General features: G+C 39.5%; 1 protein-coding gene across 2 annotated transcripts; it reads right to left on the bottom strand.

Annotated features, from left to right (window-relative positions):
- Positions 1 to 61647: 61647 nt before the first annotated feature.
- On the bottom strand, positions 61648 to 475078 carry BNC2 (basonuclin zinc finger protein 2). Of its 2 annotated transcripts, XM_061199078.1 has the most exons (7): positions 474999 to 475078; positions 345117 to 345317; positions 306123 to 306206; positions 208828 to 208930; positions 183243 to 183478; positions 78030 to 79999; positions 61648 to 62439 (listed from the first exon to the last, which is right to left on the bottom strand). In XM_061199078.1, exons 1-7 carry the CDS (start codon positions 474999 to 475001, stop codon positions 61779 to 61781), a joined length of 3258 nt encoding a protein of 1085 aa, XP_061055061.1. In that variant the 5' UTR covers positions 475002 to 475078; the 3' UTR covers positions 61648 to 61778. The 2 variants fall into 2 exon arrangements, with proteins under 2 accessions (XP_061055061.1, XP_061055063.1); XM_061199080.1 differs by lacking the exon at positions 306123 to 306206.
- Between the last annotated feature and the right edge of the window lie 101638 nt (positions 475079 to 576716).

The following is a 576716-nucleotide window of genomic DNA, read 5'->3' on the forward strand; positions in this document are numbered from 1 at the left end:
TGATGAGCTGAAGAGGAAAGGTAGTCTCCTCACTTTGATGGAGCCAGGGGTGGGTTGGCGGGGGAGCCTTTTTTCCTTCTTCTTTTTTGTTTTTTTTAAGGTGGAGCCCCCCCATGACAGGATTAGTGCCCTTATAAGGAGAGGAAGAGACCAGAGCTCACTCTCCCTCTGCCACATGAAGGTGCAGCAAGAAGGCTGCTGTCTGCAAACTAGGAAAAGAGCCATCACCGAACACTGAACCTGCTGGCAACTTGATCTTGGACTTCTCAGAACTGTGAGAGATGTCTGTTGTTCAAGCCACCCAGTCTGTGGTATTTTGTTACAGAAGCCTATAGGAAGGGTAGGAAATTTCCTTCAGATAAGAATTAGGATCTGATGTGTAAGGATCTTGAAAAGTGGGGAGTCTTTGTACTCCGTTTCCTGTTACCTGTTTTAACACCCCATCAAAGGTCTCCTTCCCAAACCAGCACACCAGAGTCAGTAGGCCCCAACTTTGCTGGCCCTTGAGGGCCGAGCTCCTTTGAAAGAGTAATTGATTTGCAGACATAGGAGGTTGAAAACTTGGGCCCTTCTGAGAACAGATCAGAATGGAACTCCCTCTGGAGACAGTGCTGGGCCCGGCTTGGACACATGGCACTAGGAGTGGAGGACAGCCCGTGGGTTAGAGGGAAGAGAGAGAGAGGAAATATCTTAGGGTTCCTGCCTGAAGCTGTCCCCCTGCCCTCCCGCCTCCACCCGCAACCAGAGCACTTCGTTTCCAACAAAATATGAATCAAAAAAGAGTGTAGGGCATACACAGTAATGAAAATCCATGATTCAACTGTGCGTTCATAATTATTTCATAAATAAATGGCTTCTGGAGAGCTGCATCTGTCTCTGGCCGCGGAGCGTCCATCTTTCATTAATGTATCCCGGCCTGCACAGAGCTGGCCCACGAGCCCCACTCACGGTCTCCTCGTTCTCTCCATCACTGTCCACCAGTAGGTTTTTGTGGTTCAGAAAGAGCTGCAACCCCACACTCCTCCACAAGACTGATGGCTCGTCAATAACATTAGCCGGCATTACGGGCCGCATCGGGGTAGAGCGGAATCAATACGGCCAAGGAAAAAGTCTAATCAGTTGACATGGCCATCCTCAGCAGGCCTCGCATTACAAGAAATGAGTTTTCTTAAGGAATCAGCGTCAGGGTTGCTTAGGTGCCCCATGCCCAGATGTCCTGACTAAGATTTATAGCTTTGTGTTTAGTCAGTGGAGCAAAATCAGTGGAGAAAAGTGAAATGGTAACTGGGGTTAACTGCAAAATAAATGGGGGACCTTGTTCCCTCTGCTGATAGGGAGGGAGGCACGTGGCTGGGGGAGCTTTCCTGGGACAGTGCTCCCCACAAGCCAGCCGATCCCGCAGCTCCTACGGCTATTCCATCCCCGGGGTGGCTCCTGCTGAATGATGGGTGGTCACTTCTCCTTCGAGGGGCTACTTAGCACTCAGGCACTGCCACCGTCACCCCAGAGTGGCGAGACTGACGCCTTTCCTCCTCTGCTTTCACCCAGAGTCACCCACAACTGGAACAGAGAGGAAGATGCCGCAGATCTATCACATCTGTGACCTCAGATGCTAATCTTTGCCCATTTGTCTGCTCATCAGAGGGAAGCCCCATTCTGTCACACGAGGTGAAAGCATCAGCACATGGCTTTGCTGGGCTCAGTCATTTTTGAGACAACCCACCGGAGGCAGGTTTCTCCACAGATTTGCCATCTTCCTCTTAAAGGGACAGCCCCACTGTTCAAAGCCAGGGGAAGAATTAGAGTAGTCCCGGGAGAGCACTCACCTAGTTAATCTCACCTCTCATGAGCTCACATAAGCCTTTTGACCTCAAGTCCACAAGCGTAGATCAAGGGCTAGGGAATAGTGCAGGCCATTCAAAGGACTGAGAAATGGTCACTTCCCCAAATTGCTGGTGGGATAAAGGGAAGACACAGGCAAGTGTGAAAAGGCTATTATATTGGACACACTGAAATATAGCCTCCTTCATTCATTCTTATATAAAACAAATATATTGAGGACCTGTTTTGTGCCTGGTACAGTTTGAGGTGCTGCGGCAGAGCAGTGACTAAAAGAGACAAAGTCCCTGCCCTCGGGGATCTCACACTCTTGTGGGGTCAGCAAACAATGAACAGTTACACAGGTGAATGTAAAGTTTCAGGAAAATGCTATGAAGAAAAATAAGACAGGTGATGGAGAGCGTGGTGGAGATGGAAGGGGAGCTGCTGCTTTGAATGAGGATGGTCAGTGAAGGCCTCTCTGGGGAGGCGCATTTGAGCAAAACTGTAAAATGAGGCAGAGAAAACAAAGTCCAAAGGTCTTGAGGGGGCGTGTCCTTGGGGTGTTTAAGAAAGAGCCAGGAGGCCAATGTGAGGAAGGAGAGACTGGCAGGAGATGGCATTGGCGAGGGAGCCAGGGGCCAGAGCCTGTAGGGTCTTGTAGGCAAGAAGGACTGTGGATTTCTCTCTGCGTATGATGGGAAGCTACTAGAGAGTTTTAAGGGGCGGCAGTTGACATCACATATTTTCATTTTATCAGGATCCTTCTGGCTGCTTTCTGAGAATACTTTGGGAGACAAGTCAGGTAAGAGATGATGGACTCAGCAGTCAAGAGAGTGATGAAATGTAGGAGGATCCTGGAACCAAAAGACTTGCTTGTGGAATGGATGAGGGATATGAAAGAGAGAAGTCAAGGATGAGGCCAGTGTTTTTTGCCTGAGCGAATGGGTAAATGCTGGTTTCTTTTCCTCAAATGGGAGCAGATTTGAGGAGGTGAAATCAAGAGATGATTTAGGGGCATGTTGAGTTTGAGATGTCTATTAGTATGCAAGTGAAAATTAGAAGAGGTGGCTGTGTATTCAGGCCTGGAGTTCAGCGAGAGTTCTAGACAGAAGAGAAAAACTTGGAAGTCATGTTCATATTGATGATAATACTTAATATCATATACCTGGATAAGTCACTTCGGGAGAGAGCACAGAGGGAGCAGAGATGCAGAGGGACCAAGGACTCTGCTTTGAAGTACTCCAGCGTTTGGAGGACAGAAAGATATGAAGGATCCAGCAGCCAAGACTGAGGAGGCTGGTCAGGGAGGTGGTGAGCATCTGGACATAGTGCTGTGAGATCAGTCCAGAGGGAAGTTAATTTTATCTGGAGGTGGTAGGAATTGAATATAAACCTAGAAGGATGAGATAACTGTGATTAGATGGGGGTAGGAGGAGGAAAGTTTGTCAGGAAATGAGGGTGGAGAGTGAGAGCAGAAAGAACAGCAGGAAGAGACAGTATGAGGGAAATGGCAGGATGTCCAGACAGGCTGGCACAGGCAATGCATGGGGGCAGGGAGGGGTGGGTGAGAAAAGAGCCCAGAATAGTAGAGTCTGGAGCCAGATTCTGAGTGAACGTGGATGACTGGACGTGATAGGGAAGTGATGGCAAGTTGCGTCCGAACCATGTTGACAGCCGTCAGAGAACATGGAAACCATATATTCCCCAGTCTACTCAACAGGTAAGATCCCTGAGCTAAAGTGCCTTCTATACTATGTTGAATATCACCCATGACTCCATTATCCCGTTTAAGAACCACGACAGGAAATGCTCTTGTGATTCCAACAAGCCTAAGCTCTTGAAAGCATAAGGAAAAATTAAATTGCCAACTGTATGGAATGAGTCAAGTCTCTCTATGTGTACACATCCCTTGAACAAAACTGAGCTAAAGCTTCTTGAAAAATCTGGTACATTTGCCTGATGATTCATCCCATGAAACAAATACTAACATATTGTTACTTTCCCTCAAATATCTACATTGATTTTGTTGGACATTCATCTTATGTTGTATTTTGAAGACCCAATGATTGTCAGTTCTGTGATAGCTTTGGCCAAAAGCAATAATGTTCTGACCTGTGAAAAGACCTTGTTCGGTCTTTTGGGAAAATAAAGGCTTATGGAACAATGTCCCCAAGGAACTTAAACTCCATCAAGGGAGAGAGCACATGAAATAAGGAGTAATAAATGCCCTAGAAAGAAGAGCCTCAGAGTGGGGAGACATCACCGGATGAAGGTGGCTGGAAAAGCAAAGGAACCCCAGGGACCAGCATTTGGAAAGGGGGAGCGGCAGAGGGAAGTAGTGATAACATCATTTGCTGAGTGCCCATTCAGGTCGGGGACTGTGTTAGGTGCTTTACAGGAAAAATAAATAAACCCCAGAACAACTCTGTGGAGTAAGTATTATTTACCTTCATTTTGGAGAAAAGCCAAACAGGAAGGTTAAGTTCTTGCCCATAGAAGTGTAGGTGTAACAGGGGGAGGCAGGCTTCCACTGCAGGTCTGTCTGCCCCCAAACCTCTATCATTTACCCTCCAGAGTCTCCCAAAAGAACTGGCTTGAGTGAGTAGACACGTGAATTCAAGGAAGGAGCAAACAACTTGGAAGGGTCTTTGGGGCTGGAGGGCCTTGGACATCAGTGCCTGGTTAAGCTATGCGATGGCACCATGAGAACCTGTGTACAGTATAGTGCCATTGTTTTGTTTTTTTTTTAAGTTTATACATAGAAGAAAATCTGGAAGGAAACCAACCAAACTGTTAGCACCAGGCACTGTTGGAATGTGGAGGTGATTATAGGTGACCTTCCCTTCCTAGTTTTTCTGCTTATTAATTATTTGAATTTTCCACTAAGCAAATACTACTTTTATAATCAGAAAAAAAAAAGAATCCTATACTGCAAAAATAAATCAAGTTCATAAATGAGAAGGCTTTGGGGGAGGAAGTTTTCAAGTTAGTTTGTCATTAAGAAAAATAAATTCTAGTTGGATTAGAGTTAGGTATAAAAACAGTCTATAAAAAACCAGAAAGAGACCAAATAGTGAATAATCTCTGGAGAAAAAAGAATATTTTAAACGTAAAAGCAATGCAAGAACTAACAAAGGAATTTGATTTTTATGTATTTAATTAAATAAAAAATTTGAGGACTTCCCTGTGGTGCAGTGGTTAAGAATCCGCCTGCCAATGCAGGGGACACGGGTTTGAGCCTTGGTCCAGGAAGATCCCACATGCTGTGGAGCAATTAAGCCCGTGTGCCACAACTACTGAGCCCATGCACCGCAACTACTGAAGCCTGTGCACCTAGAGTCCATGCTCCGCAACAACAGAAGCCACCACAATGAGAAGCCCGTACACTGCAATGAAGAGTAGCCCCCGCTCGCTGCAACTAGAGAAAGCCTGCAAGCAGCAACAAAGACCCAATGCAGCCAAAAATAAAATTTTTAAAAATTAAATTAAAGAGAAAAAAAATGAAACTATCTTCTATACATCAAAAATCATCATGAGTAAAACTGGGGAAAATATTTCACAACAAAGACAGGTAGTGGTTATTGCCATTGATATATGAAGAACTCGCTGAAAATGATAGGAGAAACACTATGAACTCAATTTTTTAAATGGACAAATATAAGAGGTAATACAAATAGATAATAAATATATTTTTAATATATATTTACCTCGTTGGTAATTTACAAAAGGAAGACACAACACAAGGAGATAACTTTTCTGTAGTTTTCCCTACTATTATATCAGCAACGAGTTAAATGTAATAATAGCCCTAGAGAACGTAAGGCTGGCATTCTCCACATATGGCTGGGGAGAGGGTTGAATGTTCCTAATTTGGGGGAGAGCAATATGGAAATATATAACTCTTTTCAAGTGTTTACACCTCTTGGTCTTAATCCAGAAGTCTTTCCTAGGGAAATAGAGAAAAGACAGCAAAATTTCATGTACAAGTGTCCTCACTGTAGTATGTTATATAATAGCAAGGAACAAATATAACCGGAATGTTCAGTAGAGGAACAGCCAACTACTATATATTATGGAACAAACATACTATGGAGCACTGTGCAACCAGGATAAAAACAAGTAAAACAATTTTTCCAGAAGTTTCTTTTTGAAGATATGGTCCCCATCTGCAGTATTACAATTTTGCTGTGGAGGTAAGTTGTAGAAAGAGAAATAACAGTTCAAGCTACTGTGTGGTTCAGGCCACAGGTGCTATCAGGATTTCAGAGAGTACCCCTGACACACACACACACACACACACACATACACACACACACACACAAACACACACACGCCCGCACCACATTGTACAACTACAGGAGTATCATTTTTCCTGCTGCTCCATCCTGTGATTTTTTGCCTTCATTCTTCAAGGGAAGATGGCTGGACATAAGGTGGTATTTGTTTCCCTTTCTGACTTACTTAGTACAATAATCTCTAGGTCCATCCATGCTGCTGCAAATGGCATTATTTCATTCTTTTTAATGGCTGAGTAATATTCCATTGTATATATATATACACTACATCTTCTTTATCCATTCATCTGTTGATGGACATTTAGGTTCTTTCCAGGTCTTGTCTATTGTGAATAGTGCTAGAGGTGCAATATTTTTAATGCAACCATTTCTGCCTTCTAGTGGGGGGAGAGAATTCATCATGAATGAGGCTTTTGTTGAGAGGCCACGGTGAGGCACTATTCGAGTCTGTTCCATGTTCTGTAAGGATTAAGCTGACATAGAGAAGAGCCAATCTGTTCTTCATAATAAACAAAAGGTGTCTTTCTTAAGTGGACAGATTGTTCTTTAGGGAGGTGGTGGGGTGAGGCCACCAGCATAGATCTAACCCAAAGTGGGAAGAGAGAATATATGTTTTCTTACTGCTACTGTAACAAATTACCATGAACTTGGTGGCTTAAATCAACATAAATTTATTATCTGGAGATGCTGCAGGTCAGAAGTCTAACAGGGTTTCACTGGACTAAAATCAAGAAGTTGGCAGGGCTGTATGATTCACCAGAAGCTCTGGGTTAAAATCTGCTTCCAGGCTCATGGCAGAATTCAATTTCATGAGGTTGTAGGACTGAGGTCCCCATTTCCTTTGACTTTCATCGGAGGTGGTTCTCAGCTTTTAGAGAAGGCTTGCTCCTGCCCCACTTCCTCCATCTTCAAAGCCAGCTATGATTCCTGTCCCCTGGTGATTTAATCAAACACTAACCTAGGTACTGCTGTGAATGGGGCTTTACAGATGTAGTTAAGTTTACTAATCAGCTGACCTTAAAAAAGAGAGAGAGAGCAGCCTGGATTATCCAGGTGGGCCCAGTCTAATCACTTGAGCTCATAAAAGCAGAGAAATTTCTCAAGCCGGAGGTAGAGAGATGTGGTGGAAAAAGAAAGCAGAGGGTGGATAAGGAAGAGGGGAGATCGGGGAGATTTGTTTGACCCATGAGAAGAGCTTAGCCATTGCTGGATTCCATAGTCTGTGCACCCCCATCTATCAAGCTTCTGATTCCACGTCCAACTTCTGCAAACAACAGTCTCCATGTACTTTTACAGTCTCTCTGTAACTTTGGTCAGCTGTGAGGAGATTCCCTAGGGCCAGGCATCCCTCCAGAAGGATTTCTGCAGCATTAACCTAATGATACAATCTTTGCCACCCCAGGGTGTGACCATCTCCTCACCTCTGTGTTGGAATTGACAGAAGGGATTGTGTCTGAGAGACTGTCTAAGCTGTCAGGGGTATCTTAAATGGCTACTCTCCTTAAACCACACCAGCCTAAGGAAGTCCAACCTCTGCCCAGTGTTGATAGGCAAACTATTTAACAATCAAAATGGCCCAGCACTGATGATCTTGATGGGGGCCAGCCCCAAACAACCCAGCAGCCATACTGGTGCATCCAAGCTGCTAATGAGCCCTGCCTCTGTCTATCTTCTGGGCCTGGTTCACAAGGAAAGGCTTCCTTCATTCCTCTTTTTGGAGGTTGAATATGGTCCTTCACATAACCACTATTTTCCAGATACTTTGCAGTTCATTACAAGAGAAAAGCCATCCTTCTGGAGATCATGCTGTCTCGAAATTTCCTGTGGTTACCCTCTGAGGAGGCCTTTGGAGAAGGCCTCGTAGCACTGCAAGCTAGTCTTCTTTGCCTCAGACAACTGGAAGGCACGACAAGGAAGACAGTGCACAGGGCAGAGAGATCAGCCAGGGCAGGAGGCAGGAGCCCTGGATTTTCATTGCATGGGCACCCTTACGACCCCAGGTGTGATGGATCAGCTTAACACGTTAGCTTGGCCGGCTCGGCCCTCAGTTATTCAATCAAACACTAATCTGGGTGTTGCTGTGAAGTTATTTTGTAGATGTGATTAAAGTCTGCAATCAGTTTACTTTAAGCAAGATTATCCAGATGGGCCTGACTCAACCAGTTGAAAGGTTTTAAGAACAGAACTGAGGCTTCTCTGAAGAAGAAACTTCACCTGTAGACTGCAGCTTCCGTTCATGCCTGAGCGTTCCAGCTGCCCCTCCTGACATCCTGCTCTGTGGATTTCAGGCTTGTCTAACCAGCCTGCACAATCACATAAGCCAAGTCCTTGAAATAAATCTTCATCTATATATAGATTTTTATATACGTAAAAGCTAGTCACCTAAGGGAGTGTGTGCCCTCTGCACTCCCACAAGCCCGTCAGGCAAGCCTGCAGCCCCTCTCCTGGGGGAATGAGGCACGTACCCTCCAGATTTGGAGCAGGTGAGTAAGGACGGGGCTTGCTTACTCCACAGTGATGATCATAACAACAGCAAACATTCACAGGTGCTTCCTATGTGCCAGATCCTCATGGCCAAGAGGTAAGTACTATTATTATCCCCGGTTTGGAGACCTGACCCTGAAGCAGAGACCAGCGTGCGCTCAGTCAGTGCTAGCGCTGGCAGCGGGCCCCAAGCAGCCTGACGGCAATGGCCGCAGCATCGCCCGGCTCCCGGGAGCGGCTACACAGGGCCGGTGACCTTGTTCCTTCTGTTCAACTTCAGTTACAGGTAAGAATCTGTCTTGAGTGAAAACTCCAGGCTCCATGGTTTTCTCCTGTAAGAGTTCCTAAATTTTAGGACTCAGACTTGGTTTGGGATAGCTAGAACTCTTGTACCTTTAATTCGCCTTCATGATGTTACCAACCTCCTTGGTTCTATAAATTGAAGTTGGAGGGTTGTTAGAGGAAAACATGAGACATTCTAATGCACGATACTATTGCTGGTTAATTGTATTACATACAGTTTATGGGCTTCAAAGCAACAGGATAGGCAGGAGCAAACAGCTGAACTATCCAGATATTTCTTCAACAATCCCTTTTTGGTGTTGACTCACTTACTTGGTGCACATGGATCTGTGGGACACAGCACACAGCGGAGCCAGAATGCTCAGCCCAGAATAAACCTTTGTGTCCCAGGTCAGGCGCTGTGCAGCAATGGCCATCTCCAGGTCATAGTCTTCCAAGGAAAGAGTCAGTGTCACCAAGAAGGAGCTGGGTAAGCATCAGAAAGCAAGGGGCCTGGTCGGTCCCCTCCCCGCTTCCTGAAGGCCCACAGTTGAACCTCGGGCCAGTCCCTCCCAGGATGGCCTGGTGTTAATTATGATGTAATCCCCCAGCCATGCAGCCTCAGCAACAATTTCGGGAGTCAGGGTCCATGTGCAAGGCCATTAACACTAAACATGTTTTAATCCATAATTGTGCGAGATTTATTTAATTTAGGGGCTTTATTTATAGTTCGATTGGAATTGTAATGTATTTTTGGCCCTCCGCACTGGGATCTGTCAATTTTTACGGCGTCTTTTAATTGTGTTCTTCCAGGCCAGGTGCAAGCAGTTTTCCAAAGCAGGCTGATCAGAGCAGGCCTCCTGTTATGCCATGGGGGAGGGGAGCGGCCTCACACAGACATGACCCTGTGCCACCATGAGGGCAGGGACACTGACGCTGGGTCCCCAGTTCTCGGAGGGCCCCAGCCCTCAGATGGCAGTCACGACCCCCGCCCAGCCCAGCCTCTCGCCTCCTGCTCTGTCAGAGCTTGTATGCTGAGAACAAGCTTCCAAAATCTCCACTCACACCCTTCCATCCCTTTGTTCATTCCTTTGCTCATTTATCAAACATGTACTGAGCGTCTACTGTGTACCAAGCCCTGTGCTCGGGTTAAGAATGCAAAAACAAATAGGATGGTGGCCCAGACTCTGAGGAGCTGAGGGTATCCCAGGAGGAGACAAAGAAGAACTCATAGGCTACCTAGTACCTGACACTGAGCTCCATACTAGAGACTCACGAAAGAGCAGAACCTCAGCTTGCAGATTCAGAGGAATGAGTCAAAACAAATTTATCTGAGAGTCATTTGACTATAATTTGTCTGGTAGCAACGTGGAGGAAGGCGAGTTTGTCAATACAGCAATTTGATCCAAGCACCTCCTGCTCTCGTGCTATCTGCGCTGAGGACTTCTGCTGGTGAGGAATGCTGGATTTAGTTAAACATGAATATTTCTTAGCCTTGTTTCTCTTGGAGCATTGGTAATTGTCAAACACCATGGGGGTTCTTTTGCAACCCTTTATGCATCTTTAAGCATTTAGTCTGTTTTTCCAAGTTATTTCCTTCCAAATCATATACTGCCACAAGCTTATGAGCATTGGAGGAAAACACCAGAAATCGAAGTAAAAGAAAATGGAGAAATGAAAGCAGGTTGTGCCAGCTGGGAGCACACACTGGGAAAGACTAATTCCAATGTAGCTAGAGGAGAACGTAGCCCCACCTCTGTGCTAAGACCAAGGCTCTCAGTGAAGTCGGGGCCTCATCTGTGTGGTTCACTCAGGTATCCCCGGAACCCAGAACAACACTTGACATGCACAGTCATCAATAAATATTGAATGAATAAACGAGTGAACATGAAAACAAAAAAACCAAACAGCTAGGGACAATGCCTTATTGGTTACAAAAATAAACATGCTTGATCAGGAGACAGTGGGAAAAATGTATTTCCTCTGCCTACTGCATGCAGTAGGGGTTATAAAGACAGTCTCTTCAGTAACTGGTGTTAAGAATGCTGGACAGCCACATGTAATTAAGTAAGTAAATTCTCACAACAGTGTGAGGTGAGATATTATTCCCACCTTACAGAAGAGGATACGGAGGCCTCAGGCAGCAGAAATAACTTGTCTGGGGTTACCAATTACAAGAGCTAGGAAAAAGAAAGTTTAAGGGTGGCCCTGGTGAAGAAGACCTACTTTCCTGCGGGTTTGCAAGAGATAAGGCACAGCACATCCTAATTCAGGAATAAAAAAACCCAACCCAATCAAAAAATGAACAGAAGACCTAAATAGACATTTCTCCAAAGAAAACATACAGATAGTTAATAGGCACATGAAAAGATGTTCAGCATCGTTAACTGTTCGAGAAATGCAGATCAAAACTACAATGAGGCATCACCTCACACCGGTCAGAATGGCCATCATTAAAGAGTCTACAAATGGTAAATGCTAGATAGGATGTGGAGAAAAGGGAACCCTCTTGCAGTGTTGGTGGGAATGTAAATTGGTGCAGCCACTATGGAGAACAGTATGGAGGTTCCTTAAAAAACTTAAAATAGAGTTACTATATGATCCAGCAATCCCACTCCTAGGCATATATCCAGAAAAGATGAAAACTATAATTCAAAAAGATACAAGGACCCCAGTGTTCATAGCAGCACTATTTATAATAGCCAAGACATGGAAACAACCTAAGTGTCCATCAACAGGTGAATGGATAAAGAAGATGTGGTACATATATACTATGGAATACTACTCAGCCATAAAAAAGAATGAAATAATGCCATTTGCAGCACATGGATGGACTTAGAGATTATCATATTAGGTGAAGTAAGTCAGACAGACAAATATCATATGATATCACTTATATATGGAATCTAAAATAGGATACCGATGAACTTATTTACGTAGAAAACAAACTTATGGTTACCAAAGGGGAAGGGAGGAGAGGATAAATTAGAGGTATGGGACTAGCAGATACAAACTACTATATGTACAATAGATAAACATCAGTCCTACTGTATAGCACAGGGAACTATATTCAATATCCTGTAATAAACTTTAATGGAAAAGATTATGAAAAAGAATATGTAATGTATAACTGAATCACTTTGCTATACACCAGAAACTAACACAATATTGTATATCAACTATACTTCAATAAAAATAAATTAATTGGGACTTCCCTGGTGGTGCAGTGGATAGGAATCCACCTGCCAACGCAGGGGACACGGGTTCGATCCCTGGTCTGGAAAGGTCCCACATGCTGTGGAGCAACTAAGCCCATGTGCCACAACTGCTGAGCCTGGGCTCTAGAGCCCGCGTGCCACAACTACTGAAACCTGAGCGCCACAGCTACTGAAGCCCGCATGCCTAGAGCCCGTGCTCCACAACAAGAGAAGCCACCAGAAGGAGAGGCCCATGCACCACAACAAGGAGTAGCCCCCACTCGCCACAGCTAGAGAGAGCCCACGTGCAGCAACGAAGACCCAACACAGCCAAAAATAAATAAAATTAAATCTTTAAAAATTAATTAATTAATTTAAAAAATCAAAGTGGTTATGATTGCTTGGAGACTGAGAGGAGTCCAGCTGGGAGACTCAGAAGGTTAAGGGGCGCTGAATTGGGAGATTGGGATTGACATATATACGCTACCATGTGTAAAATAGATAGGTAGTGGGAACCTGCTGTATAGCACAGGGAACTCAGTTCGGTGCTCTATGGTGACCTAGGTGGGTGGGATGGGGGGTGGGATGGGGGGTGGGGTGTGAGGGAGATCTAAGAGGGAGGGGATATATATATACATATAGCTGATTCACTTCATTGTACAGCAGAAACTAACACAACATTGTAAAGCAACTACACCCCAATGAAAAAAAAAGGGGAGCCTTTCAAAGGTGAGGACTTGGTGAGAAGAAGTGATGTCAAGGTAGCCTGTGCTGGAAGAAGTGGCAGTGGAGCAAAGGGCTTAAAGTGAATAAGGCAAGTCACTATTTCCTGCCCTATCCCTGGAGGCAGGTAAAGCCCAGTCTCCAGAGATTCTTTGATCTCTTGGATTCTAGAGGTTCTAGAGGATCTCCTAGTCTCTCTAGAGGGAGACTTTTAGGGAGGCTTTTATGTTCTTAGATTCATAGGTATTAGTGAGAAGTCTCTTAGGGAACAAATAATGCCCCTTAGGTAAGTTGGAGCAAATTGTGAAGGGTCTTGAGTGTCATTCTAAGGAGGTTAGACTTTATTCTTGAAGATATTGAGGTTTGAAGACCTGGGGATGATCCCTTGTGATGTCCGCACCGGTGGACGGGAGTCAGGGAGAGCACTTGAGAGGCTGCATTGATGATCCAAGTGAGAGCCAAGAGCAGTAGAGAGGGAGGAGAGGTATTTGTCAAATGAAGGAATGTGAGTGTTGTTACTGATGTGGTCTGGGGGAGAGAGAAACAATGGCTATGATCCTGGAGAGTGAACTGAATTAGGAACCTAAGAGGCAGAGAAGCGGGACTAGCCCTCTAGGTTTAAGCAGGCCGAGACTTAAATACCAAAATGATATCACCTGTGGGAGAAATTCGGCAGGTATGCCTGGAACACCAAGAGAGGCTGATGACGAGAGAAGTAGATGTGGGAGCCAGCATCATAAAGGAAGGAGTTGAGAATGTGGGGTTGGATTAAGATCTGAGGGAGAAAAGGCAGGAAGAACAAGGCCAATGAGATGCCCCTAAAGGCCACTGAGAAATAATGATTAGAGGAAGGAAAGCAAGAAAGAGAAATCTCAAAGGAGCAAAGAGAGGTAAGTTTCAAGGATGGTGTGGCCAGAAATGGCAGTTGTCTATGCAACAGAGAAGAAACCATTTGATTAAGTGATAGGAAGGACACTGGTGATCTCTGTCAAAGTGACAGAGTGGTCAGTCAAGAAATGAGACTGGGGACTTCCCTGGTGGCGCAGTGGTTAAGAATCCGCCTGCCAATGCAGGGGACATGGATTTGAGCCCTGTTCCAGGAAGATTCCACATGCCGCGGAGCAACTAAGCCCGTGCGCCACAACTACTGAGCCTGCGCTCTAGACCCCGCAAGCCACAACTGCTGAAGCCCGCGAGCCTAGAGCCCGTGCTCCGCAACAAGAGAAGCCACCGCAATGAGAAGCCTGTGCACCTCAATGAGGAGTAATCCCCGCTCGCCACAACTAGAGAAAATCCGCGTGCAGCAACAAAGACCCAATGCAGCCAAAAATAAATAAATAAATAAATTTATTTAAAAAAAAATGAAATGACTCTGAAGGTTGAGGAACAAATGGATGAACTGGTGAAGAAGAAGAGAGGGGCTGGACATCCTAGATGATCAGCCAGCAAAAGAGGAGAGGAAGTCAATGGTGGTATGCTGTGCTCTAAAAGTTTGTCTCCCCAAAATTCATGTGTTGAAAACTAAGCCCCAAGGTCATGGTATTAGGAGACGGGGCCTTTGGGAGGTGATTAGGTCATGAGGGCGGAGCCTTCATGAATGGGATGAGCACCTTTGTAAAACAGGCTCCATGCCCCTTCTGGCGTGTGAGGATACAATTAGAATCTGCAACTTGGAAGAGTTTCACCAGTACCTGACCGCTGGCACCCTCATTTTGGACTTCCAACCTCCAGAACTCTAAGAAATAAATTTCTGTTGTTTATAAGCCATCCAATCTATGCTATTTTGTTCTAGCAGCCTGAGCCGCTAACACGGGGTGGTAGCGTGAAGAGGGAGTGTTCTTTGAGACTGGGCATGTTATTGATACAAGGAAAGAACCCAGGGGAAAGAGAGAAACGGAAGATGTGAGACAGAGGGAATTCATAGAAGACAGAAGAGGAAGGCATCAGGAGACTCATACAGGACAAGGAAATAGGGAATAACTTCATCAAAGTCAGACATCTGGCTATAGAGAACATGAACCAGTAAGCAGCATGGGATATGGCCCATGTCTGTGTGGTCCTCACACCCAGTAGGGGGACCCATTATTTGTTTCATCTTCAGTGACTTTTCCTCGTGGAGAATTTCACAGTGATGAGATCGGTTATGAACCCTCCCACAGGCTATTTGAAAACTCTCTGTTGTGTCAAAAATAAGAGTGAAAACAGGTGACTGCTTCCTCACGACACACCTAAAAGTGGGTGTAATTGTGGCAGACTTACGATCAGATGTTGGACCTATGGCAAGGCCCTAAATTTTAGATTTCCCAGGAGGATAAATGTCACATGCTGTGCGTGCGTATCAAGTCACATTTCCCACCATCTGGGTTTTTCTGAAGTGAGGAAAGACAGTATTGCTGGGTTACCTTTGAGTAGTGGGTTCTTTTATCTACATTTACATTATCGGCATTGTCTTTACTTGTAAGTGTGAATTCTAGTGACCTCCAGAAGTGCTGACCTCGCACTGCTTTTTTTTTACATTTTTATATACTTTAAACTTCTTACTTATCTTAATTATACAAGCACTATGTGAATACATTCTCATGGTTAAAATCTGTCAAACAAAATAGGTTTGGTCTCCAGGTCTTTACTGAGTCCTTGCCCTTCCCAGGGGAAATGTACTTACATATTCAAATATGTAGCTATATTTTGTGGGGTTTCTTCCCATAGAAATTGTAGATACTGCTCTTCACCTTGCATTTTAAACTTAGCTATAGGTCTTAGAGGTCTTTCCATATCAGTACATGCAAATATACCAAAATTATTTTGAAATGATGCATAGCACATTTTATAGTATGGATGAACTGTGGTTCATTTAACCACCCCATAATGATGGAAATGTAGGTTGTTCCTAATTTTGTACTATTATCAATATGCCAAACACTGCACTTTAGTCCCTCCTTCTAGCACCCACTTAGAATGCCGTGCTACTGTTGGAAAAGTTCTCCTCCTTCCATCTCACTCAATAGTTTAAAGACATCGTACATACCTCAACACTTTCTTATTATTCTGTTTTTTTCTTGAGTTGTGGAGAGGAGAAAGGGAAGGAGAGAGGGAAGATGCCAGGTGTGTCATTTAGTGAATAACATGTTCAGGAGCATGTAATGTCCTGAAGGATGGAAACACTTCTCAGACCTGTAACCAAGATGGTAGCTGGGTCATCATGTCCTTTGAGATTTCAGTGAAAATGGTGTGACTCCCATCATATGTCAGTGGTTGGACATTGCCCAAGCCTACCTGCCAAACTCTCTAGGGAGTCTTTGTGAAGCTTCTATTTACCCAGAGACCTCTGAGTCAAGCCCCTGTCTCCACTGCTTTGGTTCATTTTGTGGATCATCTCACCGCTTTGAAGGTGCTGACCATGGTTCCCGCTGCACTAGTCACTAGGGACTCTTGGCAAAGCAGATTTAAAGACAAATCCATTCTAATGATATTTTTTTAAGTGAAGTATAGTTGATTTACAATATTCTGTTAGTTTCAGGTGTACAGCAAAGTGACTCATTTACACATGTATACATATATTCTTTTTCAGATTCTTTTCTATTATAGGCTGTTACAAGATATTGAATGTAGTTCCCTGTGCTATATAGTAAATCCTTGTTGTTTATCTTATGTATAGTAGTGTGTATCGGTTAATCCATACTCCTAATTTATCCCTCTCCCCGCCACATCTTCTTTATCCATTCATCTGTCGATGGACACTTAGGTTGCTTCCATGTCTTGGCTGTTGTAAATAGTGCTGCTATGAACATTACGGTGCATGTATATTTTCAATTTAGAGTTTTCATCTTTCCTGGATAGATGCCCAAGAGTGGGATTGCTGGATCATATGGCAACTCTAGTTTTTTAAGGAACCTCCATACTGTTTTCCATAGTGGCTGCACCAGTTTACTTTTATAGCAACAGTGTATGAGGGTTCCCTTTTCTCCACACCCTATCCAGGATTTATTATTTGTAGACTTTTGTTTTAATTTTATTGAAGTATAGTTGGTTTACAATGTTGTGTTAATTTCTGCTGTACAGAAAAGCGATTCAATTATACATATATATATTCTTTTTCATATTTGTTTCCATTATGGTTTATCACAGGATATTGAATACAGTTCCCTGTGCTATACAGTAGGACCTTGTTGTTTATCCATCCTCTATATAGTAGTTTGCATCTGCTAATCCCAAACTCCCAATCTTTTCCTCCCCCACCCCTTCCTTGGCAACCACACGTCTGTTCTCTATATCTGTGAGTCTGTTTCTGTTTCGCATATATGTTCATTTGTGTCGTGTTTTAGATTCCACATATAGGTGATATCATATGCTATTTGTCTTTCTCGTTCTGACTTCACTTATTATGATAATCTCTGGTTGCATCCATGTTGCTGCAAATGGCATTATTTCATCCTTTTTTATGGCTGAATAATAGTCCATTGTATATATATACACCACATCTTTATCCATTCATCTGTTGATGGACATTTAGGTTATTGTAATTAGTGCTGCTTGGCTACTGTAAATAGTGCTACTATGAACATTGAGGTGCATGTATCTTTTCGAATTATAGTTTTGTCTGGTTATATGCCCAGGAATGGGATTGCTGGATCACATGGTAGCTCTGTTTTTAGTTTTTTGAGGAACCTCCATACTATTTTCCATGGTGGCTGTACCAATTTACATTCCCACCGACAGTGTAGGAGGTTCCCTTCTCTCCACACACCCTCCAGCATTTGTTATTTGTAGACTTTTTAATGATGGCCATTCTGACCAGTGTGAGGTGATACCCCATTGTAGCTTTGATTTGCATTTCTCTAATAATTAGCGATGTTGAGCATCTTTTCATGTGTCTACTGGCCATCCGTATGTCTTCTTTGGAGAAATGTCTATTTAGGTCTCCTGCCCGTTTTTTGGTTGGGTTGTTTTTGTTGTTGTTGTTGACTTGTATGAGCTGTTTTTATATTTTGGAAATTAATCCCATGTTGGTTGACTACTTTGCAAATATTTTCTCCCAGTCTGTATGTTTTCTTTTTGTTTTGTTAATGGTTTCCTTTGCTGTGTGAAAGCTTTTAAGTCTGATTACATACCATTTGTTTATTTTACCTGTATTTCTATTGCCTTGGGAGACTGATCTGAGAAAATATTGCTATGATTTATGTCAGAGAAAGTTTTGCCTATATTCTCTTCTAGGAATATTAGGGTGTCATGTCTTATATTTAAGTCTTTAAACCATTTTGAGTTTATTTCTGGATATGGTGCGAGGGAGTATTCTAACTTCATTGATTTACATGTGGCTGTCCAGCTTTCCCAGTACCAATTGCTGAAGAGACTGTCTTTTCTCCATTGTATGTTCTTGCATCCTTTGTCAAAGATTAATTGACCATAGGTGTGTGGGTTTGTTTCAGGGTGCTCTATTCCATACCATTGATCTGTATGTCTGTTTTTTTGTGCCAATACCATGCTGATTTGATTACTTTGTAATCAAATATTTGTATATTGTAATATTGTCTGAAGTCTGGGAGGGTTATGCCTCCAGTCTTATTCTTTTCCCTCAGGATTTCCTTGGCAATTCTGGGTCTTTTGTGTTTCCATATAAATTTTAGTATTATTTGTTCTAGTTCTGTGAAAAATGTCATGGGTAATTTGATAGGGATCACATTAAATCTGTAGACTGCTTTGGGTCGTATGGACATTTTAACAATATTCTTCCAATCCAAGGGCATGGGACATCTTTCAGTTTTTTTAATCATTGTCAGTTTCCTTTAATCACCATTTTATTGTTCTCAGGGTATAGGTCTTTCACCTCCTTGATTAAGTTTATTCCTAGGTATTTTATTTTTTGACACAATTTTAAACAGGAATTTTTTTAACTTTGTCTTTCTGATATTTCATTGTTAGTGTAAAGAACTGCAACAGATTTCTGTGTGTTAATCTTGTATCTTGCTAACTTGCTGAACTCACTTATCAGTTCTAGTAGTTTTTGTGTGGGGTCTTTAGGATTTTCTGTATAGTATATCATGTTATCTGCATGTAATGACAACTTTACCTCTTCCTTTCCAATTTGGATAACTTTTATGTCTTTTTCTTGTCTGATTGCTATAGCTAGAACTTCCAATGCCATATTGAATAGAAGTGTTGAGAGTGGGCATGCTTGTCTTCTTCTGGAATTTAGCAGGAAGGCTCTCAGCTTTTCACCATTGAGTATTGTACTGGCTGCGGGTTTGTCATAAATGGCTTTTATTATGTTGAGATATGTTTCCTCTATCATCACTTTGGTGAGAGTTCTGATCATGAATGGATGTTGAATTTTATCTGTGCACCTATCATCTTTTGAAATGATCATGTGGTTTTTGTCTTTTCTTTTGTTGATGTGGTGTATCACATTGATTTGTATATGTTGAACCATCCTTGCGACCCTGGGGTGAATCCAACTTGATCATGTTGTATTATCCTTTTTATGTGTTGTTGGATTCATTTTGCTAATATTTTGTTGAGGATTTTTGCCTCTATATTTTTTTTCAGGATTTTTTTTAACATCTTTATTGGAGTATAATTGCTTTACAATGGTGGGTTAGTTTCTGCTTTATAACAAAGTGAATCAGTTATACGTATACATATATCCACATATCTCTTCCCTCTTGCGTCTCCCTCCCTCCCACCCTCCCTATCCCACCCATCTAGGTGGTCACAAAGCACCGAGCTGATCTCCCTGTGCTATGTGGCTGCTTCCCACTAGCTAGCTATTTTACATTTGGTAGTGTATATATGTCCATGCCACTCTCTCACTTTGTCCCAGCTTACCCTTCCCCCTCCCCGTATCCTCAAGTCCATTCTCTAGTAGGTCTGCATCTTTATTCCCGTCTTGCCCCTAGGTTCTTCATGACCATTTTTTTGTTTGTTTTTTAGATTCCATATATATGTGTTAGCATACGGTATTTGTTTTTCTCTTTCTGACTTACTTCACTCTGTATGACAGGCTCTAGGTTCATCCATCTCACTACAAATAACTCAATTTCGTTTCTTTTTATGGCTGAGTAATATTCCATTGTATATATGTGCCACATCTTCTTTATCCATTCATCTGTTGATGGACACTTAGTTGCTTTCATATCCTGGCTATTGTAAATAGAGCTGCAATGAACATTGTGGTACATGACTCTTTTTTGAATTATGGTTTTCTCAGGGTATATGCCCAGTAGTGGGATTGCTGGGTCATATGGTAGTTCTATTTTTAGTTTTTTAAGGAACCTCCATACTGTTCTCCATAGTGGCTGTATCAATTTACATTCCCACCAACAGTGCAAGAGTGTTCCCTTTTCTCCACATCCTCTCCAGCATTTATTGTTTGTAGATTTTTTGATGATGGCCATTCTGACTGGTGTGAGATGATACCTCATTGTAGTTTTGATTTGCATTTCTCTAATGATCAGTGATGTTGAGCATTCTTTCATGTGTCTGTTGGCAACCTGTATATCTTCTTTGGAGAAATGTCTGCTTAGGTCTTCTGCCCATTTTTGGATTGGGTTGTTTGTTTTTTTGATATTGAGCTGCATGAGCTGCTTGTAAACTTTGGAGATTAATCCTTTGTCAGTTGCTTCATTTGCAAATATTTTCTCCCATTCTAAGGGTTGTCTTTTCGTCTTATCTATGGTTTCCTTTGCTGTGCAAAAGCTTTTAAGTTTCATTAGGCCCCATTTGTTTATTTTTGTTTTTATTTCCATTTCTCTTTTTTTTTTTAAACATCTTTATTGAAGTATAATTGCTTTACAATGGTGTGTTACTTTCTGCTTTATAACAAAGTGAATCAGTTATACATATACATATGTTCCCATATCTCTTCCCTCTTGCATCTCCCTCCCTCCCACCCTCCCTATCCCACCCCTCTAGGTGGTCACAAAGCACCGAGCTGATCTCCCTGTGCTATGTGGCTGCTTCCCACTAGCTATCTATTTTACATTTGGTAGTGTATATTTGTCCATGCCACTCTCTCACCCTGTCACATCTCACCCCTCCCCATCCCCATATCCTCAAGTCCATTCTCTAGTAGGTCTGTGTCTTTATTCCCATCTTGCCACTAGGTTCTTCATGACCTTTTTTTTTTCCCTTAGATTCCATATATATGTGTTAGCATACTGTATTTCTTTTTCTCTTTCTGACTTACTTCACTCTGTATGACAGACTCTAACTCCATCCACCTCATTACAAATACCTCCATTTCATTTCTTTTCATGGCTGAGTAATATTCCATTGTATATATGTGCCACATCTTCTTTATCCATTCATCCCATGATGGACACCTTGGTTGCTTCCATGTCCTGGCTATTGTAAACAGAGCTGCAATGAATATTTTGGTACATGACTCTTTCTGAATTATGGTTTTCTCAGGGTATATGCCCAGTAGTGGGATTGCTGGGTCATATGGTAGTTCTATTTTTAGTTTTTTAAGGAACCTCCATACTGTTCTCCATAGTGGCTGTATCAATCTACATTCCCACCAACAGTGCAAGAGGGTTCCCTTTTCTCCACACCCTCTCCAGCATTTATTGTTTGTAGATTTTTTGATGATGGCCATTCTGACTGGTGTGAGATGATACCTCATTGTAGTTTTGATTTGCATTTCTCTAATGATTAATGATGTTGAGCATTCTTTCATGTGTCTGTTGGCAATCTGTATATCTTCTTTGGAGAAATGTCTGTTTAGGTCTTCTGCCCATTTTTGGATTGGGTTGTTTGTTTTTTTGTTATTGAGCTGCATGAGCTGCTTGTAAATCTTGGAGATTAATCCTTTGTCAGTTGCTTCATTTGCAAATATTTTCTCCCATTCTGAGGGTTGTCTTTTGGTCTTGTTTATGGTTTCCTTTGCTGTGCAAAAGCTTTTAAGTTTCATTAGGTCCCATTTGTTTATTTGTGTTTTTATTTCCATTTCTCTAGGACCTGGGTCAAAAAGGATCTTGCTGTGATTTATGTCATAGAGTGTTCTGCCTATGTTTTCCTCTAAGAGTTTTATAGTGTCTGGCCTTACATTTAGGTCTTTAATCAATTTTGAGTTTATTTTTGTGTATGGTGTTAGGGAGTGTTCTAATTTCATTCTTTTACATGTACCTGTCCAGTTTTCCCAGCACCACTTACTGAAGAGGCTGTCTTTTCTCCACTGTATATTCTTGCCTCCTTTATCAAAGATAAGGTGACCATATGTACGTGGGTTTATCTCTGGGCTTTCTATCCTGTTCCATTGATCTATATTTCTGTTTTTGTGCCAGTACCACACTGTCTTGATTACTGTAGCTTTGTAGTATAGTCTGAAGTCTGGGAGCCTGATTCCTCCAGCTCCGTTTTTCTTTCTCAAGATTGCTTTGGCTATTCGGGGTCCTTTGTGTTTCCATACAAATTGTGAAGTTTTTTGTTCTAGTTCTGTGAAAAATGCCAGTGGTAGTTTGATAGGGATTGCATTGAATCTGTAGATTGCTTTGGGTAGTAGAGTCATTTTCACAATGTTGATTCTTCCAATCCAAGAACATGGTATATCTCTCCATCTATTTGTATCATCTTTAATTTCTTTCATCAGTGTCTTATAATTTTCTGCATACAGGTCTTTTGTCTCCTTAGGTAGGTTTATTCCTAGATATTTTATTCTTTTTGTTGCGGTGGTAAATGGGAGTGTTTTCTTAATTTCACTTTCATATTTTTCATCAGTATATAAGAATGCAAGAGATTTCTGTGCATTAAGTTTGTATCCTGCTACTTTACCAAATTCATTGATTAGCTCTAGTAGTTTTCTGGTAGCATCTTTAGGATTCTCTATGTATAGTATCACCTCATCTGCAAACAGTGACAGCTTTACTTCTTCTTTTCCGATTTGGATTCCTTTTATTTCTTTTTCTTCTCTGATTGCTGTGGCTAAAGCTTCCAAAACTATGTTGAATACTAGTGGTGAGACTGGGCAACCATGTCTTGCTCCTGATCTTAGTGGAAATGGTTTTAGTTTTTCACCATTGAGGATGATGTTGGCTGTGGGTTTGTCATATATGGCCTTTATTATGTTGAGGTAAGTTCCCTCTATGCCTACTTTCTGGAGGGTTTTTATCATAAATGGGTGTTGAATTTTGTTGAAAGCTTTGTCTGCATCTATTGAGATGATCATATGGTTTTTCTCCTTCAATTTGTTAATATGGTGTATCACATTGATTGATTTGCGTATATTGAAGAATCCTGGCATTCCTGGGATAAACCCCACTTGATCATGGTGTATGATCCTTTTAATATGCTGTTGGATTCTGTTTGCTAGTATTTTGTTGAGGATTTTTGCATCTATGTTCATCAGTGATATTGGCCTGTAGTTTTCTTTCTTTGTGACATCTTTGTCTGGTTTTGGTATCAGGGTGATGGTGGCCTTGTAGAATTAGTTTGGGAGTGTTCCTCCCTCTGCTATATTTTGGAAGAGTTTGAGAAGGATAGGTGTTAGCTCTTCTCTAAATGTTTGATAGAATTCGCCTGTGAAGCCATCTTGTCCTGGGCTTTTGTTTGGTGGAAGATTTTTAATCACAGTTTCAATTTCAGTGCTTGTGTTTGGTCTGTTCATACTTTTTATTTCTTCATGGTTCAGTCTCGGAAGGTTGTACTTGCCTAAGAATTTGTCCATTTTTTCCAGGTTGTCCATTTTATTGGCATATAGTTACTTGTAGTAATCTCTCATGATCCTTTGTATTTCTGCAGTGTCAGTTGTTACTTCTCCTTTTTCATTTCTAATTCTATTGATTTGAGTCTTCTCCCTTTTTTTCTTGATGAGTCTGGCTAATGGTTTATCAATTTTGTTTATCTTCTCAAAGAACCAACTTTTAGTTTAATTGATCTTTGCTATCATTTCCTTCATTTCTTTTTCATTTACTTCTGATCTGATCTTTATGATTTCTTTCCTTCTGCTAACTTTGGGGTTTTTTTTGTTCTTCTTTCTCTAATTGCTTTAGGTGTAAGGTTAGGTTGTTTATTTGAGATGTTTCTTGCTTCTTAAGGTAGGATTGTATTGCTATAAACTTCCCTCTTAGAACTGCTTTTGCTTCATCCCATAGGTTTTGGGTCGTCGTGTTTTCATTGTCATTTGTTTCTATATATTTTTTGATTTCCTCTTTGGTTTCTTCAGTGATCTGTTGGTTATTAAGTAGTGTATTGTTTACCATCCATGTGTTTGTATTTTTTACAGATTTTTTTCCTGTAATTGATATCTAGTCTCATAGCATTGTGGTTAGAAAAGATACTTGATATGATTTCAATTTTCTTAAACTTCCCAAGGCTTGATTTGTGACCCAAGATATGATCTATCCTGGAGAATGTTCTGTACCACTTGAGAAGAAAGTGTATTCTGTTGTTTTTGGATGGAATGTCCTATAAATATCAATTAAGTCCATCTTGTTTAATGTATCATTTAAACCTTGTGTTTCCTTATTTATTTTCATTTTGGATGATCTGTCCATTGGAGAAAGTGGGGTGTTAAAGTCCCCTACTATGATTGTGTTACTGTCGATTTCCCCTTTTATGGCTGTTAGTATTTGCCTTATGTATTGTGCTCCTATGTTGGGTACATAAATATTTACAATTGTTATATGTTCTTCTTGGATTGATCCCTTGATCATTCTGTAGTGTCCTTCTTTGTCTCTTGTAATAGTCTTTGTTTTAAAGTCTATTTTGTCTGATATGAGAATTGCTACTCCAACTTTCTTTTGATTTCCATTTGCATGGAATATCTTTTTCCATCCCCTCACTTTCAGTCTGTATGTGTCCCTAGGTCTGAAGTGGGTCTCTTCTAGACAGCATATATACAGGTCTTGTTTTTGTATCCATTCAGCTAGTCTGTCTCTTTTGGTTGGAGCATTTAATCCATTTACATTTAAGGTAATTATCGATATGTATGTTCCTATTACCATTTTCTTAATTGTTTTGGGTTTGTTATTGTAGGTCTTTTCCTTCTCTTGTGTTTCCTGACTAGAAAAGTTCCTTTAGCATTTGTTGTAAAGCTGGCTTGGTGGCACTGAATTTTCTTAACTTTTGCTCGTCTGTAAAGGTTTTAATTTCTCCGTCAAATCTGAATGAGATCCTTGCTGGTTAGATCCTGTCTTGGTTTTAGGTTTTTCCCCTTCATCAGTTTAAATATGTCCTGCCACTCTCTTCTGGCTTGCAGAGTTTCTGCTGAAAGATCAGGTGTTAACCTTATGGGGATTCCCTTGTATGTTATTTGTTGTTTCTCCCTTGCTTCTCTTAATACTTTTTCTTTGTGTTTAGTTTTTGATCGTTTGATTAATATGTATCTTGGCATGTTTCTCCTTGGATTTATCCTGTGTGGGACTCTCTGTGCTTCCAAGACTTGATTAACTATTTCCTTTCCCATATTAGGGAAGTTTTCAACTATAATCTCTTCAAATATTTTCTCAGTCCCTTTCTTTTTCTCTTCTTCTTCTGGGACCCCTATGATTCGAATGTTGGTGCATTTAATGTTGTCCCAGAGGTCCCTGAGACTGTCCTCAATTCTTTTCATTCTTTTTTCTTTATCCTGCTCTGCAGCAGTTATTTCCACTGTTTTATCTTCCGCATAAAATGGATCACTTATCCGTTTTTATGCCTCAGTTATTCTGCTCTTGATCCCTTCTAGAGAATTTTTAATTTCATTTATTGTGTTGTTCATCACTGTTTGTTTGCTCTTTAGTTCTTCTAGGTCCTTGTTAAACATTTCTTGTATTTTCTCCATTCTATTTCCAAGATTTTGGATCATCTTTACTATCATTTTTCTGAATTCTTTTTCAGGTAGACTGCCTATTTCCTCTTCATTTGTTAGGTCTGGTGGGTTTTTACCTTGCTCCTTCATCTGCTGTGTCTTTTTCTGTCTTCTCATTTTGCTTAATTTACTGTGTTTGGGATCTCCTTTTCGCAGGCTGCTGGTTCATAGTTCCCATTGTTTTTGGTGTCTGCCCCCAGTGGCTAAGGTTGGTTCAGTGTGTTTTGTAGGCTTCCTGGTGGAGGGGACTAGTGCCTGTGTTCTGGTGGACGAGGCTGGATCTTGTCTTTCTGGTGTGCAGGTCCACGTCTGGTGGTGTGTTTTGGGGTTTCTGTGGCCTTATTATTTTAGGCAGCCTCTCTGCTAATGGGTGGAGTTCTGTTCCTGTCTTGCTAGTTGTTTGGCATAGGGTGTCCAGCACTGTAGCTTGCTGGTCATTGAGTGGAGCTGGGTCTTGGCATTGAGATGGAGATCTTTGGGTGATTTTCGCCATTTGATATTATGTGGAGCTGGGAGGTCTCTTGTGAACCAATGTCCTGAAGTTGGCTCTCCCACCTCAGAGGCACAGCCCTGATGCCTGGCTGGAGCACCAAGAGCAAAAAGAGAAAAAGGGAAAATATGTATATATATCGTTGCTCCCAAAGTCCACCTCCTCAATTTGGGATGATTCATTGTCTATTCAGGTATTCCACAGATGCAGGGTACATCAAGTTGATTGTGGAAATTTAGTCCGCCGCTCCTGAGGCTGCTGGGAGAAATTTCCCTTTCTCTTCTTTGTTCGCACAGCTCCTGGGGTTCAGCTTTGGATTTGGACCCGCCTCTGCGTGTAGGTCGCCTGAGGGCGTCTGTTTTTCGCTCAGACAGGACGGTGTTAAAGGAGCAGCTGATTCGGGGGCTCTGGCTCACTCAGGCTGGGGGGAGGGAGGGGTACGGAGTGCAGGGCTAACCTGCGGCGTCAGAGCCCGGCATGACGTTACACCAGCCTGAGACGCACCGCGCGTTCTCTGGGGAAGTTGTCCCTGGATCACGGGACCCTGGCAGTGACGAGCTGCACAGGCTCCCGGGAGGGGAGGTGTGCATAGTGACCTGTGCTTGCACACAGGCTTCTTGGCGGCTGCAGCAGCAGCCTTAGCGTCTCATGCCCGTCTCTCGGGTCCATGCTGATAGCCGCGGCTCGTGCCCGTCTCTGGAGCTCCTTTAAGCGGCACTCTTAATCCCCTCTCCTTGCGCACCAGGAAACAAAGAGGCAAGAAAAAGTCTCTTGCCTCTTCAGCAGCTCCATACTTTTTCCCGGACTCCCTCCCAGCTAGCTGTGGTGCACTAGCCCCCTTCAGGCTGTGTTCACGCAGCCAGCCCCAGTCCTCTCCCTGGGATCCGACCTCCGAAGCCCAAGCCTCAGCTCCCAGCCCCCACCCGCCCCGGCGGGTGAGCAGACAAGCCTCTCAGGCTGGTGAGTGCTGGTCGGCACCGACCCTCTGTGCAGGAATCTCTCCGCTTTGCCCTCCGCACCCCTGTGGCTGCGCTCTCCTCCGTGACTCCGAAGCTTCCCCCCTCCGCCACCCGCAGTCTCCGCCCATGAAGGGGCTTCCTAGTGTGTGGAAACCTTTCCTTCTTCACAGCTGCCTCCCACTGGTGCAGGTCCCATCCCTATTGTCTCTGTTTTTTCTTTTTTTCTTTTGCCCTACCCAGGTACATGGGGAGTTTCTTGCCTTTTGGGAGGTCTGAGGTCTTCTGCCAGCGTTCAGTAGGTGTTCTGTAGGAGTTGTTCCACATGTAGATGTATTTCTGATGTATTTGTGGGGAGGAAGCTGATCTCCACGTCTTACTCTTCCGCCATCTTGAAGCTCGCCCCTGCCTCTATATTTATCAAAGATATTTGCCTGTAATTTTCTTTTTTTATAGTGGCTTTGTCTGGTTTTGTTATCAGGGTGATGGTGGCTTCATAGAAAGACTTTGGGAGTGTTCTCTCCTCTTGAGTTTTTGGAAGATTTTGAGAAGGATAGGTATGAGTTCTTCTTTGTTTGTTTGGTGTAATTCCAGTGAAGCCATCCAGTCCTGGACTTTTGTTTGCAGGGAGTTTTTGTTTTTGTTCCAGATTCTGTTTCACATGGAGTGATCAGTCTGTTCAAATTATCTGTTTCTTCTTGACTCTGTTTTGGCAGGCTGTATGTTTTTGGAAATTTTTTCATTACTTCTAGGTTGTCCAATTTGTTGGCATATAACTGTTCATAGTATTTTCTTATAATTTTTTGCATTTCTGTTGTGTCTCTTGTTATTTCTCCTCTTTCTTATTTTATTTGAGTCCTTGCTCTTCTTCTTGGTGAGCCTGGCTATTGGTCTGTCGATTTTATCCTTTAAAAAAACAGATCTTGATTTTATTTATTTTTTTCTGTTGTTTTTCTTAATCTCTATTTTATTTCCTGTCTGATCTTGTTTCCTTTCTTCTGCTGACTTTACGTTTTGTTTGTTCTTCTTTTTCTAGTTCTTTTATGTGGTAGGTTAGGTTGTTTATTTGAGATTTTTCTTGTTTTTTGCAGAAGGCCTGTATCACTATGAATTTCCCTCTTAGGACTGCTTTTGCTACATTCCATAGATTTTGTAAGGTTGTGTTTTCATTTTCAATTGTCTTGATGTATTTTCTGATTTCTTCTTCAGTTTTATTGTTGATCCATTGGTTTTTTTAGTAGCATGTTTGGTCTCCATGTGTTTGTTCTTTTCCAATTTTCCTTTCTGTGGTTGATTTCTAGTTTCATACAGTTGTGGTTAGAAAATATGCTTGAAATAATTTCTGTCCTCTTAAATTTGTCAAGGCTTGTTTTGTGACCTAATATGTGGTCTATCCTTGAGCATGTTTCATGTGCACTTGAAAAGAATGTGTATTCTGGTGTTTTTAGATGTAATATCTGGAAGAAATGAATTAAGTAAATAACTATTATGTTATTTAGGATCTCTGTTGCCTTACTGATTTTCTGTCCAAAAGATCTGTCCATTAATGTTAGTGAGGTGTTAAAGTCTCCTACTATTATTATATTCCTGTCAGTTTCTCCCTTTACGTCTGTTAGTATTTGTTTTGTGTATTTAGGTGCTCCTATATTGGATGCATATATGTTAATGAATGAAAAACCCTCTTCATGTATTGATCCCTTTATCATTATACAGTGTCCTTCTATTTTTTTCCCTATGGCCTTTGTTTTAAAGTCTATTTTGTCTGATAGGAGTAATGCTACACCCACTTTCCTGTCATTTCCATTTGCATGAAATATCTCTTTCTAACCCCTACTTTCAATCTGTGTGTGTCTTTCACCCTAAAGTGGGTCTCTGCAGGCAGCATATAGGAGATTCTTGTTTTATTATCCAATCTGCCACTCTGTGTCTTTCAATCAGAGCCTTTAGTCCATTGATGTTTAAAGTGATTATCATTAAGTATGTATTTATTGCCATTTTAAACCTTGTTTTCCAGTTGATTTTGTAGTTCTTCTTTGTTCCTTCCTTCTTTTCATTTTTCCTTTTATGGTTTGCTGGTTTTCTTTTATATTATGCTTGAGTTCCTTTTTTTAGGTTTTTGTGACTCTATTGCCTGTTTTTGATATGTGATTACCCTGGTTTTCAAGTATGTTAAGCCATAACTATATCTACTTGCTTTAGACTGATAATCATGTAGCTTCAAACAACATTCTGAAAGATCTACATTTTCTTATTCCTGCCCCCCCCCCCACATTTTACATCTTCATGGTTATCCTTTTGCTATTCATTGTATTTATAATCACTGTCACAAAATTTTTTGATTGTTTTTTAATCTATGTACTGGCTTATTTAAGTGATTTTCAGTCCTTCTATATATTTGCTTTTCCTATTGTGATTTTCCCTTTCCTATAGATTCTTGCTTCTTTTCTATTTAGAGAATACATTTCAATATTTCTTTTACGTTAGGTTTGGTATTGCTGTACTCTTTTAGTTTTTGCTTGTCTGAGAAATTCTTATCTCTCATTCTATTCTAAATGATAATCTTGCTAGGCGGAGTATCCTACCTAGGCAGGGTTTTCCCTTTCAGGACTTTGAATATATCTTGCCATTGCCTTCTGGCCTGCAAAGTTTCTGTAGAGAAATCAGCTGATAGCCTTATGGGGTTTCCCTTGTAACTGACTCTTTGTTTTACTCTTGCTACATATGGAATCCTCTCTTTGTCTTTAATGGTTGACATTTTAATTATGATATGTCTGGTTGTGGGCCTGTTCGGGTTCATCCTGTTTTGGACCATCCTTGCTTCCTGTACCTGGATATCTGTTTCCTTCTTTAGGTTTGGAAAGTTTTCAGCCATAATTCCTTTTTTTTTTTTTTAATTCAAGTATAGTTGGTTTTCAACGTTGTGTTAGTTTCTGCTGTACAGCAAAGTGATTCAGTTATATGTACATATATATTCTTTTTCAGATTCTTTTCCATTATAGGTTATTAAAAGATAGTGAATATTGTTCCTTGTGCTATACAGTAGGCCCTTGTTATTTATCTATTTTATATATAGTAGTGTGTATCTGTTAATCCCAAACTCCTAATTTATACCTCCCCCCTCTCGCCTTTGATAACCACAAGTTTGTTTTCTATGTCTGTGAGTCTACTGCTGTTTTGTAAATAAGTTCATTTGTGTCCTATTTTCGATTGCACATATAAGGCTCAGATGTCAGTCTTGCCTCCAGCAAGGGTGTGCTCCCAAAGCCCAACATGGCTAGAGCTGGGCCCCACCATAAGCATGCTGACAATTGGGCTACTAGGGCAGACCCACGCTCCATCCTGTGTGCACCCACTATGGCAGCCCAGACCACAGTCTAGGCCCTTGAGGCTGTCTCCCCACAAGCAAACCAAGGCCTCTCACTGGGTCTGTCCACTGAAGCACGAGTTTTACCACCCAGCCACTGCATGCACCAGCAAGTGTGCATCATGGGCTGGGAAATGTGGTGACACGGCAGCGACCATCTGTGCTGGCCCCTCTCTACCCTGCCTGGCAGCAAGCCAGCTCCCACACCCTCCTCTTGAGCAAATTCTAAGCCACTCCAGCTCCCTGTATGTTCCAGCAGACCTCTGAGCCAGCGAAGGAGGTTCCCAGGTTGAGGGAACCTTTCCTCATTCACAGCTCCCTCCAAGGGGCGCAGGTCCCATCTCAATTCCTTCTTTTTTTTCCTTTCGTTTTACCCAGTTACATGGGGATCTTTCTTGTGGTTTTGGTTCCATAGGAGATCTTCTGCCAGCTTTCAGTTGGTATTCTGTGAGAATTGTTCCACATGTAGATGGATTTTTGATGTGTCTGTGGGGGGAGGTGAGCTCCATGTCCTTCTACTCTGCCGTCTTGAATTCCTTCTCCCCATTTTAACAATATTTTAAGTCTTAGTATTGGTTGGTACTGGGCATCCTTACCTACAATTTTCCCTGGAAATTTCTCATTGACCATCTTTCTGCCAACCTGTTGCCCAATACCTCCCACCCACCTTTTCCTCTCCTTTTAACTTCTTAAGCAGAGTAGTTCATCTGTCTGCTTGTTTCTATATATTCCAGAGGGAAAATGCCCTCTGCACTCTCTTTTGACAAAAAAGGCTTGGAAAATTATGTACTACAGAAAGACTTGCTTGTCCTTAAGAGGAACACTCTGATGCTAGTGATTAAGGTAATATTTTTTTTTCACCCCTGAAATAGATAGTTGTATTATTCCTTGAAGCCTAAGTTGATGCACACTCTAAGGTCACATTGTAGGTATTCAAAAGATACTTGTGGATTGACCAGGTAGGAGAAAAATGGCAGGAAAACCAGATTCAGGATTGATTCAGGAGTAAAGAAAATGAAGTGTATGGAATTAACAGGTATTGATTTTAAAAATTAAAAAAAAATTAAAACAAAAATCCCACACCATTTTAGATGACTTCTCAGGACATAAATTGCTTCTCTCAGCCCAAGATAACAAGAAGCTGAATCCCAAAATTATCTCCATGCCTTGGGTTAGCTAACACCTGGCATCACCACCAACTTCTGCCCAGACTCTTCTGAAAAGCCTCTAAGGTAAATTTGCTTTGGAATTTGCTGGTTGACCTGCTTTTTAAAGTAAGGATTCTTTTCAGTCTGTGCACTGAGTCCTAAGGACTGCAACATCATGAGCAGATGTGAATGAACTAGTGGAACCTTAAAACCTTGGGTGAAGCAAGGAAATTGTTTTGAACTTAATTTCCTTAGGAGACGAAAAATAATTCTATAGTAAACAGCCAGAACTATTTTGATTATATAACTAGAGAAATAATGGATTCCTATTTTCATTAAGTATGTTAAAATAAAATATGTAACTAATCTTCTAGAAATAAAATCACCTAAAAACGAATTTGATGCATACACACACACATACTTGCTTTACAACTTCTTATTGTCTAAATCTGCCTGAGTGTTTTTCAAAAACCATGCTCTCCCAGTGGAAGACTTCCCTGATCAATTTTAACATTCAGTGATTTTTTTAAAAGGTAAGATCAATATAAATAATCTCTCTAACATACATACAACAGAGATTGTGAAGAATTTGCTGATTTGGTCCCAAGGGTTCTACTCAAGCAAACTTTGTACTCCTAGTATTATGAGAACCTTAGGCTAGTGCTTGGGAGAGCTGCAAGGTTAAGTGAAACCTTGAAGAAGGAAGGTGATGCTTTAAAAATTACACGTCTGAATAAATTTTATACATTGAAGTGAAATTTACTTGTCATTGTTTTTTGGGTTTCTTTTTTCAAAATTTTTTGGTTTCTTGGGGGTTTGTTTTGGTCAAACGTCTGTTTCTATGTTTGGGAATTCTCCGTCATATGAATCTTGAATCTTGGTAAGAGCATGTATCAGTCAGATTAAACTAAATATGCCATGATAACAAATGACTCCCCCAAATCATAATGGCTTAAGAAAGTTTAATTCCTGCTAATGCTGCATATCCATCATGGGTTGGCTATGGCTCTGCTCTACATCATCTTCACTTCTTGTGCCCAGGTTGATGTGGCAGTTCCAATCTAGAATATTGCTGTTCTTTTAATTGAAGTATAGCTACTGTACAATATTATTTAAGTTACAGGTGTACAATATCGTGATTCACAATTTTTAAAGGTTATACTCGATTTATAGTTATTATAGAATAATGGCTATATTCCCTGTGTTATGCAATATTCGTAATTTTCTTGTTTCTAATTGTGGCCTTTTCTTTTCCACTTAGAGAAGTTCCCTTAGCATTTGTTGTAAAGCTGGTTTGGTGGTGCTGAATTCTTTTAGCTTTTGCTTACCTGTAAAGCTTTTGATTTCTCCATCAAATCTGAATGAGAGCCTTGCTGGGTAGAGTATTCTTGGTTGTAGGTTTTTCCTTTTCATCACTTTAAATATATTGTGCCACTCCCTTCTAGCCTGCAGAATTTCTGCTGAAAAATCAGCTGATATCCTTATGGGGATTCCTTGTATGTTATTTGTTGCTTTTCCATTGTTGCTTTTAATATCTTCTCATTGTCTTTAATTATTGTCAGTTTGATTAATATGTTTCTTGGCATGTTCCTCCTTGGGTTTATCCTCTATGGGACTCTCTGCACTTCCTGGACTTGAGTGAGTCTTTCCCTTCCCATGTTAGGGGACTTTTCGACAATAATCTCTTCAGATATTTTCTCAGGCCCTTTCTCTCTCTCTTCTCTTTCTGGAATCCCTGTAATGTGAAAGTTGGTGTGTTTAATGTTGTCCCAGAGGTCTCTCAGACTGTCCTCATTTCTTTTAATTCTTTTTTCTTTATTCTGTTCCATGGCAGTGATTTCCATCACCCTGTCTTCCAGCTCATTTATTTGTCCTCCTGTCTCATTTATGCTGCTATTGATTTCTTCTAGTGTATTTTTCATTCCAGTTATTGTATTGTTCATCTCTGTTCTTTAAATCTTCTCGCTCTTTGTTAAACATTTCTTGTATCTTCTCAGTCTGTGTCTCCATTCTTTCTCTGATATCTTGGATCATCTTTACTATCATTACTCTGAATTCTTTTTCAAGTAGATTGCCTATCTCCACTTCACTTAGTTGTTCTTCTGGGTTTTTATTTTGTTCCTTCATCTGGACCATATTTCTCTTCCGTCTCACTTTGTCTGACTTTCTATGTTTGTGGTCTCCTTTCCACGGGCTGCAGGGACATAGTTCCTCTTGCTTCTGGTGACTGCCCCCTGGTGGATGAGGTTGGTCCAGGGGCTTGTGCAAGCTTCCTTGTAGGAGGGACTGGTGCCTGCCCACTGGTGGGTAGAGCTGGGTCTTGTCCTTCTCGTGGGCAAGGCCGTGTCAAGGGGTATGTTTAGAGGTGTCTGTGAGCTCGGTGCTACTTTAAGCAGCCTGTCTGTTGATGGGTAGAGCTGTGTTCCCACCCTGCTGGTTGTTTGGCCTGAGGTGTCCCAGCATGGAGCCTGCAGGCTGGTGGGTAGGGCCAGGTCTCAGTGCCAAAATGGTGACCTCTGAGAGAGCTCGTGTGGATCAGTATTCCCTGGGACCTCTGCCACCAGTGTCCTTGCCCCCACAGTGAGCCACAGTTGACCTTTGTCTCCCCAGGAGAACCTCCACGACCTGCCAGTAGGTTTAGCCCAGGCTCCTATGGAGTCACTGCTTTGTGCTGGGTCCCAGTGAATGTGGAACCTTGTGTGCGCCCTCCAAGAGTGGAGTCTGTTTACCCCAGTCCTGTGGAACTCCTGCACTAAACCCCCGCTGGCCTTCAAAGCCAAATGCTCTGGGGGCTGCTCATCCCAATGCCAGATCCTCAGGCTGGGGAGCCTTATGTGGGGCTCAGAACTCTCACTCCTGTGGGAGAACATCTGCTATATTATTATTTTCCAGTTTGTGGGTTGCCCACCTGACAGGTATGGGAAAGGGGCAGGTAAGCACCCCTCTTACCATGTCATTGTGGCTTTTGCTTTGTCTTTGGATGTAAAACGTCTTTTTTGGTAGGTTCTAGTCTTTTTTCGATGGTTATTCAGCAGTTAGTTGTGATTTTGGTGTTTTCATGAGAGGGGGTGAGCTCAAGCCCTTCTACTTTGCCATTTTATCTGGATGAGTGTTCCCTTTTATCCACATCCTCATCATCATTTGTTCTTTGTGTTCTCTTTGGTGATAGCCATCCTGACAGGTGTGAGGTTATATCTCATTGTGGTTTTGATTTGCTCTTCCCTGATCATTAGTGATGTTGAGCATCTTTTCATGTGCCTGTTGGCCATCTGCATTTCCTCTTTGGAAAAATGTTTGTTCAGGTCTTCTGACCATTTTTTAATCAGGTTGTTTGTGGTTTTACTGATGTTGAATTGTTTGAGCTATTTATATATTTTGGGTATTAACCCTTATCAGTCATATAAATTGCAAATATTTTCTCACATTCAGTAGGTTATCTTTTTTGTCGGTGGTTTCATTTACCACAGAAAACCTTTTAAGTTTGATTAGGTCCAATTTGCTTATTTTTGCTTTTATTTCCTTTGCTTTAGGAGACAGATCAAAAGAAATATTGCTACAATTTATGTCAAAGAGTGTTCTGCCTATGTTTTCCTCTGTGAGTTTTATGGTTTCTGGTCTTACATTTAGGTCTTTATTCCATTTTGAGTTTATTTTTGTATGTGGTGTTAGAGAATGTTCTAATTTCATTCTTTTACATGTAGCTGTCTAGTTTTCCCAGCACTACCTACTTACTGAAGAGACTGTCTTTTCTCCACTGTATATTGTTGCCTTTGTCATAGATTAATTGACCATAGGTGTGTGGGTTTATTTCTGGGCTCTGTATTCAGTTCCATTGATCTGTGTCTGTTTTTGTGCCAGTACCATGCCGTTTAATTAATGTTGCTTTGTAGTATAGTCTGAAGTCAGGGAGCATGATTCCTCTAGCTCCCTTCTTTCTCAAGATTGTTTTGGCTATTCAGTGTCTTTCATGTTTCCATACAAATTTAGAAATTATTGGTTCTAGTTCTGTGAAAAATGCCATTGGTAATTTGATAGTGATTGCCTTGAATCTGTATATTGCCTTGGGTAGTATGTTCATTTTAACAAAATTAATTCTTCCAATCCAAGAACATGTTCTTTCTTTTCATCTGTTTGTGTCATCTTAAATTTCTTTCGTTAGTATCTTAGAGTTTTCCAAGTACAGGTCTTTTACCTACTTAGGTAGATTTATTCCTAGGTACCTTATTCTTTTTTGATGTGATGGTAAATGAAACTGTTAATTTCTCTACCTGATAGTTCATTGTTAGTGTATAGAAATACAACAGATTTCTCTATATTTATTTTGTGTTCTGTAACTTTACAGAATTCATTGATTAGCTATAGTAGTTTTCTGGTGGTGTCTTTAGGATTTGCTATGTATACTATCATGTCATCTGTGAGTACGGACACTTTTACTTCTTCTTTTCCAATTTGGATCCCTTTTACTTCTTTTTCTTGTCTGATTGCTCTGGCTAGGACTTACAATACTATGTTAAAATAAAAGTATTAAGAGTGGTCATCTTTGTCTTGTTCTGGATCTTAGAGGAAATGCTTTCAGCTTTTCACTGTTGAGTATGATGTTAGGGGTGGGTTTGTCTTGTATGGCCTTTATTATGCTGAGGTATGCTTCCTATGTGCCAACTTTCTGGAGAGTTTTTATCATAAATGGATGTTGCATTTTGTAAAAAGTTTTTCTTCATCTATTGAGATGATCATATGGTTTTTATTCTTCAGTTTGTTAATGTGGTGTATCACATTGATTGATTTGCAGATAGTGAAAAATCCTTCCATCCTTGGGATAAATCCCACTCGATTATGGTGTATGGCTTTTTAATATATTGTTGGATTTGATTTGCTTATATTTTGTGGAGGATTTTTATATCTCTGTTCATCAGTGATATTGGCCTGTAATTTTCTTTTTTTATGATATCTTTGGTTTTGGTATCAGGGTTATTCTGGCCTCATAGAATGAGATCAGAAGTGTTCCTTCCTCTGCAATTTTTGGAATAGTTTCAGAAGGATAGGTGTTAATGCTTATCTAAATGTTTGGTAGGATTCACCCGTGAAGCTATCTGGTCCTGGACTTTTGTTTGTTGTGAGTTTTGAAATTACTGATTCAATTTCATTACTGGTAACTGATCTGTTCATATTTTCTATTTCTTCTGGTGCAGTCTTCGGAGATTGTACCTTTCTACATATTTGTCCATTTCTTCTAGATTGTCCATCTTATTAGTACATGTTGTTCATAATAGTCTCTTAAGATCTTTTGTATTTCTGTGGTGTCAGTTGTAACTTCTTTTTCACTTTTGATTTTATTGATTTGGGCCCTGTCCCTTTATTTCTTGATGAGTCTGGCTAAAGGTTTATCAATTTTATTTATCTTTTTAAAGAACCAGCTTTTAGTTTCATTGATCTTTTCTATTGTTTCCTTTGTCTATTTTATTTATTTTTGCTCTCATCTTTATGATTTCTTTCCTTCTATTAACTTCTTTTTTTCTTGTTCCTTTAGATGTAAGGTTAGGTTATTTGAGATTTTTCTTATTTCCTCATGTAAGCCTGTATTGCTATAAACTTTCCTCTTAGAACTGCTTTTGCTGAATCCCATAGGTTTTACATCATCCTGCTTTCATTCTCATTTGTCTCTAGGTATTTTTTAAATTTCCTCTTTGATTTCTTCAGTGATCCATTGGTTGTTTAGTATCATGTTGTTTAGCCTCCACGTGTTTGTGTTTTTTGCAGTTCTTTCCATGTGGTTGGTTTCTAGTTTCATAGCATGTAGTTGGAAAAGATGCTTGATATGATTTTAATTTTCTTAAATTTACTGATGCTAGTTTTGTGGCCTAGCATGTGATCTGTCCTGGAAAATGTTCCATGTGCACTTGAAAAGAATGTGTATTCTGCTGCTTTCAGATGGAATGCTCTCTAAATATCAATTAAGTACATTTGGTCTAATGTGTTACTGAAGGCCTGTGTTTCCTTATTGATTTTCTGCCTGGATGATCTGTCCATTGATGTAAGTGGGGTGTTAAAGTCCTCTACTATTATTGTATTACTGTCAGTTTCTCCTTTTATATCTCTTAATTCTTGCCTTATATATTTATGTGCTCTTATGTTGGGTGCATACATATGTACAGTTGTTATATCTTCTTCTTTGATTGATCCCTTGATGATTATGTATTGCCCTTCTTTGTCTCTTGTCCTTCTTTTAAAGTTTATTTTGTCTGATATAAGTATTGGTACTCCAGCTTTCTTTTGATTTCCATTTGCATGGAATACCTTTTTCCATCCCTTCACTTTCAGTCCATATGTGTCTCTAGATCTGAAGTGAGTCTCTTGTTGGCAGCATATATATGGGTCTCGTTTTTGTATCCATTCAGTGAGTCGATATCTTTTAGTTGGAGCATTAATCTGTTTACATTTAAGGTAATTATTGATAGGCATGTTTTTATCAACATTTTGTTAATTGTTTTGGATTTGCTTTTGTCGGTCTTTTCCCCCCTTCTTTTGTTCCCTTCTCATGTAATTTGATGTCTATCTTTAGTGTTATGTTTGGATTCCTTTATTTTGTGTGTGTATCTCTTGTACGTTTTTGGTTTGCGGTTACCATGAGGTGTTTGTGTAGCAGTCTATATATATGTGTGTGAATTTTTAAAGTTGCCAGTCTCTTAATTTTAAATTTGTTTTAAAAACCCTTCATTTGTACTCTCCTCCAATCACAATTACTCTTTATGGTATCATATTTTACATTTAATTGTTTTGTGTATCCCTGAACTGCTTATTGTGCTTACAGATGATTTTACTACTTTTGTCTTTTAACCTCCCTACTAGCTTTGTGTGTTGATGATTTCCTACCTTTACTGTATGTTTGCCTTTACTGGTGAGCTTTTTCATTTTGTAATTTTCTTGTTTCTCACTGTGGCCTTTTCTTTTCCACTTAGAGAAGTTCCTTTAGGATTTGTTGTAAAGCTGATTTGGTGATGCTGAATTCTTTTAGCTTTTGCTTACCTACAAAGCTTTTGATTTCTCCATCAAATCTGAATGAGAGCCTTGCTGTGTAGAGTATTCCTGGTTGTAGGTTTTTTCATTTCATCACTTTAAATATATTGTGCCACTCCTTTCTGGCCTGCAGAATTTCTGCTGAAAAATCAGCTGATAGCTTTATGGGAGTTCCCCTGTATGCTATTTGCTGTTTTTCCCTCGCTACTTTTAATATTTTCTCTTTATCTTTAATTTCTCTCATTTTAATTAGAATGTGTCTTGATGTGTTCCTCCTTAGGTTAATCCTGTATGGGACTCTCTGTGCTTCCTGGACTTTGGTGACTGTTTCCTTTCCCAGTCAGGGAAGTTTTCAGCTATTATGCCTTCAAATATTTTCTCAGGCCTTTTCTCTTTCTCTTCTCCTTTTGGGACTCGTATAATGCAAATATTAGTGCACTTGTTGTCCCAGTGGTCTCTTAAACTGTCTTCATTTCTTTTCATTCTTTTTTCTTTTTTCTGTTCAGGGGCAGTAATTTCCACTATTCTGTCTTCAAGATCACTGATCTTTTCATCTGTATCATTTAATATACTATTGATTCCTTCTAGTATATTTTTCATTTCACTTACTGCATTCTTCATCTCTGTTTTGAAGTTATTTTTATTTTCTAACTCTTTATTATAAACTTCTACCGTCTCACTCTGTGCATCCATTCTTCTCCCAAGTTCTTTGATTATCTTTAGGATCATTACCTTGAGCTCTTTCTCAGGTAGATTGCCTATCTCCACCTCACTTAGCTCTTCTTCTGGGGTTTTATCATTTTCCTTTATCTGAAACATGTTCCTCTGCCATCTCATTTTGCTTAAGTCACTGTTTGTAATTTTATGAGTCTGGTAGGTTAGTTACCTTTCCCACCCTTAGAGAAATGGCCTTCTGTAGGAGACATCCTGTGCATCCCAGCAGTGCACTCCCCTGTTGTCACCCAAGCTATATGCTCAAGGGGTTCACCCTATGAGGGATGTGTGGGTCTTTCAGTTGTGGCAGGATGATTGTGTGGGCAGTCTGGTAGCTTCATTGGCCCCTAGTCTAGTTGGTTGTCAGACCCTGCATTGTGCAGAGGCTTCCAGCTGCTGGTTGGTGGAGCCTGGTCACAAGGCATCTGACTGCAGAACCCCCGAGGGCTCTGGGGCTAATGCTGGCTCACTGGTGGGCAGAGTCAGAAGACTCCAAGGCTGTTGCCTGCCCACTGGTGGGTGAAGCCAGGTCCTAGGGTTAGTGCTAGATTACTGGCAGGCAGAGCCAGATCCTGGAATCTGGCTGCAGGGCCCAGGGACCCTAGAGCTTGTGTCAGCTCTCCAGGAGGGGAGGGGGGAGGATTCCTGACACAATTGGGTATGGGGTCCGTGGTGTCTTGAAGCTTGTTTGGCCTGATAGTGGGTAGGGCTGGGGCCCAGCTGATCCCAGAGTAGGGTCTGGCCTCCTGTGGGCAGGTTGGGTCTGCAGGCTGTGGGTTTGTGGTTTTCTGGTGTCTGGCCCCTGGTGAGTGAGGCTGGTCCAGAGGCTAATGGAGCCTTCCCGGAGGGCAGGACAAGTACTTGCCCAATGGTGGGTGGAGCTGTGTCTAGAGGCACGTCTATAGTCAACTGTGGGCTCAGGAAATCTTTTGGCAACCTGTCTGCTGATGGGTGGGACTTTGTCCCCACCCAGTTAGATGTTTGACTGGAGGCTATCAGCACTGATGCCTACAGGCTATTGGGTGGGGCCAGGTCTTGGTGCTAATGAGCTAGAGGGAGAATTTTATAATGGTTTAAATTTAAAATTTAAAAATTTTTAATATTAAAATTTAAAATTTTATAATTAAAAAAAATTTTTTTTAATTATAAAATTTTTATAATTTTATAATTTTATAATGGCTTACCCTGAGGACAAAGACACTGGTGCAACCATTATTGGGAGCTTCCTCTACCACATGGATACTGTGGTAGAGGAAGCTCCCAATAATGGTTGCACCAGTGTCTTTGTCCTCAGGGTAAGCCACAGCTGACACTTGCCTCTCTGGGAGACCCTCTGAGACCAGCAGGTAGGTCTGGCCCAGGCTCCTATCAGATTACTGCTTTTGTCTAGGGTCCCAGAGCATTTGAGATTTTGTGTATGCCCTGTAAGAGTGAAGTCTCTCTTTCTCCCAGTCGTTTGGGACTCCTGAAATTAAGCCCTGCTGGCCTTCAAACCCAAATGCTATGGAGACTCATCTTCCCAGTGCAGGACCCCTGACTTGGGGAGCCTGACATGGGGTTCAGAACCCTTACTCCTGTGGGAGAACCTCTGCAATATAATTATTCTCCAGTTTGAGGGTCACCCACCTGGGGGCTATGGGACTTGATTATATGGCACATTTGTCCCTCCTATTCATCTCATCATTCCCTCTTTATGTCTTCAGTTGTAGAAGATATTTTCTGATAGGTTCTAGTCTTTTTCATCTGCAAATAGTTGTGGTTTTGGTGTTCTTGTGAGAGGACAGGGTCTTTCTACTCTGCCATCTTGGCTGGTCTTGAAAGTACACACTGGCTCTTAATGCTTCCACTTGGAAGTTATCCATATCATTTCTGCATATAATTTTAATGGCCAAAACAAGCAACATGGTCAAGCCAGATGTCAAAGAGACAGGAAAGCATAATCCTCCCCCTAGGGAGGGGCAGCAAACATTTGGGAACAAAAATATAGCATTGTAGACAGAACCTTCCTTTCCACTTTAAAAGCTTGAAAAGACTAGACTAACAGGGATGGCCTAGGATTGGCTAATCAGATTAACCCACTTGGACTCTCTGAATTGAGAGCTGACTATGCAAAGCAGCAGGGTCAATGGAGAAGTCATTCTGGGTCTAAAGGGCAGCAATGCCAGCTGTAGTATCCAACACCCAGGGCTGGTGACATCTTCCAGGTCCTCACTGGACTAGTTCTGTGATATGATTTTGGTTGTTTGCTTATTTTTAGCCTCTCTTGTTCCTGTCTGCTTCCTGGGTTTAGTGATCCAGTCTTCTTAGCAATTCTGTGAGCCACTCAGTAGTATCTGATACATCTTTTCTGTATAAATATAAGTCAATCATTCTCTGTTGCTTTCAATTAAAAACCTGATTGATACAGTAACGCTTTCGGCCAACCCAAACATTTCCTCAATTCAACTTCTGAACACCAGGTAGTTGTTGCCCAAGGCCCTGTTACCCCTGTACAAATGAAAGCCTAGGAAAGTATCAGGGCAATTTACACTAAAAGATATTGGATAGGAAAGGCTGGGAGGAGCCCGGCTCAGTCTTGGATTCTGTGCACTCATTAGATTGAGAGGTACTGGATGTCAAAAAATAAATGTGGGAAGGGCTTTATTAGGTAGGGACTGGAGTAATCTTGAGTTAGAAAGTATAAAAAATGCAGTAAGGTTTCCTTAGGATGACCAGATATTCTGGGTCGCTCAGGACAGTCCCAGGTTACAATTTTTGTGAATCTGTTCGTGCCTATCAATTATTTTAATTGTCCTCCTTCACTCTAAAACATATCCTAGCTTAGGCAATAAATTGTATGACCACTCCAGCTGTAATGGAAGTGCTCCTGGACCAGAAGTCAGAAGATCTGCATTGTAATCACAATGTAGCACTAATTTGTGGAGTGACCAATAAACTTTCTGAACCTTCGCTTCCTCATCTATAAAGTGGAGGAGTTCATTTAGATCACTGGTTGGCAAATTGTGTTCCAGTTTTCAAGACCTATCTCAAAGTCCCCTGCAGTGGGAAAAAGTGGTGGCCAAATGGGGGAAGCTCTGACACTCCCAGAGAACCTCTACTTCTATTTGTTTCACGCCTTGGGGTTGTACCTAACTTTTTGTTTGGAAAAAGTGTTCTTTCAATAAGAAATAAACACACACACACACACACACACACATACACAAGAAAATCACTGGCCTGGATAATCTCTCAGACTTCAACGTCAGATTCCTAAAACTTGCTCTACTGCTGTAACTTCCATATCCTAGACAATGAGCTGGTGATGAAATGAAGCGAATCATTAGGAGGGGGCTTCTTCACTGCTTGGTTCTTTCTTTCATTTTTAAGAGACAAATGCCAAACTCCTCATTCTGCAGTTAACAAGTTCCATAAAAATGATGCTGAATTTACTTATTTATTTTAATTTTTAAAAATATCCCTAAGCCCACTTTTCCATCTTGGTCTCCTTCTAATCTGTCCCCAGACATACCTTAAGCTTTCCTGTAGCTCTGCCTCAGGTCCCTCATCCACTCTCGGCCAACACTTAGAGTTCAGCCCTAGTCCCATCTCTTCGCTGCCGTCAACCACCACAGCCTTTGGGATGGCTTCTGCCCTCCATTCTGGCCTTCTACACCTTGTTTGGCAATTAGTATATGTTGCTTCATGTGCTCTAGTCTTTCAGGTCTAAACACACTCTTTTAGATTCTGCTCTGGGATGCCAAGGCTGGAACTCTGCCACCTCCATTTCTCCTTTGCCAATTGGCTTCCTGTTACACGTTGCCAATAGTGGTAATTCCAGAGAGATTAGAAGTCAGGAGGGAGAGAAAATGGACTTGCTTCTTCCTGCATGCCTGCTATTCCTGTCAATGTTGCCCCCAGGCAGTAGAGGTTGGTTCTGACCTCCAACTTCCTTCCCTATACCCACAACCAGCTTCATCGTACAACCTCAGAGGTACCAGCAGTAGCCAAGCAATGCCCTTACCTCAGAAATCTGAGTTTCAGTTCTTCAGGCTCCTTAAGCTCCTGAAATAGAAGCCCTTGCCAGGCAGCCCGCCTACCCAGGTCTGAGCCCCAGCTCCATGGGGCACTTGGTCTATACTCCTGAGTTACCAGAGGCCCTGTACTTTCTCAGAAGTCTAGGCCCCAGTTCAACAGGCCTCTCCTCTGAACTTCAAGGTTCTGATGGCCCAATCACTTCCTTCCTTTTGTCCCCTAAGCCTTAGGGGTAGTAGCTACTCCCTGTAGCTATTATCTATTTTCCCTCAGTATTCTCCTTTTCCTTTTTCAGGCTTCCAAAACCCATTTAGCCAATTCCCCATATTGAATTATCTCTGTTGAAATACTTAGTGAAGTTTCTGTTTTCCTGATTGGACCCCAACTGGCCTACCATGAACTGTAATTTACCATGTTACACATATTTTTATTTCTCGACTATACTGGAAATCTTCTTTATTGTACTCTTAGCTACACCCAAAGGAACTCAACAAAAATTTGCTTGTTGATTGATAAGTGTATAAGATTCATGAGTAGGAGAAAGGATGAAAGGTGGAAAGAGCAGGACTTCAGACAAACAGGTCTGAGTTCAAAGTACAGTTTCAATGGTCTCTGTTACTTAACTTCCTTAAGCCTCAAATTCTCAACCATAAAGTAGGATAATGTTTATCCTACAGGTGTGGTGGGGGGCAAACATGAGGAAAGGTAGGTAAAGTGCTTAGAAGGGAGCCTCGTGCATATTTCAGATTCATAGATGGTGCTCCTCCCTCCTCCCACTCTGATCACTTTGAATTTTCAGTAGCTCCTATGTCTGCTGGGTAGGTGGTCATCTCTAGGCATTTCTGTACCCCTTGGGTATTTGTAGCAGAAGCACAATTCCCCTGACTGTAGGGCTAGATTGAGAGTTAGGACTTAAATGAGTAAGCATAATAGCATTCCCCACATCCTCCCTCATGATTGAGTCTTTCCTCTTATTAAACACACACACACACACACACACACGCACACTGCTACCCTTGACCCTTCTTTGCAATCTAACACAAGCTTTCTTCCCTTTGCCACCAAACTTCCTAATAAAGCCCACACACATCCCGATCCATGCACTCCTGCAGTCCAGAGCAGCCGTAGGGGCCTGCTTCTTTATCCATCTCTCTCTCTCTCAGCATTCCTAGCCTGTGTCTGTCTCTCTGTCTCTCTTATTCTCTCTCTCTTTGTCTTTTAATGCTGGCTCTGTTTTCTTCTAACATCCAACTGCTCGATCTACTCTATATATCAGAGTCCAAATCCTGGACAGAGCTGGTTTAAGTAGCTAATTATTATGTTTGCTTTGTACCAGACCTCCTCATAGGTCACCTACCAGCCTATAAATGGACTGCTCGTGGGTCAGTCACCCGTGTCTGGTCAGTCTCTGGCCACTGTCCTGCAGCAGTCCACCTAGCATGTTTTTCTTGTGTTGGTGCTGAGGGTGGAGCAGTGTTTACTAGCAAGGAAAGCTGGACTTGGTAGGCACTGTGATACATATGTCGTGGGCATGCCCTGTTTGCACCAAAGTATTAACAATTTCCCTAATCATCAAATCCAATGAATGCTTCCCAATTGTCACCATACCTAATTCTCTGGGGTGTTTCATATGGCTGACCACTTACCTTTTGACACTTCTAAGTTCCCTACCTTCCCTACCACAAGTCTGGTTCTCTCCTTACCACTCTTGTCGATCTCCCTTGCTGGTTTCTGTACTCCACTCCCTGCTTACTTTGATGAAGCAGCTAGTCCATGGACTTTCCAGTGTAGACATAACATCTAAGATGTCCTTCATACCTACACCCTTGTTGCCAAGTGGTACTGCCACCTGTATGTGCATGAGGAGCAATCTGGAGGGAGTAGTTGGGGATTCAGAGTTTCCAGTCAGCAATTGCAGGGTACTGAAGAACTCTAGTGCCATGGTCAGGAATTAGGAGCTGCTTACTGTGCTAGAGGGAAGGGCTCCAGGTGGTTAATATCACAAACATTCTGCCTCTGTCCTTCTCCATTGCAAATATTTGAAGCGTTCTCCAAGATATGTCTATCAATATGAAGGCTCTTAGATAATTCCAGACCGATCCTTTAAATATTCACTGGTGGCACCTCCTGTCAAAATGTCCTTTGCCTCCCTTTTCAGGCTCTCTTCAATCAAAACACACTGCTGTAAATAAGCTAAAGAATATTTAAAACTGAAGGTGAAGTTAAGGCAATGAGTTTCCCCTATAGGGTTTTATTTTAAGCCTCATCATTTTGATGGGAAGGACTCTGCCCTTTTTAAAGGATGTTCCTGTAAAAGCAAACAAGTAAGAGTAAGGGATGTATCATTTAGAGCTGAGGGTGAGAGGGTGGCGGAGACAGATTTCACTCTCTGAAATCAGAGTACCAGGGGACCTAACTCTAATTCCTTTAAAAAAAAAAAAATTAAAATACAGTAAAATTGACTTTCTCCCTGTATTTTATAAAATTCAGGACATATATAGATTTGTTACCACCACTGCAAACAGGATACAGTGATGTTCCATCACTCCAAAAATTCCTTCCTGCTATCTCTCTGTAGTCATACTCTGCCCCCACCCCAAGCCCTAGCAACCACTTAGCTGTCCTCTACTGCTACAGTTTTGTCTTCTAGAGAACGTCATATAAATAGAATCATATGTGGTATAACCTTATGTCATAGTTGTCTTATGTATTACACCTACATACATTGAAAACACCACCAGACAATGCTATATTTTTTGCTTTCAAACCATCAGAAAATGAACAGAAAAATAATTTATTGTATTTGCCCATACATTTATAATTCCTGTCACTCTCCCTTCTTTCTTGAAGTTCAAACTTTCTTTTTGGTATTATTTCCTTTCTTTATAAAGAATTTCCTTTAGCAGTTCTTTTGGAACATATATGCTGGGGTGGGGGAGGAGATTGAGAAATCCTTCATCTGAGAATGTCTTTAATTCACATTCATTCCTGAAGAATATTTTTCCAGGATTTAGAATTCGGGGTTGAAAGGTCTTTTCTTTCAGCACTTATAAAATGTTGTTCCACTTCCTTCTGGCTTTCTTGGTTTCTGATGAAAAAACACAGTCATTCTAATTGTTCCCCTATAAGTAATGTATCACTTTTCTCAGTTTTTTCCTTTGGGGATTTTTTTTTTTTTTTCTGTAGACTCTAGCAATTTGATTATGCATGTCTGGATGTGCATTTCTTTGGCTTTATCTTGTTTGGGTTTACTGAGCCTCTTGAATCTATAGCTTTATGTCTTTTGCAAAATTTAGAATGTTTTCAGTGATCAGTTTTTCATATACTTTTTTTTCACTGAACTTTCTCCTGTAGTTCTGGGACTCCAATAACACACATTAGATGTTTTCTTATTATTCCACAGGTCCCTGAGGCTCTGTTCAATTTTTTTCTCTTTGTTGTTCAGATTGGGTAATTTCTGTTGACCTGCCTTCAAGTTCACTGACTTTCCTCTGTCATCTCCATTCTGCTATTGAACTGATCCAGTGAATTTTTAATTTTAATAATCTTATTTTTGAGTTCTACAGTTTCCACTTAGAGGTCTATGAGACCTTCTAGCTTTCTATTTGTTTCAAGAGAGTTTGCCCTTATTGTTGGAGCATTTAAATAATACTTGCTTTTAAGTCTTTTTCAAGTAATTCCACCTTTGTCATCTTGGTAATATAATCTATTGTTTGTCTTCTGTGTGAAAGATTTTCCTAATTCTTCATAGGCTGAAAAATTTTGGATTATATTCTGACTGTATCTTACCACTTTTATCACAGTCAGGTTGTTAAAAGTAAGGCACTAGGTCCAGCCTACACTTAAGGGGACAGGATCACAAGGATATGAAAACTCCTATAGAGGATCGTTGGGGACCATTTTAGAAGTCTTCCTACTTCCTACTGGTAGACGCAACCCAACTCCCCATTAGCAGATGAATGGATAAACAAAATGTGGTATATACACACAATGGAATCTTATTGAGCCTTAAAAGGAAGGAAATCCTGGCACATGCTACAACATGGATGAACCTTGAGGACACTATGCTAGTGAAATAAGCCAGTCACAGAGGACAAATATTGTATGAGTCCATTTAGATGAGGTACCTAGAGTAGTCAAATTCATAGAGATAGAAAGCAGAATGGTGGGGATAGGGGCAATGGAGAGTCAATGTTTAATGGGTACAGAGTTGTAGTTGAGGAAGATGAAAAGTTCTGGAGGTGGATGGTGGTGATGGTTGTACAACAATGTGAATGGTACTAACACCACTGAACGATACACTTTAAAATGGTTAATGATACCTTTTTGTTATGTATATTTTACCCCAGTTGAAAAACAAACAAAAATCAAAAAGTTTGCCTACCACACATATTATGAGATTCTGGGCCTTGATTCAATCCTGTGGAGAATGTCAACATGTTTTTAGCAGGCATTCAACCTTAGTGCAGGTTGCAGGTTCCAACCAGTCTTCTGTGGGTCTTAGTTCCAGTGTCAGTTCAGTTTTCAAAACCTTTGAAGCGCTGTTCGGATCTCTCCCACGTGAGCACCGCTCGGTAGGCAGCCTGTGCTTGTAGGATTAGAGCCATGCACGCGCATCTCAGGGGTGAGCCCGGGAATTCATTTGAAGGGGTTACCTTCCCAAGGACCTCCCTCTCCGTGATCTCCCTGGAACTTTCCAGCCTTGCCCTTTTGGTCCTCTGGCTGGAAAGCTGGTGCTCTGTGGTTCACTTCCTGGGACTGTGCTCGCCTCCCAGACCAAGTGGGAGGACAGACAGAGAGAAAAAGCAAAAGGGGTTTCGCTACCCTCTCGGGACAGCAGCTCCTCCAGTCCAGAAGGGCAGCTTCCATCCCAGAGGATTTAGGTGCCTACTGGTTCCCCTACCGCTGCTCCTTTTGTCACAGGGTTGCTTGGGTTTGAGGCAGGCACGAAAAAACAGAGCAAAAAGAAAGAAGAATAGGGAGTTTCCCCCACTCTCCCTGAGCATACACTGTGTTCTTCCTGGCTCCTTGACCAGAGGGCTTCTCCTGGAGAGCTCTGTGTCCAGCCCTGAGAACCACTTGTGTGTTTCAGGTTTCCGTGAGTTCAGGCTGGGGCACGTGGAGGGGGAAATGGCAAAGTCAGGCCATTTCGGCAGTACTTTGAATCCTGGTTGTCTTCTTCAGTGCTTCTGCTACTATTTGCTTTCCAGAGTCCTCAAATAGCTGATGCCTGCATTCTACACAGGCGTGACAGCCTTCACCTTTGCCTAATCTTAAGGCTGGCTCTGACTTTGGCATTTAACAAAGGGCTCCATCCACCCCCACCTCTATTCCCCATTTACCGTACCCATTTATTCTATGAATAAGCACTGATCACCTACTATGTACCACAAACTATGAGGGCTAGAGAAACAGCCCATCTTTAAAGTGTTGAGAACACAATTCCCTGCTAGACACAACTTGCTGGATTTCACCCTGGCTTTTTCTCCCACTCGCTGCTTACACTCACAGTAGATCTGTGAAGTGAGTGGACTTTGTTGCTTCCTTGAAAAGGCATGTCTGTATATGAGCCTGAAGCCAGCCTCACATGTGCACTCTGTGGGTGTGGCTGAGGGCTTTTTTGGAAAGAGACATATTTTCAAACACACAGGTTTGTGGTTTTTGAAAGAACAGAAAGCATAAAGCATAACATCTTGCAGGATTACTTTCTGCTCAAGACCAATTGACGTGACATCTGAAAATAATCAAATAAGTGTCTTGTTTTCAGTCTGCAAATGACTTTGTGAAACTTGGGAAGGACATTCTCCACTTAAGAAAAAAATCTTAAAAAAAATTGAAATTGAGATCGGGGAAGAACAAAGATGGGGAATTATGAGAGTGCTTTGAATTGTTAATAGCACTTACATTTATAAAAATGAATCTCTCTAAAACCTGGAAGTGGCCTAATAATTTTAAATCCCCTCACACAGCACATGCCCCAAACCCTGATAACGTCCAAATTCAATTGCTTATGACCATTTTTTTGGAGCATTCCAAAAACTTGAAGTTGCTGCACAATGCACTGAACTCGGGATTTAAAATTATTGAAATCTTTGATATTTTTCTCCCTATAAGTTCTTACATTTGGAAAGAAGTTAAGGTACAGTCTAATCCCGGAGGATCAAAATATATTGAACTGATTTTTTTTAATGGTTTCAGCCAAGAAAACAGAAATTGAACTGAACATTATGATGAAGAGAATAAAGACGGGCAAAGAAAAGGCTGAAGGTTGTACATACAAAAGTCTCAAAGTCCAAGGAGAGGCTGGACCTGAAGGTGAACAAGTCTGCTGGCCAAGGTAAGACAGATTAAGGCACGCTGGCAAGAATAATCGGAGGCAAATGAAATTGAACGTCATCAAAACCCCGGACACAGGTAAGAAGAGACTGGAGCAAAGAGAAACTTGCCTCCAGCTTCAGTGGTTAAGAGGTGACTTCAAGTTCCTACAGCATTTCATTAATATCCAAGTCAAGTGTTGCTAATATCCAGTGTGGATGACAGACAGTTGGACTTTGTGTATTTCTGGTTTCTAATGATGCATTTGAGATTTATTTTTTACAGCTGTCCTTGTGTTAATCCTTTACGGTTTTTTTCCTCCCTGGGGTTTAATGGTTTCTAGTTACCTATCGGCATTTTCATAACGGTTTCTAGTTACCCGTCAGGCAAAACATGGCTTCTGATGGTTGTGGCCTGTGGGTCACCACTAGTTCTCTAGAAGGACAAGCGCTCGCCTGAACCGCACAGCAAACTCCCTTGTACGATTGGAGCATGCAGTGCAGGATCAGGGCGCACGCTAGAAATGGAACCAAATGCCTTTTGCAAACAGCAGCTCAATGAGGTTTCCTGCCATGAGGCAAAATGCTTGGAAAGTTACTCTGCTCTGGCATCACTGGGTTTGGGGTCAGTGTGCTGAAACCGGGACTCATTACGCTCCTACCATGCCAACTTGGTGCAATTAGCCTAACACGATAATTTCCTGAAGCCATATGTTGATCTTTGAGGGAAAAAGGCTTCGTCTGCCTGATGACTCTGAGCTCTGACTGGCACGTCCCAGCTTCGAGCACATCTCTATAAATCAAGATAACACACACGGCAATCAGAGATGAGGTAGGACAGCCAGCCTGGAGAGAAGCGGGCAACTTGGAGCAGGGCTGCGTACTTGTTGACTGTTGTAGTGTGTTGGTTTTCTTTCTTTCAAGGAAGGTTTCAGGGAAAGGTCAAGGCAGCACCACTGTGTGCAAGACTGTCTCTCCCTCCTTCCCACTCTCCCCCCAAAATAAAACCGATGGAAGGACCTAGAACAGAGTAAGTTATGTTCCAGGGCTGCATGGCTTGTATTCCCATTGGAGACCTATCAATGTGAACTAGCACTGTTGGGAAATCTCTTCAGCTACCCCTGCTAATCAATACCTCTGTTCATTATATGTCTCTGATAAATATGGGTAATGATTGGGTGCCTGAGAGTCAGGTGACTAAAAATAACTGCACCTTACAGAGGATCGATAGATTTCCCCCCAGTATTACTTGAGGCAATTCGATATTCTCAGCTGCCCCTCCCAGGCCCCCAGCCATGAGATCATCTCTGGTCTTCATTGATAGATCGGCTCCATCCTCAGAGCAGCTTTATTAAATTAGTAGCACTTAATCTACTGTCATACTGTCAACTGACACGGGGCAGACTAGCAGACGGCAAGTCTTCCAGTGGCTCAGAAGAGCAACTGGCCGCAACCCAGGCGGCTCTGATTAGCTTTGTGCCAAGAGTTGAACTCATGGGTGCCTCTTCGCTAAAAAGGAGGATTTCCACCATTTAATAACATTTAAAGCAATTTTTTTTTTTTAAAGAAGAAGGAGCTGTTTGAGGGAGGATTCTTGCCAATTACAGATGTGTTATGACTGATGAAAAGATCATAATTATGCTTGGATTCCCTGTAGGGGTGCGTTAACACATCCGTGACATTTAATAACCACATGCCTCAGTGGAGGTTGACTTCCCCCAAATTGTTTCACCTTTCATTTCTTCGCTCTCACCCCAGAAACCGTCTGTGGGTGCTCAGAGGAAATTGGGGGGGGCTCCCCCCGCTCGCCGTCAATGCTTGGTGGTCGGCACCTTTGCTACCTTGAGAGGGACCCTCAGTCAGTGGTACCTGAAGCTGGCTGGACAGTTCCTTTCTGTGGGTCTGATGACAGCCAGCCAGGTACAAGCAGCCTGTCCAGTCCCTTGCTGGCCAGAGGCCTGGGGCCAAGGGGGTTGCTAGAGAGTCTGGGTAGCTTGTTTCTCTGGGTCAGAGGCCAGAGGAAATGGGAGAAGGGGGTGGTACAAGCTGGGGAGGCTTGGATAAGTGTGGCTCCAGGGACGGAGAACAGGAAATGCTACATTGGAAGGGAGACTCCAGCAGAAGTTATAGTCTAGGTTAGCCTAATGTTTAGCTAGAATTGGTTTAAAAGGTGGGGTAATAGGAAACAGTTGCTGAGTCAGAAGCACCCTATATGCCTCTTCCCATTGGCCTCAAGCAGTATGACAGGAGATGTCATCTGCTAGTTTTATTTCTAGATGATAACATCTTTCCATCTGCTAGTTTTATTTCTAGATGATAACAAGCGCAGTCTGCAGAAAACCACTGTCAAGAGAATATAAACTGAAACACAAGTATCTCGCATGAAAAAAATATATATATAGTCATCATCCTGTTGGCTGCTGTCCACAGATTTCACAGGGTCAAGGTGGAAGATATTTGCAGAAAGCCAAGGGGCAAAGATACCTAAGGTCTTCCTTTCCTTAAAAGAGCTTGTGCCAAGGCTTTGGGGAAAAGAAATTCTTGAGAGACACTGGAAAAGCATCCCCAAAGGGATAGCTTTAGTGAGAAAAGACTCAGTCGGTGTTTGCCGGGTTCCATCGGGACTGGCTAGGATCTCCGTAGCTCTGACTCAGCTTTGCCATCTGAGCAAGAGATGAGTTTGATAAGAAGTGAATTCAGGAATACCATAATTCAGTCCAAAATGAAGACTGGGTTATCCAACAAGGGGGCTTAAATAAGGGTGAGTCACGATGTGGGCTGAAGTGTTTCTAGGTGTGTTTTATAAAGGTCTCTTGGAGTTTGTTGAGGTTTCTTCAAATCAAGCAGGTAAGAAGAGATCAGTGACTGATAAATCTTTAATATAAAAATTGTACAAGAATTCTGATACAAATTACAAGAGGTATTTGGACAAAATATGAATAAAATTCCATTTACATCCCCAAACCCTTATGCATTTTATGCAAAAGACATACTGTAGACAGTTATAGTACAGAAAATACAACAAAAGAAATAGCAAATAAAAACTTTTAATTCCCTCAGACTACTAATAAAAACAAACCGAAAAGCAAAACCAAAAACGAAACAAAAACAAAACCCTTGTTCAAGGTACATACAGTATTTACGAAGCTACCGACGTCACAATGATCAGATCAGGGTGATGCAAGCTGTCCCCGTCCCTTGGTGCTGCTGCCTTTTGTAGTGCAAACTTTGGTTCTGTGGCAGGCTGAGCAGAGAGGCTGGTTTGATGCAGAGGAGAAGAGAAACGAAAAAAGCATAAATCCCCAAACTCTGGGAGGAGGGAGAGTACATATCTTGGAGAAAATTCTTTTCCTTAAGATTATTTCAATTCCCTTTGGCCAATTTTGCTGTCAAATAGGCAGGTTGAGTCAAATGTTTTTGTTAGCGAGACACACCGGTGGGTTTGGGGTGAATAAGAAAGTTAGGCGTTCTCTCAACCAGGTGAGGGATCTTGCTCGTTCTAAAAGGCCTAGTCCCTGATAAGCAGTAGAGAACAGAGAGCTTTCTTTCCTGAAGCCCTGACTCGCCTCCACCTTTGAGGAAAGGCCCAGGGAGGCCTCAGACCAAAGTCTTCTCCTGGTTACTCCGCCTTCTCTCACCCCTCAGACCTCCAGATACCCACGTTTAGCAATCCTGCCCTTGTTCATACTGGCACTGGTAGGAAAAAGGTAAGACTTTTCTGCAGGGCAGCTGAACCAAAGTTTGCACAGGAAAGTGAGAGCACCATATATTATAAATCTTAGTCATATAAGCTTAATATATAATGCTAGAACATCTCATTCACTTAATCCACGTTATGTAAACCCTGGACAGGGTAGAACACACACATGTTTCCAAAGCCATCAAAATCCGGGTGAGGGAAGGAGTGTTCTACCTTCTTGCTTCAGAAAAGAATTTTTTTAAGGGGTGGGTGAGATCAGAAGAAGAAAGGGCAGGAGTGGAAAGATAATGGAAAAGTCAGGGGAGATTAAGATGGGCAATGAGAGGAATGGATTACTCTGTACAAAGACATGCAAAATGCTCCAAATTGAGTACTAGATGGAAAAAGAAAATTCAACCTTGGTTTATGCATCTCAAGTGAACCTACTAACTCAGCACATTGTCTGGGAGTCAAGAGCATCATACCTCATGAATCAACGCTTCTCATGGCTATGGCACTGATTCACAGGCAGGGCAGGGGGATGCTTTGTCACCTAGCATGGAAAGGACGGGCAGCCTGGCTCCTGTGGAAACAGTGCCAGGTCAGCTCACCTTGCAGCCAGGGACTACCAAGAGGGCTGGGCTTTTCTCCCCTTCTTGTGGAAAGCGTTTCCAGGGCCAGATGAGTGGAGCTCTCTCACACATCCAGGGTCCCCCCCCGCCCCGAGTCACCTCTCAATCCTTGCATTCCGTAACAGAAGTGGGCAGAGCCGGTTCATAATGGATCGATTTGCCATCTTACTTGTGCATTATTTCAGCATCACATTTGGCAACAGGAAGCCTTATAAAGTCTTGGTATAACGCTTAAGATAGTCTCTCTTCAAGAAATATAGTTTTATACTATCTACTTCTCTCCATTCTTGTTAAAATACCTTTTTCTGCTCTTCCTTCCCTTCAAGGAGTCTTTTAAAAAAAGGAAGCTAAAAACACATTAAAATAATTAGAACTGTCCTTAAGCATCCCTGTTATTCAAAGGGTGGGGGAAAGCTCATATTAGTTAGCAGAATCTGTGCAATTTTGGCAGCTGAATTTTTAATTAAGATTCTCTTAAGATGTTTGCTAAATGATTGTAATATATACATACTGGGGGAACTTAAAAAAACATCAACTGCTTTTTCTCTGACCCCAAGAATCCTTACTCAAAGTGCTTTTCTTCCCAGTCCTCACCCTGGTTAATGCAATTATTTTAGCACGGGTTTGTCAACACAGACCTGGTAAGTCGTCTATCTCTAAATCTGCCACTTTTCTCTTTCCAGAAGTTCGTATCAAAGATGACACCCACCTGTATCTTATTTGGTTGACAAATAGATTTGAAATGTGACTGTTCAAAGCCGGGTTGGCGGGGAGGGGAGGTGGTCATCAGCTTCTAACAGACCTGCTTCTGGAGGGTTAGAAGGAAGCATGGAGTCCCCTAGTTCCCCAAGGAAGATGCACACAGAGATCTTGCACTTCATTTAGCCACCAACTAGCCACCTTTTACCATCCTTTAAGTAGTTTAATATACAAAAATAGCAGCCAATACCTACATGCTATTTAGGCTCAAGATGTTTGGGAAGATAACACTTTCACGTGATCTTCCTTTGTACCTTTTGTCCCCTAGTCACTTGATTTCGTAAAGCTCATGCGCTTGTACTTACCAAAATTTTCCCAAAGTGGAGAATTTACTTTTACGTATCGGGTGGTCTCTGTTTTAGTGATTCAAGTCAAAGTCCCCGTGCCTTATTATTTTTTTCAGATTGTCCGTCCGATTAAACAAAACAAAGGTGAATTTGTCTTGTTACACTATGGATTTGGAGGTTCTCATGGCAAGACATGTGTTCATTTAGGCTAACAGTTGGGTGTCAAAACTAAAAAAAAAAAAAAAATTTTTTTTTTTTTTTTTACCATCACGCACAACCAATTTGTTACAACATGTGCACTTTTTGAAGGGGAGGCAAAACATTTTAATGCTTTCCTTACAGAATATGGGGCGATCTAATACCACTTTTGTCACTGACTTGCAGAAACTGTGCTGTAATTATAGGGCCACACCCAGTACTCCCAAAATGCATGGGCTTGGAATTGCAATACTTAAGTTTCCAAAGACTCAAAGAATGCCATCAAAGTCAGCATCTGTCTACCGACCCTTAAGAAGTAGTCTTGTTACTGTCCTCTTAATAGCTGGCGAGGGCACCTTGAGGCAGCTGTGGGCTTACCAAAGACACAGTTTAGTGGGTGTGTGTACGTGCTCATGTGCTGGGAGGAGAAGGTGGGGGGGGGGGGAGAGAGAGAGAGAGACTGTGAATGTGTGTACATCAGGGAACTCGGTGGGAAAGCCTAGCCCTTGTACTCAATTTCCCCTTCACAAGGGATAAACAGGCAATTACGCATCCTTTTATATTTGATGGCCAAGTGCCGAACTGGAAAGCACACTATTAGTTTGTGTCCCTTCAGGGCCAGGGCAATAAGTAGCCAGGAGAGCTGGGGCTGAAGCAGAGAGGGTGTTGTCTGCTGTTAGTGTGACAGTCTTGTCAGCAGCGGTTCACATCACTGGAAGGTAATAAAGTGACAAGTAAGTTATTAGAAAGATATGAGGTGAAATTGAACTGAAGCTTCTCACTGCTCAGCCTGGCTTTTTCCCTTCCTGTTTTGTAACCGTCCACTATTTGTTACAAACTGAGCCTTGTCTTGATACACTATATAGAAAAGATTTTTTTTTTTTTTTTTGCAGTAAAGGTCAAATGAATTTACAACACTTCAGAGGAGAAGAATAAAGATAGTTTTATGACAACTGTAGTACGTTACTTCAAAAAAATATATAGCATTATAATGAACAATAATGCTGAGCCAATTCAGTGTACTAAAAATGCTTAGCTTTTTTTTTAAACCCCCTGTTATTAGGCATTTGGATTTTTCAACAAATGCCAAAAAGACACTATTTGATGTCCAGTTATTGCCGAATGACCATAAACATCATTTTTGTGCAAAATGTGGGAAGAATGAGGATAATGGGAGGACACAGGAAAGGATGGGTGTCTGGGCAAGAGTGATGTTAGATTAATTCACTAGTCAGTTTTACAGCTGGATTTACATAATACTAACGGAAAATTAATGTTTACAGTGAGCAACTCTCCAACTATAGGACAGCGCAGATATGGCCTTAATGCTAACATAAGCAAGGCTACCTACCACACACATTCAGCTTGGAGGGAAAATATGAAAACAGAAAAGTTACTTTTATGCTTCGTAGAAAGGTGAATGAGCTCACATTTTGATCAAGAGATTTTTAGCCACATCGCATTACAACCACGGCTACGGGGGCAAGCCACGGTAATGATGGAGAAAGGACAGATCCGTGCTGGCTACCATGCCCTTCAACTCCACTTGTCACAACTAGAGCTTGGTTTGACCATTGGACTTCTCTAGGACCTAGTTGACCCAATGGATCTTTTTGTTCCCTAAGGGACTCTAGCATCACTTCCCACTCCAAAAAAAAGAAAGAAAAGAAAAAAAGAACACCCCCTCCGCAACTGCCCTAGTTGGCTCCCGTGATCTGAAAGGGACTTGAGCTATTCCAGGCAGCGGCCTTCCTTTCTTCCTCCCTCCCTCCTCAGACTGGGGTTCAGTGATGCACCTGGTCATGGGGAGCTCTGGGGGGCACTGCATCGATGTGCTCTCACTGGCTGCTAGGCTGAGCTGCACCAGACTTTTCTCGTGACCCTTTCAGTGCCTTCACTATTTTCTTTTCTAGTTACCTTCAAGCCAGGGCAGGTTCGAATCCTCTACTTAGTAGCCCTCACTCTGCTTTAAGAAACTGTGATTCCCTCCAGTCCCTTTGGCACCTGCCTTTTATTGCCCTCCGTACTCATTCAGACCCCTCCCATTAGACAAAGAATGAGAGGGAAAAGCAAAATCCTCTAAATATTCCAAGTTCGGGGGAATATAAGTGATTTTAAAAAACCCTGAAATTTGTCATAATTTTGAAAAGTTCAAGAAAAGGAGTGTGTCCACAGGATCAAAGAAGGTTTCTTCCGGATGATCTGTTTCTGATGACAGCAGATGGAGCGTGTCTTACGAGGGCTGAGCTTTATTCACTCTGTTAGTCAATCTAACCCAATGCTAAAGACCAAGTGCTAGTTAGGACTGCTCAGGTCAACTGTTGGCAGTTAGCAGCATGTCCATCTCAATCTGATAACTGGCTTCTTTCTGTTTTAATTGCCAAGGGCCCCCGTTCTTATTTGCTTGGCACACGTCAGGGGTGTGTACAGAGGAAGCGGAACAAAAGGTCACTTTTTATTTGGTGGGAACCTAGCGCATGGTTTCCCCTGAGTAAAATGAGGAGAATGCCTCTGGAATAGCCAGCCCATTCTTGATATATTCAAAGCTTGCTTTTTTTTTTTTTTTTTTTTTAAGAGCAATGTATATACTAACAGGCTATTAACCAGTGAAGTGCCTTTCTCTTACTGGAAGGGCCTGGAAATTCATGACCAAAGAAATTACACTACAAGGACAGTGGCGCCATTGTGCTAAAAACAATTTCAAAAGATGTCTGTCACCTTGAGAAGGAAAACATTAACACTTTGAAACCTTTAAAAGGCATCAGGCTGAACTGGGCGGCGGGACTAAGATCTGAAATGCATTGACTTATTTCGATACAATTAATAGCAGAACAAAGAATGTCCCGCTTTTTATCACATTTTTAAAACCAAATTATCTATTCTTGCTCTGTGTCGTCCCCCTCCATAACACACAAATACTCCCTAAAGCAGACTAAGCCTTTCTGATATTTACAAACACATAGTTTAAAATGATCAAAACAGTACATTTCAACACCACCTAGCAAACATGCAAGTTAATAATACTGCCCAATTTTGTACCTGTGACAAAATGCTGGTTAAAATCAAATGGGAAAAGGCTGCTTGGATAAAAAAGCTGCATCCCTATTCCTTTTTCAGCTGGCATAGAATGGAGGCAGCTGAACAGAACCTGTTTCACAATAGGAAACTCCTATGAAAAAAGAAATGAGTATGAGTGGGCAAAGATGAAGGGCTCAGTGATTACAATGCTGATCTCTTTATCCTTCCCGTTTGCAAATAAGCCTTGAGATCACCATCTTAACTAGATTTAGAGTTAAGTCCAAACAGTGCACTCAGGCACACACCCAAGAACAAGCGACACTGGGGGACTAAAAGAAATGTACATTTCATGATTCTCCATCTTATGGACCACTTCCGTCCACTCCCCCTGTCCCTTTTAAGCAAATAGGCTTTAAATTGGAAAATGTTATACACCCACTTAGAAGGCCACCATAACATGTGGGCACCTGAGGCACAATAGTAGCAAAGGGGAGAGACTTAAAAAGGGCAAGTTGTCCAGGACTCACTGCCATTTCTCCAACAAAAGGCAGGTGAACACATTCATGCTCTGAGCAAGGGAACTTCTACCTTGAGAATCTTGTTACTCCTGGGCTTGTTCTAACTGGCTATCCACACTAGCCTGGTTTGTGGCAAGTAACAAACATTTGTTCTAAGCCTGGTTCGTTTGCTGTGACCTGCTGACAGCTATGTAATTCACTCATTAGGGCTCTTTGACCTTTTAGCTGACATTAAATTAAACAGAGTAAACACTGATTTTTGTACAAGATGAGTTCTAATATTTCAACCTAGAGTGTAACTGTTAAAAATGGCTGAAAATTTGTTATTTTCATAAAACAAAGTGTCATTTAGTCTACGCACACTCCCAAAGCTAGTGTTTCCATAATCTTTTGGTGGGATACCAAAAAATATTTTTTTCTCCACTCTTTTGGAATCGAATCATTTGGATAATAGGGCAAGAGCAGCAACACACAGAACGCTAAGAGAACCAAAATGTTTGCAAACAAACTTTCATTATTCTAGTTCAGTCTTTCACAAACATACTGTACAGAGTCTTATATGGTATAAAACAAACAAAGGAAAACATCTCTGTCTATTCAATTTAACACAACACCAAAATAAAGCAATTAAGACTTTGGGGAATTCAAAGGTACACGAAAACAAAAACGGTTAGCACTAATTCCTCAGCTTTTTTAACCGTAAACATTTGTCATTTAACAGACATAGTGTCTGATATAATTTCTTTTCTACTGCAAATACTTTTGGTCTCTCCTCACTGTAGAACAAATGAAGAATTAAATGAACCCCATAGCATGCTCTGAAGGAGATGAAAAGATAAAGCCCCTAGACACATCTAGCTTATCTTTAAGAATCTATCATTTGTGAAATCTTCACAAAGAAAAATACTGAATCCTCAACTAATGATGCTTATTTTTGGAAACAATAAATACTGTGAGGTACGATAAATCCTACAGGAATAATAAAAAAGAGAAACATGTTAACAGTTTCCTTTGGCAAATTTAACGGAAGTGAATGCTGATGTGAACCTAGAAAAAAATCACAAAACATATGAAAAATGGAAATAACATTAAAAGTTAAGACAAAGGGGGTATTTCTAACTTTTAGACTGCTGAGAGAAATGTTTGAGGCCCTTAAATGCAGAAAAGAAATACATTCTCTTTTAAATTACTGTGTACTGTTTGACAAAAAATATTCCTTGTTTATCTTTTTTTTCCCCCTCCACTTAAAAAAAAAAAAAAAAAAGACAACAAAACACAGTCTGCAACTCACACCCTAATGGTTTTGGCTGCAGACTGAACTTGAGTAAATATCATCATTTAGTCAGTATGTTGTGGTAGCCGAGGCAGCTGATGTGGTAAACCAGCTCAGGCAACATGTGTAAACATCGGAAACAAAACAAAACAAAACACAACAGAAAAGGTTTGGAGAATCCTCTCCCCTCCTCTTTCTCACTCTCGATTGCTTGGTTTCAGGCTTGCTTTCATTCCTCTCTGCCAAATCGTGTGGGGAAACACAAAACACTAAACAGTGAGAGATCCTATTTTAAACCCCCTTCTTCTGGCTTTTCAGAAAGGAGTGTTGCTTAGTTCAAGTTCAGCACATGTTTGCAAAGCTTCCAAGTACTGCTGCTGCCGCTGTTAAAGGTCTTTGATTTTGTCTATCAAACCAGCCTGAATCAGAATACTGATGCAGAACGTGCAGTAAATTACATAAGCCACACAACAGACCCACCGAGTTCAGACTTTTTCTTTTTAAAGGATTAAGGGTTAGGTCCTTGCGAATGAGTGCTCAACTCTTTTACTGTATTCAGCTTTGTTCCACAGTGAGTAATTTGGGCTTTTGTATCCTGAAATATTATCCAGCCTCTAAAGAATAAATGCCTTAGCTCTTTCACACCACATAATTTTGTTTTCCTTTTATGTAACTTAACATATAAGCAAGAAGGTTGCAGTGTTGATTGTAATAACATTCGGCACTTGAATCACCAAGTGTTTTTTTCTAAAGCGGTTTTCTGGTGGCCGACAAATTGGCCTGTGGTTATGTTGAGTGACTAATTGTATTTTCTTTTCTGGAAACTTGTGCAAAGTTGGCAGTTTTGTGTTAACACTAATACTTTTGTTTGGCATTTGTGCCCTATACTGACCAGACCATTTTTATACAAGTGAATTTTTTTAAAAAGACACTTACTTGAAGTATGGCAATAGTTTAAGGATAAAAAAGAAGCATGGATATTACACATCCCCTTGTAGTGTATGAAAAAAAGTGCATGACTGGATTTATGTACTAGTACAGGACATTTTAAAAAATCAGATCTGTGCTGTAAGGCATGCCAGCACCTCTTTATCACTATATCTAGCAGGTAGTAAAAACAAGACCATGGTTTTTTTTTTTCCTTAAAAAATGTGCATTAATGCTAACATAAATGAATAGAGCTAGCCAGCAAACTATTTTTTTCCTGTATATCTAACAGCTGATGTAACTGTAAAAATTAAACAAAAGAGTTAAACAACCATCAATACAACTGTTTTACATCATTGGCCTCTCAAGGCTAAATATTTACAGGTGAATCTGCCATGCTTTAATTGAAGATTCTCTCAAAACCTTAAAGTTCACAAAAGACAACTATAAGGAGTTCCTTTTTTGTTTCTTTTTTTTTCTCCCTTTTATTTTTTCGCAGGCAACAGTCATGGGTACAACAAATTGTCTCTTTGGAGAGGACCAAGAATTATTATTCTGTCAAAATTTGGGCTAGTGTCACGCTTTTATGTGTGTATGTGTGTATATGTGTTTAAAGGGTACTTTGTTTTCACCCCCAAATGAAAGATCCGACCTATAAAGGAAAAAGAGAAAAAAACTTTAAAAGCACCTAGTGTTTATCTTTTTGTATCTAAAGAAAAGAAAACGTGTGTGTGTGTATATATATATATGTAGACACAGAGGCATACATGTGTATACACACACACATATACACACACACCATCCCAAGTACACAAGCACACACTGACTATGGCAGTTCAAATACGTAGGCCATCTGGTGAGAGCTGGCATTTGTAGTGTCCTTTCTGAGACTAATCTACTGAAGTGAAGGGAATGTTTTTGTGGAGATTAGGGTTCTGACTGTGCCGATTCCGGCTTCGCACAGAGGAGAACATCATATTGCAACCGGGGACTTTGCACTTGTGCATTTCTCGCAAATGCACGGTTTTGTAGTGCACTCGCAGGGTCCCCTTGTTGCTGTACATCTTGTGGCAAATGTTGCACATGATCCCACCATTGCTCCCGGACAAGCTGTTGAACATCAGAGATCCTGAAACGTCAGCCCCGAGGCTGCCAGCGAGGGTGGGGACCTCGGCCTTGTGCGCCGACTCCCCACTGTCACTCGCCCCGTCGATGTCATCCAGGAGAATCCCCTCGTCGCTGCCTGCGTCGGATTCTCTGGAGGAATGGATGCTGCTGCTGGACTGGAGGCTGGAGGTGGTGCTCAGGTCCAGGACCATGTAGTCCTCCGCCATGCCCCTCCCGTACCCGTTCAGGTGGGAGTCTTCTGTCCCCGCGGGAGAGGAGGCGTCTTCCCTGACGTCGAGCCCCAAGGGGTGCTGGGCACCATAGATCTTCATCAAAAATTCATCCCGGAGGTCCTTGCTAAGGGAGGGCTGCGATGAGTCCAGGCCCATGTCATCGAGTTCTTTGGTCAACAGTTTACGATGGAGATTGATGTTGGCACTGTGTCTAGGAAAACAAGAGGGAAGGGGGGGGTAGGTGTACAGGGAGTGGGGAGGGTGAGAAAAAGGAGAGCATTTTAAAATGGATTCAGCTTCCACTAGGCACCACATAAGCACATTCATTGCTAATGACACCCCTGTAAAAGCAAACATTTCCCCACATCCTCAGGATTTGGGAATAAGTGGTGGTGGGGAGTGCAATAAGGGGAGCTTTTCATTAACGTAATTTTTATAAGAGAGTAAAATTCCTCAGTGGTAGGATGAATGCAAACCCATGCACCTTTTCCTGAATGATTGTTCTGTTCGTTTTACGCTGTAGCAGCATCAGCTGCAGAGAATCTCACAGCAGAGATTTGAAAAAATACATTAAATAGGATAAAAGGATGGAAACGTTCTGCTTGTCTAAACTGAACAATTTGAATTTACCTAAAAACAAAACGAAAGCCATTTTTTTCTACAGCAAACACTTTTAGAGGTATAAAAGGGATCCCTTTTTAAAAAAAGTAAATAGTCTAGATAATTTAGGGTTCACTTGACAAAATAATGACTTGTTCCCCCTCACCTTCCTACACTGCAAGTTTTAGGTAGGAAAAACAATTAGCTTAAAAGGTTAGCAATTTGAAATAGGGTTACAGACTGTCTTTAAACATAAATCCCTTTTTGCAGAATGGTTTGGGATCTCAGCTAAATCTAATAGTAAAATACATTTATTTTCAGAAGCTGCTACATTTTAGAGTTGAAAATGTTTTCAAGTAATTTAAGTTTTAAAATTTAATTCTTAAAAAAAAAAAAAGCTGAAAAACAGAAGTTGGCTTTTTAAATAAAACCCACCCACCCTTAAAAAAAAATCACACTCAACAACAGAAAAAAACCCAAAGGGACCAAAAAAGAAAAAACCCCACACACAATAAATACAAAAAAAAAAAAAAATCAAGCACGATAATAACACATGATCCCTCTATTTTAACAACCGGAGTCCATACTTCTTAGACAAGCAAAACTTTTTACTCTACTCACTGAATGCTTTGCTTGCATTAAAAAAAAAAAAAAAAAAAAAAAGATAGGATTTGTCCCAGAGCATCCATAGGGATGTCATGATTTACCAAAGCCTGATAGGTTATTATCTGTCTGAAAACATTGCCTTTGTATTTATATCCCCCATTTATTTTTAAAGTGCCCTTGGGCATATACCTCTCTCCACCTGCCAAGGCTCACGATTGACACGTACCTAAATTGAAGGCTACCCTTCCAAAAAGTAAACCAGTAAATAAATATACAGATACATAAAAGCTTCTCAATAATGGCAGAAGCTCTACATCTTCGAGAAGTAATTGTGATAACAGAAATTGATAATAGAAATGACCTAGAATGGCCAGCATCAAGTTCGACAGACCTCCTGATTATAATTAAAAAGTATGGCAGACCGAAATGAGTCACTCCATTTGGTGACAAGCATGGCTAATATTTCTTAGAGATGGTTGAGAGGTATGTGCCTCAGAGACAAGAAAGGTGGGAAACACTTCTCCACCTTTCCACACAAGACAATATACAGCACTCCGGGTTTGAAGGGGCAGAGGGGCGGCAGCCCTCTCCACACTGCACTTAGGAAGGCTGAGCTTACCTTGTGATAATAAGATCAGCTTTCTAATCTTTTGCTAAATCGATCACAAAAGAAAGCAAGAATGAGAGACAGAGAAAAAGAGAGAGAAGGAGAGAGAGAGAGAAAACAAATTCACATTCTAGACATCTGGTTTAAAAAAAAAAACTTAAACAATAACACAGGGATTTAAAATGTTCTGATCACAAAATCATTTTCTGTCATAAGCGATCATCTCATATGCTGTCTTGATGATTTTTCAGATCAGCCGCATCATCCAAAAAATCATAAATTAAGATAAACCAAATTCACAGCATCACCATCATCCATAAATGAGTTCTGCACAGATGCATGCAGTGTGCAGATATGTGAATGATAAACAGAAGTGGTCCCCACGGTCCCTGCTCTGACACAGTCGCTCCCCGTCTCCTTGGTGTCAGATGGCAGATGACTCCAAGTGCAGGTTGCTAAGCAGAGTGTAGGAGATGCCTACTGTGAAGTCTTTCCCCTGACATGTAGGCATGACACCACCGGATTTATTACAGGAATGTGGAAATAGAGTGACAGTACATACTGTCAAACAATCTACTGATAAAACAATCTGCCAACCACAAGCAGCTCACGAAGTCCTACCCCTCTGTGTATTATTTTTAACACCCTCCCTCCCCTCCCTTTCTTAATTTCACAAGCACACATTTCGCGATGACTTTAATCTAGAACTCCGTTGCTTCTCACACATCTGCAGTTACCACTTCCTAGATTCACCGCTGAGAAAACAGCAGCCAGACCCACAGCAGTCACATCAAGACACACTGAATAAGGAAGAATAAATTAACATCGACAAGAGGACACACGGATCCCCCAGATGGACACATCTTTCCGAAGATCACTTGTGAAATTGCACATCTCCACTGCTATGTTACCAGGAAGAGATGTTTCTCTTCATTTCTCACTTACAGCAATAGAAATCTGTAATCTAATTAGATGATGTACCAGCCCTCAATATCTGTCAACCAAACAATGTGCAGAAATGTGTAGACCAGCTCTGGCACTCTGTTCAACAGTGTCCCTTTTCCGCTGTCAGCAGTACTGTTGGCCTCTGCTAATATAATTACATTGGCTTTTATTCAATTAAGTGCCATCCCTTGCTTAAAAAAAAAGCTACTTTATCAATTGATTCAGGTGTAATGCAATAATAAAGATGAACTCATGGCAGTGCATTAGCTCTGCTGTTCATAACTTCAGTACACGGGTTCATTCGTGGTAGTCGATTTCCATTATGCAACCACAGTTCAAGAGAATTGACTCTTTTATGTTCATTTCTTAATCTGTTTCATTTTTGTTTAATAATCCTCCTAAATGCCATATGCAAAATACTTGAACTGGGGAGGGGAAGAACGTGCTGTGGAAAGCTTACTGGTCCACTCTCATGATGGTGGGCTTGTTCTAACTAACTCCAGTACGACTGGGGTGGAAAGAGGCAAAGCAATAGAAGGAGGGAGAGAAGACAGATTCTTTAGAGAGTCCTGATCCTGTGCCTCAAGAGGTTAGGTTCAGCCTCCACAGAATGGACAAAAGGCAGCACTTGATGTTAACAGAGACCTGGGCTCAGTCAATCCAAACCCTGAACTGTCAGAGAACACTGCCCAAGGAGGAGAGACAAACACCTGGGGTTAACAGCAGCTTCCAAGTTTACCTGGGTCAGAGAACCAAAGAGGTAAAAAGAAAGGGAAGACGGAAGAGACACAGAAAGAAGTCACGCCAACAGACTATGAGACGTACAGGGAAGAGGATCCTAAAATGGGAGGAAGAGCAGAGAGTGCTGGAAACGGGAGGACCCACAGCAGAGGAAGCAGTGGGCAGCTGTCTGTAAGCGGGAGAAGGGGGACGGGGGACTCCAGAAAGGAACCAATTCCGAGTTCTCCAGAGAGAGAGTTTCTCTAGAACATAAACCTAGTGTTCTGAATATTTATCTCCAGAAAAGAGGAAAAACTAATCATGAACAAAAACCGTATTAGAACTTACTATATTTTATAAGAATGTCAACAGGACAAAAGCTGTTTCTATTTGCTTTGATTAGGTAGGTGATACCAAGACTCCGAGGAGGCAGCTTCCTCTTACAGAAAAAACAAAAATGACTGCGATGAAGAGAAAAGGTGAGTTGATAAGTGGAAGGGGGAAGGATCTGATCTCACTGGGGATCTCGTCAAGAGAGTAGGCCAAAATTTAGTCCCAAGATGGTCACTTTCAAGAAGAACGTAAGCTATACCTTATTCAACCTCAAGTCTCTTGCAGCTCAAGTAGAATGCTTTGCACTTCGGACATAATTACATTTATTTGACTTCAATCAATAATATGCAGCCTTACAGAAACTTTCCCCAAAATACACTGTAGAAGAGAAAACAATGATCCCAAGATTGGAAGCATGTAACCGAATATTTAAGAAAAGACACTGATAATACAGCAGAGGATAATTCTGACCCTATCACACCCCACGGTGGTGCAAGGTAATGATATATAATTAGGGCATGACACAGTCCTATAACCTAGCCTATGCTTGGAATCACAAATGTTTCCTCTGACCCTCTGTACTCTTCCCTACTCTCTGTACTGAGTTTACCAAAAGCCTCTTGAAAACTAAGAGGACCCTCAAAAGCAAAAAAGTAATGAAGCCTATATGATATAGGGGAGGTCATAAAACCAAACTTACTCCATGAAATGCTGAGTGGAAGTACTCTAGCTGGACTAAAGTGGACTACCAGTCTTTTTCGGTTTCTTTAATGAAAACGTATGTCAATTATATGTCAGTTTAAAAAAAAAGAAAGAAGAAAACTTTACCATGCAACCACAGAAGGCACCAAATCCAACACAGTCAAGCAAATGCAAGTGCCCTTTAGAGAAAGTCAGTCCTGTCTTGAGCTTTTCTCTTCTCACGTTTCTCTTTCCAAGCTTGTTCAAGTGCCCAGTTCAACTTAATGCAATGTTTAATGATAAAAATAAAAATTAAACACATTAAATACATTGAAAAGAAAAAGCGTTTTGAGATTTTAACTTTGGTTTTGAGAGGAAGGAACTTTAAAAAAAAAAAAAAAGTCTCAAGACCAAATTAGAAAATCAGAATGTGGCTGTCCAAAGTGAATAGTAAATCAAGCTATAGGTTACATGAGAAGCTGAATCTAACCTTAATTCTTAATCAGTTCTGAGCCATTCTAAACTTAGTGAATTGAAACAAAATACTTGATAATTAATTACAATGCCTCAGGTGAAATGGAATTGAGGCTCCATTTTGGAGCTTTTGCCTTTATTTTTTCTGCTCACCTCTGCCACTCCACACACACACACACACACACACACACACACACACGCACGCACACACTTCTCAAATTATATTGTCCAGAATGATCACAGTGATGTATACACAGCAGATACCACTATATATATGGGGTGCGTGTGTATGTGTGTGTGTATGGGGCAGAGAAATGTTATTTATATACAACCTGGGAAAATCTAGATGCTGGGTTTGAGTGTATTGTGGGATACTGAGTCAATATTCCTGATCAGAAATTAAATCTGCTAACCAAATCCACAGAAATGAAAAGTTAAAACCTCTGCCCCTCATTAGTTCTCTTCTTATCTGATTGCTATGACACTCTCTGTTGTCCTTAATGCCTCAAAAATATTTGTATCATCATTAATTGATGTCTTACAGCCCTGTGAAGTAAACGACATTTTTGTTAGTATACATTTCTGTAAAACAAGTAGTTGCTCTAATAGGCTAATATTTAAAGATTTTTCTCCAAAAGAGCCAAAAACCATCCCTAGCTCAGGAAATTCAATGTAAAATTCTAGTGAACAATGCTCCAAAAACCCCCAGAAGTATAGAAGTACATAATAAATGCAAGAAATAAAAGCTAAGCAAATTCTTGCAAATTAAAAGTATGAAATTCAGTCACTTCAATCCCTTTCAATATAAAACAAATCATCCATACTGGTCACGCAGACAGTTCCCTCTACATTCAAATTATTCACTTGAAGATAAGCTCCCACCAAACTCTTCAGGGGTTTAGCTAATTTACTGCACAGATACGGCACGTCTGTTGTAATAACAGGTAGGATGTATTGGGGTCGACCATTTATCAGAATTAGACTTCTTTTCTCAATTCACAGTGAATTATGCTGCCTACATGACTCCCCTCTCTCAGAGCCTGCCATCCCCTTACGGCCCCTAACGTGGCAGGCGAACAAAATTGACAGTCTCATCTTGTCAACAAGGGACGATTCTCCTGAGAAGCCATTTAACTTTGCCGAGGAAGCAATGTATTAATGTGCCTGTCCCGGGAATGTTAATCATCTTCAAGCTTCCGACCTAACTTTGACGTGAACGAAATCACCAAATTTGTTTACTAAATGAATCGTAATATGGTAATAAGAAAGCATGACATATATGGAAAAGCCAAACAGATGGTTTGTTTACTCCACTTTGCAACTTTACAAATGTTGTAACTCTGAAGATGTTAGTGAGAATTATTGGTTTGTTGGCAGAGGTGAACGTGTCTCTCGCATACTAAATCTGGCACTACGGTTACAAAACAATTTGTCATTGCTGTGGAATGCATAACACATGTTAATGTAGTAATGGCATTTAGGAAGGCAGATTGGTGGATGGAAAATGTCTATGCTGGATGCTCAGGTTAAGTGCAGAATTGATATCCAACGCTGTTCCCTAACCATTTTACTTCTGAGTTGTATCTGACACATCGAGGCTTCTCGAGGGTGCTGATTATTCGATAGATAACCTGTTGCGCTGTAATGTGAGACGCGTGTTACACTGTGAATAGGATTATGTTTTCACAGCATTTGGAAATTTTCTCAATCAGGCAGCTCTTAACGGCGCTCAGTTTACTACCATTGTTGGGTAAGAAAAAGCAAGGCGGTTCACCCTGGCATCTTTTAAGGACTTAAATAAATCTGAGCTGGAATTTTAAGATTTATATTTACCCTGGATGAACTAGCCCTCAAGTCTTCATCCGCTGTTTTATTGTCTTATACAAAGAGTTTAGAAGACCTATTTCCAAAATAATAAGAATGCATTTTTCTCTAGATGCTCAAATTTCTTCTCCTATTTAAAAATAAGCTGTCTTTTCTAATGTGTACAGGGTGGGACATCAGTTTCTCTGAGATCTTTTTCAAAGGAAATACTTCCTAAGACTAAATATCCAAGAAGGTTTTATAGCATTAAAATGGTTAATTTATGATCTTTTAAAAAGACAACATTTGGGATGTATGAGTTCCCCAAGAAGGGGGGGGGGACACAATTTTGTAGGCAATATTATAACTTAGCTATGGCCTTATCTAGAATTGTGTTGAAAAATGAAACTACTTAAAATACATGAACAAAAAGAATGTGCAAAATCTAATTTATGTCGTTGGTTAAACAATGTCAAAACTACCAGCTGAGACAGCAAAACTTCAGTTAGGCAACCAGCAACGCACCTATGCTACTAAACATTTCAATGTTTAGCAACATGCAGATGATTGTTTTGAAATTCTTTTTACTTTTGATTCACACAAGCATAGCCACAGAAGCAGAATTTTGTATGAAAGAGGTGCTTATTCCTCCCCAAATCATGAACCACTTTCCCCAACTTCTTAGTTCCATATATATTCATATTGAAACCACCACGAATCTTGTGGGATTTACCTGGTGTATCACCATACAGTGAAATTTCTACCTGTCTGCAGAAGAGAAATGAGAGAGCAAAGTGAGCTAAAGAAACCCCTGCATTCATCTTGCTGCCCAAGGATCACTTTGGAGCAAGAAACATTAGCGGCTATTCCAGCCTGGCGCTTCTATCTCATTTGAAACATCTCCTCGTTCCTGACCAACAAAGAAAATTTCAATAGAGTACTTTTACTGGTTTAACAACAGTGAGCTCCTGGGATCGTCAAAGTGCTAAGCCTTTTCCAAGGAGAGAAGAAATCAGCAGCTCAAATATAATTAACCTTCCATTCTCAATGCAAACTGCCACGCACAGGAGCTCTGCAGTCTATTAGCGAAGTTATAATGGCCAACAGGCAGAAGCAAAATTGGTCAAAAAGTTGGCTGCTGCTGTCATATTTTTGGAATTATGATTAATGGCCCTAATAATGTGGATGATTACTGATATGTGTATCTCCAGCAGTTTATCATATTGCTCTGGCTGCCTACGTCCACAATAAGCAGGATGCTATCATTTACCTCTTTATTGAAGGCAATCCTTCTCTTGAAGGAGCATATTCTAATTGCTTCGTAATGTTTTATGTCTTAAACATTTTGCAGCTCTGGACCTTGCCAACTGTTTCGTGTCTACCATTGATTAATTACTGAATGTTTAATCAAAATTTAGAACCTAATGTAGTCATTTATGAGCACACTGCAGTGCCAAAGTAGTTAGGCTCTGCTCCCAAGTTTGGAGAGTGCTGAGTTCAAAATCAAATCCCAGCCATGCATGAGAATCCAAGAATTTCACCTTGGGTGCTCGGAGGTTGCCAATTCCATCTCTGCTGATGAATGGAAGGTAATCTAACTACAGGGTAAACAGCATCTTTACCTACCCTCTCCCCACTGGATTTCCCTTTCCTCTTTCTCCCGATTCCCTAATCAACAGAGCACCACTGACTGCTTGCTTCTGAGAGCAAGAAGGTTCTCGTGAATACCCATCACAAGAACATAGCTTTGAAGTGGTTAAACAAGTGAAAAATAATTTGCTGGGACAAATACATAAGTTTTTTTTTTTTAATGTGGATTTTTTATGGTACTGTCATACAACCATTCACCGTTGAAGTTAAGTGTTTTTTTAATACCATTACTGAACTGCTGAAATGGATGCTAATATAGCTTGGAGTGCTAATGTCAAGTCCTAGTAATAAAAAAGACAGACTGCTGAATGAAATAATTTCAAGTAAAAAATAGAACAAAAGTGCTCTCTCTCTTGCTCTCCACTTTTATTGAATTGGGACTGACTGAGCCAATTGCTTTAGAAGTCTGTAAAACACAATTACTAGTGAGCGGACTGACCCCCCAGTGCCCCCTGAGTGACACAGCAGACTCAAAAGGCAGCAGAGTTAGAGCGGCTCCCCTCAGCTGGCCATCAGACCCAAGAGGCTTGCTTTTGAAGGTCTGTTGTTCTCATTGCCCAAATCTGTCTCCTTTGACTGAAAAAATCTTATTCCCCATCCATGTGCTAAAGTAACTTCATACATCACTTTCTAAGATGAAGATGTCTATTCTGGCAATTAAGGATGATCTGTCTTTTGATATTCTTATTTATGTGGGTGTTTACGTATAAACACACATATACATTATGTGGATGCATTTAGATGAGAATGTTAGCATAATTTTTGAATAGCTAGTAATAATTCAGATTGACATTTGCAATAGCAAAATTGAGGCGCCACTTACGTATGTTCGGGTAGAAGCACTTGGCTTTTTTCTCCTAAGGTAAAGTCAAAATAATTAGAGCAGGCAAGAAAAAGAATTAAACTAGAAGTAGGTAACATTTCCCCCCCTAGTTAATAAGAGAAGTAATAAACTCCATAAAGTACTAGAGTTAAGATCACTAACACTTCAGGCATAACAGCTTTTTACCAGGAATTTACAACTCCTGTTTTAATTCAAGCAGCTAGCATTAGGACATAAAACCTAGGTATTTTTAAAGTGTAGTTTTATGTTAAATAACTGAAGAAAAACTGTTCTTTCCTGAAAAGCATTCTTTTCTCCTCCTTCTCAGCTTGCTTCTCTCTCACACGTGCACGCACACACGCATCTTGGCACTGAAGAATTAAAGTTAATAAATCCCTTTTTTATGACATTGTAATTTTTTGGCAAGTGTAAACTCCTTTTATATTCTGCCACATTCATTTATTTGAAGCTTGTGGGAGTCTTACGGCAAAAACATTAAATTATTTCTGAGAAGGCTTTTTTAAAAAAGAAATGCCTTCTAGCCCAACCTTCACTATGAAATTTCAACAGAGAAAGAAAAGTCTGTGTTCTTCTTAGCACACGAACAACAACAAAAAATGATCATTCACAGCAAGAGAGAGCTGGCAGAAGCCTCTCACCTTAAGAGAGAGCCCATCTTCCCAGGACTGATACAAGCAAATACTAATATATGTGTGAAGTCTTATAACCTGCTTCCAGGTGAGAAACGGCCTATGTCTTTTAAAAAAGAAAAGACGGTCTAGAAAAACAAATATTTCAAATGAATAATGATGAGAAAGAATCACACCGCGAGAAAGTCTATCAGAGGATCGGGTAGACGGTGCTGGACCCAAGGGAGACGGAAATCAGGAAGATGACCCTTTCAAAGTGGTGCTATCATGAAAATTACTACCTGTGCATTCAGTATGTGCATTCTGCTCTACATGCTATTTTTGCCTGAATTTTTGAGTTTGCACTGGCGAGAGCAGTAGCTTGTTGCCTTTGAGGGAAGATAAGGGATAAAGGGTATTATAGAAGCATTACGTTTGTGCAGAGGAAGTTACGTAGCCACAAGAGATTGAATGTTACTCCCATCAATAGAAATTTGTAAAAATTTCTTTGTATCATGGAGAGAAAGTCCTTTGCCTGCCATTAAGCTTTGTTGTCTATTTTGTAGGCAGTTTGGTGGAAGTGACTGGTGTAGTTCTTGGACTGGAGGAGTGAAAGGTCAGCAGAGGCTTAAATGAGCTTGTCTTACATCCAGCTGGGCCAGCAGGAGGTCATTAGGAAGATCCGAGGCTCACTGTAGGCTTGACAGAGTCTCTCCCCATGATACAAGGAGACTGTTTTGCTCATTGCTCTTCTCCCAGGATATAAAAAGAAGCCCAGAGACAGGAATGACACCGAAGTTTATCTTACTACCAAAGTTTCGGTTGAGGAGGGCACACCTAGCAATTATTCAGAAGGGGGATTTATTTTGTTTGTTTGCCTTTGATGGAAAGTAATGGAGAGAAGTACAAAAGACCTACTGATCTCCTGGCTGTATTGTGAAACCAAACAGAGTAACAGGGAAGAAAAAAACAAACAAACTCTTCCTTTAAAAGTCAGAGGACCTGCACAACTTCACCTTTTAAAAGAATTCTGGTAAAGGAGAGCTGCAGTTTGAATGGCAAAAATATAGGAAATGAAAAGGCTGATGCCTTAACATGTTCTCTTCTTGTACTTGGAGAGGATTAGCACGCTTTATTTGACAGCTAATTATATTAGGGCAAATATACTAATAGTTATCTTAAGTTGGTGCTAAGTGGCTCATTTCTTGGAGGTACTGCCTGGTGAAATCATGTGTACTTACTGAAAATCTCTCTTTAGAAAAGTTCTCTATAAGTTTCCAAACACAGAGAATGATGGAAAAAATGGATGTCGCTGCTGAGAAGGTGCTAACAGGAGGCAGGTAGCATGTTTTCGCATCTTCACCTCTGCTGTTAATGTATGCAGTGGCTCATCAGAGGTAGCTCATGTTAATTTATTCCTGCACACCTGTACAAGGCTGGAAGTCAGGTAATCAGACAAGCAAAAACTATACACCTCTGCTCTTCAGGTACAGCTACCCAGAGGCCTATATAGGAACAAATTTAGTTCTGGAGACATCAGCAGGTTTTAATAAACCAAATACAGATGTCTTATTCCATACAAATCAAGAAGTTTACATGTTTAAATCTGGACAGATTTAACTAGCAATCAAAGGGAAGGTTCACACTTGGCACCAATGGTTGCCTCCTATTATTTATTTATAAATCACCCTGACCAAATATTGTTTTTAAATCTATTCATGGGGCTGAATCGCCTTTCCTACACCTTTAAGATCAACCATATATGCTGACCCTTCTGATAAAATTCAAGATAAACTGTGGCAATTAGTGGCCACTATTCTCAGAGGAAGAGAGGAACAAAGATGCAGACCATCTAGTTTCTGTGGACAAAGTCTTCGTTATAGTTGCCAATGTAAAATCTATTTAGGTCTGTTTTAGTGATTGATTGGCATTAAATAGATTTTTATCATATTAGCAAATGATAAGGAATTTGGGGGAAGAGGACAGAAGGGTTTTTATTTTTCTGAATAAAAACCAAATGTAATTTATAAATGGGGTTGATCCATGGCCACTCAGCCCTCCTGGAGATCCAAAAACATGACAGAGGATGAGAAATGACCAAAGGAAGCCAGGCCCAGCCAATTCTATGACACTATCTTCAAGAAAATTGTCCTTTATGAAGACTGTAGGCTCTAGGCCAGTTAGAATTTCTTCTTCCCAGGGAGTATTTTCATATGTTTACTTCAAAACCCAGGGTCAGCTTTCCTGTTCCCTGACAGAACAGCATCTTGGCAGAAAAATCAAGGGACAAACAAGAAAGAAGTAAGGGTGTTTAGAGACTGTCAGGTGTAACACTACACACTGTTATCAGTATACACGTAAATACTTCAGCCATTGCCTTACAGTTCTATAGTTCTTTACAGGGAAAATAATTTACGTTTTACTTCTAGAACTTGGAGTAAAAATTACCCTAACAATCACCTAGTGACCAGATGAACTGGAGTCTGGGTATATTAGCTTGCTCTTTGTCATTAGTGTGGAATGGTCCTCTTTGCTTTCTAATTTATTAAACTCACACTCATTCACAGCTGTATAGAAAAGGACACCTCTGACACTGCGCTTGGACTCCGCAGCCCTCACAAGCCTTGCTTGTGCCCCACTCTCTCTCTCTCGTCTCCCTTTTTGTGACTTTACACAAAGAATATTCTTGCTTTTCAAAAAGCCTTCAATATGATCTTATAAAACCTAGAAAGACCATAAGCGAAGACTTGGCAATCTCTGCTACCTAGCCGTCAAATCTAAAACACAGCATTTAACATCTTTCTACTTCCGTGCTACTAACAAACAGCCTATCTGAGACCAAACGCGCAACTCCCTCGTGTATAACCATCTTGGAAGATGCGCAAGAAGACCTGTTTCTCTCTCCTGTAAGGTGTTCTAAGCCCAAAGACAAGAAGGCTGCTTTCGTAGACAGAAGGGAGAGGGTCATTCTGTTAGTTTTATCACAGGCATCCCAGAAACCCGGTAGCCTTGCACACTTCAGCCCCCACTCAGAATGCCTTCTAATGCTTTATTTGCACAAGGAAGATGTCGTGGAGTCCAGGATGGATGAGTTGAGACTCTAGGGAGAGGAGAGAAATGGGCGAGGACACGGCAGGATTAAAGGCAAAGGAGGATTTCTGTTTGGGAAGGTATGTTGGCTCAGAGAAAGGTAAGAAAACTTATCCTAGCTTCATAGTGAATTGAAGAGGAGAAAAGCAGGGACACGAAATTCCTGGGGTTCTTGTGACTGACACAGTACAAGTGAAGAGAAAGGGAAGATAATATGTCTGAGGGGTAGATTCGAGATGTGAGGCAAGAGGCTTTGTGAATAAGGAGATTAAATTACAGGTCATTATTAGTTGATGAAATGACAATAAAAGGCTGAAACAGGAGTACAATTATAGTGCAACTGTGTTTCCTGAGATGCAGGAAGAGGGTGGTACCCCAATGGCATCACTGTTTTTGCTTATTCAGTGGTAGTTACATTCACATCATATATTAAGTCATAGACTCAACAAGGATGAACACTCTTCTTAAAAAAAAAAAAAAAGTCAAAGTATCAAGAGTTTTTGCTATGTTTTTACCCTGAGGTCAAAAGATTTGAGGATTCTTGAAAAGCAAAATTTCACGTGAGAATCAAGACTATCTTGTACAGTATTTTTTTTTTCAATTTGCTTTTTATCATGTGTGACAAAACTCCAGAATTAAAAAGATTAGGCATGACGTGCTATTTCACCCATATGAAATGTAATCACCTGTCTTCTGAGGTTTGCAATCTCTTCTGTGACTGAACATACATGGGAGAATATCTGTATTACGCTTCTCACCTAGAATATCCTATATCCTAGTTATCCTAGGCACTGGTCTAAACTTCTGTATGGCTGGTCACTCATGAAACTCTCAATCCTTAAAATAAAATTAGAGATTGAAATATTCTTTTGCTATCAATCAATCAATCAATCAATCAATCAATGTTTTTCCTCAGACAAACCACCCTCTCCACAGTACCTCCTTATACATTAGGACATAAAAACACAAGCACTTCCGTTTTCTAGTGGCTTGACATAAATGAAAGCACCAAGCTTCGGGTGTTGTAGCCTTTGGTCCCAGAGCCATTTATTCCAGTGTTATGACTTGCAGTATTTTCAGCAAACCAACTAAAACTGTGATAGGAATTCATGCAAATAAGCTTAAATTTTGGCTTGTCTTCAAACACTCCATTTCCATAAATATTTTATGCAGGTTTTTCACGAGTCTTTTATTTTTGTTAAAAAAAAAATCCAATGCATTAACCTCATTATCACAAGTGCACTATTTCAAACATAAAAGAATGAATATTGCTCACAAACTTGGCGGGGTTGGGTATAGTATTATATTTTATTATTCAAAGTCTAGCTATCTTATCTGCTGTATTCTGGGGCTGTCGATGATAACCTGGAACTGAAAAGAACTTTGTGACCATAAAACATTTTTACAGAACAAGGTAAATGGGGGAGGGGGAATTTTTAAGAAGAGAGATTTCTCTTCAAAGCATGTTTTGAGTTGTACAAAGAAAGCCACTTAGTTTTTTCTCAGAGATTTTGCTTTTCATACATTGGGCCGCTTATATTTTATTAGTACAAAGGAAAATATATTTTAACTTTCATTTTTAAAAAGATTGAACTTTTAAAAAAAGCAGAGCATCCTAGTGACAGATCACTACTTTTCAGTGTACTTCTATTAATTATATGTTACTTTGTCAGAGACCTCTGCCCAACTGATAAACACTAGAATTTGGGCGGTGGCTCTTTGGAAACTTCCTAATTCATTTTGTTTCTTCTACATATATTGATTTTTACCATGTAAAAAAATTTTCTCCAAAAATATTTTTAAAAGGCACTGGAAAACCAAAAACCACATCCAATATGATGGGATGAACTAACTAACTGTGTGACTCTAGTTGGGCTAGTGTATCATGTAAATGATCTGTTCACAAGCTTATCTCCGCAAGGGTAGGACAACTGTGTTACCCCACCACTGACCACCTTGACACATTCCATTTATATCACATTTTCTTTAAGATTGAAAAAGACCACTGTAGGTTTAGGACCAGCTGCTTCTGTTTAAGCCCAACTGTTTCAGAGCTGCAGCTACATAGCTAAGGTGTGATGTCATCTGAAGGCTGGACATAATATATTCTAACTGATCCTCAAAGTATATGCATGCCTCCCCTTCTGTGCATAATTCCCACGACAGACTATATTTTAGAGATGTGCTCAAAGACATTGTAAAGTTAAAGTAACCCACATCACCATACCATTTCCCCGTATCAACAATTACTTTGGTCCCGTTTTCTTCTGATATTTTTATGACTCTTAAAGAATTCAAGGACATACTAAATACTCATGTAAGAACGATAACATTTCTGGTTATACCTACGGAGATGCAGGCTGTCTCGATGTCCTGGACCTATGGTTCTTTCCATCCGTAAATTTCTGTTTCTATATTGGATAAATATGTGTGTATGAAGATAATATATTGATTTAATTAAAAAGCCACATGGCAAAGCAGAAATATATATAACAGAAGCTGCGGCTTCTAAGTGAAGGTTCACGGGGAAGCAGGGAACTGTGTACATAGTTAACTTATTCACACCTAGATGCATGGAAACACATACACACATACACAGAGCACAGAGAAAAATGGCGTGCATTACTGGGTAAGATGGCATATGATTCTGCATGCTTAATCACAACAAGCACCGATTGCAACAATCCTTCACGAGCACGGCAGCTTGGGGGTCACGTGATCACTGTGGACAATCTCTACAGTGCATCAAAAACATCTAAGCTGGATTTTTTAATGTTTCAAGTCCACCATGACTGGCACCCTCCACCCCCAGCAGGAGCAGCCAATGGAGATTTACTGACCTGTCTCTGCTTCGGCGAGAGGGGAAGGCGGCATTGCAGCCAGCCACCGTGCAGACGTGCATCTCTTTCAAGTGAACGTTCCTGTAGTGAAGCTTCACGCTGTAGGAGCTTTTGAAACTCTTCTTGCACACATAACAGATTTTGGGGTCTGGGCTAGAACACAGATCACCTTCCGGGGAGAACTTTTGAGGGCTGCCGTAATTCAGAGATGATGTAAAACTCTCGTGCAGGGCTGCCATGCTGGCACCCCCGCCGTTGTACAGTCCGTACTGGCTCATGTAAAACATGTCATAAGTGGGATCTGTAAACTCTTCCTTCACCTTGATGACGTCCTGGTGAGAGGGCTCACTGTGGTTCTCGTCCGGCCTCTCATTGTTCATCAGGACTTTCTCGCTCACCTCGCCGTGCATGTGCTCATCCCCTTCCATGGATTCCTCACCGAGTTTGGGCTCCGAAGACTCAGACTCGTTCTCGTAGTCCCGCTCAGGTTCTTGGTCCTCGGAAGTCATGCTGTCGGCCCTTCTTATTTCAGTCCTTGAAATGCACCGGGTCCTGCTATGCTTAGAAAAGTCCTTCACAGACATGCCTGGACTCATTTCCTCCTGCGAGTGGCAGTGATTGTCATGGCTCCCATCGTTGACCACAGCTCCGCCATCATTGGGGTCGTCGTCTTCATCGTCAAACTCATCGGCAGTATCGATAATTTCCTTCTCGATCTTCACAGGCATGCTGGACTTCCTGGGCTTCTTCTTGGGCGCCAGGTCGGCACTGGGCTCATGAGTGGCCATCATCACTACTGGCGCTGCTGGCTCAGAGGGTAATGGGGGGAGCTGCTCTATGGTACCACTGGTTGGAATGATGGGACTGGTCGGGAGGGAGGTTGGAGGACTCACCATTTCCCCCGGAGTGAGTAAACTTCTATAAAACGGAGGAACTGGTTGGACAGTCTTTAGTCCAGAAAATACCAGCTGGCTAGGGAGAGGATTCTGTAAGACGGGGTCTAGTGGGGGAGTGGTAAAACCCATCGGGGGCCGGCCAGGGCTTGTGAGTGTGAGATTTGATTTTGTACTTGCTATGACGGGGGTGGCAGCCCCTGATGTGGCCCGAATTAAATCTTTGTCTCGGTTATTCCTTAACATAGGCATGTGAAGGCGAGGGTTAGGGTTCGCACTATGACGGTTACGGCTTCGGAGGGAGCTAAAGACCATGTTGCAACCTTCGATGGTGCACCGATGTTTGATCTTCAGGTGAACAGCGTTATAATGGATTTTGAGAGTACCTTTGTCATAGAACGTCTTCCCACACGCGTTACAGAACACTCTTCCTTTCCTAGAGGCTGACCCCATCCTTCTCATCCGGTGGATCCGGAATGAGCTTTTCGGGTGTTCGGTTTTGGACAGATCACTGACCGGGGCGGAATTCTGAATGGGGGACACGCAGGCTGGCTCAGTTTTGGGCTCCACATTAGTAATGCTGGTCAGGGCGTTTCTATTGGGCGTCTGGTCGTTCTTGTAGGGTGTGGGAGACACTTCAGATTCACTGCTCTCGTTATATTCATTCTGGGTCGAAAGGCTGGGTTCCCGCAGCCTCAGTCCTGGTTGCTCTAACAGCAACCCATTCGGAGGCAATCCCAGCAGCGGGGCTGAGACCGGGTTTATGTACTGGAACGGCAGCAGGAAGGCGAGGCTGTTGGGGATGTTTTCAAAGTGATGAATGCTGGAAGGGTTGCTGTTCTCTAGATGGGCAAGGAGGCTGGGACTCCTGGTGCGATTATTGCTCTCAATGAAAGTTCTGATGTCTGAGTCTGTCTTTGAAGACGGTACAGCTACGGCCTGCCCCTCTTTCTCCTGAATGGCCATCAGCTCCACAATGGATTTGGTTTCTCCGAACCGCAGAAACTGCTGAAGGGTGATGATTTCCTCTTCTCGAGACATGATGGCCCAGCGGTCCAGCACCTTGCCGGCAGCATCCTGGAGGCCACATCAAAGAAATGACAAAGACAAACACAAAAACTTATTGACTGTGCATGATTATTCAGTGCAACCGAAGGTGCTCTGTCTGCTCATGGAACACCGAGAGCAGAAAACAACATGCAAGCACGGTTAATACAAGTCGATCCACAAAGCATACTTTTCTGCCATGCCAATGTAGTCATTAGAGTCACAGTTAGAGAAACAGATTGAGTTTAATAATGTCAAAGCAAACAAAACGTAGACCACTGGGGCTCTGTGATCTAAAATGCCTACACTACTGCTACTTTAACAACAATGGCCTATAGACTATGCAAGTATTTAGCATATATTAGTACAAGATGTGAACTCTTGCTGTGCAACCCAGTGTATGCAAAAAAAAAGGTACCTTAATCCTTATCAAACAGTGACACCATAGGAAGGAACTGAGTACATTTTCCAAATTTTATTTCTTCAGCACAAGCACTGGATTCAATGATGTAAATTCCTTTAAATAGGAGCTATTATGTGAATTTCTGAATCAAAAGGATGAACAAAGTAGCATTACCCCCCCCATACCCCCATTGTTATGCTGTATTTTCCCCCCTTTTTAATGGCTATATTTTCGTGTCATTTACCAGTAGCCTATTTCATAAGGTAGAGTAAGGAAAAACAGTAATTGCACTTTTCTGAAAATTGATTGTAATCCTATGATTCAAAGTTTGAGTTAGACTTAGTGTATTTGACTTTTTATGATCTTGTTATAAATGACAGCTATACATATCTAGAAAGTAAACATGTGATGGATTTAGATAGAATAAATGTGTAAAAAATGTTGTCTCTTAACATCCTCCTCTGATAGCAGAGGGAGTCCACAGAGAATACACATCAGTAATCACCAGACTATGTGTTGTGAAATATACATTAAAAAGCATTTCACACTTTCATTTTTGCTAGTAACTATGAGATACGCCTGGAGGTCGGACTTAAAAATCCTTCAATGTAATGTCAGGCAATCCATTTCAGTATGGATTGAGAAAAATCTATTCAAACACTTAAATAATGACTCCATCATCTTCTAGGGCACAGCTTCTTCCCACCAGGACAGGATACTCGGCAACCCTCTGTGAACAGCACTTGCTCCAACCCTTGACTGTCACTTTACAGAAGCATAAAATTGTCTTAAATAACAAGAGCCTTATTAATTACAAAGAGGAAAATCATAACATTATAATGGAGAAACCTAGCAGACATCACCTTAACCAAGTTGTCCAAGAAACATTACCCAGTGATAAGGATCATCACGGACCTTGTGTGAGATAGATACATATGTGTATATATTTATACTGAGAAGGGCACACTGCTGCTTCCGTGGCATGCTTGCCAAAAAATGTATACCTCAATCTAATTATGAGAAAACATCAGATAAACCAAAACTAAAAGGCATTCTGCAAAACAGTCACAAGTATTCGTCAACGTGTAAATGTCGGGACAGATTTTTAAAAACTCAAAGACCTAAGATTGGTTACAGATTGGAGGAGACTAAGAAGACAGGACAAATAAATGTGAGATTCTAGGGATCCTAGACCAGAAAAAGAACACTAGTGGGAAAACTGGTAAATTTGCAATAATGTCTCTAGATTAGTTAACAGCATGGTATCAATCCTAAATTCTTGGTTTCAACAACCGTACTATGCTCATGTAAGATGTTACGTTAGGGGAAACAGGATAAAGGGAACTGTACTATTTTTGCAATGGAGAATTCTCTCTCGTAGACCGTTCTACTCAGCTTTGCAATATGAAATTCTCTCTGGACCACAATCGTATGGTCCGAATCATGACACCTAAAATTTGATAATAAGGCAATACTTGTCACTTATTTAAATTACTTAAAAAAGAAGCTCTAATAGTTACATGGTATTCCTTATAAGGCTCATTGCTAGCATTCTATCATTTTATATGTGTGGGTGTGTCTAGTCCTACATAAATTGTCAAATACAGATGTCCCTCCCTCATCTTGTAGGAAAAATTAGCCTTCAGATCAAACACTCTCAGACAGCTACCTGTTCACATTAGTCATACAATGATGTGTATACACGGTGACTCTGGATGATCCTGGAGTCGAGCAGTAGCCATTTTTTTAAAAGTATCGCTCACAGCAACGGGTCTCCCTTCCATTGTTTTTTGGGGCAGGGAAGTAAAGGAGAGTGTCGGTGTTGTAAATAAGCAGAGAAATAAATTGTGATTTTGCAGAGATTATCTCATTTGAGTGTTATAATAGCTTCCAGAGCTCAGCAAATGTGTAACAGATGAGACACCAGAGGTGAGATGGCTTAAGGTTGCGAAGATGCTAACTGGGGTCCAGGACTTGAACCCAGAAATTCTGACTCCAAGTTCGCTGAGGTAAGTGACTGTCGTCCATGAGGCCATTTTGCAGGTGGGCACACTGAGTTTGTGATAACAAGGAATAGGACCTCTCATGAACAAGGCTGGTCTCCAGAGCACTGTAATGTCCTCTTCTACACTATTTTTCTTTTACCATCAAATCCATTTTCTTGATCGTTCTTTTATGGAGGCTTTCACTATGGAAACCCAATCTGAGCAAGGCACAGCCATTTCTTCTTCAGGTTCTTCCCAAGTGGCCTGCACCTAAATCTGCATATCGATAATGTACTTACAGAGCTTGCAGCCTCCAGGATTAAAACAGGCCTTAGAAACCATAGCAACTGATTAAACCCACCTGAGGCATCTCCTTTCAATCACCCTCCTGTCTTCCCTCCCCTAACGGTACACAGCAGTCCCATATGGTTTCTCTTTTCTCCTGGCCTGCCACAATGCCTGCTATTTCTAAATCTACTGCCTTTCAGACTCTTTTTGAGGCCTGAGTGGCTGTCTCCACTAAAAAGGAGACTGTTACGTTAAAGCACTTACTTCTGGTGGAAGAGGTCCAGGCTACTTTGCTGGTAGCCTGAATGATAAAAGAGAAGCTTCATTTATCGTGGTAACAGAAGCATCCATTTATATTTACACAGAAGGACAACACAGTATCTTTGTAAACAAATGTGCTTGAGGACGGGACAAATATCTACATTTCATCCTCCCAACTGGAGTCCTCCTGACAGGGTAACCTCTGGATCCAGGCAATGTGAAGTGCCACCAAAGTTCTTTCCAAAGAAGCCATCATTCATCAAGATGATCTAAGACCATCACGTTCATAAACAGAGAAACTGCAGCAAGAAACAAAGTTGACTTTCTCATGCAACAGAATGGGTCTGAAAGCTCAACGCTAGGAATGAACATCAGTTTTAGCATATCCTCGGATTAAACTGGTTGAAGGGAGTTAGAAATCATCAGAGGGAAGAAAGAGAGGCCAAGGTTCTTTTTTCCTGAAGATCTTTGCGACAGAAGTAAGCACCATGTGGTGCAGTGATTCTCAAACAGTGGCTTAAGACTCCTCTGTTACGACAAGACTTTCCATGAGTGGTCCACATGCTATTCAAAAAGGGCTAGTCTGAGGGCTATTATTTTCCTAAAACCAGTCTGCAGGTAATTAAGAGCAACCATTTGGAAACCTTCGGGACAATGGGACACTGCTGTAACAACTAAAGGCATGATCACTTCTTTTTAAAGTAATGTATTTTTATTTTATTTTATTGAACTTAAGTGTTGGCTCAAGACTGATTGGGGGGAAACTGGTCCTTCCTCACAGATAGCTTGAGAAGTAGAGATCTATAATCTAGGCCCCCTTATCATGTCAAATACACTTTACCAGAGTAATTAAGAGCCATAAAAAGAATTAGGTATTATCACAGAATAAATATTAATGAAACAAAAATTCAGTCTGTTAGGCCACTAGGAACATCCTGACTACTGACCAACTCATACTGGGATGCTGGTCTTGTGCATGAATGATAAATCACATCAGAGTGCGTAACTAGATTCTTGTCCTTCCCATTCGATTTTGTAGTTGGTGAGTCAGTTACTTTAGGCTTTCCCATTTGTAACCAGCGTTCAGTGACCTTGAACCCTTTGCATTGGGAATTATTATTTACGAAATGAGGATAATAAGATTTACCCTGTTAAGTGAAATGCAAGGTATTAGGATAAGTATTGATTTCCTATGACAATAACTGGCTATCCTATTAATTAAAAGATGAGTAACACCAAATAATCCAGACTTATAAACCAGTTTTACTGGGTTCAGAAAAAGTATACAACACTTAAAATATTTTCATCTAAGCATTTTAAATGAAAAGACTTCCTTTTATTATTCACTGGACTGGTGATTATATCACTCAGTAGAAATCTGGTACCCAGTTCTACATGGCTCCAGCGTGATTTTCTAAAATCTTTCTCGCAGTAGGATCCACGATCATGGTTTCAATGGTTTTATTTGAGCTTTATCAAAGCACCTTATATGATGCATAGTTTTAAAACCAAAGTCAAATAAGACTGATTGGTTTTTCTTATTTGAGGGAAAGGGAGAGTAGAGAAGGAAAGATGTAAAGAGATTGAAGAGAGACCAGATAAGAGGCTTTGGGATCATTAGACTGTCAGGTGACCTCAAGCCCAGAGAATCCCCAGCCCAAGAAGGAACCCATCTGTGTTCACAGCAGGCCACTAGCATGGCAGAGCACGGAGGGAAACACTGCCTTTCTTTCCATGCGTGGAAATGAGAGAGGAACACTGAACATAGCAGAGATCTAGGGCTTCTTTGCTCTAGCAGTATTCCAATTATTAAGAAATCAGCAAATAGTTTAACTCTAAAAGACAGGTGCAGAATAGTTTAATTTTCTACTCTATGTAATGAACTTCTTGTCAGTCAAATTTAAGGCACAATTTAAAGAAAAAATCCAAAAACGATTAGCTAAAAACTAAAAACATTTCCCCTTTGATCTAATTTTAAAGCTTTTAATGAAATGTGGACCACCTAAAACAAAATCAGAGGTTTATGAGATGTAGTTTTTGATTTCATGTCTACATTTGCAGTGTACTATCTTAAGGAATTATTCCACCCTAACCATACTGGCAACTTATTTTCATGACCAGTTTCCCATTGGAGTTTTCTATCCTTTCTCCTTCAGGATGAATTCAGATATCAAGGCAAGAGAAATGCGGTTGAGTAGAAGGTAGATAAATGACCAAATTTCAAGCCTATCCAGCTTGGCACTCTTATCAAGTAAAACTGAACTGTAATTGCTGAGTTAAAAACTGATGAAACCATGCTATGCAAAACTTGAAACATAAGTGTTGCCAGGCTTTCTAGATGTTTAAGTCTTAAGGGTAAACAAATCATGGGAGATCTACACAAAGGAATACTAACTACTGGGCAATAATGAGGAATAAACTATTGATAGAAGCATAACCTTAAGAATGAAAGAAGTCAGACCTAAAAGGCTACAGACACTACCAAGCCAGTCAGAGGAATCATTTTGGAAAAGTAAGACTACAAGAACAGAAAGGAGATCAGTAGTTGCCAGGGGCTGAGGGTGGCAGAAAGGGATTGACTGCATTAGAACAGTAGGGAAATTTGGGGAGTGACGGTAATGTTCCACATCATGACTGTGCTGATGTGTATATGACTGTATCGATTGTACATGTATAATTGGTAGATTTTTTTGCATGGAAAGTATACCTCAATGAAGTTGACTCAAAACATTAAACCATGAAAAGTGCATGAAATCTCACGACCCAACATTCACAACTTTCCCTATTTATATATGTATATAGACCATCTTCTTGTTTCCTGCATTCTGTTGTGACCAGAAAAACAAAGACACATGCCTTCCTCCCCATTCTCTCCTATCCGTAGGGGGTACACAACAATCCACTAACGTGAGGAGTAAACATGAGAATTTCTATTTATTTTTTAACCTAAAAAGACAATTTTTTGCTAATATTACTAATTTAGAAACAGCTTTACATATATTGGGGCGCAAGCTCAGGTATTTTTACGAAAGGGGTGCGTAGTCATAAAAATCAGAGGTTGCTTCTCTACGGAGCTAATATTGACATGTGGCAGGCACGTATCATGCACACACGTCTTGTCAAACACTTTGGAAGAAGTTGATGAAGGGCAGTCAGTCAGTTAATTCACCAGAGCTCACCTTCACCTGCGCCTTTGTGCTGGCCTCTTGGTTGGGTGGATATGTGTCAAGGAAGTGACCCAGAAATTAGGAAATATAACATTTAACTGCTGGGTCACTTCAGGAGCAAGTGATGGGCTCAGACTATTATCTCAGATGTCATGAACAGGGGCACTCCATCAACTTCATATGGGGGGCTGTAAGTGGAGAGCTCACGGATACCACCTGAGAGTTGGATAGGGTTGGCTACGATGACTGAAAGCACTACCTACAGTTTTAAAGAAAAAAACTTACAGGAGTCATAAAACTTTCAGTCCTCGTCTCTCCCATTCTCCCACTAGTGACCTGTTTTGGAACTCACATGGGTCCATATGTAACAAGCAGATATTTCAATTTTAAATTGTCTTTCTAAAGTCAAGTTACTTTTAAACCTCTTCTCTTCAGCCAAACAGTTTAACTGGTCTGGGCACTCTCCACTCATATCAGAGCTATTTTTTCCCATTTTTTGTTAGATTATATTTATTTCTCTAATTTATATGACTTGGCAATCTGAAGTGTGTACGGGTCAAAGTTTGTGTGTCTGTGTGCCTGCGTGTGTGTGTATGTGTATGTGTAAGCAGGCGAGAAGGGGAGATGAATAAAAATGGTGAAACAAAAAAAATTCTTATTGAAAATAATAGATTCTGGGAAGCACTTAGGGAAATTTTTTAAGCAATATTGTGATAATTTCTGAGAAACACTTGAAATTATGTGGGAAAACAACTTGGCATGCTTATTTGTTTTAGCAAATTTACATTTAAACACATATTTCCGGGAGGGCACTGACTGAGAAAGATGCACCACTAGCATAATACAATATACATTGGAGCAGTTTGCTTGTGTAAGTAAACAAAATTACACTCTTCTTTATTCACACAGAGTTCTTTTATGTGATTGGGCTTTCCCAGTGTTTCAGCCTAATGTTTCCAGGCCAGCTGAAACAACTGTAATATCTGTAGGCAGAGTGAAGCATACTCATTTATACCATGATTGCACCAAATGGTTCAAATTAGACTTGATAAAAAAAAAAAATCAACATTTGTTTTGGGTAATGAAAACCCTACTCAATTTCCATGATTTGGAAATTTGTGTTTTGCAGAATTTCTGAAGAGCATCACTTTACCTTCAAAATACAATGTTGACCAGCCCATTCTTGCTTCCTCTGCCCGTCCTCTTGCTTTCTCTAGGACAGAGGTGTCCCATGAGAAAGAATCAATGGAGTGTGGCACAGACAGAAAGGAGAACTTCCAAAGAAAAATCAAGACTGGACTTTGTTAACATTTATGCACATTTATCCCTTTTGGAAAACAAGTATGCTTTCCTCATAAACCCAAGCCCATCGTTGTCATGAAATGAGTGTGTGGACATCAGAGCTACGTATATATTGGCTGGCTGTGATTACAAAAGCAAGCTGGTGCTAAATTCAGTACGCCCAGATTATAAAGAACTTGCTTGAAATACCTTTCCAATTCCTCTTTTGTTTCCCCCAAGGAGAAATGAACTCTATAGGAATATCCACCACTGGTTAAAATGATAGAGCTCTCAGAAAACTTTGCATTAAAGAAGTTTCTGTCAAGATGAGAATCTTACTAGTCCTTGCTAACACTGAGGTGTCCTCTCTATAAATACTGTTTGCACACAGGGATCAACTTTAAAAGTTACTTATCATGTACATGTACATGTACACAAACATGCACCTGCACAAAAAGACTACCATCCGGGGGGTCACTGCATGAAACATTATAAATCAGTCTTATTATAAGATTAAAAATGCTCAATAATGAAGAACGGTAGTATACTAAGGTAAGGCATATCAAATTACTTGCCAAAAAAAGTACAAAGTTAAGGAATGCTTCTTGGATGAAACTGGAAGTTTGAAGGGAATGGCCCTTGACTGCAGTTGGGAGCAGGAGGAAAAAGCAACATGGTAATTTTATGTGATTTTTAGGTGTGGCTTTGATAGATTTTTCAGTATATAAATTTCTATCATTTCTTTTTTTGATCTTAGTGAAGATATATTTTAGAAGAAAAACATTATTGATAAATTGAACAATACAACCTCCCCAAATGATCACCTCTAACCAAGATAACATCAAAATGCCAGGGCACTAGTTTTAAATGGTTCTTGTGATTTTTAAAACATATTGTTTGACTTTTGATAAAAAATTCACTTTGTTATAGAATGTTCTTGACTATGGACCAGATAAGAATATATAATTAATTCATAGAGGACTATCACTTTTCCCCTAAGTAACAGTCTGTACAGCATTTTTATTTTAAAAACTGTGATTATGATAGATCACTCCGCGGTTACAACATATTTAATCATAGAAACTCCAGCTAAGCTCTATTAAAGGCCTGTCAGGATTTCTTCTCTGTACCCAGGAATTTTAGCTTGTCTAGCTTAAAACCAGCTCTATGCATTTCCTCTATGGGTATCTATCTGTTTGCAAATAAATAAAGCATAAAAAATTTTCAGAGGAGTAAATTACTTTCTTCAATGCATTTCAACAATTGCATTTCAAAGATTCCAAGGTATTTTTCAAATGACCTAGCTCCATTGTAAATCAAACCTGAGAAACTTTTAAAGACACCATACATTTTAATATTTAATAACAGGGACTTCCCTGGTGGTGCAGTGGGTAAGACTCCGAGCTCCCAATGCAGGGGGCCCGGGTTCGATCCCTGGTCGGGGAACTAGATCTGCATGCCGCAACTAAGAGTCCGCACGCTGCAACTAAAGATCCCGCGTGCCGCAACTAAGACCAGGCGCAGCCATAAATTATTTATTTATTTAAAAAATTTGATAACAGTATCTTAGGAATCATGTAAGTTTCAAAATAGAAAATCTTAAATCCAGCTGATCTTCCTTCCTAGCATATCAACCTTTAATATAAAATTACCTGTGAGCCTCTAAGCACAGAATATCTAACCCTATACTAATAGGCTAAAACAGAATTTGTATCTTCAAGTTCCAAATTTTGATTATGCTTAATATAACTTACTCATATTCAACCTTTCCCAAGAGGAAAATAAAGAGCATAAGTGAATGACACCTGAATTCTAGTCTTCCTTTGCCAATGACCAGCTGTATGACTGTCAAACCACCGATACCCAGTTTCGGTTTTCTCACGGTGTAAATAAGAGAAACCAAACTTTACTAAACTTTCTAAGCCTCACTAAACCCAAATTCCCTTATTTGACTATTTATTCCTAGAATCTGGACATACAAGACATTTCAATTAAAATGTTTCAAACCCTAAACTAAAATTTTTCCTTTTAACCAACTTGTGTACGTACAACTTATTTTCAGAATATTTGTGTGCATGACTGAAAATATGCCCTCATCCGATTACTGTATTGTTCTATTAATATATTCTGGATGCTTCCTTTGATGCTTCTTATCCGTGATGTGATTAGAGGTACTAATTCTTCTGGATTAATGTTTACTCCTGGTCAATTTAATGATCAGTTCAAGTGAAAACTTCACTTGAAAACTAGGGAAACTGCTCAAGAAGTTCCTACGAGGCCTTGGGAAGCCCCCCCCACCCCCCACAAATCATCACATCAATAGGGTTTGTGAAAATTCTGTAAAACTTGAGACTCAACCATTCCAAAATAAATGTGTTATACCTCCATAAAGCTATATAAGTAAATATCTGTAGATTTCCAGCAATCTCTGCAGTTCCAAGAAACAGCAGTATTTGTATATAAGACCCTCCCCCTCAATTAAACCTTTTAAATAGACACAGGTTATTTTGGAGATGATCACCATTGAGATGCTAGGGGGTAAATCATTTTATGGTTCAGGACAACAAAGGAACAGTTTGAAATCCTCAGATAAGACACTAGAAACGGGAGGAAGGAGAAGGATGGGCCCTGCAAGTGGTCTTGTTTTCTTCTCCCCTCAGACATACAGATAAAACCTGAGTCCTTGGACAGCTATAAATCTGCTTGCTTTGCAATAAACAACACTCACCAGAGCCCTTGCTAGCATTTTTGCTTTGAGCGCTACATCTTCTAGTTTACCTTTCTTTCCATAACCGATGTTCTGCCACTGAGTTTGTAGAAAGCTTCCGTCTATCTAGGCGTCTGTGCTGGGGCTTTACGTATCTAAACACAAACTGCCAGAGACCCTGGCATTTCCTGATGGGCTTTCTTATAATGTCTGATAAACAGCAAAAACGGGTGCTTTTTTTTTTTTTTTTCACGACGAAGGTGATTTTCAACATTAGGTAAGGGCCAAAACCTTGGAATGAATTCAAGGCCACAACCTTCAATCTCTGTCTGAAGTCTGTCTGTACAACCAAGATCCTCAATACTGGTATGTTATCCCAGCTGCCAAAGCTTGAACGGCCGATTCTGGCTCACGTATTATACTTTGAATCACTCCACAACTGAAACTGACTGAACAACCCTAAGGAACTTTAACATATTCATTAGGATGTGAGGGAGCAGGGGTAGAAAGGAACTGAAGACTCACTAAGCAGTATTCGATAAAACACACACAGGACGGAGTGTGTGATTGAACAGAGAGATATATTGAGATTTCACTTTGTTCTTCTCTGGGTATAAGAATGGCAGTAGAACACAAAGATTAATTTCCTGCTTTAGCATTCATCAGGGAACAACACATTATTACTTGTAACACATACACAAGGCTGTTGATGGATATACTTTCCTTTGATTGCTCAGATTAAATGTGTTCCTATAAAAGGCACCCTCACACGTGTGTGTGTAATTATAAATCTACGTACGCGTCATCAGTTTGAGTTTCTATGTATTTCTAAGCAACTATCAGTGTAGCTATTATACATTTTATTTGGTCGCAAAATAGAGGTGATTTTGGGGTTGGTGGCTGACTGAAGAAACAGAGATCAAAAACGGAAAAAGCAGAGTAAATAATCAACATATGTTACTATAACCCCAAACTCAGAAATCCAAAATAGAGGAGGGGGAAGCGTGCATTACGGAGCACAAGGTAATAACCGCGTCTGTATGCCTTAATACCCTCTTGTCCCAGCAGTCCTGACTTTCGAAGCAGCCCACTTCTCCACATTAACGGTAGTCATTTGGAGAGCAGCAAACGTGCCATTAGAAGCACTTTTACAAGTGTATATTCATCCACCAATTAGCTTAATGTGGCCGCTTTCTGCATATTTTCTATCCAGGCTTGCACAAATCTTATTAATATTTCCCCCTAGCGCTTTGACAGATTACCTTGTCATTACGCATCCTGGAGCCTTTTAAACAATATGGGTAAACTACTGTTTGTGAGGTTAATGACAATTATCCCCTAATTACTGCATAAGTCACTCAGTCCACTTTATCTCATAGGCAGGGTTCTGCTCTGTGTATCTGCCATTGTGTCACCGTAAATGAATCTTGTATTGCTATGTTTATCTGCCATTGCCTTGTAAATTATACTGACAGAAGAATGAACAAATTACTGCATGTCATCACTTAAATACTGCTTCTGAAATTAAAAAAAAAAAAAAAAAAGCAGCTTCGGCACAGTGCTTGAACTGTGATTTTAGCAGATCACAATTAGTAAAAACGTATTTAATGTTTTCTGTTATATTTCAAGGCAGATAGCTTGGAATTTATAGTGAAGTCACAACAATGGCACTGGGGGGTGAGTGGAAGGTGAAAAGCAGTGGAGGCCAAAGAAAAAAAGGGTGAGAACAGAAATAATAGAAAGGCTAGCCCAACCTCCTGAATACATTTCCTATCATGTCATCATCATATCATTCCTATGTCATTCTTGAAGTATTTTCCAAGAGTCTTCAATTCCAAATCAAATTTCATGGGTTTGGGATAAGCCACACCCTTCAGCTAGAATAATTTTTTTTGAGGGGGGCGGGGTTTCTTATAGCCAGTCCAGACATAAAACACAGCAACTGTGTAATTGAGAAGAGATAATATAATAAAGGCCACAGGCTAAGCCTATTTCATTGATACATTTTTAAACATTATTAAACAGGTTCACAAACACTGTTTCCAAAGTTGCATTGGAAATTGTTTAACTGTGTTTACATCAATGAAATTAGTTTAGTCCCCTGCTGCATCAGGGTAACTACATCTGCTCTGATACAATTTACAGGGAAAATAGGACAATCCGAGCATATTTAAATTTAAAAAAGTAAGACAGATTGAGTCCACTGCAAAGAATCTGGAAGAATTTGTTTTTAACCAGAAATCTGTGATTCTACAGCTTATCAGGTGAACAAATGTTTGCATGAGAACAGGCAGAAACATCCGGCTTCCTGAGATGACTGCCATTTAATGAGTATCTTAAAACATTGTGAAATGAGAAACATTCAAAATGCCTCCATTTAAATGACACCAAGGTGGCTGACAACTGGCAAACATAAGTAACGGGGCCGCACCCATCTGCAGGATAGCTTTCAACTCTTAACTAGTTGGGCCTGTAGAAAGCTTGCATCAAATTGCCTTGTGACAGCCACAAGTGTGTAAGGGAGGGCCCGCAGCACTGATGATAAAGCTATTTGGTGGAAGCATGCACACACGCATACACAGTACCTGCTGGGGCACTCACTGAACAGGTTGGAAGAAAAAGCTGCAGGAGAAAAGGAAAACAAGAAAGCCAGAGTTGACGGCCTCGCCCAGGGGCCTCGTGGATCCCAGGCAAACCCCTAGGGCTCCCTCTGATCCCCAAAGACTGATCTTAGTGTCTGTTCTGAGATCAGTCAATGCAGCTTCAACCAAGCAAGTGCTGCAGGCAAAAATGAAAGCGCCATACAATGTTCTTTGCTTTTAGTGTGTTAAGCCAAAGTTAAGAGTCACATCAGTTACACCAGTTAAGACTGACTTCACTGTGACAACCACTAAGGGGTTAAATTTTTCCTGCTTTTTTTTTTTTTTTTAAACTATCTAAGCTACCTATGGATATAGAACTGAGGAAAGTGGATTTCTTTCTTTCTTTTTTTTTTTTTTTGGAAAGTGGCTTTCTAAATCATTAATTTTCTTTTTCGTTTAACATTGGATTTTCTTGCCTTTTTTTTTGTTAAACCTTGCTAATGGTGTAGCCACTCTGCTCGGTTGGGGAAGGCGGAGACGGTGTGCATTTAGGAGAGATAAGCTCTTGGTGTCACCTCAGAGAAGATGAGTACAAACAGTACTTTCTTGAGTTTGTGAAGTCAATGCCAGTTACAGAAAGGGAGGCAGTCCTGGAAGGATCAATATAAGTGCCCAAAGGAATCTGGATGAAGACAGCCATTAAGAAAACAAATAGGATTTCCCTGTTCACTTTAAACCACTCTTTACAGACTTTCATCCAATTTCCAAAAACTGAGACTGACAATATTTCACTCCCCTTCCTAACAAACCTTCAGGGGCTTCCTACTGTAAACAGAATAAATAATAAATTTCCTTACCTGGCATTTGCAGTCCCCTCAATACAAACCCAGCCTACCTTTCCTACACCATCTCCTGCCAAGACCTCTGAAGCTCCAGCTACAAAGAGCTTCTTGCCATAAATACCAAGTTCAGCAAAATCTCACCTACTTCTGAACCCTCTGCTTCTGACACCATCCTTCCCATCCTTCGAGACCCAACTTAAATGAACCTCTCTCTGAGATGGTACCCTTTTCCTTCCTTCTCCCCACTCCCAGCAAGAATTACCTGACCCTTCAGCAAACTGCTTATACTTCTATGTCATGTGTGTCTCTTTATCACAGGATTATTGTACTTTATATCCCCACTGCCAAGATGAATCAATACTGAATGAATTCATTAATACCATGAATGCAGGAGTTGGGAGGAAATTTAGAGGTCATCTAATGCCACTTTTTAATTTTACAGATGAGAAAATTAACAAATAAGTATCTTGCCCAAGTTCAGGAAGCTAAAGTGTGAGGAGCTAACTTGAGATAATCTGTCCAGCTCCCATGACCTGGTCTAGTGCTTTCCCCACAATACTATTCCTTTTCTCCTGGCATAATGATTCTTGACTCAGGAGGGAGAACATCCACTCCATTCTACTGCCATGCTCTGGGTGTGAGTCGATTCCAATCAACTGGGACTCTCTACCCCACACCAGCCCTACCTGGAAGCCATTTCCCCCTGGTCTGGACTCCCCTGCTGACCATCAGGAAGGTATCCAACACAAATGGGAAGTGATTCCCCAAGATCACTGGTGCAGGGAGGCAGCTTCATTACCAGTGTGCTGGGGGTGAGAAAAAGTTGAGAACATCAGCTTTAGCCATATATATATATATGTGTGTGTGTGTGTTTGTATATGTATATATATATATATGTGTGTGTGTGTATATGTGTATATATGTGTGTGTGTATGTATATATATGTGTGTGTGTGTATATATGTGTATATATATGTGTGTGTGTATATGTGTATATATATATGTGTGTGTGTATGTGTGTATATATATGTGTGTGTGTGTGTGTGTGTGTGTGTATATATATTTCTTTTTTTCTCTCTCTCTCTCTGCAAGTACCAGAAAATTATCTAATGCTCTTGAAAAATGCTTTTGGTATGACATTACATTTATGTTGGTCATTTTGGGGATCAAAGTTAAATCCTGGTATACAAGAAACTAGAAAGCAAATGCAACAGCGTCCTGCACATGGTCAGCATTGTGTATTTGCCTACAGAGTGAAGACATGCATTAAATTAGTTTAATTTAGACACATAAATGACAAGCCACCACAGTTAGAGACGTGTGTGCATGCACATCCTTCCTTCCTTCATTTTATCTGCTGAAAATAACTTTACACTTATTAATTCTTGAATCCTCATCGGCTCTTCCCGTCAATCCTGCTATTTCTCATCTCTGGCCTGCATCAGCTCTATCACTTTTCTGAGGAAAACGTCAAGTCTGAGGGTTTCTTTAGGGATTCTGCCTGTAGACCCAGCTGCTCAAGAAGAACTGTCCTCTCAATTCTGAAAACAAAACAAAATCTGAAACACACAAAGGCATGGAGCCCAATTTTTTTTTTTTTTTTTTAACTGAAAATGTTATTTTCAGGCTCTGAGACTGCTCTAAATAATACACAGTTGACCCTTGAACAATGGGGTTAGGGGCGCTGACCTTCTGAACAGTTGAAAATTGGTGTATAGCTTGTAGGTAGCCCTCCATATAGGAGGTTTGGTTCCTCTGTATCCATGGCTCCACATCTGAGGATTCAACAAACTCTGGAATATGTAGTACTGTTGTATTTACTATTGAAAAAAATCCGAGTGTAAGTGGACCCACGCAGTTCAAACCTGTGGGTCAACTGTAGTCAGTATACTAGAGTTCAAGGGTCAACTGTAGTCTCTGGGCTTGGTTTTCTCACATAAGAAATGGGTAAAAATAGCTACCTGCTAGAGTTCTGAGGGTTAAAGAAAAATAATAATGCCTACACTTTGTTGAGCCCTTACAATGAGTCGGGGGGAATCTAGTTAACATGTATGTATTATGTTCATCTACACTCAAATCAGGTTTGAGGTACTATTACCAAATCCATTTTACAGATGGAGAAATTGAGGCACATCAAAGTTCATTAATTTGCCTAAGGTCATAAAGCTAGTAATTTCTGGAGCCAGAATTCCAACCAGCGATCTGAGTCTAGGACTACACTGAAATGCCTTGCACAGAAGGCACTCCTGTTTGCCGCCCCCATGCAAGCCTCCACATCAGGGCCTTTCCTGTTTTCTCTTTTCCCACTGTTCTCTCTGAACTGAAATCCAGGCTTGGATAACTCAGTTGTCCAGTCACATACCTGTCTCTTTAATACCTATTCTCACAAGCTTAAGTAATGTCCCACATTACTTCCTAACTGGATTATTTTAATCATTCCTCATTCTTCCCATTTATTCTTTTCATCTCACTTACATTTTGACTACATTCTGATGTCAAGTTGCTTTCCCTAAAGTTCACCTCTGGTCACATTACAATCTCTCCCTCCAAACTAAACTTCAATGGCTCCCCTCTGCTAAATGATTTAAGCATAAATTCTTCACGCTGGTATTCAAGAACTGCCCTAATCTAGCTCTTAAGTCTTACTTCTCTTGTGCACACTCTGCCATTGGAACTGGACAAGTCAGCTGTCAGTGAACACACGACACTTTCTCACCACACCACATTTTTGTTTATTCCGTCCCTTCCACTTGGAAGGCTGTCATCAATTTTCTGGGGGCCCATTATCATCCAAGGCCCTCTTTTCAACGATTACTTCGATCATAAATCCTGTGATCTATCCAGAATTCCCATCTGCTTTTCATGTGATTTTTTTTTTTACCATATTCCATTTTACAATATATCAGTAACGTGCAATCTCGGATAATCCCTTACAGTGTAACCAGACCCTTGAGTATAAAGGCTCCAGAACACTCATCTTTATACCCCTATAGCAACTAGGGTTGTGCCTTGCACATTTTAAACAAATTACGTTGGCTTTATATTTAATTCATTTCTGTTGACAACTGACCACTTGTCATTTCTATAAACCCACTATCTTTAGACAGATGCTTACTAGATATCTAAAATAGTCAGTATGAGTCCAAAACCTAAGTTGTCCAACACCTGGTTAGGCAGTCACACATGCAAAGGCAGATATCCAGAAGTTTTATACTATGTACTTAAGAAATAAAAATATGAATATTTTCCAATGGAAGTAAAAAATTCATTTTTCTCAAAATATTTTGAGACCTTGGTTGGGCCTATGCTTCTGAGTTCACTTTATCACCAGATTATTTACAGGTTTAGGGACAAAAACTTAAATTTTCTAAAATGCAAAAGGGAATGACAATACAGAAAAAGAGTGACTGTCATAGGAAAGTGAGCTAGGAGGGGAAAAAAAAGAAATTTAGGGATGAGGAACTAAGTATTGGAAAGAGAGCTCAAAAATGCAAATACAGAATATGAATATACATTTAAAATTTGACAGACTAGAAACAGTTTCCACTTGTGGCCAACAATGAATTACTCAATGTTAAAACTGAATTATTAGAACATTTAAAATAATTTAATTGAAATAGTAAGTAGTTGCATTCTGGCCAGGGTTTGAGGAATATCAGCATGAGCAGATATGGTAGAGGAAAGGAGTAGGAGAGAAGTCTCTTTTATAAAGATTTGGTAAAACTAAAATGGCAAAGAGAAAATTAATACCTAGGTATATGAAAGTAGAGACTGGAGTAGTCAATTTTGAATATATCAAATTAATTCTTAATAGGGAACTCTAGTTGTGTACCAAAAATAGAATGCACAGAATGGGGAGGAAAAAAAACATAGAAAATGGATGTGGATGAATTAACATGAAATGTATTAAAAAAGAAATATTACAGAAGGCATTTACAGCTAGTCTAAGTTAAAAATATAAAAGGCTTTCATTTCTAATTTTATTGAAAAAAATTTTTAATTTGTATGGAAACACAAAAGACCCTGAGTAGTCAAAGCAATCCTAAGAAAGAAAAATGGAGCTGGAGGAATCAGGTTCCCTTACTTCAGACTATACTACAAAACTACATTCATCAAAACAGTATGGTACTGGCACAAAAACAGAAATATAGATCAATGGAACAGGACAGAAAGCCCAGAAATAAGCCCATGCACCTATGGTCAATTAATCTACAACAAAGGAGGCAAGACTATATAATGGAGAAAAGATGGTTTCTTCAATAAGTGGTGCTGGGAAAACTGAACAGCTACATGTAAAGGAATGAAATTAGAACATTCTCTAACACCATACATGAAAATAAACTCAAAATGGATCAAAGACCTAAATGTAAGACCGGATACTATAAAACTCTTAGAAGCAAACATAGGCAGAACCCTCTCTGACATAAGTCGCAGCAATATCTTTTTTGATCCACCTCCTAGAGTAACGAAAATAAAAACAAAAATAAACAAAAGGGACCTAATTAAACTTAAAAAATTTTGCACATCAAAGGAAACCATAAACAAAACAAAAAGACGGGCTTCCCTGGTGGCACAGTGGTTAAGAATCCGCCTGCCAATGCAGGGGACACGGGTTCGAGCCCTGGTCCGGGAAGATCCCACATGCCGCGGGGCAACGAAGCCCGTGCGCCACAACTACTGAGCCTGTGCTCTAGAGCCCGCGAGCCACAACTACTGAAGCCCCCGCACCACAACTACCGAAGCCCCCGCGCCTAGAGCCTGTGCTCCGCAACAAGAGAAGCTACCGCAATGAGAAGCCCGCGCACTGCAACGAAGAGTAGCCCTCGCTCATTGCAACCAGAGAAAGCCCGCGCGCAGCAACGAAGACCCAATGCAGCCAAAAAATAAAATAATAAAATAAATTTAAAACAAACAAACAAACAAAAAAAAAACAAAAAAAAAACAAAACAAAAAGACAACCCACAGAATGGGAGAAAGTATTTGCAAACAATGCAACAGACAAGGGGATTAATCTCCAAAATATACAAACAGTTCATGCAGCTCTATGTCAAAAAAACAAACAACCCAGTCAAAAAATGGGCAGAAGATCTAAACAGACATTTCTCCAAAGAAGACTTACAGATGGCCAGTAGGCACATGAAAAGATGCTAAACATTGCTAATTATTAGAGAAATGCAAATCAAAACTACATGAGGTATCACCTCACACCAGTCAGAATGGCCATCATTAAAGTCTACAAACAATAAATGCTGGAGAGGGTGTGGAGAAAAGGGAACCATCCTACACTGTTGGTAGGAATGTAAATTGGTACAACTACTATGGAGAACAGTATGGGGGTTCCTTAAAAAACTAGAAATAGAACTACCATATGATCCAGCAATCCCACTCCTGGGCATATATCTGGAGAAAACCATAATTTGAAAAGATACATGCACCCCGATGTTCACTGAAGCACTGTTTACAATATCTAAGACATGGAAGCTACCTAAATGCTCATCAACATAGGAATGGATAAAGATGTGGTACATATATACAATGGAATATTTCTCATCCATTAAAAAGAATGAAATAATGCCATTTGCAGCAACATGGATGGACCTGGAGATTATCATACTAAGTGAAGTAAGTCAGACAGAGAAAGAGAAATATTGTATGATATCACTTATATGTGGAATCTAAGAAAATGATACAAAATGAACTTATTTACAAAATAGAAACAGACTCACAGACTTCAAAAACAAACTATGGTTACCCAAGGGGAAAGGTTGGGGGGAGGGATAAATCAGGAGTTTGGGATTAACATATATACACTACTATATATATAAATAGATAATCAACGAGGACCTACTGTATAGCACAGGGAACTCTACACAATATTCTGTAATAATCTATATGGGAAGATAATCTGAAAAAGAATGGATATATGTATAGGTATAACTGAATCACTTTGCTGTACACCTGAAACTAACACAACATTGTAAATTATCCTCCAATATAAAATAAAAATTAAATTAAAAAAGATAAACTGCTAGAACTTCAAACATTTAATATATATTAAAATATTTTTTTAATTAAAAAAATAAAAGACTTTCACTTATTTTACTTTTCATACCTATTATCATTTGTTACTTCTAAACAGTGGCTGTAATGGTTCCACAGAATATCAAAGGAGTGACTTGTCTTAGAAATGTACTGACTTTTATAACTAGCGAACTGCTTCTCTCCATGAACCACTGTGCAATAAAAACAGTTCAAGCCCCCTTTTAAGAAAATCAACTGTTTGTTGATTTTCTAAATCACCAGGAGGACTATTTACTTATGGTTATTTGAGGAAGATAAGGTAGTATTAAATAAAAATCATAAAGGAATTAAGTCACTTTAATAAAGAAAAAAATTGTATTCATGGAGAGAATGAACACAATATTTCATTTTTTACTTTTTATGGAGTCACCTATCAAGGCAGGAAACAAGATTTGTGTCATCTCACCCATCTTCTCCTTCAGTGTCTATTTTCATGAAGTCTAAAATAGACACTGTCTGTAAATTTACACGCTCTATTTGCTCATGCTCACGTGTCTCAGGAGTAATGCATAGAGGTTACCCTACCAGACCAAAAGGTAAAGCGTATGTAAACTGTCGCCAGCAAAGGAGAGCACGACCAGGCCTGCGGTGGCAGGCGAGTCGGTGATAGTAGCCACTACTGAATCCAGTTATCGGTCTTGTACTTTCTCCCCAGATGCTCTCCTGAGTGATTATGTCTCAGCAGCACTTCTATTTCGCCTTCATTTCCCAGTGAGGAAGCAAGTAAAGAATCCTTCCAAATGGACAGAGAGATTAAAAACTCTGGCAAATTCTCTTGTTGGTGTAGTGAGGAAAGGCAGATTCTAGATAAACATCTAAGAAGTGGAATAGGGTAATAACACCCCCCAAAATTAACCCTAATTGAAGGTAATTTTTGTTATTTTATTTTGCTAACTCAGAAAGCATTTCCAAATGAGGGCTGACTGCCACTGTATTCCATCAATGAGGAGAATTCCAGTTAGCACTGATTTCCGATTATTAGAAGAGTAGGTAATGGGGAAAATGTGTGCATGTGTGTAAGAGAGAAAGAAAAGGCGTTCTGTTAAGTCTCTCTCCTTTACACCTCAGTTCCAAGGCAGCAAGGAACAAGGAATGAATTCACATTGATATCTGAATGTGCCAGATGTGCCCACCTAATTATATTATAGTCTAAACATATTTACTAAGCTCAACACCAAAATGAAGTAGTGCTTAGGAAGAAAATGATACAGAGCGGGAGTATCCATAAGGCAAATCTTCAGGCACACTTTCAGGCCTCCTGCCTTCCTCCTTGTATGGAATCCTACACAAGTTAGGTTTTAACAACTGTTTAGAGGGTTCCCCATGCTAACCCCAGGATCAGTTAAGACTCACAGGACTCGGCATATAATCATGCTCACAGCTAAGATTTATTACAGAGTGAAAGGACACAAAGGAAAATCAGCAAAGGGAAAAGGGCATGGGGCAAAGTCCAGAAGAAACCAAGAGCATCCTTCAAAGAGTCCTCCCCACAAGGAGTCACACAGGATGCACTTAATTTCTCCAGCACTGAATTGTGACAACACATGTAAAGTGCTATCTACAAGGGAAGCTCCTTAGCAACTCAGTGGCCATGGTTTTCACTGGGGGTTGGTCACACGGGCACCCTTTGCCGAGCATGTACCGAAAGCTAAAATTCCAGACTCCCAGGAGGAAAGCGAGTGTTCAGCAGAAACCATATTATTTGCACAGTTTGGAACAGTGAGCTACTCATCAATTATGGAATGGTGGGAACACTCCCCAGATCCCAGTTCCTAGATGCCAGTGAAGGGCCAATCTTGTAAGCAGGCCTTTCTAAAGACAGCAGCCTCAGGCCTGCTATGTTAACACTTTTCTGCACACCTACCCATCACTGTTTCAGATCCACCATTGTTTCAGATCTGTACTCCCAACTGCCATCCCACACAAAAACGAATTCAAGGATTGTGGTCCTAGATGGCCCCAAGCTCAGCTCTGATACTTGATCCAGGAAAGGGCATACAGGTGGGAGACAGGGAGATGTCTGTCTTATTTGCACACAGGGATGTGTGATTTACTGGTGCCCTCTATAGTGTCAAGTTAAGTTGAGTCAAAAGACACTACTGAAAACACGATTTGTATCTAAGAGGAAAACACCCCTACCATTATAAATTGCACAATACTACATACATGAGATTAATAGAAGCCTATTAATAGATTAATACATACATGAGATTCATGAGGTTCATAGAAGCCAAGGGACTATGTTAGCTTCATTTCCTTTAGAGAACATCCATTCAAATGAGTATTTAATATATCAAATGTTATTTATTAGAAGATGCAACTAATGGTTCCCCACAAGAGGCCTCTGGTCCAATAGAGGCCGGAAAAGCAGCTTTTGTGGGCGCTTTCAACATTCACTTCTAATAACAAAAATCAGTATGGGGATGTTTACAAATCTCTTGGTTTGGATTTTATATTAAAATAGGGAAAAGAGCCTTCAGTGTTGTCTACAACTGGCTTGTCAGTTCTTAGTCTACCAACAAGACCTCCAACTTATTTATGGAAATCTCCTAGAAATAGAAGATAACTTAGGAAGAGGAAATCAATATAGCATTTTGGTTTCAAACCAATCCACCGACTATATGTGAAAGTTTACAAAATAAAATTCTAATTTCAAGCCACATTTCCTAAAGCACTCTCACAAGGTAGAGATTGACCCTCAGATCTAACTAAAGGGCTCTCAGAAATCTGCATTAAAGAGAGAGGTGCGATGTGGACTTGGCTTCAATGAAAAGTAATGACCACTCTTCACTAAGCGCTCACTATGTGCCAAGCACTAAGGGAAAAAGCACTTTCCCTGCGTTACCCCCCTTAGTAACCCTGTCACTCAGTGCACACATGAGGGCTGGAAACTGCACTACAACTCAAGTCCAGAGCAAGGGGAGAACATCGAGCAAATACATGCGCTGTCCTTCTGTTGAGTTTCCTAGTTCTGGTAAGAGCACTCCTGCTGAGTGGGGATATGGCAAAAGAAAACACATGCCTTCCACGTCACACGCGCAAGGCAAGTGCAGAAACCTTAGTCTCTTGTGAATAACACCACTAATCAAGACAGAAATCCTTATTTGAGTAATGAAAAAAAAAAAACAATTAGAGAGTTAAATGGAAGGCAAAATATACCCATATGCATGTATTTCCTCCTTCCCCCAGGATATTAGTCAGAGTTCAGTGTCATGAAGCAGCATGTGTCCTGACACGTGTGATCGTGTTCTACAACACGACCTCCCTCCTTCCGCAAAAGGGTCTGATGCTCACAAGTAGCTAGAAAAGAAGCAAGAGACACAGCAACACCTGGAGTCCTGACTGAGGGTGTGCTTCATAAACAACATTCTGGGAGTTTCCCGGCCTTTGTAAGTAATGCTCTCAGGCCACAGGTGCTGGATTTGTTTTCTGTGGCTTGAGGGTAAAGCTCTCTGCAATGGATTTTACTGAAGATAGCAGGTGGGATGTGAGGCTCTGGGCAAAATGAAACATGGAGGTCTGTGATCACTCCAAGCCAACAAGGAAGAACACACCTATGTGTAAAAGTCCCTGATCCGAGACCATTACCATCGTCCACAGAAGCACAGGCAACACGCGGCAGGAGAAGGGGGACTCAGGACCTGGGCCGGAGGCACCCACACACGTAGCAACAAAGCAAACAGCATGCACACAGCAGCTGCACTGACATTCAGCAAAGACGGAGGCTGGTTTTTAGATCTTACGTGGGAGACAACAAAGACAGCCCAATTAATCACAAGGAAGACAACTGGAAAGTTGAGGCTTCTGCACCTATCCACAATAAAAAAAAAAAAAAAAATCATGGCAAATGCATATATTCTGGCATATATCTTTCATATACATAAACCACAGACTGCACAGACTTCCTATGGCCACAGCTGCCAGCTCCATTATCCCTTTCTGTAAGGGCTTTGAGAAAGAAAAGGAAAGGAAATAGGGTAAAAATATTTCCGTTATATACGGAATGGACTGTTGCCAGATAAATATTTTTTAGCCTTCAAGAACACTTTAATATGGATTTCTGGCAAAATTTTTAATCATCAAATAAATATTTTATTAAAGTTAATAACACCAAACAAGAGGCCAACTCCAAGTTGTATCACAGAAGTCACAGTTTAAAAAGGAGCCATAGCTTACAATGGAAGGGAAATTCTGAAAAAGAGCATAAAAGATCGTTGACTATCAGGAAAAAAAAAAGGATAAGCTCTGGTTCTAACAATCCTAAAATACCCTCTCCACAGAAGTAAGGGGAGGCAAAATGGAGTGGAAAAACAAATCATATCAAATAAAAATAAAATAAGATACAGTATAGAGTGTGAAGCCACAAGTCTGTGCTCCAGTACCAAGCCTTTTCCTTACTAGCTGTGACCACAATGAGCCTCAGTTTCCCAGCTAGGAAACTAGATAGTAATACCTGACTTTTACTGTTATCCTTAGGATTATCAGTCATTATTAGGGTTGAATTAAGTGAAGTACAAATACTCATGACAGGCCTTGCCAAATTCCGAGGCACACTGCAGGCACTCAGGAAATGCTCGCTCATAGATACACTTCTAGCTTTCGCATAAATCCAAGGATTAACTGAAATCTTGACCTTCCATCTAGAAATCTGTACAATATGATCCGCTGAGACTGCATATATAATAATAAACAATAAGTGACACAACAGTCACTTGTCACAAAGACAAAGGTTAAATTTTCATAAATTATATTAATAGTCTTTACTGGAAAAACTACACTTTGATCAGCTTAAGATTCTCTTGGTTACAGGTGCCATGTAAAACACGCAGAGATAAGATTCTTACTGTAATAATAGGATCTTTTCTGAATACTTTTCAAGTGAATATCATTCACTGAGTCAATGACAACTCCTTTTAAAAAACAATTATTTTACCCTTTTAGTTTACTGTTTTTTGGGTATTGGCTGTGTGTGTGTGTGTGTGTGTGTGTGTGTAAAAGAGAACACATGTGTGTACAGAGAAACCAGAGGACACACATGTGCTCTGTTTGTTTTTAATAAAAGTATGGCAGGAATCTGTTTCTGCTTCTCCAGTAGAACAGAAGTTCCTTCAGAGAACAGAGAAGCCACCTGAATGAGGATTTATGACGCAATGAGAGCCAAATACTTCACAAATGAAGCAATCATATAGGTGACTTTGTAAATATTTTATTAATCCTCCACGAGTCTCCTAAGTGAGGCCTCATAGATGCTTATATTTTTAATCTGCTATGAATAAATGCTTCAATCCAGTGCCTGCATTCCAATGACCCAAGACTAAACAGGGGAGTGTAGACGGTTTCAGGTATCACAGGTACGACTTCCTGTCAAGACACAGAACCCAGTGACATGCCCCCCCCACCAGGGACAGCTCGCTCCAGTGATTCAAGGAGGTTACAAAAGCGCAACAGGCCTTAATGTCAGCTACGTAGTTTTACATACCTACCGTGTCAGGGGCTCTCAACCTTCCTGGGAATGTATTCTGGTATAAGAGGTATTGCTTTTCTAACATCTTCCACCTGCCACTCACTGAGCTGGAAGGCCGCTCGCTTCTCCTGGGCTTCCAGCTCACCAATGCTGGGGATGTGCTCTTCCAGGTATGTTAAGTAAACACAATCCTGCTTCTGCTTCCTAGCAAATAATTTTTGTAGTGCCTCTCCTTGATTTCATTCGCATACTTCTAGTTGTAGACATCCAATTACAAGATAAATTCAGATCTGCCTGCTTCGCATCACGTGCAGTTCCTATTAACATTTAAGAAGCGTCCGTCGGCAAGTCTGTGGACCGCTCTTTCACCCGCTCACCCCTCAGAAATCCTCCTGCTGTCTCTGAGCTAACCCAGGATCTCTTCACTCTCATTGTGTATTATTATTATTTTTTATAACCCAAAACCGTCTCCATTCACCAGCCAAAGAAAAAAGTTATTCACGCCTGTTGAAACATGGCATGCGATGTAAATGAAATTTGGCTTTATTCTAAGAATTAATAAAGTGATCCACCTAAAACAACTCAGGAGCAACCTCCAGAGATTTCTGCCCCCAACTTTTACTTTCACCCTACACCTGTATCTTCTCTAACCCTCTCAAAAGTTTGAATTAAATTTTTGCCTGTAAGTGCAAATTGGTGGACAGTGGGAACCAAGATCAAATCGTATGCCTCATGTTGGCAAAATGATTAACATAAAGAGTCAGAAACTAAGTTTGGAAAAAAGTGAAGGAAAAAACCCTACTACCGTCTGATAAGATCCAAGCTAACAGGAAGTGGCAAACTCACACGCAAAGGGCTTTAGTTGTATGACAGTAAAGACCCAATCTGCCTTCCAGCTACATCATCCCTCGCTCTCACGCTGGAAATGGGGAAGGGAGAGAACACACCCTCAGTCTGTGATGGGGATTCAAAGACAAGGTCATTTGCTCCATCACTGCTTGTGTCTGGTCTTCACCATCCACCTCCTTTGCCAGAAGAAATGCACCCTTCCTCTCTTTGTTCTTTGTTTTCATCCATTTGTTCAGGTTATTTGATGCTCTCTCTCTCTCCTGTGCTTCAGATCCAAAAAGGCCCTGCAGGAAGTTTCTTCCCTCCCACTCTCGTGTGATGTCCTGGTTTTATACTCCCAAATTTCTAGCCCCATCTTCCCTCTTTTCTTGAACCGACCATTCCCCCAACTCAGAGCTCACCTGTTTCTTTCCTCGTACAGCTCTGCTTGCCTCTCTCCATTTTCACTCCTGAAAGCAACCTTCCTTTCCTGATCACTCTTCCCATTTTGGTTTAGGGAAAGGAGGGTTGTTGCCAAAGGTGTGCAGTCACACTGACAGAAGCTAGGAGCACGTGTAACAGGAAACACCAATTATCCCAAGGCAAGTGCAAAGTGAACGTTCAGGAGATTGAACCACAGTGAATGAGAAGACGTTCTGTGATCATTTGGGAAAGTAGAGAACAATGACCACATTGAAAAGGTGCCACTGTGAGCATACAAGATCTACAAAATCCCTGGGCTGATCTATACAAAGGGAAGGCGTTCTCAGTGCCATTTCACTGTGCTCATAAAATCAGAATTAAACTCCCATTTGTCACAAATGAGGGTTACATATAGTCACTGACAGGAGATTATTTCCTAATTCCTCCTTGGAGTACCAAATTCGTAACTGAAGAAGACAAAGATAAATGGTTTAAAAATGGGAAGGGGACATATAGTAGAGGCTAATTATAGCTAACAAAGCTTTAAGACCCTCAAATATTCATATATTTACTTATTTATTTCTTCCCCCAGACTAAGGTTCAGTTGATATATGCTAAGACTGCCCACGTCTGGACATCTGTTCTTACTGTACAGTGCCTGTGCCATTCGAGTTATTAAAATTATTTAAAGACTATGCCTGTATTCTCTTCCACATGTCTACTTTTCTTTTCTTCTCTGAATATTTTGAAAGAAGTCTTCAATTTTTGTCTCTGGGTTTGTTGTTTTGTAACTACATCATTACATGTTATGATGCAATGTTGTTTTTCAAAATTTGAACAATATCTTTTCTATGCATCAACCCTTGAGAAGTTAAGCCAATCACGTCCTCCTTCTTCCATAAGTCATCCATCAAGATAGCGGATATTTGTGCCTCAACTGTGAACTACGTGCTTAGACCTAAATAAGTGTGGAGATGATACCTCTTCCTCTAACCTTTCTCAATGTTAACGGCCCTCAAGGATGCAGCCCCCGTGATGATTCTAATCATTTCACTCCCTTGCCCCAAATCCTCCAATGGCTCCCCATCTCCCAGAGCAGTGGTCCACCAACTCATGATCAGTAATGAAACATGAGTACACAGCCCAACACTGGTATACTGACTTAAAGGAGTGATATCAAAAATTCTTTAATAACTGGTAGGGCTGGGCAACCATCAATCTGAACGGCTGCCATAACCAATCAGAAAACACCAGCCAGAAAAATAATTATTATGGACACACTTGTATACTGGCTGAATATCATGCTCAAGCTATCTACATGTACCACTCTACTATATACAATGCCTTATATAATGTATTATATCTATATTATTAATATTATGAGGCAAATTTAAAACAAGAAAAAAATAAATATAGAAATTTATCATTATCTTCCCATTTCTCAACGTCTATACCACCAGCATGCCACTTAGAAGATGACTGGCACAGAGTATAAACTCAAAACGCCTTTTTCTGTACAAGGCCATTTAAGATCTGGCCTCTGGCTACCTGTCCAGCTTTACTGCCTGTGAATCTTTTTATGCTCCATCAATACTGATTCACAAACTTCTGGAACAGGCCATGGCTCCTCACAATTCTATGCTTTAGAGGATGCTGTCCTGTTAGCCTGAATGGAATACTTTGTTCCCGAGAAACTCGTACTCTCGTCTTGTCTTTTTGAGTGTCACTTCAATTGCTACCTGTCTCTTTTGTGAAGTCTTCCCCCATTGCCCACGACACACTTAGAGGCTCCTTTTTCTATTAACACTGCAGTAACAATAGCTAACATTGTTCTGAGCATTCGCTTTCCACCAAGTATTCTGCTAGGTACTGTACATGCGCCATCTTGAACAATTTCCCCAACCATTACCACATGGTAGGTAGGTACTATTACTAACTCTAAGCTAAGGCTTGAAAAGGTTAAAAATCTTATTCAAGTGACTCGGCTAACAGAAGGTAGGGAAGGTATTTAGGCCCAGTCTGACACCAAAGTACATACTCTTATCCCTCTACTCATCCATACTTCCAATAATACAAGTATCCCATGGCACTCAAACTGTTGGTTCGTGTGACAACAAAACTCTGTCAACAAACCTGGTGATTTTTACCTTTATATCCAAAGCCCTTAGCACACAGCAAACTTATGAAAAATGCTTGCTGAGAGGATGTATATCTACTTAAAAATCCTGCATTTTTAAATTAATTATGAGCTATTCAGCCTATGTGCTCCGGAATATGACATTTTACCTCTGTCTGTGCTTTTAATATTTTAAACATTGCTAACACACTAGGTAGTGTACATGACCAAAATTTAGCTTATCAGAAGTAAATCTTGCATTCATCTTACAAGAATAAGAAACTCTGAAAGAGGGAATGTTCATACTATATCGATGATTCTCTCAGGTCTATAAGGATAAATTCTAAAGGCCCAACAAATACTATATTGCCCTGCACTGACACAAAAGGGAAAAGAACTCTGGTCAGTATGGGTACATAACCTTAACCCTTTTCTGTCTTTTCTTTCCCCTCCCACTTCCTGGAGGGACGGAGGGAAGGAAGGGGGAGGGGGGGGATAAGTGAGCTGGGACAGGGGAGTGTGGATAGAAAAAATGGTAATAGCTCACAGGAAATGCTGCCCTGCATTTGTCTGACAGAGAGAATGATACAAACTAGGAAAACCTGAGATCTCAGCTTTCTAAACATTTCCTGATTGCTTTACCATCACCTAGATTCTTGTGTGTACCTACTTCCCTTTACTCAACTGTGCACTCTTTGAGGAGAGAACTTCAGACAAGATCATCTGGTTCAATCACCTTCTACCTCCTTCCAGACTGGGTGCCCCATCCCCTCAGCCCTAAACCAGTCTCTAGCCTTCACACATAGTGAAACTTCTGAGATACAAGTATGATCCACATCTTATATTTCTTCTTCGTTTAAGTCTCTTGGAAGCAAAGACTGTTTTATCAAACTGTGGAACCACCAGGAGACACACCATAGAATCCAGCCTTTGGAGGCTCTATTGAATGATACACAAAAGGTCAATGTGGGTAGTATGAGGAATAACTACTTAGGAAAGGGGGTGAAATAGAAAAAAAATCAGTTTTAGTTATGTTGGTATGGATTTGCTGATAGTGCCACCAGGCCTTGAGTCAATGGACATTTGAAAATGTGGAACTGTGGTGCCGAAGGAAGGTAGACGCATGGGAATCAGCTATGGGTCATCTCCCCAAAGGCGGCAGCTGTAGCTGTGGCAGATAGTCAAGGCAGATCTAGAGAGAAAGGAAACAACACTGTGGGAGGACAGCCTCTAGGAGAACACCCTGGAGCTGGGCAAGTTACTAGATGGGCAAGTCAGATGGCTCCTACCTCTCCCTGTGAGATGGAACGTTCCCGGTGTGCAGTCAGACGGAACGGCACTTATCTCTGTGGAACCTAACATTGCATCTCTGTGGAAAAGGCAAGCCATTCTGGCAACATGATGTAATGCAATGACGTTTGGAAAAATGTAGCTTCTGTCATAACAAACCATGTGTCATGTTCCTCATCTTCAGAAGAGGATCCTACCTTTTTTCCCCTTATGGGCTTCTAACGAGAAACAAACCTGAAAGTGCTCTTAAAAGGTAGGACTGCTACACTTATGAATTCCTTTAAGGAACTCAAGTTGACTCTTCTGAATTAAAAGATTAAGTGGGAATATCCTTTAACATATAAAAATAAAAAGGCAACTATTTCTGGAGTTGATCCTAGTTCAACCACTGTCAAAGCAAACTCGGGCAGTCACTTCCCCTCTCCTTGCCCCAATTTCAAGTGATTTAAATTTCATTCCTGACTATCTCATTAAGGTATGATGATGATTAAGTACCTCAAATGTCTTAAGATCCAGTGAGTAATGTCTTACCATTTGGGGGAGCAGTCATGTGATATTATGGCTTGTCTGAATAATTCTAAAAGCTGTGAGATGTTTCTCCAAATTTTCTGGGTCTTTGATAAACAGACAAGATACCCAACTCTTGAATGAAGTAGCACTTGCTTTCAAGTTCTAAGAGAATTATACTTTGTAACGGCACTAATAGAATGCACAGCAATCAGCAGTAAAATTTAATGTTGCTCACCCTTGGTTACGCCTCTTGAATCTAAGTTAGGAAGACGCACCCCAACTTAAAAGAACACCTCTTAGGAAAATATTAGTTCCGTATACACATCATTATACGCTGCTTTCTTGAAAGTCATTCATAATGTAGCACCAAGAGGAACATTTAGGAACATTATCATGACAGGCAAGAGACAATGAGGGGTGGAGAGGAAGGGATGAGTTCCAGGGCTATTTAGAAGCAACAACTTGTTGTGGGGTGGGAAGCAATCAGACAGAAGAGATGGGAAAGAAGAAAGCATCAAAGATGGGACCCTCAATATTATAAGCCTGGTTGTCCAGATACATATTGGCTGGGTGAAGGTTTGGGGAGAAGGATAAGTCGTCAGGTCATATACATATTGAGAATAAAGTATCTCTGCCACACTACTGTTTGGAAAATTCCTTCATCAACTTCCCAGTTTACTTTCATATATTGCAAGAACAGGAAAACCGGAAGAGTTTTAGTTGAAACTTTCTCTGAAAAGTTTAAAATTGTTTGAAAGATTAAAAATACTCAGTATTTCTTCCAAGTTACTAATCAAAGAACTGTTCACACACTAGACTATACACTGAGACTAATACTAGTCTCCCCGTCTAAGAACACCCATGATGAGCTCATCTTGGGAGCACAAAGCACTCTACCAAAACGGACCTGAAACGGCATTAAAGCAAAAGAACCTCAACCAGACTTCTCTGTTCCAGCTTTAACCTAGAACTAGAACTATACAGGGATGTTAGAAATTGCCATGCTATTTGAGAACAGAGCAAAGAAAGGAAATAGCAAAAGGTCTTCCATCCCTCTAGGTATAATGCTATACAAGTAGATCTGATTTTACACCCTGGCAAATTCCATGAATGCTTTAGTCTCACGAAAATAGCAGATAATCTATTAAATTTATGAAGATAAGGGTACTAGGTTGCATTTTTCAAAGACAATGTTAGGTAGGGTTAATATGCCTAAACTAACAAAAGAACATCACTGCACACACAGCACTGTGAACACAACTGTGTCTGCATGCACAAGTTATGCACTTGCCTCTTAGCCTGAACATGGCAGTGCTTTTAAAAATACGTCAAAAGTTATTTCAGAACTCACAGTATGTTGCCATGGTGCATGCTGCTGCAAAGAAAAAGCTAATGGGCTCTCTACTTAATGTTATTAGAGCCATTATTGACATAATGCCAGGAAGACGCAAAACCATTAGCATTACACTACAGCTCACTTTAGCATCCACTCAGATTTAGTATTTGATCCACAATTTTAATTTTGTTCTGCTCTATTCAGAGCTGCATTACACAAAATGCATAATTAAAAGCTGCTGTGATTCTCTCTACTTCTCAAATTAAAAACATAGCAAACATTTGTAGTTCTAATCCACTAGAAATTAGTAAATCAAATAGTGTCTTTTATCCTCTTTTCTTCCGTGCAATTCAGGTTGCAGGTTGGGAATACTTTTGCCTGCGATAGAGTAGGCTACAGACAGAGCGGCCGCTCAAAGGAAAGAAAAGTCCCCAAACTGCCTACTGTAAAGGCAAGTGAGAACCTGGAGGGCCTAGAAGCACGGCTAGCCTTCTAATTCCAAGCGTTAAGCTGGAAGGGCTTTCTGCAGAGAAAAATTTTAATCAATCCACCATAAATCCTTCTGATGCATTTTCCTTCATTAGCTCACTTTGTCAAGCATACACATGCTCCTAATTTAATTTAATCAAATTCACCATGTCTTTCTGTCAACAGTGAAGCAATTCCCATGTCCAAAAGATCTCCTATCAACTCCCTACCCGGGGCAGCCTGGAAGGGAAACCGACAAGAAATAGGAGTTTTGCTTTATCCATCATTAAAAACTGAAAGAAAGGGCTTCCCCCTAAAGATCTGCCCAAGAGCTGAGATACTGACACCATTGCTAGTTTCAGTGCTTCTAGAAGTGGTCATCATCTGAAATAATGGAGGATTATGATTCATTAGAATAAAAACAGCACAGTCTCCCCTGTGGGTGATAATCCTAGGAAAGTTCTGGGAGGACCAGAAGAAAACAACAGCAGGGCACTCGAGTGTATTCCAAGCTAGGCCCTACACTGTCCTCAAGTCTCCCCTCAGCGCACCAGGGATGCTCCAGTTGGGTCAGTTCCCCCAGTAGGCCGGGCTTCCTCCTGTCTGTAAGCACCCGTTCCCTCGAGAGCTGCAACTCATCCTTCAGATCTCTGCTCAAAGCTCACTTTATCAAGGAAGCAATTCCAGAAATCCCCTAGGATACTTGATTTTTTAAGCCTTGCCTGTGTGTGTGTGTGTGCGTGTACACATGTGCACACACTTGTGTTTAAAGACTTTATGGCAATTTATGTGTATTATGCTTATGTGGTTAGTTGAGTCCATCCTCCCCCACTGGTCTGTGAGCTCGGTGAGGGCAGGGACCACATCTGTCTTGCTCATCATTTTAACTTCTAGAATCTAGCAGCTCTGTCCAGCACACAGACAAATAAATAAATAAATAAATATTTGTGAAATGGTTGAATGCTGAGTTCATCTACCACTGTCTCCTGACAGACTTCCTAAACACGCCAAGTTCCTGTTATTTTCCATAGCTCTTTCATGTTACAAGGTGGCTGTTTCTGAAATCATAGGTTAAATATAATGAAGCAAAGGCTTCGAAATGCACAGAAACTTTACAATTGGTGGGGTTTACGTGTATCTACAGTGGGGAAAGAACAGAGTGAAGACTATGTCAAGTAATGCAGGATTCGGAAAAAAAGATAAAGTAGCAGAAGCCCTCAAGAGGGCCCTCAATACTCAACTGGAACTTAAACACAGCAATGTCCCAAACCACCATACTGCTCTCCTGGGATGGAAAAGGAAGAGGCACGGGCAAGACAGAGAAAGACCACTCCTTCAAGAATGGTCGAAGTGTTGTACAGCTTTGGAACTCGCCTTGCTTACCTTCAGTTTCTAGTATTTGCTTCTAAAGACAGACATATCTTGATGAAAATGTGACAAAAAAATTAAAAAAAAAAAATCACAAAACCAACTCCCCTTAATTTTCTTAACAAACCAAGACTTTAAAACCTACAAGCAGCAGCCAAGGCCATCTCACTGTGATAGACAGTTATTTAAAAATCTCAAACCAACATTTTTTCCAAAAAGACAGGGCTTATTCTTATATTGTTATCTTGATCAGTTAGGTAAGCATCTTATCTTCACATTTTTAGTTGTTTGTGCTTATCTCCCCAACACAAAGAAACAAAAATGTTGCATGCATGATTTGCTTGTAGTTCCAAACATCCTGAAAAACTAAGGCCTTCATTAGGAGACATCTGATATATCTAGACTGTTTCCTTATAACCCTAAAATAATGAAATTTATAAAATAGGGAGAAAAGGTAAATATTATATATTTTCATTTCAGCTTTAACACGATAGAATTTCCCTTTTTTACATCAAAAAGCTAATATATTTATTTCTTTATATCAGAATCCTGACTTAAGATGTACTTTCCCTGAAGTGCTCCCCAAAAGACAGGCAACTCCAGAGCAGACTTGGAAAGAAACTTCCTTTATAGCTCCTCCTCTAGAACTGACGCCCAGAACAAAGAGGCGACTCTGCTTTTCGGTGGGGGGGTATGGTGCCCCCCTATTTGAACTTCTTAGCACATATTTCTGTAGGTGATCAGAAAGTATTGTTCTCCTCAGAAAAAGCTTTGGGTCGGCACCTGCGTCCTTCCATATCCTGCAAACAGATGACAGGAGTGTCTGGCAGAAAAAAAAAGGAAAAAACCAGCTGCATCTGGCTCATTACCCTGTGAGGCAGTGCGTTTCATTGTTTCATGGCTCTGACTGCTATGCTTCTTTCCCTCTACCAAGCTGAAATCTGCCTTCCTATAAATTCCGGTCCTCTGAGGCATCGAGCGAGTCTGTGTGCTTCCTGGTCCACGTGGAAGCCTTTACAGATGGGGAGGAGGTGTAACTCTGGCAGGCTCTTCTCCGGACCAGTCACTGTCAGTGTCTTCAACTGATCCGCCAAAGGTTTGTCTGCAGACCTTTCACCACCCTGGTCACTCTTGGTGGTCGCACTTCAATTGCTCCGTGCTCTTCATGCAATGTGATACCCAGAATTAAATGCGAGATTCCGGGTGTGGTCTGAGCAGCACAGAGACGGTGATCCTTTACAACATCACCATAGCTCTGTAGTTAAGGAGCAAACGTACTTTTTCTTAAAAAGGCACATGACACGGGGAATAGAGCCAATATTTTTATAAAAACGCTAAATGGAAAGTAACCTTTAAAAGTTGTATAAAATTTTTTTAAAAATCCAAACCAGAAAAAAAAAAAAGACACATGACATAAATGACACAGAATACAAAATGTTTTCAACTTAATACTTAAATTCTGCACGGTGATAAAATGCTGCCTTTTTCTTCGGCAGCATCTATAACCTAATTTCTGATCTTCCTCTTCAACGAACAGTGTTAGCGTAACACAGAATATTGTCCTAAAAACATCTTTTAACACAGATTACAAGATGAAAGGACTGTTAGATGTAATAAGTATAGATCATCTAATGTACAGATGCTTATTAGCTTCAGAAAATGTGACCTCTACGTTAACCATAAAGCTCCTGGCCAACTCTGCTAGGTTACAAAGGAATGTCATTGTGTAAGAGTATCATTAAATTGAAATAACTATTTTGTGGTTCCCTGCGTTCTGGGCTCCTTCTCAAAGATCTTCCAGTTCTGTCGAAGGAAAAGCAGCATGACACTGATATTAAGCAGATGACCAAAATGCAAATGGGAATCCAATTCACACACACACAGAAAAAACACAAACGGACTCAAAAAAAAGAAAAAGTTGGTGGTTGGAAAATCTATCTCCCAGTTAGACTGGAACGGGATTTCACAGGGTGTGTTTCTGTGTGTGTGCCACACCACTGGGACTGCCATCTATCATCATGCCAAAGAACACAGGGCCTGCGGAAGGGCTTCAAGCTTTGGGGAGGTTGATTTTCCCTTCAGTGATTGAGAAGCAATGGTGTAAGAGTCTCCCCCACCAATATTTTATTGCTACAATTTTCAAACATATAGAAAGGCTGAAAGAATAGAACAGTGAGCATCCATATATCCACCATCTAAATTCTACAATTATCATTTTATTATATTTGCTTGTAAGGATCATTTTTATGTATCATTGATCAGCATGAGACAACAGTCATATAATTTACAATTTCAAGGGAAAAAAATTCCTGATATCACCAGGTCAGTACTCATTTTTCAAGTCCAGATATAAACATTTCAAATGCTTTATTTAGACGAATATAATCTTACTTGCCTTTGAGCTCTAAATTCTTTCTTTATGCACTCCTCGTAGAATATTTGTTAGGTTATTTATCTGTTTATTTTAACAGTTCAGCAGAAAGATTTAGTAAAATGTTATCTGTAATAGCTTAACCTTTGGAAGAATACTTACCACCTTTGACAGTTTACAAATGTTTCTAAAAATTTGAAAATGACTTGCAAGCCGCTTGTGATCTCTCATTGGTCAGCTTAAGTTATTATCACAATAACAGCCACAAAATAATTATAGCAGCTAATACTCCTACATTATTTGCTATGTGGCAGGTATCAGTCTAAGTGCTTTGCATATTTGAGCTCATTCAACACATGTTATATCTTCATTAAATACGTACTGTTAATATCATCAGCACCACTTTAAGGGTATGAAAGACAAGGCACAAAGAGTCACAGAGCTCTTAAGTGGCAGAGGTGGGATTCAAACTCCAGTAACCTACCCTGCAGACTTTGACCAACCAATCCACCGCACTGCCTCTCTATCAAACAAGAGAACTCCATGCCGGACAGAAAACTCATACTTCCGTTAGTACCATCACTGATGTTCCTGCCAACTTAGCAACTGATTGGTTGTTTTCAGTTGGGAAATTGAACCAGTGCTGGATTTCAATGCATCTTTTATGAAATCAATAAATGAAATAAATATTATAACCAAAATGGGCCTTGTACATGCTTCCGAGTAAAAAAATACAAGTACAAGGCACACTTGGGTTATAATATATTTGGAACAGAAAGTAAATATTTTACACTGAAAATGAAATCCATGCCTACACACCTACACACATAGCACAATATGTAAAGAACATGTGTGATCTTGAGCAAGTTAGTTAACTTCTCTGAGTTTGTGTTATCATTGACGAAATGGGGGTAATAATGTAACAGTAGGACCAACTTCACGGGATCACAGTGAGAGTTATATAGGATAATCAGAGTCCCAAAGTGCCTGTAATAATATAATAAGCACTCAATAAACACGTGTAAAACACTTAGCACGATGTGGCACACTGTGGGCACCAAAAAGTGTTGTCAATCATAATAATGATAATAATACAAGATCGACACATGTCAATAAAAATTAATATTTACTAACACCATGAGGGGAGCCATAATTTTGCTTTAATGTTGCCAAAAGAATAATTTTAATCTTGACCAAACACAGCCTTCCAGGAGATGGCATCTTAAAGGATATATCTGATTAATTCAAGATGACTAAATAGTACTATAGCAGATTTAGCAGAACTGTTTAACTTATCAACAAATCAAATTGGTATCAGCACAAGGTCCCTGCTGGCTATCGTATGTCAATCCAATAGTGTGAGCAAACATTTTAAAAGTACTCTAAATATTTCAGCTATGGAAAGTCAAACCAAGAGGGGGAAAACTCTCCTCTTCCACTGAATGACACAAGAAGAAATTACGGTCTCTATTTTAATAGTTTAAATTATAAGCTGCCACTGAGGAAAATAACTGTAAAAACTGACTGACTCTATGGCTCTCAGTTTTGAAAGGTGATGAAACATGAAATGTTCCTGGTTATTAAACTCCATGACCTACAGATAACTTACAAATCTGTTACCTCTAACCCTAACATTATCAGGCAAAACCAGGATGCCAAGAATCAAGAAAAGATTCATTCCCGTTTGTACTTCCAATTTATATAAATAAACTCAGAGGAGTCAACCACTACAGCATTAAAAATCCAGGACCCCTGGGGCCAGACTGGGTTTCTAAGAACACCGATGGGGTCACTGGACCCACACGTGGCTTTAAGTGAAAAGTCACGCAAAGATCCAGGGGCTTTCCTTGGCCAGCTCATCAGTTCAGTCAGGTGTTACTAAAATCCCAACCATCCATCTGACCGGACCATTTAGTTTTTGCAGGTCCAAATGGCAATTTGCTGTACATTTTCGATTACACGTATATTTTCTCCACCATGCCTAACAGCATGTAAAACAAAAACGTGCCATTTTGTATACACAAAGGCACTTATCAGGGCTCAGTGGCTCTCAGCACCATGCACTTTGAAAGGATTGATGATGGTGTGGTGGGAATGGGACAGGAAATGGACATCTGTGTTTTCCCCTGTTAATAGCATAATGCAACCATATTGCTATAAAGAAAGAAAGAAAGAAAAAAAGCGGATGTTTTCAACCACCTTGTGCCGCTGAAAAAGACACTGGCTGCTGAAGCGAGAGACCTGCGTCCTGGCCTAAGTACCTGAAGGTATTTCTCCTCCTTAGGCCATACTGTTCCCTTCATTTCCATTATTTTACTGCCCTCAAATTACATGAATCTGCATGGTTTCCTCAGATACAAAACTCCAATACTCTGAAGTGATGCGTTTTTGGCTGCAAGTGGGCAACCCAGCCCTTAAACAGATGTTCAACAAGACCATATCTGGCTTCCTAAAATTTCAGTAAAACATATCTAACAATAATTAGCAAAGGCTATATGGTGCATAGGGTATATACCATGAAATATGGAGCCATAAGTCCCCAGAGATGAAAATATGAACTTGACACCCACAGCAGGTACAGTAAATTCTATTGCTGCTGGAGGGTCAGGAACTTTGAAAAGTCTCTGCTTTAACCCAAATCTCAGCAAATACACAGGCATGTAGGTATATATATTTTGAGGGACACTCATTTCTACAATAACAAAAGAAGAGTGGGGTAAAAGGCAAACTATCCTTGTATAATATTTGTTGAAGAATGATCCCTGAGCAAAACGACTCATAAGACAACCAGACACGATGTCACTGGTTTTCAGTTTCTGAGTTCTCGTCTTCTAGCACAACCCCACCCTAAAGCTTACTTCTGACCCACCCAGACAAACTACAATGTAGGCTCCTCCTCTGCATACAGTGGGTGCTGCACACAGGGACTGATAAAGAGATAAAGACAGAGTGAGAAATATACCTGCAACTCCACATCCTTTCTGACAATTCTTTATTCCTCCGGCTCTCCTGGGAGAAAGGGGCTGTAATGAACTTACTCGACACCACGCCTTCTTTTGCCTCACAAGTACCCTTTGCACTCAGGCACCTCCTCCTAACTCCTATCTCCTGCTCTTGTTAAATTTTGAACAGTATATGCCATTTTACACCTCAGAGCTCAGGAAAGGCAGCACAGTAGCTGGGGTATCGATGTGACAGAATGTTTTTATTCCACCCCTGAAAAAAAGCTCCCTGTTTTTGACGCACTGGAAAATGTACAGCTAGAAAGTGCTGGAGGCGAAGATGCCACCCAGCCTTACATCTGTCTGCTTTCATTTGTCTACAACTGTGCTTATAGATAAAACAAGCTTTCCAGATGTCATCACAAGCAGGACTCATATGCTGACTTCTCTGAGACACCATTGTTGGCTGCCAGCATAACAGAGCTGTAAAACTAAAATATTTAAACTCTGAGCCACTCAACACAACTTTGAATGTCACACAGGATCATATTTCAGGATTAATTAATGTACACCCCAATAAAATAATCATGTGTTAAAAACAGAGCTGGCTGGCGTGCAAGTGGATCTAATTTTCTTCTTTCCCACTGTGCTAATGGCATACAACTGCACCATGAAGAAATTCCTGAAAGTGAGCACTTCCTTCTACATGTTCACACCCTATCTAGCCCTTGAGTTCCAGGTGCTGTATCTTGAGGACCGATACGTTCTCATTGTTTAAAACAGACACGATGAACCTAAGATGAACAAAAGCAATATGCCAGGCACAGACTAAAAAGACATTTCCACTGTGAGAGGGGAAGGCCAATGACAAGTGATGGGGATATTACTAAGAGGCATTGTTACATGCATCCACATGTGAAGCTTGGCTCCAGGCAACCTGGTATCACGGTGCTTGACTGTTTGTTTGTTTGAGAACACAATATCCCTGTGGTTATAATGACAACCACTGTACCAAAGAGGACTGAGGTGGTTTCATAACATCCCTTAACAAAGAAGAACTCATTGCTCCTGAGCCTCCTGAAAAATTCCTCAAACGCACACATGCGGTATTTCTGATTTCCTTTTTTTCTGAAACTACATAATAATTTTGTTTTCATTGAGAAGAGTTCCAGGGAGCTCAGCCTTGGTCTGAATGACTCTTCCTAGTAACACCTAATATAGGTGTTCTGAGCTGGAAAAAGCAGCCGATTCACGGTTGGGTATGTGAAACCTCTACGCGCCTCCCTCTAACTGGGCTCTCCTGCTCTGGTTCATCTTTTCTAGCCAAGTGTGTGTGTGTGTCAACTTGGGTCAGGAATGCTCATTAAGCACCTGTTACTCAAAAACCCGTTTGTAGGTCATTCTGGATGCAGAGGCCAAATCCATCTCAAAGGCACAAGCCTTCTGCAGTTTCTGCATAATTTGACAAGAGACTAACTTTGCATTAACCCAGTCAAGGCATCATATAGGGTGTGTCAGGGCCAGTCCTACACCCCAATGGGCTCATCCCATGTAGTTGGAGCTTACCAAAAGAAAAAAAAAAAAAAAAGCATGTTCCATGAAATCGCTAACTTACCCCATCCCCTACTCGCACACAGCAGCAGAACAAAACATTTACTTGTGATGGCTTTCCAGGGAGACCACTGATTGAGAGGGAAAAGGAGAGAGTTATTTTGCTTTTCCACCATCTTGAATGTTCCCATCTTCTCTTGAGCTGATCTAGTTTAAACCCTCTGAAAATATATCAGCCCAAAGCACTCAAGATTTCCCTAAAGGCCCCAGCAGGCTTCCTGCTTTGTGTGTTCCCACTCCTGTGCTGGAGGCTAATGTGTTTTATGGATGTTTGTTTTAATGCAAAGAACTTCAGTAAGTCAGAGCAACCTGCCCTAGTGATCCATCTACTTCGGATGACCCTGGCCTCTTCTGCTGCTCCTATTTCAGTCTGGGAGGAAGAGATGAGGGCAAAAATAAAGCCCTGAGTGTTGGATTTCAGTCCCTTCTAAGTGTTAGGACAGCAGCGATACTTCTGTCCTCACACTTAGAAGGTAACAATAACATCATTCCTGGCTTTGTAGTTCCTCCTTCATTTGAGGTTGGGGTACCTTTCTAGCTTGGGGCAGGAAGAATCACTGCTGAAGCCCATCCTGCACTTGATCTTAATTCCCCCACACCCAAATCAATATATACCCATTCTACTGCCCTGCCAGGACTAAAGTTGGACAGTGTTACGTGAAGGAGTCTCTTCATAAAGTTAATTTGAGTGATGCTTCCCTAATCGAACCCTAATTATCAGCTCTTTGGCAAAAGTATATTCCCACAAACATTTAATGATACATCAGGGTCTGGAATACTTGATCTAAAATTTACTTCCTGCTTCTTAAACCTCTCCTGGGTTTCTAGAAGAAGTACAAATATTAAACAGTAGCAATGTGAGAAGTTCACGTTCATCTTTAATCTCATCTGTGCTTTTAAAATCCACTAGGGAATCCAGAAGTGACAGCTTCCACACTCCCCTTTTACAGATGAGAAAAGAGATGGGCGACTCGGTTACCTGTTTGTCTAAGGGCAAGAAGGGGAGCCCGGGGCTGAGCTGGGGGTGCACCAGTGGACTTGGAGACCAGGTGGGTCTACTGTCCTTGCCCAGCTCCAGACCAGAGGATGTAATAACAGCAAGAAGTCTGCCAGCCAGGAGAGAGCCTGTTCTGAAGACTGAAACCTAACAGGTTACTCTCAGGTCTGTATTTGAATACAATTGCATTTAAAAATAACCCAATTTAACAATTCACAAGTTCTGATATATGTTTTATAAAAACGTGTGAGAGACCTAAAAGCCATGGAGAGCCATAACTTTGAGCTGCCTCATTTGTTTCTCTTTTATTACAGTCCTGCACGGTGGCCACAAGCCCTGCACTGAAAAGAGAACATTAAATCTTTATCCTTAACTGTTTTAGCAGAACGATATTAATAGTTGAATATTATTTTGTCTGACTGATAAGATATCATTCAATAAGACCAAAGAGAGCACTCAACCCCACCCTCATCCTAGGATAAAAAAGTGATGCCCTGTCTCCAGAAACAATACTTCATCACTCTTGAGACCCCAGGAACATTTCAACTGCTGTACAAGCCCCGAAGCCAAAAACCTAAGTGAAGGCGGTTATTCAGAAATGAAACATTTCTCTGGGTCTTCCTCGGTAGGGAAAGCAGCTGTGTGAAACGTTCTTGCTCCTCCTGGCATGCCTGTGTGGTCTTTCCTAATGCAGGACCAGCGTGAACACATGAGCAAACCACCAGAAAACCATTTTGTTCCACGGACGTTTTATAGCACAGGTGGAGAAACAGGACAAGACTTGAGTTTAGAAGAGAGAGTTCAATACTGGAAAGTACTCAGACATCAGTGTGATTCTATTCAGCAAAACCCAATACTACTATTTATGGCTCTATCTTTGGCTCTGTCTTTGTCCTACCAAAGCACACATCCCACATGGTACAGAAAAGCACGATTTCCCCTTTACTTATATTTCCCTGTGTGTCACTACAAACAATTTCAGTAAGGTTAGCCCCAAACCATAGCAATGGCCTTTTCTTTGAAAGCTTTCGAATCTTCTATTAAATTCACAAGGGTTGTTTTTCCCCCAACCTATACTATATCTTGATGTTCCAAATAAGATAAAAAATAAAATATTAACAACCGATAAGTTAGGAAGCCTGTTCTCCACTCGAGATATCTCTTTTTAAATAATCAAACAGGGCTTCCCTGGTGGCGCAGTGGTTGAGAATCTGCCTGCCAATGCAGGGCACACGGGTTCGAGCCCTGGTCTGGGAAGATCCCACATGCCGTGGAGCGACTAGGCCCGTGAGCCACAATTGCTGAGCCTGCGCGTCTGGAGCCTGTGCTCCGCAACAAGAGAGGCCGCGATAGTGAGAGGCCCGCGCACCGCGATGAAGAGTGGCCCCCACTTGCCGCAACTAGAGAAAGCCTTCGCACAGAAACGAAGACCCAACACAGCCGTAAATAAATAAATAAATAAATAAATAATCAAACAAATGACAACAGTACTAATAGCCAAATGGGGTTTATATAACACTAACACGCCTACACTTAAACTAACTGAAAAGTTACACTGAACCTAGTTTGAACTCACATAAATAAGCAACTTTGTGGAAATATTCAGTGTTTCTGCATGACAGCCACTGAGTCAAGTATTTTAGTGGGGAACAAAATTTTTTCTAATTGGCAAATAAATGGTTCTATCTGGAGATCTTTTCATGCACTGAAATGTGGATTCAGGGCCTAGCCTGCAAATACTTCAAATTAAGTGTGCTGCCTTACATACTGTATTGACTGTAAGTTGCCATTAAAAAAAATACTATTGTGGAAGCATTTATGAAATATTTGAATCCTAATTCCTATCATTCAGTTAGCCTTACTCACTAGCTAATCAAGGAGCAAAGGTTAAAGTCAAACTAGCTCAAAACCAAAAGGAATTTTAAAAGATAAAGTCCTGAACAGGGATAAAAGCCTTCATTTTTAGCAAAACAAATAAACAAACAAAAAACCAAAGCCAGAACTAAACCGATTGGCTTGATCTAGTCAAAATCACAAGCAAAAAATTTTAGGAATCACAAAATCATTGATACCATGTTTTAGTCATTGCTAACTACCCTCTTTCCAAAATGTTTAGTAAGCCCATTCAGTATAAACCTTCATCCTAAAACAATGGGATTAAAAACTAACATATGAGTTTTCTAAGCCAATGCTGTCAAATAGAATATGTGACCCACAGATGCAATTTTAAGTTTTCAAGTGACAATAAGAAAGTAAAAAGAGGTAAAATTAGCTTTAATTTTAATAACATATTTTATTTAACCCAACTGTCCACAATATTGTCAGTCCAACATACAATCAATATAAAAATTCTATTTTATAATTGGTTTTTGTACTAAATCTTGAAAATCTGGTAAGTTTTTTACTTTTACTTCACATCTCAACTTGGTATACAATACTTGAAATGTGGCTATACAACTATGAAAATCTATTTTACATTTTATTTAAGTTTAAATAGACACGTAGTTATCGGCTACAATATTAGACAGCATAGGTCTATAGTTTAATAACTCTAATTCATTTTGCATTAAAATAAAAACTTTTAACATACAGCAAAAGCCTAGGACTAGAGAAGTCTTTAAAAAGGCAAAATACAAAGCATCAATCATTGCTGGTCTGAGGGTAGGAGGGCCGGGTTGAAATGCTGTATATGCAAATATGATCCATGGTTTACATAAATGCGTTTCTGACATTTTTCACTTTCCATGCACACGTGTGGTGATGTGTGATTTAGCATCCTAAGGAGAAAAACATATCACCCATCTTCAAAGGCTCTCGGCTGATATTTTATGTTACATGCCTTTCTCCTCCCCAAAGGCTAACTCCATGGCACGTTTGAAGTACTTTAAAAAGGAAACTTCATGAGTGATTTGAGTGTTACATAAGGGGGGGGGGGCTGAAAAGTTTCCTTCCCTCTAAAAACTCAGATCCCTCCATATGTTCAGGTGACTCCAAAGAATGTTATTTAACAGAACTTGAGAAGACAGCAGTACTTACTGCTCAGAAAGCCTGGTAGTGGAATCAGAGCCCTTGAGTGTCTGCCACTGATGATTTATGTGAACTGGATTGAGTAATTAAGCTTCCTAATGCCTGCTTCATTAACTATACTATTTATCCCTCTCTTGAAAAAGTTATTTTATAAGAAAATAAAGAGGCAAATCTTTCTATTCTTCCAATGACACCCAGATTCAAATGTTTAATATCTAATTCAAATATTATCCCTCCAAGTCAGAGGCTCTTTGCCCCATTATCAGAATGAAATCTCACCTTCCCCTAAACTCTCATCTAAGCATAATACACATCTTCTTTAGAACAAATTTTAGCAACTATTTAATGTTAGGTGTACGAGTGCGTGTATTGAAGAACATATCTCTTTTCTGTTACACTGGGAGCACCTAGAGGGCAGGGACCAGGGCGTAGTCATTCTTATGCCTCCCAACTCAGGTGCTCAGTGCAGATGCTAGACTGAAAGAGCTCTGGGCTCGCTGAAGAAGAGAACATACAAAGAGAGAAAAATTTAAGAGCGGGTCCCAACTCTCATGGGGCTTGTTCTCAAACTGGAGATAAATACAAGGAGATAACACAAGATGCAACACACCTGGTTCAGTGTCAGAACCAGTGGTCTCTAACCTCCAGGAGCTCACCGTCTAGTGGAGGACTCCTTGGAAGAAAAAGTCAAGAGAGATCTTTTAAGACTTGAATAAGCAGAATATAAGAGCTAAGATCCTACAGGCCAGACAGCTCCATATGAGCAGAGGCACAGAATTGAAGTACACGTTTGGATGACCAAGAGAAATGGGCAGTCACATGGCTGCAGCAGGTTCCCACAGGGTATAAAAGAGGAGAAACCTGACATACGAAATGAGAATGGGGCCATGTTATGAATGGCACAGAGAGCTGAGACACATATTCTTTATTTTATGTTGCAGTTAGTGAAAAGCCACTGAGAATTCTGAGTAGCAAGTGAAATGATGAAAGTGGGATTTATGGAAGAAGGATCTGGCCACAGCTTCCAGGATGCACAGGGCTGGAGGCAAAGGGGAAAATCAAATCCATTTCAGTAATATACTCAGCAGGTGGTAAGGGTCTCATCAAGGGGGGTGGCCATTCAAATAGAGAGGAAGATGCATTTCCCAGAAATGGACATGAGAGGAACAAAGGTAAGAATCAAACATTTTTCTCTGATTATACTGAATACCTTGCAAGTTCGGGAAATGACAGTGATTCTAAGAGAGACTGGGAAATTGGAATAAGGCTTAAGAAAGAAGACAATGAACTTCACTTGGGCCATATGAAAATGAAAGAGATGGTAGTCAAGGTAGCAGCTAAAGATACATATTTTAACTTTTCACTTGCTACACATCCATGTGTGTATGCATGCATGTACACACACACGCACGCAAGTGTAAAGGGTGTATTAGTAGTCTCTTAGAGATATTTTCACTGCAGTTGAAGTCTCCTATCTTTTCAGTTATGCAGAAACAGGAACAAAGAAAATCTTATGACTACATGTGTGCTTATGCTACCAGATTCATCAATATCACTATTCTATAAAATATATCGATAGGCACAGCACGCTAAATGAGCAAAACTCATAAACTACACTCTAGTGTGCCCATGCATTTGTTTTTACTGACTTGTTTACTACAGAGTCAGTCAGTTGTTTGTTTCAGATCTGACTGTAAGTTTCATCTATAAATACAGTTTTATAATTTAATGAAATACTATAAAAATCAATGAAATATGATTGTAAAAGAAAAAGTTCATTCTACAGAAACTAAGTTGAATGTTTTGGACAGTCTTGACAAGGACGGGCCACTATAAAAAAAAAAAAAACAAACCTGGCTCTCAGATTGGTGTGGGCAAGGCACCGGCAAATGATTGAAGGATTCTGCACTCAGGACCACTTATTCCTGTCTAAGTTCTAGGTTTGCTTTAAAGCAATCAAAGGTGAAAATCTTAGTCATACATTACAGATGTCATTTGTATAAGAATTCAATTTAGAACTCCAATGAATACAACCATCCATACCTCAAAAGTTTGGCTAACCTCAAACGTTTAGAAAATGAATTCATTTATGTATTTTACATTGAAAAGGCTTAAAACTTGTGGTTTGTTTTGGCAAAGTTTCACGACTTTGATTAACTAGCTAACTATTGGTGCTGGTTGCAAAAGATAAGAGGGATTCGCTACTCATAGAGTTTCCTTAAAGCAACAAAAGCACACACTGAGAATTACTTTAATATGTATTTACCTGGCAGGTTGTAAAGATGTTCCTGCTGCGAAGTTATGGTCCACTGAGAAATCACATGTTGTACCTCTGACCTTTTAGGAATACATGTCATGCGTCCAAAAACTAGCAAAAGCTCCACCCTTTGAAGATGGCAAAGTCCTGCCCAACCTTTTCCCCTGTAGCTATCCGTAAAGTTGCCTCAATTAACGGTGAATAGTAGGCATCATTACAAATCAGTCCCAGCAAACAGCTGCTAAAATCTTTACGGGCTATCTGAAATGCTGAGTCTCAATTCAACTTAACATTTAGGTAAGTTTCTTACAGGCATTACTCAGATGATATTCTTTATCATCAGTACAAATAACATTCACAATATTAATGCTTTTATGACAAATTTCCTGTTGATCACCTACACCAGAGAGCATTAAACAGATTGAAAACTCTGCAGCTCTTATTTTTATTTTTATTCAAAAGTTTCATAGAGGAAATTGTAATTGAGTGATTAAGTCACTCTGTTTTCACATAAGTCCTGTTTTGAAGAAACAAAGAATGCTCGCGGAGAAAGCACTCATTACCAATAACACTGACACGGGTCAGCAAAGCCACTGTTTCTCAGAAAAGACAAACTGAGGTCCTTGAGATAGCCATTTCCCAGCCAGTGCATCTTGACAGATTTTAGAGTCAGAAAGAGGCTCTGCCTGCCCTGTCTGACCACATCCAGATTTGGTCAACACCCTGAGGTTAAAGGCTATAAATTCAGAAGACCTCTTCAAAGTTCAATGTTAAAACAGAAATATTTTTTATTGCTAATTAGGAGTGGGGTGTATAAGAAGGAGCAAATGACTGGTTCATTCAGAGTGTTTCTGTGCACCTATGAGACGGCAGCATTCTAGGTAGACAATAAGGATGAATGAAATGCTGCGATAACCCTCCTGCTCCCCTCCTTTCTTCAGTTAATGAAAATTTAAGACATACCTACCCTGGGCTAGGGACTGAGAACACAGAACCAAATAAGACCCTCAAAAAGCTTATCTGGTTTTTAATGGAAAAGCCAGGCAGAAGGCAATGTAGTTGGTACCGTGCTGAGAGGAGGGCCCAGGAGAGCCAGTGAGGATGAGACCCCCGAAGCAGAGGAAGCAGCAAGGAAAAAGGCACTGGGGATGCGGGAGAGTGTGGAGTGATGAGGGAGGGAGCAGGAAGACTGAAAAGATGAGAGCCAGTAGGAGAGGAAGAAGACTGATGAGACGTGGGGCTGGAGAGGCAGGCAGGGGCCACATGCACTCAGTCCTCCACTCAGCTCATCTTTACTGCCTGCCTGCTGCGGGCTTGGTTCTGTTCCAGGCGCTGGGGATCTGACAGTGGACAAGACACACCCATCCCTACCGTCATGAAGCTTAAATCCTGATGGAAGAGAAAAATTATAAGCCAGCTAAATAAAATATGGACTGTGTCAGATATTAACTTTTCAGGAGGAAAAAACAAGGTAGAGAAGGAGGATCTGAAATGTCTGGGGTGGGGCAGAGCTGAAATTTCAGTTACTGTAGCCAAGGAAAGACTTGCTGAGGAGACCGCAGAGTCAAGATCTGATATCTGGGGGGAGAGCATTTCAGGAAGAGGGAACAGCAAGAAGCCAGTGTGGCTAAAGTCGAGCGACCGTAAGTCCTGTAGGGCTTGGGCTTTTTACGTGGAGGGACCTCTCTGAGTTTTGAGCAAGATTTGGCACGCCATATTGAGGAGCTTGGATTTTTCCTCAACCCACAAGAAAGTCATTGACTTTCAATGACTACTTAGCAAGTATGACCTTTCCTGAATTGGAGGAGAGAACGATTAGAGGCTAGAAGACCAGTTAAGAGGCTGGTGCAGAGACCTCAAGGGGGACAAAATGATTAGGGCCTGAACAAGGTGGTGACGGAACATCAACTCTTCTCTAAACCAGTAACAGATACTAAGAAAGGATGATTGCAGCTTAACCTACTTGGCTTTCCTGGTCTAACATGATAGTGAGCAGCAAAAGGAAAAAAAAAATCAGCAGCAAACATTCCCGAATATTGTTTAGATTCAAGATGAAATGAAATGGCTTTTCTGTTCTCTACATAGGGTCCATCCCTATCCTAGAAGTCATGCCATCAGCTCTGAGGATTTGGGGCTCGAAGGCCAAGAGAACATTGTGGACCTAATCAGACCACATACTCACGAGCACCAACAGTGACACAGTGTGGTTTCCAGGGCACCTGTTAATGCTGGACATGTCCTGCCTAGAAATCCAGATCTAGAAAACCTGGTGGTCAGGGGGCTCAATGGGTGCAGTGCACAAACGTGCCCGGCCAGAGTGGCAGGTGGGGCTGAATTTAGCTGAGCCCAGGCTCAGTCTGGGACCAAGCCACAGACACTGGTTTTGGACACATCTGTCCAAGAAGGACAATTTTTCTAATTTCCATGAAGACTCATCACAGCCTAGGAAATCTGCATTTTAATCACAGGTCCCAGAAGACTGAGTCGGACACGCCATGGTAGGAAGCTTCTACATTACTATGTTCTACGTTACTTTTACATTACTCTGGGCTAGCCAAGCTCCTACTACAGAAGATTCCATTTCTTCTCTTTCTTTTTAAACATAATGGTGCCACAACACATAATTTGTCCTGTTTTGTTAAGATAAAGTATTCAGAGACTATATCCTCCCCGCCGACACCCTCCCCCCGCAAATGATTCTGTTTAGGACACAGGCACAAAGAATATCGGTTTATTTCTTTAGAACTAGCATTGGACTATTAAAAATAGCATCATTATTGCATCTAGAACAAACAGTCAAAAGGGCCCTAAATTGTACTTAAGCACAATTACCTTAATGTCAGTTGAGATTTTACGATACAACTGTGAGGCACTTTATTTTTAAGGCAGTTTAACCTGCTTCATTCCTAAGAACAGACATCTAAGTTTTAAATCTAGGGTTCTCAATAAGATGATTAAGCTATGCTCAGCAGTTTCTTTAAATATTTAAGAGAATTTTCATCATCTAAATGTTTATGGTAACAGAGCCAGGTGCATTTTTTCCTCGTTTGTCAGGAATGGGAGGTCCATATCCTTTCCAAAGGTGTGTGTGTGTGGAGGTTGCCTCAGTAACCAAAAAATCCTACCAAGCTCTTCAGAATCCTAGAAACTGAGGAGAAAACCTTATTTAAACATGTCTGTTCAAGTCAGTGCTGTAGTTCCCAGACACCTAGCAAAGTTGCTGCCCTGAATGGTAGTTTGCAGGGCTAATCCCTAGAGAGTGTTTTCTTTTGAAATATCTTCTACCTCATGGACTTTATTTCCATCATCACATCCGCAGCCTTCTAGCAGTGCTACCACCATCATGCGGCTGTGCATGATGTTCCTTTTCTGAAGAGGGTAGAATATTTCCACAGATCAGGTATGACCCAGATGCTTGCCGTGCCTGGCGTTGCCTGGCAGGGAGGTACGGGGCTCAGGGAGCCTGTTCAGCCTTGCTGGTTAGTAGCCTCCCATTTTATGCATGGCCACCCCAGGGCCCCTGCCCCAGTGCAGGCTCTGAGCACCTACTTTTTGGAACTGCAATGTCTGAAAGGGTTTCCTAGTCATCTTGAAGAGTGAGGGAGGGAGGGGGGCTCCCTAAAAAGACCTATCTTATGACCTAGGCCTAATTTTTAGATATCGGAGCGAACAGTATTCAATATCTCATTTATTCTAAAATCATGTCCATGAAGTAGATGCAGGTAGTTATTATGCTGTCCATTTTAGATGATGAAAGTACAGACTTGAGAATTTTAATGATGTTAAAGTCGGCTTTCTTGGCAAACGCAGTGACCCATACCCCTTGACATGTATCTGAGTTATTACTTATTCTCGAATTCATCCATTCATCTTCAAATTCATATTTATTGATGGCTTACTATATGTCATCAAGTTGTACTGGAAGCCAAGCACACCAAATGAGAAATCAGAAATGGTCTCTGCTCTCAAAGAACTTACAATCTGGCAGAGGAGATGGATATTAAATCAACCAACAGGTCAACAAACAGAAATACAAAGTGTAAAAAGTGCCATGAAAGAAATGCATAGGAGCCATGAGAGGAGAAAAAAAGGGAAAAAGTCATTTAGATTGGGTGACATTTAACCTGAGAAATGAGCGAGAATTAGCCAGGGGAAGAGTCTGGGCTACAAACACCCACCACAATCCATGGCATAGTGTGTATCCTTGAAAGAAAGAGCAGAGAGTTTGGACAGTCATACCTATGAACAAGTAAAGAGGTTTTCAAGAATTTTCTCCCTGTTTTCTCCTGTCTCCTATCTTGAGCTATGATGGCTGGTATTGGAAAGAGCAATTTACTGAATGAAGAAACCTGAGTAACAGTTCCAGTCCTATCAATTCTGTTGCCTGGTCCCCATTACTCCTCAGAGGAAGTGAGCTGATCTATCCGAGGTGGGGGACAAGACATCCACCCTGGGCTACTGGATATCAAACGGGAAAGTAATGTGAATATAACACAGAACCTGCAAATGCTAGACACATTTAAGACATTTTTAGTTAATAACAGTCTTATGAGTTAATAAAATTACTTGCCATAAGAGGAAAACAGGTATGTTGAGCTCTTTGAAAAAATGATATAAACAAATTCAAATTTTAAAATACGTCTATTAATAATTATAGTTAAAACTTACTGCACTCTTACCATTTTAGGGGCAGTAGATGTCAAGGCCTTAACATGCTATCTCATTTAATTTTTATGTAATTCTTCCAAGGTGAGTAGTATTATTCTCATTTTACAAATGAGAAAATTGAGGCTCAGATGGGTTAAATAACTTTATCTGGTCATATGGCTGTCAGTACTCAATTCTGGTAGTCTGAGTCCAGAGTCTATGTTTAGGGATTACTATTTTTACTAATTTATTGTTAATTCATCAATTATTAATTATATGACAATAACACGACCCAGCATTTTAACTGTAGCACACTAAATCCAACTGGTTGTTCTCTGACATGTAGAAAACCCACCCCTTTTCCTCCCACTTGCACTGCCATCATATACAGTTCCTTCCTGAATATCTTAATCTAAGTGGTCATTCTGCCTACAGTAGCTTCAAACTCCAATCCATTTGCCCAATTAACTGCTGTCAGACCAAGGTTCTCAGAACTCAGCTTTCTGGATGTCATTCTTCTGAACCTGCATTATGACCAGACTACCTACAACAGGAGGAGCGCATTTCTTGCCTGGGTATTCACAGACTCACAGAGCCTGGACCCTGCAGCCGGCTGCTCCCACCCCCGCGGTTCCTCCTCTCCACAAGCCCTCCGGACCAGCCCCCTGGTTGAAGCGCGCCTCCAGCTACGTTCATGCTGACTCTGTACCTGCGTTTTCACTACATTCCTCCCCGCCTTCCCTGCCTTCCAAGAAGACTCTCCTCACCATTTAGAATCTCATTCATCCACCAAAACTCAACTCAACTCTGATGTGCCCCATTAAGCTTCTTCCAGCCCTCAGTGACCTTGTTTGTCCCCAAATCCGGGGTGTTTAATGAGCATCCAGTGTACTTGACTTTTTGCCACCTCTTGCATTCTTATTTAATAGCTACACTTTTAACTTTCTACATGCATATAGCTTGTCTCTGTGACCATATGAAAGCTTGCAGATGGCAAGAACAGCATTACTTTTCTGTGATTTTCCAGGGGCCAAAGCCAAAGCAGATAATCCCAAAAAATATCTAGAATTTTAAAATCTTACACTCAAAATGGGTAGTTCATGTGTGACGGAACCATGAATGAGTCTGTTTTGTCCTTGGTCACAAATGCAGGTCTGTGTTATGCCAGCCCAGCTTTTACATATGCTTGTAAATTGTGGTCAAAGGATTTAGAGTTGTGGGGTGGATGGGGCAGGGGCACAGGGGAGAGAAAAATAATTATCTTCATTTAATCATTAAATACAGTATTCAAAAGAGCACACCTAGAGGCAAAACAGGACACACCTGTCACTTCTGTTGTAAGATCACACTATTACTTAATATCTCTTTGGTGCTTCATACCTAATCAAATGCTTTCAGAGGAATGAGATAGGCAGTTAATGGGTTTCCCAGGGTCCTACACATCAATAACTGACCATCAATCAGTATTTGAATCCATATCTACAAGGTAGTATCTCTTCCAGTAACCCAGTATAAATCACTGAGACAACAGAAGATCATGGTTAACAGCATGGACTCCAGAGCCAGACCATCTGAGTTCAAATCACAGCTCTGCCACTTACTAGCTGTGTGACCTTGGGCAAGTTACTGAAGTGATCTGTGTCTCAGTATTCTCATCCGTGGAATAAAGTTAGTAATGACACTACACAGAGTTGCTGGGGGGGATAAAATGAGCAAACATACACTTAGAACGGTGGAAGTACTCTTTAATGTCTGCTTTATCATTTTACAATATGCTCTTTACTCTGTGTGGGTGTGTATGTGTGAAATCTAATCAGCTTTCCAAACATTCAGCTAAAGGGAGTCTTTATTATTCATATGAATGTGTAAGGCTTATTCTTTTCACCAAAAACCCTGTGGAACAAGGGAAATAATTTACCTTACGAGGCAGTGATGAAAACCATTCCTCAACATGTCTCTTGACCGATGATAATGATATCACGCTTTTTTTTTTTTCGGTAATGGTCTTTAAGTTTCCAGCTGTCAACACTTCTCACACATTTTACCCTCACAACCACTCAGTGAGATGGACGGATAGATGGCTGGGTGTACAGATGGTGGATGAAAGGTGAATAAACCCTTAGATTCAGAGAAGTTAAATGGCTTGATTAGGGGCAAGTAGAAATTGGCTATCACGGTGCCCAGTACCTGCTATATCCCAATGTCTACATAAGCCGGCAGTTTTTCTCTTGTCCGAGGGTGCACACAAATCTGAGAAGTGTGAATAGAGCCCTCTTCAACTGATTCGATCCCATCCATTAGGGGCAGGGTGAGGGCTAAGTAGGTGTATTACCCTTCCTCTGTGCTGAATGTAACCCACACTCAAAGGAAGGTCAGGAAACGCAGGTTTGTGTTGCCCTGAACTCTGGTGGAGTGGCCAGAACTCTTGTAGAATGTGGCAACCACAGAAAACTATACCCACGGATACCCACAGAAAACTATGGGCTCTCTGGGCATATAATCGGAAAAGACGAAAACTCTAATTCAAAAAGATTCATGCACTACAATGTTGATAGCAGCACTACTTAGAATAGCCAAGACATGGAAGCAACCTAAATGCCCATGGACAGATGAATGGATAAAGAAGATGTGGTATATATATGCAATGGAATATTACTAAGCCATAAAAAAGAATGAAATAATGCCATTTGCAGCAACATGGATGGATCAAGTTAGAGAAAGACAAATATCATATGATATCACTTATATGTGGAATCTAAAATAATGATACAGATGAACTTATTTACAAAACAGAAATAGACTCAGACATAGAAGCAAACTTATGGTTACCAAAGTGGAAGGGGGGGAGGGATAAATTAGGAGTATGGGATTAGCAGATACACACTACTATATATAAAATAAACAAAAAGGACCTACTGTATAGCACAGGGAACTACATTCAATATCTTGTAAAAACCTATAAAGGAAAAGAATCTGAAAAAGAATACACACACACACACACACAAACTGAAAGATTTTGCTGTACATCCGAAACTAACACAAAATTGTAAATCAACTATACTTCAATTTTTTTGAAAAAAGCATTTAAATCAATCAAACACAAATGAGGGAAAATTTTTTAAAAAATCCTACAGGCTTTGGTTCATTAGCTGAATTGCTAAAGAACAGAGAAAAAGTGAGTAAACTGGAAGAATATCAAGACATTTTGCCACTTTCTTGCATATTGAAGATGCATTTCTTGTTTGCAAGGGCACTGTTTGACTCTACATTTCCTAATGTGTACTTTAAAAATTGCTAGTTCCAGGAAAAAGGTCTCCCTGGATAAATGGTTTTGGCAAATGTAACATATCCTATGGGGTTTTTTTTGAGGAGAGGGAGGAAAGAGGGGAGCATGCACAATGCTTATCGGCATATTAAAAGATTCTGAGAAGTTTTTAATAAAAAGTTGGGTTAACACTTTCTAACCCAGGCTTTCTCAAACTCCCCTGACCTTTGCCCCTTCTACAGTGTAACACTCACATCCCACAGTATGCATGCTTTGTGGGGCACCCTTGGGAATATTGGTTTAGACACAAGTGCCCACTCTGTTTTGTTTTTCATCTTTTTCTCCCTTTTATTCCTCACTGGACTGAAGAGTTCACCTGAAGAATATCATTCTGGCACTTCACTGTCTGTCTGCTAAGATTTAGAATCGAGGTCCTCCACAGGGCTGAAGATGCCAAAGAAGGAAGTAGGAAAATGGGACTAAAACCTTAGTCAAAATTGCAGGAAACCCATACTTTACATAAAAACGCAATGCTGCTCTATTTCATAAGAATTCTATCAAGCACTAAGATTCATTCTGCTGAAAGGAAAGACTGTAAATTGGTATCCAGCTCTCAGTTGAGGATGAGGTGGGGTTAACCCCACAGAGGGCAAAACAGACACACAAATATCAGAACATGGTTTCATGTGTCCTCAAGAACCCAAAGAAAGAGCTAGAACAGGCATATTCTAATTCACCCCAGATTATGGGATCAGTGAAACCTTACTAGTAAGACTTTCTAAAAGCACAGGTGAGAACTGCCACGACAGTTACATGAATTATTTCTTGCCCCAAGATAATTTTTGTATGAAGAAGTGGAATTGTGCAGTTTCCTATAGAGAGTATATGAAAGAAAAGTAGAAAAGAAGGCAAGAAATACCCCCACAAAATCTTAAAATATACTATATACGGTTTATCTCTTACATTTTTGTCCCAAAACATTACAACAAACACCATTTCTAAGAAGAACTGGTATGATTAGGAATGAAGACATTCTGAGGGTCAAAAAAGGAAGCAAAATATCCCTCTCCCAGGACCCACTCCAAATACTGTACCATGAATGTGCTCATGGGGAGGAATAAATGGCTGTGTGCCTATTCTAACTGATCCATCTAAGCACTTTTTGCTTTTTCTTTTCTTTTTTTAAAGGGACCTGTTTTTAAAATCAGAAACACAAAATATATGGCACAAAGGCACTGAGGAAGAAGGAAAGGACAGTCATGTATCCGTTAGCATCACACAGTACGGCTCTCTGGGAAGCAGGTCTCAGTCAGATGGTGACATGACAAATTCAAGACATAGAAAAGGGGGGTCAAGCACGGCAACTTTTTACTACCGTTGATATCTGTATACATAACATTATTTATTCAAGTTTTTATTTGTCACTAGAATGTTATAAATATATATGGATATACAAACTACAGATCAATAGCACCTTTATAATTTTTTTAAGTACCATTATCTAGCAATTATGTGGGCCTCTTCATGTGCCAACACTATACAATTTTTAACATGCCAATAAACCCACTAAACATATTTATGGTGATAGTTATAAAGTTCAAGGGGTTTCATCCAGGAAATATAGTTCAATAAGAAAAACAACCTTGTAGTGAATCAGAAAACAAATTAACTGCAGTCAAAAAATGAAGATACCCTGACTTTATAAACATACTCAGCACCTGCGAGCAAGTCAGAATCCATGAGGAAAATTTGCAAGTAATAACACATCACCTGTATCTATCGGCTGTTGTCTTGGCAACATCACTCATTTCTCTAAGTCATAGTTTCCTCACCTGCAAAATGAGGATTCTTTGCCTGCTCTGTATGTGGAAAATACAAAAATAAATGGTGAGTAATCATGTCCTGCCCTCCAAAAGCAGTAATTTGTGCAATTTATGGAGAATCAAACTTCTTAGAAGTTCTAGAAATAACTGCTTTAATTCTGGATTATATTTATCAAGTCCAAATATTCTGAAAGAACTGTCTCCCTCTTTCAAATTACATCCAAACCGTTTAAGATGCTTGATGAGCTTCTGGGATATATTTATGTCCAAAATGGCTTGGTCAATGATAATTGTGCTACTTTCCTGAATTCCAATTAAAATGTAGATTCCTGGGCTTCCCTGGTAGCGCAGTGGTTGAGAATCTGCCTGTCAATGCAAGGGACACGGGTTCGAGCCCTGGTCTGGGAAGATCCCACATGCCGCGGAGCAACTGGGCCCGTGAGCCACAACTACTGAGCCTGTGCGTCTGGAGCCTGTGCTCCGCAACAAGAGAGGCCGCGATAGTGAGAGGCCCGCGCACCGCGATGAAGAGTGGCCCCCGCTCGCCGCAACTAGAGAAAGCCCTCGCACAGAAACTAAGGCCCAACACAGCTAAAAATAAATAAATAAATTTATTAAAAAAAAAAAAAAAGTAGATTCCTAAGTAAAAGAGATCCTGCAAACTGTAAAAAAAGATGCAAACCCTCAAAATACTGGAGATACATCAAAGACTTGATAAAATTCAGTGATCTCTGGATCCTTTATACAAAACTAAGAATAAAGTTTCAATCCTAAAAATATTTTCCCCTCCTGATCAAGAAACACAGGTGAAAACTGTAGAACCATCTGATGGCTATAAGCAGCTCAAATTCTAGGTAACACTATTTTTAAAAGTACAGTCTTTGGAACCTCTTTATAGCGTAGTTAGTAAAAGAAACAACACTGAAGTCAGGTGCCTGGGTTTCAAACCCAATCATCTGCTATTTGTAACAGGAGTTGGGGCAATATCCTGAGACGTTCTGACTCTTGGTTTCCTAATCTGTAAAATGGGAACACCAGAACCTACCTTCTAGGGCTGCTGGGAAGATGGGATAAAGTGTGTAAAACTTTCAGCACAGAACTCAGATATAATTATAAGTATCAAGGCAGTGCGATCCTGCCTGTGAGTAGTGAATTCTCTCTCACACCACGCTACTGCAATTTTCTAGTAACAGTCAAGCTCTGCTTGGGCCCCAGCGCTGACATATTTTACTCTAATCTTTGTTTATAGAAGGAGTAAATAATCCAAACAAAGAACATTCCAGTACGCAGTGCTGATGGTTACATGATAAGGCAGGGCCTGGCACCAACACCAGGACTGGCGATCTATTAAGGTGAAAACACATAACTTTGATAATGAAGCTGTCTCCTGATTTATAGAAGCTATGCTGTCTTAACTCCTGGGATTCAGAGCCAAACTGTGCCCGGAGGGGAGGGGAGGGGAGGTGAATGTGCCACCAGGATTTAAAGAGAGAAGATTTTAAGCTTGAAACACTAAAGCTGTTCTGAAAGAAAACAGTGTTTTAAGTTCACAGAGAAAACTTTTAAAAAGAGAATCAGAAAGGTTCTAAGTCCCATTTCAGAGACAACTATAGACAAAAAAAAAAAGACCCCAGACTTACACACTTCCCTCCCCTAAATTCACCCCCTTAATCATAGTGCCAAGAACTTCAATGAGGTAATTTGAATTTCATTTCAGCATTCATAATAGTATTAACACCCCAAGGAGAACAAACTAGTCTCTTAAGCTGTGAGGCCACAGTCTCATTTTAGCACGTTTGTAGGATGGTCACAGGTACACAAAGCCTCATTAACCACATTGACAATCTCTTGCAAAAATTCTGGAGTACTGCAACCAGAAACACCTCCCCAAATAAACAGTATAATTGTAGCTTTCTGGTAGCTCTTTTCACTTTTACCCCAAAGACTTAGTAAAAAGTGGACTCTGAAAAGCCAGTTGAATAAAACTGGCTAAGATACTGGTCCATGAAAGCTTTTAAAAACCGATCATAAACTTTTCCCATTAAAACTTGGATGAAAATTGCAGAAAAGTTTTTACCTTTTTAATGGTCAAGGGTAGATTAAAAAAAAATTCATACTGAATTTTGCAAACGTCTTACATGGATAACAAGTTTTTGGAAAAGTCGCAAAATTACTTAACGTGAAAGTAAACAGAGGCCACCCACTAGGCCCTGGATGGCACCTCAAAAGACCTTCAGGAGGACAGTCATTATTTATCAGGGAAGGTCCTGGACAGAACTAGTTTCTTTCCTGTGAATATTCTTAATCTCACACTCAAGCCAAACCAACTATCTGCTGAAGTTTCCTGTGCATATCTCATCAATTTCTGTCCCTGTGCCATCTGGCAAGTTGAAATCCTACCTATCCTTGCTGAACCAGATTAGAAAAGGTAAAATTCTCTATAAACCTCTCTCGACTTTCTGGGATAGAAAGAACCTTTTCCCCTTTTAAGTACTTCCATAGCACTTTTTATCCAGACATCCCATACTGTATTAGTATTTTCCACCTAGCATAGCTGTTATTTATGGCAGTATCTCATCTCCTTCTAGTCTACAAGCCTCTTGAGGGTAGGGTATCTGCTTCCTTCGTGTATGCTTCCTGTTCAACAACTTGTTCATAGTAGGCCCACAACGAACATTTACTGGGTGAGTAAATGGACCTTAATCTCCCATGGCATTAGTGTAACTCCAAAGACAATTTGAGGATCATCTTCCTATTTGCTCAAAGAGGCTGAACTAATGAGAACTTTCCAAAGCAGTTACACTTATACAATAATGCATGCCAATGCTTCATTATTATAACATTTCCACTACCAATGAGAATGCAAACACTATACATTTTTCAGTCATTGAGTATTGATCACGTATCAGGCATTTTCCTAGGCACAGAAGATATGAACATGAGGAAGAAATAGTTTCTCTGCTAATGAGGAATTTAAAGTCTAGTGAAAGAGAGAAGACATAAGACAGGTAACACCAGTAAATAATGTTTAATTACTCCAACAAAAGTCTGCACTGCTTCTTTGACCACAGTTCAGCATATTAACAAATTCTTAAATTTAGCTATAAAACCTAACCTTACTTTTCTTTCTGCTCCTTACATCCCTACCATTTCTGATGAAAGACATCCTCGACTTGATCATTATGGACATTTTTCAACACATCATTCAACTCAAAAAGGTTTTAATATGTGGCAGGAATCCTACATACTTGGGCAATTGTAAACGAAATCGCCAACATTTTGCAATTAATAACACAAAGCAAAAGAGAGCCACAGTTCTTTTTTTTTAATTTTTTTCTTTTTCTTTCTTTTTTTTTTTTTTAATCAGTCATCAATTTTATACACATCACTGTATACATGTCAATCCCAATCGCCCAATTCAGCACACCACCATCCCCACCCCACCGCAGTTTTCCCCCCTTGGTGTCCATACGAGACACAGTTCTTATATCTCTCACCACTAACACTCAGTCCAAAACAACACAATTCTTGTAGATTCTCTCACTACAAGTCTTTCAAACCACTATCCATTCTGTTTTATTTCTGCTATGTATGTGTTGGCCTGGATTACTGAATTCCTCCAATTTCTTCACACCTAAATTTATTGAACATTTTTTTATCGGAATAATTTTCCTGCCATGAAATGTGCATCATATCATTCTACAGCTCAAAACTCTTATTGGTTCTTTGCTGCCCAGAAGCCCAAACACAAACTCTTCACACACTATACCAGCTCCCTTTCAACAAAGTCATTTCTCAACCGTCAGTTTTTCTTCCATCACTGGATGGATATTCTGCCTTCTGGCTCATGAAAGGAGTCTACTTCTTGGATCTGTATATGCTTTGCACACCTTAAATCTCACCCAGGATGCCCACTTCACCTTCACCTATCAACCCCTATTAGCATCTTTAATAATTAGGTTGAACAAGTCACACCTTATCTGGGAAGCTATCTTCCAAAGGAAGCTACCTGGCCCTGGTATCTTTTGTTATAAGTCACCTCTGCACTTAGGTCCTCAAATTCTAACATATAAACTTCTACTTATTGCTGTGTAAATTTTGGAAAATGTACTACAACCATTTCACCCAGGACTGCTGCTCTACAGACCTTGAGGACAGGAAACACATCAATGCCTCTCATCTTCAGTAGGAAGGGCCTTGCGCACATAGTCACTCAATGAATTCCACTGACAACATTGGTAGGAGATATGTTTGGAATTCATACCACCTCACAAAGTTTTTAAAACTGGAACAAGAGACTCCTTTACGGATATCCACCCAAGTTACAGCAAACCAGGGTGCTACAGCAAAAGGAACAGAATTAGACTCAATTTAAAATGAGAATAAGTCAAAGTTACTAAGTTGGGTAAAGATGCCTTCTGTAGGCTGCTGAAGATCTTCTGGTTCTATACAGAAGGACGAGGTTCCAAAACCTATCAAATCTCTATTCAGGAAAGCAGGAAAATTGTTATCTGGCCAAAGAAAGTAGCATTACTGGTGCTTTTAAAAGAGCCTCCAGGGCTTCCCTGGTTGGCGCAGTGGTTGAGAATCCGCCTGCCAGTGCAGGGGACACGGGTTTGATCCCTGGTCCGGGAGGATACCACATGCCGTGGAGCAGCTAAGCCCGTCCACCACAACTACTGAGCCTGTGCTCTAGAGCCCATGAGCCACAACTGCTGAGCCCGCGTGCCGCATCTGCTGGGGCCCGCGCGCCTAGAGCCCGTGCTCTGCAATGAGAGGCCACCGCAATGAGAAGCCCACGCACTGCAGCGAAGAGTGGCCCCGCTCGCCGCAACTAGAGAGGGCCCGTGCGCGGTGGCGAAGACCCAACGCAGCCAAAAATAAATAAATTAAATAAATAAATTAAAAAAAAAAAAAAGAGCCTCCAAAGCTCACCATTCTATTAATATCTCTTAACAACTAAAGAATATGAAGAAGTCTTTTGCACATTTCTAAGAAACAAAGGTAAACTGGCTAAGTATTTAACCTGTAACGATCCACTAGCACTCTTCTTACAGTCTGGGTTTTGGGTTCTGAATTTAAGGTGAATTTCAGGGCGCCATATTTTTGAACATTCAAATCTGTTGTCAGGCTTTAAGCCGGTGAGACCTTTTTTCCCTCTGGTGTCTAACAAATGGCTCCAAAGACCTGTTTGTCCCTCAGATGTTAGAGGAACTGTTCAGGAACAATTCATTCCTGCAAGGCTATGAGTTACCACACACTGCCAAGGTCAGAGAGACCTCTGCTAACCAAGGCAGCACTAGCCACACACTCGGGCTGTCTTAGAGAAGCTGGTCTCGGTGCCCACTCTTTTTTTTGTTAATCCACAGGTCATCAATCATTTTTACAGAAGAGAAAACGTCCAGCTTCCTCACTGGGTGGAGATCATCCTGCTAGGCCTTCATCCCGGTTTCTTTTCTGCTGAGACGGTGATTTTCCTAGGGGTGCACAACTGCTTCTAAAAGGCAAGTCTCCTGTTTGGTTATGAAAGGAAAGCAGGGAGATCCACTTAACACCACTGTGCGATGAAATTAGGAAATAAAAAGGCAGGAAGCGTAGCAGCTATGGGATATTGAAACAGCTTTTCCCAGAGGTATCTGACCTCCTTTCACGTACTCTCTCCTTTCGCTCACTCTTAAATTACGTATATCATGCCACAACGCCAGGGAAATTCACTGCGTCCCAACAGAGCTACAGATTTTGTATATGTTTGCACCAGCTCTTCAAATACAAGGTCGAAAACTTGGTTAATTTTTCTTCCCCTTAGGTTGGAAATCAATAGGTATTTAAGTCTTCACAGATTTTTGAAACATTTCCTCCTCTTCAAACTATGGGTGTTACAGGCTGGGGAAGGCGGGGAGGAAATTCCAGGGGAATAAACTGGCCTACATATGTTATCAAGTTTTAGCAATGGGTGGTGGATGAAATCTTCAGGTGATTCATTGCCAGAGGTGGTATTTGGTGGTCAAATGACAGAACTGCAACTTTCACTGAGCTAGTCAGCTTCGCTTTGTCCTCAATTTGGGTAGTGGTTGTAGGATTTCACATGGGCAAAAAGTACATTTCCTTCCAGCTGGCCCCAAGTGTAAAGGTCTCATTAAAAGACTTTTTCAGACGTGTACCTGGGGGCTGTCAGGAAACACCCATTTGTTCCACCAAAAACAGGGAAGGAAGAGCAAAACTAGGACTTAACAGCACCTGGGCTTTTATTTAATGTAACTGTTTTCTCAGAAATGCTAATGGGCATCACTAAATTTACTCTTTTTTTTTTTTTTTTTTAAACATCTTTATTGAAGTATAATTGCTTTACAATGGTGTGCTAGCTTCTGCTTTACAACAAAGTGAATCAGTTACACATATACATATGTTGCCATATCTCTTCCCTCTTGCATCTCCCTCCCTCCCACCCTCCCTATCCCACCCCTCTAGGTGGTCACAAAGCACCGAGCTGATCTCCCTGTGCTATGCGGCTGCTTCCCACTAGTTATCTATTTTACATTTGGTAGTGTATATATGTCCATGACACTCTCTCACCCTGTCACATCTCACCCCTCCCCCTCCCCATATCCTCAAGTCCATTCTCTAGTAGGTCTGTGTCTTTATTCCCATCTTGCCACTAGGTTCTTCATGACCTCTTTTTTTTTTTTTTTTTTTTTTTTTCCCTTAGATTCCATATATATGTGTTAGCATACTGTATTTGTTTTTCTCTTTCTGACTTACTTCACTCTGTATGACAGACTCTAACTCCATCCACCTCATTACAAACACCTCCATTTCATTTCTTTTTATGGCTGAGTAATATTCCATTGTATATATGTGCCACATCTTCTTTATCCATTCATCCGATGATGGACACCTAGGTTGCTTCCATGTCCTGGCTATTGTAAACAGAGCTGCAATGAATATTTTGGTACATGACTCTTTCTGAATTATGGTTTTCTCAGGGTATATGCCCAGTAGTGGGATTGCTGGGTCATATGGTAGTTCTATTTTTAGTTTTTTAAGGAACCTCCATACTGTTCTCCATAGTGGCTGTATCAATTTACATTCCCACCAACAGTGCAAGAGTGTTCCCTTTTCTCCACACCCTCTCCAGCATTTATTGTTTCTAGATTTTTTGATGATGGCCATTCTGACCGGTGTGAGATGATACCTCATTGTAGTTTTGATTTGCATTTCTCTAATGATTAATGATGTTGAGCATTCTTTCATGTGTCTGTTGGCAATCTGTATCTCTTCTTTGGAGAAATGTCTCTAAATTTACTCTTAATCTAAGTCCAGCAGCAGAAAAAAGTCTTCTGGCTGCTTAAGAAAACAAAGGTATTTCTTCCCACATGACACAAGTAATATTCTTTCACTGAAAAAAGCACAAGGTAACCACACTCCAGCATTTGTGTACCTGTGTGTCTATGCCAGCCAAGAACCTGCTAAAACAAGCATTTAAAATTCTATTCGTAGTGCTCTCTGTAAAAATCTCTTTGTTGTGATGATACTTATGATACTAATGTAAATATTCACAACAGAATCAAAGATTAATGTGGGACCTTTTATTTCTGTTTAACTCAATCTGTTGATCTACTTACACATGTGCAAGTACACACAGACCTCATTTTTTGAAGAAAACTTGACAAACGTTATCCTCCTCAATACTGAGACATTTTCTCCTTCCCTGAAGTGGTGGGAAAATAAAATAGTTGAAAGTTTTCTTGTTCGTCAAATTGCTGACATAACTACATTCTCTCAAATAGAAGAACTGAGCACTTTTAAAAACAATGCTACTTCAACATGTAAATAAAAGTCATAGCAATTTAAAAAGTTGTTGTTACTGAGGACACTAAAATATCTTGAGTAATCTCCAGCCAAAACTCACAATCAAACTAATAAGATCCTTTTTCTGCCTCCACTGCAAAACCTGTAAAATGGGATAATGCTGACACAGAGCAGTTGTGAATACTATTAAAGGTCAAGAAACAGTAAAGCAGAACCTGGGCAACTGGCGTCATTAAATAAACAACTGATTAAACTAACCTACTGCATGATGACAAAGGCACATCAAATAAAACTACTTTGTTGTTCTACTTTATACATTTACCTACAATGTTAATACATGGACAACTACGTAGTTTAAATACACTATAAAACTTTGATGTTTTAAGGGTTTCTATAAGAATCTATTAAGAATAGTTTTATAAATAAAACATAATATTTTTTAATCAAAGAAAAAAATTGTTCTATACATTAATTAGTGATTATATATCTGCCTGAGGAAGTATTAACACTGGCAGAAAGCCTAATTAACTTTCTTCCTTTAAGATAAATTTTTTTTCCAGCTTAAACTTCTATTTATTTATGTTTTTAACATCTTTATTGGAGTATAATTGCTTTACAATGGTGTGTTAGTTTCTGCTGTATAACAAAGTGAATCAGCTATGTGTATACATATATCCCCATATCCCCTCCCTCTTGCGTCTCCCTCCCACCCTCCCTATCCCACCCCTCTAGGTGGTCACAAAGCACCGAGCTGATCTCCCTGTGCTGTGTGGCTGCTTCCCACTAGCTATCTATTTTACATTTGGTAGTGTATATATGTCCATGCCACTCTCTCACTTCGTCCCAGCTTACCCTCCCCCCACCACCCACCATGTCCTCAAGTCCATTCTCTATGTCTGCGTCTTTATTCCTGTAAGATAAACTTTTTAAATACAAGTTGACTGAAGAAAAAAGGTGTGTATACAAATCAGTGATGTAGAATATTATTTGGTTATTATTGTGTTCCCCTTAAAATTCTAGAATCTTATTAAAGGAAATAAGTTTTATGAAGAAGGTCTAAGAAAAGGTTCCTAGCAATCAAGAGATTTCTCAAGTATGATGAAACAGAGAGAGGCGAGTAGGACCAGGAGGAAAACTAGAATCTTCTTTGAAAGATAATACTTTTACTCTGAGCTGTATGAGAGTCGGTGGTTGGAAAGGACAGTATATTGAAGACTGTGAGGCAACTTGGAAGAGAGAAGGAGAGTAAAGAATGTCAATGATTAGAGCTACAAGTAAAATACTAAGAACAAAGCCCTAAGGGTTTCCTCAGGAAAACTTCCTAAGGATGATCAAACTCAAGAGGCTCAAAATGCTAGGCTGTTACCACATTTCACACTGGTGCCTGTGCCATATGAGAAGACAGGTTAGCCTCTGTGAAGGTCCAAAACTAATACTCTTTGCAAGAATATTATTAGCCAGATGAGTAGGGATCACCTATACATGGGGACATCTCTTGCCACTTTCTTCTGTAAGGTGATAGTAGGACATCACAGTTTTCCAGTGGAGACCTGTACCACTGAAATCCTACCAATGTGTGAGTCCCAATTACATACTCTGGTCCAAGCCTTCATCGAAGTACCACCAGCTGACGACATGGGTCCAACCTCATCACTCTAGAGTCGTCTGGTTTTCAAGGGGTAAGTTACCACGTCTATTACCCCCCAGACCACACAACCTGAGAACTACTAGGTTTCAGACTAACTTTTACACTCCTTCTGTGCAAAGAACCCATGTGCCTTCCACCGTTCAAGGAGGAGAGCTGCCAAAACACCACTGGCCATGATATGAGCAGCTAAAAGTCAGTTGGGAGGATAAAAAAAGGAAGGAGGACATGGGGATGCAGAGCAGGAAGAGCCAACTCAGGAGCCAAAGCCACAATCTTACACACTTTCATCACCTGGGTTTCCCCCAGCCCTGATATCTAATTGCTTAGATGATTCCAAAAAAAAAAGTACTGGTAGTCAAGGAGAGGTTTTCTTTTTTTTTAAATAAATTTATTTATTTTATTTATTTTTGGCTGTGTTGCTGCGCACGGGCTTTCTCTAGTTGCAGCGAGCGGGCTTCTCATTGCAGGGGCTTCTCTTGTTGCGGAGCACGGGCTCTAGAGCGCAGGCTCGGTAGCTGTGCACGGGCTTAGTTGCTCCGCGGCATGTGGGGTCTTCCCGGACCAGGGCTCGAACCTGTGTCCCCTGCATTGGCAGGTGGATTCTTAACCACTGCACCACCAGGGAAGCCCCAAGGAGAGGTTCTTTAAAGCAGCGCTGTACTAGAAATCTGTTATCTGTATGCTTCTGAAATCAAATTCATAAACTTCCTTTCCTCTTTCTCTCTCTTAGATGTCTTAACTTACGAATCTCCCTGTCCTCCCACCAATAGGCAAGCAAGGCTTGTTTGTTTTTTAATTGTTGTAACAACATTTTTTTTCTAAAGGATCTTAATTTGTACAGTCACAAGGCTCTCTTAGCAAAGGATGCATTTCCTGACACTTTTGGAAATTAAAAATAACACTTTCACATTGAAAAAGTGAAGCAGTTGTCAATCAAACCCCTTCTTTCTTCACTGTTAATGGCCATCACTGGAATAAAACTTATCACCTTGAGATTAATAATTCCCAAATATTCAACTCCAAACTCATGGCATTGATGCCTGATTCCAGCAGCATATTCCTGGTTTTGAATCTAGCAAAACTGCCTGCCAGTTACCCTGACCCAGAAGGGAACAGGAGGCGGGAAATAAAACTCCCTTCCATGCACTGCTATCAGAACTGTTGGCTATTTGCAGAATTCTTATGTCAACAGGACCAGTAAACAAGTGTTAATATTGCAAGTGCAGGCAACATCCAGAGGAAATTCAATGTAGTTAGCTGCATGGTGCAGAGCATGGAGGTCCGAGAGAGAACTGTGTCAGCTCCTAGAAGCCAGTAGGTCAGGGGCTGACAGCGGTGAAATGGAGCTGCTTCAAAGTCGACTGGGCTGTGACCTGAACACTGCACATTCCCTGCACCCAGCCAGAGAGGATCAATGACTGTGTTTGCTGGGCTCTAGTCATCCCCCTGGCTAATGAAAGCTGGGCTGAAAGGCATGCTACGGGGCCTCTGGGCAGCCTGAAGCCTGGCATTAGCAGAGTTTGTTATATAGCTGGGCTGGTGAACGCACCAGGCACCAAAGCCTCCCTTACCCCCACTGCCTTCCCTCTTCCATCCCACCAACTCCCCTCTGGCTGTCTGTTTAGTGTCACTCAGTTGGGATGGATCCTGTTAAAGATCTGACGCTTAGTGAGGACTCGGAGGTGTCTGGAACGCCTGCCTCTAATCATAAACACCACAGCTGGCAATGATGTGGTCGAAAAAAAAATCACCTTGATCCAGTACACATTCTCTTTGATGTTTCTGCAGTGAGTTCACTGCCCAGAGAAAAAGGTACGAGGTTTTCTTTTTTTTTTTTTTTTTTAACTCTGAAAAAAAAATCAAGCTTGACATTCTCAAATCATAACCATATGACTTTCAATTCTGTGCTTTAAAAAATTTCACATATATATATATATATATCATCACATTTTGTTCTAAGAAACTCAGAGAAGAGGCATCTGACAATGATAACATGAAACAGGTTTGGGAGATAATGGCAGTTTGAGAGGAAAACACTCCCAAAAGGGGAAAAAAAAAAGTCAGACTGCCACAACCAAAAAAGGAAGAAGCCTTCTGCCAAAGATTGCAAACTGCAGTGACCTTAAGTAAGAGACTGTAGCTGATTCAAGGGAAAATGAAAACTTTTCAAAGACAACACTGCTTGTGCTGCGCCACTGTTTATAAGTGCCTTATGCCCTCTTGCCTTTCAGGTGGCCTGGTAAACACACAGCCCCACTGTGCTTCCAGCCCCAGGCCGCAGGGTTCTAATGAATATTCAACCACATTAACATGCATTTGCTTTGTGTGTGTTTTTTTTATTCCTACCAAGACAGGACTGGTATGGGCAATGTCCTTGTGATGCCATGTCGAGTATCTGTACTGTGAGGTGCCTTTGCAACTTAAATGCTAAGATTCCTCTTAGATTATGGGGAACTTTAAAAAAAAAATTGAAATACACTCACTAATCCTGTCTTCTAAAGAAATGAGTCTAGCATGGATAACAATTATGCAGGTCTCAAGATAACTCACGAGATCATAGGCTGATCTCCCTATGCTCAGTTATTTAAACTGAGATAAACATTTCTTATTTATCATCAATGTCTATATTACACAGCTACATCCCCGGAATACCCCAGGATACAGGGTGAGGACTCAAAGATTCTTTATACCCAACAGCCAGTTCTTTCTGGTATACACAGTCCTACTATACAAAGAAGCACACAAAACAAGCTCGGTTCCATAAGTGTGCTGCTTTTGCTCTTTTACTGTTTTAATCCAAAGTATTTTGAGCAATCTCATATTAAGATTTTGGCATTAGACCTTAACAAAACATTTGAGAAAGTAAAAAGATATATTCACCCAGATAGTTTTAAAATGCTAAATTTGTCAGGTGAGAAGCATCTTTTATACTTACTCCAAATGTAGTGAGATAATCAGGTGATTCTAACTCTAAATGGAGTAAATGATAATTAGATGTTTTTGGTTTCTTCGATTCTGAGGGAAAATAGCAAAACTGCCTTAAACCGGTCAGTTGCACTGTGACACCACCGATGTTTAAGAAATCACTCTATAAATGGCACCCAGGAATGCAGCGGCAACACATGCTGTAACAATATCCAGACGAAGCCAAAAAGTTTGGATACTGCTGTGTTGTTCTAAACTGAGGTTCTGCAGACTAGCAACATTCCCCCTTAATGATGGTGGTGTCTTTAGATTGCGATAAGATTCAAATTTATTGAGGGTTATTTACTGTTGTGTATAAGGATCTGTGTGTTAAGGAGTGAAGGAGTGGGTTGGAGGAGGGCAACTTGGCTGGGTTTACAGCTGAGAAACCTCAGGAGCCTGCATACCCCTATAAGGTAATTTCTCTCCTTTTTTTTAACATAGGCAAGGCAATTAAATGTTAGTCAATCTTAGCAAAATGAGAGGCAGGGATATGCTAGTATACACCGAAATACTGGCATTTACTGCAATATTTGCATTACTGTATTAAAGTCTTGGGGAAATATTAAGTATAGCTGCCAGAAATTTTAGTCCAGTTCTAATCATGAGTGTGTGTTTTACATTGTATTCCTTGCCAGAGATAAAGGGAGAAAAGAAGGGGGGAAAAAAAACCTATATGCTGGAATTTACAATGACAAATTAATTTTAGTGACACCAAAATAAATAAAAGATTTAGATAAATGGACACACCTGACCTGATGTCCTGTGATGGAAAGCAGACTTCATTTTATTTTTATTTGTAGTAGTATGAAGTTCATTAGTTTACTTCCTTCCTCCAAAGCTTAGAGGAGACAAAAAAACTATGTCATTTAGCCCATTTTTGAAAGAAAGTCAGTCTGGGGTGTTTATACAAACAAAATGAAGTATGGGCTTGATGTTACCATATAAATTTTGATATCAAAAAGGGAACAACAAAGTCGTCCAGTTCTGTTTTCCGAGCTGATGAATGTACAAGATACCTGCGTTAACTCTCAACCATAGCTGAGATTTGTAGAACCCATCCTAAATGGCACAAATATCTCATGCCAGGGTTTCTACCAAGTCCTTTTGAAAGCTGACTGGTCTAGAAAGAACACTAAAAAACTGGGTAATAGGGCCCACCAGTTAGTTCTTGAGATTGAAATTTGGGGAGGAGGAGCAATAGAAGACAATATTCATCATCTACTATATATACTTCTGTGTAGCTTGAATTCTTTATAAAAATATTATAATGAAAACTAACATTTAAAATAGAAAACATATCTTTTACACATAAAGGCAATGCCCCCACTTTACTACTATTCATTTTACTCTCCTATAATCTCTGTTACCTGAGATTTGACATAAAAAGGGACAGAAGTCATATTTCGATAAAACCAGAAAACAAATATCTCTATCATGTAGTTTAAGGGGTCAAACAAGAAAACTCACAGATGATGACCAACATATCCTCATGTTGAGAAGAGAAGACTGCTTGCCAGAATTGTCAGAGTAATCTTTTTTTTCAACATCTTTATTGGAGTATAATTGCTCTACAATGGTACGTTAGCTTCTGCTGTGTAACAATGTGAATCAACCATACATATACACATGTCCCCATATCCCCTCCCTCTTGCGTCTCCCTCCCACCCTCCCTATCTCACCCCTCTAGGTGGTCACAAAGCACCGAGCTGATCTCCCTATGCTATGCAGCTGTTTCCCAACAGCCATCCATTCTACATTTGGTAGTGTATATATGTCCATGCCTCTCTCTCACCTCGTCCCAGCCCACCCCTTCCCCTCCCTGTGTCCTCAAGTCCAGTCTCCATGTCTGCGTCTTTATTCCTGTCCTACCCCTAGGTTCTTCAGAACCTTTTCTTTTTTTTAGATTCCATATATATATGTGTGTTAGCATACGGTATTTGTTTTTCTCTTTCTGACTTACTTCACTCTTTAAGACAGATTCTAGGTCCATCCACCTCACTACAAATAACTCAATTTCATTTCTTTTTGTGGCTGAGTAATATTCCATTGTATACATGTGCCACATCTTCTTTATGTCAGATTAATCTTAAAGAGACACAATCAAGAGTTTTGCCCCAGTTCTCATAAAGAGGGATGAAAGCTCCCTTTTGCTGGCCCCATTCTCAACTGACATTAAAATGTAGCAGAGAGTAGTGACTAGGGTCTCTTTGTCTCTAGAAGGTGTAACCTTCATTTGCATAATAAATCCCAGTGTATTATGCAACCAACAAAGGGGCGGATAGGAATCAGGGGGGTGATTCTGCGGTACAGCCCTGGATGAAGGGATCTAGGGCAAGAAACAAAGAGTCTGGAGACTCCAACGTCAAGTCTCAAAAGATAGGAAGTCACCTTTTCTAGTAGTTTGGAGCTTTTGCCACAAATCACAGCAGACTTAGAAGGTAACTTCTTCTTAGGAGGTAGGGATTCAAAGAAGAGAAGCATCTCTTTGGACAAGAATAGGCAACATTACATCTGGGAGAGTTACTTGCTTTGTAGTGGCTAAAGAGCTCTAAAGGAAGTGGCTAGACGCAAGAGGCAGCACATTCTAGTTACAGCTGGGTTGCTGCTCACCAAGCAAACATAAAGAGGACAGATCAGAAGGCCGGCCAAGGCTGCCATGGCTATTAGCAACACTGGCAACTGGAGCTGCCAACTGTGGAGTTCCTACTGTGTGTCAGGCACTCACTCTACCATTACCTCCATCTTTTTTGGTTTTTGTTCTTTTTTGCAACCCTGTAAGGCAGATATTATCATGGACATTTTACAGAAAAGAAAAGTAAGGTTCATCAAGGTTAAGTCATTTGCTCAAATTCATACATCTGGTAAGAGACAGAAGTGGGCTTCGACACATAATACCGAAGACCGTGCCTACTGTCCTTCCAGGTGGAACTAAAGGACCCTCAGCTCAGAAGAGGACAGATGACCTCTTCTGTCAGTAGACACTGTTGGCACAGGCTGATACTACAAACCCCTGGGACCAAAATCCAAAGACCAAATCAAATTACCTTCAAGAATCCTCCCCGAGGACACCTAAAGGTCAGACATGCATAGACTTTGGCTACCATAATCTTCTACAGGATGAAGTCAGTTTCTTTCCTCTCCAGTTAAATATGCTCGTGCATATGAGCTCCAGGAGGCCCATGAGGAATCATTTTCCCATGCTTGAAATCCTGGTGGGACCCTGAGCCAAGAATATAATAATCATCCTGGACTATTTGACACCATCCCAAAAATACCACCTCTGGAAGGCACCTGGGCTCTTCCAGACTGAAGTATTCCTAATGTTAAGTGTCACAAAAAAAGGAGGGACTTTCCTGGTGGTGCGGTGGTTAAGGCTTGCACTCCCAAGGCAGGGGGCCCGGGTTCAATCCCTGGTCAGGGAACTAGATCCCGCATGCATGCTGCAACCAAGAGTTAGCATGCCACAACTAAGGAGCCGGCAAGCTGCAACTAAAGAGCCTGCAAGCCACAACTAAGGAGCACGCCTGCCACAACTAAGACCCAACCAAATAAATAAATAAATAAATAAATAAAATATAAAAATAAATAAATAAAAAACAAAGGGTTAAGTATAAAATTGAGCAAGAAAAGAATCGGTGTAAATTCAATCTGAACTGAGAGCAAGAGATTTCCATTCGTCTGAGTTATCATACGTAGTTCGGTGTAAAGGCATTTCTCACTATCTATCTTGTTCCTGTGTTTGGACAGTCACGGTTCAGGAGGCAAGAGTTTGGAAGGCAAGAGATATGACATTATCTGAATGGCACATAAGACAGTGTAGACAAAGGGGGATTCCTTTCACCCAAACAGACCAATCTAAATAATTTATCTGAACTTATTTCGTCACTGAGCACAGATGGCTAGGTTTGCATACTGAGGAATAATTCTATTTTGTGACTCCACATTCCACTGTGCATGCATATACTATAGGTGTATGCTGCATTACTATAGGTTCCTTACACTAGGTTACTTAAATGACTTTATAGCTAAGAAATCCTGTACTCAGCATGGCACAAGCATAGGTAAGAAAATAGGAAAGAAAAACAGAGGTCCACAGCAATTTCAAAGAATTTTCTCCAAGAACACATGAATTGGGACTCTCTCCAGACATACTAATATGAGCATTTTACCCCATCGTCTACCCAATCTAGTGGGTTTACTTCAATCCCAAGTTGGCTGTGGTCCTCATCACCACACCAAGCAGTGAGACGGAAGAGGAACTCCCCAGGCAGGAGAACCGTTAAAAACAAAGTGCCAAATGAAAAAGGTTTAGATTTCCTGATGGGAAAGAAATGGGCAGGCTTCCCTGGGGGTTTTCTAGAAGACTTAGGGTACTACATAAATGGCCAAATGTATTTGGAAGAGATCTGCCAGAAGCTGCTTTCTGAAATAAAGAGACAAAAGTAGTGGAAGCTCCATCTCGCTCCAATTCACTTGTCTGGTGTCCTTCTCTGGATCCCTCAACAACCAAATCAAAACCTCAAGTCAAATTTCCACCAAGAAATGAGGGATTTGACTAAGCAGCAATGGAGAAGTAGTTGATAATTTTGCAGCGTAAGCAGCAATTTCATGACCACTTCAGTGCTTTCCAAAACAGCGTATTAACATGGCAGTATTTTCTTATTTACTTGCCATAAACAGGTAGTAATCATTAGAGTGGAAAATATTATGATTTGTGCATCTATACATATTTCTTCTAATAAAAGGGTATTGTACTTTTCTGAGGGAGGAGACCAGAATTAGAAACTCAACAACTATTCTTCTTTGTGTGTGTGCCCTTGCTTTTTTAAACATGTATTTTAGGTTTTTCCTCTAGAGAGTCTTTTTAATTATGAATTCCTTAAAAGTGCCATTTCTTACCAACAGTAGATGCCAACATTAAAACTCCCTATCATGTTAAACTGGGTTTTTGAGTTTTCTGATCTTACTTTAAATGGGGTGAGGAGAGGAAGAGAGGGTTATGAGCAAACATTTTAAAACCGTAGCAAGAAATCCATGTGATGGCTACAACTGCTTTTAAATACTCATATTTTAGGCCTGTCTGTGACAATGCTTCTTGGAAAAAATTAAAAAGTTCCCTCCCTCCAAATAACATGCTCAGCGTCCTCTTTTGCTAAAGGCACTCACTCATTATATAAATCAAACAAGCACACGGCACTAGACAAAAAGTGACTAGCAGCGCCTGGCGCATTCCTCTGCTCGAGCTAAGATGATTTGGGTGCATTGCATGCAGATGTCAGGTATTTTAATAAAGAGCTCCATTGTGCAGGCCCCCCTGCTCCTCCATAGCTCCCAGCACTCCCCGAAAAGGGGGGGGGGCGGGGGAGAGGGGAAGAGCGACAGCCATTCCAGCTGGAGCTGGAACCTCGTCTGAGTCAGGAAAACCACAGCTCATAAGCAAAGAGGAAGCATAATGTTCTACAAGGACAAAACATTAGCAGAAATGTCACTCAGCCCCAGTTCCACATGTTGGCTGCCACGGCCTCTTCCTCCTAGCATGCCCGATTGATATAAATCCCATCTGCTCAGCAGCCAAGTGACAGAGAAGAAATACCAGCATCTGGTCTCCATTGCTGTCGGGTTTTTGTTCCATGTTAGACCTTAGCTAGAAACATATGAAGAGAGGAAGGTGCTGGCAAACAACTAAAAGGCTAACCTGGCATAAAGGAGACTTTCTGATGCTTTTCACACTTCCCTCTGGATTTTTTACATGGAGGGGGAAGGGTGTGACAGAGACTTGATAAACTAAACTGTGGGAGCCAATAGGCCTGAAGGTCATTTCATGTTTTTTAGGCTGTGGGATTTTTTTTAAAAACAGAGTTTTAATGTTAAAAGTTATAAAGCACAACATTTAGTCCCCTTTCTGTCCACTTAATGCACCAGAAGGCAACTAAGTTGCATAAGAATGTTTTCAGCTAATATTTTTTTTCCTTTCTCTTAAACATCCACTGGTTTGGACCCACTCCACAGGCACTTTATATTCTCCTGAGGAGTAGCTGAAAAATGCCAAAACTCGAAACCACCAACTCTCTTTTAACTCTCAGTAGCCCAGAAAAGTAATAAGTCACCATCAAGCCTAAAACCATAGGGGAAATAAAAGTGAGTCTAAACCCCATCATGAAGGCTGAAGGCTCCAAGAATTCACTCCCACCTCATTCCAAGGTCATCATTTATTCATTTACTTGATCAGGAGACTGAGAAATGTAAAAAAAGAAACATGGAAGCAGTGGCGGTAAGAGAGAACATGGGTATCCATTTTTCTTTTTTTCAGTGTCCATTATTTGCATGTTTGCAAAGCAATAACAATGAGAATGGCTCCCTTCACAAGTATGACATGGAAAGGGTGTTTTGTTTGTTTGTTTTTAAAGATTCAGGTCAGGTCATAAACTTGCTTTGGAAAGCAACTATGAGGATGAATCCTGTTAAGTCATCCTCAAAATATGACAAAAGAAATGTATAATCTTTTCAGCAAAAGAATAGAAAAGAGATTAAAAGGATATTTTAACAACTGTACTATTTGAGAATTCTGACTTGAGCTTCACCTAAAAACCAGAAGGAAAAAAAAAAAAGACAACCAGAAAACATTGCTACATGAAATTGTGCTGTGAATTAAGCTGCTTTTTCAATTTCTTCCTTTTCTATTTATCATTTGGTGAGCAGTTGAAGTGAAAATACCATGCATGGTAAGAGAAGTGAATCATGATAAAGACAATAATATTAAATAAGATGGCAAAGAAGCCAGTGGGAACAGAGCTGATGACACCCTCAAGGCTGTCAGTCCTGATAGCTACGGGTGCTAATGACTCAGGAAATGACAATGAAGTACAGAGTACGACCTACTGCCCAACACCCAGAAGCAGAAGTAGATTTACCATTGACCTAAAGAGGTTTCAGCTTCATGTCCCTCATCTGACCAGGCCCTTAGTATTTCAAGGAACTGTACAAAGTTCTAGGTGGAGAGGGAAAGCCAAGTTGTAACCAAGAAGTATTTCTATGTATGCATTTCCGGTAAATTCCCTAAGAAGATGTTAGAAGAAGGCCTGACTCTCTGTGACTATAGTAATTTTCTATTTTTTCGGTTGATTTCTTATTCTAAATACACATTCACTGTTGTACATAAAAATTATTAAAAGTTTAAATTAAGTAACAGATTTGCTAAATGGGACTCTGCTGTTTGTATATGTAATAATCCTTTGGAAATGTTTTACATACTTTCAATAATCAAATGTCATTAAAATAACACCCACTGGGTGAAAAAAAATAGATCACCCCTAAACAACATACTTTCACTGCCTCAAGAAACATAAAAATCCTGGCTGAAAAACTTATTCAATAAGACTAAAATTCCTTGAATACAAATACAACAGAACAATACTAGGAGACAATGTGAACTGTTCATTCTAATTGGCTTGAAGACTGGAAGATCTTTCTAAGCCTGATTTAAGAGTCAGAAGCCAATCAAAGGTTAATAAACCCACTTGAAAAAGAAAAAACCTGCAAGGCAAAAACAAATATGTATAAAATAGATAACCAACAAGGACCTATTGTATAGCACAGGGAACTATATTCAATATTTTGTAATAACCTATAAGGGAAAAGAACCTAAAAAAATAGATACATATGTATGTATAACTGAATCACTTTGTTGTACACCTGAAACTAACACAACATTATAAATCAACTATACTTCAAACAATAAAAAATAAAAAGAAACCCAGACTAAGAAAACAGAAACAAATAAAAAACAAAAACAAATGAAAAAACAAAAGCAAAAGCAAAGTAAAGCGATAAAGACCAACTAAGAACAATATTTGCAACATAGACTACAGGCTAATTTCCTTAAGATATTTCAAAAAGGATTAAGAATAAATACAAAAAAAGATTTACGATGAGATTAGAAACGTATGAAGAAATTGAAAAGACATTTTGGAAAAATGGAAATGGAAATGACTGACAATCATAAAAAGAGTAAACCTTACTCATTATTAAGAGAAATGTAAATTAAAGCAATGCACTACCATTTATCCCTTATCAACTACCAGAATGTCAAAGATCAAAAAATTTGTTTCAACACCTAGTCTACCAGTGCGAGAGGGAATAGGCCTATAAATTATGATATATGCATACAATGCAGGTGTTCAGAAAGAGTGATAGTTCTTTATGTGTTGATATGAAAGTTGTTTACAAGATGTATTATTAAGTGAAAATGAAAAGTGTGGAATAATGTGCTGATTGTATCCTCCCTCACCATTTTTATTAAACAGAAGGACATGTGTGCTTTATATGCATAGATTATTTCCAGAACTCTACTCCAACATCAAAGACTTACTTTCAACTGTATATTCCTTTGCATAATTTTTTTTACTATAGGCATCTATTTCTTTCTAAAATGTTATTACTTTAAAAAGGTATTCCATATAGCGGAAACACGAGTCTATCATTCTTGAACTTATAACTAAATACTTTTTTATTTTTCTTAGTATCTTCTGTCACTCTACCTACCAGACAGTATAAACTCGTTTAGGAATAGTTATCTTTGCCCTTATCAAAGTGAGTAAAAAGACTTCATTCTGGGTTGTTGTTTGTTTCTGAACCTTCTTGAAAATTTAAGATTCTCACTCTTTTTGGTCTTTTCAGATTGCTGTGCACTTAACAACAAATAAACAAATGCATACATAAATAAATAACATGTATATATGGGGCATATGTGTGTATTTCTATACCCAAATTATATAAATGCATATATATAGTTCTGGGTATTAGAAATTTGATCATTTTCTATTTCATTACACTCAGTGAGATAAGAATAGCAATGATCGTTTGAAGGATGAATCCATTTCTAAATGATAAACTAACTGATATAATGCCTAACTGATTTATTTCTTTGGAGGATTTATTTTAAAATCATAGTCTATGTTCACAAACACTGGGATTACTTCCCAGATACAGTTTAATGCTTTTTTTTGCTTTGTGATACCTTACTCTCGGCCATTTCCTAAGCCGTGTCAGAAGAAATCCTATACTGCCAGGACATATTCTCAGACAAAGAAATGTATGACATTAGTCACTCATTAAAAAAAGGCAATAAGCAATCAAAATGTTTTCCCTATACCCATGGTATCAGCACAGTGTATGGGGGACAGTATATGCCTATAATTTATTGCTTGAACTCCCCCTTGATATGACCATGATATGTCAATGGAAAGTGAGTTCATAAAAAATAAACTCTCTTTCATTCTCTCAACATTAATTTACTGAGGTTCTATGATGTACTCAGAATGTGGATACAGTGAACAACACTGAGAACTATCCATCAAAGAACTTACAATCTAGTGGCAGAAACAGACAAGTAAAGAGGCAATTACTGGAGAGTAAATAAAATTGCCATGTGGGCACTTGAGGTGGTACAGCCAAACACCGAGTACAGAGAAAACTAGCAATTTCCTGGAAAAGTGATGGCTAAGTTGAGACCTACAGGCAGGTAGGAATTATCCTGGAGAACTGTTGGAAGCAGCCCATTTTAGGCAGAGATAGCGGAGGCAAGTGAGCACATGTCCAAATGAAGGAACCACAAAGCTGCCAAAGGATTTAAGGGGCAGTTCCCACCCTCTGAATTATAGCTTAAGCTTCAGATATAGGCAGAATACCACACCTGATGGGTCCACTAACCAGATCAGGTATGCTAACCCCAAGTCTGCAAACATCAGAGGATGACAGATGATGCAATAATAGTTACATGCACATGTAGCACCAAAGAGACACAAATGTTGTATTTGCTGCTGGTCACCTTCACCACCCATTGCCCACTGCCACATCCACACCATGGCCCTGCTGTGCGGTCTAAGGGGGAGGTCTTATCATCTCTGGCCCCAAACGCAAAGCCACCTTTCTTAAATTGTATGAGGTGTGTGGCTGCTTGCCGTGAGGCCCCAAAACACAACCTCCCTGAAGTCGGGGGACTTGCAACAATACAGCTGCTGGGGTGACTGAATAGCTAAAGGGACCTACATAAGCTTGCACAGCAGGCCAGAGCACCACTCCTCCATGAAAGACAACTGATGGGTCAAATCACCAGGGAGCTGCCGAAGAGTTATTAATGGTGACAGGTACACTACCTGGGAGACAGGTTGAAAAGGGAAAAAAGATTATTTATAAGCGAATAGTTAACAGCTGTACCTACTGCTAAACATTACATGGATGCCACAAACTGTAGAATTCAAATCCTGGGTTATTCAAGCACGAACAACTGCCTGTCACCCAAATGCAATGCATCGCTACAAATTAAGGTGGGAGAGATGAGACTTTGCAATGCTGCCTTGCCTTAGGAAGGCACTGTCATCCTGGAACTTGGATAGGATGTGGAGAAAGGCAGAGATAACCATCAAGTGAATTATGGTTCTTAATAATAATGATGAATTTGCAAGAACAGCTTTCTGATATTTCCTGAGGGCTTTAACAACAGAACAGATGCGAAATGCATCTTGTATTTTTGAGAGTGAACTGGAGTTGGGAATGCAGGGAGACTGAAGGGTCATCTTGGAATAGTAAAATTAGAAGAGAAAAAAAATCAACCTCAAAGAGAAAAAGAAATTATATGAGTTTGGTTTAAAGAATAAAATTATTGGACTAATTATTACTGGAGATAATTTTTACTGTATTTTCTATATGAGTAAATATAACATCTGCCACTTTGATATGAACTAATATTAATGCTACTCTAGCGTGACTCTGGACCATAAACTAAATACATAAGTACTATGGAAAGTATCTCATGTATTAATATTAAGAAAATCAACAGTAGAAGTTATTCTTCCCAAGTCAGTGTTCTGAAAAGCCTTGAAACTCAATATATATTGAGTTGAAAATCTATGAGAATAAATACCTCAACAAATTCTTATATTTTCCTTTCTATAGGATTTGAAAATTCCTATGACCATATGTATTTTTCTACCACTATGATACAAGAGCTGTCAAGAGACGGAAAAGAAAAAAATAAAGAGAAAAAAGTAATATTCAGGAGTTAGTCTCATTTTAGAAAACATACAATATATGAAGTCATATATTGTTAATGGAGTATATATTAGTACGAGCTTTTGGAGAACACATTAGGACACACTCAGAAAATAACCACAATAAATGCAACTACTCTTACCTTCTCTCCATGGTAACTGTTAAGTGAAAAAAGCAAGAAATAGAATGCTCAAACTGTATGCTATTATTTGTGTAAAAAAAGAAAAACTAATATTTATATGCACACAATTACAGACTATCTCTGGAAGGTATACAAACACAAGAAAGTAATAAAAGGGACTGCATCTGAGCTGAACGGCAGGGGTACCTATGTGTACATATTACCAATTCAAAATATAATTTTTTATAAGTACCTACCTACTGACCTAAAAATTCGATTTCCAAATACTTATTCTACAAACACCCCAACAATCGCAATGATATGTATGTACAAGAATATTCCCTAAAACAATGTTTGTAAAGTCAAAACACTGGAAACAACCCAAGTATCATAAACAAAGGATTACTTAAATAAATTATGCTGTATCCACACAATGGAAAAATGATATGGAGGTTAAAAAGAATGGGTAAGATCTATAAATACCAACAAGGAAAGAGGCCTGTATTAGTTTCCAAAAGCTGCTGTAACAAATTACCACAACCATCATGGCTTAAAACAATTTAAAAAAATTTATTTTCCCACAACTCTGGAGGCCAGAAATTGAAAATCAAGAGGCTGGCAGGGCTGTGCTCCCTTCAGAGGCTCTGGGGAAAAAATCTGTTCCATGCCTATCTCCTACCTTCTGGTGGCTGCTGGCAATCCTTGGCTTCCAGGCACATCACTGCAATCTCCGCCTCCACCTTGACATCACCTTCTCCTCTGTGAATGTCTTCTCCTCTGTGTATGTGTCCCTAATCTCTCTCTGCCTCTCTCTTATAAGGGTACATATGATGGTACCTAGGGCCCACTCAGATAACGCAGGATTATCTCCTCATCTCAAAAATCCTTAAGCACATCTGCAAAGAACCTTTTTCCAAATAAGGAGACATTCATAGGTTCCAGGTATTTGGTGTGAACAGTGGGAGTGGGGAGGGAAGCCATCTATTGATCTGTCACAAAGACTAGGATATATATGTAAAATGAATTCATTTTCAAAAAAATTAATAAGACTTTTTTAGTACTCCATATGCATAAAAACATATGGGCTATAACCAAACAATTAAAACAGGGGTTGTCTCTGGGGGAAGGGGCTAGGAACAGCTTTCATATTTTTGCATTACATATTACTGCAATGTTTGAATTTTTATATCAATCTTGTATTACTTTCATAAGCAAACAATGACAACAACACTTATTTAAAAAGAAGGTTTGATATATTTTGACATTTTCCCAAATTATCTTACCTAACTCTGTCATGTTTTTGGTTCCTGTTGAGGAAAAAAGGTTTAGTCAAACCTTTATAATAGAAGATAACTACCAATTGTTCAGTGGAATAAAATTTTATAAATATTAGATCACAATTTCCAAGAAGAGTATTCATAAAATAGGCTGCCATTTTCTAAGAAGGAAAGGTTTATGCTTAATGGGACCTTCTACAAAGGTCCTGACAACTATCCCAGTAAAAAAATCCAAACCCAAATTCTATGACCTCTTCCTCAAAAACCAAGGATTTTAAACCATTTCTAAGGTTGACCATGCATAGGCATGAACTGCTGAGTGGTATTAGCTGTCCGCCTTTCCTTTTACCTAATTCTTCTCTTTGCAGGTATTCTCACTGAATACAGCTTCATCTCCAAGTCTTCTCCCACTTACAACGTTCAGTAACAATATCTTCACCATACTGAAATATTCTGGAACAAAAGTTCCCCAAATCATTGTATATTTCTCTACTCCTTTTTTCCCCTTCATTGAGAATTGCTAAAGCACTATGAAAGTCAGCTGGGGTTCCCTGGACTCTTTTCCTTTGGCCTGTATAAAAACTGAGCAATGTCTTCTCTGTCTACAAGAGAAGATGACAGTCAAGATGAGCTTTTACAGCAAAGATAATATTGTGCTAAGCAAATCTGTCAAGAGTAGGAAAGGCACTTAATACAGGGAAAATGGAAACCATAACGCAGAGAGAACTGTCTGCACTAACTTTTCTCATTCGTTCTCGAAAGTCTGTGAAATGCCTGCTGTCTGAACGGTCACAACGCCAACACTGGTGTGTGGCACAGTTTGGGCAGAACTTCCGGCGTCTGAGAAAGTGAGGGGAAAAGACACATGTTTACTAACGGCAGACTGCTGCTCTGTCATGAGGCCAGCCATCAAGCCGAGGCACGAGAAGGGGCAGGAGAAGAACGCGAACTGGACAGGTGTCATGCAGAAGCTGTTCTGCACTCAGGGCTCCCGGTGCCTGATAATTACGGATATTGTCAGATCTGCCAAGAGGCAGATTTAAGCAATGAGCAGGGAGGGGGCGGGCGGGGGAGGCGGGCGGATTACGAAACGTGCCACCCACCTCCCATTGGCACTATCAGTTTCATACGCTCTATAAAGACAATCAAGGGCTCCCAGCCTCCCCTGAGATCAAGAGGAGACAGTGATTATGAAAATAATAACAGTTTTAAAAATTACCTAAATGTTCTAAGGGAGCTTTGAGCTCTTGCTTCTGACGGTGTTCAACACTCGCAAGCAGGAAGGCAAAAAACAAAAACAAACTGGGAGACCACAGTAGCCTCAGTCTGAAAGGCCACTCCAGGGCTACTTAAGCCAAACACCCTCTGTGAGTTTCAGCGGTTAAGCAAGTCCCTCTTCTGGGTGGCATTCCAAAGGCACCTCCTTCACATGTGCAAAAACAAGAAACCGGCACAAAGATGGTACAGCAGATTTCTGTGTGAGAGACTGTTTCTGGGGGGGAAAGAGCAAAAAAGAAGGGCGAGGAAAGCTTTGCTTTTTTTTTTTAAAACAAAACCTGCCTACAGACACTGGTGTGCAATGCCAAGTTTGTTAAAGTACAAGTGTAATTTACTTTTATATAAACATAACTTCACAGAGCTATCAGTAGGTTCCATTTCAGTAAAAACAAACAAACAAAAAGAAGCTGCAAAAAATAATTAAAAAACATATGGTGCAAACCCCGGCTGTGTTTATTTTATGACAGTTAACATTATTTACAGTGTGATCTGGTCAGAATTAATACTCAAAGGGTTATACACAAAATATGCCCAATTTTTCTTCTTGACCATGCATGCCAGCAGTTCTGTCAACCCACCTAAATGAATTTGTCTGGAGAGCTCTTGGATTCCCCCAAAGAAGTCAATTATATTTTTAACGTGTTATTTTATTCAAAAGCCTTGAGTAATACCACCTATAAGCTGCCAACAGTAATACAGGAGGAGGCTCACCCCCTCTCTCTTTTTAAATAAGAGGAAAGTTTGTCAAAAATGCACTTTAAACCCTGCCATTAGCTGCAACAGATTCTTTAATTGTTCACTTCACTACCTCAGTCGGTAATATATATTAATACATTTAAAACATTCTGGTTTATTTTCTTCTGTAAGAACACAGCTACTACATTCTACGCTGCACATTCATTATCCATATATCCTGTTGAGAAAAACTAATGTAAACAGCTTCTCCTTGCTGTTGGAACGGCTTTTGGAGGTGCTGACTACAGGATGTGCCCAATGGGACGTCACGACAGGACTTTTTCCCTTTACATGTTTAATTGAGAGGGTATATAATAGCCAAGAGACACAGAAACAGAAAAAGCAAGAATTAAGAATAATTCTTGCAACGGAAATCTTAAATTTTCCCCAGCCCTTTTAATGAAAAGATTCTAGTATTTTATTCCCACTGAAGCCTTATATTAATATAAATACCAATATTTATGGGACCAGGTGGTGTTTAGTAATTTGAGCTGCAAGAGAAAATGACTGCCTTGCTTCCTGGGCACCCCGACACAAGGCGCCCCTCCTCCAGAGCGGGTGCAGCCCACAACCTATCTTTCCAGTGCTACCAGGCACGGGAAACGGCTTCTTGCAGTGGTGCTGCTGGAGCCCGCCAGCACCAGCCCAAGAGAGCTGACTGTTAAAGGTTTAGGAATTTTTAAAAGCTGGTTGTCAAACATAGACATTATTAAAAATGAAACTGTATAAACTTACAATTAAAGAAATGATATTAAAAATAAAGGTAGTAGATACTCAAAACTCATCACTTCACCTACATTTTACTATTACCTGTGCTCTTGAGATCATTTACTTCTCTTTACATTTTTTGTATGGTGGAAATACTATATAATAATGTGCTACTACATATCTCTTCCCAACCCTGTGTTCAGTGACTTGTGCTGAGAGGCTGCAATCAGCCACTGTGGGCTATTTTCACCATAGAAATCAGCAAACAAGGCAATTCGGGTCTTTTTTTAATTTAGAGAGCTGTTGTAATGCATTTACCAACATACCACGAGCTTCTCCTGAATAATGGATGACTGTCTAGTTTCAAAACTTAGACTTCATTTGAAAACACACATTTGTTTAAACTTTATAATCCCATCTGTACCCATTTGAGAAAGAGAAAGAGAAGAGAAAGAGATAATTTTGCTATGACAGATTTTTAAAAATAACTATAAATTTTATTTGGATCACTTATTTTTATGAAGTCTTGTAAAATATAACATGGAGCATGATTTCCGGATATGAAAAACATTAGATATGACAAATGAAATATACGGTTTGTGCCTTGGACAGGAAACACCCTGCACAACCTCTAGAAACAAATACAAAGATTAAGTCGCAGACACACACGTTTTAAAAAAATTTTTTTAAATGCCTGGATTATTCTGTGTTTATAATAAATTAGTAAATGAGATTCTAGCCACTGCAACTCTTTTTGTGTATTTTTTAAAAAATCTATCAATTGATCTATGATATAAATACATGTAAGGACTAAAGCATAGAAGACTGAAATAATTCTGAATCAAAGCCAATGAAAAAAAGACAGCTTATAGGTGTTAAGATGTAAGAAAAATTGAGAGATAAATTACTTTTGCTTAAACATGTAGCAATAGCTGTTAAGATGAAAATCAGGATGAATCAAATACTCATATTCTTGAAACTAAATCTGGATAGGAATAAAAATCTCCCTATTTGTATTACATGGTACATCCACAATCTCATTTTTTCAATCTCTGGTTTATGAACTTAAAACAAACATTACATTTTTCAACACTGCTGCTATTTGTAAATCATCTACTAAAAGGAAATATATTGAAACTAAATAGCAAGCCATTCAGAAATTTTACAAATGTCAACAAGATAAAGAAAGGCAGGATGAATATTACTAGAGTTAAAATGAATGTTTTATAGGTCTTCCTACAGCAGCTAGCAAAATTTTATAGAAGTGAATTTTATTAGAGAGAAACACAGTTGAAAAATCAAATTTTAAGACAGCCGCTCTTATGAGTAACATAGGACATTTCAATGTAACGTTAAAAAATATGTCTGACTTCTAAAATTTGCTTTTAAAGACATCTAAATCTGCATTAACACAGATAGACTTTGATTGTGACCATTAAATAAATCAATAATTATGTATGTGCTTTTAAAAATAGCCTCATACTAAATGAATAATTACTATTTAAAGATAAACATTACATAATGTAAAGAACTCTAGACATGATAGCAGAATACCTAAATTTGAGTCCTTCGTTTTGAATGCTGTGAAGTTTTTTCACTATTACCAACTCTAAGTTTTAGTTTGATAACATAAAACAAAATTAATAAATCTTGCTTTATCTACTCAATAGACCTCCATGCTAAATGAATCAGTACAAGTGAAGTCCCTTTGTAAGCTTCAAGTGCTATGAACCCCAAGAGCCAATGAACAGGTTCTTGTTACTCTATTTATCATGTTGGTGGCTGGCAGGGCCATCGACTCTGAGTTAGGAGAAAAATATTTCTTCCTTGATCTAAGATTGTGGAAGTCTTCCTGTTTTAGCTTCACAGTAATTGAGATGACCATGAATAAAAGAATCACACAATAGTAGGAATGGAACATCTAACTATGCAACCTAATTCTATATGATTTGTACCTAAGGTTGCAAAACCACGTTGCTTTAACTGTTAAAACAAACAAACAAACAAACATGAGAAGATCATTTTTAAAAATCTGCCTGTCTCTTTCTTCCTTTTGTTATTTTCCCTTCCCTTATCCTCTCTTTTTTAACTGACTATAATATAAAATTGGGATATATTTTGTCATTTATTATATATAAGTTTACGTACCCTAGTCTTAAATTAAATGATAAATTTCATACTTTTCTTCCCGAAGAAAATCATGCACTAAGGTTGCTTTTTCTCCAAGTCCCTCTCTTCATTTTCTTTTGTAGGTAAATCACATGCCCTTAACAAAAAACCCAAACAACAGCAACACAAAAGGTTCTCCATCCACGTATAAGAAGAACAGAGAAACCATGGCCAAACTAATTTTCTACTCATTTAACAGGAAGAAGCCTTTAATACATTTTCATAAATAATCTAGACATGATTTCTACAAAAAACATTTACAATATGGAGGAGTTAAACCCCAGATTATGAACGGAATGATTTAAAAAGCAGCAAAACTTTTATACTCTGGCTCTGAAACCTGGAGCATAAAACGCTTTACAAAGGAATACTGATATTACCAAAATTTTAACTTTTATCAAAGTTGACATACTTCTAAATATAAAAAAATAATCTCAGAGAAATACCTGTAAAACTAAATTCTCAAAAATCCTAAGCAGATGTTGAACTCTGAGAAAGGAAACTAGGAAATCCAAACTTTGAAACATTTTGCTTATAGCGAAGTTGTCCATGTGCTTTTAAAAGATGAGATGAAACACTTCTTGTCACTTAATCATCTTCACAAGGATTAGGGTCAAGGGGGCACTGGGACAAGGCCATGAATTTTAAAGCAACAGATAAAAAAAAATAAGAATTTCAAAGATGCAGTCTCATTTCATATTAATGTTCCTGCACAGAGGAGTAGGAATTGTCTAAGAAGTTGCACAGATGTCCTATGCTCACTGCAAACATAATTAAGGTCCAAAATCTCACCAGTTCTTGAGATTCCCATATACCCAACCTTGAAGCCTGGAATCAATCTACAAGCACCTTCTCTCTCCTTCACCTACCGACTTCAGTTAGCAGTGGTTTTATCTAATACTGCTGTTTACTCTCTCTGCCACTACCCTAATGCCAGGGTTATTTCTACTTCAACTACAGCAACAGTTTCTAACTAGAGAGTCTGGCTCAGGGCTCCCCCTCCTCAGTTCCACATAGATACCACTATCAAATGAAGCTTCCTAAGGCACTAGAGTCTGGTGATCAATGATTGCAGCACTGGCCCCCCAGTTGTTCACGCTTCCTTGTACACATGTCCTGAAATAATCGTAATCACCCCCTACTCTGGCCCTGGGTTTTGCATATGTGACTTGCTGTGGCCAATGGGATTCTAAAAAATATGAAGCCAGCAGATATTTAGAAGCCCTTGCGCATGTGGACTTGCCCTCTCCTGCTGCTCTTCAGAACCCTGCAACTACCTGCATGTGAATAAGACGAGGCTAAGTGGCTCAATGATGAGCTATACTACACCCAGTAACCACCTCCCTCTCCCAACAGCCAGCCAGTCCCAACCCAACAGCCAAATGTGTAAATTAGGCCATCTGACACCAACCAACCCACAGCCGCCTCCATCCTGTCAAAGTACCAGTTCACTGCAGAACATTCCAGTTGACCCACCGACTTGTGAACAACAATAAAATAGTGGTTGTTTTAAACTACCAAGTTTGGGGTGGTGTGTCACACAACAGTGGATAACTAATATACTCATTACTTACTTAACAAGAATCGACTTCCAATGACATAAAATGCTTTAACTTGCCAATCAATACCCTTGGTACTCTGGTTCCATTCCACATTTCCAAAGCTCCCCCAATGTTCCTCTCCAGGATTCCATACTTCATTCCTACTGATCTTGTTAAGGGCATGTAACATTGTGTGAAAGTACAAAATGTGGATGAAATTTTATAAAGGCCATCTAAAATACCCAACGTGAACTTGTTGTGAAGTTTGGCAATTTCTTTTCTGCAGAAAGTCTTAAAAGAAAATCACTAATAAGCTGAGGTATATGAATTTTTATTACATCTAAATCAGTGTTTTTGGCCTCATAATTTAAAACTCATGAAAACACAGACTTTTGTTTTTGTGTTCCTCTCTTTTCATAATCATGAATTGCAGAACCTATTTGACATGGAGAAAAAAGCATTCCCCTCTTTCTCTCAGAGTCTTGTTTTTAAGCTCTGTCCACAGAAACGATAACATTAATAAGGCTCTCTATTTTTATTCCATAAATACTTCACAGCATTGTAACTCAAGCTAATATTCTAGTTCAAATGAAAAGAGATGAATTTTCACATTTTTATTCTTTCCCCCAAAGATTTATTTGGGAATGAAATAAGAGAAAAATTTGGAAACATTTTCTAAGGCAAATTTTGGGTTTCGTTCTAAACTAAATTTTTATTAACAAAAACAGTTTTTAATCTGTTTATATTACCTATGTGTTTTACACACTGGCCTGCATGTTCCTCAAGGTTAGTTCAGCTTTATAGGGAGAACTCCCTCTATTTAATATATTATTTTTATCAAAACTAAATATTTCAAGTATGACACTTAACATATTAGCATCTCCCAATCTCACTATGCTGCTCACAAACACTAACTACAAAGCGAAAATTATATGGCATCTTGCAGAGCTCATTCTAAGCAGAAAAGTACTCCTGAAACATGTTTAGAGGTTCTAGACTTAACATAATTACTTAGGTTTTTCAACTACATACTCCAGATAAGGGAAGATGTATATACCATTCACACATTTGTTCTGTAGGAAAATATGCTTTAATTCTGTGAATGCTATTTCCAAAAGAATACATAGGCAATGACTAAAAGGACTATCTTTTCAATATATTCTATGAAAGTCTGATGTTATTCAACGCGTAAGTACATTCGGTCTCCTTCCATCCCACTCAGAACACTGTAGAAGTATTATTTGCAAAACTTTAGAAAGTGTTCTTATATTTAACATCTGCATAGTACTCTTTCACAAGTACTGCTGTAAATAAGTGAGTAACAACAAAAGAACCATGATCTTCCAAGCCCTCCTCAGCATTCAGATAATATTTCCTAAGTGAAACTGATTAAAAGATCTATATCTCAAAAAAATGAAACAAAGAACACCATAGAAAAATAACACCTTCCTGTGTCACCACATAACACTGGCATTTAAATTCTACCATCTTGACTTTCTGTTAATATAAAATAACACGTGACAGAGAAGGTAAACATCTTTTACGAAGAAACCCAATCCAACGTTTTTAACAAAAGCCAAACCTTGACTAAAATAAATGGCAACCAGACTCTTAGCAAGACATATCTGACCTGTGGCATAGCATAGGCAAATCTAAAAAGTTTGTGAAATCTAACTTTTCAGACACTTCTCAGGTCTGGGAAAGCACAACTTATACCCAGGATGCTGTTTGGACCTTCAAAGCAATCTGCTCAAGTGAATAAATCATACATGAAAACCCTATACACCATAGCATTCTTTATAAAGTTCCTTTTTAAGAAGTATTCCCATTCCAAGGGTGTGCCCCTTTCAGGTCCCAGATACTTTTCCATATGGGAAATATAACACAGTAAAGCTTCCTTCCATTTGGTGCCTTCAAAAACATTTATGAAGACGTTTCACTGAACATCTTTGATAATCTTGATACTCCAGACATCTCTTTGTCAAAGTTACCCTAAAATGTGAACCATGGAAATCATGATTTACAGTAATAGCCTGAATCTAGGTGTAAGGTGGAAAAGAGAGAAGAGAGAGGACAAAGCAGATGGTGTGGTCAGACGGACCCTCTTATTGGGCTTCCAAATCTGAGACTACTTTCCACAAGAAGAATCTACTGACACCAGACTACCACCCTCTTAATTTTATATATATATATATATATAAAACTTCTCAGTCAAATAAGCAATCAGGTGAACTAAAATTCTATGTACTATGTGAAGAAATCTAACTAACAAAGGGAATATAGACTAATTCCAAATTTGATGTTCTTTATTTTAACAGGCAACATACTTTAATATAAAACATCTACATTTTAATTGGCCCAGTTACTCCCTAAGTGGTGTTGGCAATAGTAATTCCACAAGAGATTTTCTTGTTCTAAGTGAGAGACTTCCTGGGTAGCTTTTGCAAAATGATCCTAACAGGGCTTAAAATGATCATATTTGGATTCTCACGAAAAGGGAATTTTAAAATAAGTTTTTATTAACTTGTCCGAGCATTTGTGTGTTAAGGAATTGGAAGGAAATGTATCTTTGCTGCTTAACTTCTGTGATCTAATAAATAGGTGAGTTTTCCATCATAGAGAGCAAAATTTCATTCATTCAAACTAAACTAAATATTTTTTTTTGTTTGTTTTTTTGTTTTTTTGTTTTTTTTAAATATATAGATTTATTGAGACATGCAACATTAGTGAATGTTAATTGGTTATAAGCTCTTAGTAATCTTTTTTTTTTTTTTTTTTTATTTATTTATGGCTGTGCTGGGTCTTCGTTTCTGTGCGAGGGCCTTCTCTAGTTGTGGCAAGCGGGGGCACTCTTCATCGCGGTGCGCGGGCCTCTCACTATCGCGGCCTCTCTTGTTGCGGAGCACAGGCTCCAGACGCGCAGGCTCAGTAGTTGTGGCTCACGGGCCCAGTTACTCCGCGGCATGTGGGATCTTCCCAGACCAGGGCTCGAACCCGCGTCCCCTGCATTGGCAGGCAGACTCTCAACCACTGCGCCACCAGGGAAGCCCTAAATGTTTTTAATTCAAAAAATATGGGCCGAATTGAAAATTAATTTGGTTTAGCCAGTCATTTAATTGCAGTTTGAATTAACAGTACAAGCAAGATAGCTAGGGAATGTTTAAAATCCTTTAAAGCATTAACTTTTCAGGCAAGTTGGAAATATGTCCAAAGAGTCTATTTACATATAACTCATTATTGCACTGTTTACTGATCGTGCTTATATATTCGTTAGAAAATGTACACGAATGGCCTCTGCTTTCCTTTAGCTTAACTTGAGCCCCAATCTCCACTAAACTGAGAGCTGTAACAGAGGGTCACGGTGCCTTTTTACCACTTGAATACTGAAGCCACTCAAGTAAATGTTTGTTGAATGAATACATTTTCCTGAACCCTCAAAATAGAAAAACAGAACAAAATACACACAACATAGAGGAAACTTATCACCTAATGTAATGTTAAAAAAGGGATGATGAATCAAATCTGAAACAAAGACTGTATCCTAAGTAAATAGAACACATTAAATTATACATCTTAAGTTAGTAATAGTAAGTACTATTTAATTAATTTCCATTCTCCACCTCTAACTTGCATATAAGTTTCTGCATTTACTTCCCCAAAGTTTTAGCCAGATGTCTCAATTCATTTTTCTTTATTAAAAATTAGTAGGCATAGTGAAGGAGATAATTTTACCTCTGTATCTGACCCTCCTACCATACAACTATTCAATATGTGTTTCTTTTGTAACTCAAAGACGCAATCCAGAGTAACAAAAAATTAATCTGAAATTCTCAAACTAGCAGAAGAGGTTTACAGAAGCAAACTTTGCTTATAAAAATTTTGGTTCAGGAAAATACTAGAATTTTACATAAGGCGAATTCATGGCTGGAGAAAGATTTCTGTATAAGTACTGAAAAAAATAAAATCATTATTTGAACACTATACACTTCAGACTTTTTATTAAACCAGCTGACCTACTCATTAAGTCGAAATGCTAACTCTTCTCACACCACATATGAAAACATGCATATTATGATAAGGTATAATGCATGAGTATACGGGTCTCCATAAAATTAAAACAGAGAGAAGCATCTACTCCCGACAAACACCAAGAATTACCTAAAACTCTGATTTAAAGTAAATCAAGTATTTCTCAAATTTTTAAAATAATTTTGGTAGGCGGATTTTCGAAAGACTTATTGGAGAGCGTCTGTCTGTATCAGACACAAGTGTAATTGACTACAAAAATCCATAAGCAAAGAAAGCTTAATGACCTTGCTTAATTAAAATGTGAAACTTCAGCCTCTTAAATTCCATGTATATTATTTTACAGGAGGCTTCAGTAAGTCACTCTCTTGACAAGAGCATTCAGATTGCAGAGAAGGCTGCAAAGGTGTTAATGACATTTACCCGCCTAATAAGAACTGTTCACACTTCATGGTTTTTCCTTGTTATTGCTCAGGACAGACACTAGCACCTCATTCAAAGATCAGTGCTGCAACGGAAAAAAGTCCCCTGGAGACACCTCAGACTTGAGGAAAAGCACTAAATCAGGTGATGCTACACAGATGACATGCTTGATTCTCAGGGGTTCTTACTCACCCTATGACCATGGATTTGAGGCAGTTAACACACAGCCAATCAAAACCCTCCCCCACTCCCAGAAGACAGGGCCATCCTCCACTGCAGCAGGCAGAGTGAAGGGTAGGGAGAAAAAGAAACTTCTTTCAGGTGCCCTAGATCTAACAGGATCCAAATGTCTTGTACTGCTCTCAGTTAATCTCCATCAATGTGCGGCTGAATGAATAAAACACTGACCTTTTCACCTAAGAAACCACAATTTGAATCCAATGTAAAGACACTGGAGGATCAATGGACAGAGGCACTCATATTTTAAAGCAATAAAGCACTGCAAAAAGGGAAAGGGGAAAAAAAGAGTTTTTTGCCGTGGATTTGGCCACAGATTCAACCCGGTTTCCCTGGCTCAGCTATTATGAATTGGATCTCTGATTCAGAATTGAAAAGCTCCCAGCACTGCCCCTATGGATCTCAAAATCTGGCACGAGCCCATGGCTACTGCAAGCAGACATTCCCTCACATGTCAATATGTGGAAAAGTGATTCCTGCCGGTGATGGAATGATGGCTGACTCAATGGAATATACTCAGCATGAACTCTCAATTCTGGCAGAGATGACAGGACACAGAGACAAAGAGCTCTTAATTACTCTTTCAAGGGGAATTTAAGTGTGTTTTGTTGTTAATTTAAAATTTCTAAACCTGTGTGCTGTACTTTTAAAAGAAGCAGATGAATGAACCAATTTAAGGTGCATCCCCAGCTACCTAATTCTGTGTCTTATCAACACACCGTAAAATAAACAGGCTTAATATTGACGGATACTCTAGAGGCAAAAACCTATGGTATAGATACTCTATGGTTTAAATGTCAATTTCTCTGAAGCATGGCCTAACCTGGCCTGACCATAAGCCAATATTTTCAGTAGTCTGTGTTCCAAACATTCTCCTATTTATTCCACTAAGGAATCTGGGGGAAAAAAATGCCCGTTGTAGACAAGTATTCCTTCAGAATCGCATCCCAGAGAGGATGCAGTGTGCACCAGAGTCTTCGAATTACCACATTTACTCAACTGCTATTTTTAAAACCAAAAAGAAAAAAAAATCCACAGCAGGAAAAACATATTAAAATAAAAATAGAAAATACAGTAACCACATTACTCATACTTAACTAGAAAGCTGCCTCTGACACTATTATTATGGCTTTGCTAAGGAGAGAAAATTACATGAGAACAAGGAAACCTCTCCTTACAGACAGGACCTTCAGTTCTCAAAGTCTCTAAAAAATGCTTTCCTGGGGGCTAGAGGTGAGAAATACACAGTAAACTGCAGCTGAGCTCTGGAGAGTAAATGCGTATCAACCAATATCTCCTTCTCTTAATTTGGGGTCTGATGTACTATGGTCTGTTGTGACCATGCGAGGCGTTGCACTGTTAACGCAAAACTACACTGTCCAGGCTACCCTCCAAGTCTCTCGTCCCAAGTTTACCTTGACTGAGAGAGAGAGAGAGAAAGAAAGAAAGAGAGGGGATACAGAGGTCACTCAGTTGCCACCAACAAATGAAAATACTTCCTCGATAGCAACAGGACCTCAATGGTGAACTTCTAAAAATAACTGGTTATGAAGTTACTAGCCAGTAATCCACCTTTTTAAGTTTAAGTTGTTCAGCAGCAAATGTCAGGTCTGCGAACCAACAGAATCACTAGTCCCTCCCCTTAGAAACGGATGGTGACGTAAACATCATGTGAATGAAGAACAGCTTCTGATCAACAGGCCCAGACTGGCCTAACCACACTCACCAACACCTCAGCTCAGAGCTGCTCACCCAACCGAAATGCAACACTCGCCCTTAAACTTGTTCACAACTCTCCCCAACGTTAGCACTCTTCCTAAACGGAAAAAGGTTTGTTCCATCCCTTCTACTAAGTAACAGTATCTCTCTTCTTCCTGAAGAATCTCCTCTTTCAACAGGTCTTCCTAGAGTAATTCAATTTGGCAGTGGTCACTTTAATTCTACTAGCAAATGTATTGGCCCGCGTTCTATTTTCCAGTTGCTGCTGGCATTACTTCCATAGCTGTCATGCATGAATCAAAAAAGTGTATCTTTATTTATGTTTGTCCCATCTGCACAGATTTAGCAAAAGCTTCTAGAAACCTGCACAGATCCTCATCTCACTTTCTGCTTTTCACAGCCCTTCGTGATTTCACGTATGAGTATTTGAAATGTAGGTCACTCCAAAGAAACAGATGGTAGGCTAGGGTTGGGTCTTGAGAGCCTTCCCATGATTTTTGCTATAGTCATGATAGAGCTCATTCCCTGAGCAAGCCCCTCTCATTCTCCACTTGCCCCTTCTGTCAAATTGGGGGAAACATTATAAAAGGACACAGTAGCTCAAATAAAATATATGGACACGTAGAAGAATCACAAAGCTTTGTTGCTTTAGGAACTTAAGGGTTTTGGTGAGTGGGGAACTGGGAAATCGCTCAGCTTAAGGAATTAACATTTACTGAGCAATACTATGAATTTAACAAATTACTTCTCTTTATCCTCAAAACCCTATTGTGTAGGTATCATCAGGAAAATGAGGCTCATAGAAATTATTTACTTTTTGCAAGGCTAGAGAGCTAACCGGTGGTAGAATTGCGGTCTAGACCCAAAGCTCAGGAACTTTCGACTTTAGATTCAACAAGGAGCATAAAAGAGTGTTGCTCTGGAGATCATATGGTTTAATCAATGCCATCACAGAGAACATCCATTTCAAATAAATCTGAACTGGTTCTTACCAATGGCAAATGGCCAGTGAGCTCTGGGCTCATTTCTACTCCTTGTGGGCAATACAAAAACCCTCCCTCCATCTCCCACAGACATAAATCCTATTCCAGTAGTCACTGAATTCCATGCTAGAATTTGGTGAGCTATGTATTTCTACTTTGCAAGGGTAAAAGGAGGAATATTTTAATTTTAGCTCTGAGCACAAAACATCAAGCTATGTCCTTGGATATAAGGTGTTTATTTTCATTGCTGTTCAAATAGTTAGAGCTTTGGCAAGGGATTCAAAAATTCCTGTATTCCATTTCCAGCTCTGACCCTGCCTGAGGCCTTCAGCTACGATAACTTTAAAACCAGGGATAATAGTCTCTGAAACTCTCTCTCTAATAGGCAGGTTAGGAGGATTGCTGGGATACCATCTATACAATAGTCCAAGCGGTTGGGAAAACTGACACTGTAAATGCAGTACACTGTCCTGAACCATCTGCTTTTGTATATCCCTGCCAAAGACAGGGGGATCTTGACCATTCACACCTGTGATCCTTCTTGCCTGCAAGATTCACATATTGTTGAAATGATACAAAGACCCCTTATACCATGGTGGTGATAATCCGATCTTTAGTTGGAGTCAAATAATCCCACTCTATGCCAATGCTATGGGTCATCTGTACGTTCTTATAGTTTTGAGCTTAATTCCCATGATTTGTTAACAGATGCTTCTTCCTTGTGAGTGAAGGCTTCCTGAGAGATCTTCTCTTGTGTACTCAGTACATAGTAATTAATCAACAAAATTGGTTATTTGGAGGACTACCTAAATGAATTTATACCTAGATCCATTTTTCTTTCTGCTCCAGAAATTTCCTTAAAATCTGTGAGGTCAGATAATAGCCATAAAAAAAGGGTGCCTATTTTAAATAAGTTTTACTTTATGCAATGGGGTGAAAGCCCAGATACTCTAATCATTTAAATAAATTCATCAAGTACTCATTCATTCTGTGCCAGGTGCTTGGAAGGGTACTGAAAGAGTTGATGAAACAGAGAAATGCAATGGTAATAAAATGATAGTCATATATGGAGTAAGTCATTACTCAAAAAAAAGCACACATGCATACTCACTCACATACCATGTAGTAATGGTTAATTTCAAGAAGAGTGCTGTGGGCTACTTACTGCACTAAGGACTTTATACATATCATTTGAATAGCCTTTATGATGAAGACACTTAGGTTCAAATACGTTAAATGACCTATCTTAGGTGATAGAGCTATCAAAAGGTAAAACCAAGATTTATACCCACGTCTGTTCCACTCCAAAATCCAAAATCTTTGTCATGATACTCTCCCGTCTCTTATTTGTAAAATCAAGCATGTACTATGTACATATGCACATGCAAGTTTGTGTATATGTATGGATATGCATAGGTATGTATGTATTATTTATTTACAATTGAATAGTAGCTACCTTTTTACCAGACTGGCTGGTAAGACACTCTGTTCTAAGAGGCATGGTGAAATATAAAATATCCAGGATTTAAGGCTGCTTTATGCACACAGTTCTAAAATGACCAGGTTGGCAACAGTCTCGAGCAGCCTATATCATTATCATGTTAATAGCTAACATTTACTGGATACTTAGCAAGCGGCACGACTAAATGCTTTATGTGCATCATCTTATTTTATCTTCACAATAAACCCATGAGGTAGTTAATATCCCTGCTTTACAGGTGAGGGAGCCTAGCCTGAGGTGGATAAAGACATGAGTCTATTTCACACACTTAGTAAGAACTGCAGCCAGAACTTAGTAAGAACTTGCCTTAACTACACTAATATTCTGCCCTAAGCTTTCCTGGTCTGTTTAAAAAGAAGGCAGAATGCTGGCTATTCTACCACACATGAGAGGGGCACTGACCTGCGGGCATCCTGCAGGGGCAGAGGCACAGCTGGGAGGGACTGTTAGTGGGACTAGTGTCCTAGCTCCCTTCAATCACACGGCCCTAATCAGACGTAAGCTCTCATTAGCGACACGTGGAAAAGTGACCCACTCTACTTTCAGGCCTGGTCCATGAAAACCTCCCACACCACCCCTCCACCCACCTTCTCTTGGGACTGCCACCGGGATGAGGAAGCTGAGGGCCCAGAGAAGGGCAGAGCCATAAAACGGCAGAGGCTCTAAACTACTACTCCTCAAATCCCCTCTGGGAGGAAAGTGTTCACCACCCAGGAACGTCGGCTGGTCTCGCTGAGAAGGAGAAAGAAATTCCTATTGTGCTAGGCCACTAGTATTTCAGGGTTTACTTACTAAAACGACTAACATTTATCCCATTAACTAATCGCTAAAACGTGCTTCCTATCTTTTCCTAAGCATCGGACATCTGCAGAGAAACATGTTTGGCCCCTGATACTGCCCTGCTGTTAACTGGTCGGACCTAGCTCTATGCACAGATGTAAGTGAAAAGTACCAACTTGAGTTGGAGTTTACAACTTCATGACTTCATCCACGTTATTTCATCTTTTTGCCATTCAAAAGCAAGGAGATATAAAGGATTATCTCAACTTTAGAGATGAAGAAACCATGGGTAAGAATGGCACATTTTTCCATATTCACATAAATAATCAGTGGCAGTACTGAGACTTTAGCCCGATCTTCTTACTCAACAGCCCTTTACTATCCAACTTGATATCCTTTTATGGACCCAGAAAAGAGCTACTTCATCTCTGCTCCACTCCCTGCACATGATACAGTTCATCTTATTAATTAGGTATAAAACCTTTGCTTTTTTACACTCAATTACAAAAGGCATGTATCCCTGAAAAGGTAAGTCAAAGATGAGCATTTATAATGAAGCATAATTAAGTATTAGATCTAGAGGAAAAGTCTGCGTCGTGGAAATCAGAGAACAAAGGGAACCTGAAACAAGGTGGAGTATCAGGAAATAGGCAAGAAAAGGAACGCAAAAGAGGAACCAATTTCACCTAATTTTGCCACTAAGCACTTCTCAGGTCTTCTCTGTTCCCCAAACCACACCACTTTGAGGCCACAAGACTCTCACATATCACATTCTGGAAATACAGCTTGGCAGTCTTAAAAAAACAAAGCCAGAAACCACCCAAACACTGCCCATTGAGTCAGAGACCCACGCTGGAATCAGATTTCAAAATGTCCTCCCTCCAATATTCAGTAAGCACTATTACATGCCAGGCTGGGTGCTGGGAGGTGGGTTACAGTGACAAACAAGAGGTAAGTGGTTCTTACCCTCAGGAAGCTTATAGTGCACCCACTGTGCCAATTTGCAGCCTCTGTGATCATGGAAAAGTCACTTGACCTCTCTGAGCTTCAACAACTACAAATGTTAATTCACTGGCAATCTCTACAAGAGGGTGGTATAAGAAAGAGGATTCAAAGAGCGAAACATATGTGAACTTGTTCCGCAAAGGGCTGTTTAAATCCAAGTGTTTGCTTAATATTGATGTTTCCTACCACATGGATACCACAAAACACTTATTCTACACAGACCACTAGCTAGGGGGTGTGTGTGGGAGCTTCTGCTTCTCTTTTTACTGCCCTCAATGGCCCAGCTGCTATTACAGCCTTTGGTCCCCAGGACACCTGAAGAAAGACTAAGGGCCCTTGGACCAACTGAAGTCATTAGATCTTCCATGGGTTCCACGGTGAAATGTCAGGCTACATCAAGTGAAGCAGGTTTCTTTACCCATTCATTTAACAAGTACTTATTGAGTACCCTGCCTCTGTGGCATTCCCGAGTGAGGAAGCCAGGAAAAAAACATTTTAACAGTTGACTTGATTGATTTTAAATTGTATTGGAGCTTGAGGGATACAGTATCCTGAGATAGAGCCACATGAGAAAAGACCTACATGGGTTAAGCTGGACTGAAAAGGTCTCTGTGAAAAAGTGGGTGGACACCTAAAGGACAAGGCATTGCCCAGGCAGAGAGACGAGTAGGGGAGTCCAGATAGAAGAATCCACACATGCAAGCACCCTAAGTTGAAGAAGAGTTGAGTGTGTTCAGGAATGGAAGACTTCTGATGAGCTTCACAGGAAGAGGCTATAAAGCAGGCAAGGTTGGTGGAAGATACTTATCTATTCTCAGAAACCAACTTCTCAGAGTCTTTATTATGCTAATGTTATCACTAGGCTCTAAGGAAAGGATCCAGAGTGTAGGTCCTCCTAATGCTCAGGTCGGATCTCCGGAAGACAAATGCACCCAGGATACTCTGGGAAATGTTCTTCTAGCGTGTTGATTGTTCTATTAGTTCTGATTGTTTCAAGACACAGGTGACTTGAAATGTGCATCACTGCTCGTCCTCTCACCAGGCTGCTGACACCTCAGCTAATTATTCAGAGTGTCTGATACGGTTCCCTGAATTCTGGCAGGACTCATTTGCAAAGGAGGAGATTTCCACAGATGGACTGGCGTATGAACCCAGGCAAGTCAGTTACACGTTCAAACTGCAAAGAGACTGTGTGAACGCTTGATTTTTAAATGATTAAATTCAACAATGATAATCACCCATATTCCTATATCCTAGGCCAAAGACAAGGAAAATGGGGAAAGAACAGGACACTGCTTTTATTCACTGTCAACAAACGTACTGTGAGATGTAGACTTGAAATACGAACAACTCTTCAGCAGCAGAAAAAAATATCTCATGTTCCGTTACAGTTTGCTTTTTAGGATCAAATTGCCTATTTCCTCCTTTTTTCTGTTTTGTGAGAAAATGCCTAAAATTTACTTCACTTTTCTGGTACTTTCTGAATGAACACTTTAATTGGTACACAGGAGAATACTGGGTTCTTCACCTTTAAGATACTACCTGGATTCTTAAGTCACTGTAGCCCAAGTCTTGCTCTGCATTTTACAGCCAGTTGGTTAGCTTATGAATCACACAGATAATCATATAAGTGAAAAGCAATTTTTATAGAAACAGTACAGGACCCTTGGAAAATATTGCTAGCCTCAAATAAATCTGTGCCACCACAATCATCTCCCTTTCTCTTTTAATAACCTCTTCAAACATGCCTGCAAAGGATAGGTTTGAACGGCCAGCTCTTCTTTCCCCCCTAATCCAAAAATTCAAAATCAGATCAGACACTGCTATTCTTCCACATTCAAAACTATTTCTGAAACCAGAAGTGGCTGTGTTTATACATCAGGGATGTAGGTTTGGGCCCAGAGAGAGTTAAATTAATATCCTGGCTTCACCAGTTCAACTTACCGTACATCTTCATTTGCCCAGTAACACAATCTATAACCAACTGCTAACCAAGTCAATATGTGGTAAGACTAACAGCCACCCTAACTTGCCTTGATAATTATTCTCTTCTAACTGACATAATATTCAATATACTGTTGTTGAGAGCAATAATGCTAAAATTGATGCCTTGAGGGCTACAAGACAATTGAGTTTTAGCCAGATAAAATAACTTGTACACTAATCGTGCATTATAGGGTTCCACAACCTTTGGACGCACATTTTATAGTCTACCTGCTCAAAAATGTTACATATAATTATATTCAAAGTCATCTGAGTATACCTTACCATTAGCATATATAATTTTAAAAGTACTGGCCAATAATCAAATAACACTGCTTTAGAGGAAAAAAAGGTTTATTTCTATAGTCTAGCTCTTGCTTATTTTTTTTTAATGAAATGACCATTTTCTCACTACATAAATAACAGTATTTTGTCCTTCAACCTCTTGCTTTTTTCCTAAACCAAGAATTGTTTTCACAAGAAACAAGTAGATGATAAATGCTGAATGACAAAAAGCATCATTTAAATAAAATCCATATGACATCAGTACTACCAATAAAACAAGACAGAAACGAAGCCTAGTGTTCCTCGAATACAAAAATCATCTATGATTTTCTCAAAATGTCAATTTCAGACCCTGAGTGGAGAAAACAGATTATATTAAATTTGAGACTTTCTCAAAATCTCTATGACATTAATGAAAATTAATTATAATTTTCACAATTAAGTAATTAAGTATCATAAATAAATAACAGTGTTCTTTATTAGGCAGTATTTCACCCCAAAATAAGAGACTATAAATATTAGTTTGTGGTTTTGTTGAATTTTCCTCTGAAATTTAATGTCTCTTGTAATTTTGTATCTTTAAATCCTAGGTCCTCATACAAAACTAAATATGGAATACATTTTCTATTCCTGTCTTACAGTTATGTGGAAATGCTGAGAAAAAATTAACACCTAAGTAATAATTTCAAGTAAAACAAAGAACAGGCACCGTTCAAGGCAGAACATTAGGACTACAGCACAGAACAAAGAGCAGGTTCTGTATTTACTGCCGTCAAAATGCTACGGGACACTGGGTTGTTACGATGGCAATTAATCACAGTCATGCTCGTATCTCTGTGTTTCAACAGTAAGAGACCATGTGTATGGTCCAGCTATCTCAGGCAAAAATAGACACATGGAACTGAAATACAGCATTGGTGACAGAACGAAGCATCACATTGGAGGCAGTAAAGATGTGACGAGGTCGGGGCATATACTACCCTACACTTTATAAAGGAAGGAGTGCTTAGCCAAGCTGACAGTGCCATTCAGAAATCTGCAGGAGGTTTGCTCCTTCCTGCAGGGTAGAACCCATCCCAAATGCACATTAATAATCATGTGTGGAAACAACTGTAGAAAGACGTGGCACTGTGTGTGTCTCCGGATTGGCCTAAGCGGGGATTGTGGAACTGGTTCCATACTTTGTTCTTCCTGGCCCCTTCCTCCTGGACCCTGCACCGCCTCAGGACCCCTTGACCACCCAGGACTTAACTTTCCACTCACCCCACTGAAATGTCCCCAACCTGAGGCAAATGAGAGAATGCTTGTGAAAGTCTTATATAAACTGAAAACGTAATATATAATTATTCCTATTATCAGCACCATCTCATCTTCTGAGGGCCAAATGCCCTGTGCCTTCCAAGTTGACGTCTCACTACGAAATGATTCTACGCTAACTAAAGCAGTCACGCGAGCAGGCGGGTGATCCTACCTTCCCTCTTTCTCTACTTCCACTCAGCATCCCTCGTCCGCTCGCCCTGGCTTAACACCTGGTGGTACCACACAGGAGAATGACAGGAGCGTGTGTGTTCACGCCAGGTTAAAGCCAGGGCGAGACTCGAGGCCCCCTCCCCCACTCATCACATACCAAGCTGGCAGCCTCACACACAACACAGGGTGGTCCGGGGAATCAACAAGGCTGGCAGAGCCAAAACCAATTTTTTTTTTTTGAATGGGTCAATTCTCCTGGTATTATCCCCCATAAGAAATTTCAAAAACATCACTTCATATTCTACCTTCGCCAACTGTGATCTCCTTTGGCAGGAGGGAGTATTTCTTCATCGTCCAGTGTAGTCTTTTTGGATCCTGGGGTCTCCCAACATGCTGCTTTCAACATTTACCCTTCAAGGGTCGTGGGAAGACAGATGGCCATAAAAACATTTCAGAGGCAAAGTACACAATGCAAAACGACTCATGACACAACGGCAAAAAATGATGGAAAAGGCGAGGAGGCTGGGGGCATGGGGAGTGGAGGCTGCAGGCCCTTCGGAAAAGTCTCAAGACTCTTACCAGACCGGAAGTGCCCCTGACACACAGAAGGGGCTCAAGCTGGAGGAACAGGTGCTGTGAAGGCCAAATCTACAACCACGTTTGCATGTTTTGGAATGTGAGGGTTTACTGATTACAAAAGCAGGGAGTTTACAGAGTTGTTCCTTTGACTTGGATGAAGAAGCAATAAATGGTTAGGGTACAGAGAAGAGACAACCAAGAAAATACCAAACCTACCAAGTAAGCGTGAGAACGAGCCCTAGGAAACCCAGATGAAGTGCAATTTCAGATTTTCGCACACCCATCACCCACCTCCGCCCCCTCCCTTTTAGTAGGGCTTCGAGAAGGCCTGTTGGGGAAGCCAGGAGGCCCGCGTTGTAGGAGAGGGAGCTGAATTCAAAAGAATGCAAACAGAGCAACCCTAGGCAACAGGCCACTACTTCCTTTCTAACATTCACCACTGAGGCCGGATGCCGGCCCGCTGGCACACAGCTCCTTTCTTCCAATTCCCTGAGCAGCCCGCCAAAAGGACCACGTTAACCAGAATGGGGCGTGCAGGCCTGGGCCTGTGAGGGGCAGGAAGGAGGGCAGGTTTGCCGAGGGCTCCTACCCCAGCCCTTCTCCAGCTGGCCCCCGACACCGGCTTGACGTCCTCCCCCTACCTGCAGGATGTACCCCCGGACGTAGTCACGCAGGGTCCAGCCCAGGCCGTGCAGGATGTGCAGCACCTCCTCCTGCTTCAGGACGCTGAAGAGACGGTCCAGCAGGATCTTGAGCCGCACAGGCACCGCCTGCGTCCCGTAGAGCATCAGACTGCTGATGTCAAACACCACGTTGGACTGCACGATCTCCACTTGGGTGGGGTGGTAGAGGTGCTGCGTGCTGAGCTTATCCAAGGCTGCGGTGGTCCCGCCAGAGGTCCAGGGGCAGGTGGGAATAAAGAGATAAGAAGGAGAGGGCAGAGACAAAGAAAGGAGAAACGAGTTACTGGAAGTTACAGGGGGCTCCATGTCTATAGCTGGATCATAATCACAGATGTCTAAGCGGGACTGTGCAATGTAAATAGTGCTCTTCCCACCTCCTCCCGGTTTTGTTTGTTTGTTTTTTGGATTCCGTGTGTTTATAAATTGCAGACGACAGCAAATACAAAATACATTTGGCTTTCAGGAAGAGAGCCACTGAGGAGGTTTTCTAAATGACTGTGGCTGGCGCTAAAAACCTGACTAATTAATTTGCTAATTGAACTATGGCTCAACCCAAGTTACCACGGTATTCCCCTCCCCGCACCAAAAGAAGGAACACGCACACAACTGCCAACTCGGCCACAAGAGCGGGCTCAACCAACATCGTTTTTCTGAATAAGATTCACCCCTTATGATACCTGGATGGTTTGAAGAGGAAAAGAAAGGTGTTCTTTAGACTTACAGGGGAAAAAGGACTAACTCAGAGGGAATAAGGAAAGCTGACCTCTGGGTGGGGGGACTAGTCATTCACCTCAAAGCTGAATTAGCTAAGGGGAATTATCCCAAGACTTAATTCTCCAAAATTCCCTTCTTGCTGTTTACCTGTTAGTTCAGTGTTCTCTAAAAGTTATTCAGGAGAAACAAACAAGAAAAGGAATTCAAGTCATAATTAGGTATTTTATTAACAGCTCTGACAAGGGCTCAGTATGAGATGAAACTGAAAAAAAAAAATGACTACAATCAAAGTACGAGAATTTCTGTGTATTTCAGCTGCGTCATTTCAGCGCAGAAAACTGAGGATGACCGTTCTCAGAGTAAATATTTTTAGTGGAACTAATATTTCAACAATTAGGCTTTTTTCTCCTCAAATCTAAGAAATCACATCTCTTCTCCCTCGCTCTGAAAGCCAAGATAAGGCCATACATTCTCATCCCCATCCTGATCTGAGTTACCGGGAACCCTAGTGCAGATAATGTAACGACATTTATCCTCAGTTTCTCTAAAGTGACCCATTAAGATAGCGCTGTCTCACCTACAGGGCTCAAAGAGATGCTGAAAAGATGAATGAGATAACGAATGAGAGGTGCTTTGAACTCCCGAAGAGAACACAAAAGCATTAGATCAACTATCAGAATTATACACATGACCTTCTGAAGATTAAAAGAGATAAACACGTGAGCCTGAAAGATGGTCATCTCATGAGTCAGGCAAATGGGTATCAGACAACAACCGCCAGGCTCAAATCCTAACTCTACCTGCGAGCACCCAAGGTTTCTGCAAGCTCGAAACCATTCTTAATACCTTCTCCCCCAACGGCACAGGCTACCGTTCGTGTACACTCTGAGCAGTTCCTCTTTTAATGTACCGGTATTTCTGCATATTAATGTGGGTATTTAAAAGTGCGCACGCGCACACACTCACTTTTTAGTATTTCAAGTGTATTTTTTTAGGGCTCCTCCTCCACTCTCGTTTCCTCCTGACTTGTGGTCACTGGAGAGTTCATGTACTCTTGATAAATTGCCTTCTTACATCCACAGTGTAAAGGCCCTTATCATTTACCCGCTGGCTTCATTCAACACATTTACTCCCAGGAATACTTTGTCAAAGATTTCGGGTTTCCTCATACTTCATTTCTTGCAGCTGATTTGTCTGATCTTTCCTATTCTAGTGGTTAAGTCAACTTTGAATAAATAGCTTTAAAAATTAATTTAACGTTTGGGAAAGATAAGGGATTCACAAGCCCAGGGATTGAAGTCTTCTCTCATTCCACAGGGCATTTAGACAGCAAAAATGCAGGAAAGAGGTATTATTATCCCTGTTTTTCTTCAAGTACAGCTTAACTACTCAGGCTTCTGATGAGTCGCTGCTCTGCTTACAGAAATCCAGCACCCAGGTCGAGGGAAATCTCCTCTTCCGTTTCCCTTTATCAACCTTCCTGGCCCATATCAAGCACTTCTTCACAAAATATACTGCTGCGACCACAACAAATATGAAACTGGGAGGGATGAGTAGAGGGGAAATAAAATGACGCCAAACCTGATTTTTGTCCATGTGTTCGGCACCTTGTATCTATGCATTAAGTATATGCAGGTGTGTGCACCAGTGTGTTCTAGGGCCAGGCGGAAAGCTGACACCCCTCTCCCTCTCACTCCTTAAAAAGGGCTGGAAGTTTTAGAAGATGAAGAGGACTAAACTGTTGAGGGCACAGAAACAAAGAGAAGTTGTTCAGAGAATTGAAAGAGCACAGGTGGAACAGGTAAAAGCAAAAGTATTCCCCTATATATGCTTGTGAGACCGTCAGAGAGTGAGAGTATTAAAAGGACATTACTGATTCTTTAGCATGCCACATGTCAAGAAGTAGGAATACACATAAATAAATAGGCCACATAAATACACAGTGGAGGTCAACAACTTTTTCTGTAAAGGTCCAGACTGTAAATATTTTAGGTTTATGGGCCATGCCCTGTGTTTCACAGCTACTCACCTCTGCTACTATAGAGGGAAACAGAGCAGACTTAAACTGATGGGCATGTCTATGTTCCAATAAAACTTTATTTACACAAATAGGTATCTGGCTACATTTTGGGCTCTGATATGGAACATGAAAGGGCGGACCAAATAGTTAAAGAAAGTCAATAGTTGATAAGGAAAAAGCCCCGCGGGTGTGATTTAAGCAGCAGTTACCTAGGAGATGAGCCATAGAGGAAGTCTTTAAAAATTAAACTGCTCAGCTTGCAGATGTCAACTGCAAATTTCAGCATAAACATATCATCAAAGATTATGCTCGGTCAAATTTCTTGAATGAATCAAAATTTTCTGCTTTATAACTGCTGGATTGTACTGCGTCACCAAGTTGACAACAGCTTTGGGAGGGGATGTCTCCTTGGTCGGCAAAGGGTTAAGTAACAATTTTTAAACTGTCATAATAACAGTAAACTGAGAACTGGACTTCTGCCTAATGTCATGCTCTTCCTATGTCTGACTGTGGGAGATTCAAGTCTGGATCTCAGGCAGGTTAGGAATATGAGTTGGGCCAATGGGAACAAAGGAAATGTAGGGCAAGAACTTGTTCAGCAGGATGGAGTGGGAAAATGATGGTCATCTACCTTTATGAGCTATGGACCTAACCATCTGCTAACATTGTCCTATATCAATGGTATTGCCAAAATTCCATTTTCAAATGAAATCTTAGCCAGAAATTGGGTATAAAAATATATGAAAGTGAAGCTACTCTTAATAAAGCTCGAGTGAGCATGAATTTGACAACTTCCCACCATGCGTTACTCTCTTCTTCCCTTCCTCCTGTTTAAGCATCTCAGTGGGACCCCTAGAGTTCCCAGAAGCACAGTTTGAAAAGCACTTGTCTATACAATAATATGATATCAATTGTTTCACCTGCTGTGCCTCCCCTTCATTCTGGGAACAGAAACTGGATTTCCCTTCAGGGAACCCCTCTTCTCCTACTCAGTACCATTTATTTCATAGAACAGAATATTCCTGAAGCCAGGCCTGGAAAACCAGTACCTCCCAGTTCCTTGGCCAAAACAACCAGTTTAAGAATGGGCAAGTGGGGCTTCCCTGGTGGTGCAGTGGTTAAGAATCCGCCTACCAATGCAGGGGACATGGGTTCGAGCCCTGGTCCGGGAAGATCCCACATGCCACGGAGCAGCTAGGCCCGTGTGCCACAACTACTGAGCCTGCGCTCTAGAGCCCACGAGCCACAACTCCTGAGCCCGAGTGCCACAATTACTGAAGCCCGCGTGCCTAGAGCCTGTGCTCCACAACAGGAGAGGCCATTGCAGTGAGAAGCCCGCGCACCGCAACGAAGAGTAGCCCCTGCTCACCGCAACTGGAGAAAGCCCGCACGCAGCAACGAAGACCCAAGGCAGCCAAAAATAAATAAATAAGTAAATTTATTACGAAAAAAAAAGAATGGGCAAGTGACCTAAGTCTGAAGAGTGATATTGAATCCAGGCTTTCAGTTAGAAATACTAGGGAGTTCTTCCCTCTTCTTGAAATTTGTAGCTGGCAAATATGCTTGGGAATGAGAATCACATGGAGGACAGTTGAGCCACAGGATGGTCTGAGAAAGACTAAGGACTGACAATGTTGTTCGATCCAGAAGATACAGATATGGCAGTGCCTGAGGGTGGGACTCCCCCGGGTGGGACCCTCCCAGAATTTTCAGTTACACGAGCCAACAAAAGCTCTCTCTCCCTTTCTCTCTTTCTATGTCTGCTTGAAGTAGGATTCTGTAATTTGTATCTAAAAGAGCCTTAACTAAGACAACTACCTTTTTGGGGTATCCTTCCAGCTAGATAACATGTATGTCAAAGGAGCTGTCAGTGGTTCAACAACGTATGTTAGTTCCAGGCCAAATGCAATTCACACTTTCTCTAGTGACCGGAATGAGGGTATCCTGAACAATTTCATATCTCATACAAATTTGCAAAGGGTGATGGATGCCATCAACAACATTAATAAATAAAAATAATTGTTGTATGGGGAAGGGGAATAAAGGAAATGACCATTTAAGTACTAACTAAATATTAGGCATCATTCTAAAGGGTTACAATAATCTCGTTTAATCCTTTAAAAAAATTAAAACACAAGGTATTACTATTACTGCCTATTCGGAGATCACAGGTTCCATGAGGGTCAGTAACTGGCCTAAGGTCACTTAGTTATTTCTCCCAAGAAATTCTGTTTCTACCACACGTTCAGATAAACAGTCAATAAACAACTCTGGAAACGTGCAAGTCTTCATCATGTTGGAAGTCTCTAACTCCCAACAATCTGGGCTTCCTGCCCATTACTCTGCTGAAGCAAGCATTTCAAAGGTCACCAACACCTGCCTTACTACAAAATCCAATCGCTTTTCCCTTCATTCTTCTCCATGATCTCGCCATAGCAGCTGACCTTATTGAACACCATTCCTCCTAAAATGCTCTTCTCCTTCATTCATGCATACATGCATTTATTCACTGGCACTTAACAACTTATCACCAAGGCAGGTGCTGCATGCAGATGCAGAAGTCGTCTTTGCTGTAAAAGAGATGTGATAAAGTACTGTAGGACAAAGAAGAGAGGGTCACTCTACCGGGAAGGCATACTCTTGTAAGACATCAGCAAGCGAGAAAGGAGGAGGAGAGTCCAGGTAGACGGAACTAAGGCAGGGGTTCTCAAACATTATGTGTCTCAAAATCAGATGAAGGGCTTGTTAAAACACAGGTCAGATGGCTGGGCCACCTTCCCCTGGAGTTTCTGATTCACTGGGTCAGGGGTGGGGGCCAAGAATTGGCATTTCTAACAAGTCTCCACAAGACACTGATGCTGCTGGCCAGGGACCATACTTTGAGAACCACTGCACTAATGAGGTGTGTGTAAGAGAAATGAATATCCAAAGAATGTGTCAGGCTTGCAGCAAAAGAGTTGACGATAAATACAGAAAAGTCAGATGGGCAGTCTGTAAGAAACCTTAACACTGCAGGCCAAAACCTGTGGAAAGGTTATAATATAATTTTATTTCTGGCTAATAGGATATAGAAAATATTAAACATTTTATAAGGTGAAAATGACTTATAATTTTAGATGTAAAACTATGACGAGAGTCCAGAAGTTTATTTAAAGCAATAGGTGTCAGCTGGGGACACATGGCCACAGAGCCACAACCCCTAAGGAAGAAGGGTCGAGAGGGAGATGGTCATGGTTCGGGTGAAAAATTACCACAGGTGATGCTGACATACACGCCTACAATACATGCCACTGAAAACCACAGAGATGAGTTAGAGGGCAGGATGACTTAGAGTTAAGTGAACAGGGTAGGAAATGTTTGCAATACTCCACTGGGAGACACCCGGACTCAGTGGACTTCAAATGATGATCTGCCTAAACCTGGGGTATGCACCGGCCTTTCAGAGATACGCAGACATGGGGACTCAATTTCCAGATCCTGTAATCCCATATTTACTCTTTCCTAAAACTGATCCCCCTGAGAACAGGCCCGCCTGTTCATGCAGATTATCCATCCCCAATTCTCCTGTGAAAACTATACCCTTCTTTCCTTTACCAAATAAAGGCATACTCTGACTTGACTTATACAGTGCATTGGCCCAGGGTGTAAAGCTCTCCTGGGTGTCAAAATAGTGGCCAGTTTGAATCGCTTTGTGAAACCTTGTTTAAGGATTAATAAAAACACCAAGAACCTGGAAAAGGGCCCTCTTTCCCTGATTATGCATATACGAGTAAAGGGTAGCTAGAACCCGATATTTGGGTCTACGCTGGAGTATTCAGAATTCAGACATTACGTAAAATGGGCAGCAGTCATGCACTCACCTCTTGCATTCCTATTTAATAACGTATCACTTTTTAGGAAGTATCCTGTGAGCGCAAAGCAAAAGTGTCCAATGCTGAAAATGGCTTTTCCCTCCATTCTTTTCAATTATTCCTGATACTCATCCCCAGGAGGTGTCATCACCTGGGGAAAAAAGCTCCCGAGCACATGTGATGCCTACTCTTTTAAATTCAGTTTGAATATTTTCCCAGACCTATGAAATTTGGAAGATGCACTGAATAAAACCTGTGGATAGGAATTTTACAGAAATTCAGAAACGATGTTTATCATTTAATAAGGTAGTTACTACCCATTTAATCAAATACTATCAAAATATTTATTTGTTATGATTAATCATCGTTTTCATCTTATAAAGTTTTGAATATGTCTACACCCTGTTAATAGAAATAAAATTAAATTATGACCTAAATGCCAAAGCACTGAATTTTTAGCAGTATATAACTTCTTTCATTAAACACATTAAAAGTTTGACCATGTTTTTATAAAATATGGCTCTTATCTACTTTGTTCCTGAAGTCCAACACCAGATTGTGATACACACGATCATTATCAAAGTAATACCCTGACTTTTAACATACTCATTTCATAAAAATCTTAAGTTATACATTATAGTGCATCATTACTAATTAAGTAATGAGAAATAGCATTTCTATTGTACACTTAATAGATTAATTTTATTAGCTCCACATTTTATTCTAGACTGTTTTAGCAAACTATCCTATGAATTGCAGTTCATAATTTATTGATTATTTACAACTTTTCTCAAAATGCATATTAATACATTTGAATTGAAATGTGACTTCATTTTTTTTCCCAATGATAATTCAGCCTGATTTGACAGCCTGATTTGACCATGAGCACTGGTGGAAATTTTCATCAATTAAGAGAGCTAAATATGCAGTAATAAAAGTTATCACCTTTAAAAAATATATATATTGCAGAAATCATTTGAAAAACTAACACAGTATTTTTATTTTCTCAGTCTTTTTGGTGTATACAAGAATAAATGATATGCCTCTAAGTGAAAGACTAACAGCTAAGTTTATAAATTGGCATTTGCTATGTCTTGTTAATGTCTTCCTCCAGAAATTGAGAAAGTAAATGACTCTAACAACATCTGGGTAATAAGGTGGATGAAGCAAAGAGAAACTAACTGATCACTGTGTAATTGTTGGCACATAATCTGAAATGATTTCTAAGAACCGAATGACAATGTGATAAAGTTCCTAGTCCCACCTATTCATGTGAACAGGTGTCTGAGCACTTAGATCTGCAAAAATGGGGAAGGAACCGATAGTGTACCTTTCCTCTTTCTTACAATAAGTACTAATCATTTATTGATACATGAACTAATCTAGGAAGAAAAATTATGAAAATCTGTAATATTTATATTGCTTTGATCTTATTCCTCTTGATCAAAATTAAACAATAAAATTTCCATTTATGGATATATTATCTTATTTTCTTAATTTTCCTTGCAGACATGAATGATAAAAGACTTTCCAGTGAACGTATGATTTCATTTGTGGTAATGTTATTTGGGGACAGTGAACTGGAAACAAGAGTTAAGGAGAAAAAATAATGACTTAGAACAATGATTTAAAGTTCCCAGTGTTTCAAGAGCGCTTGCTATCCTCCAGATTGAGGACAGAATTTCTAGGGCCAGACTCCAAGGGTTCAAATGCTAGCTCTGCCACCAACTTGCTGCATGACCTTGGCAAGTTACTTAGCATATGAAAATGTTAGGATGGAACTTTGTTTTCAAAATTCTTTTGGGGGCAGACAAGACAATAGCATGAAGACCACTACCTTAGTACAAGGAGAAAGAAAAGGAGAACAAAGAATCAAGACCAAGCTAACAAGTACGGGGAAGAAAATAGATGCTTGGAGTGAAGATGAGTCAGGGTTACAGGATGACTGAGATTTTCAAGTTTGGAGGATTTGGACGGGAAATCAACTGAGATGCAGGGGACCCATCAGGATTCCAGAGGAGCCGCCTCTCCAGCTGCCCACCTGTGATCATCTGCCTCTAGGAATCCAACTACTCCTATACTACACCGGCCATCCCTAACCCGTAAGTTGAGTTCTACCCAAACTCTGTGCCCTCAACTCCAAACATGTACTTGTGACCCCTACTGCTGTGAAAGGTAAGCCCAAGAAACTAGGCCAAAATGCTTGAAATCAAATCTTTTTTGTTGTGATTTTTTTGACTGAATATGTCATAGATGCTCATTGAAAAAATATAAATTTGAGAAAAAGAAAAACAAACGGAAGACAGTCATACATAATCCCACCAACCAAAGGCACTATTGTCTACATGTTGATGTAGCTGCATCTACTTTTCTTCAGTCCATAATTTTATGTAGTTAAGGGTCACACACTAGTTACAAATTTCTATCTTGTTGTTGTTTTTCTCACTGAACTTTATATAGCATGAACACTCAAAATTATCTCTGACTACCTAGTCCCCATAAATGTCTCCACTGCAGTTCCCCTGGATCTAACCCTCCTCTCTGGCCTAACTTCTACCACTTCAGTAGAGGCTTTTAGACTCTCCTAAGTCCACTACTGCAAGCGACTCCTGGCTGGTCTGGTGTGGTGTGGTCTGCCTCTGCTCTCTCTGGTGTAATACAGAAAGAACAGAGTCAGTTCTCAAGTCAGTATTCTCAAAAGACTGCTTAGAATATGTCTCTTTTCTGCTCAAAAGTTTCCAGTAATGCTCCAGCCCTACCCTCCCAGCCCCCAAATTCTTAACCTGGGTCAGAAGACCTTGGAAAGACTGATTTACTACTTTCCAGACTAATAACCCTCTAACGTGGCTCTCTGTTCCAACAAAAGTGAGCTGCCCACTGCCTTTCTAACAAAACTAGTGAGGAAAGCAGACTTTAAAAAAATACACATTAACACACAGTATTACAAACTGGGTATGTGACATGAGAACATAATTTAAACAGGGCTAGGGATGGGGTGTTCCAGGCAAAGCCATTTCTGTTAGGACGTGAACAAGGGAGAGTAGCATACGATGAGGCTGGAGAGACAAGCAGGGTTCCACCTGCTGAGCTACATTTTTCAAATTTTCAATTTTTCAGTGCTGTTCATTAAGGGCCTTTCCTCTTTCTTGCTTTACCTTTTTAACTACCCTTTTCTTCCAGCTTCCATAAAAGTTCTGTTTTCCTTTTCTAGAAAACTTGGAGAGGTCCCCTCACCTAAGAGCAAACTGTCTCAACAATGATAGCACTTAAAGTGAGCCAATCATGCACACACCAACTATACGTTGCCCATTTACTGGCTCGCTTCTGTGCCTATTTTATCATAAGAGCTTCAGCAACCATATCTGAAACATAATCCATCAAGGTTGTTCAGCCCTCATATTGTTGAGTGGATGAACACAGCTAGTGTGCAAAGATAGGATTCGATTCCACTGTGCCACCCAATTCTTAATTTCACTCACGTCTCATTCTCAGCCCTCTGCTTTGCTCTTTACACTCTAGAGAACAGTGGGGGTAGGTAATTACAGCAGTTTAGGAAGTGAGATGGGGCTGCTAGCTGAGCAGAAATTAACTAAAGTTGCATAATTTATTCCCTTTCCTACCACTTCAAGCATTATTTGGGGGCATCCAATGGATTTCTAGGTAAAAGCAGTATGAGATCTAGTGGCATTAAAGAAAACAAGCTTAATACCAGGGTGCAGAGACCACATCATAATGAATAGACATTATGAGAATCATAGTACAGATCACTAAGTTTGTGATCCATGTGCTAGATCTATGGTCTGCTAGCTATAGGAAAAGGTATAGTAGAGCCAGTCCTCCTCCATATCCATGGGTACTGACCCATGGGCTCAACCGACCGTGGATGGAAAATATTCACAAACAAAAAATTCCATGAAGTTCCAAAAAAGCAAAACTTGAATTTGCCATGTTCTACAACTACTTACGTAGCATTTACATTACATTTACAACTACTTACACAGCATTTACATTGTATTAGGTATTTTAAGTAATCTAGAGATGATGAACGTATATGGTGGATTTGGGAGGATATGCATAGGTTATATGCAAATACTACAGCGTTTTTATACAAGAGACTTGAGCACCCATGGATTTTGATATCCGTGCGGGTCCTGGAACCAAATCCCTGGGATACCAAGGGACAAGTGTATAGACTTTGGAAAGGGGTCAGAGAACAGTCAACACAATAAGAAGAGCATCTACAAAGAAAAGATTATTTTTCTTTTGTAAAAAGTCTGGAGGAAAAGAAAAAAAGCAAACAGATAAATTAACCTCTTTTTTAGTATGCAGAACTTTATTGGGAAAAAGAAAAGGGTTTAACTGTACAATATGGATACTAGTTCGAAAAAGAAAAAAATTCATACCATAAGAGCTTATTAAACTGTGAATTAGGTTACTGAGGGAACACAATTTACCTGGATTTCTTTACAATGCCAGAAACAGAAGTTTAAACTGGTAATTTTCAGGCTATAAAACAAAGGAGAAATTGAGGCCTGGATGTAATTTCAATAAACACTTTGATAGGATCTATAGTTTTTCAAAGGAAAGTGGTGGCTAAGCCACAAGACCCAAAAAATACACACAAGTCAGTGTGAAGAAAACTCATTTCTGTCAAGAACAGAATCACCATAAAGACAACAGCCGGAATTTCTGTGGTTCATTAATGTAAGTGTGTAACGTAAATGTAAAATAAGTATAAAATGTAATGCAAAATATGGAATAAATGTGAAGTAATATATACTTTTAACTACGTTGCTAACTTAAAGAACAAAGTAATGTCCTTTATAAAATTCAGTTTTCAAATATATAAAATAGTACTGGCAGTGTGTGAGGGGTGGTTATAAAAGAACTTGCATCTGTTAAATGAAATGTGAATAACTATTTTTTTATTTCGATTTTTAATAACAGGAATTACTCCCCAAACCTTCAAATAAATTAAAATAAATGTAAACCTGTAATTCTAAAGACTTCACTTCCAATATTTTCTGTGAAGGTCACAGAAATAAGACCATATTCAGATACAATTTTTTCTTAATGTAGGAGTATAAAAGTGCTTTTCACCGATCCTAGAAAATTGGCTCTCAGTGATAGTTTATAGTTCTTAGTTTTCCACAACTTTTTTTAAACATAACTTTCTTTAAAAGCCAAATTCAAGTGACTTAGGTGGTTTTCACAGGAATATGCTCAAATACTTCAGGCCCTGATGTCCAGTGGATTCCATTGAATAGCTGTTCAGGCATGGTGGTGTGAAGCTTATAGCCATTCAATAAAATAAAAAGTGAGCCAAATGAAATGATTTTTCAAAGCCACCTACTTTGCAGAGTAAAACAATTAAAAATTTGTATGAAAACGGTCTAAAAGGAAGCCTTTTATTTCACTAATTTCCAGTCCTGTCCTGGATATTTTTCAATTTTTAAATGCTAATTTGAAGCAATTTTAGAAAAAAAAAAAATTAAAGAAGACTTATTCTTTCATTTTGGGAGAAAGCCAAGTGAGCCTTAAATTGCAAAGCTAATTGTTTCGAGAACTCCAGTCTCTTGCCCCAACTCCCCTTAGGATTCCAAATTATAATAGCATCAAGTGGTCAGCTTTTAGGAGCTGTGAGTCCTAGAATACTATTTTAATTTCTAAGAGGTTAACATTTCAATGTGTCTTTAAATGTTGTTCTATGGAATTCTTTCCACGATTACTTTAAGAGTCGAATAAAAACAGTTGTTAGTGACAGAATTTTATTAGGACAATTTCTGGGGGCTGATTTTTAAGTTTTGATTACTTATAATCAGAATATTGTTCCCTTTCCTACTTCAAGTACCCAGACCATAACCTCTGAATTTATAAGGGTGGGTGGCTCTTCATTCTTGCTAAATATGACCAATAATTTCCAATTATACCACACTTTATAATATGCACACTATACCCAATATAATGATATGTCATTTCAAGGTAGCTAGCCCATGAACTTCCACAGGTTTAATGGGATTTTGCATATTTAGAATTTCATCATAAAGGGGCCCTTTGGAATCATTATAACATCAATCCTTTCCCATTATAAGACTCAGCTCTCTTACTAGGCAAGAGCATCAGGGCGCAGGGCAAAGCCTTAACCCACCCGTAGGTTGTAAGCCAGTTCCCAATAAAAGCCGTAGCACTGGGGGAGAACATTAATAAATGGCAATGATGACATATTAAAAACTTTTTAGTGAATCAGGGGATCGATCAGGAAGGTGGACCATGATTGTTACTAAGAGAAAAAGTCCTTATGACTTGAAGTAATATTTAGATCTGCACGTTTTAGTCACTACTTTTGGGGGGAGAGAACTGTGTAATTGGGAGCAAATTAAGTACAAAATAACTCATGTTCCATTTAAGTCATAACTTTCTAACTGGAACTGTCAAGGCTGAATTAATGAGGATATTTAATACCAAAGAGAGAGACGGCTTGCTTTTAGAATTTTTGTTTAAGGAAAGAAGAAAAGGAATGATACGTAGCTGAAAGAGTTGATCCCCAAGCCTGGTGATAAAATCTGTCAGCCCTTATGTGTGAAGGGCTTATTTTTCTTCTTGAACAAATAGTGTGGCAGTGTTTTTAAGTCAAAAAAAAAAAACAGCAACGACAACAACAACAACAAAACCACGTCTGCCAAGCCTCCATAAACCCTGATTATGTTACTATATCTTATATGCCTTATGTGAATGGTCCCTGATTTTTTTCTTGTGCCTTAATACATGAGGGATAGGTATATGAATACTCTTAGGGTCCATTAGGAATGTGATCCTACACTGTAGGGAGGAAAGGGGGACAGAAGGAGCTCCAATGAGCTCTCACTGTCTTACGGATTTTAATTGTTCCCTGGCTGACATGCAGCTTTGAGTGTGTATGGATATGCGCACACACACCGACAATTAGTCCAGGGTAGAATTTGAGCTCCACTTGAGACTATCTAGGTAATATTTCAAACTGACTGGCATTTCCCCCCTGTGGCCTTATGCATAATAAAGTCCTCACAACAGACTTTGGAAATCATTAAAGTCTGACGGAGGCACACGTAAAAGTAGACTGTCAACACTGGGTTATTCAGAAGCTCACTCTCCTGGCCAGGAGATTAAACAGATCCTTGGTTTTACTTCTCTTCCTCCTTCCTTTTCCTTCCATGGCCCACTTTGGGGGGCATGTCTCTCCTCATATGCATCTCCATCAGAAGGTGGTAAGGGGAAAGAGCAAATGCAATCTGCAAACTTGACAGTAAGTCTAGGAAGAGATTGACTAACTGAATCTACTTGCTGAAACCAGGTTTGGGGATTATTATTATTCCTGCTGCTGTTCTATCCAATCTCTAGTCACCAAGGTGAGCTGAAAGTTGACTACACAAACCTTGCTTTATATAATTCACAGATCAATGAATTAAATGTACACTGACTACAAAATATACCCCCTTTAAAAGTAACTATTGAAATTTGCTACTTGAACAGAACGTGTGAATCCTTCTATTCAACAAACAGAAAATGAATTCTTCTGTAAGAGAATAATCACCCTACTCCCAATTTATTAACTTTAAAGATTTTTCTTGAAGTAGCATATATCTGTATCAGAATTTCACTATGGAAACATTATAAATGCAAGGCGTATTTATTTTTGATAGAACATGTGCTTTAAACTCTTTCACATGTAGTGAAGAAGTATTTCAAAACTGAGAGAGAGCAGTGATACAAAAAGCCAGCACCTGGTAGGAAATACCTAAAAGAAAGAAATGATTATATTCGGTCTTTTTTTTTTTTTTTTAATGAACGTCACCTTTGTGTCACAAGTATTTTTCCTTCCCTCTCCCAGTAAGTCAGCCTGAAATCTCATTCTAAATCTATAATCAATCTTTTTTCTCCCACTGTAATCCCTTAAAACTCTGGGCTATCACACATACTTTTGACACTGATGCGTGTTTTCTTCTGGATTGCTGGATTTGCTTAATGCATATAACAAGTATCAAACTGCTTTGCATCTATGACTGGTGGGATAAAAGACCTCTATATACAGATTTGCTCATAAAAAAAGGGCTAAGAAGGCAGTCTCAGGAAAAGTCTAAACTAACCAATTTTTAAATGCATGATCAGAAAATGTTAGGGACTAAAGCGATGCTTGCCGATTTTTCCATTAATATGATCGATGTACAATTGAGCAGAGAGGAAAGCCTTAAAGTTACCATCCCATTCTCTACTAGTTGGTTTTTTGACACCTATAAGCTATCAACAAGGCTAAACAGCTTTCAGAGTTTAAGCCACTTCCAAAATGAAACTATTATATACCATCACAAATATTTGATAAAGCTCAAACTTTGAGAAAAGAAGTCTCCTGAAATGATGTGAACAAAGAGGGGGCAGATACTGGTTAGCTCTGTGAATCCTGGTTACCCTATTTGATAATGATAATTACCCTAATTTCTGATTAGAAGACAAGTTCTATTAATCAGGACCAACAGGCACAATATAAAAAAAAAAATCCAAATTTTAAAATGTAGCCATTGTTCCTGTAGATATTTTACTGTACTTAAAAACCAGTAATAGAAAACACTTGCCAAGTTCATTTAGTCTCTGACTGAGGCACACATATGTGATCTCCTAATTTACAGCTTGCACGTACAGATGTTCACACTTAGTAAAAGGGTTTCTTAATAGCTTTTTTTTAATTAAAAGTGTGTTGATAATAGGTGTTTTAAACATATCCAAACAACACAGCTGAACTGACAAATGCCTGTCTTCGTGTCTCACATTGAGGCAAGATTTTATGAGAGAAACTATTATGATTCAGTTGCATGGTCTGTAGGATAAATGTTACCCCCAAAACCTCCAAATGAGATCTTTCATTAATTTTTCTCTCTATGATCTGTTTCCAAGTCGAAATGTTAGACTGCTACTAGGGTTATGTAGCCGAAAGCAGAACCACACAGCCGTTGCTGGCTGCCTGCAGTTTTTTTCCTTTGCAAAACTTTGAACCCCATCCAGCTTTGACACACTGCCTCTTCAGCTAATAACTATCAAGTTTCCCCTTGTCTCCTGTCTACTTTTCTTTGAGGCAATTGCGCACTCAGCACCCCGAGATAATAACACACATCTATAAGATAAAAGCAATGGCATTAATGTAATTGTCTGCCTCTCTCTCTTTAGCCTAATCTCTTTTTTCCTTCAGTTTTGACTGCCTATGTGACACCTGTTTTTGTCTCCTCTGATCCTACGACAGGTTTTCCGCTGACAAGGTTTTTGCCTGACAGAGATTCTGCAGACAAGAACATAATAAAATATGAAGAACTGCTTGTCAGAGTTTCTGCCAATGCTCACATGAAATAAAGAAAAAAAATGACGTTTTTTTTTTATAAGGGGCCCTGTGATGGTCGCTTTTGGCCTGTCAGGAAAAAGACCTCCCTGGCCAATTTCTCCATGCCAAACAGGTGTTTTCTTTTATGTGAGAGGTTGATTTGTTTTTAAATTTTTACTGATAGTGGAAAACGTGAATAGCCAAAAGGGGGGAGGGGGGAATTTCTTACCCTCAGATTTTTGCAGGCAAAGGAGTACTGTGAAGAACTACTAAACAGAAGTGAAAAATATTTCACTCAAGACCACATCTTCTCAATAAAACAAAAATGACAACATCTGTCTGTTAATGATCAAACAAATTTAACTTCTCTAAAATTTACTTCTAGGTTGGTTAGGCTATTAAAACCTTCCACCTACCTTTCACTTGTTTTGTTGTCCGAAGACACAGGGGGAAACAGCAGAGATGAAAAAAGAGTGAGGGCTGAAAAAGAGAAATGCAGAAACAGGACTAAAGGCAGGGGGGTTGCAGGCTATGCTTACTACTTAAAATGGGAAGAGGCTGCTGGAAAAGAAAAGAAACTGGCAATTAGGAATCAGAGACTTTTAGATACACGTAGGAGGTTCCCATAAGCCTTATTTCCATGTGCTCCCTCAGGTGGGAGATGCTACAATGGGTATCAGCACCCAGAGATGAAGAAGTGCTTCTCCTGAGGTCCCAAGCTAGTGGAGGGATCAGTATTACAGAAACTACCCTTCTGGTCTCAGTGAAGTATGCTGAGAGTATACAGAAGGCAATACTTAATTGCTCCTGGGGGCGAACAGGTCCAGCTTCCCTGATGACCAGGGCAGAGGAAAGAGCAGACATGACCAATAGCGCAGCAGGTGTGAAAGCACGGAGGACTGAGTGAAGGAAGGACAGGAGCCGGGATTTGGGATTCTAGGATTCTCACACCAGTTTGAACTACTCTACCAGCAAACCAGTTTAACCTAAGCTTCGGTCCTCCAAATACATTTATCTCACACCGAGGACCTAGAACAGCCATGCCTAATAGAAATATAATTCAAGGCACATACATAATTTTTAATTTCTCTAATCTCATTTAAAAAGCAAAAAATGAACAATGAAACTAATTTTTAAAAATATATTTTATCTAACCCAATACATAAAAAATTTTACCAATATGTAGACAATATAAGAACGATTCTCAATGAGCTATTTTACATTTTTTTTTTTTTTAAGATTACATTTCTAAATTTCAGTGTCCACTTCACACTTACAACTTATCTCAGTTGGGACTAACCACATCTCAAGTGCTCAGATCCAAAATGGTGGCTTCCTTTTTGGAAAGCCAGGTTTACAGCTGCCTTTGCATTCTGTGGCCAATTGAACTTAAGGCCCAGCAAGGCTGTCCTTCCAATTAAATGGGTTTGCACTTGCTTTTGTAGGATCACCTGACCACACAACCAGGCTGGGAGACCTAAGAGGCCAAAGGAGGGATTTCCCTGTGTATCAAGGAACAGCTCCAAGGAGAGAGGGACCTTACTATTGGGCCCCTTAACAGACATTGCTTACAAGTCTACACAGTTGCGGCAGTAACTCCTTTAAGTATTTCCTATACAACGCTCTGGCTATCTGCTCACTCATAACAGATTAACTCAAGCTTCTGAAAGAGTTACAAACTTCTACCCTCTCAGAAGGCAACAACTGGTAAGGAATGAGTTGTCCAGACAACGTGTTATGCCTCCCAGAATACAAGTCAGAATTTCTCTGAAATACCACATGCATCTCATCCAGCGATTTTACTCTTCAAATGCAGGGCTTAGGGGTGGAGGGGGGTATGGGGGTACCCACACTGAGAAGAAGTCATCACTATGACACACTAGGAGGAAGAATGGTTGAGAGTACTCCTGAGGCATCCTGGGTCCTCATGACCCAGCAGCATCTCCCCATTATCTGAACAGAGCATCCTGAGTAAAATGAGAGGAGCTGAGTATGTGTCATTTATAACCGCTTCAATTTGTGTTCTGCTTAACCTGGTGAACTCCAGTTAACTAAGATGTTCCTATAAACAATTAAGCTTCCTGTAGGATCGTTAGCAAGATATAAAAATTTATGATGTAATAAAGTGCAATAAAATGATAAAGTGGTTAGCCCATCAAAGCGCTTCACAGGCAAGAATACAGGTGTGAAAATAGGCAAAAGTAGCCTTCACCCTGTCTAAAATTCGTTTACTTCTGGGTTTTGGATTTTCAACAGATAAACAATCCGACAATTCATCTCAACTGATGTGCACTTCTTAAAATGTGACTTTTGGGGAAAAAAAAGCATTTTGGACTTCTATTCAAATATGGGCTCACATGACATTTTAGGGGAGATGGAAGGTATGAAGCTAAACCGAATTTGCTGGGGAAAACAAGATCACCCTGGGAACAGCTGGCCTCATAGCCAACGGAACTGGTGACCTCACTCCAGCACTGGGCACTGAAGAAATTCATGAGGCTCTAGAGAGTATAATTAATATTCAGTCCACTTCTTCATTTAATCCTCCTCAAAACTTCTCTGTGCTATTCAGGTACATTCCTATTATTATTTGAGCTTACAGATAAAAGAACTAGGGCTAACTAGAGACTGAGATGGGATTCGACCACTGGCCTGAACACACCCAACTTTTAACCATTTCAACCACGATAAAACGTGTCTGTCATGTTCTCAAGGTTGAAGCTTTACTTCTGTAAGAATTTAGAAATAACAACTAACACTTATTAAGTAGATTATCTCATTTAATGCCAGAAAGAACCCTGCAAACTAGGCACTATCATTATCCACATTTCACAGATGAGAATACAGAGGTTATGTAACCTGGCCAAGGTTCTACTGATGGCAGGTGGTAGAGGCAGGATGCGAACCTACACAGAGCTGCACTTTTACCTCTTTTTCTCTCACGCCTCCCATTCGTGTACCTGAAGCTTCTTCAGACCCTGGGGCTCCAGCTCTGTAGGTTTCAATCTCAAGATCCTCCCTAGAAAGTCCTTAGCAGGGGACCGGCACTGTACACTTTAGAGGCCAGGATTTACCAGATCCGCCGTATGTTTCCATCTGAACAAGATGGAGGTAGAAAACAACATCTGGGGAGCTAACAGGCAGAAAGCCCAGGACTTTGAAGGGGAGGCACTGTTTGTGCGGTGATTAAAAAAAAAAAAAAATGTAGGGAGTTCAAAGCACCGTCCCAAAGGTGGGCAGACTGAGAAACAAATCAAAACAAGCAGCTCAGGGACACAATAAGAATATAGTTCATGCCATGAATGAAGCAGCAAACCGTCACATTTGTGAGGATGTCCTCCCTTTCAAGCTTATCAGCTGTGATCAGGGAGTAAGGGAGAGAAGCAGAAGAGGGCACGGTGCCCTCAGGTCAAGCAAAGAAGGCTCTTGTGCCAGGCAGGAACGTGGCCTTGTGCTTGCTCTCTAAAATAAAAATAAGTGGAGAGATGTTCAAGGACTTTGTCCATGGAGACAGCAGGACCCTCCTGGCCCCCCCAGAGCCAGGAGGCAGCTAGAAGTTGGTTTCCCTGACTAAAAGAGAATTCTGCAGCTAGGCAAGCCAGGTTGCAGTGTCACAACTGGGAAGAACTAAGTCTTCTAGAAAGACACATTCTTTTAAGCAGATACTCCATTAACTCCCACCTTTTCCAAACCAGTGCACCAGGGGAAGAGGACTGTGGGGTTTCTATCCTCGTGTTTCTAAGCAAAGCCCTAGGAGCACGATGGCCACCTACCTCTTCCCAAAGGATCAGGTTCTTACTTTGCCACGTCGAAGCCTGCATTTATTTCCCTGCACTGAGGTTTCCAGCTAGGACCTTGCTTACATTTTTTTCATCTAATCCTAAATACCCCTCTGCAACAATTCTCTCCCAAAGCAAAATTCACTCTTGTTAGGACAGTCTCCAGGTCGGTAAGAGGGAGGCAGAGCTTTCTTGCAGGTTAATATCTGCGAGCATTATTTTCCTTTGCCAGAGGACACTCCGTTTTATTCACCCTCCTCTCTTATGCTTGACAAATTTACAAATGATCATATAGAAACCGCTGCTGTGTTACTCAAAATGAGCATGATGTCAGAGAAATGCCATGCTTTATTGCTTTTGATAAAAGACTTCTATTGGGGTTGGGAAGAGGAGAAGACTAGCAAAGAAAAGAGGATGGAAAAGGAAAGCGTATACTTAGTTACACTGGCTCTTGGACTTGTCAGGGAGAATATTACAGAACTACCAGTTGGGGATAAACTACTTTCACAGATGTTTAGACAATTCATAAGAAGAGCACAGCCTGGGACAAATAATAAAGACATGTGACCTTTCATGGGATAAAATGAAAAATTACTGGTTTTGATCCACCCTGCTTAAATCCTTACAAAGTACCGAGCAGCCAACAAATCTCAGGAATCTGTAAACAGAATACTGCGATCTCGTGTTTCTAAATGTAGGATGGACATAATCAAAAGGTTTTTGATTATAGAATGCTCAGAACCGATGGCCCTGATTTAGGACTGAATTATGCAAATTAAGCCTAACTAGGGTTTTCTTTTAAGTATAAGCTTGGCAGATTTAGCACATAAAAACACAGGACTACTCAGCTAAATTTGCAAGGTACATGTTTATACTAGAAAATTATTCACTGTTTACCTGAAATTCAAATTTAATGGGATGTCCTATATTTTCTATTCGGGTGAGTGTCTCTATAAATACCCCTGCTCTGATAGGACATATCAAGTAAAGAGCTGGGAATTCAAATTCAATGATGCCGAGAAAAAAGAGAAAAATTACTTCCAGTGAATCACAAAAAAGAAAGGTTTGAAATTAATGGATTATATGAATATTAAGTCTTACAGTACATTAAACCATAAAGCTGGTTGGTAGATGACACTAAATTAACTTTATACTGCTCACCATTTCCTGTGGCACAGAACTGAAGAACCAAAGCATACCTGGTACAACACTTTACAGATGACGTATGTTTAATAAATATCCCTTCATTGATGATCCAGATGACAGGCCAAGCCTGCTCATTTTACATTTAAAAAATCTGAATAGTTTGAACACTGGCAGGAAAACAGCTGGCTTGCTGAGTAAATAATTAAAGTATTTAAAGTCAAAGTATTCTATAAAGAAAATGATTTGCACCAAGAAAGCTACCGTGGGGTTCATTAACCTATGTAATATATTTTTTATTCATCAAGCCTCTATCCTTGACAAATGCTTACTGGACATCCCAAGAAACAATGGATTTTTTTTTTTTTTAAAGGAGTTTTAACAAGTGGGCTTCGTCAGAAGTAAAAATTACTGAGCCAGCCAAGGAAAAAACTTCTAAATAAATTACCTTTCTAAAATCTGCCCACATCTTTTGTCAAATCAAATATATCCCATCATGTTTTTTTTTTTTTAAACAGTAATTTTCCAGTTGTCCTGGATTATCATTAAATGTTTCTGAAAATCATTTAGAATATAGTTTACTTTTTAACACTTGTACTACTTGATTCATCTTATTGGTTTAGAAGTAAAGTCATCATCTAGACTATAGACATTAAAACTAATTTGCAAACAACAAATAATAAAGATGGTTTAGTACAGTAGCCCTCGCCCTTTACACCCCACCTCCAGTTTATCACAAAGGCAAGAGAGTCTGATTAGTTATACTTCTCACTGGAAGCAGGTTCCTCAGACGAGAATGATGAGTAGCTACAAAGTACACTTCCTCCCACCCCTCCTTGCCCACAACTCAGTATACTAGTAAGATTTGCTCATTTGTAAGGCTATGTAAAATCTTTGGCTGAAGCTTCAATTGTGTGAACAGTAGAATTACTACCCTAGTGTGGTGGGAAAGGGTCAAAATGCCACCTACTGAATTTCTATGGACACAAACATTTATGCCACCAGTAAAGAAGCCCGTTACTGCTCTTACGCTGATACCTTATTTTGGCAATGTTGAACCAAGAAAAATTAAACTTGCAGGAAATGTGTTTTTTTTTAATGCTTTCAAGACTCACTCTGCTAATTTTAGGCAAATGAAGGAAAAGCATAGAAAAGACAATGCAAACAGAGGAAGGAAAAAAATACAGTTGTTAAGTGAATTAAGTGGCAGTATGCTGGAGTCCTTTAACTGAAGACTGTGAAATATGACAAAATTAGAAACTCAAGGTTATTATACACTGTTGGCATGGACATCTTATATCCCCAAAGAGCTTGTTTTAAATAATGTTAAATTCAATAAAGCCCTGCTTTCAAAGTGCAAGAGCTGAAATTCCTTAATGGGGAAAAAGAGCAGGAAATCCTTTACTAATTCAGTGGGAAATACCTACTGGTAATCAAGGAGTCATTTTTGGGTTCCCCCCTCTTTATCTCAATGGTGCTAAGATTTCAAGGAAGTAATTTGTGAACAGCACCACGGCCCAGTGAGTAATTGCAAAATTCAGGTGTTACAGTATGATGAATTAATTACTCCTTTTCATTTTTTAAAACATCTTAAGATTTTTGTAAAGCAACTAATGTTAACAACTCAAGCAGATTTAAGAAGCAATCTATAAGGCTATGAAGTGACTGTGTGAGACTGTGTGTGTATGAATAAATATATAATAACCCATGAAATCCTACATCTTATGAAGAAACTGAAGATGCTGATAACAAAGAAGATATAGTAAGACGTTAATTCAAAAGAGGCCAACAAATTTCTAAAAATTCATCTTTTTGTAGAGAACCCCTGATTTTGGCATTTAGTTATTTTTAACGGCAAATATTAACTTTTTATGGTACAATTACAGGTAGAGTGTGTTCAGTGCTATGATGAAATGATTCCATGAGATGTATTTTGGTAGTCTTACTGCTTGCTGTTCCATCTACTTTCACAGAAAAATCACACAGTAGAAAAAACAAGTCACTTTCTCCTTGTCCCACACATAGGATACTGTACTGAGTAAGGCAGCCAGGAAGACTGCTGTATCTCACCTCTGAGCAGAAATAACTGGAGACACGATTTCAGGGTTTTCTGTGCAGGGGGAGAGAGTGAAGCAATTAGTTGAAATGCTAAGGGCAAAAAGAGTGGGTACTCTCATCCCACTGCCAACTCAAAAGCTAGGAGCCGGACCCTCACTGTCATATTTGTCCTACTGAATGGGGGAAGAGTGAGATCTGTATATCGGCGTGCCCATATTTTGAGTTGTATACAGATACGTCGCTCTTGTGGGGGAAAAGAGGTCAAGGTGATAGTAGTGGTGAGGAAAAGTTAGATCTGAGAAACTTCGCAATTAATATACCAGAAACACAGAATTTCTAATGACACGGTAGGAAAAGCCGAGTCTGATGTAACAGAAATACCTTATTCAAGTTTGGGGAAAAAAACCACATCCCTCAGAAAATCTTAGAAACAACCACTGGCCGGGGATAATTTATGTTGTTCAAGAAGGAAGAAATATTGCTTTTTTCCCCCCATTACACTACTAATGTAATATGCACGTGGAAGTTAGACAGATAAAATAAACTGGTGACACAGTAAACTTTTATACTCACAAGGCTACCACAGTAGACAGATGATGGTAACACAAGATGGCTTTGGAAAAAATGAGAGGGAATGAATGAAAAGTCCTTTGTTTAATGACTGGATCCTCCCCACCCCCCTTATCGCTCATGTGTTGTCCAGTTTGTTGCTTTTAACATGTATAATTTATTTTAAAGGCTTCATATAGTTTATCATCAATGCTCACAATAATCTTACAAGGTAGATTACAGATAAGAAAGCTCAGATGCAGAGGTGCTGAGCGACGTGTCATCAAAGTTGTAGAGCCAGAATTTGACCCCACACTGCCTCCAGGATCCTTGATGGGCTCGGGACATAAGCTATTATCTGGCAGAGCCAATACTTACTGAGGGAAAGAAGGATACTTGGGAAGTGTTATAAACTGAATTGTGTCCCCACCCCCCCCCCCCCAATTCATCTGTTGAAGCCTTCATCCCCAGTCCTTCAGAATGTGACTGTATTTGGAGAGAGGGCCTTTCAAGAGGTGATTAAATTAAAATGAGGCCCTTAGGGTGGCCCCTCATCCAATCTGACTGGTGTCCTTATAAGAAGAGGAATCTGGGTGCACAGAGACACCAGGGGTGTGCCTCATAGAGCAAAGATCATGTGAGGACACAGCGAGAGGGCAGCCATCTGCAAGCCAGTAAGAGAGGCCTCAGAATGAAACCACCCTGCTATGGGACTTCTGACCCTTCAGAACCATGAGAAAATAAATTTCGGATGTTTAAGCCACCTAGTCGGTGGCATTTTGTTACGGCAGCCCTAGCAAACTAATGTAGGAAGGGAGAAGAAATCATCGAACGTAGTCACTTGCATAGACCACAAAAGCAACAGCAGCTCAAGTGTTGTTCAAAACTGGACTGAGAGTTGTTACAGATTTTGGCCTTGTTAATAAAGCAGGAACAAGTTCCATCCCTGGAGGCACTGGAGGATTGTGGCTCTGTGTGCCAGGCACACGCCTTCCAGTGTGCTCCCCCCATACCACTCGATAAACCTCTTCTCTCTGCCTCACAGAAACAGGGCTGAAATGGCCCCATAACACCAACATACATGCCCCAACAAGCAAGACACATGATAAATTAAATGCATCTCAAGGCATGGCCCGGTGTCATTCCCTCAGATCTTGCTAGAATAACATGACATTTATAAAAATACAACCCACTGGATATTTGGCACTGCTTGGGAATGAAGAATATGTCCACTTAAGAGCCAATCCCCCAGGCTGTCAAAAAAATCTCAAGCCAGGATTTCTTCTATAAACATTACCTATCTTTTAAAATTATAACAGTCTAGGAAGTGAAGAAAACTAATTTAAAGTCTCTGCTTATTTGCAAGTCTCCCTTCGCCTCAACGTAAAAAACATAAACCAGACAGAAGAACACGTTCAATGCTCGGTCAAGGCCCACGGATGGGACAGCCCTGTGCTTCTGGCAAAGCGCCTCCACCCTCCCCGCCTCGGCCCCCGGTCACCCTCGCCCCGAACACACACCTATGCAGAGCTCACCCTCCACCGGGGCCAGCCTCCTCCAATCCCCGGGCACGCTGAAAGGCGGTATTTACGGATTATTTTTTTTCAGATACCAGCCAAATAATGTTCCCGTTCACTCTCTCACCCACCTTAGACCATACAAAATTTAACATCTGGGAGGATAAACTCTGCCCCGAACACAGATGACAAGGGTGAGCAGTCATGGAGGAGTTCTCCTCAAGCAAAGAGGATCTGCCAGCTTCCCTCTGAGGTCCAGGCCCTGAAAGGCCAACTGTGGTATGTTTGAGTTTCCATCGGGCCTGGTGCTTGCTGGCTGCTGCTATGTTCACTCAGAACCCAACTGTCCTATAAACATCTCGCCCTGCTGCTGAGAGCTGCCCGCCTGGCCTTACTTCTTGGAGCCGAGAATATGCAATTTGGGAGCTGCAGGCTGCACGGGACCTGACACTTGGAGCACAGCTGACCCCTCTCTTCTCCAGGCCAGTGACGGCTCGAAAAAAAAAAAAATTAAGGCACGCTCACACAAACATAACAAGAACGGGAAGAAAAGTCCAGATTTTCCTCACCATGTGCCACCCAGCCATGTTTACACTGATCGCAAGTCCTCAGGTTAATCTTCCCCGGCTGGAAACATTCACACGTGCAGTTCACCAGCGTGCAGCGGATGGCCTGAAAAGGAGAGGAGGACAAAAGATCAGCATCTGTTCAAAGGTACCATATTTCTTCACCATTTTAATAATAATACCCACTTCCCATTTTTAACGGCCTTAGGGGCCTGGAGAGTTTTAAAAATAAATTTTGAAACCATCAAAATCTCTTACCAAAACATATTAGAAAACAATACTGATTCACTAATAGAATGTTTCATGCCATTCATAGGTCAGCTTTAAATTAGAAGCATAGCCCGAGTAGTATAAGAGTAAAGGATTACATACTCTACAAGGTGCTGGATCTGAAACACCAGGGACCCGAAAGAGAAAAAAATATTGCTGCTACCAAATAGGCACATTTAAGTTCATCCACCTGGCAACAGTGCAAAAAATATACACTCTCATACAATAATGTTCAAACGAAATGTTGTTCCAAGTAAAACATGATATACAGGTAATGTTATTAGAATATTACTTTTCTTCTGCAGTGTTTCATTTAAATGCTTTATTAATCTTTCAGACACATTTTGAGAGACATTCCTGTTGGCCCAATAAGACCTGGCATATTTCTGGCATAATTTGCCACTTCCCAATTCCTTGTTTGTTCCCCCCTTGATATATCAATTCTATTTTCATTCCTATTTTGAAAAACGCAAAACAACTCCCATTTTTTTTTTTTAATGGTGATGTAAGAGATTAAGTTTACATTTGTTTTTAGATCAGATGTAGAACAGGAAAAGACATTTACGTGAATATTTGATACTTGGAACAACTCACCTATATCTTAGAAAACTGAAAGACACACTCAAAAACCTTTCATTTCTTTACAAGCACTTTAAAAAATCATCTCCCCGGTTTACATTATAAAGTGAATCCATAGAAAATTAGCATTAATGAAGTGTAACTTTTGATAGATTAAGAACCTATGCTTAAGAATGGTGCTGAAGCCGACCTATGCTCCTAGACTACAGTTAATAAATTTATCTCATACATTTAGTTCTAACTGGCATGGTAGTTCTGAAGACAGAAGGGATTTAGTCCGATCATTCACAGGTTAACCATCTACTGTAACTACCTGAACTGCCAGGAAAAGACCTCTCTACAGCTGTAGATGCAATCAATAATTACTGATTTGGGGGGTGGGGTGGGGGAGAGGTACGGGGCTACCTGAAACTGCAGTGCTGGGCCTGAAAGCTACTCTCACTCACACAGCTCCAGACGCTCACATTCCTGGAACCAGCTGGATTTTTATATAAACTGTCTCATTTGTAACAGACAGTATTTTAGACATTGTTAACATGGTTGGGACAAACTCCATTTACAGAGAGTAAGAATGAATGGGCTTTGACTGCTCCCCGTGCTTTAGATCAGGCGAGTTTGAAATATTTCTCTTTTGTTAATGAACATCAAATCTATAGGTCCCTGTTCAGTTTCCAATAGAGTCCTTGCCTAGACTCCTCTCTTGCTTCACCTCCAACCCTAGTTTGCTCCTCTATTACTGCAAGAAAAACACTCAGGTGTATCATCTGCCTGATATTTCAGGGCCTTTCTTCCAATGTCAATAGTCCAATTACATATTAGGAGGTTGTAAAACTTTGCTGTATGTATTAGTGATTAAAGGAAATAGTAGTAAGAAATAGGAGCAGCAAAGGAAATGCTGACTACGTAAGAATAATATATGCAGTTGAAGGTTAGAAGGGGAAATGCTTCTCCCCAAATTTCTTGTGTCAACTTCAATAGATTCACTGACTGAGCAATACGTCAGAACATTCCAGGTTAGAAAGAGCTTCTTTAAATGGCGTGTTCATTAATGAACTCACAATTTGACTGTACTGTGGTAACACAAAACAAAACAACAACAGTTTAGAGGGCAGTGTTTCTACTAAAAACAAGGCACCTTACAAACTATCCAATTATAAATTCAGATGCAGCAACCACGTTGACATTAAAATATTTATATAATCTGAAGTGCGATAACAGAATCTTTCATAAACACTAAGGAAAAAAAGTCGCCTCTGCTTTACCAAACTAAGGAATGATCAAAACCAACAATGACTATCTCTCAAGGACTACATGTTAACTCCAGTACCAAAAACATACATATTTTAAATCATTAATTTGATCATTTTGATTTGACAGTTATTTAACAAAAATAGCCTCACTTTACATTGTGTTTAAAACATACTTTTGTGGATTTTAATTATAGCTATATTCAGGACAAAACACATTAAGAGACTGTAGATTTGCTTTATTTTATGTATATTTATTTATTTACTGACTGAACTATTCATTCATTTACTGAGAACTAGTTTATGATTCAAATATTTTTCTCTTCCTAAATAACTTTATACATCTGGCACATTTGGGAATTAAACTTTTCAGATCATCATCCTTTTCCTTTTTCATAATTTTACCCTTTTTGTACCTAAACATACAAACATTGGAACACCTCAGCTCCTTTTGTATATAAACACTTGAGCACTGGAATATCCATTTTGTATTTCTATGACTTCCAGAAGGTCTATTTGTTTTCAATTCAGATTTATATAGACTACAATTGTTCCTTAAGGGAATTATATATATTTAAACAATATGGTCTAAATAAATATTTTGAGTATGAGACTATTGTGGCTTCAAAGGAAGTTTTATTCTAAATAACATTTTTGAAACGGCATAAAAGTTTGACATACTATTTATTCACAACAAAACAGAACCAATGTGATCACTTGCCAACTCACCCACACTTCAAAAAAATAAATTATCATAAAACTACCAAAGCCAGTTAAGCCTCAAAAACGTACACACTTTACAAGGAGAGAGCTGGGAACAGCAGAGATGGTGAAGCTTTCATTTTGGTGAGCACATCCATTTCTTCACGTAGCTAGTATACGAGTGCTTCCCACCCACTGCTGGGCATTCACGACTACAGAAAATACAGCGGCGATAACGAGGTGACAGAAGGGGGACACCAGGAAAAGAGCAGACAATTTGATCAGGATATTCCCACCTATAGATGCAGGACCCTTATGCAGGTCTGGCCAACTCAGGCTAGCAACCCCTCCACACCTCCAGAACCCCACTTCAGCGAGTGCCTGAAACTCTTTCCTCCATTTCAGTAGGATAAGCTTTTCCAACACCCCAAGAACAAGAACAAATTTTCTTAAGCCTGCAACTTATTTACAGTAGTGATTCCTCTGCTTAGCTTTACCATAGATTTCTTGAAAGGAAAATCCATGCACCCACCACCCACTGCTTCCACCTACATTTTAATTGTGCAATCTGGATTCTGCCCCACACAGTCCTGAAACTGCTGTCTCCAAGAGGAATGTTCTCATCACATCTGGTCCCCTTTTCTAGCCTCCTTGTTCTCCTAGACCCCGAGGCAACTTAAGGCACTAACTCTCCTTCATTCCTGGGCTGTAGAGACCAACTATCCTAGTTTATTGGCAGCAGCTTCTCACTCTCTCTCCACTGTAAATAAATACAGGTGTTTCCCACGGCCGGGCTCCTCGTTCTTTAATTTGGCAACTTCATCCCCTCCTACAGCTTCAAATATCATCGCTATGCAAAGCCCATCACTGTGGAGCCAAGTACTGTGTTAAGTGGCAGAACTGGATGGCAGCGTCCGTGTAACTCAAGGATTTGACAGTCAGAGCTCATGGGCAGTGGGTTCAGAGGAGAGACCCTAAGAACAGAAGGAAGCCCTTGAACAGGTTTGGGAAGCACCATTTCTCCCTCTTTATGCCTTTGTCTTTTCTTCTACCAAAGGTAGGATTTAAAAATTTATCTACAACAGTAAACTATTACCTATTATTAATATTAGCTAGATTTACTGGATATTTGCCATTTTCCAGATACTGTGCTTAACACTTTACAAACATTAGCTCTCGCTCAGAAAATACCACGAGGTCAGTACTATTATTCCCTTTATTTCACAAAGGAGGAAACTGAGATGCAGCTAATTCAGGACCTTGCCCTGAAGTCACAGGAATCAGATTCCAGGTCTGTGTGAGCTCTCCATCCACTCACAGGCAGCCATGGGGCAGAGCCCCTCCATCTGCCCACCATCCACCCCCCCACTGTGAATTGTTAACTCCTGCTCATCTTTCAAGCTTTCAACTCAAATACTACTTCCATTCCCCAGGGCAGCTGCCCCCACGGGATCTTTCTGTCACAGCACTTATCACAGTTGTGAATATTATATTTATCTATACTTATTCATTATATATATATATATATATATATATATATATATACCTATATCTGTGTGACTATTTGATTAAAGTCTGTCTTCCCCAGTAGAATTTAAGCTCCTTGAAGGCAGAGTGACATATTGTTGGGCTTACAGTGTAAATACAATGACAAATAATAGGTGCTTAAAAGGGACTTAAAGAATGCATGAGTCTTCCGAGCCTCTTTCCCATCTGTAAAATGATGGTAGCAATAACATCACAACAGTGTCAAAAGACTCAAATGAAATAATGAATATAAAGCATGTGACACTGTGTGTAGTGATAGCAAAAGCTCAAAAGATGGAAAATATTTATGACCTCAAGAAACTTTCCACATATTACATTTGAATTATTTTTCCCTTATGATTCTTCCCAATGTATTTTTTCCAACACCTTGTAAAATGCTTAACACATATTTAGTCTTAATGAATAAATGAATACTTTGACATATATGATGCCATATTCTTCATACTATAATCCTCTAAATTGGGCATGACAGGGATTATTATTTCTGTTTTAATACTGGGGTTCAAAAATGTTTATTTAGGTGTTACACATCTCTTAAATGATAGGGTGGATTTCCCAATTACTTATCAGTTTATTTCCATTACCTATAGAAAAAGAAGAGATACAGTTAAAACCAGTAAATTATGAATATTCATGTTCAAAAGTATATCTAGAATTCATAAAGTAGACCAATTTAGTATAAAAATATTTAATCAAGGTTCAGTCAGTGACACTTATATTTGAATATTAAGTAAGAGTGCATTTGCGAGTATTCTGGATGAGTACCAAAGCCCTATTCAAATAACAGATTCTGTTATCACTAAAACTGAAGAGTCTTTAAGCTCCATTATACTCGTAGCTGGCTTGAACTCTGCAAGTTAATGTGAACTGAACATCAATCTTCTCACCAAATGATATTTCTCAGAAAAGCACAGATTGTGGCTTCAGCTAATATTTAGCGTATATCACAAAAGAACTATACACAGGCTAATTAATACATCTCCTGTTAGCTGTTCCTTCTTTGGGAACACTTACAGAAGTTACCTATTAATACAAAACAACAAAAGGCAAAATAAGGCCATGGGGCATACAGAAACATAAGACATATTCTGAAGTAACAATCATAGAAAGAGAACCTCCTTCCCAAAACCCCATTAAAAATAAGACTAATTTCAGTTCTGGGTTTTGTCTTTCCACACAAAGAAAACTATTTGCCAGGAGATCCCCTCAAGTGTTCATTAACCTGGCCAAATATCCCATATATAACTAAAAATCCTTCCTAAATCTGCTTTCTCCTTATTCATTTCTGGGGAGGATACCAAGATTTACAACTTGGATTATGAAATTCTACTTGAATCATTTAAAAATGTTTAAGAGTTAAGAACATAACCTACACTAAAACTGAATTACTGAAAAAGCCAATCATTAATACAGCATCCATCTGTCCCACCAGTTTCTTCCAGAAACTTAGGTGGTACAATCTAGGTGTACAAATTAATTGGCTATAATGGTTATCAGTGACCATTCTTATTTGCCTTTCTTATTTTTTAACAATAACAAATTTCTTAATAAAATGAATTTTCTACTTTGGAAACCACATGTAGGTGTGATAAATAGGTAAACTCAGACAAACTTCTATGAAGATCCAAAGTAGTCCATGTTATAATTAACTCTTATTAATTCATCTCTGCATATGTTATTCATCTCTGTACATACAGGTCCCAGAAGGAAAGGTATGTATGGTGCCAAAGGTCAAATAAACCTTCTTTATTAGGTAGGAAAACTGTCCTTCAAAGACTTCTGTCTTTAAAAAAAATCGGGAAAATTATCCATAATGAATCTGGAAACTAATTCTTCTAGGATTGTCTCAGAATACACTGCAGTAATTACAAAGTAACAGCTACTAAGCATTATGGAAGAAGAGAGTAATCTTATATGTGACCAAAAAAAGATGGACTGCCACACACATTTATACATCTTGTGTATAAAGTACCTAAGACTGTACTTCAAGCATTGCCACAGAGATTCTAAAGAACTCACATGATAGGAATGGTGATTTATTAAGTAAAGAAACAGCTCCCTGTATAATTTTCAGGACAGTTTTTCCTCTTCCATTTTCACATGGCTGATCCATAAAACTAATGGAAAAGAAACAACTTCCAAAAGAAGTACTCTGAGTTTTAGCTAAGACTTGGAAAATCTATATGATATTGTCTTTGTAGAAGAACAGTGTCTTAAATTTGCCTAAGTCATGATGCAACTTAAGCAAAGAAAAAAAATTTTTTGGCATGGTGGATAACTTCTGAGCTTACTAGACAACTACAAGAGAAACTTGCTTTTGCTTTTACTTGACTACAAAACATACAGGCCGAAAGGAAAGGTATATCCATAGCCACCTGTTGTGCTGCCGGGTTTTACAATCAGGTATCAAAACAAGACAAGAAGATGTGAGTTGGATAGACATAGAACACTGAGACCCCTGGTTTTAAATATCCTACAAAGAAGTTTTATAACAACCTTAAAAAGTCTTATCTAACTCTGACTCTGAGACTATTAATATAAACCTATAGTTGCAGTAAGGTGGGTATGTTTTCTGTATTTATGCAAGGAAACGTATAGATCTGAGTTTGGACAATGTTCACAGAATTCACAAGAAGTGATTATCAGTGATTATAGAGTGTAGAGTAAAAGTAAAGGGCTCACAGAGTATTAAACTGCAATGTAAATGCCACTACTCGTAATAGTAACAGCAGCAAATGAGAAGCAATGAAATTACTGTCTGCTTAACCAAACCCCTTAAAAATTCACACAATGGGCCAGCAAAAGTATATATCTTAGTTTGTGGTAAGATAAATTACAAATCGAAAAATTTATTAACCTTTCTATAAAAGTTTCCTTAAAATGTGTCTAATTGTTTTTTAATGTCATATGAAGAAATAGCAACCTGATAAAAGTGATCATTTTGTTGTACTTATGTGCTCTGAAATTTCTTGATGTCTTTTCATCAATTAGATCTTGCGGCTGAGTCAGAAGATTTGAAAAGACATGGTCAGTCCAGACTCACTACGAGGTCCAGATGCCACGGATATAAACAGTGGACAACAAGGACAAGACAGAAAGCTGGGCAATTCAAAATGGCCAGACTCCAACAAGACATCATAAGAACAACATTACTGACCAAGGAAATATTATCTTCACAATAAGCACATCCAAAATACCTGAAAGAGATTCACTGTGAAAAGGTAGCCTTTAAACATCAGTTACTGCTAAAAATCAGAAGACTTAAAACCTCATTTTAATTTTCTCTTAAAAGGTGTAATTCTCTACCCCACCCTCATCACCTGGCAAATGGATAAACAAAGTATGGTATATTTACATAGTGGAATATTATCTGGCTAATAAAAAGGAATGAACACTTGATATTACTACAATATGGATGAACCTTGAAAACATTATGCTGAGTAAAAGAAGCCAGACACAAGAGATCCTAAATTATATAAGTCTATTCATATGAAATGTGCAGAACCCAGAAATCTGTAAAGATAGGGAGTAGTTAGTGGTTTCTTTTTGAGGTGATGAAAATGTTCCAGAAATGACTGTGATGATGGTTGTGTATAACTGTGAATATACTAAAATCCATTGAATTGTACACTTTAAATGGGTAGAGTGTATGATACATGAACTCTATCTCAATAAAGCTGCTTAAAAGTGAGGAGGGCAAACCTACTACATCACCTAATTTCTTTTAGTGGTGTTAAAACATTTAATTCATAAAATATTATTCCCCCGGGGACACAATGTAGCATAATATCCTTCTTTAACCTAGTAGGTCTTCAGTATACAAATGCTAAATGAGTGATTAAACAGAAGGCAAGGCAACTAAAGAATTTCACTGCTGCTTAAATCTGAAAATTCCTTCTACTTTGAAAATATTAAAACCTAGTATGTCCATTTTAAAATGACAATGACTTTTAAATCCACTGCCATTTTTCTATCAGGAAAATCCAGGACATCCTTACATCCTTCAACAAATTTGGGGTGAGGAGGCCTCTCAGTTATAATGTTCATCAAGATACTAGAAAAACTCAAAGAGAATTGTTTAAAATTGACAATGGTGAATTCTGTCATGTACACTAGTAAAAGTATTCCTCAATTTACTGTGATGAAAAAATTACCTCCACAAAAGTCAAGAAACAAATATGGTTTAAGGGGAGGGGGCAAAGAGAGAAATCATATACTTCCGAGTAGATGTTCATATATGAATGTGAATGTTTCTGTGACTGTGTGTGAATATATAAATACAAACAGGGAGAAAGGGACATACACAGAGGCACATAAATTTTCACAGACACGGATCCAATGAGCATCTGTAGTCATTAGCTTACGACCACAACCGACTATCAGTCGACACGAGGAAGACCCCATTTAAATAATTTAGGAGTTCAGAGTAAAAATCAACAGCGGGATATAGCCAATTATATGAAGAAAATACCCTTGCTTCTATGGCATCAAAGCCTATGCAGGCTTTGGAGTGCATGTGTTATGTTTTTTTTCCCCCCAATTAAATTAGGCCTATGGTAATAAAAGCTATTTTGTTAGGCAATTAGTAATATTAGAGAAACAGGAAATGAAAAGGCATTTCAATTTGGGCAGAAACATTTTATTTTCTTACCTAACAGTTAACAATTAAGATATTCCACTTACTGCCTGTACTTACAAATTTTACAGACTACTTAGGCAGCTGTGATAACATAATGAGAAAAGAAACACTCTTCCCATGAACACACACCTATCGTCTAATTGAAAACAAGGGATTAGCTCACTGTAAAAAAGAACCACATTTTCACTAAGCTCAGTCTACATTTACCAGAATACATAACTTTGTATAAGGAGCCAAAGTACCTCTGATATCATATGAATGATAAGCAATACTCATCTCATTTCACCTTAATGTTGAATCAGCAATTCTGTATTCCATTGATATACATTTTATTCATTTTCACTAAGGCAATTTGAAAGGTGGTAATGTGACTACATTTCCCTGTGGCATTCATGACAACAATTACTTATATAATATGATAGGGAAGGCATTAATAAGGAAGGGATTTAGAATGAGATGCAAGGAGATTTATAAACCTTTCAGCACTTTATGAAGAAACACTCCTCATTAGGCAAGAAGTAAGACAAGATGAAGCCTAAGTTCTGGTTATTTCACAGAAGCAGCTTCCATCCTGGGAAGAATGGTTTGCACGACTGTCCCCTACTTTGGTGACCAAGCAGAGAGGTGCAGGAGTAACCCAAGACTTGTCCGAAGCTGTGCCAAATGTAAGGCATCACCCCAAATTGAGGCCACCTCCCCTTCCCAGACGGCACGGGAAGGACCCCTTTAAGGAAGGAGTGCCTCTCAATCCTACTCGTTAAAAGGAGCCAGCCACATTATTTCAAATGCCAAAGCACAGTAATCAATCCATTTACCAAGCAAGAGCATAAGGTGGGTGACCTTTTAACTGAATTTACTCTAGGTTTGTGAAAAGAATTTATCCCAGTGAAGCAACAAGGGAGACAGGTCGTTGCATTTTCGAACGTATCATTTCAAATGACAGCTCTGATTGCCCAGGCCAGTTGAGGTAGCCTTTGTGAGACTTAACAACATCCCACGTCGGACGGTGCCATGAAGCTTGCATAATACTTCAAATACATTCTTGTATTTAATCATCAAAATCCCCCAAATTAGAGATTTTTCAAACAGCTGAAAAATGAGGCTGTGAGATGTCCTTAAATGGCCACAGCTGGTAATCCAGGGCTCGCTCCACCCGGCCTGGGCGGGAGAGGCAAGGAGCTGAATAATCCCCCTTGCTACTCTCCTCCACAGTGAGATTTCCTCAGATATTCTTCCAGTTCCAAGAGCAGTTTGAGACTGAAGAGGAGATGTGGAAGAAACTACACACAAAGGGAGAGGCGTGGGGGAAGGCTTTAAGCAACTTAAAAAGATGCGGTAAACTGCTAAGTAAGCAGTTAACCATTTACACTAGGATTTTCTATGAACAAAGTGGCACATTTTTAGACAGAGAAAGCGACTCTCAACAGCCTTCTATGGAGTCTATCAATGGTTACATTAAAAAAGGCCAAAATCTGAAAAAAGTGAGGCAAGGATTTGCCAAAAACACTGATTAATTTTACACCATCTTGCTTCTACCTTGTCTTGGGATTGTCCATTAATAGAATATCTCAACAAACATTTTAATACTGTCCATCGTTCATGTGTCTGTGCATCGTAACTATGCCTGATTAAGAAAGAATATGTTTCTTCGCCCAAGAGCAGATATCACCTCAGGAGTCATACCTATTACAAATAATAATAATGATATGATGAACAGTCTACAGTGCCCTCTTATACGTTATTTATGTTAGGTCATAGACTCCCCAGGGGTCTGTGCTGAGACCTGGACTGGCTTCATTAGAGCATATATAAATCACTAGAGGCACATCTTGATCTTACCACTGGCTAGAGTCGTTGGAATTTTTCAAGTGGAACCTCTCAGGTGAAAACATTTTTTAAAAACACAATGTTATCATTTCTTCTAAAACGTGGGTTTCTCAAATTGAATCCGTTACATTCAGATGCTCATAGAAATCCCACAAATTTCTATAGACTCTATAAGCATCTGAGGGTAACAGGTGCCCTAGAGTGTTGCAAAAAACATTATTCTCTTTTTAAGGATTAGTTTAAAGGACAAAGAGAGACATACAGAGAAAGACAGCAAGAAACAGATCATCCAGCTGCTAACAAATGCTTTGACATCACTGAGCAAATGGGGAGACTAATGCAATGGTCGTCAGGAACTCTGAGCTAACTCTTGAAAATTAAGAAATAAATAGAAAGCTTGTGGAAAAAAAGGGAGTCTTCCAGAACAATGTTAATGTCATCTTGGGCATGAGGATGGGGTTCACACGTGTGTCAGCTGAATCAACATAATGGGCTATAACAGCTTCGAAGCAGCTAATATGGTCCATTGGGTCAATAATCCGTGAACTAAGAAGGATTTACTTGATAGACTATAAATGGTTCATAAGAACTCAAGAATCACTCCATCAGATCAAAAATCCAATTTTCATATGGTGCCTTTCTATGAATTAGCCAGAAGACAGTAATAGCTCTAAAAGACTTCAAGGTCTATCAGTTAAAAATTTACTTTGTAAAGAACAGTGTCGAGGAGGAAGAATTAAATGCCTCTCTCTCTTTTTGGTGAACCAACCTATTTTAAAGGGAAAAAATATACTTTATGACGGAAAGCTAATATACAACAGGGAATGTTCAAGGGGCTTTTCACATTTTCCTCTGGGTACCTGAATGTATGGATCCAAAGAAATGACATGCAGGCATATACATTCTCTCCTCTCTCTCTCTTTGATATGTCTCCACATACATACAGATACTACCACTAAGTATCAATAAATTACAAACAATATTTCTAGGATAGCAATATTTAAAAATAAAGATTTATATTTCATTTTTGTTTCTGTACACGGTTTATATTTGTGGGTCTGCTGCATAAGGCCTGCAGAGACATTTGGAACAGCACACGGATATTAGTAAACTCTTTCATCCTCACGTATGGAAAAGCAGGCCAAAGAAACTACAAACGGTAAACAGGAAGAACTACAACACATTTTCAGCATTTAAGAGAGAGAGAGAGAGAGACAGAGAGAAGACGGTTGGTCCACAGGTTGGCTAAAGCTTATACAGCCTGTGTTTACAGATAACTGCAACTTCTTTCCACTCTAGACTGCAGAGAAATACTAGCCTTTATCCTGTGTCTGTGAATTTCATTACATATTCACACTAGGTGATAGTGGCTGCAGACTAATTTTTTTAATGTAAGCCCATCTATGTGAATAATTGTATTTACTAAGTTCATGGCAACGAAGAAAAGCAGAGGAAAATGTTCCAAAAATATAAAAGGCTGTAATTAGAATTCCTAACAAGAAAGAATTCCTCTACTAGGGAAGAAAATGTGATCTATCACCACTCTCTCAAAATGCTATTAGCCTCTCTTCATCATAAGGATAACAAGAAGGAATCTTTTCTTTTGCTTTTTACAAGAGTAACACTGAATAAAATTATAAATGTTTTTACATCAAAGTATATTAGCTATTGACATAAGCTCGGTCCTCTTAACTTTCACACAAGGGAAAGAAAAATTCCAATAGTTCTGAAATAGACAGATAAAACTTTTCTCTGTGGCTATGGCCATGTACTATTATACGTAACTGCTTATTTTTAAAAAGAGCCTTATTGGTGCTCTCTGAAGGATTTTCTTTTATACATAGCTTTATCCTATAATTTTGTCCCTGTTGGGCATGCTGCCTAACTTTAAACACAAACAGTCAAGCAATGAAGAAACATTAACACATTTACTGTGAACAAAAACTCCCAGTTGTACAGTGAAATTTTAATACATTTCAACTTATCTCTTTTACTAATGGGGAGAGTACAAACCCTGCAGGAATTCGCTCTGCAAACTGGTAATTACAGTAGACTCACTTTTTTTATAATGCATATGTATAGTCAGACACAAAAAACCCTGGCTGCCCTTTTGATGTAGGTTACAATAGGAATGTTTTAAAAATTATGAAAATCTACAGCAATTCTAAAGGAATGCATTATTTCATGGAAAACTGTCCTTTAACTCTGTGTATAGATACAAATAGACACATATTTAGATATCTGCTTTACACACCAGAAGGCACAATCTTTATCAGTATGTACTTTTATGTCATTTTCCCCGTAATCTTGTACAGAATAAATCCACTCCTTTTTGTACAAAGCTGGATGTGACTTTGAATATCATAATTTATCTCTTACATAAAGATGATATTCTTTCATTCTATGCCTGGTCTTCCTGTTTTGTCCTCTCTAGTTTTGGGGATTTAAATCTGTATTTTGAGATCTCATAGAACCTCTTCATTAAATAATTAAGGATCCCAAACCAGTAAGTTACCTCTCAGTATAAGCAGATGTGCCCCTTGACCACAAAGACCCTATGTACATACCTGTAGAGAACAAGAACCATACACTGTAATATTAATAATAATAGTAGCACAGACAGTTGACAGAAATGAGGTAAAATCTGTTACTATTCACATCACTTGCTAGACACTTTACATTTCTCTGTCAAATTTTTGGTTCTGTAACAACTTTAAAAGAAATTGAAATCTGATAGAATGTTAACAGGCTATCAAAGTATAATTTACATTAAACTCGTATTTCTAAGTATTGGCATACGGGTAGCGGGGGTGGAAATGAAAGCAGAAAAAGCCTCCAAGTGGACATAACTTTTGAAATGCTTTGTGAATTTCCAAAAAAAAAAAAAAAAATGAAGTTGCTAAAATGTTTATCTGTGACTGAGGAGTATCTACAAATTCCAGAGATATCTATCTGAAAATTATAAAATTCAGGTACAACATAAAACATACAGCATGTGCTACCAAAACAGGCAAGTTGCTGTATAGAAGTCATTTCCTGGTCACCCAACTTCAGAAAAGAGAGTGACAAGAGATAAACATTCTCAATAGGCTTGGTTATGGCAGAGCCACTCACTGCTAAGGGAAGATACATTTTAGATACACATGCTAGAAAAAAGTACCTTATACTAAGGACACACATGGCTAGCTCTTCTTCTAGGCAATAATACTAACAGTCTAACCTTAGGTCTCCCTGTCATTACGAAAAAGAATGCTTTCTTCTGGGACATCCCCACCTCGCTGCTCCCAAAGGCTGCTTATGTGATAGTGTGCCTGAAACCAAAACAAGAAAACCAGACTCATCATAGTTCAAGAGCCAGGCACTGGCTCTGTCACAGGCAATGTATATGTCCTCGGGCAACACTACTGCTTCCACTGGCAATGAAATGACACGTTTCCCATTTTTTAAAAAAAGCCAAAGACCAAGATAGATGATAGATAGATAGATAGATAGATAGATAGATAGATAGATAGATAGATAGATAGATAGATAGAGATATTTATATAGCTAGAGATATATACACCTAGAGATATATACAGATATTCTTTCCTTAAAGTCAGTTTTTGCAGCTGCCCCTTTTCTTCCTTGATCTAAGCGTTATGAAAAATCTCAAATACGTTGTGGCTTTAACATGAACAAATGAACAGAAGTACACCTCAAGGACAGCTACGTGTACAACGTGAGCCTTTGCAAAATCCATTCACACTATATAAACACAACTGAACATTAAAGAGCAACACCTTTAAAATGTATACGGTCCATCATAGACAAAGCGTTCACGCTTTCATCTGCTAAGTCTGTTACTCCAAAGACTGTGATAGAAGTTGTGAACTATAAACAAACATAACATCTGCTCCATCCTCGTGGAGTTTTGAAAGCCAAGTGATCAGGGACATGAGTTTAACGTCAACCATCTTCGAGTAGTTTGAAGGGTTAAATCATAACTCATGTGGCTATCGTTATTTACAACTTTCTAAGGGTCAAAAGGAAAGAAGCAGAAATTCAATATTCTGATTCCCTTGCTGCAAGGCACAGCAACGGCTTTGAATGAAAGCCTACAGATGCAGCCCTTCATGACAACACACACACACCCTTCCAACACCTTCTCCAAATGAATGGGTCTCTCAGTTTGTGTTTCAGTAAAGGGAAAAAGTAAAGGTTGAGGAGGTCAATTTGAATTCCCTGCACAGGCTGATGAAATCCTCCCAATCTGCTTTCCTGCTCTGGAAAGCAATGATATTGTTGGACTATTAGAGAATCCTGTCTAGTAGGTAAGTAATACACGAAAAACAGGCAATGTGTTAGGATAAGCTTAACACTTTGATACATTTGAATTTTTCTTCTGTGATTTAGAGGGTCATTTCTTTATGTTGTGGTGCTTCCACCTCTTCAATACAAGTACCATTAGACAAGCCAACATGTTACTGGATGGCCGGATGATTAAATACACACGAATTAGCTTTGGCAGTCTACAAATATGATAAAGGAAGACAGCAGCAACCAAAGTTTCAATGCATTTATCACTCATCCACATTCAGAACCCTGATATAAAAGAGATCTATACCTAGCCTATATTATCTATTATCCAAGAGGGACCCTAAATAGATGGCCACAGACCACAGATATCGCTATTCATGAAACTGGACATCAGTGCCAAAAACAAAACCAAAAAGAGTACAAGTTAGATTTATGCAAAGTACCTCACAGTTTTGTAAGATGACTGTTTCCTATACTATTTGAACGATTAGCATGCCCCATTTGGGTGGACCATAAATAGATCAGGAAGGAACAATTCAATACGATTTCACTGAAACATTATTTGAATATCCAAAGAACTGGCAGTGAACATGTTTTAAAATTTTGTTTGTTCATATCCAGTATATGTGAGGCTACTATTTTAATTGTAAAATATATTATACCTGTGTTCAAATTAACACCGAGGCATAGCTGCCAGATTGTATGCCTCAGATATAAGTAGGAGGGACAGAATTTTCAGTGGGTGTCTATTGACACAGTATTATTTTCTTTTAGACTACTGGTCTACAGACAGATTCGGCTTTTTACCTCTGAATCAGAAATTAACAAATTTTAGAGTCAGTCTACCTAATGCTTATCTAGCCATATTCTAGTTGCCAAAGCATCATTTCTAATATTTATCTCCATGAAAAATATTTTAGATTCTGTGTGTCCATTTACTGAAATGGAGCTTTTCCCCCAAATTAATCTAGTTATTAATTTCTAAAAGTCAATGATAAAGGGTGGGGAGGGGGGAAATCCTCAGGTGCCTAAACTAGTATGAAGTGGTAGTATTACATCAGCTACTAAAGCTAGTTTGTGTGTATTAGTAACTTGAGGCTCTCTGCACACAGGTGTCAGGTATGTTAATTACCTTTTTGTCTCATAAAATAAAACGTATAAAGAACAAGGGCGAGAAATACAAAACGTGTGGTAAGGATGCCTCCAATGTGAAACTGCTTCTTGTTTGAATTTGGAGTCGGGGAAAGTAGTGCTGATGCCCTTTTTCTTTTATGATTTAGACATCTTAGCTCTGAGTCTGCACACTGAAAGTGAGATTTATCAATGAGCTGAGGAAACCAAGTTTCTTAGCACAATTTCATCTTCTTTTGCTAAGGGCCCAATGCTTCCACTTCTTTAACAAACAAAGCAAACCAAAACCTTTACCTATTAAATACAAAAGAGAACTGGTCTACCTCAGAATCATCTGTGGCACTTTACAGAAGCACCACTGCCCTGGACCAACACACTCGAATGAACGCATTAGAATCTCAAGTGTACATGCAGAGGGGGTGACTCCTCACATTTTGCTCCCAGGTGCCTCAGTGGCCTCACCAGTGTCTTGGCCTGTAATTGTTAATTTCACCGCGGTGCCTGTAAGAGGCATGGAACCGTGTTGAGAGCAAAACAAATGGACACAAATGCAAGAACATGCTCTGTTTGAAGGACTTCAGGGGTGAAGGGAAATCCCAAACTTGTTTCACATCCCCTTGGACACCGGGAGGGAAGGAAGCCATTTCCTGAGGACGGCCTCAGGAGCTTTTCCAACCTTAGAAAGCAGAGCCTCTCGCAGGGAGCTGTGGGCCAAGCCAACTGTTGAAGCAAGATCCCAGGACAGACTCCTGAGCCTGAAGCTGATGAAGAAGGGAAGAGGAAGCTGGGAGGGCTGGGGTCTGGGTAGCTCAATGGCTATCCGTTTTCATTTTAAATGGATGCTGGGAAGGGACATAAATGATTATTAATATGAGTAATCAATTCCCCTAGGAATTCCCTTCCTCCCTTAAAGCCACCTCTCACCAATTTTTCAATATGCACTTAAGAAAGCAGAGTTTGCCTACACCTGGCAGTGACTGCTGTCACACTTTCCCACCCATGGAAGTCAGGTAATACCTGTATCTTTTTAAAGATAATACATAGGAAAGTGCCTGGCACAGTCCTTCCAACATAGCTGCTCAGTAATGCTTCTCTTCCTTTCCTAGTTCCTGCCCTTGTATGTAATTATCAAAGCATGGAAGCTACATGCAGCAATAGAGTTTTAACATACTTAAAAATTTCTAAGGACAGGGTGCTCATCTGCTTTCTTCTTCTTTTCTTTTTGTCTTTCCAAACCCCTTGCAGCAACTCAATCCTTCACTCCAGGCCCTTATGAATACAAAAGAGGTTCTCCTCCTAATTTATGGTAATTGTAAGTGAATTAGGCCCAACAGCTCCCAAACTGATTTTTGAAAGACTGATATGCCCTCTTCTGGCTTCTTATTTAAGAAAAAAAAGAAAACAAAAATGTTAGTTTATTAGATGCATAAAAGAGTGGTCTGTTTATCTGCTGTACTTATTACTAATAATTTTAAGGACTTCATAGAGATTTTCTCAGGCAAGTGATAATATCTGGAGGTCCCAATATTATGAAAGGTGAGGATACCTTTCAATAACAAGATACTCAGCCAAGGGGCTGGCTTTCAACAAATTTTTCCCCAAGTCAATTAACGAGGCTGAAGATGATATAAACTGCATGAACAGGGGTCAGAAAAAGAAAATCAAAATATGTGTACCCACTAGCAAAATCTAAGAAAAAGTCCTCCCCTCGATGCCACATGCCCCACAGTGTACCCCACTGTATGCCCACGCAGGCCTGCTTTCACAGCTCGGGCCGACAGCAATGCCAATTAGTGTCAGTCGTGACAGGGTTTTAGCAACACGGCCCTCTGTCTTAGAGGAAGTGGGCTGCAACCACCAACTTACTGTACAGAGGCAACCTAACAACCCATTAGGTGGAAATGACTTTTCAGCCACTTCCTCCAGGGACTGCATCAGAAACTGATGGCTTAGACAGATGGGAACATTTTTACATTTCTGTATTAACTGCATCCAGGAAGGTGGATTTTTATCATGTAATGCTGCCCAGTCCTCATTTCATCCAGCCTCCTCTATTTACTCCTTCACTCCCTATAATAGAATGGCATATAACGTTACCTAATAAAACCATGGACTACATTTCCTAGAAATAGAGGGAGCCGTCTCACTGTGTGTATTCAGAGTATGCTATGGGTCATCCACTGAAACTTTTGGGCATCAATGAAAACAAAAAAAATCATTACTGGAATACTGCTCTGGAGTAGCATTTTGTGTTTTGAAAAGATGTTGATGGTTACCGTTTATGCCTCTAATTGTTAAGCTGGTATTAGATTTGGTTAAATCTATCGAGAAGCAAAAGCAATCCTACTCCTGAGTCCAGGAAAGGATGGTCAGCCCTGCAAACAGGAATGCTCACACCTTTGTTGTGATGTAAAGGCTGGGCTGTAATCCAGCGTTACATCCATGTACGCGTGTCGCTGTAGTACTAAAAACAAAATTTACCTCCACTCAGAGCACCTGATAGAACACTAATGCACGAGAAAATGTGCAATTAGTTAAAATTTAAATTTTCTTATTCTTTAAGACACGAATTTAAAAACAAACATAGGTTTATTAACTGTTACCCATGTAAATACTTGTTAAACATTTAACAACCAGGTTTGTCCTAACTAATTCACTCAAAAAAAGTCATATTCGTTTTTTCATGTGCAAAAATCACTTGGTTGAAGAGTATCATTTTAAAACATTAAGCATTCATGTATATAAACATTATTCATCAGCAATAAGCGGATCTCAAATGCCTTCATAATAAAGATAGCCAGCAATCAAAATGTCTTTTTGATCCAAGATGCTTTGGTTTAGACAGAACTAAAAGGGTACCGGAGGAGGGAAGTACTATGAAATCTGGCAATAACATGTGGTTTTTCAGTAGTATTTTAATCTTAGGTGGGCTTCACTGCCAACATCCCAAATCTCCTGTTAGTATTCCTGCTTATAACCTCAGCTGACTTTATTAATGAATTGAGAGATGTAAATTTTTCTTTAAAATTTTTCTGTTTAGGTTTTCTTAAGAACCTTTCTCACAAGCTCCCTCTTACAAATTAGATGTCTTTTAAAACATCTAATATGGACTATTCTGTCATAGTCCTGATTATAACACAAATAGAAATTTCATATAAATTGTCAATTTTTTCTTTGCTCGAATCAAATATAAACAGATATAAAGGTATATAAACTCTAGTAAATAAAAGTTTCTATGAGTTTATGTACTAAATAAAATCTTACATAATATTCAAGTTTTGAGTGTTACTTGATTTGGATATTGGCAAGACAGTCAATTCTTTTTATCTTGTTCAAATTAGTTCATAATTTTAAAAGCATTAACCATTTTCCTGCTTATTCGACAGAAATATAACCTATTACAAAGCAAATATCCAGGCACTATCTTAATTAGAACACTTCTGTTTCTCAGTCTCTCAGGCTCTCTCTTTCTCTCTCTCTGAACATTGTATGTACATGGAGATTTAAAAAAAACATTTTATAAAAGAGAAGCAATACTCTGTTAATATTCATTACATTCCAACACTTCTTAATTTTATGAAACACTGAACTACTATGTTTATTTTTTAAAAGCTGCGTGACATGATTTGAATTCAAAGCAAAATTCATAAAGCTTTCTTTAAATATAAATCCTTTTCAATTAAAAAGATCTTGTAAGATAGTGGTGATGGTAGTGCAGCATTGTGACTGTATTAAAAGCCACTGAATTATACACTTTAAGTGGTGAATTTTATGTTATGTGGATTTTAGCTCAATTTAAAAAAGAGACCTTGTAAAACAAAAGAAAAATACTTCTGGATGTCAATCCGCTTTTTTTTTTTTTTTTTTAAACTTATATAACTGTGCCTTGATTTTTTTTTTTAATTAATTAATTTATTTATTTATTTTTGGCTGTGTTGGGTCTTCGTTTCTGTGCGAGGGCTTTCTCTAGTTGCAGCGAGCGGGGGCCACTCTTCATCGCGGTGCGCGGGCCTCTCACTATCGCGGCCTCTCTTGTTGCGGAGCACAGGCTCCAGACGCGCAGGCTCAGTAGTTGTGGCTCACGGGCCTAGTTGCTCCGCAGCATGTGGGATCTTCCCAGACCAGGGCTCGAACCCGTGTTCCCTGCATTGGCAGGCAGATTCTCAACCACTGCGCCACCAGGGAAGCCCTCAATCCGCTTTTATGCGTTTGTTTTAGTTGAACTAATAAGGTTACTGAACCAAACAAATCCCCCCATTCTTAGGAATTATAAAAAATAGACTGAATTTTTAAAATGGACACAGCTCCTTCAAATAGACTTCATATAATGTCCTCTCATACATGTCAAAGAACAAATCATTATTACTATTTTTTTTAAAGCACACTTAACACTACGATTGCTGTCTTTAAAACACATTGAATAGGCTGTGTCAATACAAGGAGCACCTAATTCCCTAGAAACAAATGCATAAGGAGAACGGCAAGAGGAAATATCCTACTTTAAAATACAGTCTTTTTAAGAATATATCCTTATTTTCTCTACATATTTCATATCCTGTCTGGAGAGTTAGATAATAATACTGGCCAACACTTCTTATGCACGTCGAATATACCAACTACTGTTCTAAACACTCTACGCAGAAATATTCATTCAACCTTGACAGGTACCCTATTAGAAGGGTATCACACCATTGTTATCTCTAATTTACAGGAAAAGCACAGAGACATAAGCTAACTTTCCCAGATCCAGCCAGGGTCTCACTCCCACGGGGCTAGTCCATTACCAGGCTCTAACCGACTAGACTTTACTGCTTCAAAGTTGTGAAACCTTCATTTATGTCCCATGACTATTGTGAAGTAACAAGGGCTACATAATTTTTTCCCCTTATTTAACATTTAAGATGGACTGAATTAAAGTTTTTCTTATTGCCAGAGAAAGAATCCACAGTGGGAATTTCAGAACATATGAAACGGGAGAATATGACAGTACCAATGTAGACTGCAGGCATGAAAACTAGTACTTTTAGAATTCAGAGTACACATTGATATACTTAAGTGAAATTTAATAAGGACTTATTCCAACCTTTCAAGAACTATCTTTCTGAAAATTAGCCATTTAGAAGACTCACTCACAGAATGGCAGAAAGGACTTACAATTCAATGATCAGCAAGTTTTGGGTCCTAAGTAAAAGAATTATTTATAAACTGTAAGAATTATTTATAAACTAGTTTACATATGCATTTAGAACAGTGAATCAAGAAATGTGCAGAGGGTGAAAGTTTCAGAGAAATGGGAAAATACTTTTTTAAAGGGATTAGCTTTAAATAAAAAAGGAAAAAAATCACTATAGCAGAGACAATGAAGGTGAATTAGAGGGAAGAATAAAATAGGTATTCAATTTGAAAAAGAGGATTCACTTTGATATAAGTAATGTGAAGCCTCAGAGAAAGAAAAGCTGGAGAAAACAAGGAGAGATGGAGACAATGATAAAGGAATGTAGAGGAAAGGGGGGTGGTGATCCCATGAGGTGCCATCAAAAGAAACATAGACCCAGTCCACACTCGTAAACTTGGTCACAACCAACTCAACTTTGGTAGGTGGTTCAGGTCTAAACACAGGGATCAGTGATAAAGGTTATACTGAGTGGTGAGTAAACAATCTTATTATATTCTTAGTGAATACGTTTTCCAAGCAAAAAATAAAATGGTGCTTCTGGTTATCCTACATTACCAATCTTATTAAAAACCATGCACGGAGAACTTAGAAACTCTACTTGAACATAGCATAGTGTGCTAATGTGCTCCTGTATGTTACACAGATGCTTTCATTATCAGATGAGGTTCTTTTTAAGACTTCTTGAAATCACAGGCAATGTTTTCCTACCTGGCCAAGACAGTTCTGACTTTCAGATGGAAAGCCCCTTAATATTCTAGTCATAAGCTCTACTGATCTAATTCATAAATTAACAAAAACTGACACTTTTTTTAAAAAAAAAGTAAAAAGAGGAAAAGAAATTTGGCTCCCATGAAAGTTCAGTGTGTAAGCACGGTTTTTAATAAGTCAGACAGGGTTCCTAGGACCCCCAACTTATTCTTATGACTATTATCTACTCCCTGGTTTCCAAAAGCCCCATCGTGGGATCAGCATCACACTGCCAGTAGCGACCACAAAGCACTGTTTCTAGCGAGCAAAACTTCAAGAAACTTGAGGCAACTAGTTCACACGAGGGGAGGGGAAGGCAGGTGAGAGAGGGGTGGGAAGCCTACCATTGACTAAATCTACCCTGATCTACCTTTTTCATGCACGGAGAAAGGTTCCTTAAAGGTACTCCCCACTTACTGTGTGGCCTTCTGCAAGTTACCGATTCTCTCTGAGCCCCCAATTCTTCATAGGTACTGAAGAAATACAATAACAACTAAATGATATTATTATTTACAGAGGGTTTTTATATTCATTAGAGATCATCTGTTTAAAGAGCCTCGCACTGTGGAAGACACAGCAAGGGGTAAAATAAACCAATTATTATGACTATTAATCCTTATCTTACACAAAATAAGCACGGAAAGAAATTATATTTCTGATATAAATAATATATGGCTTCCAGACATACAGTTTATACATTTATATATGCCCTCACCACTGAATACAGAAATTAGCTAGTGGAATAAAAAGAGAATCTGACAGGGGGAGGGAGTCAGGAGACCTAAAACACTGCGGTACTACTTGCAGACCTGCCCCTCCTAGCAGGTTAACTTGAATGAGATGAAGATCAAACTTTGCTTCACCTTCTTCTTCCATGACATGCATAAGCTGGAATAAGCTCCAAATGTCTTCAAAGCTCTAGGTATATGTATTTTATAATAAGGACCTTGCTTTATGCACTTATACTTCCTAAATATCATACCTCTCCAACCTAAGTTCAGTCTCCTGAACAGGAAAGGACCTTGGGATTTTTGTGCGTCTCTCTGGTGCCTAGAACACAGCCCTATGAAAGGAAGATGTTTAACAGGTGGTTTGAAGCAAGGCTGTTGGATGTACAAGCCTTGGCTGACTCTGATCATCAACTGGCTGGAGAAAATGCCACTCCAGGGGGGCCTTTCAGAGCCAAAGAGCTTTTATAGTAAAAGTTTCAGACACGAAATCATTAGTTCAACAAATATTTTCTGAGTGCCTACTCTGTGCCAGGAACTGCAGATAAAGATACTGTAAGAGGGTATTAAAGACACTTAGCCTTCAAAGTAAGTAAATAAGCAACTTAGAATGGTGTGGGAGTGAATGCACGGGGCGACGATGCACAGAGAAAGCATCCACAACAACCCAGTCTTAGGGAGAAAGAGACAGCTTCACTGAGGAGACACTGGAGGAGGACCTAAAGGTCCAAAGGGAGAGTATGCTTGAGCTGCTCCAAAACAAAAGATTTGGAACTCAGCGGGAAGACCAGCTAAATAGGAGGATACAAAAATAGTGCACAATCCATGTATATTCTGCTAAGAATAGACTAAACTTTATTCTTACATCTTTAGAGAAATGGGGAGATGTCTCCTAGTCTTCATTTCCTTGTGCTATAGGCGGTATGTATACATAGCACGTGGCTGTGAACTATTCAGGCCCGTGGACTGCAGAGTCACACCAAGGAAGGCGCCTTATGGCATTTTAGCCACTGAGCATATTTCCATTCTGGTTCTTCATGCAACCTAATTTGAAGGTAGGTCTTTTCTGTAGGCCTCCCAGAAAGATGAGTATTTTTTTTCTTCTTCACAGCAGTGTTCCCTGTTTCCCTCCCTCTCCATTAAGTCTTGAATTCCGTATCTGGTCTTCCTTCTCGTCTGACCTTTCCTCTGGTTCCCCAGGACTTTCGTCTCTCACTGTCCTCAGTCTTGACTGAATTGAGAGATAGAAAAAATAGATGTGGCTTTGTTTTGTTCTTAATGTTCTCTGCTTCCCACTCAGTTGTTGAAGATGTCCTTTCTCTGAGGATCACAAGCTCTTAAGAAGATGAGTCGGGACTTCCCTGGTGGCACAGTGGTTAAGAATCTGCCTGCCAATGCAGGGGACACGGGTTCGAGCCCTGGTCCGGGAAGATCCCACATGCAGCGGAGCAGCTAAGCCCATGCGCCACAACTACTGAGCCTGCGTGCCATAACTACTGAAGCCTGCGCGCCTAGATCCCGTGCTCTGCAACAAGAGAAGCCACCGCAATGAGAAGCCCGTGCACCAACAAAGAGTAGCCCCCGCTCGCCGCAACTAGAGAAAGCCTGCATGCAGCAACGAAGACCCAACACAGCCAAAAATAAATAAAATAAATAAAATAAAATAAAGAAGATGAGTCACCTCTATTTTATTCCTTAATATCTAATCATTTCTATCTCATACATGTTATGGGTAAACATAATATATATCTCCATCAAGTCTACATGAAAGGCTTAGCAACACAATATGGATATCATACAGTGCAGTGGTGAGGGAGGGGGGAAGTGGCAAAGGATCCAACATACCATGTAACCACACGAGACGGACGACAGACAGTACAGGGAAAGCACCTAATAATGCAGCTGAAGAAGGATATGCTGAATCGGAAGCAGTTTCAATTACACTCATGGAGTGGCATTTGGGAGCCCTCTTTGCTCATCTAATGGTTTTCGTGCCTGCCAGATGCACGACTATAATTAGATCCACTAAAACTTGCAAAGAATGGCCAATGAGCAACATTTTTCCTAAATGTCCCCAGACGGAAAATGAGGTTCCCAACAATTTATATATGGTGAGAAAAAGTAGATGGTAATTATGAGACTCAAGGGGGAAGAGTAATGTGAGAAACTAACAGAACACTTAAATGATAATAATCATCAGGGTGGTATGGGTCTGTGACCTGATACAGAGATAAGCATCTTGGAGTAGTTGACCCAACAGAGTTTAAATGGAATCAATGAAGAGGACACGACGTACACCTGAAAAAAGTTTCTATCTGCCTTTATTTTTATTTTTTTAACAAAGTTAATACCTTTTTAAAAAATATTTATTTATTTTTTTGGCTTCGCCAGGTCTTAGTTGTGGCACGTGGGATCTTCACTGCCGCATGTGAGATCTTCGTTGGGGCGTGTGGGATCTAGTTCCCTGACCAGGGATCAAACCCGGGCCTCTTGCATTAGGAGCACGGAGTCTTAATCACTGGACCACCAGGGAAGTCCCTCTATCTGCTTTTAAATAGTCATCTACTCTGTGGTAAACTTCACGTTCATTCTAATCCAAAGCATTTCACCTTTCCTTGCCTCAGAGTTCGAGAACTCCACCACCCAGAAGACCATAGTGTCTGGCGTCTTTCCCAGGGCACGTCACTGTGCACATACTTAAACTAATTAGTCCTGAGTGTATGCCCATTTTCAAGATGATGTATGTGCAGCAGACTCTGTTGCTTGCTGGCACTTAAAAGAGATATTTCATTTGTTGTGATAAAGCAAGGGGAAAGTAACTGTCAGTTAGGCTGCCACTTCTGTCATACTTCTTAATAATGCAGCTCCTGTAATTACACTGTGGTTCTTTATATTAACTCAGTGAAAGCTTGCTTGTTTTTAGCATGAAAACAATTTATGAAATTATAGAAACAGACTGAACACAGCAGTTCATTTGTTGAAGCAATTATCCAGATCCTTGTCAAAAAAAAAGTACAAGTGAGAGAAGACTGTGATGTGCAAAAAATGGTTCTAATTCTATGCTCTAATATGTACAATATGTCTGTGGTTGTGCTGAATTATGTTAATAAAGTGCAGCCGAAATATATTTGTCACTACACAAAGGAAAGGCGCTATCAATCGTCCTGCCAGATATTTTAAATTAGTCACCAAAGGGTCCAGCCAGAGTTTCCTCAACAACCTGCAGATGAAGAGAAAGGCTCACCGGACAGTCTTCCCAATGGCACCAGAAGGATTTTTCTAGCATTTCTGAATCTGGAAAATAACTGTAAAGTGAACTATGGCACAAATGCCATTTTTAAGTGACATTTAAAAATCCAACCCCAGACACCAATGTGATGTTATTTTTGACTGGTTATCCATCAGAATGCAAGTTCCCAAGACAGCTTCTAAGATGGGGATTATTGACACTTGTTGCAGGAAAGATGAGGGAATAAATAAAGCAGTCAAGTGATGCCAGGGTTACTGCTTAAATAAAATTGCATAAAGACCCAAAAAAGTGTTTTCAAGGTAGAAAAAAAAAGTCTCATCTTCTACTCTATTAAGGCAAGAATTCTACAGCTTGTTAGCATTTAGTCAATAAAGATTAAGTTGTAAGAGCAGCAATGTGAAGCTGTATCATCCAAGTTTCCCTAAGCATGTTTATCAAGTCTCTGAAATAATCATTAAGTTCAATTCTTCAATGTCTTACCTGAAAAGAAATGATTATTGATTTAACTTAACTAAATAAATATCTAGTTTCCATAATTCCTATGCATGTAAACTTACTATATAAATATCTCCCAATGAAATAATGGCTCAAGGAAAAAAAATTATTTCTCCACTCTGAAACCACCTAGCCTCTTTACTTCTAACTTGACCCCAGAACTTCAATAAAAGCACATTACTACAAGCTTACTTTTATTCCTTTTAATTATTTTAAGAGTTAATTTCCAGGAGGTGAAAAAAAAGAACAGGGATCTAACACTGAAATAAAATGAAGTGCTAGAAAACAGAAGCAAAAAACAAAAAAACAAAACAAAACAAAAATATCCAAGCTCAAATTGTGAATTGTGCAAAGTGTTACACGCAATAAAATGTGGACGTCGTTCTTTCTCCCCACATCTGGAGATAGTTTAGTATACCGATTTCCAGAAACCAAGCAATCGTCCAGCCTGACTAGCCCCTTTCATTCACAAATAAACAATTAATGGAATGGGCAACTAATTTTCCAAGTGTTCATATTCATTAGGCTGTTTCCTGAAATTAAGTATCAGCCTCATGATACAATACTGTACACATTAAACAGTTCCCCCCACCAGCCCACTTCCTCAGCGACCTTTCTCATATCAAACTTAGAGAACTAGGCATTTGTATTTCTATTCTCCTTCCTTATGGTACACTAGGATCTGAAAATTAAATTCCCTTAACTGTGCTGCATAAGAAGAACAAAATGTTAAAATATGACGAGATTCCCTCACCAAATCTTAGCAAGAATTTCTATTCTCATGGCCCGTCGATTCACTAAGTATCTATCAAACACCTACTACATGGAAAGCAGAATTCTAAACCTCGACTTGTAAAAGTAAATATGTCGTCGAGAAATTTACAACTGAGTAGGGAAATAAACCTAAGCACAAATAACTATACTATAAAGTTGAATGTGATCAACGTGACAAGAGAGGCATAAACAAAAGGCTTTAGGGTTCAGGGGAGAGAGACTGCTTCTTCTGAGGTAATGAGAAAAGGCTTAGTGAAGGAAGTGGCTTGCAAGATGGATAGGCTTTCAAGAGGCTCTGGACTGGAAGGTCCTCAAGGTCAGAGACCATGTCCTGTTTTACTTGGCACCACCGCCCCTCCCCCATACACCTAGCACAGTGCTGGGCCGCCAGGACTATGAAAAAGCTGTGTAGCTGAATTCAACAAGCAAAGGTGGGAAAAGAAGATCACCCAAGATGGACGAGGACTACCCACTCCATGGGCTGTTCAAACAATGTGGGCGTTTTAGAAAAGAGAATACCTAGGAACGTAAGGTTAGAAAGGCGGTCTGAAAAATGGATTTGTCCAAAATAAAACATAGCTAGCAAATTTTATTCTAAATTTCTGAACCACGGGGAACACTGAGAATTTCCAAGCATATGAATAATATAACCAGTAGAGCCGTACATCTACTGTGCCAGTTTAAGTAAGACTATCCTTATTTAAATCCTGTGTACTTTTCCAATTTTAAAATGCAGAGCACACGAGGGAAGAAAAATGTACTATATTAAATAATTAGAAACCTGTAAACTCTGACTGTTAAGTTGACATAGTGCCTTGAAGGCCAAGAAAAGGTTCCATTATGTGTGTACAACCCAGAAAAATGTTCCTCTAGCGAATTTTAAGTTGAAAAGAAAAAGAAAATCCAAGAGAAAGGCAACTCCAAATGCTATATGTTACTCAGAATCGATGGTGGCAGCAGGCTGTAGCCACTACTACTGCTCAGGCTCCCCAGAACAGGAATTTATAACAAAAACAATACCTATAGCTCGCCTTGAAAACGAGATGAGCAGTTACCTTCTGTCTTTCAATTCTTTGTATTCTGTTCAAGCAGTACGCCTTGCTGCCTTCTACTACCTTACACTTAAGTGACAATGGGTGGGAATTCCCTGGTGGCGCGGTGGTTAAGAATCTGCCTGCCAATGCAGGGGACACGGGTTCGAGCCCTGGTCAGGAAAGATCCCACATGCCATGGAGCAACTGAGCCTGTGCGCCACAACTACTGAGTCTGCACTCTAGAGCCCGCGAGCCACAACTACTGAAGCCCACGTGCCTAGAGTCCGTGCTCCACAGCAAGAGAAGCCACCGCAATGAGAAGCCCGCACACCAGCGAAGAGTAGCCCCTGCTCGCCGCAACTAGAGAAAGCCCACGCGCAGCAACGAAGACCCAAAGCAGCCATAAATAAATAAATAATTTTTTTTTTTAAGTGATAATGGGCAGACGTAAAGGGAGGGCTCCTAGACCTCTCACCAGGGTTTAGGGGCCCCTACACCCCTGAATATCCAACCACCAATTCAACTTTAAGTGAGAAATTCTTGGTAACCAGGACAACAGACCATGACAATTCCCTGGGATTTCCCAGAAGGAATGGTGACAAGCAAGCTTGTCATCTGGACGTGTTATACAGAATTGCAAAATTTTCTGAGTTGTCTCAGATTCCAGAGAATTTTAAATTGTCTAGATGACATCATGTGACATTTGGCTTAACAAAAAAAGTAACAGCCACCAAAGGGAGAAGAGTAGGACCTTATGGAAAATCCCCGCTAAAGAAAGAAAGGATAATGAAAATAAGTCCAGAGTCCTAGTTCATGTGCCCTCAGAGCCAATCCTAATGGAATAAGGCTCAAAACCGAATGACGACATGTCCTATAAAATAGCAGCAGAAAATAATGCTTGGGACTGAAACCCAAACATGTTAGATTTGACTGCCACAAACTTCAAGGAAAAATACAAAAGTAATGGGGGAGGGGGTGGTGCACCATGGGATTTCAATGTATGAAATCCAACAAAAATGGTTGATCATTGGCCAGAACTTGGTAATCTTTCCAGAATACTAATGTGTAAACTTCTTAGTAGCAATGACAGTGTCTTACTCATCTCAGCATCCCAAATGCTAGCATGGTGCCTAGTAGGTCATCAATATATGTATGCTTTGGGACCAAATACGGTTCACTGTGATGGCTTTTATTTTAAAAAGCTAAGAAAACCACTTGGAAAACTGTTTATTTTTTCCTGAAGGAAAAATCCAAAGAACTCAACCTAATCAATGTAAATGACTTTGCTATCATAATTTAGGGAGTTAAAAATGCATTTTTTCCAACCAGCAAGAAAAAAAACCTCTGTAGACACAACATGGTGCCCCAAGCCAGGCAACTTTTGCTGCTGAGCAAAAGGACGATGCTGGCAAGAGTGAGGACGCAACATGATGAACCCGTCATTACTGACATTATTAATGAATGGTGGAACAGCTCATATGTAATACAGCAAGTAAGTTAACCATTCTGTCTCACATATTCCTAAAGCTCACAGTCTGAGAGTTTTAATTTCTCAAGCTCTTGCCATGTGCCAGGCACTACGCTAAATACTTTACATTCATGTAAATACAGCTGACCCTGAACAACTTGGGGATTGGGGGCGCCCACCTTCTGCTCAGTGGAAAATCTGTGTATCATGTAGAGCTGGCCCTCCGTATCCCTGGTTCCGGTTCCCCTGTATCTGTGGTTCCTCCATATCCATGGTTCCACATTCATGGCGTCAACCAACTGCAGACCGTGCAGTACTGTAGTATTTACCATTGAAACAAATCCATGTGTAAGTGGACCCGTGCGGTTGAAACCCGTGTCGTTCAAGGGTCAACTGTACTCTACATACATGAATTTAATTTTCATGACAACTGAGCAGGATTGGTACATTTTCATCCCTATTTCACAGATAAGGAAACTAGAAGTCCAAGAGATTAAATGACTTGACCGGCGCCTCATAGCTGGTCATGGAAAAAGTGGAAATCAAAATCAAGTCTGATCAGCTCAACAGACACATTTGTCCAACAGCATTACATCAGGATAACTCCAGTTAAGGTGGCAAATCTGGTGACTATGACCAGTTAATAATGTCTCCATAACCATATTGTAAAGGTCCTCCTTGGGCACAGGTGGTAATTTTCTTAAGTGGCTGTCCCTTGCATTTCACAGTATGCTCTTTCCCCCAATCTGAACCGTTCTATCCTCATTAACATTTGGGCAAATACTATCCCTTTTTTGTGGAATCATATAATAAATAGTTGCCACAGATAATATGAAACCCAGTTATGTGAATTACAACAGGTAATTGTGACAGGCTTAAATCACAGTGTTGGCAAATCTGTAGGACTTAGACAACCATACAGTGAATTTAGGAATATGAAAATGAATACAGGACCAAGATGATCATTGATAAATGTAAATTTCACAGTCTATCTTCAAGTCTTTTTTAATCTTGTCACTACAATCAAAATGAGATACTTATTCTGTAGCCAAAAATGAAAGAAGGCACAATACATCTGGATGTTTTGAGGACTAATAAGTAAAACTTTCTAAAAATACTTAGGGAATAAAAAAGAGTTGTCTGCTTTTAGACTAAAATTGATGGTTAGATACAGCTTCTTAGCAAGATGTAAACTGAAAGTTAATCATTTTGGTTTTCAAAGATGCAACTAAAAACATCATTCTATGACAAATTATATGAGGCTTCAGAAAGAATGCATCACTCAAAGAAAGCAAAGCAGAACAATATAAAAAGGATTACAAAAACAGCCCTATTTCTAGATCAAAGTGGACTTCACTCAGCCCACATTTTCTCCCAGGGGAATCCCCACAAAGCTCTTTATGGCCACATCCTCCAAATTTTACCTATGGACAAAGGAAAAACGTGAGGTTATCTATAAGAGCTTCTGAGTACAAGACACATATGTATGGCATTTGTGTCAGGCACAAAGATTACTGAAACCTGTCAGTGTTAATAAAGGGTCAGGTTCTAGGGGTAGGTTTCACTAATGGTTCTCTGAAGGATCAGCAGTTCACAGCACCCAGTTTTATTTTATTGCTCAAACATGTCCTTAGTATTTGTTATATTTCAGGCACTGTTTCAGGAATTATAAATTCATTCTATCCTCACAGTTTATTTAAGCTAGAGGATGTAGGTATTATTATCCCCATTTCACAGATGAGGTACATAGGGGCACAGAGACTTCTGTAACCTGTCCAAGGCCACACAGCTAGTACAAATGGTCAAAACAGGATTCAAACCTAAGCAGCCTGGCTCCGGAGCACACGCTTCTTGTCACTGTGCCATGCTACCCTTTCCCAGGAATGCTAGTAAAACCATGCCTGGACTAATCTCTAAAGCTAAGTGTCATTCTACAGTGACCAAGGGCAATTCCAGAGCTACCTACTATAAGATACACACCCTTCTAGACTGGCTTGCTTATAGGAACCCTATCAATCATCCCCAACCCCATACTTAAGTGCAGTGCTACACTATCAGTGAGGCTAGAGCTTTGGGGACTGTTGTAACCAACCCCTCCCTGCCACATGACTTCTGAGATGGCTGGGGGCTGCTGACTGGCTGCACTGTCTCTGTGATTTAAACCAGACCATCTGGCTGCCTTGTTCTCTGAGCTGGGGCAGGCCTAAAAATGCTCAGATTGCATTAAGCAACTTCTCTGCTCTTTGGCCAAACTTAAGCTCTAGAGCTATTCTATGTGGATTTAGTTCATTCTCTTATAGTATAGTATAGTATTTTCCTTGAGATGAACTTTTTCATGATCAAAGCCTTTTCCTCGGATGACCCAGCAGGAAGAAAGACACAGGGCACATGGCAGTGCACTTGAGGCACTACATCCGACATAAATGTTCAGGGCCCTCTCCTTATTCACAGAATACGGATCAGTAGGAAAGGTCTGTAAATTTCAATTTCAAAAAGGAGTAGAATTTCACATTCCAATACTTAAGGCACTCCAGGATTAGAAGGTCTACAAATTCTTTAAAACTGCAAAACAAAGATCAGGTTGAAGCAAAAAGCGAGAACATGAGGTGGAGAAAGGATGGACATTACTTCCTTCTACAGGAGCCTTGACTGTTCAGTACTTAAGTTATGCATTCTCAGAAAGCCAGTGAATTTGGCTGGTACTCTGTGAAGCCGCGATATAATGCCTTCCAGAGTCCACAGCTGACCAGTCAGGAGGGTGGAGAACAGGAGTTGCAGGCTCAAATGGTCCTGGAAGCTCTGAGGAAAGAGGTGCTCTTTCAAAACTGAACTGACTTCCCAAAAAGAAAAAAAGGAGAATGAATGATCCATCACCAAAAATGTTCATATACTGACATGGCGACATGTTCAGCTGAGTCACCAAATTTCCCAACGTTTTAGAAGTGAAGCAATTTTTAAGAATTTTTATTGAACATCTACTATGTGTCAGGCACGAAGATGACTAAAACAAGGAATCTTATCTTCAAAGGCCAGTCAACTACGGGCTCAGGATGAGAGAGGGGAAGAGAATAATTCAAGGGAATTACAAGAATTCAAAGGGAGGGGTGGCTCTGGTTGAGGGGAAAGAGGGGAACCATGAAACAAAACTTCCTAGTTAAAATATTCACAGAAAAATAAATATGTACACCATCCATCCTCCTCCTGAGAACATGAGAGGAAAGAAGGGAGCAAGGAGAAAATTCAACCCCGACACAATGCTTTAGAAAAACAAGAATAGTTTTCTTAAAACAAAACAAAACCCTTTTGGCACACCAAGCTGCCTGTGACTGCAGGGTGAAAACTGTAACAGAAAAACCTAGTCCATAAGTGCCAGAGGAAAAGAAACTTTCCCCAAATAACAAAATAAAAATAAACCTTCAGTTAAAATAATATATTACGCACTGATGTAAACTGAAATGCTCTTGTCCATGGGTTGAGCTTATGAAACCTTTAAACATGAGCATGTAACACTAACAAACTATTTGACATTATTATTTGGGTTCAAAGACTCCCTTTCTCTAAATGTTTATAGCACCATACCAGTTATTTCAACTGAGCTGACACAATGAATTTCAAATGATCTAATACTTTTGACTTACCAGCGGATTAGCACATGATTACCCTGAGTAAAAGGACTATTATCACTGCTGCTCTAAGATATTAACACTTTCTGTAACGCACTCTGAGAACATTGTATAGATCACTAAAAAAAATGTGACAAAATACATGGGGGAGAGGGTTTTTGTTTTTTTTTTTTTAACGGAAAGCGATGATTGTTCTTCTCTTTTAGAGTTTTCTTGCTTAAAATAAGGTGGGTCTCCCAACAGTAGAATTGGCATTTTGCATGACACTTTTTCAGTGGCGTACAAGTCACAGATAAATAAGTCCAGCATTCAGTGCGCTCAGGAAATTAGACCATGTGTGGCTTTCTTCCCATGAAGATCAGGCTCCAAACAAAGACCCCCACTTTGTAATAGACAACTAATTCTCATGTAATGAATGACAGAACACAGCATTAATGTACTTAACAAGACAGAGCTAAATTCAATGAAGCTTGACGCCATTTATATGAAAAAGGGTTACATTTGTAGACAGAGCTAAAGGGAGAGGGGATAATTCTGAATTAAGCAGTGCAGCTTCTGCTTTGGCTTAGGCCTCTCACTGGAAATAAAGATCATAGCTAAAATATGACCCTGAAAACTGGCAGCAGCAAACAAAGCTAAATACCACTGTATTAAACTCTTAACTGTCACAGATGAAGAGGTTAACAGCTAAAGGACTTTGCTCAGAGCGTCTATTGGCAAAAGTGCCATTTCTTTAGAGCCAAATTCCTGGTCCATTAAAACGTGTCCTTTCCTTACCAGACTCCATGATACGCAATTCAGCGGCACATAACAGTCACAGAAAATCCAGATAACCCAAATGATGTCTTAGTATCTACTAAATCTTGTAGGTACATCATCAAAACAAAAGATGAGAAAGTAAGCATGTGACATAAAATGAGGATGTTGAAAAGATAAACTTAGGTGGCTCTTTTGAGAGTTTCAATGTTATACTCACCCTTCTCTAACAAAGACGTACAGAGGAGTCCTAGGGACACAAATTGTGTGGAAGTGTGTACGTGTGTGGATAGGTAGGGCCATCACAACAGAAGATTTTTAAAAGCCTATGATTACCGTAATGCCAGCTCTCCTCCTTCAGGGCAAGTTCAGAAAATTGATTTTAAGGTACATTAAAAAAACACAGCATATGAACAATGCCGATCAAGCACCTACATTCTGAAAACAATTTATGACTTATTATAAGTAGATGAGAGAATATTTTAACTCCTCTAGCAGGTTTACAGCAAGGACACTGATCTACACAGCACACTCCCTGCAGCTGGACATGACTTATTTCTGCACGATGCTCTTCCACACATGAAGGTAACACCCCCTGAAGCTGCTATACCTTCAGGCAGGGCAGCCTCACTCGCCTCTCCTCTCCCCTATCAACAGCGTTATCTGGTTCTGCTGTTGTCACAGAGCCAGGGAATGAAGCTCTTCCAGAAAACTTACCCAAGATCAAACTGTGCCTGGTGACAGCAATGTCCAGGCCATAAGTAACGTTCAAAGGATTCAACAACGCCTGTGACTGATCATTCTCTTTCCCTTGCCATCACCTGCTGATTTTGTCCAGGTGTTTTATGGCTATCTTGAGGATCTGGAGAACAGACAGAGGGAAGACTTTGCCAATTTCTTTTGTCTGCGGTTGTGAATTCCTTACACAGATGGCGGACAGCCTCGGCTCCGGGCAGCGCCAGGCTGCACTGCTTTCAGAGTCCAAGGGGAAGTGGAAGGAGACATCATCTTCTCCCCCAGCACTGCCTGTAACGTGTGTGTGGTTAGCAAACTGAGACAGCGTGGCTTCAAGGGGGGTGGGGGGGGAGGGGAGGGAGAAGAAGGAAGAAAGTCAACAAGTATCTTGAAAATATTTACTTGCTTGAGGTACTGCTAAGGATTGACCAAGGAATTAAAAATGCTGATCAGAAAGGTGATTCCTGAACAAACGGGCTTCTATCAAGGACTCGGCACCCCAAGTTTCAGTTACTTTTTCACGTGCATATCAAAGTCATCAGCTCTCCTAAATTAACCAAAATAGGGACTAGAAAAATCCCAGGCAACCCTTTAGAAGCTACTACACTGCTGTCATAGCTGGAAAGAAAAGCGGACTGGTGTCTAAACCTATGCTAACATGGTAGCCACTAGCCACAGGTGGATACTGAGAACTTGAAGTGTGGCCAGTCCAAGATGAGATGTGCTGTGCGTGCAACACAGATGCTGGATTTTGAAGACTCTGTGTGAAAAGGAGAATGTAAAATGTCTTGATAAATATTCATATGCACTACACATTTTCATACCTATTATACATGGAAATAATTTTTGATACATTGGGTTAAATAATATATATTACTAAAATCAACTTCACCTGTTTCTCTTTACTTTTGCAATGTGGCTACTAGAAAATCTTAAATTATAAAATTGCTTATCTTGCCACTCACTGGACTGTGCTGGTCCAGACAATAGGACTCTGGTCCTTTTCAGTCAGTTTTTGGTTATTTGACCACGATCTGCTTGGTTAACTTTCTGAGCGTCATCATTTTCAAAAATCAAAGATACAGATTCAAAATTTTTCAATTCCAAAAATTACAAAACTTTTCAGATTTTCATTCCTAAAACCCATGGTTCATTTTCATTTGGGCCTGCTGTAAAGAAGCAGTGACAAACAACAGGAAAACAGGTTTTATTCATTATTCAATTAATTTAAGAAACTACAGCTCACTCTGATGGCTTTAAAGTTTTTCAGAAAGATGTGCACAATGTTTTTAATGTATTAACTTATTAACGTAAAATTTATTCATCGTATGAATTCCATTAGTGACTAATAACTCAAGATGGTATATAAAATAAAGAACATCTAGGCCCTGGATGGATATGGGTTTGTAAAGCAATGAAGTGAATCGCTTGTTTTATGAATTCAAGCTCACTATCACAGGTACATTTGACTGCAATTCATTCGGTAAGAAGGCTACTAAGGCAGATATCCCCTACAAAAACCTCGGAAAAGCTTTAGTGATTTCTTCACTAAATGGAAGGGAAAGTATCTTCAATTATAATGTGCAGCTGATCCCTCTTAGAGGCAATTTTTGGAGCAATAGTTGCACAGATCCCATCAGATATGCCTAACTTTGTGGTAATTCATGAAAACACCTCCCTCACACAGCTCTTGGGTGGCCAGGCCCAGAAAAGGATTTTTAGGAGCCTGCTGTTCCCACAGCTTGTACTAACTGTTTGTGCTACGTGATTATAACAGGGCTAAGGATGAAGCATCTAAAGAACAACAATTTCAGGTGACACTTTAAATACTTAATTACACACTATTATTTACCTCCTATTAAGGAACGACAAACGACGTTATTCTCTAAGTTCCTTGATAGCAATAAACGTGATAGTTTACAGATTACGTTGAGAATTTGATCAGTTTGCTGCCCGAATCGGAGAAAGGAAATGGAAAACGGGGAGATTAAATGCAGGACAGAAATTCGGTATCTGTTTCATATGTGTATTTTTCCCCAAACGATGCTGAAACTAAACCCCACATCCTGGCACACTACAAGCCATGCTAGAGTATATTACCATGCGTGTAAAACACACCTACACACACAGCCCTCATTTATGGATACATTCCAGTAAATGAGATAGAAAGAGTAGTCAGGTCGGCCACAAGAAATTGAAAGTGTAGCATACAAGACTCAGGAGTTAGAACTGCGAGAGACAGTGAGCAGACTGTACCAGATTGAGTTACTGCCTGGCATGATGAGTTTCAAATTCAAATACACAGTTAAAAAAGAGCTACAAATGAATTCCGGTATATTCTATGCATCCAATGGGAGGAAAGCACGAAATCTGGGAACTTTTGAAAGAAATCAAAGTAAAGAGCAGTGGCAGATAGGTGAAAGCTGAGGAGCCTGCAGAGACAGCCATCCAAATGGCTTAAGCAATCAGGCTCTGTAAAGCATTTTAGCGGACAAATAGCCAACATTAGAGTCTGAACTATAGCTGATTTTAAGGATCTAACTTATATGCAAGTAAAACATTAGTTTAAATTATTTGCTTTTATAATTATTCCGAATGTATGACAGATAAGTACTAAAGTGAGGCTGAATTAATTCATAGTTGCCCTTTTCTTGGCTAATACCAGATGTATGTGGGTCATAATGCGAATGGTTCTTACCAGAAGCTTTGAGAAAAATCAACGTAAGGCTAGTTTTGAGCTCTGTCAGTAATAGGCAAGGTGAAATGGATTCAGTGAAAAGCAAAGCAAGAAACAGGACAGGACGTTACCTTAGAAAAATGATTTACTGGGTGTTTCGGTACCTTTGTTTAATGTTTCTTAAAACAAATACATAGCGTGATTTGCTGAAACATTCAACTTGGAAATCATATGGATTTCAAACGATCATTTCATTCAATATTAAGTTTTATTAGCCTACCCGGCAATTTCTTAAGATACACCAAATTTCTTTTTTAAAATATTTTACAATGCTACTTAAAACTCTTAACTGCCATGTTAAAAAGAAATCTTATTTCTCCACAGCAAGGAGCTTCCAGAAACCACTGAAATATTCTTGCCCTCTGAATGTTGGAGAATGGTCTCTTCATGTGTTATTAATAATCCAGACAAAGTATTCATACTAATGGGCACACAATGAATATTCAGCTGCATGTAGACTCATACCACAGGGATATCAAAACCAAAACCCACCTTTACTTGTACTTGCCCGACATATGCTAGCATAGCTACCTGACTATCCCAAACTTTCTGTGGCTTATGCAGTTATATAAATGCTCACTATGGCAACAGAACTAGATATCGGCACAAAGAAATACTTGTCATTTTAAAGAGAGAGGCAAGAAAAAGTGCTCACACAACATAAAAGTTAATTTTACATTTAGTATCATTAATATTACACTCACACTGTCACAGCCAAATAAACCTTGTGCTTTAAAAACAAATCAGGTCACTCGAGCTGCATTCTGCTAAGAAAGCAAAACCTACCATGCATAGCTCGTATTGATGCTCTTCCTCAATGACTTTTATTGTCCCTGGTCAACTTTTAATTCTCCCTTTACCATGCCTTGAATCAGAATCCCTCACATGTAGAAAGTTACATTAGTGGCATTAAAAACACATAAAAACTTTAAAAGATGGTTCCAAATAGAAGTTACACTTTTTTTTAAAAAAGTCATGGCTATTTCCCTAGTTTATTTGGGCATTTAAGTTTTTTCTTTAAATCCAACAAATATTTCTCTAAAGAATGGTCTTTATGTGGCTGAAATTAGACTGCACACAAGATAGTTTTTCAAGGCCAGCAAGCACTTCCTAACCAAATCCCCCACTTCCTTTTCTAGCTAAACATAACTCTTTTAAATGTGTACATCCTTTAAAAAGTTAGGAGTGAGCACCTCACATGTAATAGCAGGCAGCTGGGAAGCCAATTGGTGCAGTCCGAGTGCACATTTCAGAAAGCAGCTCTTTAACATTCAATAACTAAGTGGTAATTGGGCACAGAAACATAAACTGTCAAACTGAATCAAAACCCCTTTGCTTTTCAGAATATTATTTGTAAGATTATACTAGAATTAAATTTGAACATGCATCCACCCTTTGCATTCAGTCAAATTATAAAACAAGAAGAAAAAATTGCTGTGCTTTTCTTTGGATAAAATTAATGTCAGCTTTGTGTCCTTAAACCAGACCCGATCGGGAAATGAAATATGTTTAGTCCTGAAATAGTTGTGGTAATTCAATCCCTGCACTCTCCTTATTTTCTTGATGACAAAGAAAAACTCCCAACTGGCAGGGCCACCTGCACTGATTACTCCTCCATCCACACCCACAGAATATGAAAATGAGCCAATGATCATTAACCTTAATTTCTTCTAACATAAACCTCAGCTCTTTTTCAGTCTTGCTACTCAGGGAACTCCCCTGAGATAAAGAAGGGGGTGGGGTGGGATAAGGAAAGGGAGTGAAAGCTCAGAGCAAAGGGGGTGGAAAGCACATGAAAAATGGAATCCACTGGCTTTTAAAGAACTGCACAGCTGGCTTATTAAACTTCATACAGCAAAGATGTTACAAAGATAAAGAGATTCTGAGACATCACCACTCTCTGGATAGTGGAATACTTTCCTGTCCACCAACCCTCTCCTTCTGAGCAAACAATAAGAAAGGATGCTTCCCCTCCACCCTCTCACCCCCCTTTCATCTCACCCCTCCATCCAGACCTCACTATATAGAGACAGCAAGCAATAAAAGATGGGTCTGGACAGCCGGAATGCAGGTGTGGCTGTAAGATCTCCAGGATGAGGACCAAAGGGCCTATGCAACCGGGAGAGAGATTTCCAAGGTGAGCACTTCAAATACACTGTTGAATGCATCACACCTTCTGGTCATTCACATTCAAGTATCACCAACTGGAATCATTTTAATTCAAGCTGTGTGGGGCTAGATCCCATTGGCATTACATCATCTTCTAATGGATGAGGAGCTAGTTGGGGCCCTAAAAAGAAACACAACCACGAGGAGGACAGGAAAATTTCAGAAATAATGGTCTCTACTGCACAGATGTGTAGACTGAAAATTACTTGTGTTGCCTACATACATAAGCAGATTGCCCAAAAAAGATTATAAGACCATGAAAACAAAGAACAAACATATCAACATGTCAACGTATGCAGCTCTCTGTACGGCATTCCTGAAGCTGGAAGAAAGACAAACTTTAAAAATCACTACCTTGCTAAATGAAAGCAAAAAGTTTTTTAAACGTGTTTTCTTTTCCCATTAGAAAACTTGAATGCAAAGGCAAATAAATGCTGAATAACAAAAGTACAATGGTATTACGTGCAAGTATATTACAAGATGTTTGTTGTCTACCCAACACAGGTAGACAGAGAACACCCCTGATCACACAGTTATCCGCTCATTATTTCAGCTCTCAAATCAAGTGGCAGCCATGAGGAGTGTGAGGCAGAAAGGCAGAAAAACCAACCAAAACAAAACCCTGGCTATAGTTTGGTACTGCATTCCACAGCGCGATTTAAACTAAAACCTGGATCCAGGTTGCTCAGTGTTCAATGCCTTCTGACTTAGCCTGTGACTGTACACGTACACCCTTCCTTCTGCTTTCTCTCTCCTCTGCACCCCCAAGCCTCCATCAGGCTGCCAAAGGTCAATGGTCCTCTCTGGAAGTGAGGACAGAGTGTTGAAGTATGTGGTGCCGTGAGTCATCTTAAGAGACACTCTAGCGACTGCTTGTGACCTGGCGTCGAGCTGAGATAGCGGGGCTTTTAATAAAGCAGCACTTTTGCACACTCCCAGCCTGGTTAATTTAATACCTGCTGCTTGTTTACCAAACAGCGCGGGCATGTCTCCGTGTCGGTAACTTCCCAGTGACAGTGAGGCGACTGGATCCGGGCATGGAACAGATGCACCTTTTTACGCTCTGTTAAACCGTGTCACAGACTACAGTCCCTGAGCGCATTCCTTTATTTACGCTGCAGCCAGTTGAGCTAATTGTCAGAGACAGGCCTGGTTCTAATTCTGCAGAGTCCAGCAACTGCAGGAGTGTATGTGCTGAGGTATGAACGGTGCAGAACTCTTTGTAATGGGAACAGCTGAAAAACAGAGTCCGAGGGCAGAGGCGTAATCTGCCAATATTTTTACCTAGAGAGACTTCGAAAATGTCACCTATCTCCAGAGGAGGTGATGGGGGTGGAAATGCAGGAAAAGCATCACTAGTGTTTAAATGAAAGAGAGGAAAGCAAATATTAAAACAAATACCTATTTGTAAAGGGAACACAGCCGAGCAGAGATGGCATTCATTTTCCAAAGAATATGGTTAGGATGGTGCAGCTGTAAAATATTCACAAGCTCACAAACTACCTGATTACGGGCCAATGTTCAATGCAGCTCGATACCAACACAGACCATTTCAGATACTGTGATGTAAACCCATTAATGACACCAAAATTAAGGAGAACGAAGAGTCCCTCATCCAGCCAGCCAGCCATACAACTGCAGTCTGCTTGATCATATGTAGACAAGGGAACTCCTCACACCCTGTAGTCTTAGAAGTGGTTCTTCTTAGCTGGAATACCATACTCATATTTTATCAGTAGCGAGAGTTCACTCCAGTTAAAGCTCTTCACCCATCATGGGCATTTTTCAGCAAATTAATGTCTTTTACTTGCATGACTTCTCTTCATATTATAATCTGGGGTTTAAACGGATCATCATACTTTACAGAAAAGAAAAAGAGCAAAAGAACTCAGTGTTGATAATTTTTACTACTTATGACTAAATGACCTCAACTGAGGAATAAAAAATTAAGTCATTTGTCTTATGAGGTACAGAGGACATTTTATGGTGTACAATTTAGCTAATAATGGGTTGGGGCCAATCCTTAACAAGTCACATGTTTCCACTGTCCCTTCACCCCCTGCTTGTGTTTTTACCACATCCTAACAAAAACATGACCAGAACTGGTGAAAAACATACGGTTCCAACTAATGAATCACATACTTTCCCGCAAGTACAGTAAGTACTACCAGCTGTGTGACAGTCTTGCTTTGGCAGTGGAACCAGCGTAGAACAAGCCGGCCCATCTGAAAGCAGCTGCATTGAAAAACCACAAGCAATAGAAGTGTGTCTGCCTCCTCAGGGCGGCTTTGTCTCTGTTCTGTGTCTCTGCTCTGTCCCCAGGACGTGCCAGCCATCTTGTTTAGAGAAAGTTTTGGAAATTTCAGAGGTAGAGAGAAGACCCACAAATTCAAAGAACTTAAGCTTTCCGGAAGTGTTGTCACTGTGTCAAGTGGAATGCCACCAGAGGACCATGAAAGGAATACGCCTCTCTCCCACACCCACCCTCCTATGTGCCTCTTTTGGGACCTGCCTTAGACTAAAGATTGTGCATATCCATGGATCTAAGTAAGGGAGGTGAGAAGAAGAGGCAGGAACTGCACCAGATCCAGCTACTTACAGACGGGCCGATGAACGCACATGAACACACACAAAACACGCCGGACAATTCACAGATTATCAACTCATGCCACGACTACTACAGAAATTCAAACCTGCCGTTTATACAACGGTAAGCTTCCATTTGTAACCACGGAGCATTCTGAAAAAAATTCCCTGGCAAGCCCTAGATATTTTTACACAAATGCACTTTTCCTTTCTGTGAAACAACATTCAAATGGATAAACATTACTGTTAAAGGGAAAGAAAGTCCATCAGCATTAGTCTAGAAATGTACGTGGAAATGGATTTTTTTTAACATTTATAGCGTGTGAAGGCAATACCTAATAAAATTTTACCAACATTATTAAGTGAGCAGTAGCTTTTCTGTAGTGTCTAAGGACCATCTCATCAGGCTTTCTCTGAGAAAAACAAAGACCTAGAGTTGTCATTCTTGGCTTTGCCAAAGTCTCAATCAGGAAAAAAAAAAAAAAAGATGAAATTACCTTTTTTTGGCAAGTATTTTAAACGTAAGGAAGTCACATGTAAGGACTAACAGGTTGCCTTTATCAGTTAATTTAGCCAAACACATTACTCTAAGCTTATGTTGTAAAGATGCAGTCAGCAAAACTCTCATCCAAAAGTCATATTCACACATCTTTTCTGTTTCTACCAGAGTTCTATGAACATTTTTTGTTTTTAATGAAGCTATTATCAATATGACACAAAGAAGGGTCAGAAGATCCACTCCATGAATAGAGGAAACCTTGGCCCTCGTGGTTTAAATGCTTCCTAAGCGAATTTTGCTGTGTGTGTGTTTGGGTGAGTTCAGGGTTGGGTTGGTCAAAGGCAAGTCCTTGGGGTGGGTCCAGAAGTCACATCCATCCATGTGGTTGGATCTAGCCAGACAAGACAGGCAGGGTTGAGAGCACTGACAGCAATGGGGAAAGAGCAAATGATGGACTTATATGCAACCACTAAGAACAAGACTTTTCAAATATTCACTAAAACACAGATTTGAAAAAGAATATACTGATAAAGAAATGACATAGGATTTTTAAAAAAATAATGACAAGATTATAGCACTTAGTCCATATTAAATCAAATAAAGAATGTTAGTCTAAAAACGAAAAAATCCAAAACTCGATTATGAAATTACAAAGTAAAGTCTAACAAGAAAGAGCTGATATGGTTAACCCCAACTTATAAAAAAATTACTATGAAATCATTAAAACTCACAGTAATTAATTTCATGGCAGGGAAATGACAATATATTGATAATCAAAAAGTAGCTTATGAAGCAGTACACACAGTATAACCCTATTTTTTTAAATGAATACGAGAAAAAGAAGAGATAAGAAAATATCCTAAAATGATTAACACCTATGTGGACAGAACTATTGGCAATGGTTTTACTGTAGTTAAGCTCCATTTTCTAAATTTTATTTAGCATATATAAATTACATGTAAAAAAATAAATTCAGAGGTTTTTTTTTCTCCATGTGATAAACTTGATTTTTAAGAACTCTAGTAACTGTATTTCCAGTCTCGACTAGAAATTATACTACAATGCTTAAGTACTATGAAAAATGTGGAGCTTTTCTCAAAATCAAAAATTGAATTTCTTTGAGTAATTCTTTAAAAAACTACCTGTATCATTTGTGTGTGTATTTTCTTTGTAAAATCTGAAGACTAGTACCTAATTTACTTATGCCCTTCCCCAATTTCCGAAAAGTGTGCTTTCATAATTTGAGCTACAAACTACCCTTTGTTAATTCAAACTTTACAAAATTAATGAACCACAGATCCAAATCTTCACCTTTCTAATAAAAATAATACCTTTAAATAGCACTTGTAATTGCCAAAGTACTCCCATAAAAGGAAAGCCCGTGACACCACTGAAACACCATTCCTTCCAAACACAGCCACTGTCCCACAGAACAAAATCCAGGGGCCTCTGTCATGTGTGATACTATAATAGGATGAACCCAACAGAGCAGATCTGTAAAATATGCTTATCCAGGTTGAAATATGGCAGAAGTAACTAGATTAACAACCGTACTCTTGTAATAAAGGACTTAGAATTATACCCAGTAACTGGGAGGATTTATTATTAAAGACACATTCCAAGTTTTTCATTCATTCTATGACTTCTGAGAGGGCTGGTATGGACACTCATTTGGCAAATATTGACCAATGATCATGGCCTAGCATTGTGTCCATGTTTGAGTTTGAACAAATATAGAAAGGCTGCTGTGCGCTTCTTGATGTCAAAAATGGCCTACTGCAGGAGAAAATACAAATAATTTTAACATGTCGTCTAGATGAGTAGCAGAAATCCACAGAGAACACTCTAGGGAAACAGAGGAGAGGCACTGACTCACTGGGGTTTTGAGAAGACTTCAGGAAAAAGGCAGAAAACCATAATTTGAAAAGATACATGCACCCCAGTGTTCACTGCGGCACTGTTAACAGCCAAGACATGGAAGCAACATAAATGTCCATCAACAGAGGAATGGATAAACATGTGGTACTATACATATATGTATATATATATATATATATATATATATATACACATATATATATACACACACACACACACAATGGCATATTACTCAGCCATAAAAAAGAATGAAATAATGCCATTTGCAGCCACATGGATGGACACAGAGATTATCATACTAAGTGAAGTAAGTCAGACAGAGAAAGACAAATACCATATGATACCACTTTTATGTAGAATCTTTTAAAAAATGATACAAATGAACAGAAACAGAGTCAGACTTCAAAAACAAACTTATGGTTAGCAAAGGGAAAAGGCTGGGGAAAGGGATAAATTAGGAGTTTGGGATTAACATATAGACACTACTATACACAAAATAATTAACAAGGCCCTAGTGTATAGCACAAGGAACTCTACTCAATATTCCGTAATAACCTATATGGGAAAAGAATCTGAAAAAGAATGGATATAGGTGTATGTATAACTGAATCACTTTCTGTACACCTGAAACTAACACAGCATTGTAAATCAACTATACTCCAATACAAAATAAAAATTAAATTAAAAAAAAAAAAAGTTCAGTAGCCAACCAGGCAGGATTAGAAAAGGGAAGAAGGGGGTCAACGTGGGAGAATGCTGGACAATGGGAAACAGCACAGAATAAGAGAAGTCCAAGCTGATCTGTCTTGTTGGGGCAGGAAGGTTGAGGCAAGAAGAGACAAGAGTGGCGGCTGCAGGAGGAGGAGGGGTCCAACCACAGGGGATCTTGTCTTTCCCTTTAAAGAGGTTCTGCGTTCCCTTCATCTAAATAAACAGTGAGAACTGCTCCATTCCCCACAATAGTCAGGACTAACTCGGTCATCTTGCAGGAGGGGGAGGGGGAGAACTAATCACTCCTTTCTTTCATCTTTCTTTTTACTTCAATAAAACACTGACTGAACACCTCCCGTGTGCCAGGCACTGTTTTAGGCACCGGAAACTCTGGAATAAATAGCCCTGCTACTTGCCCCTTGAGGAGCTCATTTCCCTGGATCCTTTGTTCGCTACTAATTTCTTGAACAGCAAAAAAAAAAAAAAAACCCCAAAAAACCAAAAACCAAAAAAACTGGCATGGCCCTCTAAGTCTTTTGGAGCCTGACAGCCAAGACAGAAAAGAATCTGCATATGTAAAAGCACAATATTCCCAAATTGTTTTGTTGATCGCTTTCTGCCAAACTGATAAAACCATAATTAAAGAGAACAATTTGTCAAGCCATTACTAATGGCAGATATTAGCATATCGGACCAACTAAACATTGGAAAAATTACTCTCTTGATAAGGTAACAGGTACAACATTTCGTATAAGCCACAACACAGACAGTGTACACTTAGGTCTAGACCACACCTTTGTTCACCCATTATGTTGGGGACCGGCTGCCCTGTCTTTGGCTGAGACACAATCCCAGGGTCTAATTTCATGCATTTAATTCATAAGATACCAGATAAAACATTGTGATGCACATTCTGACACCAGTCAAATTTTAGCACCAACTTTTATGCAAAAGTCTATACCCCATAAAAGCCACTTTCTCAATAATTCCTAACGCAATACCCGTGCAGAAAACAATATAATCAAGTTTTATAGCAGGGTAGGTTTCTTAATCCCAGCTGGTACTATCTGGGCCCTGAAGCATGAGAACTGATCATATTAAAATCCAGATACCAGCTATTATATCTAAAATTGTTACTCCATTCATATTTAGCATGAAGAGGAGCCTATCTAAAGCAGGCTCTATTTAATACAATGTGGTTTTAATTGGAGTCTGTTTTAGATGAGCCACCTGTATTTCATCTTTTTAAAATTATCCATAATTTTCTGCGCAATTTGCCTCTGCAACGTAACGAATAGCAGTTAGTTATAGATTACTGCCATTGTTTAGATGTCTGAGAAGGCAAAACTCTCTACTTACTGAAATACAAGGGCGCTGTATCAAAGAACAAAAGTAGAAAACTAGGGTTCTTTTCTAGTGCAGGGATGGACAAGGGCATATATGAAAGTTATTAAGAAGACAACAGATTAAACCCTATTATGCTTGCTTCATTGTGGCTACTCTGAAGCCTAGTGCTATGTAACTAAAATCTCACTTTTTCTACTCAAGAAGAGCCTTTAAAAAAAAAATTCTAACTATGAAAGCTCTACTGTCTCCAACTACCTCATTTTGTAGTGCTGTGGCTCTACTTCACAATTATTTCCACTCCAATATATTCATTGTTTGTTACCAACTAAAAGTATTCAACAGTTTTATATGATGTCACTACTTTCTAGGTTATTTTCCATCTTCCTTGTTTTTATCTGCCTAATAATTATTGAAGTATTTTGAAATATGGTATATCACAACATCATCACAACAATGATCCCTACACAAATCCGAGTAAATAGCCGTTTGCAAACTAAAGGATAATTATTTGTGTGATGCCTATAACAAGAAACACGAAACAAGGAAACCACCTAATGTGCAAATTTAAAAGAGAAGTCTTCACTTAATCTGTTCTGAATTACCAAAAATATATTCCAAAGTCAAAATTTCAGTGGGTGTCAAATATAATAAAACTGCTTTTTTAAATCACAAAAACATGTAAAACTTAGGACCTGCTTGTAGGCTATTTAGCCTGGAATAAAGTGTCACAATCCACTTAAATGTGCTGGCGCTGTTTATTAAACTATGCTACCAATTTTTTCTCTTCACGCTTACCAGCTAAACAGAGGTGATTTCTAATGAGATTTCTCCCCTAAACAGAGTTTGTTCCACAACAGGACTCCACTCACCTTGTCTTTTGAACTATATAGAACTACTTCTATAAATTGTACCCTCCATTTCCAATTTATCCACCATGCACACTCAATGGGCTTAAGTACATTACAGAAATAGCACCTTTCTTCTTTCAAATGTCAATGTGTATCTATTCCTCTACTATTCTCCCTTACTTAAAACATTTTTATTTAAGGGTATCAACAGCTCTTATTATTTTCCCAATTTCTCCAAAGACAGTTGTTACAATTAGTCACGTGGAATCTGAGTACCTGTCTAGTGATAAATAGGCAAACTAAATATGATTACTGTATTAAAAGTACTGCAACCAAAAATCTAACTTCAGAGAATCATTGCCACTTAGTTCCCCAAATTATCCTGTAAGTAAACCTTCAACTACCTCCTTCTTAAACACTAAGTTTGAGTCCGAGAATCTGCGTCCAGGAGCGGCCTGGGCTACAGCAGGGGAAAACATACCTCTCTAATAAAGGTCTATTCCTTTTAATCCAACCCAAAGACACACCAGCAATTTCCTTACATATTCCATCACAGTTTGAGTTCAGTGCCACTTGATAGTCTATTACTAACGTGGTTTGTATAAATTACATATACCATACCCCATATGGAAACCATATTTTCACAGTGACCAATGTTTAATAACAAACACTGCAACCTGGAGTATCTGTAGCAATTTCTCTTATTCTGCTGTGCTATTTCAGCAATTTGTCTACTCAGATATTTAGTCTATGAAGCCAAGGCTCTTGAATTTTCTCACTGTAGTTAAAAAGGGATTAATTTTATCCCATGTTGTATTAGTTACAAGATAATTGGGCTCCTTGAAAGGAACCACCATAAATTATCTTGATCCAGAAATTATTCTAAACATTGGTAGGTAACAATGCTCTTGCATAAACATAGTTGTTTGTGGAAGTTACTAATTAATTTTATTTATTTACTTTACCATTTCATGTCTTTCTTTTTCCCTTGGTCTCCATCATGTAAAATTTATTAGCCAATGTGCCACAAGCTCTAACTAGTTTAATGAAATATTTTATAATACCTTTGAGTACTTTGATAACTGCAAGTATTTTTCTATTTTAATAAGCACAGTCTCTGTTAGAAAGTTATGAAACCATACAGTTTTACTGAGAAGTAAAAAAAAAAAATAGTGATTAGGTCAGAGTCTGAATTAATACTGCAGATTTTTGTGTGTATGCACAAGATATAATGTGAAGTTATATATTTCAAAGTGGGAAGAACAATTCTACTACATACGTTCTTAGCCAACTCTCATCAGAGAGTCCAACAAGCTAAATATATTTCTGGACAAAATGTTATAATAAAGAAACTCAACAGATAAGTCACAGGACTTTTTTGGTATGGTTGCCTAAGTGCCATAATCTAGTTTTTAAAATAGGTTCCTCCAATACAGAGGAGAAAGAAAAATTGCTTATTTAAAAGATCACTCTATGTGACAAGAGGTAAGGGACTGGGGGTGGAAGAGGATAAAAGGAACAAAAGGATTCCCATCAAGTGAGGAGAACAATAGCAAAAGAGGAGATACATTATAAGGTGGTGGTTGGTTCTTTATTTTTTTAATGTTGAGAGACTGGGAGCAATTTAAACCAAGATAAAAGGATACTCAAAATTTGCACAAAAGAAACAGCAAAATAATCTTAAGAATGTTCCTTAGACTACTCTAGAATTTTAGAATATGGAGACTGTTAGGATAAGTGAACCAGCACACCCAAAGACAAAATTAAAATTTGAAATTATATTGGCATGTTGGTCATAAAAATCATAACACTGCAGAAGTATCTGCTGGAAAAAAAATCCACTAACACAAAAAAATAAGCATGTCTGACCAGTTGTGGTTTATTGTTCAGGAAAGTGCATGTTTTAGATGAAGTTTTCTTTTGTCTAATGTCTAACATATACGTCTATATGCTCAGAAGCACGGCTGAAAGAAGAATGCAGTAACATATTCCAAATCCAAAGAATACCTAAAAAATATCTGAAGGGAAATGAAGAATTTCTGGGTTACTTTGCTTTTTCTTTCTCCTCTTTTTAGCCAAGCTACTACAATTCTGTATCTCACTTACCAGATCCTCACACAAGCCAAACAGGTGGGATGTTATTTGAAGCTACAGCCTTTATTTAATTAGTAAACTAAAGGGTGTTGATGCAAAATCTGGATACAATTTCATATCATTTGTTCTATAATTATTCCATGATAAAAAAAATTTTTTTAATTTTAGAAGCCCAAGCGCTGCTTTCCTAGCTAATGGGAAAAACAGGTTGGAGGGCCTTAAGAATAAATCCTTCCCTGGTTCAAAGACAACTGCTCTGATTTTTTTCTTCTGGCCGTCTAGGAAGGAGCAAATTTTTTTTTCTCCATTTTCTTTTCTTATCATACCCTTATGGCTTTCATTAGGCACATGAAAGGCCACAGAATTAATTCTGTGCTCAAAATTACTCAGTACCAAGTCCTGTGTATGAACTCTTACAGAAAATGACGCAAAAGAATAAGCTTCTTGAGGTGCCTAACGGACAAGCAAACTTTAAAAGGAAAGGGCCCCTTTAGTGTCCATGTATTCAGACCTAAAGTGAAGCTGGAATTATGGGAGAGATGCAGCGAGAGCTTCAGCAAGCTCTCATACAGTGTAAACACAGCAGTTAAAGTTGTGACGTTCACCTGACATCAAAGCCATCTGTCCAGAACGTGCTGGGGCAAGAAGCCTCTGCCAGGCAAGACCTGCCTGCGTCAAATGGATCGCTCCAAGCCCCCAGAATAACCTGGGGTATGGTTTAGATCACAACGTGCACAATAAACTTGGGCTTTGTCACACGAATTCCCAGGGTTCAAAGTCATAACTAAATTTCTGTGGTTACACAAAAAACATAATACATACATACAACATAATATTACCCAAAACACAACACATATACATACATTTATATATATACGTATATAAAACATAGAAGCTTTTTAAAAAAGGCAGTTGCTCCATGTATTTTGAAGACATGTACACGCCATTAAGCAACTAACACACACGCAGAGTGGAACAGGCAGGAGAGGTTCCCAGCTACTAGAAATTTTAAGAAATGAGATTAAAAGAAAATAGCTACCTGTTACATCAAAGGTGAAAAACATATATCAAGCACGGGAAAAAAAAAAAAACATAGGTTCAAAGTGTTTGGGATGTCGTGGTACAATTTACGTATAGTGAAATACACAGATCTTAAGGGTCTACCAATAATATATTTTGCAGGGAACATATAAAAATCAAAGACTGATTTATTTACATTGATTTTCACACTGGGGTGTGGCTAATAACAAAATCACTGGGACATTATAAGTTACTATAATTAGCAATGGGTGACTCTGAGCAGGACTGGATCCGCCTCCTAAATTTTAAATGATTGCTTCAAGCTAAATTTCTGGGAACTTCTTTGGTCTGTTAATCAGTCTGGGAGTCTTGTAGGAACAGGCTTTCTCGTGATATTTCCACTGCCTCGTGGTTTCTGGCAAGGTTGAGCCGTCTACAGAAACAAGATTTTCTAAGAGCGTCTTGTTATTTCCATTTCCTATCTCAAATGAAACCAAGTGCATGCGGATGAAAATGTTAAAAATACACATACATGCAAACTTTTCATCATCAAGGTTGTTTCTAAATCGAGTCTAATGAAACTCGTCAACAGTACATTTGAAGACTGAAGGCAGCTCTAGTTGTACTGACTATTAGATAAAATTAAAAACTTGGAAGTAAGAAGAGAACCAAATACTTTTGTATTTTTAAAAAGTAGGTTATTCTCATGACCATGCCAACCTTAAGAATGTTAAGACCTAAGACATATTAATAAACTAAGAAACCAGAAGTCTTAATATACAGGGACCTATTGCAATAGCTGATTCTTCACATTCAGATTTTCACCTGCACTCCTGAAGTATGTCTCTAATTACATTTAAAACCCTTAGGTATAGGGTACATTGTTACACATTGCACCATATTACACTCATAAAATATATTCCTAGAAAAAGACACTCTTTAAAAGAAAAAAAAAAAGAATGAACATTTTCATCTACTGAAATATGCCAAACAGACAATGGTGAATAAACGCTGAAGAGAATGAGATAATACAGCTTTTTTTAAATATTTCCCTTTCTCCATTTATTTTAAATAAATAAAATTGATTCTATTTCTAAAAGCCCATAAATTGCCTCACCTAAGACCACTGGATAGGATTTATGATTCTCAGTACGGAATTTTATATCTAAACACGATGATATAAATTTCAAAAGATAAAAATAAATAGACGTTAATGATGTCTAGGATGGCAATGTAACGTCAGGATAATGATCCAATTATTACTGATTTGAAAGTATAAGATATTTAGAAAGTGTGAGGTTTAAGAAACTCTCACAAAAAGAGGGAAAAGGATGTCATATATAACAGGCTATTTTCCCTTGAAAAAAACTTTCCTCAAAGCTAACTTGAAAAGTTTTGAAGTTACGAAAAAACTACTGTATGCATTTTTATAAAAACAGGAGTTAACAAAATATTCTGGGATGACACTTCAGAAGACATTTCATCAAAAACACATTTTAATTCAAATAACAGAAATAATGAAAATTCATATTCATGGAAATGTTATTATTGGCCTCTGTTAAGTATTGGAGCACAGCATGTCCATTTTATTCTAATATTAAATGTTAGTATTAGCTTACTAATTATAAACATCTAGAAGACAAAATCTCACCCTCTGGCCTGTTTACTTTTTTAGGCATAGGTCTAACATATTTCAAGAATGGTTTAAGTTGTAAGAAGTCATTACAATTTCAATGCATCATTGTTGAATGCTATTACTGTATTCACTTTTCTGTTACCATTATCTGTTAGTGTTTCTTATTTAATTCTGTATCAAAATTGTTTATTTCCCTATAACAACAACCAACAACAAAACTGAAGCCTAGGGCATCACATGTTAAAAGGCAGGGGGAAAAATATCCAAAGTGGACTATATTTTTGCCCCTTGCTAGTGACGGTCTGAAGGGTTTTTTTGTTTGTTTCTTTTTAAAGAAAGACCAATTTTTACAGATAAATGAACCCACTTCTAGTATACTACTTCTAACGATTGTAAACAAAAGTAACAATATAGACATCCTCTTCATAAAAAACAGAGACCAGTGAAGTATGTGATACACTTCTGTCCTTTACCTTGCCAAACCACATTTCTGATTAAGAAAGTTAAGCAAAAAAAGAACACTAAGTCAATAGACTAACTACAGAAACCAAGTGTAATGGTTTGCATGTAAAATAAGTGCATTGGTTATGTTACGTGAAATCAGGAAACCAAATATTCAAAAATAGATTAAATATTCTCATATTCTCCCCCACCCCTCTAAGCTCCAATGATCATTCCCAACAGATTCCACATCCAGACCATCTAAATACATTGTATCAAATACAAATACTTTAAAGTTCATCGAATTTTGACACCTTTACAATGTTTAACAAAACACATGAGGGACAGAACCTTTTCATGTTAGAAAATGGCAATTATTAACTACTAGTTTTCAACTAATTTTTCATTAACAGATTAATAGTTTCCTCAGAAAGCAGAGTCTCCTCCTGTTCTTATTATGTGTTTAACATTTCAAATTATACAACCCCATCAAGAGGTCATTCTATCAGGCTAAGCAAACTAGTAGAAAATTCCCAAGTTTATGCAAGAAACTGTGAGGGCTGGCTTGTTGTGAATCAAGCATGAACTTAAGGCATGTGTTTTGAAAGATTTTTAACAACCCTGTAGCCTTTCAAGAAGATCCCAACAGGATGCATCAAATATGTGAACTTTAGCTCAAGCTTAACAATTTAGCTGGTGAAGAGCCCAAAGTGGGCATCAAAAAACACCTGCACCAGGGACCTGGCTACGGCCCTTGTGGTTATATGATGTCAAGCCTCTGAACTTCAGGGGCCGCATTCTTAGGACGAAACTAGCATTATAATCCTGTTACTTTGGAGAAGTGCTGTAAGCACTCAATGAACAGTAAGTTCACGGCCTTAGAAAAAGTTAAGATACTATCATCGGAGCATTTACAGGCATGCCAGGATAAGAATAAAAGAAATTGGACCCTCAGAACAAGACCTTGAAATGTTCATGGAGAAACACATGAGGATCACCAGGTAAAGTAACTACTGGAAAACTGCAAAGAACGAAGGCTCTGGTCTATGTTGTAGAAATCAATTACCAGAAATATTCATTCTCAAAGTCCACTGATTACTTTTTAAACTTTCCTATTATAATACAAATATAAATACAGTCATACTCTCTACAGTATTTGAGTATTTTTCAAAATACTTCAGATTGCAAATCATTCCCAAAAAAATCAGTGGGAAGATTAAAGTAAAATCTTCGAGGAAATCTTAAATTGTGAAAGACAACTACTGGTCAGATGGGTAAGAAGTCTCTTCTCCCTTTAAAGAAAGTTGCCTCTCTGGCGCCTGGGAAACTTAAAAATCCACACTACATGAATTTGCTAAGGTACTGTCCCAGATATTTTAAAATGAATCCTTACTACTATTTTAAAACTGTTTACTGTACCAATCTGTTGCCTCCATTTAACTTTGTTTTTTTAGTCTAATTACTAAACGGTTTCAAATGGTAACAACCTAATCTTATCACTAAAAATTTCTGAAAAAAAGTTTAAGATGCAAGTTAAATAATCTATTGGACTAAAGATGCCTATTATCATATAAGTGCCTGAAATCGGTGGGTCCCTAGCTGAGATTTCTAAAACTTCCTTCACACAAGAATTCTAGCCCAAATAACCGCTACATTTCAATGGAGGTGTAAGGATTAAATGAAGTATTGCCTGTAAAAACATATAACTACCTTAAGTTCTTTTTTGGAACAAGCCAAAAAATAATAGTAATACTCTGTAAAGTGGTGTTATTTAATGGAATGACCATTTTCTTGTTTGCTGTTAAAATTAAAAAGTCACCAAACTAACATCCACCAACTTACTGGTTAAAGATTTGTTCTCCACAATAAGTAAACACACACTGCAGCAAGTTACTAAGCAACATTTATCATGAGTTCCACCTACTCATCATCATTAGGACTTACCATCATGTTCACAAGCCAAACTAAACAGTGACCCTACTTCTAGAACACTCATCTTACATGTTACTAAAATATTACCTTGCCAACATACTCTTCCCACTTCCCTATCCTGAGCTTGAAATTATATCCAGTACAAGTTTTGGGTTTTTACTTTGATACTTTAAAATGAGTGCATGAGGATTTTTTTTTTTTTAATGAATAGGAGAAAAGAAGACAATACTTCTGAACATTCGACAAGTCTGAAGAGCATTACGCTTTGTAAGTGCTGCTTAAGGCCACGCCACAATGGCTTCCGATTCTACCCTAAGAAACATCTCTGAGGTTTTTCTCCCCGTGACACTACAAAGTATTGCTACCCACACCTGAACTCTTCTTCGAAAGGTAGAATGCATATTTTAACATATTCCTTTTACCGTATGGCTTTCCTTATTTTTTCATCGGTGATAAAACAACCCTAACCATACTACAAAACCAATGACCAAACCACCCGGCCCACAGCTTCCACCTCCCTAAGATTTTTTACTTCTCTAGACACAAAATCTTTGAGGCAGATCTACAGCCAGCTGCCAAGTGTCCGTTTGGCAGTAAAAAGACTGTCATCACTAATATCCCCTGCTCTCTCAGTATTCAAGAAACAGGGAAGGAAAACAGTGAGTGCCTTGGGGGCCACATTTTTCGTTTTCTTAATTTTGGCTTTCAAAATGTGGTCTAGAGTTCCCATGGCTTAAACTGTCTACACAAAACTTTTGTTTTGGAATGAGAAGTAATCATTGAACCCTTCTGGGGAAGGTACAGCTAAGTTGCTCAGGAGCCACAATTCAGGAATCAAACTACCAGGCTCCAATCCCAGGCCTCCACCTACTCTTGCTCTGAAAGTATATGCAAGTTACTTAAGCTCTCTGGGCCCGTTTCCTTATCTGTGAAAGAGGAATATTAGCATACCTAACTAAGGAAGCAACCCCTGTAAAACTCATGGCACAGAGCCAAGACCACAACAAGTGCTCACTGATTTGAGCCATTATTACCAGAGCAGAAAGAGGACTCCACAAATGAATGAAGATCACAAAACTGCCTTTTCTAGACAGGGAGCAGGGATTAACTGGGGATTACCACATATGGAGTGCTGAGAAAAACTCAGGTCCAAACCTGGGAAACCTGAATTCCAATACCTGGTCTCAAATAATTTGTTACTTAACCTCATAGAGTAATTTTACCTTCTGTGAATCTTGTTGACCTCATATGTTAATGAGAAAGACTGGTCTAGAATCTGCATTAGTGGTTTCAAGGCTGGCTGTGTATTTTAATCATCTGGGGAAATTGAAAGAAGGATCCATACATACCCCTCTCCACCAAGGATTCAACTTCAGTTGCACCGGTTATAGTGCTTGGTAGCATCATCTGAGGGCCCTCCATCCTTTCCTTCTAGAATTCTTAGCTTTACCTATCTTTTCATGCATAAAGATCACGGAGATCTAATATTCTAAGCATGTTAAGAACAGCAATCACTACTGACACTTCTTGATATTTATGAATATGGGTAGCAGGTATTAAATCATCAGTTTTGGCCTCTTCTGGGGTCAATGGAACAAACACATGGTTCTTTTGCTGCCCCAAAATTGATCTCCCCCAGCATGGTTTAAGATTAAGTATCTTACGTTTAGCAAATCATCAACAGCTTTCTTTAGCCCGTTTTCCTCAAGGACAGTGAAAACAAGTAGCCAGTTTTTAAAACCTTGAGTTCTCTTGACACTATAAACTTCCAGAGATACCCATGGGTGTGGGTATATTCACCTAACACCTGAAAAAAGTGAACCTTAGAAGAACTTTCTGATAACCTTAGTCAAAGCAAAGATTCACAGGTTTGCATCAAATGCCTTTGAAATACCTTTTCTTTCTATTCTGCCTTTCCACAATGACATCAAAGTTTCCTACACGTAACAAAATTTAAAAAAAGATATTCCAGAGAGGGATTTTCATTTCCAACTTCCCAGTAGCGTCAGGAGCAGAAATGGGAAGAGAATCTAGATATCTGGAATGACCTCAGATGGCCCCTCAAGTCATCACACCGTGGGCAGAGAAATGAAAGGGCTGAACCAAATTATTCAGGCTAAGGTTCCAATGTACCTGAAATATATTTTGATTCTAAGATTATTATTAAGAAAGATTCTCTTTTTGACAGTATCAAGAGTTGAATACAAACTTTCCCAGGCAACAAAACTTCAAATTAAAGCTGAAAATTCCTTTCACTATCTTAATCATTATGGTTATTAATAGAAAAAAAGGAACAGACTACAAATGCAGTCTAGATATGTTAAGTCAGTGATAGTCACTGGGATTCTGAATAATCCCAAAGTCTCTAAAACACTCCTCTTTCCTTTAAGCCTGTGCCCTGTGTTTATAGAAAATCACGATTTATCCATTAAACTAATAATAACAAACATGAAAGGCAATGTGTAATTAGTGGCATAAGACAGTTAACATAAAGTCTCAGCCTAAGAGTATCAAGGGAGGAACAGAAAAAGCAACAGTAAATAAATGATACACATCAAATATCCTACAGCAAAACCAGTGACCCTCAAGGAGGGAGGGAAGGCACTTCCCAAACAGAGGGTGACTGCTGCTTTTGGCAGGTTCTTTTCTTTGCTCTTTCCTCTTTCTTTTCTTTTGGCTAGTGTTGATTTAAGCATTTTATTTTACTTTGTCTCATTCTCTTTAGTTGGAAGGAAACTAGGACCTGTTGGAGAAGCAGACTGTGTAAACTAGCACCTAACTTCTTGACCTTCTGTGCTTTACAACAAGTCTTCAACACTGTCAATCTGAGCCCTAACAAGGATGCTGAATTCATCCATTTAAAAGAAATCTTACTGACTACGGTCATGATAGTCTCTTAGGTAAACTATTAAACAGATATAAGAATGTCGCTAGTCTCTGTCTATGAATCACAGTTTAAACTGAAAAGACAATAATTAACAATGTTCCTTAAACCTGGGCTTGGGGAATTCCCTGGCTGTCCAGTGGTTAGGACTCTGTGCTTTCACTGCTGAGGGTGCGGGTTCAATCTCTGGTCAGGAAACTAAGATCCCACAAGCCACGCAGCAAGGCCCCCCAAACAAACAAACAAACAAACAAACAACTGGGCTTGGATAAGGGAAAAGAATACTTGAAAGAGTAGAATAAGAGGCACGAGGAGACAGACTAGGTTTCCTTTCTCTCTGTGATGCTATGGGAAATCGTGTCTCAAACTCTTCATCTTCAGAATGAGTGCAACAGTCCTTACTACTTCCATTTTTCACAAAATATTATTATTTTGTTAATTTTCACACATTCTGAGACGCTTAAAGGAAGGGAATCCGACATAGTTAGAGGCTCCAGTTTGAGTCACATTTCCATTCTTTCCATAATATTGAATAGTTTAACAATTATATTAAAATATCCAATACCAAATACATGTATATTACCATATTACCTATTTAATACTTGGAAGAAGTCCAAAAAGTATGTGTGGAATGTTAGGGTAGAGTGTTTGAGAGACCAGATATCCAATCTGGAATCCCATCCTTGTCCCATCACTTATTAGCTGTGTAACTGTGCGTAAGTTATTCAAGGCTTAGTTTCCTCAGCTATCAAGTGGGAAAAACAGAGTACTTACATAACTAGGGTGTTAGAAAGATTATATATGAGATAATGTACACAAAGTCTCAGCCCACTGCCAGCAACAGCTAAGTAGCTTAATGAAGAGTAACTACTATTAACATAATCATCCAGCACTTTTGTCCTGAAAGTATCTAGGCCAGTGGAATCTCTCAGATAGCAATTCAAGTCCAGAACTACTCTGCAGCCTCTCAAAACCTAAAGAAGAAAATACTGAGGACAGACATCCAATCTAAAATACACTTCCTGAGACTCAAAGCCCAAGATCCTTTCAGGCCATTCCCAAGAGCTCTGGAAACAAAACAAAACAAAACAAAACAAAACAAACCCTCAGGTTATTTCAGAACTCCCACGTTTACATAAAACACCTCTGCCTTCTAGTAGTGTAATCATTTTACAAGTGAGAATATCTAGAGTTTTTAGACTCTGGAAAACAACTGAAGCATCCAAGCCCAGCCTCGTTGCCTGTGAACCATCTCAGAGCATACGGAGGTCACCACTCCCTCTGAAGTTCAGGGATGTAGACCAAGAACACCCAGAAGCCTGAGACTTTGGGATGGGCAGTCAGCCCACTGCTGGGGAATTCCAGTAGCCTGGGGTGGGGAGGTAGCAGCAGTGCAGTGGAAAGTCCTTCTAATTATATCAGACATATGATGATGGTCAACTATCTGTCATACTCGAGAGCAGCTGTGACGTTAGGATATTTCCACTATATGGAAACAAGTCATAAAATATGTCCAAATATCCTTTTTTTTTTTTTTAACAGGATGTTGTTTACAATGGAATATTGTAAGAAAATGATATGGATTCTGACTGAGGTGATAGTTTAACATGGGTGTATACATTCATACATCACAACTCATGAAACTATACTTAAAATCTTTGCAGTTTATTTAATGCAAATTGTACCTAGAATTAAAAGTTAAGCGCTAAGCAGAAGATATCTTAAAGTTCAAGACTGGACACAAAAATAGGGGTAGAGATCAACTAAAGGTATGAGCCATATTGCAACAGTTGGGAATGGAGAGGAGGTCCACTGGGATGTTAGCCATAGCTGAGTCCCACGCATAAATCACATAAAGTTCCTCATGTGAAGTATCACGCACAGGTCTGTTTCACTCATCTGTATCAGCAGGCCATGCCCACCCACGAGCAGGCATGAGAGAGCAAGTTACAAGGATTACATATGAGGAGGTGGAGAGGGGAAATGTCAGACGAGAAAGAGGAGAATGGTAGTGGATTTTCTTTAAATGCAACCTGGTTGCAGAGGACATTTCCCATGTATACACAGATTATCAAGCAAACATCTACATATGGTTGTATTTTTCTGATGACTATCAGCCCTTTTTAGTTGCAGACTTGAGCACAGCACATGTTCCAATTAACTCCATTCTTTGTTGCAACTTGCTGAGTTGGGTGTCTCTTGCCAAAAAGGGGTAGGTGGTTGGTTACATAACAAGGACCTGGGTGGAATCTCCTGCCAAGTCTACACGGCGAGTTGGCGGAATGTGTGTGGTATGGATGGGGGTTGGTAGAAGGTGGGAAGAACAGAGGAAGACCACAGGAAGAATAATATCCTTCAAGACAGACTCTGACAGAGGCAGGCCTCATGGGCTGTGGGGCTAAGGGAAAGAAGGTCAAAGGGGAGCCGAACTGGAGGTAATGAGATGTCCATGCACAGAAAGTAGATCAGGTTGTCCTATCACACAAGAATTTCTCCCCTAGGGTGATGCTGCCAGGAACAGTCTAAGGTGACAATAACTTTAGGAAGAGGCTTGACCCAAGTGCAACTGTGATGGGGTCTCTGATAATGAAAGAGAGAAAGGGAGATCATAAGGTTAAAGGATAAGGTGGCCTTCAACAAAGTTTTTCCAAGTAAAACATAAGCAATCCAACAATATGTGCATTCATTTTGGTGAGTGAAGTACTACTCACTAGAAAGCAAACTTTAAGTCTGATCCTAGGCAGGCTTAAGGTATTTTTTAGACATGTAGACTGCTATGCTGTTCACTTGGGGGTCGGCTGGTTCTATTCCATAGCCACAGACTGTATTCCTAACACTATTCAACTGTTTCCCAATCTGTGTAAGAGTTTATATACTATTAACAAGAATTCACCCAACAAAATTTAAGTGACAAAACCAAACACTAGAAGTGTCCCTGGGATTGGTCCCTTTGAAGACAGGGCTGTAGGAAGTCACCAATACACTCAAAAAATGTTTTTTAAAAAGACACGCGGTCTTTAAAAAAAAAAAAAAAAAAGACACACAGTCTTCAATAAGCAACATGGGACAAATTATTTACTGAAGAGATAAACATTTGATTCTAATGCAAAGATTTCCTAGACAAGGCAGTTGTGACAACAGTGGAAAACTACCCCACTCTTACAGTTACTGCCGTAATTACAACTGCCATACACTTGGCTTTTTTAACTGAAACTATATGATTCAGAAATTTTCTGGATTTTCTACTTAAGACATTAAGAGAGCATCAGGACATCAAACTATGAGAGGGGAGATGACAAAGTTGGCTAAAAGAGGGCTAAGTAAGGACTGCACGGTGAAAAGTGCTCACCATTGTAGCACGATGAGTACACATCCAGGTTCTATCAGCCAAGCCCAGATTAGACGTGTGTACTGCAGGAAAGTGGATTAGAAACACGATTCTGAACATGGAACTCCCTTGGCTTCCTCGAAGATGAAGGACTTGGGGATAAGTGTCACAAAACAAAAACTATTCACTGGGCTGAATGCAAAGTAATGAGGGCAGAACCTATCATGGCATGTTTAACAACATAGTTTTGCTAAGGCAAACTAAGGTGTGCTTAATGAGGTTCCATCAAATAAGTTATGTGAATTGTGTCATTTGCAAACCACAAAATATCACATTAGTTAAGGGAAACATTTGACAAGCAGTTTCTAGTCTCATGACCAATTCCACATTAGGCAATCTTGCAAATGACATAATTAACACAACTTACTTAACTGATCTCTATTTGCAATCCATTAGGTATAATTTTCCAGCAGAATCATGCCCTCTACAGGTGACGAGGCACATAAGGGCAGTTAATGAATATGAGGTACTCAATCTATGTGGAAATATAGTATGAGTCAACCACTTTGCGTTAAAAAACCAACGATATCTTCATATCAAAAAGGTAGAGCTACTTAGTCCCCTTAGACTCTGTGACAACAGATGAAAACACAGAGGCAGACCTTCCATATAAGTGCATGTACCTACGTATAAATTCATCCCACACACTTTGCTTTGCACACCACTGGAATGTTAAATGATGAGCAAACAATCTGTTTTCATTTCCACTGAGAGAGAGAATAAGCCTAACATTCCAAAGGTGTTCCAGGACTGAGGGCATCAGGGGAGCTTCTGGTCCTCAGCACAGGGCACTGAGCTGAAAAGCAACATGAGCTACGCCCCTAAACTGCCTGATGTTAAAAGAGGCTAGTGGTCTGCAGCTAAGCAATTCTTTGGGAACCCTTAGTTTTGAATAGGACTTTCCCAGAGCCCCTGGGACATAGAGAAGACCTGGAGGAGTATTTTTCTCAAACCCTCAGAAATTAAGAGAGAATTGGGTCTGAGTGCATTGGAGACACATCTTTCTTTCCGTAAGCCTGATGCTTTTCATATGAAAATTACCGCTGAACTCAAGAGGAAAGCTAGTAGCACTGGCACAAATTAGAGAAGGAGAGACAGAGGAAGGGAGAGAGGGAGGGAGGAGCACGTCCCACCTGCCGCTGACTTTTCTTTTTTATAGATTTTTCAATAAGAAATCAACAACTGCATGTTTGAAAAGCCACTTCTACAGGCCTCTGTTTCTAACTTTTAAGCTTAAAATCTTCATGAGTTTATGTTCAGGTGGCAAAATCTACAGGAGAAAGGCATCTGGTTTGTTGTTGATGTTTAAATGATGAATTAGCCAAAATTTTCTTTGCAGACAATGCACTGTCACAAACTTCACTTATTTGAGAGGCCAATGCTATAGAATCATACATGATATGGCCACAAGTCTTGGTTCAGTGGACCTCACTAAAACCCAAGATCATTCACCCAGCTGTAAACGTCTGGCATACCCCAAAGAGTAGAACTAAATGTCAACACCGACCTCTACAGAGACACAGAGATCTTATAAATCCATTCTGTAATACTCTTCCAAATACTCCCTGGAGGAAAGTTCAACTCTAGCCCACAATTTTAGAAATGGAGAAACTGAGGACCAAAGTAGTTCATCCAATCTAATTAGTTTAGACCTGCAGTCCATACTCAACCCCAGGTGTGTAAGGGAAGAAGGTAAAAGAGCAGAGGAGAAAGCAAAAATGGCGACGAACACTCAGTTGGTTTCAAAAGTACTTTGCCCTGAATACAGAATATTAAATGAATATTGCCATTCACAAGACACAGGAACTCTTTAAAATTCAAAACAATATTGACTGTCCACAGATATATTTTAAAATGGAATTTTACTTGTCAACCATTTTTAATAAGGAACAGAGGGTATAAATAGGGCCAAGGAATAGAGGGTATGAATAGGGCCATTCCATTTAAATTATTTTTTAAAAAATGGAAGATGCATAGTGTCTGAATGTAGGCAGGACTGGGCCCAATGAGTTAGGCCATCACTGATGTGTTTGTATCTTGGTGGAAAAAATATTGTTTTTACCTATTCTGTAAAGACTAATTAAACCCTTTTCAGTTCTTCATTCTTCCCTTGTACATTCAAGGTACTTCGCATCTGAAGTGTAAATAACAAAGTCTGCCAAACTGCCTAGCTGCTTTCATAGCAGAAATTATATTTGAAAAAAAATTTTTTTTAATTTTTTTACAATAGGCTAATTACTCATTTATTTACAATGTCACCTCAGACCAAAGTCTGACTTCTAAAAATGTAAAACACAGTTTCAGCTGGGTATATGGCAAGGGTAGTTGTATGCAGCATGATGTAATCAACTCTGCATATCCTCTAGAACCTTCCAGGTCAAAATACACTGCAGCCTCTAGGTAGCCAAAATTCATTCACAAAGCTATGCTGTAACTATACTGAGTATAGTCTACCTTCCAAACTGTTAACTGCAGGTCCACAAAGGTATGTTTGTGTAAGTTCTCTGAATGTTGACATCCATTATATCTAATAAACAGCATTTTTTTAGTTTTGCTAATTCACTTATTTTATCTGGTTCTCCTTTTTATTCAGACAGCTCTTTAAAAATAGTCATCTTTACTTGCCTCAGTTTCCTCACCAGAAAGAAGATAATAACTGTTTACCCTGGGATGCCACCCACTCCTCCTACTCCACAGGTGTATTATAAGGATTAATTAGATACTAAAGTTAAAGTGTTGTAAGCTGTGCAAAATAGAAGGCTTGAATACAGAAACAATGATCGTCTTAAGCTATACTTTCAACAGACATCCTCATGATGTTGCAAACATATCTACCTGGTTTCTCTTCCAAGCTATCAGGTAGATGTTTGATCATATATATTTCAAAATGATAATTTGCTGATCCAATTTTGCTGATGACTTCAATCAGTAAAAGGAGAAACATAACTTAGAAAGTCCATTGCGTTACATTCCCAGTTATAAGCGATATCAGACCCACATATATTTCACTTTATTACTCTGACCAATTCTAAATGCAGCTTGACTTTACTGTTGCTTGAAATGATTTCATATTACAAAGCTTTTGTTACTGAACTGAGGAAAACATTACAGGGTTCGGGTTTCTTACCCTCTACCAGTCACTTGTCCCAGAAGCTAAACAGAACTCCCAGCTCTCCGGCTGATCATGGCTGGGAGCTCATTAGGCTGTTCCTCACGTTAAATTACTGAAAAGGGTGATGTATTTATAATATAGCTTGCGATGCTATAAAATGGCTCATCAATCTGTTTTATTCATGGAAAGTCCACATAAGGCCACTAGTCTGTTACTGGCAATAAACCTTGGGTGCGTCTTCAAAAGACCTGCATATTAGATAGTGATTTATGACTCTGTCCAAGGAATCAAACATGATACTAACAAGGCAAGGGATAACTCAACTGACACATTCAAAAGCAATATAATTTCAGTAGTAAATCAAGTGGGTATAACATACACAGGGAAGAGAGAAAGACAGGTGATTAGCATGTATATATTAAAAGAAAAGCAGAGTGTTAAAAAAAATATACCAATTCTGAGTGTTCAGATCTTAAATCATTCCTAATTCATTCTCTGCATTATTTTTTCTTACACGGCATTTCTAACATAGCATAGTCACTCCTCACCTCCCATTTTATACCTAGAATATTCTTTTATAAAGACAGTGATATATCCTAGATAATTTGCCTTTTTTAATACCCAAAGAGAGAGTTGCTCAGCAGTTCTTACCCTTAAAACATAAAGCTGTTTTGGATGAGAAAGATCCAACGAAAAGAACAAGAAATATTTAGAATCAGCATGAGAAACCAAAATAATTAGTTCGGTCTTAACACTGTTTTCATAGACTAGCACATTTATTAGAAAAGTTTTCCCTGTTAGGTGTCTGGAAATCCCAATACTTCAAAGAGATCTCTTACCTTAAGATCAAGTAAAACACTGACAATAAAACAAATGATGCTTTTTTAACCACTGAGTTTTCTCTTAGGTTGCCAAATAGTCACTTAAAACTAACAGTATGAATGTGAAAGCATAGATGTAGAAAATAAAAGGGTTTCTCCTACAAGTGAGTAATGAGTTTAAGATGCCTTACATGTACTTGCTATTTTTATCTTCAACGGTCCACTTAAAAAAAAAAACTCATTTTCATAAAAGAGTGTGGGTTATGCAAATTCAAAATCCTATCACATACACTGAACCTGTTGGCATTATTTTAGCTAGAAAAGAGAAATATTATTTTTAAAAAGAGGGGTTTTTTTCCCCCTATCCCTAAGTGCACATGGCATCACCACTTTTCTTCCCCATCAGTGTGTCTCAGATTCTCATTCAGGCAAAACTGGAAAGCTACTTGACTTTTCCCCTTGGACTGCTCAATCTTCTGGACAGGGATCCTTCATGCGACACCATTCCTAAAAGTGAAAGGGAGAAAGGCGTCCTCCCTGTTATTATTGTTAGTCACAAATCAAACACTCCGCTTTGGCAAGGAGTGACTCCAAACACCTTCCCTCTCACTACAGGCAAGCCCTCCTGGGCACTGGAGTCAGCTCGCCCGGCTGTGCTCAGAGGAAAGGCCCTCTGCAGTCCCTTCTTGCTAACGGCTTATAGGTTCAAGTCTTGAACTCTTCATTTCAAATGCCGGAAGCTATATGTTTGCGTCTACGTTCAGCCCAAACAAATATGAATTCTACATTTATTTCAAACCAGTTGTTGCAGCTAAAACTTCCTTGGCTTTCCTAACAAATGGAATTTATTAAATGCTGCAGAATGATAGAAGACTACCACAGAGTTCAAGACTAGAAAGAGAACGGTGGGTTCACAGAGTAAATGGATCTGTGCGGTTTTACTATGAAACAACTTTTCAAATAATCACACACGAATTAAGGGTGAGAGTTGATCCCTTTTCCCCACATCTCACCTGTCACCAGGGCTTTTGGAATAGAGAAAACGGAGAAAACTCTACCTGGCCCCCTCGGAAAAAAAAAATCAGAACGTATTTAAGTGCCCACACACAGAGATTTCGCCTTGGATATGTACGAACAAAATAAACTATCTTCTCTTGCCTCCTCAAACACAAAATGCACGAGCATAGACATCCTTGGCCAGACACCCTTCGGGTTATCTCACAGTTAAATAAAATAAAAAGGGCTTCTTTTTGTGCATCTACACACACACACACACACACACACAGTCGCAAACTCCAAGAACCCTGCCTCCAATTTTCTGTCACAAAGAGCACTCTGGGGGCCCGGGGAGGGGGAAAGTGGGAAACAGAAGGCGCCGGGGCAGCCTGTGAAGTGGACATTGGCATATCTCGCCCGGGTTGTTCCTGTGGGGTTCATCTGGTCGGCAGGGTGGGGAGTAGTTGTCTGCGCCATACCAAGGTCAGCCTGCTAGGGCTGACAGTCTCTGTCTCTGTACAAAGGAAAGAATCAATACTTTTGGACTACGGCTGTGCCCTCAGTGTAAAACAACAAACATGCAGCGTCTGACATGTTTCTAGGTGATTTGTGGCAGAACCTCTTGTCTGATCTGTATCCAGGAGCTGCTGTGTTACTGCTCTTTGCTTTTCGCCTCCCTCACTCCCTCCCGAGGCCCCCTCCTGCCTGGCCCGGCTCTGTGATGTCTAATACTTTACTCAGGTACAGAGGCTGGTGTTCTACCCTACAGCTACTTGTCACTCAATAAATCACACCTACGAGCGCTGTCTGCACAGACCGATCCAGGCTTTAAAAAAGGATGAGAGGGACAAAGTGCAGGCAAGATACTGTAATTATAACAAAACTAAAATATTCAGAGAGAGGGACCGCACAGGCTCTGAGACACGGATAAAATGTCACTAGAAACGGCAGCTTTGTCCTCTTTTGGTTTCAGTCTTTTCACGCACCCCATCTCCCCTCTGCCCCCTCCCTCCCCTCATTTATTTTGGTTGCTCTTGTTCTTCTTTGTTCTAACTAGAATTCAAGGCATAACAGGAGCTTTATTAAAGAGTTCACTAAAGCAAATTATGATCATCTCAGATTTTAAAATATACCTAAGTTGTACTAAATCAAAGAGAGGCACTCTCAGTTAAGTACCTTTAATATCTTCAGTTTGCATTCTTATCTAAAATATTGCACACAGAGGCTCCCAATCCTCCTGAAACTGCCCAAGATGTAACAACTGTACCAAGAACCAGCTATTAATTATGAGTTGAAGTTAATTATTTGAACAGCCATGAAAATGATTTTACTTACACAAAAACATGCTTGTTTTGTCTGCACCGTTTGTGTGAAATATGTCAAAATTTTAATATATTATTATATGTTCTTCAGATTGCTTAAGAACTATTTTATACTAGATCTGTTCTTTCTCACCCCCCCCCCCAATTTATTGTCCAGAGTGTGAACCATTAGCCTAGTCAGATAAGAAGGTTTTGGACAGTTTCTTCTGTTCTAAATATTTTAAATGCAGCATTTTGAGTTATCTTGGCAATTTCAGTCACATCAGACACCTCTTAATGCAGGAAAAGTGATGTTCCATCATGAAGGTCTTGCACAAGTCTCTACTGTAACTGTTGCTGATGAAAATAAAAGTGAGTTAGAATAGCTCTACGCTTCCTTCCTAGTCAATCAATGCCTGACAGCACCAGTTCCTTCAACCATGTACTTCAGCGATGATGGATCAATAACTGTGGTTTAACGACAGGGAGCCACCAATCATTATATGAATGATTAAAAGGGGTCTCACTCACATACACCTCTGCAGACAGAGTAGACCATGAGATCAGAATACCTGCCACATTATGCTTCACACTACAGGAATTCAGGTAAAGAAGGGAAAAAATGGTGGGGGGGAGGGGGGAGAATCATTAAGACAGCATAAAGGAAATATAAAATGCTGATGACCATGTCAATTTTCAGCCACTGTTGTCTTAGACGCTAGTTCTCCAAATTCGCCGTAATGGAGTTGAATCAAATTTTTTAAGGGGGGGGGTATTGCTTACTGCTCAATCCTACAAAATTTCAACTTATTAAGATTACTAGGAATGTCACATAAACATCCCCTTTACCCTCCACACACCCACAAGGTCCACCTGCCTGGAGAGTCAGTCTAGGCTCACTATCTTGGAAACCCTTGCTGCCCTGACTTATTTTCATCTCACTATGTTAAAATTATTCTGTGAATATCTATCTGAAAAGCCTAAAAGACCCTAAAAGGGTAGGACTATTTCATCCAGGAATAAATAACATCCCTGACATAAAGCAGATGTTCAACCATGATAGACAAATTAATGAAATGAATGAATCAGCCTTAAAAAGAAAATCATGTCCCTTTTTAAAGAAACTCAAGCAAAAGATATTGCACAACTTCCCTCTTGTACCTACAGAATATTACTGGGAATTCACTCATTACCATGCAAAGCACCATAAATTATCAATTAAAACCATGAAAATCTCTTGCAAAAGCAAAATTCTCTGCATTGCTGCCTGTCCTTTCTCATTTCTCTGGGAACAGCAATGAGTGGTCCATCCTGACATACACTCAGCAAATGAACAAATGCTGACTAGGGGCCACCCCAGCCTCAACACTGAGATTCGAGGTGCACTTGGCTCTGACCTTTGACGGCAAAGAAGATAAACAAATAAAGACATAATCACAAGACATTATTTTAAGTACTTCAGAAAAGGTACAAAGAGGGCCATGTTCTTAGCCAGTGGAGGTTTTGCCACTCAGGAAATACTTGGCAATATCTGAAGATGGTTTTTGGCTGTCAAACTGGGGCAAGGGACAGAGGAGAGAGAGGTTGTCGCTGGTAGCTATCTAATGGGTAGAGGCCAAAGATTCCGTTAAATATCGTACAAGGTACAACATGATACCCCACAACAAAGAATTAGTCGACACAAAACGTCCATCATTCCAGGGTTGAGAAATCTCAGTATAGGGTGTTCAGGAAACACAGAGGAAGAGAATGCCTAACTATCTAAAGAAGAACAGCAAGAGAAAAGAACACACTGGAGGACTGGGGAACCCAACGCATCCCTAACAGTGGTAGATAAGAAGAGTGGTTAGAGGAAAGGACAAGAGATTAAAATGGGCCAGATCACACCAAAGAATTCATACCTCATCTAACACACCAGGGGAGCTGACTACAGGATTTGGGAGTTGGGAAGTGACGAGGTTCAGATCTGCATGTTAGATTACTCTGGTCATGACAGGAGGGACAGCCAAGAGAAAGTTGAAAGTGGAGTTTGAAAGCAAAAGATAATGAGTCTTTAGGAAATCAGAAGCACTGGGACTGCAGAGAAATGAGGAGGGAAACTGCAGAGTTAGTTGCTGTTGGATTTGGGGAAGGAGCATGGGAGAGGGAAGGGTCTAGGGTGACTTCCCTTATTTCTGGCCCAGGTAGGCTATTAGACAGATGTGATGCCATTTAACATATTGCAGAGGCTGGCTAGAAGAGGGCAAGAATAGAAACTGAAAAATTTAGGTTCTGACTGGCTGAGTTTTGAAGTGGAGGGGCCAAGAGAGCTGAACTTCCAAACATGGAGCTCCACAGAGAAGTCTAGGATGGAGAAATAGTTGGGTAGTTGTCAGTAAATCAGCAGGAATTTCAGGCAATAGGAATGAGTGCAACTGCCCCAAGTGTGTAGGAGAAAACGGGGAAAGACTTACATTTCAAAGAACACAAAAGATGCACGTAGAAAACAAGGAGTCAGAAAAGTAAGAATAGAATTGGAAGGATGAAGAGCCAGAAAATCCAAACACTTCAAGGAGGAGCAACAGTGTACAAAGCATCAAATGTCACAGAGAAATACGTGAAAAAGAGAACCACTTCTACAAGAAGCATCAGATGAGAGCTCAACTCTCCAGAGCTCCTGCTGTGGGGAAGGGCAGGAACAGCAGTTCGATGGTTCGATGGTAGTTCCTACCAGGCTAAGGCAGGAAGAGGCTGAGTTCTGAATGGAAACAGAGAAAGGTGTGACCTGACCATCAAAGGCTGAAGGGAATGAGCCTGGACCACAAAGAGGCTGATTTTACCTTCGTAATAGGAAAGAATTGGAAATAAACTATAGGAGAATCATTTCATCTTTATGATGGGATAATTTCCAGCCCCTGAAGATGATACAAGGCTGATGATCATGTTTATAATACTCCACACATATAAGGACACCAATCTGTCTCAATGATACCCTACCTAATATCATCACCTAAGTCTAATGTTGTGGAGGGCATGCTATATACGTACGTATGTTTATCTTAGAGTGGCTGGGGTTATAGATGTTCATGATTGTGCTTTTTCTAGTCTCTTATTTTCCAAAATTAGCATGTTTAATATATGCAGTAATTTATTTTAAAAGAAATTAACCTCAGGTACTTCCCTGGTGGTCCAGCAGTTAAGACTCCACACTCCCAATGCAGTGGGCCCCGGGTTCAATCCCTGGTCCGGGAACTAGATCCCGCATGCCGCAACTAAAGATCCCGCACACTGCAACGAAGATCCCACGTGCTACAACTAAGACCCAGCGTAGCCAAATAAATAAGTAAATAAAATAAATATTTTTAAAAATCGTTTAAAAAAAAAAGAAAGTAACCTCGTAAGTAGGAAAGACAGAGGTTCAATAACATCCTGGGTCCCTGGGACAAGAGAGAAAATGGCATCCAGATCACCCAAGGGGGAAAGGAGGCACTAATTTGAGAGGGAGGCAAGCATGTCTGCATTACAATGCCAACTGTCCAGCAAGCTAGAAATTCTCCAAACCAGTTATATCCATAGAATGTGTGGAAATTTTCATTGTTAAATAGTCTATCTAGAATTGACAAAATTTTAAGTATGAGTGTTACTAAATGTTTTTGCAATAATTTCCAAGTTGGAAAGAAGGAAAACCAGCTCTAAAGAAAAGGGCAGTGGGGAGGATAAGGAAGAGGAAAAAAAACAAAACAAAATGTTGAGCAGCTGGTATATTTTAGTTAACTTTCCTAAATGCCACTGTGAAACAAGGCCACCTCAGTTTATACTGCCTGAAACTAAAGCACACATTAACTCAGCCGAACGCTCGTCTAAATGCTTGTTTTTACCGTGAATAGCTCCCATATTGTTCAGCATATCACCTTCTGGATTCCTTTTTTTTTTTTCTTTCAAAGGGCCAAAGCCACAATTAGAGGGAACAGTTCCAATCTCAAATTCTTAGCAATTCCCTTATCCTTCCAAATTCTGGGAAAGATCAGAGGTCTTGCAAGTATGTGCCCAACCCTTTTCCTCTCCAGCATCAATAAACAACTTGGTCTGTCTCTTAGGGAAAGACTGCATTTTGCCACACAGATGATTCACTAAGTAGCCCAGAACAGACAATCGAACTCTCAAATATCCAGCATCAGTGTTCTCTTTACCTAGATGTGGTGGGCACTCTTTTTTTGCCACTCTTTTTTCACCTCTTTTCCCTATAAGATGCTGGCAATACCTCAAGTACACATGGCCTCTTGACCTGTCAGGCAGAGGATAATAAGGTAACAGTTTACAGTGTCTTAAAATTATCAACAAGATTCAGAAAAACATATGAGGCCACTACATAAGCCATTGATTACAACAACAGTGTGTTTCTTATAATGTGATTAAACTTAAGCATGAGTTCAACTGAGAGCTAGGGCACAGAATGGTACCTGGGTCATAGAAAGTACTCAACAAATACTGGCTAAATAGTTGGTTGGATAGATACATGGATGGGTGAATGGGTAAGTGGTAGATTGATGGAAGAGGGGACACACACATGCATGCACATACAGACACACACACACAAACACTATATAATACAGAGGGCCCTAACAACAGTATTAAGTCAGATACCACTGTACTTCCACGTAAAAAGGCCATCCTTTTCCTCATGCCCTTCTGAAATTTCAGGATCCTTTAAATTGAATTTCACTGACAACCACGCTGCTTCTCAAGATTACCTAGTTTGTTCTTGCATCAGGGTCTTTGTCATTGCTGTTCCCTCTGCTGGAATGTTCTTCCCCTTGATCTGGCAGGGCTCACTTTCTAATTTTACTCAGGTCTCTACTGAAATGTCATCTCCTCAAAGCTACCTTTTCTGATCATCTCATCTAAACTAGCAGCCCCTCCCCACCCTCACTCTCCATCCCCTTGCCCTGCTCTGTTTTTTTTCATAGCCCTTATTATACCCCGTATCTATTTTGTTTACTGTTATCTGTCTTCTCACTAGAATATAATCGCCAAGAGAAAAGAACTTTGTCACATTCACCATTGTACCCCAGCAACCAAATTGGTGCCTGAAACAAATTATATGCTCAAATAATATGTTAAATGAATACAGCCAAATTATTCCCCGCAGATCATTGTATAAATCTATCATCTCCTCTCCCAGGAAGTTTCAGCCACACCAGGGACACCCTGATTAGCTGTTCCCCAAATGTACTATGCACTTAGCACTCAGCACATGATGCTTCCCTTGCCTTCAATGCCTTGCACCTCCTGAAAACTCCACATCATTTAACCATCAAGGACCAGCTTAACTCACATCCTTTTCTAACCTTACCCTGTAGGAAAGCATTATTGCTTTCTTATCTGCATTCCCCCTAGTTCCTAGTTACACAGCACAATATACTACCCAGCGCTCTGTATTAGTGTGTGTACCTCCCACCACTTAGCAGAACAAGGGCTACTGAAGGTATCCATTAGGAGGAGCTGTAATCTGCCTGCACAAATAAAGCCAATCTTCTTTGGATAAGAAAAAAAGGAAAAGGAAAAAAACAAAACAAAACTGAGTGCCCATAGAAGGTGCCAGCCAAAGTGATGCCTGATCTCATTTAATACTAAATACTATAAAATGCAAATACCATTGTTCTCATTTTAAAGGTAAAGAAACTGAGCCTCAAGACAAGTAATGAACTTGCCCAGGGTCACATGGTAAAACTGAGATGACAACATAGGACTTCTTTTCTCCATTTCTAGAGAGAAGGAAAGGGGTGGTGAGTCTTCACTTCCTTCCTGTGTGATGCAATGGACAATAGGCTCAACTTTTAATGAGAAACCCTGGGTTTCAGGCCTAACAAAGTGAGACCTTGCTAGCTCTGTGAGTTTACTTGGGTAAACCACATAACCTCTCTAAACTAGTTTCCTCATTTATGAAATAGCACGTACTACCTGCTCCGCCTAAATCACAAGTTTATTTGGAGGCCAACTTTGGTAGTCCATGGGAAAGTGATTAGTAAACTACAGAGCTCCATGTTAGACCCCCAGAGGTGAAGAATAAGTGTGGGTCCATATTACATAAGACTCTAGAGCCCTTTGCCTCACAGTTTCAGAGCACTTTAAGAAGGTTTAGTGCTATCACTTCCTTCCCCACTCAGTCAGTCCGTTCCTTACAATCACCATATATTTCTATTGTTTTGGAGACTCCTACTAAAGTGGGCTTGAACTTATACTAATCTCATTTTCTTATCTGTCTTGTTTTTTAATTAATTTTTATTGGAGTATAGTTTCTTTACAATGTTGTGTTAGTTTCTGTTGTACAGCAAAGTGAATCAGTTATACAAATACATATATCCACTCTTTTTTAGATTTCCTTCCCATTTATGTCACCATAGAGCATTGAGTAGAGTTCCCTGTGCTATACAATAGGTTCTCATTAGTTGTCTATTTTATATATAGTAGTGTATACATGTAAATCCCAGTGTCCCAATTCATCCCATAAGACATCCCAATGACATCCCATAAGATGTCACGGAAAAACCCGAACGAGCTTTTTGGGCAACCCGGTATAAGTGATTTGTTGTGACAGAATTCCCTGAATTAAAATAAAATAAAATAAATTTCTCAAAATGTTTCAAATATCTATAAATGCACATGAGAATAAAATTATTTTGTAAATGCCTACTACAGAATTAAATATTAGCAGAGATTTTTTTTCTTTTAGCCAAACTAGTTAATGAATAAAACAATACGAAATTATTTAACTCAACCCCTTAGCCAACTCATTAGCCTCAAAGAGCAGGGCCTAGGTTTTGAGTGTATAGAAAACCACACTAACAATCGTCTTCAAACCACCAGTTATTTGAAACAGCTGCAAACATGTTGCCTTAGAAAAACAGATTGGGATTTAGGGGCTTACAAGGTGATAGCAATTTAGTTAACCAGGCAAAAGGAAATTTCTATTCAACCCATTAAACTCCTAATATTTCTCCTTCGGGGGCTGGGAAACATTGACATATTACTTTATGAGTTTATTTTGTGTACTTGAAATACATATTCTGGTCCTCTAAATGGTAGATATTATGATGCCACATTTTTAAAACATTTTAGAACATATGGCTCAAAAAAGTAAACACAACAAACCTACAAAGCATACAACACGGCAAGATCCCATTCTATTCGACGCTAATCAGACCACATTTCCAATATTTTCTTTAAATTCTAGGAGTCTACTTTGGTAGAAACATCAAGCCCAAGGGGCAGAGCCAGAGATAATCGGTCAGATTTTAACTCATCACAAGAAAGAAAATATCCAACTTACAACAGAAAAAGGAATGAACGCTGAGGCATAAAATCAGGGAGAACATTCCACTAGTTCCTGCCCTAGAAACACTGCTCTTAAATAAGGCTACTGAGTCAATGGTTTTTACTCAAACATTAAACAAATACTTGTAGGCCCTATAAATCCCAGTCAGCACCCTCAACAGAAGGGACATCAAGAGGAAAGCTTACCGTCTGTCCTCAAGGCAGTCACAATCTATTCTGGTTACACACTGTCTGATCATCTAATCTGTTTCACTATAAAATGTGATTCCATCAACAACATCACTAATCAGCTCCCCTAACCCAGAACAATCCTCGTGATCTGCAGGCCGCCCACTGTATTTTTACTAACATCAACATAGGTTCAGTCTCATTTACCAACTGGGTTATTTATTCCAGCTGTGTAACTCTGGGTCACACCATGACTACAGAGGCCTGAACTAGATGATCTCTGATATGTGATAATCTTGGTGTCATTATTCTAGTTCTTAGAACATTTGCTCTAAAATTGTGTCTTTCTGTAAACTACACTCAGGTTCTAGCTCTGTCCTCTGACATCACACAGAAAAAACTGCAAAACAGCATTTCAAAAACCTCAGAGAGAGGTCATACCCCTATACCCTCAATTCAAACATACCTGCTGGGATATCTAAGACACAGAACAAAATTTAAAGTGTGAGGTGTGAATATTACTTTCTTACTTAGTTAAGAAAAAAATATGAAAGGGGACACTTATGAAAACAGATTTTCCAAAAGTCTTCGCCTTAATAAGCAATTTCCTATTTGCGTAAACATACTGTTTAACATAAGGTCTAGAAACTAGCTATACAGTCCTGCTATATTAAGTGTATGACCCCAAACAGGGAAGGAGGTAATCCCCGCTCAAAGAAAGATCTAACCCAACTAACTAGCCCTTCTCTTTAGAGATCTGCTATGCAAATTAACCCTCCAGTGGTCCTCAACTCCCTCTATCCTACGTCTCTAATTAGCAGGCCTTCCTTCTTCCTGTTTCTCAGTGAAAAGGGAAATATCATGACAAGAAAAGGAGCAACTCTGGACTTGGGAAGGTAGGGCTCATTTCATCACTGGACTCAATGGGAGTGCTCCATGCCACCGACCTCCTACACTTCCAGGGTCCCATGCCCTTCCTTGGCTGCTACTTGCCCATGTTGTCACACATGAACCTGCTAATTCTTCCCCAATGGCTGCCCTTTGCCCAGAAAGCCCAGAATCCTCACCACCCCTCTCAACCACAACTTCATGGGGTCAAAACTTCTATGTCCAGTAACATTCCACTACAACTGCACCAAATGGTGGCCCTGACTCAAAAAGTCACATCAGGTTTCTGTTCAGGGCCTCTATCCTTTAGGCTGGGACTGATTTGGGGCACCAAAGGGAATTTGGCTTTGTAAGTAAGCAACTCACCTTCAGAAATTCTATTTGGTAAAATTTCAGGAAAATTGCCCTTGTCCTAATCTGGTCTGGTGTTGGGCATGGTTTCTAGGTGCTCATCAATCACAGATTCATGAACAATGACAGAAAAATAATAGTAGGTGCAGTAACAGCATTTAGGGAAAAAAAGGGGCAAGTAAGGGGAACGTGGTGGATATCTTTGGCTGAGCATGCTATATTGCTCTGGGGGTAAACTCTCCCCACTTTCAACCTGGCCTCAGGCAGCCTCATTAACATTAACCTCGTTACTACGATAAAGAATCAGCAATACAGACTGAACAAACGCAATCCAAAGCAGGTAGTCGGGGGCTGTGTCTGACACGTCTGTTGACTCTGGTCAAATCATTTGCCTTTTCTTCTTCTGTAAATTAAATAGCATCATGGCTCCGTGCCTACTTCTCCAAATGTAGCGGAAGATAAGTGAAAAACACTCTATAAACCTAAGGTGATATTTCCATCACACGATGTATTTTGTCTAGTTCTTCCTTCCTCCCATTCATTCAATTATGCATGCATTCAAGCACCTACTCAGCACCGGACACCTGTGTGCCAGACACTGTACTGGGTGCTGGAGGTACCAGCACAAATGAGACACGGCCACAAATCAAGGCAGCCTAAATGGAGGTGAGAATAACTAAGAAAGCAATTATAATATGGTGTGATGGGAACAGATGGTATGGTAGGAACAGGGATAGAGGGATTCCCAGGAAGCTCCTGATCAAGAGGGCACGAAACCTAGACCAGGTGGACAAGGTGGAGAGGGAACTCTTAAAAAAGAAGAAACACCTGAACTGAGTCATGAGCAAGAGGTACATGGGGACCCTGGCCTGCAACTGGCTAATACACACACCTGTGCGAATCTTATATTTGACTAATGATTACAATTCAGAGACTTTTCTGTAAACATGTCAACATGAAATGTGTACACTGGAATGTTTTATGTATTATACCAGTGAAGTATTATGTTTAATGCTGTGGATATCCAGGCTACTCTAAATCTAAGAGCTTCTTTGTAAACGAGGGTGGTGCCTTAGACATCATAGAAACCATTCCACACTAGACCCGTGCCATCTTTTAGGTAGAGCAGTCCTAATCATCTTACTTTACTGTTTGAAACTATCTTATGCAACCAAGCACAAAGCACGAAAGCGTATTTAATATTTGACTAGCATCATGAATTTATAACTAAGACTAATTTGGAGATATGAAAACTAATATTGCCAGTTAACTTTCTAACTGGAACAAAATTGACTACTTCTTAAAACAGGCCATCAAACACCATAAATCTGAGCCCACTCAGATTAGGATCATTCAGAAATATGATCTTATTTGCATTCCAAAGCATGACGACCAAAGACCTATTTCTACCCTGCTACTGTGTCCTCTAACTTCTTTTTTAAAGTTTAAGGTGGATATTATTTTCAAATTTTCTTTCCTCTATAATTAAACATTTGCTTAAAAGAATAACAAGACCCCCCAAATCTATAAACATATACTTCTTACCTGTTTAACTCTCCCTAGGAATCATCACTAATTAAAAGATACATACTACCATGATTAGTGTTCTAGTAATATTTACAATAAGGAATTCTAAGGTTAATTAAATATAGTTCCTTTATTATTTTTAACATTTTATTCGAAAATGTATTAATTTGTTGGTTTTTTCTTTTGGGGTATTTCAAGGAATATCTGTATCTGTAAAAAACAAAACAGTAATTTTAATAATGACTTCTTTGACAATTCTTTTGAGTAGTTTATTTTGTATATAAAATCTGAATTTCTATTTCAGTAACTAGGAGGTCATGTGGTTTTTAGTGTATTTTTCCCATAAAATACATTTTTTTCTATGAAGTTCTACCTTCTAACATATTTTCCTCCAGAGCTATATTTTGCCAGAGGGCTTTTCTGTCTCTCTGTTTTTGGTCTCATCTTCAATTCTGTTTTCTTCACTCCGGTAATTTTGACATTCCACTGATCTCTGTCATCTCCGTTGCAAAAGCTCTCTCCTGTAACTCTATGTAAGTGTTTTGTTTTTCTCGAAAGTGTGACTCCAATAAAATAGGCAGGTGATGTTAAAGATATTTAATATGCTTCATTAAGAAAAAGAAACAGCAGCTTAAAAACATGCACAAGGAGGTTACTGACCAATACTTTCAATTATCTGAATACTACAGGGCAACTGACAACGCACTAAACAACATCTAAGCTATCTTGGCAATTAAGTAAAAACATCTTTCAAGAAACCATAGGTCAGGGCTTCCCTGGTGGCGCAGTGGTTGAGAATGCACCTGCCAATGCAGGGGACACGGGTTTGAGCCCTGGTCCGAGAGGATCCCACATGCTGCGGAGTAACTAAGCCCGTGCACCACAACTGCTGAGCCTGCCCGCCTAGAGCCCGAGCTCCGCAACAAGAGAAGCCACCGCACGGCAATGAAGAGTAGCCCCCACTCGCGGCAACTAGAGAAAGCCCGCATGCAGCAATGGAGACCCAACACAGCCAAAAAGAAAAAATAAATTAATTAAAAAAAAAAAAAAAAAAAGAAACCATAGGTCAGCTTTCATTACTCAGGCTTGTTGGATGATTCTGTAGCTAAAACTTCAACACACATCCAGCTGAACTGATATGTTTTCTCAGTTCAAATGAGATATCTAAACAGCAAGTTTATCTGTTTTGCTGTTGGTATAAAATATAATCAACATTAATCTATTCAAAATAAGATTCACACATGTTTGAGGTGATATATCCTTTTCAAAAGTCTGATGTTTTGAGGAAGCGGTAGCTATTTCACTTTAATGTAATCAGTATTACTCAACCTGGACACTTGACTTGCTTGACATTATTTTTCCTTTAATTTTTTTCCTGCTCGAGTACACAGTGCTTTAAAATTTACAAACAAATTCAAATATTTATGAACTCGTATTAGGGTGGTATTTTAATCTGAAAAAAGATTTAAGCCAACAATGAACATTGTGGGTTTCCTATTTCCATTAAAGAGGTAAATACTAATTTCAGAGAGAAACACATTTCCCTCTCTCTCTCTTTCTCCCTCTCTCTCTCTTTCTCCCTCTCTCTCTCTCTCTCTCTCTCTCACACACACACACACACACACACACACGTTAATGTTATGAAACCACTGTCACCAGAATACATGCTTTGGTTGTTCATCCAAGAATGGTAATGAGATGTGATGATCTACCTTCTTTAGCCAAGTCCTCCTTTGTAAGAACAGCACCCATTTATTTAACAGCTAACCAACATTCGGAGTGCTATGTTTATTCAAGAGGTTTTTCACTTTGCAAATCTAACCGGCCCATACAAGAATAAAATCCATAATCAGGCTCTTGTTGACTCCATGCTCTACTTAACTGAGATAGGCAGTGCAAACAACTGAAGTACTGTTACTGGACAAGATGATCAACAACGTGGTTAATTGAAAATGAACAGTGGGACTCTACGTCATGCCTAGTGTAGTCATTTGAAGTAGTCGCCTTCAACAGCCCAAGAAAGAAAGTCGATTCCCAATTACCGTAAAGTGAGGATTATCTGAGCAAATAGTCCTTTCAACTTTTATTGACATAATTAAATCGAAGGAGAGAGTTATTCTTTTGGTAACATTTCATTTACTCTAGCATACGTATTATTTAGATATAATCACACAAGAAATATTTTAAAACCAAAACATTTACCAAATTCTTAATACAGAAAGTTAAGAAAGGTGCACTTCAAGTTTATATAGGGAGAAACCCACACAGGGTATTTTTTGAGAACCCACTAAGTGCCAGCCACTCTGCTGGACTCCAGAGCGTACAAAGATGAATACAGCTTGGTTCGTACTCTAAAGGAGAGTGTCCTTCAGCTGAGCTTGCTGATTCTCCACTCTTTTTGCTGTAGAAAAACACTATTCAAAAACTTGACTAAAACCTTCTCTCCTGTGTGAATTCTTCCTGGGTTTGCCTGCCCTCTGTGACTCCATGGCACAATGATCAGCATTTATCACCTTCATTCATTCATTCCTTCATTCATCCATCCATCAAGCAATGATTAGGTACCTTCCTACTAAGTGCCAGGCATGACGGTTGATGCTGAGACCCTAAAGATGAACAGGACAAAACCTATCCTTGGGAAGATCAAAGTACGACTCTGAACAGATTAGCTTACCACCCACTGCATGTAGCAGAGCTCCCTCAGAAACACCGGCTTACACATCTTTGTATCACCAGCCCCTGGCATACTGTAGGTGGTAAATATGTTAATTCAGTCCCTGATGAAAAGACCTTTAGATGGGAAATCAGAAGACCACATTTTGACCACAGTATGTCACCATGACACTCGGGCCTCGCTTTCTTTGTCAAACAATGAGGTGGCTGTCCTTGCCCCGTGTGATCTTGGGGTCTATTGTTATATGAGTGAATATTCTAATTTCAAGGGAGAGGAGTAAACATATTTAACAACCTCAGGATGTGCTTTAAACAATTTTAAACCCATCTAAGCTATGATTAGTTCATGACTAGACCCACGCTGAAATCACATCTTGAAACATTATTGTAACCATTATCGTGGAATTTACTTTCTGATTTTGATATATTGAGTTCTTTTCTTGTCTCCCCTTACCCGTAGATGTATAATTGGGGTCTGCTGTATTCTTTCAAAGGAGGAATTGGCAGGGTGGCTGCTGTTACTTAGGATAAGTGTATAATCTCTTTGACTTTCTCTTGTTGGGCAAACTGCCCGGTGAATATCAATTTTTTTTTAGCGCTACAAATATGGTTTTAATAGATTCGCAGATTTCAAATTATTAGAATTCAGAGCACATCTCTCCCAGGGTGAGCAGATAACTCACAACAACCCATGAGGATGCAAAGGAGATGCCGAGAGATCAATCTGTATGTGAATAAGCTGACACACTGGTTTACTGCTCCTCCTATCTCTACACCCTGCACCCCACGCCCCCATCACACACACTTTTCATATAACAAAAATGCCGCTGTCCCTGGGAGTTCAAATTAGTCATAACATCCACTTTAGGGACTGAGAAAGACTTACTGTAAATTAGCCACTCAGAAACCACATTTGACATATTTTGGTTATAATGTAACTATAAGTTGCATAATATTGTACCTATTGATTGGAGCTTGGGATCATAATGGAAAGCAATTGCCATACATTGAAAGCGACCAACCACAAGATAGAAAAGTGTTCCTGAAGAGCCCACAAAGGGAAATCATTTTCCTTAGCATCTAAAACTCCTTATCCTCTAGATGGTATATTCTATCACACCCTTCAGGCTGTACTGTGCCCTCAAGGTGCTAAGGTATCTTAACCTTAAATCACCCAACTGTTCGACTCCCTCAGACCAAAACAAAATCCTTACAGAGTACGCCGAATTCTTTCTTGATTAAAACAGTACTGTCTGTCCTGAAATGGAGCAAAAGAGCAAATCAGAAGAGCATCTCACTGGATCACAAAACTCCCAATTGATTGACGATGTTCTAACAGCTCTGTATTATATTCACATTAGAATCTGCCTCTCCCTCTTTTCCTGTCCCTGTCCATTACCTTTAAAAAATATATAATAATTTATTGAGGGAATTACTATATGTCAGATCCTGTGTGATGCATTTCATTTGCAAGGTGCCCTTCCATCTACTTGTCCACATGGAGAACGTGTTCTTCTCTACCATCCTTAAAGTATCAATCTTAGAAGCAGTAAGTATTTCTTTAAAAACAGGAACATCCAGGGGCTTCCCTGGTGGCGCAGTGGTTGAGAATCTGCCTGCCAATGCAGGGGACATGGGTTCGAGCCCTGGTCTGGGAAGATCCCACATGCCGCGGAGCAACTAAGCCTGTGAGCCACAACTACTGAGCCTGCGCGTCTGGAGCCTGTGCTCCGCAACAAGAGAGGCCGCGATAGTGAGAGGCCCGCGCACCGCGATGAAGAGTGGCCCCCGCTTGCCACAACTAGAGAAAGCCCTCGCACAGAAACGAAGACCCAACACGGCCAAAAATAAATTAATTAATTAATTTTAAAAAACAACAACAACAACAAAAACACAGGAACATCCGGGAAGGAAAGAAGTCAGATACAACAAAGAAACTATTAAAATCAGTCCACCCACTTATGAGAAGAGAAGGGTGTTAAAGATCTGAACTGCAGCTTAAGGTGGATGGTAGGGAACTTTGATGTTGTTTCATCCCCTCTGCATGATCCATGACAACAGTTAGCCTTATCATTTTTGGACCATGACTGCAATAAAAACCCATAACTACAATAAAAGAACACATATAATAACTGTGTAACTCAGCTGCTCTTCTTAGAAGTTGGTTTGGGAACCAGTCTCTTCCGTCTCTAAGTACTGAAGACGTGCGTATGGTTTTCATTTCACTGAGGACTACCTTTTTGTTTTTCCTTACGCTCTTCTCTAAGTCTTCACTAATCTATCAGATATCACAGTTTAATAGAGGCATTAACTATACCTATTGGGGTTCCCGGGTCCATCTGGAAAAAGGTGGTGAGGATTTGAGTCTACGTTTAAAGACCTGAAAGAGCCAAATCACCCTGAGGAAGAATTCTGCTAAATAACTGTTTTTCAGAAGAATAGTAAGAGTAGCTGAACAGTTAACAACTTTCCCCCATTCCAAAATCAAGGATATGGTATATAATTGAGATAAGGCCTATAAATGTTTGTGCTTCCATGTGGCTAAAGCGATGGAACCGTGCCCATGATAGGGAAATGCATTACCTATTCCAGATCACTCCGGTCCTAATGGGGAATTTTTCATGTGGTACGCTGAAATTATTAGGAAAATGTCAACGTTCCTTTCTAACAACAAAGTCGGGGGTAAAAGCACCTGAACTCACCTGAGAAGCATGCTACAACAAACGAGGGATTCGGCACAGACACTCCTCCAGAGGGCTCTAGGTTTTAGAGCCTCCCTGAAAACACGGCATCAGTCCCTAGAGCAGGTTCCTCCCCTGCGCTACCAAACATCCCTCCTGTCTCACCACCTGTCCTAGCCACATCAGCCAACTTCCCCCATTCGTAGCTAATTAGCATCTTGCTCTGAGTTTGCCCCATGTGCCTCACAATTCCTGACGACCTGGAGGAGGATGCACGGGCACAAATCAGAAGTGCGGAGAATTAATGCTCCCAGGGCCACACTGCTCAACCAAGAATGAGAGCAAACGGGTAAACATTTTCCCCTTTTATTTTGGGCGGAGACATGTTCATGAGGTACCTCTGAAGGCCCAAGCGAGAATGAGCGCCATTAACAGTAGTACTTCAGTAATTCATCTTTGTACTGGTTTCCCCAGGCCCTTCACTCTTACTCTGGGATCTACCCGAACTAAGTACCTTCATGAAAGGCACTGTTCTCAGGATCTGTTTGCAGGAGGACCTAGGTTAAGTCAGCTTCCCAAAGATCCTAAGATAACATAGTATCTGACTGTATCAAAATGAAGGAAGAGATAAGTGACATAATTCACAGTAAAAGGAAAACATAAATGTTTAGGGAAAGAAACTAGGAAAGCACAGGAAGGCTAGATCTTTCCACCCAATAGAATAGACAGCCCATGGGGAAGCTATACTCATCAGAAAAATTCTGAAGGGTATAACTTGTAGCCCTTTACTTTTACCACCAGGGCTTCTATTCAACAGAGACCCTGACTATACCCCAGAGCTTCTCACACACTCTGGTCATACGCATCACTCTCAGCTAGAAAAAGGGCATGTAGCCCATATTGCCTTCTCAGCTCTTTGAAACATGCTTCCTATCAGATCTGAGAAGCAAGCTCAAGTAAGCAAGCAGAGAAGAACAGTCGGCCCACTGTTTGTGACCTCTTCAACCCAGAAGGCATCATGTCCCCACCATATGCCTGACTCTGAGCAGCAGAGCCCCTGATTTCAATACTGGTTTCACAAGTATTGTCCTGAAAGGCTTCCAGGAAACAGACCCAAACTCCATCAGATATATCTGCATAGTTTAACAGTGACTGAAAATCCAAGTTGCATAATCCAGGACAGAGCCAAGTGTAACAGTGAAAATGTATCCTTACACGTACTGTTGAGGTTGTCTTACGCCACATTTGCTCTCATGAAGCAAACTCTGCACAAAGCATTCATAGGTGATGGGTCTGAAATCTTTTAGTGGTTACTGATTCACAAAACCACAGAAATACTACATAGTCTGCTAACAGCCAGGGGATGCTGCCATGGCATCATAATCACTGTTGAAATGGAGATGTGCGGCACTCCTATGAAGATAAGACAAAAATCTTTAAAGTAATATATCCAAATAGCTGATTTGTCAGTTTGGAAATGTTTAACATCAACATAGACCAGTAGAGAAGGAAAAAAGCATCCTAACCGTTTAGGGCAAAATGAAATCACAATTAAGATTTTATGATACACATTCCTAATTGCCCTGTGCATAATCCTAAAAGGACCCTGTTCTAAATCCATTCTCTAAATGAGATTAAGTAGAAACAACAAGCCATCAGCCTCCATTCATAAAAATAAATCAAGAGGGAATTACCTGTGACATTTTTTTCCCTGCAATTCCTCAGTTAAATTATTGGACACCACTGTCAAGTTCTGTTAAAGAATAAAAGAACGCCATGGAGTAGGTAAGCAACCTGAGAGCAAGGTCAATAACGTGCACAGCTTTGATTTAACTTCCCATAAGCAAAGTTTTCATTTGTAGACATCAAAAAACCAACTTTGTGGAGTCTGGGGGGTGGCAAACTAGGAAAGTTGGCAGGGTAAATAAGGGAAAAAAATACCAAGCAAAAGTTCTGAATCAAATACTAAATAATGACACTAACAATATTCTTTTGCACTAGGATTCTGTTTAGCTTTTTTAAAAAGTGTTTCTGTTTTCTACTCTCTAGCTGACAAGAGTACTTTCCATTTCATACAAAAGATAACAAATGTTCCTTGCATGTGTTAGACATGGACTTATATGACTAATAGTTATAAACAAAATTCCTTTGCACATCAAAGAAAAAAAAACTTTGTTTATTCAAGAAATTCCTAATGGCTTCATTTGTAAGTAAAACTTTCTCTTTATTTGAGACCCAGTGGCACAGCAGAGTATAGCTGGAAGACAGCAGGTAGCTCTCATAATGAACTTTGCACAGTTTTGAGAAAATAATATCTAAAGGCAGTTCCTTCTTCTGGGGTCAGTAGATTAGTGGTTCAAAAAGAATAAACTATCCAGGGAACATCCTGAGATTAAAAAAAAAAAAAAACCCACACAACTGGAGGGGGAAAGGAGGAACATTCTTGCTAATTAAAATTTCCAGTTCTTATGGTCCTCTATATTCACAAACCCCAGTCAAGAAAGGCCTACAGGATCAGGCCTGTACTAAGAAAAAGTATACCATCATCACATTAATTGTATTATTACTTCATAATTCTAACCAGCCAGGTTTATATAGAAGAGATTAAATAACAAGATAATCTTATAAACAATGCTCATTTCATCAGTGTACCAAATAAGTTTGATTTATATCAGTGACTGTGCTTCTAATTAATTTATGCACCCACATGGTTTAATTTACACAGACACCCACACTAGGGTAGGGACAGCTATTTTTTTAATGTCTTGAACTTTGTTATGGGTTCATGTTTAGACTTCCCGATGTTGCTGTTTTAGTTTCCCCACACCTCATTTTTGAAGTGACTGTTAAAATACCTTGCATTAAAGTTGAAGCATGCAGAAAGAAAATATTTGATCAAACTCAATACCTATCTCCCTTGCCAACTTTTATATGCTTAATTTTAGTTGGTATAGCTTTACTCAAACTTAAAACCAGATCCACTCATTCCAAAGTTGTGAACTTACCTCTTCTTACAATATTCCCTTCGAAGCCTTTTGGATATATAAGTTCATCTCATTACAGCATCAATCCTAAACTCCTATATTTGTTTTAATGCATTTTCTAGTGACGTAGAGGGGGGGAAAGGCTGCTAATTTTTAAAAACATATCATTTCTATTAACATGGAGGGCTTGGATACCTTTTGTAAAGTACACTCCAGAATGCTGGTTTACAATAGCAGGTATCGCAGAAATGAGAAAAATCCATAGAGGGAGGAAATTCAATTCTTTCCAATTCTTTAACCAGAAAGATAAAAACAACATCTCTGAATCTAGACCCACTCACAATAAGCTATCAGTGACATGATGGTAATGCCAGCACTCCATGAAAACCCTTAAAAAATAACAACCTACAGGAATATCCTGGTGTCAGGATTAGTCCAGTTTAGTCATTTTACAACTTCCACGGATGGTTTCAGTGTAGGGATGAATCAGGCAAGCAAACAGGTTTTTACTTGTCTCTGATATAAAACTTTTATTTATGTATTTGGATCAATGTTTATTTGTAGGACCTTAATACAATAACAGATGTCAGCTACATTATCTGTTTTTGATTATAAACTTCTAGAGGGCAGAGACCCCGTCTATTCAGCTCACTTTTTATAGGATGCAAACACAGTACCATCCCAAAAAGGCACTTAAAGATGGTTTTTATAATAACAATGATTTCAAGGGGACTTGGTCTGCTTCCACACTCCATGAAACCCCACTGGCATGTACTGAACATTAAAGAGTAACAACTTTATATTCTTGGGTAACTCCATTCTTCAGATGTCAGAAATGGAGAATTTTTACTAACTATGTAATTTGGGGCAAGCCTTTTAAAATTTCTGGGCCTCAGTTTCCAAATCTATAAGATGGAGACATTACATTATATAACTTCAGATGATTTCCAGGTTTAAATTTTGAAACCACATGAAAAAAATACTGAGTCCTAAAGAATCTCACACACAAACTGAGGTTCCATTATCCACCCAAGCAAAAGTTTTTTCTTTCTTTTGCGGGTGGAGGTAGAGGGACTATGTGTTCTCAATGTAAATTATTTATTATGCCTAACTCCAACAAAATATTCAAACAGAACATCACCAGTTATTCTTGTAAACAAAGAAAATATGTGGATATGTATGTAATGAGATATATGCTGTATGTATATACAAAATCCATATACATGCACACACCCCCAAACACATAATTCTCTCTACTGAAGCCAAGAATTAAAATACTTCCGTGTTTTCTTGTCTTTTCTTTCTCCCTCTATGAAGCATCTATGAAGCTATTATGACAAAGGAACTTACATAAAGTAAAAATAAGCTTCTTATGTTAATACTGACGGTTCCCAACACGAACAGCTTAGGTTAAGCTGGTCACCTGAAATCTAGATAATATCCTCTCATAGAAACAGTGGTATTGAGACAGGATGCAAAATGCACTTCTCAGGCCATTTAACCAACATTTATTTAATCTATAATGTACCTGAAATATATAATTCAAGACACAGAATTTACAAATTTACTACTACTTAAGCAGACGGTGAGAGTAATAACAGCAGAAGAGTAAAGAAGGTCCCCCAAAATGTAGGGGCATCCAGTTCACACACCATCAAAATAAAAAGGTGTAGAGTGGGGGTGGTGGACTTACGTTCATGAAACTGCTTTTTATCTGTATCTACTAAAACAGCTGCAAGAGAAAACTTCAAGCAACTACTGAGTATACTATCATTTTCTTTTTTTAAATTTAACTTTTACCTTATAATGGAGTGTAGTTGATTTACAATGTTGTGTTAGTTTCAGGTGTACGGCAAAGTGATTCAGTTATACCTATACATATATCCATTCTTTTTCAGATTCTTTTCCCATATAGGTTATTACAGAATATTGGGTAGAGTTCCCTGTGCTATACAGTAGGTCCCTGTTGATTATCTATTTTATATATAGTAGTGTGTATGTTAATCCCAAACTCCTGATTTATCCCCCGCCCACGTTTCCCCTTTGGTAACCATGAGTTTGTTTTCTATACTATCATTTTCTTATTTGTTTTGAGAAACAAATAAATGTTCTACAGAATGCAGTGATTTCTTCCAAGTAAAGAAAGAAAAACATAGGTATCTTGTTCAAAATTTCCCATGTTCACCTTGCATTCCCTATTCTTGGGGGAAGAATTGTAAAACTTTTTAAAGGTGAGTAACATTTAAATAGTAGGGATGTGTGAAATTTTCAGGAGAAAAATTTATTCTTAATTTTTACCTGCTTAGCCGACAGATGCTAGTACAATTTATACATTTATATAATAACAATAATGCAGTCACATCACTATTTGCAATGTGCTAGGCACAGTGCCCCCCGCACACATTATCTCCTTCAATCCTTCCAACAATGCCAAGAAGATAGATCTGAAGAACGCAAGTCTTCCTACTCTATTACATGAATTAAAATGAAATCCAAAGACCAAAACACACAAGGAACATTATCTTAACTACTGGTTACTCTATTAGACATCAAGAAACGCAAGTGTTTTGATTTGAATGTCTTCCTTCTATGTTGAGGAAGAAGGAAGATGGTTACTCAGAACCACAGATTTCTGGCTTTCATCGACAACAATTCCATTCAAGCATCCAGGTAAAGGGATAATTTAGTGAGTAGTCTGCATTCCTTTTTTAAAAAGCTAATCAAGGTTCATTCGCATTCCTTAAAAAAATCCACCAATGGTCATATACAAGTTTATGTTAAAATGCAACCTAGGGCTTCCCTGGTGGCACAGTGGTTAAGAATCCGCCTGCCAATGCAAGGGACACGGGTTTGAGCCCTGGCCTGGGAAGATCCCACATACCGCGGAGCTACTAAGCCCGTGCGCCACAGCTACTGAGCCTGCGCTCTAGAGCCCACAAGCCACAACTACTGAGCCCACGTGCCACAACTGCTGAAGCCTGCGCACCTAGAGCCCATGCTCCGCAACAAGAGAAGCCACGACAATGAGAAGCCCGCGCACGGCAACGAAGAGTAGACCCCGCTCGCCGCAACTAGAGGGAGCCCCCGTGCAGCAACGAAGACCCAACACAGCCAAAAATAAAACTGAATAAATAATTTTTTTTAAAAAAGCATATTAATCTTTTAACTAGTAGCAGGAAAACTAACACTATAAATGAAAACAGAATTGCAGTTCGTTTCTTTGGAGGATGAAGAATGAGAACAGGTTGTAAAGAGAAAGGATAAAATAAGTGAGAATAAAGGAAAAGAGAAAATGGAAAAGGAAAAGACAAAGGAGATACACAACAGGAGAGAGAGAAAGGCAATGAGGTAGCAAGGGGGTGGATAGGGAAAAGTGAGATAAGACACAGCTAGCAAAATGGCTTTTGTCCAAGGCTTGCCAGGGCTCTGGACCATCGCCTCCGCCTGCTAGAGGGATAACTTCTCCGACGGTTTTAAAAAATGCTTCCTGTATCTAAACATCCTCATTTTATTTTTCAGATTCCTGTGTTTATTTTTGAATAAAAGTTCAAATTTGAAGACTCTGCTCATGTATAAAAGGAATGACTTTTATTTTAGAAATGTACTTTGGAACCTACACATCATTGCTCAGTTTAGTGCTCAAAACCTCAGGGATGTCCCGACATTCCAACCTGACAGTCTTGCCTTTGTAAAGAAGTGAAGACTGCCTCTTTCCACTGTGCCTGAAAATTACACTTGAAATCAGTCTTCACTGATGATGCAAAGCCTTAAAAATACGTTCATCTGCTGGAGGAGTCATCTATCACCAAAGAGAGTTGTTTTCATTCTGAAGAAAACAACACAGATGTGCCCAAAGTGCTGGAAGCCTCAAAGGGACGTCCAAAGTTGGTCATCAGAGAGACATCGTCCTCCAGCCTGGAGTACGTAGGCAGAGCAACGGCACCCAATACTGACTCAAAGCCAGAATCTATGGAAAGGTCCACCATGCATCAATTCAGCCTGGCTTAGCAGACTAAGGACCCCGTCCACCCAACCACCTTGGCCCGAAGGCTTGCTTTTTTATACCCATCCACCTACCCGTCCTCTCTGTGCTCCAATAAACCACTGGTCCTGACTATCTCTCTCAATACCTTAAGAATCCTTTTATATAAAAATTCATGGGGTTTCCCTGGTGGCGCAGTGGTTAAGAATCCGCCTGCCAATGCAGGGGACACAGGTTCGAGCCCTGGTCCAGGAAGATCCCACATGCCACGGAGCAACTAAGCCCGTGAGCCACAACTACTGAGCCTGAGCTCTAGAGCCCGCGAGCCACAACTACTGAGCTCACGTGCCACAACTCCTGAAGCCTGCGCGCCTAGAGCCTGTGCTCCGCGACAAGAGAAGCCACCGCAATGAGAAGCCCGCGCTCTGCAACGAAGAGTAGCCCCCACTCTCGGCAACTAGAGAAAGCCCACGCGCAGCAACAAAGACCCAATGCAGCCAAAAATAAAACAAACAAATAAATAAATTTATTTAAAAAAAAATTCATTAAATGCTGTACCACTCTCAATATACTGATCCTACAAACTGTAACTCTATGAAGTGGTTCAACACTGTGTCATCACCACACAGCAACTTGTTTCATTTACAGTATCTATTTCACTTCTACTCATGAGCTAATATAATTCAATTTTTTTTAACTGCACACAGGCTGCTAGACACATGTGCACGGCAAATGGAATCTGAGCTTAGCTTAACAGCCTCATTTATTCCTGATGGTTTAAATTATTTCATCACAATTAATGACACCCCCTCAGCTTCCTGTGCAGCACGGCCAGATGTTCAGAGACCACAAAGCCACTCTCCTCTTTGACGGCTGGTGACAGGTCGTCCTCTGAAGGATGTTCCCTAGGCACTCGGGCTGGATGGCACCTCCACTGCTTAGCACCTCTCTGCCTCCCAGACTCTAACCATGTAGAAGAAAAGGCAGGAAGGCACGAGAGACCAGCAAGTGCCTTAGCGACAGCAAGTCCCAAGACGTGACCTAAATCTGAAGGGACCTGGTGCCGCCACAGGAGCTCCTAACCTTGCTGTCTTGTGAAAGCACTCTTTGCCTCCACCTTCCCAGCCACTGGCATCCACTGAGGGCCTAGCCTGGTGTCAGTCCTCGGGCACCGTCGAAGGACAACAAAAACATCAGTTTTTCCACAGGGATCCTTGTTGGTCATGGTAATTTTGTGTTGAGGGGTGTTGTTTAAACTTACTCCCCCCATCAGGATCACCACCTTGTTTTCTAAGAGTGAACAGTTTCTTCAAGTACGATTATTTTCTCCCCTGTTCAATAGACACTTCCCACAGAAACATGCAACATTTTGGCAACTTGTGGTAAGCAGTTGTGCCCCTTATTCTCTGTTAAGCTTTACTGGGGTATAATCTAATTGACAGACAAAAAGTAACAGACATTCCATGTATACATCTTCATGAGTTTGGTTGACCTCTTTTTCCTAGGCTTAAGTAGGATTTCTTCTTTTCAGGGGCTGTTGGCTTTTTGTTTTTGTTCTTGTTAGGTTTTGTTTGTTGTTGCTTTGTTGTTTCTTTTAAAAGAACAGAATGAAAAAGAGACCACATTTTTCCTATTTTGAGTCTCACATGGGCAAAGCCATTTACTTTCTTAACAGTAAAAAAAAAAAAAAAATCTTTCCTCAGAAATTCATAAATAGTAATTATCTTATATTCATCATTTGAGTTTCACACACAAAAAAATAAATTTGTATAATGACAGGTAGCTAAGAGGGTACCAGAAATAGTAAACACGCTAGCACTTTTACAATAAGAATCCAATACTACACTCTAATTTGGAAAACATTTCCATCAACTAGGGAACATGTGGCAGACATTTTATGGATTATTTTTTAAACGTTAAAAAAAATAAAAATGCTGATCTTATTCAGGGAGTAAGGGGCCTTTTCGTTTGCCAAAAAGTGTAATAGAAAAACTGAAAGGCCACCTGTGTCAGCCCACCCTATAGTATGAACATAAGCTATAAGAGCACTTTGGAAAATATTTGTAAACTAAGATGAGAAAAACAAATCAGTATCAATACAGATTCCAAGCAGATGCAAAAGGCTTCCGTGCATGTTAATGATTATGTGTGTGGCCTACACAGGCTAATTTCAGATACCTTCAAAACTCACTATACATTCTCTTTTATAAGCTATTTGGGATTAAAACTAGGACCTTATCCGTAACAACTTTGACAATGGACACAAATACAAGGTAAGCTAATCAAGCCAAACAAGTTGAATTTTCTCCCTCATGGATGGCTTTTTAGGTCTTAAATGACTACTGAATTTTACCAGACATGCTACACTTAGTATTTTGACAGTTGTTTATTAAAACTAGTTTCCTAGGAAGTCCATAGAAACCACCAGTCTAGTTTTTATCAGAATTGAGACGATCAGAGAGAAGTTGTGATGATGGTATACTTGCAGCAAGCAGACAACAATAGGAAACTCTTAGCATTCCCAGAGTTGCATCAAATTTTCCATGGACCGAAACTAAAATGAAATCGTTCAATTACTGAGAGGTAGATAAGTAAAATAAACAACTAATTTCATACAGTGAAGTTGGGAGAAAGTCATATGGACCTCATTGTGTTGTCTCCAAACACATTTTATCGGAGGGGAAAAAGGAGCTGAATAAACTTTAAACTCTCATGTAGGGATGTATTGCTTGTGTGTCCCTGGCAGATGTGGAAAGGAGATGAAATGGGCAAGGGAGAATCAAATATCCCATCGCTGCAGGTTTGCTGAGGGAAAGAGCACTGCAAAGATCTCACATCTGGCAATCATTTGTCAATAGCTGGAAAGAGAACGGCAGGAAACTTTCTGGCTCTTGGAGAAGATGAAAAGACAAAAACCATGTGTCACACACACACCCACACTCTCTCTCTCTTTGCAATGGTACAATGACTACTACACTTATTCTCCACCCCTCCTTTCCCCTCTAAATTTAATGATCTTCAGATATACTCGACTCCATGGTCAAAAACATGCAGTCACTTGACTTGTTAAAGCTGCAGTGTATGTACATTTTTCAAATAAACCCCAGAGCTGATGTTAGAAAATCAAAATCAGTCAAGCATAGACCGCCTGGTACTTTGGGCAGGAATCCTTGTGGTTTAGTCAATAAACAGAATCTGAATGAAAGACACCACAGTAACTAGACAGTAACGTTTTGAACAGTTCTTAACCTTAAGGGGGGCTCAGGCAGGCGGGTGCGCTAGTGACTATGGACATGGTTACCAGTCCCCTTAGACAGCTCCCTCTCCCTGTGACAGGACTGTGGTTGGCACAAGGTCATCTGCTCTTCCTAACACACACACTCAATAAAAAAGTAAACTTGTATTTGAGAGAAGCTGGGAATAAATTTGGGGAGGGAACAGCTTGTTGCTGTTGTTGTTTAAAATATTACATCTATTTAACAGGGTGGGAAGGGGGAAACCTCAGCTTCCGGGTGTCCGTATGGATGATAACAATATAGAAAATTGGTTAGCTTCATTATGAGTTCACAAAAATGACCAGCTTTGCCCCATTAGGTTTACCATGTAATAAAAAGTTTTCAAGACAACCCACACAAAATTAATTAACTTCTCCCAAATCACAGGAATGTAAACCTGTTCGTGGTGATGGACAGACTTCAATGGGCAGCTCTGCTTCGCCCTTATGCTGCCTTTAACTAGCAGCCGCCGCCGTCCCTGTGATTCTGTAAGTGAATGCTGCAGGTTGTTTAATAACCTGGCAAATTCACAGTAGCTTGTCAAATTATTACAGGAACAGTGCCATCACTAAACAAGCCTGATCACGGTTAATTACAATGTAGACTAGACAGCAGCCACAATTGTTCATTAATTACAGGAAGCACCTCATTTAAATTTTATGGAAATTTACATTTGCACCCCAGTATGTCTGGGGGAAAAAAAGTGATCCTTCACCCGTTCATAGAAGAAAGTAGTCTGTGGTTTATGAAACATCACAGTAAATTGTGTCTAATCGGGTACTGAAATATTGGTTCATTATTTACTCTAATTTTCTAAGCACTTTAGTGGTGAAAAATACCAAGTCAAACCCCACATCTTGAATTCCCAACCAGGAAAGGAACTGTGCTAGGCTAACTGTAACAACACACGATGAGGCACAGTGAGACTAAAACAGTCACTTTTATGATTAAAAATAAAATATTTGGGACTTGCCTGGTGGTACAGTGGTTGAGAATCCGCCTGCCAATGTAGGGGACACAGGTTCGAGCCCCGGTGTGGGAAGATCCCACATGCCGCGGAGCAACTAAGCCCGTGAGCCACAACTACTGAAGCCTGCGCTCTAGAGCCTGAGAGCCACAACTACTGAAACCCGTGTGCCACAGCTACTGAAGCCCGCGCTCCGCAACAAGAGAAGCCACCGTCACGAGAAGCCCATGCACCGCAACGAAGAGTAGCCCTGGCTCACCGCAACTAGAGAAAGCCCACACGCAGCAACAAAGACCCAATGCAGCCAAAAATAAATAAATAAATTTATAAAAATAAATACAACAAAATAAAATAAAATATTTAACAGCAATTAAGGGAGGTCTAAACTAGAATAACAATTTCCCATAAAATAATTATATAAGAGGACAATTTTGGGAGCCTATGCATCAGTTAACCTCCAGAGCTAAAGAAAGTACACAGTTTCATATGTACTTCAAAAGCCACTGAAGAAAATCAAGAAAGTTAAGACAGTAAATCAAAGTCTGGATTTCCAGCTACTTTTCTAAATCAGGTATATTAACACAAAAAAAGACAGCAGATGCCCTTGCAAAAGTCAAGTCATGCTCAGACTTCCACAATGACAGTCATTCAAAACCAAGGATATATTCATGAAAGAGTGTCAGGGATCTTGGGATTATTAAATGATAAAGTTGCTAAGTCATCTGAAATTTTAAGTATTAAAAGGAAAGGGTTAAAAGAAAGAAGGTAAGAAGAGGAAGGGGCTCCATCAGTCCTGAGAATTCATGTCAGGTAAAAATACAAAAGTAAACCAGATATGGATACTGTGTGTCTAAATGAAAATCCTTCACAGGAAAGGATATAAACAAGCCAGAGCTCCTAAATCGAGGTGTACAAGAGATTATTCTCAGAATCAAGAGGCCAAACATAAAATCCTCTCGTGGTTATAATGCCTGGCCCTGGGGGAAAGTCTGAGATCCAAGAAGGAAAAGTAAACGACGCTGGCAAGTCCTATGATGAGTTCCCCGGAGTGCAGAGTTGGACTAAAAAATAAGAAATGGCTCACTTGATAGGAAAAAAAAAGACCAGAATGCACATGCCATGGCAAGAATGAAAGGACTCTAAGCTACTCCTGGAACTGTTAGCTGGTGAAGAATATATTAAGTGTCAAGTTTATTATGACGGACATAATATGAATATGTACCAGGTATTATTAAAATGTATGGAAGCCATAATTAGAAAAGAAGAGGAGAAAAGAGAGAAAGAAATGGTTCAAGTGGGTCCCAGTTAATTCACCAATGCTTTGTAGTTGACAATCTTTTCACATATTCAGCTTTTCCACTCAGTCCACCAAAATGCTGTTGCAATATGAGGAATCCAATAAAATGAGCACTTTCTTTTCTTTGCCCAGTAACTTGGTCTTCTTTGCAAGGCCCTTGCTGAATTGTCAACTCCACAATCTGTTTAGCTACCTACAACCACGGTTTCACTTCAACGTGTAAATATACATTTTCTCCCTTGGTATGTCGAAGTAAAGTGCTCCATTGGTCTCTTTCAGTTTTATTTCATGCACCCACATCTGCAAAACCCATCGCTCTTTGCTCTATAACTCAAGGTTCAAAAACAGATTATCCAACAACCTCCCATGACAGACCATTCCAGGTGACGTGTTTGAAGAACATCACTCGTCCAACCCGAAGGGGTCAAGGATCAGACTACTCTTCACAAAAAGTCTTCCATCACTCTGCATATATGTGTCACACACAAGCTGTGCGCTTTCTAAAACTGGGAAACGCATGATCATGTCTCATACGTGCCACACCTGCTTTTCTGTTGTATCATAGCCATATGTCGCCCAGACAGTACCAGCTTGTGGCACCGCTGAGCTCAGGTGGTCTTCCCTAGGCCAAGAGCAGGTGCGCAAGAGATGGTGTCCCCTTCAGAGGATCATAAAAACTGAAACCTCCTCCGACCACCACTTCCGCCATCACGCTCACTGTGAAGTCAAGTTTTTAAACTATTCTCTTTTCTCATTTGGGGGGTCTAAATCAGTAAAAAAAAAAATGTTTTAACACTGAGCTCACTATGCTCATCCCCTAAGTCTTAAAATTTAGAAAATGACGCCAAATAGAAGCCCTAAAAAATAGTATGGGTTTGCCCATGCGAGGGGGTGCCATCCACATTGAAACTTCAGCCTGCATCTTTGCATCACTGGCACACACATTCCATAACTATTAACAGGTACCTGGAAGTGGAGATAGGCCTTTGGCCAGGATGTCATATTTATATTTTTAATCTGCAATACACCACACCGTTTCTAATTTCTCAAGACCACACAACGAATTCCAAGTCAATACTTTCATGAAAAATGTGCTTTGTAAATAAACTTAATATTACACCAGAGGACATATCTCCCAATCCATGAAGAAGGAAGCTACTTATCATTAAGTCCTATTTTTCTAATACAGCGCCCAGCTGAACGGCTTCCATTCTCCTGAGCTGGGAGACCACAAGGCAGGAAACATGACTGGCTCCCCAGGTGTTCCCAGAGCCTAGCATCATTCTTAGTACTTGATAATGATGATTTGAAAAGATGAGAGCTAAGATTTCCTGAATGCCTGTTACGTGCCAGGTCCTGTGCTAACTGTTAGGTATGTGTTAGAACATTTAATCCTCATAGTCACCTAGTGTGGGAAATCTCCATTTCATAGATGAGAAAGCTAAAGCCCAGTTAGGTTGAGTGACTTGCCAAAGATCTCACAGCAACTGTGTCAACCTAGGTAGCCAGCCTTCAGAAACCACGCTCTTATTCACTGCAGTACACACTAAGTCTTGATTTCTTGAATGAGTAAATGAACGACCTCTAGATACATACAACTTATCCTGAAAAGGACTTTTTGCTGCACAGATGCTACACTGGGCCCTCTGTTATACCTGTCTCAGCAGTTGCCTGTCTCCTGATGGCATCTGATGTATCTGCACGGCCTTCAGAGACCACTGTTACTGTCACACCACCCCCAACTGATAAAACAGTAAGACTCCAACCTGGACTTCCAGCCTCTGGTCTGGCTCCTCCAGGTTTGGGCAAAAGTCTGCACCCAGCACTCTGCCAGCACATGCCACTGGAACCTGGGGGAATACGGCCAAGTTAGATGCTGGCTGTGGAGGCTGCTGAAAACTGCACACAAACACACGTGACCCAGGCAGAAGCAGGGACATCCCAACGGCAGTTCTGAAACAGAACGGCTTCCATCACGGCTTCGCAGGTTTTTGACACTCAGTAGGTCAAATATATTGTAAATATCACACGCCCAAGTTTATTAGCTACCAAAAGGTAAATTCTAAAAAGAAAAAATCCACATAAATTTTATTACCCCTTGTATCCATAGCATGTAGCACAAAGCAGGCACTTAATATCCGTGGACTGTAGAAGGAGGAGGCGAGAAGAAGGAAAGTCAAAAGGAAGGAAGGGAGGAAATGAGGGAAGGGAAGAAGAAACAGAATCTCTGCTTGAAATCGGTGACTTTTTTTCTCTTCTCATTTTCTTAAGTGGTAATTAAGAAAACTGCATTCTATAATGCCTAAAGTTCCTTTGCACACTTAAAATACCAGTTCAAATTTTTTTTTTTCTATTCCTGGCATGGGCTAGTATTTATTTATCAACATGTATTATTTACTTACTGTATTTAAGCTACATTTAAGAGGCTCATTTTACGTCTGCTCTAATACTAAAAATAACAAAAAAGCTATGATTTAGTAAATGTTTCTCTGTATCTAGAATCCTACAATGAAAGCCGCTAAGATTCCCTTTCAAAAGTAAGCTACCTATTACAATTACTCTCATCCTGAAATATTACCTACTTATTAGTCACATGCTTACTTCATCTTAAAATTTTTAAGATAAAGAGAATTTAGATTCCATTGAAACCTGTTTTCTGCTTTTTAAATTCTTCTCTAAATCTCTACTCAGTATTTCTAAACACATACTACCTTCATTAATCATACAACTATCTATGTGTATCACAATCTCAATCCATCAATCAGCTTCATCTCACCTGTATCTTCTTTCCCTCTCAAAGCCCTCCTTTGGTATTTTGTTTTATTTATTTTTTTAACTCCAACTGGGATCATCTGTGCCAATCAATTTTCTTTGTTCAGAGATCAGTTTTCAGCCAAGCATGCTGTCTTAGAAGGTATTTCCTTCTTTCTTTTGACCCACAAATCTGTTCACGTCTCCAGATTTAAACAATTTTCAATAAACTCCACTTTGCAAGTTTACTAGTGAATATAACATATATTTTTTTTAAAAAGTCAACTCTTCTAACATTTTTAGGTCCAACTTTCCTGTTCTTTTCAAGTGTCTTATTCTTTCTTCCTGCCTATTTCCATAAAGTGACATCAACAGAATATCAGCTGTCTTTGAAATTAACCACTCTTTACCCACAAATTTCTTCATTTGGAGCCTGAGAAGGAAAGGAAAAGGAGGTTGCATTTACTGAGCGCTTGCATTGTGCCAGTCACCATGTGGGTACCTTACATCGAGATTAACCCTTTTTTTCCTTTCAACCATCTTATGGGATATGAGCATCTCCATTTCACAAGAAAGGGGGAGCTTTAGAGTAGGTAAATAACTAGCTCAGGGGCACATGCTAGTAAATTACAAAGCCCAAACTTAAGAAATGAGAAAGAGCGAGAACATATTTCAAAGAAGTTAATGAAAAACATGTAATAGTTGCTTTTAGTAGCATCCATTCTAGAGGCATTTGTTGATGTTTCATATGAAAGAAATTAGGAAGAAGACAATTAAAGGAAATGAACAAAGTGTCACAAGAAATCAAGACCTACTACTCACTCTTTGGTCTGGGACAACATCAGCAAGGTTAAAGGGGATTTCTCCTCTAACTTGAGAAAAGAGAAAGAAACGGGTCATGGAGAGGAATAGAGACACTGCATCTGTGTTGTGTCACCCACAGAACAATGCTGATCCCACCCCACACTGACACATGGTGAGGGCACCAATGAGTTGTGCGACAGTAATTCTCCCTAGGGTGCAAGAGAAGAATTGGGGAAAAATTACTTAGAATATTCCATATCAAAACAAACCCCCCCCAAAGTTTCCTATAAAACCTTAATAAACGTGACTACTTAACTGATTACAGCAGATAAGCCAGAATGCATATGTTGCAAATTAAGTGTAAATAATACTTTATTTAATGTACACAAAACAATTGCCACTTACCTTAATATTAGTTGACCATGTCACAAAGACAAAGTTTCTAGTTCCTTTTTACCCTCACAGAAGGCATTTCATAAACACTCTCAAGAGGAATGGAGAAAGTTAAACAACTACAATTACACTCAATTACAACCTCAAACACTTAGAAATACACAGTTGCTGAGAGAAAACAAAAAGGTCTGTGAGTAAGTTGGAAGGAAACTGTGCCAGGCTACTAGAATGTTTCAGCTATCCAAATCACAAAAAGGAACTAGGAGGAAAGCGAAGAGTGCTCTCCATCTTAGAATCCTAGGATTTCTGAGCAGAAAAGAAAAGCCTTCTGATCTGTGAAAACGGACTTCCTTAAAGATGAGAAAATTGAGATTTGAACCAAAATCCACATGGTTTCACTCATGAGTTCACCATCTAACAATACTCCCCCTACCTCACCCACCACAATTAGAGTCATCAATTATCAGACAGAGAAAAAGTATAAGGGAAAGGCAAGCTATATCTGTTTCCAGTTCATCAAAATGTCCCAAGGAAAATACACAGGATATAAAAGCTTGATAACCTTATTAGGTATAATTCAGCACACACAGACAATTAGGCCTTTTGATTCAGAAGCCTTAGCAGTCAGCCAACTACCTATAAGCAATTAAAAAATGCCTGACAGAAACAGCAGACCTAAAAATTTTTTTGGCCATGCCCCACGGCATGCGGGATCTTAGTTCCCCAACCAGAGATCGAACCTGCACCCCCTGAAGTAGAAGTGCAGAGTCCTAAACACTGGACAGCCAGGGAATTCCCTTTAACTCATTATTACTCCATTTTAAATTAAGATACTAAAATAGGATGTGTACCTTCTGTTTTCAATGGAATTGAAAATTCAAACTGATTTGGAGAATTCCAGTTTTATCCTCTTGTCTTCATGCTAGTGTTTAGTGTGCATTTCAACATCATACTTTAAAACAAAGTTCTACCGTGATTTTCATAAAATGTTCACAGTGATTTTGATCTCTGAAACGTAGTAGGACTAAGGGGACATTTTATTTTTTTATTCTTTGTTGCATCTTTGTATACTTTACTCTTAAAGTAATAAAAACATTTAATTTAAAAACAAAGAAAAAGACTAAACTGATCAGCTAGTATTTCTAAACAGTAGGCTGCAGGTTTCATTATGGGATGGTAATTGTCTAGGACTCATCTAAATTTCATTCGGCTGGTGCTATAACAGGAAGTAAGAGGCCTTGAAAGGGACCCTCTAGAATCCCCAGGGAAGCTGGAGCTGAGTGCATATCTACTCTCCTGTAGAGTCCTCAAAGGAATCACGGTGTGCGAGAGAGCTATTTACAACTTACTTTGTGTATAATCAGCAGCAACAAAAGATGTGACAACAAGCATAAAGGCCTCTCTCTCTCTCTCCTCTCAGGAGAATTCAACAAGGGAGGGCCAGTGGGCATTCACTTCAGTGTCAAAAGGGCTTCCAGAAAACATATTTTCTGTGGGGCAGGGAGGAAATATGGCAGGCTTCCTACACACACACGCGCGCGCACACACACACACGCACACACACACGTTGTTTACTGAGATCATACATAAAGACTGTTAGGGACCAGATTTCTGAAAAGAAGACATAAAAACCTCCACATTGTAAACAGGAGCTACCATTCAAAATACTTGAAGAAGGTGGGTGTAAGGAAAGCAACAAATGAAGAAAGAAAGAGGGGCAGAAGTGATAACTTGGGAAAAGAAACGTGTTACCAAGAAAAGGTCTTATAGAATCTGGGGTGCTTCTTGCAAAGCCAGGGCCTATTCGAACTTTAATTTTATTTTTAAACATTAAACATTCAGGCAGGCATTTGCCTGATAAGCACTATAAAAAGTCAGAGCCTAAATAAATTAACTAACTTCCATGCCATCTCAACTCTTTGGTGAAGCTGGCTGTAAGCCCAGAGCAGTTCTGAAGTGTATGTGTTTTGGTGGCTTCCGTCTAGCAGTGAAGGTATGAGGGAAAAGATCTGAACCCAAGGAGAACTTAGAAAAGAATGGAGACAGAGAATTGGCTTTAAAAAATAGAGAGAGGGAGAGAGAGAACCCCAAAAGAGTCCCGTGAGAGGACTCAGGGACATGGCTGGGTACAAGCTCTGTTACACTCTAAGCCAGAGAAAAGCAATAACAGCCTCATGTCAGTGGTTAGATGATACCAAGCAACAAGAGGAAATACTCAGATAATGCAAAGAATTCAGGAAGACCATTCAGTGAAATGGATTTGAAAATAAGCGAGCCAGGAGCACTTGTGACAAAGAGCAGATAAAGAAATAAATTAATTATCCAACACTGTAAAGACAGGGATGTATGTTAAATGCAGTGCAGCAAATAAGTGAGAGGAATAAATAGAAAAATAAGGTGAGCTAAGTTGCTGGATGTGCAGATAACGTCTATCTTCATTCTTCAGGCGACGATTGAACTAAAGACAACATTCCAGGCCTAAGCCTTCCCAACCATGGAGCCCCAGGCCTTAGCCGCAGAAGGGCCACATATACAGAACCTAAAGCTTAAGAATGAAAAACACCACTTCATGATCAGAAAGGAACTGCTGAGTCAAAACAGTATTTATGCAGCTGCCAATACAGAATGGCCAGAAATATGCTGGTTCTTACAGAGGCATTAGATGAGGCAGGGTGTTGGAAGGTGAGAAGGATGAACAAGATGTTCCAGGAGAAGAACTGAATAGGACGGTGGACAGTCCCCTCTGAGCCATCCCACAACAATGAACTACAGGAGCAGGATGAGAGACGAGAGAACAGAAGAGGGTTAAGGATGGGATTCTGCCACTCAACAGGCTGACAGACACAGAAGACTACTGGGTGGGAGTGGGTTGCAAAGCATCCTCACAGGAGCCAGGAACTAAGTGAGGTTCAGTCTCTTTCTGCCTCGGGGGCTGGTCCTCTTGGGGGAGCTAGGGCCCTGGCCCTGTGATGGGAGCAACCACTGCAGGTACAATTACAGGAGATTTTCAAAGCCACAAACAACAACAAAAATACCTTGTTTTTATACTGTGAAAGGCAAGATAAAAGATAAAAATCTCTCTTCCCTGGTGACAGACACCCTGAGGAGCCTGATGGACCATGAATGATGCTAAAATTACACAGAATCTTTCTTACAGAGCCTCAAAGGGCTTTACACAAAATATTTATTAATTCCCCTATCAGACGAGTAAGGGGTGGGGAGGAAATTTCCACCGCACTCTTTTTATTTTTAAATAAGAAAACTGAGGCCTATCACTATGGTCTCCCCTCCACATTTGATAAGTTGGACAGAACTGAAATGAAGACGCAGTCCTCTGAACTACCATGCTAGAGTTTTACTAGAAAAGTCTCCTACCATTTGATAGAGTTCACCTATTTCTCCACTTCTTCTTTTATGTGGGTTTTAGCGCTGAAGAAAATGAGGATGAAGTTATTTGCACCTATGCCATGGATGAACTTTATACCCAAGAAAGAAAAGTGCAAAATGAGATTATTTTCAACTGGTTTACAATCGTTCTTGTCATTCAGTACATTGGAAATTGAACACCCCAGGTTGTTGCTCATGGGCATAAACATCACCAAGTCTGATAACTGACATTAAGTGAAATTTCAAATATATGTATGTATATATATGCCCAGATAAACTTTCTTTCCGCCCTCAAGTCTCACCTCCAACTATGCTAAAGGCAGGTAATATGCAACGAGCACTGGCTTTGGAGTGAAACCTCTGTTTTAACCCCAGCTGCAGTACCTTGTGAAGTTGGTCAGTTAATTACCAATTCAGAGCTTTATTTGCTGCATCTGTAAAATGGGAGTAATTATATTTACTGTGTAGGGTTGGCAAGGTTGAAGGAGATGACACAGGTAAAACACCTAACTAAGCAGGCTGTAGGTACACAGCATAGGTAATGATACTTCCCCAGATATCTCCCTCTGCCCCCCAGCACACCATTCCCATCAGGGCTGAGAAGTTTGAGACAGTGAGGGGAAGAATTTGGCGGGGGGGTGGGGGTGGGGGGGTGGAAGCAAACTCAACTGTCAAAGGAATAATATAAGCAATTAGGGAAACTGAAAATTATACCTATTCAATTGGTCTCAATTAGGGGCCAGCTCCATCAACTTGTAGACGGCTCCCTAGAACACTGTGTTGACGAAGACTATGAAGATGTGTCTGGGCTCTGAGAGAATGACCACAAAAGTCTTCTCTGGGGGAAGTAGTAAGAAGAGATACATTTCACTCCCTGCCACTCCTGCCCCAGCCAAGGCTTTCCCAATGAAAACATAGGCAATTTTCTGAGTTCTCTTTCATGCTAGTGGCTTGACCTATGAATTAAAAGTAAGGAGTTTCCAATACACACGACTATACATAAAATAGATAAACAACAACGACCCTCTGTATAGCAAATGGAACTATGTTCAATATCTTGTAATAATCTATAATGGAAAGAATGTGAAAATCAATATGTGTGTGTGTGTGTGTGTGTGTATAACTGAATCACTCTGCTGTACACCTGAAACACTGTAAATTAACTACAGTAAAAAATAAATAAATATAAGATGAAAAAGTAAGGAGTTTCCAGGGAGCTCGTGAATAAAGTCTGAAGAAGCCCTACCCTTTTGGAAAAAATAACCCAAAACTAGACAGCAAACTGATAGACAACCAACAGTCTATGTCAGTGGTTCAAGGTGTATTCTCAGCCCAGGAACATTATTAGCATCACCTGGGAACTCGCTTGAAATGCATTTGCAGCCCCACCTGAGACCTACCTGTGACAGACCCCCTGGGGGGTAGAGCCCAGCCAGGTGTTTTTACAAGCCCTCCAGGTGATGCTGATAAGCATGAAAGTTTGAGAACCACTGGCCTAAATAAACTTGAAAATCAAAAAAGAACTGGGAAGGCAAAAGTTTTCTAGATGATAACTTAGTTTTAGAAGAGATATGTCTGGGGTGGGGGGGGGAAACAAGGGAAGAAGGAAGAACAAAGAAGCAAACATCAGGGCATAAGATCCAGGATCTCCCAGAATCTCACTCTGTGAAGAAGAGTCGGCATGTCAGGAAACAGCCCAAGTGAGCAAGCCACCTTAGGAGCAGTGGTATGGGCAACTCCACAGATGCTGCAAAAATGAGAAGGAAATAATATGGGGACAGACATTAGCCTTAGCATTCAAACTAAAAAGCACTTTAAAAGGACCCATGTCACCTTGAACTCAGCCACTGGGTTTGCTCCACTCAGCTTGTCTCCCTGATTCTTCACAGAGATCAAGAATGAGGATGAATTTGGGACTTCCCTGGTGGTCCAGCAGTTAAGATTCCACGCTCCCAATAAAGGGGGCCTGGGTTCGATCCCTGATCAGGGAACTAGATCCCGCATGCCACAAGTTAAAAAAAAAAAAAAAAAAAAGGTCCCGCAAGCTGCAAACGAAGATCCCGAGTGCTGCAACTAAAAAGACCTGCGCAGCCAAATTAATTAATTAATTTTTTTTTTTTTTTTTTAAAGAATGAGGATGAATTTAACTATCTCTAATGAGGGGAAAGAGACAAATTTCAAGCCATGATCACCAAGAATTTTTTTTTGAGGGGGTGGCATTTTTTAGAAAGGAGTTCACTTTGGAAGAAAACAAGTGCATTTCACTTGATCTTACTTCATCAAAGGCACAAAATGGGACAAATCAATGGGGTTATTTTTCCCACCCTACGTTTCACAACACTAAAAAGGAATGAAAAAGGTATACGTGAGAAAGCAGAAAAGGGAGTTTGAGGAATGAAACATGGTAGAAGAATGTGTCACACTCCAGACAGTGAGAGAACAAATATTACCCTCCCAAAATTCAACATCCCATGTTACCTCTTGAACCACCTACATTAAACCTACTATGGAAAAATAAAAAGTTTAAGTTGCCATACAAGGAGCAGTTAAACTAGATTTAACGCACGGCAGTTGTCTAGAGAAGCAGATTCCTCTGGACTAGCCTCTTGCCCCATTTGACGTGGGTTAGACTTATTATGAAGAGTGAGACTGAAGGCAGGCCACAAATGGTACCAACAGACCAGTGGAATTCCGGGGTACCGTAACCAGGAGAGCTGGCAGGGAGCCATCACCACACTGCCAAAGCGCACAGTGCAGTATGCCCAAGATCAATGAAGCAACGTGCTTCTCTCTGCATGCAAAGCTTAAACGTAGGTAATGATAAGAGAAGAAAGGAAATGAGAAGGCTGATTCAGCCCTACTGTTTCCTACAATAAAAACTTTCCCAACTCAAACATAAGTCATACTGTGCATTGCACAATCGCCCCTCCAAACTTGCTGAGGACCCCAGACTAAAAAGAGAAAATGCACAAAAGCATATGAGGTTGATTTCTTTGGAAGACCCACCCTCACCCTACCCACCCCACCCGCTTCCCAACCCTAGATCAACTGGGGTGAGATCTAGGGAAGGTGAAAAGCTGTACACAGTATTCTGTACCAGACAGGTAACAAGTGAACCTAAACCTCTCCCACCAACGGCATCTCTCTGTTACTGAGGGTCTCAGGAAGTAGTGAGAAGATAAAGTAAAAGGGACTTCTTTATACTGTCCTTGGGGATCTTACAAGGTATTTCTTCAAACTGAACATACTTTACTCCTGAAATCTAGGGGCTTTAGAATCTAAAAGAGGCTTAGTAGACAATAGAACACTTTATATATGATAAAACACATGGTTTTCCATTTTGTGTGTTTTTGACATTAGTAGTCTCAAATAAAGATAGAGCTATTTATGTCAATGACGTATCATGATAAGAAATGCTATAAAATACCATTTTCTCTCTACATGCTTTCCTTTTAGATGTGATGCTCTTCCCTGGTTTCATCTGCCACCCGTATGAGAACAATGCTCCCCAATCCCTATTCCTTACCTCTCATGTGAGTTCTAGCCCTGCACTTTCAAGCTCCCACTAGAAATTTCCAAGTATCCAGTTAACACCTCGAGCTAAACAAGCAAAGCATATGGGTTCACTGCTATCCTTTCTTTACTACAGCTCTACCCTGACTTGGGTTTTTTTTGGTTTTTTTTTTTTTTTTTTTTGCATTATTATCACCAGAATCCCATTAACAAAGACTCAGAACCATAGATCATGATTAAAAGCCTTCTGCTTATTTCCCAAACCCAATAAACTCTGAAAGTCTATTTTTCCCTTCCCATCCCCTCAGCTGTCCTCCCACACACCTTCCAGATCATTTCTCTCCTAGATCATTTCTAACAGGAGCATGCTCAGACCTTTGCCATAACCCTTACGTGATTGATAATCCCAACTTTATCGTTCCACACTCATCAACCAGGGCCACATACCACCCCTCTAACTGTCAAACATATTCTCCTAGACGATGTTTAGAGTTCCCCACAAATTACCAATTAACGAAGTTCCATCCAGGCCCTCTACAACCTAGCTCTGCCCTGCCCTTTCCAGCTTCATCTCTCCTCCTCCTTCAGACTAATGCTTAACAGAGTCTAATTAGACTACTTAATGTCTCTTGCTTACTGCTCTGGGCTTTCCCAATTTGACATAGTTCTCATACTGCTCTTTTTTTGGAATACCCTCTCCTGCACTAAACTTTTGAACATCTCTGTATTTCTAGATGCCACTCCTTCCACAAAGTTTCCTGATACCCCCCAGGCAGAAGAGATCTCCTTCCCAGCATTCTACCACTGTTAGGCCCATCAGCACTATACAATCGTAGACTTTAAATACACTACATGTTTTCCTCTTTAAGGGCAAGAACTAACTTGCTCCTCTCTTTGTTTTTCCCCACAGCACCTACCAAACAGCTTTACATACAGCAGATACTCAACAAATGCGTGCAAAATAAATAATAAATAAATCTCTTAAAAGTCACAGTGGCACCAGTGACCCAATGTTACAGATAGAGTGATTTTTAACTATATCATTATTCCACCTGATCCTCAAGAAATACCCTTAGGGCAGTTAGGGGCCAATAATTCCTATTTTATAAAAATTCAAGACGCAAGGAGGTTGCTATTTATGCACAGAGCAGTCTTCTGAGCGTAATTTAGCCTGTGAAGGTCCAGTAACTAATTCAATGTCACCCTGTTGATCTGTGGCACATTTCTGCTGAAATGATACTTCTGTTGCTAACTTTCCTTCTGGCTTACTTCAGGATACCTCGAGAACCTTACCCCATCAAAGCAATCTTCTACAGGTGAGAAAATGCACAACATCTCCTCTAAAACCTAAGTTTTAGGGGTATTTCTCTGCCCCACAAGTTGTCAACAAATATACACTGGCATATATAGCCTCTTAAAATTTACTAGGCTTCAGAGTAGGGGAAGGTGTGAAAACCTCCTATAATAAGTTTTTTAAAAAGGTATCGATTGCCATATACTTGGAAAGAAGGTAATCAACCCATTATACTTCCCTGAGATAAGAAGACATTTCTAAGATACTACGAGAGCAGCTTACAGACAACTGGGGGTAGATTTCCAGCCCTCATCAGTTTCTGCTTTGTTTCAAGCCAGGAGTAGGCAACGACACCCTCTGAGCCAAATGCTAGCCTGCTGCCCACTTTTGTAGATAAAGTTTTATTGAAATACAGCTGTGCCTATTCCTTTATGTATATAGTCTACTGCTGCTTGCGGCTACAAGGACTGAATTGAATAGTTGTTACAGAAACCACACAGCTGCCTAAACTATTTACTATCTGGCCCTTTATAGAAAAGGTTTGCCAACCACTGTTTTAAGCTACACAAAATTATACTTCTTTCCCCATGAACATCACTTTCAAGAATTCACCTTTAGTAAATAAGAACACAAGTGCAAACAAGAATGTTCATATGGAAGCAATACTCTTTGTAAAAGAAAAGAACTGGCAGCAACCTCAACGTCCACAAACCAAGAACCTGTTAAGTAAATTATGGTACAATGATATACTGAGAATCCATTAAAAATTATGCTGGCTATCTTTACTTACAGACATGGAAAGATATCTATGACATGGTTGAGTTAAAAAAAAAAAAAAAAGAAGTCACATATCCATAATCCTTTTACATAACTAGCATCTATCCATATTATCCGTATGTATGTGTAAATGAAAAAAGATGACTAAAAAGATGTTAATTAAATGGTTCCTTGGTGGCACCCTTTCAGATAGTGTTTACTCTTTGTAGCTTTCTTAATGAGATCTTCACCGTAAAGATGTACCCTTTATAAGAGCTGTAAAAAAAAAATCAGTTTAAAACTTTTAAAAGTTAAAATCAGCGTGTTAAGTTTAGGATTTGCGTTTTATAAAAAGCACAGGGTTTTTGGTTTGGTTGTTACCATTTCTAATTTTCCTTTTTCTTTGTTTTAAACACAGAAAGGCTCTTAGATTCACCAACAGCCTGCACATCTACAAAGTGGCATCCCCACGGAATGTGGCAACCTCCTTACCAGACTGTAAAAGTCCCCTTACAAAAGCATACATGGGTTAGGAGGAAGAGGTTAACAGACCAGTCCCTCAATGGAAATGTATTAATTCAATCGGTGTCTTGCTTCTGGATTACCATAAAAAGGTTCATAAAGTACCCAAAAGCCACATAAGATTTTAGAATTATGCTACTCAATGACTGATGCTCAGTGAAGAGTAAGAAAAGGGAGATTTTTCTCCACTCTCATTTTCTTCAACAAAAGTAAGCTTCTGCAAGATTGGCACAAGTATTTTTGAAACTGGTAACTGAAAAGGCTAAGTGTGTACATGATACAATTATTAAGAACCCAGTACCACCACTGATAGAGAGATGCTAACTGAACACTGCATAAAGCTTGCAAATTAATGACAACAGGAACAGCAGAGGAAGAAATTGCTAACAGCAGCCAACACAGCTCACCCTCTCTGTGCAGGACTTCACAGCTACCATTTCTAACCCTCATTTTATAAATGAAGTAAGTGGGTTTCCAAAGTCACATAAAGAAGGGGTAAATTCAAGTGCAAATACATCTGGCTTGAAAGCCTATACTCTTCCACCCATGTTGATAAATAGAAATTGTATTTCTAATGAAGTACTATACAAAATCCCAAAATAAATGTAGCAGATGAAAAAACTTGAAATTCCTGGTTTATAAAAATATTACAAAATTACCATGTCAATTAATTTGTTTTATAAGCAATTTATTTAAAACAGTATGCTTTTTAAACATTTTCTCAGAGTTAAATCTACCCATATCCTCCGTCCTCACATTTATTCATGTTTGCATATGATACGTGTACGTCTTTTACAGATATGCTATAGCATTATATAGAGCACAACTTTTTAATATTGTCAAACTGAAGTAGAGTCTGTATACATTTGTGGACACAGACTTCTGTTAAACATAAAGCTGTGACTTGGTTTTTTATGACTCTTCCCAGTAAAATTACTTCACTGCTCTGGATTAAACAAAATCTGTGCCCTGAAAATTAACATGTGCTGTACAATGATATAATTAAATTTTTTTTTACATTGGTATTTACCCCCACTATTTTTCTCTTAGGTATAGCCTCTTCTCAAATTAGGTAGAGATTAGGCTTTCCTGTGAATTCCCCATAATTGCACCTCCAAGTTCAAGATGATAAACAAACCCTTTAACTCCCAGACTAAGGAGTTATGCTATGCCGCCTTCTTGGGGGTGTAGAGGCATTAGACTATGGTTTTCTAAGCAGTTATTCCACGGATCCCTAGTAGAAGCCTAAAAGATAGGACTCTGAGGCTAGACCCTTTTCATCTAGAGCAGCTCTAATTTTTATCAGTTCTGCATGTTGGCTTCCCTGTAAAATTTAATTTGAAAGGAAAAACAAAAAACGGCAGGTTCAACAACTAACTCTTATTCTTTTTTTTTTTTTAATAGCCGGCTTAAGTTATAGACGGATGAAGAATGTGGGAGAGGAAAAAGCAAAGACTTTGGGGGTCAAACTTGCTGGATACAGGTTTGAGATCTTTATTTCCTCATCTGTAAAATGAAAATAATTGTACCTGCCCTGAATGCTTTTGCAAGAGCTGAGCAAGACAAAGTGGGTACCACCCCTAGCACACTGTGTGAGCTAAGAGGTAGCTATGAAATGATTAGTTTTTAATCCTCATTCTTTTACTCTTAGCAACAGGTGAAAGTAAACGCTAAGCCAAATATTTATTTTAGATCTAAGATGGAGTATGCTCAAACTAGTGTTGGCTAAAAGAAACGAGATGTTAGGCAAAATAACAATGCTAATCAAAGACCATCTATGACAATATTAACGTACTACTTATGAGAACACAATTACTTTTGATAAAAACATAATCCAGATTTAAAAACAATAAAAGCAGCACATTTTGCTCAACAAATATTTCCCAAGCCGTTAACTACACTTAAGGCATTGTGCAAGACTGTAAATGAAGATAAAATATTACCCCACTACACATGTAGGTTGCTTGCTACTATTTTAATTCTACTAAAAGGTGTAAACACTATTCGCTTTAGTGTGACCCTGATTCCATGAACACAGTGAATATTCACAAAGCCAGGGATAGAGGCCAGGGTGCCTGTATAATGGAACTTCTAGCTCTATTACCAAGTGCTAATGATAATGAGTATCATAAAGCAGGAAGCTTTGATTCAAGCAAGTGATTAGAACTGATGATACAAAGGTAAACAGAACTCAACAGAATTTGCCAACTTGGCTTCTAGTCTATCGTTAGCCATAACTGATATCTCAGAAATAATAGCATCGCTCTGACATCCAGGAAGGCCATCCCAGTGAGAATTTTGCAGAGTGGCAAAAACACAAGACTAATGGATGATACAAGTGATTCTCAAACAAAAAGAAAGAAGAAAGTTGCCTGCCAATGCCTAATACCTCCTTTCCTACAGATAACTGGAGAAATTAAAACTTTTTTAAAATTTACCCCCTTTTTTACAAAAATTGAAGCTTTCCAAGGGAAGCCTGCCACAGGGCAAGCTCAAAGAATAGGATCTACAGTTTACTGAACACCTACTATGTACCTGAGCTTCACAGGTGTTTTCTCATTTCATTTTCCTGACAAATTCTCAAGTGTTCTTTTCCCCATTTTAACACTGAAGAAAATAAAGGTTAGGGATAAAGTGACTCAGCCAAGGTCACAAGACTAATAAGTGACAACAACAGAATCTCAACTCAGGACCAATCTTTTAACTCCCCCAAACTGCTCAACTCCCACCAGAGTTCTGCAATGCCAAACAATACTGGCTGGTACAATGGGAAGAGAAAAATGCTGAAAGAACAATTATTTATATTTTAAAGAAAGCTTGATTTTTTAGGGAAAAAATCCTAAGTCAACTTTAATTTTCATATTAAGGAGACATGATACTGGAGTATTTCCACTCTTTCCCTCTTGGATTATAAAGGGAAAATTTTAATAAATTGGAAAGGTTTTGAATACAACCACAACATCCTTTTTATAATCAAAAACTGCTTCCATGATCAGGATAACAATTTTTTTTTAGATAATCTAAGCATACATGATAGACTTTTTTTCTCAATTTGGCACTGCTGACGAGTTTTTCTACTATTTAGGAAAAAGAATTAACTTTGAAATTGGCTGTAAGGGAAAAAAAATCCAGCGCAAAGTAAGTTTAATACTCCTCTGAAAAGTGCACTTTAAAATTTGGAAAAACAAGAATCATCAAAAGAAAACTTCCATCACCACTTTATTACATTCAACAGAGTAAAAAGAATTCTTAAAGTGAGTATTCTCTAGAATGTAACGGAAATTCTAATGAATTCATCAAAAATTTGAAGTGCCAAGTCCACACATAAATCTTGATTTTGCTATAGAGTTGACTGCTTGTTGGTTTAAGACCTCCCATAAACAATGTGAATCTATCTGTTTATAGATAATAAACCATCTATGGACAGCACTAATCAGATTAAACTCGAGGTCTATCTTGACAAAACCATCGTTTTACAGAAACACATAAATCATGTACCAAAAACTCTATAAACATGGCACATAGCCCCACTCATAGTTTACTTTTTTGTGGTATACTCTTGACTTAAATTTCTGTTACATAACATTTAAAAAAAAATTTATCAATGTAAAACTATCCTGGCTTAACAACTCTAAAAAGTTTTTCCTTGCGTTCATTTGGCAGTTATCAAAGTGTGCATGTACACACAGGCACACACACATAGGAAACTCTATGTATATTATATATGCATTATTAAGGAAGAGAAAAATGACTCATCACAAGAGCATGAAATCAAAGATAGTATTAAGGTTTGAAAGTGAAGAGAAACAGGTAATTCAAAACTAAATTCAAATTATGATGATATGTTTACTTAGGTAAGCCCAAGATAATCCATACATCTCTTATTCACAGGGAAAAAGTCAGACGCATGAATATTCTATAAAGTCCCAATGCAAAATCAGAAGGCCGTTCCATACATCCACATTTTAATCTGTTATAAATTAACTTGAGTGAGATCAAATCATGAAGCCATCCTGACTGCTACATGTAACATGCACAATTACAACCCAAGTCAAATCGTACACACCCTCAGTAACCATACCTCAAACAAGTGGAACAGTGAAGGAGCAGGCTAGAGTTTCCCCTGGAGAGGGACAGGGGTCAGGGCAATCTGCAAAATGGCTATATCTGAGACAACTGCAAAACCTGAGAATGTCCTCAAACCCTAAAGATGCTCACACGGCTTCACAACAAAGTCCCTTTACAAGATCCACAGCCCAGATGACCTGCATCTTTCAAACTGTCCTATTTCCAGAATTCCTGATTTTAAATCACACTGGAAACCTTTGGCTGCAACTGAACTAGAATGGTTCTGCTTCGCCCTTCTAAACACCAAGGAGGGGGGAAGAACAGTGCCATACTTAATCCTGTTTTGTTTCAAACTCTCGGACCTTCTGCATTCCAAAATTGTATCCCTCTGACTAATATAAACCGTTATGAGAGAAAAGGTTTTTTTTAAAAAAAAAAAAAACCCACACACCCCAAAGCAGCCAGTGAGAAGGAATGAGGGAGTAGTACTGGTAACATACGGTACCATGAGCTGCAGTGGCCTCCCCGTCAGTGGTGCAAGGGTCACAGATCACTCCTGGCCTTCGGGCCGACAGCAAAGCACAGCCCAGGGAGGGGGGGACAGGGACCGGGCGGGGAGGGGCCCCTCGCTGCTCTCGGGCAGTTTACACAAGAAGGCAGCTCAGCTCCTTTCTGGCGCATTCCTCCTCTCTATCTCCCAACCTCTCTGCATGTGTCCTGCCGTATTTTCTTCAGCTGGTAATTGTCCGGATGGCCAGACTTGAAACAGCCACAGTTTAGGAAAAAGCGAAACCCTTCTAAGTGACCATCACAGCAAATCAGCTTCACGCTGGTGGGTAAAATTTTCCAAGGGAAGTGTTCTTCTGATAGTTCCTGAGTCTCTAAGTGCCCCCCCTCGCCCCCGCCCTCACGGGCCGCCACACACACTCCCCTAGAGGGCGAAATGCACTGTGGCAATAAAACATTCATGCGACTTGGAATTTTAACACAATGCCATTTCCCTAGTTTAACCTGAAAGGAATGCACTAGTCACAACAGACTACATCATCCTGCCATTAAACCCTGCCAAGGAACCGCTTTTTTGGCCCTCCCGGGCCAGCTTTGACGGGAAAGGAGTACACAGACCCACACACTGAGCACAGAGGGGCCACCTCTGCTTCCTTGGCAGGGCCCAGCAACACCCTACTCTTGAACGTGACCTCTGACCCGTTGCATTGTGACCGGCTTGTGATGCGTGTGTCACTCTGGCACTTCTGCAGAGCCACACACTGCGCTGGCCGTTGGCGGCTCCCTCTCCACAGGACTTGGGCCGACGCCAGAGGTTCTCTCTTCTTATTAGTGCTACTATTGAAAGGCTCGTGTTGAAGGTGGGGAGGCTTTTGCCTTGTGCTGGAGAGGGGTCTGTTTCTCCTTTTCCTTTGTTTGTCTTAGACTTTTTAAAAAACAAACTTTGCATTTGCATTCATAATTAGGTTATGATTACTGACAAACTGGTTTGCTTTGGGGACTACTTATCAAAGCTGCCAGTTCTTCCGCATTTAAGTGACATTTAATTTAGACTTACAAAATACAAAAACAGAAATTATTCTGACTTCTCTGGAGAATTTTAGAGGAAAACTCAAAGGTGTTGAACTCTAAAACATCCACACTTAACCATTTCATGTTAAAGTACTATCACACAACAATCAAGGAATAAATTAGTCTTTTGTTGTTTTTTTTTTTAAACTCTAGATGTATTGATTTATTACTTGTGCGGAGATGTTTGCCTTCCAAGGAAAAGAAGTGACAAACTAAGGGACAAGGAAAAACATGTGTACAACAAATGAAAAACTGAAAATCACATTAAAGGTTTTTAACTGTTTAAAGTAATTTTTAACTCTGCTGTGATGCCAATTTGGCCCTTTATAGCCGATCACAAAAGTATTGATTTTTATTAATTTTGGAAGTTACAAGATACCATAATTTTGCCCCTCCAACATCCTTCTTCCTTTATCCTCAACTTCTCTCACTACTAACGTATGCCTTCCAGATTTTTCTACTTTTCTGATTTTTTTTTTTTCCTTTTCTCATCATTAACTATTTTCATATGGGGCACTTTCACTTTCAACTTTGCCCTACTATTTTGTCTTCTAATTCATCCTCTCTACTCTAGTCACAGGCCATTCTAAGAAGTGGCAAGTCCCTCCTTCTGGCCCTGACCCTGAACTACAGCCAGGTGAGCTGATTATCCCTGCAAAAGGCAGAAGGTGTTCCAGCTTTAATCTCCTAGAATGAGGCCACATCCCCTTCCTGCAACAATTGAAGAACATCTTACTTCATCTAAGAGAACACCCAAAATGATGATCGCTATCAGGTTAACATGCACATAGAAAATAAAGCCAAATTGTCTCCTTTAGCATAAATTTTGTCTCCTTAGTAGCTGGAATTAGTCTTAAGCCCCAGTTAAAAGACTTCTTTTTCCTTTCCTTTAAACAGAAATTATCATGCCTTGAAGAGTCATTCTAATCCCAAACCATGTTAATTCTAGCCAGGAGGACAGCAATTAATTAAAAAAAAAAAAAGGAATTATACCTGACTTGGGGAACTGGGGGTGGGAAATCAAGCCAACAGTGAAGCAAAGATTATCAAATCCTATGTGAAATATTTCCATTTCAAAATGTAAATGCTGAAATCAAACTGTCATTTTAATCTATATGAAACAACAATAGAGACATTTGATTTTTTCAAGTAATTTGACTTATTACCAATGTATATTCAAATTCCAGTTTTTATGTTACTAGAGGGAAACGTAGTAAAACTGCAGACAGCACCACTTAAAGCAATGAGATTAAAATTACAGAGGATAATTTCTATTTAAGTTCAGACAGATACACTTTTTTGCTCATATCAAATTAATCAACACAGTGATCTCAAAGCATCTTGGCCCAATAGCCAGAGAAAGAAGAGTGAAGGTCTGTGATCATGCGCATGCAGCATGTTAAACCTCTCAACTGTGATGCGGTTCCCCTGAAGACCTCTGGAACTTTGAGACACATTGCTAAAAATAAGCAATAACCCATCCCTTATTTCTAAATAAAAAATTGTCAACCGATTTTATAATCTTAATACTGCTATGGTACAGTGATGCATCATGAGAAAGTCATATTTTTATAGGAAATTGTACCAATACAAATAAGGAGAAACAGAATCATCCAAAACCTGCTAGAAAAGAAAGTTATATCAATAAGTTCACTGAATTGCATAAAGTTGTACAAATCCAAAAGTTTTGCAGAAATATAAACATTTTAGAGGGTACATGGTGTATGATCAAATCTGTGATAACCATGAGTGATTTTCATTTTCCTTTAACCAAAAGAAAACATTACTGTGTTAAACGGCACTTAGAAATACAAATTTTAAAGTTTTGTAAGTTACCGTTTAGCTTCTAGAAAGCAAAATAGGTGAGATGTTTCTCACCAACTCCTATTAAGATGAGCACAAACAAGCACGTGTTAATCTGTTCTTCTCAACGAGCGTCTACTTGGAGCTACGGGATTCGCTAAATCGACCACCCCTAGTCGTCCCACCACCGACCCGTCCACACACACACACACACACACACACACACACACACAGGCAGTTAGACTCGAACCCTGAGTGAGGGCAACCCTCAGAGGCAACAAGATGAGACAGGAAAGGAAGTGTGTGGATAGAAGAGGGAAGGAAGAAAAAGGAAAGAGAGGCAGTAGGATGAAACCAGACTGAAAGAAACACAAGCAACAGGAAAGAAAAGGACGAGAGAGACAGAGAATGAGGTGGGGAGGAGCAAAATGGAAAGGGAGAGAGAAGGGGAAGAAACTGCAGGGAAAAAACGGATGGCTGGGGAGAGAGGAGGTACCAGAGCCCCACGACACAACAGTGGACCAAGCAGCTGGCTGGAGATGCTAATTCAGCGCTTTAACAAATCAATGCCACTTGAAAAGTACAATGCGAGCCCTCACTGGGTAGATGTCAGGGGACTGAGAAAATGCATTCTCAAGTATTTCACATTAAGAGGGAATAATGTGTTAATTTATAACTCTTCACCCTCTACACTTGGATTATCTATCTGTGTCAGCGATTTGACTTCTTAAATTTATCAAAAAGGCACGCAAAGGGAGGCAGCTCTGGCTGCACCACTGGGAAATGAAGTTTCAGAAGAGCCTGTCCTGGGCAGCCCTGCAGTTCTTTTCACTTTCCGATTTGGGCTGAAGTGTCAGTGGGGGTGGCAGGAAGGAGTGAGCATTTGAAGGCAAGATCGAGGGAGGAGGGGATCTCCTGGTCCAGTTACTAACACAACCCAAGGAAAGGCTTTCTTGGCCTGTGGTTGATTGCATTAGGTACCATCCGTCAAAAGTGACACAGAAGAGAAGGAATAACTTGAATCAGCAACCCCGAGCTGCCATCATCAGAATTTACTTTACGGAAACTTACTTAAGTCTCTCGGCACACCCAGCGGAAGAGAAGCTGCTGACAATTGGGCTCTAATTAGACAGTACTCTCGCAATGCCACCGGAGCCCCATAGACAGAGCTTATCAACATAGGAAGGGAAGGGAGGGCTAAGTTTATTTTATTTGGTTAGTTTTGAGAAGGGGAGGGGAGATGTTGAAGAACTGATATATTACATCCCAGCATTCAGGAGCCTAATGTTTCTTTCTTAAGAAAAACCTATTTTATTAAACATCAGATTCTTGTAATCGTTTCCTAATTGTTCCTTAATGTAACTTTAGCCAACTTTTAATATAATTATAACACAGCTCCTAACCAGAAGGATAGAAAGACTCTTAGTATTTTTTGCTGCCAAAATTAAAGCGTTATCAGACTCAAGTTTTCAGAGTGCAAGCATTGTCAAGACACAAAGGCAAGTGTGTTAAAACTGTAGAATAAATAGAAGAGAGTTTCAAGAAAGTGTTTTAATTAAGGTGACAGCTTCAAAGATATGAAGGGGGAAAGTGATTATTACATATAAAGAAAAAAAAAAATGACCAGATTTTAACTGCTCTGAGTTTCACTTTAAGATTGTTTAAACTACACACAGCAGTGTTTTAAACTGTGGGGATATTTTTATTTGCTACTCGTACAATTGCAACAGAAACTTTCTCTTATTTTCGGGACATTCATATGTAAATGAATGCTGATGAATGGAAATGAGATGCTATACATGATGGGCAACGTGCAACATTTAGTTTCAAAAACGCAAAGTTACCTCACTCACTGAAGCTTGAATCTCTTCCCTTCTACAACTGGGCACTAAAAGAAATGAAAGACAATGACAGACCTACTTGTTTCTATTGGCTAAACACCACCTTCCAGAGAGCTCGTGACAGAAAATAAACATTCTTTCCATCTCATGTTTTGCATCTTTTCTATTACACAGCTACTTTTTAAAATGAATACTTGATTAGAAGCTGAAACTATAAACAGCCAGAAATTTTACAGCTGCACTGAGCCAAAGGATTAAAATGTCCAAAATAGTGTGATTACTTAATGAATGTTTTATTTCTTCCAAAGGAGAAAATTAATAAGGAATTTCCTAGGTAAAGAGCGTAGAGTACATTACTTTCCCTTTTCATATAATCTTAGGAGACAGACTATATATTCTGAATTCTATGCAATGGCAGAGAATCATACGGTATGCATTTCAAGGGCCTCTATGCCCCGAGAGTAGGATTTGTCCTATCCCCGGTTTTTGCATGAATTACCATTACTGTCTGTCCCACCCATGCCACCCCCACGTAAACTATCTATTCTTATCATTATGGTAACATTAATCCCATTCTCCCCTCCCCCTCGCCCACCACACTCACCTAAGGGGTTAAAAGACTTCAGTACATTTGTGACTTGTCAGTGACATATAATACCCAGGTCCTTCATGCAATCAACTTTTACTTGACATGTATTTGCTCATCACAGGACCCGCATTACTACTGGGAAAATGAAGAAAAACCTAAATTAACACTTGACATTCAATATGGTCAAGTCCTTAATTGGCTGGGCTTCCTGAGAAAGCAATTTTCTATTCCCCAAACTGTTCGCGTGTCATGTGTGGAGTGCAGCTCTTGGCCATCACTGCTGTCCCTCGCTCCCTCTAATGAGAGCAGATGAATTAGTGCTACGTGACACGATTTGAACAGGGCTTCCTCCTCTTCCCCTCCCCCCAATCTTTCTCCTATACCAGTGACAGCTGTGTGGCAAGGGAAAGAAAGAAAGAGAAATGCAAGAGCAAACAATCCTGTAAAGGATGATCATTTTTTTTAAATGAACCTTAAATGTCTTGTTGAAACTCCAGAACAACAGGGTCATTTAATTGTGGAGGTGGGGAACAAAGATCAGGGGAATTATCTGGCTATGGTTGATTTCGGTTGTATTAACTTCCAGCATGTTTCTTCCATTCCTGGCTAGTTGCAGTACTAGATTGCACTGGTCTAATTAAAATGGAATTTACATCGACTTAAAAAAGTTTTTTTTTAAAGGTCTGGAGAATGGGTCAACTAGAAAAAAAATGAACAGCAGGAAATGATTATTATTCTAAGATAAACATACCCCTGGATTAAAGAAAAAGATCTTTTCAACAAACGTTTAGGTCTCAAGAACCTACAACACAAAACTCTGTCACTATACTTTGCTTTCAAATACTGTTCAGAATCTGAACTTAATGCTAATCACTGTATTTTAAATCATTTTGTTTAGTTCCCTTTGATTGTTGAATGTTTGCAACAAAAGCTATTTGAACGCTGATTTCATTCTGCTATTTTGGAGAGAGAGGGAACATAGTCTGCTTAATATGTGCTTATCTAGCTCAATAAGAAACAACTGAGGACTTCCCTGGTGGCACAGTGCTTAAGAATCTACCTGCCAATGCAGGGGACATGGGTTCGAGCCCTGGTCCAGGAAGATCCCACATGCCGCAGAACAACTAAGCCCGTGCGCCACAACTACTGAGCCTGTGCTCTAGAGCCCGTGAGCCACAACTACTGAGCCCATGTGCCACAACTACTGAAGCCCGTGTGCCTAGAGCCCGTGCTCCGCAACAAAAGAAGCCACTGCAATGAGCAGCCCACGCACCACAAGGAAGAGTAGCCCACGCGCGCCGCAACTAGAGAAAGCCCGCGCGCAGCAACGAAGACCCAACGCAGCCATAAATAAATAAATAAATTATAAACAAACAAACAAAAAAGAAACAACTGAAAGGAAAGTAGGTCAGAATTTGCTCTGTTCAGAGATACTAAAAGGTAAACTGAAGGGATTTCTGAGTCTTCACTTACTCATTTTGAAACCAAAGAGGAAGTAATTTTAAATGCCTAAATTACTAAACCAATACGATTAGGACCAAAAACAACTAGAGGAAGTAAGAATATGTGGCAGATCACACATTTGGGAAAGTAGTCAGTCCAAAGGACATGCATCAAGTGAAAATAATTAGTTACTCACACCTTAGCACTTGGGATCTTCACTCATCTTTTTTAAACGAGAGTTAAAGCAAAGATACTACCGGTGCACTAGAAGGTATACCAAGATTGTACCGGTGCCACAAAATCAACGTAAGCATGCAAAATACAAAACTCTCTCAAGTACAGTTCCCCTGCCTCAAATAAATAGCTTGATCATTTACTAGTTATTCCTCATAATTCTGAATATAATTTAAGTAATATTTCAGTAAGAAAATTGTGAAGTAAATTTGAATACACAAAAATATGGTGAGGAGCTTCCTTGGTGGCGCAGTGGTTAAGAATCCGCCTGCCAATGCAGGGGACATGGGTTCAATCCCTGGTCCGGGAAGATCCCACATGCTGCGGAGCAACTAAGCCCGTGCGCCACAACTACTGAACCCCCGCTCTAGAGCTCACGAGCCACAACTTCTGAAGCCCGCGCGCCTAGAGCCCATGCTCCGCAACTACAGAAAGCCCGCACACAGCAACGAAGACCCAACGCAGCCAAAAATAAATAAATAAAATAAATTTATATTAAAAAAATATGGTGAAACCCACGTTTGCACTCTGTTTAAAGTTATAATCTAAAACCAAAAAAAAGCTCTTTCCACATTTTATATTCGTGGGAAATAACATGAAAGGAAATGAAGTTTTATACAGTTTTTCTTAAAAAAGAGTCAATTCATAACATGATTTTAAATACTGCTATGCTGACAGAAGACAAGCTGTAATGTAAGGAAACTTTTCGGACCACCTTTGATCTTCTACTTTGTTGGAACATTATCGTTTTGGATAATATGAAAACTCTAAAAGATGAGAATAATTTAGAAGTATTTTCACTGAAGCAGAACAATGCAATGGACACCCACTCTGCATATATTATCCCTCTGGTGGCCAAAGCACCGATACTTCAAGTTAAGAAATCTTTCAAATATACTTGAGACAGCTTGTGATTGGGCATTCTATTAGGCATCTAAAAGAAGTAAATAATTTGGTATTCTGGAAAAGCAGCTCAGTCGAATACATCCAGTTAACTGCTAGAGTAGCATTATAATCACTGAGCAACAAAGGGCAGTGTATTCTGCCAACAGCTTTAGGGTGACCTTTGCAATGCTGACTAGTCCGTCAAGTTCCATCTCTGAGATACACGGTACAGACAGGGGTGGTTTATTAACTGAGGCAGGAACTAAGACCAGGAGCCTCCAAAAGGGTAGGCATTTCACATTCAGGAAATGGGGAATTCCTTTCCCTCAGAAGAAAAGCTGAGCACCATGAGATCAGGCTGGGCAGCCCCCATATTCTTTCCCAAAGCGCTAGCCTTCTGTGGTGTAGAAACTCCCAAGTATTAGGACAGCATCAGCATCTCTTCCCACCCTCCCCTACATTTCTAAAAACTGTAATGAAATTCTAACTGGGAATTGGTAAAACGGGATCAATGACTTGAGCTCTAAGAATAAAGCTGAAAAAGAATGTTGACATCATCTCAGAGCTTTAAACAAATTGTGCGGGGTCCTGCCTTATCTGGGGTACTTTCCAGCCACTGCTAACAGGGTGGACTGACAATTCAAGGGGGCAACAATCAGAGAGATGACTGCACTGGACCCGAAGATTGGATCACCTGTAGGAAAGTCAACCTTTTTGACTCAAGAAAGGCACTTCTTGATTTAAGAAAGTTAACTGTGACTATGGCAACGTGACATGCTTAAACTTGATATTCTCTTAGGGGTGAGCAGGCTTTGAAGCTCATAATAAACTTAAAATGGCTCTGTGGAATGTTAAGGCTTAATGCAGATGCTTGGTGCTACTGTCATGCCTACACAAAAAGAAGTCGACCTGGAAATAACTGCATTAATGGCTCCAGGGTATTTAAAATGGAAGGCTCCCCCTCTCCCTTTTTTATTAAGAGTTTTACTTTGAACCCTAAGAAGAAGCTGCATTAAGTTTCCAACTTGTTTAGCACAGCTCAAATTAAAATACTTATTCCAGTTTAGAAAGGCATCATGTTTGCCACCCACCGAGTACATGTTACCCTCACATTACACCATTCGCGAGAAGTATAAACACAGCGGAGAGAGAAATGACTGCTTTAAAACAGCCTGGCACATGGAACAATAAAACTATTTCTCAAATACAAAGCACAAATGTTATTTTATAAAAACGAAGAGCATCTAAAAGGGTATATTCTTTTATCCTCCATTCTTCACCACCCTCTTAACCGCAGTGCTTCCCTCCCCTGTATTAAAGATATTTTATCTAATTCCCAGTTGAAAGGCTTCTTAAAGTGGTAAGTCCCAGCTGTGTTGATGCTGAACTTCTTGCACATGGCACACCAACGTCATTCTGACACACGTACAGATGCTTTGTAACAAGCTGCACCAGTCACTTGAGTTGAAATACCTGACTTGCTATATAAAACAAACTGTTACTCTCTGGTCTTTCCTCCAGTTCAGCTCTTCTCTGCTGTTTTGGAAGCAAACCAACAGCTTGTTAATGTTGACATCAGTGATGACTCCCTTCTGATTGGTGTCTGACACTGTCCAGCAATGCTGTTCAACAAGACCCTAGACAGAACCTAGGCACACAGAGGCCCTGTTTGCAGATCATTTTAACAACATGTTCTTGTTTCCTGTTCCCACGAAAATCAATAACAGGATGATGTTCAATTTGAAATTCAAACCAATTAATTACCTGTTTTGTTGAAAATGTTGATATCTGATTTGCCTAGAGAATTTCAATTATGAATAGATTATTTCTCTTAAAGAGCCCCTTCGAAAAATTTAGAAAGACACTGAAAACCTCATCTTATACAACATAAATGATGTTTTCTTGAAGCTCGTATACAATATTGGCCTTGTACAAATTAGTACGGGGAAGTTTTGCCTTGTGGTCCCATCTCTTCCCCGTGACATCATAATCAATTGCCTGGTAAATTATTGCGTTCCCACAAAGATTCAGGGCCAAGAATCCACTGCTTAAAGGTGAGATGAAAAGCCCTTTATAGTTGAATTCAGCTTTTAATATATACATCAGTGACTGACACAAATCATGGGATTCTTTTCCAAATTTAGAAATCTCCCCTTCCTTCCCTAGAATTCTAAAATTCTTACTTTTCTACCTTTATTAAAAGTCTTTGTCCATTTTTTGTTTTGCTCATGTTTGATTTTTCTTTATATGTGGGTCATAAGAAGAAAAGCTATACATCAAAACTCTCAGCACCAGAAATATATTTACTAAACTTTTTTTTTAATTGTGAAAAAAAAAATGAAGAATTCGGTCTCATCCCAGTGGGGAATTCCCAAGATGAATGCTCACATGCAATGAAACTATTATCTTCATCCTTTAAAATATTACCTAAAACAGAGGTTTCTATCTGGCAGCCAGTAGGCTGAATATAGCCTACAGATGAGTTTTGTTTGGACCACACACTTTTAAAAACATTTGAAAAGGTTGCCAAGATTTAAAAATCAGGAGATTCTGACATAAAAATCTGGATTTCTGACTTCCCATTAAAAAAAAAGAGAGAGAGAAGAGGAAGACCTCACAACATTGGGCCTGCATTCCCACCTGGCAACAACCGGTTAGAGCTGGGGAGCTGCTACCTCACTGTGGTTGACACAAGGGCCTTCTGGTCCACCACAGTCTCCATCAGATTCACTCCTCTTGCTTTGTTTAACTTACTTCCTCATGGCCCTTTTGGGCGACTCCTGATCTTTAAAATGCCATACTACTCCAGAGGGTTTACAGAGTTTGTGGAAGAAAAAGAGAAGGGTGTCTTCTCTTTCTTATTTCATGGGCTTACACAATGTAAAACAGTGGGTAGATTTTACTTCAAAATATAGTTGTTCAATCAAACATCAAGTGCAAAGCAAACTCCTTTTCATAATTAAAAAAATTTGTAAAGCAAATCCAAAACTGATGATCTTGTCTTACACAGTGGTTCAACAAAACATTTACACTAGTTTTCAATCAACCACATTCTTCTCTGCAGCCCAGAAAACGTGCTCAGGTCAAACTATTACTGAGATCTACATCCATTTTGTTCCTTCACATGTTAACACTTCTGCACTTCCTTTCTTGAACGATCATGTACTTAAGTGAAAACTGACCCTAATATGAAAATAGAATACATCTTCAAGGTAAATTTTAAAAGTCAACATTTAGGATGCATGAATATTATCATAGCAAATACTCATCTTTACTGGCTCCACATGTATGCCACCATCTGACATTTATACTTATATTAAATAGACATTATTGCAGGTTCAAATGACCCCAAAAGTCATGGCATATTTCTTTAAAAATGATTATTACCTAAAAGCAGATGTCTATGACAAAGTCACCATGCACTTCTATTTGCTTTTTTTCTTAACTGGAAGCAAGTGCAAGGAGAAAGTCTTTTCTATTTCACTATTTCCAACGAACCACAACAATATAGTTCTTCTGTCTATTAACAGAGTTTACAAACAAATTAGAAATACCCTATTTAGCAGAGGAAAGTATCTTTTCCCTTCACCAAAGGATATCAACAGGCTATCTCTGCTGTACTGTATGGCTCAGAATGCACTAAATATGCTATGACCAGCCAGATTCCAACTTATTAAAAAGAAAAAAATGTAAATCAACTTTAGGAGAGTGTTTGCAAATTATGTTTCATCATTGGCCCGCATTCTTGAAAGATTATTTTTCAATTAGGTGTTTCCTTCCTAACAGAGAGGCATTTTTCTTCCAGTTTAACCTTAAGAAAGTAACCCTTGAACACATGCCAAATTTACTTCACAATCAAACTTTAATCCCCAAAATCTCTTGATTCTTAACAACTTGAACAACTTTAAGTAAACAGTTCACAAAATCATAATGATCATACTGCATTCCTTAACACCCAGTTGACTAGGAAAAGAGAAAATGCCGTAAGTATGAGCTCCATAAATAGTCTTAGGCCCGATAGCTGAACAACAATGTGATATACTCCTTTTGGGAAGCATTCTACCTTAATATCCATTATGTTTGAAATTTGAGCAATTAGAAGCAGACACCTGGAACTCAATTATTAATTTACCTCTCCCCACCCCTTTTACACTTCTTTTGAAACCATCTCTTAAGGTGCTTCTTAAAGAGATGACCCCGTGGGATAGCATGCATGTAACGGTTCACATTATTTTCTTTAAAACATCTTGGTATAATCTAAGACTAAACATATTCTCTTTCTTCTTCAAGAGTATCACTTTAGAAAAATTTTTAAATTTCTCAAATGACTAATGAGTAAAATGGTAAAAGACAAAAATTAAAACAAGAGTTCGAGGAAAAGTATTGATATAATTCACCACATTCATGTTGATTTATCTACTATAACATTTTAGAAAGGGGAATTTTATGGAAAAACACAGCTAATTCCCATCCATGATGACCAAAGTTTTAAAATTTTCTCCTCAGGTTCACATGGCAGCTGACTGCAAATACATAAAACAGTTCTAGAAGACTCCTGATTTGTTTATTTTTGTTTGCACTTTATTGTGTTAAGATAAAAAATAAAGCATGAGATAATGAATGTTTAATATTATTTAATCTATATTCTATGGGGATGAAGGTATTACATTCACTTCTTTCTATGAATCACTGATTTCTCGGAAAGGGTATCTAAAACTAGGCTTACACTGAGGCTCATTTCAACATTCTACATTTGTTTTAAAAAGAGAGAGAGAGAGAGAGATAGAAAGAGAGAGAGAGATAGAAAGAGAGAGAGAGACCAAAAGTACAGGCATACCGGCACACAAAGAACAGTGGGTCATCAGCATACTCAGAAGGCAGGCAGCAGTTGGTTTACAAAGAAGTTATTAAAAATAGTTATTTGCACAAGTAAAAATTAGCACTTCTCACTTTTAACCAAAAGGGTGTTTTTAATATAATGAGCATCCAAGCTTCTCTGGTCATGAGAAAACCTGGAATATATTATACAAGCATGAATGTGGCCCAGGAAGCAGTATATGAGATGTGCTTACTATCGACAGCTTAACACTTCATTTTCATTACTCTAATCTCACCACAGGCTGTGAACACTCTTTTTTTCTTATGTGAACAACAATGGTGCAAGAAAAACCAAGCTGACAGGCAGGCGGGGTTCATTAAATGCACAAGGCCTTTATTCCCACAACACATCTCACCTATATGAAGCCAGGGTTCGGGCTCCCATGCTGGCTACTGAAACAAGCTCTCCCAGATGTTGGACTTCTCTCTCGATCCCTTCCCTACTTCATTTATAATAAACGTCAAAAAAAGAGTCAAAATGGAAAAATTCTTTTTCACAAGGAACTCCGTTTAACAGACAATAGGATTGGTAAGATATTTTAAGATTTATTCAGTCCCTGGTTACTTTCCAAAGTTGTCCAAGAAAACAAAAAAGAAGTGGTTGGGAAGGGAAATGATGAGATGTCTGCAGTTCGAGTCAGAGTCTAATCTTGGTATCTCCATCTCAGTTTAGTTCTAACTCATTTGAGGATAACTGCAGTTTTTCACTGGTTGAAAATGGCAATTCACAAAGTAAGAATCAATCAAGCTATTTCCCAATGAATGACACTGAGCTTCCCCAAAAAGCTACCCTCAGGGAGCAAAAAGGCTACAAAGTAAGGAATCATTAAAATGACATTCCTAACATGGGGAATTCCTTTTTAGGGTGAGCTATCCATACCCTCACTGCATTTGAGGCAGCCACCGCCAAAACCTCAACAAATCTAGAAATGAATCACTTAATTCCTACAACCAACCAAAGGACAGGTGTACACTTCCTGCCTGTCTGTGTACCACATACAAATGCACTACCACGTGACATTGTGGGGTTTCAAATTTTTTCCATAGCAAGACAGTAAGTCTTTCCACAAAGTCTAGAGCAGGGCTTTGGTTTTGGTTCTTTCTGGTACTCTAATATTTATATCTAAAAAAAAAAAAAAAAAGAATAAAAGAAAAGCAATATTAGATAGAGCCACAAATAAGCTACCTGAGTCTTGAGTTATGTTCTGACATGAGGTCAACAAGGAGGCGACTTCATGAATATGCTCAGTGTATAATTACTGTTCCATTTCTTGCAAGTGGCCTCCCAGTCATGTCCACTGCCCTCCAGCATTGGCAGAGGGCACAGGAGTGGGCAGCTTTCTTTACCTATGCCTGATTAGGTGCCCCAAATAGCCATCCTAATGATTTAAGTCAATGAAATCTTTCTTGCTTAAATTTTAATGGAAGAAAAAAAAAAAAACATTTTTAAAACCCTAGTGATGGACGTTCTCATTTTAATATTAGCTGTGTTATTATGTTAAGCCAGCTGAAAGTAATTATTTTCGGCATGTAAAATATTCATTATCCTGAAATTTTTCTTTTTAAACTCCCAGTTCAGGTACTCTGATCATCAAGTATGAGTCCTGAAGAACCGTCTAGAAAACAAATAGCCACTAAAAGACACCTTAATAAAGTTGAAAAATTCATGACAGTCACACAAAAGCACAGCAGGTCCAGGACTGGAAGCTGTGTCTTTCCCATGTAGAATAATATTTTCTAATCTTGTCCATTTTAACAGTCTCTCAGCTGTATAGGACAATGAGTTAAAATTTATTAAATACAAAACAGTAGTGAATCCTCCTCACTGTGTTATGTATACTGCGTGCTTTCAATTTCAATTTATAATGTCACCCATTAATATCAGCCCTGCCACGACTTCGATTCCTTTTTTTTCAATGTTCCAGTTAACACTTAACTTCAGTTTGTCTCAAAGAGTCATACCTTCAACCTATTGATGGACAACTTTACACGTTTTCCTTCTAACAAAATGCTCTCTTGCGCAGATGTAAGTCTAACTGCACAAAATGATAAAGCCAAGAATTACTTTAAAAAAAAAAAGAAAAAGAGAAAAGCAAAATCGCTATTCAGCTAAGTACCTTCTTACACGGTGAAGGATCCAACTGAACTGCCTTTCAGCGCCTTTGAATGATAAGCCTGGGCCCTTGGTAACACGTTTTTATCACGCCCAGACTTAGAGAACCCTTACAGAGCAGAACTCAGGACAGTCCTCCTGTCAGCACCTCCACAATGAGGACCACATCTGAGGGTGGCACCTCTTTCCCATCCCTCTGCCAGAGCGAGGTACTGCCTTTTAATTCCTTTATATTAGGGCAAATGGACCCAGTGAAAGTAAGGAGAAATCCAGAAAAAGAAAAAAGAGGGCAAAGGAAAATAAAGTAAGAAATCAGGTCTATGGGAACGGAAATAGGAAGAAAGAACAGCCTAACCATGTATTTAGGTATTTAGGTCATTAAGTAAATGGCCGCCAACCCAACAGACTTAAAGCATCCCCTTCTCAACAACACACAAACCCTGAAGACAGCAGCAAAATAACACTGCAGTCCAAAAATACTGAGTAAATAAGATGTCAGATATGCTCAAGAGAATCCGTGCTACAATGAGTAACTTCCTACTGTTCAAGATTATTTTCATTTTCTTAACAGAAATGAAAAACTGATGAGCTTAATTAAAGAAAAACAAATGGATATTATTTTGTTGTTAAAGGATCAACTCTTTTTTTAAATTGGAATGATGATTAATAAGCTGAGAATTTGATTTCTACGTTAGCCAGTTTGAATAATGCATTGTTTCTCCACAAGCATTTCCATTAAGAAAGGCTTTGTGGATGAAGAAATGATACAGCTCTTCCTCTCTTCTCCTGATCTCTGACTCTGTGGCATGAAATGCTACCCAGAGCATTTGAACAGAACAACACCGCACACCGCCCTCACGCAAAAGAACTCTAGTCATAAATTTTTCACCTTAGGGTTTGAATGTACACTATGAAATTTGCTAGGCTTCCTACAGGGAATGTACAAATTAAAAAAGAATCAATACTTTTATTTTTCCTAGTCTCTAAATTTCTTTTAAAACTGGGGAGGGAGAAGGCAGTACAGGTCATGCTCAGTGAGGAGATGGGGGTACCTCGGATGTCACCGCCTCAGGCATCATTTTCCGGACGTCATCTGTACATATTAAAACTTCCTGGAGCTTGAGTTGTTCAGAAAGTTTTTCATCTTATTTTTTTCGCCTGTTTACAATTGTATCTTACAGGAAAAAACTCCTTCTTCTACACAATGTCTTGCTTGTATGTCAGGATAGAAAGGCTGCTATGCCTGAATTATGCCTCTTTTCCCTTATTTCTCTAAAGCTTAAAAATAGATGTTGAAGTTCCTTGAAAGGGTTTTTGACTCCCTTCCTCCTTCTCTCCCTGGTCCTTAAGTAGACGAGGATCACCAAGCAAAATGTGGAAGCCAGCTGCTTTTTGGGAAATAAAAATGGCATCAGCTTTGGCAGACAGGGACGAGATCAATCATTTCCTATGATCCTCAAACAATCTTCTCTCTGACCAAGGCCTGGAAAAGGGTAGTTGTGTAGCGGCAAAAACATACCACGAGAGGGACAAGAGGATTTTCACATGGTGAAGAATTCATTCCACGCACAGAACAACCCAGGCTCCAAACCTCACATGAAAGGAAATCTTGGAACCATTATATTCCATGTTCTTTGGAGAGTAACAAGCAGGGAGTCCCAGAAAAAATTTCTCTCACTGAAAAAGTCACCCCACGATTCACTCTCTTCTCCCTGCTACCACGAAGTTCCCTGACAATATTCCATGGGAAAAAAGGAGTTAACTCCTAGTTCATTTCCAACACAATGATTCAAATTGTGGACACAAGCTAAAAGCAAATTCCAGTTTCTTGTCTCATTCCTTTTGATACATACGTGTGTGTGTGTGTGTGTGTGTGTGTGTGTATGTATATTCTAATCAAGCATCCCAAATTCAGAAAATACCTCTTAGGCTGTACAGAGTCATTAGCTATTCATGTTTATAGGGAAAGTCCTGTGGAAAGCTTTGCAGACTGATGAAGGCAGGTGCCCAATCTAACTTTTAAGTGTGTGTCAGGCATATATAAGGTGGGGATAGAGAAGCACTAGAATTCTTGTTTTTCGCTGAAGTGGATGACGCCAGCTCACTATCTGTAACAGCCCGTTCCTTTGGAATCAGCTCCCCGTGTCACAACGACCTGGCAAACTTGAATGCTTTCACTATCACTGGAGTCCTTGCAATCCTGCTTTGGCTGTGACCCATTCACTTTTGCCCCAACTTCTCCGAGATGCCTTACTCAGCATCTAATTAGTTAGGGAGGATTTGCCGCGGCTCTTAACCCTGACACAGAGTGGGAGGATGTGCTGCTGTGGGAGCCCAAATCTGTCCTGTCACTCCATTAATCAGATTTCCATAAAGCCACGCATGAACAACAGAATTTATCAGTGAGTGTTCAGATACACTCATAAATGCAATTATAAAAAATACCTACAATTATAGAGATAAGATAGCTGCACCTTTAGGGATTGATTTTTCGACTGTGGTTACTTGATTCACCTTAGCAAAAGGCTTTACAAATTACACACACACACAGTCCCAGGGTGCAGATGACAGAAATGTGAGAAAAGTAATTTCAAAATGATCACCTACTATGTTCCAAGTCACTTAATGTATCGTGGTGAAAATAAACTTGAAATTTGTGCACAGATTTTTAATATATACCAATATATACCACATACACATCTGAGAATATGTTTGTGCCTGATCTGCTTTTACACGTATGTAAACACCACAAATAAGGCCTACTACTTTCCCCTCCCTTGCATTACAAATTAGGCAGTACCTGTTAAGTGAAGTCTTCATGTTATACGTAGACTTACAAAGTATAGGCCAGCACACGTACCTATCTCTATACTACAATTTGTATTTTAACAATTATCCACATATTCCTATTTTAGTGTTACATTATAAGAATGGATGATAAGAATTATATGTGAACATATGTCTACAGTTAAGACTTCAAAATAAAACACATTATCACTCAAATTAGAGAGGGGAACTAAATTGGAGGTAGCAGCCTACCGATTCAACAAGCTGAAATTACATGCCTCCTAATATAATATAAATATTTATTTTAGCATCATGACCGTAAGTTTGGTCAATTTAATCCTTTTTTAGTAAGACATGATTACTAAAACACACCGACTGTAAGAAGGGGAGTAAAAAGGGAGGAGGAAAAGTGCAGAAACCTAGGGATGCATGATGCCTGGCAGCGAAAGTCATTTTCAAAGACCATTAACTATCAACTGCTTTACTCAGGTCTCTGGTTAAATAAGAATATACATCCTCTGTTAAAAGGGACGGGACGGCTGCACGAGTGGGATAGAGTTTAGAATAAAAATGTATTGTACAAACTAGAAAGAAGAATCAAACCACGATATACAACTAGGCATCTGACTTGTAAGAAACACTATGTGCCTCTTAAACTGTTAATGAAAAAACATTCAAATTATTTGGCGGGGGAGGGGGGGCAGGTAGGAAGTCAGACAAAACCACCATTTCCACTTGAAAATATAGATTCAACCAACGGAAACTGTGTTTGCCTATATGAATAGAAAGAACTAAAAGACTACTGGGAGAAAAATTCATTTCAAACCTGCTTTTAAATGGATTCCAGCAATGTTATTATATGTTTCTGACAATATATTTTATTTATCATTTCTCTGAAATGGGCTAGATTTTATATTAGTGAGAAAGTTTGCTTGACTCTGTCCTATCTCTGGTGAGCAGACGCTCTGGTATTAATGTAAATCACTGATTTAATTTTTAGCTTTCTTGGTTTGCCCCTCACCTATCTAGGAAATGATTTCTCTGGTGATAACTAACACATCATGCTAATGAGACAATCTAATGCACAATAGAAAAATGTCACTACTAATAATATTTGCATGAAGTTAAATAAAGCAACTGTAGGATAATGTCAGACAGTTGTTCTTTAACAAGACACAGTTTCACAATGAAATTATGTTGTTAATTTTGTTACATCATTGGGTGAATCCTAAATTACTACATAATGATGCACAGAGTCATTTATAATTCTAACTTAGTATTTCACTCGAGTCTGAAAAGAGACCTTATTAAGGGATCCACATTTTATTTGAAACAGGTTAAATATACCTCACTAATAACTAAAGGTAAATGCCTCTAGTAATGTGTGAAAGTGTGGGCTCTAGCCCTTGACCTGCTATGGTTTCATTTCTGAAAAGATTTCAAAATATATTAGACTATTGCATCCCTTGAGGTAGCTACAAAAATTTTATTTGCTATTCTCTCACATGCACAAAAGATTTATAGAAATCGAAAAATCGCCATTTAAAGCCTGATTAAAAACAACAACAACTTCCAAAAGCAGGCCTGATTTTGTGCTTTTAACAGTACTTTGTGAGGTTAAAATGGGCAAAATAACATTCTGGACTCTAGGAGATGAACAGAGAAGATGAGCAAAGGGTTTCTGGTTATTCTCGACCTGTCACTGATCAAAGTGACCCAAAGAAGAACTCCCTTTACAAAAGTCAAGAGTCATGCCCTTTAAGGTTACCAAATATCTGTCTGTATGGAAAAATATTGTCCCTTTCGAAAACATCATACTCAAATACAGGAGAAAAATGTAGAGAGGCAGGAAAATGCAGTCAAATTGTCATATCTCAAACTTTAGGGGAACAGACTTAGTTCTACCAAATCTAAATTGGCTTCAGATTTTATCTTTTTTGTTAGAATTACACAGACTGAAGATTTACATATTAGCAGATCTAACTTTGCTCATACAAAACAAAAGACAAAGATTTTCATAACCCTACTTCCTAAATTACCCATAGAAGATACAACCCTAGAATATTAAATTTCAGTATTCATGAGCTATTTCCCACTCTTAAGTTTTGCTGTAGTTAGATACTACGGATGGTGAATTCTCTGTAACTCAGTTTTAAAACCTGCTAGTCAGTCTTTTCTAATATTTAAAGAAACGATCAGGTAAATCCTACAGTTTTTCTTATTACAGAAAACTTTGAAATAAAAAATATGCCCAATAAATTGTATTCATTTCATGAGCTAAGTCAATTTTTTCTTAGAAATTAAAATAATCATAATATAGAAAAAACATCTCTATGCCTTAGAAATACGAAATTCTGCAGACTTGATTAAACTGGACAAACTTTTACCTGCAGTAAGACAAAAGCTGGCTTAAGGTGTATACTGAGACTAGTATTCCTTGAAACTGTTGGCTTCGCGAGATATCTTCCTTGCTCTGGCACATACACACATACACACATACACACACACACACACACAGACACACACTCTGAATCAGCATTGCTGATGAACTATAGGTCAGGAAAATAAACATATTAAACATGTACAGCACATATATTTTTAGATTTACACAGTTTCAATTTAAGTTTACACAATATTTATACAAACTAAAATGTCCTCCTAAAGGAGAAAAAAAAAACATGTAAACTCATAACCTCTTTCACATGTTTTCCAAAAATGCAGAGGAGGTTAAGCATTTAATAACCAGGACAGGAGAAAAAAGAGGGGGAGGGGAGTCGCCAATTACTTCAAAATCAAAAAATAAAGAAAATATATAAAATATAGTGAAATCACTACACTTTTTTAAATTGTGATTTTCTCCCTTTATTGTACTACTCTGTTTAGTAAATAGTATAATATTATATAGTTTCATACAGCACCCATAATGCATAAATTACTCCCCTATATTTCTACTCTTTTCATATAATCACTGATGCTCACTTTCACACATACATGCACATAGGTACACACACAAGAGATTTTTATACACCCACAGAGTGAAACAGCTGGATCAAAGACATCATAATGGCTTAGCTGTACAAGTTTCTGTCTCTGAGCGATTTCAATTTATTTTCCTAACTTTGATCCATCATTTATATAATTTACTTTTATTTGTTTTTTAGCTAAAATGTTTTCCACGACTTAAAGTCTCCTTAGATTCAAATCTACTTGGAAATGGGCTAGTGCCAAAGAAGCAATCTAACACCATCTATGTGGTTCAATAGCCATTTATCAATTGATCATTATCTCTATCTGGTTTTATTAACTCTTTTCTAGCTAGAGGGAGACCTAAACCAATCTTCCCTTTCGAAACACACACACACACATACACACGACCTCCACTAACTCAAGAAAACCCTGAAGATGACATCTAATTTTTAAAGTGCCAGAACAAGTTATTTGGTCCTAAGGTCAGTGAAAACACACTCTGTGTTCCAACCACGAAAAGAGCCACCCAGGCAGGGACGTGCCTCAGAAATACACCTCTCAAAGCACTCGGCAACTCCAAGGAGTATCACTGGGAGGAAATGAACTTTCTAACTTGCAAGAATGGGAAACTGCACATAAAGAATTGCATATTGGGTTTGTGTTGATTGTATTTAAATCCCAGCTTACTGTATCAGCAGTAATCAGGGTCCCTCTACAGGATATGTCAAAATACACCTTATTCAAATGCATTTATCCTATCTAGAACTGTGTGATACAGCTGTTCGCTAGCTAAATGCTGCAAAGCCCTGGCTCTCTGCACTATCTTTCGCAGATGTATTTCTAAACTTGCGGTAGTCTCCAGCCTGGCAAACTGCTTTCTTTCCTTCGTTACCAATACTTTAAAAATCGAATTAAGTGAATAAAGTATTTAGTTCTCATTAAGTCCTACAAACAAAATAGGTTTTTTAAAAAAGAACGCAGCTGCAGTATTTTTTTTAAGTGAGTGGAGCACTCTCCGTTTTCTAACGGCCTCCATCTACTTAAAATCCCAGTGAACTCGTCAGTAATACTTTCGTGCTGTGCGGAAGGTAATATCATACTAACTCTTGCTGGTGGAGGCTTTTGAAAAGACGTGTCTGGGAGGGAGGCACCAGGGAACTTCCCTCCCTCGCTTGAGCACAGTCCAAGATGAAAGTTTCTGGGTTGTTTCCCTTCGCTTCCTCTCCCCCTCGCTCCCCCTCGGAGCCGCAGAGCCAGTGATTGTGCAAGAGGAGCCGGGCGCGCGGGGCGCGTAGGTACCACCGAGCGCACGGTACGTGGTACGAGCCGCGGACTCCGCTGATTAATGAGCAGTCGCCGGCGGCCTCGCGCGGACACGTCGGCTCTCCCCGCAGAGCCAGCGGCGGCGCAGCCGGCCAGCCCGAGGACGGCTCTGGGGAGGACGCCGAGGCTGCCCGAGTGTGAGTGCGTCGGCCGGAGGGCGGGCGGGCGGGCGGGAGCCGAGCGGGCGCTGCGGGAGCGAAGGGCGAGCGCGGAGGAGGCGGCAGCGGCGGCGGCACGGAGGAAGTGGGACCGCCGGTGGCTCAGCCCGCCACACACGCCGCCTCCGTCCGCGCCCCTCGGCGCTGCCAGCGGCTCTTGCGCAGCCTCCTCTCCCGGGCCGGGTCGGAATCGAGCCGCTTCCAGCCCCGGGAAGTCTGTCGGGCAGGGCCGAGGGGCCCCTGCATTTTATGGCTGTGGGGTTGGTAAACCTACTCCGAGACAGCAGCCACTTGGATGAAGTGATTAATGCAGATAGAAAGATAACATGGGGGGGGGCGTGTTTGTTGTTGTTTTTAATTTTTAACAGAAAACAAAGAAATAAATGAAGTCTTCCCCTGACCCAGGACCCAGGCTGGACTGTGAAACTTTGCCACAGATGCCTTTGCTTTCTTTTACTTCGGTATCCTTTCCCCCCTTTTCTTGTAAGTAGCCCTTAGGGAAGCCGTGAAGTAACCCTGCACGTTCCAATAACACAGTTATGACATAACAGAACCCAACTACGAAGTGATCAAAATTCAAAAATGTTTAGTAAGGAAAATACCAGAAACAAAAGTGCACATAACAATTCAAGGTTTCCTTTAAAAAAAAAAAAAAAAAATGAAAGTAACTTACCTGTTGGGACATTCTGAATAAGAGGTTAGTATCAGCGTTTTGCCATGTCCCCATGAACCCTGGTTCAGCCGGAGTCGTTCTGGTTCCGAACTGCATGGAGTTGTCAGTACAGCAGTCTCTTAAAGTCAAGTCTCTTGCCCTCTTTGGCTCTCTGTCTCTCTGTGTCTCTCTTTCTCTCACATCCACTTCTGCCTCTTCTGACTGAAAAGTGAAGGTGGATTTTTTGAGCTTCTTGGCAGCCAGTAGCAGGAGTGTAGTGTAGTTAAGAAGCTGGCTGAACTGTGCATTTCACTGGGGAAGGGGGAGATTTGGGGGAAGGAGGGGGTCAGAGCTTCTTTCGCACCTTCTGCACAGATACCCCTATCATTTATGCATAGATTGTGACTCCCCGAGCTTGCCTTTGCTCGGTTTAACAGCTGCCTGTCAGGTGTGCAGGCAGCACTGGAGACCCAACCATCAGCTTCAAACTCTCAGCTACTGCATGTCATTGGATAGCAGAGCTAAGAGTCAACTGCACTGTTCCACTGTCAGGCACTAAATGACACCCTGCACTAACCCCTCTCCAGACACACGGATAGAGAGATACGCACTTATGCACACTCCAAGCAGCACCATGATCAGGGACGGTCCACGGCGCAAGGAGAGACTGGGGCCCTTCCCAGGGAATTTTTCCCAACACTGCTTTCGGGTATAGCATGCAATATCTGACATCAGTCTTTGCTTTAACATTTGTAAACTGCTAGGCTTAAAAACATTTTTTCCCCTAATTACACTGGAAGAAAGAAAAATATTCAGCTATAAGAGAATGTGAAGTTGGCTTAGGTGTTGTCTAAATGTTAGCTCCTAAAAGTCATATAGTATGTGCTGGGCTATTTATAACCACATATAAACTTCTAGAGAAAATAATATACATAGAGACGTGACCTTACACTCTAAAAGGTAAATAAATAAACCTAGCAGTTTTTTGAACATAGAAGATGCACAATAAACATCTGCAAAATAAATACACACTATTTACTACCCAGTTCCCTCAGGGCGTTAATTACTCAATTGGATGTTGAACAATAAGAAACTGAATGGGAAAGGAAAAAAGTACCTTTTCTTAAAGCTCAAAAGTAGAAAAAAAAATCCTTTGTTAAAGTTCCTGGATGAAGCCTCTACAATATCCTTTCAAATCATAAAAAAGAAAAAGATGAAGAAAAAAAGCCTGTCCCATTTCAGGTAAAAAGTAATGAATATAAAAACTCCATTTTTCATTCAAGATCTCCATGGAAAATTCTATAATGTTTTCTGGCCTGATGAAATATAACCTCGATAGCATGTCATATTTTTAATTAAACCAGGTTTAAAACAAAACATCTATTTATTAGATCATATTTATCTACCTTATTTATGGAAAAGCAGAACTGAACAAAACGCACTGTACATAAGCAGTAACTCCAAAATGGAAAGCTAAATTCATGTCATCTCATAAAAGTAGTCAGCAGGAAAAAGCCATCCTTCCTAAACTTAAAATGTAAGGCACATTAATCTTCAACCACCTACAAATACCGAGGACAAATGTACCACTCTCCTTGCTCTTTCTTAACTCAAGAATAACAATAAACCTTACTCTCTGAAACAACAAAAGAAACAGAAAAGAGCTTCAATGGCAGCTCGGTGTCATTAGTGGACAATGAGAAAAGATGAGAAAACGTGCACTGTGTTGACACAAATGTGCCTTCCCCTCTAGAACCGACATCTCCTGAAAGCTTTTCTGTTAAACTTCCCTCCGGTTCACCACCATTAAGCACAAAACAAGTCTCAAAAGCAGCAAATTCAATATCTGAAGAGAAACAAACAAGAATCCGAAGAATTGTTGCCTTAAAATATATTAAGTCCACCTGTGGTCAATAAAAATATTCTTGAGGGGGGGGGAGGGCAGAAAAAAGACCCTGTGAGTCAATTGTCAACAGTGACTGTACCTTTACAGCTAGCTATTACCCACTTAAACTCCCTCTAAAATTTGCTAGCCTCTTGATTTCTGAAGTGGCACTCAGTGCCTCAGTCAAGCTGCATGCTCAGCTCCTGACCTTCCCACTAATGGCTGTTATTTGTGGGAGGCTTAAGGACACTGTCAATAGCAAGCTTCCTCCTCGCTCCTTGCAGGCTCTGTTGTATCGCTTTGCCTGCGTGTTCTCTCTAGCGTGCCTCTGGCTCTCCTGCTTTCACCCTCTCAGCTCCCCCTCCTTCCTTCTTCTCTCCTTCACTCCCTCTTCCTCTTCTTCCAGCCCCCACCCCTCCTTTCTCTCAGTCCTGTGGTCCTCTCCTTTCCCAGGTATCCCCTCCTCACCAACCACACACACACACACACACACACACACACACCACAAAAATCAACTGGCATGCAGCAGCAAGCACCTGCAGTAATAGACTCTTTTATTAAAACTGTTATTCTGCAAGACTTGAAATTCCCCATGGACTGGGCCATGTCAAAGCCGATATAATTAACTAGAGGCTCAGCAACGGATCAATTACCAGACAAGCAAGTGATAGTGAAATCAATGAAAGATCATCAGCCACATTATCAGTGTTGCAACTCATTAGGGCAAAACTGAGAAATGTGCTCAAAGCGAGCCCAAGCAAGGTGGCATTACAAAACAAAGGGCTAATTTGGAGACCCTGCTGTGAACAATCTGTAACAGAATTAGCTTTTTTTCCCCCTAAACTGCACAGCTCCGTAACTAAATGTGACAGACTGAGAGAAGCAGTTTATTAAGACACCAACCCCAAGTTTATTTAGTTCATAAACTCTCTCCTAGAAAATCAATACAGTCTGTACAGGATTATTAGGCTGACTAGCTAATACATCCAAATCTAGTCTGCCTGGCCAGCAGTCGTCTGACAAAATGCTACCCAGAGTAGGCAAACTGAGCTCTTTCAGAGAGCAAAGCTTGGGTTGCTCTAGATGAAACAGGTCTACAGTGTAACGTGTATCTGGCACATTACTGCCAAGGCACAAGCCTCAAAAGCACCAAGTTATCTTTCTACGGTTTAAAAAAAATTTTTTTTTTTACCTACAACTCTACCATGCAATTCTGCACCTGCTAAATGGATTTGATCAAACAAAATTTTAACTTGTTTGTAAGAATAGTCTACAAAGAAGACAAGCTTTATTACAATGAGACAACAATTAACCCAGACTTAGCAAGAAATGAATGAACGAGTCAACTAAAACAAAAACCTCAAGCATATACACATGCTGTGCTTTGCAGATTTTAAGTTTCAAACATTCATTTTTAAATCCAGTTTTCAAAATACAAATTTGACTCCTAGAACTTGCCACTCACTTCCACATATAAACACAGCATGCAGAGTCCTCAGTCTTAGGATAATCTTCTGTCTAGCAAGCAGGACACCTGTATCATTTTAAGGACACAGGTACAAAAAATATATACCCACAAGGTACAAAGATGACTTTTGAGTTTGTCCACTGGCTACATAGTCTGCAGATTATAGAATAACTGTCTGGAATCATTTGTATTAAAATTACTTAAAACTAGGGAAGTAGAAGCAGGCATCACTTACACAGTAATTGTTTTTCTGCTCTCCTGATTCCATGTATTTCCACTTAAAGATCACAAATCCTAAAGGCTATGTGTTGGCTTTCCCACCCTTACTGATAGTGAGAGATGGACCATGGGAAGAAGAAGTACACCAGCTAGGTCTAAATGGCACCCAAGTTATTCAAGATATTATGGGAATGTGAATACCTCCACCTCACCACAACATGTAGCAGAAATACACTTACACAAAAATAAGAAACTCAAATGAAGTTTACAGTGTTAAAATAGATTGGAGAACGGAAGGAAAAAACAAAAAGACAACAGCTTTTGGAAGTGATTTCTGATGTTTATGATGTTTTCACATTTAAAATGTTCCAAGAAAAGGATTACACTATTAACATGACTTCAGTGTACTGGCTCTAAGATACTAAATTCTAAATTTCAAAAAAAAAAAATCTTTATTTTCATAGGACTTTAATAAAATCCAATTTATAGATTACTGTAAATAAACATTTTCCCCCTAACTTTGGAGCTGGGACTCTACTAAGCATTTCAAAGCTCATGTTTTTGAGTAATCTGTAAAAAAGTTAGATATATATAGATATAGATATTCTACAAAGAATAGTCTATTGGTATCTATAGTCTATTGGTATCTATACTATAGATACCAATGTCTCAGATCATAATCAAAAGTTGTAATTACAGAGAAATTTTATTCTTAAAAACCTTTTTGCATATAACTACATACTGTGCATGTACCCTCAATGAGATCCAATTAGTTGCAAAGAATTTGCATTTCAGTTAGTGTGGGATAACAAGACTACAGGGAGGCACAATGCAATTCCACCAGCAGGGTAAGAAAGTGTGTTCTTTTTTGTTAGCTCTGTAAGCAATAATTCCCACAACTGACTGTTGTAAATGTTACTGATCTTTTCAATATTTGGGTATTGAGGTGGGTTAGGTTTTTCCCTCCATTAAAAAAAAAAAAAAAATCACATGTTGGTGCAGATATTAGCCACAATGAACACCTTGAAGAAACAAATGAGCGAAGGATTTTATTTTGTGTGTTTGTATGTGGGTTGTTTTTTTTGGGGGGGGGGGAGGATTGCATACTTTTTATTTTCTTTTTGATACTTATTATAATTCCTTTAAAGGCACATTGCTTTCTTAAAATAAGTTCCATAAGTGGAGGTAAGGAAGCCTCATTGAGATAGTTTTATATAAACATATATGGTTTTGTGATAGAGGCATACATTTAGTACACTGAGAAATTAGTCAAGGATTTTCCTTTTTTCTAGCTATGTTTCCAACAATGTAAATCCTAAGCAAATATCAAATAAATGTACAATTTACATACACAGTTTAACAAGCATCTCTAGGACTTCTGCTGGTTCACGGAACAATACCTGTAATTCCCTGGGTTCAGTTCAGCAGCTGTTAACAGATGCTGTAATCTGTAATGACAGTAAACTGGCCTTTGCTCTTCTTTTATTCACTATTCATTTTCAAGGCTTGGTTAAGTACAGAGCTGGGTTAAAGATCAGTGGTTTTTCATGTGACACAAGCTGGTATTCATCTAATGGCTTGTCAAGACAAAACTGTCCCTGTTCTTGCCAAAATAATAAAAATGACGCTCCACATCGCATGACAATCAGCACTTCCTTGTGGCAAAACAACTCAAGCTTTTGTACTTCACATATTTTATAGAGAAAAATATTCAATAATTGGCTATCCAATCCTATCTGTGGAATTAGGCTGCCATTCTCAACGGAGGTTTTTTAAATGTTATGACCTCTCAACATGTAAACTAGTTTCTAATCAAATCACACTTTACAGTATAAAAAGAATGCTGAAGCTACAAATTCGTATGGCATTAAGGTATATAACTTAATATATGCAAATTATGCAGAAGCAGCAGGCTGGACCCAGTCGCAGAGGTGGGGGAACCAAGTGAGGAAAAGTCATTTTTCTTGAGAACAAAGTATGGGACTTGCTTTGCAACATCTGTTGGGCTGTGTGAAATGTTAACAGATGTCTTAAGTGTAAAAAGGAAAAAGAATTAATAAAGGAAACCTCCTCTGAACAGATAATCCACCCAAATTTCCATATTCCAGAGAAAAAAAGTTGACAGCAACCTTTTTCCCCTTTGAGACCTGCCATCCCTACTTTTTATTGTGTAAAGTTTCATTTTCTATGTGAGGCTAAGGGGGAAAATTCTTTGACTCACTATAAAGAATAGAGAAAACATAAAACAATAATTTCCACTGAGGTTTCCCCTTTGTGAATAATTATATCATAATCTAAGCTGCCTGTTTTCCCTTGAGTCATATAGGTCATTTGATGCAAAGACAGTGAAAATTCACCCCTCCCCCCCAAAAAAAACATACAAAAAGATGAACTATTACTCTACTCTGCCTGCATGTTTTGGGGGAAAGGAAGGAAGGGAGATTAAAAAGCAGCTTTTAAGATAGAGCCCAGATATGAACACATCTCTACCCTTGAAGGAGATTCACCTATCACACCTACATCTCCCACTCTCCACTGGCTCCTAATTTCCTTCCATTACCAGCCTTGTAAGAGTTGAAGTACCCCTCTTTCAACCGCCAATTGTTTTACAGAAGCAAAGTCTGATGATCTTGAAGAAAATTTTTGGATTCTACTAGTTGGATCCCTGCATTTAAATTTTAAGGAAACCGGAAAACTTTTCTTAGTTAACAATTCTCATTCGTGTCTCAATTTACCAGATGATCTAGGCACACCTGAATGCAGCCGCCTTTAATCCAGATTAAAAAGATGATGCATGCTGCCAACTACTGAATCTAACCCTGTGCCCGCTTGTGTATAAATGGACTGAACTATGCACCTGTATTCTTCTATAAATCTTCCTCTTTGGAGACATCAATCCTATTGCTTATTCTCTAAAATTCTGGGACATAAATTTGGGCTGACAGCTCATGGATTAACCAATTCAAAATGCAGTTAAGGATCTTTATAGATTCAAATGAAGGAGGAAAAAAATGGTGTTGTCCCCTTGGATTGCCAGTCTCAATCACTGGCCCCTCTCTCTCCTCTACGAGAGTCTGTGTTAAAATTGTACATGTTACAATTTACAACTGTTTACAACTACACCTTCTCCAGACAGCTCTGGCAGCCTGCGCTGGGCATGTCAACATATAGAAACTTCAGCCAGAATAGCTTGAGGATTTCAGGGGACAAGAAACGCAGGCATACCTTTGGTTTTTGGTTAGTTTGTTTTTTGCCAAAGCATCATGGGTACTAAATGCTCTAGTGTTTACTCACAGGAATACCACATGAGAGCACATGACCAAAAAAATAACAACAATAATAACTGCTGCACCAAAAAAATTGATCAGCTATACTGAGGGAGAAGCTTGTGCACTGAAAACATCATAATGTGATCTCAGACTATGGGGAAAACAGGCCTCCTAAAATTAAGCTTGAATAGGACAGAGATTTAAATCACTTTCAGCAGTGGCAGGAACATCCCCCATAAGCAAATACTACCTAAACACTTCATCCTTCTATGGCAAAAGGGAGAAACCGCTCTGGTTGACACTTGTCTCTGTACCAACTGGCACAATCAATGAGATACAGCATCTGCTGACAGCCTAATCAGGGCCTCGATTTCAGAGAAAGACATCAAGGATGTGTTTTCAGGGATATATCCAAATGCCATAATCCCTTGATACGCTATAAAAAACATTTTAAATAAAGAGAACTTGGGTAGGGTGTGGTAGATGAGGTAGTTTATAAAATGTTAGGGAAATGATGAATCCTTAGAATCAGGACATTTGCAGATGCAAAAGCATCTGAGGTTGGCATGAATCTCGAGCCTCCAAAAAAAAAATGAAATATTTTACCTACCCTGTTTTGGCTTAAAGACAGAAAAGTGACTTTATTCATCTCTTCTCAGCTATGAACAGTGACAATGGCTTCTTCCTACCATAATGTAAAGTTCATGTTTTATGAGAAAGTCTAGAGGAAAACAACCAGTAACGTGTTTCCTTAAATGAGCATCAAAAAACAGGCTGGGGAGCATACAGCAGGCAATTAGCTTTGTATGACCATAAAGAGCTACAAGGACTGTAAAGACAGTGCTAATTTCTCTATTTACTTCCTTCTAAAGTCTGCAGACCCAAGAAACTTGCAGCCCCAGTGAACTTATCATAATAATAGTTCAAATTACTGTCGGGAAGGAAGACTGAGATTCGTAGGCACCCAGTTAATCCAACACTGCTTTTAGATCTGTCACAGAGAAAAGCAACTCTGCTGATGGTACCCTCTTAAATGAAATTCACAAACTTAAAAAATAAGTTTAAAAAGTGAAATACTAGTATATGTGAAGTTTCATCATCTTCGGAAAACCACAGAGGCTATTTCATATATATATATATATATATATATATATATATATATATATATATATATATATAGCTACATAGATATACTTATTTAAATGAAAAAAATGTTGAAAGCAAATTTGAATAAACCTGAAGATTGTTTTCAAAATTAAGGAACTCAGAAGATGCCAAAAACTCATTAACAGCATATTAAAAATAGGAAGAATTAATGGGTAACTTAGTTCTGAATAGTGATGACCTTCGGTGGGGAGTAGTGACTACAAGAGGCACAAGGAAAGCTGCTGAGGTCCAGGTGATGTCCTGTATCTCCATCTCATTGGTGGTTCTGGGTATGATCACTTTGTAAATATTCACCAAGCCGTATACCCTTACGATTTGTACACTTTTCTGTATGCATGTTATACTTCGGTTCTAAAAGTTTACTACTGCTACTGTGAATGGTACTGCTAGTAAAAACAGTGAAAACAATAAATGAGAACTATGTAAAAGAAAAAAGGGAGGGAAAAGAAAAACTAAGGGGGGAGTGGGAGAGAAAAGAGAAGGGGCAGAAGAAGGCAGATACTTTATCAGAGTCAAAAATCATTCATGTAACTGCCAAGAAATGTACTGCTTGCAATGATTTCTTTAAAGGTAATAAGTGTGAGGAATCAAGCAAATACCTGAGTTTCACAAAATGGGGATGAGTGTGAAAGGCAGTAAAAGGGAGGAAGACAATATTTAGGTGAGAGATACCTTACCTAGGCGGTGCCAGAACGGGAGTGTATCCAAGAGGCTTAAACGTACCTCAATTTGAGCAGCATCAACCCCACAACAGGGGATCCTGAAAGGTGCTTGCCCGCCCTGCTCATTAAGCCTGTCCTCTGACTTGTGACTATGGCTATTTGGAGTGGGTGCTACGCATGCCTGTTGAGAGACTGGGGAGGAAATTATACCTACTCTGCAGACAGTATTATTTGGAGACACTGAGTACATTAAAACAGATCAAAAAAAACAAAAACAATTGCAAATCCACTCCTCTGACCACCTAAATACTTTTTAAGAGTTAATAGTCTCTAAGGTTGACAGCAGCCCACCATTAAATAAGTCCTGGAGAGAATGGAAGTAACAAAGTGGGAAGAAGTGAATAATTTGCTGATTGATAAGGTATACACTTTTGCCCTGACTAGCTCAGTTTCTAGCTCCCTTTTCTTCCATGTGTTATAAAGACATATTTTAAACTAAGCACTTTTAGCCACTGTTAGGGAATGCTGATCAAAGCCCTACTTGCCAACTACAAGAAGGTGTGGGGAACACGAAAGTTAAAACATAGTCCCTGCTCATGAGAAGTTTACAATCTAGTACAGATAAGCCAGATACAATCTAGTACAGATAAGCCAGATCTATAATCTAGTACAGATAAGCCATGTACAAAAACAACCTTAATAAAACAACGTGATAAGTAGAGGTAGCAGCCAAACTGTATAGGACATAAGAAAAGGAGATTCCTTCCAGCTGGTATGGGAAGAGAAAGTTTCTAAGCAGAAGCAGCATTTGCATTGGAACTTAAGAACTGATAATTTTCCTAAAGAAGTGGTCCATTGGACTTCCCTGGTGGTCCAGTGATTGAGATTCTGCACTTGCAACGCAGGGGATGTGGGTTTGATCCCTGGTCGGGGAACTAAGATCCCACATGCCACATGGCACAGCCAAAAAATTTAAAAAAAAAACAAAAGTAGAGAAGTGAGAGCTGTCAAAAATTGAATCAGAGTACCGAGGCCAATGGAAAGGAGACACCCTAAAGAAGTGGTCCAGTTGGACTAGAACGTTAAGGTGAAATCTGTGTAGAGCGATGATGAATGAAAGAGGTAGACTGGTCAGTGGGAACTATTATAATGGGAAGGGTCCTGTATGTCACTAGGAAGAGTTGCTATTTATCCTTTTATCCATCAACAGTCAAGACTGCTGAAAGCTTCTCAACAGCAGCACGGTATGATCATTACTGTACTTGAAGAGGATTTATCTGGCAACAGCATGACGGACGGACTGAAGTGTGAAAAGACAGAAGCAAAGATACCAATTAGGATAGCTGTTATAACAATCTGGGTAAAAAGACCACAGGTAATAGGGCTGGGGAAAAAAAGAGCAAGATACAACATGGAGATAAAATCCAGGGGACAAGAATGACTGATGTGTGTAACAAATGAGAAGAGCCAAAGATGACACTACAGCTCTGATATTCTGAGCACAGGAAACTGGTAGCGCTCTCAACAGACATGGGAACGAACGAGTTGGTGGGCATATACAGTAAGCTCAGTTTGAGAAAACAGTAGGTCATGCTGGTGACTAGGCAACTAGAAACATTCAGAAAATAGGCTGACACTGTAGTTATTGGATCTGAGAATCATCAATAGAGAAGTGACACGATAGGTAAAAGAAAGTGGCCAAAGTTAGCATCTTGGGGGATACCCACATTTACTGTGGGAGAAGACAGAAGAAGCAGCATGAACAGGGGCACTGTGATTGTCCAGTGTTCTCAGTGGCAAGAGAAGTCAGAGTTTAGAGAGTTTTAAATGCTCTAAGAAACAATGCTACATTTAGAGTGTAGTAAAACCAAGTACAGAAATAAGTAGTAGTAAATATAATAAGAGCAAAACAAAATGCATGGGAACGATAAATACCAAAATCAGAATCCTGCTTGAGGATGGGAGGGCAGGTATTGGATAGAGGAAATGGCAGTGGCTACAATGTAATTGGGATGTTAACCCAGGGCTTCAGATGTATTTGTACCTTCTTAGTTCTTAAGCTTCAATAAATGGGTGTTCATTATCCCGTTCCTCATATATATTTGTGGTTGCGATATTTTATAATTATATTTTGTGTCCTAAGAGAGATGTCTTAGTGGGCAGATAGGTATAGAAGTTAGAGGATCTAGACTGGAAAGAAGTGAAGAAGTAAGCAAAGTACAAAGACAAGGAGGCAGAAAAGAGCAAACATTCTATGGAGAAATTCTGCAAAGAAAGCAAGTAAAGTAAGAGAAAGGTGGTCTGAGAGTTTGCAGGGCCTGGGAGAAGTTGTGTTAGTGTGTCGATTGCTTGTTTCTCACAACAGGGAAGAAAAAGTATCACAGACAAAGGGGACAAAGCCAGGGGAGAAAAGGATACTGAAGATCTAAGCCAGAGGGAAAATGATAAAAAAAAAAAAAAAAGGGTTCTAGGAGAGAATGCAATCAAGAGCACAAATGAAAAGGGTACCCTTGAAGGGAGAAGAAAAATTTTTTTCTCAGAAACCAGGGTAAGAAGAGAAAAAAATTCTGTGGTTAAAATATATATCTCTCAAAAGGGCTCATGTAGAAAGCCAATTTACTATCCATCTCCCCCACTAAGCTTTTCACTTGTTGAAAGTAAGAGAGTTTTATCTATCTTTGGTAATCCAGGGCCTAACAGAGTGCTTAACACATAGTAAATGCTCAATAAATGATAGCTACACAAAGGACATGACCATCTCAGGAAAGATGAGGGCACTTGCTAAGAGAGACAGGACAGGAAGAAATCAAGGACCAACAGAGAGTAGAAAGGGTTTGGTCCAATTGGAGAGGGTAACGTGAAACTCTGAATCAACGAGAAATGAATAAGAGAAACGGCAAACTGCAGAAAGGACTCAGCCTTGGTTCCTTTAAAACTCTGAAAAGTTACAAGCAAGTGGACTGGGTTCAAGAAAGTGTAGCTCCCGTTTCCCAATCTGGGAAGTAGAATACTTAGAAGCAGCAAGGAGCTCTTAATGCAAAACTGAAAAATGCCTTGTTTGAAACGTACACCCTGACATGCAATAATACACTGTATTTCTTTACCTCATAGCATTCTTACAGGATTTAGTTATCAAGAAAGTGAAACACTGAGAATTGACTTTTGGATGAAGTTATTTAATTTTTATTTAGATGTCCCCCAAATCTAAGTGTTTACTAGGTAGGATTTTTTAAATATCTGTGAACTTCTTCCTGGCTAATGAAATTCCCCAAAACAAACAAAAATCAAAAAACGTTATGCTTTCTCTGGATATATGCCCAGGAGTGGGACTGCTGGATCGTGTATATGGTAGCTCTATTTTTAGTTTTTTAAGGAAACTCCATACTGTTCTCCATAGTGGCTGTACCAGTTTACATGCCCACCAACAAGAGATACACGCACCTCAATGTTCATTGCAACACTATTTACGATAGCCAGGACATGGAAGCAACCTAAATGTCCAACAACAGAGGAATGTACATGTATACAATGGAATATTAACCATAAAAAAGAACAAAATAATGCCATCTGCAGTAACATGGACAGACCTAGAGATTGTTATACTGAGTGAAGTCAGACAGAGAAAGACAAATATCATATGATATCGCTTATTAAAGTCGAATCTAAAAAAAAAAAAAGGTACAAATGAACTTATCTACAAAACAGAGACAGAGTTACAGATGTAGAAAATAAACTTATGGTTACCAGGCGGTAAAGTGGGGGAGGGATAAATTGGTAGATTGGGATTGACACATACACACTACTATATATAAAATAGGGGCTTCCCTGGTGGCGCGGTGGTTGAGAGTCTGCCTGCCGGTGCGGCAAACACGGGTTCGAGCCCTGGTCTGGGAGGATCCCACATGCCGCGGAGCGACTGGGCCCGTGAGCCACAACTACTGAGCCTGCGCGTCTGGAGCCTGTGCTCCGCAGCAGGAGGGGCCGCGATGGTGAGAGGCCCGCGCACCGCGATGCGGAGTGGCCCCCGCTCGCCGCAACTGGAGAGGGCCCTCGCACAGAAAGGAAGACCCAACACAGCTAAATAAATAAATAAATAAATAAATAAATTTATAAAATAGATAACTAATAAGAACCTGCTGTACAGCACAGGGAACTCTACTCAATACTCTGTAATGACCTATATGGGAATAGAAACTAAAAAAGAGTGGATATATGTATATGTATAACCGAATCACTTTGCTGTACAGCAGAAACTAACACAACATTGTAAATCAACTATAATAAAAAAAAATTTTTTTAAGTTATGCTGTGTCACATCTGTGACTTGAATGAAGGACTGGGAGATGTGGAACAATGTCACTTCATCAGCAAACATGAGAGGAAGCTGAGGAAAGCTTAGACCCGGCTCCTTCCTGCAATCCAGGTCTCCAGAAGTGCAACTGGGGGCCAAAGTCACCCCAGCTCTCTGCACAATCAGTGGTGGTTGCGTTAGCACTCTCGGGTCACTCTCAGTCCAGATTCCCCACAGAGAACTGGGCAGTGTTGAGTTCCAACACCTGGCCAACATCAGCAACCAACAAACAGTCACCTCAGGGACCTGGACAAAGACGTTCATCCACTGTGCTCGCAGCCACTCCAGACCGCCTTCCTAACAGAGTCCTCTCTGCGAGGACCACTGTCTAAGTGACCTGTCACAGAGCTTTATAAAGCAGCAAAATGAGATTGATCTTTGAGCTTCGTGGTCTTCTGTTGTCAACGGTGCATTATAAAACCAATACTAAATACTTTATAAACAGGTCTCCCTACAGTGTATTAGAAGAATAGTGCATATTTCATGACCCATAGTTAGGTAGCCACATATCCATCAGACTAATAAATTATTTATTAGGTGCTCAGAAGTGCAATAAGAGTCAATAAACTAACTTCTGAATACTTACAAGCTACTATTTCACTGGAAATTGCACCTGAACGAGAAGACTAGCGCACTCACTGAATGGGGGATGGAAACATCCCGGCTCTCTCAAGTGTCCTGTTAGAAGGAAGCACAGGCCTCATGCGTGAGAAGGGGACCTGAAAATTTCGGGGACCTGAAAAGCGTCTTGGTTATTGAACTTACAAAGAGCACCAACCAACCCTGTACTTGTTTCCTTTCTTTTCCATATAGTCTTCACTGGTCCTACCAACCTTGGAGACAGCTCAGAGAAATAAAAATTAGTGGAAACATTTCAAACACACCCTGAGTCAGAACAGATGACAACCACTACCACTCATGCTTTGCATTTGACATCTCCAAAGAAACTATCCAATGGCTTGAGTGCCCAAGCTCTCTGCTATATGTACAGCATAGAATTTGGCACTTATGAACCTCAGGTTTAGAGTAGCATTTTTTTTTTTTCTGTTTTTAGTTAAAGGTCCCAATATCAGAGACACCCGATGATATAGTCCCTGGTACCCGGTCCAACATCATCAGGCATCTCTTTCTGGGTTCCACCCCTCTGGAAAAGGACCTTCTGTTCAAGAATGTATTACAGCCCTTCAAGACGGAATTTCTTCAGCTGGGAGTTGTTTCCCAAACTATCAGAGGCGTGGACCTTTGTGTAGCATTGTGGGTGCCATGGTTTCACATGTTGGCCACATTAATACTGGAGAGCAAGCATCTGTAACCCACAGCTGAGTGTGCTCCAGCCCCAAAGCACCCGCAAGGCTGATGCCAATGCAAACCACTCTTCCCATCCCACTTCTGAACCACACTGGTTTTCTCCAGGAGCCAGGGGCTAAGATACAGTTCTGCAAATGAAGATTTTGGGTTCTTTCCATTCACATGATGGGTACAGAGTGTTAAGAAGAATACAGCCAGAGGGGACTGGCTCTTTTTTTCTCTCCCGTTCCATACCAAGCGAACAAACCATAAAGAGGTTTACAGTGTCTAATGGTGTTCCAAAATATCCCAAGGGAAAAACCTAAATGGATAAATATATAGATGTTTGCACACAGTTTTACGTCTTTCTTCCTAGAGTCTTACAGTTTTACCCCCATAGGCTGGAGGTTTTAAGGTTGAAAAATATTTTATGTGGGTAGGAAAAAGAAGTGGAAATAAAGGAGAAACATGTGAGAGACCTTCGCTTTCTCATCATTTTCTCAAAGAGACCTTCCCGAGTCCTAGAAATAATGAAAGAGTTGATGTAAAACTGTAAGACAAGACGAGTTTCTTATATTACTTTTGCTACTACAACCACTACAGCTAAGATGATTATTCATATTAATGAGTTTGGTATGTAGACTAACTATAAAAGATGCAGTCTCTGACCTCAAGTACTTATCTCTGTCTTTTGGGATTTACTCCTCCTGCTAGATTTACTTTTATTCTTCGTACCCTTTCCCAGAGGAAGTGATCATCACTCAGGACTTGTAGCATTTCCATGGGTGGGGTTTAAATATGGCAAAGACAAGGGAGAAAACTTTTGCCCTTGGACAGAGACAATGTTGGCCCCAGAGCTCAGGATGTCTAGAGTTTGTGACAAAAAGAAATAGAAACTCCCTGTGAAATTTTTACACTGGTCTCACTGAGCTTTATCAGAAAAATCTTATAAAGTGTGAAAGCAGATAGTATTCCAAGGAGCACGCAAGCACGCGTTCACACAAACTGTATCACTATCACCGCAAGCACGCGTTCACACAAACTGTATCACTGCACACAAATGAGCTAACATTAGATAAGTCTCGATCCACCCTTTATACTCAGCTATTTGTGTTTTGTGTGTGTGCTTAGAGCACTTGTCAGAGATATCCATGGAGTTAGTTTTGCCCAAGTGTTTCTGCAGTCAGATTACGTGGGTTTGAATACCCATGGAACCTTTTACTAGTCACGTGACCTCAGCCAAAATTCCTCATCTATAAAAAGGAAATAATACTAGCTCACCCAATTGCTGTGAAGATTAAACATTTTGATTAGTGCAAGACGTTTAGCTGAGTGCCTAGCACATAGGCGCTCAATAAATATTAGGTGCTGCATATATACGTGTGTGAAAAGAGATTGCAAACCAGAAGCCCTCAGGCCAAGTTTGTTTTGCTTGGCTCCCTTCATGAGTATGTATGAGTGTGCAAGTGTGTTTAATTTGTAGGCAACATGTTAAAAAAAAAAAATCAAGAAATTTTAAATGAAACTATGGATTTCCAGCTGTTGGGGTCAGGGTGGAGTATCAGGGAACTAAAGATACAGCAGCAGAAATCTGGGTTTCTTCATAACAACGATCCCCCGACGTGGAGCTGTGCTCTCAGATGGGCACAGTCTCCATGACTCCCCTTCATATTATAAGCCACTTGTTTCCCTCAATTCCATCATTTGCCTAACCTCTATAGCCATTTGAGTTTGCGACCCCTGCCTATAAGCGACTCCTCCTTAACCTGGCATACATATATGAAGAATTCACACATAAATGAATATCATATTTAAAGTGTCAAGTACCAAAAACGTTTTCTATCATGTCTACCTCTGACAAAAGTAACACTGAAATGCATTATGTTCCCTTTTGCATTTTCCTAAACCATACATTGTTTTATATTTATTTATATATGTGTGTGTGTATATATATATATATATATATAAAACATAAAATATATAAATAAATATATATATATATAAGCAGTGAGTAAATACATTACCTGTCACTATATCAGGGCTTTTGCCACAGTTACAGATATGGGCTTTGTGACAGCTATTTCAGTAACAGTGGTTCTCAAACATACATGTTTTTAACTGATAAAGACCTTTTTTAAAAAAGAAATTCATACTGAACACGCAGGATAAGAAGCATAAAGCCTGGGCCCCTTGGTCTCCATAACCTGAGACACCTACATGAAACTGTAAAACCCCACCAAAAGAAGTTTAGAAAACTGATCTACTCCCATTGCTTTACTATACAAACAGGAAAACTGAGACAAAGTAACAAAATAAGCTGGTGGCAGACTGGACCGTTTTTTGAGACCTGGGTCTCCCAAACTGCTTTTACATCGAGTTCAAAGCACGGGTCAAGAGGGTTGGGAATACAGTAGTGTACGAAGCCGCTCTGCTGACTTAATGAGAACCAACTATTAAACTTTTAGGAATTTTTTAAGCCAGTTGACTTCACATTGGTAATTGACATCAGTAAATGCTACAGATCAGAGCTCCCCTACCCCATGAACTAGTTGTTAAACATTTACAAACGTATTACTGGTTAAGATCCTGGCATTTGGCTGTTGGAGATTTTCACATGGTACTTGTATACTTCGTTCTAGAGATTTGAGTATTTTGGTGAAGAATATGAATAAAACCAAACCAAACACTTAAGAGTTACAGAACAAAACAAATCTGGAGTGCCTAGTATGTCCAAGGCATTATGATAATACGTTTTCTAAAAGATACAATTACAGTAAGATCTCAGTGTCCAGAGCTCTTAGGAAATTAATTGTTCTGGGTAGGCAAAGAGTCTGGGGGATGTTACTTTATATTTATTGAGCACCTGTTGTGTGCCAGGTACTGTGGAAAGCATAAAATATTTTTTCATTTGTTCTTCACAGGTCCTATGAGATAGGTCTTATTATTCTCATTTTACCAATAAGGAAATTGAAGCTAAGAAAGTTGACTCACTTGGCCAAGGTCTTATATTAAGTGTCAAAGTGGGGATTCAAGACCAAGTTGGTCTGGTTTCAAAAGATGTGCTCATCCCCATATCCTGCACTGCCTCTCCAATTTCTACCATTTTAGACAAGAATTCTTTGAAAAGGTGCCGCATATTCAACCTATGTTTTTAAACAGGACATATCTTTCTTGATAATCAAATTTTTTCATTTCGAACACCAAATTAATATGTAGTGATACATTTAGGGTTTCTAAGGGCTAGAGTGGCCCTGATTGTTCCTGGAGGGAAAAAAGAATCTCTGGGAATGCTCTGTTTTTAAATTTTAAAATCTATCATTTTATCTGTTCATAGTTGTAATTACTTCTTGTATCTCTAATATCTGCCACCTTCCCACTTCTAGAATTTGCTGTTTTATTTTATTATAAGCCTTTCCAAAGGAATATTAAGCAACTGTTAAGATGAAAACAAAAAAAAGGCTGGAAGCAGCAGTCCCCGCTACTCTACCCTTTCATGTTCCCAGGTTTCAGTGGCTCGTGGTCAACCGTGGTCCGAAAACATTAAATGGGCAATTTCAGAAATAAACAATTCATAAGCTTTAAATTGCACACCATTCTGACCAGCATGATAAAATCTCTCATCCTCCTGTTTGGTTCTGCTCGGGATGTGAATCATCCCTTTGTCCGGCGCATTCTGCCCATTAGTCGCTTAGTAGCCACCTCAGTCATCATATCAACTGTCGCGGGATCACAGTGCTTGTGTTTAAGTCATCCTTATTTTACTCACTAGCGGCCCCAAAGCCCTAGAGCAATGATGCTGGCAATTCAGATACATCAAAGAGAAGCTTTAAAGAGCTTCCTTTAGGTAAAAAGGTGAGAGTTCTTGACTTAATAAGGAAAGGGGAAAATATCGTATGCTGAGGTTGCTAAGATCTATGGTAAGAACTCATCTTCTACCTGTGAAATTGTGAAAAAGGAAAAAGAAATTTGTGCTAGTTTTGCAGTGCCTACAACACTGCAAACTACAGTTAAGGCCTTGGTGCGTAAGTGCTTAGTTAAGACGGAAAAGGCATTAAACTTGTACATATATTTTGAGAGAGTAAAAGAGAAAGAGAGAGACCTCATTCACATAACTTTTATAATAGTATATTGTTGTAATTGTTATATTATTGGTTATTGTTGTCAATCTCTTACTGTGCCTAATTTATCAATTAAACTTTATCATAGGTATGTGTGTACAGGAAAAAACAAGGTATATATATGGTTTGATACTATCCAGGGTTTCAGGCATCCACTGGGGTCTTGGAATATGTCCCCCACAAATAAGGGGGGACTACTGTATTGATAAGGAATATCTCCAAATATACCATAGTAAGAGGCAAGATATAGAACAGTAAATAGAGTGCACTACCATTTACGGCAAAGAAGAAAAAAACTGGGGAGGGGGTAATAAATGCTTCTATATTTGGACTAAGCTATTTCTGGAAATACCTTTAAGAATCTGGTCAACAGAAATTACTTCGGAGGAGGGATGGGAAATCTGTTTTCTCTGTATAGGCTTCTGGACTCTTTTCTCATTTCTTATAATATTTATGTAATAGCAATTAGCAAAAACACACTTTAGAGTTTTCAGGTTCTAAGCAAACTGTGAGGGGGAACGACTATCTTAGAAGTTCGATACTTAAGCTTAGATGCTTTGTTGCATCTCCTCAGGATGCTCCAAAGCACTGTTTTTCCTGGTTCTTAACTGTGTTCATATTTGTAAGGTGTTTGGCACACCAAGGACCAGGCCTTCTACTTTTACCTGACTTAACAGTGTCATTGGAGAGATTAGACATAAACATACCAGTTAAAGAGAAGATATAAATCACTGCTCTCTCTTGCTAAAATAGGAAGTGCCACAGTCAGTGCTTGTGTTATTAGTTACAGTACTTCCAGGAGCCAAAGAAATTTGGTCAAAAGAAGGATATGGCCTGAGTTTCTTGGGCTAAGGAGACTATCAAAAGACAAGGAGAGCATTCCAAATGGTGGAGGGGCATGAACAAAACTAAGTGTAAGAAAGCATCATTCCTTAGGTAGATGAAGGATGTTTGTAAGATAAGAAATTAGAGAACATGCAGGCAAATGAGGAGGCCTTGAAATTTAGACTTTAAGTTTCTGAACTGAAAAGTTAAGGAATGGAAGTTGTGTTTCATCTAGGGACAGTGTACCAGAAAACAGAGATGTGAGGCAGAAGTATTCAATTAGGGGATTTATGTCATGTTCAAACATCTCCCTAGAATGTAAGCTCCAAGAGCAAGGAAGCTTGTCGGGTTTGCATCTGTCTATGTCACAAGCATCTCGACACTTGACGCTATACCAGACACTAATAGAAAATGGACAGCCCATCACAGGGCAAGAGGACCTACACTAGGTAATAGTGAGAAACAAAGAAACAATTTCGAGTTGTTTTGTTTTGTTAAAGGATCTACAAGAACTGATGCTTAAGTGAATTTTAGCTTTCAGGGAAAAGAGGGAGCCAAAGATATTTTAAAGATTTCCAGTTAGGAAAAATGGTGGAGGAGGAACCTCCTAAAACTAACACTTGATTGTATGCATTAGATAAAATTTGATATTTTACACCTATATGGTATCAATACAAGTACTGAAGAGTGAAATATTTCTACTTAAAAAAAATAGTCTGTGACATTAGTAAATGTCTAAACACTGAAAATATGCTATCCTCCATTCTCTACCATGTATTCCTGGCTGGAATCTCATACGACATACGGCTTTATCACTCACCTGGAAGACTGGTCATATCCTCTGCCTTCCAGCACCTACTGTGTTTGCCTTGCACTATGGAAATGTTATATATGGGCTACACATTTAACAAGGCAATCATCTATCCCTATCCGACAGGAATGGGCATCCCTCCAGAATGCTTGGCATACCCAATCAGCAGATACAAATAAGCTCTAGAATCTGCCAGATTTCTGCAACTGAATATCCTCCTTCCTTAGAACTTGCTTAGAACTCAGTCTCTCTGAATTGGACCATAATGGTCTCTCTAAAGCTGCTGCCTACCACATTTCACATTTTTGTTATGAACACTTAAGCCTCCCGTCCATCAAGGCTTGAAAGCCAATTCATGTCTGCTCCACCTCCTTATTCTTACCACGCTTGGCACGCTGCCGTGCATTCGGGCCTGTTTTAAGAGACTTGGTTGAAGGTATGAACACATGATGAATGCATGAAGGATTACAGTAACTTTCAGGAGTTTCTCTGCTAGGGAGAGTAATTCAGGTCATGTATCCATTGACTATTCCCTTAGCAGCTACGGCAGGCATTGCTAATTGTGCAAGAACTTTTTTTTTTTTTCCTCCTGATGCACCTCAGGCTCTCAAAGCATTCACCACCAGTCAGTCAAAATTCACCCACAAGATGAAACAGATTTGTCATCCCTGAACTCTGTCTTCTTTTTTAAGTTCAAATTTTGTATCATTTTAAAAGTTTTTCAGGTAAGCCCAAAAGAAAAACCTGAAAACATTGATAAAGTCAAAACTAAATCCAGAACGAGGAACTTATATATTTTTTTTCCTTTTGCATTTAAACTTGGTAAAGATACCTAGCATATTGTGAGCACTAGATGAAAAAAATGTAAAATAAAGAGCTCAATATTTCTCCATGATCTTTTCATTGAACAAGTGCTAAGTGCCTTTAAGGAAAATGTGGCACCACATCTAAAAGATCAGCAATGAAATCTCTCAAGAAAAGTTCATCTCTGTTCCCTTTCAAAAAAACTTCTCTATCTCCCAGTTTCCCTTGCACTGTAGATGTCTTTTTCTCAAAATAAAAATAAATAAATATCAAATACCATGGAGTCATTTGTCGATACAGCACACAACTGAATCATATAAAAAATTGTAACAATTTTTCTAGAAATATTAATTCACTCAAGATGAACTCCAGAGCTCAGTACTATGTATATATTTTTATTAAGTTTATTTTTTTAAATATTTTCATTCTAATGAGGTTAAAAGATCCATTTTAATGTACTGTGACTTGAATTCCTATCTGATGACAAAATTAACTACTGTGTGGTATTGCTAAGAACGTTTTTAAAAACTATATCTTTTAAGAAATAAGAGATCAGATGACAAACTGTTCACTGTCACATATTGTGGCAAAAAAAAATTAAAAGGGGAGGAATTACGTTTCAGATGACAAGTTGTTTGGGCTCTTTCTTTTTGTTACATTCTGCTTAACTAGTACCTGAACATCATAAACATGTGAAAACTACTGCAAAAAATTAGAGGCTGTAATATTTTCAAATGCTTGCTTTCCATCTTAGATACTGCCAAGTCTACTGCTTTAAATACAATTAAATATCACCTAAAACTTCAGCTTCAAGGCACATTGAGACGATGTCTTCACAAATATTAAAACAACTGATCAATGAAGTCAATGTGTTTGGGGCAGCAGTAGTAAGTCAAATGAGATGGTCCATGCTGCTGCAGACAAAATTACCAGCTGACTGGAGCTGGGAATTCATAGTTTCATCTTAGAACTAAAACTCTCATGCAGTCTTAGAGAACAAGTCATTTTTACAAATTACTTGGCAATCATGCATTTCAAAGACAGCCTCTCAAATTGCCAGATTAAAAAAAAAAATTACGAATTATAAAGGATCTGTACACTTTCCTTCTTTTCTAAATTCTATTCTTCTCTAAACAAAGATATACCACCAAGTAGACAAACAAAATCTCAACGATACTTTTTTAAAAAGAAAGAAAAAGAAAATATAATAACTTGTACCATAACAAAGAAATTGCGGGAGGAGTGTGAGCTGGCAGTTCTGCCAAAGCTAAATGTATTCCACATGGTTAGTGGCCGGTGAATCCTGAGAAAGGGGGGGAGAAAATCTGACACGTAAGGCCTCAAAATGAACATAATCTACTAGATCCACTCTGCTATGATTCCGGATACACATTTTAATAGTGATTAAAACACATGGGACTGCACAGAGCCTCGTGTCAGGATGTTTCCGTGTCCTTTAACATGTGAACATACCAGGTCAAACATAACGTGACATTAATGGTCTGGAAGCAAAGTGGACGATCTGAAACTGGGTATTTTAACAGATCTCAGAGATTCCTCTTTCAATGGTTGTGGGACAGACACGGCAGAGTTTGAATACTTACAAAGGTTGTTAAGGTAAAGCTTACACCCAAATGTGTCAGCATAAAACTACCCACTTCAAAAAGATTTTGGAGTATGTTTTATTAAATCCTGAAATGCATGTCCTGGTAAATTTCTGTATAAATCTGATTTACAAATTCCACTGAAAATGTGCCACAGCTGGCAGAATAAATGACTACAATAAATCATTATTAGATAACTATAAATCTTCGTAATGACATAATGCCTAACTAAAAAAAAAGTATGCAGAAGTGAACATTCGGCGAAAGAAAAGCACTCTTCGCACAGGCAAAGAAATTACAAAACTTACCATGCCAACACTACAGTATGATTCAGTGACTAAACAGGGAAATAAAATTCACATTAATAGTTCTTAAATCTGCAGTGGAGTTGTGTTCACTCTCACATCAAAACGAGTTGTATGGCAAGGGGTAATGGACTCGGGTTTCTGACGCAAACGTTCGCACTGGCAAAGGGTAATACACGTACAGCTGCATCCAATATTTTGCTAGACAATAAAAACATATCCCAGATATCAATCAGCAAGCCCAGTCCTCCCCTGCCCTGAAGCTTCATAAGTATTCCTTTAAAAATAACCTATTTTCCCACCACCACCCCCTCCTCCATAGGGAACTCCACCCTCCTTCGAAATAAACTTTAAAAAACATATATACAGTTATATTCCTGGTGATGTGGAGCAGGTGGATTGTTCCAGCAATCCCTTACTTTAGCTATCACTTGACATGAATCACTCCAAACGTCCCAGCCTTACTCAGCTCTCCCAGGCCTCCGTTTGTCAAAGCGCAGACACCTGGTACTTGTGTCACAACCAAGGAGAACAGCATTGCTCGGGCCAAGATGAGCTTCAGCAGAGCGACAGGCCCTATAGAAGTGCCGCTCACAGCCTGTGATTGCTTCCTCTGCCTCTGGGGAACCGACACTTTCACAACTGAGAGAAACCCACTAAAACGGTTCGTCTACCAAGTATTTCACGCTGCCAGTTGGTAGAATCTTTGTCCAAGTCACCACTGCCCACCCTTGTTTGTGTTTATACTTCAGTTCACTACTCTTCATAAAATGAAAAGATGTCCCTGAATGCCACTTCTACCTGTCTTTCTGTCTGCCAAACCCCAGGTGGCAAAAGTGTCTCTGAGTAAGAAGCCTCTGCCTTTCCCAACAAGTGTAGGATTTACCGATATATGATACAGGAAAGTTGCCCCCATCTCAACCAACTTTCAGTCTGAGCTGTGCAATAAAATAAAGGGTAAAGATGGTCTCTATTTTAGCCTAGATCAAAATATCTTTGCAGTTGTGAATGGGAGGGTCTTTTCCCCCCCTGAATTTCATTTTCCAATTTGCCTTCAGTTATAAGCACAAAAAACATTCATTTTTCAATGTGTAGCAACTGTTTCACTAAGATCCTTATTAAGTTCATCTATTCAAGAAGCACTTGGGGACTGTGGGCCCCACTGTCATGGATTTCTTCCCAGCAAGATACCTCTTCCTTCACCTCCACTTCCATCCACACAGCCATTCTCTGCATCTCACCCACACTCAAAGGAGAGCAAAGCATCTGTGCTACCGCCTCAAAACCTGGCACATTCCAGACCAAATAAATAAACCAGTAAAAGGATACCTAACTCTACGAATGGGAATAAACATCTAAAAGTTACATGTGGAAACAACTGAAAATATTTCCAAATAAGCAAAAGTTCAGAGAGAGAGAGACCAAGACAGCATGAGAAGACACACTGACTCAAAAGGAGAGGGTAGAGAACATGCATGGGTGCAGGAGTCAAGGGAAGGTCTGGGAGATGGAGGAGACACAGGGGTGACTGTACAATGTACAAAAAGCAATAGTCTACCATACAAGAGTGTGTGACCTAAATTTTCAGCTACATCACCAAGGAAAAGGAATCAAAAAATGAAAATGTTGACCATGGCTATGACTATGTCTTCAGTACTAATTATTTAGGGTCGCCTACTGATGTCAACTCCATGATTATACAACCAAAGGCATGACTTCCCCCTTCCTTCCCCACCCCACCTCCCATCTCCGTAGGCAAGGCAATCTACTCCCAGGCTTGAGATACCAACTGACCGCTGATGGTCACCAAACCCCCATCCTCAGCCTACATCACTCTTCTATACCACAAATACATTCAACAGTCTACATGTCATCACCAGGGGAATGTAGAAGAGGGACTTCAAACTTGGCATCTAAGTGTGGATCTAAGACTCCTCAAATATGCTCCTCCTCCAGAACTGCCCACCTCAGTAAATGGCACCATTGGCCACTAAGTGCTTGGAAAATAATTTTCTCCACTCTCCATCCCTGTACAGACTACCATAATTTTTTGAGGTATAATTAACATACAACATTATAAAACATGAAGCCCTTTTCCTTTCTCCTTTACTGAACCTCCCCTTGCCTTCAGAGATGGCTTCTTTCCCTGGACTAGAGTAGCTTATCATCCACTCCTACAGCACCCCGTACCTCTGCTCAGCACGTGAAATTATTTAATTTCTGTCTTCCCTATGGGTCAATAAGCACTATGATAGCGGAGTTCTTTACACCTACAGCCCCAGTGCCTAATACAAACAGATTCAATAAATATTTCTGATTGAATGTCCCGACTTACTAGCTAGGGAAAGTAGAGAAGCAGCTTAAACGAGATTTAAAAGTGTGTAGGTTTACCTGTTGTACTGTTTATCTTTACTGTGATTTTAAATCTCTTGCTATACGGTATAATATCTCGAAGCTTGTCATTTTGCAACTAATTAAATAGGAAACCATTATCTGAAAGATTAAGACTCCCCATCATCATTGCTTTTTGGCTACTACTAGTACCCAGCTTATCAAGACAGATGAACTCATTTATACCCTGAGGTCTGAGTCCAATAAGTCTTGAGCAATTCCTTGACAACTGCCAAACATAACAGACATATAAATGTGAGATGCATTTGTCAAAAGCTTGGAGGCACTTCTTCAGACCTGACACAAGCAGCTACGTTCCTAATTTTCCTCAAGCCCCTTTTTCCAAACTCCACTGCTAACAACAGCCAATGCAAAGCTTGACTGTAACTTTACTCATGTTTTTCAGCCTTTACTGAATGCCTAGTACGACAGTGACACTGGAAAAAAAATCAGTCGCAAGGCCAAACTGAACTCGTTCTGTTATTTAACAGCAAATGAACTGTACCAATCCATATATAAGGAAGTCTTATAAAATACTAAGTATTTTACATGTTACCAAATCCCTTTTTCTCCTTCACAGCTTCAGATTTCAGTAATAATTTTACTCAACAAATTACGAACACAAAGCAAGGATTCATTTTCTACAGCGGCCATAATAAATTACCACTACCTCAGTGACTTAAAACATAAATTATCTTACAGTTCTGTTGGTCAGAAGTCCAACAGAGGTCTCACTGGGCTAAAATCAAGGTGCTAGCAGAGTTGAATTCCTTTCAAGAGGTTCTAGAGGAAGATCTGTGACCTTGCCTTTTCCAGCTTCTAGAGGCTGCCTACATTCCTTGGCTCAGGGTCCCCTTGCTCCATCTTCAAAGCCAGCCATGTTGGATCTCTCTGACCTTTCTTCCAGTTATGTCTCTCTCTCTGACCACAGCTGGGAAAGGTTCTTTAATGAGTCATGTGATTAAATTGGGTCCACCTGGATAATCGAGGATGTTCTCCCCATCTCAAGGTCTTTAACATTAATCACACCTGCAAAATCCCTTTTACTATGTAAAGTAACATATTCCTAAGTTCTTAAGAGTTAGACGTGGTTGGGGGAGGCCCTTATTCTGCTGTTATTTTTCACAAAAAGCATGCACATTTTTCAGGTTAATATTTTTCACCTGAGAGTTAATAGCATATATATAGCCAAGGCACAATATATCAATCAATCTTATTTTCATAACCAAAATCTTTGAAGAATCTACTGGTTTTACTTACACCCACAGATGTAAGAATTAAATAAACCTTTGTTTTAAAAAAATTACTATTTAACTTATCCTTCATTTGAATGGGAAGAGGAAAAGTATTCCAGGGTCAACATGTATGTTTTTGCAATAAACATAGATTCCAGAGGGAATGTGTTCTGATTTTTCCAGTGATAAATTCCAGAAAACTAATTCATCTTAAAGTGGGTTATAACACTTAACTTCATGATAATCATTTTCAGTTCACACCAAAAAGCAACATACAGAAATGGATTACAGGTTACCACTGCAACAGCTGGCTATAATCTCATACTTCAGTAACAAGGAAAATGTGATTTTCATGCAAAAATCTTAGTAATTGGAATTGAGACTGACTTAGTTAATTGCTTTTAACATTTTCTACTTTGTTATGAAAATTTTTTTTCAGAGAGGATCAAGGACCACACCTGAAGCTGTTTTATTCAGAGGCAGTATGTTTTCTGTACAGATATTAGAAAGGACTTTAATGGAAAAGTATATATAGTTACTTTTAAGACTTCAGGGACAGAAAAACCACCAAACAGATTTTTTTCCAATTTTTATCTCTGAAATCTTATCATTTTGATAGAATGTAAGGTTTCAAACTGAAAAGGACTGACCATTTTCAATGTGAATCAGTGTTAATGTCCCTCACAATACATAGTGAGAAATAAAAAAAGGAATACTAAACACAGGTTAAAAACAAATCTTCAAGAGAACCATCATTCTTAACCATGCCATTTATACATAATTCAGTTTTATTATTACATATTTTAAATCTGTGAGAGCATGCCACAATCACATTTAAAGCTAGAAGTATGTAAATATCATAGAGCAGCTCAATTTGTGGAGACAGAAACTCTCATGAGCTAAGTATTTTCTGATTTTTATTTGCAATGAGAATGTATTACTTCTATAACGAAAAATAAGTCTGTGATAGCTGCCTGCTGAAAGCCCATCCACTCCCACACCCGTGGGGGAAAACAAGACACAAGTGTGCTAACAGAACCCATCTAGGCATGCCACTAAGTGCCCATCTTCATATGAAAACTAAGGTGTCAAAGACAAATTCAATGTAACAGCTCAAGATGACTAGTAATCACCAAAGTATTGGGTTGGCCAAAAAGTGCCTTTGGTTTTTAAGTAAAAACAAAAGACACATTTTTCATTTTCACCAAGAACTTTATTGAACAACATATTCACCCTTTTGTTCCATTTTACCTTCTGCCATTTTCCAGGTAACTTCATAATTCCATCTTCCAAAAACTTTTTATCTTTTTGAGCAAAGAACTGTTCCAGGTGCCTTTTACAGTCTTCCAGGGAATTGAAATTTTCTTCCATTAAGAGAATTTTGTAAAGACTGAAATAAATGGAAATCTGAAGGTGCAATGTCTGGCGAATACGGCGGATGAATCAGAACTTCCCAGCCAAGCTGTAACAGTTTTTGCCTGGTCATCAAAGAAACATGCAGTCTTGTGTTATCCTGTTGGAAGATTATGCATTTTCTGTTGACTAATTCTGGTTGCTTTTCATCCAGTGCTGCTTTCGGCTGGGAGCAATACTTGTTGGAATTGATCATTTGGTTTTCCGGAAGGAGATCACCATAGAGGACTCCCTTCCAATCCCACCATATACACAACATCACCTTCTTTGGATGAAGACCAGCCTTTGGTGTGGTTGGTGGTGGTTCATTTCCCTTGCCCCATGATCTCTTCCATTCCACATTGTTGTACAGTATCCACTTTTCATCACCCGTCACAATTTATTTTAAAAACAACGTTTCCATTACATTTAAGTAGAGAATCGCATGCGGAAATACGGTCAAGAAGGTTTTTTTCACTTAACTTATGTGGAACCCAAACATCAAAGTGATGAATGTAATAATGTTGGTGCAAATGATTTTCAACATTTGATCTGGATACTTTGAGTATGTCGGCTATCCCCCGCGTGGTATAACGTTGATTGTTCTCAATGAATGTCTCGATTTGATCGCTATCAACTTCAACTGGTCTACCCGAACATGGAGCACTGTTCAGTAAGAAATCTCCAGCATAAAACTTCGCAAACCACCTTTGACATGTTTGATCAATCACAGCACCTTCTCCATACACTGCACAAATCTTTTTTTGCATTTTAGTTGTGTTTTTACCTTTCTTGAAATGATAAAGCATATGCTGAAAATGTTGTTTTTCTTCCATCTTCAATGTTAAAATGGCTACATAAAAATTCACCAATTTTGATTTTATTCCTTCATCCATCCATCCATCCATCCATCCATTCATTCATTTATGGCTGCATTGGGTCTTCGTTGCTGCACGCGGGATTTCTTTAGTTGAGGTGAGTGGGGCTACTCTTCGTTGCTGTGCGCGGGCTTCTCATTGCGGTGGCTTCTCTTGTTGCGGAGCACGGGCTCTAGGCACGCAGGCTCAGTAGTTGTGGCTCGCGGGCTCTAGAGCGCAGGCTCTGTAGTTGTGGCGCACGGGCTTTGTTGCTCCACGGCATGTGGGATCTTCCCGGACCAGGGCTGGAACCCATGTCCCCTGCATTAGCAGGCGGATTCTTAACCACTGCGCCACCAGGGAAGTCCCTGATGTCAAGTTTTAAATGCATGCTGATATGACAGCTGTCACATACAATCTAACAAAATTGTTTCGAATGAAGTTAAAGACAACTAAGTGCTACTAGAGCCTTCTTACAGATAAAACTGAACAAGCCTTTTGGCCAACGCAATACCATAGCTGTACTCACTACTGACTCACAGAAAATGTACTCACTATTGGCTGGGATATAAATAGACAAGTTGTTGAATAATTTGTACATCCTCAACCAAAAAAAAATAGGTAATTATGTGAGGTGATGGAAGTGTTAGCTAGCCTTATTTTGGTAATCATTTCACAATATATACCTGTATCAAATCATCACATGCACACCTTAAACTTTCATGTTATATGTCAATTATATTTCAATAAAGCTGGCCAAAAATATTGTACATCCAAGTTTGTGATCTAAATCCTGCATTCTCAATAGGGGAAAATTTTATTTTGATATTACATTACTGTGGTCTTCCAAAGCTCAACCCTACCGAACAAAATCTTATTCCTTAGGTTTTAATGGCGGGGTGGGGGTGGAGGGTAGGCAGCGATTAGGACAAAATGCCTTAAAGGCTCCTTAGACCCTGATAGTGAAAAAAGGGTTGAGAAACAGCCCAACCCAGGGTAAATCCAACTCTGTCCATCAATCGTAGGAATACGAATACCAGGAAATCCTTACAACCACATAGCTAGCTACTGCTTCATGCCGATCCACTCCCACGGCCCCACTGGTTCTGGGGCATCGCCAAGGCTGACCCATTTTGACCCCTCAGGAAATACAAAAAAAAAAAAAAAATCACAATAATCCATTTAGGTCATCTGTGAACTCCCCAGGAGGTGTATCTAACCACAAAGGAGATGGTGGCATGGCAAATTGCTTTAAATTCTCTTTGGGCTCTAACAGAATATGAAATTGTTGACATGAAATTTGGGGAGGAGGAGAGAAAAACAAGGGGAAAATAGTGGGTGCTGCAGTATCTCTTCAAAAAGCAGTAGTAGCATTAAACAAAAAAGTTTTGTTAGCCCTGACCCACACTCAAGAATCTTCACATACGTGGATAAAAAGATAAAAAGAAAAACATATTTCAGGTATAGAGGCAGCAATAGCTAGCCACAATTTAAGAGGTAATTTCATTTGTGTTACTCTCGATTCTGAAAAACTAATATTATATCTATGGCAACCATATGTCCCTGATTTTCCACAACAATCCCAACTTCATGTAATTGTACTCTTCCCCCACCATCCCCAAAACAGTGATTCTTTAAATACAAAACTATGATCTCATCTAAGGCTTTCCACACAAATCAATACCAGAAAATCCACTGTTAGACCCTAATACTTGGGGGCCAGGGGAAAGTTGGAAAAGCATATCATTCTAGTCATATTTAAAAGCAACTTACTTGTAACTTTAGGATTCTAGTTACTGAAGAAAAGTTGAAAAAAAAAAAACAGGGACTTCCCCGGTGGCACAGTGGTTAAGAATCCGCCTGCCAATGCAGGGGACACGGGTTCGAGCCCTGGTCCGGGAAGATCCCACATGCCGCGGAGCAACTAAGCCCGTGTGCCACAACTACTGAGCCCACGCGCCTAGAGCCCGAGCTCCATAACAAGAGAAGCCACCACAGTGAGAAGCCCGCACACCACAACGAAGAGTAGCCCCGGCTCGCCACAACTAGAGAAAGCCCACGCACAGCAACGAAGACCCAATGCAGCCAAAAATAAGTAAATAAATAAATTTATATTAAAAAAATAACAAAATGTTGAATTAATGTGTTTTTACCAATCCATATTTATTTTAGAGCTTCTTAATTCTTTAGTACTTATAGTTGTTTCTGTAGGCTTCCTCGCACAGTATTTTTGATGAACAGAAATATCTTATATTTCAGACCACAACACAACTCTTTTGTAATTCATCCAACTACAAGGTACGGTGTTTGAGGGACTAGTGCTTTGTAGCTGACCCAACTGGACATGCCACCAAGTTACATGTAGATGAAGTACAAGAACAATCAGCCCAGAAATAAAGTAGTGAAAGTAAAACGTATCATGGGCAAAGTAAAATATACCAGAGTATCAAAAGTTTAAAAGAATGAACACAGAAAGTAGTAAAATCTCTCAACCAATAAAAACCAAGAGTCGCCCTCATTAGTTTCCGAAAGTTAAGGACAAAGGACTGGGTAGGTTATTTTAGAAAAGTGACACCTATGTGATCAAAAGAACCTGGACTCCAGGAAGCAAATTCTTCACTCTGGGAGGTGAGGGTTGATCTTTTATGTTCTCATGGACATCATCAAGCTGGTGCCATCCAAGGCTATACAGAAGTACATCTCCTCCTGGAATGTTATATGAGGTGTGAGGGAGGAACTATTCAAGACAAAATGCCAGAGGGGGCTGCGATCTAAGAAACATAGTCATCTTGTACAAATGCCTTTGAACACTAACCAAAGACATGCAAAGACCTTTACCCACTCTACCCTCAACTTTTTTTTCGATTTCTTAGAGAAACAGTATTTCAAAAAAACAAAGAAAATGAAAGTTGTAAATGGGGAAGAATCAAAGCCCACAATCCTCTTTAAAACTCCTGAATATGCATTCCAAAGAAAGGGGAGATGAGCATCAGGACGGGTACCAAGGTAGTTCACACTTTAGGAAGATCAGTACCAGCAGCAGCTCCTGGGGAAAGAATAGGAGGTGGACCACAGTCATCTCCCATTTGCCTCCTCATTTTTATCAATTTTGCTCTTGGTTTTGTTTTTGCTTTTTGCTCCCCAAACTAACAGAAGAAGGGAGGAACAGAGCATGGCCTCAAGAGTAGAGAGATAGGTAACCTGACCTCTTAAAGTCCCCTGCCAACAACTGAGTCCGGAGAGCTCATTCTGAGACTTAACTATTGAGCATTAAGAAAGCTCCCCTTTGTACATGGCACTGTAATAAAATAACAGTAATGAAGATGCCTTGCATCTACTGCCTTATACCTTACTTAAAGTGCCTAATAACTTTAATGGATTGAAGCATCCCTATGAGATCAAAGGCAGATATGATCATTTCCAGCCTACATAATAGAAAATCAAGGAAGGAAGGTTAAGTAACTTGACCAAGCCCCACTCATCAATACCCTGTTCTGATAACACTTAAGGGGCTGCTGGAGGGCTGCTTAGCTCAATGTGCTGCTTAGATGGCTGCTCAGTGAAGTCTAACCCAAAATGACTCTCTGGTTTGGGAGTTATGGTGACACCGGCTTGAGAAAAGAAATCTATTTAAAGTTGATATCAGCGAGGTCCAAAGGGCCCCAGAGAACCTATCTGCAGACAAACTGATTTCTATATAAAGCAATTTTCTTCCCTTCAAGTTTTAAGATCCACCCCCTGCCAAATATTACAATGCAAAATTGCCTTGAGATAAGGGTGATTTTATGTGAAGTTGGAGAATAAACAAAATATACAGGATGAGGGGAAAGGAAAGAGATCCTATCAACAGGGTCTTCTCCAAACTGGTGGTGAGTGGAAGAAAACTGCAGAGCCTGTTACTTCCAGATGATAAAATCGAACCTTCCTACATCCCATTAAATCTGTTAAAGATGAACACAACACACCCAGCTAAAGAATGCTCAAGTATCATGTCACAAAGGGCCGCAACAACATCTTTAACCATTACAAGGCCCGAAGTTTGAAACTGCAGAGCTGCACATGCATTTGGTCATGTTCATGTTTATGTACGTCATGCCCTCCTGCCATAAAAAAAATCACTCCCCACTGGAAGACTGTACCAGGGGAAAAAAAATAACCTCATCCTAACATGAAATCTCTTTATTACTTATTTATTTGGGTTACCAAGTGTGTGATCAGAATTAAAATAAGAGCTGGGATTGGTTCCTAATAAAAGTTAACCTTGCTCTCTTTCCCACCCACACGAAAGTAATTCTGTTTAGAAATCTTCCCTTTTTTGGCCCCAACCCATTCTTTGGGGTGTGTAGTTCACTCACTGCCAGTAATTGCTTCCATACAATACACTGTTTTAAAACATGTTTGCATACTTACGATGATGCACTACACTTATATTACATTTAAAACTCCAAACGGGCTTACAGATGTTATTTTCTATACTAAGAAACAGAGACTACGCATGGTGTCCCAAAGTAACAACCAGAAAAAAAGTGACCTCAATTTCATCTCCCTCTCTCTCTCCCTCTCCCTCTCCCTCTCCCTCTGAATTTTTGGCCTCCTGAACTTTTTTTTAAATTAATTGGAAGCACAAACTCATTCATCTGGGAAGAAGCTCAACCTAAAATCTGTGATTAGGCCATGAGTATATTCCTGTCATGTACCCAAATTAATATCACCTAGGTCAGTATGCAATAAGTTCTGTTGGCTAATAACCATTGCACTTAGGGCAATTTCATTGGCCCTTTTATAAGACTCACCTTTAATATAACAAAAATAGAAAAATCCTATGATAATTGTTGCTCGTATTTCCTTCCTTAAAATGACTAATACAACATTTTCTACCCATCTATGTTATCAATGTAGAAGTATACAAGTTGGTGTGATTTTATTTACCTGTATATACATACAATTCTTTTTCTTAATAAAAAGCAAATTCTCTTTCTGCTTTAAAAACAGAATTGTAAGATTTGGCATCTAAATTTGCTAAATTCAATTTGTTCTTCATGGCTCAGTGATTTCAGAAATAGGTTAATTTTCACTGTCCCCCTTCCACAAATAAGCTTATGCTCAATGAAGAAACTCAAAATTCTCCCCAAAATGAAAAGAGGGAAAAGGAGATGAGGAAGGGGGAAGGTGGTGGAGTGAAGGGGAGAGATCCTCTTTGGAAGCTTATGTGTCACATACTCTGATTTTTGGAAGGTAGTACTTCTTATTTTGGCTCTTGTTTAGGGAAAGGCAGCAACTCTTTGGAGTCAGAGAAGGGATAAAAAAGCTAAGGATTAATTTTTGTATTATTCAAGCTCTACCATACACAAATATTTACTCTAGTTATAGTATACGTTGAAACCATACTATTCCAGACCCATTTGGGGGATTTTTGTCCCCAATATGAGGAACACACATGTATATACACACAAAAACACACAGTAAACAAATCAATCAACTTCAAGGAGGCTTTCTAGTATCATAATGTGATTTTATAAGTTAAAAATGTGATTGGATTTGATTCTGAAAGTGGCCCCTACAATGCACTAATTTGCTTAACATACACATATGAAATTTTAGATCTATTCTCCAGCAGCAAAAACCCACCCCTGGAAGAAGGGATAAAAGCTAAATTTTGCTTTCAAAATATACAAAAAAGGTATTACTCAACATTAAGCTATTATTAAGTTATTACTAACATTTTAGTCAAAAAAAACTAGTGCCTTTCAAAAGAAATTACTGACTTCAGAAAAGCTGAAATATGCTCAGGTATTGAAATGCACAGAGTCACAGAATCACCACCTGGCCCCCTCCAAAACTTAATATTTAAACAAACACCAATACTCTTCTGGTAAAAGTAACAGGTTTTCTCCCATGGGCTATAATCATTCACAGACGATGCCTTAATTAAAGCTGGGCAATGAAACCGTGGATTGAGTGTGTCAAGTCAAAAAACTTACTTCTTAGCACAACAGAGCACACTCATAATTTCTTAATGTGTCCTGTTAGATCGACATATTAGCAGAGATGTAAGTGATACCACTTTTCAACGTTAACTGTGAATTTTTTCACTTTTAGTGCTTTCTGTCCCAACTTTAATGTTCTTTTAATGTAGTTTTTCCTGTGTGATGTATCATATTTATCTCTGCAGCCATCCATCACTATTTCCTTTAATTGAGGTTAATTTCTTTCAACTTGGGGGAAGGTGGGAGGAATAAGGGGAACCCTCCTTCTGCAGCTCTGGGCACGAAAGGCATCACAGCTGCTGATTTTGTAGTCATGAAGCCTGATTTTCAGGATGCTGAAATTCCTCAAATCCACCCTACTGCCCTCCAATCTGGACCTAAATCAACAATCTACTGGTATGGAAACCCAGTTCCCACCCAGAACCACTTAATGAAAAATTTCTATCTATCTAAAATCCCTCCAGCTGCAACCTAAGTCCTTTTGTTTGTTTTCACCCTCATATGGCTAACAGCTGGTACCACCTTCCATGTAAAATTATTTCATGTGCTTGAAAACAGGGATTAACTCATACCTTGGTCTTTTATTTCTCCAAGGCACAAAAACCAGTTCATTTCTCAAATCTTATATACCTTTTCTACTTTTACGTCTGGCCTCGAGAGTCCTGTTGGCGTTTGGGATAATCAAGTGGCCAGAAAAAAGTGAGATACATTATAAAGGTTGGGGAAAGGGTTACTCTTCTGCTCACCTTAGAGCCTAGTGAGGGGAACTTAGGATAGACTCTGGCAGAAGGCTGGCTGGAGGCTGTCCTCCTACGAACCATGGGGGTCAGAAAGAGCTCCCCCACCCAGTTTTTGGAGTGGACCAGAGGAGGAGGGAGACCTCCCACGTGTAAATGTAGAGCCTGACCATTTTAAAAGTCACCTTTAAAAAGAGACAGACGCTAGGCAAAGGGTTTTCTCTCTGGGTGCTAATAATACTTGGCTACCGTGCATTTGTATAGCACAATTTACCTGCGCATCTCTTCATAATATACCTCATTCCCTGAGGAGTCTGGGATGGTCTTGGGGGTGAAGAGGAGGGATGGAATCCACTGCCAAGCTTAGCCCAAAACACTGGGTGGTGAATTCTCTCCATATTACAAGCCAGAAGTAACTATTTGATTTAATCTCAAGCATCCATTAGCTGCCTGACACTCAACAGGCATGTAATGAGTGTTAACTGAACTGATAATCGGAGGTGGGGGAGTGGGGATCTTCTTGGCTTGGGCAGTCCTCAGTGAGGAGGAGGCTAGACGATGCACAAAGAAAGAACATGATGGGTTCTAAGGACGGTCCATCAAAGGGATAGGGGAGCCAAAATGAAAGAAGACCCCAATCAGGTTAGTGAAGTGGGCCAGGGAGAAGTTATCTGTAGAGCTGAGCCCTTCAGGAGATCAATGCTGAGGGCAGGGACAGCTGCAGAGCAGAGTCAGCCGTCAGAGTTGAGGGAGATAAGAGGCCAAAGGAGACATGGGGGTGGGACTATGACAGCATCCTGTGCTCTGCCAAGAAGGTCAGATTTTATCCATAGGGTGCACAAAGTTTGCTGCGTTCTATTTTTTAATCTTATTATTGATGTTTTCAAACATATACAAATGTAAATAGTATAACAAGCCCCCTGTGAACCACACCACCAGCTTCAACAATTATCAGCACATGGTCAGTCTTGTTTCACCTATACTCTTCCCTAATCCCCTTAACCTCCCTCGTCCACCGGATAATTTTAAAGTAAATCCCAGACACAGTATCATTTCAGTGGCAAAGGCTTTTAAGACCTTACACAATCAGATCTATGTTTCAGAAGGACTACTCATTCAGGGCAAGAGGCGAAAAGATCAGTTATGTGATTTTGGCAAGGAAGTTAGTAAGAGCCCACACCCAGAGGCGACAGGAAAGGTGTGGAAGTGATGGGAGATCCCAGGGAATCTTCCCCTGAAGAGACTGTCCTACACAGAAGATGGCACCTGATAGGGGAGTTCGGGAAAATCTGGGAGGAATTGAGGCTCACTGGGTTTGATGAAGACAATGAATGGAGACATTGATTAAGAATTAGAGAGGGATGCATTGGGAGTTTGGGATTAGCAGATGCGTACTATCATACAGAGAATGAATAAACAACAAGGTCCTACTGTACAGCACAAGGAAGTACATTCAGTATCCTGTGATAAACCATAATGGAAAAGAATACAAAAAAGAATGTATATACATGTATAACTGAATCACTTTGCTGTACAGCAGAAATTAGCACATTGTAAATCAACTATACTTCAATAAAATATTTTTTTTGAAGAACTAGAGAAAAGGAGGAAATGCAGAGTTGGGAAGATATGTTTAGTGTTTGGTTCAATAGGTGTACTGGACATGTAGGTAGAATAAATCAAATGTTAGAGCTGAAAGAACTGTTGTAGAAGAAGATGAGGGGGGAAAAATCCATCTGAATTCACTGTTTGAAAAGAGACTTGTGCCTGGAATAGGTACCAGAGAGACAAAGAAAGTCCCTACCCTCAGGAACTTTCAGTCCAGTTGGAGGAACAGATTGTCCACACAGCAAAGAGAAATGTAAAATCAGGATTCGTGTTCTAAAAGAACATTTATCAAAAGAGGGGTGTGCCTTGAAGTAGTGAAGATTGAGCTAGGATCTGAAGGAGGGTTAAATTTAAACTGGGTTGAGAACTCAGAATGGCAGAAAGCAGAACACTGAGAAATGGGGGCGCGGGCGGACAGGGAGAGAGTTAGGAGAGAAGCGGGGGCGGGGGGTGGCTGAGGACGAGACAGGGGGCAAACTCTCAGGTTTCTGACTGCCAGAGACCTGCAGTGGGGAGCAATGGAAGAGGATTTAGGTAAAAAGCTTTGCACCCAGGTGATACCAGCGAAAGCAAGGGGCTTTCTTCGAGCATTACCCACAGGACCCTGGAAAAGTCTAGTACCTGTTCAGATCGGTAGCTTAAACTTAAGTCAGCTTAACATCTATGTATGGTTTAGACAGGCAGCACATAACTAAGTAATTCTGTAACTCTTCCTTTCAGTGTCCTGACATGCCCACAGGTCTGCGAGCTTCAGGGGGACCATGTCTGTCCCTGTCACGGCTGTACTCTAGGTTCTAGCACAGCACCTGGCATAAAGCAGATGGCCAATAAACAACATGTGCCTGTGCTTCAGAGACATTATCTCATTTACTAGTCACAATACCCAGTTAAATAAGGGGGATCACTCTTCCTCATTTTACTGATAGGGAAAGGGCCAACAGAGTCACCTGGCTAGTAGGTGGTAGGGTCAGATAATAAACCCAAAGGACTAGGAAACAGTCACTATACAGGTATGAGAGCCAAGGGAAAGGGGAGTGAAGCTCAGGGAGGCCACACAGCTCATGATGTGATTTCAAATAATAGTAAAGGGTATGACCTTGGTAACAAGATCAGGCTTGGATCTGAAAAACCCAGCACTGTCCCTTATTAGTGACACAGTTTCTTCATCTGTAAAAAGGAGAAAAGCAGTCTCCACTTCATCAGCTTAACGTGAAGACTAGATGATGATTCATGTAAAGCATCTAACACAACGCCTGGCACACGATAAGCGTTCGATCACCGTGACCTCTTACTACAGTCATGTGGATGGAGCTTCGTGGGCATTGAAGCTTGTTGTGACGCTGAGAAAATCCTGGTGCTGATGACCCTCTACACTTAAAACAAGATTTTTCAACACAAGCTACTTCCGAAATAAGAAATCTTTCAACAGACTGTGGAGGACAAGACGCTTCCGGGTATCTGAGATCAAAACCAAAGTCCTAATAATTGCTATTCCAGAAGTTCACTCAATACTCTTATATGGCACCCAAGGTTTAGGTTTAAAATGTGTGTTCATTTTCGTCCAGAGACAGCTACAAGTATGGGCATAATATGTGTCACAGTTGGCCTGCCTAGCGTATCCTGCATGAATAGTCAGCAAAAAAGATAAGATTTTAAAGGCCCACCAACAGTAATACATGAACTATAATGACAAGACAAAGGTTCACTCCAAAGGACACTCAACTTGATAAAGGTGTCACTCTTCACAGTTACACCCCTACCGTGTATATTTTTCTCATGAAAGGATATATTTAACACTTTCTTCAATTTTCCCCGGAAATGCATCTTTTGTTAAATGACAGATAAACTTCACCAAGAATTTTAACACTGATTTTATTACCCTCACCACCCCAATCCTCTATAAAGAGGCAACATTTCAACATGAAAATATTTTAGCCAGCATAGTTTTAAGTTAAAGTAGTATCTTTGCCATTGTTTGGCAGGGGGTGGGGGGGTGGGGGGTGGGGGCGGGGGGGGGGGAGGATGGCAGAGAGAACAGTGGGGACTAGAAATGGAAAAAGAATTTTTAAATCCCCGTTGCACTATCTACCAGATGTAAGTGAATAATAACTAATATGTCTGCAGCCTCAGCCTTAATCTTAAAACAAATGATAGTATTCAAATATAATATTTCACACATGCAGACTGATAACAGGTTTTTCCCTTCTTTATTTCTTGAAGAGTCTGTGAACGACACAATACAGAGTACAATGTATTTAATGAAAGGTTTCCAGGCTGATTTCCCTACAGGTTATTTTCTTTCTTTTCTCTGGAACCCACACGCGGGGTATACTGCAGGGACCAGGGGTGTATATAAAAATAAACTATGAGCCAGTATCAGAGCTGATACCCTTTCTCCTACAGGGGCAAGTGAATTATTAGATCTGTGTCATGAGTGTTTTTTTTTAATATGCCATTGTTCCCACTTGAGCACATTAAATTTTCCATATCCAGTTTTAAACCAATATAACCTTTTTTTCCATGTTCATAATGTTCATGCTGTACATTAACAGGCAGAAAATCCAATAGCTTAAGTCATCATATTGCAGTTATATGTAAAGCTTGGTGGATGAAAACCTTTTGCATTTTCCCCCTCTTTGAACAGATGCTATACTGGAGTTGGCTGAAACCCTAGGAAAAAAATTATACCTCATGGGAAACTGTGCTAATATTTTTTTTCTTTTATGATTGATCACAAATCCATTTTGAACATTACACATTTTTTTAAAGTTTATTATAACTCTGGTTCAACATCTTCTAGCCCAACAAATTGAAGGTGTTGGAATCTTTTGGTCTGGAAGATGTGTTTGCCAATTATTTTTGTACTAGTGCACATAAACAGGGAGGACTGGATCTTAGGTATGAGTTATACATTCCTGTACAAAATAATTGTATATTCTATGAAGACTGATTCTTTTTCTGGAGAAATATACAACAACACAAGGGAAATCTTGTACTAGCAGCATAACTGAAGTGGCAAGATACAATATTAGAAAAACAGAGCTACTTTCATTACTGTGATGCTGTGTGTCAGAATGTCTCTCCTTAATGAACCTGTTTGCAATAAGACTCCGGGTGCAAAGAGGCTATTTAGAGAGACTATTGTGTCTATAGCGAGTCCTTCAAATATCTTCCCACCATTAGACATGCCGCATTGACCAATTCTGTCCTGATTGCTGTTCTTTTTACTATCAAGGGAGATTCTTGCCCAGACAGACGGATGGATCAGACACTGCAGTTCATAAAATGTTTACACTGTACACACACACACAGTGGTACAAGCTCCAGCGCTCCAAATCACACAGTTGAATGTGGCAGTGTCACATGAAGGTTTATGACGTTCCAATATCAACGAAAGGATTTAAGTTAAATTTTGGTCGTCCTGTCAACCTGTCACTCTCAACAAAAAGCCTTTTTACCCCCTCTCTTTTAGTACATGCCCATGCCCATTGCTCACATGGGAACATTTTCTGTGTCATAAGGTTTCTCACTCTGTTGAGATTTTTCTCCCAACTGCTGACAAGAAAAGAAGACCACACATGTCATACCATCCAAAAAAAAAAAAAGAAAAGGGTGCGAGAGAACACAATAATAATAATAAAAGAAGAGTCAAAAAAGGCTTTCTAAAAACATTTTAAATTCCAGCTCACGGTGACAGGCTCAGAGAACAAGAGACTTGTCTCTACAATATAACTGAAGCATCTCTGGCTGAATCAGCTGCCTTTTAACCAAGTCTAAACATGAGAGGCTGAGGTGCTCAGCAGAAACTTCCTGTTCATCTTAGTCTGTACTCTGTTCTTATCAGCTACCGGGCGTTGCTGTAGCCTCACCTCTCACTCACCTACATGCCAAGTAATCCTCTACAAAAGTCCTTTCCTCTTGTGCTTTTTCTAATAGCGTATCCTTCCTATTCAAATACAAAAAATATGCCTGCCAGAAAAGGCCTTCTACATCTCCCCCATCTCAGCTACCAGGTAGAAAGAACTTCAAACGCAGAAGTCTAAATTGCCATTCGCTAATAAGTGTAACCACTACTAGTTACATCTGAAAAGGAAACAGAGAATTACACACCGAACTAACCCTGGATCCAATGAATCAAATGCCCTCAATTACAGTTTCAATTCCCATTATTTTAAAATTTCTCTCTCACCTCCTCCTTCCTTCTGGGCTCAACCTTATATTCTCGAAGGTTGAGAATACAGACCATCTCGAAGACTTGACATACAGACCATCACCTGTCCTGTAGCTCTGATTTTCAAAGCCATCTGGAATATCTGTGATTTCAAGATATTTCCTCATCCAACTTCTAAAACCCCCATGGTGATAAAACCTTAAAATAATGCCTCTATTAAAGCTACTTTGAACGTTTATTGAAAACAGATAAGCCTTTGTTAATTGAGATATCTGACATCGTGAACCTGTTTAAAAGACACTTTGAGGATTTGTCTGCAGATTTAGGAGGTGAAGGGAAAGGAGAAGTCTAGCAGCAATCACTTTTTTTCTGCAAGCAAACTAAGACTGTAAGAGATTTAAGGAAACTTGTCTTGGCCCAAACAATCCAGGACCCTAGTCTAGGACTCCAGATGCCTTGCCTACTGTTCTTGCTCACACCAGGCTGTAGCTCTGTATCCAGTAACCTTTCCGTATTTTGCCAATAAAGGGTTTTGTTTGCTTTTTAAACAAGTGACAGCTCTACTAAAATATGCTCAGTTATATCTGCCATGTGTACTGGTGTAAAGAGAAAAAGACTATAGATAATTACAAAGAGTATGGAGAATCCAAAAATGATTTCTGTGTTCCATTCTCAAAGTATGGTCTCAGGACCAGCAGCATCAGCTTCACCTGGAGGCTTGTTAGAAATGCAGATTCTCAGGCCGTATCCATGACCTACAGAATCAGAAAAACTAGGGGTAAGGCCCAGCAGTCTGTGATTAAATGAGATCGTCGCGTGACTCAGATGCATGCTCAAGTTTAATAACCCCGGCTCTTGAATATACAATATGATTTACATAGTGTCCTATTAAAACTATTTAAAATGGCTAATGCTCCTTAAGGACATAATCAACTGTCTGTAGGCCAAAAAAAAAAAAAAGACCTAAAAGGAGGAAAACAATCCAGGATGAAAAATCCCAGTTTAGGAATATCCCAATTTAAGGCAAAAGAAAGCATAAATATGTGTCTTTTGATTGAACTATACAATACAAACCACTCCACTGATTCTTTTATTTGGAAGAAAGTAAGCACTCCCTTTTAGATTAATAAAATCAGATATTTAAATAAACCCCAATTTTAGATGAGGTGATGGAAAATATAATGGCAACAAATTCATAAATTTAGTCATAAGGATCCATGGTAAAAGGGAAAGAGATGTTAACCAATATGAAGTGATAATTATTCGAAAGTTATAGCTCAGATAGGACAGTAGTATGCACCAAAGTGAAAATATACCATTTTGTCAAGGTAAATGGAGGTGGGGATATGAAGAAATTAGAAAACTAGCACCAAATTAAGAGCAAAATACGGACATGAACAGAAAGAGAGTACGTCCTGCGGGTGAGAACATTACAAACGATCTGTGAAAAGTTAAGAGGGGCAAGTCTGAACTGGATCTGGCATTAAACCTCAGGGAAATTACTTCAAGAGAACTGTTAACTCAGGAGGTAAAAAGCGTATCAGAATCATCATGACTTCAAAATCAAAGCCAGCACTGTTTATAACGACCAGAAGTTAGATAAAACCTAAACATCCATTCAAAGACGACCGGTGACAGTCATCACGGTCCTCCCATACAATGGCCTTCTATGAGGCCATAGAAAATTGTATAACAACCGTGATATTAACAATGAAAAACACCTACATTGGCAAGTAGAGAATTAAACATCCAACTTCTTTTTCAAAAAATATGGGCACATATATGTGTATATGCAAAGAATAAAGTCTAGAAAACCATAAACCACAATGACCACAGCAGGTAATTGGATTGCAACTTAATTTTATCTTCTTCTTCCTATTTCTCTATTTCCTGAATTTTCTTGGTTTTTAAATGAACAATAATTATTCACGTAATGAGGAAATCATAAAGATACAGACACGTAAATGTTTTAGGAAAAAAAGGAAATAAATGATAGATTGCCTTTTTATAGGCAGGGACCCAAGGAAGTACTGCTGGTTGGCAGAGGTTTTAAAGCACTAATAAAGTTCCAGAGTCTTCACAAAACCAGAATTCAGAAACAAAGCTACGGATTTTAGAAGAAAAAAAACCCCTAAACTACAGGTAATCATCATAATGTATCGATCCCTCTTTTCAGCAAAAAAAGAGAAGGGGAGGATATCAAACTCACCTAAACCACTACATTTGAATAATAATCCAAATGAAAAGGACATAGTTTACTGAGCACATATTATGTGCCAGCTACATTCACATAATATCTCCTTAACCTTCACAACAACTTGCAAGGTATCATCTCTATTTTGCAGAAAAGAGGCTGAAAGGAAACAAGCACGTTTCTGATACATAGTGGACCCCAGAGCTCATAAGACCTTTCTACTTCACCAGGCTCCAAAAGGGGTCCTTAACACACAGTTCTTGAAGTGATGAAAGCTGAAGTTGAGGGTACCCAGGTAAGAACTTCAGAAAAGACTCCATTATCCTTTGTTAAACACCAAATCAGTACCATAGAATAGGAGGGGTGGGGGAAGGCAGCAGGGGCCTGATGTGAGGCAGCCAGGCAGCCCATGTTAAGGACTTCAGACTCCTGAGAGAAAATGACATTTTTAGAAATGCTCCTTTTTTGCCTGCTTTAGGGGATGGTAGTGGTAATGCAATGGCCAAACAAAAGATGTTGCTTAGATAATTAACCAGACATATGGAGACAAGAGCAGGTTTAAGAAGTATCCAGATGCAGGTAGAACTGACACGATGTACTGATGGATGGGATATTCTTCCTTAGACCAAACAACCATGTGAACTTAATTCTAAACTTATTTACATATTCCTTCACCACTAACAAACTTTGAAGGCATCTCCAATTTGGAATCTTGCAACTTCACTTCTTAGTTTTTGCCTTTGTAATACAAAGCTACCCAAATGCATTTAGACATTATAAAGTATTTGTTCCATCAACTGATAGATGGATAAACAAAATATGAGATATATACTACATACAATCGAGTCCTGTTTGGCAAAATATGGATGAATCTTTAAAATATAAGTGAAAGGACTTCCCTGGTAGTGCAGTGGTTAAGAATCCGCCTACCAATGCAGGGGACACGGGTTCGAGCCCTGGTCCGGGAAGATCCCACATGCCGCGGAGCAACTAAGCCCGTGCGCCACAATTAATGAGCCTGCGCTCTAGAGCCCGTGAGCCACAACTACTGAGCTTGCGTGCCACAACTACTGAAGGCCGCGTGCCTAGAGCCCGTGCTCCGCAACAAGGGAAGCCACCACAATGAGAAGCCCACGCACCGCAATGAAGAGTAGCCCCCGCTCGCCGCAACTATAGAGAAAGCCCGCGCGCAGCAACAAAGACCCAACACAGCCAAAAATAAATAAAATTTTTTAAAAGATTTAAAAATAAATAAATAAAATATAAGTGAAAGATGACACAAAATACCACATATATTAAGATTCCATTTGTATGAAATGTCTAGAATAGGCAAATTCATAGAGACAGAAAGTACATCAGTTCTCCACAGCTGCAGGGGGTTGGCAGTGTCTGTGTGTGTGGGGGGGGGGGGGTGGGGCGTGATAGTTAAAGGGTAGAAATTTCTTTTCGAGGTGATAAAAATGTTCTAAATTTGATTGTGGTGATGGTTACACAACTCCAAATACGCTAAAAACCGCTGAAACAGTAAAAACATCCTAAGTAGGTAAACTGTACAGTATGTGAATTATATCTCAATAAATCCATTATTTTTTAAGTCTTTTTTTTTTTTTGAGGGGGTATTTATAGAGTACGGTGCTCAAGTCTAAGGTACACACAGGATGAGCAAATGAAGACAATAGGACTTCAGCACTAAAACAGTACAAAAATCTACAAAATATAAAACCCCCAGTGGTTCCTATTCTTAGCATCTCCTACTTGGTTCTATGCAAAATCTCCCTCTTGACATCTTTAAGAAAAAATGCTGACTTAAGAAACAATTCCGTTTTTCCTTTGGTTCTTAATTCCAGAGGTATTTACCTAATAAGATATATTCTGAATCACAGACCAGAAGTTTATTTAATCATGCAGTTAAAGAACACTCCCTAAAAGAGATTTAATTCCTCTGTTAAAAAACAAAAAATTCTCTGGATAAAACATTTCTAGACATGTGAGTACTCTAAAAAAATTGGATAGAATAGTTTCACATTTTTATCAACATTTAACACTAGCCTTACTTTGCATGTCCAGCCACAATAACATCTATTGTAACTTATGCTTTTACTTGTATGGATATAATGGGAATCATTGCCAAATGTGCTCTTCAAGCAGGTGTCTTGGAAACCACTGGTCTAAATGCCAAAGATCTAAAGATTTAAGCCCTCATGTCCTCAGAGCTGTAATGCTTTTCAGGGGTGTTGGTGATAAACCAGCAGTTCATATCTACAAAAAAAGCAGGGGCGTGGAAGAAAGGAAATACCTTTTTATTACCCTAGGGAAATAATCATAGACTTAATCAAAAGTTTAAATACAAATACATTCTATCACAACAACATTTAAAATTGCCAAAAGTTAGAAACCTACATTTCCAATAATAGGGGTTCTATAAATAAATAACGGTTCGTGTCAGAATACTATACGGCCATTAAAAATGCATGTTTTACAAGTAACCCAAAGGTATGAAGGACCATTAATGTGACTTTCGCAAAATATCAGTTGCAAAATAGCATATTCAGTATCATTTCAATTTTATAAAATTAAAGCTGCATACGAAAAAATCTGAAATGAGAGTTACAAAATGACAAGTAAGGTTATCCCTAGGTAATATGTTTATGAATGATTTTTCATTTTTGGTAGTTACATATAATTCAAATTTTCTAAAATAATTATTTTTGTTATAAGGGATGGGGACTCATACAGTAAGTTTGTAGTCATTTCTCATCTCCTCATCAAAGTAAACTGCAAAAGAAGAATGTTCTGATCCAAAATGAGAGAGTTCTGGTGATCTGAGTTTTGGTTGCCTAAAGTTTTAACATACTAGTCCCTCTAACGTGCTGAGTTCTCTCTTTACTCTGGGCTTTTATCAGAGCTGTTCCCTGCACCAAGAACATTTTTAGTCACTCTTCCTAGACCACTTCATCTGGCTAACTTAGAAGAATAAAGAGGCAGAGATGTCACTTCCTCCAGGGCGTCTCTGGCACTCACTCCTCCTGTGTGTGATGGAACCCTGGGCTTAGGGCTCGAGGGCATTTATCACATGGTACCATGGTTGCCTGGTTTCATATTTTTCTCCCCTACTACACTCTAAGGTACTTTGAGCGCAAGAAAAGAAATGTTTCTGTTTTGTTCAGCATTACACCTGCTATAGTTCATAGCACATCATATAAATTTGATAAATATTTTGGAAAAAAATGAATTTATGTATTAATGGATGAACAAAGAAGTAAACAGTCTGTCAGAGAAGTGAAGCACGCCTAATTCTTAGAAGCCTTTTCTCTGCAGTAAACCAGGGGTGTGTGTTTCATGTAATGGAAACATCAGAGTGTAGTCAGTTAGTACTTTAAGCAAAAGACAGATCTTATGTGGCTCCTGCTTTCAGAGTCCAAAAATGTGAAAAGCATGAGTCAAGTCGAAAGTTAAATATATCCAATCACAGGGTATTAAATATGTTAATATCTTAAATACCCAACTTGCAAATAAACAGAAATAAGGCACAATTAAAAGAAACAAAATAGGGCTTCCCTGGTGGCACAGTGGTTATGAATCCGCCTGCCAATGCATGGGACACGGGTTCAATCCCTGGTCCGGGAAGAGCCCACATGCTACAGAGCAACTAAGCCGGTGCGCCACAACTACTGAGCCTGCGCTCTAGAGCCCATGAGCCACAACTACTGAGCCCGCATGCCACAACTACTGAAGCCCACGCGCCTAGAGCCCGTGCTCCACAACAAGAGAAGTCACCACAATGAGAAGCCCACACACCACAATTGAGTCGCCTCCGCTCGCCGCAACCAGAGAAAAGCCTGTGCACAGCAACAAAGACCCAATGCAGCCAAAAATAAAATAAATAAATTTATTAAAAAAAAAAAATAGAATTATACCATATTTCCTGAACTTGGTTCCTAAAGATCAGATTCAGAAGTTGCTTTTATTCATAAGCTTGGAAAAAGTAAATAAAACGTTCTGCACATTGCTCACCATAAATCTTAACTTACCATTGAAATTAAATCTAAACACAAACATAACCCTAAAACCTCCTCTAACCCCACAAATACTCAGACAATCAAAATCTGATTTCTAGGACAGCAGTTTTACTATCTGAGTACAATATTTACACAGCAGAGATAAATTATGCAAATCACAATGATTTATGCTTGTTATATCTAAGCTTACTCTTGGTATATTACAAGGTTCAAGAGTCTACAAATTTACTCAAAACTCAGGTTGTCTAATGAAACAATTATACCATTTAGGACACTTTTAATACTGATTTAGATTTAAGATCTACTTGGTAAGGCTGATCAAAGCTTCAAACACTATGTACTGCTTTATATTATCTACTTAGCACTTGATTGTAATAGCTATACAACAAATTCAAATTAAAAATTAATTCACAAATTAAACCCCTACTTTATTTAAACCACTACTATATTCACCTTCCTTCCATGCTATCTAGAAATGTCTTTAAAAAGTAATTCAAATGAAATATCACTGCTGTTTTTAAAACTAGAGCAATCACTACTAATCTTAGTTATGCAACTGCCCAATTAGCCATGAGTAAATTTTCAAAAGTAAATTTTCCAGATATAAATTTTAAAATTCATTTAAAATTTTTAAAGGTTTCTTGACAGATATATTAAAGCACTGGAAGATTTTTTTAATAATTAAAAATTTCAAACACAAAGGGATTAGTACACCTCAACTAATAGCGGAAGAGCATCCGATTTCCTTTTTCTAGTGAGTTTGACCAAAAAAATCAAAATTTTTGGTTAAAACAAGAAAAAAAATCCTATGCAAAGAATGGAGGAGAGCATCACAGGAATAAGAAACAAATGTGATTATCTTTTCAGTCCAGCTCCGGGTGTGGTAGGGAAGACAGATAATTAGGGTTTAGCGTGCCTGGCGGGGTGCTTGTGCAGTTCTCTGTAATCGTCTAGTGCTACTTTCTTCACTAAGTACTTAACACCTACCACTACTAAAAATAAACAAGACAAAGCACTTTCAAAAATTTTTAAATCTAGTCTGGAGTATCATACAGCCATACAAATAACTGTCCTACAAGGCACAAAGCATTAAGTGCCTTAAGAAAAAGACTGCAAAAAAGGAGGCATACCCAGGAACTGATATGGCTAAAACACAATATAAAAAGTGTCAAGGAGAGACTGAGGTGGAAAGATATGCTGGTCTCCTCTCAAGGAGGACACTGAATATGGAAGTAAGGGCTTGTCCCTGAATAGAGAAGTAAGGGCTTATTCTGATCAGAGAGCCTGCAATGAATGAAGTTTGGGGGCTGAGTAGTGACAAAGAGATGTTTTAAAAAGCCTCCAATCCCAAGGAGTAGAGTGTCCTGGAGGGAGCTTGAAGGTGAACTGACCAGTTACTGCAGCCAGCTTGTGGTATGGCAGTGAGACTGAAAAGGAGCCAGAGTGATTGTTCACTTTATAAACCATCTCTCCCATCCATCTCAACAGTAGTCATGAGACTTTTTTTTTTTTAAAGGAGGGGATAGTTCCAAGAGACAATGCACACTAAAACAGTCAGCTTCCAGGTTGTGGCAAATGATGGGAGTGGGAAGAAAACAGGATGAAAAAGATCACTCGGGTGTTCAGGACTGTGAGACCAGAAGAATGACGGTCACTCCTAGAGGTGGAGTAAGGTTTGTGTGTGTGTGTGCTTGTGCTACAAAGCATTTCACAGAGACAGCTTTCTGGTGTATTTTTTGAAAAGGGAATGTGCTTGCACATTAGAGATGAAGAACTAGAACCTTAAACTCACCTTTGCCAAACCCAACTCTCCTCTAGGTGAGGTTAATCTGTGCCAGCTGCAATGTAAGACTAGACTGCCCAAGCCCTAAGATATCTCTCCAGCAACGTTTCTTGTTGAGGCCTTCACCTCCTGATTGACACGATGGATGAGCAGCTGCTCTGCATTTTCAGAGGTCAGAATTAGAAAAACTGAAAGAAGTTACACTGCAGCTGGAAGGCCAGAGAAAGTAACTGGATCAGGTGACTAATTCAGGTGATAGAAGCTCTTGCTATGTATTTCTTGAAAGGAACAACTCAAGGAGATGCAGGTGAGGTAAGGTCTAAAGCTTACACACTTTGGGGGACCCTCTTTAAGAGAGAGCATGCAAAAACACATGCACCCTTTACAAAAAGAAATGACCTTGAGAACACATTTGCTGGGGCCCTTCCCAGGGCTTTGGAGGAAAAGTCTCCTCTGTGCACAAGCCCCACATTCAGAAGAACTGCAGAGCTCAAGGGCCATCTGAGGGCAATCTCAGGAATCCCAGACACTCCTGTTGTGACAAGAAGAAGCAAACTTTCCTGGACGGCACAAAAAGAGTTAAAATTACCCAAGAAAACACAGGCAAAAAGAGATGAGAGGCTTAGACTCACTGATTACTCTTATAAGGATCTCATTTGACAGGGGTAAAATACAAAGAAAGCGTGTGCCAGCTTTTACAGAAAACATATGGGAACTTACCTGGGGAAATTTGCTTTCTCTTAACAGAACAAGGAGTCTTTTCAGGTATTTTGAGTTGAAATTGAGAAGGGCATTTTTAATTACAGTAAATGTGGAGAAAGAGTAAGCCACAGGAGAATGGTGACCATAATGCGTTAACATTCAACTTCATTCCTGGGTTGGGTGGATGGAAGAGACTGGAACAGGAGCTATATTTTTACATACAAGGACCCACTATACAAGGAAGGAGAGAAGGAAGGGAAGGAAGGAAGGAGAGAAGGAAGAAAGAATAGAGAAAAAAGAGAAGAAAAACATCAGTCTCTCGACTTGAATAAGCCTACAAGAGGCACTTTCTTTAAAGAAAGGTTACAAAAAAAAAAAGGTTACAAATGCCACAGAAAATCAACTTATCCTCCAAATTTTGGCTCCTCAAAATAAAATTACAAAAAGTATGACATGTAAACTGTCAAGGCAAGAGCGCCCTTTTCTGTCCCAGATGCCCTGTGTACTCAAGTTTCCATGGGGCAAGTTTATCAGCACTGTGTCTTAGCTCTAAACCCCAAATGCAGAGAGTGAGATGCCCTGCACTGAAAATGGAGGGGGTGAGCTCTGGTGGGTACAGGTGGGGCAGGAGAATCAAAATCACAACAGTCAGCACCCCAGTGAAGGTCTTTGATCTGTACCACAATAACCTCAATCCCACAATAGTCCTAGCTCCTCCCCCACCCCAAAATGCAACTCTCACCCAGCTGGTCGGGCATCTTCTCTCCCCAGATGTTAATGGGAAGAGACTGGAAAGAGCACAAGATCGGACAATGACCAAACACGACAGGCTGGAGAACAGTAACAGTGATTCCAGGCTCTCTTGGGAATAATAAAGTGACAGAGGGGACAGGAAGAGAGCCAGTTAGTACATTCCCAGACAAGAGAGAGCTGAGGCCAAGGAAAAGGAAGGAATTAAGCACAAATTTTGCCAGTCTGCCTATGTCAGCAAAGTTATTCTTCATTAATACGAAACTGACAAGCAACTGAGACAAAGGTACAAAATGTGCAAGAACGGCAAGAGCCCTGGGCAGGGGGAAACTAGTTCTGTCTCCATCATCGTCTGTGATCTTCAGTGAGTCACCTCAGAGCCTTCTCTAGACTCCATCTCTCTTAACTGTGAAATGAAACAATTCCCAGAGCTGGCATTCTAGAACTTTAAAGACCTAATGGTGTAGACAGAAGAGTACGGACTCTGGAGCCAGACTACCTGGGTGTGAATTCAAGCTCTGCCAGTCTGTCTGACTTTGGGAAAGTTACTTGACCTCTCTGTACCTCAGTTTCCCTATCTGTGAGACACAAGAGAAATACTCTACCACACGGAGCTGCCTGAGGATGAAATGCTCTGTTAGCTGTAATTACAGATGTGGGCTAATTTTGTAGCCAGTACCTTTTGGGTATAAGCAGTTGTGTGGTGAATCACCTTTCTGAAAAGTTCTTCCTCAGAGGGGCAAACACTCTACCCATCACTTTTCAGGGTGCTTCCCTTCCTAGGCCAGAGATAAGCATTATTAATCAAGCACAGAATTCTCCCATTAGCCTGAATGCAGGCCTTGGAATCCTCACTGAATCAAAGCATACCCAGAAAGTGAGTCTGCCATATCTTAAATATGGCTAATATTATGTTCTTTCATCACTGCTTCCACCCCATATGGTTTAAACGGGTTCAAATGTATTAATAGCATCCTCAAAAAAACACAGTTCAAGAGAACCCCTTTTGGTGAAAAGGATCTTTACAAAAGAGAGTCCCCAGCCGGTAGCTAGATGGTGACTATTAAACTCTGACCTCTAGCTCCATGAACCAAGCAAACCATAGCTTCTCTAGAGACATTTACACTGCCATTTATGGAAAGCAATGGGCAACCAAAGATGAACTGAGTTACCTACTACTACTGCATGAACAGCACATTCTTCATGTTACAGTCCAGAGCCCAAAGCAAGGCCTTGGGACCAAACTCCTGATGATGTGGTGGGATGAAGGAAAAAAGGAGCCCTTTAATTAAGCAAGGTCAGCACTTAGCAAGTTTGACCCAGGCAAAGACCAGAGGATAACGAAGGAGATAAGGCAACACCTTCACGTGTGCACACCCTGCTGGGCTCCACCTCAGGATTATCCCACACTAACCCCCTCCACTCGGCCAACATTCAGGGCCTCCTCTTCCCTACCTGCCTTTGCTCCTGTGTTACTACCTGTATCAGGTAGCTGGGTTAGGACTGATTCTACCTCCTATATACTTCTTAAACCAAGCCCTGCCTCTGCAACTCCCCTCCATCAGCACCTGGCTAAATTACAGGGAAAGCCTCTGGTCTCCCTCCTCTCAAATCCACCCTCCCATCAAATCTCACAGATAATTCTCCTGCTTAAAACCCAAAGGCTTTTTTTTTTTTTTTTAAACATGCAACAACATGGATGAATCTCAACAGTATTATGCTAAGTGAGAGAAGCAAGACTTAAAAGGTTACATACTAGATGATTACATTTATATCACATTCTGGAAAAGCCAAAATTATAAGGACAGAAAACAGGTCAGGGACCTGCCCTGGTGGCGCAGTGGTTAAGAATCTGCCTGCCAATGCCGGGGACGCGGGTTTGATCCCTGGTAGGAAGATCCCACATGCCGCAGAGCAACTAAGCCCGCGAGCCACAATTACTGAAGCCCACGCACCTAGAGCCGTGAGCCACAACAAAGAAAAGCCACCGCAGTGAGAAGCCCGCACACCGTAATGAAGACCCAATGTAGCCAAAAATTTTTTTAAATAATAAATAAAATTAAATTAAAAAAGAAAAAGAAAAAGAAAACAGGTCAGCGGTTGCCAGGGGCTGGGGGCGGAAGGAGGGGTTCGTCACTCAGGAGCACTGAGGCGTGGTATAAATGGCTCATCTTGACTGTGGTGGTGGTTACAGGGCGTAGATCAAACACACTAAATGATACACTAAAATGGGTCAGTTTCACTGTGTATAAATTATACCTTAATTTAAAAGAAATTACAGAGAAATCCCAAGGGTTTCCCAATGCCTACAGGATTGCTGATCTGTCCCCTATATCTTGCTTTCCACATTGCAGCAACAATCAACTTTTCAAAATGTCCTGTGCTCTCCGTGCAGAAATTTCTTACCACTGTCTGGCTCTTAAAACACAGCTTTTCCACATTAACTACTGAGTCCTCCAGGCTGTCTCCCTGCTCTCCCAACCCTCACGCTCCCAGGCTAATAAGTTAGATGCCCTTCCTCTAGGCTCTTACAATGCCTGGTATCTCCCTATCACTGTATTCAAAGAAATGTATTATACATATTACTAATAACTGCATCTGTTGTGAAATAATGATCTTGTCTCTCATTGATGAATTGAAATGTGGATTCTTCGAGAAAAAGAACTACTTTTTATTCACATGTGTGTATGCAGCCTGGTACCTGGCAGACACTCAATACATCTATGTTGGAATGATGTTTCATAAGGCATCACTGTATCATTGCATCCCCACCACTTACAAGAGTGCCCACTTGGCTTAATATATACTGGCAGCTCTTGCCTTGCACAGTAATACGAGACCGTAAACATGACCGTGCAAGCAGAAACCATGCAGAGCGATCTTAATAATCAATAGAAAAATTATAGTTTTTCTATGACCTTTAATATTTTTTTGTCAAAAACATTAAAAATCAGTTATATAGGGATAAGAAGATGAACGAAGTAAAACATTCATTTAGTACACCGTAATTTAAAACATTAGAAACTTTGAGAATTAAAGTGTTTTATTTAAAAAAACATATCAAGAGCAGTCTGAGTAGTTTGAACAGTGCTGCCTTCTTCTCACTGTATAATTTAAAATACCAAATGAGCATCTTTTGTATACCTTGGTGAATTGGCATACTCCTGTCTAAGTGTGGATTAGCTTCCAACATTTTATCCTTTGTGTTTTCATTGTCCTGCAGTATCTCTGAGGAGTTTTCTTTAATACAAAGTTTTCTGCCAGCATCCTTTGCTCTGTTATGTTTTCATCCTTTTTGTCACAATCACATTCCTAATTTACAAGAGCAAGTTCCTTTTCACTGAACTCATCCTGCTACATACATAGAGGCTCTAGAACAGTGGCATGGTTTACACTCCTGTAGTCAGCTACTTTTCCTATAACTCTATTTATGAATGGTTCAAATTTCACTTCCAGTGTTAGCACTTTTAATTTCTTTGCCGCACTATGCAGCACTTTTATCTTTGTCCACCAATTCCCTCTCTGAATTATCCATTTTCATAAAATGTTACAAATTTTTAGGGCTTCCTTGGTGGCGCAGTAGTTGGGAATCTGCCTGCCAACGCAGGGGACACGGGTTCGAGCCCTGGCCCGGGGAGATCCCACATGCCACGGAGCAGCTAAGCCCGTGCGCCACAACTACTGAGCCTGCGCTCTAGAGCCTGCAAGCCACAACTACTGAGCCCGTGCGCCACAACTACTGAAGCCCGCGCACCTAGAGCCTGTGCTCTGCAACAAGAGAAGCCACCGCAATGAGAAGCCCGCGCACCGCAACGAAGAGTAGCCCCTGCTCACCGCAACTAGAGAAAGCCCGCGCCCAGCAACGACGACCCAACACAGCCAAAAATAAAAACAAATAAATAAATAATTTTATTTTTTTTAAAAAAGTTACAAATTTATCTCTGAGAGACAAGGAGGCAACACAGCTACACCTTTTGCTGTCTGTTCATGAACCAAATAACAGGATGTGCTGGTTGTACTTTAATACAATTACTCACTGTTAATGTAACATAATAACATATTTGAACTGTGTTGTTGGGGGGGCGGTATTATTTAATTAACCATAATAACTGAAAACTGTGCATATTGGAACCATACAAAGTGAGAAATATCTTTGTTTAGCAAATAAATAAGTAACTTTAGAATGAATGAACTGGCTCACCACTGGGACAGATTTAAGGAATAGGAATTGATGCCCTTCCCATCTACACCTTCTAATTTATAACATCACAAAAACAGGGCAACTTCCTCAAGACCCAATTCACACTGAAGTATAACAAATTATATCTATCTATCACTAGTAACAATTCTATCACTAGTAACAAAGTTACATTCTAAAACTGTGCCCTATAAAATAGGGCTAATAATACTTCCTCTTTCACCAGGTGGTTCTGAGAGCCAAAGGAGAAACAGATTTTAAAGAGTACTTTGAACAATTCAACCAGATACTATCCTATCAACTATACATTTAGTAGGCACCAGGCACTACTGTATGAGCTTTTCATAAATCTTCTCATAAGAAGTCTCATGACACGAGAGAATTCTCATGGTACAACAGAAGTACCGGTATAGTCTCCATTTCACAGAAGAATACTGAAGCACAGGGAAGTCATATAATGTGTCCAAGGGCATGCAGAGTATACTTTGAGGCTAGTATTTGAACTCAAAAGGTGTAACCCCACAGGTCAAGTTCTTTAAAACTTCTTTGCTGACTTGTCTACTTTCCTCAGAAAGTAGAAGGACATGGTCACTGAAAGGGTTTTAAAACACTGACTCCTAGAAATTGGGCAAACCTGATTCAGTATGACTCAGAGTAACCAGTTAGTTTTACTTGAACATTTTCAGATTTTTGGCAAAAGGTCAAAGATGGACAATGTCCAGGGAACCAAGGAGCTAAGAAGACCATTCCCAGCCTACAGAAGGAGCCAAAAAAGTAGGGGAGGGGGGTGCAAAAATATTCAATTATTTTATGCTAGTAAGTATAAATACCAGAAAAGAACCAACTAAGAAATAAAATACACTTCTCAAGAATAGGGGAAGGAACTGTATTTATCATGACTGTATAAAAAAGGAAGAGTGCTGTAAAAACAAGATACAGGGACTTCCCTGGTGGCACAGTGATTGGGAATCCACCTGCCAATGCAGGGGACACAGGTTCGAGCCCTGGTCCGGGAGGATCCCACATGCCGTGGAGCAACTAAGCCCATGTGCCACAACTACTGAGCCTGCACTCTAGAGCCCGAGAGCCACAACTACTGAGCCCATGCGCCGCAACTACTGAGGGCCGCGCGCCTGGAGCCCGTGCTCCGCAACAAGAGAAGCCACCGCAATGAGAAGCCCATGCACCACAACGAAGAGTAGCGCCCACTTGCCGCAACTAGAGAAAGCCCGCGCACAGCAACAAAGACCCAACTCAGCCAAAAACAAAAACAAAAACAAGATACATAGAGCCAACAAAAGTCATCAACATTTTCAGTACCACTGACCCTGAAAGGTAACAACACCGCTTGCTGAGGTCTGATTTCACAAGGAATTCCATATGGAACAGGAACATGAGAGCCTAATAAGGATGCACGATATGAAAGCAATGGGATTGGTTAACTAAAATAAGTAGATTCCTCCCTAAATATAATCAACTCATAAGGACACATTTAGAACATTTTTATCTCATTAGGGGTATTAAGTGAGAAATATTCTCAATACCAAGCAGTCCTAATGATAGTTCATCTTAGCAAAGAAAGTGAGTTTTCTTTACTAAAAGGGAAAATACACTGCAAGGAATAGCTTAAATATCATAAAAGAATTTTCAACAAAGTCAGACACCAACACAAACCTTATAGGCCAAAGAAACACCAACTAAAAACTGAATAACCTTGCGAGAGAATGTATTTTTAGACTATTTCTTTCTCTTATTACCAATCATAACAATCCAAAGCAGAAATAAGTTGCCTAAGCAAACAGTACCCAATTTACAAACAACAGAAACAAAATGAACTAATACAAACCAAACTCAAACATGTTTGTCCCATCACACCTTTCACCAAGGTACCACCTGTGGTGAAAACAAGATGGCCCACAAGATGACTTCACTGGCAGCAGTGCACTTGCTTTGGGAAGGGTCAGTTCTAGTTTCCCACCAAAAAGAGGTACTTGCCTCTCATGTCTTGAGACAGAAACTACTTTAAATCAGGGGGCCCCGACCCCCGGACCGCTACCAGTCCGTGGCCTGTTAGGAACCGGGCCGCACAGCAGGAGGTGAGCAGTGGGCAAGCGAGTGAAGCTTCATCTGCCGCTCCCCATCACTCTCATTACCGCCTGAACCATCGCTCGCATTACCACTTGAACCATCCCCAGCCCCTCCATCCCACCCCCCCAATCCATGGAAAAATTGACTTCCACGAAACTGGTCCCTGGTGCCAAAAAGGTTGGGGACCACTGATTTAAATGATATACAGTGAGATTTAAGTTATAGATTACAAGAACTACTTTCCAAATTGAAGGGAAAATACTAGAAGGGGCATGATAAAAGCATAAACATCTTATGAGATAGAAATTAGGTTGGCCTCAGGTGATAAAAAATCCAGTTTATAAGAACTTAAACAATTAGCTCTCTCACAGAACAAGTAGTCACAAGTAGCAGTCCTGGGCTAGGTGTCAAGGACACCAGCTCTGCCTTTCCTGTTGCCATGCTCATCCCCATGTCTGCTCAGTGCCTCACTAAGCATCACTGACAAACTCCAAGCAGGAATCTGTTTTTCATTCCAGATGGGTAACTTTCACTCCCCTTGTACAGAGGACTTCCTCTTACAAATTATTGGCCAGAACTTAGCCACATGCCTGCTATCAGACCAATCACTGCTAAGGGGGATGAAATTATCATGACTTGAGATTTTATATTAATCATGAGCTCTCTTGGATCCTTGCTAAGATTAAGGGCTTTGCTGTTCCCATTTCCCATGCCCGAAAAAAGAGGTAGAATGGGTTTTAGGGTAGGCATCAGAATTTAATTCAATTATTGTAAAAGATCCATATGACAACTGTGAAATAGTTCACATGACTGTCTAGAGCTGGGTCCCTGTAAGTTTAGAGAACGCTCCACCACTACACAAACAGGGGCACCAGAGTGCAATGAACTATTTCACTGGTTTGGTGAATAAGAGCCACTAAAGCAAAGTAGCTTTTAAAAAGCACAATTTCTCAGCCAACAGCATGAATCAGAAGAAACTGTTTCAGTTATCTTCAATTTTCCGCTTCCCAAAATGATCTAGTTGAGCAATCCTATCCAACCTCACCTCTCTACTCAGGCTCTGCTTAGGGAATGAGGGGGTGGAAAAACACACGTGGTTAGATGTGGCGATCACTCCATTTTTGGTTTTTTAAATATTAGCTGTCCTTGGAACTTCCCTGGCGGTCCAGTGGTTAAGACTTCGCCTTCCAATGCAGGGGGTGCAGGTTCGATCCCTGGTCGGGGAGCTAAGATCCCACATGCCTCGGGGCCAAAAAACCAAAACATTAAACAGAAGCAATATTGTAACAAATTCAATAAAGACATTAAAAATGGTCCGCACATCAAAAAAAAAAAAAAATCTCAAAAAAAAATTAGCTGTCCTTTTTCATTTAGGCAATTTTTCCCTTCCTAGAAAAGCAGTCAAGGTCAAATTACAGATTACCTGATTAAAAAATTACCCCCATGCAAGGTATCTTCCTAGAGTTAGGTTTTTAGTTACAGGCTTATGATGAAGGAAAATTCAACTACTACCTTGAAATACTCAGAATGGGACCCACTTTGAAGGCCTGAGCCATTCCTTCTATATCTTTACAGACAACATTCAGCCTAAAATTGGAATCGTTAGGCTGACCCCTCTTCAAAGAATGAATGCAAATTTACAAAGTTTTTCTTATTTTTAAGCTCACGTGCATCCTATACTCCTCTCCAAACACATCTCACCTTTTCTATCACTGTGCTACTGGGTTGTTCTTTCCACCTTAACACCTGCTTTGCCAATTAATGCTATCATTTCTGTCATTCAAATTCTATCAGTTGATATTCAAGGTCTATCTCAAATGTCTCCTTTCCTCCATAGCCAAGACTTTGAACCATACTTCACAGGGCTTCTTCACTGTCCAGCTCCTAACCTCCTGGAGCCTTGCACTCCAAGAAAGATGCAATGCTCTATAAATGTCCCCAGAAGTAGAGACCAAAAGAATAAAGGACTACAGCTGAAAACAGGGTTACCTCCTGTATCTTTCCTCAATTTTGTTTTCCTTTAGAGCAGTGCAGGTGGAAAAGAATCAGCAAAAGAAGCAGGAAGGTGCTAGAGAAGATGGTAAGGACTGTACATCTGACGGATTTCTCTATACTCCAGAGATGTCTGATCTGTACGCATCACACACAACAGAACAGACACAAACAAATGATGACTGCTAATTCTGGCCTTTTTTCTCCTTAAACACACTCCAGAAGTCACTGTAATACCGGAAACATTTGGGAGACTGAGCCATCTGATGACAATTACAGGAATCCTGGAAGGGAAAAGAATGCTCGGGGCAGGCCAGACGGCCATGCGATTACAAACCCTACCTCAGCCCCAGAGTCCTTGTCACACCCTCCGCATCACTGCCAGGGGCTGGTGGATGGTGAGGCTCTTACTCAGCATTCCCAGGCTGATATGCTCACACACACTGCTCCAGAGAGCGCATCACAATTTTGGTTTGCTCGGTTTTCTCACCCTTTGAAGTAAGACACTTCATGATTGTCATGAGTTTGGTTCCCCAGGATGGGAGACTTACAGAAACCAAGACTTTTACAGTAAAAAGATGATTAAAAAGGCAAACCACCGAAAATGTTAGTATGAAACTAAAACTTTTTTCCAAGTTCCTTTATTCCCCAAACTGGTCCTTGTGGAATTTGGGGAAGTAAGGGTAATGGCTGGGAGGAGAAAAGGACTAGTATTTACCGAGCACCTACAAGAGCAAGCCACTTTCAGAATTAAGAAACTTTGCAAAGGAGGTGGCATCCCCTATTTAACCTGAACTAAGGCTCAGAGAATCAACTTGCCCAATCCGGAAACTCTTAAATGAGGACAACGGGGTGGAAACCCAAGCCCACCTGATTCCAGAGTCCGCACTCTTTCTACTAAGCTACACTGCCTGCGAGACAGCAAGTACATCAAACACAGAGTTAAACTAGTATGACACAGGATGGCATTAAACAATCACTATCCTACCAAGACACAACTGACAATTTCTTTCTTCTTAAAATAGTTTATACAAAGTATAAGTGAGTTGCAGGTAATTCAAAGAAAGTTTAAAAATTATTTACAAAAATTTAAAAAACATATTTGTTGTTAATCAACATATTTGTTATTAATCTACCCAGAGAATAGATAACACTATTATTACTCATTTGTATATTTCCTTCCAGTATTTCTTCTTCATATATATACCTTTTATATGCCACAAAGTTGGGGTCATACTATTTATAGCTTTGCAGCCATTTCTTTTCAACTAACATATTGTGAATATACTCCCATGTCATAAAAAATTCCTCAAAAGTCTGATCTTTTAAACAATTACGTCCGAATAGATTTCATAACTAAAGTCTTCCAACGTAAAGCCCTGTGCTGACAGGATTAGGAAACTTAAATACTTGAAATATTACATGTTCCATGTAGATGGCTAAGGAAACAAAGAAGTACAGGAGACTGCTGAACAATGAACCATGGTTCCAGGGAATCCCTGCTGTTTCAGGAGGGTGTACTTGGACAGAATCACATTTGACAAATCTTTTTATGTTAGAAATATAATCAACCCATAAATACACACAAAATACACAAAATTCAAAATAAGGATTGCAAATTATCATTCAGTTATCTTCTACCAATGCTTTCCGTGGGTGTTTATGGAAGTCAAGTGTGAAACCTTGTGCAATTTTCTTTAAATAGAGCCATAAGTTGAGTACTTGCTTCAGTTTGTTAGCAAAAGGTGGGGTTCCCCAACCTGGCACACACCAAAGAACTGCTTGACAATCTTACACAACATGGTAGTGGTGGTAACGAGAAAAATAATAAAAAGTAAAAATGATAATGACAATGACGGTGGCTTTCATTTGTTAAGTCTTTTTCTGCGTCAGTCACTGTTCCTAACCCTCAGTATATATTTTTTAAAATTTAATTCTCTCTAAATCCCATAAGGTAGCTACTAGTCTTATCCCCATAAACTTGAAGTCAGAAAACTTGAGTTCAAGTCCATTCGTGGTGCTAATGAGCTGGAAATGGTTTCATCTCTCTAGTTACACAATTTCTTCACTACATAATAGAAGGGTTGAGGCTGAGAACATTGTAGAATAAATATGCTCTCAAGTACTATGGATTTGACAATCACCTGAAAATATACACAAAATATACACATGCCCCTCCGGACCCATGGCAAACACGTATCACTCAATAATCATGTCACTAAATGTCCTATGGACAATCATTTCCAACACACTAGAAAGTTATTAACAATCAACAACGTGCTTACCTGGTAAGTGTCACAAAAGTCCAAAAGCTAAAGCTTGCCAATTCTATAAATTTGAACCCCAAGATAAGCTAAATCTGTCAATATCTAGCTGAAAACTCTTGAGGAACTGGGGTTCCTTGCTACCCCAAAAGCTGGCTGAGCTTAACAGTCATATGTCCCCACCAACAGTTGCCCAGGGCAACCAAAGCAAAAGGGTACAACCCAAGTCTGCCAGGGTGGGGCATGAAAATCCATGCCAAGTCCTAGGAAGGGAAGAAGGGCTATCCCACCGAAGAGAAGACTGCCTCCAGAAGGAAAGTGTGGTATAACCATAGCAGAGGGAGGGAAGAGTCCAAATCCTGATTTTCAGCTGGCCTTGCTTCTGTGCATTAAGTTAATGTTTTAGCTCAGTGAAAGTAATTACAAGCCAGGCTCTGCAATCCATCAATTCACCCTGGGCATTCCTGCTGATTTCTTTGGTCTCTAGGACCCAAGAATCCCTTTTGTTGAAGCAAAGTTTGGTTGTTACTAGTTTCTCTCTTTTAATTCTAAATTTCTGCCAAGTAATTAGGAAAAGAAAATGAATAACTATTTTTGAGTTTTTTAATGGAAGCTATGGGGGTTAGAGTAGGCACAGGCTCTCACAAAAACAAGATTAAAATCATACATCTTTGACCTCCCCTCTTCCAAGGAGAATGGACAAACGCAGTTTGGCTCTAGGCTGTGAAGTCAGGAATTTGATCCAAATCACCTCCACTGAAATTTAGGTAGTTTGCCAAAAGTAGCCTAGTCAATAAATAAAACATACACGGATTTGGGATTTGCAAAATACTTTCATATAACCCCACAATGATCCTAATGGAAGGTGTTATTAGTATCTCCATTTTACAGATGAAGATAACAAAGTTCAGAGGTTGAAAATACTAGCCCCAAGATCACACTTAAAAAGTAACAAAGCAGTCTTCTGAGTCCAAACACTAGCATTCCATGTAGTTTTTCCATTGACTATAACATGATACAGTTCAAAGAAATTCCTCCAACTCGAAGTAACATTCAAAACTACACTAAGGACTGTATGAATTACAAGGGAATCCTAAGTGCATCCACCCGGCAGGCAGGTACTCATTTTATGCTATTTTATACGGCATTCTCCACTAACCTATACAGACATGATAGAGGAAATTCTGAAATTACCCACACAATTCTCCCCACCACCCTGTAAACCCATTTCCACTGCACAAATACAGAATGGGTGTTACAAAATAAAAATAGGCCCACAGAACATACACATGGGAGGTAGAAGGCAAAGAAGCACGTGGCAGTAACAGCAACAATGGCGAGCCCTTTCTGCCATTTAAGCTATAAACCCAACTGCTTCCTTTGGTCACCAGCAAACCCCACGAGAAGGTGGTCCGCACCTGTATGTACCACCAATTCAAATGGCAGGTGGCTCTGAAAGCTATACCATCATCAACAGGGCTTTGTTTTTTTATTGTCCAGAACCAAGGTTCCAGGGTCTGCCATTAGAATGGGTAATGTTTGACTCCTTAGGCACATCAAAATCAGCTAAAATGCGTATATTTTTTTTCTTTTTTCTGATTCTACAAGCAATATACTCTAGCTGTAGAAAATCTCAAAAGTGTAGAAAGCATAAAGAAGCAGAAATTAGTCACAATCCCAGCACCCAGAGGCAACGACTCATGACATTTCCTTCTAGTTTTTTAGGTTTTTTTTTTCCTTCTTCCTGACAGCTAAACTATTTGAAATATCCTTTTCTACAGACAAAGAAACTAATTCTTTTGGGGAGGAACAAGAAAGGAAGTAGAGCCTAGAAAAAATTAATCCCATTGTATTTATAAATAAATTCAAATTTCTTGAGTAAAATCTCAATTGATAGCTATAGCAAAAATACTTAAAATCCTCTGGTAAAGCTCAGTAAGGTCACCATCTAACTCCTCTGGTAAAGCTCAGTAAGGTCACCATCTAACTCTACAACCAGAAGAAACAATAATCTATAATGATCACCAAGAAGTTCTCTTGTGAGAATGCTTTGTTTTTCAGAACTTTATTTCCCAAAATCCTGTTTTTGCATTGAAACTATTAACCCTATTATCCTGATGGAGTTCAGAACACCAAGATAAAGCACCCTGGCATGCTGAACATTTTAAGCTGAAGGAGTTTGAGAAAATGGCAGAAGCCGGAAGGACTTCCCCTCGTCCTTCTTCCCTGGAACAGGCCATAAGACCGTCATAATGCTGGGTGCCCTCCCTATACCCAGAGGAAAGGAACATCTTATCTCCGAACACAAAGGGATGCAGAAAAGAATCCTCACAAACAAGCCTTGCTAGGTTTCCCCCAACTCACTACAATTTCCTTCTCCTCCTTAACCTACCATATCCCTCCACAACCGTGTACTCTTCAAAAACCTAGCATAAGATACTCAGGTCTGTTTCTTTGGGTCTTCATTTTCTTATGAAGGTTCCCATGTCCCGTAAAGCTTATACTAAATACATTTGTATGCTTTTCTCCTGTTTAAAAAAAAAAACTATACATCTCCAGATACGTCTTTGTCAGTTTAATTTTCAGACCCAGCCAGAGACCCTAAGAGGGTGGAGGAAAACATTCCTCCCCTACAATCCTATCAGTGACAAAAAGGACTTCAGCTCACCCACAGAAGAAACTCTGCAGAGAGGCACAAAGGGTCCTGCTTTTTCTCAAAATCATACTTCTAGAGGATACTAAGGAAATAGCATTTAAATATGGGTGTGTGTGTGTGGGGGGGGGGTAATGCCTTTTTGGCACATGCATATAAAAGGAGCACAGCTTCTGGCTTCTAATTGGAAATGGATAGCTCACAAGTAATGCCAATCGTGTCTAACAAAGTTGACAGCAATCTGCTTTTCGCGTTGAAAAAAGAGACTTAAACGGAACCAGTGACCTTTGTAATGCTAAGAGCCTTTGGAATATAAATCTATTTTGCAGCAATTTCATTGATCATGTATTTCTAAGGTACCTATTTAAGAGGGGCTCAGATAGGAAAAGTACTTTTGCAGCAGTTACCACTAGGTAAATACGAGTTTTAAATAACGTTGGGTGCAACAGACCTGGAATTTTATTCCCCACAGCCTAGTGGTTGTAAATGCTCTGTGACCCTCTTAAGCACTGCCAACATCAACATCTGGTACCTGGCACAAAGGAAATAGATTCTAAAAGGTTTTTTTAAAAAACCTTTCATTTTCATCATGTGCTTTAAGTATGTTTCTAAGATAGTTCTCTTTCTCCTCTTTCTGACACAGAAAAAAAAGTAAGACGCTTTTCTCTCAGGCAGCTGTATATTGTTTTAGAAGCAGAAGAGGAAAATAACTGCCAAAAATCGAGCTGTGCCTAATGTCTTCTCATCTTCCCCCAAAAGAAGTTATATTCAATATAATAGAGCCCTGAGACCTGACTCGATGAAAGAAAACCCAAAAATGATTGTAATTCTCTCCCCACAAGCATATACCACTTGTAAAAATGACTTCAAAATCCATGGCATTCTACGCAATTCTATTTTTCTCTGATTTTTTCCTTCGTACTATATTTTCTTATGGAAGGCTTTTTATGACCTTCAACTTCTCCAAAGATCTTAGCAAAAACAGTGATCACCCTATTGATAATCAAGATATTCATTATCTTTAAATGTCGTACTTGAGCAAAAAAACTTTATTGGAGAATCTCGAAAGAATCCAAGCCCATTCACGAAACAAATACTAACCTAGGAAATTTCACATGACTTTTAAAAAGTAAATATGGCGACAAGCAAAACTGACCGTACTTCATGAAGTCAATGAGAAAACAATAAAAAGTAAAAGCAAAATGTTTTATTCTAAGACACCCTCTTTAAAACAGAAATGCAGAAAAATAATTACTACTGCCTCCCAATTATAAGTTAGTCAAAACAAAGGAATAATCCTTTATTGTATAGCCTCAGGACAGTTGTCTGAAGGCTTACTTCCATATAAACTTCTCCCACTCTTTTAGTTCTGGCTCAAGCCTGTAGTTATCATTACACAAGTAAAACAGCCCATAAAAGTTTTCCCCCTATTTCAATATCGTCAACTCCTAATACAAGAGACATGCAATGGGCAGTCCACAGCTAATGCATCAACTTTTTTCGCAAGCACTCATGTTACGCCACATGCCTGCTTAGTATCCAAAATAAAATGACTGTCTTCTGCATTAGAGAAATTTTCTCAAAGAAAAAAACACGGTCATCATTCATTTCTTAGCCAAACATACTCAAGGAAACTCGGCATTGGGGCCGGTTAGAGTGCAAATATATTAGCTGCGACTTCTACAAGTGCCTGTCATGTTGAATAGCAAGGAGGAGAGAGATAGTAATTATTGCCGAGAAACCATTAGAGGGCTCCTTAGTAAAACAAGCTGCCCAAGCAAACTAATGGACCAACAGTCCACTGCAGTGTCTTTTCCTATTCCATTTAGCTGCATGTCAGTCCTATCAAATCATCTGACACTCGCCATGCAGGCAGGCTCAGTACAATTAGCAAGATCCCTGCTCTCATGCCCTTTCACTGGGGCTACAAGCAGCAGCTACATTGGTACAGCAAGAAATAATTTCTTGAATGTTTGTGACATGGAGACTAAAGCCCTTCTTGCAAGGCGAATGCCCACTGGTCTCACTCCAGCAACAGAAGCTTCAGGTCCTATCATGCTTGTGTAAGACAGGCAACTTCTAGAGTCGAGATAAATTGCTTCATCCTCCCTCTCTTTTCTCCCCCTTTCTCTCCAGCAAGACACTTTTCAAATCCGTGGGCAGGGACCAAAGGGTTTTTGCAACAATACATCATCTTGAAATTCAAAGACCAAGATCATGGTGGGTTCTTGACTCCATGTGTGAGGCATCTTCAGAACGGGAGATTCTGCTGGAGCTAGACACTGTTCTCTGGAAGCAGAGTAGAGCTGGGTGAAGCACGTATGGTATTTCCCTTCATTTGCCTGACCAACTGGGAGAGATGCTAACTTTGGGGAACAAAGGCAGATAACTTTGTACCGCTTGGCAAACTTATTATTCATAAGCTATTGCATTTTTAAAACCAGGTGGCAAATACCTGATTGGTAAAAAGCAGACTAGACCATCTCATGAACGCTGACTTAGTATACACTCCCTAAATGTCCCCCACTTCATAAACTATCTACAACTGAACCTTTAAATGGCCATCTGTTTTGGTAATTGTAGTTTTTCAGTATTCCTAAACACTTGGAGCTGCAGAATAAAGGGCTTGGAACAAACACTAGCTCTAGACTTATCCCTTATGTTTCCAACGGGGCAAAAAGGCACCACTACTACTTGGTCCCATTTTGAAATGCTGCCATTTCAAAAACCATCAGTGCCAAAACGCTTATTCAAAAATGACAGTGGAGACCATTCTGAGGACCATGCTGAAATCCTGCTGGAAATGCTTTTAGCCCCCAACTTTAGTCATGCTATATTTCACCAAACAGTTAATTTATAATACGTACCTCTGCACAAAAGACAAGAGCTAATGAGTTCTATTACAAGGAAGGGAGGCAAAGGGCTGGATCATCCAGCACACAGCCAGCCCAGCCAGCCTTCGAGGAGGGAGGCGACGAGTTAACATGAGACACTGAATATTTGGAAGACAACCTTCCTTTAAATGAGACACTGCTGGTAACGGTAATGGGGAATTTGCAATGAAGGGAAGGACATGCAATTATAATCTGGCTGGGCCCCACTGGACAAAAACTGATTTACTTGAAAGCTGCCTTTGCACTCAGTAAATGTTCCTGTTATGGGCTGCTCAGCCGGTGACAGCTTTCCAGATGTCAATCAAATTATCATCTATTTACAGTTGATTTGGTAGTGTCATTTGCAATATTCCCTACGTTTCTGATGAAATTGGAAGCACAGAATTTTCTCCAGTTTGCCCTGGCACTCGAGTGGGCAAACTGCTCTTTGCAAATGTCATGTGTCCGCTTATCAGCACTCTAAGGAGTGCGATCTTCCATTCGGCTGAGTGAATCGCTACCAGATGCAAATCTCTCAATCGTCAAGGGAAGACTATGGCAAATTTTAATGTACTTTGAAAAACTCAGTTTACAGCAGTGCTCAAGGTGCGGCTTTGCCCAGGCTAACAGTTTTTGTATAACAAGGAGCCTAAATTAAAGCCTGAAAAACAAGGAAATGTTTTTAACTCTTTCAGGCTTCTACATGCCTCAGACCAAAGAAAACTGCTGTGCGGAAGGCTTCTTACAGAATGGAACGTCACAGGAGTCTGCTCCTGGCTATAAAATTTAATTCTTTGAGGAAAAATTTACGTAAATTGGATCAATAGAGCATCATAAAATAACACTTTTATTCTAAAACATAATGGACACTGACTGAATACTTATTTGGGGGCTAGAAAGTGTTCTAAATACTTCACATGTAAATATTGAGTTCTTACAACATTTTGAGGTAGGGACTATTATTGTCCCCAAATTACAGATGAGGGCACTGAAAAAGATGGAGGTTGAAACTAACTTGCCCAAGGTCACAGCTAGTAAGCGCAGTATCAAGTTCAAACCTAGACTCCACTGTCCTCACCAGGATGCGGCACTGTATTTACATATATACGCACAGATGCTCACATGCAGGTATGCAAACAAACGCTGTGCATGAGGAGGTACGTGCTTGAACACATGACTGCCCCTGCAACAGAGGTTTTCTTCCTTCCAATGGTTTAAAATTAGTCTGCATGTCCTGGAGACACGCTGTTTTCACAGGATCTCTCCAACTGCTGAAGACCAAGTGGAATATGAAACGGAATATGAATTACACAGAATGAACAGCCTCTCAACTGTCAGTATTTGCAAGCAAAGGATGCATTTATTTCACATGTCAGAAAACAGACTTTCCTTCCTTGGGGGATATCCTGATGTCGTTTAAGAGGGGTGTGGGGGGTTCTGTTTGGTATGTAGCATCACCGGATCAATATAAAACTCTCTCAAATCTTCAAATGAGCATTACTAAATAATCCATGGACATACTAGGGCTTCTCAGAGAACACAAGCCGTCTTCAGGACTAGGAAGATTTCATGCAAAGGTTTGCAAGGCTATGTGAGCACAATTAAATTTCTAGGTGAACAGAACCAGACACATGAATCCCTGGCTGTTTTCGTATGCAAGTGGAATTAACTCTAAACTACATGGAAATTGCATATGGACAAATTTGAGCACTTACATGTGTAACCTGGGTATATACACAAACACACACAGTGGCCCTTCTGAAGTCTTGCTTTAACAGGGGGGAAGAAGAGGAAACAAAATACCTCAATGACACAAAAATAAAAATAAAATTTTTAAAGGGAGAGGTGGTGAACAGTCTGATGTTCAGACATACGTTGATGCACTAAAATGCGCTTCACCTATACTGACAACCCAATTACAAGTTTTCAGTTTAATAGTATTAAATTTGTGTTCCAACTTGAAACAGTTCGGGCGGGAAGCAGAAGGGACGAATGATGTGTTTCTCAGATCAAGCATAGCAATCTGAGATGCAACACCTAATAATGGAAAAGTGTGATCAAACTGAGGGAAAGTCAGACTAGTCCCAAAATTATTTAAAAGGGGAAAATACGGACTAATATAGAGAGATTAAATCAGTTTTAATAAATCAGCTAAAGAGGGTAACAGGGAGTGATGTGAAAATACTCAAACACTTAAAGAAAATATATGCAGAGGAAAAGAGTGCTATTTTAAACGTGTGCTTGGAGCATTATAATAAGGCATTAAACAAAGGAAAATGTAGCTTGATTAAAAATCCTTAGCAGCACCCAGGAATCTTGAGAAATTATGTCATAAGGAAATGGCCAAGTTTTACTGTTTACTTAGCTAGATGAAGGGTGTGTGTGTGTGTGTGTGTGTGTGTGTGTGTGTGTGAGAGAGAGAGAGAGAGAGAGAGAGAGAGAGAGAGAGAGAGAGAGAGAGACAAGGTGAGGTAGGAAGTAGAGGATGGTTGAAGAAATGAGCGAGAGGAATACCCAGAAAGCTTAGGATGGGGTTTATAACATTTCTATTTATGTCATGCATGCCCTTAGTAGAATTTATTTGCCTAAGATGTTCCTTCTCGTAACGTTCCCTACAAAATTCTGCAGTCTCCCTAGGGGTTAAAAACATATTTTAGAATTCTAAAATGACCCTCTCATCCAGACTGAGAAACTCGTTTGGCACAGCTGGGGAAGCGAACAGGTGTCAAGACGCCACCTGTGGTTGTTACATCAGTGGAAACTCTGCCCTCTCCACCCAATCACCCCCACCACCATGCTGGCTCTCCACACTGACCAGAAGGAGGGGATCCCAGGCCCCTGTCTTTGTTCACCCCGTGCTCATCAGGCTCTACATCAGCTGTGTTGTAAAATTAACTTTGCCAAGAAGTAATGTTCTCTCTTCTCTTTCTTTAGGTTAGACTCAATGTCACGTTAAGGAGAAATTACATGCTCTTGAATTTACTAACACTGTGATTATTATCTATGATTAACAATTTCCATCAGGCAAAGTTATATGTTTCCTTCCTATGGAAAGGTTTTTAAGTTTTAGTACCCTTCTTGTATAAAATCACCTGACAAATTACCATTTCTGGGACAATAAAAAGACAATATCAAGACCGAAGATCTCTTTATGGCAAGAATGAATTAGAAGGACAGTGGTAAAAGAACCAAATCTTATCTATACAGAGCTATTTTAAAATAATAAAACAGGAGACAGCATCCTTTTCTACGAAAACAGGGTTTATAAAACAGAAACTCTCCATTTCCCCCCAAATCATCTCCTAAATCTTCCTATGGTCACCAAAAATAGCTATCTACTTGCTCTATTTGTGTAATATCCCATACGTATTATTCAGTCAGTCTACAAAATATATTGTTTTGCAAAATGCACCAAGTCTCCTGCATGTACATAACAAAGATGGAAGTTTTACTGAGGAGGGGGATACAGTGAAATAAAGAAAGGAAGTGGGGAGGAGGGAGAGGGGGCCAAGAAGGGAACACTTCTTGGGAAGAGGGACCTGAAAGGTTCTAAAAATGATTTGTGAAAGGGCAGCAGTGGGGAGAAAAGAAGAGAAACTTAATTCCTGTTTGCATTTCTAAATTCTTTAAATAAACCTTTTGAGAAGAAAGGCTAGTAACTAATTTACTGATGAACATGAAGTTATTGTTATCTAAAATATAAAATCCCCTGTTAGGGTGACTGCTGAGACTTTACAAATTATTGTATTATTATTCTGTCTAGGTCTGCTTTTTTGTTATTCTCCTCTGGAATGAGATGTGAGCTTGGAAGTTTTCTAATAGATAGACTCGTAATAGCCAACAATAGGATTTTATTAGCGTAGAGCAGAGGAAAGAACACAGGTCAGTCCAACAAGCCCATCTGTGGGGTGATCAGATAAGATATTTAACCTTTCTGAGCTTCAGTTTCCTCGTCTGTAAAATAGGAATAATAATATATAGCTCAGAGCCGGCAAAAAGTAGATAGGCTATATATGTTAGGTAACTCTGTGAGCATCAAATAAGCGTAACTTCCTATTCATAAACTAACAAAAGTTTCAGAGTGTGTTTCTGACAGTGGCAAGTGTTAGATATATTTCAACATTCAACCTTTAAAATTTTTCAAGCACAGGTTGAATTAGATAAACGAACAAGAAATATAGACTAATAAAGTAAAATGCTGCTGCAAATTCTCTCTTGTAAGGCTTATTACCCATCATTTTCATGATGACTTCTTTGATTTCTTTAATTATAATTTGCTATTTGACAAACAGCAGAGCCCAGAATCCTGGGATATTAGCAAGAAGGCTCCTTCAAACAAAAAGGCACAGAGGTAACAGCTGTCGTGGTCTAGAGTCACATCAACCTGCGTTCCAGCCCTGAGTCTCCCCATTTCCTAAGCTGTGTGATCTGGGGCAAGAGAACCTCAATGTACTCATCCATAAAATAGAAATAGTAAGAGTGGCCATAATAAAGGTCTAGGCCCTGGGTGGCATAATAAGTGCTCTAAGGCTATTTATCTATGGGGCCCAGAGATATTCAAAGCAACCTGCCCAAGGCAGCAAGCTGGTAATTGAACACAAATCTCCCACCTTTCCAGTCCAAACACAGACTCTTACGCACTGGATTGTCCCCGAAAAGAAGAGGGCTCCACCTCCTCTCCCTCTCACCATCCACACAAAGGGGAAAGGATCACCTTTGCCATCTGACAAGAGTCCACTCCTGGCCTTGGAAGCAGATGCAACATTTGTGACCATATGAGTTCTTAAAACCATGTATTCATGTCAAATTCTAAAGTGGATCAGTTATTTGATTGGGGTTTAAATGGCCGGGGTCTATGTCCTTTGTTAGAACAAAGACTTCATTAGACAACGCACTGTCTCAGAGCTGCAGGTGATGGGGCTGCAGGCCAGAGGAGGAGTTGTTGACAGTGAGATAAGAACCAAAAATAAGCCCCCTGCTGGACCCCTCTTTGTTGACCTTTCAGAGATCTTAAGTGTGAGATCACTCAACACATTAGAGCTAGGACAGATTTCAAAGCATCGGGAAGGTGTTCCATTTTTTTTTTAATGAAAAAATTAAAATGCCTTTGATTGCAGAAACCCAACCACTTCAGTCTTAGGGACAGAGCCCTGCTTGAGGTGCAAGAGCATTCTCAGTTCAGTTTTTGCCTCTATCATAGACATATGCAAATAAATATACAGCACTTTTATTTCAGCCTCAGCTTCCAACACATCAAGCTAGGGTGCCTGCTGAGTTCCTTTCCTAACAGCCTAGAGCATGGCAATTCAGGAGTTCGCAAGACCAAGACCCACTGTGTTGTAACGTAGGGAGTACAGATCTTGTCTTCGATTATCATCTGTTTCTAAGACAGAAATGGGTCATCAAACCGAGTCCTATCTTCCCCAAAAGGGTGCGAAAAGGAAAAGAGTCACCTTAGTGTAAAATACCTGCAGCACTTCAGGCAGCTGTGATATGTAATTCTGATCTCCTAATAAAACAGCACCCCATAATAGAGACACAGTGGTTTACATTTTCACATGTGTGTACACGTACGCGTACACACACACACACACACACACACACAGAGTCTCATGAGATCCTCAGACATCAGTGAGATGGGTATGCTGGGGGTTATTTCCCTCATACCCATTTAACTGATGGGTAAAACCAAAGCCCAGTATATAAAAGCTTGCCTACGTTCACACAATACGAAAATAAACGTGGCCAGAACAAGAAGCCACATCTTCAGACTCAAATTCTACTCTATCAATATCCTAAAGGAATACAATTTGAAGAACTAAATATAAATGTATAATTTAAAGTGTATAAAAGGATGTTTTATCATTTCTTACTGATGCTAGGATGGTCAGGGTCCTGATGAGTAAGGATAAAGGTAGAGAAAATGATTAAAGAACCCCTTTAGTCTTCTCCTGCCCCCTGCCTACTTACCCATCCCAGTTAATGACAGTACTTAAAAATCTGTAATGCAAATGTAAAGCCACTAAAGTAACCTATGGTTAAAAACTTCCTTTGCTTTATAAAAAGAATTCCATTGTAATATGAATTGTTCCTGGTACCTGTCTAATAGGGCCCAGTGTTATGCAATCCGTAGGTCAGGCTTGGAGGTCTTCTACAAAACAGCATATTTCCCCCTATTCATTTATCTTGGCAGGGGTGGGACAAGAAAGCCGTGGCAAGACCAAAGAGAGGCATTCACTCTGCCTCTGTCTTCAGACTTGAAACCTAGGAGTCCTGAAAAGCCAGCCCTCAGATGGATAACCAACAGCCAGAGAGGAACTGCAGACTGGACGTCCTACGGGGCTGTTTGGCTTAATGTGAATGACAATTGACGAGCCTGGGGAACCAGATGATGCTACAGCTGGCCCGGAGGCCAGCAGCACCAATGCACATGCAGGAGAAGAAGGGCCCTTGGCAAGCAGAACCTGCAGTCAAATCCAAACCCCTGCTTCTCAAGCCGCAGGCCAGGTCACCAGCGTCAGTGGATGGCAAAATCACTTCAGTGGCACTCAACAGTCTGTGCTCTCATGAAATAGAACAGAAAAAAATGCATGGCATGTGGTAAGGAGAGAGCGTGTTTCCTTTTTTGTTTTTGTTTTTGTTTTTTTTTTGGCCATGCGATGTGTCTTACGTGATCTTAGTCCCCTGACCAGGGATTGGACCCTGGCCATGGCAGTGAAAGCACCAAGTCCTAACCACTAGACCACCAAGGAACTCCCTATTGTTTCATGTGTATTATGTATACTTGGTCAAAAAGGCTTAAAAGCCATTATTCCAAAGGGAGAAGCCACGATCTGCTTCTATACCTCACAGTTACACTGTAATGCAGATGACCTATTGCCAGATCCTTCCATTTTTTCAGGAGAAGCCAGAATTCTGAACTGTTGTATGAAATCTCCCCAATCTTTCAAAGAAAGCTCAAACTTTTAAAACAGTATACTGGCCAAACCAAACCTATCTAAAGGCTGGACCTGACTTCTTGATCTCTGGCTTCCAAGAAATCCATTCCCATGTAATATAAGAGAAGCATCAGAATTCATCTTAGGAAAGAAAGAGTACAAAGCGTTTCTGTTCAATGTCGCTGGGAAACTGTATATGTGGAGGCATCCCAGAAGGCATTTGCCACGGCAACACCAGTGTTGGAGGAAAAGAACGCGTGACCAGGTGAGGAAGGAAGCATCTGGCCTTGATGATAGTGCAGTGACTGAGCAAAGAAACAAAACAGTGGTGAGCCTAGTAGTTTCTGTGAACCTTCTCCGAGTTGGGTTAGATGATAGGGTGGTGCTCTCAAACTGAAATCAACCTTGCCTTTCCCTTCACATGTAGATACATAAGATAAGACTGACTAGCTGAATAGATAGCTTTTCTTTTTGGAGGTGTGAAAAAAGAATTAAATCAAAGAACACCATCATCAGCAGTCACCTTTGAGTGCTATAGCAGGAAGAGTTCTGCCTGCCCATAAATGCTGACCACCCTTAACTACCCTGGAGTTCCACTGAGCAGTTCCAGGGGAGTGAATGCAGACTTGGTGGGGAAGGAGCCGTTCGGGGGCTCACTGTCTGCCCCCTGGCTATACAAAACTAGGACTGAAGTGGACAAGGACCTTCAGTTTCTGTGCTTCCTAGCTGACTCTCCTTTGGCAGACAGAGCTCGGGATTGATATAAGGGGCTTGGGCTTGGAGGTTGGTGGGTTTGAGCTGAGGCTTCTTCAACCTCCCCATCCCAGGGAAAAAGATTCACAAAACCAAGGAGTGCGACCCGCCCACAGTCCCCTTTGCCTTTTTAAAAACACTTGGAGTCTTCCGTGCAAATGTGCAGGCCCCGAGCCTGAGAGCTGGTCTCGCACCAAACAGAAAGCAAGGCCAGACGCCAGCTCCAGACCCAGCTGTTCCCCAAGCTCGTGGTGCAGGTGTGAGATCATCCCCATGAACCTCACCTGCCTGCAGTTTGTCACCTCAATGTCATTACCACAGGCAGAGATGCAGTTGGGGCTTTTGTTTTACTTCACACCAGGGGGAAGTCATTTTTGGAATTTTTCACCTTAAATAGATTTTTCTTAAATGTATGTGACACATATTCCTCATAGGACTTAATAAAATAAGATATTTCTCATGCCTGGAAAGTAAACTACAGCTGCACAGATTGAAAGAAAATTTATTTTTTTAAAACTAACATTCTGGTTGGAACATTCAAAATACTTACTTAGCTGTAATTTCTGAAACAGTTCACAACCAGCAAAAATAGAACTCTCGCAGCAAGCAGTTTTTAATTAATATTATGCTAATTAAGAGGACAAAGACAACACTAACAAAACATACATGTATTAATATATCCTGGTATCTCTTTTTATCTACAAGGCAAAGAATATAATTTCAAAACAGGAAAAATTTCTATAGCTCTTTCTTGCCATATAATTACCATCATGGAAATAAGAGGAAAGCCATTATTTTCAGATCCTTAACAACCTGAGTCTGACATTTCTGTAAGAAAGGGCAGAAGTGATCATTGTAACTATAAAGCCTCTCACTGCTTTAAAATGACTCCTTATAAATATAAATAAATAAGGCCCATTGCACTGCAAGAGCTTAGGTTGAACTGTATAAGGGGACATATTCTTGTATGTGACTTCAATACAAAGAACAATAGGTGCTTTCACTCAGTTGTGCTTTTTTTTTTTATAAATCAAATATATTCCCTAACCAGAAAGTGTCCAGCAGAAATAACAGTAATGGGGATGGGGTTTTCATGACATCCTCAGGTGACTTCCAAGATCTCCTTGTCACAATCAAGACTGTTACAATGGCAACAAGAAACGAACCTCCGGGACTCCATAACCTCCCCAGACACGGTGTACTAAAAGGATTTGGCTTGTCTCGTCTCTCCTGATTATGCAATATATGCTAGAAGCAGAAGAATGGTGACACGGACCACTGGGCTGTGGACAATGTTTTCTGGTCCCACTTGTTCCATCTCCTCATTTACGATTGTGTGTGTTGCCCTGACACTTGCAGTGAGATGAGGGTGGACATACACCAGGCAAGAGCAATGAATAATGTTTATCTTTGTCTATAAGGTAAAAAAGCAGGGAGGTACGTATTCCGGTACTTGGTGGGCTAGCATGTGAGCACACACATGTACACAAACACACACATGTTTACACACAGGCACCTCATAAGTCTTTACTGGCATAGGTATATAAACATGTCTGGCTTTACACAACAGACATTTTCCTTGAAGTTGTGATCAATAGCATTGCAACTCAAATATTCCAAGGCCCTAGAGAAGCTTACTATTTAAAAGAAATCTCGGGGCTTCCCTGGTGGCGCAGTGGCTGAGAATCTGCCTGCCAATGCAGGGGACACGGGTTTGAGCCCTGGTCCGGGAAGATCCCACATGCCGCGGAGCAACGAAGCCCGTGCACCACAACTACTGAACCTGAGCTCCAGAGCCCGCAAGCCACAACTCCTGAAGTCCGGGCGCCTAGAGCCCATGCTCTGCAACAAGAGAAGCCACCGCAATGAGAAGCCCATGCACCGCAACAAAGAGTAGCCCCCGCTCTCTGCAACTAGAGAAAGCCCGCGCACAGCAGCAGAGACCCAACACAGCCAAAAATAAATAAATTAAATAAATAAAAAAATTTTAAATACCTTTAAAAGAAATCTATTACGACTCCTTTCATAAACCTGTATTTGTTAATATAAATAATCACACCTGAATTGTCCAAGTTTGGATTTATGTATTCAGAAACAGCATGCAACCCAAACACAGAGATCACAGTTACACTGCCTTGGGATGCGTCCTTCTTTTGTAATGTATTACCTCATGGGTAAGGAGGTGACCATCACTTCAAATGGCATATGTAAAATAACAGATATCAGCTAGATATTGTTCAAACAAGAAAAATAGCTCAAAGGTTCTTATTTTAAACAGAAGCAGGGAAACTTAACATCATGTACCAGCTGCCACACCCACAGAATATCTGGGGGGGGGCCCTCCACATTACAGTGATTCTACCCTCTCAAAGACTTACCAAGATAAACCACATCTGTCCACTGGGATTGGCAAGTGCCTTTTTGCTCCCTATTAGTTCTAAGGCACTCAGAGAGATAATGCTACTCACTGTACCTTATATCTCAAAGGAAACCAGCACTTCAAATGATTACCTCTATCTAGTTTGCCACACCCCCATCCCTCATAGTATAAATATTCAGTGCAAAGAACCAGCTACCATGAAAAGCAATTATGGGGAAGTAAGACCCCAGGAAATTACTGAACACATAATCAGCAAGACTTACACACATTTGTTTGACCACCCTCCTGAAAGAGACTGCCCAAAACAAGCTCTTAAATTATCCTTGGAATGATAGCCCACTTATGAGCCCATGATGGCTAAAGTTGACGGCAAATTCACTGCCAAAAGACAGTACCACACTAAGCACGGGATATGTGCAAACCAACCTTCAGATCATGGGATGTGCATTTTATAAAATCATTTGAAATGACATACATAAAATAGTTTGAAAGTTTTTCAACCATGATCAGCAGTCATAGTCATGGTGTCTAGTTACTGTAGAGCAGTAGAATTCATCGAAGCTGAAGGCTACTTGGAATTAAGATAAAAATATTTTAAAATATTTGGTTAAGTCTTCATGCGTTTTTAAAATGTTATCTTTTAAACTCATTTCCTTAAGGAAAACCAAACTCATTCTTTCTGAACCAAAAAGTTTTAAAAATCCTTAATTCTTCTAATTTCTTATTTTTCAGTAAGCTTCTATTTTTATTATTATAAACGGATTCCCAACTACAATAAGCAAATGTAGCTTCCTCCTTGTAATAAGGGGAAACCATAAGGTAGCAACAGAGGGAATTCTCTATCTCTAAGAAAGCAGGAAGATTAAGTTAGCAACTCACAGCACATGGCTCTGAAATAGCCTAGTCAAGTCTTCCTCGACTTGAGGTCGGAAGCTGCTGACCCCTTTGTTCCCTCATTTGACCTAAGCTTTATCTTATCCATTAACACCTTTCTTTCCTAAATTTCCCTACCCAGAATCACTGAATTCAAATAGTTAACCGAAAAACGAAAAAAGAAAAAAGGGGCAGGGGGAGTATGTGGAAACCACCACTGCAGGAAAAAATAAATAGTTAACCGAAAAAAGAAAAAAAGGGGGGGGGGGTAGTATATGGAAACCACCACTGCAGGAAAAAGTAATAAAAATAACAACAATATGCTACAAAAGCTAACAATGTTACACAGTATTACAACAGTGCTGTACAATAGACATATGTGAACCACACATGTAATTTAAAGTTTTCTAGTAGTCACATTAAGTTTTTTTTGAAGGTGAGATTTTTTGGATGAAGGAAGTCAAAAGGTACAAACTCCCAGTTATAATATAAAGAAGTACTGGGGTGTAATGTACAACATGATAAATATAATTAATATTTCCGTATGTTACGTAGGAAAGCTGTTAAGATAGTAAATCCTAAGTGTTCTCATCACAAGCAAAAAAACTTTTTTTTCTATTTCTTTAATTTGGTATCTATATGATATGATGGATGTTCACTAACCTTATTGTGATAACCATCTAATGATGTATGTAAGTCAAATCATTATGCTGTATACCCTAAACTTATACATTGATGTATGCCAAATTATACCTCAATAAAACTGGGGGGAAAAGATGGGATAATTTTAATATAATTTACTTAACCCAAATTATTCAAAATATCAATATTATCATTTCAACATGAAATAAATGAAAAATTGAGATATTTAGCTTTGTATTTCTTCACACCAAGGTTCCAAATTCTAGTGTGCATTTTACACTGATAGTACATCTCAGCTTGGACCAGCCACATTTCAAGTGCTCAAGTGCCACGTGGGGCTAGTGGCTTCTGAATTGAATGGTGCAGGCTCACGAGCTGCCAGGTGCTGTTCTAAGTGCTTTAAATGTACAGACTCATTTAATCCTCAACAATCCTATGAGGTAAATACTACCATTATTCTCATTTTACAGATGAAGAACTGAAAGAGCAGAGACCCAAAAATCACATGCTGATAACAGAGGAGAAATTCAAACCATGGCCATCTGGCTACAACTACCATACTATTTATTAAGAGCCTACTGGGTGTATGACAGACACAGAGGTGTGTATCTAAATAAATTCTCTGGTGTGCTCCTCAGAACAACCCTGGAGGATAAGTGTTAATACCCCAATTTTACACACTGTTGCATCCTTAATAGAAGACTTTAGAGCAGGGACAGCATGACTTCACAAGGTAACACAAGGTGGAAGATAACAAAGGTGACCAGTCCACAAGTCTTACCCTAAAGGAACATGTAGTTTAGTAACAGAATACAAAACCACTACAAGGTATAATGAGGTACAAAGAAGATTCAGACGGAAAAATCTTAGCCCACTAAGAGAACAGGCAAGGCCTTCATGAAAGAGGTAACATTTTGAAAGGACTTAAGGAACCTCCATACTGTTCTCCATACTGACTGTATCAACTTACATTCCCACTGACAGTGTAGGAGTGTTCCCTTTTCACCACACCCTCTCCAGCATTTATTATTTGCAGACTTTTTGATGATGGTCATCCTGACCAGTGTGAGGTGATACCGCACTGTAGTTTTGATTTGCATTTCTCTGATAATTAGCAATGTTGAGCGTCTTTTCATCTGCCTTTTGGCCATCTGTATGTCTTCTTTGAAGATATGTCTGTTTAGATCTTCTGCCCATTTACTGATTGGGTTTTTTTTTTTATATTGAGCTGTCTGTGTATTTTGGAGATTAATCCTTTGTCAGTCGCATCGTTTGCAAATATTTTCTCCCATTTCGTAGGTTGTCTTTTTGTTTTGTTTATGGTCTCCTTATGGAGGTACCTTAAAAAACTAAAACTAGAGCTACTATATGATCCTGCAATCCCACTCCTGGGCGTATATCAGGAAAAAACCATAATTCGAAAAGATACATGCACCCCAATGTTCACTGCAGCACTATTTACAATAGCCAAGACATGGAAGCAAACTAAATGCCCATCGACAGATGAATGGATAAAGAAGATGTGGTACATATATACAATGGAATATTACTCAGCTATAAAAAAGAATGAAATAATGCCTTTGGCAGCAACATGGATGGACCTAGAGATTATCATACTAAGTGAAATAAGCCACACAAAGAAAGACAAACATATGTTATCGCTTATATGTGGAATCTAAAAAAAAAAATGATACAATGAACTTATATACAAAACAGAAAAAGACCCACAGATGTAGAAAACAAACTTATGGTTACCACGGGGGAAAGGGGGGCAGGGATAAATTAGGAGTTTGGGATTAACATATACACACTACTGTGCAGAAAACAGATAATCAATAAGGACCTACTGTATAACACAGGGAATTATACTCAATATTTTATAATAACCTATAATGGAAAATAATCTGAAAAAGAATAGTTATATATGTATAACTGAGTCACTTCATTGTACACCTTAAACACAACATTGTGAATCAATTATACTTCAGTTTAAAAAATAAAATAAAAAGGACTTAATTAGGAGCTTAGAGCCAAGAGCACAGGTAAGGTGGTAGAAGAAATGAGCTGTACAAGGGTGTTGAAGGAATGGCTAAAAGAGTTCAAAAATGGCTAGAGTGTAGAGTACATGTAGGAAAAACAGTTCTCAGATGTGATGCTGACATTGTCCAAGGGCCATGGCAGGGAAAAACTCAAATTCTGTGCAAAGTTTGAGGAAACTGAGTACCATGATGAAAACTGAGCCTTAGGTAAAATCATTCTAGCTACACTGGGCAAGATGGACAGCAGCAATAGAGATTAGATATGAACGGTGGGCAAGGATGTTATTAAAATGACCTAGGCAGGCAACTGCAATGGTCACAGTCCATTTTAAAACAGGTGGTAAGGATAAGGCTTTATGGATGCAGAACCCTTAAGGTCTGGGGTCTAAAGTTAAATCAAACCTGATGGAGTTTCAACCCTTGGTGATGAGCAGAGTGGTGGAACCATTAACAGAAACTTTAGATGCAACATAATCCAACCAGTATGCTAGTCAGTCATAGTAAGTAGAAGATTTTATCCCCTCCCCTTTTTTTTTCCAGCCTAAACTTCCTGCTGTATCTGTGCTTCCCACATCAAGATTTGTACTACTATCTACTGGGCTTTAAAATGGCTCTTATTTTAAATTAAAGAACTCCTTTCCTATCAAGCGAATCATTAGTGGTTAGCAGAAAATGGCAAAGGGCATTATCTTTCAACTAAGACAGAATAACACCCCCAAGTTCTTCAACGCAAAGACAGAAGAAGAATTTCAGAATTCCAGCACAGCTGAATAATGCTCTGTAAAGGCTTAACAAACAGCCATGCCTAAAATATCGGCCTTTTGCTTCAAGTTCTTAATGTTTTAAAGGAAAACTTAAAAACAATTTCCCTACTGCCGACTTCCCTTTGCATTTACTTATTATTTTTCACGTTTAATTAAAAACACTTCCACTTTAAGCAAATATTTCCTCTTTTTCCCTTTAATTACCTGACACACAGTAGTAGAGCTGCATAAATTTTGCCTGAGGTTAAAGCTGGAGTAGAGCCTAATCACCAGCTTGAGACATTGTTCTGGCCAAGTAAAGCAGAACACATTTATCCCCTGTGTTGGAACAATACTTAGGCACTTCCGCTAAGACCTCCTTTTACCCCAGTGTTGATTCTGATTAACTCCCTTTCCTAATTTGTATGGGAAACCTGGACATTCTTCATACCACCACCACAGGATTAAGGAAATGAAACTCAGTGCAGAGGTTCAGGTGTGCACAGACTCTTCAGTAGAAAATATGGACACATCTGCCAGAGTCCTACCCCATTAAATGCCAACTTGGGCAGCCTTCCTTTGATTCAACTGATTTTGTTCTAGACACACCTTCAGGTTTTTCTATTGCTTTCCATAAAGAAGGTGTTCAAAATACAGCGATGAGAGCAGGTAGAAAAGTCAAGGGAAAAGTTACAGGTAAAATAAATGCCCAAAATATGTATTAAGCAACTAAGAATGATGACTGTATGCATAAGCTAAGAAAAATTGGGAAATTAATGGCACTTACATAAAACAATGAATCTCAGAGCCAAATCAATACACACACACAGGTAATGTGCATGTACTTTTTTTGTTCTCAAGAGGCCCCACTCCAAATTCTCAGGCTCAAGTATGTAGTCTTACATATGTGGGTATAAAGATGCTCAAAGCACTTCTCTTATCCTACAATTCAATCTAGTAATAAAAGGATGGTGCTCTGGAAGACTGAATTCAGGGCAGCTGGGAAGTTTCACTGGAATCAAACGATCTCATCCGCCAACCATCCAGGACTCCCCAAACTTTGGAAGTGCTCTTGTGTCACTGGAGATCTCTCCGGCAACTGACAAGGGAAGTGGAGAGGGTAGGGAAGCAGCTACCTTTCCATTTAGGGAAATCTGGCATTCTAGTCCACTTTTTCATCTCAGATATAAAAACCACATAGGCAAGGAAGCTGATCCCAACGAGAAAGTCTATTTTTCATATGGGTATTTGAAAAGGGATCTCAGGTAACCACCTACGCAGGTAATCATTTGTGTACACTCGAAACAGACCAGTGTGCAAGGAACAGGAGGTCCTAGAGACTCTGGCCACCTGAACCATTAGTGCCTAACTCTCTTTGGAAGCAGGTGGCTACCATTTGAGGACAACTTCAAAAAACTCTAGAAGTAATGATGACAATGATGATAATGATGATAAAGATAGTAACGGCAGCAACCATTCTTGTGGTGCTAAGGATGTCTGGAAAGTACAAGGCTTTAAAGTCAGAAAGATCCTAATTCAAATTCAAACATTTTGAGCAACTCATTTGAACACTGAGCTCCCATTTCTTCATCCAAAAAATGAGAAGAGTGAAGAGGCATAAACCCAGAAAGCTGTTGTAGAGATAAATTTAGCAGTGCTGATGGAAACACCTGGCACACAGAAAGGGTTTCACAAATACTCATTCATTACTCTCCCCCCTTCCTGAGTACAGTTCATGGTGCCTTCAACAAATGAGAGAAAACTGGCTCCCCAACAGCAGGAGCCCCAGGATTTAGAGCTTTTGCTTCTGTGGAGGCTTATATTCACTTGAAAAGCATTTACTGAGTATTCCCTGTTTGCCAGGCTCTGACTCGGGCATTTGGAATATATCTGCTTTAATTTCTACCTTTATGGAATTTGATTTACTTTTATTTTTTAGGGTCAGGGATTGAAAGCAAAAATTCTTCAAAAAAATAAACCAGTACTGAATAATATCCATTTTTAAGAGCATGATGACAGTTTATTTGCCTCACTGTTTTGAGGCAAGCATAATTCATATTTATTATTTGGGCTATTCATCTGATGTCAACCTAAATGTCACCCAAAAAAGGCAAGATTGGGGGAGATTAGGTCCTGAAAAAAGACCAAAATTAATACAATGTGAAGTAAACAGCTAGAATGGTAAGTATGCAATTTTAAAATGAAAAATTAACCCAGAAAGGAAGGAGGGCTAGGGACAGCCAATATGGAAGCTGAAGAGAACACTATAACAGGAGCCCACAATGGGCTGTGTGAGCTTAGGTACCACTGGAGATCATGATTCCTCACAAATGGTCCAAAAGTGATGGCCATCATTATGGTAATTACTACTGTGACACCACCTCTCTGGGCCTCAGTTTCCTCACTCATCAGAGAAGTTCTAACTAGATCTGTGATTTTTAAGAGAGAAGTTTCAAATTTTTTAATGCATTAAAAAGGATGAGACGTTTCTATAAAAAAAGTTAAGAAGTACCTGGCTAAAGGACATTGCAGGCAACTTCCATTTCTAACATCCCATCATGACAATATATTCTGGCTTCACTTGACCTCAGAGCCTTGGCAACAGAAAAATAAAGTCCCTTAATCACTTGTCCCCAACAGAAAACCAAATTCAAATATTTTAACAAAAATAAATAAACAAAAAGAAGGTCATTGTATGGATCAATGAGAAAAGTGTGTCAAGAATTAAGAAGTGACATTAACTCAACCCTCTATGCCAGTGTTTTTAAAATTGTGTAAGCTACCTGTACAACAAATCCTCAAAAAAAAAGCAAATAATTAAGCAGAGATGATATGTGTTAGATTTCACAGTCAGTACAATTGTATGATAGATGGTACATGTATTTCTATTTAAAACGGAAAACAAAAATACTAGTTAGAAATATGTCATGGTTTTTAATAAACTCTGCCCTAGCAGCAGAAATGATGCCCTACTAGAAAAGAATCTAGAAATGTCAGTGAGTGTAAACGGAATCAGTGATGAGAGATATGCAGTCCAAGCCAATATCCACAGAAACTCAAAGATAACTCAAGGATTACACATACTATTAAGGCTATCTATATGTTGTATACCAGTGGGCATCCATACCAGGCACTCTGCAAATATCACCTCATTTAATTTCTACAACTCCTTGAGATATGTATTTTTTTAATCCCTAAAATGGCAATAATAAGGCCCAGAGAAGTTAAAAGTATTGCCCAAAGTCATATTTCTAGGAAGCAAAGAACCAAGATTCAAATGATAGGTTTATCTGGCTCCACACCCCTGCTTTTTAACTATGCCTCTACTCTCATTAAAAGCCACCAAAGAAATTAAAGATGATACAAATAGATGGAGAGATATACCATGTTCTTGGATTGGAAGAATCAACATTGTGAAAATGACTCTGCTCCCCAAAGCAATCTACAGATTCAATGCAATCCCTATCAAACTACCACTGGCATTTTTCACAGAACTAGAACAAAAAATTTCACAATTTGTATGGAAACACAAAAGACCCCGAATAGCCAAAGCAATCTTGAGAACGAAAAATGGAGCTGGAGGAATCAGGCTCCCTGACTTCAGACTATATTACAAAGCTACAGTAATCAAGACAGTTTGGTACTGGCACCAAAACAGAAATATAGATCAATGGAACAGGATAGAAAGCCCAGAGATAAGCCCACGCACATATGGTCACCTTATCTTTGATAAAGGAGGCAAGCATATACAGTGGAGAAAAGACAGCCTCTTCAATAAGTGGTGCTGGGAAAATTGGACAGATACATGTAAAAGTATGAAATTAGAACACTCCCTGACACCATACACAAAAATAAACTCAAAATGGATTAAAGACCTAAGTGTAAGGTCAGACACTATCAAACTCTTAGAGGAAAACATAGGCAGAACACTCTATGACATAAATCACAGCAAGATCCTTTTTGACCCAGCTCCTAGAAAATGGAAATAAAAACACAAATAAACAAATGGGACCTAATGAAACTGAAAAGCTTTTCCACAGCAAAGGAAACCATAAACAAGACCAAAAGGCAACCCTCAGAATGGGAGAAAATATTTGCAAATGAAGCAACTGACAAAGGATTAATCTCCAAGATTTACAAGCAGCTCATGCAGCTCAATAACAAAAAAACAAACAACCCAATCCAAAAATGGGCAGAAGACCTAAATAGACATTTCTCCAAAGAAGAGATACAGATTGCCAACAGACACATGAAAGAATGCTCAACATCATTAATCATTAGAGAAATGCAAATCAAAACTACAATGAGGTATCATCTCACACCGGTCAGAATGGCCATCATCAAAAAATCTAGAAACAATAAATGCTGGAGAGGGTGTGGAGAAAAGGGAACACTCTTGCACTGTTGGTGGGAATGTAAATTGATACAGCCACTATGGAGAACAGTATGGAGGTTCCTTAAAAAACTAAAAATAGAACTACCATATGACCCAGCAATCCCACTACTGGGCATATACCCTGAGAAAACCATAATTCAGAAAGAGTCATGTACCAAAATATTCATTGCAGCTCTGTTTACAATAGCCAGGACATGGAAGCAACCTAGGTGTCCATCATCGGATGAATGGATAAAGAAGATGTGGCACATATATACAATGGAATATTACTCAGCCATAAAAAGAAATGAAATGGAGGTATTTGTAATGAGGTGGATGGAGTTAGAGTCTGTCATACAGAGTGAAGTAAGTCAGAAAGAGAAAAAGAAATACAGTATGCTAACACATATATATGGAATCTAAGGAAAAAAAAAAAATGGTCATGAAGAACCTAGTGGCAAGACGGGAATAAAGACAGAGACCTACTAGAGAATGGACTTGAGGATATGGGGAGGGGGAGGGGTGAGATGTGACAGGGTGAGAGAGTGTCATGGACATATATACACTACCAAATGTAAAATAGATAGCTAGTGGGAAGCAGCCGCATAGCACAGGGAGATCAGCTCGGTGCTTTGTGACCACCTAGAGGGGCGGGATAGGGAGGGTGGGAGGGAGGGAGATGCAAGAGGGAAGAGATATGGGAACATATGTATATGTATAACTGATCCACTTTGTTATAAAGCAGAAAGTAACACACCATTGTAAAGCAATTATACTTCAATAAAGATGTTTAAAAAAAAAAAAAAAAGCCACCAAAGAAACGGCACTTCCCAGGTGGGAAACAACTTTCACAGAGTGTCATATTTTGTTCCACACTTATGGCTGTCTGCATATTTGGCTTAGGGAGGTCACTAAGAATGTGGACCTAGAAGAGAACTACTTCTCACAAATACATATTACACGTACAACTGGTACTTCTGGAAGTTGACAAAGCAGCTACTCAAATTAAACTAAAATGGTCCAAATATATAAAGTGAAAGGGATGAAAACACTGAACATGGCAGTGGGGTGTTACTCAGCTGATGAACCTGAAAACCAAACAAACTAGAGCAATGAGTCATAAACAGCAACAGGGTCTGTAGGATTCAGAAATTTCAAGTTTACTTTTATACTCTAGATCCTGTTGGGGGTTAGGGGGAGTAGTGGCTACAGATATATTTTGCCTTGATAACTTAATAATGTTTACATGTAATCCAGCAGAGAGAAAAACAAATTTAATTTCCAATGTAAGGTAATAATCCAAAAGATTCGGGCTTCTTGAATGACAATTACCTCTTTTTCTGTAGATTGTGTATGAATATAAAGCATGCCCTAGCAGTATCTTTTAGCTACCTCCACAAGAGCTTATAAACAGCAAGGGATTATGGTAGATTGGACTAAAACAGTACATAGTAGTTGCAAGGAGTCTGGGAAACAGTATTATGAGGAAGAAGAACCTCCAAATCCCAAGACACGGGATTCATTGCCAACTCTGCAATAAGTTACAAAATAAACAAACTGAGGCCCATCATAACCTCTTTTATCTGTATTTCCATATCTCTAAATGGGAACTGTAATTTAAATTAAGGTAAGTAAGTCAGAAAGAGAAAAACAAATATCGTATATTAACGCATATATGTGGAACGTAGAAAAATGGTACAGATGAACCGGTCTGCAGGGCAGAAATTGAGACACAGATGTAGAGGACAAACGTATGGACACCAAGGGGGGAAAGCGACTGGGGAGTGGGGTGGTGGTGGTGTGATGAATTGGGCGATTGGGATTGACACAGATATACTAATATGTATAAAATGGATAACTAATAAGAACCTGCTGTATAGCCGCATAGCACAGGGAGATCAGCTCCGTGCTTTGTGACCACCTAGAGGGGTGGGATAGGGAGGGTGGGAGGGAGGGAGAGCAAGAGGGAGGAGATATGGGGACATATGTATATGTATAACTGATTCACTTTGTTATAAAGCAGAAACTAACACACACACAAAATAAATAAATAAATAAAAATAAAGGGTTGATTAGTCAAAAAAAAAGATAATGGTTTAAAGCACCAAAAAATAAATAAATAAGTAAATAAAAATAAAAAGTACTACAAAAAAAGAACCTGATGTATAAAAAAATAAATAAAATTCAAAAAATAAATAAATAAATAAATATAATTAATACAAAATGTAAACTGTTACCACTACATTAAATAGAGTACGCTTTGAGGAAACTCTAGAGATATACAAAAGAAAATCAGCAACTAAAATCACCTGAGGACTGTTTTATGTTTGTACATATATTTGATACACATATCATCTCATAATTGAAAATTAATCAATATACATCACTAAGGCTATTAACTGCATTACTCCTTCACTCATTAGTCATCTACATCCTTCCAAGGAAGGACAAAAGTAGAAGAATGTATGCAAAGTATACATATATATACACATGCCCTCCATTTAAAGAAAAACTCTTCACCTTGCTGACTGCATACTGATAAATGAGGTGGGTGTTTGATCAAATAAGCTACAAACACAACTCTCAAATAAGAGTATTTATTATAATAGGCCTAAAAACAGTAGGATTTCCCAACTTTGATTTATGAATCTTTTACTCCAAAAAGCAGGCCTCTGAGATATTTACACTACATTGAGAGATTCCTCGGGTATGTGTAAACATACAAATGTAGTAGTGGTGAGGTGAAGTGTTGGGTTTTATTCCCCCAAACAAACTTACAGAAAAAAAAGTATTAAAATGTAGTTAAGTCCTCAGACATGTTTTTTCAACTAAATCATTATATTTTCCTCCGACCTTTTTTCCAGTTCTCAGAGAGGAGTATTGTAGTGACTAAAGTAAACTAAGGACAATACACAGGGAAGTTACACTTCTGAGATACAAGCTAAATGAGGTATTATGAATATAATGAGCAAATAGCAACTTTTACAAAATAAAGTACTCAGCATCTGACGATTCTGCAAATATTCATAGTCCATTTAAAGTTCATGCCAACTTCCCATTTAAATGATAACACTAGTGATTATCAAGTACTGTGCCTCCCTCTACTATAAGTTAGGCTCCATATGAGGTTTTATATTCTAATATTATCTCATTTTATCCTCACAAAAAACAAAGTAGTTCTAGATATCATTTTTGAAAAGAAAAAAACTAAGATGCAAAAGTTAAGTAACTTGCGCATGGTCATGGATCAGCTACCCAAAACCAAGTGAGCCTAAATGCAAAAGTTCATGCTTTTTAATTTCCAGTGGTATTTAACATAGGACAAGCATAGCAATACAACTAGGTAGTTTCCTACCACATAGCCTTTAGGGAAAAAAATTTTAAAGAGAGATATGGAGAAGGATGGCAATCCGTTAAGAACTTACTGGGAAACCGCCTGAAGCTTATCTGAAGGCTACTTTCTCAAATCAAGGAACATTTTAAAAACACAAAAGTCGTTGTCATTTACCCAAACGTGTCACAGAAGATAAAGCAAATTCACGTCAAAAATTTTTTTAAACGTTACTATGCGTGACAGGTAGGTATAAAAAGATTAACACGGTGTTGGGTACTGGAAATACTCTAGCTGAAACTGACTAATCCAGCTCAGAAATTAATACATTCAATTTTGCGGAGCATTAAAAACTAACGTTCTAACATCAAAACTATTCAGTAAATTTAAATATATATACATATTAAGTCAACAAGGTTACAGAAGCCCTGAACACAAAAAGAGCTATGAATTTACCTTAATATTAACTAGGACATGCTCCTTTTCAAATGACTGTAACCGGTCAAATAGTTTCAAGAACTTATAAATGAGTTTGCCTTGTCAAGGGAAGTCCTCCTCCACAGAGTGATTAAAACCAATTAGCCCTCTCCTCTAAGTTATCAAATGGATCTTCTTCATAGTATGAAACTGAGCTAAGTTTCCTGAAGAGAATCAGCTAACTTGTTTTTGTTTTGTCGTTTTATTCATAAGAACCATATTAAAGAGTTTACTAAGAAGCAAACTCTTACTTAGTACTCTTATTAAATTCTGGCCAGTGATTTCCCTAACCAACAAATTCTTTTCCTAAAATAGCAAGTTGAAAAGTTTGTATGTCAAAATGCATTGTCTATGAAATAGTTCTATGACAGCATATAAGAATTACAAGTGAAATTTTTATCTCAAGGAAAACCAAGTCCACACAGGAACAATTTTGACTGCCTTGATTTCAGTAAGTACAATACCATCTGGTACATAGAAATTGTTTGTTTTTTTGAACGGGGAAACTATAATCTGAGTGATCTTTGACTAACCGGAAAGATGAACTATGAAGGGAAAGAAAGCTCAGGCAGTAACTTCAAATTCTGCCCACAAAAAACATTCACCGACTTCCCCCTAAAGGCCTTTTTCCCTCTCTATGGAAGTGCTTTAGAAATTTCATTCAAATCCCTAATAGCTTCTACCAAATTATATTAGAATTGTGACCTTATAATAAGATGCCTACAGACGGTTCTAATTAATCTCAGTTTGTAGAATGGATTAGGTGAATGCATTTTGTAGCCCTCTGCATAGATTACGCATACGTCCATTAATCATTCGTAAGCATCCTAAGAATAATTCCTAGAAAATCTACAAAGATAGACAATAGTTGAGAGTGATAAGAAACTTCTGACCAAGTCCTTTGGGAATCAGTAATATAGATAGGCTCTGATTTGCTATCCTTGAGGAGGTACTGTATCAAACAACAGTGAGGGAAAATATATTATTTATCATCCCCATTCCCTGAAGTGTATAATTGAGAGGTTTGGGGTTTTTTTTTATGTTTGATCATTTTATGACACAACAGTGCACAAAGATACTAAGTCTAATGGCAGAATTTCAGACTCAAAACTTATGGAAATTCAGAGACCCCTTCTGTGGCTCTGGACATAGCATGCTTGCATTCTTTCTTTCGGCCATGTGGGTGACGCTCTTTCAAGTAAAAACTACAAGAAGATGGGGGGGGGGGTCCTCAATCACCTTCTGGGCCCCGATCTCAACTGTCATCTCCACGATGAGCGAAGGTACTCAGAGGTGCTTCCATAGTCTCTCCAGCAGGAGTGCTGACTGAGAGGCCCCCGGGCACTGCAAAGCACCGCTGTCACTTCTAGTCACTGCTCGGCCCAGCTAATGCCATGCCTGTCATGACAAGCACCAGTCACCTTAAGGCACCACACCTCTGCCTCGACAAAACATACCTTTGAAAAGGTATGAGCCACAGAGGGAACCTATTTCAGGGGTTGCCAAGGGAAGCCAGCCTTGTCTATAAACAGCAGAGAGGCAGTGAAACAGCCCAGAGGCACAGATACAAGAAGGACTGCTGGCCCTGAATGCAAAGAAGTGTTCTGCTTCCTGTGCATGGACAGGGGGAAGAAACGACATAGTAAGATACCGTTTGACCAGGCTAAAGTGGGTTTAGCTGTCAGCCTAAACCTGCCATCTGGTGTTAAGATACAGCAGATCACACCCCAGATGTGTTCCTTCAAACAAATCACATCTTTTTTTCTTATCCCCTCTGTTTTTTTCTTTCTGTAAAGAGAGAGATGCCTGCCAAAGATACAAATCAGCTGAAGTTTACTTTAAACTAAAGACTCTTGTGAACTTACTCAGCCAAATGAGTAGGTATGTCATTTCACGCACCCACACCCGAAAAGCCACCACTTTTCAGAAATGGCATCTCAGATGCTGAGCAGAAAATCATTTGTTTACTACTCATCGACCCTAAACGTTGAGGTTATCCTTAGTCATCCGAAAGCCATTTCATCTGAAAAATGAAGTCTGTTTCAGTGAAGCAGAGTTCTGAAATCCTTGTCTTCCTCCTTATTTCTGACTCAGTATCTCATTCCACAATTGGGGTGGGGAAGGGTTATGCAGTGCTATCATTTGCACCTCATTACACTTGGGCTGGAGCTTTGAGAAAGCTGATATTCCCTCTAAATTTTTACAGATGCTTCTAGTTTACCAGTTCATGACTGCACTACTAGAAAAGACTTCCTGCCTCTAAACTGCTTGCTGGCATGTATGCTGAATTTCAAAATCCCTGAAAAAAGCAAACTTTTGTGGTGTTCTCTTAACTTTCTTGCTGGGGGAGAGGGGGAGGGTCACTAAAACCACACCAACCAAAAAGGCTTTTCCTTCTATGACGTGAGGCTCAATCTCTCAGACACATACCTTCCCTTCTAACTACTGATGGCTCATCTTGATTTGGACCACCCCCCGCAAAAAATGTTCATTAACAGAAAGTTATTTGTGGAAAGTGTTTTTCATCCTACGTTATGATGAGGACCATGCAAGTTCTGGGAATAATGCAGTCCTAGACAGCCTTTCACCTGAGCTTATGTGTTTCCATTTATTTCATATGTGTCACTGGGAAAATACTTGGGGACAGAGAGAAGGGACACTTTCTAAACCACCACCCCCACTTTGTTTCATGGCTCCAAGGTTTTTCAAAGTTCAGGGCAGGTGACACTGGTCTGTTCTTAATCTTTACGGCTTTAGCAATGTTAAGGCTGATGACGAGGGACACAAATCCCTGATGGAACTGAATGCATTCCAAACTCCCCGACCCACTCAAAGCCGTAATCCCCTGCAGCTGGATCTTACTTACCACCATGCACAGCTAATACATTTTTTAAAAGCTAGTCACTGGTGACAAATGTAAACTGGACAGAGCAGCAGCTCCCCCCCCCCACCTTCTCCCTGCCTTGCTCCTCCACCCCTCAATCTTCCCCCATAACCCAGAGACTTGCCCTTGCTGTGATTGATAGGACCTGCCTTTTAGAACCACCAAGCGGGTGCAGTACAGTTCTGCTCTAAGTGACTAGAAAGATTTTAAAAGCATCTTCAGCTGTCAGACTGTAACAAAAACAACAACAAAGTCATCCTTAACACAAACATTTCACGACTGAGAAAACCCTATGAATTGAGATTATCACTGCCATCTTCAGTTCACTCTTTATTTAGCTATCACACACAGGCAAACTGCTCTGGGGCCCTGGCAGCTTGACTGAATTAAGCTGGTTGCCACCTTCTTGGGCATAATAAAAGAACGCACAAGACAATTTGAAGCTTCAGGATCTTTTGTGATATATTTTGTTTGGGCTCATTCACTTTTTCTTTTGGAAGAAACTCGACAGAAATATAAGTAAGCAACTAGTCTTTCATGATGGGCAAGTATGTTTTTACCACAGATTTTGAGAAAGGGAAACCAAGTCACCCAAGGAAGTTAATAGCTCTGTGCTGGATGAAATCTCCAAAAATCAAGGCAACAAACTCTGGAAACTGCATAAAGATAGATGGAAGGATAAATGGATGGATAGGTAAATTAAGAAAAAAAAAGTCTCAAATGTATTGGATCCAATACAGACGACAGATTTTGATGAAGGGATAAGCTATCCACTTTCCCTGATGCAGAAAAAAACAAGGGTTAATAGATGTGACATTTTCAGGTTTACTCTAGTTCCCAGATAACTAGCAGTAAGTGCTGTAAGTGATATTATCAATTAGACTTGGCAATGGCTACCACAACACTGACTACAATGCTTAGACTACATTAGGTTTAATTACTGCAAAGTTACATCTGGAGAGGGAAGCATCATTTTATAACCACCCTCAGCTTTCTAACCTGAGCCCAGCCCCTGCGAGATACATACCCGCCCAAGTAATTGAGGCTCCGAAAGGGACCACAGTTAATAACGTGTAACTAGCAGGAACACAAGGAGAAGCGACAAGCAGGTCTCCGCGAATTAAATTCACATCTGATCATGAGACCTCTCTGCGTCCTCCTGGCATTGCTGAGAGCAGGTACTCCAAAGCAGCCTGGTGACCAGCGTCAGCAGGACCCATGGAAAAGGAATTTGACTGGGGGTGGGACGGGGGAGAAGTTGGGGGAGGGGGGCATTATACCAATGGGAAAAGAATTAGGAAAATGTGCTTGAGAGAGTCCAGCTCTAATTTTCCTACATGTCACCCACTGTCACATCCCCAGAGTCCAGAGTACTCAGTCAACATATGAGTAATTCAATCAAATGGGAAAAATACAAACTCTGTTGTTCATGGTGACTGTAATGCCTTGGGACTAAACTTAAACGTGTGGTGTGTGCAAGTGAGGGAAATGTGTGGGTTTTGGTGAGGGAACAAGAAAAGGAGGTTGAGATTACGTGTGTACATGTGTGTAAAAGAGGATTTGGCACTACATGTGAGGAAAAGTGTGAAATACATAAAGGTGGATATACTTTTTAAGACCAAGAGTACAGAAATACCAAACCAAAAAAAAGGAAAGAAAATGGGCCCCTGTGATTCATAAATTTCAGAATTATGATTAAAGGTAATACATATTTAGTCTGAATCCATATTATATGTCCATCCACCCAAAAAATATTTATTAAGGCCTGCTGTATTCTTCATAGACTAATCAAAGATGGCAGTGCTTTACAGCATTACCTTCTATACCTACTACAAACTGCAAGAATTTCCGCCTCATAATACAAAATGATCTCAGGTCTAAATTCCCGTGTCTTCAATGGTATGTTCACACTATAACGTGGTCAAAAAACCTACACAAGATGTAAAAAGTTAAGCCTCAGGAAAAAAAAAACGGAATCTTAACCAGACCTCTGCCTGTTACTTAAATGTGATCGCCAATGGAGTTTGCTTAATTAATCAAAACTTTTAATACTAAAATATTCTATAATTCTGCCCAATAAAATCACAGGTATGAATGTTTCTAACTAATCCAGGGAGAAATAATTGATTATGTTTGCTAGGAAAAACACAATCAGTTATATTCACCTGAACCGGCAGTTACCAATTCATAATACTTACAAAAACCTAACTCAAAATGCTGAGTCTGGAGTAAGCATAAATCCTTCCAATGGAAGGCATTTAAAATGAACACTGTCTCTTTAAGTCGAAGGACCCACTATAGTTAGGTAGTATGAAGCCAAGAAAAAGTTCTGAAGTTTAACTCTCAGGAGCAAACATTTTCTACTTGTGAAGTAAACTCTGTTGAAAGACAGCAGACTACGGTCCCACCAGTAAAAACAGGAAAGTTTTCAGCCAGTGACAGCTTTGCCTATGGGGGGTGGGGGGGCGAGTGTCATAGACTCACTTTATTAAACCATATGCTCATTGCCCTGTGAAGAAAGCAGGGTCACTAATTAGTTCATTCTGTGAAAGAAGCCCTTCCTGATCCCGTTGACTTTTGTCCCCCTGGTTAGCTCCAGCTATTTCTGTCATGCAACTTGAAAATCACTGGAGGGAGGAAGATCGCCATAACAACCGCTGAAATGATCTTGTGGAATGTGTCTAGTGGCACTGGAATAACCTGAATATGTGCTCCAGATGTGTCTGCTGTCAGGAAAAAAGTAAACACATCTGATGGACAGCGTATGACTAGATGGCCTCGAAGCTACTCCAGAGGCTGGGGGAGGGGGGAGGGACGGCACATGTGCGCCGGGGGGCGCGGGGGAAGCCGGGCCGCCCGCAACCCGCCGGGGGCACCGCGGACCGGAGCCCGGGGCGCCCGCGAGCACTGAGCACGACTGTTCCGCCCGCGTCCCTCCCCGGAGTGGCCTCCGTGGGACGGCAGCGGCCTCTGCGAATTTCCGTCTGGCACGGCCTTGTGAGCATTTGGGAGCAAACTCAAACAGCAACGCTGGGAGGAAGGGGGAAAAGAGAGGCGCGGGTTCAAGATGCTTTCTGCCTTAAAAATTAATGGCAACGTGTGTTTAAAGCATTCTCTCTTCAGGGCAGGGCGGTCTTCAGGCCTATTGCCCTCCCCCTCTACCCACTGAATGGCTTTGCCGCTTGGCCCTAGATGCAAACTCTTGAAGCACTCTGTATTAGGTGACTGAGTGATTACACTCCTGATAAAGTGTTGTCTTTTTTGATGCTGTGGTGGTTCCATAGACTTTCACGAGTTGGACAAGTGGGTTGGTTCCCTAACCCAAAACATGTTTAAAAAATATTTTCCCAATGAAAAACACATAGAAAGGACCAGAAAACATGACATAGGCCAAAACACATTTTCACCTTGAGTCCTATTCTCAGGAGTGTTTGCAAAGGGAAGACTTTAGATCTACGCCCAGTGCATATGTTCACAAACAAAACAGCAATTCTACAAACATCCAGCGCACAGTGGGCACTTGTTGAGTATCTGCTGAATCAAACTAGTTTTTAATGTATAAGATTAACTAAAAGTGCTCCTTGGATTCTACAACTCAACAGTGGCAGAAATTACTTAAAAAAAAAGGTAACCAAGTTTAAAAATATTTAAGAAAAATGGGAAGTTTATTTCCCCAGAGGAACAAAAATGCCTCCCTCAAGAAAACAGTAAACACCGTATCCACTGTAGTACACAAACCACCGACTTGTGCGTGAATCTACCACATTTTAATGCCTATTCCTACTCCAAAAGCTGTATTGTGGACTTAAGTTTTACAGAATTCATTAAAAAAAAAAAAAAAAATTCACTACAGTCTTCCCATAAATGCTTACATCTGTGAAAAGGCTACAAAGGTTTGTGCAGAAATTTAGAATCAATGTCAAAAGCTTTTCAAAGCAACATATTCCAGATTTTTCTTTCAAAAACTCCACACAATCATATTTCAATAAAATTTCTAGTAGTTTTCCAACATGATCTAAACAAAGAACACAACTGTACTGCAAGGTATTTACTTCTATAAAATACACCTTTAAGAGATGGAATTGCTTATGCTTAACATCCATTAAGATTAATAAATTATATCACTTGGGCTGAGGGACAGCAGCATTCACCTGGTACTTCTTTCATTCAAGGCAATTGCCAACTTATGAATCCCCTTTCAATTTCTAAGTGTCTAAGTATATTCTCCTCCTTTGATAAAACTCATTTAGTGACTCAGATTCTGAAAGTAGATCACCAAAGGGAAAGAGAAAACTATGAGAAATTATTATTTGAGAGCAGGAAATGGAACAAACCTTCAACTCACTTCCTGCAACTCACACATTCAACCTGGCAGAGGAAGACCCTAAGGATGCTTGGAGGATGAAGGACTCCAGATTTGAAGAAATAGGTGAAAGGACAGCAAGAGTGAATGGCAATGCTTCTGCCTTCTAGAAATTGGATTCCACTGGCAGCTGGCTGAATGAAACCAATAACAGATTCACAGTTGTGGAAAATGTTTCATACTCCTCTAAGCGAAAATGTCGTTATTTCCTTGTAACAGAAACTGTACTTCTTGACAAGTTAGACAACCTAAAATAATCATTGCCAAGGTGCAATTTATAAAATTTGTTGGCAATCTATAAAAAAGAAATAATCTGGGTATTTTCAATTATTTGCAGAGCATACTTCATTATTATTATTCCAGTCTAATCTAGCACGCCCCCCCCAAGTTAAAAGACTTCAAAAAGGGCTGACAGACTTCCAAATAAAAAGCCAAATATTTTAAAGCTTTTGTGAGCCAAAGTCATAAATGTGCACATTTGTACAATGAGGTGCCAAATGTCCAAAAGATGAATTTCAATGACCATTTTCATTTGCCTTAGCCTTAGTGTTCAACCAATAAGCAAAAAGTTTGTATATATTCCAAGAACTGGAATGTATTTGTATTTATGTGATGTTTCTTATCCATCTCCATCTAAAAGTTCTTACACCAAACTTGTAGTTAACTTTTATAAGAAAAGGCAAGTAAGGCACCAGGATCTTTCCTCAAATTCGGAGTAATGGTTTTCAGTGACTTTTTTTTTTTTTTGGTTCTTAAGAGCATCAAAAGGTTGGAATGGGATGAAACCTGGAGTTAATGTAGGAAGTATTCAAGTTCCAAAAGCTATATGATACCCATATGAACATATTTGGTGGCTGAACTCCACACAATTAAGCTTATGGCTGAAATCAAACTTCACACGTATAGTCTGTCCTTAGTTCACTGTGTGCTCAAAATCCAATCAAGTGCTCATGGGTTAGTTATGGTTTCTCAAACCACCAGCTTCTCTTAGACAATGCCACACAAGTAGCAGAAGCTCTGTACAGACTCTTCCTAATGCTTTTCTGTTTCACTCTGCTGAGCAAATAATGGTGATGCTTATAACATGCACAGACTATGAGATAAGCAGACTCATCAAGCAAGATCTAGGAAACTTGGGAGAATTTACCAACAATTCTTTTACCATTCTGTATAGCATTACAAGCCAGCACATAACAACTAGCAAGTTAAGGAAGGCCAGAAAAGTTGAATACTCACGCAGGAAAAAAAAAGGGAGAGAAGAAAAGAAAAAAAGAAACTAAGAGGGCTACCAGCAAGCCAATCTATTCGAATTCCAGCTGGCTTAGGAGTAAAACACTGCAATGCAGTTTTCTGGCTGCAGGAGTTTTTGAACTGTTCAGGCTTCATTCATGTGGCACCGTTTCTTGAGCAAAAACAAGAGAAAGTTATAGGAATGAATGAAACCAAAATCTAGACTTTAAAGCAATGATTTTCTGATTTCTGTTAAAGAAGGAAATATGGATTCTTGAGAAAAGCATTTTCAAGAATGTGAACAAGAACTCCTTAGTGAGTTCTTAAAATAAGGAACTCTTCAAAGGAAAAATGTGATGTTATTTCATGTACTTAAAGGCCAACAGAAGAAAACAAGAAAATCCAGAAGGTTCTTTGACATCATCAGTCATGTGTCATGATATCAAGGGGAAAGAAGCCATGAAACGGCACAGAATTCCAAAGAAAAACAGGCAATCTGCACAGTGGAACACAAAGAACACAATATGTTCTGCCCAAGTTTGGAGGTCTAAATGATTCCCTAATCAAGAACAAACGGCTACAACATTTGATCTGCTTATTATAATGTCATCAATTTAGGGACACATTTCTAAAACCATCCACTCCTCTCCTGCACTGACTATAAAACAAGTCAATGAATCCTATCCACAGAATTACAACAAACAGAATATTCTTTCAAGGAGTCTGAAGTCATGAAGACAAACCTAACAATGGACATTAATTTTTAAAATAATTATTTTTCACATAGCATTTAAGAGGAAGAAGAAGGAACAAGTAGGAAGAGTTGAACACAACTTGAGAGAAGTCCCTGAATCCACATTCCTTCTTATTACAGACAAGGAATCGGTCTTATAAAAGTTCAGCGATTCACCCCACGTCACAGCTATTTATCTGGAGAAGAATTAGAACAGAAACCTTCATGGCAGTGAGATCCTCCCACAAATCCATCCTCCTCTTGCCACGGCCAACCTCACTCCCTACTCCCAAATGAGAACGGATTTGAATTCCCTGGATGAATTCTTCTCAGAAGCTCAGCCTCAAGAAGAGAGACAACATTAACAAAGAAATCGAAAAAACATTCTTCTGGACAATTTCAAACTTCTGTCCCTATAAGCATTTTACCAGGATTGTTCAAAAAAAATAAAGAAAATATCCACTTTGAGTTTGAACTCCATTCTTCTTCCTATTTCCTGGAGCAGGTGCTCCCAGGCTACGAAATGCCAAGAGGAGAGAACAAAAAGCTGGCCTGAGAAGCCGAGAACTTTGGGGTCATTAGCCCCAGGGGAGCAATGGTTGACTATATTCCCTTACGGTTCCTTTATCCTTAGTTCACTAAGGGTAAAGGGCAATTTTTTTTCTCTGCTGTTTTTCAATGTTATTGTCCTTGCAGGCCCATCATGGGACCCTGACATGCTAGGAATTGCTCGTTACTTGGCTGCATATGCCACAAGGAGGAGTCATTACTATCGCACATGGGACCGTGTCCCTGGCTCCAGAGAGAGGATCACCTCAAATGGACTGACAGGTGGCAGAGCAAGCCCTTCAAAAATCCTGAGCGCAGACCCTGCCTATAACCTTCAACAGCCTCCCATTTCACCCAGAATAATGACTATGGTCCCCGCCACGGCCTACAAGCTCCTACAAGCTCCTCCCTCCATGGTCTGGCACCGGCTAACCAGCCTTACCTTGCTCTAGTCTCTCCACAGCGACAATAGCCTCTGTTCACACCGCTAGTGCCCCAGGCTCTCTCTGACCTCAGGGTGCTGGTCCTTTTGCAACACTCAGCACCCTCCATCTTAGCCCCCAAGCAACCTAATGTCTCTCCATCCTTCAGATCTCAGCTCAAACAGCCCTTCAGGGAAATCTTCCCCGATACCCCCAACTATGCTTGGTGGCCCATGCTTTATTTCCATTTGGGGGTTCTGAGTAGTAGTCCATTTGGAAAAGGGGGAGGGGTTCCAAGGCTCAGAAAAGGTTTGAACATCACTGCACAGTTTCAAAAGTCCCTTAAAGCAAAATAATTCTGATATTTGTAGTAATTATCTTCCACTCCTGAGTTAACTATACTAATAAAGGAGTCAATGTTATAAATTTGGAGATCCCCAAGTCTGCTTGTTAGGGCCAATATCCATTTATTGCAAATACTCCAAAATAGATAAATACTTTTATAAACTATAGACACTTAAGTCCTTCTTTCCCCACATTGGTTGTAATAAGTGGCAGCAGCAGCAAATGAACAAAAAATACACAAGGCTTAGAATCACACTCAAGTTACACTGCTCCTTACCAGCTGCCTGACCTTAGGTAAGTCTGCTATCTTCTCTGGGCCCATTTTCTCTTTTGTGGGAAGAGAAAAAAAATGACACCTTCCTTAGAGGATTCAGAAGACACGTATCTGGAAGCCAACATTTGTATTACCCACTTTACCACATTTACCATTCACAATTCTGCCTGATTATCTAAATGTTATTAGTCTCATTCTTATGTAACCTCCATAAGGGTAGGGATTGTTACTCTTTTTCCCCTATCTTTGAGTCCTTAGAGCTTAGTACAGTGTCTGCCCTATGTATATTAAGCACCCAGCAAGGAATTTTTATAAAAGTGAATTCACAAAAAGATAGTGTAACAGCTTCCCCTTCCTTTGTTAGTTTTGATTTCTTTTTTAAGAAGTCGATAATTCTACAGTGGGTAATGTGTCTTCGGCATTCTCACTTGTGTATGGTGGGTTAATATTTTCCACAGAAGTCAGTGTTCATTGGGACAAAGTCAGTCATGTATACCCATGAGGACTTATGAAAAGTCTAGTCAGTGAGTCTCATTTAGTGATAATAGCTTCACTCACTAGTATCACAAACTTCGTGCCATTGTTCAAAAGGAGAACTGAGTTACAGAGCGTGTGCTACGATCAGCACTGTCCTTGTATGCAAATGGTGAAACAATTCTCCACTTGTGGGATGTTAGCAGCAGGGACTTCATATAATAATAATAGTAAACACTGTCTACTTTTTCTGTGTGGCAATCAAAATTGTTGAATATTTCCATCAACAAATGATTGCTTTTTTCAATCAAAATTGTTTGGGTTTATTTTTATGTGCCAAGCACGTTTGTAACCACTTTACATATAGTAACTCATTTAATCCTCACCACCACAACCCCATGAGGTAGGTACCATTATTATCCTTATTTTATAGAGGCAGAATCTGAGCCTAAACTGCCTTTGTGCTTATAAAAATTTTTTCTCTTAACATTTATTTAGCGAAAAACTAGTATGCACAAGGTACAGTTTTTTGGTTTTTTTTGTGTGTGTGTGCTGTATTTTAAATATGAGATTTAAGTCTCTTGCCAAAAAACACAGATTTCAGTTAGAAGAGGTTTTAAAAGAACTGATGTCTAAAGTTGTATTGTTTTTTCCCAGTCTGACCAGTTTTGAGACTTGCCCTAATAGGATAAGGCTCTGAACTGCAGGGAGCCTTTAGTAAAACACAGCACCCATCTCACCTAGTTAAGAATCCTGGCACTAGAAATCCATTTCACCCCACTCAGAAGCAGGCTGCGGTACGTAATTATTTTCATCTGGTTATAACACAGGGTGGTGAGTTTAATCTCTAAAACCCTACAGGGATTGGTTTTAGCAGTTTTAGAAATTGCCTTTCACGCTATGAATGTGCCACACAGCAAGATGGTCCTGCTAATGGTTCCCAGACTAGGATTTGGGGGGACCAAAGGCACGGCTCCCTTCTTTCCCTAATTTCCTTTCCTTTGTGGGCCAAGTCTGTGGTTATTCATGGTATCCTCATGGCCTCCCTTTCAAACACAGTTTGTTCTGATCTGGACAAAGGAATAGAGGTCTTTTTTTTTTTTTTTTAAGTTATAGTCAATGATAACTAGTCATGGAGTCAAATAAATCCATATATAAAGTGGACCATCCGTGAACAGTCTTTTTTAAAAACATAAAAGCATATATGCAGATGAAATATATTCCCAAACAATAATGTGGCCATGAATGTGATGTAATCTCTAGTTTATCTTGTTTTTAAAAACTTTTGCTAAACCCTTCCTTCCCAGGAAATAAAATATTCAAGAAAAGCGATTCAAGAATATAATTTAATGTCTCCCTTATTTTTTTAATTAAGTTCAACTCTACTCAGTCAATCCTAATTTCTCCCAGGTCCTTAAGGAACCCTCACCCATCAGGAACAAAAAGAGGATACTTTGCTAATCAATGTTTAACGTGAAGTTGCTATAAAGACTAGGACTAACAAATCCCATAAAGTAAAAATGATGATTTTCTTCAGTTTTTGGTAGAAGAGACAACCTCAATATACACATGCAAATTAAACTTCCCTGCTTACACAGGAATCAGAAAAGGTCCTTGGGCTGTCCACAGCATTTTGAGTAATAGCAAGCCACTTACATTAATAATGACAACTACATGTCTAAAGTTAGTCAACTTATACACCTGGTTCAATATTTGTGAGAATATTTTGGCTGTGCCCCCGAAAAGTTTTTTGTATGATAAAATCCCGCCCAGTGTCCTACTACCTGATGTGGGGGATGACTTAGGTAAATTCAAAGAGTCACGTTTGTATAAGGCATAGAGATAGAGAAGTAACAAGACATTTTCTACTTTTTCCTTTCTTTTCATGCTCTTGGAGCTAAAAATTGATCCACAGCAAAGGTCTTAGTAGTATAAAACCACAACACCATGAAACACAACCTTAGAAAACCCTAATTCCACCAGACTGCCAAGTCCTTGGGGAATTATCTCCAGTCCCAAAGGCAATGCCTGGCATAAAGGAGGTCCTCAAATATTATCTATACAATGAGATAAAGCCCCAGAATGACAGTCTTTCAAGTACTTTTAGCGGAAGGTATCCAAGACCGTATTGTGATACCACTTCAAAGATGAGGCACCAGAACAACAGAGCCGCAAGTAGCCTGACCTGGGGGCTCCCAAGGTACTGCTTACCAGGGCCATCACACCTCTGCCCCATCATTTAAAATGCCTAGGGCATCCACTCTTTCACTTTTGCTCTGCTTTCTATATTTTATGATCTGTGGGGTAAAAACACCAAAGTGGAAGACGCAACCAGATCATTCAGATGCCAAATCCTAACAAGATCCATTACTGTCCTTTGCAGCTGTGCAAGTCTGACGGCTCAGGCTACCAGATGTTTAGGTCTAGTTAAATAAGGCCCACAGAATACTGTATATTGTACACAAGTTTCCATTTACCACTTATTTTTAACCAAAAAATATTTCTTTGGAGTCTTTTTCATGCACAGACCTCTGGCATTTAAATCTAGACAGACTTTTACAGGAAAAACAAAGCAAAGAAATGCAAGTTGTTACCACTCACTCTCCAGATTTTGAGGATTTCTCTATGAAAACAGATCACAACAAAACATGCTAACCTGTATGAACTGCAGAATGGAAAATACAGTGTATTTTCAGATTTCTACAGCTTAGACTTCAAACAGTAGACATGATCTTCACCTCGTAGCTTGCTGTTGCTCTTAGGTAAAACTGAATTTCAGCTACTGATTCAACATTTATGGAATTATTGTATGCCAGGCTTATGCTAGGTTTGGTGACTCAAAGATGAATAAAACATGACTCGTACCCTTGGGCAGGGACAATCTTAATGGTGGTTCAGGCAGACACAAAGAAATACAAAAAGTTATCTGTTGGCCTACGTGTGCCACAAAGAGGTTTCCTACATTTAATGTCTTGAGGAACGCATGTGAAGAAAAACTATTTCTGTTTGTCAGTGGAGATGAGCTAACAGTAGTTCGTTCTGACATAGGTCCCTTCTTATACAAAGACCTAATATATAAAAGTCACTAAAATGTGGAGTTTCTAAAACAGTGGATTAAGTCTTTAACAACTCTGGATAATTTTCTTAGATAATGAAAGGCATTAGAAACTTAAGTATTCTTTCCTTAAAGTCAAGCAAAAATTCTCCAACAGTTTGTATATATTGTACATCTGAAGGCAATCTTATTTGCTTTCAGCAATGCTGAGCCACTCGTAACCGGCACTAGCTGCTAAGGGCTCTGCATCTTTCAATGCCCTGTTTATATTATGTTGTGTATCAATATGGCAAAAGTCACACGCCATCACCAATTTTCTTACCAACCTTCCTTCTATTTGGTATTAAATTACAACCCAAAATATGACTTAGTTTTGAAAGTTATCTTAGAATAAAAATGAATGCCCTATACCAATACTAACTAACGATAACCACTTAAGTAACTGTGGTTCATTAGATGACTTACTTTTCTGAAGGGACCTATTAGGTTTGATTCACCTGGACCTGCAGGTTAGAAGAGAACCCCATGTGACTCTACGTGCAGCATGCTGTACACTCTTTAGCTCAGGCAACAACCACTTCATTCCTTCCCAGAGGCCATCACTGTATGCCTACTAGGCAGCTGGCTCTATGGCCTATGATTCTCTCCCCAAAGCAGAAATACACTGACCTTCAGGCAGGAATACAAAGGTCGATTAGAAGATCCTCTCTACTGCTGAATACTGTGGTTATCATAGCTCAGGTCCTTGACTTAGGCCTGTACTCTGATCCTCATGCTGTCACTTACAAATTGGATGACTTGCTGCAAGCCACTTAACTTTTCTGAAGCTTCATTTTTCCATAGTGATAAACAATGTTAATAATGCCTGGTTTGTGGGATGCTTCAAAAGATTAAATGAGATAATAATGCACATAGCTGGAACATAGTAAGTACTCAAAAGATTACTAGCTTACTCATCTCCTAAAGCATAATATTGTGAAAATATGCAAAACCTAGAGTCTGAAGATTCAGTTCCCAGTTTTGTGCCCCTTGGCTTTACAGTGCTGTGACCTGGTCATAACACCTAAATCCACGGTACTTTTATTATCTCCGCTATACAATGGGAAGAATAATTCAAATGAGTATTTGTGGAATATGTTGAGAAATTTTCTGTGAAGATGTTCATAAACTATAAGATTCGTGGTAAAATGTAAAAATGATTAAAGTCAAGCACTTGAAAAAAAAAGATCATCTCAACCCTATAGCGAAGAAAAATGTAACCTCTGATACACAATGTGAATGGAAAAGGATTCTGAACTACGATTAGTCAACAAATGCGACGCATGTACCTACATACACACGTGTATGCCTGCCAGCACACACGCCCCTACAACAGTCATCAGCAACCGCCCAACTCCTTCCCACTGACCCAAGGCAGTTTCAGAATCCTTTTCTCAAGCAGCCATTACCGATCTATCAATATTGCAAGGGAGGAGAAACCTGTTTTCCATCCTTCATTTTGTCTGCTCTTCAGATAAGGAGCTCTGAAGAAGTACCAAAGTTACAAAGATCAAACAGTTAGTCAGTGACAGAGTCCGGGTTAGAAAAAAAACAGACCTTGTGCCTTCTGGTCCATTCCACAGTGCCTATCTGGAATGTTTATCACACACACACACCCTAAACCCCTACTCTTCCTTGCTTTGGGTCCTGATCATTTAATTTCTTACCATCTCATTTTGGCAGCCACACATGCTCCTCTCCCTTTTGCTTTTAGAAAATTCAGCATTCCCTGGCATAAAAGGGCAAAGAGACTGTCATTTCATATCCATGAAGCTAATGAATGCCCACAGTTGACCTGGCATCTCCCCCTTAAGCCATGCTAACATCAGCTGTCACTCAAAAGTTCACTCTACAGCTTGACCTTTGCTTCTGCTCAGAAGTATTCACCCTATTATAAAAAGTGTTTTTCCTTTAATGTCATGATGACAAAATATTGCGATGTCTGTATGCCTTTCCAAACAGGCAGATTTGTGACACACACTAAATAGTTCTGTCACTAGATTCAAGAATTTAAGGCAGGGAGAAATACCAAAAGCAAAAAAGAATTACCAGGTCGAGTGACTGGGAAAAACTGGTACTCCTATGCTCATCACCAGCCACAAAAACCATATATAATCATGTTTATGAATCTGACACCCAAAGAACATTTCAGTCATATTTAATTCAGCAGTTCTATTGTAAAATAAGACTAAGACTGCTCATCAGAGAAGGGTTACCATATAGATGATGTGCATTTTCAAATTGGCCAATTTCCTTAACTTATTATTTTCAATACCATAAAACATTTTAGCTACTTCGCAATAGGCAGGCATAACTTTAAACAGGAAGTAATATATCAAAAAAAAAAAAATCAGCTTTTTGGGTTGAAATGAGCCCACCAGTTCCACCACTGTAACCTCAGCCAGGGTGGTCATTATTTTTGCTGCTCTTCAGATTTTTCATTCGAACACTGCAGTTCTATACTTCACAAGAAAAAATTACCTAATATGCAATGTTCTAGGCAAATAAAAAAAGGTCACACATAAATTAATCAGCATCACAGGACTACAGAGGCCCTTCTTTAAGCAACACAGAAGGAAATGTGCATAACATCTACCATTTTAAAGAGTTTTTATGGTATATCAGGCCCTGAGCTGATCCTTACCCACGCTATGTCTACTTTAATCCTCGCTCCGACCTGATACAAAGAAGGTTATTACCCTCCAAGTTAACAAATGAGGAAATTGACACTTCAAGAAATTCTGTCCATTGTCAAACTTCCCATAACACAGTTGGGATTCAAACTCAGGCCTTTCTGACTCATACGCTTTCTATCCCTATGCTACCCTATACTGCTTCCTACTACACTATAAATATTTAGAACATTTGCAACGTTTGTAGATAAGGCAATCAGAACCATAAGTAACTAATCATTCCTCAAAATGCAGGTATCTGAGCTAAACTGCATCCACAATCAAACCATCATATCACCAAAGGCTAATCAGGTCATGAGGTGTACCTGTCTGTCATTTAAGATAAAAGTGCAACCCTTATGATCCTTGACTGGTTTTACCACCCTGTGGTAGTTACATGCCTTGTTATGAAGTCAATCATACAAAGTTTGAAAATGTTTAAACAATGGACACATAAAACGTGTCAAAAAAGATAAAACTTCAAAGTAAAAGATTAATCAATGAAAAAGTTGGCATGCACGATGGGCAACCATTGCAAAAGATTTTTCCCTAGCCTATGTCTGCAAAACACTATTTTATGGACATATTTTTTGGAGTTTCAGAGGCTGTTTTACCTTACATTAGCTATTTTAATGTAACTGCCTCCATTATGTTTTTGACTGCTAAACTAGTAAGAAAATTCAATTTTCTCTTAGAAAAGAAACCATTCTTCTCACTGGCATCACAGTTTCCAAAATAATTCATGTAGGGTTAAGTATGATACTTTCTGTTCAGATGATAAATGAAAAGAAAGGAATGAGCATTTGGCACTTGCCTTTGACAGACACCATGTGAGGCATTTTCACATATGTTATCTCAAAATACTCCAGGTAGCAATACTATTATATTTCATAGGAGAGAGCACAGTAGGTCAAAAAGTAAAGGATGCCAAGGGCTAGGTGGAGAGGTGAATGGAGAGTTACTACTTTGCGGTATAGTTTGCTTTTCAAATGATGAAAACGTCCTAGAATCAAATAGTGGCAATGGTTGTACAACCTTGTGAATATACTAAAAACCACTGATTGTACCCTTTTTAAAATGGTGAATTGTATAGTACGTAAATTATATCTCAATTTTTTAAATTACATAGTCATGGTAAACGTTAACATTTGAGAAATCCAGGTGAAGAGTATATGGGAATTCATTATACTATTTTTCCAACTTTTCTGCAAGCCTGAAATTATTTCAAAATAAAGTTTTTTTTAAAAAGGCACAAAAATATGAATATAGTTAATGCTACTGAACTTATGCTTAAAAAATGGACGAGAGGATAAATTTTATATTATGTGGGGTTTTTTTTTACCACAATTAGAAATAAATAAATAGGTTAAGGAATTTGTACAACAAGATTCTACCTTAGTAAGTAGAGGTATCGGTATTCAAATGCAGGTCATTCCAACACCAAAGCCAAAACTGTTGTTAGAAGCCCAAAAAAGGGCTGATTTATTATCCTTGGATTGTGTTGAGACGTTACTTATGGCCATTCTAAAGCTGCACACTAACACACACACCTAAACTGCTTTTTCATAAATGAAAACTACTACCGACTAAGTGGATTTTATTAAATGTTTCTGAGCTACTTTAAGGTTGCCACATGACTATGAATGTGTGTGGAAGGACAAGAGAATGTTTCTGTACTATTCTGTATATTAAATAGTGATTCCAGACTGAATATTGTTCAAAAACAGGGCCTTATGTTGAAATTTCCAGTCAAAATTTCAGAACTGGTACTGACATGAGAAAGTAATGAATATGTGAAAATATTTGTTTTTATCAAATTCTGGTTTTATTTACTCTAATGTTTTTCTGTTGACTTAAAAATTCTTTAATTCTATAGCAATTTCTCACAAAGATAATTATTTTCTTTAATTACAAAAAAAATTAGAGACATGAGTTTCAACACACTTATATAATGTGCTCATCTGCCAAACACTGACACACAATACAATGGGTATTTGCATAAATGGGTCTATCTGGGTTTGACTTGGGAGCTCACAACTAAATATTTTTAGTATGCCAAGCATATAAAATATCCATATACCTTTAGAAATCAATTTACTCAAGAACATTAAGAAGCGGAATTTGGGGTTCCATTTGTTAAGCTGCAATCAAGTATAGAAGGCTGACCCTTGAACAACATGGGGGTTAGGGGCACCAACCCTCCACACCATCAAAAACCCAAGAATAACTTACAGTTGGCCCTCCATATCCCTGGTTCCACATCCAGGACTCAGCCAACCTCAAATCATGTAGAACTGTAGTATTTACTACTGAAAAAAACCGGTGTATAAGTGAATCCAGGCACTTCGAACCTGTGTTGTTCAAGGGTCAACTATACTAACGGGAAGGAATGGGGAAAGGAGGGGAGGGGAGGGAAACATTCCTTTAAAAAAAATGTCAGGTAGGAATTCCCTGGCGGTCCAGTGGTTAGGACTCAGCACTTCCACTGCCAGGGCCTGGGTTCAATCCCTGGTTAGGGAACTAAAATCCCTTAAGCTGCACAGCACAACCAAAAAAAAAAAAGTCAGGTGGCAATTCTAGGGGGAAAGCGAATCATTTTTACCAATATTTTTATTTTTTTTCATATCAATAACTATCCAGTGATTCCCAGCAGAGGCACTGACATTTTGGGCAGAACAAGTCATCACTGAGGATAAATTCTTCTGCGGCTGGGACAATGAGGTGTCCTTGGCCCACTACATAGCAGGAGGCACTCCAATTCCACTCATTTGTAACAAACAAAACCATCTCCCAAGATTTCCAAACACCCCGTGGAGGTGGCAGCACCCCCAGGTCCAGAACCCAGACAAGCTGTAACATCTTCCCCGTCTCAGTGTTTCACAGCCAACTGATGAGTGGGAAGCTGCTCCCATCCGTCAGGCTGGACGCCAAGGCTGTCACGCACAGCCAGGATGCCCCACGTTTGGAGATAACCCTCCCTCTTACGGGGCCCATCAGCTGCAAATTCAGATTTCCACCGTCAGTTATTCTTAACACCAAACACTGGCATTCATTTGATTGACACCACAAAAACTCTAAGAGAAATGAACATTTAAAAAATGGAAAGACCTTCATTATTTCATGAATGCTTTTCACAGTCACAGTCTTCAAAAGTTACATGGCTTAGACCATCTTACTTTTTAATGTAACAGGTCATGATATACTGATTAGAAAGAAACCACTGGGAGTTCAGTTTTCAAAACAGAAGAGTTATACCAAGAATCCAAACCCCACATGTCAGAGCACAAAACGTTCAAGTTCAATGCCTCTGCATACTTAAGTTACCAGAGGACAGAAACAATGCAGAATTTATAAAAACTGATTTAGTATAAAATACAGAAGACAGAGTTAAGTTTGAAATACAGAACTGCAGAGTTTTATTTTCAACTATAATGAAAGAACGAAAGGAAAGAAACTTCAAAGCTAGGAATACTTTAACTTAATGAGAAAAGAAAATCTAGCATTTTTGGTGTTAAATTTTAAACAGTTATCTATCACAGAACTGCATCATCTTTTCACTATTTCTTTAAGCAAAGCCCAATAGGTCTGCCTGTTAATAATAAAAGTCATTGTATTTCTTGCTTTCAAAAGTATTTAATCACCACAAATTCTTTGGTAGAGTCTTTCCCAAGTTCTGACTAGAATCCTGTAAGTCTACAGAACTAGCTCACCAGGGAACACAGCACAACGCTAAATACCACAATCTATCACCAGCATTAACTGCTCCCAGCCCTAAGACTTTAATTGCGACAAGACTGCAGCTCAGAGCCTGAAGCCTGGTAAAGTCCTCTTGCAGCAGGCAGGGACAAGGACCACATATTTTCATACATGCTGGTGCATATTACACACTGTTTGCTGCCCCAGTCACAAGCATGTCCAAGACAGGATTTCTAAACTAGTCGGTGAAAATTCTACTCAATGCGTTTTCATCGAATGAGCCCCGAATTATTTTAGACCCATCCATGAAGATTAAGTGACCAAAGCACCATCAGGTTTGCCAGTAGCTACAACCTTCTGACAAACTTTGGGAAAGAGAAATCCAATAAAATTTTGTTATCACAACACTAGACTGTCAATTTCCAATTTATAAATGAACTATCGCAGTCAAAACTGCAAAGTGAGTCAGTATTAGCGTTTATCATTACTGTTAAAGACAGATGTGCTTTTAAGAACCACTGGAATTTTTTCTTCCCTTACAGTACACTATTTCTGAAAAACACAAAGTGGATGATATATTTAAAACAGTAATATCAGTTTACAATGTCAAGTTACTGCATGGTCGAAAACTTGATTTCTATAGCAGGTCCTCAAGATAAAACTAAAATCCTCTGCTGCGGTAGGTCTACTTTCCAATTACTAGAAGTAAGCATACGAGAGATATAATTAGTTATGACACTAGGACAGGCATACATGTTTCAACACACACGCAGCTCAGAACAAAGTTTTTGGCATTATATGACAGAGGACTTAAACCAAAGACTCAAAGAGAGGTTATGCAGTGTGTGTGTGCATGTATGTATATGTCTTTTTTTTTTAATTTAAAACTTGCCACACCAAATTATTTCTTTAAAGTTATAAGCATATTTTGATTTGTTTAAACATCTCTTTAAAGATTTCTCAGGGAAAAAAAAAACACCCTGTGGCTTTCATTGCGCCTACATTACAAATTAAGGAAGCTGACTTTATAAAATTCATTTGGTGAAAAAGAATCACCTTTCAAAGAAGGCTGAATGTTGGCTAAACACATTTAGAAAAGTTTGATAGTCCTAGTCTTGGATTTCTCAATCAGGGATGAAACACTAATTTCTAAAAATGGAATATACAAGGCAGTACAATTTAACTTTGACCATTAAAAGTCTGTCCAAGATATACTGCCGAGACAGCCCCAAACCAGAATCTTTCAGCAGAGCTTTAAAAATTAAAACATGAAACTACTAAATAAGTACATTACTAAATTATGATCCACTTAGGATCATTTATTCCTTGATAAAGATAGAAAGATGAAAATTTCATAATTATATACCTAAGAATCTACAGAGAAGCATGTGAGAGCTGTATAAACAGTTGATTATAATAAAGTATGACTGCACAAATGAGGGGCAAATTTAAGAAAGTAAAGAAACAGATTACATACATACATAAAAAACTGAAATTCTGTAAGATCCTACTGTGTTTGATCTCAAAGATTATAACATGAAATATTCCAAAACTTCCCTTTTCTAAGAAAGGGTCTTGGTTTAGGCCTGGATTCAGTCAAAGATTTTATTAAAAAGAAATTTATGATGCAGTAGTTTATAAAAACACAACAAAACTCAATCTCATGATATTCTGAGAAATATCCAATATTAATAAATGGTTCTTTTCTTTAGTTTCTTATCAAATATAAATTTCTTTTCCTGAGAATACTAATCCAAAAAACCTAGAAAGGTCCAATATCTCATGGTAAAGAGATGACACCAAAAAATGGAAGTAGATTTCAAGTCTGACAGCTTCCATCTTCCAAGTCATAACTGCCCTCAATCTGCATATGGAATTCCATGGACAAAGTCAGGTGTAGGTATTGTGAATGGGTGTTGGAAAACACAGAGCTTTTAATTAAGTGCATTCTCAAGTATAATAAGCCACCCTGGAACAAGATAAAACGTGGAGAACCCATCCAGCTGGACCTTACACTCCCACAGGAATCATCATACATGACAGTGAATTATGACAAATCCCATCTTATGGGCCAAATGGTCCATGAAGACAGCACATGTGTTTCCTACAAAGATAGTATTAATGATGCACTCATGTTTTGGTCGAGCAGAGCTTTCCACCTTATAACAGCGCCTGCTAAGAGCCCTCTCTACCTTCACAGAACTATGTAAAAAGCTTTAGTAAACTACGTATGTATAAGTTCACTTTGGGTTTGGCTAAAAGAAAACACCCAACAGTTTACAGGTGTTTACTTCTAATACCAGTTGGTCTTAACTTTCTTTCAAATCAGAAAGTTCCAAAGTTTCAGAGAACTCTGGGGGGATCCAGAAACATCTAAAGTTAACTTTTCTGGAGTCAAACTTATTTCATTCCTTTTTATTTCTTGAATTCTCATTCCTAAAAATCTTCTACAAACTTCAAGATAGGGTGTGGGTGTGATTTCACAAAATAAACTGATTTTTCAAAACTGCTTTTAATATTTTTAACAATAAAATTATGCCAAGATCTACAGATTCCACGCAAAATTAGCGTTTTGTGCTGTGGAGAAGAGGTTGGAAGATGAATTGGAAGAAAGTTTAACAACACAGTATTTTCCGAGAAGGTATAACTAGTGCATTTCTCAACTGAGAACCAGAAAGTAATCATGAAGAAACTGATTGATAAGTGTCACCTGAAACTACAACTTACAGGAATTCAAAAACAAATCTTAAAACATAAAAAACAAAATAAAATCATATTCCCCTTTAGCAACTACTCTTTCCTTTGACTTCTGTCATCTGTCAGTATAGACAAGAATGCCTCAGAAACAGTTTATGTGCACAAATTTGTACTTCACTTGCTTTCTCATTTCTCATGTCCCGAGTATTTATTTATGCCCCACATATACAGATTTACTGAAACTAAGACAAAGTATACAATATAAGCTATGTGACAATCGTTCTAATTTCTAGCCAAAGAGCGCTACATAAAACCATTTAATATCATGGAGCACTTACGCAGTCTCACTTCTTAGGTAAAATTTTCCTTGATCGTCTCTGCCTTCAGAGGCCTCCTCAGGCCACAACCTATAATGCTTTTACTCAGATTTCACAAGATCTACACTGAAGTACAATCTATCGGATACTTGCCACGTGCAGCCCAGTTGCATAAGACTACGAAATACTAACACAATTTGATGGTTAGAAAAATGTTTGTAAGCATGCATGTATGAATCTATATATGCAAAAAATCTCCCACCGGTTCTCCTAGAACCAAATGAGTTTCTATGGATATTAATAGGAAGTTCCATTATTGGCGGGGAAAAATAGTCAATATGTCTGAGTTGTCACCTCAGGACACTGCACTCATTCCAACAACACTACCATTGTTCAAAACGTTTCTGGAATTTTTCCTTTGTGACTATTTCCAGAGCCAATTCATAAGTTATATGAGAAAAATCAACTGTGCCAATTTTCTTCTTACCAAAAATAGAATTATTTGGCTTTATCACCCACCATGTTCATCAGGCTTAACTTCTAGACAATTCAGAAAACCAAAACTTTTGTCACAGAAAATTTGCTGGCACTGAAGATAATTAGAAGAATTAGATACAGGCTATCCAAACCCAACGCCAAATGATGAGCTCCAAAACATTTTAAGCTAACATCAGTGTATGACCTTCTAGGGTGACTATTTTATACAGAATAATACTCACTTGTATCTACTTATTTTTGGTTTTCAAGTTTCCTTAGCACATTTATTAGTATATTAATTACTTTAATGTTTCACTCAAGTTTATGAATCTTATCAAATTTTTATTAACAAGTTCTTCGAATGTTATAAAACTTCCTTTAACTTGAGAAGGTACTAAAATGAATACCTAACTAGGTTTCCTTCCGAATTCTAAGTTTATCATTTATTTATTTCCCCATAGTGTCTTCAAAATTGCATATATTGTAATTACAAAATGGAACTGTAAAACTTAAAATGGTGAATTGTATGGTATGTGAATTATATCTCAATAAAGCTGTTTAAAAAAAAACTGAAGTCACCAAAGTATCCAGTTAAGCTTCATTAAAAGGCCTAAATTACTAAAACTGACATAAAAGAATTACTCAAAAATCAACCAAAAACACAGATCACCCCAAACAGACCAATCAGGTAGCAAGCAAACTTGAATCATCACTTAAAATGGCTCAACATACCTCCTCATATGGGTTAGTGCAGATACAAAGGGCCCCATTACAGGAGCAATTTAACTCAAGATACCTGAAAATTCTACCAGAAGTTGAATATTAAGGACTATCTATCAGTACACACATGTGTGCTGAATTACATAAATAATATCTCACTCCCAACCCAATATTAGATCAGTACAATTTTCTGAATAATGGGAAAGACTTTACACATTCTCACGAGTGGTATCACCACCTTATTACTCAAATGCACAACATCTGTGAAAAGCCTGATTACGGAGCTATATTTTGCTTTAAACAAAGTTAACCATCGTGGTCCAGATCATGCTCAATCCATAGCGTTAAATTTGATTGCACAATGTATCTCTTACACATGTACTAGAAGATACCATGCACACTACAAAACACAAATATAAAAATAGGAGAATGAGATAAATCGAATTTCATTTTCCCCAGATCTTACAGGATGACTTTTGCATACCTCTTGGGGTGTTTACATCTACTCTGGAAACCACTGCTCCAATAAGCAGTTCAGATAATTGCAACAGCAAATACCATAAATAACCCTCCAAGTAATAACTAAGATCCGATAAAAACTGATAAAAAAAATCTGTTAATGATTACAAGGAAAATCACATGCAGGTATATTCCTTCACTCTAAACATCTGCTGAGTGTTTCCCATACCAGGCACTGCTACAGGCAGCAGAAATTCAGAAATTAACAAGACAGGCAAAGGTCCCTGTTCTTATGGAGTTTGGCATCCTGGCAGGAAGGTGGACGACAAATAATAAACTACATATAAGTAAACAAATTAAGTATCTTTTCTAGTGGTGATAAATGCTATGAAGAAAAGAAGCAGGGATAGAGGTCAGAGAAACATACAGGGTGGAGAGACAGCTGGGGGACGAAAGCTGTCAGTAAGTTCTCTTTGAAGGGATAACATTTTCGAGGAGACATGAATGAAATAAGGGAACAAGCCATGCAAAAATCTGGAAGAAGAGCATTCCAGGCAGAGGAAAACTGCGTACAAAGGCCTGAGGAAGGTAGGAATTCGGCATATTCAGTGAACAGCAAGAAGGTCAGGATTATGGGAGCAGAGAGAGCGGTGGTAGGAAATGATTTTGGAGCACTGGGCAAGGATTACATCTTACATGTCCTTTTCAGTCACAGCAGGAGTTCGGATTTCACTGCAGGTGTGGTAAGATGAAAGAAGACACTGGAAGGTTTTGTGATAGGGAAGTGATTTCTCCGTAAAGAGTCCTCTGGGTGTAGTGGGCAGGACAGAGGCAAGAATGGAAGCACCTGGCCAAATAGAAGCTACTGCGGTATTCCAGGTAAAGGGTGGTAGGGCTTTGACCAGGGTGATGGTGAATGGGTGGAAGTCAGGAGACAGATCTAACAGAACTTGCCCAGTAGATGAGGGGCACAAGAGGAGGAGACCCTGAAAGATCCTGAGGAAAAACGTGGTGAGCAAGGAGGTTGGGGAGTCACATAAACGTTAAGTCTCACGGCACTCATTTTAACTGGCCCTTTGTTTTTCAATGTATTTTTCTAACTATATTTTTACCAGTGTTCACCATTTCCTGTGCAATTTTTCCATTCTCTCCATCACCACCCTCACTTAATTTTTGGTTCTGACACCTTTTCAAATTTAAAATTTGGAATACATTAAACCCTATAGGTTTAAATAATAAAATTCTCACACTACACAACCGTACCACAACTGCTCTGAAACTTACAGACTGCAGACTGAAATAGGGACGCAAGGATGAAAGCTGAACTAGATCTAAGGAAACCACAGCCAACAGGAGGCTCCCCTGTCCACCAACATCTATCCTTCAGGCTCAGTGGATGTTCAGTGCCTTATCCTCCTACCTTCTCTTCCCCTAACAAATGCTTCTCTGTAGTCAAAATCTAATTGATATTAAAGTGTTCTAAAGGGAACAAAAGACTAAAGTAAAAAAAAAAAAAAGAAACTAACTGGGAAGTTGCTGGAATCAACCAATGTGAAGTCAAAGGTACAGATTTAACTTTTTGGTCCTTTTTGGCACCCATGAAATAGTAAAGAGATGTTGAACATCACACAATGTGAAACACTGAGAATCTTTAAAATCTAATCTTGGCTCTAACTGTATAATGGAAAAGAGAATCCCAAAGTAATCGAGGAACTTTTCTATCACACAGAAAATAGATGCAGAGATTAAACACACACACACATGCACACACACCCCCTTACTGACTTCTCAACTGCAGTGTATTCCACCTATACATAAGGACAATCTCAAATCATGATATTTCTCTACAAGGTATTATTAAACAATAGAAACTTTCTCTAAAAGGTATTTAACTGGTCTTAAGCTTTATTATTTTAAAAAACAACAACATACATCTTTTTTTCCTCCTGGAAACTGCAGCCTTATTCTGTGGCTTCCCACCATTCTCACCTACCCATATACAAAACACATTACATGTAAGGTAGTAGCATGAAGTATCTCCCAAGAAATTTAAAATGAATGAAATGGGACTGCCATCTGCATTAGATCCATAAAAAACCAAACAGATGCAAAGTCACCTTAACAAGTAGCTCCCAGGACAGTTGCCTAATATCTGCTTGAGAATATTAACATATCCAGAGAAAAAAGAATTTATCAGTCAGAAGGTGAATGGGAAGCAGAAAAAAGCAACAGGGGTCAATTTTGTCAATGCTCTTCCAAGCACAGTCCAGGAGTGAGGAGTCTGAAGGCTGCATTGTAAACAGAGGCCACTGGAAAGGTTTTCTCTACAGAGGGAGGAGGCCCTTACACCCTCCACCTCCATCCCTAATATTCTCTGATCAAATTCCAAGTTCATAAAGCAATGAGCAACATTTGGATTATGATTTGACTCCCTACTTAAATTTGCCTGCAAAGGAGAGAATGTGCTAAGCATGCCGATAGGCGTAGTACGGAAGTATTTCACCTAATAAGGTATGTAGGTACACACATGTTCACATGGCGTGTGTGCAGGCATGCACATGTGGGTATGTAATCTCCACCCCTCAGTCAGTGAACAGCTGAATGAGTCCATGAAGGACTGATCTCTTTTAAGCGTGTATTGACAAAATTAGATTTCTAAACATACAAAGACCAGTGGAGTCCCCTGGACCATGGTTATTCTTTCAAGATAATGAATACCCTCCTGCCAATGAACTTTGTGCTCCTTCATATTAGGGTTAGAACTTCTACCTCATCTGTTAGACATACGGTGCCGAACAGAGTGTCATGTGTATCACAGAAATGCAATCGCCTGTTTAATTACAATCTAAAATACTGAAAAGTTGTGTTATGCTGTGGAAAATGATGACAACCACAACTCCCATGCCTATGTGAAATGTACCACTTGAACATAAAAACCTGATCATTTTCAAAAGCATCTTTTACTTTTACCAAATCAGTATACTATTGTCTAATGTTTCATGCAAATCTACAGCAAGTTATTCTACATATAGTAACAAACAGTTACCTGCTGGCTGTTAACAGATTACTTTGGCATATCTGTATTTCAGAAACACAGTTTGACAATATTAATGAAATATTCAATGATACACTCAATATTCATCCATGCCATCCATAACTTATACCTATAACTACAAAAAATATTGTACCAGGCATTACTGCAGTATGAAAATGCACATATGTGTCAAATCCTTCCCCCTCGCACACCCAAAAACAAAATTTCAGTGAACTATATTATTCTGCTTTCTCCCTCTCCCATAAGGAAGTTGCAGACTATCAGTTTGTCACTGATGCTTCTACCTACACACACGCACACACATTTCATTAGATCTAATTATCACTGTCCTCTGTACACAGAAATGTCATGTCAGTGACTGGTTGCTGTTTATGGACATAAGCGAAGCTGCAAAGACCAATGGACACACATAAATCCTTTATGTGAAAATATTTTTTGCAAAGGACACTTAACAGGGTAAAAAATATGGCTTAACACGTGGCAGAATTTCTGAGTTTAAAAAATATCTATCTACTTTTTCATATTATTCAGAGTTAATGTACTCTGAAGTGAAATTAATGTTTTAGTCTATCAAAAACCAATATGAACAAATATTATGCTTTGTTTCCTATCACCATTTTGAATGAGAGGAAAACTGAACTATCGTATTGTACTTCCAGAAGCTTACCTGTTAGCGTACAGACGTGTTAGCAGAAAAAAACTTCCCTAATCCACTAGAGTAAAATGTGTATTACAGGGAGATTAAATACCATAGGACAGAGAAATGAATGGGCTTTCTTTGTATGGCTGTATTTTTCCAGGTAATTACATACTTTATGTCCTTAAACCATGAAAGATACCATAACAGTACCCATGATTTTGTCATTCCATATATATAAAACAAGATGCATATGAGCACGTCAAAACATGTGAAACAGAAAAGTAGCATTGATTTATTGCTCAACATTAATAAAAACTGTGTCATTTGTTATAATGAAATTTATTATAACCAAAAATCAAGTGTATGGTAAATATAAGATTTTCTACCATACAATTTTTATAAATGATTGTAAATCCTCTATAGAATTTTCACCAGGAGAAAAGTAATTGTATGTCATAAGATACAATTTAAAATTGGCTAATTACTATTTATGTAACTTAGGTAAACATTGATGAGGGGGGAAAAATACATACTCTCCACATATATATTTGATCAGTTCGCCATCTAATTAATAGTTGATACTGAATGAATAATGAAACTTTTGTCCAAACTAACTGGCAAAAGGCCAAAACCAGACAATGTAGCTAAGCAAGAATGGCTCATCAGAATGCTAGGAAAGCAATTACTTTAGATGGAGATAAATACAGTTGTTTCTTAGCATGAATAAAGAAAAATTAGAACTTTAAAAGGGAACAAACTTTTTTTTAATTCATCAATGATACAGCATAGCTGCCCCCAAACTACGTTATCTTTCATTTGCTCTCAAGCTTCTCTAACTCAACGATGAGGTATATTAATTACAAAATTTGCCAGGTAAACTTTAAAATAAGCTCATGTCTCCAAATGTGCCATGCCAGATTTGAACATGGTATTTATTTAAAACGTAACTGGACCAGTTAGTTTGGGTTTGAGATCATACAGTAATTTTTAGTTTTAATCACTGGTGGTGTTTTTTAGTTACAAGGGAATATCTAGGAAGACAAATTTTCTCAATAATGTTTTTTTTTCCTTTCCTTTTGAGCTATTTACAAAACTAAAAACAATTATTTCTAGGTACTTAATTCCACCCTCCAGGGTATGAAGTGTATCTCTTATATAGAACACCTAGAATGCTTTTAAACTCAATGATAATTAAGAAACATCAAAGCAAAACCAAGGTGTTTCACAGGGAGCTAAGAGCCATCATCTTTTGGCTACCAAATGACATATTTCTTGTCCCCTGGAGTATCACCAAGAGTTTTTTACCCAAACAATAGATGTATTTTCCTAACGTAGCCTTTACGCTTCTGAGAATCAGATAATTCTGAGTTTTAAAAGTAAACTGCTAAGGGCAACAGAAGAAAGAATAGACAGATAAGACTACATCAAACTTACAAACTTCTGTACAGCAAAGAAAGTAATCAACAGAGTGAAAAAGCAACCTACTGAATGGGAGAAAATATTTGCAAACCATATTTCTGATAAGGAGTTAATATCAAGAATATATAAAGAACTCCTACATTTCAACAACCAAAAATCAAATAATCTAATAAAAATGGGCAAAGGACTTGAACAGCCATTTCTCCAAAGAAGATATACAAATGGCCAACAAGCATATAAAATGATGCTCAACATCATTAATCATCGGTAACTTCAAATCAAAACAATGAGATATAACCTCTCATGTGTTAGTAAGGTCACTATTTAAAAATAAAAAATCAAAAACAAAGTAACAAGCACTGACAAGGATGTGGAGAAATTGAAACCCTTGTGCGTTGTTGGTAGGAATGTAAAATGGGGCATCAGCCACAGAAAACAGAAAGGAGGTTCCTCAAAAAATTAAAAATAGAACTACTATATAATCCAGCAACTCCATTTCTTGATATATATCCAAAAGAATTGAAAGCAGAATCTTGCAGAGTTATTTGCACACCCATGTTCACTGCAGCATCATTCACAATCGCCAAGAAGTGGACTCAATCTAAATGTCCATCTAAGGATGAATGGGTAAAGAAAATGTGGTATATACATACAGTGAAATATTATTCAGCCTTTAAAAAAAAGGAAATCCTGTCATGTGCTACAACGTGGATTAACCTCGAGGACATTATGCTAAGTGAAATAAGCCAGTCACAGAAGGATATATACCACATGATTCCATTTATATGAAGTATTTAAAGTAGTCAAATTCTTAGAAAGTGGAATGGTTGTTGCCAGCATCTATGGGGAGGGGAAAAGGGGAGTTGTTGTTCAATAGGCATAGATGTAAGTTTCCATTTTGCAAGATGAAAAAGTTCTAACAATCTGTTGCACAGCAAGATGCAGCTAACACTACTATACTGTATATTTAAAATGATTAAGTTATTAAATTTTATGTGATATTTTTATCACAATAAAAATAAACTGCAAAAGAACCAAGAACAGCTAAAATAATCTTGAAAAAGAGGAACAAAGTTGGAAGACACACACTTCTCAGTTGCAAACAATGCAAAGCTACAGTAATCAAGACTGTGGTATTTGCACAGGGATAGACATATAGATCAGTGGAACCAAGTGGAGAGTTCAGGAAAAAAACCCTTACATCTATGGTCAAATGATTTTCCCAAAAGGTACTATGATAATTCAAAGGGGCAAAGAACTGTTAACCAATGATGCTGGGAACAACTGAACATCCTCATTCAAAAGAATGAAGCTGGACCCCTACCTTCATATTATACACAAAAGTTAGCCCAAATGAATCAAGAACTTAAACGTTAAGAGTTCAAACTATAAGGCTCTTAGAGTAAATTTTCATGAGCATGGGTTAGACAATGATTGCTTAGCACACCAAAAGTACAAACAACAAAAGAAAAAATAAATTGGATTTTGTCAAAATTTAAAGCTTCTGTGCTTCAAAGGACACCATCAAAAAAATAAGACAACCCACAGAATGGGAGAAAATATTTACAAATCTTGTATCTAATAAAGACTTGTGTCCAGAATACATAAAGAGCTTACAACTCAACAATAAAAAGACAACCTAAATGAAAAAAGGGTAAAGGATTTAACAGACATTTCTGCTAAACAGAGAAGATATACAAATGGCCAATAAGCATATAAAATGATGCTCAACATCACTAATCATCAGGGAAATTCAAATCAAAATCGCTTTACACCCACTAGGATTGTTAAAATTAAAAGACAGATAGAAACAAGTTCAGAGAGGATGTGGAGAGATTAGGAAACTTATACACTGTTAGTGGGAATGTAAAACGTGCAGCTGCTTTGGAAAACGATTTGGCAGTTCCTCAAAAGGTGAAAGGTAGGGACTTCCCTGGTGGCTCAGTGGTTAAGAATCCACCTGCCAATGCAGGGGACACGGGTTCGAGCCCTGGTCCGGGAAGATCCCACATGCCACGGAGCAACTAAGCCCATGCGCCACATCTACTCAGCCCACGTGCTGCAACTACTGAAGCTCGTGCGCCTAGAGCCCATGGTCCACAACAAGAGAAGCCACTGCAATGAGAAGCCCGCGCACCACAACAAAGACCCAACGCAGCCAAAAATAAATAAATTAAAAAAAAAAAAGTGAAAGATAGAGTTGCCACATGACTCAGCGATTCCACCCCTAGGTATATCCCTAACAAAAACGAAAACAGAACACATGCACACAAATGTTCACGGCAGCATTACTCGTAATAACAAAAAAGTGAACACTACTCAAATGTCAATCATTGGATGAATGAATAAATAAAATGTGCTATAGCCATACAATGGAATGTTATTAATTGTACTTTTTAAGCATATGAATTGTATAGTATGTGAATTATATCTCAATATAGCTATTAAAATGGTAAACAGCTCTGATTATATAGTCCTATCACATAAAATATAAAGTGCTCTCACTGGAAAGAAATATAGAAATTACAAAACTCACTTGTTTTACCAAAGATGAAATGGAGGCTCTCAGACCTAGGTAGACTAGAATGGCACCTGCCTCTAAACCCAGTCCCCGGGCTGTTCTCACTCTGGAGTGGACAGTGGTGCAACTGCTTTCCAAGGCGTGGTCAGCCAGCTGAGATACTGACTGCATGAAGAATAGGTGCAGAATTCCTTTAGAGAGTAGCTCCTGACATGCATTCCTTTTCTTTAACTACCACACGGCTTTTTGGGGGGAAGGTAAAATTACAGCCTCAAATGTCCCTCCTTCCTCTTCTACTTCTGCCAACACAAACCATAATGAATGGGAACGGGAATATTAGAAGGGGCAATGTTAACACACCCCTGCCTTGTCCGTGGGAAGGCCACCAGGTCACCTGAGATGATCAAAGTACATTCATCTTACTATCTGCACAGAACTTCCATCCAATGGTCAGGAGACTGGGACATGGCCCTGGGCTGGCTGGGCACTTAGCTGTCAATTACTGAATGAATATGTATTTCCCTGCAGAGGATCATCCCACCTGAAGAAAGGAATGTGGAAATAGCTCATCTCTCCTCCCTGAAACAAAGATAACTTGGCCCACAAGACGCCATGAAAAGCTTAGCAGAGAAAGTTTCAAATACAACTGTGAAAAAGTTAGCCTTGGCTAAAGAAGGTAAGGTCAAGTAAAACTTAAAAATCACTTTATAAGGATTCAGTAATAAATCATTCATATATTTGCAAAGCTACTGGGGAGCCCCAAGAGAGTTTGGTAAACTGACAAAAATTATTTAAATTAGAAAGACAAAAATATTCTAGTCGCCCCTAGCAACAAAGATTTTCCTAATTTAAAAAAATAAATGAACTTGTGGGTAAAGTGAGATGCAGGTATTATAATTTACCATTTTCTATTCAAATGTGTTGAGAATTCTTAAAAAGTAATCTGATGAATCTTAAGATGTTGAGTAATATTTTCCAATCCAAAGTCTGCAAATATTGGTCTTTATTATGATTTGCAAATAATCCAATGATCATCTTTTTCTTCCTTTACACTGAGGCAACAAGGCAAATGCATTTTTAAGGAATCAAGGGATAATACAAAAGATGCTAGAGGGAAATCAAAAGGGGAAAATAGTAACATAGGAAAATAAATAGGCTACATTATTTTACATGGATTTTAAAATACATATATGACATCTATGAAATATCTCTTAAATTCTTTTCTAGATATGGAAGAATTAACAAACTGCTAATAGATCCTTTTACATAGATGATTCAGTCAGTATAAAAAACAGTTATAATACACTGAATAGTCACCAGAAACATCACTTGGGTCCTCTGAAAGATTAAAAAATGAAAATAAGACTCTTCCTTGCTGTCCAACTTATTCAATTCTCCCCTCAAATGAAGTTTAGCTGAAAACAATGCGACTGACTTAAGCTCCGCACAGGCAAATCTTGGCAGCCCTCAACTCTGTCTATCTCCTTGGCCTGTTAAGCAAAATTCCTTCACAAACTGTTGGTCTCTGCAATAACTCCTACAGAGCTCATTACTGCCAGCATCGGCCTATCCCCCGTGTTGTGCATTTATCCCCGGGATGCATATCAACATGTGGCACATGTCCTTGACGTGCACAGAAGGGCTGCACCCCAGGACAGCAGCATGCACGACAATAGTGTCGACTCTCACTTCTCTATGGTTGCTGGGATGTAACCGAGAAATCTAATAACTGTGACAGTGGGGCCTTTCGGTTTTTCCTTGCCTTTCCAGACAGTGAAGCTGCACAGACACTAATGAAAGGTTAAATGAATAGGAATGGTTGACAAGAGGTACAATAAAGAAGGAGCTTGGTAATCCAGACACTGAGCAGAGATCCTTGGCTCAAGCAGAGAAAGGACAGCACATCGTCGAGTCACAATATTTAAAACAGCTTGCTATACACAGAGGCTTTTGTGTCTGGGTACACGTCTGGCTTTGGACTTAAAAAAAAAAAAAAAGACACTGAAAAGGAATTTCAGCATGGGGCACTTTGGCAAATGTAAGGTCATAATAAGAGAAAAATGTTTTGTGTGGGTTCTTACATCTTTGTACTGAACACAAAAAAGCAGAGACTATGAACTCGTGAACCACAAGTTCCAAGACAATACTGTACATTTTGACAACTATTAAATACTGTATCTAGAGGGGTGGCTTGATGCGATTCCCACTGGTAAGATATACATGCAGTGACTCATTTAGCAGCTCCACATTCTACCTTCCTTGAGGAAGAATTCCTGAATGCTCATCTTAGAGTTCTATAGTCAAGGTCTAGTCTTCAGTGATTTGTTACGAATACTACCACCAAAACTCTCAAGCCATCTTCCACTCACTGCAAAACTTCCCAGCAGCTTCTTGTAAGGAAACTGAATTTATCACCCTAGCAATGTGTAAAGTACAAGGCAAACTTTTTTGTAATTTCAAGTGACTGCAGTAGTGAAACGTCCTCGACTAGAATTCTTAATTATGGAATTAACTTTTTTTCAGTTCCCCACTCACTATACCTTAAGGGAAGGTTATATTCCTTGGGGAACTGATTTTAAATGATCATAACAAGGCTATTCAAATCACCAAGAAAAAAGTGCTCCAGAATGTCAAGGGAAAAATAAAGCAAAAGGAAAAAAAAACTGACATTGTTAGATACAGATTTTTTTAAAGGAAAAAAATGTATGACTCTGCTATGGCCAAACATTAAAAAATGATATATCTGTAAAACTGTTTCTATGCATAAGCACAAGTTAGAATATAGTTTCACAATAAATGGTAAAATCGTACTGAGAACATGCTTTAAAACAAGGGAGCCTCTTTGAACAGCCAAATTAAATTATAGCTGAACTCTTGCTTGTACTGAGGGTTCTAATAAGCAACAAATAAAGACTTTTATTGGCTAGCAACATAATGAGAGCTACTGTGCAGAAGATTAAAAAAAGACCAATCTGGGTAGTTTACCTCACCGATTATATTATTTACTTAAATGGTAAATAAGTTTGTCCAAAGTAATGCTATTAAAAACTAGCATATAAATATTAAAGCGCAATTATGATCAATGACCACTTAAACATCACAAATTTTAGTGATAAACAAATGTGAAATTAAACAAATATTGAATTTAATACCACTTAAGTTCTATTTCTTTAAATTTAACTAATTTATTGATCCCTAATACACTGGCTTTACAAATGGTTTACTATTTATGCTCATATCATGAAGTATTTATCTTAAAGGAGTTTCCTCTCCAGAGTACGGCAGTTATGCGTATAACTACTTCAAAAAAAAGGAGGTTGTCCTGAGTGAACAGAAAGAAGGTACCCCCCTCCTCAGTGATTTGGTAGGAAGTTCCTTTTAACAGAACTTTGAAGGTTGGCCTCTTTAACAGACCTCCATCAGTTGAAAAAGCTACAAACAGTACTTAGCAAACCAAAACAGATTTAAAATGTATCGGGGTGCATTTTGCTTGATCCGCAGATCATCTGAAAGGTAGAAGCCTAGAAATCTTAGCTGACTATCTGACTGTTCTTGGAGACAGTTCTGCTGCTTCTATCACAGCTAAAAAAAAAAAAAGAAACTACAATAGCACCTCCAAGCCTAAACACTAAGCCAGTACTCATTATCTCCTCTTTTTCTGCAACATTCTGATTGCTAGAGTGATTTAAAAAAAAAAAAAAAAAACCTTAAGTATATCTAATAAAATCATGAGGCTCCCTCTAGCTCTTGAGAGAGGAGTTTACTAACCAATGATCCAATGATCCTATGTAATTCCCATCCAACAGGAAAGATTTGAGGAGGCTGCCTCCCTTCCACAGAAATGTTTTTCAACTGTTTCTTGTAAGGATGTAGATGGTAAATGAGACCAGCTGCAGAGGAATTCAGAAAGCACTGCTCCTCAAGTCCGCAATGAGTTAAGAATCTATTAACTGCTTCCAACCTAAGCCTTAGATACAAAATTCTATAGTGAAACTTTAACCTGTTTAAACTATATATACACTCCCAACTTAGATTTACCCACTTGCTAAAACTAAATTTAATCAAAAAATAAGGACATGCATGAATGAGTATCTATCTACAGAAGTTGTTACTTGTAATCCGGTCTCAGTTCTAAAAACCTACATATAAATTCAGGATCTTGAAATTTTTTTAAAACATTTTATTAACAGTGTATCTGTGGCTTTTATATAAAAGAGGCTGATGGTAATTTGTAGAAAACATGTCCATGTACCATAATATTTATACACAACACTGTTAATAACTTTTATTGTTTAATCTTTTCTGCTATTCAGCCCTGGATATTTTGGGATTGTCGTTATTCAGAAGACTATAAATACAGTCCAAGTATGCCATTGATATTTAGTCTACTTTACAATAGCCATAAAAGACACACAGTCAACTGGCAAATCATTTCAAACAAGTGAAAATGAAAAAATGCTAAATCGAACTCCTACTACTCATTAGGACCACCTTTCAAATACTCAAGGAACATTTAAAATTGTGTGGAACCTTAACTCTAAAATTAAAAATAAAGGGAACCACTACCTTCAAGTCATCACCTATTGGGGGCTCCCTTAATATAAGAAATATTCCCAGGAACAACAACAAAAAGGAAAGCTCCCCCCACCCCACCCCCGCCCCTTTTTGAGCCAGTGTCCAATTTCTTCTTTTCTGAACAGCTGTATTATCCAACTTAAGTTGCTCTGCTAATTTCGGTCCCACAAGGACTAACTTGGAAGGCAAAAAAATACAAGAAAAGATCAATTTGCTGGGAAAGATCAAATGAGAAAACTGTGGGGACAGCACCAGGTCAGTGTGTGGAGAACTAAGCAGACCTGTTCTTCATTAACTGTGGCTCTCTGGGGATGTCACACACTACCTGTCCGTGGGCTTTATTGAACTGCCTAACCCGCCTCTCTGTTCCATTCTTCTGGGCTCAAGTGAATCATATCCTGCTGCTGACAAGTTAGCAGGGGACTGCGGCTGCAACATGAAAGTACTTTTCTTTCTTGTCTAAATCAGGCAGATTTTTGAAAAGACGACACAGCATTGACTCGTGACATGGCAAGATGAAACGAGAGGTCTGGGCCGGTCTTGGAGCTGTGCAGATAAAAGTAATCAAATGACACTCCTGGAATGCAAATTGGCATTCTTGACTGCAGCAATTGCACAACCATGAAACATCCCTGACAGCAAGCAAGATTAGGACAAAATGTTATGTAAAGCACTGAACTCAAAAACTCTCACTTGAAAATTCAAACTGTAACACTTACATTTTAATATAGCAATAGTCAGTTCCGCTTTTGTCTGCTGCTTTTTGTAATCACATATCCCTGCCTGACAGATATCTTACATTTCAGGGGGAAGAAAAACGTCAGGTATTGGGAAGGTACGACTGCTATTAATATTTTCTTCCTATTTATTTTTTAAAATCACGCGAGGTTGGTTCTTTTTCAAAGCCTTACATGCAAACAACAGCGAACTTAATATTCTCAAGGACAGTTTGAGACTTTTCTCACAAGATACTCAAACCGAGTTCACGTTCAGCCTCAGTATTACTTCCCTCAGGTGAAGACACTCCTGTATGTTGGTAAAGTGATTAGCAATCTGGATTTTACTACTCTCCAGGAACAGAAAGAGCAGCTCCAACTAAGAACTCCTTTAAGGCTGAAGAGTTTAAATAAAGCATCTATAAATAGAACACAGAACACAGATACCCTATGAAAGTTCACAAGGGATTTTTTGGGTGACTCCAAAGGGTCAATCAAGCAAGTTCTATTAACTTGCACAGAGTCTCACTACTCTTGAGTACGTCCTCAAATCAGACACACTACACAGGAATAAATTCCACCACTTAAATAATGTATGTGTGTGCACAGTAACATCTGAAACTGCAGAATACAAAGCAGTGGGTGACAAATGTGCTTAACCACTGTTCAAAGTGATTAGTATTTGGGAATAGATGTGTAGACAAATAGTATATAGGCGATGGGGGAAGGGAAGGAAAATAATACCTACAACCGGCTTTTACAGTGTTCTTGTGTAAAATGCGGCTATAAGAAAAACCCTCAAGTGCTAAACAGATATATTTAATATTTTGTTTTGACGCCTCCACTTAAATACAGATTCCAACCATTGCAACTGTCCACGAAGTACATAAGAAATAATAAAACAGGCCACTTTCTGCCACTTTAATCCTGGGTACACAGGATTATTTTATGATGTCTTTTGTACATCAGTTTTACAACAGCTTGACTCTAGGGTAAATGCGAACCACCGTAAATCGCACACTGCTTTCAAAACCACTTTAATTTCTGTCAGCGTTACTGTAACCTCAGTCTTGGGCTCACGCTTTTTTTTTTTTTTTTTTTTTGGTGCCTGCATTTGACAGTCGCATCCCCTACACTCCAGTCGTGACTTTGATCACTGAAACAAGAGATGTCACATTAGGAGGAAGGGAAGAGAGAAAAAAAAATGCCAACCCACTATCTCCCTTTTTCTTACATAGTACATCTACATGCGGAACGCAGTATATCAGAACCCCAAGAGGGGGTAACAATAGCAGCAAAGGGTGGGAGCAAACTAAAAGGAAGGGAGTGGTCCAGCCCCATTTCTAACAAATCACTTCCCCGAAAGCGGACAGAGCGCTCAGCAGCCGGCGAGCTAATTGCCAGCTGCCTCGCTGCAGAGAAGCTGCTTCGGGTAGAGAGGCTGTGCTGGAATCTCGCTTCGCAACGCCTTCCCATCTCCTCCACCACTTGCACTTGGAACTTTTTTTTTTTTTTTTTTTTAAATCTCAGCCTCACTTTACAGAGAATTTCACCCAGGTTTAGGTGGGGTATTTTTTTTCTTTTTTTTTTTTTTTTTTTTATCCTGCCCTCTCCCCGGGCCCCAAATGCCACCCTCCAGTCAATGTGTAAGTAACACAAATCGGCTCCTGTCGAACTCCACCTCAAAATCTCTCTCTCTCTTTAGGGTTGATTTTCCTGCCCTGCGTTTTGCACATTCTTCAGAAAACCTCCAGGAGCACTTCCTACATCTTCATTTACAAAGGGAGGGTTCCCCAACGGGAGGGCGAGGAGGGGAAAATCAGAGGTGCCGGGGACCGGGCGGCGGTGTCCTCCCCGCGCGGCACACCAGCGCGCCCAGGCGCCCACGCCCAGCCGCCGGCCCCGCACTCGCGGGCAAGTTTTAAAAGTTACCGTGGGTCCAAACGGCGTTCCTCTCCGCCCCGAGCTCCTTCCAGCGCTCCATCAGCCCCCGCCTGCCTCCCGGCCCGTCCCAACTCCCTGGAGCCGCCCGCCCGCTTACCGCTCACCTTGCCCCGCCGGCCGCGAGAGGGGCAACCTTCCCGAGCCCCCCCTCGCCCGTGCGCACACCCGCCCTCCCACCTGGAGCTCTCCTCCGCCACTCGGGCCAAGTTGAGGGGCGAATTCGGGAGCGGGACCGGGGTGGACTGGGGCTCTCCTTTCCTGCGCGCCCTCCCCAGCGCCCCCCTCCACCTCCCGCCGCTGGACTGGAGGAAAACACGGCCCCCGGGCGGCCCCCGAGGCGCGCCGGCGCGGGACTCCTTTCTTCCGAAGTCTAGAATAAAAAGGAAAGGAGGGTGGAAACTTCTTACCATCTCGGCATGCTGGTTGTCAAGTGCAGCCCCCGCCTCTTGGTCTCCTCTTAGCGGCCGCGCCTGGACCAGCCCCTCCGCCGCCTCACGCTCCTTCTGTCTCGGCCTTTCTTTCCCTCCCCCTCCCGATTTCCTCCGGGCAGCCGCTCTCGCCGCCTCCGCCTCTCCCCGCCCGCCCGCGAGCGCCCTCGCCGCGGCCCCTCTGCGCTCAGGTGACTGATTTACACCCGCGTGCAGGGTCGCCTTCGCTCCCCAAGTCGGAGCCTGCTGAGTTCCCCCGGTTCCTCGGCACAAAAAAAAAAAGGAACGGACTGTCCCGGGAGGGGGCTGCTGGGGGGCGGGGTAGGGGGGGAACCGGCGGGCGAGGTGACCTCGGGCGGATTTGCAAGCCGCACAAGTTTCTCCTCTCTCTCCAAAACTGTCGCGACTACAATGTTGTTTCCCTTTTGCAAAATAAAAGGTTGGTTTGGTTGTTTGTCCTCAGATTCTAGGGGGCTAGTGAAGGAGGATGTATGTTTCTCCCGCGCCCTGTTACTTTTTTTCTCTCCCCCTGCTCTCTCTGGGAATGGAAAAACAACTTTGGCGCCCCCCGGGGGGTGCGGGCTTGGAGGTGGAGGTGGCCGGTAGCGCCCAGCTGTCAAAAACGAGTGGGGGAGACCGGAGGGGAGGCTGCGAAGCGCCGAGGAAACGGCGCGAACTTTATTCCGACTGCAGCAAACCGCGGCGTCGCTTTCCTTTTCGGGCACTCGCCCGTGTGGGTCCCCTATGACCAGTTCCTCCTCCGGATCTGCCGCCACCCCCTCCTCCTCTCCCCATCCGTGCCCCCCGCGCTGCCCCGCGCGCCGCTGGGGAAGGCGAGGGAAGCGGAGGAAACCCCAGGGGCCAGAAACTCGAGACGAGAACGTGGTGGGCGAAAAGGCCAAAAGTTGCGCGCGGCTGGGGGGAAAAAAGTTTTTTGGTGGCGGCGTGCTTTCGTGCCGGGCCAGACGCCGGCTTGCGGCGAGGGCTTCCTTCCCCTTCCCCTGGTCTGGGCCGAGAGCTGGAGACGCCGGGGGAAGAGAAACGGCGCTGCCGCCTCCGCGGGTGCTCGCGGGGGAAGACCGGTCACGTCTGTGGGTGACACTCAGCCGGCCCGAGTCGCCCTGCCCCGGAGATGCAAAAACGCTGGCTGCAGGCTCAGCGTGCACACGCCTGCCGCTGAAGGACATTTCTTAAATGCAGGCAAAACACACTCCCGGCCGCAAGAATGAGGAGGAGGGGGGTGAATTTAATCACCGTCATCTTCCTAACGTACACTTTGTGCCAAAAACATCTCCGCGTTGTGCCGATTTATCATAGCCTGAGCAAACTTTCTGCTTATCTGACAGGGGAGGGAGTCACAGGTTTCGAGCATCCACCCTCTGAGCACTTGGCCATCAGGTTCGAAGAAGGCGAATGCTTGCTTGGCAGAACAACAGGTCTGGTTACCGGTTACTACTAAAAAGAGAAAATCATCTCTCCTTCCTTTCTCTTTTCCACGAAGTAGAGGAAGAGACTGCCCAATTGCATTCAGAGGTCAGAATCAAATTCCTTTGAAAATACGCAGCCTTGGAATTATGTAGTTTTATTTTCTTTGATTGCACAGTCTGCTCTTAAGTTTAATATAAATTTTCGCAATAATTAAAAATTTTCGGAAGCCGTGACTGACGAGAGACTAGGCAGCCCAAGTAGCCACAGCTGTTTTGAAAATGTGATTAAGCTTATTATTCACGTGGATCCAACTTTTTAACAGCGGGGTCACCGCACCTGCAGTTCTGTGTACTGATTGGGTCCAAATTCCTGACGGTTTTTAGGCCCTTTCAGAGCAGATTTCAAGTCACTTCTGCTTTTGTGAATTCTCTACACCATCTTGTCCTGAAAAGGTTTGTCTGGTGAACGCTTCGACAATATTATACAGTAAATACCTTAGAGTTTTAGGCACATGGTTTAGCTGGAGGTTTCTAGTGGGAGTCAGAAGATTACTTCTCTCACTATAGTAAAACTCAAAGTATAGAGTAGATATCTAATGACTAGCCATATATATAAATGCATGTTATCTAAGAAGGCTCATCTTTAAATGGTTTGATTAAGGTGTGGAGCGTGTTCTCTTATTCTGTAAACATAACTGTAACATTATCCTATAGTTTGTAGAAACTGATTACACAAGGGATAATGATGACCAAATGTACATTCTGAGCCACTGAGGATCATCACAAGAATTCTCCAGAAATGAGCCAAGTTGCAGTGCGTTTTCCTGTATCACAGAGAGATGAAAAAAAACTAGTTGCTAATTTCAGAGTCATTACCCATACAAATCCATTCACACACTTACCACTTGGACAAGTGACAGACCGGCAATTGCCAAACAATTGTATTCACAGAGTACATTTTTGGCTGCACACCTACACTGGCCAACAGGCAGAAGTTATGCCACATCAAGCAACCTGTAATTTACATTCCCCTGATTGGTTCCAGATCTGTTTTTGATGTTAGCATACACACAGTTTATGTGAGGCAAGATGTGTCTATTTGGGGTCCGGCGCCTTTCTGGAGAGAGTCATTATATAGATGGGGAATGTGTTGGGCTGAAGAGCAGCCCTTGGAGAAGGTGGAAGAATTTACGGAAGCAAAGCGTATAAGAGAGTTCCATAGTCTCTTATTTCCTCCAGTGAGTTTGTAGGGCAATTCAAACAAAACCTTAAGTCCTTTTTGTGTCCTATAAAACCTTACTGATCTACACCTGCCTGACCCTTTCAACTTTTTTTCCCCCATTTTTCATTCCCCTCATGGACTACACTAAAGTCACACTGGTTTTCTTTCTGTTCCTTTACCTTGCCAAGCTCCTTGCTATTTGCCCCTGCTGTTCTCCCTACCTGGAATATTCTCCCTCATTTTTTAGTGGTTCCTTATTAGTTACCTGTCAGCTGTAACTTGTCCTCTTCAGACTAATTAAAGTAGCTCTTTGCCTACCACCCAAAATACCCCTCACTCTTTCTCCCCTTACTCGTTTTCTTTATATCCTTTAGCCATATCTGAAGTTACCTTGTTTATGTGCTTAGTATTTTTTTTTCAACTAAAATGCAAGCTCCATTGGAGCAAGGGTCCACCTTGTTCGCTTTATAGCCTCTGCGCATAAAACAGTGCCAGGCACAAAATAAACTTAGAAATATTATTTGAATTAAGGAAGAAATGTTAAAATCATTACACTATGTTGATGATGACGTACCTTAGAGCCAGACAAGTTCACTTAAGGCATATGGGAAAAGTGTTCCCTACCTGTTCTTTTGGGGGATGGTGCAAAATTCTTGACTTCCTGCCCCAGGGATCCTCAAAGTGTGTGCCAGGCACCCCTGTGGGTCCCCAAGACCCTTTTACGGGGGTCATTTTTATTATAATATTGAGAAATTATTTGCTTTTCTTGCTCACATTCTTTCATGAGTGTAGAGTTTTCCAGAGACAATGTGACTTAATCACAGCAGACTGAATGTAGAAGCAGATACAAAAATCCACCTATCTTTTGTTATATCAGGCATTAAAGAGATAACCCAAAATGTAAATGCCATTTTTCTCACTCATTTTTATTGTTGTTTTGGAAAACATTTCTTTTTTATTTCAAAATATGTGTATATATTCATTTCCTGCGGCTCCTGTAACAAATTACCATACATTTAGTGACTTAAAACAACACAGATTTATTATAATTCTGGAGGTCAGAAGTTCAAACTGGGTCTCACTACACTAAAAGCAAGGTACCTGCAGGCTTTCTGGAGACCCTAGGGGAGAATCCATTCCCATTTCCAGCTTCTAGAGACCACCCATATTCCTTGGCTCATGGTCCCTTCAATTTTTTAAGTCCATAATAGCCAGACGTGTTTTTTTCATGCTACATCACTCTGACACTGCCTCCTACTTTCACTTATAACTACCCTTGTGATTGCATGGGGCCCATCTAGATAATCCAGGATAATCTACCAATCTCAAAATCCTTAATTTAATCACATGAGATTTATTCACAGGGTGTAGGGATTAGGATGTGGGCTATTATTAGGAGCCATCATTGTACCTACCACAGTATAGTAACAAATGATGGTTTTATTATTGTTATTTTAAACAAATTAGGAACTATTTAAAATTTTTCAGAATTTAAATTTCTGATACAGTAAATATCAATAAGCGATTGCCCACATACACAAAAGTTCTTTGTAACCTTCAATAATTTTTAAGAGGTCATGAGACCAAACACTTCAAGAATCCCTGGCTAGCACAATAGCTATTTTCCCTTCTTCCATGCCTCAGGTTTGACTAGATTGTACTAAACCTTTGCTGTGATTGTGTTAAGGATGGGCATGTTTCCTATTTCTGGTCAATGAAGGATGAGGGGAAATCATAGGGGTGGGGGGGGAGACATTAAAACAAACAAACAAAAAAGACTGACAAGAAATAAAGTGTCCCTTTCTGCTCTGGATGTTAGTATGTGAGAATGTGGTACCTGAAACAGCTGAATCCATCTTGTGACCGGGAGGTAGCCCATATACCTGGAATGACAAAGTAGGAAGATGGAAAGCACCTGAGCTCTAGATGTTATTGACTGACTGAATTAACTAACCCCAGATGGCTTGGGACTGCTTGTTAGGTGATATAATTAATCCCCTTGTCATTTAGGCCATTTTGAGCTCACCTTTCTATTACTTGCAGCTTAAAACTTCCTAAATGTTACAGAGAAGTGGCATGTCTCTGTTGTGTTTCCATGTGGGAATTCCTATCATTTTCCCTCAAATTTGTATATTTTTTCCAAATCTTGTGGAAAATTTGTCTAGAAATTGGTAAAAGTATTATAATTCTGTAAGAATTAAAAGTGACCGATCAATGTAGAGATTTACTAGTTCGAATGAATGCAAGAGATAACATATTTTGGAAACCAAATAAGTCCTTAAATTGACAATTTCAACCTATGATTTTGTGCAGTGCTGTTAACCTTGCTAGGAGATCCTGAATAATACATTATTCAGATACTGCCCAATGTATTCACAATGGACTACAGTTTTTTGTAAAGGCGTTAACCCAAGAAATGCAAAGAGAAAGAATATGTTGTTATGAGAAAAAAATCTGAACTTAAAAAAGCAACTCAATTTCAATGTCAAAACCAAAATCAAGGCAGACAAAATATTTTCATCATTAAGAGAAAAATGAGTTTCTATGGAAAAACATAAATACTAACACTCAACTTGAACATGCTTTCAGACTCACAATTAACATTTTGACCAACATCAACACAAAATGAAAGAAATTTTTCTACAAGTGTAAGCTTAATCATGAAACAAAGATCAAGACTATCAGATAAAGCAATTAATGTTCTCTAAGTTTTAAATTTTTGTTTTAACAATGGTAAATTTTAAATATTAAGTTTTGTAGATTGATCTTGAAGTTTTTAATGTATTTCTTTTAGCATTTATGTTAATGTTTCCCTTTTTTTCTAGTGCTTTCTATTATTAAATGTCATTATCAGGTAGAATTAGTTTTTATATATTATTTAAATATATAATCTTCTCACAAATATATTGGTTCATAATACTAATATACCATATATTGATTATTAAATTTTTTTACAGAAAACCTCTATCCCTATAGCAGAAAAATGATTCATTATTTATGATTATGGTCACTCATTATTATTTACTAATATATAAGTGAAGTGTTATGAAAAATATAGAATAACTTGTGACTTGGGGAATTCTCAAGAATCCCAATTTCTTATTCCTGACTCCAAAGATTAATATGTCAGAAATTTGAAAACACTAGATCTGTGTTTGTCATACCAAAGTATTTTTAAATTGTCCTACTTTAAAATAATTTTTTAAATTCTGCGTTATTTTATAGTTATCTGTTAATCATTTTGTGAATAAATGCAGCAACGTTTACCCCAATCCCTATTCTCTTTGACTCTCAGATGCATTTGATATTGTTGATCAACTTTCCCAAACTCTTGTAGTGGTTTCTTTCACACTCTCCTATCCTGGCTCCTTCCTTTCCTTCCTCACAGCCTCTCCCCACCCCTTCACACTTACTCCTCCCCACACACAATATGAAATTTGCCCAGAAGGTCAAACCTCTCAGTTTTTCTCCTCTCTCTTTATTATGTTCTTCTTCAGTGTCTGAACCATCCCAGCTGCAACCTGATCTCAACCTGATCTCTCTATTCTATTTCCCCCCAAATCTAGTCCCCTTGCTTATAATGCCTAAGAGAGCCTTGCTAACTGAATGTTCAACAAATAGCTTATCCTCAACTCAAACTTAACCTAACACAAACCATCAGCAATGCTTCCAAATTATTCTTCCCAACTTTACTTTTTCTGCCTTTACTGTTCTGTTCACTCAAGGGCAAACCGTATATTCATCTTTGAATCATTTTTTCTTTGCCTTCATTTCCCAAATCAAGTCATTTACTAAATCACATAGAAGTTCCTTCCATGTATTCCTCATGCCCAAACATTCACTTCATTCAGGTGACCACCATTCTTTCAGGTTAACTATTGTGACAATTTTTCAATTATACTCCTTATGTCCACATTTTACACCCATTCTAATCTATTTGCTGCCAGGTTTGGGCTTTTCCAATTCTGTTTTTATTATATGTCTTTCCCCTGCATAATAAGTGGCAAAATAAATAAATCTTCCATCTCACCCTATTTTCTACCATTCAGGCCAAATTGTAATGTTTGCCTTTCAAGGCTCACCTTTATTCAACTCTTACATTGTACCGGGTACAGTACCTGGTACCTAGTAGTTGCTCAATAAATCTATGTTGAATGAATGAATGACTTACCATATCTATAAAATGAACCTACTGCTCTAGTCAGATAGACTTCCCAGAAAACGTGCATGATCATTTCTATATTTTTCTTCTGATTTTCCAACTGGATGTATTCCTTGCTCTTTACCTCTTCATATCTGTGCCAATTTATTTCCCTCAACTTCCAAAGGTCATTTGAAGCCGCTCAGAAAATGGGACACAACTACATTAAGATCATTTAAGATTATAGTTAAAATTTACTGGTACCTACTATGTGTTAAGTTCTTTATTATTTTCTTTATAGATATGTTATCGAATCTTCTCAACAAACTGTAGAGTTAGGCATTATCATTGTATGGATGAGAATGAGGCTCTAAAACTTTAAGTACCTTGCCTAAGGATAAACAGCATGGAAGTGTTAAAGCAAAGATTGCATCTCAGGGATAGCCTCCAGTCCTGAAGTTCCACCCATCTTTCAAGCACCTGATCAGATGCTACATTCTGCATGGAACCTTTATTCCTGTGGCTCTCTTTCTCTCTCTCCCCTGAGCACTTGCAACCTTTATAGTCTGGATGATTGATTCATCACCTAATCACATGCTGTTATGTATTTATGGTTGTTTTACATGTATCTGTCTTACCTCCTTAATGAGAAAGTAAGCTCTTTGAGGGCAGAGACCCTATTAATCACACATTTCTCAACTCCCCACCATCCTGGTAGAGTGACAGGCTCATAAACAAAGAAAGATATTTAATGAAATAATTTATGAAAACAAAGTTCTAATTCTTAGACATGAAATAGTTTCAGATGAAAAACATTCTGTAGGAATTAAAGTCCTCTCGTCACAGATTCAAATGTTACATGAGCTTAGGATAAGTTTTAACTCCAGCTGTATCTGGTCACCTGGATATTGGGACCAGGTCACTTTCTTTTGCTTTGTTTTAATTGCATGCTGTTTTGATGCTGCTTTACTCATATGATTGTGTCACCTGCTCAAGCAGTTGTGAAAGCCCCACCTCTTCTGAGTTATATGGACGATTGCGATATAATTGTGTCGAGCAGAGCCCCACTTATGAATCTTTTCTCATCTCCTGTATTCTCTGTGATTATATTAGCCAAGTCACCTCTCTCCTACCAAGAAAATATGTATCTCATTTATGCACCCCATACTTCTTGCTTTTTTCATATATAAATGTTTAGCACCTGCCCTGAGAATACTTTAAAAATGTGCCTAGTGAGTTAAATTTTAAGGCCCTCATCTTATCTTACACTTATGACTAAAATGTCCTAAGCCATTTATTTTCTAATTTGCCTTATATAAGTGAAGCCATTTATTTATCATTTTGCTGGACTAATGCTATTCCTTTCTATAGAACTATGGCTCAATTTTTCTAGCCTAAAAAAAAATGCAAGGATCTAGTTCAAAGTACTGAATCTCTCCCCAAGTTACCAATCAAAGTTAAACACTTTCAAACAGTTTGGTTTTGTAGCCAAATAAAACACCGGAAGTAAACTATACATGAGTCCATCAGTCAACATGTATGAGACTGATGGCCATTTTGATAAAGTTGATGAGTTTAGAATGCTGTAGGGCTTTAGGCAAGGTGTAAAAAGGCCAAAGGTTGAGTTTAAAACCCAGTTTACCTAGAAGTGGCCCTATTTACTTCCAGTTGAGCCACTGGATCTTCTGGGAATCAGAAAAAAGGAGCTAACATTTATTGAATACCTACAGGACACTTTACCCAGATTGTCTCATTTCATTTTCTCAACAACCCCTTGAGGTAGTTATCATTTCCATTTGACAGACAAAGAAATTAGAGCTCAAGAGATTAAGTAACTTTACAAAGGCCACAAAGCACAACACTAAAAAAGGAAACATAGGATTATAGCACAAGCTACTAGCTCCTGTGTCAATGTTTGTCCACTAACCAGCATAGGTACTAATTGACCGTATGGTCTCCTGACTTCTGACTCTTATATCACCAACCACTTTGGGGAGTCCCAGTCACTTAGTTACGTAGCCGTCATACACACCCCCAGCCAACAAACAGGACTGGGCGTTAGTTTGGCCCTCTATCTACTTTATACATATTAAGTACACTGTGTGCTTTTCCAAATGCAGCCTTATATTATGGTTTTTCATTCTCTTTTAATTTCCAGATTTATAATGGAGAAATAAAACTTGTGTTTCTTTCTAGCTTAGAAATAAATTTTCTATCCCAAAGATTTTAAGTACAATAAGCACTGACAGCGTTATTATTTAAGTTTTTTTTTTTTTTTTTTTGAGACGTACCTTTTGGCATAGCAGGCAAAAGCAGTCTGGTGGCTTTGTGTGAGTGCTGTTCACACTTGGTGTTGAATAAATTCTGTTGGCTCCTTTAGAGGAGTCAGGAGGGAGTCATTGGTTTAGTAGAGTTGTGGCCTAAAAACACCAAGCCAGCTCATCAGTGCTGCTGATCTCGTGCCCTTCCTCTGGCAAACCATGTGTCGGATGTGGTAGGAAAAAAAAAAAAAAATCTCCCTTTCAGCAGCAGAATGTGTGCAAGCTACACCCTGAATTATCCCATGATGACCTTGCAAATGCAACACATGCCCTGTGACCACAAGTCCCGACAACTGTAATTTCCTCTGCTTTTCGTCAGAGCTCTTCTGCTGCCTGCATCAGGCACAGCGTGCTAGGGTCCAGCTGCTCCCCGAAGCCCAGGACACCTGCCCTCCATCCTTTACTGCCTACGCAGAAGAGATTGTCCAATAGAAAGCTGACCCCGCTGCTTATGCAAACTCCGAGTTCATGTTCCTGACTAATGTTTACTATGCCGCCAGCCGGCATTTGGGGGATATTACCTAATGCACTTGCTGAAGTCATTCCAAAGATCATTATTAGGCAATTTCTTAGAGCAATCCATGGGTTGAAGTGGCATTTCTCCCAAGTGACATCATTGATGGGTATTTCATTTACCCAACACATATCTATTTAGCACTTACTAGATTGCCAGGCACTGCTCTAGGTGCTGAAGATAAAGCCATGACTAGGGTAAAAAGTCATCTACTTTTCCTGAGTTTACTATCTCATGGGAGAGACACAAGTTAACAAATGCAAGTTCAAACTGTGATAAATGCTTTAATGATAATAAAATAAGGTGCAGTGACCCAGAGTGGCTAGGTGTGGGGTGTTGGTAGTGGATACCTGTGGAGTAAAATGTTGTATTGGATGATCAAGTCTTCTCTGAGGAGGTGATACTCTGCTGAGATTAGAATCTTAACAAACCTTGTAAAGATCAGTGGGAAGTTCCCCCAAGGCAGAGAAAACAATACCTACAAAGGCCCTGAGGTAAGGAAGGAAGTTAAAGATTAGTGTGGCTGGTTTGTCCTGAGGGAAGGAAAATAGTGGGAAGGGTTAAAGTTGGAGTGAGAAGCTTGGCAGAGACAACCTGTGTATTCAGTCAAAATTTTTTATGTAAATTAGGAAAGACCCAAAGATGTCTGTAATTTCAGATGAGGTAAGTTTCATCAACCAGAGAATCCACTGTTGAACTGAGGGAATATAGGACCTTGGGTACATGGTGGGAATCCTCAGTGATTTTCCGTCTTCCAAGACTTATCTAGAGGCTGGAATTTACAGTCATTGTAAATGCCAATACCAAGTTCTAGAACTTGATCCCTACCACCACCTTTGCGTTGTCATTCGTGTCATTTTAGAGTTCTAGCATTTCCTAAAAATTCAAATGACAGCATCCCTTTAAAAACATTATAGTGGCTTATTTTGTTTGCATTACACTCAGTAGGAGATGGACATGCAGGACTAAGTATTACCCATAAATGCAAAGTAGCTTGACACTCAAAATAAGTAACCCAGTACCCCATTACGTATTTGCTAACCACATATTTTCTAAACCATATTCAGAAATGCTCACTCAAACTTCCAGGACACCATTGGCCCTTACTCTGACTCTCCAAATGGCTCTCTGGAAGCCTCCCTGTGTGCGTTCGTCCTCCCCGAGCTAATGGTATCCCCTCCAAGGAACGCTGTGTGGCCTCATCAGCAAAAAGGCAGCATACCTGTGGTTTGGTGCAGGGTGAACTGGGCCAGGAATCTGGGGAACAAGTCTTTATTCCCATCATTGCCAGTCACTCTGGGATCTTGAGCTAATCAAATCCTCTCTGTTCTTTAATTTATACCCATGAAAAATGGAAAACATAATATTGTAATGGTGCTCTGAACATGTGCAGCCAAATCTGATGGCAACAAAACACTTAGGGTATTTCATTTGCTTGAAGCTCAGAGACATGACCTGGAAACCTCCAGTCACAGAGAGTAGGAACACATAAGGGAACCTAACATCAAGTAAGATGGGGAGAATTTTAGTCTATTTTGGATATGGGCATTAAGACCTGGTCATTGTGTCTTCCTGTGGAGACTGTGATGAACAGAGTGATGGGAAAAGCTAACCAAAAGCCAGACTGCATGAATATCACATGCAGAAAGGCTTTACATTCACCTATTTATGCCCCTAATATCACATTAAAATATATCCAAGTCCCGTGTTGTTTAAAATCTCCGTTAACTAGCTTGGGCCCAGGATGAAAGGTTCCATTTCAACTCCAGTTCAAGTAAGTTTATCAAATCCTGACTTGGAGTAGCCATTGTACTCCTGCTGAGGGGTAATTATATTGCTTACAATGTAGTAGGAAGTTACGCACAGTGAGGCGGGGCAAGAGAGGTGTCCTCAACAAGACCCAAATTAGACTTGTGGGAAGTCTAGGGAAATGAGACTGTTCTGGTTCGAGAAATAACTAGGAAGTGGTATTTGAGGTGGGCCTAGAAGGATATCAACAGGCAGAGGGATTTCCAGGTGGAGGAAAGTAAACGTGTGAAGAAAGAATGTGCAGGAAGCAAGAAGTATTTGTTTGGGATGGGGGAAAGGCAAGTAGTACATGGTGAGAGCAGTTGTTCTCAAACATGGCCACACAACTAAATTAACTGGGGAGCTTTTAATAAAAACACAGATTTCTGGGCTCCTTCCCAGACCTTATGAATGAGAACTTTCAAGGGTGAAGATCTAGATTAGGTTGCTTTTTTTTAAAAATTATTTTAGTTTTCCAAGTGATTCTAATGTGCAACTAGGTTTGGGAATCACTGGAGTAGGTTTTACCAAACTCTGAAGAAACATGCCGTGGTTGGCCATGCTGTAGGATCATCTTTTCTAAACTTTAGTTTTGAAAATCAATTTAGCAAGTCTCATTATGTAGTTTAAAATTTTTTTCAAAATATCAGAATGCATTGTATGCTGTAAAGGTAGGAAGTTTTTGTGAAAGATTTGTTTCGTGTAAGTACGTATTTGCTTATGTATATGCTTTTGTTCTTGTTCTTTATACAATATCAAATATATATCTTACTGGTTTCTTCAGTCAAAGCAAAAAATGGAAAGATCTGAATTACAGGAGAAGATTGTATTTAATTTGGTTGGCAATGGGGAGCTAGAGAAGCTTTTGAACTGGAGAGTGACATGATCAGATTTACACTGGTGAAAATACTCAGGCAGCAATGTATAAGATGGATTGAAACGAGGAATAAAAGGAATAAGATGTTAATTGAATATATAACCATTTTTAATTTTAAGAATCAGACTGATTAAAACAGACATAAATACTAAAATTATTTATTTCTAATTAACATAACATTTTTTATTAGGCCAGAAGGCACATTGGGATTGATTAGGACTTCCAGTTATTATGAACAACAATTATTACTGAGCCTCTATTAGCCCAAAGGCTGTGATTAAGTAATATACCTCTTTGTATGAATTCTAGAGGGAAAAAATGAGGAAGTACTTAAAGATGTGTTGCAGGCGATTCAAAAAGTGGGTTTTAGTCCAGAATAGTCATTAAATTATTGACAGTGAAAGGATATGAATAGACATTTCTCCAAAGAAAATGTACAATGACCAGTAAGCACATGGACATCATTAGTCATCAGGGAAATGTAAATAAAGACCACACTGAACACATGCTACAACGTGGATGAACCTTGAAGACATTAAGCTAAGTGAAATAAGACAGTCATAAAATGACAAGTACTATATGATTCAACTTACTTAAGGTACCTAAGCTGATCAAACTCACTGAGACAGAAAATAGAGTGGTGGTTGCCATTGTCTGAGGGGAGACAGGAATGTGAAGTTATTGTTTAATAGGTACAGAGTTTTAGTTTTGCAGGATGCAGAGTGTTCTGTGGATAAATATTGGTGATGGTAGCACACTATAAAGGTACTTAATGCCACTGAACTGTACACTTAAAAATGACTAAGATGGTAAATTTTATATGATGTGTATTTACCACAATTAAAAATTTAAAAAATGAATAGCATTGAGATACCACTTCACACCCTCTAGAATGGTGATAATCAGAAAGACAGATAATAGCAAGTGTTGGCAAGGACATGGAGAACTTGGAACACTGTAGTGAAAACGCAAAGTGGTACAGTTATTTTGGAAAAAAAGTTAAACATAGAGTCCATTCCTAGGTATATTATACCCAAGAGAATTGAAAATATATATATGTCCACACAAAAACTTCTACAGGAGTATTTATAGCAACAGTATTCATAATAGCCAGAAAGTGGAAACAACCCAAATGTCCATCAACTGATGAACAGATAAATAAATATGGAATATTGCACAATGGAATATTATTCAGTCATAAAAAGGAATGTAATACTAATACATGCTACAAAATGGACGAATCTTAAAAACATGCTAAGTGAAAGAAACCAGACACAAAAGACTACGTATTGTATGATTCCAGTCGTATGATATATCCAGAAGAGACAAATCCATAGAGACAGAAAGTAGATTGGTGCTTGCCAGGAGCTGGGAGAAGAGGATAATGGCAGGGGGTGTGTTGACGGGGCAGGTTAGTTTCTATCAAATTTTATAACTGCTTCATTTGGCTACTGAAAGTTCTGATTTGGAACTAGAAGCCTTGGGTTCCAGACCTGATCTTTTTTTATATAAATTTATTTATTTTATATATTTTATTTTTGGCTGCGTTGGGTCTTTGTTGCTGCACGCAGGCTTTCTCTACTTGCAGTGAGCAGGGGCTACTCTTCGTTGCGGTGCATGGGCTTCTCATTGCAGTGGCTTCCCTTGTTGTGGAGCACGGGCTCTAGGTGTGCAGGCTTCAGTAGTTATGGCTCGCAGGCTCAGTAGTTGTGGCTCGTGGGCTCTAGATCGCAGGCTCAGTAGCTGTGGTGCACGGGCATAGTTGCTCCACAGCATGTGGGATCTTCCCGGACCAGGGCTCGAATCTGTGTCTCCTGCATTGGCAGGCGGATTCCTAACCACTGCACCACCAGGGAAGCCCCTGATTTTTTAAAAACTTTTTATTGGAGTATAGTTGATTTACAACGTTCTGTTAGTTTCTGCTGTACAGCAAAGTGAATCAATTATACATATACATATATCCACTCTTTTTTTAGATTCAATTCCCATATAGATCATTACAGAGCATTGAGTAGAGTTCCCTGTGCTATACAGTAGGTCCTTATTACTTATCTATTTTATAAATAGTAGTGTGTATACATCAGTCCCAATCTCCCAGTTTCAGATCTGATTTTGACCCCTATTTGCTGCATGAATCTAGGCGAGTTATACAGGACATTTGGTCCTTCAGATCATCACCAGGGAGATTAGAATAATGTGACCTAACCCACCGTTGTATGAACTCAGAGTGCATAAAAGTATTTTGTTGACTTTAAGGCATAGTAGGAAAACAAGTTGTAATAATAATTACTAAAGTCAGTAACAGCCATTTGATAACACCCGCCAGAGGTGTGGGGAACAGCCATGTACAGTCACTTCTGATAGAAGTGTAAATTGGTTCAGCTGCTACAGAAGGCACTTTGACATTTAACAAAGTTACAAATACGTATATCCTTTGAACTTCGAGGAAATTCTAGTTATACCTCTACTCAAAGAAAGTGACATGGTAATGTCACCTCGTAGCTTCGTTTGTTATGGCAAAAGATAGAAAACCACCTAAGTTGTCTCATTCAATAGGGTACTGATTAAATAAGTGTGGTACAGCTATACCATGGAGTATTATGTAGCTCTAAAAAAGAATGACCATCTTTTAAATACTGAAATGGAATAAGGTATAATTAAGGGCCAAAGCAAGGTGAAGGAGATCTACAGTATGCTACCTTCTGTATAAAAAAGGAGGAGAAAGGGAAATATCTCTATGTAGTTGCAGGTATATGAATAACACACCTCTAGAAGAACACACAAGAAATTGATGGCACTAATTGCCAGTAAGGTAGAAATGGATGCGAGGGAGGATTTCAGCTGGAGGGGCCCAGCCCAGAGCCAGCAGCAACTGCCATCATGTGGCAGCCAGCTGACTCCCAGGACGGCTGAGCCCGGGGAAAACCAGCCGATGAACAGCCCGGGCAGCCCACGGAACTGTGGGCAATCATGAATTGCTGCTTTATGCCATTAAGTTTCAGGGCTGTTTGTTACCAGAAAAGACTACGTCAGTAAGGTACGTTCATTTTTATGCAGCACAAGCTGTACCCCGGGCTGGTCAGGTTCCTTGTTTGTTTTACTCCGCTGCCGGTATCCCTACGCTGTGCCTCTTCGAGTCCACCACACACACCATAGGCACTCAGTAAATACTTGTTAACTAGCCCCAACACACATATTAGCCTTCGGGTATATTTATATTTCTAAATGTACTAATGTACTAATTTACAAACTGCTGAAAATCAACATAATTATCATCAACAATTTGTATTGCTCTCATATCACAAGTGAAACAATAGAACGTATAATTGGGATATTGCTCCCTGGCTGCGGTGGATGATGACAACTGTCATAATAATGCTGGTAAGATTATACAGTGAGTTAGCCCTCAAATGTGGGTTAATAAATGAACCGGTGGACTTCTATAAGTGAAACCCTAAGACCACTTAGGGTCCTTTTTAAATTGCCACTAAAATTGTACTGGGTAGAGTCATAATAAACAGATCAATGCATCTTGGCAATGGACCAGACATCCTTCTACTGATAAACTAATAATCCCTCGCAACTTGTTTACGTAACTGTCTCAATACCAACATCACAAAACTGGATCCAAAATAACAATAAATATGCTTCTTTGGAAGAAAAGCAAAAGCAAATGAGGAAACTGGAAAATGTCAATATGAAATCAGCTATCTCAGTGATAGGGAACTTCACAGATGCTAGTTTACTCTTTCAAGTTGGCTATCCTTCCCACTTTGATGTCAAATCAGAAGACACTTGGCATGCCATCAAATTTTATTCCAGAAATGGAACACTAATGTTCTTGACCAACAGAGGCTATGCTAGGATGAAGTGCTAAAAACACATCAATCTGAACTGCAAAGTATCTATACATATATTTATTCCAAGAAGCTTTAAGGTGTGTTGCTGCTCTATTTTATCCTCAGAAACTCAGGGAAACCACACACAAGATTTTGAAGAGGACTATGTGATCCAGGGAGTCGATAATGGAGCAGGGACTAAAATGGAGGGACCCGCATTCAGATCACACACTGCAAGATGCTCCCAATCAAAGGATCCCCACAGAGCACAGCTGGAGGTAGAGAAGGTGGAGTATCAGCTTTCCCAGGTGGTGGATTTCCTCCATCTCAGGGGTTTGGCTTCAGCCAGCACACCCATCCTAGAAAAAACTCAACTTCTAGGTATGGTGCGACTTATGTGTGGAGAGCAGAGAATGTTAACAAGAAACAATTCATTATTCATAAACAGATAACCTGAAGGGTGCAAGCTCTCTACGGACTCACAAAAGTGCTCATCTGTTCGGTAAAGTTTGTCCTCAGAAAACCTCTAATCAATCACCATTCACCACTGGCTTTAAGGTCTTAGACTGAGAAGACTTGAACCACAAAAACCCTCCAAGGCAGCTGTGTGAAGAACTCGGACTTGCAGGAAAAAAACCTGACTTCTGGTTCTGGTGCTTGTATGTATAACTATGACACTGGCCAATAACTGAACCTCCCAGGGCTAGATTTCCACAAACCCGTGTTAACTACTTCCTTTAATTTACCTCACAACCCTTTTTTTTCCTGCCCCCCTCCTCAGTTAAAGACCTTATAGTCACACAGAGCCTCTTCTTTATCTCCTTTATATTATCTCCATAGCGAGAGTGGCTGGACAGACTTGCTGAATAAATGTGGAAAGAGTCACCTTAGCAAGGAAAAGCTGGGAGTGGGTGAGTGGAGAAATTCTGAATTATAAAAACTCTCCCTCTCTCTAGGTCCTTTTACATTTCTTACATTTTTGAGTGCTAAGACTTGGAGGCGCTTTTGGGAGCTGGGAGCTGCCTTTGACTCTGGAGAATGTGGTTTTACAATCTTTTAATTTTTTAAACTTTTTTTTAAAAAAGCAAATATACTCTGGGCTATAAAAGTAAAAATATTATAGAATTGTATAATATTGAATGTAAGTTATTTTCATGTACACTTCACTCCAGCCTCTGTTAATATTTTGGCGCATATTTCTGACTCTGGAGAAGGACCAGACAGGAAGCTAGGACCTAATGGATTGAAGCTGGCCAGAAGCTTTGAGGAAGTGGCTGCAGGGTCCCCATGGTCATTTAAATGCAGTTTCAGGGTAAGGAGGAAGAAAAGGGTTCTGGATGAAAGTCCTATTCAATAATACATCCCTGGCATGGTGGCTGTCAAGTCCCTTTAGAAGAGGAAATACTCATCCAGTTAAATGGGTATCATCTTCATTAACTGATGCAAGTACCAGTAACTGGAAAATATATTTTCCTTTCTATTTACCCAAAGTCCCAGCTCAAGCCCCTACCTTTTGCATTAATGTTTTGCACCCGCTTACTGGTCATACCACTCATTTTAGCCTGCTGAGAAACTAACTTTATACACATGGACACTCAAATATTTATCAGATGAATGAATGACGAAAAGCCTTCACTGGGATCAGCAAATGTAGCTTAAGACGAAACTAATAAAACGTCAGACTCAGGGTTAAAAATCTTTAACAGTGCATTGAGTGCATTAAATAGTCGAGTCTTACATCAAGAGAGACTTATATTTGAAATAGAGGTAACTCAATGATGCTTAGAGGTATTCGCATCTGCTTATTTGACTATAACAAGAAAATAAAATTATTCATTAAATGTCTGCTGAGAGATTGTTGACTGTAGGGAATATAATCTTTTCAGCCTGTGTCCCTCAGCCTGAACACAGGGCCTAGCATGTATTTGGCACTCAATAAGTGTTGGATGAATTATTGACTGACCAAAGAAATATTCCACTGAAATGAGCAGATGGGATCAACTGAGAAATTTCCCAAATATTATGTGGAATAAAGAATATTTCAATATTTCAGAGCTAAAATATCTTCTGTAATGGTGTAAATTAATTGGGGACTTATGATCAGTGTCTGAGCAGAACAATTAAAAGTAACTATTATTTTATTTTAATTCTTTCTTGGTAAAATATGTTCTTTAAAAAAGCAGGGCTTCCCTGGTGGCTCAGTGGTTGAGAATCTGCCTGCCAATGCAGGGAACACGGGTTCGAGCCCTGGTCTGGGAGGATCGCACATGCCGCGGAGCGGCTGGGCCCGTGAGCCACAATTACTGAGCCTGCGCGTTTGGAGCCTGTGCTCCGCAACAAAGAGGCCGCGATAGTGAGAGGCCCGCGCACCGCGATGAAGAGTGGCCCCCGCTTGCCACAACTAGAGAAAGCCCTCACACAGAAACGAAGACCCAACACAGCCATAAATTAATTAATTAATTAAAAAAAAAAGCAGTAAATTACCATTTTATCATTGTGATAGAATTTGCAGAGAAATCAAGATAAGTGATAAAAATGTGAGCTATATATTTTCTTGCAAAATTGGCTATTTAAAAAGTAAAACTTGCTTTGCATTAGAATACTGTTTAAATTTTTTAAAATCTCCATTGTCTGCCCTTCTTTTTTAGGGGAGGAATAACTAAACTGAAGAGATTTTAGCATGATTTCGTGTCATCATCATCATCTGAACCCTTTTGGGGGAAATATCCACAAAATTAAATTAGATATTCTCTGGCTTTTTTTTTTAACATTTAAATATTTATTTATTTGGCTCCATTGGGTCTTTAGTTGTGGCGTGTGGGATCTTCGTTGCAGCGTGAGGGCTCTGAGTTGCGGCATGCAGGATCTAGCTCCCTGACCAGGGATCACACCCAGACCCCCTGCATTGGGAATGCAGAGTCTTAACCACTGGACCACCAGGGAAGTCCCTATTCTCTGGCTTTTGATTCTTAAGCTACAGAGAAATAAAATTTAGAGACTATTATATATTTTTTCAGAAAATATAATTTAATTATTTCCTTCTTATAGTTTTACCATATATATGAACTCTAGCACCATGGCATCAGTGAAACATTGTTGAATGAGAACAAGTTAAATATTTGCTTATATTAACAAATCATTGCTCAGAATTAAAGATAGTATATGTTCTCAATTTTCAAGTTATAAAGCTTTGAATGCCTACTAAACAATTTCTGTGATAAACAGAGGAATACTTGAGCCAAGATCCATCCATACTAGAGCCTATTTCTTTCACTGGGAAAAAACAAGACACACAAAAGTTGTCATTAAAACCTCACAGTGTAAGTCAGCTATTGATGTGAGTAAATAGAGGACCCTGCTGTTCTGGAAGGAGAGGTCGCCCAGACACAATTTGGGTTCAAGATCAGATTCTCCTACCAACCAGCTATGTAACGTTGAGAAAGTTTATATAACCTCTGCAACACAGAGCTCTCCTTAGGAAAATGGCTTTAAGAACACTGGCTTCCAAGTTGAAGTTATTAAATAAAGTAAAAAAGGAAAAGGGCATATAAAACCAGCTAACACTCATTGAATGCCTATTCCAAGTACCATGCTATTGATATTTCACAGACTTACAATGTCCATTTTCAGAGAAAGAAGTTGAGGCTTAGAGAGGTTGACTATTACTTTGAGGTCACATAGTTATTAAGTGGCCTGGGTAGGGCTCTTCCAGGTAGGTCTGACTCCAGAATATGTCTTTAACCACCACATTTTACTGCCAACAGTTTCCCATCCGGTAAGAGAAATAAGGAGTTCACAAATATCAATCCACCATAAAATACAGTAAATGCAATAAAAGAGGTCAATAAGAGGAAATGGGGGGATGGAGATATTATTTCCAGCTAGTGGATCTTCATGACAAGGCTCCTGATAAGAGCTCAGGTCAACCAGGGAAAACCAAAAGATGTGGTGGGGTTTTAGATTCTGAAAAAATACATTATGTACTTGGCAATCTGACGAAAAGCCTGCACGACGCTGTTCTCAATGGACCCTCATGCCAATTTTCCATCCCTAATGGTATAAAAAAGCCCTGTTCAAATCAATTACTCAACTTCAAAATCCTGAAGAAAGATTCACAATTCATTCTTAAGGTATTTAAGGTTTACTTTTTTCCTTAACATGCCTGGGGATTGAATGCATCCTCTTGAGTAGCAAAGACTTATATTAACAGTGACTCTTAGAAGGAATCATTTTTGTCTCACTCCTGTCTCAGGATTACACTAGGTTCACTCCTATTTACAGGGCTAGCCCAGGACAGCCTCCCCTCTTTCCCTATTTCAATGTTTTGATTCTCTGATCCATTTCCTTAGCTCTTCTTTCTCTCACAAGTTCGATCACTACTGCCCAGAGTGATAATGCCCAAAACTAGCCCCATATGTTAATTTCTCAGTAAGTTGTGGCCTTCCAAGTCAAGCTAGTCACAGGAAATGATTTGCCATCAAGGACTATGCATACCTTCTCAAAGCGTATCATGTGGGCAGCTCTCTACCCTTTAATAATATGACCAACCCTGATAATCAAAGACATAGATTCTACCCCCAAACAATACAGTTAATCTATACAACATTTGTTAATGCTTTTTTCTTCAAATAGACTGTAGCAGATTCTGACATCCAGACTTCTACTCTCAAAGGATAAACTCAGCATCGTCTAATCTCAAAAACGGAATTACTTCGACATGCGCTTTTTACTCCATTATCTCTTAGTGAGAGCAGGGCCCCTGCTTATGGTTCTAATGTTTCTAGTGCCTAGGATAATGACTGAGACATAGTAGACACTCAATGTATGTGGAATGAATAAACCTGCTTAGCGAATATTCTTAGAACTATATGCCTCTGCTTTTACCTTATCTACAATAACAGAAATGAGAAGGCTCTCAGATATCCCTTGGGTTTACTTTATTTCAACTAGGTGTGCTTAGCTATAGGTGGTTAAGAAACCAGTTACATGCTGTCGTATCTCAATTATCTATGTTTAGCTACAGGGGATTGAGAAATCAGTTATATACCGTTATGTATACTGTTATATATATAGAAGAAGGGATGCTATAGATAGATAAAATACTCAGAGAATCCTCAAATCACTTTTTTTCCATTCCTTTTTTACATAAGCCTTTTATTCACAATTTATTTGGTCTATTTGAAGAATGATATCTTAATATCTTTATGTATTAATTTTTTCTTAGGGTGGAAACTGTATATTTGATTGAGACACCCGAAGATTACCATCGGTGGCAGAGACAGTTCAATGTCCATTTCCATGTTGTAGAGTTGTCACTGAATAGTGGCTGCCAGGTCAGGGGCCACAGACATTTCTTAGGCCCTTGCTTATGGGTGAAAATGTGGTTCCACCAGGAACTTTTAAGAAGTGAGTGTGTGTCATGTTCTCCACCTTCTTCTTCCCAATGTGTGGACTGAATGTGTGTGAATCTGAAGCCCTAAGAGATGGTAGAGTCACAAAATAGAACAACTCTGGTCTCAGAGTTACCATGTAGAGGAAAAGCCCGCTGTCAACCTTTTCTGTTATGTGAGCAAGACATACGTTTTTGTTGTAGTAGCCGCTGAGGTTTGTGAGTTTGTCTGCCACAGCAGCGAGCATCATCATGTGTGATCTTTTTCTTCTACCCACTGTCTGGTGGAGGTGCAGGCGAGCAATTCTGACACTTGGTCTAAAGCATATCCTTCTTAACTGCAAGACATAAAATGAAATACGGAATTAGGGGAGTGTCAGATTGTCTGTGTTCAGGTTCCAAGAGGGAAGTCAGAGGACAAGACGAAATGGTGACAAGGCTGAGGGAGGGAGCCATGAGCCTCAAGGGAAGGAGCAAAAGAGTTGTCGAAGAGAGAAGCTGAAAAATTACACCATGATTAATCCAATATATTTTAGATTCCAGATCTTAGGGGAGGGTTCCAAACTGAAAGGAACAGAGTAAAGGCAAAGCTTCAGAATTACAGCTGGGGGAGAATTAGCCTTCGTAGTGTGGACGAAGCTTGTACCCAAGGCTCTCCAGATGAGTCCAGCCACAAAAGAGCAGGAGTCTGGGCTGGCAGGACATCCAACCTGACAGCCAGCTGAGATACAGAATCCCAGAGATCCAGAGGGAATGGAGAAACTCCATGTAACTGAGAGCCCTGATCAAAAAAGTCCAGGCAGGTGTGGCTGATCTTTTTGTTGGTTTAATTTTTTTTAATTGAAATATAGTTGATTTAGTATAGTATTAGTTTCAAGTGTACAGCAAAGTGATTCAGTTATGTATATATTTTTCAGATTATTTTCCATTATAGGCTATGATAAGATATTGAGTATAGTTCCCTGTGCTAGACGGTAAATCCTTGTTGCTTATCTATTTTATATATAGTATAATAGTTTGTATCTATTAATCCCATACTCCTAATTTATCCCTCCCTGCCCTTTCCCCTTCGGTAACCAGTAAGTTTGTTTTCTGTGTCTGTGAGTCTCTTTTGTATATAGATTCACTTGTATCATTTTTTAGATTCCACATATAAGTGATATCATATAATATTTGTCTATCTCTGTCTGACTTCCTTCACTTAGTATGGTATTCTCTAGGTCCATCCATGTTGCTGCAAATGGCAATATTTCGTTCTTTTTTATATCACATCTTCTTAAGCCATTCGTCTGTCGACTGGCACTTGGGTTGTTTCCATGTCTTGGCTATTGTAAATAGTGCTGCTATGAACATTGGGTTGCATGTATCTTTTCGAATTAGTTTTCATCTTTTCCAGATAATATACCCAGGACTGGGACTGCTGGATCATATTGTACCTCTATTTTTGGTTTTTTAAGGAGCCTCCATACTGTTTCCCATAGTGGCTGCACCAATTTAAATTCCCACCAACAGTGTTGGAGGGTTCCCTTTTCTCCACATCCTCGCTAACATTTGTTATTTTTAGACATCTGGATGATAGCCATACTGACCGGTGTGAGGTGTTACCTCATTTTGTTTTTTTTTTTAATTGAAGTATAGTTTGTTTACAATGTTGTGTTAGTTTCAGGTGTACAGCAAAGTAATTCAGTTCTACATATATATGTGTATTTTTTCAGATTCTTTTCCCTTGTAGGTTATTACAAAATATTGAGTATTGTCCCTGTGCTCATTCTGGTTTTGATTTGCGTTTCTCTAATAATTAGCAATGTGCAGCATCTTTTCATGAGCCTGGTGGCCATCTGTATGTCTTCTTTGGAGAAATGTGTATTTAGGTTTTCTGTCCATTTTTTGATTGGGTTGTTTGGGATTTTTTTGATATTGAGTTGTATGAGCTGTTTGTATATTTTGGAAATTAACTCCTTGTTTGTCGCATCCTTTACAAATATTTTGTCCCAGTCTGTAGGTTGTCTTTTCATTTTGTTGGAAGTTTCCTTTGCTGTGCAAAACTTTTAAGTTTGATTAGGTCTCATTTGTTTTGTTTATTTTTGCTCTTATGTCTTTTGCATTGGGAGACTGATCTAAGAAAATATTGCTATAATTTATGTCAGAGAATAGTTTGCATATGTTCTCTTATAGGAGTTTTATGGCGTTATGTCTTATAATTAGGTCTTTAAACCATTTTGTGTTTATTTTTGTATATGGCGTGAGTGAGTATTCTAACTTCATTGATTCACATGTAGCTGTCCAGCTTTCCCAACACCACTTGGTGAAGAGAGACTGTCTTTTCTCCATTGCATATTTTTGCCTCCTTTGTCAAAGATTAATTGACCATAGGTGTGTGGGTTTATTTCTGGACTCGCTATTTTGTTCCAGTGATCTAGATGTCTGTTTTTGTGAGGTATGGCTGATCTTTTTGTGATGGTATTTAGGTATCTGTCATCTAATAATGCCATGGAAACATCAGGCACTGGCTTCAGCCCTTGGGAACAATCAGTAGAAAACAATTTCTACATGCCTCTGGAGTAAGAGCCACAGGCATGAAGTTTGGCAGAACTTTACTGGCTTCTAGGAAGGAAAGGGTAGCCTTCTTCTGGGTACTTATTGCAAATATTTGGGATGGCCCTAGGACCCTGGGCAAAAACCAACACAGACTCCCTACCATTTGGATAAAGAGCTATCGTAGCCAACTCCAGAAGACGAAGAATTCAATAGCTATAGCTGGGCCAGGGAGCAAAGTAGAACAAAACTGAAAATCATTGGTCTAGCTTACCTCGTTTATGTCTGTAGTAAAGCAGTATGGCTGGAACTGCAAAGAACTAGTTAAAGCCCTGAAGACTGAAGTGAGCATTACCGTATAAAACATTCCTGATTCCTCTGTTTACATATGCATCCATGTGTATTTGCGGCAGACTTTGCTGTAGATTTGAAAGATGAAGAATAGTTACCACAGAGGTCTGAACAACTAAAACTGAACTTTTCTGTTATGAGCGCAGGTCTCCTACTACCATACCCCACTTCTTTTCCTTTTTCTTACTCAGTTTCAGCCCCCTAGTAATTTATAATTTTATTATGCAAAGTAGTGAGCTCCTCTTTCTCAGTTCTCTGCCCTCACTACATAGTTGCACGTACTCAAAGCCTCCACCTCCACGTGCCAGCCTGCTAACATTGGGCTGTCTGTCCTGTGTCTCTGTCTCCCAGCCCCAACTGGCATCTTCAAAAGGGAAGCAGCAATGTATGTAGCCCGTCCTTTCTCACTAAGGTTGCCAGATTTAGCAAGTGAAAATACAGGACGTCTGGTTAAATCTGAATTTTAGTTAAACAACAGATAATTTTTTAATATAAGTACATTCCAGATATTGCATGCAACATACTTACACTAAACTTTTATTTGTTGTTTATCTGAAATTCAAATTTAACCAGGCGTCCTGTGTTTTATCTGGTAACCCTGACATGGGTTTTATCTGGTTCCCCACTGACATGAATTAAGCCAGCGTCCTTCAAAGGTAGAATTCATTTTCATTTGGGTTGAAATGATTTTTTTCCCTTTCTTTTATTAAATTTAGCAACTAGAACATTGCCTGGCATGCAGTAGGTGTTCGATAAATATTTGTGAACAGGTGACAGAATAACTCCCTTTTGACCTTTGAGGCAGTTTATAATGGTTAAGCAATTTGCCTTTTCAATGCTAGGCACTGGGAAAGTGGGGTTGGGGTGAGGGTAATACAAAACTACCTCTCTCCCAATTTCATTTCTAAAATTTATAGTTTAGGATTAAGCTCTTGTCATATTATGAATAATTTTTTATCTGTTGGAAAAATAGTAGGCATGAAAAGAAACTGGTTTAAGAAGATACTTGGAATGAATTTAAATTTTGACTACTTAGCATTTTGGGGGTAATGTTTTTAAATATCTTTTTTGTTAAGATAAATACATTGGCACATCCTTGTCTTAATTTAGAATATGATTTATAGCTTTGTCAGAACTATTACATTGAAATTTTGATCCAGCTTTTCTTATTTCTCTTTGTGCCTTGTCACTGCCAGATAACTGGCATTCAATTAATATTGGAAGAAAGATGGAAGGAAGGAAGGAAGGAATGGAGGAAGGAGATGTAGTAATTAATAGGGAAGACAAGAAGAGAAAACTTGAATTCTTCACATTAAACACTTTAAAAAAATGTTTTCTGAATAAGATCCAAAGAACCATCAAAAGTGAATTTTCTCATTCTAATGAACTTCAGTTCAGGAATTCAATTCAGGAAAATTTACTCTTAACTCATCAAACATTTTTTGATGAAAAGAAAATATTTTCCTTTAAAACATTTACTACCTAGTGAATGTTTATGGGGGTATGGGAAAGGGGAAAAGGAGAGAAATGTAGTAGTTAATAAGCTTAATTCAAGGTAAATCAAGGTCATAAGAAAGAGACAAAAAATTAATGAAGGAGATTGTATCTAGCTGCAGATATCAGGAGAGGATGTACCATTTTAATGAACTTAGAGTGGAGTCCAGAGGGACGATTCTAAGTTAAGAGCCCAACCTGAGCAAAGACACAGAGGTAGGAAAATCCAAGGTCTATTTGGGGAAAAGTAAGTGCAGACATATTAGATGAATATCAGAATGATAATCCTACAAACTCTTATATCCCAAAGATTGATATTAGCAATTGGAGGATGGAGCCAGATTAAAAGATAAATAAGTTCAGCCATCTCAGCCATCCTTTTTTGAATGAGGCAGGCTAGACATACCGGCACACTCTATACATACATATAAACACATACATATATAAGTATGTAACATTCTTTAAAAGTATTCTTCCTCATTGTCAAAAACTACCTGTCACAACAAGACTTTAATATCTTTATGCCATTTATATCTAAGAGCTCTGCTACAGCAGTCAAAGTTTGATTCACAGAGGAATTCTGCAGTTGGGTTCTGGGAATATCTTCCATGTGCTTTTTGTTAAATAATATGTAGAATATCAAGAAAACTGAGTTATAGTGCTCAGCACTGGAACGCTGTATCTTTAGCTACATATGCCTCCCAGCTACAATTTCATGTTTTTTTGAAAGACTAATCCAGGCATTACATTATTGTCAGTGCCTCCCAAAATACTCCTTGCCAATTATTCTGCTTGTTTTCAAAGGTTCTCTTAGTACAGGTATTTCCTGTTTTATTTCAAAATTAATGATAAATGATAGGCTTTTGAAGATTTAGAGAATGAACTGTGGTCCAAGAAACCTTTTTTTATTATTGGATAGGCACTGCCTAAACTGTTCCAACAGTTTTCCTTCTCTCAAGTTGAAAAGGTAATTATTTTTTTCCATAGTCATACATTCTTGAGGACTTAAAGAATATATTTTGAAAAGTTCATTTCCAGAATATATTTCCAAATGAAAACATCATAATACTCTTTCATAATGAGTAAAAGTTTCACTTTTACATTTATTCAGTTCTGAAGCATTGTCTCTATAACAGCAAACATCCTCCAACTTAACCATCTTAATATGGGTTATTGCTCTTTTTCTTTTTAATTGCCAAAAACACTTAAAAGAGGAGACATGTTTTTGAATGAACAAGTACCCATTTTAGGAAGGCTCAGTCAATTTCTTGCAACATCAACATTGCTAGCGATGGGATGGTCTGAAGAACGTTGGTTTCCTTTTATTTTTTCCTTTAAGGAAATGATAATATTTCAAAAAGTCATAAGATCAATTAAACAATCCAGTTTCCCGTGTTAAAGTCTACCCGTGAGAAAACTGAAGGGAAAGAATATTTTTGGGATTTACCATTATGAAAAAAACACTTGCAATTGAAGTGCATCAATTCCAATTTCATTCTACGCCTTGGTTAATGACAAGGCAGACTTTTTCCTTTGGATCTTAAGTCTGCGTTATCCCTAAAATAGTGCCTGAAACTCTCCATCTTCCAAAGCTCTGTGCCTGGTTGGGGCTTCCTCTGACTCAGTACAATATGCTCACAATCAAGATGTTCTTTCTGGCTGTGACTGTGACTGGCACGACTTACAAACCTGGGCAGAGAACCAAAGAATCACACCTGGCACTCTGGTCCTGTCCAAGAAGGATGAAAACAGGGCAGGCTGAACTTCAGCTGCCAACACGTCCAAGGCCGCCTGGCCCTCCGCACGCCTTTGTTCTGGTCCTAAAAGATTACAGAGACCCATGGTCATACCTCAACCTGACAGAGACTCTCTCTTTTCCTCCTGACAACTGCCACTGCCTCTAAGGTTTGGAAGCTAACCTCATTTTGTAGCACTTTTTTAGACCACCAGTTCTATATTAGAACTGAAAAAAAAAGTTTGTGTGCACACATAAATTTATACACATACATATATGTATATTCTAAAAATAAACTTTAAAATATTAAACTAGTATTATTTTCAGAATTTCATTGTGATACTGTGCTCCTTTGGGCCATGATTAGAGATTTTAGTCCATTGGTGATATTGACGTCCTTACATTTATTGAAGTTGTTGAATTGCTTGTCACAATCACCTGGTGGAAGGGCAGTTAGGTTTACATGCTGAGAAGTAGGAGGAAAAGTAGCAATGATTAAAAAGACATTTGAGTGCTACTCTTGCCTCTGGCTGGTTTACTTTGGACATCATAAACCCTTTTTTTCAGGATCTAATATTTGGGAGTATGCTTGAGAAAACAGAGCTTCAGGAAAGCTAAGAATGACCTCTCTTTGGCTGACTCATTCTGACTTTAAAGTAATATGTCTTTACAGAACATGGTGAGAGTTCAAAGTCTGCTTTTGTTTTTCTCGTATTTCCTATGGTAGAAGAAAAACAAAACTGTAACCCATGCATTTGTTTAATTCCTACTTTTATTTCAGTGGGATAAGCACTGCATCCTTTTGTCATGGAAGAAAGTGTGATGGATAGTATCCTTCCTTTCTTACAGTCACCTTGGTGTTCCTTCAGCCACAAGGCTGTAGAAGTGGAGTTAAGGTACTTGTCAGACAGGCCATCTCCACTAGCCTGGCTTTAAGGAACATAGACAGGAACACAAGAATATTCTGTGTTGGCAGGACAGTTACACAGAAGGAACACAGGATTGGATTAGAAACCTGGATAAGATATTTAACTTTTCAGAGCATTACTTTCCCCTAGTACAATGGAGGTAATGCCCGCCTAATGGTGTCTTCATTATGATTAAATAAAAATATGACTGTAGAACTTCCCTGGCAGTCCAGTGGTTAAGACTCTGAGCTCCCAGTGCAGGGGACATGGGTTCATTCCCTGGTTGGGGAATTAAGATCCCGTATGCCGCACGGCATGGCCAAAAAAAAGACTGTAAAACTACTTGCATTGTGCTCAGCATATAGTAGGCACTCTAGCACTTTCCACAGGTATGTTGGTATAATTAGCAAATTGGTCCTATTTATTCTCAGGCCATTTTCAAAGTGCAAATTCAAAGTGCAAGTTCTGTATTGTCCGATTTTCTCCTCTAGATCCTACTGCTGAATTACCTCAGACTTAATGATACAGCTTTTTGCTACTTTCCAGATCCCCCATCTTTGAACTTGATAGATTTTTCAAAACGCTGCTTTCCATTTGTATCATGCAACTCATGACCACAAGGTCCTTCTTGGACCTTCTACTTTCCTGCTTTCCTCCAGTGCTTCTCTGCTGTGGCAGCGGGAAGACCACACAGCTCCCTGAATCAGGGTACCGCTCAGGGTCCTCTTTATCAGTTCTCCAAACTGGCCGAACATTGGGAACACTGGGAAGCTGTTTACACAACAGATCTATTATGTAATATATATCTATTTAAACAGATTGTGCTGATTCTGATTCAGTAGCACACAGGAAACGTGCCTGGTGATCTGTCACACATTTAGGTGGACTAAATCACCTTCAAATCAAAGGTATATGGAATACCCATTTTTTTCTTTGTTTCACTTGTACGCCTTCTAAGGAGCCATTTTCTTCCAATTTCCTCTTAGTTACTATGAATAATCACCATCCTCTTGTTCTGATGGCTAAACCCCTTTGCTTTTCCCCAGAGCCACCAGTTTGCCAAATCATACTGTTCTCAAAAAACTTTCTCTAGCCCTCATGCTCCTCTCTCTTCTACCTCTTTTCTAAACTTGAGGGAACTATTCGTTCTCATCTCCTATGAATGTCCTCCAGTCTTCTCTCCTTACCAAAAGGCCCCTCTGGATTCTTACCTCTGAGCTTTCCTCAGTGCTGCCTTGACATTCCTGCTGGTCTTGGTTGTTAGAGCAATATTGGTTCACCTCCAACTGCACTCAAAGTCTAGCGGAGCTGGTTGCCTGCCCGGGCTCCAGCCCTGGCCTGACCCTTCCACCTCTTGGCAGGACTTGCCCCCAGGGTGTGGTGACAGAGGGCTTCGCTGTTGCCATTTCCACTGCTGCCAGCTGGGGCCTGCCAGGGTTGCCATAGAATTGGGCTGCTAAGTTCCAGGCCCTGAGAAGGCTGTGGAAATGCTCTGGCTTCTGGACTCTGGCTGAAGCCAGCCCATCCAGAAGGGTGGTTCTGCTTGAACGATGCGCATCTCCCTGACAGGCCGGACAAAGCCTTTTCACCCAGGCTTGAAAATACGGACTTCTATTGACTTTCTCTTCTCCTTCCTACATACCATTCTATGACCAATTCCTTTTAATGCCTTCTTTGAAATCTCTCTTCCTTTGTGTTGATTTTATGGGTGGTAACTCACAGGAAATCAATACTATTAAATATATATATAATATCATTATACAAAGATGTTCAAAAATACTCTTCACTCAAGTCAGTATGCAACCCAAAACTTTAATGAATTCTTATTGTTTAAAAACCTGAAATCAAACCTGTTGATTTCACATTCAAAACTTATCACTATTCAGTCCTTCCTTGGTCACATTTCTCTTATTCTCACTGTTCCTTGGAAGAAGTCAGTGCTTCCACCAATCAAATATCTTCATTGTTCATTTATTCAACAAACATTGACTGGGCTCTTTGGATGGTGCATTCTGTGGGCACCATTTACTAGACTCACTGTAAACATTTCTGCTTCCTGATCTTGTTCAAATCTACCCCACTTCTTGACCTGCCTTCCCCACCTGGCTTCCATCTCAGGCTCAGGTCCGGCCTCATTTCCTTTTTCAAAATCTTTGTGGGCAGCTCCAGTTTTCTGGCTTCCTCATCCTCTTTGACCTTTGTTTTCCCCATTATCTGTGTTACTCCTTGGTACCTACTTTCTCTTCTCCTTTACTTTGTCCATATGCTTAAGTAGACCTTATATCAATATTTTTAAAAGATTTTATTGAAGTATAGTTGATTTACAATGTTGTGTTAGTTTCAATATCTTCTGTACTTATGTGTCTCTCTAACAAGATGAAAAATTCCATCAAGTCAATAGTTCTCAAATTTTGGTCCCTGATCTGGCAGCATCAGTATCACTTGGGAACTTGTTAGAAATGCAAATATTCAAGCCCCACCCTAGACCTAATGTGTCAAAATTCTGAGTGTAGGGCCTAGCAGGCTGTATTTTAACAAGGCTTCCAGGGGAAACTGATGCTCCCTGAAATTTGAGAACCACAACTCAGGTCATGGATTTGGAAATGAGGAAGGCTTGGTCTGCCTGTTTATTTCCCAAGTATACTTGCAAAATATCAATATTTGGGACTTTCTGTTTTGATGGTGTATTTGCAAGCCTTTGGAAAACTTTCAGCCTTCATTGCATATATATGTAATTGTTTATTTTTACCCTTTTCAAAAATTACTTGAACCAAGTTAAAAGATGATAAAATAGAAAATGAGAACAAAGGAAAGGAGGAGGTGATAAATATGCTAACTACCAGAGTTGCTATTGTTCTCATAGTATCTCTGAGCTTGCTGGCAGCAAGGAAAAAAAAGAAAGTATAATGTCTTTCTTGTTCCATTTGTATCAGAGGAGGGCAAAGTTCTATTTCTCTAACTAAACTAAAAAAAAAATAATAATTCCCATGTGGAAACTTCTAGAGGACTATAGAGAGTTAAAAGGTAAAATCTAAAGGTTTTATAACATATGTAGCAATGGTTCTCACATGACTGGTTTATTTTTATTGTCACCATTATCCAAATTTTGCCAATGCTGAGCATGCAAGATGAGGAGTTATGACTAAACCTCCGACAGGAACTCACTCTGCCATTTATCATAATTTGGTGGCTGGAAGGAGGCGTTAATTCTCCCCAGCAAGCCAACCAGCAAGACAATAATGTGGAGTGTTGTGTTGGAGTGTCAGCCACTCACAGTGGGCCCTGTAAGAGGCAGGAAGGGTGTGAGATGAATAGGCCATTATCCACAGGAAAGAGTAAACATCTAAAAGAGGGCAGCTCTGTCAGAGGTCCCTGGCCCTGTCTGCCTGGCCCCAAGGTCACTGAACCTAAACAAGGTGAGTTTGGACTGGAGCACAGGGTTCCACATCAAGTAGAGGACTGAGGCCAAGTACAGTGAGACCGGAGCCGGAAGATGGGACATCTAAGAGATTTGACAAATCTCTTCCAAGTGCTGTCTACCACAGAGAACAGTTTACAAGAAGACAGTTGTAACAGTTTTATCGTGGGGTGGGTTGCCTTTATTTTATGATAATGACATAATAAGGCTTTTTTGAAATTAGGAATTCAAACCAACACTGCTGCATAAATTCAGGGGCAATTTTTAGATAGGACTGGGATGCAAATGAATTTATCTTTAGTAAGCCCCTATTGACTTTGGGTATGGCCCCTGTATCCACAATCTGGATCCTGTTCTCTCCAATTTGACAGCCTTATGACACATGAACGCCAGCTGGGGGAAGAAGGGAGCTTAGTTCCTAAGCACTGAACAACTCTTGACTATAGTGTGCTTTTCTTTCTATTGTAAGTAATCTCGCACAAGTAATTTTCCTGAAGGCAGCACTGCAATGCGTCTCAAATGTTTGATAGAATAAATAGGTGATGAAGAAGAAAGATTACATAATTTGGAGTCAGGATTCCAGACTCTGTCATTTACCAGCTGCATGACCTCATCAGATGTGATCATGCATAAAAGTGCTTTGAAAACTGAAAGTACCATATACTTTGGTTGCTATTTCTTATACATGGTCAGGGAAATTAGTCTCTTTTAAAAATTTTCAAATACAGTTGAGATAAGGGCTATGTGGGGGGAATTGTACGTACATTTCCTGGTGTGTGCCACACATTCCCAGTCTTCCTAACTCTGAACCTCAACTTACATGGTATTGCTGAGGGCCTGTTACCTGTCAGGGGTTGGGCTAGGCTAACAACCATTTCACAAATGAGGATATTATAGCACCAAAATGTTAAATACTTTATCCAAACTCACAGAAAGACTAGATCTTTTTAGACAGGGCTTTTATTAGAAAAGAAGAGAGAGGAATGATAATAATAATAATAATGATAATAATAATAATAATAGCAGCAATAACAGCTGACTGAAATCCCTGCAATTTGTCAAACATTTTACACACACTATCTTGTTTAATCATCACAACAACCCTATGAGATGAATAGTTACCCAGTTTTAAAGTCGAGAAAACTGAGGTTCGGTGTCCTTGAAGGGATGTGCCCAAGGAAATTCAGCTGGGATTGAAATCCATCTTTCCTCAAGACCTTGATTTTCACACTATGTTCTACTCCCTCCCAGAGTAGAGCAGGGATAAGAACCATCACATTTCTCACTTTCAAATCAATGAATTCATCAATATCAAATTTCTGGAAAAAGCCCTCCCTAAAATTTAAGTACTAAAAAGACAGCAATCTCCGCAGATGTTCCTCTGGAAGTTTCTATAGTGGCTTAGGTTTATATTTTATTTAAATGGAATCCAAAAAGATTTCATTTCTATATTAAAAAAATCACCAACTGTATTATTCCTTCCAAACTAGTATTCTTTTCTCTAATATAAAAAATAATTTCAATTGATCATTCATTTTCCTGATCCTTCTCTTACTTTTTCAGGATATCCCATTCATCTTCATAAAAAATGGTCCAGTTGAGGAAAATAACAAAGGCGAGGAAAGGAAATGCTTTGGCTTTCTGGAGTGTAGTCGGCCTGATTCTGTGAAAAGAATGTATAGAGGATTAAGTATGTTTTTCCCCTCAAAGTGTGCTTGTTAATTCCTACCTCCCACCAACTCTAACTACATAATTTGTGAGGCCCAGTGCAAAATAATAACTAGGTCACCTTGTTCAAAAATTATTAAGAATTTCAAGACAGCAATAGCAGAACATAATGGACATACAAGGCCCTTCGAAGTAGGGGTTCCTGCAAGACTGTGCAGGTCATGAGTTCATGAATCCAGCCCTGCCTCTTGGTAGTGTTGTAGCTCCAGGAACATATCAGTGACAAACTTAGTTTGGTGTAACCAAGGATAAATATCCTTGGTGAGCACAGGGTTGCCTTTCTTAGTGATGCCTGGCTGAGAAGTCCAAGGAAGCTTTTGAAGATTTTGCTATCACATTCACTCAAGGCACATTGTCTGTGGAACAAGAGCTTGCATAGGTGCATAATTGCTACAAGTTATTTCCTTGTAGCAAGTCATTCAAGTGTTTTATTTAAGTCAATAATCATAGGGGATATTGTCAAATGTAAACGTAATAAGGTAAAATAACAATACTGATTTCTTTTCCCAAGAAAGAGTATATTTGGCCTATGATCTTGGTAGCTATTATTGCTTAGTTACTAAGCTGAATCTGACCTGAAGGGCCTCATTGGGGCCTGGAATAAAGCACTTGTCTTGGGGTTTGTCTCTGTTTCCGTGCATACTCCATCCACCACAAACTCCATTACCCACAGATGTAAGGAGAGAAATGGGGGAAGGGTGAAAACTCAAAAATATTATGTGTCTTCTAGGTAGAACTCTACATATTTTTAAAAAATACTAAAAATTTGCAATCATCTACAGGATATTTTTCTGGAAAAATAGTTTAAATGTTTAGAATACTTATATTTTTGAGGAACTTTTAAAAGATTCCCTTGTCTGCTAAGATTTCAATTAATGACAAGTAAAGAATATAAAAATGGAAAACCTTGAACTACTTTTTCTCCTTTCTCAGTTTCCATGTAGATTTTCCCTCAGGGCCTTTAAAGTAGACAAAGGGAAATTTGAAAAAAAAAAAGAACTTAAGCCATAATTTGAAAATGCAAAATGATAAAATGGACTCAATAATCTCTAAATAATAAATAAATAATCAATCTATCTGGTTTAAAGCTTTTTAAATGAAGAGATCAGTTTCCCTTGGGCAGGTTCTAGGGTGGAAGAAGTGGAGAGAAAGAATGTTATAAAACTGTCATCTAGAAGAATGATCCCTTCCTTTGCAATGAGTTTTATACCGAGATTGATGGTCAAGTTTGCTTGTTAAATGTCGTCTTGGGAGACTTACCTGGTGGTGCAGTGGTTAAGAATCTGCCTGTCAATGCAGGGGACACAGGTTCGAGCCCTGGTCTGGGAAGATCCCACATGCAGCAGAGCGACTAAGCCCAGGCGCCTCAACTACTGAGCCTGCGCTCTAGAGCCCACGAACCACAACTGCTGAGCCTGTGTGCCACAACTACTGAAGCCTGCGTGCCTAGAGCCCGTGCTCCACAACAAAGAGAAGCCACTGCAATGAGAAGCCCGCGCACCACAACAAAGTGTAGCCCCCGCTCACTGCAACTAGAGAAAGCCCGTGTGCAGCAGCGAAGACCCAATGCAGCCAAAAATAAATAAATTTAAAAAAAAGAATGATCTCACTTATATGGGGAATCTAAAACAAAAACAGAAAACTCCCACCAAACTCATAGAAACAGATCAGATTTGTGGTTTCCAGAGGCAGGGGTGGGGGGAGGGGGAATCGGAGGAAGGGGGTCAAAAGCTACCAACTTCCATTTACAAGATAAATAAGTACTTGGGATGTAATGTACAGCATGATGACTATAGTTAACCCTGCTATGTGATGTATGTGTGACAGTTTTTGAGAGAGTAAATCCTAAGAATTCTCACACAAGGAGACATTTTTTTGTCTTTTTTCTCCTTTCTCTTTTTAGTGTTTCTATGTGAGAGGATGGATGCTAACTAAACTTATTGTGGTAATCATTTCACAATATACTTAAGTCAAACCATTATGCTGCACATCTTAAACATATATTAATGTATGTCAATTATTTCTTAATAAAACCAGAGGGGAAAAAAAAGAGAAAAAAACTCTGAGGAATAAGGCAGCCCCTTGGGACTAGTAATAGTGGGGTAAAGAAAGGAATGCTGTTATCAACCCAAGACCTGGAGGGACTGGCTACTAGAACCCAGAGACAGGGCTGGTTGGCGAGGGCTGCCTGCCTGACAGCAGCTGTGACCTCAGTCAAGGGACAAGGGAAGCAGCCAGCCTGTTGCAGCCCTGCAGGGTGGGGAAGGAAGAGAACTACACACTGTGACCCCACTCTGGGCTTTCCTCCTGATCTCCTGCTGGGATCTCTCATTGGCCAACCCCAAGTAGAAATGGAAGCAGAGGGCAAGAAGGTTATCCTCTTAGGGCAAGAGTGGATCTGGAGGGGAAAAGAGAAGTTATGCAGCTCCATGTCGGTGAGGAATGTAGTGAGTTCAGCTCTGAATGGGGGGAGTTTGAGGTTTTTGAGGGATGTCTGGAGGGTGTACATACAGCGTAATGTTTAGGGAGAAAATGAGCTCTGGAGCCAGAACTGCCCCTATTTGCATCTGGGAGTCACCAGTTACTAGTTGTGTGAACTTGGAAATGCTGCTTACCTTCTCTATGCTTCAGTTTCCTTATCTGTAAAATAGAGAATCATCATAGTACCTACCCCTTAGAATTGTTGTGGATTATAAATGCATTATCACATGTAAATTATGCAGAATGGGGCCTGGCACATAGAAAGCAGTAAATAAATGTCTGCTGTTAATATCTATTAGCCATATGGAAATGCCAAGCCAGCAGGTGAATATATGAATCTGAAGGTCGGGGAAGAAGAGAGATTACATTCACATAGTTTTGAGGGAAGTTATGATGTTAGGTCACCCAGGGGGAATGTCTAGAGTAGCACTGTCCAATAGAAGTATAATGCAAGCCACATATGTAATTTCAAATTTTGAAATTAAAAAAAAAGAAAAAAATCCATGACATTAAGAAAAACTGAAGAGGAACAGTTGAAATTATTTTTGATAATATATTTTCTTTAATCCAGTATACCCAAATGTTACTGTTTCAATATGTATTCAATATTAAAAAGTTAATAAGATATTTTACTTTCTTTTTTTGTACTAAGTCTTTGAAATTTGGAGTGGATTTTCTCCTTCTAGTACATCTCAGTTTGAACTAGCATATGTTAAAACCTTGATAGCCACAAGTACTAGTGGCTTCTGTATTGAGCAGTGCTGGTCTAGAGTCAGAAAGGCAGGAAGACGAGCAGAGGTCTCTGAAAAATACTTACAGTTAAGGTTCTGAGGCAGGATAAAGAAACTGGAATTTAAGAAAGGCACGGTTATAGGAATCAGAATAATGTGGTGCTGCAGACATCGGGTGCATGGAGCGTTTGTAGTGATTTTGAAAATTTTCAGATACGGCAGCCAGTCCTGTAGGAACACGTCTATAAAATGCCCACTAAATCTGGCAAACGTTCACCAAAAAGGTTGTTGGTGACCTGGGGGAAATTGTTTTTATTAAAAAAAAAATGGTAGCCAGAGGAGGGATAGGAATGAGTTGTGTGATTGTGCTGGAGGGAGAGCTGAGGTCACGGGAAAGTTTAAAAATTATTAGGGGGGGATGAGCACGCACCAGAGCTTCTTAGCTACACCTTCAAAACAAGACAAGCTCAAAAGTGTCACATTTACTCACTCACTTTCTATCTCTTCTTCTAACGCCTATCTCTTCTCACTTCTGTTGCAGTATCATCTTTATTGACTTCTTTGCCTCTAATCTTATAGTCTCATCTGCCTCCTTTGCATATGTTTCAGGGAGATTGTAGTAGATCACAAGTACCATTAATGTTGGAAATGATGTGTCTATCCAGCAAACATTAATCGGGCCCGATTTGTACACCTGCTGTTTATTCATCGGCATTCATTTCCCTCTTTCCCCTTTCATTAAGCATCTTATTTCCACTTTGGAATCCATGTGACTCTAAAGATGAAGCATGTGACCTAGACTATTCCATATCCTCTGACAGATAGGTTGGTCCCTATGTGACATTTGACCTAAGTCTGCCAATTATTGTGAATCTTAAGTTCTGCTTGGAATGTTAGGATAAGGGTGTTCTCTCTCCCTCTAGATGGTATGGTATGCAGATATGAAACCTAGAATTGTTACAGGTATATTTGCTCTACCAGGGAATGTAATCTGAGGATAAAGCAAATACAGAGAGGAAAGGAGAGCTCAGAGGATTACAGAGAAATGAAGCCAGAGCCCTAAGGATAAGAAAGGGGTTCAAGCCATGCCTAGAGCCTCCCTTGGGGCATTTGTTATGTGAACCAATAAATTACCTTTATTTTCTAAGTCGTATCCAATTGTATTTTTGATTACTTGCAACCAAAAATATCTACTCCAAAGCTTACCATGTGCCAGTATTTGTGTTAGAATCTTGAGATCATTTTACTGCTTAAAATTCTTAAACAATTCTTGCCTATAGTGATGTTGACAATTAGTATTATCACACACAGGGCAAAATCTAACCTTGTTTTTAAGGAGTTTCAAGGTCAAAAATGCCCTTCATAAGATAGCCTTGCCTACTTGCATCCTCCTGTAACATTTTACCCGCTGATAATAATGAACTATTTGTAATTCTCTAACATGCTCTGGAGGTATTAATCTATGGCCACAAATTGTTTGAAACTACTCCAATTATGGTGTGATATATATGTCTCCTCTTCTTGAATCTGAGTGGGCTTATGAATGCATTGGCCAAAAAATTATAGCAGAAATGATGCTTAAGTGGCTTCCAGAACTAGATCATAAGAGTTGTGCAGCTTACTACAGGTTATCCTGCAACACTTACTGTCTAGATGCTTCCTCTCGGGGCATTCGCTCTGGGAACCCAACTGCCGTACTGTTGGGACTCTCGGGCCACATGGAGGTCTTCCTATCTGCAGTCCCAGTTAAATCCAGCCTTCGAGTTGTCTTATCCCAGGCACCGGAATGTGAATGAAGAAAACTTCAGATGATTCCAATCCTCTGGCATTTGATTCATTCAAAGCCATTTTTAGATTTCTAGCATCTTTCTAGATGAGGCCCAAGACACTATGGAGCAGAGACAAGCTGTCCCTGGGCTGCACTTTCTGAATTCCTATTTCACAGGTCATGAATTTAATAAAATGGTTTTATCTTACACTGCTAAATTTGGGACCCTTTTTTACATACCAATAAATAATTGGAACTTTTATTTAGAATTTGCGTCTGTAAAGCAGGAACACCCTTCCCCTCACTGCCCAGGCAAATTCTCATTTTCCCCTATAAATCTAGAATAAAATTCTACAAACTCATTGAAGGCTTCCTTTAACTCCTCAACAGCTTTATGTTTTCTTTCTTCTATGTTCCCATCAGTGCCAGCTTATAAATTATCTTAAAGGATTTAATTCTTTTGTGGCCTGTCCCTGCCCTGGAGTATAAACTCCTGGAAGGTAGGAGCCATGTCTTTTTGGCTTTGTATCTTCAGGGCTGGATTATCGTGTCTAGCACATACTAGCTGTCCAATAAGGGCAATAAAATGTTTTATGCTAGAAATGTTATAGAGTTCAAGTACAGCACTGTCAAGAACTGTGAAGGGTCTGAGATTTTAGATGTAATATAATAAATTAGCCTGCCACAATTTCATGAATGTTCACAGAAGACATGCGACTCCTTGATCAGGGACAAAAGAATGCATTACTCATGACAATAGTAGTAGCTAGAATGTCAACATTTCTGCCCATTCGCTAAGTGCCAATTCCTCCTAGGTGATGCAGATAGGGGCGGATGATGCCTAAACATGCATTGGGTTGCATTATAGGAGAGGAACCCCAAGCTTAAGGAACCTGAATCTTTTATAAAAGTCAGTAAACCTGGCTGCCCTTTGCCCTGGAGAGAGACATTATCTTGATTATACTGGGCAATAAATAAATCTGCCCTTTGCTCTGGAGGAAGACACTATGTCTTCCAAGGCTGTTTGCTCAAACATCCTTTAAAAAATAGTATGAAACAAAAGAGTCATTTTACTGGCAACATGAACAGAAATGTGAGAGACCCAGGAAGATTTGTCTCCCAAGAAACACAAGGAGAGATCATTTATACTAGTTATTTTTCAGATCATTAAAGTCTTCAAAGAGAAGGTGTTACATAAAGTGTCTTGAAATTTACGAGTAGGCATTCACCAGGCAGATGGTGTTTTTAGGACATTTCATGAAGCAGGAGCAATTTGAGCAAAAGTATGGAGTGATGGATGACTTTGGGAAACCGAAGATGGTTTGGCATGGATGCAGTGCAGGGTGTGAGGGAGGAAAGCGTCTAGTGTGAGATGATTGAAGAGGTAGGCCAGAGGCAGCTCCCAGAAGGTCTCTGTGCCATGCTGACAACGTTGACTTTATCCTGTAATCCACTGGAAGCCAGTGAAGGTTTTTAAGCAACTGAGGCATATGATCAGATTTGCATTTTATAAAGGTCTATCTAGCTGAGACAGAAAGGGCATTCCAGGCAGAAAGAACAGCATGGACAAGATGGAGACATTAAAAGTGCCAGGTAAATTGAGGGAACTGTAGCAGATTTCTGAACATGATCATCATGGCAACATTCATCAATGCGATTGTTTATCAAGAGTGGCTTAACAGCTTTCAATCAGTCACCAGGAGCCAGTTGTTAAGCTGGGGCATAGTCTAGGGAAGTCTAGGGCTATGCCATGTTAAATTAGGATAAGCTAATTCATGTCAATAATCCACAGTGAAAGAAGAGACTCAAGTTGGCAATTAGGTTTCATCTTAACTGCCTGCTTTTATTGTTTGTGATGGGCCACCTGGAACGTGATGTTAAAACGTATTTTCAGCCCAATTCTGGGCTCATTGGTAAAGAAGGAGCTATTTACTTAGTTTTGTCTGCTATGGACAAAACTATGGTGAGTTAACCATACGTTTTCTGACAGGAGGCTAGGGGATAAGGTTTGGTCAAAGCTATTATTGAGAAATAGAAACCTACACAAGGGCCAGGACCTGGGGCAGGAGTAGTTATATAAACATGGGAAGGTTAGGAGGACAAATGAGATGGCAGAAGAGCACAAACAAGATGGAAACAGGGACAATTAGGGTTGAAAAGCCAAGATCTATATCTAAAGTATGAGATAAATGAGGCAATAGCCAGGTTAGGGACAGAGATGTTTCAGGTTATACCAAAGGGAGAGTTATCAAAGAAAGATTTTTTGAAATGAGACGACTTGAGTCTTCTTGCTCCAGACCCCACAATTTGATCCTGGCACTTGATGGTTATGGAGATGAAAGTGACACAAGACCAAAATGTCATAGTCGCTACCTAAGGATACAGAGAATGCGTCTCCTTTGGTTGAGGGTGTTCCAAGTTTTCTAAAGAGTAAGCACTATCATAAGGTGGTTTTGCTCTATTCCTCGACAATATTCAATTCTGTTATGGAGGATAAGCAAAACAAATGAGATGGATAAAACTCATGAGGTATGTCAAGTGGCTTGTAAGATATAGATAACATTTACTAGAACGTTAAGCATAGATAGTAAGTTAATTATCTATAAGACATATTTAAGATAGATGTTGGAAAATATGGTAAAAACAATAGAACCAGAGTGTCGTATATATATTTATGTTTATGTAAAGAGCTGGAAGGACCAAAAAGCACAAAATATTCATGATATATAAACATGAGGCACATGAAGCACTCAATATTCAATGTTCAATATTCAATATTGAGTACTCAATAGTGAAGTTCTCAGTATTAACAGAGTGTTGTTTTTTCCTTGCTTCTTTGTGGTAAGTTTTGATTGAAAGCTGGACATCTTGGGTAGGACAGTATTATTCATGCCTGAAATTGGCCATGCCTCTTCTTTTTTTTTTTTTTTTTTTCATGCCTCTTCTTTTGTTAGCCCTTTAGTGTGGGGTGTTGAGATAATTAGTCAGGAGTTGAGCTGGGTTTGTGTTTTATTGTTGCTATGGTTACCTTCAGGACAGGTTTCAAATTCTTCCACCTTATCTTGTGCTTAGGCTGAGGCCGGTTTGCTGGAGACTTTTTCTTAATGACTCCTCCATCCTCAGCTTTAGGTCTTCCCCTTGTGCCCACCCCTCAGAGAGTGAACACCTTCATGCTATTGCCTTTCCCTCAGCTGTTACTTGTTCCTCAGCGCATGCTAGCCTGCTGGTGGGATTGGGGAGTTGGGTTCTCCAGTTCAATTTCAGTCATAGGGGCTGTGTTTCTGAGTCATAGGGATGGGAACTTCTCAGCAATCGGCCTCACCCCCAATGGTGGGGGAACGCTAAAGGACCAGAACATTTTCCCACACCCTCTCCTAAGAGCACAAGTTTGTTTGCTTGTTTGTTCCCTTCTCCCAGCTGCATGGGTGCCCTGTGGGTGATAGGGTTTGTTACCCTTCTCCCAGTGGCTTAAGAAGGCTTTTATTTCTCAAGGCAGAAGGAACTAGGTTGGGCTTTATGTTTGTTAAGCAGTGGCTGCTGTTCCCTTCTCTCAGGCCTGCACTTTCTCTGTCTCTCCTACATCCAGTCTTTGTTGTGGAGGCTGAGTGAGAGCCTTAGAAAAAAGCCTGCAAGCACGTGCAAATTCCCTTTGTGTCTGTGGCTCCTCCAGATTATATAATTTTATTCTACCCCACGCTCAGCTGTTGGCAGTTTAGTAAACATTTTTAGCTAACGTAGTCTTCTCAGCAGCTTGTATGGCATCTCACATCTGCCCAAGGTAAGCAGGTCTTGTAACTTATCTCTCCTTGGATGTACCTGTTTGTTGTTAGATTTTAGGTTAACTGGTTGCCCTATAACCTTAGCTTTCTGGAGCATTCAAGAAGTGATTTTTATATAATATCCTTTTTTTTCTGTTGTAAAAGTGGGGAAAATGCTCATTCCATCTCTCTACATCGTGAGTGGAAGCTTGCACCCTACCCTAAGGGTGTTAACCTACCCCATCACTTTCTTCCCATGTGTCTTTTACTTTTTTATTTTTATTTTTAATTTCGGTGACCTCTCTCTTTTATTATTGATCAATATTGCCAGAGATTTGTCTTTTTTTTTTTTTTTTTTTGCCTGCATTGGGTCTTCGTTGCTGTGCGCGGGCTTTCTCTAGTTGCGGCGAGCAGGGGCTACTCTTCGTTGCTGCGTGCAGGCTTTCTCTAGTTGCGGTGAGCAGGGGCTACTCTTCGTTGCAGTGCGTGGGCTTCTCATTGCGGTGGCTTCTCTTTGTTGCGGAGCATGGGCTGTAGGCGCGCGGGCTTCAGTAGTTGTGGCTCGCGGGCTCTAGAGCTCAGGCTCAGTAGTTGTGGCGCACGGGCTTAGTTGTTCCGCAGCATGTGGGATCGTCCCGGACCAGGGATCGAACCTGTGTTCCCTGCATTGGCAGGCAGATTCTTAACCGCTGTGCCACCAGGGAAGTCCCCCCATCTGTCTTTTAAATTGATTTAATAAAATATGAGGTTTGAGCATCTTAATTTGATCTGTGAGCCTCTCTGTTCCTAACAGCCATGAGAGTTTGCCTGGTAAAGTACTTCTTAGACTATCATTGCATCAAGGTAATTTCCCACATAGCAACTATTAGCTTGGTGTGGACAAGGCTCCTCCCTGTTGAAATTATTTCCTGAGAGCCTGGGGCATTTTTACTCAAGAATTTATAGATGTACTGAAGAACAATACACTTTGTTACACTTTCACACATAAAACAATTTGTTATTAAAACAATATATAAAAACACACACATATACAACATGTACAACAATGCATAACTTTTTTGGTTATAATAAATCATACCTCTGTTCTTAGTTTTCTGGTTCCAGTTTCTTGAACTTAGAGAGCTATAAAAGGCTTAAAGATTATTTTTGTCCACGTTTCTTCTTTGATGGTGAAGAGACCGAGATCCAGGGTGGTAGGGAGGCATGTCTAAAGTCACAGAGCAGTTAGATCTGGCACCTGCCCTCTGGTCCCTGAGCCCCAGGATTTTAGGATTTAGAAAATATTTCTAAATCTTTTCTAAAAAAGAAGTGACAAAATGGCAAAAACGTACAGTTGTCCTTTCATGAATAAATAAGTTAGTTTTCATTTAGTTACAAGTTACAAGAAACGTAACCAATCCTATCTTCAGCATTATTATCTCATAAAACAAGAAGTCTAGAGTGGGTAGATGGTTCCAGGTGTAACTGGGTGGATGGTTCCAAGAACAACTGTTCAACAATGTCATGTTACCTATTTATCTCGACTCTGCCATCCTCATATGTTGGCTGTTTATCCTTGGGCTTATTGCCAATGGTTGCAAGATGGCTGTTGCAGCTCAAGACACTACATCCGCACATAACCTCGTTCAGGGCAGAAGGAGGTCTCCTTGCCTTTCTCTTTTCACAACAAAGTAAAATTCTTACTGGGAGTCCCTACATCAAACTTTTTCTTCACCTCAAGCCCAAACAGGTTTACATGCCCACCCATAAGCTAATCACTAGCAAAGGTGACAGAAGTTACTATGCTTAGCTGAGAGTCTAAATCTCAACAGTGTATAGATCAATCAGGCTCTACTCTTGGGGCTGGCAAAAGAGCCCATCTTCCCCATGTGTTGCTTCCTTGGGGTTCTATAATACTAACAAAGATGGGAATAGCTGTTGGGCATAGCCAACAGTGCCTGATTCAATGACATTCAATAAATGTTACTTTGCTGCATTAAAAATAACCACAGTGAAAAAAGGAGAAATAATCAGGTTTAGAAAAAGTAGAAATTGTTCCATCAAATTTATGAACTATTTCTAAATATTCAGTTAGGGGTGGTCTTGTACTATAGCATAGTCAGAGGAACTACATCTGGCTTCTTCACGTTGAATATCATGAGGAGAAAAAAATCTCATCATGATAAAGTCAAGATTCACATTTATGATGTGATTTCATTGTCTAATATGCCTATTACTCTTCAAAAAAATCCTGGGAAGAATTAAAAGAAGATAAATTTAAGATGGAAGGCCTGCTACTATTTCTAATACCAAGAAATCATCATTCCTCAGATGTTAGCTTAATAAAGATTGTCAAGGAAGGTTTTCGTTTATTCTCTGTGTTTACTCTCACAACTTCAAGCAAAAGTAAGACTCGAGTAGAATTATTAAAACACAGCCGGAGAGGAAGGGAAATAAAGATGCCACAGGCAAAAGTACAGAACTGGTAGAGGAATTTCTCCATTTTCCTACTCCTACCCTTTTTCACATTGGGCTGCCTCTTCCTGGGACTTTAAACATAGGTGTGTTAGATGTGTCAACTTGACCAGATCATGGGATACCCAGATATCTGGTTAAACATTATTTCTGGGTGTGTCTGTGGGGAAAATAATAGCATTTGAATCAGTGGATTGAGTAAAGATCTCCATACAGTAGGTGGACATCATCCAACCCATTGAGGGCCTGAATAGAACAATAAGGTGGAGGAAGAAAGGATTAGCTCTCTCTGCCTGACTGTTGAGCTGGGACATCAGTCTTCTGCTCCTGATTCTCAGGCCTTCAGACCAGACTGGAATCTACATCATTGGCTCTCTGGCTCTCAGGCCTTTGAATGGCACCACTGGGTTTCCTGGATCTTCAGCTCGTGGATGGCAGATGATGAGACTCCTTAATCTCCATAGTTACATGGGCCAGTTCCTTACAATAAATCTTATTGCAGATAGATAAACAGATAGATAGATAATATGATTGGTTCTGTTTCTCTGGAGAACCCTAATATAATAGGTAATATTATTGTCATATCTAGGTTTAGTTTTGATCCCTCTATTTATTCCTTGTGACATTGAGCACACATTCACAGTCAGACTAGGGGCTTCTTCCTCTATATTCCTATGAGCGCTTGACTCAAATATTCATTAGTGTCACTTTTAATACTAGTTGACACATATAATTATCAGACTCTATGTTTGCATCTCTATTATTATGTTGATTTCTGAAGGATATTCATAAATTCCCTTATTCATCATTTTATCCCATGTCTAAAACAGTCATTAAGACATTCATGAACTCTTGTAAACTGACCAGTAAATAACACTTATTATGCAAGTTGTTGTGAGGATTGTGTGAGATTGTATATGTGACTGGGTGTCATAAACTGGAAAGTGCTTCTCAGATATTGATTATTACTATTTCAGGCTAAATTGCCTTTGGTGGAAGGGCCAAACTAGTAACATGACTTCCATTTATATCAATGATTCTATGACAAAGTAATTATAGTAGTAATCTCTGCTGGGTATTGAATGCTTACATAGCACCACGGCTGGCACACAGTGCTTTGGGCTATGGTTACCTGGTGTATATAATCACTCTTTCTTATAGCAGATCTCCAGGCCTCAAGTTTTGTATTTCTTGGCTCCGATCTTTATATTTTGTCAGCTTTCTTCTCCCTCTAGGGACTGAAGCCTGATTTTGTTCTTTTATATGCCGCTGAGGCCCTGCTCTACCCAGGACTGACCACCTGGAATATGAGGCTGCAACTGGCTGCCTCCAGTGATCACTCCTGCTTGGGGGCATCTTCAGTTATGTCCTGTCCATTGGGCCAAAAACTGTTGGGTATTCATATAAATTAAGATTAAGCCAAGACTTTTTTTGGCAGAAATTGACAAGCTGATCCTAAAATTCATATGGAATTGCAAGGTATCCAGAGTAGCCAAGACAATTTTGAAAACAAATAAAGAGGGAGGACTCACATTTCTAGATTTCAAAACTTACTACAAAGCTACAATAATCAAGACAGTATGGTACTGACAAAGATAAACATATAGATCAATGAAATAGAATTGAGAGTCCAGAAAAGAACTCTTCAGTTGGTGGTGAATTGATTTTTGATGAGGCTGCCAAGACAATTCAATGGGGAAAGAATAGTCTTTTCAACAAATGGTACTGGCACAGCTGGATTTCCATATACAAAAGAATGAAGTTGAACTCCTACCTCACACATATACAAAAACTAGTTCAAAATGAACCAAAGACATAAATGTAACAGCTCAAACTATAAAACTCTTAGAGGAAAACATAGGCCTAAACCTTTGTGATCTTAGATTTTGGCAATGGTTTCTTCGATATAACACAAAAAGCACAAGTGACAAAAGAAAAAAAAATTGGACTTCATCAAAATTAAAACCTTTTGTGCTTCAAAGGACACCATCAAAAAAGTGAAAAGACAAATCACAGAACACGAGAAAATATTTATAAATCATACATCTGATAAAGGACTTGTATCCAGAATTAAAACAATTAAAACACACACAACCCAATGAAAAAAATGGGAAAAAGATGAGAGTGAACATTTCTTCAAAGAAAACATACAAATGGCCAATAAACATATGAAACGATACTCAACATCGTTAGTCATTAGGTAAATGCTAATGTATTAGAGGAATAAAAACACAATGAGATACCATTTCATACCCACTAGAAGGGCTATACTCAAAAAGACAATAACAAATGTTGGTGAAGATGTGGAGAAGTTGGAATACTCATATATTGCTGGTAGGTTTCTAACATGGTGCAGCCTCTTGGGAAAACATTTTGGCAGTTTCTCAAAATGTTAAACATAGGTTTACTACAAAACATAGACTTTCTACTCTATATACTCAAAAGAATTAAAAACTAAGTCCATACAAAAACTTGTACACAGATATTCATGGCAGCATATTTATAAGAACTCAAAAATGGAAACAATCCAAATGTCCTTCAACTAATGAATGGATAAACAGAATGTTGTCAATCCATAAAATGGACTATTATTCAGCAATAAGAAGGAATGAAGTACTGATACATGCTGCAATGTGGATGAGCCTCGAAACATTATGCTAAGCCAAAGAAGCCAGTCACGAAAGGCCATATATCGTATGATCCCATTTATTTGAATTGTTCAGAATAAGCAAATACACAGAGACACAGACTAGATTAGTGGTTGCCAAGAGTTGGGGGTGGGGAATTGGGTGCTACTGCTAATGGATATGAGGTTTCTTTTGGGGATGATGAAAATGTTCCAGAATTAGATATTGGTAATGCTTGCACAATTCTGTGAATGTACTAAAACCCACTGAGTTGTATACTTTAAAAGGCTGAATTTTATTATATGTGAATTATATCTCAATAAAGCTGTTATTAAAAATAAAGATTAAGCTGAGATTTCCTTTCACTCCTTGAGGCACTTGAATTTGTACTTCTGAAAGAACTAGCTCTGAAATGGTGCTAGTTCACTAGATTTTGCCTTACTCTCCTACTTCCCCCGACCTAATTCTGAGATTTCTATATAATTTACTGACAAGCCTTTATCAGAATAGGTTAATGAAATATGATTTTGTCAATTAGCAACAGTATTTTCAGACTTCTGACTGAAATAAACACTCTTAAGCTGCAGTAATATATACTTCAATCCATATCTAAACATTTTGATGTATTGATTACATGGGGAATTTTTAAAAATAATCAATGTCACTAGGTCAGATATCTGGAATAATTAAGAGATTGACATGAAATAGTGTTTGCATAAAAAACTTAACCTATTTTTCAAGATTTTTATTTTGAACGTTAAAATTTTCTGCACACTGCTACTTCACAATTATTCCCCCAAAGACGTTTCTCTTTCAAAAAACAAACATAATGTTAAATCGTGAAAAGAAACTTGTCTCTTTTTAAAAGTCCTTCAAGTTGATTTTTAAAATGAAATCTTAAGTTTGCCCTCTTTCCCTAAACTGTGTACCTGCCAGGAGACTTGGGGGCAAAGTATTATCATATGGAGTTCATTCTTGACATCTTCCTGGAAACTTTATTCCACTATTCAGCAAGCTTTATTTCAACACCAGAGAATATAATATCATGATTTTTCTAAGGAACAAGTACAATTTGAGTCTGAAATGAATGACACTGCACATCATCAGGCATATCTGGAAGGCTGTAACCTAAACAGTAAACCTGTTTATAACATACACTAGACTCCTAATTTCTGTTTCGGTCTTCTGAGGCCTGTTGCTAAATCCCTTTCTACATTAAAAACACTAACCACACTCTCCACTTATCTGACAGACTGCAAAACAGCGGAGAATAAAAATTCTGCTTGGATATCATGTCTTCACTGTACATACAGCTGCTACACACAATGATGGTCAGTAATGACTGAAATATGGTACTAAATACAATCCCCTCTGTGCGAATTGAATTAATTGATTTATTAGGTGCAAAATAGCCAGGTGGATTTAAGCTAATTAAGAATTTGATTGCTAATTGCCAACAAGGGGGGATTTAAAAAAATGAGTAAGTTGAATAAGGGATATACTTGTAGCACATACAAAACTGCAAGCTGCATCCAGCAAGGAAACAGTGATAGGAATGTAGTGGTAATGTCTGTGATGTCTGAGTAGAATTAAAACATTCTATTCTCGGTGTAATCTGTGAATGTTTCTGGTAGTGTTACCTCCTCTTAGTAGACACCCATAGGAAAACCAGGTAAGACACGAAAAAGACCATGCGAAGTTAAGAAGGATCCTCAAAAAGAAAGTCAGACATATGAACTGTGAAATAATAATAAACCAGGATGACCTGAGCTACTAAAGGAATGATATGAAGTATATAACAGTCCACTATATATTTTTGTATTCATCCATTTATCCATCCATACATTCATCCACCTACCTATCTAACCATTCATTCAACGTGTGTTGAATATTTTATGTACATCATATCCTGCCTCTTTATTTGATACTACATGTTAAGGATGTCAACATATTAATAAAGCACACCATAATTCTTTCAGATATTTATTTAGCACTATTATGTGCTGGGCGATGTGCTAAATACTTCACATGCATACTCATCTTTAATCTGAGCAAAAGCTACAGATGCAGAAACTGAAGCTTAGACGTGTTAAATAATTTGCCCAAGAACATGAATCTGGTAGAACTGGGGTTCAAACACAAGCAGTCTGTCTCCAGTGCTCTTGTGCTTAATTATTCTCCTACAATGCCTTTCCATAAATCTTTTTAATGGCAATATCAGATTTCAGTGTTTTGATGTGCTATATTCCATGTCATTATTCCCCTATTTTTAGACACCTAGGTTGCTTCTTTTTTTGCCATTAAGTAAGTAATGCTGTAGTGAGCATACTTGTGTATCAATTTATTCACTTCTCTGATTATTTCTTGCCCCTTTGTGAGTATCCTTTGGAGGCATGTCGATTTGGATGCTTTGCCTATTTTTAAACAGGGGTATTTGCCTTTTTTGTTGTAAAAGTTCTTTATGTATTTTAGATGCAAGTTCCTTAGCAGATATATGTTCTGCAAATATATTATCCCATTCTAAGGATTGTCTTTTCACTTTCTTTATAGTGTCTTTTGAAGTACTTATAAGAGGTCTTACTTTAGGTCTTTGATCCATTCTGAGTAATTTTTGTATATGGTGTGAGATAAGGGTCCAACTTCATTCTCTTACACATGTAAGAGAATTGTCCAGTTGTCCAGTTGTTCCAGTACCATTTGTTGAAAGACTCTTGGTATCCTGTCTTAAATCAGTTGACCATAGATGCATGGATTTATTTCTGAACTCGCTATTTTGTTCCATTAACTTATGTTTATCCTTATGTCAGTACTACACTGTCTTGATTATTTTTGCTTCGTAGTAAGTTTTAAAATTGTAAAGTGTGAATTCTTCTACTTTATTCTTTTCCAATAATTTTTTGGTTATTCTGTGTCCCTTGCACTTCCATATGAATTTCAGGATTAGTTTGCCAGTTTATACAAAGAAGTCAGCTATTATTCTGGTAAGTATTGTGTTGAATCTGTTGATTAATTTGAGGAATACTGCCATCTTAACAATATCAAGTCTCCTAATGTATGAACATAAACTGTTTTTCTATTTATTAGGTCATTTTTAATTTCTTCCAACAATGTTTTATCATTTTCAAAATATACATTTTGTAACTCTGGTTAAATTATTCCTAAGTATTTTATTCTTTTTGATGCTATTGTAATTAAAATTGTTTTCTTAATTTCATTTTTGGATTTTTCATTGTACATGTACAAAAATACAATTGATTTTTGTGTACTGATTTTGCTGAACCCCTTTTGCAAACTTGCTGTACCCTTTTATTAATTCCAATAGTTTTTTAGCCGATTCCTTAGGTTTTCCTATGTGCAAGATCATGCCATCTGTGAATAGAGATAGTTTTACTCCTTCCGTTTCAATCTGCATACGTTTTATTTCATTTTCTTGCACGGTTGTCCAATACAATGTTAAATGGAAGTGGCAAAAGTGAACATTCTTGTCTTGCTCCCAGTGTTAGAGGGGAAGTATCCAGTCTTTCACCATTAAGTATGATGTAAGTTGTGGATTTTTCAGAGATGCACTTTATCATGTTAAGTTCCATTTTCATTCTAGTTTGCTGAATGTTTTTATCATAAAAGAATGTTGGAATTTGTCAAATGCTTTTTCTGTGTTTAATGAGATCATGTGGGTTTGTTTTTATTCTATTGATATAGTGTATTACACTAGTTGATTTTTTTAATGTTAAACCAACCTTGCATTCCTGCAATAAATCTCACTTGGTCATGATGTATAATTTTTTTTCAAGACTAACCTTCTCTGAGCTTCAGTTGTTTTTTTTTAAATTAATTAATTAATTTATTTATTTTTGGCTCTGTTGGGTCTTCGTTTCTGTGCGAGGGCTTTCTCTAGTTGCGGCAAGCGGGGGCCACTCTTCATCGCGGTGCGCGGGCCTCTCACTATCGCAGCCTCTCGTTGTGGGGCACAAGCTCCAGACGCGCAGGCTCAGTAGTTGTGGCTCATGGGCCTAGTTGCTCCGCGGCATGTGGGATCTTCCCAGACCAGGGCTTGAACCCGTGTCCCCTGCATTGGCAGGCAGATTCTCAACCACTGCACCACCAGGGAAGCCCATGATGTGTAATTTTTAAAATATATTGCTGAATTTGGTTTGCTAGTATTTTGTTGAGGATTTTTGTATCTATATTTATAAGAGATATTGGTGTTTAGTCCTTTCTTTGTGTGATAAATTTTTCTAGTTTTGGTATCAAGGTAATACTGGCCTTATAGAATAAGTTGGGAAGTGTTCCTTCCTCTTCTAAGTTTTGGAAGAGTTCATAAAGAATTGATATTACTTCTTTAAATATTCACCTGTGAAGCCATCCAACTAATTCTTTAGCTATCTGGAAGTGGAATTACTGTGTCAAAAATATAAACATATGCAAAATTCTTTACACATATTGTTAAATTGCTTTCCTGGGTAGGGAGTGCCAATTCATACATGAATTTGTTTGCCAGTTTATACAAAGAAGTTTACACTAGCACTAAAATGAGTTGTACATAATTTGCTAATAGTAGGCTCGTACTGAATGTGTGCTGAATTTAATTTTATTGATAACTGGTTCTTACCAGCTCTGGAAAACAATAATTATGAGTACATCAATCAAATAATTGTTCTCAATACTAGTATCTTTTAAAAAAGATTAGATCTCTTGGTTATAGTAATTAACATTTTGTGGGTATGCTATATTGATTTTAGGCTAGTCTCAACCACAGTGAACTTTATATTCTCTAGGTCCAGCATATTTCAGAGCTCAATGAGTAATAAATGCCTATATCTGCCTAATACTTTTACACTGTAGAGAGTCTTTTCACCTATAGTATAGCTTTCTTAAAGTGCAGGAAGCATCTATATGATATGCTAAATGTGAATCTGGTCACAAACTTGCTCAGTTTGCTTTGCTATTGTTGTTAACAAAATGAGATAAGAGATGTAAGGCTTTAATAATTATGAATATTAATAAAAATACTTGGCAGATTCTTGTATCCTGCTTGTTGTATATGAGATTTCATATTTTTATCACAACTCTTCATGAGTATCCTGAATTCATTTCCCATATGGATGAATTTATACACCTACTACCTTTTTTTTCCCTTTTTTCCCCCAGATTTATCGAGATATAACTGACATAGGACATTTTGAAAGTTTAAGGTATACGATGTAATGATTTGATACCTACTTATATTTAACCTTGATCGAATGCTGAGAAACTTCTGATCAACTGAGTCACTAGAAATAAACATAAAATGTGGCTCTTAATTGTGGAATGTAGCAAATCTAATTGGTATGTCTTATCCATTAACCTTAGAGCTCATTCTCCTCTTGACGTACTCTCTTGACTGTTGGTGGCTCCTCCTCTTCATGAAAGGTCCTGGAGTTTGTTACCCACTGTCTACTTAAGCACAAGGTCCATTTTAAACCTGCCAGGTCCAAGTCGGTGTTTTCCATCTCTGATGTTTGTTTCTTATAGTACTAGGAAAAACAACTCATAATAATATAAGACATATTCCATACAGGTTGAGCCCAGTGATGGTTTAGACAACCAGTTAAATAGATTCTTTAATTACTCTGGTTGCACAAGCTTATATTACTTAAAATGGCATTCCAGGCACTAGCCATTATAAGTCTTGCTTCGTTATATTTGAGTATCTTATTTTCCTTCTTCTCTTTTATTGCCTTTCACTTTGGGTTGTTTATAGCCCTGCTGGGCTCACTTGGTTCTTTATTTAAGAGTTCACTGAGTTTGAATCTGATCTTATCTTTAGTGTCACCACCTTCCCACCTCTTGCTGGTTGATTTAATATTCACAGTGACATTATCTCCAACTCTCTTGTGAGTGAATTCACATCCAACTTAGAGCGAGTTACTGCATGAATTATACACAAAACATTGCCAGTTTAAGAGGCAGAAAAGGTTAAATTCTGGATTTTTTTTTCTCATGACTGATTCCTCACCTCTCCCATCCCATTTCAGTGTGTGAGTGCATGCGTGTGTGTGTGTGTGTGTGTGTATTTTAAAGTCCCATGGGTTTTACAGAATTTACTGAACATATACAATTTTCTCTCCTAAACTTCACTGTTCTTCAATTTTAAATACTGAGGATAAAATGATTTCGTATTTATTTTCAAGCATAACTGTTTCTGAAGCCTGTGGCTTCTCTCTCACATTCACTGAAGAGTTCACTGGGGACATGGGCCTGAACCTTTACATCATGTGAAGGTTCCAAGCACATTACAGATGTGCTTAGAGTGTGTGTACTTCCCATTTCTTAGCTAAGTTGTTTTGGTTGGAAGTAAGAGAAACTAACTGCTTTGGTAGTAAAGGGAATTTATTGGAAGGACGTGGGTGTGTCTTAAGAACCCAAAGACAGCTGACCTGCCCAGCGACTGAACACAGAACCCGGAGAGCCACCAGGCATTCATGCAAGCAAGACGGCTCTACACTCCTTAGCTCTACTGCCCTCTCTGCATCTCCAGGTCAGCTGTCTCTGGCTCTCAGGGTACATGATAGAAGAGGCTCACCCCAAAGGTGCTGAATTGCTCCATCTCACTCCTATTTCCAGATCTCTGTGAAAAGAATTAAAGTGACCTAGTTTGGATCAAGTGTTCATCCCTGGTCCAGTCATCTGTGACCAGTTGCCCACAGCAGCCTGTGAGTAGGAATAGATGGAGTAGTTCCCCAAAAACTGGTGTCACATAAGTTAGACACACACCCTTGTAGTTTGTTAAGTGCACTGTTTAGGTGCCAATTCATGAATTATAGAAAGTAACCATTTAACAGACAGTAAGCCATATCTGGTCTCCTTCACAAATGTATGTAAGGTCAAGGCTTCGTCAGTATGATAGTGTTTGTTCCCTTAATTGCATTTCATCTGCCATGTTCATACTTAGCCACATACCCTCTTGGGCTCATCCTTTTATTCATTTATATTCCCTTTCCAGATATAAGGGAAATCATAAATCATTTGCAAAATTTTCTGATTCATTCATTCCTGGATAGAGAGGAGTAGAAGGAATAGAACTGCCCTAGTGAGATTCAGTTTCATGCTCTTCATAGTTGATGTGGGTATTATTTCTCCAATAGCATTCTTAATGTTCTCAATTATACCATCTGTTGTGATTTTCCTTACTAACATGGTCTTTAGTGAATTGTACTCTCTGGCTGGTTACAGCACATCTGTGTGACAATGGAAAATTTTCTGTAACCATGTAATTGGGTTTGAATTTTGAGATAGTGTTTCTGAAGATGTATCTATTTAGAATCTGGTGATAGCAAGGTCTATGTCCCTATGTAATATGTTTCTAGAATAATGTGTTTTTTTGTTTTTTGTTTTTAGAATAATGTTTTATATTCACTTATTCATTAATCTTTATGTACTGAGATCTTAAAATGAACATAGCACCGTATGAGCTAAAAAAAGTGGAAAACTCTTCTACAGCCTGCCTACAAATTAAAAAAAGGGAGACTTTAAGAGTTTGGAAGATAAAGCACATAATATAAACTATGTCATGGAGGTCAAGATAGGAGACTTTCAAAGATGAGGGGTCCAATGCTATCAAAGAAAGGGCATTGTATTTAACAATTAAAGTGGCATTTAGAGCGGGTATTTTTAATCATTTCAACAAATGTATTTTTGCTATCCACTTTTCTTTTATTTGGGCCATTGCTCATATTTAACTCTCTTATTGAACACTTTTGAAAGACTATTTACTTATCAATTATTTCATTAGTATGTGTTCATGGGAGCAGGGCCTGGGGCAAGAGGACAAATGGAGACTCACACATCATATGCCCAAGTATTTAATTTCAAATTTCAAATTAAGCTTAAAATTTTTAAGTTAACATTTTAATTTATTTCAAATGTATTCTACAGAAAAGTTAAAATTTATTTAAACCTTGTTAAAATTTTTATAAAAACAAAACTATTCTCAACTTTAGCTTTCATAGCTTTCAATGTCCATCTCATTGATAATGTAGTCAGTATCACATTTCACACATGTAATGTCTCAGCCTAGTAGTATAAAAATTTAAGAATAATAGAAATTGTTTAATTTTACAAAACTTTAACTACCATGCACAACTGTTGCAAATACTGTGTGCTACATTTAATGCATCTCCAGAACTCTCTGGTACCATGAAATTTAATTCAAAGGGAAGTCAATGTTTAGATGTTTGGCACTAATGGGAAAAAATACTTCCTTATGCACCAATTTATTGAATTCATACTATGTCAGAGGGATTTGACAATTCAATTACTTTGCCTTTTCTCATAAGCTTTTTCACCTCTCAAATCCTCCTGTGTTCTGAAGCAGAGTCCCTCTCTGTAGTCGACAAAGACACAATCCTCAAACCGTCATGGTATCTGGACACAGTCACCCTTTGTTTCATAAAGACATAGGGAAAGAGATGTGAAGAAGCATATCCCTGGACCCGAGTAGTATTAGTTCCAAAAGGAAGGTGGCAGATATTTATGGTTTTAGGCTAGACAGAGTCAGTACTGAGAGCCAGATCTTCAGTGACAAAAGCACTCCTGGGTTCTTGACTATATTTGTCTATGTGTGTGTCCTTGGGATATATGGAACCCAGCCCAGGGACCTCTCCTGCTCAAGTCTAAGGGCAGTCCTGGCAAAAGAGGAAGGAGCAGAACAGTCAGGAGATAGGGTAGCTTGGATGTTCCCCACTGGAAGTTAAGTCCAGTAAGGGCACCAATTTCTCTATGTATTATGCCCTACTGTATCCCAAGCTAAGAACAGTGTCAGGCACATGGTAGATATCCAAGAAACATCTGTTGCGTGAACGCATTGCTGGCCGAATGACTAGCATAGTGGTAGTGAATAACGCTTGACTGTTCCAAACACCCACTGAAAACTTAGGGGTAGCCATTCAGCTGGCAATATCTCTTGATGCCATGACACTTCATTTTTAAAAATAATAGTTGTTAAATGACTCTCCTTGTAAGAATTCTCTTGACCATATTAAGATGGTAAAAATGAATCATTTGTGCACTTCAGTTTAACTCAACTTCCTAAATGTAAAACTTTTCCCAGGTATCACATAACTTGGATATCATAGTCCATGTGTTACTTTGACTTAGGCTGATGTATTTAGTGATGCTGGTAACGTTGCCATAAGAGTCTCGGAAGGGCCTGTCTGAAAAGTGCCTCAGAAGCAGGCCGTGCTCTGCATTTGCAAGCAGGGAGCTGCTCGGTTGTTTCTCTGCAGGGACAACAGTATTGTTTTTAATTGTCTATTTTAATAGGCCTGAATAAAATACTCTTCTGTATTATTTGATCTGCACCCCTCGTGGGATCTCTCCCTGCCTTCTTTTTACCACTGTGACAGTTTCCTATTTAGACATTTAGTTCTTTCGACAAGGGCTCTTGATAATCAATGGCAGTGACTGTTTCTCCCTCTACTGATGTTCAATCCTAGTTGTCCCTGACCTCTGGGATACTTTGCAAAAAAAGGCTGAGCTTTGGGAGTCTGGGATGAATGAAATTTCATGAAATAGCAAACAACAGCAACAACAAAATCAAGCACATGTTTGATTTAATCAATTAAATGAATCTGGATTGATTTTTTTTTTTAATGTTCCTAGGAGTGCTCATAGGCAACCAGGATTAACCCTAGTTTAACCACACCCAACCTCCACTAAATGGATACTTTGACAAATATAAGACCATATTAGAATGACGTTTTGGTAAGACAGTTTTCTCCTAGGAGAAGTATTTGGCCAATGCAGGATGATGTAATAAAACATGATCAGGGCTCAGAGGCAGGAGATGTTAATTTTAGTACCAACTCTGCCACTATGTGAGTGTGTGGTCTTTGTCAAATTATGTAGTTCTTTGTCTAAAATCATAAGCAAGTTGAACTAAGTCCCTCCTTGCTTCTACTTCTATGACTGCTGGCAAAGCATTCTTGGCTGTATACATATGCTGCACTTTTATTTTCATAGCAGATTTTGACTTCTGCTTTGCATCTCCTTATATATTTGAAAAGATTTATGCTCCTTTATTTGAAGTTTGAGGTGACTCCACTGAAGAATGAGCCTGTATAACTGAAATGTACATAGCCCCCATGACTTTATCATTGGAACCTGGCTAAGAAATGGGTAAAGATGAAGAGGTTAGCTTTGCAAAACTCTTTGGTGGATTAATTCCATTTTCTGAATTATTGTTATCCATACTGCACTTTGCTATTCACACAAGGGATCCCCTTTTGGAAAGACAAAGCCAGGAAGCCCTAAACAAAACTGAAGACAGGAAAGTTGTCTTTGGGACTGGCCCCTACCCTCTCCTTTATAGACCTCCTTTAGTGTCCAAGGTCTTCAAGATGCTTTGTACTCTAGGCAGCTGTTCCTACCTCACCACCCAGGCCTAAAATCCTTAGGTTATACTGTGCTCCAAGATCCCTCAGGCAAGTTCGATGACAAGTAATAATGTTAAAAATGTATCCTGCCACTCTATGTGGTTTTGGCAGCTCTAGGCACGTGGCCACATTTAGCCAGTCAGAGCAATCCAACCCTCCTGGACAAAATGATTGGTTTAGGGATAGACATGTGTGCCAAGGAGGAAAAATCAGACTCTTCCCTGGCACTTTTGCCAGAACTCTCAGGAAAAATGCATGCTCTCTTCTCACTGAGATGTCAGGTATAAGGACAGTAAGCCTAAGGCTGCCCTTAGGCATCCCTGCTGCCATGTGGGAAACTGGCCTAGAATGAAGCCAACACAGAGGGAAGCAGAGCTAAGAGACAGAGAGTGATGACTAATTCCTGATGGTATCTCCCAATTACATAAGTCTATAAATGGCCATCTATTCTGAGTTGTTTCTTTTTCTTGTGTAAAAAAATTTCCTAAATTCACCTTATTCTCATGATTGACCCATTTTTAACTACCTTCCTTACATCTCAGAGGAAATCTCACTGGACACTCATCTCTCTTCCTCCACAGTTCTCTACCTATTTCTCCACCTATTTATAGGCATATCTATTCCTCTGGTTATCCAGGATCGTACCTTAATCTATTTCCTGTCCTTTCTTTCCACAACCAGTTGTTGCCAAATCCTATCAACTCTTCCATTGAAACATCTTATGGATCCATCCCCTCTACTTGGTCCTTCTTCCTTGGGTGCATTTTCTATACTTCAGTCAGTCCTGAAGGAGGGGAAATTTCAGCATCTTCTCTCTACTCTGCCTGAGCCCAAAGAAAGGTGGATATATCTAATCCTATAAATATCCTCTTTCCTTACTCTTCCCTAAGGGAGAAGTGGCCGGTCTGAGTCAGTGGGCATCTTTGAGGGCATATTTTACATATGGACCAAGTGACCATGCCTAAACTCAACCTCCTTCTTTTTTATCCTGGACCTATGAGCCATGGGCCCTCTTCTGGGCTTCCTTGCTCCATTTGTCAGCTCCTTTCTTGTTCTGCCTCTTTCCTTGTTCCTTTGTCTCCATCTGCATCTAAGTGGGTAAGTCAGCTGGGCCTGCTCTGTGGGTCTGCTCTCTGCTCTGATAGGAATCTGCTCTGATTCTTATCCAAATCAGTGGGTAGGAAGCTATAGTCTCACATAGGCTTTGAAGTTTAAAAATGGGGTTTCCAGTAAATGAAACTGCAGAAAATCCTAACATGAAGGTAAGGAGATGTTGAATATCGTTAGCAGCTATTTAAAATTAATATTAATTTCTTTTTTGATGACTGTAGCTTTGTAGTATAGTTTGAAGTCAGGGAACCTGATTCCTCCAGCTCTGCTTTTCATTCTCAAGATTGCTTTGGCTATTCGGGGTCTTTTGTGTTTCCATACAAATTAAAAAATTTTTTGTTCTAGTTCTGTGAAAAATACCATTGGTAATTTGATAGGGATTGCTTTGAATCTGTAGATTGCCTTGGGTAGTATACTCATTTTGACAATATTGATTCTTCCAATCCAAGAACACAGTATATCTTTCCATCTGCTTGTGTCATCTTCGATTTTTCATAACCTCCTTTTTGAAGCATTTCTTGATCATCTTACCACCCACCCACTGTCATCCATCCTGGAAGAACTGACCCCCCTCCTCGCTGCTCCTTAGAGTTTGTATAGACCACTTTCACAGAACATACGTTATTTTGTAATTTCCCTTTTTTGTTCAGTCTCTCTCCTTTTACTGTATCATAACTCCTTGAGGGCAGGTTTCTTCCCTTACTCGTCTTTGGATTCCAACTGCCCTATTCAAAGTTTGAGACATATTTTTTACCTTGTATTATGTTTAGAGACTTCTCTCACTCCAAAAAGAATATAAGGTCTTTGAGGGCAGGAAGTATGTCTAATTTATATTTGTACTACTTCACTTCTACTCAGTAAGTGTTTGTATAATGAATAAATAAAGAACAATTCCCAATACCAGACCAGGTGAGGCTGGGATTAAAGGAAATAGACCAATTTATGCAAACATAGTAACTCTTAGGGTTTACCTGGTGTTGGCCTGGCCCATTTCCTTCAAGGAAGGGACTCATTTTGATCCCATCTATTCTCCTATGCTCTTTCCATTAATCCTACATACATACTCTTTCAAGTGGGCATGAGAAATTCTTTAAAAATTCCCCAGAGTGGTGGGGTGAATGGGCAAATTCCATCTTTATTCCTGGATGGTCTTACAGCTGCTTCTGGTTCGTTTTGCACTTCACAATCCTTGGCTTCCTGCCTTCCTGACCCCCTGCTTTGGCTTCCACAGCTTGATTCCTGTGTTCAGCCCGATCTTCTGATTGATATCTCGGTTCCAGCTACCACTCCCCCACTTGACCTTTTATGCCCTTCAGCTTCACAGTACGTGGCCAAGTGCAAGAGGTGCCCTTTCCCCATGCCCCACAGTGGTCCTAAGGGGCCCATTCAGGGCCTGCTCAGCCCTTGCCTGACTCCCACCCAAAAGAGAAAAAGGATCCATCATAACCCTAAATTCCCATTGTGAGGCCTCAGCTCACTGAGAAGTAGCATTCCGATTGCATTAGTCACCTGTATTAGATTTTATGAGTAGGCTGGGTGCACTGGTTTCATCTTGCACTGGTGGTGTAAGATGGGTTAACTTTATTAAACATGTTGTTGTGCTGTAAGTATGTATGACTCCTTAGAAACCATCAGTTTGCCAAGTCATATTGAGTCATTCATCTGGGGGACAGCTGAAGGGGTTAATTTAAAACAGCTGCATCTAATTGGGACTAGCCTATACTTCCTCTGAAGAGGGCATAGGAAAGACCAGACCCCAAAAAAACAGGAGGTCTCAGATGGAGAGAGGAGTTTTCCAGAAACCAGGATGAGTCTGAGCAGAGTCTGGGTGCTCTGAAAATCAGATCTACTAATCAGATTAAAGCGGGTTGTGGTTAGATATAAAAGTCATCCTAATGTGGCATTATACAAAAAGAATACATAGAGATTAAGGTGTAAAGCTTGACTAGTTATATAAATTATGAACAGTGTACCTTTTCTGTTTAAAATATTCCTCTTTTGTTCTTTCTGTAACTTGGTACTCCTTATCTTACTTACATTTTAAAGTTAATTTGGAAAAATATGAATTAACTGAAATGAAAATGATGGGGTTTTTTTCTTATTCATTTCAGTATAAAGTAAAAATGTGCATCTATTGTTTCTGTAAGTAGAAAACGTGAATTTACTAATTATAATAATTATATGCCATCATATCAAAGTATAAATGTGTTATCCTGATATTTCTCAGTTTTTCATCCACAAGGCATTAAGTTCCTGTTCTTTGCTGTAATATCCAAGTAAAGAAACGATATATGGTTTTCTGTATGGCTTCCTCTGTCGCTTAAGCTGCCATGCCTACACTGCTCGTTGCTCAGGGAAGCCAAGTCAAGGTTGTTTGTGTTGATGTGGCTACTGATTGAACCATTTACAGGGTGCCAGGTGACCCATGAAATCATGGCACTTGGTTGAGGAGTCCTGCAGCCTAACTTAAGCAAATAATACTTCTGTCAGATTTTGGACTAGAGAACATGTAGAGAATTATCCAGTTTGGTATGAGAGAAGAACGGCACATTCAAAGAAAGATAAACACTCTGTGGCCAAAAGGGAGTCAAGATACCAAGAGATGCCTTGATCTTCACAGCCTTCCTGACAGCAGACGATCCTTTAAGGTGATCTAAAGAAATCCCTGTTTCTTGCAATTAAGAGAAGCTTCTAGTTCCTTGCTGCTCAGTGTTGTCCACAGACCAAAGCATTGCCTTCAAGCATTGGAAGCTTCTTAGAAAATACAGTGTCTCAGGTTCCACCCCAGACCTGCTGAGAAGAAACTGCATTTCAGCAAGGTGCTCAGGGAATTTATATTCACCTTTAAGTTTGGGAAGCTTCATTCTAGTACACCTAGTGTAGCAGACTTCTGTTACTCCTCAACATTCATTCTCTTCCAAAATACAGTTGATCCTTGAACAACATGGGGTTAGGGGTGCCGATCTTCCGAGTAGGAAAAAATCTGCTAATAATTTATGGTTGGCCCTTTCTACATATATGGTTCCTCCACATATGCGGTTCCTCTTGTGCTTCCACATCCGTGAATTCGACCAAACATGGATCCTGTTGTATGGTAGTATTTACTATTGAAGAAAAAATGCTGGAACAAGTGGACCCATGCAATTCAAAGATGTGTTGCTCTGGGGCCCACTGTAATAGAATCTTAGTTGGTCATATTGGCGAGTCCTCAGCTCCACGTTTACCTAGCTCCCTTACAGCTAGGTGAGACTACATTCTGGCCACTGGGATGACTGGAAGAGTGATGGGAGCCACTCCCAAGTCTTGCCTTTACAATGGCTAGGTCTTCCCTCTGGCTGTGAGATGGGAAGAATTATGGCAACCGCTTTGGACCCACAAGCGGAAGTCACAAGTTGTGGGTGTCAGAGTCAACTACAGCACACAGCTGCCCCCCAACTTCTGGACGGTTGAGAGAGAAACAAACGCCTTTTTTATTCCAATCATTGTAAATGGGGGTACCTTTAGCTCAGCAGCTTACCATGTACACTTACCCATAGACTAGAATTAACGGAGCTAGTTGAGCAAGTCGGCATTCTCTATAGAATTAAACGTTTAACTTGTCAATAGTGCCAGGCACAGCACTCCAATCTCTCTGCTTTCACTGCCTACATTGAAATGGGCATGAAATAATTAAAAAGCAAACCCCTAGTGGGGGTAGAAATGTAGCACAAAAATTAACCATAGAATACTTATTTTTTGGTTAAGGGGCAAAGATGCTCTGATATTAGTACTCACCCAGAGGTCGTTTCTTTCCTACAAAAAGCTGGGATTGTCAATAAATCCCCATCCAGCTGAGATTAGCTGAGTTTTCAGGCCATTGTAGGAGCCTGGTTATGGAGAATACACATTACTGAAACAGCCCACCTCCTGAATTTACATAAATCCCCAACTTGGCAAATTGGAACAGAAATAAAACCAAACAATTCCATTTGATGATGTTTATTTTTTAAAATATGAACTTCCAGTAATGTTAATTAGTCAGAGGCTTCCCAGTAATTCATGGCTCTACTGTGTTACAAAGAAACAACCAAATCCATGTGGGATTTGGAGCACTTTGAGACACAGAATTGCTGAATTACTTGGAATCAGGATGACAAAACAAAAACTCATACCAAACCGGGCATGGAGTCATTTTCTTAATCATTCTTGGCTAAAAGTTTTATGAATGCTGTAGTGGAGAGGAGCAAGAGGTAAAATACCAGATACAAACTCTAATTTTTATACATCTTGATTGTATTGTGTGGAGTTTGCATGTTTGTGTTTAAGGACACTATGCAGAATGGGAAGACCCATCAAATAGCACCCCTTACTGAGTGGGGCCTAAGCAAGCCTCAGTTCTGTGTGCTCGGGACACATAACTCACTTGTCTCTACTGGAAATGCCCACCAAAAATGGAGCCAGAGAATGCTAAAAAGGAAATGGTAACTGTAGTTTGTCCCCTTTCCTGGATCCTTTCTGAGGCCAAATTGTCTCCACTAAACTCCCCATGAAATACCTTAATCCCCCTAAAATAGTTGACCTTCATTTCTATAATCTATTCTCTGCTGTGTCACCTTCCAATTTAAATTTTCTCATTCTTTTTCATTGTCCAATTTTCTTTAATAGTGCACTGAAGCCATAGGGGGAGTGGGGGAATAACACATCCTTCCCACTCTAGAAGGTCATTTTATTGCCTTTCTTCAGGTTCCCAGGTATGAAGATGAGATTTGTTTATGGTTAAAACAGACTGAAAGTTATTTTTAATTCTTATTACTCAATACCCCTGTCTAAAATCAGACTCAGTCATTTATGATTACTTGTATCTCTAATTCGAGGGCAATTTTTATCCTGCCTTTGGAGCTGATGGCTAAGGTACGACAACAACTGACCCCTGTATCATACTTCACAGTTTATTAAAAGCTTTTTATGTATCTTCTCTTTGGATCCTCACAACCATCCTGTGAGACAAGTAGGGTTATTAAGTCTTTTTCACAGGTGCGTATATTGAGCCCTCAGATAGGTAATTTACCTGAGACACAAAGCTAGAAACTCAGACTGAGGTGGTTTTGTCTCAATCCCAAGCTCTTTCCATTCTCTCGCTTCATGTGATCGTGATTATTCCAGCATGACCACCATCTTCAAGGTAGTCATTGATTCCTGAGTCCTTTCTACGTTCCTGACTTAGAGGGCTAAGTACACCATCTCGTTTAATTTCCATAATAGCACGTACGGTCCTTTATCAATTAGGAAAGCTTTGAGCTTCCAGCAGCACAAGAGCTCACTAGCAGTGGCTTAAGCAAACAGGGAAGTGTTCTCACATGGAAGTCCAGAAGGAGGAGAGTACGAGCATTGTTTTCGTAACTCATTAGTCCCAGGGCTCTAGATGGAGTCTCTTGCTCTTCCATTCATGATTGTATAACGACCACAAGAGCCTAGAGCACTGTGTCATCACATGATTGCCTCCAAAATCCGAAATCAGGAACCAGGACAAAACTTTTCTCCTCCTGAATTTCCCCTTATCAAGGAAGCTCCCCGCTGACTTTCTTCATCTCATTGGTCAACCATGCTTATCCCTAGGCCAGACACTGGGCCTATTTTCCTTGAGATCAAGGAATCTCTGCCCAGGAACTAAACAAAACTTGGGTTCCATTCAGAGCCTGCTCTGCAGAAGCTGGAATATAGCCCGCACTCTGTACAGCCAACACGTCAAGCTGTGTGACCCAGCTGTGTCAGTCCAGAGGAAGGGGACCTCTTTGCAGTTTGCCTATTGGGTTGCATTTTCATAAATTACTGGAAGGCCCAGTGCCAGTTAAAAGTGGCCCTAGCATATTAATGAAGAAGACGGTAGTGGAATTTTTGCATTTAGTGGGCATGCAATGGAATCTGTCACTGGAAGTTATTAATCACTCCATTTCAAAGATGAGAAAACCAAGGCATGGGGAAATTAAATTATTTGCCAAGTATATACAGCTGCTAACTCACAAAGTGGAACTTGAAAATGAGTTTTGCCTGACTCTGAAGCCCAGATTCCCATCACTGGTATAACTGCTTTTCTTAAATAAAGCCTAATATTAGCCCTGCAAATTGACATAGCATTGTAGTCCTTAAAGCTACATAAAACTGATTCCTGAAGGAACTAGACTCCTGATTAATAAAAAATGGAAAACTGATCAAACTGCTAAAAGTCACTTTTAGGGACTTCCAAGGTATCATTAGTTATAATTAGGGCCAAGGACACTGAACACTGTGTATACTGGATTGGTAAAAATTCTTAGAGGCTTTTGGCCTTTACTGACTTGCTAGAATCATCCTTTCAGAAGAATTAGAGATTCCAATTCTAGTTGCCATATCTACCAACAATCTCCTTTGTGACAATCCGTATTCACCTACCTCCATTTTTTCCTCAGGCTAATAATTTATGTCAGTTGGAGCTCAGTGTTCTATGAACCAAGGGTGAAATTATTAAATTTTATTGTTTGTGATTCCTTCCTTAAGTTATATTCCTATAATTGCAAACTGACTGCATTCCCCAACCTCTATTTTGAATTTATTACTAGCCTTCTTACTGCCTTTTTAGATCTCAGAAGTAAACTTCAAATATTTACAAATCTCAATTTCATGTTTTCCCTTTCATAAATCTGTGGGCAAATTCGGTGCTGGAGATAGAGAGTAATAAATATGGATATTTATGTATTGTGCCAGCAGGCGCTGCACAAACTTTCCCGTGTAGCTTGGTCAATGAGCTTCAGTCTTGACCTGTAACACTGGTTCTAGTCTAATCCTGAGGCTCATATTAACAGAATCATTATAAAACATCTGGTGACTTGTATATACAAAAACCCTTCCCTCATTCCTTCAGTCATAATTTGTAATCAGACAAGTTTAGTGGGTACATATGTTCTCCATGTTGGCAGAAAAAAGGGAATCAAGGGCATTTACACCATTTACTACAGTTACCTTTTAAGACAGGGACGTAATGATGACCCATCCTAGTTTTAAGGTTATGACCAAACTTGCAAGTGCTATAAAAAGCTATTATTTTTGAAGATCTCTTATTCCAAGTATATTTAATGTGCTTAGAGAAGTGAAATATAGAAGTTCTAGAAGAAAACACAGTGGAATTAAAACACAATTGTATAGTGGAGAAGGTTTTACTATACATGACAAGAATGCAGAAGCCATAAATAGGCTGCTAAATTTTGCTACATAAAAATTTAATATTTATATGACAACAGCACCCAAAACAAAGTCAAAGACAAATGACAAACTGAGGAAAAATATATGCATCCCATAGAGCAAAGGGCTATTTTTTTAATATGCAAGAAGATCTTATAAATGAATAGAAAAAGATGAATAACTCAATTATAAAAGCAGATAAAGAACATGAATCGGAAACTTACTAAAAACAAATAAAAATGGTGAAAAGAGAATGAAAGAAAACAGGCTTAACATTGTTAATTCAAGAAATGAGGATATAAACAATAAGATTTTTTTTTTAAACATCAGATTGGCAAAAATTAGGAAGTTGTGATAATACCCAGTGTTGGCAAGGGTGTGATCAATAGGCCCTTTCTTGCATTGTTGGTGGGAGGATAAATTAGTGAAGCTATTTAAAGGGCAATTTGGTGGAATTTAGAAAAATGAAAAATATACTAGTACCCTTTGGCTTGGCAACTCCTTTTTAAAAATAACCTACTTTTCTTGCCCTGTGTACAAATATATGTGTGTATGAATGCTCATTTCAGCATTGTTTGTACTTTCAAAAAGCTTTAAACAACTTTCCTGTCCATCAGTAAGGCATTGGTTAAATAGTGATGGAACACTCCTACATAGAAAGTAGGAAAATTTTTGAAGCCTAAATAGTTCTATATGTCCAAGACTAGAGGGAATTCTCTTTAATCATTACGTGCATATTCTTGTAGTAACAAGATTGTGAAGTAAAGCAAAAATCATTATAACATGAAAATATTCACTAAATAACTGGTCACTCAAATATCTTTCCTTGCTATCTCTGCCCATCAAATGATGAGAACAGCTCAAACCCTACCCACATCAAGTGTTGATCTGATAGTCTTAGACTAATCAACAAAAGAAGAAAAAAACAATAATTAACTGAGATCCTTGGGAAAACTGATAAAACCCAGAAATAGCTTTGTACAAATGACTGTCCTTAAGATAATGCCGTGAAAACTAAATATGAGTGGAAGGATATTATATTAAACTATCATACAATTTGAGGGGGAAAAGGACCCATCCCCTCACTTCTAGCCATGAACACTTGATTTATTTTCTCCTTCTAAGAAATACCACAAGGTTGCAATTATAATCTAATTTAATTTTTTAAATGAGAAATAAATTTTCATGATTTTTAGGCTTTTTTAAAGATTAAGTCCCAATCTAATTCTCACTGTTAACTATTATATTTTGGCCTCAGTTTTAGGAGACCTTTTTGCAACTCTGGTTATACTGATACAACCTCCTGTATATTGTTAAATGAACAGAATAGATTGCCAAATTGTCTTCTCCTGCTTGGGTAAAAATTATATACATATATAAGCATATATATAGATACACATATATATGCATATATACATATACACACATATGTATACATATACTTGTATATACATAGAGCATTCCCGGCAAGATACACAAGAAACTGGTGATAGTAGCACCTCTTAAGCAAGAAACATGGGGGATTGCATGACAGAGAAGGAGACATTTACAGTTTTCTATGATTTCTTTGCACAATTTTTGTGTGAGCATATATTAATTTTATCATTTAAAAAAATCTAGCTAACAATTAATTAAAAGCATGATCAAAATGTAAGTCAGAACTAATTCTATCAACAGGCGTTTTCAATTATTGTTGAAGATTATCTTATATTGAATAAGAATTCACACAGGGTGAATAAGAAAGCAAATATTTCACCAAAACAATCCTGTAGCTTTAATAAAAACTCCCCCGATTGTCAGGATAGAGCCAATCATTCACACAAAATGTCCCACAGCCATGGTTAAATTTATGAAGGGATCTATACCCCTGTAATTTTTTCTATAGTATTTATTTCCTGCATCTCATAAATTAGTCATCTAAAACTTCCCAGTTTGAAAATGACCCCCTCCCACAGTAAATTAGGTCTGTTTTTGAGTTCCCCAAGCTCTTTCTGGAGATGTAAGCTGTGTCTGCACAGCCCTTAGGGTCACGAACAGACACTACACTTGTTCTTGGAGGACCTTTGCCCTCTTAGAAATCATGTCACTCACACACTTTCCCTTTTCTCTCTCTTTCCTTACCTCCCTCACTCCTGTCCTCCTCCTAGTGGATGTACAGTTCGTCATCACCGGCCTTGCCAGCCCTCCCAGCACCTGGGTTCCTGAGCAGTCCTGAACCTGGGCTGCCTTTGTGAACTGCTCCAGGTCATGTGTTTAGAGAGCTGCCTTTGTTCCCCATCCAATTAGCTTTGTTAATTGCTAGGATAGATCATCTTTATTGAATGCTTACTATGTACTGGGCATAACGCTGAGCACATTTGTCAAGATGGGCTCTCAAAAATCATTCCCATTTTACAGACGAGGAAGCTACCAAAATATGATTCTGATCCAGGATGATGGGGAATAACTGCAACTAGTCAAAAAGCACCCAATGTTTAATTAGTCCATCTGCAAATTTTGTCTAGAATCCAACCATTTCTCATTACCTCCCCTGCTGCCACACTGGTCCCTGCCACCATCATCTCTCGCCTCCAACTGGCCATTCTTGTTCCCTTGCCTGCTTCTTTAAAATCTTTAAATGTGAGCCAGGGTTTACGGCTTCTCTGCTTCCCATCTTACCCTAAGGAGAAACAAAGTGCTTACAATGGCCTATAAGGCCCTACCTGACTCTCTCTACCTCTCTGAAATCATCTACTACTATTTGTCCCTTAGTACACTTTGCTCCACCCACACTACTTTTACAACTCCCGATTTATGAATTTCAAAAAATAGATTAATTCCATTTCTGTGATATGCCCAAATAACTTTAGTTTTGAAACAGATTGGAAACCAATGTTGCATTGTGAATTTGTTTATTGTCTCTCTAGCCCCAACTAGAATGTAAACTCTGCAAGGTCAGAAACTATCTGCTTTATTTGCTGCTGTTTCTGGTGACTAGAACAGTGACTGACACATAGTATGTTTTGAAGTATTTGTGGATTTATGAGTGAATAAGTGGGAAAAAACACATGCTTTGGAATCAGATAGAAATGGGTTCAGGGACTTCCCTGGTGGTCCAGTGGTTAAGACTCCACGCTCCCAATGCAGGGGGCCCGGGTTTGATCCCTGTCAGGGAAATAGATCCCACATGCCGCAACTAAAAGATCCCGCATGTCACAACTTAAGATCCCGCAAGCCGCCAAGGGCAAACTGGTGTTCATTGAAATCATTCAATAAATGTTTCTTGAGCATCTACTATGGTGCATACTCTGGTATACAAAGATGAATGAGTTATTATGCATACCCTCAAGGAACTCATTTCAATATAATGGCTCATTTATTAAACCAAGAATAATAAGACTTGGCAGAATGAAAAGTTCTCCTCATAGAGTATGAAAATGTTAATGCTGCACTGATCACTATTTTCCCTTACACCTGTGAAAATTATTACCTTAATATTCTTAGCTTTTATATTTTTCAATTATGCCTTAAATATATAGCCAAACATTCGGATAAACACAGCAATCTATATCCATTCAGATTCAATTAGTATCATTAAATTTTCAGGGTTTCTTTTTTCTTCCTAGTAATATCATATTAAATTTGTAGTTTTTAAAACAAACTTTATAAAGATAGCATGAAAAAGTCTATTTTTAGGACTGTTGATTTTTTTAGTTTACAATGTTGTGTTTAAGTTTTGCTGTACAGCAAACTGACTCAGTTATACATATATGTATTCTTTTTCATATTCTTTTCCATTATGGTTTATCACAGGATATAGTTCCCTGTGTTATACAGTAGGACCTTGTTGTAGGTCTGTTGATTTTTAATGAACAAATGATGAAGGGTATGTTTTTAAGTGGGATGAATTAAAAACAAATTTTATCCATTTGAAAAAACGTTCATTTTTAATTTACCACTGTGTTTTCATTAAATAGGGAATCATGGATCTGCAGTTCAGAAAAGTGAATATCAATGAAATATAGCACACACAACAGTTGAATGGTCCCTAAATTGTTATTACTATCATTTCAATTATTTATGCAGTAAACTGTATAATATAACAATAATATTAAAAGATAAATACAGACCTTAGCTCCCTGATGTGCTTACTTCTTCCTCCAGATCATATTTACAATTAACCAGAAGCTGGAATTCCAAGTCTTATTGAGAAATATTTCACTCGCTTTTGAATCATACCACCTCCTTCTCTGAGTCTCCCTACTGTACGCTACATCTGATGAAATATTTATTTGAACAAACAAAATGCATACGTACAAATAAATACAAATGTCAGGAGCTGACACACAAATGCAAACACACGTCTTTACCCATACCTTCCATTTGACAGCATGACAGGCTAAAGAGCATTTTGAATGGAAACTATGCATAAAGCTCTAAAACAAATGACCAGACAAAAGCGCTGTAATCAGTTTAACGTCTTTAGAAAATCTGCCTTCCTCTAAAAGTGTGATTCTTTGATGACTTGTAGTGGCAGGACAGGTAAAGAAGGAATGGATGCCTGGAAGCCATGAATGGCAAGAGAGCAACTGAAAACGGCCGCCCTCCAGCCCCATCACCTGACCCCATTACTTGATTGTGGAAGAATTAAGGGCAAGTTTCTGAATCTTCCTGCATCCGGATGCCAGGAAACCAATCATCGCCCTCGCATTTTGTTGGGCCATTAACAGAGCCCTCAAACTCTCTCTCTGTCCAAACGAAAGCACAAAGAAAATAATTTTTCATCTGAAGAATCATCTTAAGATCCCCAAATGGAAAGTAAGGGGAGCAGTAAACCTCTTAAACTCCAGTTTGGCAGCTCTAACACAGGGCATTAAGGTAAGATGGTTATTTACGGCAGAAGAAGGGAGCGAGAAGAATTCCATTCCCAAGTGAGAGATGGATGGACAAAGAGAAGATGGGAGACCGGTTGCCTCACCCCCTGAACCATTCAAACAAGTAGGGAAATCATTTTAATCAAGAACCAGGTGCCACAAATACTCAAAGGCAAAGCCTTCACTTTTAACTCAGTCACCCGGATAATGCAAGCAGAGCGTAACATTTTTTTCCTCCGCAAACAGAAGATGAGTGCCTCGGAATGCCCCTTAACGCTGCCTGTAAGATCTTCTCTGGGGCTATCCGAAGCCTACGCCCTTCTGCTCGCTCTGCCCTCAGCCCCTCAACCGCCTTTTCTCTCCCGCTCGGGCGCTCAGGGCTTCCCCGGGGGCTTCCGGCGGAGGAGGATCTGACTTCCGGCTCCCTGCCTGACTGGAGCTAGGGATTCGCTTCGCGGGCCGATCCTCCGCTCTCCTGTTTTATTTTCCTTCTCTCAGATTGGAAGCAGAAAGTAGAGTAAGGAAAAAAGTTCTCTTTCAGGGCGCTCTTTGTCCTGTTTCCCTTGGGAAGGGGGTAACGGGTCTGTTTCTTGCTGTGCCTCAGGGCTTGTGGGAGCCTAGTTCCCCGACCAGGGATCCAACCCGGGCCCTCGGCAGTGAGAGCGCAGAACGCCAACCACTGGACCGCCGGCGAGTTCCCCACAGGTGAGGCTCGGTGGCATTCTTCGGAGTTTCCAGGGCTCCCTCTGGAATGAATCCCCTCCCCGGCCTGGGAGGGAGCCTGACCGCCTCTTCTTGCCTGTGCCCCAGTCGGAATCTTTTCCAGTTCTCAGCCAGGCCAGCACTTTCCGCTGAACAGAGATCTAGAGCCCAAGTGGGGGAAACCTGGGCTGTTTCTGAGGCAAATGACGGCCGTAATCATTTTCAGAGCCATCGTTTCCACCTGGGAAGGGACTTGAGGGGGGCAGCACGGCGCTCCACGAATATTTATGACGGCGCAGAGCAGCTCGCTCTTTGCTGTGTGTGGCAGAAGGTGGCTGAAAGCTGCACCTCTGAGGTAACAAAGTAACCCCCGCCTGGGAGGTGGGGAGGGCAGGGGTGCAGAGGTGGGGGACGCAGAGAGGGGAGGCGGCACGTTCCCGCCCGCCCGGCTTTCCCGGGAGGAGCGGCCGCGAAGCCCGCTCCCTCAGACTCCATTTCCTAGGAAGCTGGGGAAGAAGAGGTGTCCCCTGTCACCCGGTGTTGGGGGGAAGGCTCATCAGGGGGATCTAAGAACACACTCTCAAACCCTCGGCTGTTAGTACTGCCCAGCTCCAGACTTTCTCCGCTTTAAATACGTCTTCTCTCGTAATCCAGGGCCACGCATCTCGAGGCGGGAAACTGGCCGCCATAACCTGCCACTCCCCAGCGTGGTGATGATGAGCCCTCCCCTGGGCCCCTTTACTTGGCAGGGTGAGAGTTGTTACAAAACCCAGGAGGGAGAATGGCTTTTTATACTATTGCTGCAGATCCACGTGGTATTGGATTAATCACATTGCTCCCGAGGAGTGAGGCATGTGCTGGGAGAACTATGGGGCTGAGAAGCTGGAACTCCTAGGTCCTAATCCCACTGACCGGGATCCTGGAACCCCTCCTTTCTCCAACCCCAGTGGTTCCCAGACTTTTTTGGAAAAGTACGCAATCCTTTTTGTAAAGGTAGTGTTCTCAGGAATTTTAAGATACGAACAGATCAAAGCAGGGCTGTCGCAGTTGAAGGGACTGGGGGACATGGAGCCCTGGAGCCCCACCCCTTTCTGTCAGAGGAGGAGCAAGAGAGGGAACAGGCGCCCTAGGTGCCTCTGTGAGATCCTGGGGGGTCTTAAGAACAATTTGAAAATCAATGAACTAGATGACCTCTAAGGTACCTTTCAGTTTTTCTGATCTCATCATTTAAAATGTCTTCCTTCTAAAGTGCCCGGATTGATAACTGGTGTATTTAGGAGTAGAAGGGGAATGGAGGAAAAAGGGAAGAGAGGGCCATCCTTGTCGATTTGGGTCTTACAGGGCAGGAGTCCCAGACTGGAAGAATGTCAGAGGTTTCAGCAGTGTTCATCATGCTGGGTCACTGTTTGTTTTGGCCTTTTTCATCTGTGTGCAGCAGCAGGGTGAATGAACGTGCTTCATTTCCTCAGCAGCAGGACTGGGTCCCCCTGTCCCCTCCCCCCGGTGAGCGAGTAGTGTGTCATGGTGTTGCCAGGGACAGGCTGACAGTAGTACCAAATTAGGGAAAGGGCCGACTGAGGATTCCTGGCCAAACTGCATCCCCGATGCTCAGCCAGCAAAATCAGTGGAAGTGTGTGTAATCCTGTATAGATGAGGATGGTATGTGCTCGGCCAGCAACGCAGGAAAAAGGATAATCAAGCGGGACAGGGTCTTTAATAAGTGTAAAACTAAACATCATCAAAATGCTGCAATACAATACCAGGGGCTGGAAGTGGTTAGGGTTGTGATTACAAAAAGGGCATCAGTATAGGATGTCATTTCTCGCAAAGATCCAAGAAAACGTCTAGCATTCGTTTTTATAAACAAAGCCATAGCACACTGGAGTAATTTCTATTTCAAACATATAGTCATACCACCTTTATTTAGAACACAGGCGAGGGGATTGGAATGGTATATAAATCTGAGACAAGACTCCGTATTGTAAGTTACTCCGCAAAAGAGCAAAACGCAAGGCCCATTCTAAACAAATACAGGGCTATTCAGCTCCGAAGCATTGTTAATCTTCTCATTAAAAGGCAGAGTCGTTATGTTCCAAATCCTTCTTCCAAAGATCAAATCCAGATTTTCCAGCTCATGAAACAATGGAGTCATTTCTGCAAAAACCAGAAGAGAGATAGATGCTAGACAAATATTGCAGACCAGATAATTATAGTTATAGAGACCATGTCTACGTCTGTGTTTGCACACAGACGTAGACATGCACTCTCTACAAGGAAAGTATTAGAAGCAAAGTGATATACTAGCCTATGAATAGAAGACAACATGAATCAAATATCTTCTCTAGCGCCAACCACTTCTGCTGCTACTGCAACACAGCAGAGCTTTGTGTGTATGTGTGTGTGTGTCTCCTTTCCATTCCTGGCATTGGTTTAAGAACTACAGTTGTGGCTTGTGACTGTGCCCCAGCATGCCAATCTAGGGTGTTGCTGTTTAGAGTAGTTAGCTTATTGGGAACAAAAGGTATTTGATCTTCTCTCCTCTCCTGAAGCTCAAACTACCTAAATGTAATGTTGGCTTGGCTTTGTGGTGAGAAACAGGCTGAAAGTTGGAAATATCAGCCGAGCTTAAAATCTATGGGTGCCAGTTCATTGTTGGCGACCACACTTTCCCTTGGAGCAAAAATTTTACAGACAAGAATAAGCCTACATTTCCAGATGCATGTTCCCTTTGAAGGAGTTCCCTGAGGGTGGAAGGAGTGGGAAAGAATATGAAGGGGAGGCCTGTGTTATAAACACTCATGGCCTGCCCTCTTTTTCTGTTTCTTCCCCTGAGCGTGTGAACCCAGGAGTAGCGGGAATGAAATGGTTCTACTCACAGAATCATGTGAGGTGGTCAGAGGCAGAAGGAAAGTTCATTGCCAATGTATACTTTTTGGCACCGGCAAATGCTTTTTGATGAAGTTCTAAGCACTAGGCCTACAAATCCCCTGGCTTTTTTGAATGGTGTCAGAGCCTTTCTCACATGTGCTGATGAAAACTATATTGAACCAAAAATCCTTGAGCATTTCCTGTGCCTTTGGGGCTCAGTCCATTAGTGGAAGGAATGTGGAATTTAAAGGGAGAAATTCGCTTTGCTGCTGACCTCTGGGAGAACCGAATGGTACATGAATGAAGTGTTTCATTGATCTAGCACCTATCTGGAGAGAACAAGGGAACTTACAGACTATTTATCATCAATCAGTATGCAACATATAATTTCCTTGAGGTACATCGGCTTCAGGTGACCTAAGTAGGGAAAGGTGAGTTGCCCTAGGTTCAATGGCAAACTAGTCACAAGAAGTAAGTATATTTCTTTGTAAATGGTATAAGAGTCTATAGTGCTGATCTTAAACATTAAGGCCTTGCCTGTAACTATTGAGAATCAGATATGGGACTGATGGAGTAAATCTGTGGACCAATTTCCCGTCAGAGAAACTTGGCCAGTAGTGGCACTAAGGCCCCACAAACATTCATCCAATCAGCATTTAATCCAAAACCCCCCCACTATGCTTCCTCTGCAAATGTGGCTTCAGAATAATTCCCCTCAACCCTTTTCTTTCCAACCAGCTTTCTGTTCCTTTCTGTATAGACATTCTGGCATCCAAACTGATCTTGCCCTTTTTGGGAAAAATGATGCAGCCTCATCAAACTGGAGTGGAAAAGAGATGGATTTTTGTTATTATTGTACAGGTCAGGGTCCTGACAGGAAACAGGTGGCATACTGAACTTAGTAATTTGAGGAAAGGTTAATACAGGGAACGCCTACAAAGGTGTTGGCAGGTTGTAAGGAAACTGCAAGAAATAGTGCAGAATCTCAGGGCTGTTGACAACTGGGTGAGCACCTCTAGCCTGAGCAGGTGAGGGGAAGGAGTAACTGCTAGAACCAGAAGGGAAATAATTGTGCAAAGAGGACTGTGGGTAAAAGGAGATGCAAAGCTTCAGTGGACAAGCACAGCGAGCCTTTGGGTGACTCCAAGGGAATCATGCAGGAAAGCAGTGATGAGAATGAATACAGCAGCCTCACTCTCCTCCCTCCATCTCACCTCCTACTGGTGCTTCTCATTGGCCAAACCCAATGGGAAACCAGTGGTAAATTTAGACCAATGACGCAGTCCTTATAGGTTAGCCTCCAAGGCTTAGGGCAGGGTAGAGAGGATGGAAAGTGAATGTGGAGGGGCAAATGAGTGCTATCGAGCATGGTTAGGCCTGAATTCAAATCCATGCCTATCGATGAATTGTTCATCTTGGGCACGTTATTTAATCTATATTAGCCCTCACTCTGGGGAGACAGTTACTTACAAATCATTTCTGTTCCACAGCCCCAGAACCCATTTCAACTCCAATAAAAGGAAATTGTTAATGTTATAATTTTTCATAACTGGGATGACTTTAAATGACTTTCACATTTACACTACTTACCAAAACGTTCTAACTCAGTAATGTACATTTATATTACACTTTAATGCTTATTTCTTAGTTGTTATTTACTGTGACAACAAAATTTTTAGCAGTTTTATTGAGATACAATTGACCTGCAATAAACTGCACGTGCTTAAAATATATAATACGTTAAGATTTGGCATATGTAGACACCCATGATACCATCACAGCATTAAGATAATAAACATATCTCCCACCCCTAGAAGTTTCCTCATGCGTCATTATGGTCTCTCTTTCCCCCTCTTCCCCATGCCCCCTTCACCATCCATTGATAAGCTTTCTATCACTGTACACTAGATTGCATTTATTAGATTTTTATATAAATATTTAAAAATCTGGTTTCTTTTACTCAAAATAATTACTGGTGATTTATCCATTTTGTAGCATGTATTGATATTTTATTACTTTATAATGCTAAGTAGTATTCCATTCTATAAATATACCACAGTTTATCCATTTGTTTATCCATCCAGATGTCGATGGACATTTGGGATTTTTTCAGTTTTGAATGTTATGAATAAAGTTACTCTGAACATTCATTGGGATATATGCTTTCATACTTCTTGGGTAAGCAGAATGGCTGGATCATATGGTAAATGTATGTTAATTTTTTGGGAAACTGCCAAATTGTTTTCCAAAGTAGTTGCATCATTTTACATTTCCAACAGTAGTATATTAGAATTCCAATTCTACAATGGCAGTTCCTCAAAAAATTAAAAATAGAATTACTGTATGATGCAGTAATCCACTTCTGGGTACACACCCAAAACTCAAAACTCAGGGACTCAAGAGATATTTGCACACCTATGTTCATAGCAGCATTATTTGCAATAGCCAAAAGGCAGAAGCAAACCAGGTGTCCACTGATGAGTGAATAGACAAACAAAATGTGGTATACACATAGCATGGATTATTATCCAGCCTTAAAAAAGAAGGAAACTCTGTCACATGCTACAATATGGATGAATCTTTTTATTGAGGTATAGTTGATGTATAATATTATATAATTTTTAGGTGTACAACATGGTGATTCACAATTTTTAAAGGCTATATTCCATTTATAGTTATTATAAAATATTGGCTATTCCCTGTGTTGTATAATATATCCTTGTAGCTTATTTATTTTATATATAGTAGTTTGTACCTCTTAATCCCCTACCGTATCTTGCCCCTCCCCCTTCCCTCTCCCCACTGGTAACCACTAGTTTGTTCTCTATATCTATGAGTCTGTTTCTTTTTCGTCATATTTACTAGTTTTATTTTTTAAATTCCACATGTAAATGATATACAGTATTTGTCTTTCTGTGTCTGACTTATTTCACTTAGCATAATGCCCTCCAAGTCCATCCATGTTGTTGCAAATGGCAAAATTTCATTCTTTGTTATGTCTGAGTAGTATTCCATTGTGTATGTATATATATACCACTTCTTTGTTATATAGATGAATCTTGAGTCCATTATGCTACGTGAAATAAGGCAGTCACAAAAAGACAAATACTATTTGATTCCATGTATATAGTACATTGAGTAGTCAAATTCATAGGGACAGAAAGTAGGGTGATAGTTGTCAGAGACTGGGAGGAGGGAGGAATGGGGAGTTTAATGCATGTGGAGTTTCAGCTGTGCAAGATGAATTGTACACTTAAAAATGATTAAGATGGTAAATTTTATGTTATGTATATTTTAACCACAATAAAAATAGAATAATATAAAATAAAAATTTTAAAAATTGGAGAGAAAATGAGTAGCCATACTTATAAGAGGAAAACCAAGCATCACTGAAGCCAAGGACTTAATCCCTGATGTCAGTTGGTGGCATTTGGGTTGAAACTTCATATTGCAACTAACTTCAGGTTGCTCAACATAAGTGCACATACCCACAAGGGTTAAGGGTGTACCAAGAATATTGAGGAAAAAACAAACAAAAGTCAACCAGTAAGACTTATGGAGTATTCTAAAAAGTAACATAAAATAATAATGTCCAAATGTCAATATAATGCAGTAACAGAGATGAAAAACAAAAAACAAGCCCTGACTACTTCCACTTTGACTACTGCTCTTCCCTTGGTGTGTTTTACCCAGTCTTGAACTTCCGTTTGTCACTATATGTTATCAGTGTAGACTGTACTATCAGTTCCCTCTTCTCACTCTACTATGCTTCCATGGCAAAGACCTTGTCTCCCACCAAAACCAAACCTCTCTGTCTCTCTCTGTCTCACATAGACACACACACACACACACACACACACATTCTATTCCTGGCAGTTCCCCAACATTACTAGCAGTTTCACGGTTCCTTTGCAAATACTATTCCCTTCATCAAAAATACTCTTCCCCAGTCTTTCCCATGATGATCCAGCTGATCCTTCTACACTCAGCTGAAACATCTCCTCTTCTGTGAAGGGTATCTTTCAGTCATATAACTAATTGCATAAGAAGCTGTAGTTCTGTAAAGCACTTACAGAATAATTTTTTGAAGTATAAAATTTCGATATGCTCTTGCATTTGTGGAATTTAAAGAGTAAAAGATACAAAAAAGCACAATTTTAACATATTTCTCCAACACAGTATATACTTTTTAGGAGTTTTTTTAAAGATTCTTCTCAGAAGAAAATAAGCTGTCATCTGAAATCATTGTCCCTCAGTAATGTAGACAAATCCATGTACAGTGGAAAAGGTCACTTAAAAACCTGCTAATAGCTTACACACAACATGAGAATTAATTGACGAAACCCTGTTAACAGATTAGAGCTATTTAAAAGGATAATGTTTGGACACTAGAAAATCAGATATGCATTCTAGAACACAATGAAACTCCCATGAAGATAAATGGAAAGTCAGAAGAGCCAAGTACTAATAATGTAGAAAATACAATACTAGCTTGAATCCATTTTTTTGAACACCTCGTATTCAATATCATTCTTCTGAAGTATTTGATTTGGCTTAATACTAGCCTAGAAGAAGAAAAAATTTTCAATGGCCAGATTTGGAAGATGGGGTAGGGAGAACGTGGCTAAATAAAGGTACAGGAGGTATTTTGTTACTTTGTTCCTAATATGTTCTCATTAAAGAGTTGTTGAGGGATTTCCCTGGTGGTCCAGTGGGTAAGACTCCACGCTCCCAATGCAGGGGGCCTGGGTTTGATCCCTGGTCAGGAAACTAGATCTCGCATGCATGCCGCAACTAAGAGTTCCTGTGCTGCAACTAAGAAGCCCACTTGCTGCAACTAAGACCTGACACAGCCAAAATAAATAAATAAAATTAAAAAAAAAGGTTGTTAAATTTCTTCTTGCCACTGTGCCTTACCCCAGATTTAGCTGGTATATCCCCAGGTGTGACTAAATTAGAGCACTCTTCCTTGGGTGTGGTTTTCTTTCTCTGGATGAACTTCAAAAGGAGGAGGCGGTATGAGCCTAGGGTTGAATCTTTACATAACCATGACACTTTGGAACAAAGAGACTCACCGCTTTAAGCAGCTACAACTTCTAGAAGAATAAGAATTAGCAGTTAATGTTATTTAAGGAGTGGTTAGCAAAAGAATTGATGACAGTGTTTTGGGAATCCTGCCTGAGTATTTAGGATACTGTTATTTAGAAGACATTGCAAATCACAGGAGCTTTTTTTTTTTTTTTTAAATATATATTTTTAAAATTTTTATTTATTTATTTATGGCTGTGTTGGGTCTTCGTTTCTGTGCGAGGGCTTTCTTTAGTTGCGAGGGCTTTCTCTAGTTGCGGCAAGCGAGGGCCACTCTTCATCGCGGTGCGCGGGCCTCTCACCATCGCGGCCTCTCACCATCGCGGCCTCTCCTGTTGCGGAGCACAGGCTCCAGACGCGCAGGCTCAGTAATTGTGACTCATGGGCCCAGCCGCTCCGCGGCATGTGGGATCTTCCCAGACCAGGGCACGAACCCATGTCCCCTTCATTGGCAGGCAGATTCTCAACCACTGCGCCACCAGGGAAGCCCCCACAGGAGCTTTTAAAGCCTTCAGGCACGACCCCAAATAAAACTGGTAGGCAACTCGCTGTCATCAATTGAACTACCATCAAGTGCCAGGGATTGTATATTTCTTATTTAATCCTCCACATTTCTGAAAGGTGGATACTATTTTTCTGTTTTTGTAGGAAAGCAAAGTAAGGCTCAAGAAACTTGGGTGAGTTACCCCAATTAGTGGCAGAAGGGTGACTTTAACCAAGCCTCTCTGGGTCTAGTGTTTTTCTGCTTCACCATGATGCCTCATCTTCCAAATGTTTGTTGAGGGTCCTGTGAATTTGTGTATCTTTTAAAGCTCCCGTGGTGATTGCAATGCTTAGTCGGGTTTGAGGACACTCATTTAACTAGGTATGAGGGTTTTACTGTGTTATCTTGCAAGGAATACAGTACAGTGTTTATATTTCAAAAGGCAAACATTGGGAATTAGTGATGTTTAACATAAAGGAGTTTATAACAATTAGTGAGTTTCACTCACTGCAGAGATATTCCTGGGGGACACCCAAAGGATCTTAAAGCAGTCCTCAGATTATACTACAAAGGCAGATTTCTCTATGACTTCTCTGCCCTACTGTGCTTGTTTGTTACAGTCTGTAGCTATGGCTTCTCAAACTTCATTTCTCAATCTACTATCAACTTGCTAAACTTCTGATAAATATTGCTTCCAAACAAAATATCTTAGTTCCTAGAAATTCCCTTCAGTCTTTAACTTATGAAAAGCATTAAAATCATGAGTCTTTTTTAAACTACATTTCTGAATGGGCATATTTTAAGTTTTTTGGTGGGAAGCTCTCCAGGTTTTCTCTTTATGCTTGGAGTTCAGAAAGTACAGCAGTTTGTGTCTAAGAATGTCTTCTAACAAATGTGTAGGTTGGAGCCAGGCCTGCCTTGGCAGTTGGAATTCTCTATTTTTTCAATTCAGGGAAATGATCTTTTAGGATTGTTTTAGATTATTTCTTCTCTTCTGTTTTCTTATTTTATTCTTTCTGGAACATCTTTTAAATGGATATAGAATCTCTGGAACTATTGTACTGTCTTTTTTTTTGGATCCAGTTTCACTGAGATATACTTGACGTATAACATTGTATTAGTTTAAGGTGTACAGTATAATGATTTGATGTATGTATATATTGCAAAATGATTATCACAGTAAGTTTAGTCAAAATACATCACCTCGCATAGTTACAAAAATTTTTTTCTTGTGGTAAGAACTTTTAAGATCTACTCTCTTAGCAATTTTCAAATATACAACATAGTATTGCTAACTATAGTGACCATACTGTACATTATATCCCCAGAAATTGTTTATCTCATAACTAGAAGTTTGTAACTTTGACGACCTTCACCCATTTCCCCAACCCCCACCTCTGGAAAGCACCAATCTGTTCTCTGTTTCTATGAGTTTGGTTTATTTTAGACTCTACATAAAAGTAAAATCATACAGTTTTTGCCCTTCTCTGATTTATTTCACTTAATATAATGCCTCAAGGTCCATCCATGTTACAAATGGCAGGATTTCCTTCGTTTTTATGGCTGAATAATACTCCATTGTATAGCTGATATATATATTCTCTATCCATTCATCTGTTGGTAGGTGCCTAGTTGTTCCCATGTCTTGGTGATTGTAAATAATGCTGCAATGAAAATGGAGGTGTAGATGTCTCTCTGACATAGGGATTTTGTTTTCTTCAGATATATACCCAGAAGTGCAATTGCTGGATCATATGGTAGTTCTATTTTTAATTTCTTGAGGAGCCTTCATACTGTTTTCCATAGTGGATGTCCCAATTTACATTCCCACCAAGAGTGCACAGGGTTCCCTCTTTTTTTACATCCTTGTCAACACTTATCTCTTGTCTTTTTATAATAGCCATTCTAACAGCTGTGATGCAATATCTCATTGTGGTTTGATTTGCATTTCCCTGTTGATTTCCCTGTTGATTAGTGATGTTGAACACCTTTTCTTGTACCTGTTGGCCATCTGTATATATTCTTTGGAAAAGTGTCTGTTCAGGTCTTCTGCCCTGTTTTACATAGGATTTGGCAGTGGGGGGGGTGTTACTATTGAGTTATATGAATTCTTTATATATTTTGGATATTAACTCCTTATCAGATATATGATCTATAAACGTTTTCTCCTACTAGTCTGTCATTTGTCATTTCATTTTGTTGATGGTTTCCTGCTTTGCAGAAGCTATTTAGTTTGATGTGTTCCCACTTATTTTTGCTTTTGTTGCCTTTGCTTTTGACGTGAAATTCAGACAATCATTGCCAAAACCAATGTCAAGGAGATTACCCCCTATATTTTCTTCTAGGAGTTTTATGGTTTTAGGTCTCACATTCATGTCTTAAATCCATTTTGAGGTGATTTTTGTATATGGCATAAATGAGGGTCTAGTTCCATCCTTTTGCATGTGGCTGTCCAGTTTGTCCTATACCACTTATTGAAGAGACTATCCTTTCCCCATTGTATATTCTTGGCTCCTGTGCTGTAGTAAACTGCTCAACCATTATGCATGGCTTTATTTCTGGGCTCTCTATTCTGTTCCATTGGTCTATGTGTCTGTTTTTAATGGCAGTACCATACTGTTTTGATTACTATAATACCTTTGTAATAGAGTTTGAAATCAAGAAGTGTGATGCCACCAGGTCTTCTTTTGATCTTCTTTGTCAAGATTGCCTTGTCTACTTGGGGTCTTTTGTGGTTTCATTCAAATTTTAGGATTGTTTGTCCTATTTATGAGAAAAATGCCATTGGAATTTTGATGGGGATTGCAATGAGCTTGCAGATCACTTTGGGTAGTGTGGACAGTTTAACAATGTTAATTCTTCTATTCCATGAACATAAAATATCTTTCCATTTATTTGTGTCTTCTTTAATTTCTCTTTCTCACTGTTGTTAGTGTATAGAAATGCAACTCATTTTTGTATATTGAGTTTGTATCCTGTAACTTTACTGAATCTATTTGTTAGTTCTTACAATCTTTTGGTGGACTCTTTAAGGTTTTCTATTTATAATATCATATCATCTGCAAATAGAGAAAGTTTTACTTCTTCCTTTCTGATTTAGATGTCTTTTTTCCCCTAATTGCTCTGGCTAGGATTTTGAGTACTATGTTGAACAAAAGTGGCAGATTTGGCATCCTTGTCATGTTCCTGATCTTAACCGAAATGCTTTCAGATTTCACCACTGAGTATGATGTTAGCTATGGGCTTGTCATGTGTGGCCTTGATTATGTTGAAGTACTTTCCTTCTATAACCACTTTGAGAGTTTTCATCATGAATGGATGTTGAACTTTGTCAAATGCTTTTTCTGCATCTATTGAGATAATCATATGATTTTTGTCTTCCATTTTGTTAATGTGGTGTAAAATGTTGATTTATTTGTGAATGTTGAACCATCTTTACATCTGGGAATAAATCCAACTTGATCATGTGGTGTATGATCCTTTTAATGTATTGTTGAATTTATTTTGCTACTATTTTGTTGAGAATTTTTGCATATATATTCATCAGGAATATTTTCCTCTAATTTTCTTTTCTTATGGTGCCTTTGTCTGGTTTTGATATTAGGTATTAGGATGCCTTTTTAAAGTCTGTTTGGAAGTGTTTCACCCTCTTCTGTTTTTTTGGAAGAGTTTGAGAAGGATTGGTATTAATTCTTTGAATGTTTGGTAGAATTTACTGGTGAAGCCTTCTGGTCCTGAACTTTCGTTTGTTAGGAGGTTTTTGATTACTGATTCAATCTCCTTACTAATAATTGGTCTGTTCAGTTTTTCTATTTCTTTATGATTCAGTCTTGGTAGGTTGTATGTTTCTAGGAATTTGTCCATTTCTTCTAGGTTGTCCAATTTATTGGCATATTGTTAATAGTATTCTCTTATGATCTTTGTGTTTTTGTGGGATCAGTGGAGATGTCTCCTCTTTCATTTCTAATTTTGTTTGAGTCCTCTTTCTTTTCCTTTTCTTTCTTTCTTTTTCTTTTCTTTTTTTTTTTTTGTAACTCTACCTAAAGGTTTGTCTATTTTGTTTGTCTTTTAAAAATACAGCTCTTAGCTTCATTGATCTTTTCTATTGTCTTTTTAGCCTCTATTTCATTTATTTTCTCTCTGATCTTTATTTCTTTTTTTCTGATATCTTTGGGCTTAGTTTGTTCTTCTTTTTCTAGTTCCTTTAGGTGTAAAGGTAAGTTGTTTATTTGTCCTCCTTCTTTTTTCTTAATGTAGGTGTTTGTCACTATGAACTTCCCTCTTAGAACTGCTTTTGCTGTATCCTACAAGTTTTGGTTTATGGTATTTCCATTTTCATTGGTCTCAAGATATTTAAAAAATTTTCTCTTTTGATTTCTTCTTTGACCCATTGGTTGTTCTGTAGTCTAATATTTAGTTTCTACATATTTGTGAATTTTCCAGTTTTCTTCTTGTAATTGATTTCTAATTGCGTACCATTGTGGTAAGAAAAGATTCTTGATATATTTCAATCTTCTTAAATTTATTAAGACTTGCTTTGTGGCCTAACATATGATCTATCCTAGAGAATGTTCCATGTGTTCTTGAGAAGAATGTGTATTCTGCTGCTGTTGGGTAGAATGTACTGTAAATATCTAAGTCCATCTGGCCCAATGTGTCATTTAAGTCCAATGTTTCCTTATTGATTTTCATGTCCAGGTTCCAGAGGTGGTTAATACTGGTGTCAGAATTTGAAGCCACAGTCTCTCTAGAGCTTGTGATAGACAGAAATTTAGATGGCCCTTATGACCTTTTCCTCGTGGTGTTACTTCCATGGTTATGATAAGCTTCATGGCGGAAGGCATTTTACAGATATAATTAAGGTTTCTAATCAGTTAATCTTAAGAGGGAGATTATCTTTGTGGGACTAATCTAATCAACAAACCCTTTAAAGACAGAAGTGTTCTCTGGCTGGTGGCAGAAGAAGTTACAGAAATTCAAAGTGTGAAAAGGACTCTGTACACCACTGTTGCTTTAAAGATGGAAGGACCCCTGTGAGAAGGAACGTGGTGGCCTGGAAAAGCTGACAGTGACATCTAACTGATAGACAGCAAGGAAATAGGGACCTCGGACCAAAACCACAAGGAGGCAGATTCTGCCAACAGCCTGGATGAACCTGGGAATTCTTCCCCCAAATTTCCCAGCTGACACTTTTTCCTACCCTTGTGAGACCGTGAGCAGAGAACCCAGTTGAGCCACACTGAACCTGACGTACAGAACTATGAGCTAATGAATGGGTACTGTTTAAGACACTAAGTTTGAGGTAATTTTATGTAGCACAGAAAACTGATACAGGGCCCATGCTATTAACCCTAATAGTTATAAAGGCCTCTCTCTGCATGAGACCCCATATGAAGTGCCCCTAACCTCATCTTCTTCACTCTCCTCTGGGCTCCTTCTGGGGCTTCCAACTGCATGGCCTTTTTCCAGTTGTTGATGTACTTCATCCCTTCTTCACTCAGGACCGATGTGTATGCTGCTCCCTCTGCCTGGAAGGTGCTCTTACCAGTGCACTCCCTCTTCTTGCCAAACTCTATTAATCCTTCAGAATGGAGTTAAAACATAACTTTTCCAGGGAAAGCCTACTCTGATGCCTCAGACTAGACTGAGTACTCTCAAAAGAACCCCTATTTTGCTTTTTAAGCTCTTGCATCATTTGTAAATATATTTGTGTGATCTTTTGATACAGTCTCAATTGGTCTTCCTTTTATTCTCAATCACAGCATCCTGTTTATAACCATCAAAGCAGTTTTCTCAATTTTTATTTTTCTATTCAGTCATTTGCTTTGCTCTTTATCATAAGTCTTCTCTACTTAGACTCTAAGTTTGTTGAGGACAGGCATCAAGTGCATATGCTCACCTTTGCATTCTCAGTGCTTAGCTGGATAACCCATTTTATTCAATGAACAAGGAAACTGAGAGCTATGCAATGTCCCTTTGGCTTATCCTAATCTGTCCTCTCTTCTCCTTTCCCCCTCCCCTCCCCTCCCCTCCCCTCCCCTCCCCTCCCCTCCCCTTCTCTCTCTTGCTCTCTCTCTCCTACACACACTACACACTGTTGCAACACTGTTATGGAGCCAAGCATGGGTTCATCTATGCATTCACTCTTTGTTTTGTATTAAAAAATTTTTCAAAAAAGGTGGTTGCTAGCAGTTAAGATATTAAGACAACTTACTAGATTCCTGCATGAGGTATCTGAATCATGCTCACTTTATTTCAACCATCCAGCTGCTCACAAAACAAATAAGTTATCTTTTAAAACATTTAGAAAAAATGTGTAAATTGCGACTGTGGGAGAAATCTAAAAGAAGATAAAATATGTACTATGCTAGAAACTAGAATAACTGAGTTTGAACTTTGGCTGGGCTGGAACTATTATTAACTGCTCAGGGTCTATTTGTCAAATCAGAGTTTGAGACTACATGTATATGAGGTCCATTTTTAAAATCTAATTTGCCAAAATTGTGCACCTATGACTGCTTACTTTGGCAATGCTATTTTGAAGTTATTATTTGATAGAAGGAACCTGTATAATTAAAAAACAATCTATAAGACTAAGGATTTTTATAGACATACCTCACTTAATAGTAAGGAATAGATGAGTTCCAGCAATGCTGACATTAAGGTGAATTTTTATTAAGTAACTCTGCTTTTCCTTGATCTCTACTGACCAATTGTAGATATGACTTACTAGAAACACTATCCCAAATAATATTAAAGGTAATACTAAAATATAAATAAATACTAAGTATGCAGAAATAAAAATAAGGTACAATAAAATTAAACATGAAAAATATGCAATAATATTTTTACATAAATGTTCATGCTTAAAAGAATTTTCAATTCCCTAAGCTCAATCAAGCTGGCCCATTTTTTTTCACCAGTCTCAAATTACCTTACCACATAGTGCTTTAAATCAATGTAATTCTCAAAATTTCCCCATAACAAACATTTTCCCAGTCTCTTTTGCTTAACCTTGCCTAGTAATCCTGAGCTGAATCTGCTTCCTCAGTCATGTATCTGACAGACATTTACTGAGGTTCCACTTTTTGCTAAGCTTACTTAACTAAGTCATATTGGCCCTTTTTATGAAATGTATTCTGAGACTTATCACTGTCTCCACCAAGCTAATGTGTGATAGTTATTAAGAAATGTGTAAATTTATAAATATTGCTGTATTTCCAACATTAGCCCAGCTTATAAAGTTTATGAGGGAGACTCCAGGTATTTTGAGAAAGAAACCCACAAATTCCATGAAGTAGGGGAAAAAGTCAGGGAGCAGCTTTTGTTAGCAATACATGCCTTCCTAAACCTGCAGACATTGCCTATAACTTGTGCTATCATAATCCTGAAATAGTGGGTAGGAATGAATGGAGATGGAAGAGTGAAGAGAAAGCATGTTCAGAGCCCTGATGCAGTGGGAGGATTTGGCTGACTAAACGGAAAGAGTCTGGAGGCAGAGTCAAGATGGTGGTGTGGGAAGACGCGGAGTTAGCATCTCCCTACAACTAGGGCACCTGCCGGCTGCTGGTGGGGGACTCTGATGCCCAAGGAGACGGGAGGAACCCCCAAGTGAACTAGGGTCAGGCCGAATCTCCTGCAGTGGGAGCTCCGAGTCTGAACCACTGGACTAACAGAACCTCAGACCCCAGGGAATATTCATCAGAGTGAGGTCTCATGGAGGTCCTCACCTCAGCACCAAGACCCAGCTCTACCCAATAGCCTACAAACTCCAGTGTTGGAAGCTTCAGGCCAAACAATCAGTAAAACAGGAACACAATCCCACTCATTAAAAAAAAAAAAAAAAAAAGATGGCAAAAAAATATGTCACAGATGAAGGAGCAAGGTAAAAGCCTACAAGACCAAGTAAATGAAGAGGAAATAGGCAATCTACCTGAAAAAGAATTCAGAGTGATGATAGTAAAGATGATCCAGAATCTCGGAAATAGAATGGAGGCACGGATTGAGAAAATACAAGAAATGTTTAAGAAAGATCTAGAACTAAAAAACAAACAGAGATGAACAACACAATAACTGAAATGAAAAATGTACTAGAAGGAATCAATAACAGAATAACTGAGGCAGAAGAACGAATAAATGAGCTGGAAGACAAAATGGTGGAAATAACTGCCAAGGAGCAGAATAAAGAAAAAAGAATGAAAAGAGTTGAAGACAATCTCAGGGACCTCTGGGACAACACTAAATGCACCAACATTTGAATTATAGGGGGTCCCAGAAAAAGAAGAAAAAAAGAAAGGGTCTGAGAAAATATTTGAAGAGATTATAGTCGAAAACTCCCCTAACATGGGAAGGGAAATAGTCACCCAAGTCCAAGAAGCACAGAGAGTCCCATACAGGATAAACCCTAGGAGAAACACCAAGACACATATTAATCAAACTAACAAATATTAAATTCAAAGAAAAAAATATTAAAAGCAAGGGAAAAGTAAAAAATAACATACAAAGGAATCTCCATAAGGTTATCAGCTGATTTTTCAGCAGAAACTCTGCAGGCCAGAAGGGAGTGGCAGGATATACTTAAAGTGATGAAAGAGAAAAACCTACAACCAAGATTACTCTACCCAGCAAGGATCTCATTCAGATTCGATGGAGAAGTCAAAAGCTTTATAGACAAGCAAAAGGTAAAAGGATTCAGCACCACCAAACCAGCTTTACAGCAAATGCTAAAGAAACTTCTCTAGGTGGGAAACACAAGAGAAGAAAAAGACCCACAAAAACAAACCCAAAAGAATTAAGAGAATGGTAATAGGAACATACATATCGATAGTAACCTTGAATGTAGTGGATTAAATGCCCCAAGCAAAAGACTCTGACTGGCCGAATGGATACAAAAACAAGACCCATATATATGCTGTCTACAAGAGACCCACTTCAGACCTAGGGACACATACAGACTGAAAGTGAAGGGATGGAAAAAGATATTTCATGCAAATGGAAATCAAAAGAAAACTGGAGTAGCAATACTCATATCAGATAAAATAGACTTTAAAATAAAGACTGTTACAAGAGATGAGGAGGGACACTACATAATGATCAAAGGATCAATCCAAGAAGAAGATACAACAATAATAAATGTTTATGCACCCTACATAGGAGCACCTCAATACATAAGGCAAATGCTAACAACCATGAAAGGAGAAATCAGCAGTAACACAATAATAGTAGGGGACTTTAACACCCCACTTACACCAGTGGACTTATCATCCAAACAAAATAAATAAGGAAACACAAGCTTTAAGTGACACAATAGACCAGATAAATTTAATTGATATTTATAGAACATTCCACCTGAAAGTGGCAGAATACACTTTCTTCTCAAGTGCACATGGAACATTCTCCAGGATAGATCACATCTTGGGTCACAAATCAAGCCTTGGAAAATTTAAGAAAACGGAAATCATATCAGGCATCTTTTCTGGCCAGAGTGCTCTGAGATTGGAAATCAATTACAGGAAAAAAACTGTAAAAAAACACAAATACATGGAGGCTAAACAGTGTGCTACTAAATAACGAAGAGATCACTGAAGAAATCAAAGAAATAAAAAAATACATAGAAACAAATGACAATGAAAAAACGACAACCCAAAACCTATGGGACACAGAAAAAGCAGTTCTAAGAGGGAAGCTTATAGCGATTCAATCTCACCTCAAGAAACAAGAAAAATCTCAAACAAACAAGGTAAACCTACACTTAAAACAGCTAGAGAAAGAAGAACAAAGAGAACACAAAGTCAGTAGAAAGAAAGAAATCATAAAGATCAGAGCAGAAATAAATGAAATAGAAACAAATAAAACAATAGCAAAGATCAACAAAATGAAAAGCTGGTTCTTTAACAAGATAAACAAAATTGATAAATGCTTAACCAGACTCATCAAGAAAAAAAGGGAGAGGATGCAAATCAATAAAATTAGAAATGAAAAAGGAGAAATCACAACTGACACTGCAGAAATACAAAGAATTATAAGAGACTACTACAAGCAACTATATGCCCATAAAATGGACAACCACGAAGAAATGGACAAATTCTTGGAAAGGTACAATTTTCCAAGACTGAACCAGGAAGAATTAGAAAATATAAACAGACCTATCACAAGTAATGACATTGAAAGCGTAATTAAAAATCTGCCAACAAACAAAAATCCAGGGCCAGATTGCTTCACAGGCAAATTCTATCAAACATTTAGAGAAGAGCTAACACTGATCCTTCTCAAACTCTTCCAAAAAATTGCAGAGGGAGAAACACTCCCAAATTCATTCTACGAAGCCACCATCACCCTGATACCAAAACCAGAAAAAGATATCACAAAAAAAGAAAATTATAGACCAATATCACTGATGAACATAGATGCAAAAATCCTGAACAAAATACTAGCAAACAGAATCCAACAGCACATTAAAAGGATCATACACCATGATCAAGTGGGGTTTATCCCGGGAATGCAAGGATTCTTCAATATATGCAAATCAATCAATGTGATACACCACATTAACAAATTAAGGAATAAAAACCATATGATCATCTCAATAGATGCAGGAAAAGCTTTTGACAAAATTCAACTCTGATTTATGATAAAAACTCTCCAGAAAATGGACATACAGGGAACCTACCTCAACATAATAAAGGCCATATATGACAAACCCAGAGGAAGCATCATACTCAATGGCGAAAAACTGAAAGCATTTCCACTAAGATCAGGAACAAGACAATGATGTCCACTTTCGCCACTCTTATTCAAAATAGTTTTGGAAGTCTTAGCCACAGCAATCAGAGAAGAAAAAGAAATAAAAGGAATGCAAATTGGAAAAGAAGAAGTAAAACTGTCACTGTTTGCTGATGACACAGTACTATACATAGAAAATCCTAAAGATGTGACCAGAAAACTACTAGAACTAATCAATGAATTTGGTAAGGTTGTAGGATACAAAATTAATGCACAGAAATCTCTGGTATTCCTATACACCAATAATGAAAAATCAGAAAGAGAAATTAAGGAAACAATCCCATTTATCATTGCAGCAAAAAGAATAAAAATACCTAGGAATAAACCTGCCTAAGGAGGTGAAAGACTTGTACACTGATGAAAGAAATCAAAGATGACATAAACAGATGGACAAATATACCATGTTCTTGGATTGGAAGGATCAATATTGTGAAAATGACTATACTACCCAAAGTAATCTACAGATCCAGTGCAATCCCTATGAAACTACCAATGGCATTCTTCACAGAATTAGAACAAAAAATTGTACAATTTGTATGGAAACACAAAAGACCCTGAATAGCCAAAGCAATCTTGAGAAAGAAGAACGGAGTTGGAGGAATCAGGCTCCCCTAGTTCAAACTATACCACAAAGCTACTGTAATCAAGACAGTGTGGTACTGGCACAAAAATTGAAATATAGATCAATGGTATAGGATAGAATGCCCAGAGATAAACCCACGCACATATGGGCACCTAATTTATGACAAAGGAGGCAAGAACATACTATGGAGAAAAGACAGCCTCTTCAATAAGCGGTGCTGGGAAAACTGGACAGCTACATGTAAAGGAATGAAATTAGAACACTCCCTAACACCATACACAAAAATAAACTCAAAATGGATTAACGACTTAAGTGTAAGACCAGACACTATGAAACTCTTAGAGGAAAACATAGGCGAAACACTCTTTGACATAAACCACACCAAGATCTTTTTTGACCTACCTCCTAGAGTAACAGAAATAAAAACAAAAACAAAAGGGACTTAAACTTAAAAGCTTTTGCACAGCAAAGGAAACCATAAACAAGATGAAAAGACAACCCTCAGAATGGGAGAAAATATTTGCAAATGAAGCAACTGACAAAGGATTAATCTCCAAAATTTACAAGCAGCTCATGCAGCTCAATATCAAGAAAACAAACCACCCAATCCAAAAATGAGCAGAAGACCTAAGACATTTCTCCAAAGAAGATATACAGATTGCCAACAAGCACATGAAAGGATGCTCAACATCACTAATCATTAGAGAAATGCAAATCAAAACTACAATGAGGTATCACCTCACACCAGTCAGAATGGCCATCATCAAAAAATCTACAAACAATAAATGCTGGAGAGGGTGTGGAGAAAAGGGAACTCTCTCACACTGTTGATGTGAATTGAAATTGATACATCCACTATGGAGAACAGTATGGACTGTTCTACCATACGACCCGTCAATCCCACTACCAGGCATATACCCTGAGAAAACCATAATTCAAAAAGAGTCATGTAGCACAATGTTCATTGCAGCTCTATTTACAATAGCCAGGACATGGAAGCAACCTAAGTGTCCATAGACAGACGAATGGATAAAGAAGATGTGGCACAAATATACAATGCAATATTACTCAGCCATAAAAAGAAACGAAACTGAGTTATTTGTAGTGAGGTGGGTGGACCTAGAGTCTGTCGTACAGAGTGAAGTAAGTCAGAAAGAGAAAAACAAATACCGTATGCTAACACATATATATGGAATCTAAAAAAAAGAGAAAAATGGTTCTGAAGAACCTAGGGGCAGGACAGGAATAAAGACGTAGACATAGAGAATGGACTTGAGAACAGGGGGAGGGCGAAGGGTAAGCTGGGCCGAAGTGAGAGAGTGGCATGGACATGTGTACACTACCAAATGTGAAATCGATAGCTAGTGGGAAGCAGCCACATAGCACAGGGAGATCAGCTCGGTGCTTTGTGACCATCTAGAGGGGTGGGATAGGGAGGGTAGGAGGGAGGGAGACACAAGAGGGAAGAGATATGGGGATATATGTATACATAAAGCTGATTCACTTTGTTATAAAGCAGAAACTAACACAGCATTGTAAAGCAATTATACTCCAATAAAGATGTTAAAAACAAAAAACAAATGGGGGGGCTTCCCTGGTGGCGCAGTGGTTGAGAATCTGCCTGCTAATGCAGGGGCCACGGGTTCGAGCCCCGGTCTGGGAAGATCCCACATGCCACGGAGCAGCTAAGCCCGTGAACCACAACTACTGAGTCTGCGTGTCTGGAGCCCGTGCTCCGCAACAAGAGAGGCCGCGATAATGAGAGGCCCGCGCACCGTGATGAAGAGTGGCCCCACTTGCCGCAACTAGAGAAAACCCTCGCACAGAAACGCAGACCCAACACAGCCAAAAATAAATAAATAAAAAATAATTAGTAAAAAAAACAAATGGGACTTAATTAAACTTAAAAGCTTTTGCACAGCAAAGGAAACCATAAACAAGACAAAAAGACAACCCTCAGAATGGGAGAAAATATTTGCAAATGAAACAACGGACAAAGGATTAAGCTCCAAAATATACAAACAGCTCATGGAGCTCAATATCAAAGAAACAAACAATCCAGTTAAAAACTGGGTGGAAGACCCAAATAGACATTTCACCAAGGAAGACGTACAGGTGGCCAAGAGGCATATGAAAAGATGCTCAACATCACTAATTATTAGAGAAATGCAGATCAAAACTACAATGAGCTATCACCTCACGCCAGTCAGAATGGGCATTATTAAAAAATCTAGAAACAATAAGTGTTGGAAAGGGCGTGGTGAAAACGGAACCCTCCTGGACTGTTGGTGGGAATGTAAACTGATACAACCACTATGGAAAACAGTATGGAGGTTCCTTAAAAAACTAAAAATAGAACTACCATATGACCCAGCAATCCCACTACTGGGCATATACTCTGAGAAAACCATAATTCAAAAAGAGGCATGTACCACAGTGTTCATTGCAGCACTATTTACAATAGTCAGGACATTTAACCAACCTAAATGTCCATCGACAGATGAATGGATGAAGAAGACGTGGCACATATATTCAATGGAATATTACTCAGCCATAAAAAGGAACGAAACAGTTATTTGTAGTGAGGTGGCTGGACGTAGAGTCTGTCATACAGAGTGAAGTAAGTCAGAAAGAGAAAAACAAATACCGTATGCTAATGCATATATATGTAATCTAAAAAAAAAAAATGGTACTGATGAACGTAGTTGCACGGCAGGAATAAAGAGGTAGATGTAGAGAATGGACATGAGGACATGGGGTGGGAGGGGGAAGCTGGGGCAAAGTGAGAGTAGCATCGACATATATACACAACCGAATGTAAAATAATTAGCTGGCGGGAAGCAGCAGCATAGCACAGGGAGATCAACTCCGTGCTTTGCGATGACCTAGAGGGGTGAGATAGGGAGGATGGGAAGGAGGCTCAAGAGGGAGGGGATATGGGGACACGTGTATGCCTATGGCTGATTTGCTTTGTTGTGCAGCAGAAAGTAGCACAGTATTGGGAAGCAATTATACTCCAATAAAGATCTATTTAAAAAAAAAAAGGAAAGAGTCTGATGTCGAAAAGAATGGTGGGAATGGGAAGAAAGGACACCTTGCATAAACTCTGTAGTATTTCTTCTTTTCTCTACTTCTAAATAATTAGCGCCCCCACAGTTGAGCATTTCCATTCTAAATAGTAATTTAAAAGACTGTTTTGATGTGTGTGTGTGTTTGTGTGAATATAAGTATAAAAGTGAATATATACATCAAGGAGTTCCTTCAAGGTGTTGCACATTGCAGGCTATGATCAGATTGCATGTTGTTTTAATTTTCTGTATGACAACTTGCTTGTGGTCGCTCTTAAGTCAATGGTTGGCATCTTGCTGTTGCTCCAGTCCCTCTATTAATTTTAGAGGAAAGACTATATAAGTGAATATATATTCACTTTTGTGTTAATATGAAACTTGTTAAATTGATTGCATCTTTTCTTGTCTTTATACCAGACCCCTTTCCTAGACAGTGTGGAATTTTTTGGAAAGTGTTAAACTTGTACTTAGCCTATAGGAATTACATATCTCAAGTTTACATGGAAAAAAATATAATTTTAATAAGTTGAGAATGTTTCAATTTTTTGTTACAAATCAGAACTGAAATTCAAGTGCATAATTCATAGAAAGTAATGTGAAATTGCTTAATTCTGAATTCTGAATTGGAATAGTCATTGGGGCTTATATTCTACCAGGAAGTAAGCCACTATCAATGTTAACTGTGGCTTGCTAAACTGAAAAACTATGGTTAATATTTGTTCTCTCCCAAAAGAATGTATTAATGAAATATAAATTTGTTGGTTTGAAATATTCTCAGTCCAGCAATCTCTTCCACACAGAAATTTTAATTTTCATTTGGTATATAATATTAATTCTAATATCACTCTAATTTTTCATTTTTAAGTAGAGGTCATTCTACAGTACAAAAATACATGTATACTATTAAAATTTTGAGAGTATAGGAAAATAAAAGGCGGGGAGGGAATGCCAGAAACTTTTTACATTTGGGTTCAACCTAGCCAGCCTGTCACATGTGAGATTTCATAAAGGCAGCAGCAAAAGCCAAAGGGTGTTGTAATTTGCATCATCTATGAATCACTTATTGCAAGAAACACTCCTTGAAGGAATTGCAAATTGCAGACTACATCAGACTACGTTCTGTTTTTATTTTCTATTTGACATCGTGCTGCGGCTGTTCTTTTTTCAGCTGCTGTTATTTTCTGTGTTGTGCCTGTCTCTCTATTAATTTTAGAGGAACGGTCCTTTAGACATTTAAACAAATGCAAATGTTTATAATGTTTATAAAATAAAACACTATATAGTATAATAGGATGTGAGGACAATCTGACTGTAAGAAACACCTTATGAGTTGCTTCACTTGATGGCCAAGATTTGACTCCCAGAGCTGCCTGACCTGGCATGCAGAGCTCTGAAAGCTGGTGGAAGAGAAAAGCCTAGCGCTCCTGCACATTCCAAGTCATTCCCAGACATGCTCCCCTGTATTTCAGATCTTTGTTGAGTATCCATGGAAAGTCCATATGTAAATTTCTCTTTATTCCCTTATACTGTAATTTAGAAGTAATGTTGATAGAAGTCAAGCTGAAGTTATTATTCTTATAGCAATTAGAGTGTGTTTTTCAGATTTGGCTTCTCCTTTTATGTTAGTTTGATAATAAAACCAAAAATCAGTAATTAACACACAGCATTAATAAATCCCATGGTTAATTTGCCTTCAAATTCAAAGAAATACCAAAAGAAAATGAACTTTGGATTTTGGCATGTTTCTATCCCCAAAGTAGCTGAACTACAGATTTTTAAATTGTCTTTTGGAAATAATTGACTCTAAGCTAGAGATTTTGTTGGCTAAATTTTGTCCCAAAGCCATTTTTTAAACTACTGAGTTTATAACTACTGAAAACAAAGAGTAATAAGGAAAGTGCTGATGACAGTATAATTTACAAGAGTCGTGTTTGGAGGCTTTTTAAATGACAACATTGAACTGGGAGTTAGGAATCCTGGATTTTCTCATAGGTCTTTTTACAGACTCCCTTTGTAACCTTGAGTGAGTCACTTGGCCTCTGTGGCTTGACTCCATCGGTGCCCTCCGAAAGAGAGAGCATAACTTTAAATTAACAAGATGGAAGGTGTATCATAGCGGTTCCACTACTCTCTGGTTTTACTTTTCATGAAACTTATTAACATTTGGCAAAGAGTCATTACTTGACAATTTATTATCCTGTTCAAATCCAGGTAGGTTAAAAGTTTAAACTTTTTATACCAAAAGTCAAGCCTCTTGTGCTTTATAGAAACCCCAGATACCACATGTAAAAAAAAAAAAAAAAATCATGAATTTCATTGGAAAAACCTCATTTCTGGCACACACGCTCTGCATTATAATGAAATATTCCATTGAAACGTCTGCTTTGGCACCATGAACGGAGAAAAGTCTTGTGTTTGTATATTCTATGAAGTTGAACAACAATTTCCAACATATGTTAGGAGAGGCTGCCCTCTTTGGAGATGGGAAAATGGATAGCTCCAGAGGGAAAAGAGAACCGAGCGCTGAAAAGTTTTTGTTAATCTTTTACTGGTGAAACATAGCTGGGAACAGAGCAGCCTGTTGGCTGTGGGAAGACTGGAGCCAAAAGGCTCAGCCCACAGGAAAGAATGCTGTCGTCCTTAGCAAGGCTACTTAAGCAGAGAGAAAACATTTACAGTACTTGTAATTACGATGGTTTTCGGCACCTAAATTGTCATAAATCACATTTGTAAAAGCCATCTTCGCACCAGTCAAATTTTGAAAGCTGCAAAATATATTCAGCTGGTGGGTAGTTTGAAACGGTGGTACATATGTTTGGAATAAATGCATGTTATAATTATGGTTTTTAATACTGGGAGCTTTCTTAGGAGGATTTATACTCACATACTGATGATAATGGAGTACATTGTGAACATAATAAAGTGGTGATGGGTGGTATTTGTTCCGGCATTTCTACAAAATACTGCTTCCAACTCTAAGGGGTATGTTCCTATGTAAATCCCCATACATTAAGATAAAAATATACTTCTCAGTGTATTTCCTGGAGCAAACTACCTAGAGAGAAAATACCTGCATTTTCACAACCAATTCATGGATCTTAAAACATAATTATGTCTTATTGCATTGTTGATCCCAGAGCAGTATTTGAATTAAAAAGGAGTGCCAATAGAATTGGTAGAAAGTAAAAGAGCTCTATTTTATAGCCAAGAGCATGGTGGAGTGAAATCTAGTTTTAATAAAAGACTAATATCATAATAAGCAGATGAGTCTAACTGGTAATTAGAGTTTTTATTACATATGTATTACCTAACACTGAAGTGAGTCCTACCAAGTAGAAAATGAAGGGAAGAGATGGTAATGGATTAGATAGCTTGGCAGGGTCAAGGAGGAATCTGAATGAACTCTTTACGCAATTCTGACATATTGGACAACTGTATTTTGGGCTATGAGAACCAGGTCTGAGATATATCTCTCTAATAATCGTTCATTCAATTATTTGCTCATTCAACAAATACTTGCTAAGCACTTATATGCCAGGCACTAACCTAGCCCCTGGGGCCAGAAATATCAGTAAGTTGGCCTCCAGCCTTTGAGGAGTTCCTGCTTTTGAGAGAAATAAAGCCATAAATAACTACAATATATTATGTGTACTGACAGAGATGTGAATATCATCTTTGTCTTGACATGCATTTCCCTTGTAAACCGTGCAATAGATGACGTGCACTGTGGGTTTTTTGCTGTTAGGGACTGGTCAGAGATGATAGCAGTCCAGGTAAGGAACTTGTTTAAGATTGAGCTTGGTCAGCAGATTCAGAATGATATCCTATAGCTCTTGGTCTTTCTTCATTTCCATAAACATTTTAAAAATGTGCATCTCTTCTTATTGCTAATGTGTGTATTCCACAGGATCCCTTTCCTATTTTGAAAGTTTGTGTCTTAGACCAGAAAATGTGATTAGACTACAGAGTTAACAGCCTACTCTGGGAATGCAGGGCCTCATCACAGTCAAATAGGCAGTAATCGGATATGATATCAGGATTTTGCTCTCTCTCCAAGTACATGTCTAGTCCTGTCTCCATGCTCCCACCATGCCAGAATTCTATTGTAGAGGTTTCATTCCATTTTTCATTTCTGTCTAGCTGTAAATCATTTGCTACTTAGTATGACTGAACTTCAGATCATTTCTTTAAAGCACAGTTTGATTGGGAATGAAAGAAGGGTATACAAAGGGAGAAGGAGTTGATGTTCAAGAGGGAGACTGTGAAGACACCAGACTGGAGGTTTTGGAGATGAGTCCCACTTTCACATTGGCTTGAAGGTGGCTTGTGGGTGGGCGTGCACCTTGTTCAGGTAGCCAGGCCCAAGGCACCCTGTGATGTTGATGGCAACACCCTCTGTTTGGGGTAGGGGAACATCTTCCTCCTTGTTTTTTAAGCAAAGTTACAAAGGTACGTTTTGGAGTAACACATGTCTTCAACAGTCATTCAAAAAATATTTGAGAATGAGGGTGTACCAGGTACTGTGCTAGGAGCTGGAAATAGAACACTGAGCAAAACTGTGTGATTTCATGAGGTTTATGATCTAGTGGAGAAGACAGTGACTAAGTGCCCTGAAGGGAGGGAACACCATTCCGCGATGTAGCAGGCCAGGAAAATACACTGTGCAGAGCTCCTGTATGGGGAGCATATTGTGACTGATGGCCCACTGCTACCCATTTGGATCCACCCCCACATTAGCACCAAGACTACACATCCCAAGAACTGCTCCCAGCCAATGAACGAGCACACTGGGTACGAATGCAAGCCTATTCCTGCAACATACACAACGGCTTACTCTTTGAACTCATAGACAGAAAGTTGAATGGTGGTTGCCAGGGGCTGAGGGGTGGGAGAACTGGGTAGATGTGGGTCAACTGGTATAAACTTCTAGTTATAAGATGAATAAGTTCTGGGATGTGATGAACAACATGGTGACAGTAGTTAATACCACATTGTATACTTGAAAGATGCTATGAGAGTAGAGCCTTAATGTTCTCACCATAACAAAAACAACAATAACAAAATGGTAATTATGCGGGGTGAAGGATGTGTTAACTAACCTTATTGTGGGAAATACTTCCCAATATATACATATACCAAATCATCACATTGTACACCTTAAACTTACATGATGTTATATGTCAGTTATATCCACATTAAGCTGGGGAAAAAAGCTAGAGGAGTGTCATCAGCCTGACTGAAACTTTCTTAGATCTTAGCTGAGGTCTGCGGCTCTCCCTGCCCTCTCTAGCTTCCTCGCCTTAATCTTACACAGGCACCTCTTACACAGCTAATCCTTTGGCTCTGCTTTTCAGAAGATCTGAACTAACAAGTAGTGTCCTGAGTCATCTGAGAAAACAGGTAGCAGGATGGGGATTGGTGACTGCTTACTTACAATCTGACAGGCCAAAAAATGCCATCCAGAGTGGCATGTGGGATACAGATAATCCCTAAGGCGAAGTGGTGGCCCAGCTGTTCCATATTTCACTGGTGGTGAGCTGAGAAAATGTCCTGGTGAAGGGGAGCACCAGTAATGGTATGATGCTTCTGGCATTTGACACAAAGTGGGAAGAAGGAGGGGCAATGTCTCCAAGGGCAATGGAGTTGAGGCCATACGGCTAAATTGTTTTGACACCCTGCAGAGGGATAATGAGTGAATGAAAGCTGTTATCCAAGTTAAAGGTCATGTGCAAGAGCCAGAAGGCCTCTTGAGTAGCTTTCAGAGAGGCCCTTATCTCCTTCAGTGGCAGAGCTGACTTAACTGAGTGGCAGATGTGGGATATGATACAGTCCCAGAGCTCCAGAGTTGTTTGATGTTTGATTGCCTGGCCAAGGCAGGTCTGTTATGCTAAAATCAGGGCCCTGATCAGGAAAATAGGGCCCCTAAACATCAGATGTGGACATCTGGATGAGTGCCCCTGAGGATGCTGGCTCTGCAGACCTCTTGGTACCCTCATAAACTGCAGAGGAGGTGTCCACTCTTCCCTAGTAAGAGCTAGCACTTCTCCAGTGTTAGAAGACACGAGAAGACCTCATTTCTGAAAGGTAACAGGTGTTTGTTCCCTAAGAGTTGCTCCCACCTCCTTCTTCTATTGTCAAGTCAAAAGCTAGAGTTAAGTTCCAGCATAACCTGCTGGGAATATGCTAGTCCTTATAAAGGGGGAAGGAGATGATATGCTGAAAAAGTGGTGAGAACCAGCTAGCATATACCAGCAGTGGCTAGGGAAGCATCCCTGGGATTGTATTTTGAAGGTGTTGGACCAAGGGAGCCAGAATATATGACTGAATAAGCAAGAATTTATCGCCTTTAGGACACTGGATTTAACCTGCTGGCAAGGACCTCAGGGCATAGGACAGATTCACTGCTGCACACTTAGAATTATAGTGAAAAAGATGGTCAGTACTAAGTAAAACAGAAATGCCTGTCTTCCCAGTACAAGATACAGGAAGAAACAGAGTCTAGGGGAAGTTGTCACGCTAGAACGGATATATTATGTCAGGTCAAAAGACTTACTGGAAGATTATGCTCAATGAGAGGGCCCAGAGGACACACCACTTACCAAGGCCATGAGAAATGAGCTGGTAAAAGGGGGACCAGCATCACTAAATGTTCAGTGGTGACAAGCCCCAGTTTGAGAATTGTAACACAGACCCCTGGGATTTTGGAACAATGGAATGCCTTCTGCAGCAGAGAATTATATGCCTTTTGATTAACTGTCCCTGGCACGTTGCTGTGCCCTGGTAGAGACAAAACACTTGACAATGGGACACAACTGACTCTGCACCTAGAGCTGCCCACTATTGGCTATGTTCTGCCGGGACCGCCAAGTCACAAATTCAGATTGACCCACCAACAGCAACAGTCTATTATATGTTGGAAATGGCACAGCCGGCCTAAGCTGCGTGGGCAGGGAGCTTGGATCCCCTTGTCATCCACCAAGTCACACCAGCACCTTTCTCCTACTCATACCTGTGGCTGTATGGGGAGGCGGTAAGGGTGCATCCCGT

Source organism: Eubalaena glacialis, chromosome 9 (assembly GCF_028564815.1).
Source record: "Eubalaena glacialis isolate mEubGla1 chromosome 9, mEubGla1.1.hap2.+ XY, whole genome shotgun sequence".
Taxonomy (NCBI): domain Eukaryota; kingdom Metazoa; phylum Chordata; class Mammalia; order Artiodactyla; family Balaenidae; genus Eubalaena; species Eubalaena glacialis.

Excerpts from the sequence above, each read along its gene's own strand:
- BNC2 (XM_061199078.1), bottom strand. Across the intron at positions 306,207-345,116 it reads TATTCAGAATGTCCCAACAG|GTTCCAGTGGCATGTGCTGG; the intron begins GTAAGTTACTTT and ends GTATTCCCCCAG. Across the intron at positions 62,440-78,029 it reads TCTCGCCGAAGCAGAGACAG|ACACAGTGCCAACATCAATC; the intron begins GTCAGTAAATCT and ends TTGTTTTCCTAG.